Here is a 576,716-nt window from a genome sequence, read left to right as displayed (position 1 = left end):
AAGCTCGCCGTAGCCGGAAATCAAATGGACAGCGGTGTGGATTATAACGCAGAGTGATAACTATTGCCCCACAGGTCATGCTCTCAAAATATACATCACCGAGCATGGAGACAGAGTCATTCAGACTCTGTCTCCTCGACAGACCTGTTCTCCACCTGAGGACGGCTACTTGCGTTGTGGCCGAAACGTCGTGAGAATTATTTTATTATGATTAATTTTATTATTTTATTATTTCAATTCTACGTGACTTTACCGAAAGAACCAAGAACATGTAAACACTGCCGTATAAATCACCGTGTTGTACGTTACATTAGCAAGCCGTCTGTTAAATTGCTTTCAGGTGTCATGTTAGCTTCTGATCGATTTGTGTTCCAAAATAATCTAAAACAAACAAGTGGCCAACTTGGCCCTTTGTATCTTATTCTTCTACGCGTTTGTCCCACTCATGTGGGAGTGTCCGCTATCCTTGCCAACCTTCTCCACGCTGCCCTGTCCTGTGCTATCTCTCTTTCTGCTCCTCGGGCCACCGTGGTCCGATCGCACCACATCGCCTCCCCCCACCTCTTCTTCTGCCTTCATCTTGATCTCTTTCCTTCCACTTGCATCACTTGCACCTTCTGACCCACATCATTTTCCTGCTGTCTCTCCACATGACCGAACCACACCCACAGCCTTTTTCTGTTTCTCATTTTCTCCGTGATTTCTACCACCTTGAGTCTTCATCTCACTTCTTCGTTTCTCATCCCCCTGTCCTTCCTTGTTAAACCCCAAACATCAAACAGCAACATCCTCACCTCTGTGACTGCCATAGCTCGGTCCTTCCTCTTTCTTGTGCCCTGGTAATCGGCCCCATACAACAGCACCGGCCTCACCACCATCTTGCACTATACACTACACTATACACTACACTATACACTACACTATACACTACACTACTATACACTACACTATACACTACTATACACTACTATACACTACACTATACACGACACTATACACTACATTATACACTACACTATACACTACACTATACACTACACTATACACTACACTATACACTACTATACACTACACTACTATACACTACACTAAACACTACACTATACACTACACTATACACTACACTATACACTACACTATACACTACACACTTTTCCCTTCAACCAAACTGGAACCCTCTTATCGCACACCACACCGGTCATCTCTCGCCATTTCAGCTATCCAGCCCTTGTTCTTGATCTCATCTCTCCTTCTAGTGACCCATCAGCACCACATTGTTCCACCCAGGTACTTAAACTCGTTCGTCTTCATTAACAGGTCACTTCAAATTCGCAACTTGGCCTTTATAAATATAATGTTTGAACTGAAAGTGTGGATACCCCCACCTCTTCCAAGATGTCAGTCCAGCATGGAAGAGGAGGCCAAATACCCTCTGGAGGTGCTCTCTTGAGCTCTGTCTAGTGGAGACCCTTCTGTCAACAGTGGCACGAGTAAGTAATTGCAGGGCTGTACCTTTAACACGATTGGCTACACACGGCGCGAAAAAAGTTCAAAGTACATACATACATACTTTCATCCATACAGTACTGTAATACTCGTCTGGATAGAGTCAATTTCCTATTCTGTTCCATTTTCAGTTTGGATATTGTAACTGGTAACGCATTAGCCACAGGGTTTGCAACAGATCTGTGACAGGTTAATCTAAGAAATGTTTGCGTCAAACTAACTCAGGAAAATGAGATTTTGACGCTGCAGTATGAACACTGATGGGTCCCAGCTCCCCAAGGCTTCACGTGTTCAACTCGATCACATTTTCTAAGAGAACAGGGACGATATGTGATGTAATAATATTTGATAACACTTAATGTAAAAATATAAATATCAGGTGCCAATCATCTCCATTAAATTACGTTTTTTTTTGGTATTTGCTTACATCAACTTAAGTGAAAGTGTCAGACGATTAAATGTTTAGCTCCAGATCAACTTGCTTTAACATACTTTACATCATGAAACAGCGTCATTGATGCCCACGGCGGAGTTACTAAATGAATTAGCAACAATAAAACGTTCTAAAAGTTTTGACATCATGTTTTCTGAGATACATATAAGACCTGCTGTTTATTTCTTTTATCTCGTAACTTGAAAACAAAAATAAGACGCGTATGGAAATTATTTCCCGAAATGGCATCTCATTCCACCTTCCAAGGAGTACATGCCACGGGCCAACAAATGTAAACGATTATTTTTTAATTTTATTTGTCAGCATCTACCCTGCAACCGAACTTGATGTGTGGCGCATTGCCAGCGGTGAAGCCAGCCAGAAAGCGTGTCTAATCTCAAGGTCTGGTCACCAGGAAACATATTCCCTCCTCGCCGACTGGCTGAAGCACGTAACAGTGCAGCCCGGGATAGTGCTGTTCATGCCCAACTCATTAGACGGGCTGGGTGCACTAACTTATGAACCCTTTATCAGATGCAGCCAGTATTACCAGAGGCTAGTGGAGGTATTGTGCAACAACTGCATTTGACGTAAAAAAACACATTTTCTTTAAGCCACATGGCTCAGGAGGTTGAAAGTTCAAATCCTGTTTGGGGGTTGACCTTAGTCATTATTGGACTACCGCTGTTAACTTCCCCACAGAGACTCGCCCCCATCATAGGACTGTGGAATTTCCAACACTGCTTGAGGCTGTAAGCGGGAGCTGAGCACTGTCTCAGTGCTCATTTGAGCAGAAAATCAGTGACTCGGAGACAGCCAGCATCACAGCACCCAGTGGTGATTTTTTTTTTATCAGCACCAGCAAAAATAAAATTTTATATTTTTGGGTTGATGCCGTTTGTCTTTCAGCATGATGTCCGACGTTTCGCTCCAAGCGCCGGCAGCTCCTTAAAGGAACTGGGCTCCCAGCACATGGAGCCAAACGTCAGACATTGAGCCAAGCCACATGGTGGTATTAGCCCAAAAACAGATCACAGCGCTGCACAGCACAACTGTGAAATTCTGCGTAGTAGTGCAGTAACACACATTTTTGCCCGTTAGAACTGCCTTGGCCCGCATTGGATACCACATGTGGTTGCATCTGTTGTCAATTGCTCGGTCTGCAGGATTGTGTTTTGGTTCCAGGATTTCAATAAAAGTATAAATCACAATCAATTTCTTTTTTGATGTCATTTACAACAACAAAAAATTGTGCAAAAATGTGCATTACTAAGTACATTTCTGAATAGGATTGTGAACGGTGGCACTGCGGTTGGTGCAATGTGCTCATGAATCCGGCAACATTAGCGACAATTGCAGCCACTACTAACATCGATCCGTGTTCACCGAGCCACACTGACCAACGTGGCGAAGTGCATCGTCAAACATCTCCCGTGACTCACGTGCTAATGGGTGACCCTTCATCCAGTAGTTGTGACCAATTATACTGGTAGGAACCTCCTGGTTACACCAGCCCACAGGGGATTATTGTGTCCGTCGTGCAGGGAGGGGCTGGGTGGGGAGGGAGGGGCTGGGTGGGGAGGGGAGGGTGGGGAGGGGCTGGGTGGGGAGGGTGGGGGCTAGGTGGGGAGGGGAGGGTGGGGAGGGGCTGGGTGGGGAGGGTGGGGAGGGGCTGGGTGGGGAGGGTGGGGAGGGTGGGGCTGGGTGGGGGGTGGGAGGGGTGGAGTTGGGTGGGGAGGGGCTGGTCACCCCGTGGTGCCCTTATAAAACTCAACGTTTAACCTACTCACGCCGGCTTGTGCCCGCCCTCACAGCCGGCCATATTTGCGGAATACACCACGCTGCCGTTGACCCTGGCCATTGACCGAGCAACCCAACGTTCCTACCAGCTCCCTCCGCGGGAATGTGTTTCGTATAGAGTACATATGTGTGGTTCCTAAAATAAAATGTATTGCATTCCGGTAGAGTACATCAAATTAAATGGAAAGTGAACTGAAAATGTGTATTTCCTATCAAGGGATGTTTACAGAAGAATACAAAATCTACAAAAATGTTTACCCTTGTTCCTTCCAGATAAAATATACTACGTAATGTTTGTAACAGTAAATGTACATCCGTCCTCTAGACATATCACAAATATATAATTGTAATTGGCTTATATGTTAATGCCAAAAAGGTAAAAAAGCAGTATTTTAAAAGAAACAAACAATTGTACGGTGTTGTATTCCAACACATCTACGTAAAAAGTGTCACACTGCCATCATCAACAGCCATGATCTATCCACTGCTGGATCAAGGCTTCAACCGCGTAACCACCATTCCTCGTACTCTTGCAATGCCACTATCCATCGTGCCCCTGCGTGCGAGCGTTTCTCGTTGCTCCATCCGTGCGATGGTCATCATCTCGGACAAATCCCTTCCTTCGCCTGCCATGCTGTCACCAGTCTCGTCCACTGGTTTCATCTGAACCGTCTGCTGTCCAAGCTTTTAGCACTTTCACATTTGATTTAATACGAGCATTGTCCACGCAGTCGCGCGGGGTATACGGTCCTGAGTGGAGGGGGGTGGATGGTGGGGGCAGAGGGGGGTGAGGCTCAACGCTGTGGGATGCGGGTGACGTCATCCCGCAGTGTGATATTTTCCCGAATTGTAGCCTGATTGTGCTATAAGTATTACGTCATAAGAAAACTAATCTATTTGTTTTTACTTTCCCAGAGCAAGGCATTCTGTTGTATTATATAGCCCTCACTTGCAGTTGTTAAGGAACTGTGTTGAACTTCCCTTTAGGCGATATGTTGACCATTCTATGTGCCAGCACTTTTCCAGCCAAACTGCTGCAGAGACATTTTCAACACGTGGCAATCTCACGAATATTTTTTTATTCTCGGCAATTGACAATTAGCCAAGTTAGATACTTTTTTTAAACTTGCGGTCATTGATGACCGGGCTTGAAAGCATTAACTCACTTCATCTAAAACTCCAGTTTAATTCTAGCATGACTACCCAGATATGAACCCAGGATCTCAGCGGGCGTCAGCTCAGTTCTCCGAACACTGAACCAAATGGCCACCTCCAAAGTGACTTTTATTCACATTGAATGACGCCTCTAATTCACGTTTCATCTCTGATTCATGTGTTACTCTGTCTGTGTCTCACTTTAATTCCCACCATGAAAATCACTCCACGGGTCTGTTTACTTTCTCAGCTTTTGTTCCATTCTCGCTGTCAGTGCCCGCGTTTCTTATCCATATGTCACAGCAGGAAATACTCTGGGAATACATACAGATTTAAAAGTTCCTATGTAGGCACATTGCTACGTTGCTTTTCATGATAGTTTTTTCCCCAAAAGCACCTCCTTGGGGCTCTGTCTTGCTTGCCTCCATTTCATCATTTTGATCTCCATTCACATTCACCGACTTATCCAGGGGCAGGATACACACTCTGTTGTTTTCCAGTTGTAACCCTCCAGCAATGAATTTGCTTTGTTCGGCGACCTTGACCGTGGATGTTGTTTGCTCACATTTACCCCTTGGCCCAACTTCGCACTCTTCATCGCCAATGTATTTAACAATTTCCTGTAGGTCATTTCCCTTGTTTGTTAGAATGTCTCTGTCTTTATAAAAATAAGATGCGGTTACTTGTTGACTTTGTTTGTACTAATGTCATTATTTCTCCAATCCAATGTTCAGCAATTGTCGTCTGTCTCTGTGAAAAACCTAAGTGAGAGAATATCTCCTTAACAGACTCCTTTTCTGCTTAGTATTTTTTGTACATTGCATCTCAGTGTAGCTTTTCACTATGTTAAGTAAACAAATGCAGCCTCTGTAAAGGCATGCAAACAGGAATAGTTCAGCATAATATAATTGTAGCACATCAGTTGGTCATATTACGACAAACCATTTGCCCCTCTCATTTTTATCTCTCCCAGAATTTAACTCCCAGTTGTGCCTCCAGCACCACGCCACGGGACTCAGCCTCGATGTAAAACTCTCACAAAGCAGTCCATTCGCCCGTACGTCAAGGAAGAACTCGTGAATGGAGATCTTATTGTCCTTCCCCCGCACCTCCGAGGAGCACGGTTGGCTACGTACGTTGCGCAAGAACTTCGACATATCTTCTTGGTTCTTTCGGTAAAGTCACGTAGAAGGGAAATAATAAAATAATAAAAATAAAACATTATAAAATATCATTCTCACGACGTTTCGGCCACAACGCAAGCAGCCGTCCTCAGGTGAAGAACAGGTCTGTCGGAAAGACAGACAGACAGACCTGTTCTTCACCTGATGACGGCTGTCGGAAAGACAGACAGACCTGTTCTTCACCTGAGGACGGCCGCTTGCGTTGTGGCCGAAACGTCGTGAGAATTGTATTTTATTATGTTTTATTTTTATTATTTTATTATTTCCCTTCTACGTGACTTTACCGAAAGAACCAAGAAGATGAATCCCTGCAGTCACGAAAGCTTTAAATCGAAATTGAACTTCGACATACATAGTGGACATTCTCCCCACCAACATGTGGAGACAGGTCAGGGTTCCTGTCCGTGTATTCCACCTCCGTCACACACAGCTCCCTCCTTCATACGCCGCTCTCTCCTCCCGTCACTCTTCCAACGCCCCTCACAGTCCCCTCTCCCATTCCCTCCACCTCTGCTCATCCAATCCAATATCGTTACACCTCGGACCGTATCTCCTCATCTGCAGCCTCCAATCCCCTTTCTTCACACCGTGTGGGTTACTCCCAGTAAAGTATGTGCAAAGGATTTGACTTCAGAGTGCAGGGGGTAGGGGATGCTGATGTTGTGGAGGACCGTTGCAGAAGAAAGAAAATTAGCACTGATAACAGACTTCAAATAACCAAGTACTGTATTCCACAGTGGTCACATTAGGAACCACCCCCTCCATATTTCAACATGCCTTGCCAGAATGCGTTTATGCTGATGTTTTGACTGATTAAGAAAACAACAGCCGCTTAAACATTTGCCCAATAGAGTGTTTCTCAGGACCATTAAGTAAAATGTGGTCAACTGTTTACAGTAACTAGATTTATGCTTTCAATTAAAATGTTCTTAGAATATAAAAAAACACGTAAAAAATAGACTCCACATTGTCCGCGACAACGTCGTTGACGGCGCTTTGGCCTTTGGTGGGCAAAAACAAGACGGGAAGGACTCGATTAGGGTCCACTTTAATATTCCACGTGGGAGCTCCACACTCCAATTACTCAAAAAAATAAATTGTGTAGGAAAAAGAAGAAGCTGCCCACGCATACACAGTTGCACATCTGCAGGAGCGGGCAGCCTTGATAGGTCCAATTACTACTTTTCTCGCCTGCCATCATGCTGTTCAACTTGATCAATAGGTAGGTGCTCCAACCACTTAACTGCAAATTCAATTGCTTAACGGTAACGGTGTACCGCGAAAGGAGAGCGACAGGGCCTCACGTTAAGGAGTGCGGATGGAGGGATAACGTGTGAGGAGGAGGAGGGTCACATATTACTCTTGTTGACCCTCAACAATCCCTGCAGTTCTGACAGCCACTGGCCACTCTGGGTGGCCCACAAATGATGCGCAGAGCTGGCTTTAAACAACCGAAAAATGGCTCTACGGTTAGCTCTCAATTAGTTCAACCACGAATTATGACAATTCATCGAATCATTTGACCGGGGGGGGGGGGGTGAATAGTTCGTGTTTCCTGTGAATTGACAACAACTGCAATGCTATAATTTGCAGGAGTGCGAGGCTTGCGAGTTTGCAATTTGAAACATGGGGCTCACCCCTTAATTACATGGTGCATTAATCTAGAAAAAAACACAATGTTTGTTGGTTTAAGTGGAGAAAAAGGCCATCCGAGATCCCCAATGGAAGCCGCTATTGGTATATACCCCTTCACTTTTCTATAAACACTTCCGATTTCTACAATGTATAGCAATAATAATGCAAAATTAATTGACAACCCTTTGCTAATATATTGCTGGGAGATGGCTTCCCGAGCAATATATTTGCAAAGGGCTGTAAATGCATTGCTACCCAAAGCCGTTGCCATGTCTCATGGACGAACAATGCAATAGTGAATCTAGCTTCCGCACACGACCTGATTGTGTTTTGTCGCTCCACGTCTATGGTGAAGGTCCTCTCAGGCGTGTTCTCTCCTTTGGCTGACACTCATTCATTGGCCTCGACCACCGGTAGCCACTCGTTTCATCAACACGTCCTGCCAAACCCCACTTACTCTTCTTAGCAGTCGGTTTTTACACGATTTGTCTAACTTGCTAATGCTTCCCGATCGCCGGTGTTTTTCCTCCGGTCTCTCAGTGTAAATCCAAAGCAAGCATCCTTGTTCAGTTCATCTTCAGGTACATTGTTGTTTTGCGATACATTTTGAAAAAAACTGAACAAAAAAATAGAAAATCAATGTTTAGTACTTGAAAAAAAAACTTCTAAATCTTGTTCAGTTCATCTTCAGGCACATTGCTATTTTGCGATACATTTTGAAAAATACTGAACAAAAAAAAATCAATGTTTAGTCAATATCTTCAAAATGTTGAAGCCAGTATGTTCATGCCCAAGCTTTTGCATGCATAAATACACCCACAGTTACTGTGCACATGCAGGTAGTATGTTGATGTTGCAAGCAAACCAACAGATACGTCACATCAGCCATCATTTAAAGGTCCGGCTATGAAAACAAGCACCATGCTGCACAGCTGTATGGTTCGGTGCCTTGGCATGAGGATAAAGTGAATAGTGAAAAACAAAAATCACACAGAACTCTAGCCTGCAGATGTTGTCAAGTCCATTAGAATATACCCACGCTTCTGTTCAAGGCCCCGTTACTTTTGTGCACTCAGTTACTGAGTGCGGGCTTCAGCAGGGCTGGATTAACGCAGGAGCTTTTCGGGCCAGTCAGTATGCTTTGTTTAACCAAGAGATGAAATAAACCTGTTGAGAGAAAAAAAAAAGATGCGCCTCTTTTTGCAAAGACGACCTGGTCTCTATCAAGCCATGGTTAATCCTGGAGGTAAATTGGTATTAAAGTCATAGATTCACTGTTTATTGCGACCACTTGTGGGCTGAAATTCTAAGAATGTGCTCGTTGTAACATGAATTTATTCTTATTTCATTATTATTAGCACGCTTGCTTACCTGGAAGAGCCTCACTGAGTCTCAAGCCACTTTCAGTCGGGGGGCTGCCAAGTTTTTTTCTTCCCGGAAGGGGGCAACGTTGCTGCTGTTGTAATCCCAATTGAGTGATTTGCAGCGAATGTTTACAGCCTTGGGATGTTTTGGTCAACATCAGTGACGCCGTGCTTGTATGTTTAGCAATGTTAGGAAATCGGAGAACCCAAGGAGGAAACCAATGCACGACAGGGGGCGAACACACAAACTCCGCAACAGAACGGGGGCCGTGTCGGGAATCGAACCCAGGGCCTGCTTCCTGTGAGGCACGAGTGTCCCCACTGACATCCTGCCACGCATTTAGCTTTAAAATGCGTATGTGTGAAATTTGCAAAACTAGAATTGAAATAGCAGAGTTGAAGAGGACTGGAGTGTTCTGGGTGGTGGTAAAACAGTCCAGGGATGGAACTGAAACGTGCAAAGTGAGACCCCAAACTCCAATGGCCACAGGGCGCCCCTCAAACTTAATCCAGCCCTGGTTTGAATCCGTTTGATGCTGCCCTGCACTGAGAGCACAGAAGGGACAGCCATCGTCATTGTTGTCAGCCTCTTAACTTCCCGCTCCTGGTAAAAAAAATAAAAATAACCGCCTCCCCTTATTTCCTTCCACGATTCCTTTCCTTAATTGTTCCCTGTGGGGTCGCGGCCTCCGAACTATACCGATTTCATCACAGACAGAAGAGAATTTCGCGGTGAAGCAGACAATACGACGCAACGTGGGGCAGACTCGAGAGCGACTTTTTTTTTGAACCGTGGTCGTAAACAGCGCTCCGCGGCACAGAAGGCGCAGTCGTTCGCTGTGAGCTTGCCAATTCTCCGCAGCAAGTTCAGTCGATAAGGTAATTGTCCAGCCCGCACGCTGACGGCCCAGCTCCTCTGACTCTCCCCCCCCCCACTCCACCCTTCCCTAAGCCGTCACGATGCCAATGTCTCCGGCTTGTCGAGCCGAGACACCTGAAAGTTCATTTCAGCACTTGTTGACCCTGCGTTGCCTTCGTCGGTGCGCGCACACACATGTCCACAGGCACGTGTGCGCAAGCCGCTCGTATAAGCACACGTTCGCATGCATCGATGCACACGTAAGGTACTGTGCGATATCACCTAACACAAACACTCCGGGAATGTTTTTGTTTTATTTTTTTTAAGCAAATAAACATGCAAAGTAATTGCAGATTTTGCACACACGCGCTCACACACATACACATAAATGCAAAGGTTCCCCATGTAGCCTTTCAAGAGTCTGCTGGGGCAAGTGCTGTTCGCGAATACCTTTGAAGGCCGCCATGGCGCACGACGGGGGGTTGCGTTGCCAAACACCACGCCCGGCCGCCTTCGTCTCCCCAGTGCTGAGGTTAAGGCCGAGTAGACCTAGGGGGAGGCCAAGGACCGATTCGATTTAATTCGCCACCGGTGTTGGCCGAGAGCGGGAATTGAACTGGCGTCGCCCAGGTTGTAGCGCAGCGCGCTGACTGCCACACACAAAAAAGACAAAGACCCCCTCCGTATAGCCTAAACAGACTGTCGGGGCAAGTGCTGTTAGCGAGGTAGCACCTACGAAAGCCGGCACGGCACACCACGAGGGGGTGGGTGGCCAGCACCACGCCCGATCGCCTTTGTCTCCCCAGTGGCGATGTTTAACTTCTCACCGTAGCACCAGGCGCTCGTTTGCTTTTTATGGACCTGGACTCAAACATTCTTGACATAAGGCATCAAGCTGCTGCCTCGGCGAACCGCAATATAAACTAACAAATTAATAAAAACAACAAGAGCTTTTTTTTTTATTACTGTCATCGACATTTCAGGTGACTGGCTTTCATCAGGATATATTGAGGTTTCCATCGAGGAGGGTGGGGGTCTTAGACAGCCTTAGAAAGTAGTGGCATGGGGGTGCCAGGTGACATTCGACAATAGACTCACTGGCAGGGGGAGACTCACAGGGTGCAAGGATTCATCTCTATCTGAAGAATGGAGCAACTCTGAACCAGATCCCTGGCGTACAAGCAGTGCCGGATTAATTATCCTAGTAGCAAAAGTAGCTACATATGCTACGGGCCCGCACTTTCAAGGGCCCCGCGCTAAATGCTTTCAAGCTAACAATTCCGGTTCAGTGATTCTACACTTGCTCAATTGCTATAGTACTATACCGCCTTCAACTTTTATGAACGACTGGGTGTTTATCCGGCTGTATAGCAAATGAAAAAATACAATTACTTTACTGTGAAAATAAAAAATTTGAGTTTTAATATTTATATGTCTTTTTATTTTTATTTAAGACCCCTTTATAACATATGCTACAGGCCCCGCACGAGCTTAATCCGGCACTGGGTGCAAGGATTCATCTCTATCTGAAGAATTGAGCAACTCTGAACCCGATCCCTGGCGTACCGGGCACACGTGGAGAAAAGCAGGGCAAAGGTGAGCTAGCTCACGACACAATACAATCCAGAGAAGTGGCCACCACTGAACGGAGAGTGAAAATGCATCTACATGCACTGGCTCCATTACTCAGGGCCTGCACGGAAGAGGTTCCTGCGTGCAAAAAAGGGACCGACTGGGACTCAACCTAATGCCGGAGAAGCATTCCTGGCTGCCTCAAGAGGGCCACTGGAGACTTTACCCCGTGACTGGCATTGAACCCCTGGGTATCAGAAGAAATGTGGCCAGTCACGCAGAACGGTCGCAACAGGCCACGGACCCAAGGCGTATGGCACCACAATCATATACCTGCTACCAGTAGGCTCAAATCACATAGCTGCTACCAGTAGGCTCACATAACATAGCTGCTGCCAATAGATTAAAATCACATTGCAGCTAAGCAACGGTTTTGGCAATGTCCATTTATGTGTGATGAAGATGGGCAAATTCCTGCAACATCTCGTATGCTATAGATATTCTTATTTTTACGCAGTCCAATATTATAATCTGAAATCAAAGTACAAACACTGTTTGCCACATGTTTTGAATAATTGTTATAGGCATTGTAAAATATAAGAGAAAAGAGTCAAGCTGATATTATTCAACTGTACAGTATCGACTTAATGAGGTTTTTTCAATATTATATTTCGTGGCTATAGACTTCACCTTTCATCCCTTCGAGACGTTTTCTTTGCATACAAATGGTTTCTCCAGCATTATTAGGCATGATAAATGTATGTCATTTGCTTGAAACGAATGCCATACATTTGAACGCAACATATCAGGGTTTTTGAAAGATGACTCACAAAGTGCCCTTCGAATATTCCCTTTGTGGGAGTCACGCTATCGTGAGGCTTCATTGCCTTCCACAAATACACGAAGGATCATTTTACATCTCTTCCATAGTTGGGTCGCAATGTGCTCTTCAATGAATAATCAAATACATCCTTTCAGCATCTGAAGCATTAACTCACATTTAATTTCCAAAACGTCTGTGCTTCATTCCGAATTTCAAATTACGGCACCCATAAGCGATGTATAGAACATACCAATCACCGCTTACATTGTTACATTTTGATTATGTTTTTGTTCAATCAAATTATAGAATCCACAAAAACAGGTAACGAGTGGTAATTCGATTAGAGTTATTATTTTCGATGACAATAAAAAAAACACCCAGAATGCTCCTGGTCACGTAAGATCTCGAATGCCGAACAGGAGTTGAGCCTCGATATTGCTGGGACGATTGACCACGACCCCCCTCCCCGCCCCCTCACCTTCGCCAACCCACACTGACCAGCGTGGCGAAGTATGGCCAATTATCCCTCGAGTCTTGCAAAGGTGTGGGGAGACCCTCATTCAGCAGTGGATTGACAACCAGTTCTTATGTTCGGCCATTTTTCAAGCCAATGCTGGTTGATGGATATTTCCCACACCTACTCGGTCTGGAACGGTTTTTTTTTTTCTTCGAACATACTTCACCACGCTGGTCAATGCGGGTTGGAGAAGCGGGAAGGGAAGGGTCGAGTCAGGAATGTTCCAGATATAACCTGCCACTAATGTTAGCCGGGGCCAGGGATTTAACTCAGGCCACCAGATTAGTGGCGTTGTATGCTAGCCACTTCACCACTTGGGTAACAATTATTATATATTCACAATATAAGGGTTAAAGCAACATATCATTTCAATGTTTCGTACTTCATATATATGCCTGGCGTGTAGTTGGGTAAATCTTGAATATATATTCTCACATCTGTGGGCTTGGGCAAAGACACATCACAAGTCGGAATGATTACCGATGGTCAAAGTTCGCGATGGAGTGTGCAGCCAAAGACTGGAACGTGTCCACCTTGATGGAGCAGCAATAACATCGGCTGGTGTGGAGGGTGCAGAGTGGATTATTAAATCGCAGGATAATGAGAGATCAGTTTGGTGAGGCCTTAATCGAGCAGTGGATTGATCATGGCTGATGATGATATGCGCAGGTGATAACATTTACTTATCATTTTCAAATGGTTTTAGTATACATTTGCGGTCCTAAGAGACCACAACAGCGCAAGCCGTTTCTTAACACAGTACAGGCAGACAAACGTTGGCAGTTATAAAACTTTGGATTAATCATGTGCCAAATATGGCACATCACAGCTCAAGTGCATATTAGGGCGATGTTATACATGGGCGTTAACGTGCAAAACATCAAAACAACTACGATACGTCAAGTCAGAGTAACACAACATGCACTTTCTCGCTGAAATATATATTTTACATTTCCAACCTTTAAAAATACCCCGATAATATCCACTTAACCCATTTTATGTAACTAGGTGAATGCGCTTATTCTAAAGAGATGTAATCATTTTAAATGGATAAGAACATTGTGTTCTGGAGTGTTAACGTTTGACATTAAACAGTCAATTTAATAATATACACATCCGCCCCCAGGCCCCCTCCCCCTCCCATAAAATTAATTATCCTTGTTAGCTCGTTTCGGAAGCATTCTTTGGTCTCCTGGGAGCCGTGACTCGGTCATGTAACATTCCCATCAAGTTCTCGTTTAACCTTTCCAAGAATGTACAAGTAAATAAAGGCATACGAAACAAAAACACATAAACAAATACATGCGCTGGCTCATTACACACACACACACTCTACATTAAATTTCCTCTGCGAAACATTTGTTTATCATCCTCACAAGCATTTTCTCATCCTGCACGTATGTGTGTTGTGTTGTGTGTGTGTGTGCAAGGTAGTCGGTCAAACCTTGGCACCTGAGTCTGTCCCGTGACCTCCTCCTGCCAGCGAGCCTTCGACAACTTCACGTGACCTCAAAGTGGTGCCCGGCACGGCACAGGCCCCTTGGATGATGTCACCGCCACTTAGCGGTGAAGAGCGCTTCTTGTTAGTCGGTTGTCGCAAGGTACATCTCGGCATTCATCACTCTCGCTGTTATTGGTTCGACCCGTGTGAAGGTACAGCCCCTGTAATTATGAAAAAAAAAATTTTTCAATTACTCTTACCACCAATGGTGAAGAGCGTACCGTAAAGTGCACTCTCCGGAGTATTTGGCCTACTAGTCCATGCTAGCCAGATATCTTGGAATGTATGTACAGTCTGTATGTGTGTTCAAATGTTGAACTTCTTTCGCACAATACGTAGCCAACCGCTGGGGAACAGGAGGTAGTACCCACGCTTTACCCCACCACACACGCGAACTGCTGATGGATTAGAGCTGGCGAGATTGTAATACACTTGCCCATTCTTTTCGACTGCCGCGCCACGAGGTGAAATCAAACAGGGAACAACCCCTCTGGATTTCAAGTCTAGTGAGCTCACCGTTACATACACAGTGGAAAACAAAATAGAATTTCATTGTCCATCACGTGTTGTTCTTGCGGTTCGACTCGTGTACAAGAATAATGGCTTGTGCGATTCATTTGACTTTCAAATCCATTTTCGACATCAATATTCTTGGCTATGTTGCGGAGTGGCGGTGGTGGCGGTGGTGGCGGTGGTGGTGGTGTCGCCACGCCACTCTGAACGTTGGCACCAGAACTGCGGCTAAGTGTGTGACTAATTCTGGGTGATGAGGGACACGTGTGGAGACCGTTATGTGGGGGGCAGCATCGAGAGGAAAAAAAATGGGGTCACGCAGCCTATTCATCTTGCCCCAAACGCTACCCACATGTTGCGCTGCCTGCCTTTAGTGAAGTGTTGACAACATCCACCGAGATATTCGCATATATTCCACCGCTAACTCTCTCTCTCTCTCTAACTGGCCATGGGAGCTATTTCGCAATAGAAAACCAAACATTTAATTTTGTGCAGATTCGAATGGCGCAACGCGTGGTTAAAAGTTTGACATTAAAATGCTTTAAGTAATGCATTACCGGTCTCACTGGAATTCTTTAGACATATTTAGATTCCACAAAGGCCGTTGCCAAGAAGGAACTTGTTCTTGAAGACAATCATGCTGCACAAATATCAGTACCACAATGTCTGCTGGTATTCGCATGGAATGTCATACTAATTATTGAGTTGCTAACATTTTATGTTCCGTTAAATGTTTCTAATACATTTTTACATGTGCATTGAGTCAAATAGCATTGATGCAACGCCTGTGCTACGTACGGTGCTAAAGAGGTACATGAACCGTTCTCTCATGTGTCATTGCAGTCTTATATTCTAACTTCTACGTCACAGTGTTTCCGACCCAAGGTGGACGCTACAGCACAAAACAGCCATCAGACAAACAAAGCAGCCAAATGCGTTCGAAAAAAGAAATCTATCAGTGCCATTTCTATCTCACCAGCTCATATCACAAAACGGATATTTCAATTAAAAAGTACAAAAGATCCCTTAATCGACCTCTCCTCTCTCACACCCTCCACTCATTACCATTCCGCGGTCAAAACGTGGAATGTCGGGATCTGTTTTTGTGTCCCATGGTGCCGTCTCTGGAGCCCATAGCCTAAACGCTTGCATACAGCATCGGGAGATGTGTTTACATTATTGAAAGGGGTTCCTTTTAACGGAATAGTCTCCACATTTCTGCCTTGACCCGCCCTTCATCCTGCACCACAGAGAGATCGTGGATAAGTTTTAATTGACAACATAATCATCGTGCCGTGTGTGTGTGTGCGTATGCGAGTGTATTTACCTGGATCCCTGACACCAGCTCGCTTTGTCCTCCGTTAAACAAGCGCTGTCTGTTAATTTCCCTCACCCCCACGCATGCCTTGCTGTTTCATTTGATTTAGAAGTTTAATAAGAATTAACTTCAACGGTTATTAAAATCACCATCATTTTGTTTGTTTTCTTCTCCCAAACAAATCATGCGCGCGTGAGCACATCCCCGAGGTAAACTTGGAAGAAGAAAAAACTTTGTTTGGAAAATATGGCCAGACACCGAAACTCAGGAAATCCCTGCTGTGAAAGCGCAGACTAAAGAGCAGAAGCTGTGCCGGACTTGAAAGGCCAGGGAGATGAACACAAGAGAGACGGTGCCGCGTAGCGAGTGGCTGTTCTAAAACTACAAAGGGTATGAATCTCGATGAAGGTTTTTCTGGGCTACAACTAACGAAACGCGTTGTCCGCTAAATATTTACAAATCTCAATAGGTCAGAGCAATTCGTCTTCGGAGCAAAGTTAAAAAATAATAATAACCGGTGATGTAATTCACACGGTGAATAACGTTCAGTTGTGAAATAACCACAGAAAACGTTGACAAACGATCTATCAAGGTGATGGAATCATGTAGTACGTGGCAAGGTATCGTACGTCGTGAATGAATTCGACAGTTTAAAAAAAAAATGTCTCTGACCATCTGGTCCTGACACGAATGGTACAGAGTCCTGTGATTACCATCAGGTGGGTTGCGTGTGCAGCGGTTAGATTGGTATGTGAATGAAAGAAATCGGCAATCGTTCCAAGCTGCACTCTTTTGTCCATGAGCCCAGACCAGAAGTCACTTGCCGTTACCACCTGGGGTGGCATAACTTTATCTGTTCCAATGTCGACGTTTAGCAAATACCCGCGAATTATGTAATAACAATTTCAAAGGAGTGCGGTCAAGTAATTTGCTCTGATTAGCCGTATAAATAAGTTTGTGTTACAAATTTCTGGTCTGGCCCATGGACGGACTACATGGGGGTGGGGGTTGCAAGAGTTGGAGTTCAATCAACAGTTGTATTGCTTCCTGAGCCATGTTATCTCTAGATATCAAAACTGTATGATAGCAAGATCAATGCAATAGCCTTTTATAATAAAGGGTACCGTGGCATGTTTGACAGAGACAATCGTTTGCGGAAGAAAAAAAAGGAAACAAATGTATTATGAAACGTCTCTGGAATAGGGGAATAGAAAGAGTGTATGTGGAACAGACAGTATATACGCAAAGCTTTCTTCCCATGGTGGATAATTCCAATGTTCGTTGCATTAGCCATCCCCAAGAAGGAGGTACTGACCAACCCGCTTGGCTCATAGGCTTTACGTGCGATGTGGGTCGCAGAAAATCCGATCCACACTTTTGATGAAAATGAAATTAGAAAATTGGTTTAAAAAAAAATCATGGAACACTCATGGCGAGTTAAACATGCAAAGGTGCAATTGCTTGCTCATGGCACAGCTGGTGGAAGGGCCTCCATTAGAAGGACCTCTAGAGAGTATTTGGCCTAAACTTCCATGCTGCCAAGATCAACCGTGCTCTACCCAGTTACAGACAATCGTGTGCTTATGAACACAATTCATTCCTGAGACCCGTTCGTAAGTTGAACGGTTCGTACGTCGGAAAACAATAATGCACTGTAATCAAATTCCCATACCGTCAGTGTTATGAAATGCGTTGGGGTTCAACAAAAATGGAAGCTTTGTTATACTCATAATTACATTTGCATGCAACACGTTTTAAGTCAATGATATTTTTAAATATTTTATGGAAGCTGGTTCGTAAGTTGGGTGTTCATAAGTTGAGGACTGCCTGTATCCTGCTGGGTGGACAGAGTAGGGACAGGGTGGTGGTGGGGGGGATGAACCGGCGACCGTCTAGATTGCAAGTCCAGCATGCTAACCATTACACCCCAGCAGCATGCTCGAGGGAAGTTAACCATCGCTTTGCAAAGCCACAGTGCGTGGAGATGCAAGCCTCTGGCAGGCAGCACAAACAATGCCTTAGTAAGCATTTCTTTCGAGACCAGCTGTCTGCGCTCACTGTCATTGTTCACCGACCGCAAACTATAAATCTGCTGCAAAGCTTATGCGCACAAATTCCTCTTGGCAGACACAGAAGGAAAACTATTTGTAACCTTTTCATGCAACACAGTTTGAAACCATTTACAAATAACATTTAAGTGCAAATCAGTTTAATGAACCGTCACTAATAAGAAATGTACATACAGTGTTCGACAAGGAGAATTAAATTATATATATATATTTAATGGCCAAGTGGCTCAGCGGTGCAGTGAGCGGTTCGCAATAATGAAGGTTGCGAGTTCAAATTCTGGTTGGGGTTATACTGAGCCCATCATCCCTCTGTGGTAGATAAAATGGGTAGACTTTCCCCTGTTAAAGGAATTTGGAATTTCAACCATGGCCTCATGGCTGTAAACAGGAGATAAACACTCCCTCGTCGTTCATTTGGCTCTATTTCGTTTCTCCCCAATATTCTTTTTCCACGCGTTTGTCCCACTCACGTGGGATCCGCTGTCCTTGCCAACCTTCTCCACGCTGCCCTGTCCGGCGCCATCTATCTTTCTGCTCCTCGGGCCACCATGTCCGATAGCCCCACATTACCCCCCCCGCCCACACCTCTTCTTTTGCCTTCCTCTTGATCTCTTTCCTTCCACTTGCATCACTTGCACCTTCTGACCCACGTAATTTTCCTGCTGTCTCTCCACATGACCGAACCACACCCACAGCCTTTTTCTCTCTCTCATCTTCTCCGTGATTTATGCCACCTTGAGTCTTCATCTCACTTCTTCATTTCTCACCCCCCTGTCCTTCCTTGTTAAACCCCACATACACCACAAAATCCTCATCTCTGTGACTGCAATAGCTTCGTCCTCCCTCTTTCTTGTGCTGTTCTCCCCAATATTATCACCAATTCAAATAACATTGCAAAAATGTTGTTATAAAAAGTGTCAGTCTTGCCCATAACTACGACCATAACTACGATAATTTGGATATTTTGGGGGCATCACGAACTAAACATGAGTGAAGGCGCTGAATTAAAATGTTTAACGGTTTCCCAGAGGCTGATATTGTTTTAAGTAATAACAAGCTATTTGCAAGGGATGATGTGACAAGGCAATATGCTGCATATATATTTTTTCAGGTTCAAATAGTGTAAATATGTATGACAATGACCAGTTTCCATTTCTGAAGCCCTATGACTAAACCAGGAACGACCTCCAAGCCCTTTTTGATTTTGTTCCACCGCAGCTACTTAGGAAAATTTACATTTTCCTAGAATTTCAAACAAACGGCCTTGAAACGTTCTCAATGTATTCACGTAACTGCCCTCACTCAGCTGGTCCCATTTATAAACAATTAAGTCAGCAGAAAAATTATTTCAAATGTCAAATATTTAAAACCCTTAATCCATCTCGTTGTTTTTGTATATTTCAGATTAACTATTTACGTCAACAATATAAGATTTCTTTACGATAACAATCGAGCATTCATTAGTTTACACCACGCAACACGCCCATGCGTTAACTGAGGAATTAAAGAAATTATGAAAATGGCTCGGATAACAATTTCGAGAATGGAGTACAAATCTGCAAACGAATGCTGTAATATACTTACCACGTAAAAGCACCATTGTACACAAGAATAGGAAGAAAAAAAGGAACCACACTTCGTAACATTCGTCTCGTCACATGCAATGGAGTCGGGAAGGTCCAGATTAATTTTAGTTTCAGACGAAAAAGAAGCGCCTCTTACCTGCTCATTCATTTACCTTGACAAGAGGTTAAAGCGGTGCCTCACCAGTTGCTACCCTATTGATGTTCTGTATGATCTATGTTCCCTTGGAGGGAATTACAGTGATTTGCGGCCAATGGCAGACGCATCAGAGCAATGTCACCGGTCCGTGGACGCGAAGAGGTCAAATCGATCCAAAAAGCAGCTCAGCAGCCTTCGCCCATCAGTAACGGGGGATTAGCATCAGGAAATTAACCCGTTCCTCGCCTCACGCCGCGCTCCACTGCGAACATCGATTCCCTATCGATGGAACAGGTGAAATGAGAGGCGGGTGAGAGTTGCCTGTTATCGATACGCAAGATCTCTTCCTCGACCGTTTACTTTCATTTCAAATTCCCGTCGTCACCCTCCTTGACGTCAACTTTGCTCTTCGACACCTTGTGCATTGCCGTGAACAAAAAAAAAACAAGTCAGGAATTTTACTTTGCACTCACTCGACTTTTAATGGATGAATTATTTACTTCATTAGCGAACCACCACGTTGGAACTCTATCATTCCTCAAAAGGCATTGGCATCGTTTGTGACAATGAGCTCATTTTTACGAATACGTTCTTGAGTAATTTGGAAACTCGATGACAAAAAAGCGGTGGTAACATTTTTACCGAGACAAAACACTACAAATGGCCTAGTGTTGCAAACAGCACTGTGGGAGATCTTTAACAACCAAGCTTGCAGACAGCACAATCCCAGTGAAAGATTGCGTCTAATTGATAATCCATTTACTGTCAAGAAGAACAGGGCTGAGGGCTCAATGTGAGCATCATTGCAAATCACTCACTAAACCTTCACGCTGCCAACGTGTTTGTTTTACATATGTGACTAAGCCGATAACACTGGTACATATACTGCTACATCGCCCGGATAGCATGTACTAACAGTAGAAGGCCTTAAAGGGCCTTGCACCATTTTACATTCAACAACTGACACAACTGCACGCACCATCACGACCTCTCCGATCAGCCGATTTACATCCGCTCCACATGCTGAGAACAAGACTGTGCACCTGGGGTGACCGAGTATTTTGCATGCGCTGCGCCAAGGCTATGGAAGGCCCTGTCACCAGTGGACAGACAGGCGAGTTCACTCGCCCTGTTCAGGTCTTCTCTAAAGACTCAACCTGTTTCGCCTACATGCCTACACTTCCTATGTGTGACCAGTGGACTCCGGACTTTGTAGTATAGTTTTTATATTTCCTAACTTCGTGCATGGCGCACTGAGATCCCTGGATGAGTTGCACCTTATAAGTGTAAATTATGATGATGATTAATTCAAGATCATCACTTTAGCTTCCTGCTGCTACTGATGCAATCATGCACCACTGCCCAGGTGCACATTTAGCGCTTTGTGTGTTTGTTCTAACAGTTATGATGCACGTACGATTTAAGACTGCACACGATGGTATGAATACATAGTAGGAATAATATTTATTTTCTGGTTTCCCCTGCCAACAAACACAAATGGTAAATATTTGTCATAGTAATATTCACAATTAGTGGAGGAATGCTGTAATTGCCCTTTGTATGGCGAGTATATATTGGTGTTGCCAAGCATACATTCCTTAAATCCCAAAATTTTCCTTCATTAACTGCATTGTATGGTAGGGTATATATACATACAGACACACCACACTTTTCTCTCTTCCTGTGTTGAATTGAGAAGAGAGCCATCTCTGACAATTTGGGCTTTGTCCGTTAGAAAGTGTTCCAAAATTCACCATTTTGGCATCTCCCCAAGATGGTGGTGCCTTGACAAGGCATTCATCGAGCAGTGGATTTACCGTGGCGCGATGGTGACATTGCTCTCGTATCGGTCTCCAGAGGGCAGTGAATACGGTCGAAGCTTGAGGCCACTTGGGTCCATTGTGTGCAACTCATGCCACGTTCTCCCCCACCCCTGGGAAAGCGAGCTGACTAATTTTTCGCAAACGAGGTCAACTGGCTTTGCTTTGCGCGCGTCTCTCTCTCTCTCCTCTCTGGCAGCCTTTTCTGGGTTGATCTGACACCAACGTCTACCGTGAACGAGCTGCAACACTTTCACCTGCGCCTCCCTCGGAACGAATTCTGACGGCACGGATTCGAAGCCAAGAAGGGACGAGTGGTCGGTGCCATCCCACGCGTTGAACAAACCTCAGGGGCGGTTTTCTGCTATGCTGCAGTTAACCAACGCACCGACAAATATTGCAAGAAGGTAAAAGGTGCAGCCCTGCAAATCGTATGCTAACACCACCTTCTGGCTGAAGGGCCTCCGGTCTCGAACCCCTCCATCGAGAATATTGTGGAACACGAAAAAGATATTAGCATAGGTTAACCTAATCTAATGTTTCGATTAAATTTCGATATAAAGCTTTCGTGACTGCAGGGATTCATCTTATTGGTTCTTTCGGTAAAGTCACGTAGAATGGAAATAATAAAATAATAAAAATAAAACATTATAAAATAATATAATACAGTAATATTTTTTTATTTTTTTCATTATTTTATTATTTCCATTCTACGTGACTTTACCGAAAGAACCAAGAAGATAATGTTTCGATTGTTTATGATTGATGTTAATAAAGCAGGACGATGGGGGGTAGGGGGGGCTGAGCTCATTACGCCGGGTGGCTCACACGTGTGTGGGACGCGTGCAATGCTGGGATCGGAGGCCTGCTGGAAAGGCCCGGGGCCATTCCTTGGAACGTTGAGCCCTGCGTGGCCCGTGGCTGTCGGAGACACAAGCAGCCCAAGCCCCATTTGGCTTTCGCAACACAAAGCAAGGGCATACATTCCAACAGCAACCAAAACACATGAGCAGAAGCCATGGCAGCGATGTTTGCTGTGTATTGGCTACGCGAACCCCTCGGATGACGAGCTCGTTGCTCAAGCTGCGAAACGTCATGCTCTGAAAGCGAGTGACCGGAGCTGCGGAGTTTTTTGTTTTTAAACAGAGAGCTGCCAGCATGTTCGGAGAAAAGGCGATCCCTGTGGCCAAACGGTCGGCTTGCCTCTCTGTGTTTGTCGAGTGCCACTGTGCGGGTGAGGGGTATTCACAGGGGTTAGAGTCCCATAGGCAGCCAATTGGGTAGCAGAAGTGGATTTGCATTGTTGGTGAACCTTTCCATTTATCGTGTTACGTTTGAACGTTTTAGAGAATGACTCAAAGGTTATCGTCAGTGCTTCTGTGAACCAGGCTAACCGTGCGCAAAACAGAGTCTTTTATTTTTAATTTCTTATCTCGCCATAAATGCTCTGTACACACTTTCAAAGTTTGAAACACTTTATAAAGAATGGCACAAGAGTATTGTTAGAAAGAAGGCCGCTGGCATTCTTGTCCACGTCTCAAATTTAAATGAACACATTAATTGCATTACCCAGCACAATATTATACGGTCGCTAAGTGTCAGAACATTGACGCGTTTGTATTGGGTTGCAGCTGTTGTTGTTGTTGCTGCCATTTGTGATACCAACGGAGAACACCAGTTCACTAATGATAACGTGTGCAGGAAGGGATTTCATTTCTGTGTAAATGACCTGTATTATATTGGCCTACCGGGGTCAGAACTGAACTTCGAATATAGCCATGGATAAGTTAAGGTGTTTTCCCCAGCGAGAGCAATGGAATTGGGGGAAAACAAAACCTTAGTGAGTGCAGCGGGAATTGTAAGAATTTGTTGTTGTTGACAAGGCGTGGGTTGATAATGGCGTATTCTCCTTCGTGAGATCACGTGCAACTTTTTATCGCGAACATATGGGCCCTGCAATGCGACGTCTATCTGCGTCCCTAATGACATGCTACTGCGTGGTGCCGAATCACCTCACCAACCGCCTGTCGATATTAAAAATAGAATCCGCCATTGTTTTCACGCATCATTTACCACCTTCTCCCGACCAAGGACACGAACGTGAAATGAAATATTTCCGTGAAGGATTAGAAGCGAAAAAAAATCGAGAAGAGTCCAGCACCTCCCCGCCATATAAATTGCAGAAACTCCCTGAAGTAAACGTTCTTAACAACAACAACAAAAAACCCGAGGCTGTGTAATCAAGTGGCGTGCGTTCTGCAGCAGGTCAATACTGCCGTTCGTTTTTTAAACTCCTTTTCATTTATTTGATGGATGTTCTCCGTGAAAAGTCACCTACACAAGATGAAGCATTCGTCTTTCCAAACGAAAAAATTGGGGGGGTGGGCGGGGGGGCGATGGGGGGGGTGGATGGAAAAGATTGCAAAGGTCATTAATAGCACAAGGGCTCCAAAGTCTGCAAATAGTCGCTCTAGAAATACCGAACCTCCTCCCTTCCGCCTCCAATTTATATTTAAAGTAAAGTGAGCCAAGTGTCTTTATTTCTCACAGTAACACCAGCGCGCAACACACCAAGCTTTCCATTGCCAGTCTCGGTGAGCACTCTACAATAAACACTCATTTTCTGTGTTTACTCTGACCAGTGCAACTGCCAGAATCTCGTACAAATATCATCATTGCGTTTGTTTTTTTTCGCCTCTTGCCTTATTACACACAAATTCAAGCCACCAGCGTGGGTCCACATGCACTATCTGAAGATGTTTCGAATCATCGACGTTGCAGGCTTGAGCGATTTGGCTTATATTTTAGATATAATACGTTTCTTTTAAACCATGTGCATTTAATTATAACATTCCACTTCAGCATGTTCTGGACAATACAAGCAAAACACATTTTTCTGGGGTTGTTCACAACTTTCATCTGAAATATGTCTCCAGGCTGTATCTGTGATAGGTTGTACACAAACACACGAGTTTAAGCCAATTAAAATTTGCTCTGCGGTGCATTTTCTGGTCGTACCGCGTGACTTACCGGCACAATATCCGACGTTCCGCTCCACGCGCTGGCATCTTTTTTCGGGAACTTAATTCAATCAAGTCAGTTCATGAATTCAGCTGCCTTCCGGAAGTATTTTCCAGCGCGTGGAGCGAAACGTCGAGCGGAGTGGCGTACAAACACGCGGCACGACCCAAGAACGCATCAGACAGCTAAATGGGATCACTGCTATGACTTTAGCAAGAGTTATCAAGTGCATTTGCATTCGTTGAACACTTCAATATCTTGGCATCTGGACGCACTGCACAAGACGATCTGCTGGAGAGAAACAATCTCATCAGGGTAGACAGAGAAGGCACAAAAGGTGCAATGAAACTCAGACACGACAGGGGGAGGAAATAATAATGAGCTGTATGTATATTGAATTTATTTCGCACCGCACATAGCCAACCGTGCTAATCGAAGTTCCTGCCCACACACACACACACAGAGGGGCACGACAGCCAACCAAAGTCCACGTAACTGACGAGTTCCAAGGAGAAGCCAAAGTCCAGAAGACGGGATGAAGAGAGCTTCCCACTCCGCCATCGCAGCACAATGCAGCTTCCCACTGGAGCCAGTGCAGCAGCGCTCACGTAGTTTCTACTTTACACTCGTCATAGACTCAGCGCAGTCAATGGCAACATGTGGAATTTTCGTCAAGTCGGTCTGTTGATTTTGTTTAGGGTTTGATGTTATTACATTAACTTAGTCTAGTCGTCGAAAGCGCTCACGTAGTTTCTACTTTACATTCGTCATACTCAGTGCAGTCAATGGCAACATGTGGAATTTGAGTCAAGTCGGTCTGTTGATTTTGTTTAGGGTTTGATGTTATTACATTAACTTAGTCTAGTCGTCGAAAGCACTCAATGTTGGCGTGGAGAGAGTGCAATCTACACCCCCGACCGCGCCTCCCAATATTTTGAGGTCAGCCAAGGCATGAACTGTGTAAATCTTGTTTTATTATACACACACGAAGCCCACTACCAATTTCGGTCTTCCTCAGCGCACTGCGGTCTATAATAACGTCACTAGATTACCTTAGTCTGCCATTCCGTCTATGTATTCCTTAGATCTTTGGTGATTCGTCGATGGCTCTATCATCTCACTCATCTGCATGCTTGAAGATTGCCACACGCTCATTGCCACCGTTGACGCAACTAAAATAACGACTGAGCAGGAAATATTTCAAACTCATTTCATTAACAACCTTAACACTTGCTCCAGCGACACCACCACGATGGGCAGCTCCTGGCAGGCCCCGAGGGAGTATTCTGCACCGTCACGACGCGAATCTGATTTGCCCCGCGTTTACTAAGCGGCTGGCGAAAGTCGGGGTGGTCTTAATTCGTGACCCCTCCGAGACTTTTAACATCAAAAGAACCAGGTTGGAATTTATGCTTTGTTTTCCTACTCGGGGGGGGGGGGAGATGGAAAAATGTGAGGCTCAGGATTGCAGACAACAGGATTCTTTTTTTTTCAAGAACAAAGCATTTAGCTTTGTTAGAAAACTTTTTTTTGTATTGAGAACAAAGTCAAATGTGTATATAAATGCATTCAAAGTAAGCGTTATGTGTTTGAGGTGTGTTTAAAAATATATACACTTGACGAGTCCAGCAAACGTTAGCACTGAATCGTCTGTAAATTGACAGCAGTCTTCATTATATTTGATCGATGCAAAAAAATGCCAAACCTTCAAAACACGTACAGAATATAATTTTAAAAAATCTTCAAAAACAGCATTTCAAGGAATGTAGATATCCCATATGCTGGACAAAGCATGACAGTGATTTCATAGCAAAAAAAAGTGTCCTTGTTACACACGCTTTTCAATCAAGCGCCCTTATCAGGATGATCATCAGCCTAAAATTTTTACTGAAAACTTTCGTGACTGCGGGAATTCATATTCTTTGGTTCTTTCGATAAAGTCACGTAGATAGGAGAAAAAAGATAAATAAAGTGAATACAAATAATGAAAATAGAATAAAAAATAAAACAAAAACCACGACGTTTCGATCACAACACAATCACTCGTCTTCAGGAGGAGTGATGGGGGGGGGCTATCGAAACGTCGTGGTTTTTATTATTATTAATCACTTTATTTTTATTATTCTTTTGCTATCTACATGACTTTACCGAAAGAACCAAAGAACACGATCATCGGCCTGTCCCTGGGTGGCCGGTCCCTCCAGATTCTCCCCGTAAGTGACTGCAGCGGGTTGAGGCGTTCCAACCAAATCGATGAGCTCTGCTGTCTTCTCTCCTCCCCCTCGTGTCCCATTATGTCCTCTGGTTGAAACTACTCCGTGGAATGTTTATTGCTCACGTTTTTCCCCGGGCGTGCCGCTGTTACAGCTCTGTAATGGGTTTTTTGGTTCGTACCGCGTGTCGTTCGGCACGGTGTCTGACGTTTCGTGCTGGGGGCTTCTTCGGGAACTGAATACGTAGGCGTGTATGTATGTTGAGCTTCTTTCGCACCGTACGTAGCCAACCGTGCTAATCGGAGGCGCGATATGTCACGTGACAACCAGTTTAACACTAAGCTCTTTGATGCACTCCCTCTATGCATTATCAAAAAAAAATGTGTAATTAAAAATATAAATAAACAACCTATGACCACCATCATTAAGACATACAGTATTATACTGTAATTTGATAAACGAGCAGAACTTTCCTCTTCTATCACATTGTCCTCCACCGTATATGTTCGTCGTAGCCAGCGTTTATTTGTTATTAAAATATGAAACATTGCATGCTACGAAAAAAAATCTCTGTACTCAATGTGGCATATTCTGTCCCAAGGACGTCCGCTACAGCAACATTTCACGTGGAAATATTAATTTTCCGAAGACGCAGAACACCGGCGGAAAAAAACAAGGGGAAATAGCTGTCAAACTGTTGAGCCGAACAGAAAATAATCACCCGATATGTTGCCAATACCACGACATTTTTTTTTATTAATTTGTTTACTTCCTCTTCTTCAAATGTCCTAATAATGTTCGCATTGTTATTAGTTTTTTTCGTCTAACTCTCGTATTATAAAACATTGCTTTTGTTTTAGTTTGTTTCATTCATCCATTATTACATTTTCGAACGGGCACACACACTGAACTTAAAAGAGGGCAGAGGCGTGGGAGAATACATTAAATTTAACAAAAATCTTCAGATTCCGACAGACGGACGACGCCAATGTGCAGCAGCAACAGTGAGAGAGGAGAGGGAGGGAAATTCCAGACGACCGCAGCAGCGACAGAGAAACGACGATCATCTCGTCTCGCTCGAGAGACGGGGCCTTGGCAAGGAGAACTCGGCCACTTGGGGTGGACCGGAGGTTGCGAGGCAGGAACGCACGACGGGATGGTGGAAGCCAGCTGCGTGTGATTTTGCTTGGAGGATAGCGACTCTGTACAGGATGCGTTGATGAACCGAACGCCGGTGAAGTTGATTGAGAAAGCCTAAGGAATGGATAAGCCGAGCATCGTGGGCGGTTTTTTTACTTGCTCGAGATGATTTGTCGACACTTATGCACGTACGTGTGTGTATGTGCGTTGAACTTCTTTCGCACAGTACGTAGCCAACCGCGTTAATCGGAGACGCTAAACGGACAAAAAGAAGAGCGCATTCCAGTAGTCCAGTCTAGATCCGACGATAGAGCAGGCAATGGTGTCTGCCAACTCAGAATGACAACGCCCGGCGAGATGGTAATTGGACACGTGGAAAACGAATGAGATGTGACATTCGAAACTCAGGGTCAGGTCTAATAGGACACCAAGAATCTTGAGATGAGTGGTCGGCATGATGAGGCACCCAGCTATCGCCAGATCAGGAATAGAGGGCATTCGGGAAAGCCTCTGTCGACCATCTATGATGATGGCCCGAGATTTTCGTGGCTTCATACAAATAGACAATGTTCGCAGAACCACCGCTGGACACAGAGATAGCAGTAAAGATAGCAGTGAGTAAGACCAAGAGCAACGGATGGCGAGCTTGAGGGGTTGCTTGTATTAAGATGAACATCATCAGTGGAGATGTAATAGCTGACACCATGACTCTTTCACTGCAATCATGTTTTTAAACATGGTTTCTGGGTATGGACTACATTAGGACATAAATATACTCCACTTGTAGTTGCAACCTTTTAAACATGAATAAATAAATAAACATTGATTGCCACACAGACTTGTGGATAGTACCAGCAAGCACCTATTAAGGCCGGAACGGTGCACAAAGAAGTGGTGTGGCCAGCACCGTGCCTCACTACCTTTGTCTGCCCAGTGCTGATGTATTACACACTGCACCAGGTTAAGGCTGAGTCGATGTAAGAGAGGCCCAGGACCAGGATTGATGCAGACACACGGTGCCATTGATTTTGGCCATGGCCCGGAATCAAATTCAATTTGCCTTGTTTGTGAACGCACACTCACATATACTGGCAGTCAGCCTGCGGAGTTTTTGGCAGTAGTGATTTTATTTATTTGTCTTTACGTATTGATTTATGCATTGGCTAAAATTTCAAATCGCATAAATATGTCATTCATGTTTTGCTCTTGCGAGATACTGGCTTTGGCAAAGTCTTTTCCAACAACATGAACAAGTTGTGACTGGAAATACAATTTCCATCTTTATATCTCATCATTATCACGTGCCGTGGTTATCATCAGCTGGATGAAGGCATCCCCATGCCACCTGTACCTCACATGGCCCAACGATGCCACAAGCATCATCGGGTGCCGCAGTGGCCAGATGAAAACTGCCTCACCTGGTATACAGGAGGTCGTGGGTTTGAACCTGACCCTGATGATGCCTGTATATTTGGAGTCTGCATCTTCTCCCCATGGTCGCGTGGATTTATCTCTGGGTCCTCCGGTTTCTCCCTCCACATTTAGAAACATGCGTTGAGAATATTTGACTGCTGTAAATTACCACATCATAAGCCACTTAATTTAGCTTTAATTTGTGGCCAGGTCGCTTCTGAACAAGAGCTATATAGCTCAGTGGGCCTTACCAAGTAAATTTAGATTTTTATATATAGTTTAATAGTTTGCAAGCCATCTCATTCCACCAGCCAAAGAATAGAACAGGCCTGTGGTCACAAAATCAGGCCTGGTCTCTCCTTTGGCTGCTGTTATTTCACTCGTCTTCATTGTTTCCACTGATCGTCCCTGCCCATATGTTGCTCTCTCTTACTCTCAATGTAATTCCAAAAATGCATCTATCCGCACTTCGTTGCCTACTTCAAGGCGATTTGTTTCATTTTCTTTTGTCAGTATCCATGTTTCCGATCCACGTCAGAGCAGGTGAGAAATAATACGCACCGATTAAAAACCGTATTCTTCAGGCGCATTGATGTGTTCCTTTTCACATGCGGTACAACATATTCCATTTCACTATCATATTCAGATGTCCAAATTCACTTTATCCTGCTCTCGTTTTCCCTTTTTATTTAATATTTTGAACCATAGTCTGCGAAATGTTTTCGATTTTAGTAAATATGTTGGAACGTGACTTTCACTTTGCTCATATTTACCTTGGGCCCCAACCGCAGCACTTCTATGTTTGCGTTTTTCAATCACTCGCGATAATTCCTTTCCACGGGCAGTATTTGAAATCCGTGTAAAATTCCAACTATTTCCGCCCTTTTGGTAACTTTTTACGAACTCATTATTTTTGTATTTTAAGGGGGCGAGTGGTACTCGTGAGCAATGATTTCATTTATAAAAATGTTTTATTTCGACTCATCTATGAGTCGTTGTATAACTTTGCTGTTAAACCGCAAAGCTCTGCACGAAATACAATGCACGTTACAACTGAAAGCGCGTGTGTTATTGTTTCATGCATTATGTATGCGCGATGTGATTTTGTAAAGTTGCTTGTTTCTAATCAGCTAATTTAGATTCTGAACTTTAATAATACACAAGACAGCATCTACACTTCATACAATGTACGCTTGTGACAATTACAGAATTATTTAAAATGTTTCCACAGCAGGGTATTAAAATTGCATACGCAATTACACTTGTTTTATATAAACATTCAGCCTTATACAATTATTTAGCACTATTATACAACTCCCATAGCACATTCAAATATCTCGGTCTTTAATGTGGCCTCAAAAGTATCACCACCTCTAAGGTACCTAAATAGACTGTCCTGTTAGGATAAAAATATAAAGCAATGTTATCTTACAGTCCTTTATCAATCCAAGTAGTGTCAGACATGGTGGTTGTTTGACCATACTTCGCCACACTACTCATCGCTGGTTCGTGAAAAGGGAGCCCAGGAATGGTTCAGCTATCGCTCGCCACTGATATGAGGTGTGGCCAGGAGGTTAAAATCAGATTGTCGGGTTCATAGTAAATCTACGACCTCCACCTCTCAACCCCCAACTTCTTGTTTAGAGGAACAAGACACATTTATTTATTGCAGTTTAATTACTCAGGAAACCTTCAACGAGTCTAAAGAAGAAAAAAATTTCAGGAGGAATGTTTGGCCAAAACCATTAATTATTCTTTGGCACGTAGGAGGAAACCAGAGCACCCAGAGATGACCCACCGTGCATGCGAAGGGACGATACTTAGCAATGCTATCGCTTGGCCACAACTTGCAGCCCCCAGACCTACTACAGCTGTCGAATTCTAACAGAAGCCGTCGTCGGCACTACCGAGTCGGCGTTCGCACTCGTGCCGCACGCCTCGCTGCTGTGGATGCGGGTCGGGAAGAAGCTCCCAGCACGTGCAGGGAAACTTCAGACGTCGTGACGAACTTCGACCCGCGGTGCAACCTAAAGATGGGGTTGGAGAGCTCGTAAAGATTGTTGATGACTGGAGTTGAGACATCGCAGCTATCCAGTGTGCGCTCTGTCGGGACCTTAATTATAAATGCGGTCGTTAACGCTGGTGAAATGTACTGTTTTTTAACTCGCTGGCTGCTTTGCATTGTCGGCTTTTGGACCCGTATTTAGCAACTGTGTTGTAAAAAATTGAACTACACATGAATTAATTCGGTAATGCTCTCCCAATGTGCGTTTGTCCTTAGAAGTCTTTGATTGGTGGTAATGATGATGTCACGCAATAATGTCATCATGGCCGGGTGCATCATGTGTACCATCATTGCATTGGCCAAGAAGGTTTTGCCCATTTCTCCTGGTTATCTTATCGCCAGATTATTTGGTAACCCTATCATCACTTTGCCCAGTTTTCTGCATGGTGAATCCAAAATAGCAACATAGCTTGATACGAACATTTTCGTTGAATTATCTTTACAAGGGTTATCATGACCCCACGTTGCAGACGGACAGAGCAAAAGCCTTACCGCTGTCAACATTAGTTGGAAAAGCGATATTAACAGCAGCTTCATGTCGACAAAAAATGTCAGACTTTCTTATATCCAGTAGGCATATTTTTGTTTTAGCATCATACCTCCCAAAATGTAAAAACATGCTGAACTAGAGAACATGCAAACATCTATCTGCCAACTCTGACAACAGCATATCTGAGGATGCAATGCAACAAAATACGCCCTTCCTTGCAGTGGGCAGGGGAGCCGAAAAATCCAGCCAAGTGTTGATGGAAAGGAGTAAAAATTCTCTTCCTGCATGATTATAAATATTTTTCCCTGGCCAAATCAAGACGTGCAGGCATCTTAATCATCGAGTTATTTCTAAATATATAGTTGGATCAGTAGCTTCTCGAACACTTAAATTACTGCATTAAACTAAATCTATTTTTACATTGTACAGCTATTAAAAGGCAGACCAAAATTTTAATGATGAAATAAAAGAAGCGAATGAGAAAAAGTTGGAGTGCTTTTCAAAAGCTGAACCTGATTATGATTGTGAAAATTTGCATACCACTGTGGCGAAAGAAGAAAGTGTTTAATCAGTACTTCTTACTTGCTATGATATATTGTTTGCAAAGCAGAATCGAGAGAGATGTATGGTTGTAATTACACAGAAAGAACGAGGAGCATTAAAATGTTGAAAAAAAGTAAGTGGGCATGGCCAGGGCACATCACCAGAAGTGATGATGGCTGATGGTTCAGAATAATAACAGGGTGGAAGCCAAGGAATAGAACGCATCACAGAGGACCTTCCCCCATGAGATTGAGTGATGAAGTCAATAAGGCTGATTCTTACACCGCAGGATCGCGAGAGGCCGTGGCGGCTCGGGGAGGCTTTCATCCAGCAGTGGATCGATGATAGCTTATGCATTTCTTTTCCCCAGAAAAAAAAACAACACATGGCGACTTTCCAATCGCACTCAAAGAAGGAAAGTGGCAAAAAAGCCATCACACGCTGCATCCCACAAACGCGACTGTGTCATTGGGCACGGGTCCATGTAATAAAACACTATATATACTGAACACCTCTCCGCCAATAGGCAGGGGTCCAGACAGATACATTACTGGACAAACCATCCATGGCAGGAGGGAAAGAGTTTTCAAAACAAAACTGCACACAAACCAACCTCGCAAACGCAGTGCGATCACCCAGTGAATTCACATACGGCTACTTTTGCTACGAACCTCTTCCAGACATGTGCATGCTGGGAATGTTTTTTTCTCATTGAACGGGGTCCCAAGTCTTTTTTTCTACGGAGTGCTCTTAACCAATGACATATTGTTTTCTGACACTGCTTTGGCGGTGGTGCACAAAATAAAAAATAACAACAAAAAACTCATGTTCGTCAATAACACCGCATTAAGAGAAAGCATGAGAGGTGACGTTTTGGGCAATGGTCATTCTTCATAGCGCACGGAAGATAATGTCTGGCAATTCATCGGCATGTTTGACAAGCATAACTCTGGTAACGAGACCCAGAATGTCGAACGATACGAGCCAAGAGTTTGCTTGATTTAAAAAAAATAAAATGTAGCTGGAAGCAAACAGGCTTGATGCCATGAACGTATTGTTACGCATACGTGGCAATACAAACGGGAGTTCACGTACATTCGCTTTGAATACGCGGCCGAGTGATGACGATAACCAATGTGGACGGAACACGGTTGGGTTGTGGGTAGAAAGCTGGCGTTCGTTCACATTGTTTGCTGCCCTTCCCACGCACATCCGATTCGCACGCACGGTGCAAAAGAAGTTCAACGTACACGCATAGGGGCTATCCATTTAGTACGTACGCATGGAGGGTGGGGGGGGTTAACCCAAATGAGTACGCTTGCGTAAGGGGGCTCTACTGACAATGTACGTACGCATAGGAAACGGTGGGGGGGGAGGGGTTGAAGCCTCGATAACAATTTGTCTACATTGCCCTTCAAATGAGCCGCAGCTCAGACAAGTGCTACCGCGAGAAGTATGACTGTGGGAGAGGCGTCACTTGTGTGTCACCGTGCCCCTGACTGCGAGCTATCACGCTGCTGTGCTGCAGCCTGATGCTGCGCCTGTTGACGAAACCCCTATAACACGACACCTATAAAACGTCACCTGTTCGACAGAGTTTGGTCGGCGTTTGAACTCGACACACTGTTTAAACGTACGCAACTTCATTATTTAATGCAGCCGGCGGTGGACTATCTGTTTGCTTAAACACGTTAATATATTGATTAATCCTTGATCGTTTCTACGTGGATTAAATATCGGCCGGTCTATAGGATTCGGGGGGGGGGCGTGCGTCAATCGTACGTACGCAGGTGGGAGGGGGTGTAAAAAGTCCGCGTGCGTACAGGGAGTGGGGGGGAGGGGTCGTGTTTTGACAGATTTTTGCGTACCTACTACATGGATGGCCCCTTAGCCTGGGTATGTTGTCCCCCGTCTATGGAGCGTTTGGCACGGCCAAGGTGGTGAAGATGATTCAACGCATTAGCCAACCAGCGTGTGGTTGAGAAGTAATTGATATTCATACTCGAGATACTCTGCGAGGCTTGCTGCCATGGTGTGATAGCTCGCATACCGGACTTGCAATCACCCAAAGGTCGCCGGTTCGATCATTCATCTCGGCAGTTGAGATAATGCGTGAATTTCTTCGATGTATTTATGTCCTGTATTTCGATTTAAAGCTTTCGTGACTGCAGGGATTCATCTTCTTGGTTCTTTCGGTAAAGTCACGTAGAAGGGAAATAATAAAATTATAAAAATAAAACATAATAAAATAATTCTCACGACGTCCTTAGGTTCTTCACCTGAGGACGGCTGCTTGCGTTGTGGCCGAAACGTCGTGAGAATTATTTTATTATGTCCTGTATGTTGAACGTCTTTCGCACCGTACGTAGCCAACCGTGCTAATCGGAGGGTGCACTGAGCACATTCCCTCCGTCTCTTTCCACAGCTAATGGAGCGGTAGGTCTCGTGTGCCGGTGGCGAAGCGTGACGAATTCCCACCTTCAACGGCGTGTTCGGCCAGCGCGTCGTCTCGTGGAGGCCCCTTTCGCCAGCAGTGGAGTGAGCAAAGAAATAATAGGGCTCATACTCTGTTTTTTTCGGTAAAGTCACGTAGGTAAAACATTTAAATAGATTAAATCACGACGTTTCGGGCGCAACACAAGCGTCCTTCTTCAGGTGGGGGACCACTTAGCGAAAGCACACCGCTTAAGCCACCACTTAAGCGGTGTACTTGAATTTATTTAAACTTTTTTACCTACGTGACTTTACCGAAAAAACCAAAGAGTATGAATCCTTACAGTCACGAAAACTTCAAATCTAGAAATAATAGGGATTCAGCTTTACCTCCCTCGTACTTTTCAACCGCATTCTAAGACGCCGTGAGTAAGTACGTGGACACCTACGGGCTGTCTGCCCATGGATCGCAATGACGATGATGAAGTGAATACAGTTCATAGCCCGCTGTCTGTTGGAGTAACCAAACTCCGATACTCGCGAACCACCACGGTACGCCTTTTTTTCCTCCTGTTTACCAATCTTCTCCGTTCAAATTCCTTACACACTCACGCGAGCGATCTTTTTTTGAATCAGCGTAGTGCAATAGCTTAGCAATAAGCGTGTAACGACTTAATTGTATTTAAACTAGGAGGGGGGACAATTGGTAAATGTGGAGTAGACCTAGCATGGTTGGATCGCACAGGCTGTAGATTTGGACATCCTAATATGGGGACTGTTGCAATGGTTTAGCATTTGCAAGGAAAGTGAATAACTGTACTCTCGATGGAAATCCATCCAGAAACTCACTTCTCGCGCATTATGTCCCGTCCGTTACAAATAAAATGCGATTTTTTTTTTATAAAGCAATAATAAATCATGTTTTCTTCTGCTTCAACTCTCCTCTGAAGTGACCATAATTTTCAAACAAACAAAGGGCTTGTTTATACTGCATGGAGGAGCATGGCTGCATTGCGTCAAAGGGTGCAAAGCGCACAGCTTGCATTTAATAACAATCGCCAACGGGGACCCATCCGTTGTTATATAACTGTTTAGCAATTTCCGCTATCCACAGAGAGAGATAAAAAAAAGGCATCGGCATCTAGCATTAGATAACGACTTCAGTTTGATTTCAAGAGCTGCAATGATCGCATGGTATGTTACTGCTTGATCATTTAGGCAAAACATTTTGCCCACCACGACCGAATGCGATTCGAATATTACACGAATCCACATCACGATTTAACAACACGCACATATAAATGGTAGATGTTTGTCGTACCAATAATACGCCGATTGTGCTATCGGAGTCGTGTCATCAAATAAAGGGTCAATTCGGAACCCTCTCAAAGCAGTTGCATCACACCGTATGCGAGAACAGCCCGCGAAATGGGATACCACAGAACTACCTCCGACGTCTCATCACAAGTAAACATGACCATATTCTTGGGTCTTTCGGTAAAGTCACGTAGATAAGTTCAAAGAAAATAACAAAAAAATAACAATTCCATACCCGGACTCACTGAGAGGTGTGGTTATAATCGGCTTCTACTGGTGTTTTGTAAATTTCAAAGCAAATCAAGTGGAAAGTCGAATGCAACCAATCAGGGAAAACGACACATTTGATAACGTGTCTGTTGTGTAGACATTGGTGACCGGGCTGAGGCCATCAACTCTACAAACTTGAAAACCCGGTTTCCTCACGTGTGTGCCTCAACCCGAGATTCCGAGTTCAGGTTTTGTCGGCACAGTCGCCTGCTCAGTGCTCCGACTGTTGAGTCGTGAGGCCACCCTCACGCCCCCGTATTTCCAGGGTGACTTTTGAAATGCAAACCTCGTCCCCCCCTATCGTGGTCACGTTACACACGCAGCAAGCTGCTTGGCTGAGCCAGGGGTTGAAACGCGTTCGCGTGCGGGTGGCAATGGGCTCCGTGTAAGAATATGTGTTTACTCTTTTTAGCAATAAAATAGGCGTGTTAAGATGGTAAAACACCAAAACAGAAACCTTTTGCCAGGAATCATGTCTGCATTGGCCACACGTACTTGTAGTGAACGTGCAAAAAAAAAACATGCTCTGATCGTATAAGCATTGTCTTTGAAACTGACTGGTTCTTACCAGAGAGAGCTTTCTTTGGAGCTGAGTCTCAATCAGTGTTAGTTCAGAGAACGCCAAAAGACAGGATTCCTTGCAAAAGGTTTTTGTTCGGTGATTTAACATCTTAACACAACTTTTTATTGCCAGAAAGGGTAAAACCTTTTCTTATATTTTGATACTGGTCCCATATGGTATAGCTCCAACCATACCTCTCAACATGAACGCAATGCAGTAAAACAAAACAAAAATGCAGTCACATGTGTAATGCCCTAGAAAAAAAAAATACGTATACAGTACACTATGGGAACCTCATTTGCCAGTAAAAATATGATAATTGGTTCTTTACCCTTCTATCTGGCAACAAAACTGACACCTTTTTACAAGGAGTCATGTTTGCATAGACCGCAATACCTGCAGTCATAATACAAACAAAAGAACATAACTCTGATAATGTGCACTGTCCTTAAAGTTGATTGATCCACACCCGAGACAGCTTTCCTTAGAGCCTAGTCTCATATGGGTTGGACTCATATGGGTTGGACCATCTGGTCCAACCCATATGAGACTAGGCTCTAAAGAAAGCTGTCTCGGGTGTGGATCAATCAACTTTAAGGACAGTGCACATTATCAGAGTTATGTTCTTTTGTTTGTATTATGACTGCAGGTATTGCGGTCTATGCAAACATGACTCCTTGTAAAAAGGTGTCAGTTTTGTTGCCAGATAGAAGGGTAAAGAACCAATTATCACGTATACAGTAGTTGCTCGTCACGTCCAGCGAATACTGAAACGACGGGAAAGATGCCACCACCATTACAACGTCAATTGTTGATAACACGGAATGCATCCAGGCTCATTCGGGGTCACATCCTTCTGGGGCTCATCAGCAAATACATGCTGAGTGACCAGACATTATTGTCAAGTGCACTCCCATATACTCCATCTACAAGACAGAGCTCTCCTCCAACGCAACGTCACATCTCCACATATATAAAAGGCAAAGTTGTGATTATGTGTGTCTGTTCAAAATGTTGGGCGTACTTCTCGACGTGCAACAAACTTGAAATTTGCCATGTGGATACTTTCCAGACTGTACACCATGCAAAAATTATAAAAATACACTTTTTTGGGGAGGGGGGAGCTCAATAATGCTAATATTTTTTGCACGGCAAGTGAGCTGTGACGTCACATCTGTCACGTGACCAACGCATGTGGAAGCGTAACGCATTGTAGTGTAGCGGTAAGCGCGCTGCGGTCTGAACCCGGCGACCCGAATTCGATTCCCGCTCACGGCCACCACCGGTGATGATTATTTTAACGGGTCCTGGGCCTCCCCTAGGTCGACTCAGCCTCAAAGGAGTAACTGATCTGCTGTGTGAACATCGCCACTGTGGGGACAAAGGCGCTGTCACCCACCCCCTCGTAGCATATAAAACACAAATCGCAAGAGATACATTATTATTTATTTTTATTTCCCATCTACGTGACTTTACCGAAAGAACCAAAGAGTATGCAGGAGATACATTTTCAGAAACCAACGGTTGTACGGCCAATGCCTTCGACGCACAATTATACTTTTTTTTGTCTATCGAAACCTACATCATCATTATCATCATTAGCCATGGACAAACCACTTCTGGATGAAGGTCTCCCCAAGTCGTCTCCACCACCCCTCTCAAGATCCTCATATAGTACACTACCATCATAACGGACTGAACGCTGCACGAAATCGCAATCTCAAGTGTTTCCCAAAAAAGATGTTCTCTTCCCTTTGATGCGCGTGACGTGCCTGCCCAGATACTGCATTGCCTCTAATTGGCACTATTTTCAACAACTAAAAATCAATCTTGAGCCTCTGAACATTGGTGCTCTTACGCAATCGTTATAAAGTAGTTACTGCTTTCTGCACGTATAGCTTTGATTAGTAATCGAAATAGGAGCATGGTTTCGATATAATTGCCTCGCCGTACGACGATTATCGCAATATCAATTGATTTGAATTTGGAAATTGCTTTAAATTTATTTTTGCCGTTTTTGTGCTGTTCTGCACTTATAATGCAAAAAGATATTTTACTAAAAAAAAGTTTTTCCAAAGTAGTTCACTCAAAATAAGCTTGTAACGTGTCTTCTAATTTAAATTACATCATGCTGTGAGAAGACTACGGCGTCACATAATCACCACGCTGACAATTTATCCGGAAAACGTGTTTACAAAGCACAAACGCAATGCGTAATTGCATTTTCTTCACTTCAATTAGTGCGCCTGTCAAATGTAATCACTGTCGTGTTATTTCATTCATATTTTGACGGGAAATAAATTAAATTCTGGAGAGAGAAAAAAAAGCAACGATAATTGCGATACCTGTATGACGATATCGTGTAAAACGGGCAATACGATTATCGTGGCTCATATACTGTACGATATATCGTCATATCGCCATATCGCGGTAATTCTGTTAATTTATCCGCCCTCATGTAGCCTATATACACCGCAAGACTCACTGCCCGTCGGCGGCAAGTCATTGCTTGTATGCGAAAAAAATTGTGTTCCAACCGAGAACGTGTGCTTGTGGAATGTGGTTGGCAAATATCAAGTTAGGAGTTAGGCGTTTCCCCCCCCACCTCTTCTTTTGAACTATGTCGCCTACTGCTTATAATTAAAAACGTCTCAGGTTTTCAATCAATAGCCTAGAATACTCGGGAGCAATAATGAACGATAGTGCCACATTTTCTACGCGTATGATTGATGAACATCTTTCGTTGTGGCGCGCAGCCCAATACTATGTGGGCTACTACTGTGTATGCGTATACACATGGTATAAAACCTCAACACAGCCGTCAATAACACTGCCCTAAAAGAGGAAGCAATGCTTTACGTAATGAGCGACGTCTTGTACAATGGCCCGTCTTGATAGCTTATGCACCACTGCCAGGCAGTTACCATATACACACACACTTTAAAGCGTTATGGTGGCATAGATGTAAACGTTTCTATCCCAAGCCAAATCCCCAAAGCAAAACCCTCTTGAAACTCGGGGTAGACTTTCCTGGGTAATTAAATGGAATTGCTGATATTGATTTGCTGGCTACCAGCCTTATTCTTAATTGCTTTCAGGATTTTAAATATTAGTAGAACTTAATAGGATGTTGGTTCAACATAAGTTATACTTACAAGGCAATGTCGCCCATGCAATTTTCGGACACAGTATGTAATAAGTTATAAGCCTGAATACACAATGTCTCGCTTTTCTAAATTTAAATAAACCCTGCGAAACGCTCTCTTTTTGTCCGATATTTCCCGAAAGTCGACAAAACAAAATGATGAATCCCCATGCCGTACAAGGCCCGGACCCACGTCTTTCGTGGTCAAACATCTAAATTTGCTCGGGACGTCAGAGGATTTTTGAACCACAGCACGAGGTCCCCCTGTACATGCAGACAGTACCGTGGAGTCCAGCGGCGGGAGACGAGTAGGGGGGAGAGAAGGGGGGGGGGCAGGAGAATGGCTCGTATTGAGCAAATGTTATACGAGCATAATACTGGTAGGAACCTCCTGGTTCCACTAGCCCACAGGGGATTATTGTGTCCGTCCGTCCGTCGTGCATCCAAAAATGGGAGGGGTGGGGCTGGGTGGAGAGGGGAGGGTGGGGAGCGGCTGGGTGGAGAGGGAGGGGCTGGGTGGGGAGGGGAGGGGAGGGTGGGGAGGGGCTGGGTGGGGAAGGTGGAGCTGGGTGGGGAAGGTGGGGAGGGGCTGGGTGAGGAGGGGCTGGGTGGGGGGTGGGAGGGGTGGAGTTGGGTAGGGAGGGGCTGGTCACCCCGTGGTGCCCTTATAAAACTCAACGTTTAACCTATTCACGCCGGCTTGTGCCCGCCCTCCCAGTCGGGCATATTTGCGGAATACACCACGCCGCCGTTGACCCTGGCCATTGACCGAACAACCCAACGTTCCTACCAGCTCCCTCCGCAGGAATGTGTTTGGTACAAAAATAAAAAATCTAACTCTCGCACTGCCCGCGTATTTGCACGGGATACACGGACTGGCATGGGTGAGTGGGGTGGGGGGGGTAGGCGTGACGTAAACACGCACGAACCCGGCTCAACGCTGGGGATGTCATCATGCACCGCCGTGCACTTGCCCGACCGCGTGCCAGCCAGCAAAACTTTCAAAATGTATAATGCTGTAGCGCACGAGCGACGCGCACGTGTTTTTGGACGTGCTGGTCCGTTCTTCCCGCCCTCCAGCCAGCCAGTAAAACTGTGTTTTATAACATGATGCGATACGTCAGTTGCTGAGCACAGGCCCCAGGGCCTAAACAAAACAAAAACTCATCTTCTTGGTTCTTTCGGTAAAATCACGTAGAAGGGAAATAATAAAATAATACAAATAAAACATAATAAAATAATTCTCACGACGTTTCGGGCACAACGCAAGCAGCCGTTCTCAGGTGAAGAACAGGTCTGTCGGAAAGACAGCGTCTGAATGACGCGTCTGAATGACGCTGTCTTTCCGACAGACCTGTTCTTCACCTGAGGACGACTGCTTGCGTTGTGGCCGAAACGTCGTGAGAATTATTTTATTATGTTTTATTTGTATTATTGTATTATTTGCCTTCTACGTGACTTTACCGAAAGAACCAAGAAGATGAATCCCTGCAGTCACGAAAGCTTTAAATCGACATTTAAAACAAAAACTGTTAAGAGGCCAGTAACAAACAGCGCTTCTCATTCTGAGCAAGAGCCAACAGGAAATTTCCAACGTCGAGCATTGCGGGGAAAGAAACAGGATGAGACGTGTTTTGACCTGCAGTGTGGTAAACAGCTTCGACCTCCCCCCTATGCTAAAGCCAGCCCCTCCCCCCAGCCCACACTACTAATTATTACATCCATTTAAACAAATATTGGTGGCAAAACATCGTACAATTAAGCAGTGGGCGTCGCAGCCTTTCCTCACACGTTGTGTACATTGCGGGCGAGAGCTAGAACGGCACACACGATAGGCAACAGGCAGATCGTATCGATACCCAGTCCGTGTTTAGCATTTGTTTAACAACTACAAATTTGTCGCGTTGTATTTTGCCCTCTCTGAACGAAGTCACGCTGCGTGCACGGTCCCGTGAAGATCTTGCGGCACAGCGATGCCCTTCACAAGAAGCCGCGGTGACAATGTTGTTGTATACTACGTGTGGGATCTACGTTAAACTTAGATTCTTTGGGTCTACGTTAAACTGATTTCGCGACATTTCACCACGAAGCAGTGCAGTACTGATTTGCAGCAAATGTGAATTTACGTTTGCGCGGTGCACAAAGCTAACAGATCACGTTTTGCAAAAAGGGAAGGAAAAAAAAACTAAAACGCCCCCCGAAAAAAATGAATTCGCAAGCGTGACGTCATTTGGCAAGCAACGTCAAGCATTAACATGTGCTTATATATGTGTGTGTGTGCAGTAACGAGATTCTTGCAGCTCCAGCAGCAGCAACAGCAGCAGCAGAATCGTTCAGCTATAAGCTTACAAACCCTCAAAGTATCCGTGGAAAGCAAAAAAAAAGCATCAGTAGAATCAGACATAAGCAGGTACCTTGGGGAGAGGGGAGTGGGGCGGTGGTTTTGCTGTTAGTTCAGTCATGATACGGAATCTCTGAACTGCCAGCGCTTTTTCACAGCGCTATTTATAGAGTCGATGCTCTACGCGCACACATCGGCGTCACGAGAGATGACCGACCAGTGGCTGGACACGTGGGTGTATATATGTCTGGGTCTCTGTGTGTGTGTATTCGCGTGCCGCCTTTTGCCGCTGTCACTTTCTTGCGCGCAGTTCGGCGTTGGAGTGAAACCGCGGTGGTGGTGGTGGTGGTGGCAGCAACGTTGAAAGAAGATTCGACGGGCCCCCCCACCCATTCATCATCGACTACCACCGCCACCGTCGTCATATTAGTGTGCCTATGTATAGCCCGTTACATGTATGCGATTCGAGGAGAGATTAGTTCAGTAACACTGCAAGGAGGACGCTTGACGCTCTTAAGATGCTGCGGTATTTTTGTTTTATTAAATACGTGTTTTTAAAAGTTTAGTTGACTTTATACGCGGAAATATATCGGCATAGAAATCTCAGTTTTCTCGCAGTGCGATTTTAAATAATATCACAGTGTATTAATATATTTAGGGTTGTGTTATTTATTATTACAAAGTTGCGCATAACAGACACACGCTAAGTTACTTGAATGGATAACATCCCTTGGGCTAGGACCGAAGCCTCCAGTCGGTTTCGAAGACGGGCCAAATAAGAGCGACAACATGTTTGTGACTCACGAAAACTCAACCTCACATCTGAATGGGACTTCGGAAGGCATCAGCATCAGCAACGAGACGAGTCCGACCGTGGAGCCGAGAAGAGCTGTCACTTTGGCGCTGGTCCTCGGCGCATTCATCATCTTTGCCATCGCAGGCAACATCCTGGTGGTCCTCTCCGTGGTCTGCAACAAACACCTGCGCACCGTCACCAACTACTTTATCATCAACCTGGCGAGCGCCGACCTCCTGCTCAGCACCACCGTGTTGCCATTCTCGGCCACCTTCGAGATACTGGGCTACTGGGTCTTCGGACGGATTTTCTGTGACATCTGGGCGGCGCTAGACGTCCTGTGCTGCACCGCCTCCATCATGAGCCTGTGCGCCATCTCCATCGACCGCTACATAGGGGTCAGCTACCCGCTGCGCTACCCGACCATCATGACCGAACGCCGAGTGCTGCTCATCCTCATAGCCGTGTGGGTGCTGGCCATCGTCATCTCGGTGGGGCCCCTGCTCGGCTGGAAGGAGCCGGCGCCACCAGATGAGACCGTCTGCGAGATCACGGAGGTGCCAGGCTACGCGCTCTTCTCGGCCATGGGCTCCTTCTACATTCCGCTCGTCATCCTGCTGGCCATGTACTGCCGGGTGTACGTCGCGGCGCGTCGGCAGACCAAGAGCCTCGAGGAGGGCATCAAGCGGGAGCGCTCCAGCTCCTCCGAAGAGGTCACCCTGCGCATACACAGGAGGACCATCGCTCCGGGGGAATACTCGCTCAGGGACACCAGCAAGGGACCTCACTTCAGGAGCTCCTTGTCCGTGCGGTTCATGAAGTTCTCTCGGGAGAAGAAGGCGGCGAAGACACTCGGGATCGTCGTGGGAGTCTTCATTCTCTGCTGGCTCCCATTCTTCATCGCTCTGCCCATCGGTAAGCTGAGCCCCCCCCCCCCCCCCCCCAGAAGCACTACACATTTGTACAATACCTTGGGTGAGAGATAGACCGGGTGGCCTTTATTTGTAGATGAAGGTGCAGCCCTGCAATTTACTTGCTCACGCCACTGCTGGCGGAAGGCTCTCGACTTTCGGGAGCCCCTCTCGTTCGGGTACATTGGCCTACTCTTTCCCACACCTTACCCCACCACACGCCCCTGGCGGTCAATTAACTTGTGTCGTACCCATTTATACTGCGAGTTCGAACAGAGGCGGGGTGATTTCATAAACTTTCACATTTGCTTAAGCTGCCGCTCCGGGAAATCGAAACGGTGACCTCTGGATTGCAATTCGGGTGCACTAACCCGTATCCTCTTTCATTTTAATCAACAGGTAATACGTAATAATCGGATGGAGCAGTAGTGCAGTGGTTGGTGCACTGCGCTCTTAGTTTTTGTTGAGTGAGTGATATCCGAACCGATCCCGGTTCCCTTGCTCCATCAACTCGCACTTGCCAGTGTTGTGAAGTATGGTCAAATAACCTCCCATGGTCGACAGCGTGGGGAGACCGCACATCCAGCGGTGGATTAACAAAGCGCGATTACGTGATGTTTAAAATTCATTATTAATTGTTGCAATTTAATATTCTATCACCCCCCCCAGAAATGCCTCAGTGGTACACAATACTTTTTTTGAGAGGGTCTTGCTACCCTGGGATGGTTGGCTCATTTTGTTCATGGGAGTTTGACTCTGTGTGGTCCGACACAGAAACCCGGAGAACACCCACCACGCATGAAACAAGGCGTGTGGCAGAGGTCGCAACCGGGTACCCGATACCCGTACCCTACCCGATACCCGGCTACCCGTACCCGGCCGGGTACGGGTACCCGTTTGCGACCCTGGTGCGGCCGGGTACGGGTAGGCCGTGAGTCACTGGTGAGTAGCCGTTTGTCACTCATTTCGGGTAGGGTACGGGTAGAGAACGGCTACCCGTACCCGGCCGGGTATGGGTACCCATTTGCGACCCTGGTGCGGCCGGGTACGGGTAGGCCGTGAGTCACTGGTGAGTAGCCGTTTGTCACTCATTTCGGGTCGGGTACGGGTAGCGTACGGGTACCCATACCCGGCCGGGTACGGGTACCCGTTTGCGACCCTGGTGCGGCCGGGTACGGGTAAGGAATCAAAACCCGTTTGCGACCTCTGGCGTGTGGCACGCAACGATGCCACCTCCTGGCTACACCTCGAAGAGCCACGCATATACCCACCTGAGTTCCTAATTGCCAGGCTTCAAAAAAAAATATCCCGCTTAGCTCCCAAGATCCAACAACGAGGCGTTCGGAGCGAGTTTGGTCGGAGCCATTAATGGCACAGACCACGGCCGCGTCAGATGTTTATGATGCTCACGCAAATTAAACGACGCTTAACTCACTCCAGATGTTATAACAGCTTCTGGGCTATTAATCCCGTTATGGTATCAATAATATCGACCACCCGTTTTAAATGCGAACAACTTGTAACAATTATACAATTCAGAAAGCGCTTTCATTTCGTAAAAAACACACTCTTTTTTTAAAACCACGCTGCGTGCATTTGTGGGTTGATCGATGTGTTGCAGCCTTTCCAGAGGATAACAAAAACCGGTTGCAGAGATTGGATAAGTTCCATTAAATTTCGGGCACAAGTGAGTCAATTCACCTCCTCCCCATCATTTGAGATGCGTGGGAGTTCATCTCTTGCGGCGAGGGATACACAACGTAATGAGAACGACGTGTTTAGTTTAAAGTATGCCTCTCCGGACACATAACCTAGCGGTGTTGAAAATATATCCTCGTGTAAATCATTGCTTTGTGAGAGTTTCGCGGAACTTTATAGTTCACAATTTAGATTAATGCACAAAGGAACTCGATTCATCACATTGCGGAGTTTTGAACCAACGTAAATTTTGGACCTGCACTTCATATAAATCGCCTTTTTGCATGCGAGCAGTCCTCGACTGCATGTCTCCTGCCGTCGCCAATGCCAAAGCAGCACATTTCAAACCCAACCAAAAACGTAAACAACAACGATTAGTGGCCCTATAATTCACATCGCTGAGCTCTTCTCGTTATTTTTTTAAAGGGGCAGCCACATTCCATATCTGTACTGCACTTATATGCTTTCTCATATATACTGCTCCACGCCTTTGTCAACCTGCACTGACCAGCGAGGTGAAGTATGTTCAATGATCAACAACGATCCGCACGGAGTGGAGAGGCCTTCATCTAGCAGTGACTTGACAAATGGATGTACACGTGTAGGTGATATGAAAACAAATCCGCATGCACACAATGAGTGTATAACTATGGTGCAGGGTTTAAGACCACGCTATATCACAGTGCTATGATTCAATTGCGGTTTTTATTTAATTCACAAGCATAAGCCAACCCATTGCTGCATGACGGCCTCGGAACGTCGTGTCGGTTGTGGGGGTTATTTGTAACCATACTTCACCATGCTGGTTAGTGCAGGTTGGTAAAGGGGAGCGCTGTGGCCGTTTCAGATTTGTTTGCAGTGGCTAAGAATCAAGTTGTCTCGGCTCATGACGCAGTGCTATGCAACTGCACCACCGCTCCAACATTCTTCCCTTCATTACTAACCCTAATTGTTATCTGCAGTTGCAATGTTTTGCACTTCCACTTGTACACACACAATGCCCTGCACTGACCAGCGTGGTGAAGTATAGTCAAACATAGAGCGTGGAAATGCCTGCGTCCGGCAATGTACTGACATAGGGCTGTACATTGTGACCAATAATATACATGTAACACGATCTCTTCTTTGCATGAAAAAAAAAGCGTCAACACATTTTAATAAAGTAACACAAACAGATTGGGTCACATTCCCGTATTTGCGAATGTTCTTTTTCTTGTGGGCGTTTGAATAAAAGTGCTGATGTCTATGTTCAACACCAGCATTGGGGCACGACGCCAATACGATATTTTAATTGTCAGTTTTGCGAACATCTACGTACGGTACAACCTGTAACACACATCGGAGTGCCATGCTGGAGAACCGTATGTGAATCTGGCCAATCGCGTGTCGGAACATCGCAAGAATGTAAACACGGTGTGCGTGCATTACACGCGTACACACGTATTCGGATGGCGTGGTGGCAGACGCCAATCCTAACACTCGGGGCCGGGGTTGGTGGGTCACACAGAGATGGGAACCCATCAGTAGGCAACGAAGCAATTCATGTTCATGAGGGGAAGCGTGAACAGAAGGGTTTAATTGCTATACCGACGTGCGTGGGGCACTTCTATCGACCACCAAATCCCACTTCTCCAGTAAAGTCACGTAGAAGGGAAACAATAAAATAATATAAAACAATACAAATTATCACGACGTTTCGACTGTAACACAAGCAATCATCATCAGGTGATTGATGATCATCATCAATCACCTGATCAATCATCATCAGGTGATTGATGATTATCATCACACCTGATAATGATTGCTTGTGTTGCAGTCGAAACGTCGTGCGAATTTGTATTGTTTAATATTTGTATTATTTTATTATTTCCCTTCTACATATTACTAATATTCAATAATCAAGATATGTTATCGTTAATTTCACCTGGGCTCAAGAAACAAAAGTGGCACAATGCATGAGATTCCGTGTTGTCCACTTTGCCTTTATGTGTCCGTTGAACTCCGTAATTACGTGCTATGAATAAGGGCCGTTGCCCAAAACGTCACCTATTATAGATTAACGTTTCGGGCAGTGTCATTGACGAATGTTTCGAGTTGTTTATGTTAATTGTGCACGTGCTCCACTGCCATGCCGCCATCATCACGGAATAATCTAACTCGGTAAATGGTTGTATATGAACTTTTAAAATTGGTCGCTAAAGATGGATGGGTGAATTCCTAAATATATATATATTTTTAAAGCTTGGATACACTGCATTCAAAGCACGTGTTCGTCATCGTGCTACTTCTGCTGAAAGACATATGCAACAGCTGGCTTTTAAGTAGGTGATGGATACTCCTCTGCGCACGCAGTCGTGGTGGCGAGAGAGAAAAAAACACTTCCCTAACGCATTTGTTTGCGTTTTTTTTTTTGCACCCCACAGGTTCATTCTTCCCCTCGGTGAGGCCATCGCAGACCGTGTTCAAGGTGGTCTTCTGGCTCGGCTACTTCAACAGCTGCATCAACCCGCTCATCTACCCGTGCTCGAGCCAGGAGTTCAAGAGGGCCTTCCTGCGTGCCCTGCGTTGCCACTGCCGGGAAGGGCAGCGGCGGCGGAGGCAGCCGTGGGGTCTCCACCACGCGTCGTCGACGGGCAGCAGCTACAGCGGCGGTCGCAAGGGCAGTTCCCACCTCTCCCAGCTGCACGAGGTCCACGGGGGATGCAGCCCGGACGGCCTCTGCGAGAGGAGCCGGAGCCCCGACGAACCGTCGCCGGTCTCGCAGGACAGCCTCAGAGGCTGGAGATTGCTCAGCACCTCGAAAGCCCTGAGTGGCACCGCGCTGATATTGGAGCGGGCCAATTCTCCGCAGCCCGAGACGTAATGCTGAACGAAATTTCCGTTAAGCGATTGTACGCGCAAGTATAATCCGAAACGTCGTATGTGCTGTATGTCGATAATATATATTAATTGTGAATGTATATATTGTTATTAATATTATTATGGTAATGTGTTTTATAGGTCACGAAGCGTGATTAAATTATTGAAAAAATACAACCCGATGTGGGGGAAAAATACATTCCAAACTGAAGGCATATGTCAACGATTCGTCTTTGGACCACGTTTAAGTGGCAGCTGTCGCATTTTCTCCTGGTCTGTAACGTTTACAACCAAAAGTCGCCTACATATGAAGATGATGTCGATTATGTGTGTTGGACTGAGAACTATAGGCCATCAATTCTCGTGCGAATTAACACAAAACCGGACGCTAAAAACACGTCCTTGGGATTGTCTTGTCGATGTTATTTTAAGGCCCCGACTGCATTTTCATTGGACGTTCATTCGTGTAGCGTATGCGAAATAAGCTATGAAAGACATTTCATTAGTTTTCTTGCAATCGATTTGACTAATTCATCAAAACCAATACGCAATGCAGATATATAACCAAAGCGGTGGTGTTGAAGCCTCCTGTTTAACGAAAAAAAAACTCGTCCAGAATAAAAAAAACACGATGGTGCCCTCTTGTGGTCACATATTGCTATTGAATTCATTTTGTACCGTGTTTTTGATTGTGCACCACGGTTGCAGGGTTTCGTGTTTGAGGGTTGACATTTTTGTTGTTGTGGCAAAGTGCAAATTACCCCTTTAATGTCGTTGTTTGAACTCACGACGACTTTTAAAGAAAACTGAAAATGGCAATGTCAGTGAGCGCTTTGCGTGATGTTGATGTTTACCGCGTAACACTCCGTGGCATTATATGTACCTCCAAAATGTACAAATATAGGTGTGCCTCGATTTGATAAACCGATGTCAGACGTTGTGAAGTTGTTGATAAGCCTGTAAGATGTCACCATTGTGAATATTGGATGAAGTAAAACAATAAATATGTACGTGTTGAAAATATAAAATACTTATAATGATCTTGAGTTACTCAGGAACCTTGAACAACGGGTTATTTTGTGCTTGATTTCAACGTTTGCAAATATATATGTATTAACTTTGTCGATCCACTGCAGAATGAAGCTCTCCACACAAAATGTTGGTCATGGAGGGGGCGAGGGGGGGTTGTTTGACCATACCTCACCATGCTGGTCAGTGCAGGCTGCTAACGGGAAAGACAGAGTTTAGATATTACTCACCAACTGATGTCAGCCGTGGCCAGGAATCCAATTCAGGTGATGGGTTCCGAGCCCACTGTGCAACCCACTACCCCAACGCTCTGACCTTTTAAAATGATATAGCCTATCAATTAGTTTTCTTCATATATATGACACATGCGTTAATAAACATGTGGATCAAAAGTTACAACAACACGAAAAAAAAAGAGCTCATGTGCAAATGTTCTGTATAATGAACCTCAATGTAAATAAGATGTCCACGAGTTAGAATCAAACTCTTGATGTGGGTAATTATAGAGCCCATTTTAGAAGGCATTTTTCTAAAAGCATCTCTCCTGGCATTATTACTTTCAAAGCATATTTAATATACTCTCACTACTGAATCTAATAAGGTATGTTTACTTTTTGCTAAGACATTACTGAAATGACATGATAGTTCAAATGGTAATGTTTTTTGAGACTCTGTATCAATGTTCAAGAACTGCTGTTAAAGTAATTTTTTGTTTGTATCTCATTGTTGGCCTCCCTTATTCACGAATGCAGTTTGCGTTTCTAGTCAATTGAAATACATAGCGACGCAAATCATAACCACGTACAGAATAAATTAACGCCCTTTTGCAAAGCCAATTCGCAATGTTATTTAGCCCCACATTATTTTTACACGACCCTACAATAGAAAACCACAGGCTATAAATGGGTGCGTGGTGCAATCTCCAGTTAATTTCAGATTTAATATGAGTCCGTGCACAGCCTCCCTGTAGCTCTCTGAGTGGGAGTCTCATTTTTATGCTCCCTTGACCCAGAAGGTGATGAAAACAACACGCTTGGTCCAAATTATACACCACTGGACCTTGTAATGCAATCGTTATGGAGATACGCAGCACAGAATGACATTTTCTAAGCACGCAAAGAGTAGGAGGGTAGTCACTTGGGCTTCCACATGTGAATGACCTACACAGATGATCACGTGCTTGAGCTACTCGAGCTGTCGTCGAGGTTACGTTCCTGCAAAATGTTTTCCATTCGGCCATGCCCCAACCGAGACAACCAGATCCATACCGCGCTTCCTCTGGCTGTAACACCGGAAACCATCTGGCTGCTCTGAAGCTTAAAGAAAACCACAGCACAACCAACCACACGGTTATGCTTTTAACAGGCAGCCTGTCCGCTAGCATTCCTTCTTAATACTTTGTTTTGGTAGATTGGTGTTGCAAATCAAAATGCAGACATGCTTGTTTTCCTGAAAATAAACTGCAATGAACGGTATGTGTTCAGTTGATTGTTGTGCTTGGGGAGTGGGGGGGTTTCCTCGGTCTTCCATAATCCTATCCAACTTAACATCATCGTTGGCCCAGTTGTTTCCACAACAGCATACTCATCACAAACTGCTACCAGTTTTTTTTCTTACATTCTACAGGGTGTACCAGATGTCCTGTGACCCCCCCCCCCCCATTTTATTATTTTAAACTTAATATTGGTTCTAGATTTGAAGCTTTCGTGACTGCAAGGATTCATACTCTTAGGTTTTTTCGGTAAAGTCACGTAGGTAAAATTTAAAATTACTAAAAGTAAAATAAAAATCACGACGTTTCGGAAGCAACACAAGCTTCCGTCTTCAGGTGGAACCGTCACAGCACGATTGCTGTATCAAGTTTTCTTTTTTACCTACGTGACTTTACCGATAAAACCTAAGAGTATTAATATTGGTTGCGTGCCAATGTGTGTGAAAACAGAAATGAATAAGCAAAGGAACAAAAAATGTTGGGGGTCAATGAATTTGGGGTCACAAGACATATGGACCACCGTGTATTGTATAAAATGTTTTTGTTCGCCTGTCAACTTGTGAACTCATTAACTACTGTGTGTTATAAAACCACAACAGTCCACGAATTTCACTGAGATTTTATTTTGTATTTATCCCAGGAGGCGTTTTCACGACAGAATATCAAATTTCTCTTGCGGTTCAGGCTTGCTGGACATACAGGTTATTCAACCCAAGTGCAGTGACTCAGAAACCCACTGCATAAAGGGTGTGCAGGGATTATCTTCCTAGCCCTGTCTCTCTCTCTCTACAATGTTCTGTTTTCCAGCCCAACATGAAACACGGATTCAGTGTTTCAATCTTGACTTGAAGCTTTCGTGACTGTAGGAATCCATACTCTTTGGTTCTTTCGGTAAAGTCACGAAGTTAGAAATAAAATAAAAAATAAAATAAAACAAATCACTATTCAGTGCTTCTTTGCTTAAGATACGCTTGAGCAGTAATCTCATTTTACATCTGTTGTAAATGTACCCCACGGCATATCCACTTGTACAGGAATTTACTACTATAATGAGCCAAGAATATCTGTGTCCCGCGCATGACGTCACTCCACGTGGGCCAGCCTCCCTCATTAAAACTCATGAACAGGTGACGTCCTCCACATGGACCCCCCCCCCCTCATTAACAATCCTGAGCAGGTGACGTCACTCTACATGTAGCACTCCCCCCCTATTAATTATGAGCAGGTGACGTCACTCTACATGTAGCACCTCCCCCCACCCTTAATAATCATGAGTAGGTGACGTCACTCCACATCGAACAGCCCCCCTCATTAATAATCATAAGGTGACGTCCTCCAAATGGACACCCCCCCCCCATTCATAATAATTAGCAGGTGACGTCACTCCACATGGGGGGGGGGCGAGGCGCCTCCTCCCCCCTCCTCAGAGTCAACTTACAACCCTCACTACAAAGGCAGAACCCTCACGTCACGTGATCTCCGTAAAGCTGTTGTTGAGACATTGAAGTAAAATGGACGTCGTGATGAACAAGGGATTATAACCTTTAAATGAAATAAGTCTGTGTCACCGCGCCCTTACAAATTGCACACGAATTGATGCAATCATTATCACGTCGCGGTCTGCTATACGGCTGGAAGCTTCAGATTTACTGCAATACACCCGTCGTCCTTGTACGGGCAAAAGGATCGTGGTGAAGATTAAGTGACGATAATCTAGCCACAGCGCTTGCGCAATGCTCGGTGTACTTTGAGGCCACGTGGAAATGTAAAAGTCTCGCCGGGTGACCCACAGGACAGGAAGACCCAGATGCTGTAGGTGCATTGACTGAGACGAAAGGTCGCTGCACCACCGCCACCTTGTGGACGCACATACACAAAGCAGGTTGTAGCTGACGTTCACACGGAAATAGACTGCTCTCCCACGCAATCTGTGAAATTATGAATTTTCTCAATACAGGGGTCACGATTCGATTCCATTTGGTAATAAACGACGTTTGGCTCGTTATTACCTGCTCGTTTGCATTGTGTATGACTTATTTCCGTCTCTGTGCGCTTCGGTGTGTACCATTATCCCGAACGCTGCAGCGTTGGCACATCATTGGCGTAAATGGAAGAACGTGGATTGCTTTATCTAGACGATTTGATGTATGTATCGTGAGCCAGAAGAGCCGACACGAAATCTGTGAAACGTCTTCTGGGGGGTCCTTAGCAGTCTGCCTTTCATCCCACGAGATGCTCACCCGCTCACTTGGATCGTGAACGCATCCCAAGAGCAGTAGCAGCCTTCTATGTGCACAGATTGCGTCAGGACCGACCAGACCAGATGCGGTAAAGCAAAAAAACCCAACGAGCTCGCTTCCCATTGACACTAGAGGTAGGCGATACTGCCTAAAGTATCGATATCAAAACGTATAGTACTTGCCAATCCTACAGATTTTATAGATTGGCTGCCGATTTATAAAGGCCATTTTACGTCTTCAATATTGTCCAAATAAAACAAATAAGGCAACAAATGTGTTTTAAATGTTTTGTTTAGTCAAGGATATTAGCTTTGAAGTCAGATGACGTGGTGTTAATATCAGCAACCTATCATTTAAATCGGAAGGACTGGAACGGATGTTAGAGCATTGACACGTATCGCTGATTCCAATATCGAATATATATTATTCAAAGTACAAAAACACGACGGTAAACCTTACAGATTAAAATGACCAAAATTCCAAAGGTTGACTTTAGACTAAACTAAGTAGTAACAGCGGTGTGTGCCGAGGACACATGCAAGGTGGGTCCTGGGTGATAATTATCTGCACTGGAGATATAAAGGCGGCCAGGAATGGTGGGGGCCAAACCACCCCTTGAGGAGGTGCTCCAACAACCACAAGGTATTGAATGTCCGATACAGGGAATCCTCTACTTGCGAACATTCGACTTACGAACTTTCAGAGACACGAACAAACCTGTCCGTATGTGCAGTTGCCTGTTTAAACCGAGAGTCGTAAGTTCAACCGCCGCACAATAAATGGTGGTGGTGGCATCTACATCTGCAGATTATGAAGAACCAGTGGCATTTACATCTACATGAGATTGCACAACTTTTAAAGCCATTCCAAGTGTTTACTGTACATGCCATACAACAAATTTGGAATCGACAGGAGTAAAGTTGGACTTATGAACAAATCGACTTCCGAACAGACCTCTGGAACCTAACTTGTTCGTAAATAGAGGAGTCCCTATATGTCATAGTTCTCATTCGCTATGGCAGTGTAGATACTACAGTACTAGTTTTATAAGCATGAACATATCGGTGATATCTTCTTGGTTCTTTCGGTAAAGTCACGTAGAAGGGAAGTAATACAATTATTTTATTATGTTTTATATTTATTATTTTATTACTTCCCTTCTACGTGACTTTACCGAAAGAACCAAGAAGATGAATCCCTGCAGTCACGAAAGCTTTAAATCGAGAAATATCGGTGATACATTATAATAATATTGATATGGGTAAAATCGATACCGATCAGCATTGTCGCTAGTTTACACTGTCGATTATCGAAATGAAGCTGTGTACAAGAATTCGTGAGGTCACTATAATTAACTTAACCAAATATATTGTTTCATATTTCATTTTTATTTAGTCCCGTGATCTAATGTATTGCGTTTACGTGTAGGATTACTAGCGTGATCGGGACCAACTTATTTAACAGCAGCCCACCGAGCGTTTCTCTCCAGTGGGCATTCTCTTCTCCGTTGTCAGCCCTGAGATTTCCACAGACCTCATCAGCCTGGAAATAGAATATCGTCCAGGAGGCTATCGGAGGTGTCTGGTGGGCAGAGCCAGATAAAGTTTGATGGTAGCCCCACTTTGTACTTTAAATTCCTTCTTTTGACCGTTTTGCCACCACCCATGCCCGATGCAAACTTCTCTGCTGTTATTAATCTCACCTCTTACCTCTATTGCCCATTCTCTTTCTCTTCCCTCCCCTCGCCCCTCCACTCCTTCCGTCCCTCCCCTTTCGTTAGCCATCAGTACCCATCTATCACGGTGGCTCATTCCTCAATAATTTTCACGCCCCTGCCACCTAAATCATTCTATTCTGTCACCGTTTTTATCTAAACTATGTCAAGCGCATTGAGTGAAAGCGCTCTATAAATATAAAATTCGATTGGAAATTTCTGTTACATCTTTTTTTAAGAGATATACAACTTGTCAAGATAAACAAAAGTTTTAAATAACATGTTTTGTAATTTTCGGCGTAGTGATTGATGCCATGGATTTAATGATATTACACTACAGTGTAAGATTTTTCATAGTGCCACATCATTGTATTTCACCCAGCGTAAAGCAGTACCTGTGTGTATTGTTGGGTAGGCCCGCAAAGTCAGAGGCCCTTAGTTGTAGCTCCTTCAAGCCCCGGTGTTAATTGGGCCCTGCTGGTGGGATTGCCAACCAGGTGTGGACGCTTTGGCACAACGAGCCTGCTTTTGGGTTACCGCAATGTTTTTTTTACGATGATAAGGATCATCACGATATTAGTTTCCTCTCAATGTGTATTGTATTTCACATTTCTTTGTACCGTGTGCTTTGCTGTACGTACAGTACAATGGAAGAATACCGAAGAGTCTTCTTGGTTATTTCGGTAAAGTCACGTAGAATGGAAATAATAAAATAATAAAAATAAAACAATAAAATACCGAATAGTTTTTGAACTGCATGCGTCTGCGTTTATGATGATAGATTTACTATCAGTTACGCAATACATAAGCACATTAACTGTGAAAACGATTCCGTCAAATATTTAGCAAAGCACTAATTAAATGAAAAGACATTTCTTTACAACTCTACTTATCGAATTGATAATTGAATTCATATTAGGAAGTAAAATATCTGAGAATAACGTGAGAAACGATAATTATAACATTTTGTAAAAACGGATATGAATGTGGTGCATGAGGTTTCTCAGCCTTTCTGGTATAGCATCCAACACCAATAATCCACTCCCCTAAAGTTGCTTAGGCAATAATAGATAGGGAAATCACAAATCCATACCTCGGGTCAACATGATGCTCAGTGAGACATATTTCATGGTGCCTTTTATGAGAAAAGTACTCTGTGTATGTATTCGTGTTTTGTTTCCACCACGTAACGCCCGTTCCCCTTGCATTAAAAATATTCCTGCACGGTGTCAATTCCGCAGCCTGCACGCCTCCCACCCTTGGACGCGTTGGCAGAACGAGACGTCTGGTGGGATTTACTAATCCTCTATATCATTCGACTCTTTAAGATTTGCATTGGGTGTCCCTTATGGAAGTCATCACTGTGAGCTTTGCTCTAATGCTAATCTAACTTTGCTGGAGCTACGTAGACATACACTGGACAATTTTCAGACAAATCCTTAAATCTATATCGACTCAGAATGTAACTCACTTTCTGCATCTATCAACCGAAGACGGGTCTCCAGTATCATGTAGACCATTCCTTCATCGAGAACTCAGACTGGTTTCTGAGCCTTCTCTTGCACAGCACCCACACTTTGGAATGTCATTATAACCAGTCTTACTATTCGAAATGTACCTTTCGTGTTTGAAGTCCATGCTGCAGGAGCACCTCTGCCACAATTGCCATACACTCCTTTACGCATGTTTTATATGGGTTATTTACATAAGCCTGTGAAAAGATTGTTTTTTTTTATTTGATCACAATTTATTATCATGTTTTTGTCGCAAGTTCTGGCATGGTTCGTGTAAATATTTCATGTTTTTGCACTTGTACGCACATTCCCTTCCTGCAATGTCCTGTAACTTGCCGGCACTGCTGACAGTGTTTGGCTGTTTGTCCTTGTGACCGAGATGCTTTGCCGAATGTTTCACCAGCTGAAAGTGCGGGTTAGATCGCGTAAATATAAATGCGTGGTTAATCCCGCCACGAGCCGACACAGACAAGGTTTGTCACCAGTGTGCTGAAGTAGCAACTAATTGCCACGTTTTGTTTACATGGCACACCTAATTGGCTTTGTCGGGTGGTGGCGGGTTTTAACGACACATTTATATTTACCCAAAAAAATATTTAATATGGATAATATTAGTCGCGAAAGCCTACGTGTTAAACTGAATAAAGTCCGAGTCTGTGTTGGCAATTCATGGTTGTGGATGCGATCTCAGTGAGGCTCCGTGAGCATTGCGAACGCTAGGGGGTAGTGTAAACACAGCTTGTATGTCAACCATAAGCAAACACACGTAATGCTGTAACTTTATTAATGCGTTAGCAAGATCAAATGACCAGTTAAATCAATTGTTCACGCAGTTCAGCAAAAGCACAAACAAGGCACTTGCTACTCTCTTTTACTTTTAAACAGTATTCTAAAGGTGATATAAATCCATCACGGTGAAAATAACACGTATTAAAATCACCTGTTTTCGAAACGTTTTAGTGGCACGTGTACACATACAATTACAAAGATTAAAAACAATTAAATTCGGCTGTGTAAAATCGACAATAACAGCGAGTACTGCACGGCTTGTCGCTACTGTCATTGCTACACATGCAGCGGTTTGCATAATTACTGTCCAATAAAGCTAAATGAGAATCAATGTGACCGATGCAGCGACAAATTATTTCTTTAGGACATTCTATGACACTGTAACCGACATTTTGGTTTATAACCACTCTTCTTTGATATCGGATAATATAAAACGAACTACCACAACGTTCATGGAATTGTTTTGTCTGCTCGTCTCTTCAACAACAACAACAAAAACACCGCACGTGGGGAGTTATTCTCAACATTCACCAGGACTGAAAGTGTTTGAACATTTGCAGTTGTTGTGCATCTTCCTGTATTCGACTCATAATTCTTTCCTGCAATTGACTATGAGAGCAAACGAATGAACTTGTTTTTCATGAATGTATTGATCCGTGTAATATTTCATAAATCCACTGCAGTGTTAGGAGGATGCATTTTCTATAACGAATAGTGTGGTACTGTTGTTGGTGGTATATGACCACATAAATACAGAGATGTATTAAAACCAGAATAACACATTGTAATATTGTTTAAAAAACACCAAATCATGAACACTGATGTTTGTGAAAGTTTAATATGACTACTGTAATGGAACTGCGTTTTGTGTTTAGTTTGTCGTCCTTTCCTCGAACATACAATTAGCACGGTTGGCTACGTATGGTGCGAAAGAAATTCAACATACATACAAGATACATACATATGCGTGGAAAAGCATGGTGGTTTTGACATGTAACGGTGCCATAAATACTTCCATTCTGATCGGCCTGATTCACAATACCAATCCACAGCACCAAAGGTTTAAGAAAATGATTTGAAGCACATGCAACGTGTGTATCTCATCTACTTGTTCCATTAATCACGCCACCAAGTCAAAACACAATACCGGTCTGTAGTCAAAGAGCAGATGCCACCTCAACAGGATGCGAACACATCTATGCTAACGCTCGCTAATAGCGTATGAGCTCCTCCAGTTTCTTCTCCTTCCCCTCTGAACCGTCGTCGTAAGCATACATCTCAACGATGCGGCCTGCTTCGCGCTGGCCAGTCAGCAAGGCACCATGTGTCGTGGAGTAGAACTTCCTGTGAGTTGCCTCTCCCGCAAACAGCAACTGCAGAGGCTGAAAGAGAATGACATTCAGAGGACATCTTTAAAAAAAAAAGTGCAACTATTTCCCATGTAGCCTTTTGACAGACTGTTGGGGCAAGTGCTGTTAGCGAGTCGCACCTATGAAGGCCGCCACAGCACACGAGGGGGTGGGTGGCGAGCACCATGCCTGGCTGCCTTTGTCTCCCTGAGTCGCAATGTTTACACATCGCACCGGGTACTCAATTGAGGCCGAGTCGACCTAGGGGAGTCCAAGGACTGGTTCAAGTAATTGTCACTGGTGTTGGCCATGAGCAAGGATCAAACTCGGGTCCCTGAGTAGGTAGCACAGTGTGCTAATCGCTACTCTACCGCTCCCCACAAATGCATGCACAGTACTTGTGTAAAAATGTGTGTACATATACACGCAATAAAATATGAAACAGATAATAAGCTGCCACTGGCAATAAAAGGAGTGGCACAACCTACTGCACACGATGAATCAGCCTGAGCAATCTTACACCAGTTTTAAGTACTCAACGTGAAAACTGCACGCAGAGTGATAAAAGCGTTAACAGCAATTACTGGAATAGCTCCGCAACGTGTTTGTTCCAAATGATTCCTGGCATGTCGTTCCACATGCTGGGAGCTTCTCAGTTCAGTTGCCAGCAGGTAGAGCGAAGCATCGGACACCGTGCCCGAATAACACGCAGTACGAACGGAAAACGACGGGAGAAATCATACGCAGTAGTGTAAAGCAGCGTGCATTGTGCACAGTGCATTGCTGGTACCTGGATTTTGGTGCTGTCTGTATAAGGCAGGGGCTCAGCCAATGTGTCAATATCCGCTCCGTTTGACCCCACGCGGGTGTAAGAGTACGAGCCACGTGTGTACGGGTCACTGCCCCAGAACGTCCTGAGGATCTTGCGTGGTTTCACGATGTTTGGGTTCCCTGTGTGACAGCAAGGGAAATGTTATTTAATAAAAGGCAGTATTTAAACGGTGATATTATACACCCACAGTGAGTCACAATTTGCTGTGTACCCTTAAGAAATGAAAAGGGCAATGCCATTTAAGAAAAAGGTTATAGAACTTATCATCACCGGCCATTGTCCATCCACTGCTGGATGAAGGTCTCCCTGCACCGTTGCAATCTCTCACCATCCTGAAAACCCACGATCCATCGTAATCCTGCGCATGAACTGACTTCACTTCCGGGAGCGTTCTGTCCTTCGGTTGCAATTCCATCACTAGTCTTGTTCACTCATGATATGTCCTACCCAAGCCCACTTTTGTTTTGTCAATAAATCTCTGTAATGTGCGCATGCTCTGTAAGCCATGCGTTATTTGTTTCTGTCTCAATATAATTCCAAGCGTGTAACTCTCCATGCTTCAGGTTTTATTACATATTAAGCACGACTTTTATTCTAGTAAATCTATTATTTTCTTTAGAAATACAATCATTATATATAGTCTATTGCATTGCTAAAGTATTCTAATGAAAAATAAAATTGGATTAAACCTACATTTTATCATAACTATGATAGATACATTTCTACCCTACAATGTACAGTGTGCTAATGTTTCAATTCTACTATTATTAACTCACACACTTACACATAGTGTCCAGGACACATTTTCATTTTTTTTTCATCTACCCAAACCATATTTGCACGTACTCACATGAAACTTTCATGCTGCATACTTACCTACGGCAATGCAAAGCAGCACACACGGCCACAAATTCAATAGCACGCTCACACACAAATCAGATACAAACCCTGCAATTAGCACTCAGGGAAATGTGCGTATACCCAAAAGAAGAAAAAAAAGAACTAAACCAATTTTAGAATTTGTGGAAGCCATGAATACATGCCGAAACAATTCATAAAGAGCGACGGCACTGTGAAAAAACCCCTTGCGAATTAAATCACACATTTGGCCTGGGGCATAATAGAGAGGCAAGGCATTTGAAAAATAACATGTTCGAACATAAAAAGGGCAGCGTTGCAATTGCTTACTCTTGGGTTTATGATAGCATATATTACAAAGGGCATACCCTTGCTGGAAAAGAAAAGTCACACCAGATTAAATGTGAGGCTCATTTTAAAGTCCTCTAAAGCCCGACCTATACACACCGATCATACAAAACACTGTATCATTAGGACTTAACCCCCCGCCGCCCCGAATTCTCTGTACATGCGCTATATTTCATCGTCACATTCTGCGTTGTGTTACACTTGCCCATGAACTTGCGGAGCAGTTCGGTGCACGTCTCGGCCACCGTCTCGTCGTCCAGCTTTTCCATCTCGAGAGCCTCGTCTCCGCACACCCAGCCGCCGAGCACATGTCCGTAGCGCGACGCCGGGTAGAGAACGTCGAAGCTGCAAACCTTGCGATACCAGGGACGCAGCTGTTCCTGCTCCGACTCCTCCCCCACATCATCCTCCCACACCAGCTGAATGCTGTTGCACTCGGGGCCCCAGAAGGGCTCCTCAAACTCGAGGAAGATCTTGTCAGTGGTGCCAATGCCGAGCTTCTCTATGGCCGCCACCTTGTCGCCGGGCAGCGGAGGATCGAACATGGTGCCATGCCGCTCCTTGAGGACCCCCAGCGAGGCCGTGAGGATGACGTGGTCGGCCAGGAAGCACTCCCCGTCCTCGCACTCGACGCGCACGGGGAAGGTACGCGCCGCTCGACAACACGGCTCCATGTTGTGCGTTGGATTCTTCTCCGAGTCTCCGTTTGTGCCGTTTCTGCCACCGCTGCCGCCGCCGCCGCCGCCGATTCCGTTTTCTAGGCAACCGCCGTCGCTGCTGCCGTTTTTGTTGGCAGAGCCGGAAAAGCCACTGCAGTGCTCGGTAGAGTCCCAGAGAACTCGGCGTACTGGCTTGCTGATGCGTATGGACGAGTTTGGTATACCTCGCTGAAGGATGTCCACGATGGATGTGAAGCCGGTGGGGATGATGTGGTGGGCACCGGGGATTTCGGTCCACTCCCCAAACGCGGCAAGAGACACGTCATCCATGCTTGACGCACTGCTCTCACAACTTTCCACCTGGCAGGAGATGAGAGAGCCCAGTTAGGTTCATAACAATGGCTCCTGTATATCTGGTTAACATGTGGAAAACAGGTAGGCTAATAGGCTGACATCCTTGATTTATTCTTGTGGAGATGCACAGCTATACTGTTGTTTAATTGGCCATTGCAAAGTACAGCTATAAATGATATGAAACCTAATTTGATCATCTGTGAATCCATCAAAATACTTGAGTAATTTTCATTGTACGGAATCAACAAAGGGCTTATTCTGGGAACATTGGTATTTGATGATGAGATGTGGCTTTTGACCTAGGTTAAAAGGGTGACTAAAAATCATTCACGTGCTAATATTGTGGAGTTTTGTGGAGAGTGTCTTTATGAAATGAAGATACAATCTGAGAAACACACCCATAGGTTCAAATCATCGTGAAACTTAAGATCACATATGCAATACAGTTGGATGAACGATTTTGGAATGAAAAAAGGGGTGGAGCTGAGGCATGGTGATTATTGCACTACGCTATGAATCCAGTCACTTGAGTTCGATTCCCAGTCAGGGTTAACACCAGTAGCGAGTGATACCTGAATCCATCCTGAATCCTCTCTTTACCAACCTGCACCAACCAGTGTGAAGTATTATACAACATTTTAAGGCCTTTATCAAGAAGTGGATTGACGAGCTGCAAATTACAGTAGAACCTTGGGATTGCGAGTAACTTGGTCTGCGAGTGTTTTGCAAGACGAGCAAATTTTTTAAATAAATATTAATTTGGTAAACGAGCGAGGTCTTGCAATACGAGTAGTACGTGTTTACACTTTATCTGCCGAGCATCACGTGATCACAACTGATATACGAGTGCTTTGATATAGGAGTGCTTTGGATTACAAACATGTTTCCGGAACGAATTATTCTCGCAATCCCAGGTTTTACTGTTTTACTGTAGTTCCGAAAATTTCACCCCATCTGGTTGATGAACTGGAATTGGCTTGTTCTGTTACCATGCAAATAAAAACAAATCCAAAACAAAACTTCGGTCCCATATTTTCTACTTGTTTTTTTACGAGTAGTAATTATTAATGCAATAAATAAAATAAGAATATTGTACATCAGCTTTGTCATGCCACTACTGGATGAAGACCTCCCCATCACCATGTCAGAGTAGTGTGACCATAGTCATTGCAAGTTAGTCAAGAGGGTGTGCTCGGACCAGTTCAGATATCACTCGCCACTAGCTTTAGCCATGGCCAAGAATCAAACTCAGGTTGTTGTGACAGATTCAAAAGAACAGCGCAACATAGCAAGCATTAAATCTGCGACTAGCTCAAACTTGGCAAAGAAAATTCCTGGCATCCTAATACTGTGCAAGTACTGTAAGCACTTTTCAATGGACCTCTAACCCACAATGACGCAAACCACACATTTAAATATATTTCCGGACTCATTCGAGCAGTGCTGTAAACACTGGTCGGCCTCTCCCCAATAAAAAAGACTCACATTCACCAATAACACTGCCTTCAAATATATATATATAAACAGGTGACATTTTAAGCAACAGCCTTACTTCATAGCCATACTTTTTGAAGTCTAGATTGAAAACTCATTTCTTTAGAACTGATTTTTGTGTTTAGTTTGTTGTCCTTCCCCGGCATCTCCGAATAGCACGGTTGGCTATGTACGGTGGGAAAGAAGTTCAACACACATACCTACATAGCTCATGGACAATACAATAGGCTAATTGTATCTAATAATATATTATGTTTTGGTCTGGCCAATGATTAACCTTGAGAGCCTGCTGTAGCATGGCCAGCTTGACCCGCTTGGTCTGGCTTGAGTCATCCGGCTCCTCCTCGATGCACTTGCGCATGACTTCACGGATGAACTCGCCCACGCTGCTGCTGTGCTCTGCGTCGAGAGGCTTGTTCCTTTGGAAAAACTCCTGTGTCAAGTTAAACACCTGCGGTTCATTTTTTGGTGTCAGAAGAAAGGGTCGAAGGGGATCAAACAACGGTAAGAAAGACAAATTGAGTAGGCGGTAACATGAGAGATAAAAAAAAACGTTGACGACAACACAAGAGTAAAAAAAAAAGCCCTGAGCTTGGGTTACATCAAAACGTAAGTGGAAGCATGGGGCAATGAGAAGGCAAGACCGACGATAACAACCAACCTTGTCATAGAGGTCGCGGAACTCCTCAACAAAGTGCCGCGGCAGGCGGCGGCCGGACGACGTGAAGTAGCACGTCTCGCCCACCGTCGAGTAGAGGCTGATGCGGCCGAGGCTGCGCTCCTCCTCCGTTGTCTCCACCAGAAGGTTGTGCTCCTCGGCCAGGTGATACACAGGGTTCCCACGCGCCCCATGGATCCAGGCTGCTCCGAGCTCCACCGTCGTCTGGCCTGTGGCCGGCAGTGAGAGACGACAGCAGAGATGCTGTGGCTGCTACCTGAGAAATCGATACTGGCGGGAAGATACGGTGTTTCGATTAAAGGAAAAATCTGTTGGAGCGTTGCATTTTTACTCCACATGCGGTAAGTAGACATGTTTGGTTGCGAGGACAACATAGTAATTTCACGTATTGCCAACAGGGGCGGTGCAGTGGTGGATGGTTTAATTCCCAGCCATGGCTAAAATCAGTGGCGATGGATAGCTTAACCAGTTCTTGGGCCTACCCCTTCAACAATGCGCAATGACCACAATGGTGAAGTGTGGTCAAACATCCAAAACTAATGGCCATTGTGGTCAGTCTAAATTAATTTGGAGGCTGAAAGGTAAACTATGATATTCAATCCAATTGGGCAAAATCATTATTTTATGTCATTTGTATGCCATTTACCGTGTAGTCTTAATTAAGCGTAACACATACAACAGGACTCAATAAGTGAGTATCTTTATCACAGTGCGATGAAATTTCACTTTCACAATTAATAAACACAATTCAAATTAGTGTCATTTTACAATAATTTATTAATTAGGGAACAGTTTTTTTTTTATATTTTCATTGACTCAGTGCTCCAAAGATTAATTGCATGTTATCTACTATTATGCAAAGTATAAAAAGCTTGAAACATGTGCTGCAACATGAACTCCTCAAAGGCATGGTAGGAAGGATGCCATATAACACAGCAACACATGGAGGACAGTATCATTACACAAAAGGATATAGGGTGTTTTTCAAAACCTTCATTACATCGCTAAACACTAGAACACATGGACGGTTGGAAGAGCACTTTTAAATATGTTCAAGCTTTGTTGAAGCAACAGTGAACATTTTAGGAATAAGACGCAATGTATACTCAAATGCAACTTGAGGGTATAAACCAGGACTCCAAATTCTGGAAAAAAAGGCATTTGTAAGAAATAGCAAAAAGCTCCACTAAAGCCCAGCAGTATTTGCAATATCTAAAAAAACTAACATATCTACCTTGCAAACGGTTTCAGTGAAAATAAATGAATCATTCATTAATAATTTATATTGAGAGTTTAGACTGAAGCGTTATTTTCCAAAGCAATTGTTTTGGCGTTTCAGTACACATTAAATGCAAATTTACAGCCATTATTGATTCACCAATGAATGAAGGACTCCTCACACAATATGGGCTATTGGGGCTTTTTAATCATACTTGCTGGTCAGTGCAAGTTTGTAGGAGAGGGCAGGAGAGGTTATGCCATCACTCGCCACCTTGGCCTGGAATAAATCTAGAGTTTCCGGGTTCATAGTGTAGCACGCCAGCCACTGCACCAATGTCACACTCTTTAGAGCACTTACAAATAAAAAACACAGAAAAAATGTAAGTGTAGCTTATGTTTGGGGAGATGTTTTCAAACACTAGCAGACCCACCCACTGCATGTAATAACTGTATTTAATAAACTGTAAACCCATGTGACGGGCTACACCCAACTTGTTATGAAATTTGTGCATGTCAAAACACGAGTGAACTATCACCTTCATTTTAGATAGTATCATTCCAGCCAAGGCCACGAACTTAATGTTTTTTTATTCACGTGTAATAATTGCTTGAATAAGAGAAATACAATGTATTCTTGGTGCTGATAGGCTTACGTTAGTGCTGAAAGCATATTCATTTAGATGGGCACTATTTTGTATGTAATTCTGTAAAGAAAATGCATTTATGAAGATGCAAATTTTAAGGCAAACAATAGAAATTTCACTGCGTTGATTTTCTCAGATGTGCTTTGTATCTCTGTGTCTTCAGGATGGAGAGCAGTGTATTTGGCACGATTTCCAATGTTTCGCTCCATTGCCCCATGTGCTGGGAGCTTCTTCAGGAACTGAATTCAAGTCAGTTCATGAATTCAGTTCAGTTCTAAAAGACGCTACCAGCTCATGAAGCGAAACATCGGGCATCAGGCCAAAAAACACATGGTTCAACCCGAAACACAACGGAATGCCATACAGCAATTTTAACTGTGGCAAAAACAGATTGATCCGATAAGGACGGTGCCCTGGACTCACAAAATTCCTTGCTGCGGACGCGCCCTCCAAGGTGGCCGGTGGCCTCGAGAATGACCACATGGCGAAAGCCACGTTCAAGTAGTCTGCTGGCGGCGGCGAGTCCAGCAAGGCCGCCGCCAATCACAATGACGTGCGGTTCCTCGCTCCCCCGGGGGCCTTTACTGTGAGGCTCATCAACGCTCTCTGAGGACTCTTCGCAACTTTGCATGCCTTGTCACCGGCTCCTGCAGAACACATTACAAAATGTTTACTTATTCGCAACTTAACTTACCCTGACAATTGGTGAAAAACGGTATCGCAACAACGTCCTCCCTACTGAAAGACGAACGCCTCACTTGCTGGCTAGTACTGTGTACAGCTTGTGCCGCACAGGTACAGCTTCCGCCCCATAAAGTAGGGCGGCACAACACGTACTGCATGGGAGGCACGGTGTAAATATTAAGTGGTGGTGATGATGATGACGATCCCCAAAGTAGCCCATTAGGTTTTGTTTAGAAAAGTGTTGTTTAGCGAGCATCTATTGAAGCAGGCACGGAGCGCGAGCAGTTGGTATGGCCAGCGAACACATCCGGCTGCCTTAGTCACCACACTAGGTATGCATTCAAGAACAAGTTCAGAAAACACTTGCCACTGGTGTTGCCATGGCCAAATATTAAAATCAAATCACCAGGTTCATAGCACAGTGCGTGAACCACATACACACATGACTCCCATGTTTTTCATACTTTTAAGACACATCTGTGAGTGGGTACTTGTTTGGTATGGAACAGCTTCTACAACTCTCCTCCATATACATCATCTATAACATAAGTTTTTGGGTTTGAGCGCGCAAATATCAATGTATCGTTAAACCCGCCACCACCCGACACAGCCAATTAGTAAGGTTTGTCACGTAAACAATACCTGCCAATTCGATATGAGTTCAACACACCGGGTGTGTTGGACAGTAAAGCCATGACATTTATAATCCGAGTACGATGTTTCGCCAGTAATTACAACTAGCATCATCAGGCGGACAGCCAGAGTTGTGGTGAAATCCTCCTGCTTCGGTCTTAAATGCATCATAATGTGTCTGTACCAAAATGCTGAAATACTTTTTTTGGTTATGATAGCTCATTAAAAGTGGGCAAAGGTGACAGTGTAATGCCAAGACATCTTATCTCTTACACACCATTATGTGACATATCGATGCACTTTGTTCTAATTTTAAACCAAACTGAACTATACAACGTCTATACCATGCACAATCACTACTCGTCTTGGCTATAAGTCAATCAAATTCACCATCGTAAATTTCCTCAAATCTGCCAATGCAGCAGCACACACAAACATGTGTCATCAAGGCTCCATTGCACATAGTGGTGTCACCCTGGCTGGGAAACGTTTACATGTAAAAAAAAATCAGCAGTCACTTTCAAGTGGTCCCAAAAAAAAAAGTGACGGTCTGTCAATGTGTGAAATTTTGCAATCAAATATGAAAGCACCTGTGCATGCCAGTGTGCCAGGACACACTCACTGATCTAAGAAGGCTGGAATGGCAGGCTTTATAGGCAAGTGGGGGCATTTCAACAAGTACAGTATAAAAACGAATATTTTGATGAGCCAGTTGGTGTCCAGCACTCATGGAAACCGTGCATACTTGTGCATCACTATTTCTCACATAATTCACATACCTAGTGTGAAGGAATCAATGCTGGCAGGATGGAGGCGAAATCATTACGTAACTTCTAAACCACTGGATATAATGTGTATTTCTTTATGGTGCAATTAAAAGAAACTTGTTATGCCCACAACTTCCGTCGGCCGGTATTTCCCAAGCATCTGTGTAGGTGGGCGTGTGTCGGTGTGTGTGGTCTGTCTGAAAAGTCAAAATATCGTGCTTGCGGCTATCTAAACATAACAGCTGTTAAGTGGGGATGCTGTCTGTTTCACATTCCCTATGACTCACACAAGTTGTTTTTTTGTGCAAGATCCCCATAAAAACTAGAAGACACATCATCAGCAGTAGCAGCCATGATCCATCCACTGCTAGATAAAGCCCTCCCAAAGCCAATAGCCATCTCTTATGATCCTGATATATCACCATGACAAAATAATTTAATTTAAAGCAAATAAAAAATTACCTTCGTAAACTATATTGTCGTTTCCCCCCCCCCCCTCAACACACACGGAAACCAATCAGACTTTCGAGATACACAATTAAGGGTGAGGTTAATTATGGTGGTGGGTAAACTACTTAAAATCTAGTAAATCCCCATTTTAACTTTGTATCTCATCCCGCTAATCCTGAAAGTGTAATCCAGCGGTGATGTCACGGACAATGTCTCGCATTTGTTATTTCCCTTTAACATATAAACATCCAAGCGATTTTTAAACCAAACGCGCATGACTCATCCATTTTCGTCAGCAGCTTAATGGAAGGTCACTCGATTTATACAATTGCGGTGGGGTCGTTTTCAATGCAGGTCGGTTTTTGACGGTTCCACAGATGCTTTGACATTTCACATTGGGCCACAGACATTGCAAACAAGTAATTTACTGTATTTAATGCAGAATAAATAAAGTTAAAATCCAGAATAATGATCTTCATTAAAACTACAAATGTATGCGCATAAAGCTAAACATCCCTTCGGATCAAATGAAGCTTTACGAGACGCGTTCACGACTACACAGTCCATCCGTTCAGGTAAACAACTAACAGAGAGGCCTATTTGATAGATATTGACATCAACCCCAAAACGGCTGTTCCCCATCTGCGACAGAGAGAAACGGCGTTGTCAGTCAAAGCAGCAGCAGCAGTGCGAATCACAGAATGGGTGGTGAACTGTGTGTATAATAGACATGTGCTAGACATGTGCTAGGCATGTGCTAGACATGTACAGTCACTGTTATAACTAAAGAGTATGCGGGGGAAAAAATGTGTAGCGCTTGGAACGGGGTTGTAACATTCCGTTCGCAGAATCAGATACACTGACTTGTCTGCGGATGGAATTTGTTCTTTCTTATATCCGAGTGAAATAACACTGTCACAAACCGCAACTAATACATTCGTGTGTCTGTGTGTGTCTGTCTGTGTGTCTGTCTGTGTGTGGGTCTGTGTGTCTGTCTGTGTCTGTCTGTGTGTCTGTGTGTGTGTCTGTCTGTGTGTCTGTGTCTGTGGTCTGTCTGTGTCTGTCTGTCTGTCTGTGTCTGTCTGTCTGTCTGTCTGTGTCTGTCTGTGTGTGTCTGTCTGTGTCTGCCTGTGTATGTCTGTGTGTGTGTCTGTCTGTGTGTGTGTCTGTGTGTGTGTCTGTGTGTGTGTGTCTCTGTGTGTCTGTGTGTGTGTGTCTGTGTGTGTGTGTCTGTGTGTGTGTCTGTGTGTGTGTCTCTGTGTGTCTGTGTGTGTGTGTCTGTGTGTGTGTGTCTGTGTATGTGTGTCTGTGTGTGTCTGTCTGTGTGTGTCTGTGTGTGTGTGTCTGTGTGTGTGTGTCTGTGTGTGTCTGTGTGTGTATGTGTGTCTGTCTGTCTGTGTGTCTGTCTGTGTGTCTGTCTGTGCGTCTGTCTGTCTGTGTCTGTGGTTCGCGTACTGCCCCACGAACCGGCCCACCCGAGTTCGATTCCCCGCTCACGGCCAACAGCAGTTGACGGCGAATATCCGAACCGGTCCTAGGCACCCCTCCCTCCTAGGTCGACTCAGCCTTAAAACGAGTACCTAGTGGCGGTGTGTAAAGATGAGTCAGTGGGGAGACAAAGACAGCCCTTGCCCCAGCAGTCTGTTGAAGGCTATACGGGTGGTGGGTGAGTCTATGTCTTTATCTTTGTGTGTAACGTTCGAGACATCGGAACAAAGGGACTCTCTTATCCGACGCAATTACCCAGTGGCGTTGAGCACTGTGGATGGGGTTGTACACTGTAGCATATTTCGCATACGTATTGAATACAGTGGTTATATTTTAATACACATATATAGATTAATACCGACACAATGATGTGGATATACGGTATTTGATACATCGACACACTTATTATTATTACTGCAGCGATTGCCAAACACAGCACCGTGTTGTGGGTATATTGCATTCTAACTTACATCACGGGCAGTGCCATACACGGTACTATATGGGTTATACGGAATATACACTGCGTATCAAATATATACCGTGTACAACTGCACGAATCACCATACAATAGTAGGTTTTGTTTACCGTATAGATAGACACATCAGTTACATTCGTATTATAAATGTGAACATATACTGCATGTGCCTACGAGCACACAGTACATGGAAAATCAGATACAGTGCCGTGGTTGTTTATTTATATATAAATTGCCATATAACGTTACATTCTGTACCAATGGAGTACACAACTTGCCGGTGTATAGTGTTACAAACACAAAGATCTATCTCATTGCTGTGATGCGCCGTGTGGCTTGTGTATCGATTAACCACAATAAGCACACACAGTATAATAATCATAATCACTTTGATTGTACAACACACAAGTTGTGATTTTACCCAGGGTATATAGACTCAAGTAACACTGCTACTGGCTAACAAAACACAGCATAGGCTTGAACATAATACTACACACGTAGACACGACGATGTTTCAAATAGAGGCACATTGTCAAATAACACAATTTGTTAAATGTCACACACTCCACACACATGGAGCCACACCGCCGTACGTCTCAATACGACATCATAATTACCCCTCCACACGTCCAAACCTATGGACACACCACACGATAGACGTCCAGGTGGTGGTGGTGGTACAAACAAACAACAGCAACACACCCCACTAATACACACGGAGACCTTTCACGCGTAAACAACGAGACACAATCGCACAGAAATGTCGTGTGAACGCTTGTGTGTGGCGTGCGTAATCACACAGCGGCTTCGTCTTACACACACACACAGCGTCTTCGTCTTACACACACACACAGCGTCTTCGTCTTACACACACACAACGTCTTCGTCTTACGCACACACACACAGCGGATTCGTCTTACGCACACACACACAGCGTCTTCGTCTTACGTACACACACACACAGCGTATTCGTCTTACGCACACACACGCACAGCGGATTCGTCTTACGCACACACACACACAGCGGCATCGTCTTACGCACACACACACACACAGCGGCATCGTCTTACGCACACACACACACAGCGGATTCGTCTTACGCAGTCACACACACACAGCGGCTTCGTCTTACGCAGTCACACACACAGCGGCTTCGTCTTACGCAGTCACACACACACATACAGCAGCTTAATCTTACGCAGTCACACTCACAGTCTCACACACAACGTCAAATCGATGTCACTAGCCCACGGCCGAACACACGACAAACGCCGCTTTGCCCTCCGTACCTGTTGTGCTGTGTATCCTCCCGCGTTGCTGTGTTGGTGGCCGTGTGGGAGACGAACCGGCTCCTACCACCCCCTTTGGCTGCTGCTCTTTGCTGTAGGGGGTGCTGCTCAGTCGGAACCGAGGAGGAGGAGGAGTCTCGTGGCTTGGTGATGTTACGAGCGAGGGGGGCCGTGGCTTACGTAGCCACCCACCTCCTTTATTTAACCGGCCCGAACCGGCTGCGGCTACCGGGAGAGAGGCGGGGTGGTTTGGAGCGCGGCGGCACCACCCCCCCTCTCTCCCCCCCCCGGCTCTCTCCCCCCCCCCCGGCTCTCTCCCCCCCCGGCTCTCTCCCCCCCCCGGCTCTCTCCCCCCCCCCGGCTCTCTCCCCCCCCCCCGGCTCTCTGCCCACCACCACCACCACCGCTCTCTGCCCACTGCCAATGCCTCTCACGCCCCGGAAGGGAAGGGACGCAAAGTCCCTCCCCGCTCGCCCCGAGGAGGGCTTAGCGCCCGTAGCTCGCCTCGCTGCCTTGCACTCTCCCACTTCCCTTCTCCGCTATCCATTCCCTCTTAATTCATTTTATCCCCCACCGTGTGCTGATCGGCTCTTGCTTCCCCCGTGTTTTGAGTCTGCTCCCCCGCTCCCTTCTCTGTGTGTTTGACTCTGTTATCAATTTCCCTGTCTCTCCGTGTGTTCCATACGTGTCTCCGTGTGTTCCATACGTGTCTCTTCCCTATATCCCTGTGTGCTGCATGTCTCCCTTGCCCGTGTGTTCCTCCTCTGTATTTGACTCTGCTATCCATTCCCGATCTCCCTGTGTGATCCATGTCTCCCTTGCCCGTGTATTCCTTCTCCACTCCCCCCGTCTCTATTTGCTATCAATTCCCCGCGCCGTTTCCCCACGTGTTCCACATGTTCTCCCTTCCCCGTCTTTTGACTCTGCTCTCTCCCCTGTGTATTTGGCTCTGCTATCCCTACCTCGTGTGCTTCGTCTGTATTCCCTTCCCCTTGTGTTCCATCTGTCTTCCTTGCGTGATTTAACTCAATTCCCCCTTCCCCTGTGTGTTTCTCCTTTGCATTGAGTTGAGCTAAGGGGGCCCGCTTCTGATACCATGTTGCACTAACATTGCCCATCAGGGTTGGGGATTAAACTTGTCCGACTGTTTTAATCTGTTGCTTGGTTTAATCCTTCGCTTGACGTTAGAGGAGTTGAATCATGTCGACATACTCGCCAATTTTATTCACTGCCACATTACAGGATACATTTTCAAACGTATTTGAAGCACAGGTATAAATATACATACATACAGAAACGATTTAGAATCTCAGATTTACTTCGATCTAAATGATTAAACTACTGGACATCTGCGAAAAGGGGCTTTACAGCTAATCGGATTCCGATTCTGAAATAAGAGGTGGGCCTGAGCAGGATAGAGTACTTTTGGAAAATTAAAATTTACTCGCACTGGCTTTGTGTTTGCAATGGATACAACTTAAGTGAAGTTACTCGAAATATGTAACATTGCAATGAAAACATACTGCCATGTACTTTAAGGCATTATTTTGAAGGTGATCCGGCTAAACGCGTCGAAGAATTCTAGTTGTGTTTAAACTCTCCTGCAAACTTCTGTTCAAATGGGCCCTTAAGCGTCGTCAGCAAATGTATATCATAGGATCTCATTCGGGAAAAGGAAATGCATATACCTTTTGCACATTCTCAATTATTACAACCAAATTTTCTCGGAATATATTTTATTTTAGAAATATTTACCCAGTTGTATCAATGAATTTTGACTTGAACATAGATGTGTGAATTTCATAATTGATTTAAATGAGCATTTAATAGATTTTATATATTCATCATAACAGTTCCATGTTCATTCCATCACTACATAAGCACAAAGAACAGTTGATTGTTAGCTAACTCACCAGGTAAATTATGGTGAACAGGGTTCTGAAGAACATTTTCTGGTTAACTAAAGTATTTCAATTGCTATATATGTTTTAATTTGATATACTTTGTGATTTCTATGGTCTTAAGGTAAAATATTTGTGCCTTTCTTTTATAAGTAGTTTCATTGCATATTTTGAAGAGTTAGATACATCGTGGCTATTTTGAGTTCTGAATTACATTAAGCTTGATTTTGTATTAACCTCATTTACACTATGCTGTGGTGTGGATTTGCTTAAGGTTTTTTTAGGCTTTAGATAATATACACATTAAAAATGATTGCTTTACATGAGCAATCTGCTGTGACCTTAATGACATAATTTGCTCTAAATTTGTTGGACGCATTTAAAGCTCAAACGCAGAGATTCAGTATATTACGATGTATGGGAAGAATAACAACCAAAGCAAGAAAGAGTCACGCACATTGCTAAACACTCATGAGGAAATAAGATGACTGGCATTTGTGGTAGGGTGAAAATTCTCGTGAGAACCATGTTTAGTCATCAGGAAACTAAGAACGCTATAGTTCTATTGTCCTTTAAATTTCTCACGTCACTAAACAAATTTTGCTCAGCGTCAGTACGTGTTAGAGCTTGCCACTTCCACAGCAAAGACGCTAAATATTTCACTTCTCTCCAAGTGTAGCTATGTGATATAGACCAACAGTCGCAGTAAAATGCATTTTCATGGTATTGTTTAACACACATTAACGAACATCAAATAATACAAAGTAAACATTTTAATCCGGCCATTGTATGGTCTTGCTGGCAGACTAAGAATGGTATTCTATCGTTGAGAAAAGTATTCCAAAAACATTGCAACTCAAAACTAAAGCACACCATTGAATAAAAAAAAATCAGTTAATGAATAAACGTCCTTTAACCTTGACGATTCACGGTACATGCAAGTGGGCCCTCACAAAATATATTATGCAATAAAACCCCACATTTATTATAAAGGTATAGCCAACAAATTTTTATTTCACCCGAATGAAGGCAAATACAGTCAAGATAAAGATTGAATCGTAGCTGAAGTCATGGATGCTACGCCTAGCCAACTCCTGCCAGATCCGACAACTGCCTCGCTGGAGACTTGCGACATCCAAAGTATGCCCTAAGATTAACCCTCCATCTGGTCTCGGGGCTTCCTTCCCCTCGGTCACTCGACCCGTGAAGACCACTCCAATGCCGGTCTCACTAACCAGCGCTTCCCCATTCTGAATATGTCCTACCCAACACAGCCGTTTTTGCGTAATCATATATCTACAACACTTACCTACCACGTCCATACAGTACGTATGTATAATATGCAAAATATAAATATCTAACAACATAATTACTTCAGAACAAAGCCAACTCCCCCCCCCCCCAAATAAATCACATCTGAAATAAAAAGTTTTGACGGCTGGATTTCTTACCTGCTTAAACAAAAGCTGCGGCAATGCCTCGAGGCTTTTCGTCAAGACGAATACAACAGCGGTATGATGCCGAAGAACCTCCCCGTGTTTAATATAGTGGAGGTGACGTGTCATATGTTGCGTGAGCTTTGGCCAGAGACATGCCATCAAATCGCCCTGGGAAAGTTTTTTCGGTAGGGTGGTTGTTAAGTCCTTACACAAAGACATTCAGTACTGTAATTTAATATAACTTAGGTGGAGCGGTAACGCATTGGTTAGCTCTTGAACCGAGTGACTCCAGTTCTATTTCTGGTCAAGGCTAACATCAGTGATCAACCAGCCTTGGGCGTTACCCTCCCCCTTTCCTTCATCAAGCCACACTGGCCAGCTTGGTGAAGTATGGTCAAATAAGCCCCACAGCCCCTTCAAACAGTGGGATGTAAATATGTCAATGCACTACCGGATGATTCATGATACAGTACTTCACCACTCTGGTCAGTGCGGGTTGATAAATGTGGGAAGCATAGATGTGAGAGCATAGGAAATACAGTAAAACGATGCCTGCCAAGTAGCTCCACTTCAGACTACAACAACCTATTTAATACAGTGTGGTCCCCAATCCAAGCACTATCCAGGCTCTGATGAGATCTGTACATGGTTGGTGATTTGGACATATATGGGCTGTAAGGTATAATTTTATACTTTTTTTAAAAGTTACCGACTAAAAAAAATAAAAGGTGTTAAAAAAACAACGCACATTCATACAACAATACGGAGCATTATAAGCGTGGCAACAAATACTACAATTTATATTGTTTTAAATACATGTGGACATCATACAGTAATTTCTTAACGTATTTAAATAGTGATGTGATATTTCCCAGCTGATTTGTTTTATCTAAACATGCTGGTCTGTAATTGTCCTCTGAGGGTTCCTTCATTGATTTTGGCGTGTGGGATTCCCAGCTGTATTAGCACAAGGTATATCCAGCATCGGCATGAGTGAAATGTCATGTACAGCCTTTGTTTATTCTCTCTATCAGTAACCCTAACCTATATTGGGCAATAATCTATAAATGTTTCTTAACAATTACTCGATTATAGATCGTTCATGTTTGGAATGTAACGCTTAAGCAGTGCTTATCTACAAAATCTTGATAAAGTATTTCTCCGTAAATAAAACAAATGCCAATATTGTTTAATCAGTCAATTTGTATGTACATTTTTAAATAAGTGTTGTAAGCAATACATTTACAGTTTAGTTTGATGAAAGAGCATCTAAAAACGAAAATAACCTGTGCCTTACATGCAATGTGTAGAGCAATCGTTCTCAGCATTTTTTTTTAATATGATCGCCTTCCAATCAATACCACTGGCCCACTGGTCCTGGTTCCTCACCCTGCAGCCCCCGTACACCCGACCACCAGGTTTCTAAGACCACGACACAACAAAATCACATGCCCATGCTTTTAGTCACCGTGGTTTTAGCAAGGCATTTGTCTCACGTCGTGTATTAGTGTGATTTGTTACAGCAACGTGGCATTGATAATTCCCGTACACATTCAACATTTCTCCTGCACGGTATCCAACCTGCAGACTGCAGCCTGCTGCACCTCCCTTCCCACCCACAAAAACAGCCTGGAGCGGCATGCCCAATAGGTTGAGAACTGCTGCATTAGTGGTGCCTCCCTAAAAAAAAAAAATACCAGTAATTTAATGTATTCATTATAAGTAGGCCGTTTACTGCCAAGTGCATTGGAACACAATGTAAATAATGCATATGTAGGTGGTGCCGGTTGGTGTTGTGCCATTTTATATGTTGTGATGTATCAATACATATAAAAATAAATTCCAGCTATTTTCAATCCCAACAATGGATGAAGGCTTCTCCACGACCTTGTCAAGTTTATTTTGTTTAATCGGTTGAGAACTCAAGAGACCACGACAGTCTCATATACCAGTGACCTGGGTAACCATGACAAAAGCAAAAATAATTAAATTAAGTACAGCGATGTCATGGTTTTTTGTTTACCACTCTTCACCCGGTGGCAATTTCGCATTCATGAAGTGAAGGATGGCAGGACCGCCATGGCCAACAAACAATCTTGAATTTCCGAGTTCATAGCGCAGCATGCAACCCACTCTACCACCGCTCAAACCTGTTACACATTTAACCATGGGCTTACTGTTGCTCAGGGGGGATGCTTTGTCATCCTGTTCAGGAGTGTTTTTCATTATTAGACACTAAAAAAGAACTCATATGCACGCATAGCACCGTATCAAATAACTCCCGTTTACAGTCAAAATACATGTGAAATACACCATTGGAACCTCCTTTGCCAGTAGCAAAATATGATAATTGGTTTTTTACCCTTTAATCTGGCAACAAAACTTACCCCGAGCTCTCATACTCTGATGGTGCATTGTCTTTGAGTTGTGTGCCTTTTGGCGTCATCTGGTCCAACACCATGTGAGACTAGGCTCTAAGGAAAGCTGTCTCGGGTGTGGACCAAAAAATGTCAAGGACAGTGCATATATTATCATAGTTGTGTTTTTTTATTGCATTCCGACTGCAGGTATTGTGGTCAATGCAAACATGACTCTTGTAGAAAAAAGTGTCAGTTTTGTTGCCAGATTACATGTGAAATGTTAGCTCGAATAATAGTTCGTGCAAACCATTCAGGGTACACATGGGTAGATAATGGCTGGTAATTGTAGGTGACTATTGGAAAATTGGGAAACCATATTACTTGCATGTTGAAGCCAATTCTTTGGAAAATAATGGGTGGAAAAAACTAAGATCAGGCGGTTATGGGGATACATATTTATGCACCTTGGTGTGGGTAAATATGCAATCTGGAGCCACTATTTCTTCGCTACATTGAACATCATGCACAGTACTGATGAATGCAAGCAGGGGTGACGAAACTTTAAAGCCATAAAAATTATTAATTATTTTACCACGTAAGGCCCACTGAACTGTATAACTTTTTTTCAGAAGTGACCTGGCCAAAAATGACAGCTCAACAAAGTGGCTTATCATATGGAAATGTATAGCTGCCAAACAAATCTAAAAACATGTTTCTAAATATGGAGAGAAAAACTAAAAGACCCGGATAAAAATCCACGTGACGACGGGGAGAAACATGCAAACTCCAAATATGCAGGTGTCAGGGACGGGATCAAATTCACGACCTCCTGTATACCAGGCAAGGGAGTTAACATCTCGCCACCGTGGCAAGGAAAAAGAGCAGCTGCGATTGAGGAGAAAATTGGCTTCGGATATGGATATGGCTGTGAGGGAAGATGCATGCATGCTAAACAATGCATTCGTAAAAGGTAAAGCTCTGGACCCAGTGAGATAATGATACGTCAGAAATTTTACAAGCCATATGCATTTGCAGGTTAAGACAACAAAACCTTGACATAGTATCCACATGAAAGGACAATCTCCATGAAATATCACGGTTTGAAAAAAAGACGATCTTCTATTGTATGGTGTTTTGCACAGATAATCACCTGATTTTGTTGGAATACCAACAAATGAAATAAATTGATGTTTAGGTTATTTAACCATTGAGTGGCGTGGTCTGTAAACTGTTGAATGGTCTTGATGGGGAGTGTTTGTGGCTAGTAAATCAGACTGATAGCCACAACACTACCCATCAAGACCATTCAAAAGTTTACAGACCACGCCACTCAATGGTTAAAGAACCTAGACTTCAATTTATTTCATTTGTCATTTGGCTCAGCAGTAGAGTGAGCCGCTCCAATTTGGAAGGTTGCGACAATCCTGATTGGAGACTCAGCCATCATGGGGGGCAATAAAATGAGGACCACGTTGTGTGGAAGTTAACAGTGATTGGCCTGTGGATAGACTCACCCCTACCATAGGAACGAGGAAAATCTACCACTCGCTCAGAGCTGTAAACAGAAGGTGAGCACTGCCTCATTGTTCATTCGAGCAGGAAATCAATTTGACTTGACACGTCTCTTGACCCAGAAGTCACTATATACAGTGTCTGTCAATCGTGGCCTTGGCTCACTAGAACATATGTCACATCAGCACCTCGGGCTCATTAATTAATTTTTATCTGTACAAACAAGTATTTCCCATGGTCATATTTACATATAAAAAATGCTCTTTGTCATAAATTATTGCGAATTTGCTTCAGGAATGCACTCATGAGTACGCGTGCCTCTGAATAATCCTCATACATATTGTCACAACATAACACAGCTGGTTCCCAATTATCCTAAAAGTCTTAACTATTAAATGTCTCAACTGGTATCATAATTGGGTGGCGGGGTGGTGCAGTGGTAATAGTAGTGCCACACAGCAAAAATTACCCTGGGTTCGATTCCCAACTTGGCCACATTTTTTGCATGGAGTTTGTAATTGATCCCCCTGTTCTGCATGGGTTTCCTCCTGTTTCCTCCCATAGCTAAAAAAACATACAATGGAACTGTATTGGCCAAACATTCCAATGCTGAAAAATTACACATAGCTGCATGAACCCTACAATGAAAACTTGGCAGGACCCTTCTGAAAAAGAGCTGTGAGACTCAGTGAGACTTTCTGGGGTAAACAAGCATATTCCTAATAATAATAATCACCATCTTTCCACTGCTGGATGAAGTCCTCGAAGTTCAATCCCAAAATGCTAAAATCCAGTGTGTGTAAGCTGACTTAATCGTTCCATCTTTGCAATGGTCGTCCCCTCAAGTTTGTAATGGTCATATGGCTGCCATTCCATCACCAGCCAAGTCTGTCAGAAATCATTCCTGCTCATGATACGCCCTGGCCATGGCTACTTTATTTTCCTACAGTCAATATGATGTAACTTGCATTTGTTCCCCGATTCACGTCTCACTGTCTCTCGGTGTAATTCTAAGCAAGCACCTCTCCAAGCTTCTATGTGCACTTTTCAGCTTCGGTTACATTTTCTGTTGGCGTCCATGTTTTCAATTAATGTCATAGCGGGAAGCACGCATTGGAAACTTTCATACGCAGGCACATTGCCTCGTTGCTTTCAAATGTCAATATCATCTTTTCTAAAAAAAACTCCAACCTGCTCTTGCTCATTCCTCTATTTCATAATTTTTATCTTGATGCAACTTCACTCATTGGTCTACGTATATATACTCTTAACATGTTTGCTAGACCACGTCGCTACATGACCAAAACTGAAGATCAATTACGATTTTTTTCGCGTGTTTTTGTTGTGCATTCTGAATGTTCAGCAAAAAAAGGTCGCGTTTAGTAAAAATGGAGTACGTGTGGTTTTTTTTCTCATACAGGTATTTTTATTATGCCAAACGTTGCAGCCTGCCTTGTTATGTTCTTCAGTCATTTCCTGTTTTTGCCCGTGTTTATGAAACACCGAACACACATACGTCAAGAGAGGGGAATTAGTAGTGTCGTAGTTATTGCACTGCCCTAGAAACCCAGTAACCTGAGTTTATTTCCCTGCCATGACGAACATCAGTTGTGAGTTTTGACTTAAAACTTTCGTGACTGCAGAAATTCATATTCTTTAGTTATTTCGGTAAGAACCAAAGAATTAAATAATATCAGTTGTGAGTTAATTCTGAACCAGATTCTCTGCACCTCCGTTGCACCGTTTAACAGCACAGCTAAGTATGGTCAAACAACCCTCATGACAGACAAGTTTAAGAGTGGATTTTATCCAGCAATGTATTAACAAATTACTTTAATATTCTTATTATGATATAGGTAAGACTATGGCACTAAAATAAATATAAAATTTCACCAGGCCTGAATAGAGGCTGGGGAAGGGGGTATAACTGCACTGGGTCCCGAGTTCAGAGTTCCCCCCAAAATTACGAGATTAGTTTTATTCTACGTGATAATTTGGTGACGAAATATAGCATCAGTGTAAATAATGCGCTAGTATCTCATGCAATTGATTAAAAAAAATGTATTCACGCAACTAATACAGGATAAACATTCATGCAACTAATATTGAATAGTGACTACGAGACTGGTAAATAGTGCAGTAAAACCCTCGCTATTCACGAGTTCTGGATTCGCAAGTTTTGTTTATTCGCGAGTTACGCAATGTATATTAATTCCCTATGCGTGGCCTGCCGGACTTCAGTATTCGCGAGTGTACGTGTCAGTGTGTCACACCACCGTCATCGGGAGGTTGCACACATCATGTGGTCACATTTGAAACTGCGTAGATGAGGCACGTGCCCTCGGCTGCCCGCTTAGCCCTCAGTCTCGAAGTAATCCAGCTATGAACTCGCTATTATGCATTTTTACTTCATACGTACTCGTTTATACAATTTGATATAAACATGTAGGCTTTCAAGACCAATGTTACGACTAATAATAGATTTTTGAGTCAGACCGTTTGAGTACAATGCCAATGTGTATCGTAACACACTCCTCTGCCCAATAGAGCGAAATAAATATCGTTTTCAAGTGAACAATCCTCACACATTTAACAATTTGATACAACTTTTCGCTGGTAGTTATAACCAGCATTATCAGGCGATTTCCAGAATTGAACTCCTTAAAGTTTCCTCCGATCCTGGGTTTTACATAGATGGCATGACATCATTAGCACAACCTGATTTGAGGGTGAATCTTTACATGGCAAATCAAGCTGTACAGTATATAGTGTCTCTTAGCACTAGCATGTTTTACAACAATGTGATTCTAGATTTGAAGTTTTCGTGAATGCAAGGATCCATACTCTTTGGTTCTTTCTGTAAAGTCACGTAGATGAAAAATAATAATAAAAATAAAACAATTTAAATAACTAAATTGAATCACGACGTTTCGGAGGCAACACAATGTGATTGCTGCATATGTGAAGTCTTACAAAGCATGTTTCCATCTTTCATCAACCCTGGGGAAAGTAAAGCTGATTGCTGTTCAGATGTGCATGCAGACAATATTTTATTTTATACAAGCAGTTGCAAATATTTTAACATTCCGGTTACGATAAACATGTTTGCTTCTGTCTGGCGACTGAATTGTACAAATGACACACTGGTTCAATTGGTCAACAAACCAGTGGACAATATTCTAATATAGTGCCTCCTAGAAATGTGCTTCATCAAATAACATTTTCAAAGCTTTTTAAATGTCTCTTTTTTCCATCGCTGGTTAAATCGTGATATGTTGTGCTACTACTGTGTAGGTTTTCATGACTATGTTTGTCATGAATATGTTCTCGGTTGGACTGCGGAACTGTAGTTCCTGATTAAAAAAAAAAGCCCCCAGCACGTGGAGTGAAATCTTAGACAATGGTGGCGAGTAACAACAATCCTCTGCACAACCTGAAAAACACGTGAAGTGCTTTTACGCTGCATTCAAGTTTACTTGGCCATGATAATCTATAACCTTCGCAATATGATATTGGTAAACATCGTGTAAATTGTGTATACGTAACCTACCTAAATGCAGAGAACATACATGCAGCTCTCCATGCTTTTTTTGTGCATAGCTTTGGTAAAAAGATTTGTAGCAGCGTCCATTGAAACACTCATTGAAAACTTGCATCTGCAGGCACCTTGCTTTGTGGCTTTTCGATATCATTGTGAAAAAATGTTTCAGTTCGACTTCCTCCTATTAAACCCTGGAATGCGTGGAAAGCAATACTTCCTTTTCTTTACAATGCATTTCATTTTGAAATCGACATCATTCATTGTTCACATATGCACACACACAAATCAAGGAGCTGATTACCAAGGGGAAAGTGTGGCAATGCAAGTACGTACAACGTAGATTTATATAAAGTTTCATCGTCACCATCAGCCACGTCTAATCCACTGCTGGATAAAGGCCTCCCTAACCAGTCGCCACCCCTAACAATTGTGCGGTCCTACAATCCATATATTACAGTACACTACTTTCATGTAAGCCAATTGTATTGCTCTTATCCACCGGGTGGATATCATTCTGGATGTGTTCTCTGTTTTGGCTGACACTGCCATTGGTTTCAACCATATAAGATAATATACATGATAGCAAAATACATGTTTTCTTTGTTTATAATTCTGAAGCTCAGTTTTACAAAATAAATCCAACGTTCTCATATCCGTTTCTTTATTTTCATCATTTTGATACAAATCCACCTCCAAGAACTGCTCTTTGCAGATTAAAATATATATATTTTTGTGAACTTGTTGTTCCATGATTTCTGTTTTGCTAATACTCTGAGATCCACTTTGCAGCCTTTTTTTATTAAGTTATATTATTACCTATAATTTGTTATGTATGTTGAACCTATTTCACACTGTACGTAGCCAATCGTACTAATCGGGGGTGGGGATGAAGGACAACAAACAAAACACCAAAAGCAGTTCTCCACAGCACAGTAATTACACGTGACATACCTGTACGGTTAGTCATCAACTGGTTGGCGCATTGTACTCAATATATCAATTGCAGTGCCTCATAAGTGGGCCTCCACTGGATACAATCGTAGAGTTAGTCTGATAATTGTTCTCATTAGATATTATATAGCTATAATAATATTTGCGAGTAATAGTCTATATTTTTCACAGCAGCTTTTTTGTAAACAGCCCAATTGAGTAACTGTGTTGGAAACATGGCAGAAGTAATGAATACATAACCTTGCTTAACTTCCTCACATTATAATCAGTAACGTATGGAAACCAATTCTCCTTTACAATGCATTTCAGGTTGAGATTTGTATAGTTCATTGTTGACACACGCACACACGCACACAATTCGAAGAGTTGAATGTCAAGGGCAGTTGAATGTGGCAAAGCAAGCGCAGTTATAATTATTAAAGGTTTGATCATCAGTAGCCATGATCAATCCACTGCTAGATTTAGATTTCTTTAAAACACATCTCACAGCTCTGTGATCCTGTGATGAAGTAATCCACCAAACACATTATCTGATGTCATCGCTGTCCTTCTCAGTGACGTCCTCTCGGATGCATTATATTGTTTGGCTGCAACGCCATTACTATTCTTGACTGGATTTCTGCGAACATATATTTTAGTTTGTATGGTCATTGTGAGACACTATTTCAGCCTGACTTCCTCCTATTAAAAGGAGTAATGTGCAGAAACCTCTTCTTTACAATGCATTTCATTGTCATATGTACTTCATTGTTGAAATACACAGGCACACAAATCAAGAAGCTCGATGTCAAGTTGAAGATGTGACAATGCAAGCGTTCAGACATGTTTTTAATTCTGAATATATGGGGATTAATTGGCAAAGTGTGATCCTTTTTCTCTGAGGATGATATCAGATCTTGTCAAACATTAATGGATAGACATTTCAAAAGAGAAACTGCCAAAGATACAGTACTCAAATGTGGCTTTGCATACACACAGCAATAGCCCACTATTAATTAGATAACTGCATATTTAATTGTGGGGAAACGGTGTTAAAAACATATATTTTATCCAATTGTATCCATATTGTATTATCTGCGTCATGCCATGAGATTAAGTATCCATACGTATCTCTCGCAGAGTAGGAGTGCAACCCTACGTGTTAGAGAAGGGTCCATGGAAGTGGATATCACTGGACCACCTCTCAGATCGCTTCAAGTGACCTCTGTTACACACGGTAGAGGGAGGCATTTTTCCACCCGCTCTTCAGGAGAGGAATGTTTGTTAAATGGCCAGTAAACCGATATATGAATTCGCAGAGCTGAAATGTTTGGCCTCGATGGAGGAGGCATGTGAAGGACGCTATTGGGTGGTTGGATGCAGTCGACCTTCAAGATCAGCGCAGGGCAGATGAGTGACGTTCACATCAACGAGCAGAGCGCCAGGTGGCTAAAACGCAGCCAGTTGGCGTATTAGGAAGTACAGATGGTGTATCTACCAGTCATCTCAGTCAATCAACCCATGACACCTGGGTCTGTCCCGTGACCTCCCGTCAGCGAGCCTTCGACACTTCACGTAGCCTAAAAGTGCACCTAGCCTGGCACAGGATCAGAGAGTGGTCCGAGATAGTACCCATCAAGGCCGTAATTATAATATATTGGGGGAGACACACCCCCCCCAATATTCAAATACTGTATGCTCAAAATATCCCCCCCCCAATATATTGCTATCAAAAATATTTTAAAATAATCATTGCTATGCTATGTAAATAAAAATAACAATTTGCTAAACCTTGGCCACAATATCTGGACTTCTCTTCATATGACAATGCATAGATTTCTGTTTATATTATTGTGGTTATGGTTGTACTTTATTTATCCCTAATCTCTGCCATTACATACAATGAAACAACAAAATGTAAAAAAGAAAAACAGAGCAATGTAATACAATAAACTATTAGACATTATTGTAATTTTTTTTATAAAAAGTCTATCCCATGTGTTAGTGAATTTTTTAATATTTTAGGCAGGAAATTAGTTTCAAATTTAGATATTTTCTGGGGGGGCGGGGTCCCCAGACCCCCTGGAAGATTTGATCCCCCCTTCAATGTTGACTCCATGGCTACGGCCTTGGTACCCATTACATAAATGTCAGACAAGCCGGTTGGTTGCAGCACGTTCACGTATGACATTGCGCGCATATCCGGCCGAATGTGTGGGTTCCCGCCTTAAAGAGAGTGTAATGCAGTTGTCGAGTAGGAGGATGTCGATGCCCTTCTGGTGTGGTGTTTCTTGGCATGTTTAAGTTAATGACATACACGAGGTGGCCGGTATAACTGTTGAAGAGTGTCTGAGAGAGTTCGTCAAAAAAGCAGGCTGGCGGTAAATGCTTAAGGACCAGTTTTTTTTTTATCACGTGGATATCTTATCTTGTTTTTTGGAACGCTATGAGTTGACGTGCCCAGGTCGTTGCGATATACGATGACAAGAACACAAGATTTGCGACCTCGTGGGCTATTATGACCCGTGAGCATGAAGTACGCGGTAACTGCCCGGGGCAGTGTCTTTATTGATCCACGATTCGGTGTTACTGGACATCTGTGAAAAATAACTTCATAGCTCATCGGATTCCTCCAGTATAAATACATATTCTGATCAGTTAATTTAAATACTGTGCAATGGTACATATGTTAATGCTTTATTTCGAATGTAAAATTCTAAATATTGTACATCATATATTTTTAAAATATCAGATACATAATGTCATACTGTAGAGCATGCTATATTATGGTGTCAAGCTGTGTAGTAATAATAATAGCCCTGTCACAAGACTGCTGGACGCAGGCCTTGCCATGCCGTGTCAGTTGAGATTGTTTGACCATACTTCACCATGCTGGTCAGTACAGGTTAGTTGGTGGTGGGGGGAGAGCACTGGTTCAGATATCGATAGCCACTGATGTTAGGCGTGGCTGTAATTTAACTCGGGGAGTTGGGTCCATAGCACAGTGCACGAACCACTGCCCCACTGCTCCACAGCATTTTACAATTACCGTACTGTATTCCAAAATAGTTGACTGATTTTAACGTACTGTAATGTATAATTGAAATATATATGATTTTCGCAAATGGGTATGAAGATGTTTTGTTATATAACTATTCTGTAGTATTTCACAAGCAGGAGTTGCGTGGGAGGCAGTACAAAAATGCAAGAACGGAGCCCCGTGACTCAGAAAGCAAATGATGACACACGTGGGTCGCTTACATTGAACTTTGGTTATGAGTAACACGTACAAAACAGCCCCTGCTGATGAGGAAAGAAAGCCTTAAAACACGAACAGCAATTGCTACACAACTATGGACCCGAACGTGCCACGTAACCGAGTGAAACTATCTTGGAGGGGAGTTCTTCAACTACACACATATCGTTTTTTTTTACCCTTTGCATTTCATCCCGTGATGTTAATGCCAGTGAATCATTTTCCAGATGTTGTTTTAAAAGTCCACCGATCGGTCAACGGATTGCTTACGATGAAGGAAATATGCGTTAACCACGAAGGATCTTCATCCATTGTTCCAGAGTGTGTGGTGTCACGCTAGCAGATGCAATAACCATGACGAAAAAGTGACAAAGCCACTATTTGTCTCATGCCTATTGTCGGGTTTTTTTCTCCAGAGCATGGGATTATGTTTAGCACATAGTACTGTATTTTTTTTTCTTAAAAACTGACATTAATTTTTTTCTTTAAAACAAATAAAAAATTTCTTTAAAATAATTAATGTCATTTCCATGTAAAGCAGATCTTTAACAGCATGTAATTGTGCCGTAAAGGGCCATCGTCCGAAACGTCGCCTATAATATTATTCCTGTTAAGACAGCGGTGTTGGCGAATCTGTTGGGTTTGTTTTTGCTATTTGTACTTGTGCAACACTGCCAATGCAGTATCGGTAAATACTCGGTTTAACAAATGTGTCGTGTGATTCTATTCCATTCTTGTTAATGTCCATTTGTTCAGAAGCTATGTGTCAACGTCGTGGTCTGCTGTGACGGTTCCACCTGAAGACGTAAGGTTGTGTTGCCTCCGAAACGTCGTGATTTTTATTTTATTTATTATTTTACTTTTATTAATTTAATTTTTTTACCTACGTGACTTTACCGAAAAAACCTAAGAATATGAATCCTTGCAGTCACGAAAGCTTCAAATCTAGAATGAAGGTTTGAGGATTTCGTGTTGTTTCGCCACTCTGACGTTGACATCCACAATCGCCGTGGCTTTAAGTTTACATTTCTGCAGGACATGTGTACATCGGTCTGCTGATGTTCTGATACGCTCGATGATTCACCAGAATCTCCGAGGAGGAATGTCAAAGACAGAAGGTGCAATGCTTCGTTCTCGAATGAGGTGTTTATTCTGTACGCCAACGTTGTTTTGCGTTGCCAGGGTCAACGTGTTGTGTCATTGTTCCAAACATCCAGGGGACTGTTGAATATGCAGCAGTGTAGCTCCGATGCATTTTCTCAAAAGCAGCTAGAAGATTTGAATTATATATTTTTAAAAACACTGCACTTAATTTTGTTTTGTTCGGACTCATAAGTCTGCAGTAGGTGGTGGAGTCAGCTAGGAGGTTCAGTCGGTGTCTCCACGTGTGATGGTGAGTAGTGTAGTCATTACTGGGAGGCTGTAGGTGTCTCCACGTGTTGTGGTGAGTGGTGGAGTCATTACTGGGATGGTCTGTAGGGGGCTCCACGTGTGGTGGTGAGTGGTGGAGTCATTACTGGAATGGTCTGTAGGGGGCTCCACGTGTGATGGTGAGTAGTGGAGTCATTATTGGGATGGTCTGTAGGGGGCTCCACGTGTGATGGTGAGTGGTGGAGTGATTACTGGGAGGCTCTGTAGGGGGCTCCACGTGTGATGGTGAGTGGTGGAGTCATTACTGGGATGGTCTGTAGGGGGCTCTACGTGTGGTGGTGAGTGATGGAGTCATTACTGGGATGGTCTGTAGGGGGCTCTACGTGTGATGGTGGGTGGTGGATTCATTACTGGGAGGCTCTGTAGGTGTCTCCACGTGTGATGGTGGGTGATGGAGTCATTACTGGGATGGTCTGTAGGGGGCTCCACGTGTGATGGTGACTGGTGGAGTGATTACTGGGATGGTTTGTAGGGGGCTCCACGTGTGGTGGGTGGGTGGTGGAGTGATTACTGGGATGGTTTGTAGGGGGCTCCACGTGTGATGGTGACTGGTGGAGTGATTACTGGGATGGTCTGTAGGTGTCTCCACGTGTGATGGTGACTGGTGGAGTGATTACTGGGATGGTTTGTAGGGGGCTCCACGTGTGGTGGGTGGGTGGTGGAGTCATTACTGGAGGCTTAGTAGGTGTCTCCACGTGTGATGGTGAGTGGTGGAGTCATGCCTTAGAGGCTCTGTAGGTGTCTCCACGTGTGATGGTGGGTGGTGGAGTCATTACAGGGATGGTCTGTAGGTGTCTCCACGTGTGATGGTGGGTGGTGGAGTCATTACAGGGATGGTCTGTAGGTGTCTCCACGTGTGATGGGTAGGTGGTGGAGTCATTACTGGGATGGTCTGTAGGGGGCTCCACGTGTGATGGTGAGTGGTGGAGTCATTACTGGGATGGTCTGTAGGGGGCTCCACGTGTGATGGTGAGTGGTGGAGTCATTACTGGGAGGCTCTGTAGGGGGCTCTACGTGTGTGCCCAGAGCCAAATGTAACCCAGCATTGGGGCTTCGCGTCATAGCGGGTCAGAGGTAAGAATCCCAAACGCATCGCCACCTCTCACACAACGCAACACACACCAATGGTAACAATTGCAACCTCTCGCGTGTCAAGATGAATACGAGTCCAATTAATCCGGTGAAAGTTAAATTTCGATTTAAAGCTTTCGTGACTGCAGGGATTCATCTTCTTGGTTCTTTCGGTAAAGTCACGTAGAAGGGAAATAATACAATAATAAAAATAAAACATAATAAAATAATTCTCACGACGTTTCGGCCACAACGCAAGCAGCCGTACTCAGGTGAAGAACAGGTCTGTCTACCGGTGAAAGTTGTAACGCCAGTGGGCGGAGTCGGGCGGGGGTGGGCGGAGTCGGGCGGGGGTGGGCGGAGTCGGGTGGGGTGGGCGGAGTCTGACGGGGTGGGCGGAGTCGGGCGGGGGTGGGCGGAGTCGGGCGGAGGTGGGCGGAGTCGGGTGGGGTGGGCGGAGTCTGACGGGGTGGGCGGAGTCGGGGGGGGGCGGAGTCGGAGGGGGGTGGGCGGAGTCTGGTGGGGTGGGCGGAGTCTGGTGGGGTGGGCGGAGTCTGTGGGGGTGGGCGGGTCACTTTCTCGTGTCACTCCTCCCACTACCACCGCAACTTGGTGACGCAGTAGCGGCGACTTCGTCAAATTGTGCTGCGCGTCAAGTGTTCGCCAACTTGACAAGTCCGACGATTATGGCAGCGGCGAGAAGAAACGCAAAGGTCGTCATCGTCGGCTGCGGCATCGCCGGCATCGCCGCGGCCGAGAAGTTGCTGAGATTCGGCTTCACGGACCTCATCATCGTTGAGGCCACGGGTCGTGCTGGAGGTCGCATTCACAGCACCAACTTTGGTAACAGTTCGTTCACGTGCACACCCCACCCCCCACACACACTCACACGCATGATGTATATATTCTTTCGGTAAAGTCACATAGGTAGAAAAATAAAATAAACAATATATCACGACGTCTTCAGGTGGAAACAATAATCGAGCAGTTGAACTGCTGAACCAGGAAGAAGACAGCATAATGCCCTGTTGACCCGCGGATCATTGGTCATCTATTTTAAACTACAAATTCAACGAAACTTTTATTTAAAACATTTTTTACACCAGGTAAGACCCACAGAGTTTACAGTACTGTATAGGTTTTTTTTTGCAGAAGCGACCTGGTCATACAATGACAGCTTTAACGAAGTGGCTTATCGTGTGTGGATATGTATAACAAGCGGCTAAATACTCTGATGATGTGTCTCAATGTGGAGGCGGGAGGGGGGAGAAACAAACCGAGAGGACCTGGAGAAAAATCCACGCGACCACGGGGAGAGAGAGACACGCAAACTCCCAAATATACAGCAGCAGGCACCAGGGTCGGCATTAAACCCACGACCACCTGTATACCAGGCGAGGTAGTCAATACTCTTAGGTTTTTGTTCGGTAAAGTCACGTAGGTAAAAAATAATAAAATAGTAATGAATGAAAATAAATCATGTATTATTTTATAATTAAAAAGAATAATATAATAAATGAAAATGAATTATATTAGTTTATTATAAAAAATTATAATAAACGAAAGTAAATAATGTATTATTAGCTTATTATTAAAAATAATAAAAGAATAATAAATTAAAAGAAATAATGTATTCTTTTTTTATTATTTAAAATAATAAAATAATAATAAATGAAAATGCATCATTTTAATTTTATTTTCCTTCGTGACTTTACCGAAAAAAACCTAAGAGTAAGAATCCTTGCAGTCACGAAAGCTTTAAATCGAGAGGTAGTCAATATTTCGCCGCCGTTACTTATAGGACCAGTATTGTAATGGTTTAAAAAAATCGGTCAAATGTGCATTAAGGGGGAAAAACATGCTTAAGTGGAGGCGTTAATTGATGGGAGGTACTGCGGTGCAGTAATTCTAACTCGCAATTAGAACAAATTAAACCGGATTTCTTCCAATCTCAGATGATCGGGTTTAATATAAAAAGACAATTAATCCCGATTGTAAAAAACCCGACTGTGCCACCCTTGGGGAAATAAAGCTGTGGTCTCGTGCTAGCTTGCTAGCGTCTGACCCACCTGCCCACCCACCCCCCTCCAATTCTGTTGCCCCGAAGTTACAGAAGTTTTTGCAAATTTGTCCTCGCCACACACCGGATTATAAGACGCACCGCACCCGACTTTGGATTAAAAATACAGGGGGGGGGGGTGGATGCGCCTTATTGTCTGGAGAATACGTCTCAAAATTCGAAGAATGTTACGTTAAAGTGTTGTGTGTTATGCGTTCATGAGTTACATTTTTATTTAAAGCTTTCGTGACTGCAGGGATTAATATTCTTGGTTCTTTCGGTAAAGTCACGTAGAAGGGAAATAATAAAATAATAAAAATATAAAACAACATTCTCACGACGTTTCGACTGCAACACAAGCAATCGTCATCGGGTGTGAAAAATAATTATGGCTGTGTTTTTCACACATGATGATGATTTCTTGTGTTGCAGTTGAAACGTAAGAATTTTATTGTTTTATTTTTTTATTTTATTGTTTTTTATTCTTTTTATTTTATTGTTTACCTTCTACGTGACTTTACCGAAAGAACCAAGAATACGTTCATAAGTTGTTTTTGTTACCGTGTATGGACAATGCATTATATCATTTTATACAATGTTTTAAAATGAGTTGTTCTGAAAGCAGTTGGATTGACTTTTGTATATATCCCCAAGCTTGATAGAGCATACGTTACATTTGTCACGCTGTCAATCACAAACTTTCATCAAGACTGACCACAAAATTAACATTGCCATTAATTTATCTACACATACTGTGGGATAAACGTTTATATAGTACCTGTACACGTACATTTATTGTAAAAGTATTAGATACAAGTAATGATGTCCGATATTTTTATCAATTGTTTTGTGTGTATGGACGTTATATGATGACATTTTAGTGATTGATTGAACAATTTATCTTAAGATATTTTTAATCAGTGCAATTAATTCGTAAAGTGTTACTCATTAGATGGGGAAAATAACTATGACATTGCACTGAGCCTATGGAAAGAAATATACATTTATGTTTGTTTTTGATATCGGCATAATATAAAGATACTGCCAAATCTTTAAAGCTAAGCAGGTTTGAGCAAGTATAATTGCTTGGATGAATGTCCACCATGGGTGACAAGTTGTTTTAGGCTGCTGGACAACACAGCAGAGAATAATGCAGCAACACATTCCTGCGGAGGGAGCTGGTAGGAACGTTGGGTTGCTCGGTCAATGGCCAGGGTCAACGGCGGCGTGGTGTATTCCGCAAATATGCCCGACTGTGAGGGCGGGCACAAGCCGACGTGAGTAGGTTAAACGTTGAGCTTTATAAGGGCACCACGGGGTGACCAGCCCCTCCCCACCCAGCCCCACCCCTCCCACCCCCCACCCAGCCCCACCCTCCCCACCCAGCCCCTCCCCACCCTCCCCTCCCCACCCAGCCCCTCCCCACCCAGCCCCTCCCCACCCTCCCCTCCCCACCCAGCCCCTCCCTGTACGACGGACGGACACAATAATCCCATGTGGGCTGGTGTAACACGAAGGTTCCTACCAGTAAAATCCACTATAGTATATACAATGTACAGTACTACGACATTCATATATACTGCACGCATCTATGAACTTCGCCTTCACCAACACTAAGTGACCAGCGGATTGACAAAGTGGCCGTGCATTTACCAAACTGATTTAATGAATGTGAATAATCAGGAAGCGATCTGTACATGTTCAGTAATGTGCACTTGGAATTCTAAATCATGGGTCCAATACTGCACTCCTTGTGTGCACACACAAGTGTGAGGAAGCTTTCATACAAAAGTCTAAATTATAATGATTAAGGTCAAATATCAATTACGTACACGGTAATGTTCATCCATCTCTTCCCTCTGTTCCAGGCCCAGTATTGGCCTGGGGTTAACCTCTTTCCTGCCTTAGACCCCAGGTGTAGTATCTCTTTAGACGTTGGTATTTTGTGTGCCCTGTTTTTTTATTCTCATTTTCTCTGTTTGGACGTATTGGACTGTGTTAACAGAGTAGCTAATGTATGCTTATAAATTCAAATGCAATGTGCACCAATGCATTCAACTCCATCTTTTCAAGGTTGATCATAATGTACCGTACAAACAGTACCGATGGTGTTTGAATATAAATTGAGTTTACAGACATTGAAAGTTATTTCCTGAAATGATCTAAATCAGCATACACGAATGCAAATACTGTACTTTAAAATCAAATCCAAGTAGATTTTTAAATAAGGTAGAGTTTTCTGTCTTGATTTGAAGTTTTCGTGACTGCAGGAATCCATACTCTTTGGTTCTTTCGGTAAAGTCACGTAGTGTGAAATGTAGTTGGCTGTATGCCAGTTCAAATGCATTGAAATGTCCTCTTGCACTTGTGTACCAAGTTCACTGATTTAGTGCATCAATAATCTAATCTCTCACCAAAGGTTAGGAGCAGTTCCCCAGGTCTGACAACACATTGGTTGCAGATAACATTTTTTAATTGCATCTTGTGATGCAGTGGGTGAACTGTTGGTTGTTTGTAAGTTACAACATGCAGCCAAATATGTCTACAAGAATCCCAGTAAAGATAGATGAGGCTGAGTAAAACATTTACTAATTAAAATAATTGCTTGACATCTGAGCATCTGTTTCACAAACCTGCATGTGTTGCCATTTCCAAAGCGGAATATTAACACGCACAGGCACAACAGGGTTTTTGAGAATACAGTGCATCCATGAAGGTCTTGGTTTGTCTTTGGCACAGTTCAATTTGATATATTAAGGACATTCAACAAATACTATATGACCATGCCTCAGACCAAATCGCCTGGAATGCACCCAATTTCATCAGATCTCGTAAGTTAAGTAAGGTTGAACCTAGTACTTCGACAAGAGACGACCATGCCTTACAGATGCTATAGGCTGCTGAGCTACTTAGTGTGCAGAAGAGGACAGTACAGACCAATTTATTGTTGTACTATACCTCAGTGGAACTTCAATGATTCCCATCTGCATCAACACAAATACCAGTGTGGTGAAGTATGGTCAAATAACTCCCATGATCCACATGAAATGGAGATGCCATCATCCAGAAATGGATGGAAAAAAGGCCTGAACTTGCAAAACCATACCTTCAGCACATTTGCTAAACATACTTCTAGTGTTTGCCAGTTTAACAGAAAATGATCAAAGTCCAGGTTATGCCCATATTATCACTTGGATGTGATATGTACCAGTGGTGTACAAACAAGTAGTGTTGAATACTAACAGCTCGTTGTTATTTGCATGTGCAGGCAAAGGCATTTTTGAGATCGGTGCAAACTGGATTCATGGTCCCTGCATGGAAAATGCTGTATTCCGTGTGGCCAAGAACCATGGACTTCTGGACCAGAATGCCCTGCTGGAAGAGAATCAGCTCGTGGTGGTTGAGGGAAGGCTTCCACCTGGCGAGAGCGAGTTTCGCTTTCCAGGGGGTCAGCAACTTGATGAGAAGATGATTGAGAGCTGCGAATCCCTTTACGCTGAAATCCTGCAACGCAGCAAGGCTTTCTTCCAGAGCGGAGAGCCTCTCCCCAAAGGCATTAAAAGCATAGGGGGTTTTGTAAAAGCAGAGGTAGGGTATATACCACATATATATGTGAATGACACAAACGCATTTTGAGAGTTGTAATATCAAAAGTGGGCCTAGGCATGCACACACAGTAATGTATTTTTCAATAAAACATTTTTCTGCTCACTCACTTTAATGCATTCTATCATAAGCCATTTTTGTATCCACTACTGAATGAGGGCCTCCCTACACCATTATGATTATTCACAGTTAAGGCTACTATTTTGGCAAAGAGGTCAAGGAAATAGTGCATTTTATAAAGTCTGTGAAATATTGGAAATGGCTGTAGAAACACTTTAAATTAGCATGTCCTATATTGATGTTATGTCCTGACCAAGCTCACTTTCCATTAAACATTATTCTCTAGACAAGTGCTTCGAAATAAGTGTTTATCTCACTTTGTTTACTTAAAAAATGTCAGTACCTGTTGGATCACCTTGAACAACATTTGTATGTACTCTATGAGATCTCTTTTACCAGTGGCAAAATATAGTAGTAGGTTTTTAAAGGTGTCAGTTTTGTACCAGTTTAAAAGGGTAAAAACCTACTACAACATTTGTATGTGTTTGTTACGTTGCAGCTCGTTGAAGCATTGAAGAACGAACCGCCAGAGGAGCGAGCCATCAAGTTGGCAGTGATGAGCGAGAAGCTAAAGTTGGAGTGCGGCATCACGGGTTCGCACAGCATGGACGACGTGGACCTGCGGGCGTTCGGAGAGTACCATGTCCTCCCAGGCCTTGACTGCACATTGCCAAGGTTATTTCATTGCATGTGTAATTCAATATTGCTTGTATTAATTTTAAGTTGGCCTACCCAGTCTGTCGGTGCTGGGGGTTGTATGACCATGCTTTACGCTGGTTAGTAGGTCAGTGTGGTTTGGTGGAGGAGGGGACATAACAGAATTGCTGATTAATATATCTTGAAAATAATACGTAGACATTTTTTTAATCCATTACCGGATGAAGCCCTACCCACACCATGTCAGTTGTGAAGGGTCCAAGTTGGTTTCAGATCCACTCGCCACAGAGCTGTGGCCGGAAATAAAACTCGAGTCGCAGAGTTCATATAACGGTATATGCCACTGATACTCCTAAATCTCAAAGTAAGCAACATCAGAAATATAACTTATGAGGAAACGTGTAAGAAATTTCAAAATTTCAGTCAATTATTGCCACCAATTATTTGCACACATTTATTGCTAAACAAATGTATTATTTTCATGAGGTCTTGCTTTATTACGTGGGTAGTTATGGTGATGATCCTAATTTGCATTGTGGTCATTATTGGCAGGGGTTACCAGTCACTGACAGACAAAATGATGAACATGGTGCCTCTGGGATGCATCATGTTAAATACACCTGTGGTCTGCATTCACTGGCAACTGGAGCCCCAGAAGACGGACGGGAATACAAGACATCACTCGGTCTGCGTAGAGTGCGAGGGGGGAGACAAGCTATACGCCGATCACGTACTAGTCACCATACCTCTAGGTAATTGACACAAGAAAATGTCACCTGTACATTGTAGAGCTGCGACAATTAATCGATTAAGTCCACTGATCGACTTAATTTAATTTATTATGTCTTTAAAATTCGCGCCACGCCACATCCTGCCTCCCGAAGGCAGGAAACCCCCTCCAAGCCACGGCGAGCGTGAGTATTTTTTTCCCCCAACTATTTTCACGTGATCCTATTTGTCGATTTATCGAACCGATAAGAGTAGTCAATTATTTAGAAAATCAGATATGTCGGCTTGAATAAAATGCAATGCAACTTTTGAGTTAAAAAGACACTAGCTTAAACATACCCAATTACATGGATCCACATTTTTCACATACTTGCGTAGTGGGTTCTAACCAGGCACACACCAAGTCTTGGAGGCAACACTTTTATTTACTGACACAACTTGAACCATTAACACAACCAAGAACTACTCAACGTTCCAAGGTTAACTATGTACATTCCGGGCAACTATGTACTACGTAAGGTGGTAGCCACCGTTCCTAACCACCTAACCACTTGAACGGAATCACTATATGGTTGAACCAGAACAGCCGACACGCCGTCTGGTCGTCGTGTGCGGAGACCGAAGAGCGAGGATCGAAGAAGGCGGCTTCATTCCCGGGTCGAACAGCCCCGCTCCCTCTCGGGACTTTGCGGAGGCTCTGGGTCAAAATCACGTGGCCCGCTCACCCCCTTCTGGAGGTCCCCGTGCCCCCTCGTCCGGTCACGTGCTCTCGCGGGTCACGCAGACTGTCATGTCCTGACCCAACCTCCGTGACATCCGGAACCTGCTCTTTAGTGAGCCTCTAGGTGTAGTACACCCACTGGGGCCATAGAACGGCTCATTTATGTCGCTACACTTGTAATAAAACCACACACGCTATCTAAATGAACAATTTCCTCGTGTTGGTACGATTGATTAAATCGGGTAAATAAAAACATTTAAACGATTAATTGGCATTCATTTTAAAATGGTGGGTACCAGGAATTAGTTCTCTAGAATGTGGGAAATGGCTCACCACCCTAGCTTCATCAGCAGCAGCCAAGGTCAATCCACTGCTGTATAAAAAGCTACCTAAACCACCACCATTTCTTGTGCTACTGTGATGCAACAGTCCACCTATCACCTGCACACGAGCTAATTTCACCCCGACTCAAGGCACGTAAAACACACTTTGAACGTTGTGTGCAGTTAAATATTTAAAGCAAACGACATGCAGATTATATGATTCGCTTTCATTAAATTAGTCAAAGCAATAATCGATGTTTTAAGTCAACAGTTGCAATTCTTGTTTTTCTATTGCAGGCTACCTAAAGAAACACCACACCATGCTCTTCAAACCGCAACTTCCTGCTGAGAAAGTCAGAGCTGTTCAGAAACTTGGCTTTTGTACCAACAATAAGATCTTCATGGAATTCGAGAAGCCCTTCTGGAATCCCAGCTGCAAGTTGATTGAGCTGGTGTGGCCAGATGAGTCGCCTTTCAAGAAGAGGAAGGAAGCCTTTCGGGCCGAGTGGCAGCGCAAGATATTTGGCATTCAAGTTCTGCATCCGCCTGAGAGGTCGGTGCCCATTCAGAGGCGATTGAAATTGTTTCATGACAGCTGTTTATGCAGTCTTCTAAATGTGGCACGTTTCAATTTGTGAAGTTCACTTAATTAGACGTGTTTCCCTGGGCAGGTATTTTACTCCTTGCAACAGATGGCTATCTTCTTTAGCTCCAGCTCATAAACCTTTTCTTGTCTTCCTTTCGCAACCCAACTACCTCGTGACATTAAAAACTGGGTTTTTTTCAGCATGTGCTACTCTGATGGCACCGTGATGCCAAAATTGCTTCTCTTTTTATAGGTTTGGTCACGTTCTGTGTGGATGGATTGCTGGCAAGGAGTCAGAGTTCATGGAAACCCTAACGGAATCTGAAGTGAGGCAGAGGATGCTTGAATTGCTGAGGAACTTCACAGGTGACTGACGTTTACAATCGCACCATCTGAAATGTTTCCATGGACGAGCTCCGATGTGACGTATAAAGTTGACACGATATATGACCCCTTTGGTTATTCACCGACAGGCAATCCCAATATCCCAGCTCCCAAGAGGATGCTGATTTCAAGATGGAACAGTCACCCTTACACACTGGGCTCCTACACCTACACAGCACTTGGTTCCTCCGGTGACGACATTGACAACCTGTCGCAACCTCTGCCCTCCAGTCAGCAGCGTGGTGTACAGGTATAGCACGTGTTCTTTAATTCAGAAGCCTTACCGCACATTACAGTTCAGGGATTTGGCTTTGAAATAGCACCAAATCACTCTCAATGCATTCGATCTCAGCAGGGCTTGAAAGCTAAGCTGGGTTGGGAGGCCTGGCTAGTGCTTTGGTGGGAGACTGCCTATGTGTTCTGAGCTGTGAGAGGTGGCTCAGAAATGGCATAACAGCATGTTTCTTGAATAAATGTGGAGCTTTGAGTCTCACTCCCTCATGCATGGGTTTTCCTGCTGTCACAAACCAAACACTAATTGATGGGATTGTTGAAATATTCCAATGCATGACCCTCCTGAGAAAATAATCTTGAGACTTTGTGAGACTTTCCTAATGGATAAAATGAAGAGCATTATATTATCATACAAATATTGTTTTAAAATAGTCATGCTTATCTGGCAAAAAGGCAGCAAAATCAACATACAAAACATGTGAAAATTGAAACCTTCACTATGCTTGACACTGAATTTGGTCATTGTAAGACGATTAACCATCAAGTTTTTCACATGTTGATATGTGCATAGTTGGTGTTTTGAGATATTTAGCTTTTTTTCACCAGTCATACAGCATAAGATAATTGTGGAAAAAGATAAAACAAATAGTAACACTTGCATTTTTTACTCCTTTTTTATTTTTCCTTTTACCACCATAGATCGTTCATTTACCGTGCTTCTGTTTCACCGAGCTTTCGTAACGACAAAGCAACGCGTTTTGTGCACAATGAATGTAGGACACTTATCTGCTTTCTTCTACGTCTCTGCAGCCGCTGCAGGTGATGTTCGCTGGGGAAGCAACGCATCGGCAGTTTTACTCCACCACGCATGGTGCCCTGGAGAGCGGCTGGCGAGAAGCTGATCGACTAATCAAACACTACAGCACCAGCAACAGCAGGCACTTGTCGAATTCGAAACTGTGAGATTTCCTACGCGAAGGTTTTACGCTGAAATATTAATACCCCAGGCAGCGTAAACAAATGTTGTGCATTTTCGGGTTGTGCCGTGCGTTGTTTGGCATTATCCGAAAACGCATCGGAGTGCTGTACAGCATAGATGTGGAAACCTATGCAGTGAGGGTGAAAACTAAAATGCTTATCTCGAAGTGTTTTCGATTTTTGTAAAAAGGATATTCTACAAAATCTTTCCACAATTTTTTGAGAGATTGAAATAGTAATTGAAATAGTAGAAACTATAGTGTGATTAAAACTCTCCATTGCCTCCGTTGTCATTTGCAAGCAAGCAATGGAAATGTTGAAATAAACACGGATTGAATACGCAAATATTATTGCATGCATATACCCATATGGATTCAGTTTCCCATGGCAAATAAATGCATAATATAGGTAAACAAAAGACTGTAGTACACTATGGGCTTCATGTTACACATTGCCTATGTCATGTCAATCCACTGCTGGATGAACGCCTCCCATACCTGCCGCCATCTCCCGCGATCATTGTGTCGTGGCATAGAATAATGGCGTAGCAGCATAGCGCTGGCTGCTAGCAGAGAAGGGGATCTGCGGCTTACGGCAGGCCTGACGTCAGCAGGCCACGTGACACACCAGAGGGGGATCTAGGGGAAAGGTCACAGAAGGGGCGCACCAAGAACTCGCTGGTAGGTTCTAGAAAGGGGGCGTGGCCAGGGGCGGAGCCCGGCCTCGCTGAGAGTAAAAGAAGGGCCCCTGTAGGGGACCTCGGAGCTGTAGTGTGGAGTGGGATCCCCGTGGTGCTGCTGAAGTCTTCGTCACCGTTCTTCTCGTCATCGTCTCCATCTTCACCAACTCGGGGCGTCACCAGTCAGGCAGCCTACCAACTGTCTGAGTAACGTCGCCGACAATAGACGGACGAATTATAAAGTGTTAACTCCGATGGTGCTTGTTAATAAGGAAGTGCCTCCAACTCTTACAGTCTCCGAGTTAGCCGCTACAAATGTAACAGTCCTTCCAGCATCTGCACATTAGCTGATTTTATCGCTCTTATCTAATGTCCTTAATGCCACTAAGGGTGCCCTTTTAAATGTGTGAAATGAGATATGGCATAAAGCGCTTTCAGATGCCCAAGAATAAAGGCTGCTCAATCGTCATCATTCTAACAACGAATGGGTATGATTTACAGGAAATTATGGAAGAATCCAATGCAGAAGGCTGCTAAGTTGGGTTCAAGATATTTGAGTGGATCAAAACTTATTCACGAGAAGAAAATACTGTAACTATTGGGAGGGCACAACGTGAAAATAACCCAGTACAGTAGGTATAGCTAGGACGATTATTGACACTGATCAAAGTAAAACAGTAGAGGTGAGCAGCGAGTGCAGGAGTTGGCACTTTTAGAAAAAAAGGAATGTTATAACAAGCATCAGACATGTGCCAAATAAACAAAAAACATTAAAATTGGTGCATAGCCCGTTGAGAAATTCGTTGTAAAACATTGACACTTGACAAAGAAAATTAAGGAAATCATTAATCTGATGCATATCGTCAAATTACTGATTACAATTTTTGATTTCAACGAGTGTGTAAAGTTCTGATGATTGTGTTGTTTCTGGCATTTTATGATTAAAAAGTCTCCAACAAAATGTTTAATGAAACGTATTTTTTGTCACATCCTTAAAATAAGCACATGTTAGACCACATGCATGCTAAAATCCTTATGATGTTTTCAGCATTTCCTTATACCCTGAGAAAACTTTTATACCCTGAGAAAATTAAATCAAGCAGCAATTATTCTTCACGAAATTACCAACACGTATTTTGCTTCCAATTAATACTTTTAACCAGGTTGAAACACCGCTTTGCCTTAATTAAATTTGTTTGAAATGAGTATTATTTTCAAACATCACGCATTGTTATTTCTCTCTGCTGCTGTCAAGCAGAAGCAGAGTGGTCACAATTCAGTCGCGAAGCACGATAATGCGCAATAATTTTCACGTAAAATGTTTAATACACTGCATTTTTGTTCATTTTAAAGCAAAACAACAGCATAAAATATGCCTAATCTGAACAAATAAAATAGTTATTTAATGAAAAAGGCAGCATAAAAAATGTCACATTACACAACAGGTTATTAAAATAAAAAAGGTTAATATTAACCTGTCAAATGAAACAACACATTGTTAATTTGGATAATCTGGATTAAAAAACTATTAAAATGTCATCATAGAAAAAGATAACTTACACAACAGGTACATTTTACTCCAATATTTATGAGCCTTGGGATGCTGCCCTGGTGTAACGGCTTGCAATCTGGATTTGCAATCCAGAGCTTGCTGGTCAGATCTCCCGGCCTGGCAGTTGAGACAATGGGCGGGATTCTTCAATGCCCCGTGGTCTCTGTCCAGCCAACAGTATAAATAGATGCAGCACAGTCGATCGGCAGGGAGTGTGTGATGGGGTAAAGTGCGGATACGTCCACCTCTTCCAAGACATTTGGCCTGCGTGGACGAGAAGGCCAAATACCGTCTACAAAGGTTATCGAACTCTCTCCAGTAGAAGCTGTAATTTATTATATCTCGCTGAGATGCATATTTGTATTTTTCTGAGATGGCATCAAAAGGCTGGCAAGCGTCCGGCAAACGCATTTTGCTATGTCTGTGGCCAATTTATCAAGACGAGCGAAAAAGTACTCTTTGGAAGCATCTGCTAAGATGTGTGAAGCCGACAAGGCATATTTCGGCATGCCTGTCGGGGATCAGGACAAACCCTTGGGCACCTCATTTCACCTTCGAGCAATGCAAAACAACTCTGGAAGGTAAGGTGGACAATTGTTGCTCGGAATGTTGTTATAAAATGTATTACAATTTTTTTTATTGTAAAAGTTTTTAATTTAAAAATGTTTTACAATTTTAAATGTTATTGAAAAAAATTATCATGAAAAATGTTGCGAGAATCTCTTACACATTAGTCATGGGTGAAATAAATGTATTTTTGTAGGAAGGTACAGAGGGGAAAAGAGGGCCATGAAGTTTGCTATCCGAAAAATTTGTCGGGAACCCGCTGACCACTCAAGCAACTGCTACTTCTGAATGTTGGACCCTTCCAAACGTCGAACTGGCACGAATGCACCTGCTATCACACCTTCATCCATCGCCCCGGTGCCACACTTCCATGAGCTCCCCGTACCCACTCCTCCGGAGAGAGAGCAGTTGTATTTAGAAGAGAGCGGCAAGTCAGAGAGCGAGGAAGACGAAGATCCAGATGACAATTTCAGAGGTGGAGCTGAGGAGAGAAACCCAAACTACCCCAACCAAAAAGACATCAACGACTTGATCAGAGACCTTGGTCTCACCAAGTCTAATGCCGAGCTTTTGACTTCAACGTTCAAGCGGTGGAACTTGTTGGATAAAAGTGTGCAAGTCGAAGATCAGAGGAAGCGTCACCAACTTTTTTGCAGCTTCTTCACCAGTCAAGATGGGCTCTGCTTCTGCCACAAATGTGACCAGTCTGTTCGAGGCAATCAGAATCGCCTGTAACCAGAATGAGTGGTGCCTCTTCATTGATAGATCATTCAGAAGCCTTAAAGCCGTGCTGCTCCATAATGGTAATAAGTACCCTTCTCTTCCCCTGACTCACTCAGTGCACCTCAAAGAGGATTACAACAGCATCAAGACCTTTCTGGACGCCTTAACGTATGATGAGTATGGCTGGGAGGTCATCAAAATGGTGGCATTCCTGATGGGTCTCCAAGGCGGTTTTACCAAGTTTCCCTGCTATCTTTGGCTTTGGGACAGCAGGGACACTAAGGCGCACTACCACAGGCAGGACTGGCCACAGCGGACCGAGTTCTCTGTGGGGAGGAACAATGTCAAGTGGGAGCCACTGGTGGACCCCCGGAAGGTGCTGATGCCACCACTGCACATCAAATTGGGCCTTATGAAACAATTTGTCAGAGCTGTAGATAAGGAGTCGGCAGCCTTAAAGTACCTTCAAGACTTCTTCCCTAAGCTGTCTGAGGCAAAGGTCAAAGCCGGTGTCTTCGTCGGACCACAGATAAAGAAGATCCTGGAGCGCAATGAAATCCCCAACAAGCTCACTAGTAACGAGAAAGCAGCTTGGAACAGCTTTGTCGCAGTGGTTCGTGGCTTCCTGAGCAATCACAAGGTCGAAAACTATATGGAGCTGGTTGAGACTGGTGAAGAACTACGGCACAATTGGCTGTAGGATGACCATCAAAGTCCATATCCTTGATGCTCATCTTGATAAATTCAGGGAGAACCTGGGAGCTTACTCAGAGGAGCAAGGCGAGCACTTCCACCAGGATATACAGTACTGGACTTTGAATGCCGCTACCAAGGACAGTATAACGAGAACATGATGGGAGGCGACATTTGGGGGCTGATTCATGAAAGTGGTTTACAGTATAATCGTAAATCTCGACAAACTACTCACTTATTAATCTTTTGTAGTCATTTTTGTGTTACTTTAGTTGAAATACATGTTAATTTTGATTCATATGTTTTTTATTTCTGACTTTATGTGAACGAAAAGACACAAATTCGCAAAAGCTTGTGGGGAATTATAGCCATTTTCTATAAGCAATTACGAAATAACACTTACTACCCAGGAACAAAAATAGTGTTACATAGTGTTATAGGTGATTTATGAATAGTACAGTAAAAGTAAAAGCCATGACGCACACTTGACAATCACACTTAATTAGTCAAACTCTCAACACACGATTACAATGACGAAGTGTGATGTCCACGAAATAATAATTGATGTGATCTTACATTAAGATAAATATGTAGAATTATCCATGGTATAAGTGGCATACCATCTGAAAAAAGTACACAAAAAGAGCAGAGAGATGCACGTTTGCATCGACACTGAGAGACAAGAATGAGCAACGTAAATGAACATGGATTAGGAAACACATTATAGACATTTCCTGGAATGCAGGAATCCGTGGCTTCGATCCCAACCCTGACGCCTGTATATCACACCCCGCGATTAGCACGGTTGGTTCCGTACGGCGTGAAAGAAATTCAACATACGTGCAGGTAGGAACACATCACGACTGTAAGGGATGATGGGTGAACCGGTGATGGAATAGCAGCCTGAGGAGAAAATCTGCCTGAGAGTACAATCACTTATTCTTAGGTTTTTTCGGTAAAGTCACGTAGGTAAAACATTAAAATTCATAAAAGTAAAATAAAATAAAAAAAATCACGACGTTTCGGAGGCAACACAAGCTTCCGTCTTCAGGTGGAACCGTCACAGCCACGACAGCTGTATCCATATTTATTTTACTTTTATTAATTTTAATGTTTTACCTACGTGACTTTACCGAAAAAACCTAAGAATATGAATCCTTGCAGTCAGGAAAACTTCAAATCTAGAAGTACAATCACTGTTTTGGAATCAGAATCTATATTTAGACCGTCGGAATCCGATGAGCTTTGAAGTTCATTTTTCACAGATGTCCACTGCTGCAGAGATGCTCCGATGAGGTCAGCTCGTGCGCAGGATAAGAATTGTGCAATGCAAGAACTCTGCGGGATTGCTACAGCATTGGGAGGACTTCGTCTCCAAGCAGATTTACATTGGCCGATAGTGACGATGGGCTATTTTAACGTTACAACATGCTGTGCAGCACATGATCAACCACTAATGACGTCACAGAGGGGTGACGTAGGGTATTTCTACAGCACCATTATTGCTCAGTTGTGGTCGCTTAGTGGCGTCGGTGACCTCGAGGGCGTTTTTGAGAAACGCGTTCCCAGCACAAGGTGTGCTGGGAACGCGTCGTGGGTCAAGCGAGCTGCCACCGCAGCTTTTAACGTCCACAAACAGTCTTTGGTGTGAGGACATTTAGTGCCGATTCCGCTCAAATTGCATCGCCCTTAAAAACTTGTTTTTTTGCTTGTTTAATGGCAGTGTTAATTGCCAAATTTTGTTTTTGTTATTCCTTTTATATGTACCGCTGCCAACGCAATAGCACGCATAACATTGTGAGATACGGCTCAGGGAGGCCTTCATCCAGCAACTGATTAATCATGGCTTATGATGATGATGAATGACGTGCAGGCAAAATGTTGATATCTAAATGCTATTATATGTTTTGCTATTCCAGCGAATCGCTAAATGTTCAGGAGCTAAATGAAGCCACAATATGGCTTCAGGATAGAGTTGGTGGAGTTTTGCTCTTCCCTCCTCTGTTAGAGTGCAGACTGCAGTGGTTTACTATCCGGTCCATAGTTTGGGCTGCATGACCACACTACCACCGGGGCTTGTCTTCGCATATTCAATTTATGGGGGAGATTTGCGCATAGGCCTGTTGATATTCTGACGCGGTCGATGATTACACCAATATCTTATAGGATTGCCAAAGCCAGGAGGTGCGATATTTGGGTCGCCAATGACGTGTTTAGGGGCCGTCCATAAATGACGTCACGCACCTAGGGGGGGGGGGGTCAGATTTTTGTGACGATGTATGACGGGGGGGGGTTTGAGAAATGTGACGTCACATCAAAATGCTCAACTTTAAATAAAGATATAATTGTTATAACAACGCTAATTGTTATAACACCACTCCTACAACATCAGAGTGCAGCGCCACGTTAAATACGCACTACAATGGCAATAGTTTAAAGCGATTTGAAGAATGTTTTATTTTCAAAATAGAAATGCTTTCTGGGGGAGGGGCAGAGCTTTGTGACGTCATATTTGAGGGGGGTCTGACTTTTTGTGACGCCGTGTGACGAGGGGGGGGGTCAAAAATCGTCCCAAATCGCGTGACGTCATTTATGGACGGCCCCTTATTCTGTGTATCTGCATTGTTCCACTGTTCGCCAGCACCATTGTTGTTATTGTTCCATACTCAGTGAACTGATCAATATGCAGCAGTTTAACTTCAAGGCACATTCTTATAAGCAGTCAGAAGATTTGCATTGTATTAAAAGACACTATCTACTTTATTTTTGATGTTCAGATTCAACGATTCAAACAATCATATCAGGACACTTTGGTTTACATTTTTAATTTAAAATACAGCCTCCCAGTTCTCATAAAATATTTAGTGCAGGCTGTGAATAAATGACAAGACTGCAATGTTAATCAAATAATCAAATCAAATCAAAATTGTAAAACTGACAGTTGTGTGTATTAAAAAAAAAGAAACAACGTTGAGTAAACGATTAAGTCGGTTTAAAAATGTGCAGTGGTAATTATTACAGTTTCCTATCGCTGCAGCAGTATGGGGGCACCACTAAAAAGAGTATGTATAAATGCACATAATGTACAATTGTATTAAAATTATTGTAAATGTACAATTTCACCCTTACCAAATAAAAATATATATACCACTAAATTGGATCTTTTTTTTTACTTGGTGCACATGATATACAGTAATTGCAGGATGTAATTGAACCTACCCGTGACACCATAGAACAACAATTTAATGTGTACAACTGCTTACGGTGCCATTAGATTTTACCATTAAGGAAACACAAGGGTGCAAGCAATTTTACCAACACATTAATTAGGGCCATTATTATTTTTTCTTAAAAAATATGAAATAATATAAAAACAAAATTCACTGCAGCTTAAACAAAAGCAAATGCAAGACATTCTTGAAAAAAAAAATGAATGTCTATTAAAGATAGTATTATTGTGCAATCTTGTAAATAAAAAGTGTACTGTATATGCGATATATCATAGTACCTGAGTAAAAAAAAAACCCAACATAATACAAAATATCAGGAAATTAATCAAATAAAAAAACATCGTAGCACTCCGTTGACAATGCGTTGAAGTAGACATGTTGATGAGTGCCATAACTTGGCACTTCCGAAGTGCACGGTCACCATTACCGTATGACGTCATTCACAGGATCTCAATGATTAGAATGCGAGAAACCGTATATATATAAAAACAAATCAAAACAGAAAATGTTCATATTCACAAGTCCTTGTGGAACTTTTCAAAATAGTGCAAATCGTATTGGATCTGTTTTACTGCCGGACTGTGGATTCTTGCTATTTACGGAGCAAGTAAGGTGGCACATTGGGTTTCGGAGACTTGGCCTTGTCGGGTTTTCCTGGAGCCGGCCTGAAAAAACGAGAACACAGGAATCAAAACCCTCGCTAAATGGAAATACTATGCCCTAAAAATAGCCGTTAATATGTAGGTTTGCACGGTTTGTGCTGTGCTGGCTCTGTGATGTGTTATCAGGTTGTCGTCCTGCACGATATTTGGTGTAATGCCTGATGTTTTGCTCCAGGTGGCTCAGCCGCAGAGCGAGTGGCTTGCAATCCTAGATTTGAAGTTTTCGTGACTGCAAGGATTCATACTCTTTGTTTTTTTCGGTAAAGTCACGTAGGTAAAAAATTAAAATAAATTAAATCACGACGTTTCGGGTGCAACACAAGCATCCTTCTTCAGGTGGGGACAACTTAGCGAAAGCACACTTAATCGAAAGCACACTTAGGCTTTGCCAGCATTTGTGTTTTTGACAACAATAGTTTGGCAATGTTCACTTGTGCAGAGTTCAGACAATGGTCAAACGGTGAGACGGTTTAATTGATGAAATTATTTTAGGACCTTGACTATTGTGTTATGTGTATTTTAACATGATTAAATATTTAAACATAATGTTATTAGGTGTGTTGATATTACTGAAATTTTACACGAGGGGTATACTTAAAGAATAGGGATAATTATAGTAATTAAGGCGAGGAATATAGGAAAATTATAATGCAACACATTCTTAAAAGGCAATATCCAATGGGAGCGGTATATTTAAAATCAGCCATGGCATTGTATAAAGAGCACAATTTAGAAAACTACAGGCCAACTCTCATTACATTTCCTCATTCAATATATAACAAGTAATCAAGCATAAACAACTTAAAACACAGACCGTTGGCCAAAACCATTTAGTACTGCATCAGCTGCTATGCAAGATATTGGGCACCCAAGTATATTTTAAGCATTAATAATGCTATGAAACGGGTCCATTGCCCAAAACGTCGTTGATTATGTTTTTTCTTGACAAATGTGTTGAATTGTTTTGTGGATTACTGCCACCGAAGATAATTAATATAAACATTATATAATTGGTGGGACAAATATATATACTGGAAATATGTACCATTTTTTAAAAATCACATTGGAGTGCTGTGCAATCATCTCCTGGCAAAACCATGCTCAGGACTTAAAATGGCTCAGGACTTAAAAGGAAGTCATCCATGCTGCAGGATTAGCACTCTTAATAAAGACAATGCAAATTACTTTACCAGAAAAGCCTCACACTGGAGGTTATGCATTAGGATGTTTCACTAATACCATTAATATGTGTTTGCCTTGTGGAAACCGAAGCTCCCAGGCATACTAACGCATAACACTCAAAGCTCCGCACAGATTTATTTTATCCGCAGATGGAATACTAAATATAAGATCTTTGATTGGTGTAGACCTACAGGCGGTGTCGGGGCTTTCTCCTACATTAACGTTAGCTGCCCTGCCCATCTCTAAACCTTTATAAACAGCTTGCCCTCAGAGGCTAACCTCCCTGTTCCTGATGACGACCGCTTGTGTTGCGATCGAAACGTCGTGATATTTTTTTCCACTTTATTTTCATTTTTATTATTTTATTTTTCGATCTACGTGGCTTTACCGAAAGAACCATAGAACATAGAATAGACATCAATGATACAATTGATTTATAAATACATTATCCAATTGCTGTAGTGCCATCACCTGGTCACATCAAAAACTGCAGCCCCATCTCGACAAAACAAAAAAACCAAGCAATCAACCGTCCAAGTGCGAACCGGGCTCAGTGCTTCTCAGCTTTCGAGGTCAGACAAGTTTCAGCGGATTCAGGGTGATTTGGTCAGGCATAAGCAATACAACTACCCGGCTACCTGTCTGCTTCACATTTAACCAGTGTTAATTAGTCGAGATTGAGTCAAAGTATTCGTCGAGTGTATGGCAACCTTTGGAATTCTAGCCAAGACATAATCGGTGGATTAAATTAAATTCGGTCAAAAATGTCATCCACTTCCAGTTATTAAATGTTCTTTTGGGAACACACATTTTCTCCACCTCCCCCTGACCCCCCCATCCCCCCCAATATCAGGTCAGCCAATCAGTGAATTCAGTACATTTTGACAGATGGCTAATAACCAATGGTGGGCTTCCTGGGTGCGCTGCTGTCTCCAATGCTGTGACGAAATTATCTTAAATCTTGATTTGAAGCTTTCGTGACTGCAGGAATCCATACTCTTTGCTTCTTTCGGTAAAGTCACGTAGTTAGAAATAAAAGAAAACAAATCACGACGTTTCGATCGCAACACAAGTGCCTGATGGCGACCGCTTGTGTTGCGATCGAAACGTCGTGATTTGTTTAATTTTATTTTAGCTTCTAACTACGTGACTTTACCGAAAGATCCAAAGAGTATAAATTATCTTCGCCTGCATTTTTGTGCAGACTCGTTAATTCATCTGGTCACAGTCAGTCACACCTTTGGCCTCGGGCGAGCCGCAGTCGTAGTCATCGACACGCTTGTTAACTGTTTGTCCGCTCATACTCATCGAAAACATTTTGTCGGTGAATATTTATGACATCAACACAGCATTTCGATTTAAAGCTTTCGTGACTGCAAGGATTCATCTTCTTGGTTCTTTCGGTAAAGTCAAGTAGAATGGAAATAAAAAAAAACATAATAAAATAATATAATAAAATATAATAAAATATTATATTATTTTATTATGTTTTAATTTTTTTATTTTATTATTTCCATTCTACGTGACTTTACCGAAAGAACCAAGAAGATCAACACAGCATTTAACCGATGTCAGCTGCATCAGCTTCAAGCAAACCTGACGGGCCGAGCCTCCGCCGCTGGTGAAAAGCGAGCAGCCAGCGCAGCCATGTTGGGACTCAGGTTCTTGGCCTGGGCTGTGGGCACGGGGGACCGGCATGGGTGTACTGGCAGAGGTTTCCTTGGAGGCAGTGGCTTGGGTGAGCTTTGCGTGACCTGCAAGAGAGATAGGAAGGAGAAATCAAGGGTGAGATTTCATCCGCAAGACTAATGTCATGCTGCATAGATAAAGTTGCGAAACTGAATTCTCTTGCTGATGCCACTGCTGGTGGAAGGACCTCCGCTAGAGGGAGCTCTAGAGAGCCCCTATAAAGGATATTTTGGACTAACACTTCCACACTGGCCAAACATCTTAGAAGGTGTGGGGGAGTATCCACACTTCCCCACCACACGTGACCGATCAATCGACAGACTGGTGACCCGCTCTATACTGATGGGTGGACAGAGGCAAGGGAGATGAAAGAAACTTGCACCATTATATAATTTGCCACACCAGCAGTTATATCCAGAGACCTTGGTATTTCAAGTCCAGTGTTCAAAACCATGACACTACGGCAGCATTTAATCATGCTGCTAAGCGATACAATGAGGGATGTTATTTCTATTGGCTTGGGGAGAATTAGAAATGGAAAAGATAACCCTAAAAAGACCTTTTTATAATTTTTTTGTGAGCCTCCCTTGTCATATCGCACTCTCACAGCATGGCAACCAACGGTACACAAAAGAAAGTCATTATGCTATTATCTTCATTCCACTGTAATGTGCAGAGTGAAAATACAAGTTGAGGTTGCTCAAATAAAACACATTTGTTGCTATGGGAATTTTTGTTTTAGAAAGGCCAATCCTTATGACACAGTCTCTTTGCAAAGGGGATCCAATTCCAAGCGATACATGTTCATATTTTCTGGTGCCATTATCATCGGATGCATACTCTTGTTGTACCGTGAATAAAAACTACACTACCATGTGTGACAACCCGACCTGATGTGTGTTTTAATTTTACAGATGAAGTTTTGTAAACCAAAAAAAAATATCGCACAAGAATTAATCTCACCTCCACCAGTCTGGTCTGAGGCCCAGATGGCAGTGGCTTTGCTGGTGGCCTCGGCACTGCAGGAGACGCAACTGCCTGATGATGGTTACCCGTCTTGGCGAGAGGTACGCAGGGCCGAGGAGGCCCTCCCGGACCCTGTGGCCTTGGAGGAGCGTTCGACGCTTGCTTTCTGGCCTGCCCGCTCAAGGGCAAAGGCCCCCTTAAAGCCGGCGGACACGTTCTGGGATTGTTCTCAAGCTGTAGGTTTGTGAATATACACAGTAAACGGGTGACGCAGAGACCACAGTTAATGAAGGTATTGCGTTTGTCAAAGTAGTATCATAAATTGTTCTGTTTAATTTGGTAGGTTTGGGGGGGGGGTTGATTTATTTGACCAGACTGAATTTTTGTTTTCCGTTTCAAGGTAAAGGTGCATCTCTGCAATTGCTTGTGAATGCCACTGCTAGCACAAGGGCCTTGACTATAGGGAGCACGAGACAGCTCCACGAGAGGGCATCTTAACCTATTTTTTTCCATGCTGGCCAGTCACCTTGGAAGAGGTGGGATTACCCACACTTTATCCCACCACATGCCACCTACCGACTGACTGTGATTATTTACATTTTTACTGCTGGGGGGGTAGAGGGAGGAAAATGATCTGGCCACCTTTGTATTGCAAGTCGAGTGTGATAACCATAACATTACGGGCAGCATCCCGATGTTTTCCAATTCATTTTAATTTGCCAGTTTGCTATGCAACATTAAATATTTCATTAAAAGGATTTGGGGATTTCTTTAGACTGCGAATGCACTCCCATAATTTTGAACTGTAAATTTAGATTGCATGTACAATAACCTTCATACATATATTTATGATTTTCATACGATTTTTCTCATAGATATTAAAAGCACACAGACTTATGTACAGTATTATATTTCAGGAGTCGCTGCTATAAATCATGTACAGCCCTTCTGTCAATCCTCTGCTGGGGGGTATCCTCTTGCCGTATGGGTTGTGGGCATTATATGACCATACTTCATCACCCTGGTCAGCGGGGGTTGGTGAAGGACGTGGATCATAAATATGGAAGCATAGAAGTACTCTACAATGCAACAATGGATTATGCAGCCTCACAGTCCTGTCAACAACCTAGCCGTGCATAGTGGTCACCCATACAAGCACCATCCCAGGTTCAACCTTGTTTAGCTTCAGAGATCCGATGAGATCGGGCACATTCGAGCTATTTAGGTCCCATAATGTCATGAGACGTGTATGCAAAGGTGACTTTACCGAAATAACCAAGAAGATGAATCCCTGCAGTCATGAAAGCTTTAAATCGAAATTTAAAGATGTTTCAAATATTTGTTTCGTTATATTCATTTATATATCTGTGATGTTGTATCTTAATAATTGCATCAAACATAATTTAGTTTTGAAAACAACTGTGAAGCTGTAAAGTTCCACGTGTAAAAAGAAAACACGGACTAAAATGGCAAACTAAAATTTTAACGCATTCAATGAGTAAACAAAAATGTTTAGCAACGGCAACAATTGGATTCGGGGAAGCGGCGCATACCATCTGAATGTCCTCATGGTGAACGGTCACCATGTGTGTTCGTTTGCTTGCAGCCACCTGGTTGTCATAGCCGGGATTGGTTTGCCCTCCATCCTTGCCAGAACGACCTCTCCCCTCCCTGAAACAATCACAGCAGTTGATGTATTGTCCCCTTCATTAACTTTTCGACCAATTTAGCATCCATAAACGTAGCGCGGTCTGGCGCGCAGATTTTTTTGTACTTGGCACGAAATGTTATTTTTCTACGTATGTATGCATGCGTTAGAAAATGTTTCTTAGATTATTATTTTTCACTCCAGTTGCCTTGGGGCTGGGTTTTACCATTCAATGCATCAATTTGTGGCATACATCTTCAAAGGATGAATCAAGAACAGGGCACCGTGTTCATGTCTCAAAATATTAGAGAACACTTCACTTAAAAAAAAAATAAGCCAGTAAAACACAGGCTACAAAGGGGTTTAAGGAAATATGTATTGATGAGCAGTGTGCAAGTGGTGCGCTGACCTGCACATATGAAAGAAGTGCTCTTTGCGGGTTTGGTACTGCTGCCATAACGTGGTCCGTTTGCGGTAACAGATGTACATGGCGAGCCCCAGGGAGGGCAAGATGAGAAAGAAGGTGACCATGAGAGCCACCATCAGCTCACATTCGCCTGGACAAACATATTGAACAGTCAATTACTTCTGAACACAAGCCACTCAATGTACACCGTCACACTGAGCTCTCTCTCTCTGTCTGTCTCGCACACCCACAGCCCATGTGCACAATCACATAAACATGCATTCTGCACTGTTTTTTGAGACACATTCATTGTCAAAATGTTATTTTTTCTCTAAAATGAACATTGACAGTACTCACCTCCTGTTTACAGCCCTGAGTCAGTGGTGAAATTTCCACATTCATATTGCAGGGGCAAGTCTATCCACAGGACAACTACTATTGAATTCCCAACAATGTAGTACTGAACATTTTGACCCGGGAGAGATGATGGGTAAGTCAACCCCCATCCAGGATTTGAACTTGCATCCTCCCTGATTGGAAGCCGCTCGCTCTACCGCTGGAACCACCTGGCCGATTATACAACTTTTCAATGACGCAGGCTTAGAATATTATGCTCGTATATTTTACACACAGATCACACCCACAGAACAGATAAGGGTATAAATAACATTTTCCCCTTCATTTTCATTCTTACATCAATCGACTTGCCAGGTGGGCTGAATAGCCCTTCATGATGTGTTACCGGTGAGGGATATATTTGTACGTGGTTTGAATAAATGGAATAGAATTAAGAATGTGTTCTGGCAGTAAAAAAAAAAATCAACGTACGAGAGGGTCGGATGGGTCCACTGTCGATGCTTCCACCGTGACCAGGCTGCTCGCATGCAGGAGGTGCCCACTGCCCATCACAGTGACAGTTCCGGTTGCTATTACAAACCTACGAGTCCGGAAACACACGGAGAGAGTAAAAGGGCAAAGCCCCCAACACCCAACATGAATTCATTACTATTCACTGCACAGCTACACCTGCACAAGCATTATAGATTTCGCTTTTTTACCACCAGTAGAGAAATAGCTACTTTTAATGTCTCGTGGACGATTCCATGAGTTTTATTATACGAGATGAAGCAGATATACTACACATGGTACATGACAATTATGGGATCTGAATTTGCTTTTGGATTCTGGACACATTTATGATTTTTGGTGGCCTCAACACAAATACACAAAGGGCTTCTCTGAGGCTGACCTTATGACCACAAGCCAATGCACCCTTTGTGAGGCTTAAGTGGCATTTGTGCACAAAAGACTCCAAAGCTCAGGCCAAAAATAACAACATAGATTTACAGAGAGACCAAATCTCATCAATGTTTTTTTTTTTACCGTTGCAAGCTACCAAACATTTGCAGACCTTAACCTAACCAAGTAAACAACCACGTAGATTGTGTATTTGTGACAAGAGATAACCAGGTTTGAGTTACATGGTGGCATTAATTAGGGGGTCAAGTTTGTGATTCAGCACTCTCAAGGCAAACATAACTCAATACGCTGGTCAATAACAATGCCGTGTGCATTGTATAAGAGGAAACGTTTTGGGTAATGGCTCTTCTACACGGCACAAAATAATCAGGGCTACTGCCCAAAATGTCACCTGTTATATATTAAATGTTTTGAGTTTTTTGTTGTATTAATTGTGCTTGCACGCCACTGTCACGAAAGAATGTGTGTTCACTATGAAGGCAAGGGTTGGTGGATTACATAGATGTGTTGAACTCCCAATCCCGCTGAGCTGCAAGCTGGCCAGGAGATGTCAATGCAGCAAGGGGATTGATTGCTGACTGTGGGGCTTTGAATGTTCTTCCCTCGAATGTGTGGGATTTGTGCTGGTACTCCAGTTTGCTCCAAGATGTGCCACTCATTATTAAGAAACACTCACACCAACCAATGGAATTGGCCAACTATCCCATGCAGGACTTTTATAAAAAAACAAAACTCATTGATATTATTATCGTAAAAAAAAAGTCATGTGGAGGAGATCTGAACTCAAGGATTTATTCTGAGGCAACTATAAAATGGCGTACCCTTTTGAAACATTACTTCACCATGGGTTAAAAAAATACCACCTAATTTATTTTAATTATCTTTTGGTGTCAAATCATGAGAGGACGAATCCATTCGAAAATTTCCAGAGAAGTGAGCCCTGCGTGTCGAAGAATGTCACAAGATTTCTCCCCAAAAACATTCCCACACATAAGATGTTTTTTGTTCCATCACAAACACATATGTGTACGCATTTGTATTCTTCTAATACTTGAATATACCCAGATAAATGAAACACCAAATGTTTTTTTTGCTGAGACTCTCTCTCCTCATTGCACTTGTGAAACTTGTTTCAACCATGGGTGGGGCTGCCCAGATTTCAACACAGGATCTCAGTGGTGCCAATTTAGTAATTTTTACCTCTGAGAATGCATGTTTTAAAATATCCATTCTTCAGCAGGAGGTGTGCCTTGGTAATGGCTAGGCGTGAACCATAATGATTCAGCCCCACAGAGTTTCAAAGCGATGGCATGATTGAAGGTTGCAGCGTGATTTGATTGAAAAATATTTTTTTTGCCATGTTATTTGTACTTCTCATTTCCCACCCACCCTCTTATTTATTCAGCTTTGCTCACCCTGTTAGCCGGAATGTAACATTGGCATATCATGCATACAATGTGTACACAGTATACATAATATAACTTACACACACAATTCAATGCATATATCATGAGTAAGTGAATCATTAGATGAAACATAGATCAATCCATGCTTAGTTGTATGCTGAGCAATGCCCAACAGACATTAACAGTCAACTGTGGGAATCTAACCACCACGTTTGAGCACACTGGACTGTACTGGACTGGTTGGCGAGTTCATTAACCAGCTGCCCAAACTTGAAATGTTGTCACTTCAAAACAAATAAGCCACAGGATGCTCTCTCTGATTGCATTACATTATCTCCCCACACATTGTACCTGGAGAAACAAATAAGAATAATTGCAACCCCATTCGCATTGATTGTGGTGTGATTTTGTTTTTAAAGTCCAGGACGTCTCACCACCCTGATGGGTAAACCTTATAGGAGGGAGCCCCTTGAAATTACCTGTTCCTGCAGCTGCTGGCAAAAGGGCCTCCACTAGAGGGACATCTAGTGTGAATCTCAAGGATATTAGGCCCTTACTCTTCAATACCATCCAGGCGTCTTGGACGAGGTGGGAGCTACCCACTCTTTAACACCACCCACTTGCGACCTGCCAATCAACTCACTGTGGTGTACATATTCATGCTGCTAGGGGAAGATTCAAGAACCTTGCAGCGTTGTTTCAACTGGCACGGCAGGAGATCAAATGGCTAATCTCTGCATCGAGAGCCCAGTGCGATATTCATTACACTGTGGCAGCATCCCCTCTTACAGAAACAAAACCGAATGTTGTCTCCATAAACTATTACGGTAAACATTGCTTTCAATGTTCACACGAGTAATTTTGGGTTACTACACTTTATAAATGTGTTTTCTAACAGGGAACACGTGCGACATATATGCTCAGTCCTTAACAAAGTTCTGAGTAGAATAGTAATTGTTCAATATGTTCAACTGTAAGGACAGCACCATTATTTCTCAGAATAATGTGATTGAAAGCTAACGGCAAAGCTATGTAATTTAAGAAGACGCTTAAATGATACAGGAATGCAATGACACACATTGACATAAAATAATACACAACGCATTACCATAATTTCAGCCATGCCCTATCCACCGTTGAACGAATGCCTCCTCACTCTGCATTATTTACACTCGTACGATTCCGCGATCCATCTCGTTCCCATGACATGAGCTGATCTCAGAACTCCATCTCCGTGGCGGTCAACCTTTGAAGCCATTCCATAATTAGTCGCGACCATCTGCTGTCATACCTCCTCACGACAGGTTCCGTGCCAGCCCAATTACTTTTCTTGAGTGAGTCAGTAGAGTGTCTACAATTTGCATGTTCATCTCCGAACACTAATCGCATTAGTCTACCACGTGCTCTCTCACTGAGTCCGGCTGTAATAGGTTTCATTCTATCGAGGATGTTCAAATAATGCAAGCTGCGTCACTAGGTTTTGGAGGGCTAAGCCCTGCTAGCCATAGCCAACCGCCACGTATAGCCTGTGCAGAGCGAGATGGAACCATAGCGCATGATAGAGACAGAATCATAAAACTATGCAACAAAATAATAGACCCCAGCAGACCAATAATTTCTCGGGTGAGGAGTATAATTCCAGCTGTCTCTCACCTGGAGTGTTCACCCATGCCCTCCACTGTATTAACTACAGGAAACGTCGCCTAACTAGATGGAATATGTTGGATCAACATAATCAGACAATGAAAAAAATATAAAGTTTACACAGAAACGAAATACCTCAATTGTGGAATGATGCTTCAACCATTCTTCTATTCAAAAAGAAAGACAAAACTCATTGGAAGAATTACACAAAGCAGAGCAATATATTGCGATATTTCGATTCAATATTAGCAAATCGTATCCAGATTTGACACAGAAGCAGCTTTGTCAGCTATGAACTGCTAACGTTTCACCTTCACAGCACATGTCGTGTGTGTGTATACATACGAAGAGGCACGTGCATTAAGGTGAAGATATATTTGTTGAGGATTATGATATATTTTTAAGCACTTTACACAAGGGATGTGGATTGTATGGTTTATTCAAGGGCGCTGATGGCTGTCTTGGTACAGTTTTGTTAGGTCTCGCATATTGGTGTCAGCCAGTTGCTAGCTGTAGTCAAATTTAAGCTACTTTTCCACTGTGTTTTTTTTTACATTTACAAGACACACAGCTTGTACGTTCTCAGCGAACAGCAGCATTCAGGGGTTCCTACATGTTTCCCAGGGACATTTGAGGATCATGGGTGGTATTAATATTGTTAGATTTTGTAATATCTAAACATACAGAATTGTGCATCTTAGATAACAGAAATAGGTTGTGTTATTAATTTTCTACAAGAAGTGGCACACGAGTAAGAGCATGGGCTTGGGGGGTATATATATATGCATCGCCGACAATCTCATTCTCAGCAACAATCACCACGAGCCACTGCTGGATGAAGACCTCCCCAAACATCATGGCCTTGAAATGCAGAATCCACCCTGTTTCTGATGTTATCGGTCCATTTCCACGGTGATCATCATCTTGAGTTTGTTCACTCCTTTGGCTACAATTCCATCATGTCTCAGCCATCATCGATTTTAGCGGGTTGTACTGTCCAAGCCCACGTATATACGTTGTTCAAATTCCAAGGCAATACGATATCTTTACATTACGTTGGTTCATCTGTCAAGTGTTCCTCTTGCTGCTGTCTCTCGGTAATTCAAACATTGCACCTTTTCACGCTTCTTTTCGGATCTTTCATATTTTTGCTCAATCTGTGTTGATCGGTGGCCATCGAAGCTGGGTGGTTCACGTGATTCCAATCTTGGGATTGTGATCAAATTCCTAAAATCAAATGGGATTCCGAGCAAGAGTGGAGGTTCCGTGGTGAGGGCAAGGCTGTGCCGAGCCCAGGTGTGGCCCAGTCCCTTGAGCAAAATCACAATTGAAATGTACGGCCCGTGTCTGTGTCAGGGGTCAGCGACCCACAGCTCCAGAGCAACTTGCAGCTCCTTAAGGACGGGCTGTGCGATGTCATTTATTAAGGAGCCGCTGTCTCGTATTCACATGCAATGCGGCTCTTTAAATATTGAGTTTTGTACCGAATTCGAAAAAAAATGTGGCTCTTCTTGTTATTTTGGTTGGCCGACCCAAGGTCTATGTAGTACATTTCAACGGTAGTTTTGACAAATACCACTGGGAATACCAACTAGACTACCGGTGAAATGTGGTCAAAAAATGTAAGCTTGATTGTGACACAATGGGGATGTCTTCATCTCGCATTGGAATGACGAAGGGTTGTAAACTATGACAAATTAATTATATAAAAAGAGTATACTCTACAATATAAGCTTTGCCCAATGTACAGCATAGGCTATTTCATAAGAGTATAACATCACACCTTTAACTAAAATAATTAATCACTAGTTATTGTTGTACAACAAAATTCACACTTAATAAGTAACTTTTGCTGGCTCCTAAGAATAATCTAAAATCAGGAGAGGCAAAGCCAATCCGACCTGGTCTAGAATTCCACACCAGGTCGTATTGGGAATGTGGGCACAGTCGAATATTTTAAGTAATATTTAAAAACATTTGTCTGCATCAGCTTATCCTTTTGCTGAATCGTTTGGCCAATGTTTATTTTTATCTTTTATTATTGCATGAGATTTTATTGTCAAGTGCCCTGGGACATTCTGCATTTAAAGCGTTCAATAACATCTAAATGTGTTGACATTTATACAGAACAACATAGAATCTTAAAATTACTATTTGGCCAACTTTCAAATTGTAACACATTTGAGGCTGGAGTAATCTTAAGGTGCAGGCAAGAAGACATGCAATGACCATAAAATGGGATTCAAGCCAACACAGTGGATGAGCCATGATTCGGTAAGCTGTCAAAGCCATATTTCGTCAGAAGGAACTCCCTGAGACTGATGTGACTCACACTGGGATGGAATGGCGATTTCTCAGGCGCAAATGACTTCGGCAGACACAAAAGATGAATGGAAAGTTTTTTTCTCTCTCTCTCGAGTTTGCAATAGCAATCTTAGTCCTGCAGCTTAACGTTTTTAGCATCGTCACTTCAAAGCCGGATTTTACTTGCAGAACATTTTGTTCAAACGAATGTAACTCTAACTTAAGAGCGGAGACAACAAACAAATAATCAGCAATTGCATTTGTACTTGTGTCATTCTTATAGTACAAAGGCCACCAAAGATGCACTTTCGTTTTGCTTTGCAAACTTTACAGAACATTTCCATTTTGAGTCTACAGCAGAACTGGTACAGAGTCAGTGAAAAGAACAAATAGTAGGCGAGACACTGCCAAACAACAAACAGACACTGCTTTTGCAGGCAAGATTATATTGCAGACTGCCTTCTTTGAGAAGCACGTTAGTTATGTACAACGGAACTCTACATGCATCTGTGTGCGATTGTCTGTTCACCACATCAACTAAGTGTGCCCATGTGGCACGGACCTCGGAAGGTTACGAGTTCCAATCCTAGTCAGTGTTCGACACCGGCTCTTGATCTCTCTGGGGTCGATAAAACGAGTACTGCTTTGTAGGGAAGTCTAAAGTAGTTGTCCTATGGAAGACTCACCCCTGGCATAGGACTGTGGAATGAGCACCACTATTGCAGGGCTATAAATAGGAAATGAGTGCCACCCTGCGCTAGTTGAGCAGGAATCCACTTTGACTTTGGGTGGTGATGATGGGCATTAATGTGGCATGTCGAAGATTCGGCTTGCAGAGGCCTCCATCCAGCAGAGGAGCAGAGAGATGGAGTGAGAGATGGAGTGAGACATGGGGCGACGAATCCAGCTTGTGTGCAGACAGCTGGTGGATTATTACATTGCAGGGGAAGAGCATACACTAGGAAGAGGTGGATGTGAAAGCAATAGGTGAGAAATGATCAGTCCAAGTCCAAGGTTGGGGGCATGAAGACAAAGTGAGCCAATTCAGAATCAATTTTTGGGTCAGATCGCCGTGTGAGTAAAGTGTGTGTCGTGCACCCTCCTCCACCCGGCCAATCAATAAAGTTGTCACGCGAACAGACGTATGTGTGTTTTTATGTTGCACTTCTTGATTTGAAGCTTTCGTGACTGCAGGAATCCATACTCTTTGGTTCTTTCGGTAAAGTCACGTAGGTAGTATGTAGTCAACCGTGCTAATCGGAGATGCACATGGATTCCTGTTGGAGAGAAATCTCACGACATTTGAGAATCACTGTCCCAAAAAAATCAATTATGAATGATAGTATTGTTTAAAAAAAGACTATATGTTAATGGCAGCGGGCTACTTTTAGGTGGAGGCATTACAGGATGAAATTGGAGAGAGAAGCAATCACATGAAGAGTTTTCATGGCTTGAGTGAGTATTCCTTGCCCAGATATAAAGCTGCCAATGACAAATGCTAGCTGCCACAATAGGGACCTCAATCTCCATATACACAATAATACTGGCATGGGGGAATAGATTAATACCGCATTAAGTAGCAATTAATTTACATTCCATTCTTGTAGGGCATGGATTCGGAATGGAATTACATTTCTGTGCCTGACTGGGAAATGTAAGAGGTTTTTACTCATGCCAAACACACAGGAAGCCACTCAAAATAATGAGCTTGCATTTCCAATCAAAGATTATGATGAAACGAATGAGTATTGTGCATAATATGCAACACAAACAATATTCACATGAAATTGGTTCCACCTTATATAATTATATCATAAACGTTTCAAGCATGATAATATCAGAGCAGAAAGAAAAACTTGGTACACGTGGGCTCGAAGGTTGATGATTTTTTGTCAATCAAAATGAAAATTTTCTGCAGTTGCTTATGACTAAAGCTGGGTTCAGATGTGAAGAATTGTCATTAATATCCACATCCAGCGGTGGATTGAAAAAAATGGTTGTACACGTGCAGTTACAAAAAAAATAATTCACAAAAAGTGGCTGCCGTGTTACATGCAATCTGTGTCCGTATAGGTATCATCCATTATTTATTTCAAATATATTATTCGACAAAAGCTTGAGCTTGCGTGATAAAACTATACGTAGACAAGTGGTAATTATGAAGTTTTCATTACACGAGTTTCGTCTCCCTTCAACCTCCCCCCCAATGTCCACCGCGGTGTCCGAGACGCACGCCGTGCAGAGATTTGGGAGAGAATCTCTCGTGCGTTCCATTCAAACGCTTCTGGCACAACATGCTCCTGCAAATCACTCGGAGAGGTTTTTTTTTTCAAGCTGACGCTTCATCTTCCACAAACCCCCCCCCACCCCCCCCCCCCCCCCCAAATTCGATCGGGCAGTTCAAACTGCTGTCCCTAATTAAGCTTTTTAAAATAATGGACGACACCTTTATAGATACCCTGTATACATTAGAGTGACGAATCTTACACGCCGCTGCACGTCCCTTGCAAGCAATGCTCTGAAACCTATTCTATTTTTGGGCATTGCTGTGTGCTGACCCAGACACGAGTGCTAGCGACATGACAGTGTAGTGCTTAACATTTGACACTGAACGCTGAAGGATAATGCTCATGTATATGTGAGAAAAGCCATCAGTGACAGTATCTGATTGGCAGAGCTACAGATGAGACATCTCTTGATTCAAACGAATTGCTGTTCAGACCATGTAAACACGTGCAGATATGCAAACTCACCCCGTGGCCATTGCATTTGGTGTCACAGTTGCCCGTTTTTAAAATCGACACATTCTGGCAATGCCTGTTGTAGCAAATCTGCAAAAACAAGAAGAATAAAAATCACGTTAAGTTGACATTAACTTTGTAAAATGTAAAAAGAAATTGGATTATGCAACTAAAAAGGGTTCCTCTTCACACTTTTTAAAAACGTAATTTGCAGACAATTTCCATGGTATTTTTATGCATTGATAAAAAAAGAGTGCTCATAAATTTGGAGATATCAAATGCCAGGATCACATTCATGCGACTACATGAGAGAATGGCATATATTGCATTATGTTGTCTCATTAAAGATTACAAACGAAGAGATAACAAACCAATTTGTCATAGAAGACCAAATACTGAGAGGCAATGACATAGACATCTGCGCACTGAAGCAGAGTTAGAATATTTTAACATCCCGTGATCTATCCACCAGGGACAACAGCCCATTTATTTATTTAAATTACATTATAGACTGCCAGTACGCTCACTCAGTTTAATAACAATTGCTACAGTCTACATCACAGACAGCCAATACACTCATCAGCTTAAAAACCAGGCTACAGTCTACATTATAGACTGCCAGTACACTCACCGAGGTTAATAACCAGGCTACAGTCTAAATTATAGACTGCCAGTACACTCACCCAGCTTAATAACCATTGCTACAGTCTACATTACAGACTGCCAGTACTCACCAACCTTAATAACCAGGCTACAGTCTACATTATAGACAGCCAGTAAACTCACCCCGATTAAGAACCATGCTACAGTCTACATTAGTGTTTTTTTATTCACTTTATTTTTATGATTATTTTTCAATCTACGTGACTTTACCGAAATAACCAAAGAATATGAATTCCTGCAGTCACGAAAGTTTTCAGTAAAAATGCCAATTTAATTGATCTGCACAGACTCATGCAGCCCATGGCCAAGTAACCTGGAAACTTTCCCGATATCATCAAATCTTCGAAAGAAGCAAGCTTGAGAGCCTGGACAGTACTCTGGATGGACGACCACCGTGTCCCATCAATAGGCACAGTGGCTGTTGTGGGCAGCAGAGGGCGGCGTGGCAACATCAATTGCCGTCCTACACTCCCCCTCGCCTTCACCAACTCGCGCCGACCAGCAGGGGACCGACAACAGGTTTGCAAACACGCGTGTGTGTATATTGAGAAGACCTCACACGTAATTTAGTAACTTATTCGAGCGAAGCAATTAGCAAAACGTACATGTGTGAAAGTACTACGTGAATAAATGTACAACTAATTCAGAAACGTATTTTATTAAGAGCGTTCCAGCTTTTCCTCTCGGTGGTTGATTTTTTTTTTACGTCTTGTTTGCGTTGCAAGGTGCTTCGAGATCCTGTTAAATAATCCAAGGACAAAACTTATTCTTACGAGACATGTGAACGGATGAATGGATAAAAGCTGTTCTTATAACCCTGTGATGTGCCATGCGATAACACGACAAGGCCCCCAATTTCAAACAGGAACTTGTTGACCTGTCCTTGCAAACTTCGAAAGGTCATTCCATTTGTCACGGGCACAATGCATCACAAGTGAGGTTTTCAGCAAGTGTAATGCAGTACATGAGAGGGGAAAACTGTTTTGGGGCAAATTCGACCAGCCTAAATAATTAGCTGGTGTGGTTTTATGGGCTCGTGCTATAAAAGAGGCAGAGTGTGAAGCAGGGAGAAGAGGAAGCCACAACGACAACAACTTTGGAGCAGCAGTAACAGCAGCAGCATCGAAGGGGCTGGATGGATACACTAGCCGTAAGTACTCAACTGCTAGTGATTTCTTTGCCCCACCATACAGTATTATTGAGAAGTGTAGAGTGTTATTTTATGCATGGAAAAGGGCAGTGGGTTTTTTTCCCACCCTCTGCCATTTCTTGTGTAACAGTCCGGGGTGGGAGCAAGGACCCAGCCCTGGCATCTCGCCTTCTCATCAGGATGGCGAACAAGCTCTGGCCTGGGTTTCCCAGCTGAAGAGAAGTGGAGAGGATGTGCGTGGGCTGTGTTGGTGCATTGCAAGCTGCGGTCAACTCACACCGCACTTCAGAATCCGAGGACCAAGTGTGTGTGGGCAGTTGAGTTGTCTGTGTCTGAATGAACTGGTGAAGTAGTAGTAACCCGTTCTAGTTAGAGAGAACTGAGTTTACTGCAGTTCATGTGCAGAGTTGAGCTGCGCGAGGTGAACCAGTGTGTGGGAAATTAACCAAACCCGGACGTGGTTCAAGTGTGGATGGTTACGTTACTTGTGTGGTGGCAGGAGCGATTCCTGTTATGCGAGGGCAGACTGTGTGTGGTGTCTCGCAATGGTGTGATGCTCACGGTACAGACGCAATGGGTGAGAAGCGACTGCACAAACCCGCATGGTGTGAGGTTATCGCCAGGTGACCTTGGGTGTGCCACAGGTGAATTGTAATAGTACCAGCCTATTGATTGCAATTGCCTGAACAGTGTTGTGTTGGGGTTGCATAATAGCATCGGTGTGGTTGAGGGTGAACCCGTATGGTAAATGATTACCGATCGCATCGTGACTTATTGAAAGTGTGGATGTGTCGGGTGTGCATTGGACCAGAGGAAGAGGGGGGGTGACATGTAAATAGTGTTTATTCTAGATTTTAAGCTTTCGTGACTGCAAGGATTCATACTCTTAGTTCTTTCGGTAAAGTCACGTAGGTAAAAAATGAAACTAAAATTAATAAAAAAATAATTTTAAATTCATTTTTTACCTACGTGACTTTACCGAAAGAACTAAGAGTATGTAAATAGTGTGTTTTGGAGGTGTGTGTGGCATCAGAGGGGTGCTGTGGCACATCTCCCCTACTGTGTGTGCATATCACCTGGCAAACAAAGCGAGAGTTGCTTTGGCCCCTAGAAGACGGTGCGTGGCACTTGCTGTCTACACGTTTCTGTGTACTGCCGGGTGGCCTGCACTATGCCTCACCACAGTGGACATTATATAAATCGTATTGTGACGCCAGAAACGGACCCAACATTGCACCATACCACAATGGTCACCACCACTCTTCCTCATTCGGCACAATACAGTACACAATTCGAGAACACACAAGAAAAACCTACAGTCCCAAGTAAACTATTCTTAACTTAACACATCTGATGGAAAGAACTCAGCGATTTCCCACACAAACCTGACTTCTCTATTTGCCCACTGCACTCTGTAATAACCCCACAATTTTCAACTCTGCGTGGAGGAAAACACGATCGGGGGTGGTGGTGGTGGTGGGGTGGGTGGGGTGGGGGCATCATAATGCAGCTTCGACCCCACCTTGCCCTCGCCGCACTTGGTGCCGGTAAGAACCAAGCCCGGGTCGAGCATGTCGTCCCCCAGGTAAACGTGCGTGCCGCGGCATAGCACCGTGCCGCCGCCCGGCACGGCGATGTTGGTGTCGATGCTGACGGCGTTGGTGCCGATGACGGGTCTCGCCGAGCCGCCCTGGCACTGGATTTTCCCACACTTCACGTCGCTGCCAAGGAAGGGAATTCGGGTGTGAGCAGCGACACGAAAATATGGCAGGGAAATACGGCACGTGCCGAGTGCTGCCCTGCAGGGAATGGGCAATTACGTTGCACGTGTCGAAAGCAGGAGACTGTATTGTCCTCGCCCGGTGCTGAGTTGGAAGTTGAAATAGCTTTTTTTGGTGTTTGAATCTGATATAGAGTGCAGTGACATTATTGCTCCCCAATTATCAAATTTTGACTGTTCCCACGGTATAATAACATGCGGATGCGTTGGTTAGTGGAAAGATGTGTGAATTATGTTGTGTTAATGGCAGGGAATTTAAACCATGTGCCAATTAAATGATCTCAAAGTGTAAATTGAAGCCAGCGGTCATAACTGGCAGATGGTTCATGTAAAAACATAATTTGGGGTGTTTTAATTACCCAGCAAACAATCTTTTCTCAAAATTGTACTTTTGAAATTTAAGACGGTCATAAAGTAAATTGTCGACATAAGTGTGGCCAATTAAAATGCATGTTTAAAATAAAGCTCCGAATAGATAACTGGTATTGCAAATAAACTAATTGGACAACGGTTACAATTATGTTTATTTTTCGATTTAAAGCTTTCGTGACTGCATGGATTCATCTTCTTGGTTCTTTCGGTAAAGTCACGTAGAAGGGAAATAATAAAAGAATAAAAATAAAACATAATAAAATACAATTCTCACGACGTTTCGGCCACAACGCAAGCAGCCGTCCTCAGGTGAAGAACAGGGCTGTCGGAAAGACAGCGTCTGAATGGACTTATTATTTCCCTTCTACGTGACTTTACCGAAAGAACCAAGAAGAAGAATTATGTTTACTTTCTACTAACAAAGAAATGCTTCGTGAGCATACTTTTCAGCTCCCACCATGAAGCAAGCGGCAAGTCATACTCGCTTGTCCGGTCAACGCCTCACTGAATGCTCCACCAATTTCAATGACTGAGGTGGTCACTGGGAAGCTGGTGACATGCACACGATATGTTGGCTTATCAGCCCCCATAGCACTGCTTATATTTTCTAACATTTATTAAAGCATGGTGGATTAGGTGAGCCCTGTTAAGAATTATGTATGTATGTATGTTGAACTTCTTTCGCACCGTATGTAGCCAACCGTGCAAATCAGTTGGCTACGTATTGTGCGATTGTCCCTCATCCCTCTCTGTTGTATAACAGATGGGGGGGGGGGGGGGTGAAACATCACTGGGCCCTGAAAGTAATGTTTCAGTTTAATCTGAACGGGCTTCCCACTCGTAACATGTGCGTAGCAATTTTGTCTTTTGTCAAAGTTATACCTAGCAACAGCACACTTGTTGTGACGAGGGCAACAACTGTGACATGCCTAGCAGGCATCTTATCTGATTGTTATTTGACAAACAGGCAGCCAGTACAAATGTTGTTCTTCTCTTTGTGGAATTGTGTTATTGTTGGAATTGGTATCGCGGTGTATCCTGTAGTATATCACACTGTATGGCACCTGGCCTTGCATTTCATGTAGACGGCCTTGGAGTCCTTCCCACAGTTCCCGTACTGGTCTCCGGCTGAGTTCACGTTGGCAAAGCATATTTCTGGAGCAGGTTTTGAGCCTAAAAACAATAACAAAGGAATTACATTTGCTCGCCAAGATCGCTGGAGGTTCAAGTTGGCCAGTTTGGCCTACCTCGAACGGAAACAGAAATGCGGCTTCATATAAATACAGAATAGCCATGCAATGAATAAACTTGCATACGTATGTGTACGTAGATAACGGTATCCTGTCATTGTGCAACGGTTAGCACGCTGGTCTTGCAATCAGAGGTCGCAAACGGGTTTTGATTCCTTACCCGTACCCGTACCCGGCCGCACCAGGGTGCAAACGGGTACCCGTACCCGGCCGTACCCGTACCCTACCCGTACCCGGCCGGGTATCGGGTAGGGTACGGCTATCGGGTACCCGGTTGCGACCTCTGCTTGCAATACAGAGGTCACCGGTGCGTTGAAGCAATGGGGCAGGTTTCTTAAATCCCATCACCTCTGTCCACCCGGCAGTATAAATAGGTAGGCAGCAGTTAGTCATGCGGCAGGTCGAATGTGGTGGAGGTAAAGTGTTGGAACTCCCACCATCTAGAGGGGTTCTATAGAGCTCCCCCCTCCTCGTGGGGACCGTTCTTCAGGCAGCGGTCTAAGCAAGAAATTGCAGGGCTGCACCTTTACCTTCCACATAAATACTACGTCAAGATACACCAGCATGTGACTCTTCACATTGACAGAAGCCTCTAAAATAACAAAAAGCAAGTTAATAAGGAATGAAAAAATGTTACAAGCTGCAAAATAACATCTGCTTATTATCAGAATATAAGTGACACCTCGCCATATTTCCATGTTGTTGCAAAGTTGTTTAATTTTAGTTCCATGTATTGTCAGCCACGTTAAGACCCCAAGTGGGTGCCCTTCACAAACACCTATTTCACAACCGTGTTTTTCAGAGTTTAAAATGTACAAGCACAGGTCAAACAATTGGCAAGATGTATGTTTATTTTACGGCTGTTCTCTATCCTTATCCACTACCAGTCCAAACAAATCAGACATCCGTACACCACTTGGAATAAAGAATAACCCAATTTGTATGAAATAAACATATGGTCACCATTCTTGCCTCACACTGGAAAATAACAGACACCAACGATCACAGTTAAAATGCACTCCCATGGGTAATAGTCATCTCTGCCAGATGTCCTCTATAGCCTGCACTGACTGCTGGGGCAAGTGCTGTAGGCAAGTGCTGTTGGCAAGCACCGATGAAAGCCGGCAGAACACTCGAGGAGGTTTTGTTTGGCCAGTTTCACGTTTGGCCCCCTTTATCTGTCCAGTGCTAATCTTTACATGACACCATCAAGATACCTCTTCACGACTAAGTCGACATATGGCTGGCCCAGAATAAGTTAATGCAACGAGCCACGGTTACTAGGCTCATCGTATTTCGCCATTACACTAAGACTCCCCACATCCACACCACTCCCCTGTTGTAACAAGTGCTGTTAACAACCACCTATTAAGGCCGGCAGGGCACACGAGGGGGTGGGTGGCCAGTACCACACCTGGCTGCCTTTGTGTCCGCGATGCTGATGTTTACACACCAAGTCCTAATTTAGGGCCTAGTCGACCTAAACAAGGTCACCAGTTTTGGCTATGAGAGAGAATCGGTCTCGGGTCATTGGGTTCATAGCGCAGCGCGCTAACCGCTACACTATCACACACACACACATTCATCCCATACCTGAGCCCCACAGTGTGACACACTGCTGCTCGTGCGTGAGGCACATGCCGTTGTAGCAATATGCCTCCTTGCCATGGCACGGGTAACCGTCCAGCAGGTACACGTTGGGTGGACAGTGGGGCGACCCTCCATTGCAGTACTCGGGCAGGTCACAGGTGTTGGTGGGGTCACGACACCGGGTCCCGGATGGCTTCAGCTGCGAATGCCAAAAAGAAAACGAGGCAGTAAAAATCAGGCATGCGCGTGGATTCCGTAATGCTTTCCAACATGTGTTTTGTCCTCGGAAGCATGTCATTATTTAATTACTAGTATGGCAGAGGCGGATATATAAACTTCCTGGGGGGGGTGGATGCAGTTTTGAAATGTCAAGGTTTCTTAACAGGGCTCTACGTTAATAATAATAATAAAAGAAATATGATCAAATAAAATACAAACTCAATGTATTTTAGATGGTGAACATAAGTAAAATACCAATTTTGAGGGTGGCAAGGGGGCGATAGCCTCAATCACTGGGTCTTTAGATCTACAACTGCAGTGCGGAAGCTGATGAGTAGCAGTCAGGGCAAATCGCATACACATATTTGCACATAATCCCTTTTTGGTTTGGTTTTTGTTTCCTAGTTTTATGCAACTCATTTGATACATTTGGTCAATTTTTTTTAGGGTAAGTCTCTCTCATTCTTGATTTGAAGCTTTCATGACTGCAGGAAGCCATACTCTTTGGTTCTTTCGGTAAGTCACGTAGGTAGAAATCACGACGTTTCGATAGCAACACAAGCCATCGTCTTTAGGTGAAACTCGCGAAAGCCGTGATGTCTGCTGCGAGCAGCACGATGTCTGCTGCCATTGTTACAAGAGTTATCTTGACCCCATGTTACAGGCAGGCAAACAGACGAAAGGAGCTAATGCACTGATGCTTTCACCCTTAGTTTGAATAAACACAAGCAGGGATAACAATGTGTGTCGTTAATAAGCAGAGTAACATTTCCCGGTATTATTTTTCAAAGCCGGTCACTTGGAGCTAGGACCAGAACATTTGGATCCACACTCCACCAATAAACAAACAGTTTGTGTTGGTTTTGTGCAAACATGTAACGCTCAAGAAATGATCAAACTCTGGCTGGCGCGAGCATTAACCGCAAGGGCGTACGCTGATTATGTTATGTTCACAGCAGTGGCGGCTCCTGCAAAATCTCTCAGGGGGGGCAAATGTCTGGATGATTGATAAGGATAAGGTCCACCCATGCAATGGATAAATTAACAGCTTAAGCATGTAAAGGCAACTTCACTTCTTTAATATTAATGAAAAATAAAGTGACTCTTACAATACATCTTGTTTGTTTCTATACTCACTATTAAAACAAACCACTCAAGTTTCTTTTATTAAAGATTCCACTAGGTGGCGACAAATTATATTGTTGGATGAAACGTGCTTACGTATGATGACGTAAGCACGTATGATGACGTAAGCACGTTAGGGCGAGCCCTCCCGGAAGCCATAGAGAATGCATTGCAGCGCCCCCGTTCGAAAAAAAACATCTTTGAATGTAAGTCTATGGGACCACTCGGGGCGATTCTCAGCTGGAGGGAAATCACCCAAAAAGAGGCGGTACTCCACAGAACGTAGCATGATGCTGATTGGACTATATCCAGAGGCACAGTGACGGCTAGCGTGACTCTGTGGTTGAATGACATTGGTGGTGCGTCGCCCAATCGCCCTAATGAAGAAACCGCCCCTGGTTCACAGTCTATAAAGGCATAGGCTTACTGTTGGAACATAGCTTCAGACTGACCAGTTTTATGGTACATCGCTGGTCTTAGTTCTTTCAAATAAAGCAATCGCATGGGCCTTTTCATACTGGAGAATGCCATTTAGATTGATAGCATGTCCTGGACATGTCATTATGGAACACACACCAGTGAGATGCGATACCAATGCAGTGAATAATATATTTGAGGCTAGCTGTCAATGTCTCTGTAGCATTGAAATAACCCTTGCTTTTTTGTTAATATAAAACAATACCGTAAGGTATAACACAACATTAATCAAACACTCTATTAAATAATAACAGGTTCAAAGCGCAGTGTGCTAGTCATTGTGGTACTGGTCCGACCCACTTTGATTGAATGCTACAACACAATTTTTTTTTCATAAATCCAGGATTCTTAAAATATCTGTGCCTTTGTGAATTATGCAAAAAAACATTCGCATTTCCTCAAGAAGTGCATTGTGGTCCTCTCTTCTGAGGCCACCATCAAAATTAATGTCATAAAATATGACCAACTGGCAGCAGCAGAGGTGATGCAGTGAGGACAAATGTGGACCAGTTTCGTTATCCTTAGGACTCATCAGCACAGCATCGTCACCAATGCTCACCGCTGCGAACTTAACCTCTGGGAACCATATGTGTGGGGTTCCCACTTCCACACCATTAGTATGGCTAATGCCAACAACAATCACATTTGTTAGTGAGGATAAAGTCGGTTGCGTTTGCTCAAAATTAACAGACTTTGCAGCAGGATTTGTAATAAAAAATGTTTTAATGAATGCTAGAGACAGTTTCGTCTCCTTAATTGACTTTGATTCCACAGGGATCTCAAGACTCTCTGATCTCTGTGTTAAGGAATCATAGATTGTGCAATGGCATACAGTATTTTATCCTTCAATGTCAAGCTGCCCTGGAACACAGTTATTATTTCCCCTCTCAACTGAAAAATTGGAACTCTTACATGTATTCTTTTCTTACAGGCTAAATGAGAGTACTTTGAATGTCCCAGAAGCCAATTTTACAATTAATTACAAATGACTCATCACTCATAATTGACTGAAACAAGCCAATATCAAGCCCTTTTGGTCACATTTATATTAACAAATGCAATGACGATATGTAAAGAAATTAAACAAAGAACATTACTTTACAGTTCATTTCTTTTATGTTACAGAAATTTTTTTTCTAAAATGAAAAGACCAAAATTGTGTAATAAAAAAAACAAGATGTGGTCCGTGTGTTCTGATGCTGGGTTGAATGTCGTTGCGTTTTAAAATGGATCAATATAAAGGGAACTGGTATTTATAGTATTAAATATGCTTTTTTGGTTATGTATATTTGACAATTACATTTTGGTTCCACTTTGGCTCCCACTTCCGTTGGAAATGTGGTTCAAACGCATCTAATTTCTGGTTAACCGACATGCATCGAAAAGGTTCATTATCCACCGTGGAATGGCTATAACTTCACAAAGCGACGGTTTCAGAATATCTGTAGTTTTTCCGTTGGGATATCTCATTACCATCAATTTATATACAGACAATTTCCTTGCAGAGTGTTTTTCAAAGTTCATTACACCAACCAAAAAAATTGCTGCACATTTCTAGAGGATGTGAATTATGTGAAATCCTACGTATTAAAAGTACAATTTTCGAGCATGTAAATCTGTCGAATATCTCGGTACCATCGAGGTATTGTTTGTAAACAACAACAACAACAAAAATGCGGTAAACAACGTAAAAGCCTGATATTTATGGACGGGTGCCCAAATGAACGGCAGATAATGCATGCATGATTTTAACCTTAGTTAAAAAAAATTAATATAAAATGCCATGTCGTTTAATGAAAATGCTACTAAAATATCCAGAGCAAAGGAAATTGAACAATAAAGCTGTTAAAAGGGTACCAGTCTATCAGATGTTGACTTACCTCCAATAAACACGTTTCATTTTATTGAAGTGACAAAATGTATACCGAAATAATTATTTTGCATGTGTCCCACATCACCACGAATCGTAAACCCTAACTTTAAATGTCAAAGAACATCCACGATGTTCAGACTGCCCGAGTAATGGATGAGTTGAATAACAACAAAAAACACAGAATCAGAGGAAATCAGTTCATGGTCATGAAAAGCTCACCGATTGCACACGGGAGACAGGGAGAATTGTGGCTGGGACAGAGACATTTTGGTCATGTGTACAATGGGCAACGTGTATATGGGTAACAGTGCCAGAATTGTTTGTTGATGCTGCTGCTGCTGGGAAACGTTGATGGAATTTGTCTGAAATGAAACTGATCTTTACAATGGGAACCAAGAAGAGGTGGCACGATGCATGCCTCCCACCTCCCCCAAACACCCTGCCCAACTCCCACTGCGAATTGTCGCGATTGAGGACGGTGATTTCATTCAATACAAAGGAATATGAAAATGAGGATTCATGCAAGCGTCTAAAATGTAACCGTATCTCAAGATGTCGCACCGACACGGCGTGCGAATTTATTTGAAGATAGAAACAGTCACTGGTGGAAAATTGTAATGTTTTTAGTCTGTACTGGGGGGACAGGGACTTCCAGACTCTTGCGGGGAGGGGAGAATGAGCAACCTCCCACGAAGCAGAGGTTATAACTGAACTTCAACAGAAGCTCTTGAGTTGTAGAAGCGGGGAGTGCGATGGGAGATGAGAGATGGGCAGGGGCGAGTCCATGGAGGATATCTAAGATGGTGAGTGCGATCTTCGAATGGATCTCAGATTGAATTGGGAGCAAGTGAAGGGATTGAGTACAAGGGGTTGATGCAGTCTCATTTGCAGGTGAGGAGTCTGGCAGCTGCGTTCTGATTTGGTAATCTAAACCCATTATGTAGAACACATGAATCGAAAAACATCAATGTTTGCACGCACAATACAATGCACGTATTCTGAGCATTAGAATTGATATTCATTCAATTACATCAATGCATTCTTGCTCATTTACAGAGTAGTTTGTCTTAGATTATAAACATAAAACATGCATCATGTTTAAAAAAAAATCTATAAATCTGCAGTCACTATTGATACATTTCACGTGAGCACACCACTTTTTTTCAATAAAATTGCAAAGGTGCAGCCTTGCAATTGCTCACTCACACCACTGCTGGCAGAACAGCGTGCACTCGCGGGAGCTCTCGAGCGCCCGTTAGTGTAGCCGTGCTCTATTACGCGACCACTGCGCTGTGCGTAACGTTAACGGTCACATTTGGGTCCATAATTAACTTTATAAACAGCACATTTTACGAAGTGCATTCGCCACCATTCAGAAACAACATACCATAGCACATTCCGTAAACACGCTGGCTACTAACTAGTGTAATGTGAGGATATATCCGGCTCACTGACGTATCACAACTCGTCATGATGATTGGCTCTGCCGGTCCTGGTCTATAGCCAATGGGGGGAAGCCTAGGGGCGTGGCCCTAATGTAATGGAAAGGTGACAGCTGTAAGTAGAGGATTGGTTCTGCTGGCTTTGGCCACAGCCAATGGGGAGATGAGTCAGGGGCGTGGTCCCGGAAGCTTACGAGGGAGCCTGGAATATTCCATGGAGGCTAACCAGGATTGGTGGAAACGTACCACGTGACCCGGGTATTAAATAGGGGTGGAGACGAACGACACGTGGTCAGAACGGGAACGAACAGAGGAAGGGGGCCACGCGGGAGCAGGGCTCTGGGTTGCCACGTGGCGGCGCGTCTCTCTCTATCTATCCCTCGCACGCTGTCTGTCAGCAGCGTGAAGGAAAGCTGTAATACAAGTTGAATAAAAGACGGATTTCAGAAGTCGCCTCAACGACCTTTATTACACTAGTATAACAGTAATGCGGGTCAGTGACTGGGTATTTTAATCCGAGAAATGTTGTACTGAATTTGGAGAAGTTGAATTTAATTTGAACACGGCCATCGAACCTCCATTGCCATGATCAGCCTACGACAAAAGTTGCATGCTTAAGGTCAGCTGCCTTATTTGTTATCAAATGACAGGTTCGCCAAACTTGCGTAGGATATGCACACGCATGCAGAGTAAATTAGTAATGACAGGGTACAGTATATTGACACATTATGATAGCGCACATTGCCCTCAACCTTTGCTATGCAGAGAAATTCAAATGTTCTCTCACGCGTGGCAAAACAAGTAGAAGTTTGATGAAATATTTTCAATCGTGCGATTTTTTTTATTCGTCGAGGAGCTATTTTACGAAATTGCGGAATCGTGTATTAATGTTCGGCGACACCTCCGACCTCGAGTATAGCTCACTTCGGCACGAGGCACCAGGGGCCAAGGATGGTTCTTAATTAACATCTCTCTGTTCTTATTTGATCATTATTTTGTCACCGTTCATCTCAAACAATCCTCTCATTTTAATTTGAAAACCAAGTAACAATACAAATATAATTTATATCATCCGCTTACATTTCTTTGTCCCTTTTGTAACAGATCTACATTCAAAATAACAATACATTTTTTGTAATTTACAGATCGTTGTACACGTTACAAGTCAATCTCCTCCTGTACGACGGCCTATCCAAACCATATCAATCATCGGTGTTGTTGGGCCATACTTCACCACGCTTGGTCAGCGTAGCTTGGTCAAGGGGAGGTCGAGGACTAGTCTGTATTATCACGTCCCACGGACGTCAGCCACATCAGGGAAATTCAGATCGCCAGCTTTACGGTGAGAAGAGCTCTAACCAATGAGTCACCAAACCCCTGCCACTCTTACTTCACGGGACACGCTCATATTGAAGGAATATGTGATCATTACTACAGTGGTCACTGACGCTCTTATTATAGACATTAGAACACCATTCCAGTGCCCAGCAATCATAAATCTTATACCACCCCCCGCCAACCCCCTCAATCTCGTGCCATTATGGAGACTCAAGCACCTTGGTGTCATGCTCAACACAAGCCTGGGCCGAGTCTTTTTTTCATATTCTTTGGGTCTTTCGGTAAAGTCATGTAGATAGGTTTAAAGAAAGTAACAAAAACCTACGACGTTTCGATCGCAACACAAGCGGTCGTCATCAGGAAAAGGAGGTTAGCTTCTAAAGGCAAACTGTTTATAAAGGTTTTAAATGGGCGTATCCCAAATGTCAGCAGCATGGGCGGGGCAGCTAATGTTAATGTAAGTGGTGGGCGGCGACCACGACGATGTTGGGTTTTCCACCAATTAAAGGGCTGCCAGGTAAAACATTTGCATGTCAATGTAATATCGGTGAGCGGCCTCCACGGCGAGCGCGCTGAGGTGGCTAACATCTGAAGGTGGTAGAATGGAAACATCACAGCCAGTTATGACTTAAACTGGTTGATAACGTCTTTTCAGTGATTGCTGAGTTTGTACCCATCTTCTCTGTTGAAATTGTGTATGTGTCTGTATAATATGGATGGCTTCATGAACGAATATTTGTTGATAGCCAGTGGGTTTGCAAAGTACCTTCGTCTTAGAGAAATCAATTTTGTGTGAGCCCACCGCATTAAAACAATGATCAGTCATGGCCGAGGTATTGGTACTACCGTGTTTCAGTTATGCCTTATGTTCATGAACACGGTCCGAGACGTGTCGCTTAGTTTCCCCAATGCCGCAGACACAGCTTAGTTTGTAGACGCCGGGGTATTGCATGTCAGGGATCACATCCTTCACAGATGGGATCAGATCACGAATTTTATGTACTGTGTTAAATCTAACCTGGATCTTGTGTTTGCTCATGATTTTGGAAATCTTTTTGGTGACCCCTGCTATGTATTGAAAGTTGATGATTTTTTACTTGGGTCTTCAGATGGTTCTTTCCCAACGGTTGGGGTTATAGCATTACGGTTTGTGTGGTCTGAATATCCATTCACCTTGAGAGCTTGATGTACTTGTTCCAGTTCACTGGCCAGGTGATGATGGTCGGAAATACATCAAGCTCTATGGTGTAGCGTTTTGATGAGGGAATTCTTCTGGGATGGATGGTGGTAGGAGTCAGGTTTTAGATAGGCATCCGTATGGGTGGCTTTCCAGTAGACAGTGTCCCATTGAGCCATCTGGTCTCTTTTCGATTAAAAGATCCAAGAATGGTAGCTTGCCATCCTCTTCCACCTCCATGGTGAATGTGATGGCTGGGTTTATGGAATTGATGTGGTTGAGGAATTGGTTTAGAGCTGGTCGGCCATGTGGCCAGATGACGAACGTGTCATCTACGTGCCTCTTCCACAAGGACGGACGTAGAGTGGATGCCTGGAAGGCGTCTGTCTCTTCATGACAAGATGGGAAAATAGAGAGACTCAGAAGCGCGGTGGCATTGCAGGTCACATGGCAGGCAGCGACAGTCGGAATGATATAGTGGGCCAGGTTACCCATGCAGGCTCATTAGACAACTGGGACCCCTAAATGGGGAGGGAAATGTGGGAGGAAGGTGGGGGGAGGGGGGGATAACTAGCATTGACCCGTGTTGCTGTATGTTCTTAAAAAAAAAAGGATAATTAAAAAATGGGGTAATTTCAGAACCCATTTCTTGTTTCTCGCTGGTGTCAGTCATTCTAGATTTGAAGCTTTCGTGACTGAAATGATTCATACTCTTTGGTTTTTTCGGTAAAGTCACGTAGGTAAAAAATAAAATAATTTAGTTGTTTTCATTTATTTTATTTTATACCTACGTGACTTTACCGAAAAACCAAAAGAGTATGGTGTCAGTCATTTATTAGCAAGCCACTGGCAGTGATGCACTTTGAGATCTAAATTGAAAACTCACTTCTTTAGAACTAATTTTTGTGCGCGTTTGGTTTGTTTTCCTTCCCCCTGCACCTCCGATGAGTACTGCTGGCTACGTATGGCGCGTAAGAAGTTCAACATACGTACATGCGTCTCTGTTTCGTGACCCCTGCTGTGGTCTCGGTTGGTCAGTCACTGAGGAAATGGCCGTGGGGTGGTCACACGTGGGTGGTTCTCCATCCCCCGGACACCCTCCCCATGTGATGTCATTAAATAGAACTCACAAAGAGCAACAAACATAACCGTCGTATGACCCTTTTCTCACTTAAGGCGATCGAATGCAGTCTAGAATAATGATTCTTGAAGCAGGGGCAGATGCGGTAGAGGTAATGAGGTACATAAGAAAGCGCCACAGGCAGAGTTTATTGGAAAAAAGATTTTGCGTTTTGTAACGATGCAAAACTGAAGTGTGGGTGATGGTAAGCTTTAATGCTTGAATAGGAATTGGAAAGTGTTATATATTTATTTAAAAAAAACACACAAAATACCCTACGAATATGTTATTTATAACTTTTCCAGAAAACACTAAAATGAAACCACCTACAATACTAATGAATAATATATTCCAAGACAAAATGCACACATTCATCATTGCAAATTGAATGGAGGTATAAAATGTCACAATAAATAATTGCTGTTCTTTTGAATCTCGCAACCAAAAAAGGTTCATGGTGTAATTATCAAAGTTTCAGATATGCGCGTTAAAAGCAGAGTAATCATGATTGAAAAATTGTTATGCAATGCAAAGATCATACTTGATTAATTAATTAATTTTGTTCCATTTGTGTTTCGTACTTAAAACGTTGGTATTTCGTTTTATGACCAAAACTTAAAGCGGCAAAAAAATGATTAAAAGTTGGTTAAAAAGACATGAATACAACTAAGTTAATTTCAAACCAAAATACCCGGAGCCAATCTGCACGCACGAGGCAGCAATGCTCAAAAGCTTCGCACAGATAGATTCAATAATCCATTGCTGTGCACTGGCATTTTCCTGGCCAAGCGTTTCAACAAACACGTGCACTTTAGCCAGCAGAATTAAGTTGTTTAAAATGAACGTGTCAAACAAACACTACTTGTGACAATAAACACACATATACATGTACACCTTTAGCGCAGTTATCATGTGTCATTACGTTTTGTGTCCAAAATGTTTGAAACTGGAGTTAAGGTGGGGGAGGGGGGGGGGGCAGTAACATGCAACACCTTGCAGGATGTACAGGCATGGTATGCATGCTTAACGTGCATGCATAATGTGTGTTGATTAGCCTATGAATAAGCCAACAACTAATACATTTTTATATTCCATCAAGGTCCTTAAGATGTTCTGATTTCCAACTGCTCAGCACTCCCAGGGCTCTAGGTTGCACTCTTTTTGGCGATCGGGCTTTTGTTAGCGTGGCACCCAAACTATTGGGACGCCTTGTCACTTAAAATCAGGCATTCGGAGTCGGTAGATAGATTCAAGTCTGCTTTGAAAACCCCATCTCTTTATAAAGTGGCCTTCCCTCTTTAGTTTGGTCGGTTGCCCTGGCTCTGTTTTCATTTCCTGCTTTTCACGCATTGGGCATTGGGATCATAGGATGGAATGCGCAATTATAGATTTGAATTATTATTAATAACCCAACCGGTAAAGCAACACCCGCCACTCACAGGTGGTCCCCCTCCTGTCCAGGTACTAACCAGGATCCATCCTTCTTAGCCTTCTAAGATTTCATGAGAGGTTGGCCGTCTAGGTAAATTTGGTTATTCGGAGTGATTTAATGTCTATTTGATGTTGCTAGGCATTACACGCATGGACATTCTTTGTTATAAGATGGCGTGCGGACTACGATTACAATGGTGAGAGGATATCTGTGAACATGTTTGAGGAGGAGGAGGAAACGTGCCGCTGCACACCGCCCATTCGGATTGTTAAACATGAAAGGTATGGGCAGTCTTATGGCTGGATTACCAAGTAAGTGAGCAATGAGCAGACATGATACGAATGACTTGTGAAAACCAACAGGATAGGCGGTCTGATTCACAGTGCTGTAACCCATAGTTACCTACGACGTAGGGAATGCATTGCCACCAAATTGAATGCACAATTTGAACATTATTCAAATGTGTTTTCTCCGTTACGGATGCCTGACTTCCAGGAGCATCGTATGTCACTGTGTATGTAGCAAAAAGTGAGCTCTTGACCAGCAAGTGCACGAGACTAGGACATGCAACACAGCAGAAGGTGTATGTAAGCACCACTGCCATAAGCACAGTCCTGATATAACCAACACCTGCTTAGATTACATTGATTTAGGCTGGAGGAATCTGATGAGCCATGAAGCTTTTTTTCCATGGAGACCAGCAAGTAATAAAAGCAAACCTTGCCACAAAGGCATGTGCATATATATACAAGCCCCTACCGTAGTACATACAAAAAAATGCCTGCACAATTATGTGAAACAATCACAGCGAAAGTTTAAGTTATTATTTGTAACTTTTCATCCCAAATGTATAAAATACATTGTGAATGTGACATGCACAATATCGAACACTGGAATGGACCATGAATAAATAACCAAATAAATAAATACACGTAGTCCCTAAATAGGTCACATTCGTTTGGCGGTATTGGTTTGAAGAATTTTAAATTTCTTATACAGCAGGTGCTTAGTTATTTATTCATCATTCCTGTAGCTCTCAATGCTTTCTCCCACCTTATTAAGTGTGTGTCCGCATGACGGCTGCAACCCAAAGAAATAGATCTCCCATACAGCTTTAACAAACTGTCGGAGCAAATGCTTTTAGTGAGCACCTATGAAGGCCTGTATGGCACACAAGGGGGTGGGTGGCCAGCACCACACCCGGCCGCCTTTGTCTCCCGAGTGGTGAAATTTACACACCGCACCACGTACTCATTTGTGGCCGAGTCGACCTACGGGAGGCCCAGGACCGATAGGAACCCGTCTCGCCGGGTTCGTAGCGCAGCGCACTAACCACTACAGTACCGCTGCTACACACACACGCAGTCGCAGATCCACTCACCTGGCAATCTTGACAGCACATTCCGTGCGCACATTCAGCGCCGGCCCTCAGGGTGCAGTTATTAGCATTGCAACAGGGATTATCACACTCCTGCAGGAAGAAGATGCACCCAGGTCAAGGATCAAAGCCATGGCAATTTTGGTTTTTAACCTCAAGACTCCATGACAATTTATCACCCTCAATCAGTGCATTTACATAAAGTTTTTCACTCACAACATCCATTTTTTTTTGGTACGAAACCTAAAACCCGGATAGATAAGCTGTTTTGCAATATAAAACATCGTGGAATTGTATATACAAATATGCACAACATCTGCATGACATGTACGTATGTATCCATTAATTGAATTGTTCTAGAAGGTTAAGTGTCCACATGAACGGCTTTGCATTGAGAAGGGCACTCACCTCAATCTCGCCACAATCACACTGTTCACCATCTTCCACGTAGCCGTTCCCGCAGCGCTTTCCTCCGTAAAGGTCCCGGACGTCCGGCATGTTGTAAAGACACATGCCGCCTCCCTTAGACAGGCTGCTGTCCAGGTCTCGGGTACTGCAGCTGCTGAACTTGCTCGGGAATGGGTGCCTTCTCGACACAAATACGACGACGACAACAACACACAAAGAGAGAGCGCTACAGACACCGAAGGGGCGTACTCGAATGAAATACTGCGCACGAGCACGTTTGGTGCCTGCGCCATTCTTAAAGTGCAAAGCCACCGTGAATGTGCGCTGTCGTTTTAAAACGGACGTTGCCTGCTGAAATGTCACGGGGGGCAATTGGGCGGTGACATGGGCCAGCGCGGTAGTGCCGTCGGTCGCTCGTTGCAGAGGCTCATGGCTCGAATTCAGCGGCCGCCCTGATTATCACCGCGGGTGCAATGACCATGATAATGCTAAGGTGCCGCACGTCTGATTCACAGTGGCCATTGTATTGCTGGCATTAAGGATCCGAATGTGTTAAATTTGAAAACTACCCGCAAATTACTCATTACTTGACCACACTGATCACTGGTGGGTTGGTAATGGGAGGGGCCACAGAACCAGTCCAGATATCACTGGCGACTGGCGTTATCCATGGCTGGTCATCAAACGCCGGTTCCATAATGAATGACGATATCCACCGTACCACCCTAAGAAAGCTTCACGGATTCTTAAGACTGCTGCTCAAAGGCGACCTGCATCGGGATGTTTGGACAATTCAATTGCAAGGAGTGCGTTTGCATGTGGAAGGAAACATCGGTGCAGGGAGAAAACAACGTGAATATGGGAGGATACCACTCGAAGGTCCACACAGGCATGTTGTTTAGACCTCACGTTATGCTACCACGTTCTGGACATCTTGCAGCCCAGAGGGTTTAGGAGGAGCACAGATCTGGGTGATCCACCAGTTCATGCCTCTAAAATGATGGATTGAAGGTGAGCACCGCTCATGCCCAGATTAAAAACTATTGCAGGTATGATCCTGCAATTGCCGCTCATGCCACTGCTGGCTGAAGGGCATGCATGTGAATGAGTTTTAGAGAGTCCCTATTGGCCTACTCTTCCATGCTGGCAAGACGGAGTTCCCACACTTGACCACACCACACACACTTGATGATTGACACAATTGCACTGTACCCATTCATACTGTTCGGTGGTCAGCGGTGCATAGTGTTTTAAGAAACTCGCCCACTGTTTCAACGTCCTTGCCGGGAAAAATGAATCAGTGACCTCTGGATTGCAACCATTGTGCGAACCATTACAATACCACAGCGGCATCCCATCATGCTGCTACCACAAAGCATTGAGTGACGTCATTTATGTTAGGCTTACGCCATGGAAGCATGACTAATGTGTGATCAGCATTGATACAAAGTGGATCTAATTCCATTGCAGATTTAGTTTTGCATACACATGTTATGTCTGTTGAATGTATTTCACACCATGCATAGCCAACTGTGCTAACGCAACACGGACCTACATGGGCAAAGCGAGTTAAACTACCTTTATTAAAGTGATATTTTCTCTAGCCATTGCCCGAAACGTCATCTATCATATATCTTTCCTTTTAAGGTCACAGCATTATTGACACGGAACGTACTTAATTTGGAGCTTTCGTGACTGCATGAATTACTCTTTGGTTATTTCGGTAAAGTCACGTATAAAGAGAAAATAATCAATTAAATACTAGCATACGATGTTTTGATTGCAACACAAGCAATCATCATCAGGTATAAATGAAATAGAAACATAAATCTAGTATGATAATTGGTTCTTTACCCTTCTATCTGGCAACAAAACTGACACCTTTTTACAAGGAGTCATGTTTGCATAGACCGCAATACCTGCAGTCATAATACAAACAAAAGAACATAACTCTGATAATGTGCACTGTCCTTAAAGTTGATTGATCCACACCCGAGACAGCTTTCCTTAGAGCCTAGTCTCATATGGGTTGGACCAGATGACGCCAAAAGGCGCACAACTCAAAGACAATGCACCATCAGAGTATGAGAGCTCGGGGCAAGCATCTACACTATGGGAACCTCATTTGCCAGTAAAAATATGATAATTGGTTCTTTACCCTTCTATCTGGCAACAAAACTGACACCTTTTTACAAGGAGTCATGTTTGCATAGACCGCAATACCTGCAGTCATAATACAAACAAAAGAACATAACTCTGATAATGTGCACTGTCCTTAAAGTTGATTGATCCACACCCGAGACAGCTTTCCTTAGAGCCTAGTCTCATATGGGTTGGACCAGATGACGCCAAAAGGCGCACAACTCAAAGACAATGCACCATCAGAGTATGAGAGCTCGGGGCAAGCATCTACACTATGGGAACCTCATTTGCCAGTAAAAATATGATAATTGGTTCTTTACCCTTCTATCTGGCAACAAAACTGACACCTTTTTACAAGGAGTCATGTTTGCATAGACCGCAATACCTGCAGTCATAATACAAACAAAAGAACATAACTCTGATAATGTGCACTGTCCTTAAAGTTGATTGATCCACACCCGAGACAGCTTTCCTTAGAGCCTAGTCTCATATGGGTTGGACCAGATGACGCCAAAAGGCGCACAACTCAAAGACAATGCACCATCAGAGTATGAGAGCTCGGGGCAAGCATCTACACTATGGGAACCTCATTTGCCAGTAAAAATATGATAATTGGTTCTTTACCCTTCTATCTGGCAACAAAACTGACACCTTTTTACAAGGAGTCATGTTTGCATAGACCGCAATACCTGCAGTCATAATACAAACAAAAGAACATAACTCTGATAATGTGCACTGTCCTTAAAGTTGATTGATCCACACCCGAGACAGCTTTCCTTAGAGCCTAGTCTCATATGGGTTGGACCAGATGACGCCAAAAGGCGCACAACTCAAAGACAATGCACCATCAGAGTATGAGAGCTCGGGGCAAGCATCTACACTATGGGAACCTCATTTGCCAGTAAAAATATGATAATTGGTTCTTTACCCTTCTATCTGGCAACAAAACTGACACCTTTTTACAAGGAGTCATGTTTGCATAGACCGCAATACCTGCAGTCATAATACAAACAAAAGAACATAACTCTGATAATGTGCACTGTCCTTAAAGTTGATTGATCCACACCCGAGACAGCTTTCCTTAGAGCCTAGTCTCATATGGGTTGGACCAGATGACGCCAAAAGGCGCACAACTCAAAGACAATGCACCATCAGAGTATGAGAGCTCGGGGCAAGCATCTACACTATGGGAACCTCATTTGCCAGTAAAAATATGATAATTGGTTCTTTACCCTTCTATCTGGCAACAAAACTGACACCTTTTTACAAGGAGTCATGTTTGCATAGACCGCAATACCTGCAGTCATAATACAAACAAAAGAACATAACTCTGATAATGTGCACTGTCCTTAAAGTTGATTGATCCACACCCGAGACAGCTTTCCTTAGAGCCTAGTCTCATATGGGTTGGACCAGATGACGCCAAAAGGCGCACAACTCAAAGACAATGCACCATCAGAGTATGAGAGCTCGGGGCAAGCATCTACACTATGGGAACCTCATTTGCCAGTAAAAATATGATAATTGGTTCTTTACCCTTCTATCTGGCAACAAAACTGACACCTTTTTACAAGGAGTCATGTTTGCATAGACCGCAATACCTGCAGTCATAATACAAACAAAAGAACATAACTCTGATAATGTGCACTGTCCTTAAAGTTGATTGATCCACACCCGAGACAGCTTTCCTTAGAGCCTAAGGAAAGCTGTCTCGGGTGTGGATCAATCAACTTTAAGGACAGTGCACATTATCAGAGTTATGTTCTTTTGTTTGTATTATGACTGCAGGTATTGCGGTCTATGCAAACATGACTCCTTGTAAAAAGGTGTCAGTTTTGTTGCCAGATAGAAGGGTAAAGAACCAATTATCATATTTTTACTGGCAAATGAGGTTCCCATAGTGTAGATGCTTGCCCCGAGCTCTCATACTCTGATGGTGCATTGTCTTTGAGTTGTGCGCCTTTTGGCGTCATCTGGTCCAACCCATATGAGACTAGGCTCTAAGGAAAGCTGTCTCGGGTGTGGATCAATCAACTTTAAGGACAGTGCACATTATCAGAGTTATGTTCTTTTGTTTGTATTATGACTGCAGGTATTGCGGTCTATGCAAACATGACTCCTTGTAAAAAGGTGTCAGTTTTGTTGCCAGATAGAAGGGTAAAGAACCAATTATCATATTTTTACTGGCAAATGAGGTTCCCATAGTGTAGATGCTTGCCCCGAGCTCTCATACTCTGATGGTGCATTGTCTTTGAGTTGTGCGCCTTTTGGCGTCATCTGGTCCAACCCATATGAGACTAGGCTCTAAGGAAAGCTGTCTCGGGTGTGGATCAATCAACTTTAAGGACAGTGCACATTATCAGAGTTATGTTCTTTTGTTTGTATTATGACTGCAGGTATTGCGGTCTATGCAAACATGACTCCTTGTAAAAAGGTGTCAGTTTTGTTGCCAGATAGAAGGGTAAAGAACCAATTATCATATTTTTACTGGCAAATGAGGTTCCCATAGTGTAGATGCTTGCCCCGAGCTCTCATACTCTGATGGTGCATTGTCTTTGAGTTGTGCGCCTTTTGGCGTCATCTGGTCCAACCCATATGAGACTAGGCTCTAAGGAAAGCTGTCTCGGGTGTGGATCAATCAACTTTAAGGACAGTGCACATTATCAGAGTTATGTTCTTTTGTTTGTATTATGACTGCAGGTATTGCGGTCTATGCAAACATGACTCCTTGTAAAAAGGTGTCAGTTTTGTTGCCAGATAGAAGGGTAAAGAACCAATTATCATATTTTTACTGGCAAATGAGGTTCCCATAGTGTAGATGCTTGCCCCGAGCTCTCATACTCTGATGGTGCATTGTCTTTGAGTTGTGCGCCTTTTGGCGTCATCTGGTCCAACCCATATGAGACTAGGCTCTAAGGAAAGCTGTCTCGGGTGTGGATCAATCAACTTTAAGGACAGTGCACATTATCAGAGTTATGTTCTTTTGTTTGTATTATGACTGCAGGTATTGCGGTCTATGCAAACATGACTCCTTGTAAAAAGGTGTCAGTTTTGTTGCCAGATAGAAGGGTAAAGAACCAATTATCATATTTTTACTGGCAAATGAGGTTCCCATAGTGTAGATGCTTGCCCCGAGCTCTCATACTCTGATGGTGCATTGTCTTTGAGTTGTGCGCCTTTTGGCGTCATCTGGTCCAACCCATATGAGACTAGGCTCTAAGGAAAGCTGTCTCGGGTGTGGATCAATCAACTTTAAGGACAGTGCACATTATCAGAGTTATGTTCTTTTGTTTGTATTATGACTGCAGGTATTGCGGTCTATGCAAACATGACTCCTTGTAAAAAGGTGTCAGTTTTGTTGCCAGATAGAAGGGTAAAGAACCAATTATCATATTTTTACTGGCAAATGAGGTTCCCATAGTATAAATCTAGTATACTTAGAAATGAAATGTAATACAACAGAGAGTCGGATAACATAACAGTCAACACCCTACCTGGTTGATTACGTTCTTCCTGAGAATGCTAAATTTGAAAGAGAGATAAAACACAGAACCAGAGACATATAGACAGACATATAAGTAGAGACAGATATCACAGAGATACATAAATCTGGAACGGAACGTGTTGAATTTGTTGTTGTTGTTTGTGCTTGGTAACAACCTCCAAACCCAAGGGTGTGGAAAGGAAGTGGGCGGTGTTATTTTAAACTGGTGAGTTTCCGTGATGATAAATGTTGCCCAGAATATTTGTTCTCAGACGCGATACATGAGCCAGAGATTTTTCTGGGAAATGTAACGAAGGCATACATAGTTATGTGCAGATCAGTTCAGACTGGTACAGACCTGGAACAGATTCTAGATTTGAAGCTTTCGTGACTGCAAGGATTCATACTCTTAGGTTTTTTCGGTAAAGTCACGTAGGTAAAAACATTAAAATTAATAAAAGTAAAATAAAATAAAAATCACGAAGTGTCAAGTAACTTGACACAGCTGTCGTGGCTGTGACGGTTCCACCTGAAGACGGAAGCTTGTGTTGCCTCCGAAACGTCGTGATTTTTATTTATTTTACTTTTATTAATTTTAATGTTTTTACCTACGTGACTTTACCGAAAAAAACCTAAGAGTATGAATACCTGGAACAGAAGTATTATCTACTCTCACGTATCTATTTACTCCAGAATGCAATGTCACTCCACATGGCATCGCAATGGAAAACCCTCCTGAAAAAGAAAGGGTTAAGACTCCCATCTTTATCAGCCATGGTCAATCCACTGCTGGATGAGGGCCTGCCGAAGCTGCTCCCATCCCTTACAATCCAGCGATGTGACAATCTGCCCAGCACCTGCACGCAACTAATTTAATCGCTCCATCTCCTGGACATCTGTGAAAAAGAGCTTCATAGTTAATCGGATTCCTCTAGTCTAAATAACGATTTTCCCCCAACTATGCCTGACCTTCGGGCACCATCCCCCCCCCCCCCATCAATGACGTGTCATGCCCAAAGCCCACTTACTTTTCTTAACAGTATAAATTATATCATTAACCCACGGATGTTCTCTAACACACTTGTTCCTCTGTCCGCCCAAGGCCGTAATTATAATATATATTGGGGGGGACACATCCCCCCAAATAAATATTCAAATATGCACAAAATGTCCCCCCCCCCAATATATTGCTATAAAAATAGCTATGCTATGTAAATAAAAACAACAATTTGATGAACCTTGGCCACAATATCTGGACTTGTCTTCACATAAATCAATGCATAGATTTCTGTTCATATGATTGTGGTTATGATTGTTCTTTATTAATCCCTAATCTCTGCCATTACATACAATGAAACAAGAAATGGTAAAAAAAAGTTAAAACAGAGCAATGTAATACAATACACGATTAGACATTATTGTAAAAAAAAAAGTCCATCCCATGTGTTAGTGAAGTTTAGAATATTTTAGGCAGGAAATTAGTTTCCAAATTTAGATCTTTTTCTGGGTTGGAACCCCCAGACACCCTGGAAGATTTGCCCCCCCCCCACAATGTTGACTCCATGGCTACGGCCTTGTGTCTGCCTCTCAATGAAATTCCAAGTGGGGGTAGCTAAAGCTGCGAGGGCCATTGGCTCTATGAGCAGTTGCCTCTCGTGCCACGAGCCCCACAAACAACAGCAGGCACACGTGAGCTGTACCCAAGGGTGAATTGAATCTAGATCTAGAACAGTCCCAGGGGAGGCAGGTGATGGGTGGGTGGGTGGGGGAGCAGTCCTGAAATGTCAAGCTTTCTTTAAATAGGGCCCTACATTAATAATAATAAAACACGCAATGTATTTCCTCCAGTAAATATCAATAAAATACAAATTTTCAGAGTCTCGGGAGTAGGGGGGGGGCATTCCCCCATCGCTCCCACCTCCCCCCCCACCACCACCCCCACGCCCCTTTGTTCCACCACTGGCAGTACCATTGATTCAAACACAGAGAGCTTAAAACCACAGTATAATATTGTTATTTTTTAAAGATTTATGTTGCCTGGACCAGCTGGATGTGTGTGAATGGTATTTTTTATCTTTCTATCTATCTTCTGACTTTATCTCTCAGGAAGCATAGAAGAGACTATATACACCACTTTTTCTTTCTGGAGGTCATAGTGTCTGCTGGATAGGGTTACACACTGACAGAGACAGAATACACAATAAACATTCAGGACGGTGCTGAAGTGGCCAAACCCACACGATGGCGTGTAATTATAAAACAAGTACGTTTCAAATGAGTTGTTTATAAGCTAAGAGTGAAATGAGTGAAATTTATATTCCTAAAAAAAGAATAGAATTGTATAACTGCAAAATGTCAGAGCAACTGCATTTACAAATTAAGCAATTTCATAACCATTTAATATGTTTTAGTGTGCAGGCATCACTTGGGGAATTTGATTCACTTTGTGAAAAACTGAAAATGAGTGCAGCACTTTCCAACTATTCTCCAAAATTAAATACTAATTTAAAATCAAATACTTGTTACATATTCTTTCTATATTTTGTGGCACGCTTCATTTGGAGTTGTGAGATCAGCCCACGTGCCAATGCTCGGTGGATGATTCAATTGCTGAATGACAAGACATGGTGGCAGCAACTTAGGGAGGCCTTCATCCAGTAGTGGATTGACCATGGCTGTTGCTGATGATGATGATGATATGGGTTTCAGTTTACCAACCCGGTATTTTAGAGAGTTTTGTCACTGTGATGAAGTGATACAGTGATAAAAAATTCACAAGAGAGAACAAATCTCTGACCTGTCAAATGCTGCTATAATGTATTGGTGGTTCTGGGCATCATAAATGATTTTTTTTTATAATCCCACCCTCAAGAAAGTGCAACAAAATAAAACATATGAAGGGCTTTAGAGGAATGTTATAGTTTATAACTTGAACCAAAATGCAAGTAAGGAATGAAGTGATTGAATATGATACAAACCTTGTCATTAGCATTTTACTGCATTATTCCCAAATGAAAAACATATATTTTACAAAACGGCCATTCAAACTGCTCATCGAATTCTAGAGAATTCTGCTTTCAATTGTCTGTAGGTATTTTAATTTTACATTTCAATTTTACTTGGAGATTTTAGGATTCCATAGATTATAGATACAGGCAGTGTGGTTGTGTGTGGCTCGCGCATTATGCTATGAGCTTGACCTGTCAAGTTATATTCCTGGCCCTGGTTAATACCAGTGCCTAGTGATATCTAAACCTCAACGAACGCACGGTGAACGGTGTGGTTGCGGTGAAGTATAGTTAAACAACTCCCATGTGCAAGGCCTTGATCCTTTCAAATTAGTTCAAAATTAATTAGATTTTTTATGAATCGTATATACACGGAAAAATAAAAGTGTGAAAGCATGTCCCCTTAGCTCACTACATAAAATGACACGTCCGCAGACGACTATCAAACAACTCAAATAACGCAGCTATAGTTGAAAATAAACAAAAAAAGGAATGCGAATACTATCTCATCGGCTTTGCAATACTGTAGTGTGAACACAATTGGGCTGCCCATTTTTAATCAGTGCCTCGACTGCTCTCTGCACAGAACTCACAAGTCATACTTGCACAGCTCGCTCAATGTTATCAATTCCTCAGTGGCTCCTTCAGAACACGGACACATGGGCATGGATGCCCCATTAAAATTTACGGCTCTATCTAAAGGGAGAAGCGTAAAGGAGAAAATCAATTGTCTTCGAAGCAGGTAAGACCTAGAAGCCACTGAAAAGCAACCACGCTCGCTCAATCTAAGATACTCTTGGGCCATTTAGAATTACGGCTATATTCACGACATGCTTATTAAAACATTTTCAATGAGTCTAAAGCACCAAGTGTATTCATTTTGAACAAAAACTTGTAAAATTGTGCTCATATTTAGAAGTGTAAAGTCAAAGTGATGCATTGCTCAAATGAGCAATGAAGTGGTGCTCATCTCTCGTTTACAGGCCTGTGCCGCTGGTGGAAACCACATTCATAGAGCGGCTCGCGATTGCAATGGAGCGAGCCGCTCTTTCGACCGCCGAGCTACCTAACCAGATACCGAAGTAGTTGCTAAAATGGCATATTTCAATGTCATTATGAGATATGACAAAGTCAGGAAATGGCACTCGTGGAGATGATGGCAGATGCTCAGGAAAATAGGAACAAAACGCATACGACAAATCTACCACTGCGGAGATGGAGCGAGCCAGTGTTCAGCATATGATTACACTGCTGGATCAAGTGAGATGGTGGCAGCTTGGGAAGGCCTTCATCCAGCAGTGGATTGACCAGTGCTGACGATGATGACGATGATTTGTGAGATGTGCATGGCTTTCGCAATGAGGCTTGAGTGGCCAGAACTTTGCATTGCATTCCATTGTCACGTGAAAAACAAGTGAAGAGTTAATATCTAGAAACAACTGATTTTCCATTCCATTTGATACACACATGTTTAACTGCAAATGCAGTTGGAAAACACACAGACACCAAACAAAAAAGTACGGGAATTGGTAATATGATACAGCCATAACAATATTAAATTTCACGGTTCCGTTACTGCAGAGATCAAGAATTATCTCCTGGTTTTCAGAAAACCATATCCGATCCGGTAGTCTGGACTTAAGGTTAAGCTAGCCATGTATGGCAGATTGTGCTACTAATATCATTAACATTTACCAGCACACACTGAATCGCACATGAATATAAACTAATTACTTTGACAAAAGGGCAGTTAGAAAAAGCACAGCAGCTTACACCACCAGATGAAAATATGTTTTATCAACCGTATTCTAGAGGCTGAATACCATTTTTACTACAAATCGATTTTAAAAGTAATTTGTTCACGACAAATTTTGTTGCAGGGTATGCTCTTATTTTATAATTATTTATGCTTATGCACTGATTTCGATTTCTTTGGCAACGTGGTTGTTTTGACCACGATTTTAGTTTGGTTATTGTTGGCCCTGCTTTCGATTTGCTTTGATTTGTATTAACTGCATCGTTGTATTTTCTTTCTACGTCACTGCTCAATCTTTCTTTGATCCAGGCCACTATTGCAAACGAGATGACCCTCTAGTCATCTCCCCAGTTACACAAGATACACTTGAAACCCAAAATCCATTTTCAAGCACACGTTTATAGCCGTCAATGATAATGATCACGTTGTTTTGTAACAATCGACTGATAAGGAACACAATGTCCTGATGTATGGAACAGTAACATAATTATTATTTGCTGGGCATACATACATGCTCTATTTATACAATGACCGCTTTTAAAAATTATTCCCATTCACGAGTTCACATCACAGCCAGTGCCGACTCAGCACCCCATCCCTCTAGGGCCAATAAAATGAGTACCATCTTGAGGGCACCTTTGGTGGGGTGTCAAGATCGATTTCTCCATGGGAAACAGTTCCAAGCCACAAAACTACAGTGCATTATTGCCACCACTGGCTCAAGACGGTTATAAGTAATTGAGCAAAACCACAATTCATTGTTGGGTTTTTTCAAGCTTTGATCTTGTAAAGACTCCATGTGTGGTGCAATGGCGCAGTGGTTAGCGTGCCGCGCTACGAACCCGGAACATAATGCATTGCATTTCATGGATACACAAATCCAATTTTGAGGAAATAAGATAAGCATTTTTTTCCTTCTAGATATGATAAGACCACATTATTGGCATAGTGTATTTCATACTGCCCATTGAACAGTAAACCTTCATTTACATTTTTTTAATAACAGACATCTCATTCAGTTACACTTATTTTACAGCGGTTTGAGAATCAGACATAAGGGCATGAGAGTTCCATCATGCATCACAAAACCAGAAAAATCATGCATGCACAACGCTTGCCAACGTGCATTTGACTTTGCACAAAAAGCAGTTCTAAGGAAATTCGTTTTAAATCTAGATGATTTAAAAGTGCAAATCTCCAGTGGCTTCCTAACCGGAACAGCGTTCCAGAAGGCCGCACAAGCGCATCTGAAAGCGCGCGATGCAGTAGCCGCCTTTATCATACCCCACGTTAACCGCAGGCAGACACGTGGATACAAAGACGAACAGACGAACAGAGCCGATGCATTATCACTTTCAGTCGCGGTTTGGAAAGTGTTAAAAGCCATTGTCATGCCTAACAGCAGCAACCATATTAATAAGAATCGTAGATGCCACATCAGCAGCAGCAGCAGCAGAAAAAAAAGACACGTAGCATTAAAAACATTGCTATGATTTTCAGCCCAATAAAGTATCCATCAGAACTCAAAGCAAGAATAAAAGATTAAGGAGCATCGTGTTCTGGAGAGCAAAAAAAACATTCAATGTGATGCCATGCGGATACGAAACAGGAGAATTGTTTTACTGTATACCATACATCGTTTCCCTTGGTGTAAAAAAAACCCAAAACCAAAACAAAGGACGAGAACTCTTGACAACATTTACAACACCAGTTCAAAACAAATTGCCTAGCAACACCGAGGTCCGTGTTGCAGGGCATATGGATCCAATTAAATTTCCTGAGCAGTGGAGCGCCTCAGAGGACAGAGTTCACAATTCGAAGGGAATCGCTTTGACATGACACACAGTTTCAATTATTTGTTTTTCGCTTGTGCTGTTAATTTGCCTATGCAAACACGACTACATGTGTATCGTCAATCTAACCAGGCTCACTGTGAACTGGACCTAAGTAAAAAAAAAATAGTCGAGGCAGTACTTTGTAGGTATGCGTGGGCCAATAGAAAAGTAATGCGAAGCCAATAGTCATATGTTGAACGTTTCTGTCATTTAAGAACATGCAGTGATATGAAAATGTTTTTGAAAGTGCTACGCCAGTTGTTTTAATACACTTTGACCCTGCCTTAATATTCCGTGCAAGTGATAACAAAGAATGGCCGATGCCCCAGAGCTTCACATCATAAAATTGTAATATTAAAGCTCTAAATACAGTCATACATTTTACTTGCCACGTTGGGTTTAACTATAGAAAATGAGAAAAACATCCCATTGAGATATGTCTATGATTAACTGTGCCGCATCAGCAGAAATTTCAAAGAGAGGAAAAAACGTCTCAAGAATTAAAATATGTGCCGAACAAAAGGCAATATAATGTCCATGTTTCAGTTTTCCTTCACTGACATTTCAGTGTATATTGCATGTGTTTATTTGATCTGGTTGGATAATCACATAAATGTGTAAATAGTGAATGTGCACTTTAGTCTAAACAAATATAAAATATACTCTGATCTGTGCATGATTGTCTGAACATAATCATGCTTCCCCCTGTCTTAAATAAGCCAAAAAATATAAAAGTCTGTGTTGCGTTGAACAGGACTCCGTCATTTGTATTGAGTGAGCCTGCTGAGAACATCTGGAAATCCCACAGCATTTGTTCGAAAAGACTGACTCTGCTAATGAAATGCAGTGTTGAAGACCAGTCAAGGATGTGATTGCGTCAACAAATGTTGCGGGAAAATATTGGTCTGGGAAGCCAATAGGCCCGCAGGACTAAAACATATCTTTTACGTTCTGTTCATGTATCTCAGAGTGCATTCCTTCCAGTATGCGAGGAATCAACCACACCCAGCCACGCCACGCTCCAATTCTATAAATTCACAGTAATCATGCATCGTTGGGCCAGTCGGCATCGCGTATCCCTCGACTACTTCCTGTCCGCATCCTGAAAACCTTTACCATCCTCCCCCTTTACTAACTTCACCCCTCACTTTCCCTATCATCACCCTTCCATGCAATCCCTTCCCCTCCCCAACACTCGAACGCCATCCCTTTTCCCCATCAGCCGATACTCATGTACTATTTTAGAATTCTTGTAAAGCACTTTGACGAAAGCGCTCTATAAAATCCTAGATAAGTTAAGATGTGGTTGGAACCGTTGGACCAACATTGGCACAACATTGGTCCAATGTTCCACGCGTACTGGGGCAATGACAATTCAGTGCAGTAATTCAATTCAAGAGTCAGTGATTCGGTCTTGTTTTCACCTCATTTAAACTCGTTGTCTCGACATTAGCTATAATTGTCATGTAAGATGCCGAGCATGCAAATAGTCAAGTCATAGGGGCGGGTGCGCTAATTTCCTATTTACAGCCCTGAGCAACTGATGTAAATTCTGCATTCCCATAGTGACGACTCATCTATCCATAGGACAACCATTGTTGACTTCAACTTTATCCATAGGACAAAGTGGAAGCAATACCTCAATCAGGGATTGAACTCGCAACCTTCCGACTGCGAGCCACTTCTCTATACCGCCGAGCCACCTGGTCGGTTTGTAAATAACGGGACTCTTCCACGCACAATTCACTTGGCGAGCAGATGTGCAGTGCCGAGCACAGTGTGCTGGGAAAATATGAACAGCTGGGACATTTCTTTAAAATAAATCACAGTTACAATGGGCTGTGAACTTGTTGACCTGAGCTCAATTCGCAGGCATTAGCAAGTGACACCTGAACCATTTCTGGGTTCCCTGTCTTCAACAAGCAGCACTGAGCAATACGGTGACGTGAAGCAATTCCCATGAGCAGCAATCTGGGGGGAACCGTCGTACAAAAGTGTGTTGACAAACTATGGCAAATTATCGTCATTAATGATCATATCCTCAACATTAGATTTTAAATAGGTGAATTAAAGCATCGTTACTCATTTTGTCAGTGAAAGTCAACTGTTCAGCTACTGAAGTTTGATCATAGCGGGCATTCAGCAGGAAAGTAAACTCCAATGCTGCTTAACAATGCTTTTATCTATTAATACTGGGAAATGCATTCGTTAGACCACAAGTACCGACTCTACAACCACAATATAAAATGTAACCACAGGTCATTGCTAAGAAAGAATGTATTTATCTAGCCTTGGAACGACCGTCACATGATATTTACAACCTGGGAGTAAATAAGCCTCTGGCGTTCATTGTCCCTTCAAATGCACAACACTCAATGAAGCTGCGCTTGTCAGAAGATAGGCAACACAATCCCAGTTCCCCTATGCAGGAACACACTTCAAACCCAGTGCTCACACCACCCCTGAAGTCTGTCTCACTGCCAGATGTAGCATGGCTCAAACTGTGTGCTATGAAATGTTCTCAAATGCCTGCTACTGTATTCTTGCACACACAGACACATCTTCAAAGACACAATAACAACATTATAGCCAGCTGATGTTTGGAGAAATTTCAGTGTGGACCAGCTGCATAAGCATTACTGATGTGCTCTCCAATGGGATTTGTCGGGTCGTACTTCATATGTTGGCGTTTCACTCCACATGCTGGGAGCTTCTTGAATTATTGAATATTGAACATTCAATATTCAGCAAGTGAATATTCAGGGACTGAAAAAAGTTCCCAGCCACATGACGTGAAACATCAGACATCGCGTGGAGCGCTCAGTGCAATCTAAACACCCGTCTCAGAATCAGAATCTTTATTTATCCTGCATTAATCCGATGAGATATGACGCTCTTTTTCATATATGTCCAATAGGGACGGGTAAGCCAGTCGGATAGCCGTATATCCGGTTTGAAACCTATTCGTGCTGCAGCCCATGTCCACTGCCATTACCCCCACTGCAGAAATATCAAATTTATAGGAACCATTATGAACAGTTCCGAAATAAACATTCGGTATTTTGACAAATGCCTGTATGGCGTGTTGTCGCATATATCGGCCCACTTCAACTACTGTATATGACACAACCGCGAAAACCTACGCATGTATACGAGTCATTATTATTTAAGCATCCCATCAGTGAATGTATAGATGTACAGTAAAGAAAAGAAACCCTCGAAATAACTCCGAATAAACTACAAGGGTACAGTTAAGTCGCTTTTAACGTAGACGGAGGTTGCAATTCAGCTCCAGCATTTGTTATTTTTGGCAGATGTAAGCTCTCCGTGTTTATTGGTGGTGGGAGATGGGGAACGCTGGCCAAGAGAGTGATTAGCCAGCTTAAAAAAAAACATGGTAATGGTTGTGCTTGAAGCGTGTTTGACAGACAAGGTGATATGGCCTTTGCGACATTGCATGGGGGAGGGCATTCCGAGGCTGGCTAGGGAGTCAGACGGTGTCAAGGTTGTAGGCTCGAGTGATTAACAGAATGAAATGGATTGATTACTGCCTCAAATAATTGTGTTCAAAAAGGCCATTCTTAGGCAATCATTCGAACGGGTAACCACGTGGGTATGCCCGGTCAAATCGGATTAAAATAGCAAAAGCAATAGAGGCAGCTTGGGTTATTATATATAAACACTGTAGCATCTTCAAGCATACACATAATCCATCACAAGCCCCAAGCCTTAGTAGGATGTTTGCCAAATTATTGGTTTATGGCGATCCTGTGTGTGGTTTTTTTAATAACAGATTTTACAAAAAATGTAAATACATATGTGAAATTTAGGCTGTTATATATATAAAAAAAATTTGAAAAAAAAAATCTACAAATCAAAAAAACAAAACAGTAAACACAAGACTACAACATTTTTATTATAAAGAACTCATTGGGGACTCAAATCGCAACCCCAATTGGTGACAATTCATTGAACCAGAAGGAGAAAATCATTGTAGTCATGGTGGAAAGAGATGTACACGGTTGTAAATTTTTATGCAATAATTATGAACCACACTTTATCATGCATTTAACAATCCTATTCCAAACAACCTTACAATATGCACACCATTCATACATATGTATGTTGGACTCCTATTCGTACTGCACAAAGACTTCTGTGCTATTCAGAGGTCCGGGGGAAGGACAACAAATTGAATACAAAAATATGTCATAAAGAAATGAATTTTCAATTTAGATTTAACAGTGCATAGCTCCAGCGGCACTAATGAAGAGAGTGAATACACTATGTAACACGAGTTTTGTTCCTGGGTAGTAAGTGTTTTTTCTAATTGCTTATGCCTCAAAACAATAGAAAATGTCTATTATTCCCCACAAACTTTGCTGTTGTGACCAGGACTTTATATGAAAGAATGACACAAATGCACACGACTTCTCATTGAAAATATGTACATTTCAAAATATCACTGTTCTGGCCACAAATAGCCATTTACTGTACTTTTGAGGCATAAGCAAGTAGGAAATAACACTTCCTACGGAAGAAAATATATATATAGTTTATTGTTACACAGTGTTATCAGTAACCAGGTGTCATACATCATCCATGACAGTCGTGTGCTTTATTTAGCAAGCGTTTCAAAGAGACTCGTGGAACTCTTGCGCTCATGATGGGTTCTCAATCTACTTTTTAAAATTGCTCTACTCTGGCTGTGACGGGTGGAGCGGTGGCACTGTGTTTAGCATGCCTCGCTATGAACCCAAAGACTCAAGTTTGATTCCTGGCCACTACTAACATCATTGGCAAGTGATATCGGAACTAGTCCTTTCCCTTCCCACCACCATGTACCTCTCTACCAACCTCCGATTAGCACGGTTGCCTACGTACGGTGCGAAAGAAGTTCAACATACATACAGCCTGCATTAACCAGCATGGTTGGGTATGCTAAAACAAAATCTATTAACAACATAGCAAAGGGGAGGCATTTTTCCATTTCTGAATTGAGCATGGATAGATGGATACGGCTACCGTTGTTATTTACACAAGTTTCTGAGGATACTAGCGTAGTGTAACGGTTAGCACACTGGACGTGCCATCGATTCGTTCCCAGTGCGGCGGGTTCAAACGACGGTGCAAGTTGCTTGGATCCCCCGTGCCTCGATCCATCCACCCACTGTTAGTCGATGGGCAGGTTGCGCGTAGTGGGGGGCGAACCGTGGGGACTCCCGCGTCTTGAAAGTTGTCTGGCCAGTGTCGAAGAAGAGGCCAAAATACCTTCTCTTGGAGGAGGCTCTAGAGCTCCCCTCTAGTAGAAGCTCCCTGCTCACAGCGGCGGCACAATAAAGCAATTGCAAAGCCGCACCTTCACCTTGGCTGGTTTACGATACATGCGAGCGCGCGCTGCGTTCCACATCGAATGTCGAATCTCGCACGTGGGGCTTACCCGGTTGATGGTGCCATGATGCAGCCGCCCTGCTCCGAGTTGGCTTGGCAGTGGCACCTGCGCTCTGGCGTGTCGTGGTTCATGCCGAAGTTGTGGCCCATCTCGTGGGCCATGGTGGCCGCCAGTCCCACAGGGTTCACCGCGTGGTCCTGAGCGAGCGGACGGAGCAAAACAATACTGCTTGGCCAGTCCGCATTAAACAGAATGAGCGTTTGAGGACCGCGTACCATTGCTCATTGGCAGCGCTGAGGTCGAGGTGACATTGATCGATAATACCGATAACTGGAAATAAAGTTTAACACGTAGGCTTTCGCGACCAATATCATCCATAATAGAGGTTTTTTTGGGTTAGATCTCGTAAATATATAAATGTGTCATTAGAACCCGCCACCACCAACTAGTAAGGGTTGTCACGTAAACAGAACATGCCAATTCGTAACTAGTACAGCACACCGGTGTGTTGGAGAGCCAAGCCACAACATTTACAAACTGGCATCATCGCTTGATGAAGCTAGTTGTAATTACTGGCGAAACGTCGTACTCAGATTGTAAATGTTGTGGCTTGGCTCTCCAACACACCGGTGTGCTGTACTAGTGACGAATTGGCCACGTTCTGTTTACGTGACAACCCTTACTAGTTGGCTGTGTCGGGTGGTGGCGGGTTTTAACGACAGATTTATATATTTACGCGATCTAACCCAAAAAAAAACTCTATTATGGATAGAAATAAAGTGTTCAGAGTTTAGCATTTTTGTGTTCCACAATATATTTTTAAATAAATAAATTCTGCCCACATTCTGGAGATGGGTGTTAATAAAAAATACATGATGGTGTCAGAGGTTTTTTTTTAATCCACCAATTTATTTTACCGTCATTGCACATAATGTAAAATAAGTGGTGATTGACACGCTCCGATTACGCACATTAGAACACCGTTCCAGTGCCCGGCACTCGGGGAAATTAGCTTCTGCATTACAAACTTGCATTTATAATTATATAAATTTGTATCTGTGCTTATAGACGGAGGGGGACTGGGTGGAGGCGGTATGAAATAGAGAAGAGCGAACAACAGTGAGTGATGATACGGGGTCCTTAAACCACATACAAGCATATCGTGGGACCTCCTTTGCCAGTACCAAAATATACTAATAGGGGTTTTCCCCTTTTTTTGGCAACAAAAACTGACACCTTTTGCAAGGAATCATGCTTACATTAACCACAATACTTGCAGTCGAATGCAAAGGAGGTCCCATGATGTAGCTGCTCACCCCGAGCTCTCATTACTCTGATAGTGCGTTGTCTTTGAACTGTGCGCCTTTTGGCGTAATCTGGTCGAACACCATATGAGACTAGGCTCTAAAGAAAGCTGTCTCTGGTGTGGACCAATCAGTTTCAAAGACAATGCATAAATTATCAGAGTATTGTTTTTTTTTGCATTTGACTGCACGTATTGTGGTTAATGTAAGCATGATTCCTTGTTGCCAAAAAAGCGGAAAAACCCTATTAGCACAAACAAGCAGTCAACATTTTCTCACGAACATACAACAGCACGGGTCAATGCCACGTAGCTAACCAGCCCATGCATACCACCGTCCGATAGATACCACCCCACCCCGCCCCGCCCTCCCTTTTTTGTTGAGAAAAGTTATTTTTAAGGGTACGGTGGGCAGAGATGCGGAGAATTTGAGTGACCACTTATGGAAACCAGATGTAATGCAAGCACCAAAATCTAGTTTGTTCACACAGTAGTCACCGACATGCTCCATTGACATTAGAACCGTACCCAGAGCCTCGTTGGAGGTGGGAACGAAAAAAATTAGATTTTCCCTCCCCAACCCAATGCGTTATATTGGACAACCACAGCCGAAAGGACAGCTCTACCCAAAGCTGCCATCCTGGGACAACCAAAGTGTCCAGACGGGAGCGGTTGGTAAAAGTGCGAGATGAACGCCACACTGCCAGCAACCCCCCCACCCCATCCACCGCGCTGTCCAGCTGGGGTGAGTTCACGAGGTCTTCGTCCAGCTGGTCTGGACAAGGGAACCTATCGAAATATTTCCCCCGTGTGGGGGTCCCGATTGTTTAACAGGCACCAGTGAAGAGCCCGGATGTGCAAACCTGGCCCACCGCAGCTTCTCGACCGTCGCAGCCACGTGGCCTAGGATTATCAGGGATTTACTCGCTTGACCTCGCTTGTCCTCAGGGAATATGGGCAAGGACGAGACTGATGAGAGTGGAAGCCAAAGGAGAGACTATGCCCGACAGCAGGTCTATGACAGAGATGGAGCAATTAAATATAATCCTAAACGAAACTCTTTTTTTATTTTACCAGGTAAGGCCCACTGATCTATATAGCTTTTTTCAGAAGTGATCTGGCCACAAATGAAAGCTTAACGAAGTGGCTTATCATGTGTAAATGCATAGCAGCCAAATATTATAAATGTATGTTTCCAAGTGTGGAGAGAAAAACCGGAGGAGCTGTTGAAAAATCCACCTGACCACGGGGAGAACATGCAAACTCCAAATATACAGCAGGCGTCAGGGCTGGGATCGAACCCATGGCTCCTGTATACCAGGTGAGGTAGTCAACATCTCGCCACCGTGTGCATGAGCTACAGGGGTTGATGCATCGAAAGACTGAGAGATGGCAACTATTTGCAGACACCTTTTACCTGCAGTGGATAAATCAAGGCTGACATAAAATGAATATATCTATATTCATGAGTGCACGTCACTCTTTCAACAGCAGCATACATGGCAAGAATAAACACACCGTGTGAGCACATTATAAGAAATGTAAAAATTCCCGTTGTAAAATATTAGTAAGCAGCCAAGCGTGCAGGTAAATAAGAGTGGATAGCAAAAATAGGATAATTGCTGTATGAATAAGACCAAATGCAATCTAGCCTTCATTGTTGTAAAAATCTTTTAAACAAACCGCACGTTCCAATTTTGTTCACAAACATCCAGCCTGTTGGGCTAAATTGGACCACGCTCTGAGACACTACAGCACATTGCCAATTATGCCAATGCTGCAAACGTATGATAGATGCTACTTAAATATGTTCCGTTGTACTTCACACTATATTTAAAGCCACTAGCCCCACTATTGCAAACAAGCTACGCTTGAAATACACCGAAAAATAACACATGCAGAAAATCTACAGCATCGGTATAAAATAGGAAATCTGTTCAAACGATAGGCAAGGGTGCTTAAAATGTACTATGTGAGGGTACATGGAATATGTATTCTTTGTCCTGCTTCTGTGAAGTGATTGAAATAACTCAGATTATTTAGAGCCAAATTTTGGTAGAGTGATGTTTGTTTAAAACTATACGTACAGGATGACCCAGCCACGTTGGCTGTGCACAGCTTTCCCATCACTGAAGCAATGCCGTCCATCTGATTTATGGCTTCCAGCTTTGCACACTATTTATTTCAACATCCTCTGCTCTATCCATGCTAGGCGGCTGTAACCCGACCTAAATAAAACATTTACACTCAGGGATTCAAAAACATTTCAGCAGAAAAAGGCTTAAGATGAAATAAAATATTGCTTTGTCCTCAAGATATATGCACCGCTTCAAAATGTTGATCAAGAATCTCAGACATTTGTTAAAATTACAATTTCTTAAACTGTCACTTAGTCCATGGGCTATGGTGCTAATTGGTGTCACCTCAGGTAGCAAAACTTTAGCCCTACTCATTTATTTATATGGATAATAAGGGTGAATATTTGAAAACCCACTCTTTCAAATGGCGATGACATATTCGCTGCTATTGACCACATGAATCGAATTCATGACGAAAGCATGTACTATATATAAGCCATCTTGTGGGCACGTATATATCTGTATTGTAGTGCTGGCCTTAATAGGTGCTTGCAAACATTACTTGCCTCAACAATCCTAGGGGTGTTTTTGTGCTGTGATAGCGATGGTACAGTGCGACACTACAATTGTGGAGCGATATCGCAGTGGTTAGTGTTCTGCACTGAAAACCCAGTGACTTGGGTACAATTCACTCGTGGAAAGTTGTATATGAACATGGTTTGGGTCTCCCTTGGGTCTATTCAAGTAGACAGTGCAGCATGTAAGTATACGCATTGGGGACAAAAGTAGCTGGGGGTTGTCCAGGCCACACCATTGCCTCATACGCTCTGTGAACAGCGCTCGCCCCAGCAACCAATAAGGTTTTAACTGAGGATCTTTTTCTTCTCTGTATTATGGTGCCAAATGTTACCCACATGTATGTGTTTTTTTAAGGCACTCTGATTGCCGTGGTAAATTACCACTTATATAAACTCACCACGATTGCCATCAATGGTGCTTCACACGCCATAAAAACATATATCAGGACAATGTTCATAGCAATAGGCTTCACACTTTCTTTGGTGACCGAAAAGTGCAATTTGGCTCAAGTGCTGCCCGGTTAATGTCTTCCCTCTGTTGTGTGCCAGTGTTTGTGATAGGCATGATGAGCTTAGTTTTGCTTAATTTCAACTTTTTAAAGACACGACTCAGTGGATCAGTTCATATGCATGCTCATTGGATGCTTTTGAATGGCTGGAATGAAAGTCAAATAGCGGGTAAGGAAACAAAAAGAAAAGAAAAAATTCCCCTCTTTGTGGGAAGTTTGACATTTGGAACTGAGGTGACAACCTGTGCACAAAAATTACTATTCCAGTGGAGAATTGAGAATGGCTGGAATAATTTAGTTCAACCTTTTTATTTTATTTTAAAGAATTCACAAAAGCTTTAAAAAGTTAACCTAACATATAAAGGAAATGTTGTATTGCTTGCAATATTTTTCTTTGCCGATGTAAATGTGCCAACGGGAACCCTGTACGTACTCTTGTGACATTACTTAAAAAGAACCACGAGGAAATTGTGTTTGTTTCCTTGGGACAGCCTGGCCATCCCGGGTTGGAGGTGAGCAATGAGTTTATTTTTGCAGGCGTAAGAAAGAAGGGAAACAGACATTTGTTTTTTTTACTTTGGCAGGCAACACTGGGCAATTGTGATAACAACCACGTATTGTACCCAAGCTTGGTGTCAAGATAGGCTACAACGGGAAGCAGCTGGGTGAAGAATCACATTGGACGCCACCCGCCCCTCCCCTGGCACATCCTGGAAATTATGAAATTACTAAATGTCACCACATCCCATTCCCACCAACCACTCTGGCTGATCCACACTGCCCCCCCTGCCCCTCCCAGCTGCACATTCATTGAATGAACATCACGTGCCATTACCTCTTCCCTTGGGACATGGAGCCAGGGAGGAAATAAAGTAATAAATAATTGAACCGTTACTTTTTTTTTTACAATACCAAAAATGGTGTGGAAATCTACATGTTATTTTAGTTTCATTTCCAGAGTTAGATAAAATACTATGGAATGAATGCAAATTAATAATAAAAAAAAGACATTTATTGGAGGTTAAATGGTATTGGAATATTAATGACAATCTTTTATCAGCCTTGGTAAATCCACTGCTCGATAAAAAAAAAAACCTACCCACATGGCCACCATCTCTCTCACGATCGCACGACAATCCACCCAATGCTCGCACACAAGTTGATTGTACTGCTCTATCTCCCAGCGGGACGCAATTTGGGACGTGTTCCGTTCCCCGGCTGTCATTTTGCTTCACCATCTGCCATTATCCGTTCCGGCAACGTGTCCTGCCCAAACCCACTTCCTTTTCGAGAATAGTTTTAATGATGTAATTAACCTTACGTATGTTCTCCAAGCCATATGTTCCTCTCTCTGTCTCAAAGTGTAATTTAAAGCTTGCATCTCTCCACACTTCATCATTCACTCTTCGGTTTTTTGTTAGATTTTTTTTTGTTAGTGTCCATATTACTGGCCCATATACTCTTCTCGGTAGTTCACACCAATGGGAAAAAAAACTTTCTTTTTTCAGGGAAGAACATTTAGATTTGTATAGGTATGAATAAATTAAATTACTGATGTGAGACACATTAGCTGATATTTGCATGAACCTGAAATGAATAAACAACAGGTAACCAGCAAATATACTTCTGTGAGCTTCCTCATATATCAGGTTACATAAAGGAGGACTTCTACAGCAGATCAAGAAGCACTTTATTCAACCAGACTCAAAATAATGTGGGATCCAGCCAGATCGCAAACCATTTTTCTCATTCTTCAGATATTTTATTTTCAGCCCTTAGACCCGACTCTCGCAAAATTAATTGTAAAAATAGCGACCATCATACAAAGTTGTGCATACACGCAAGCGCTATCTTCTTCGGTGAAACGTGAAATTCCTTATGAGGAATTTTAAAAAAGATAACTCTCAGTACGACAGTGACGATGGACAAAACACCTGGAAGTGATAATAAGCAGAATATGACAGCAATTACATCATGCGTGCCAAGTAAACGAGTATGAACATGCCTATTTCTAAATATCTTTTGATTAAACTAAATGTTTCCCTTTTTTAGCGGTACTGTCACGCACATTGCGCATAACACAGCGCGCATCACATTGGAAATTTGCCATTTCCATGTGGAGGGCACACACGTAAAATGGTTATTTAAGCGTACAGTGTGACTTAGCTTTGGGAGATACAATTTTAGGAATCTCCAAGAGAAACCTCCATTACATTGACAGCACAGTCATCCGAATAGATTGAACGTTTCTGGTTTCGGCCGATGAATGCTGATGTTGCACGCTGATTTTGTGTGTGTGTGTGAGAGAGAGAGACCAACCAGGGGCACTCTGGCATTATTCTCACCATGTTTACTCCACCCGACTGCTCAGCACTGCACATGCTCATGAGAGGGGCCATCCCAATGGTGGTGCCTTGAAAGGAAATTCCTCTGTTAAAGGGGAGGGGGGGGGGAAGAAATGACAAAACAATCACATAAGCAATAGAGAGGCATGTTATTGCTTAATGTCTCGGAAAAAATGGTTGTGGGGTTTAATGTGTGTCTGTTACAGTTCTGTTATTAGCAGTTACGGAGTGTTATGTAAAAACTCGCTGATCGCCGTGGTGGAGCGCAGTGGGCAAAATGTGGCAAAGGTTAAGGTGCGGCCCTACAATGTATCTGCTCGTGCCACTGCTGGCAGAATAGCCTCCAACTACACGAGAATGAGCGATAAAGAGACGCTATATCAAGGTATTTAGCCTACTTGTCAGTGCTGGCGAGGTGTCTGAGAAGTAGGTTTGGAGTTCCTGCCCGTCACTCCACCATGTGCAACCTACCGAACGACTACACTGTATTCTTGGGTTTTTTCAGTAACGTCACGTAGGTAAAAAATGTAACCTAAAATTAATTAAAGTAAAATAAAAATCACGACGTTTCAGAGGCAACACAAGCTTCCGTCTTCAGGTGGAAGCTTAACATTTTTTTTTAAATTAATATTAATAAAAGTTAAATAAAAATCACGACGTTTCCGAGGCAACACAAGCTTCCGTCTTCAGGTGGAAGCTTGTGTTGCCTCCGAAACGTCGTGATTTTTATTTGACTTTTATTAATTTTAGTAAAAAAAAATTACCTACGTGACTTTACAGAAAACCCCAAGAATATGAATCCTTGCAGTCACGAAAGCTTCAAATCTAGAATACGCTGTACCCATTTGTACTGCTGGGGAGGGGGTTGAAAATACTTACACTTTTTTTCTGGGAGATTCAATCTACACTTGATAACCACTACACCACATTTTTCTGTGTGATAAGATATTTTTTTTATATCTTTATGTGAAGATACTGAGCAAAGGATAGTTTATTTCATTATTGTATTTTCAGAGTTTCAAGTGATATTGATACATTACATTCAGTATTTGAAGAAGCAGTGAAGTGAACTAAGTATGCAGAATTTAAGTTTACATCGATATTTGAGTTTCAAATATATGCAGGATAGATTCAGTTCAAATTAGTAAATTAAGGTGTTTCTAATTTGCAATAAAATTGGGGTGTTCTATATTAACACCTTTCTTTGCCAATATACATTTATTTAAATTGCCAAGCAGGAATAATGAGTCATGCAAATTAAACACCAAAGGCTTTAAGAGTTATATAATGAAAATTAATGAAAAGTATTTTGGGGGCCACATTAAGAGCGAAACCATTATGAAAATAAACAGACCGCGTTTTTGTTTATATAAAAAAATCAAGGCTATGGAAATTTCCAATTTTTGCTTTATATTGTTGTGCCTGAAGGGATTTATATTTTTAAAAACATGTAATTTTACTTGGACAATTTTGAGCTGGGCATCTGTTGAATCTACAGTCTAGCTGGAAGCTAGAAATTACAATGTCTCTCAGCTTAAAAAACAAACATCAACATTGGCAAACGGCCATGTTTTTGGTAGACCCAAATAAGATACTAACCTTGACTTAAACCTTTCGTGACTGCAGGAATTAATATTCTTTTGGTCTTTCGGTAAAGTCACATAGATAGGTTCAAAGGAAATAACAAAATAATCACAAAAATCTACGACGTTTCGATCACAACACAAGCGATCGTCATCAGAACGATACATCTACGTGACTTTACCGAAAGATCCCAAAGAATAAGTAACTAACCTGTGCTACTGTGGGATTTCTTTAAATTGTGATGGGAAAATGTCATGAGAAACAACTGCTATTAACAGCACAACGGGAGCATCTTTTGCATTTACTACCTCCCACTCCCTGCCGAGAGACACTGCACTGAGATAGTCTGCAGAATCTCAGCGGTGTCTGTTGTGTGTGCCCTGCTGGAGAGTGGTGGCACAGCGGTTAGTGCACTGCGCTAAAGCACCTGACAGCTCGAGTATGATTCCTGGCCACGTTGAACATTAGTAGCAATTATGTGAGCCAGCTCTAGGCCTCCCCTCTTAGTCGAATTAGCCTCAAATTACTACCTGATACGGTGTGTTACACATCAGTACTGATCAGACAAAGGCGGGTCGGGCATTGCACTGGCCACACCAACTCATCCTGTGTTGTGCCGGCCTTATCAGGTGCTCGCTAATTGCAATTGCCACCAGTCTGTGCGTCTGTAGGGCAATCTTTATCTTCGCCCTGCTACTTACGTCACGAGCTGCGCATTGTCGTGCTTCTTGCGAGTGAGCAGCTGCTTCTTGCGCCAGTCGAGAAATTCGTAGAGCGTGGAACTCGCATCGACAGTCACCGCACTCTTGTCACTATCTGTCCACACCTCCACTCCAACCAGCGCGATCCGAATGTTCAGCGAGCGGTAATACTGACAAAAAAACCCAACGAGAGAAGATTAAAATCCTGTATATTTTATGAGGCCAATATATGCTTATTTATGAGCACCTTGTGAATCCAAGCGTGTGAGAAATGCACTTTAAGGAAATGACCTCTGCTAATTTATTAGCACGGTTTAAACATATTCACATTATTAGGTAGACGTTACCTCCAACTGACTTATGGCTACCAATCTGTACAAAAATTAAGAGTCGGTCGAGATGAAAAATTACACTCACCGATATCTCTTACCAGTCTATATTGTACGTGGGTATTTTCTTAAAACAAAAAAAATCATCACCTTTCCCATTACCACAGGGGTTATGCTTGCTCCGATGAGAATCACTTACCTGCTGTATTCACTAAATGTTTTGTTTGTTTTGGCAGGTGGTATATTGTGCCATACACGAGCTCTAATGACAAATCTGAAGGACTACGTGGGGTGCCATTCACCACTTCCCATTGATTTGCCTTAAGGTGCACGTTTCACGACTAAAAACTTCCACATTGCCAATTTTCAAGATCATTTTAGCCCGACACAGCATGCCAACGCGGCTCACAAAAAACTTGGTATCACCATTCACGGAGGAACAGTCTCAACGCCACTGAACCATACGGAGGAAGGGAAATGAAAGGTGGGGGGGGGGGGGGCGCCCCCCGCGGCTGCTCCAACCAAGTGAAGACACTGCGTCGGGGAGAAGATGGAAATGTAAATGGGGAGAGGAATAACCGGGGAAGGGGAAATATCACAAACCTAATGAGGGAAAAGCTAGGGTAGGCAGGGGATGGGGGAGAGGTAAGAGGAGGAAATGGAGAGGGGAGGGACAAAGGAAAAAACCCTAAAATCAAATAAGGTGCGTGTGGCCTTTGGGTGTTTATGCTATCCCTCCCAGAATTATTGCCCATTTAAAGAGCACTCGGTTGACGGAATGGCAGCCGAGGAGTTAAATGCGTCCGAGAGGACATCCACCGAAGAGATGTAGTGACGAAATTGGCTCGTGTGCAGGCACTTGGATTAGTATATCGCAGAATGAGAGGTAGGGGGCTGATTCAGGAAGCCTTAATCCAGCAGTAGATAGACTGTGGATGATGATAATGATTATACTTCATGATGGCGCAAAAAAAAGGCATTGCACCACATGTGAAGGTACAATGAAAAGATGACAAGGCTCAGTGCTAAGCCCTCCAGTTTCGCTTAATTAAAGAAAAGTGCACAAGAGCTGCTGAGGATGAGACAACAGGGAGCATGAGATTATTGTGGAAAAATAGGGTTATGAAGGGCTAAACAGAGCCTTGTGTCCAGTGCAGGAATAAATATTACTAAAATATACCAACCCACCTTGTCCACATGATTGGCCACATCTATCATCCGCTGCTTGGTCCTCGTAAGATCTTTGTTTTCACGATTGTACTAAAGGAAAAATGCAAAACAACAACAACAGTGCTTGCGTTTGTTTAAACTAATTTCCTGTTAAAAATAAACCCTTAGCAAAAAAAACCTGTTGCCAATTAAAAAAACAACATTACTGACAGCACATTTGATAGCACATTGAAAAGTTTGACATTTTATCTAAAGTTTGCTTTTTGTGCAAAAATATATTTACGACGCGGAATGCAATTTTTGTACGAAATATAAAAGGTGCAACCCCGCAATTGCCTGCTCATACCACTGCTGGCTGAAGGGCCTCCACCCAAGGGAGCTCTAGAAAGCCCAATTCTTCCACACTGACCAGATGTCTTGGTAGAGGTGAGTGTACCCACACTTTACCTCACTATACGCTACGTGACAAGTGACTGACTGTAGCGTACCCATTTGTACCGGGCTGTTAACTCCCTCGCCTGGTATGCAGAAGGCCGTGGGTTCAACCCCAACACTGACGCCTGTTTCATTGGAATTTGCATGTCCATCTCCCCATTGTCACGTGGATTATTCTCCTGGTGCTCCGGATTTTCCCTCCACATTTAGAAATATGCGTTCAGAGTGTTTGGCTGCAATACATTTCCACGTAATAAGTCACTTTGTTGAGCTATCATTTGTGTGCCAAGTCGTTTATGAAAAATAGCGATACAGCTCAGTGGGCTTTACTTGGTGAAATAAAAATAGTTGAGTTTATACCATTGGAACCTCATTTGCCAGTAAAAAATATGATAATTGTTTTTTTACCCTTCTATCTGGCAACAAAACTGACACCTTTTTTATAGTTGTGTGCCTTTTGGCGTCATCTGGTCCAACCCCATGTGAGACTAGGCTCTAAGGAAAGCTGTCTCGGGTGTGGACCAATCAACTTCAAGGACAGTGCATATATTATCAGAGTTATGTTTTTTGTTTGCATTATGGCTGCAGGTATTGTGGTCGATGCAAAAATGACTCCTTGTAAAAAAAGGTGTCAGTTTTGTTGCCAGATAGAAGGGTAAAAAACCAATTATCATATTTTGTACTGGCAAATGAGGTTCCAATGGTGTAAATGCTTACCCCGAGCTCTAATACTCTGATGGTGCATTGTCTTTGAGTTGTGCACCTTTCGGCGTCATCTGGTCCAACCCATGTGAGACTAGGCTCTAAGGAAAGCTGTCTCGGGTGTGGACCAATCAACTTCAAGGACAGTGCATATATTATCAGAGTTATGTTTTTTGTTTGCATTATGGCTGCAGGTATTGTGATCTATGCAAACATGACTCCTTGTAAAAAAAGGTGTCAGTTTTGTTGCCAGATAGAAGGGTAAAAAAACAATTATCAGTTGAGTTTATAGTTTAGGTTATACAGGTGTGTAGACAGAGGCGCGGCGAGTGTAAGGAAAGTGCCGCATTGTTGCAACCGCCGCACCTAAAGGTCGAATAAAACCAACGACCGCTCGACTGCAAATCCAAAGTGCTAAACAAGACACCACAGCAGCATCCCCATATTAAATATAACATGCAGTAGACTCTCGATTATCTGCGTGCGGTTTATCCCACTTGCAAATTAATTGCGCACATTAGATTTTGACAAATTAATAACTCGTGGGTTTTCCATTGAGTCCAAAATAATAATCTAAAAACAGTTAGACGTTGTTATTCTTGGAAGTGTGTATTACAAGTCACGTGCTTGAACCGACATCCACGTGATCGCCAATACAGTACAGTAGTTGCATATCTTTACAGCAGTTGGATTGATTGGCGTGGCTCTGCGATCCACTTAATCGAAATCGTTAGTTGTGCTTCATTTTGAGCGATTTATCCGACTTTTTTTTCAGTTTTCATTTTTGGCACAGAGATCCGCGGAAAATTGATCTTTTCTGGTTTATCCGCGATTTTGGATTATCCACGGCCGTCCTCCCCAGTATTGGCGATAATAATTGAGTATACAGTAGTGAGAATAGTTATTGCAGAATGTAAACGTGTAAACGTATTTACATGTATACACACACGTATATAATCTGAATTTATTTTACTTTATGTAAAAAAGGCTAATTGTTTATCTAACTTTCAGATTAGAGAGCACAAGCGCACACGCTAAAACGTAAATAGTCCGTAACCTACATTTTAACATGCAACATTTAGAGAACAAATCCCGCCACAATAGCCATTATGAATTAATTTCAGTCACTAATGGATCTAAAGGACGCCCTTCATTTATTTACTTATTTACTTACAACAGCTCCAGTCGAGCGTACATGTGCTTATAGCTTCGCGATCTAAAAGGACATGGTAGAATGTGAGCATTGGCAGATCTGACTTCCCAAAAAAACAATTCACAAAGGGACTGTCGTACTGTTGAAAAAGTAATTTAGGAATGGCCATCGAAAAATCCCTCCCAGCTCAACGATATTAAAGAGTAAATACAACAATGGTCTCGGCTCACAAGCGCAAAGAGCGTGGGTACAATAAATCCATTGCGCCAATGTCTGCACAACGTTGACCTACGTATCTCCTCAGGAGGAGTAAGTATGAAGGAAAGAATGTCTGCAAGCTTATACGTCCTGCGCCATACTGTCTCCCTATCGAGCAGAGCAAAGCCAGGAGGAATAAATCAAACACTTGCAAGACTAACAGAGTCTTATGTTTTTATTCCATTCACCCTTTAAAAGAGAACAATATTTCTTGTTTAAGGAGCAATTTTTCTTCGACACAATTATCTTTGCATTACTGTTGCAATTCAGTGCGCTTACAGTTTGTTACCTCCATGTGTCAGCCAATACATCAGAAACCGGGGCACAATTTAGTGGTAGTTTTCTGTTTGAAGAAGGGCCTCCATTATTTAACAGCCATGCAATTGTAGCAGGCAAACACACTCGAGATCGTTAGTTCTATATCTTGAATGTTTTTTTTCCTTCTTCCCTGGGCTGGCCAAGTATAGAGCTGTGGAAGTAGCCTTTCCCACGACAGCACCAGCTACATAATTAGAGATGCCATTGTTTGCATTACAAGTGCCAGGAACACAAACATAAACTAATGAAAGCTACGTGTGTGGCAAGCCTGGGCAGGTTACGGGCTTAATGAAATTGCCTTTAATGTGACAACCCATTTGCAAGGGAAAAAAAAAGTCCCCACAACAAAATGCTGCATTGAAAAAAAACATTAATCATAGTAATTGCACAGTAACGTCTTTTGTTAATATAATCTTGAGCAATAATGTTTACACGCCTGTACTAATTATGGAGAACAAAACAAAACTCTGACGACAACAGCAGCAAAACTTTGCTCTTACAATAATTGTGATGCTACTTTGGCTACCATTTATACAAATATAAAATGTGCATTTGCATTGACAATAAAGCCGTCCAAAATGTGATATTTTTACACACACACACCCACGTGCACGCGTGCGTGATGTATGATTTACTGCAGACAAAGCTTCAAACGAAGCCACCACATTGAATTGAATACTAGGGGAACCTGTATCAACAAAATGTACCACCGTGCAGCTTGGCTGCATCGTGCGGAATGTAATTTCACTCCTAAATCCTCGTTTAGGAGAGCACTGATGTGAAATACGGCAATGCGGGGGCCTGTTTTAAGTGAGCTGCGTGCAACATCCAGCCTGCTGATTGTGCACTATTCAAATAACAAACGCATGAAAGCGCATTGCAAATAAAAAAAATGTAAAGTCCACTGCAACATAATTTTAGCAGCGTGCTCATTAGGCAGGCTGTCGGTAGGTGGCTGAGCTACATTCTGCATTATTAAGAGCCCGCCTGGGCTTTGTTGACCAGGCTTTCGCTGCTGTGCTACCTTTGCTTCTGGTATAGCTCATGAACTGCAGTAGCCTGCATTTGACCTTCTTGGATCCCTCTGCAATTGTACCTTATAGAAGGCCAAACTGTCTTATTTCCCAAGAGTAAAGAATTCAAGTTGAACAAAGGAACTCTTGTCAGTCGGATTTCTGGCACGGTCCAGGCATTTCTTTCATTTTATTTTGTTGCTGGAGGCATATTGATGACCCCAATCTGTGATCACATAATCAGAAAGATTTGCAGTCACTTTTTTTTCTTCATAAAAAACATTCAATTTTCTTCTTTCACCTTGACAGCCCACTTGCTAACTCCTTGGTTGAAAAAAAAACGCGGAGATCTGTTTATATTTTGAACGATGCTATGTTTACACCGAATTACCTACATAGCTGATTTTTGTAAAATCAAAATAATTGGAATAATGTTACAATGCGAAACAAACGTATCATATCCAGTTCAATTAAAATGTATCATAGTACTCCTGCCATTACCTTCAGTCTGGTTTTCAAACAATACAATTCTATGCGTTTATAATTGACTCAGCCCATCATCACTCCAGAGTCGATACAACGAGTACCACTTTGTGGGGACGTCGTTACCTGTTGCCCTGTGCTGTAGGAATATTGAATGTCTACCACTGACTGAAGGCTATAAATATTGAACAAGCAATGCTTCAATGTTCATTTAAAGTGGGAAATCACCTTGACCTGGAAACACACAAATACTGCGTGCACATATTGCGCCGAGCGAATTGTCTGCTTGCATATTTGTATCTGAAATGGTCTCGTGAAATACTTATTTTAATGAGCATCAAGTGAAGAATTCTTTCACGTTGTTTTGTTGGTCAAAGTGTGCATTGTGAACAATTGTCTAATATACCATGACCAAAGGCTTACCTTTGCATTATCTGCCACAATGATAAGTTCGACGTACTTCATGTTCTTCAAAGCACTTCTTTTGAGCTGAATTATATATAAAATGGGGAACAATATTGTTACGTGATGCACATTTAAAAGCTGACTTTGTCCAACCAGGCACTAGCATATAAAAGCCTTTGTAAATTTCAGAGTTCCATAACATACAAGCTCCTTTAAAAGGCCCAGGCAATTACCTCTGCTCGTATAATTTCATTTCAATGGAAATTAGTCCAATTGTAACCATTAATACAAATTTAACAGTTGAACCAAGTTGGCATGCATTCAATTCCACTGCACAGAATGCATGTTTTTGAGTGGCTTATTATACGAGTTTAATTGTAGATAAAAAACACATTTATAATAAGGCAGGAAAGCATTCTAAACCTCACAAGAGATGAGCTGAGAAGTGCATGAGCCATTAAAATACAAGCAGATATGTTTATAAAATGATATCATATCAGCAGACTACAGGGTATCTAGGTTACATCCTTGGCTGGCTATCAGAGGCTTTGTCCTAATGGAATGTCAAGTTATCAAGAAGATTTGTGCAAAGCCTGTGATATTGAAACATATGCATGTAAATTCATTTAATTTTAACACCAACAACACAAAAAAACCACAGTCTGATGGCCTGTCGCTCATATACCGCAAACTAAAATTCATGTGACATTTCAGTTAGCTCACAAAAAAACAAAAGAGAACAAATGTAAGTGACGCAAGAAGGACGTGCAGTCCTGCTTCGCGAATACGAGTCTCTCAAGACTGCCAGAGATTAACCAACTTCAACATCGTAAAATTAACCCGTAAAAACAAAGTTTTTCACTATAAATCCTTTATATGTGTGGCATCGGTTTGATTTTATTATTAATTTCTGTTTTTCTTGAGAAAGAGTTTCATTTTTATCACATTGGTATTTGGCTTGAGATGGCTGCCACCTATGGGTCAGATGATTGCCTGCCACCATTAAGCAATTGGTAATTGAATATAATTTTTTTTTCCCTAAAAAGTGTAAAATTTTGGAAAAATAATTTTCCACGAAAATAAATTGTCACGCACAACGAGTCTGTGTGCAAAATGTCAGCTCGATTGGATCACGGGAAGTCGGTTAAAAAACGACCGAAAGATTTGCATGGTCGTAAGCGCGCAAGCAAGCAAGCAAATTAACTTAATATAAAGGATTTAAAAAGGTAATCTATCCCACCACATCAAAATTAGAACATTGCGTTAAGGTGGTGCAGCCCTGCAATTTCTCGCTCGTACCGTTGCTGGCGGAAGGGCTGTCACGAGAGGGAGCTGTAGAGCGGCCCTCTAGTGGGTGCTTTGGCCTACTCTTCCACATTGGCAAGATGTCTTTGAAGAAGAGGTTGGGAGTAACCACAATTCACCCCGCCACATGTGACCTGCCGATCGACTTCCTGTGGTGTACCCATTTATCTTGCTGGGCTGTATTAAGTGATCAAGGCTCAATGACCTTTTGGCACAGTCGGATTAACCCAATAACACGTTGTGCCTTTCCAGGGGCTTTGGTGCTCCTATGGGCCCCCATGACAACTGCCAGTAGCCCTCCTAACGGAATGCCCCCCCCCCTCCCCTTACTGACTGAGCGATAAATGTAAAATTAGTCCACTGCTTTCTACATTGGCCATCAGCTGTTCAGAGCCTTTAGAGGTCAGCTGCCAGGGTCTTCAACACTCCTTAATCCGGCACTGACTCTTGGCATATCCTTTTTTTTTGTATTTTCCCAATTTAATCCGGTTGTGCTATCGGTTGCCTGTCTAGAGGTGAAAAATCCATTCAGAACACTCACAGCATGTCCCATTTGTCTGGGCATGGCCTGTAAAAGGCAATTCCTACACAGGAACTCTATTTTTTTTAAGAATGCTTAATGTGACATTTCATATCCATTGCACATTCAGGGGCACACTTTCCCACAAGCTCTGCTCTGAGATTCTCGCGCAAAACTCAAACTGATAACTTACATTTGTACAGGTGTAATGCAGTCAAAGAGAGCACAGGAACTAACTAATTGTATGCGATCGCTATTTTTGAATATTGTCGCAGTCATTGTTGAGCTGGTCGAGAAGATCAACTCAGTGCCGGAAGAACCCAGTTGCAATCGGGGGGCAGCAGTGGCTGCCCGGATGTGAACTTGGGAGGATGGCGGCGGTGCCGTCTCGGCGCTCGCTCTCCTACCGAGCCACCTCCCACCGCCCCCCGCCTCCCTTTCAACATCGGCCTCACCCTGGCGTGGCCGTGAGAGTCGACCGGCGGCAGGACGGGCAGCTTGTGGCGCGCGTGCGTCTCGTTCAGGAGGTCGTGCCCGCACGTCCTCCCGTGGGCGAGCAGGAGGTCGGCGCGGTAGATGCGGTGGCGCCCATCGCCAGCTCCTTCCAGCGGCTCGATTGCGTAGGTCACCTGCCCCAGCGTCACGAACCCCCTGGGGGAAATGCAAAGTGCTCAGGATCGCACTTTCGTCCGAATGGCTTTTTAATCGTGGTTGTCGGCGCCATCCAGACAATGATGTTGTAATTTAATTTTGGCAACATGCTCCGTAAAAAAAAAACGATTGCATTGCACTACGCCAAGAATGGGAATCTTAAACAGCTTACAGGCCGGTCTGTGACTTCATTTCATACAGCCTCTGGCCACATGAAGTCTACCACTTGAAAACGGCCCACAAACAATATGAATCCTTCACTGCAAGCATCTCAGTTGCACTAATCGACAAGCAGAAAGGAATATTTTTGACCGAGCACCGCCGTGTTTATAAGGAAGGTATACTCAATCACTGACAGTGCTAAGTGACTCAAGTGTGTGGTAACGTGTTGCCCACCCTCAGTATTTAAAGGATTCGCCACCCCTGCACTATGCTCTAACGCAGGGATGTCCAAACCTTTTGCATAATGTGCAGATATCTGCACGTCACAAACATATCACAAATAAATAAATACACGGATAGCAGAACAGGAATGGGGTGTATTGACAAAAACGACGAGAGAGATGAAAGGTACATTGAGAATAATGACACAAGGAATTGGGATGAAAATGTATTCAGAAGAGACGCATGAAAGTTGAAAGGATAGCTGCACGGGTACAGAATGCGGGGTAGCGAGAGCGCACTGAATTCTACAGCACACAAGTCCTCAATCGCATCCCTCACAGCTCACTGCCCCCCCCGCATCCCCACGTGGCTCCTGCCTGCCGTGCGAACAGGACGACTAATTAAAACTTACTGCGACAGTAATTAACATTTCATTTAAAGCTGCATTGACAGATTTGAGTGATGCCGTGAAACCGCATTTATTGAGTTGACGAGTCGGATTTGACTCTTCGGGCCGTTGTTTAGGAACACAGCCCCCCGCCCCGCCCCCACCACCCCCCCCCCCTACTTTAACGTTTGCAAAGAGAGCATGAAACTTGGAGTAAAAAATAATGCACGGGCATAATATGACTTTGAAACCCCCCGCCCACCTCCTACGCATTTCACAAGTAGTGACTAATCCCATATCTGCATTTCCCATAAATATGCTAAATTCCTCTTGATATGCAAATTCTTTTGTCAAGGCGCTCGTCCCCCTCCAACCCAGCTTAAATATACGCTCCAAGCCTGGGGTGTTTCATTCAGACGCTGTCTTCCCGACAGACCTGTTCTTCACCTGAGGACGGCTGCTTGCGTTGTGGCCGAAACGTCGTGAGAATTATTTTATTGTTTTATTTTTATTATTTTATTATTTCCCTTCTATGTGACTTTACCGAAAGAACCAAGAAGATAAAAAATGGAATGTCAACAGAACGAGCTACCGCTGCCCACAGCGTTAGCAGAAGAGCTACACTGGGATCAGGATACTCAGCAGGCAAATAGCCCACTAGAAATATGCTGGAGATTGACAAACGAGCAGAGTGTCTCGTGTGTTCGAAGTCCAGAGGTTCACAAATCACCAGAAAATCCGAGGCATCTTAGCGGCCAAATATTTTACATGGTAGTACGTTCCCTAAAACGATGCAAACATCATTTCTGGCATTTTCAAAATGCATCTAGGTGTTAATACGAATATTTAAATAACCAATAACAAGGACAATGCAGACATATTGCAATTAACATTTTTTTCATTAAATATGATCCATAAAACGCATTAATAAATAATTAAAACTATATTAATGTACAGCCACTTGTCAATCCGCAGCTCGACAAATCCATGCAGTGCAGTCATGGGGGTTATTTGACCATACTTCACCACGCTGGTCAGTGCGAGTTGGTGAAAGGGGTCCCTGGGACCAGTTCAGCTATCACTCGCCACTGATGGTAGCCGTGGCCAGGAATTGAACTCACGTTGGGAGGTCGCTACGGCAGTGCGCTCAGCAATGTGCCACCAACCCATGATTCGATAGAGATAGTGGTGCGGCAGTGGGACAGGGGCTATCGCACTGCACCATTAACCCAGCAACTTGAGTTTAACTCCTGGTCACAGCTAACACCAACAACAACAACAGCAACGGTGAGTGATACCAGAATCAGTCATGGGCCACCCCGACCTTCGAGCAACCACACCAACCAGCACCAACAAACATCGATCAGCAAGGTCAAAATATGGTAACCCCCCTCCCCCCATACCCCAACAACAAATTAACAGTGGATTGACAAAGGGTTGTAAATAATTATTTTATTATCTTTCGATTTAAAGCTTAGTATCTTTCACTCGACGGTCAATGGTATAGTGTATAGCAGATTGTATAATAATAAATAGTATAAAATTGCAATGTTTAACACAATGTATAAGGCAATATATAGTATCGTAATTGTATAGTGAATATACAGCAGTGTGATATACAGTAGGGTAGATAGAATAATACATAGTGTAATATTACACTATGTATCATTCTAAGGTATAGAGTGGTGTATAGTAATACAGTATATCATTTAATGTTGGGTTTGTCTACGTCTATGACAGACCTGTTCTTCACCTGAGGACGGCTGCTTGCGTTGTGGCCGAAACGTCGTGAGAATTATTTTATTATGTTTAATTTTTATTATTTTATTACTTCCCTTCTACGTGACTTTACCGAAAGAACCAAGAAGATATTTTATTATCGTTAAATCAAATTGGGCAGAACACGTGCATGTTCATTGGCACGTCAATCGCGGGGTGGAGAAGGCATCATGTAGAGCGCACGTCAGGAAGAATAAGCCACAATAAGGTCCGGCAGGAGATAGGATTGGATAAATGGGGGGCTCATCTGGCATTGCTGTTTCATTGCTGATTACACTCATGATGAAACCTTCCACATTGCTTATTCCCATTATAGTTTTCCCACTACAAAGCTACGTGCAGGTGTATTACTTTTCCATGGCAACCCTCTAGTGACAAGCTCATGGTACTAAATGTGTAAGTTTCAGGTTGTGCCCTGTGTCAAAGGTCGCAACCGGGTACCCGATACCCGTACACTACCCGATACCCGGCTACCCGTACCCAGCCGGGTACGGGTACCCGTTTGCGACCCTGGTGCGGCCGGGTACGGGTAGACCGTGAGTCACTGGTGAGTAACTGTTTGTCACTCATTTCCCAACGTCTTGTCTCTTCTCACAATTTAAGTTCCTAGAATCAACCCACCCGCGCCTGCAACATGGCTTCATCCCAGAGGTCGCAATCAGGTACCCGATACCCGTACCCTACCCGATACCCGGCTACCCGTACCCGGCCGGGTACGGGTACGGGTACCCGTTTGCGACCCTGGTGCGGCCAGGTACGGGTACGGGTAAGGAATCAAAACCCGTTTGCGACCTCTGCCTGTGTTGTCCGGCAAGCTGTCCGACGTTTCGCTCCCAACACGTGTAGTGAAACGTCAGGCATTATGCGGAACGACACGCGGCATGATACTTTTAATTCTAGATTTAAAAGCTTTCGTGACTGCAAGGATTCATATTCTTGGGTTTTTTCGGTAAAGTCACGTAGGTAAAAATTTTTAATTAATAAAAGTAAAATAAAAATAAAATAAAACCGTCACAGCACGCTTGTTGTATCATTTACTTGATACAGCTATAACAGCACGCTTGTTGTATCATTTACTTGATACAGCTATCGTGCTGTGACGGTTCCACCTGAAGACGGAGGCTTGTGTTGCCTCCGAAACGTCGTGTTTTTTATTTAATTTTTATTTTACTTTTGTAATGCGGGCGTAAGCGACCTTCCGGATGTGACGTCACGGGGGGTGGAGTCATGTGACGTGGGTGGAAGGTTCGGGTCCTTAAGCGGGTAAACCGGAAGGGGAAGTCAGTCGGGGTGTGAGCGGAAAAGAGTGAGGCCACGGGGGCGAGTGAGAAGAGGGGGGGCGCCGACGGCCATCGGGAGCCAACCCCGAAGACAAGAGGAAGCTGCGGAGTGGTGTGCAGCTGCAGAGGAGACAGCCAGAAGGGCTGCGTGTTAGAGGCAGCGGTGTGGCTGCCAGGAGGAGCTGCGGAGAGAGAGAGAGACAGCACGAGGCTGTCAGAGCTGCGGAGGGAGAGAGGGAGACAGCACGAGGCTGCCAGGAGGTGGAGAGAGAGGAGTAGCAGCGAGTACAGCCAAGGGGGGCTGTGTGAGAGAAACAGCAGCGGGGCTGCTGTTGTGGATCGGGCCGACATTGGAGTCAGCACCGTGGAGAAGCTACAGAGTAAAGACAGCCGTGTGGGTGTACAGCACGAACCGAATAAAGGACACTGAGCCAGACATCGTGGTCCAGTCGTTTATTACACTGGTGTCGGAAGTGCAACGGCATGTCGAAACAAGTGAGGAAGAAAGTTAATCCGGCGCCTGCATCGGCTTCTTCGTCCGACGACGACGAACTCCCTCCAACCACGGATCCTGTTGGGGTGGTGGAGGAGAGCCCGGCTGAGGCGACCACGGGAACGGGAGTGGAGGATGTTGGCGCGGTGGCGGGTCCGTCGACATCATCAGACGCGGATCAACGATGGCAAGCGATGGCGGTACAACTGGAGGCACTTAAGGACGTCCTGGCGCATCTATGCCATCTCGTCGCGCCAGGGACGATGGATGATGCAATTGGTGCTCCGCGGGCCGCCACGTTGCCTGTCCTGCCGCCGCCATTGCCCACGCGGCAAGAGGCCGCCATTTTGCGCGCTCCGTGGCGCCAAACCGCCATCTTGGCCACGCCGCGGGCCGACGCCATTTTGAATTTGCCATCACAACCACCACCATTGGAAGACGGCGGGAAGAGGAGTCGGAGTCGCCACCTTACAACGGTTAAAGAATTTTCCGTCGGTGGGGACTGGAGCGCGTTCGCCTGCCGCTTCTTGGCGGCGGTACGCACAGCAAGATGGACCGATGCGGAGGCTTTGGAGGTGTTGCCGACTCTCCTGGACGACGAATCTGTCCGATTCTTCCGTTCCATAACGACCGATAAGAAGGCAACTTTACGTGGTGTTTTTCAAGAAATGGCCGATGCTTATGAGCCACCAGATGATGCGCATCGGCGATTCGCTCAACGACAACGAGCACCAGAGGAGTCGCCCGTGGCGTTCAGGGGTGCGGTGCTGGAGCTGGCCATGGCAGCTTATCCTGAGACGCCACAGGACCTGCTCGAGCCTCTCATATTAGGGAAAATGTTGGAGCTGTCTCGGGATCTAGGGATCCCCATGCCTGTGTGTGGGCATGAGAAGCTAACTTCCCGGACGGCTGCTAAGTGTCTCGATGCGCAATTCAACCTCCGTCGCTGGAAACAAGTGACGGCGTGGACGGGGGGGCCCGTCAAAGAAGGGGATGCGCTGGGGTGGAACCCTGCGCAGGCTGTCTATGTTCCGGATGACCGGGGCCCTCAACAACTGACGGCCGCCTCCGCTCCATGGACGGGACGCGGCGGGCCGAGACCGCGCGCGGCGCTACCAGAACGGGGCCGTCAGGAGGCGAGGCCTGCGCTTCGGCGCAACGAGGCCGAATGTTTCCGCTGCGGGCGTAGGGGCCACTATGCCAGAGACTGCTGGGCCCGCTTCCCGGCTCCGCCGCAGCAGGAGGCCTCGGCACCGGTCAAGTCGGCTAAAGATCCTCCGAAACAGGCATGTCGGCACGCACCAGACACTCGGCAAGGCTTTACACCTCACCCATCACCGTCGTTGCGCCATCCTAACGTTGTGGTTAAAGCATGCCCTTCGACGGGGCCTTGTCGCTCGGTCACGCAGTGGCGCAAGTTGGCACGGAGAGTCGTCGCGGCCGCTACGGGCTCGTCCACTGTACCGGGGTCTATACAAGGGGTGGACGTACGCATTTTGGTCGACTCCGGCGCGTCTGCGACTATTATTTCGGATGTCATTTTCCATCTGTTGGGCATCCCGCCGGGGGCTGTGCGTCCGGTTTATGGGTCGTGCGTCGCTGCGAACGGGGGTAGCATGGGTATCGTGGGTCAGGTGGATGCTAAGATATCTATTGGGGATGTGTCGGCCTCGGGTGTTGTGTTGATATCGAGATCTTTGGCGGTTCCTTGTTTGTTAGGCACCGATTTTTTGGCTAAGATGCCCATTTTGATCAAAATCAATGAGAATTGTATTGAACTGCCGGGGGGCCGTCAAATCTCGTTTCTGCCGTCGCCCTGGGGGCGACCTGCTTCGGCCGTACAAGTGCAGGCGCTGTCCGTCGCATCTGTGGACATCCCACCTGGTACACAGATGCTTATACCCTTGCGGTATCGGAAGCCCCTGCCTGATCGGCTAGGAGCAGTAGGGGTCTTGTTGTCACCGTCCGCCACGATAACAACCGGGTTGGCGTTAGTGGGGGCACAGACCATCGTCCGGCCGGATCAATTACCGTTTTTACAGGTGCTTAATGCGGGGGGAGAGAACGTCCGTGTCCCGGCCGGTACGGTTGTGGCACATGCCACTACGGCGTTTGCGACCCATGATTGTCCACATAGCCGGGGAGTTGTTGCTGGGGTTTCCGAGCCAAGGAGTTCGGATGATCGTTGGGTTGCTCATTTATGTGACGGAAATTCTTCCCTGTCCATGGAGCAACGTGGTGCGCTGCGTAAATTGTTGTTGACATATTCCGATGTGTTCAGCTCCGATGATTTGGATTTGGGCCGCACTTCGTTGCTTTACCATCACATTGAGACGGGCGATGCTGCCCCTATTCGATTAAATTCGCATCGGATGAGTCCTGCGGAGCGAGAACACGTACGGGGGGCAGTGGAAGACATGTTGGCTGCGGACATTATATCGCCATCTAACAGCCCATGGGGCGCTCCAGTCGTCTTGGTTAAGAAGAAGGATGGCAAATTGCGATTTTGTGTTGATTTCCGCAAATTGAATAAGATATCGGTGGCAGATGCGTACCCCCTGCCGCGTATGGATGACTCCCTCGACGCATTGTCGGGGGCTAAGTTCTTTTCCACACTGGACCTCTCTTCGGGATTTTGGCAGCTTCCCCTTGACGAGTCCTCACGGGAGAAAACCGCATTCCGTACGCCGCAGGGGTTATTTCAATTCAACTGTCTCCCGATGGGATTGAATGCGGCCCCTGCTACATTTCAAAGATTGATGGAGCTCGTTTTGACGGGGTTGCAGTGGGAGACGTGTCTTATATATTTGGACGATATTATTGTCTTCAGCCGCACATTTGATGAACATTTGACGCGGCTGGAGACAGTGTTCACGAGGATGCGTTCTGCCAAATTGAAATTCAAACCAAAGAAATGTCACCTACTGCAACGGTCCGTCCGCTATTTGGGGCACATTGTGAGTGCTGAGGGAGTGTCCACGGATCCGGAAAAGACGGCGTGCGTCCGGGATTGGCCGACTCCGGCCACCGTGGGGGATGTTCGGCGGTTTTTGGGATTTGCCTCGTATTACCGAAGATTTGTGCCGGGTTTTGCGACAATTGCGAGGCCCTTGCATCTCCTTACGGGTAAAGGACGGAAGTTTGTTTGGGGACAGCCGGAGGAGGCGGCCTTTCGGAGTCTGCGTGATCTATTGGCCACGGCCCCAACATTGGATTATCCCGATTTCGATCACCCATTCATTCTTGATACGGACGCGAGTGACACAGGTATTGGGGCGGTGTTATCACAGTCTAAAGGGGGTGTAGAGCGTGTCGTGGCGTATGGTAGCCGAGTCTTGTCTCCTGCGGAAACCCGCTACTGTGTCACTCGCAGAGAACTATTGGCGGTTGTTTTTTTCCTACGGCAATTTCGACCATACCTCTACGGTCGTTCTTTTATTGTGCGTACGGATCATGCGGCCTTGCAATATGCCCTTAAAATTGACCAGCCATCCGGACAGTTGGCACGTTGGTTGGACACGCTACAGGAATTTTCCTTCCAAATTCAACATCGGAAGGGAGTGCGCCATGCGAACGCTGACGCACTTTCCAGATTACCGCGGCGTGCCCCTTGTAAATGTGAGTCGGGGACGCATAGGTGTTCGCCGATTCCAAACCCCCCTCAGCCGCTTACGTTGGCCGTCGAGAAGTCGGACACTCCGATGGAACCGGGACCGGCTGACGGGGTTTTGAATCTGCCGCGGTCTGTCTGGATCCGGGAACAGATGATGGATGAGTCATTGGTGTCCTTGCGGAAGCGGTCTGCTAGGGACAATGGGAGTCCGAGTACGGCTATGGGGCCGCAAACCGCTCTCCGAGATGGTCTGCTTATGTGGCGGGAGGGGTTCCAGGAACGTTGGCGCCTGGTGGTACCAACGTCCTTGCGATTCGAGTTGATTAGAACCCTCCATTGTGACACTCTCTTACATTTAGGGGTGCAGAAGACCTTGTTGACGTTGCAACGTCATTATTTTTGGCACGGCATGGCGACAGATGTCGTAGGGCACGTGCGCGCGTGCCCTGCATGTGCACGACGTAAGCCGCCGAAACATCCTTACGTGCCGCCTCTCCAGTCGATTCAGGTGTCTCGAGTCAATGAATTGGTGGCACTAGACATATTGGGACCTTTTCCACCATCGGCGAGGGGTAATAAATATTTGCTGGTAGGGGTTGAGTACCTCTCCCGTTGGCCGATGGCCTGGCCGTTGCCCGATCAGTCGGCCGCGGCCATTACCGACGCCTTTTTGTTTGGGTATATTATGGATAAGGGGGCGCCTGAGAGACTCCTCACGGACCAGGGCAGGAATTTCTCTTCTAAATTATTGGCGGAAGTGTGCGCGGGCCTTGGGACTAAGAAAGTACGGACATCCCCATACCATCCGCAGACGGATGGTATGGTTGAACGGCTGAACAGGACATTGTCTGCCATGCTTTGCCATACCGTGAGTGAACAACAATCAGATTGGGATCTGCACATCCCCGGGGTGCTTTCGGCGTACAGGATGACGCCTCATGCGGCTACAGGATATTCGCCGTTTTACCTTATGTATGGTCGGGAAAACGTGCCGCCGGTGGATGTGCAATTGGGAACTGGGGTGAAGGGACCTCGTAAACCACTTCCTGAATACATTCAGGACACGGTTCGCCGAGTCACGGAGGCGCGGGAGAATGCCCGCGTGGCTACGGCCAAAGCCCAGGCCCGGAACGAGCGATATGCGCGACGGTCTGAGGGGGAGTGCCCTTGGAAGGTTGGGGACCTAGCCTGGCTTCATTGTCCACAGGTACGTCCGGGGACCTCGCCGAAATTGCACAAACCCTGGCATGGTCCCGTACGCCTCATTGCGGTTCCCAACCCACAGTCAGCACGCGTCCAGATTGGGTCTCGTCGCTGGGTTGTGCATACGTCGCGTATGAAACCATATGTTGCTCCCTTACATGATGCGTCATCCCCCAATGTTGCCTTGCCGGGGTCTGTTGCTGCTGACTCTCCCCTGCCTGCGTCCATTGATCTTGCTAGAGCGCCTGTCGTACCTGTTCCAGACAGGCCGGCCGTGACATTGCGGGGGACGAGGGGCCCTGCTCGGAGGGCGCCTGCCAGGTCTGCGGGACCTTCGAGCCCTGCAGCCCTTCCGACCCAGCTGCGGGCACGGTCACAGGACAAGCCCAAGACTAACTCTTTAGGGACACGGGACGTCGGTGGACTTCCAGCTGCGACAGGGGGATTACCCCCTGTCATTCCTCGACTTTCATCGCGTTCCCGTTCTGCGAGTGGGCCGCCGCCCGTCCGGGACGGGCCGGCGACCCGCACACGTTCCAAATCGCTTACGTTTCGTTGATTGTTGCTGTCTTGTTATTTTTTTCTTACAGTTGTATTTATTGCATGCTTTTTGTACGTTCGTTGATGTTAATTGCGTTGTTGTTGTTGTTCTTGCTGTTACATTGTATGCTTAGTGTCCTTTAGGGGGGGAAGCTCGGTTCGCCGCATTACGATTTGCTATTGGTCAGCCGAGGTCGGCTGGGATTTTTCTACGGGGGAGGGTGGTGTAATGCGGGCGTAAGCGACCTTCCGGATGTGACGTCACGGGGGGTGGAGTCATGTGACGTGGGTGGAAGGTTCGGGTCCTTAAGCGGGTAAACCGGAAGGGGAAGTCAGTCGGGGTGTGAGCGGAAAAGAGTGAGGCCACGGGGGCGAGTGAGAAGAGGGGGGGCGCCGACGGCCATCGGGAGCCAACCCCGAAGACAAGAGGAAGCTGCGGAGTGGTGTGCAGCTGCAGAGGAGACAGCCAGAAGGGCTGCGTGTTAGAGGCAGCGGTGTGGCTGCCAGGAGGAGCTGCGGAGAGAGAGAGAGACAGCACGAGGCTGTCAGAGCTGCGGAGGGAGAGAGGGAGACAGCACGAGGCTGCCAGGAGGTGGAGAGAGAGGAGTAGCAGCGAGTACAGCCAAGGGGGGCTGTGTGAGAGAAACAGCAGCGGGGCTGCTGTTGTGGATCGGGCCGACATTGGAGTCAGCACCGTGGAGAAGCTACAGAGTAAAGACAGCCGTGTGGGTGTACAGCACGAACCGAATAAAGGACACTGAGCCAGACATCGTGGTCCAGTCGTTTATTACACTTTTATTAATTTTAATTTTTTACCTACGTGACTTTACCGATAAAACCCAATAATATGGTACTCTTACTCTGTCCTGACAATCATGCAATCAACAATGATAAAATCGCACTAAGACTGTGTCTTTATTTGAACAGCAGGTGCTGTAAAAGCATAACATACGACTGCCAACACGCATCAGTCTACCTCACACTATTTTCTTATTCATGGTGAACTTTACCACGGCACAATAATTCGGATGACAAACCATTTTTTGTTTGTTATCCTATTGGGTCTTTTCAAGAGGATAAACAACATTTCCAGACGTAATGTGGAGATTAAATCGGGTTTTCATAGGTGGTTACCGACAAGCTCCGAGTAAAGTCCAGATGAGCTCCTCCAGCAGAGGTTAAGTTCACCTATACTTTACCCGGAGCATGCCAACGACCCCCATGTGAACAGCCGTTTAAGTTGTTGTCATGACTATACAATTTTCACCTGACAACTAAAACATTTTTGCATTTTACATTTTCTTACCTTTTTGTGGTTTTCCCAAAAAATATTTGGGGGAAAAAAAATACTGACAAAATGTAACAACTAAAAATACATCGGCACTCTACAACAAACTTTGCAATATGCAAAGAAACATTTCTGTATATTTGTAAAGAGTTGAAGATTAAAAAAAAAGAACAGCAACATTCACACTAGTGCAGATGGTCGTCGAGTATGCATGAGAACACTCATAAATACGCATTTGCTTTTTTTGGGCATTTTATCTTTCTGAAGTATTTCCCATGCCTAAGGCTTTAAATTCTTGGAAGGCGCCCGTTGCATTTGGTTTAAAAACACAATTCATTTCCCCCTTCTCACTAAAATCCCAAGGGCTGTTAAGCAAAAAAAATCCGATGCAAATTAATGGAAGGCCTGTTGTAGTTGTTCTGCACACATGTGTTATGTTAGTGCAGCATACGTTTACATACAAATAAAATATGTATTTGTTTTAAAAAACATTGCTATTATCTAAAACATATGTATTTTATGGTTTACTTCAGGTGGCCTTAACTTTGGCATAAATTTGAAAAAGTTGACACACTTAGGTTACAACACATATGCTTTGAAACAAAAGAAAAAACCGATTGGGAAATAAAACGAAAAAAAAACCTGGCAAGTGTCCTCATCACTCCCATGCTCCGTGTCATTAAAGGAAATTAGCTTAATTGGAGATGTGTCAGAAAAAAGAGGCCTTCAACAAAAAATTCATGCAACAATAAAGTGAATATATTGTGCAGCGATGTCCAATTGTGACCACAGCAAAGGATAAAGCGGCCACGTAAGTTAATACAATGTTAATGCGCAGCCCTGAAATTACCTGCTCGCACACATGCTTGTGGAAAGTGCCTCTGCTAGAGGCCGCTCCAGAAAGCTCCCTCTAAGTGGGTATTTTGGCATAAACCTCCGTGCTGGATAGATGTCTTCGAAGAGGTGGGAATACCGACACTAAACTAAATGACTGCGGTGGGCACATTTATACCCACTGGGTGCACAGAGATGGGAAGATTCAAAGTAACAATTGACCATTTATTTCAACTTCCGTGCCACCGCGGCAGCATTCCCACTTGAGTTTGTACAGTGTTGCAAATGCACATTGCAAGTGGCGCGTCCGTAACAAGGTGAGACAATCAGACAAGCATGTCAAAAAGTCTCAGGAATAAAACAATGGTTCATAACAGCTTTATGTTGTCTTCTTGGTTCTTTCGGTTAAGTCACGTAGTAGGGAAGTAATAAAATAATAAAAATAAAACAATAAAATAATAAAAAAAAACATAATAAAGTAATTCTCACGACGTTTCGGCCACAACGCAAGCAGCTGTCCTCAGGTGAAGAACAGGTCTGTCGAGAAGACGTGTCATTCAGACGCTGTCTTCTCGACATACCTGTTTCTTCACCTGAGGACGGCTGCTTGCGTTGTGGCCGAAACGTCGTGAGAATTATTTTATTATGTTTTATTTTTATTATTTTATTACTTCCCTACTACGTGACTTTACCGAAAGAACCAATAAGATGATTTCCTGCAGTCACGAAAGCTTTAAATCGAAGCTTTCTGTTGCTTTGTGCACTCATGGACCATGATGTAGAGAGAGGGCTCTTACCAATAACATTTGGTGAAACCAACAGTGCTTATCGCACCTGCCTCCGCTGATGAGACCCAGAAGGTCGAAAGCGGAGCAGCGTTTGTGCGCTTAAACAAATGTTGCTGGTGAATGCCAGTCTAGAATACCAAACGGCTGAAATCTTTTGTTGAGATATGGAATGGAAGCAGATTTATTCATACATTTTTGTTTCACAGCTTTTGACCTCACCTCTATCGTTCTGGCTGTGTATTGTATGACATTCATAAAAATCCACCTGTTGGCTTGATTAGCCATGACATGGCTTATGCAACAATATTCGCAAGCGTGAGTCTGCATAATTGTATTATTTCATTTACAAGAAAATGTCGTAATTTGTTCAGAACACAAAAACAAAGATAAAAAAATAAACTAGCCTTATAGCTCAATAAACTAATAATACACAACTCTGTAAAAACACTTGCCAATAACCGCAACTAAGTGAGTAAGGAAACAAAATAGATAAAGGTGCAGCCCAAGCAGTTGCCTGTTCGTGGCACTGCTGCTGGAAGGGCCACCAACAGAGAGAGTTCCAGACAGCCTCTGTAGAGGGTTCTTGGCCTTCTGCTCGACGAAGGCCACACATGTAAGAGAGGTACCCACAATTTACCCCACCACACCAGACCTGCTGATTGACCAATCGTGGTGCACCTACAGTAGCCATAAATATCCAACGCTGTAAACAGCAGGATGACATTGTATCTATGAATAACCACGCAAGGGAAAATTATTACACATTTCATCTGCAGCTTAATGTTCCAATCTAAATACAAAGTTACTGCCAATTATACAACTGTTGTTCATACGTCCTCCTTTGTCGTTGCGCGTATATCGTTATCATTTCATGCTCACGAAGATACTCATTATTGTTTAAGAGAATCATTCATTATTTTAAGTATTTACTTAAAAAAATAAACGCGTGTTGCGCTGGTTCCCATGAAATTAATCATTTGCTCAGCAAATGGTCAGAAATGAATAATTAAAATCAGCAATGCACCGGCGTTAAGCGGCCCAAAACGAATAATTCATTGGTGACCTCCACACAGTCCTTCCTCACCACCCACATTTCCTGTCCAACTGTCCTATCCCACCCTCAAAAAAACAGTCTATGAGCTGCTAAACATCCCCACGACACAACACTTCAGACCATGTATTTATTTGCAATGGGAAGGGGGAGTGGTTGTACACGATGTCCAACATTTTGCTTCAGCGAGCCGCTACGAAACTTAAGGAATTGAATGCATTTGAATTTCATCTTAAACAATCCTGCACACTTTGCCTTCACCCACCGATACTGATCAATTCCACTGCCTTCGGTTGATCTGAATTAAATCTCGCAGCACGTGGAGTGAAACATCGGGCATTGTGCTTTGCAAATGCGTGGGTTCGACCTGTCAACACACTGGAGAGTGCTGTACAGCACGAGAGAGAAAAGATTCGCGGTAATTCCATTCGTGAGTGCTTGGCATGTGGGAGGAAGGCGGGCTCAACTCTGATTAGCTCCCAATGTCAGCCCTATTGTGGGTGTTTTGGTAATTTTCTATGAACTGCGAAGAGTGTCACACAACAAACCAAGCATTCTCAACCTGAATTAAATAGAAAACCAAATGTAATATGACCTCGTTGTGCAGTCATTGGTGACCAGGCTGAGTCCATCAACTCACTCAATTTGAAACCCCGTTTTAAATCATGACAAGGGTTGCCTGGAGTTGAACCCATGACCTCAGCGGTGCCAGCTCAGTGCCCTGACATTGCATTAGCCCCGTGAGCCACCTGGCAGCCTCCGATCCATGATTTGTTGTGCACTATCTAGACGTTGTGTTCTATAGCACATTTGTCCACAAACCAGCAAGAGTAGTGCTCTTAAAAGCAAGCTGGTGTGGTTAACGGTTACTTTTACAGGGTGTGCATTTAAGTGACGATTGACGATTCATTCGGCAGTGTTGTCCAAACCCAGGTAATGTTACTAAATGCAATGTACACAAAGCTAATGATCCTGGTTTCATTTCATAAGCTACTGTTGTCCAACGATGTGTCAGATGCAGCAGTTCCCTAACTTAAGAGACATAATACAAAACAGAACAGCACCATCGCCCCTAGACACATTGCCATCTGCCAACTCGCTCACACTATTTCTCTCGTACATACGTACGTACACACCACACACTTCGCCTTCTGGTTAGAGTAAATGCTCTTGGCAAGCGCACACACATTCACACAGACGTAGAGACCGTGGAAGTAAAGGATCACATCTGTGAACTGGCTCAATGCAGGCCTCACATCTCATTTGCACCTCTCAGCAATGTGATTTTGTCTGACAGATACCATCGCCAAGGATTGCAATGGCATTAAGATTACCATGGCTACCGGTAATGCGGCTTGCATCTTAACTTCTTCGACCCAGAGGCAGTGGGTCCGCCGTAGATTTACGCAAGCTGCTACAATTTCTAAGCCACCGACGTGAACAACAGCTCCTGACAGAAATGCCCTCCGATTAATACGGACTGCAGGTAGACTTTGCGGTGTACGACTACGGATAAAGTCATTCATTTTATATTCCAAATTAAAAACAGATCTGCACATTAACAGTTGTATTTGTTGTTGCACAATATTTAGAGTCAGTTCGCCGACTGGCAGCTCACATGTGGTGGGGTAAAGTGTGGGTAGTTCCCCCTTCTTTCAAGACGTCTCGCCAGTGTGGAAGAGCAGGCCAAAAGAAACATCCTCTAGAGGGGTCCTCTTGAGCTCCCTCTAGTGGAAGCCCTTCCACCTGCAGGTGTGAGGAAGCAGTTCCAGGGCTGCACCTTTACCATTTATATAGTGCGAGTTAACAATGGGTTATATTAATATTCATTGCAAAGGAACACTCCGGTTTACCTTTGATTCCATGAGACACTAAGGATTGTCCATCTCAACTGGGGGTCTCCGCAGCATCTCCAGGGCAACAAAAACAACAGAGGCTCCGGGTCTGAAGATACGCATGGGGGTATGGCATCCCACAAAGACAGAAAGAGGATGCGAGCGGATATCTACATGCAAGCACACTCTTATACTTTACTTCTCGTTCCGTTTTCCACAGCTACGTTACAATAGCGCTCTCGCCATCAGGAGCCACGTGACGATGGCATTTTCGATCAGAGCTACCACAGCTAGCAGTGCACCACATTGTCAGAGAACATCTCCCCGAAGCTGATGTGGTAATAATAATAATAAAATATCTTTTCGATTTAAAGCTTTCGTGACTGCAGGGATTCATCTTCTTGGTTCTTTCGGTAAAGTCACGTAGTAGGGAAGTAATAAAATAATAAAAATAAAAATAAAACTTCCCTACTACGTGACTTTACCGAAAGAACCAAGAAGAATAAAATATCTCTTCTGAAGTCCCTTTCGACAGACCTTCTTCTTTATCCACACCCAGGCACAAGTGGCTTCTGACATCGGATGTCATTCATATCCTGTTTACAGTCTCGAGTTACATTCCGATGCTCGGAGTGATTCTTTCCGTGAAATAACTCATGTTGACTTCACCCAAAAGAGGTGTTCACTCATTCCACGGTCCCCTCGTCGTCATCATCATCATCATCATCGGGCATTTGAACTGCCGGGCAAGATGTATCCACACTAGAGACACACATGTTTAAATACGCTCTGCAAAAAAAGTGTTCCGTGTAATATTAACGACAAAATATTGTACTTCTACTGCTGGAATGACTGCGTAGATTCGCACCCATAATCTCATTGTTGATATGAAAAAAAAAACTCAACGCATTTGACAACGACACAGCCCTACAAGAGAAAACAAATATATTTATTTGGAATGGGCAATGTGCGGGCAAATGGCACCTCTTCATAGCAGAGATCCTTTACTAAAACATGTAGTTGTGGATAATACAAGTGAAAAATAAATAAGCGGACAAGATACTGCACTCATATATCTGTAACAAGGTGGGCTGCAGAAATGTGTTCCCAGAAGGTCGTGTCGCTGATGGGATGTTTAAAATGCTTTCATATTTAACGTGGAGGGATGGATGTGAAGGAGGGATTGTGTCTGCTAGTTTCAGTTTTCAGTTTCATTTATTAGGAATAGATAACCCTGTGAGCCATGCGGCTCTTGACTCGGGTGCAACCGCAACAAACAAAAACATGAACAAGAAACATCTTAAATTGACTACACGCGACAGAAAAATCCAGGAAAAAACAGCAAAGTGTTCCAAAAAAAACACCGTATTTCAACGCTAGTTCTGAGTACGAGTAAAGCAGAATGAGTGAACTTTTAAAAGCCGACTAAAGTCGAACTCCTTCCCAAACTTCTTCAAATCATCGACCTATTGCACAATGAACATTTGCTTCAGCACAGAATATTTTTGTTAAATATATATTATTCTCGATTTTTCGCTAGAACATATTTCATTACGATTACAGTACCATAGATGAGGAGGTTACTTTGGGCATTGCTTGTAAACGACTGCCAGTGGGTGCGATTTCTTCTCAACGTACGTTGAGCAACTTATCTCCTTCACATTGTGGGTTTCCTTCCTCTCTTATCTTTTAACTGTAAAACCGGAATGTTGTGTAATTATGGGGTCAATTTGTTTTGAGTGCTTTTTTTGATTAAGTGTAAAAGATAAATGTAAGTGTATGAAAAAGTATTACAACAAAATAAGTTATCCTAAAGAGTCTAGACATTTCACGATATTTTATTTCGTTAAAAATGTAATGGCCGCAATTTTCATGCAATATTTTTTAAATCGTTAATTTCCAATAACAGACTCTGGTGAGTAATCCCAAGCCATTATTATTTAAGTTTCTGAACAGCCCAAACACCGCACATATTGAATCAATGAGCCAAATTGTCAATGCACCTGCAGATCTGTATAAATGAAGTTACTGCGAGTAAGATGTGTTTTTATTTAGTAGGATAGAACAAATAGTTTACTAGCCGACTATGAAGCAAAAATAGCAGAGGTCATTGATGTTGTAGGCACTTTAATCCACGTTGACTACATTCATAAAGCCCGGGCACGATCCTAGGAATTTTGTTGTTCACTATTTATGCTTCATATATATTGCAGGTAGATGCTGATGGATGCTCAAAAAAAAATCAGAATGAAGCATTGTGCTGTCACAAAAGTATTGACGCCGGTGGACAATGAACTGATTGGAATTTACGAATGCACGTTTTCAAGTGGACGTGGACAATGTGGCAACAGTTAAAAAGGTAGACCTTCAGAATTTGACCATGACAGGATCACTCTTGAAGAAATCCCCCCAGGGTCCATGGCACCCTGGCGTCTGCGGTGAATCGGGAATCAACAAAGCTGTGTAAGACGTGACTTTGCACAAGCGCCGTGTGTCACTTTTGCACAGATAGCCCCCCCCCCCTCACGCTTCGGGGACGGGTGTGACCGTTTTGGGATTGAACACGGCGTTTTGGACGTCGAGTCCCCCGAATGACTTACGTGCAACATCAAGATGAAACATCCGATAGCTTTCTCATGACAAACCTCGAACCTGGGCAAAGGCAGACTGGGGGACAGGTTTAAGAGGCAATTTATTACCGGGTGAAGAGACCTGAATCGGACATTACGACCCCGAGTTCAGAAATGGGGTTGTCCCCTTGCAATGGAAACACCCGGCTTCTCCAACACCCAAGCGATTCAAGGCCTAGTGCAATATTGACTTCGTGCCACACAAGGAGACAATCGCAGGTCAATATTATGCAGACTTGGCTCCATCGACTGCATGAGTGAATCACGCCAATGCCCCGGCAACACGCACGGCAGGAACTGCAAAGGCCACTGGTGCTTGTCAAGGAATGCCACTCTGAGGAACTCCGGCATGCTGCCTCTTCACCAGATCTGACACCCGGTGACTTTCAGCGGTTTTCCAAATTGAGGGAGCGCCTGCGTGGGGAGCGTTTAGACAGAATGGTGATGATGGTGATGTTGAGCTGAAGATGCTCCAGGGGAACCCAAATGAACAAGGAAGAACGGTTCTGTTCTGGAGAAAATCGACAATCTTCAGCAAATATATGAAAAATGCATTGTTTAAGAAGAGTGACTCCTTAAACAATGCATTAAAAACAAAGAATATGGTTTGTATCGGCGTAGGCACTTTGCACGTTCAGGTCAGAATGTTGTAAAAACCACCCTCATGCTTCCCTTGAACACACAAGCATTGCATTGGACTTGCACCACTATTATTACAAAAATAAACTATCATGAATATTATACATTCTCTTTCGATTTAAAGCTTTCGTGACTGCAGGGATTCATCTTCTTGGTTCTTTCGGTAAAGTCACGTAGAAGGGAAGTAATAAAATAATAAAAGTAAAACATAATAAAATAATACGTGACTTTACCGAAAGAACCAAGAAGATACATTCTCTTGTAACAGTTTTACCTGGGGGATCTCCTCCAACTCAACACAGGGCGGTGCGGGGTCCTTATTAATTAGTAACGCCGACACTTCTCTTTAATTAATGACAGTTGTGGTATGCTGTAAGCACTAGAAAGCAAAGTCACGGGATATCTTGCATGTGCACACTTAGCATGCTCGCTTGATGTCCTTGAGGCAGATGGAGGAGGCTGACGTGATGTCTGAAAGGAAATACCCTGGATTCAAACGCCGGCCATTCGTTGGTGCTATGGTGGTTTAATGACATGAATATGGAATATAAAGCATGTGGGTACATATACACGTGCAAACAGCACAATGAAACTGTACAGGAGTCAACAGAAAAATATAACACTTTTCTAAACTGAAAACATAAGCATAAGGGGGACAACACATTCAGCGTGTAATACCCATGTAATTTTGTTGACAGTGTCCACAATATACTTCAACAAAAATGGCAAACGTGTAAAGGACTTTAATTAAGCATTTATCTCATTAAATAAATCATTCCCAAACTTCCTGTTTTAATGTTGATGGTAAATATTTTAGGAAATTGCATAAACATGCTAAGTTGAACATTCGCATGCCATATCACCGGCCGTAGTGAGCACCATTTAAGGGGTTGGGGAGAGCTTCATGGCAGTGTGCTAAAGGTATGTGATCTTAAAGCCTTCCCCACAAAATAAAACCACCCCACTCGTAACAAGACAGTGCGCTGTATTCGGGAACGCATTCGATATGGCAAGTGACAAGAAGAAATCCAATTTAATTGCCCGCAGAATTTGGATGAAGTAAAACATTTGTCAGGCCTACTGGAGGAAAATTACTCCCCCACGAGCATTGCATCGCTTCAAGATATAACCACAAATTCTTGCTGAAGCTCTGCTAAGACCGACTCGAAGCGTTTTCCAACCGAGTCTGGAAAATGTGGCATTGGTCCAAAACGGATACGGTCTATATTGGCCCGGGAAAGACCAGATGTACCACTGTATTCAGAGAAAGCATTCCACTCGGAGGAAACCTGGTGTCCCTAAAGCTCAGCCTGGGAAGGTTGCTGGCCAGACAATTACAATTTTTGTCTGAAACCCAAAACGTGCCTCTAATTATATTCCGAGCTAGAATGTCATTTCGAATTGAAATAGCGACATGTGTATTCTCCGGATCATCGGTCGAACATACAAGAGGTAATTTTTGAAATGTTTAGGAGTAAAATATGTAGGAATATTATTTTCTGTGATATTTGTTACAGCAGCCTCTTGCATTATTAGACACTCTAGAAAGTAATGTGCACCCCAAACTTGTGCCCGTTGTCAATAAAGTTATAAAATCTAATGAAAAAAAAAACACCTACCAGACGTGCCCCCAACAGTTTCTTTACAATGCATGGAAAAAGTGTCATCATCAGGAGGCTATGGTACAGTATTACTAAATGATAGGGTTAAGAAAGTATAACATTATTATTATTTTAACGTATTAAATATCCTTCATATAAAATGCTTTGATGAATCCAGTGGATTTGAGCTGTCCGGGTATTTTTTTTAAATAACCACTTGTATTTGTTACTTTATGATTTTTAATCTGGATGTCTAAGTAGGATTTGCTGTTTTATGTAAAACATTGCCGCAAAGCGTCACTCTACCTGTCACAACAGTGCGAGTCCATGCATTCATTGTTTTATTTATATAATTTATTTCTAAGTGAGAGATCCTTGAAAAGAAACTGTTTTTTGTTTCCCCCAATGTGCAACTGGGAGCGTAGCATACTAAGCCATATTAATGCTAGACAGCTACCAAAAGCAATTCCATGTTGAAAATAGAAAAACTAGTCAAGAATTTCTGGTAAATTATGAAAAAAAAACAGTCATAATAATAATTCTGTTTTTTATACCACAATATCCTCAATATTGTGTTAAACGATATTCAATCAAAATCAATGTCGGTCCGCTTTTCTGAACCGAATCAGGTTGCGTGAGGCAGAAACTCCACCAAGGCCTTCCATCCTGCCCTGCCCTCCGCCTAGCGGCATCAACTGTGGCTCCCGGACCGCCGGTCTCTCCTCGGCCAGGCGGCACCGCCCCGGTCTTGCCAGCGCGATTGCGGGCAGACTCTTTGTCTTTTGCCTAGAGGACGTCCTTTGAACATCTCCCGCGGGAGGAGTCTTTCTTTCGGCATCCTTAGCAGATGACCCATCCACCGTAGCCGGCTTCACTCCACGCTCAATAGTGCCGACTGGACATTGAGTCTCTGGCAGATAGCGATATTAATATTTTTTTTACGTCAGTCATGAGTAGAAGCCTCGCTGAGTCTTGACTTTTTCAGGAGGGTTCTGCACTGGGATGCTTTGCCAGTTCCTTTTGAAGGAATGGGTTGTGCATGGACTACATGGAGAAACCCACTCAAATGAGGAGATAGTTCTTGAACGTCTACATAGTTGATACTCGTAGGCTTTTTTCGGTAAAGTAACGTAGGTAAAAAAAGAAAATTAGTAGAAGTAATAATAGAAATAAAATAACAAATTATTTTATTATTTTATTTATATTATTACTTCAACGATTTATTTATCTATTTTTACCCACGTGACTTTACCGAAAAAAGCCTAAGAGTATGAATCCTTGCAGTCACGAAAGCTTCAAATCTAGAATCTACATAGTTGGCTTCACAATCCCGCTTGCTGTACAACCATCTCTTGGCAGGGAAGTAGGTGTGTCTGCATGATTCACCAACGCTTCCCTCAAAAGTGATGAATCACTGGCATGTGATGGCACCATGCCCAGCTCTACATGGCAGTAAGCTAACAAGGTTAAGCTACAGCTATGCAATTGCTTTCTTATGCCACTGGTGTTTGAAGGACCTCCATGAGAGTGGCCTTTGAAAGAGCCCTCAAATATATTTGGCCAACTCTTCTACGATGGCCAGACATCTTGGAAGAGGTGGAAGTACCCACATGCTACTCCACCACACAAGACTTATCAATCAACTAATTGCTGTGTACCCGTAGGTACTTCTGGGTGGACAGAGGCTGGAGGATTTAAGAAATGTGCCCATTGTTTCAACTCCTGTGTCCACAGTATGCTAACCATTACAGCAGGGCAGCAATGAGGCAACGGTGAACAATGAAGCAACAGTGAACAATGAACCAACAGTGAACAATGAAGCAACAGTGAACAATGAAGCAACAGTGAACAATGAACCAACAGTGAACAATGAAGCAACCGTGAACAATGAACCAACGGTGAACAATGAACAAACAGTGAACAATGAACCAACAGTGAACAATGAAGCAACAGTGAACAATGAAGCAACAGTGAACAATGAACCAACAGTGAACAATGGACCAACAGTGAACATTGAAGCAACAGTGAACAATGAAGCAACAGTGAACAATGAACAAACAGTGAACAATGAACCAACAGTGAACATTGAAGCGACAGTGAACAATGAAGCAACAGTGAACAATGAACCAACGGTGAACAATGAACCAACGGTGAACAATGAACCAACGGTGAACAATGAACCAAGTGAACAATGAACCAACGGTGAACAATGAACCAACGGTGAACAATGAACCAACGGTGAACAATGAACCAACAGTGAACAATGAAGTGACAGTGAACAATGAACCAACAGTGAACAATGAACAAACAGTGAACAATGGACCAACAATGAACAATAAACCAACAGTGAACAATGAACCAACAGTGAACAATTAAGCGACAGTGAACAATGAACCAACAATGAACAATGAACAAACAGTGAATAATGAACCAACAATGAACAATGAACCAACAGTGAACAATGAACCAACAGTGAACAATGAACCAACAGTGAACAATGAACCAACAGTGAACAATGAACCAAAAGTGAACAATGAACCAACAGCGCTCCTCGCCTCCGACTTTTTTTGTCAGCGTTCCACATATGATGGCGAGTCTAGGAAAAAGTCCTCCGAAAATGAACGGTGTGTCAACAACACAAGTTAGCGGCACAGCTGCGAGAAGCAGAAGCCACATTTGGCCACGCACACACACACACGTACACACACGTGTTGCTCAGAATTCGTGATCAGGGCACCGAGACACGAATGTCAGGCAGTCGCTTTGGGAATGTAACTTAGGCCAGTCGCAGACAAGTCATGTCTGGAACCACTAAACACAGAGCAAACACCGCCCCATATATAGCGGGCCGTCTGCTCGCTGGCCATGGCAAGTGTCTACTGTGGATGAGATAACGCACATAAACCTGAACAACCTTAGGTGTGCAAATAGTTTAGGGCACAGTGCCATGCTCGTAGAGTGTTTTCTCCCAGGAGTGTTGTCGCCGTGTAGCTGTAAGAACAAAAATGTCGTTCTTTCGGTAAAGTCATGTAGGTGAAAATAATAAAATAAAATAAAAAAAGTGAAAAAAACAACAACATTATTTTATTGTATTATTATTTTCACCGACGGGATCTCTTCCGGATAAATAAAGACTTCTGTCAAACGGATAGGCATATATACACAAATATATGCTGTTGTATGTTTGGAAGTATAACACAGAATGACATGAGATCATTATGCAAATGATTATAGGTTTCTGTGCCAGAAACAAAAGTATATTTCAACTTGCAAGTATGTGCCCTACACACGCGGCCTATTTAGAAGAAATATCTCATCGTAATGCAGTCAGAAATATGAAACACATGTATCTTATCAGACTGAAAAAGCATTATACATTTCATATATTCATTTTGAAGGAGTACTGCACTTTATCTTGTAAACATATTTTCTCATGAATATGATGGGCAGGGGAGTGCTGGTGGAATGGTTTAAAAACTGTGTGCTGAACTTCGTGACCCGAGTTCTATTCCCAGCAAACAGCTAACATCAGCAGAGAGTGAAATATGAACCGGTGCTGGGTCCCCCCCCCCACCCCAACTTTACTAATCAATCATAATCAACGTTTTTGGGTTTAGATCGCGTTATTTATAAATGTGTCGTAACCCTCCACCACCCGACACGGCCAATCAGTAAAAAAAGTGTCACGTTGACAAAAGACAAATAGTTCACTGCTTTAGCCCACCGGTGTGTTGAAGCCACAACATTTTACTGATTGGCCGTGTCGGGTGGTGGAGGGTTACGACACATTTATAAATAACGCGATCTAAATCCAAAAACGTTGATTATGAATAACATTGGTCGCGAAAGCCTACGTGTTAAACTTTACTAATCAATAATGACCAGTGTGGTGAAGTATGGTCAAACAGCCCCCGTGACCAACACGACATAGGGAGGCATTCATCCAATGAGTGGATTGACATCACGCTATAAATAATGATCAACAATTTGTTACTGAAATTTATCTACTCAAATGTATGTATTTTAAATTAAGTTGAGGTTTGATAATAATACATAATATGTACAGTACTGATCCAGAGATTGCCAACCATTTTGATTCAGCCGTGTTCTTAATTGGACTTTAGATTTGTACCAAAATAAACTATCGAGGCCACAAATGCAACTTATAGGAAAATATAACCCTCTACAATGATATTCTAAATTACATTGAGGTGCATTTTTAAGCAGTTTCCTAATATAATCTTGCATCATTTCCGTCACCCAGCCCCCAAATAATTGACAGTTCCTCCAATTTCAAGGCTTAACTCTTTGATTATAATGAGCTCCTTTTATGATTCTTATAACCACTGATGAACAAAGATGGGGTGTACGATTCTGTAATCGGCTATCATGAAATGTAATCGGATAGATCGAATGTATGCTGATGGTCAAAATCATATACAGTATGTGTGTTTTTCTCACAACAAGTTAAGTAACACCAAACCCACTGCTTTATAACTACTGCATTATTGAATCTAACACGGCAAGTTGAACAGGTAAGGCGCACTAAGCTATATAGCTCTTGTTGAGAAGCAACCTGGCCACAAATAAGAGCTCAACAAAGTGTAAGTAAAACTCATTTATATATAGCGCCATTCACACAAAGTCTCACATTTTGACATTTATAGCGGCCTAAATCAGAGGTTAGCAACCAACATAACAAGAAGAGCCACTTTTTTTTGGAATTCTGTAAAAAAAACCTCAATATTTCAAGACCCGCAATGCATGTTAATACAAAACAGCGGTCCTTAATAAATAACGTCACGTAACAGTCCTTAAAGAGCTGCATGTGGCTCCGGAGCTGCTGCAGTTTGCCGACCCCTGCTCTAAACGCGTGATGTCGTTTCTAAATGCGGAGGGAAAAACCGGAGGACCTGGATAACAAAAAATCCACGCAACCACGGGGGAGAACATGCAAACTCCAAATATATAGGCGCCAGGGTTGGGATCAAACCCACACGCTCCTGTATACCAGGCGAGGTAGTCAACATCTCGCCACCGTGTGCATGAGCTACCATGGCACCCCAGGTGTTCAGACGTACACTGCCACACACACATGGGTATAATTTACAATACAATACTCAATGGAAGTGTTGGAGTAGCTTGTTCAAATCTGCCTTATCTCACAGTGGGAAAAAGCACAATAAGCCAATCAAGACTATTTCTTCCCCCTCTAACTATACGACTACGGCCAGCCTTTGTACCAAACACTGGCCCAGCGAGGTCTTTTGTCTAAGCAGCGTTAGACACATTATGGGCTGATCAATGCAACGCAGGAAATAATGAATGAAAAATCAATGAATGAAATAATTAAACTCTGGCAATCTATTTCAACCTATCAAGTGCAGTTTTACACATACGATGCGCCGTGTACATGTACGTGTGTGTGTTCTGTGTAGAGTATGGGGAGCGGTAGTGTAGTGGTTAGCGCACTGCGCTAGGAACCCGGCGACCCGAATTCGATTCCCACTCGTGGTCAACACCAGTGTCGATTATCTGAAAAGGTCATGGGCCTCCCCTAGGTCGACTAAGCCTTATATGAGTACCTGGTGCGGTGTGCAAACATCGTCACTGGGGAAGCAAAGGCGGCCGGGCGCGGTGTTGGCGACCCACCCCCTCGTGTGCCATGCCGGCCTTTATAGGTGCTTGCAACAGTCTGTTTCAGGCTATAAGGGGGATCTTTGTCCTTGTCTGTATAGAGTACTTATAAATGAATCTCTTCCTTTCGATAGTGTACTAATTACACAATCACTCCTTTTAAACTACGAAGAAGGGAAATGGTGCATGAATGATTTCAAATTTTCATCTTGAATTACACAGATGGAATGTATCTGAGAGGAATGTCATCCCAAGAGATGGAGCGATGAAATCTGGTCATGTGCAGTTGCTGGGTCTATCATTGCATCGCAGAATCACGGAAGGTGGCGTGGCAACTTGGGGAGGCCTTCATCGAGAAGTGGATTGACCCTAGCTGATGTTGAGTCAGGGCCTCCTGGAAACCTTACCACACCAATGCTCTTGTTATGCACGCACATGGCAATCAAAACATGTTGAGAATTATAATAAGAGACTGACAATCAAACAGGCCCATTGCTGAAACTCACTTATCTTTGTGTACATATTATATCCTGTAATCATATTCGATAAACCAGTGACAGGGGTTATGATACAATAATTAGTGTGGATAATAAAATAATAAGTGTTAAAATGAAGTATTGCAGTATGTTTAGAATCATACTCTAAACATTAAGACAACTTCTTGTTACTTCTGTATACAGTACGTTCCCGATTTTTTTAGAGAATTTTTTTTTATTTTTAAAGATTAATAAGAAAGTATGATATCACTGGAAACGATGTCACATTACGTCACTTACCTGATTGTTTTTGTCACGTAGCATGGGGGTGTGACGTCAGTTTTGTTGTCGCCAAGACCCGCAAACTTTTCACGTTGTAAAAATTATCCCAAAATCCAACATTTTTCAACCCAAAACTTATCCCACCAGTAATGATCTAATTCTCCGACACATAATGAAAATTACGTTGCTTATGATCATCTGTAAGGGCTGCTAATAGTTAAGCGTAATCCCAAGCGTTCGAGGGCCCTGCTTTCATGCGGTAAAACCAGATGTTTTGTCTCCAACAACAGAGCTGCAGGTGCAGAGCACTAACTGACATGCAGCACACAAGCCAAGGGAGATCAGTGCGGTCTCATAAGCAATGCGACAGCTTTAACATCTCAGATTCCGTGCAGCTGTGTACAGTGAATTGCATTTTCACATAACACGGCCATGTTATTGCAATTTTTCATTTTTTTTAACTCATAACAGAAAGAAAACCCGCAACACAAGGGAGGCAGTGAAACACACAACAAACTAAACGCTTGAGTATAAATGAGTGGATATGAATGAGTGCAGTGGTAGTGGTAGTTCATCAGTTTGACTTTTTTATTCCGCAAATGTAAAGATCTACTTGAAACTCCAAAGTGGCAGGCAATGTGATTGATGTAAGATCGACTGGACCCATCTGCTGTGGCCAATATGGATAATTGAACATATTATATTTCTACAATCGTTGTTTAATTTGCCATGAAATGGGCACACTCTGGAACATTCAAACTGACCGATTGTGCCCTCCATTGCTGTCTCAAAATGAACTCTCTCTCTCTGGTGCAACCTAAAAAAAAAACTCAAGTAATCATCTGCTTTTAAATGCAATGCTCCCTTTTTTATTTCTTTCAGCAAAGTCAGCCCCCTTCTGCGAGAAGAACATTTTAATCAAATCACTACAGGTAGCCAAATGACATTTGCATGAAAAGGATAACAAGCACCTTGATGACCGAGAGGAATCGTGAACAGAGGCTGTCGCAGGGAGTATTGGAGCATTTGAAGAGAGGCTCAGGACGAAGGGTGAAATCAGTTAGTTTGCTTAGGGCGTTAACAGCATTGTTAGGGCCTGAAACACATGTGCAGCCTTTGACACCCTTAACATTATGTTCGCGAGCCAGAAGGCAACCAAGCTTATTAACACCTCAACACTCCCCTGACTCCCAACACCCTCACCGCACCCCCCACCTGACCCCCTTTTCTACCCTTTCACTCATCCCCTCTCATTAAATTCCGAGGGAAACGGTTCGTGGCGCTGGGGTGGGGGCTCAATCTTGCAGCCAAACACCGACGCCTCGCGAAACCCTTTAGCACGCCGCATTCCTTTCGCGCTTTGGGGTGCACGACCAGTGCCCCCCTCCCACTCTTCAACCCTCCTCCTACCTGAGCCCAGAGCACGTGCTGAGGGAGACGGCGGAGTCCGCGTGCCCGTCGACCTGGCCGTGGTAGTAGCAGTGGTCCTAACGCGGGGCGACATTGGACACGTTAAAAAAACAACAACGAAAGAACAAGAAAAAAAGAACTCGCTTTTGTTTCCTTCCCATTTTGAGAACATCACGGTAATGTGAAAATCAGAGACTAAAGCGGCAAATTGATGAACAAGTGAATTATAGAATCGATAAACAATCCGAGCGATTGCATTTGTTTTTTTTAATACAGCGAGGAAACGGAGTAACTTTCATTGATAGAGAGAGAGATTAGTGACAATGTATACATATGCATTTGAGTGTACTGCACGATTTGTGAATATTGTTGTATCTTATCGCCGTTGGCTTACCCAGTAAATGCAACACTGAGTCTCAAGACTTTTACACAAGGTTCATGCCGAGTGTTTTTGCGTTAGGGGACAAAGTTGCAATTGACAATCCCATACAGAGTAATTTGTGGGCAACTTTTCAGCATTCAGATGCATGGCCAATACCATTTAAACATTGTACAATTCAATTTTAGCCGTGGGAGGTCACTGAAGGACCTGGGGAAAACCAATGCATCATAGAGAGAGAACATACTCTAAACCAGGGGTCCCCAACCCCCGGGCCGCTGACCGGTACCGGTCCGCACCCTGTTAGGAACCGGGCCGCACAGCAGGAGGTGAGCGGTGAGTAGGCCTCGGCAAGGTAAGGTAATTGTACTCTTTTTACCGGGTAAAAGGGTAAAGGTAAAGGGTACAGGTGTCGACATGCCAAGGGGTAAGGGTAAAGGGTAGGGTAAAAGGTAGGCTCGTTGCTTTTTACCTTTTACCTTACCTGCTAAAGGGTAAAAGGTAGGGTAGAGTGATTGTATTGTGGTAAGGTAAAAGGTAGGGGGTTAAGGTAGGCTCGTTGTTTTTACACTTTCACCTTACCTTGCCGAGGCCTAGCGGTAAGTCCGCGCATGGCCCGCCCATTATTTTATTTACCACTTCCGTCCGCGCCTCTTTCCCGCACTGCGCACTTGTCTCAGTCACAGTGTTGGTAAACCCACAAGCTGCTAACCCCTAGTAGCCAGAATGAGTAAAAAACAAACGTCGCTGGACAGCTTCTTTGAAAAGGGGAAAGACCCAATGATGACCGCCCCCCCCCCCCCCCCGTTCCGTGAAAAAATTGTCTTCCACGAAACCGGTCCCTGGACCGCTGCTCTAAACGACACATGCGCAAAGCGCCCGAGTTGTCAATGGAAACGGGACCTGCTGCGAGGCACAAAGTGTTACCACGGTACCACCCTGCCGCTCCAACACATCGTGTTGACGCAGAGAGTGCAGCTGGCCAATTAGGATTCTGGGGAGATGAGTTGTGCTTCCAATGGAACGAACCCCAGGTCTTTCTGCTGCCAAAAAAATATCAAATCTGTGACAAGTGGCTGCAGCTGTCAGACAATTTTAGTTTTTGTATGTGTATTTAAAAAAATATATATATATATAATACATAAAATGGGACAAGGATAATAATGAGTGTGTGAAGGGACAATGAGAGTGAATTAACCTGAACCCTATTGGAGATAATAACATAATAAATGGTAAAAGGTGAAGGTGCAGCAATGCAATTGCTCGCTCACACCCGCTGCTGGCAGGAAAGGGGCCTCCACTGGAAGCAGCTCTGGAAAGCCCCTCTCGAGGGTATTTGGGCCTACTCTTGCATGCCCACACTTTATCCCACCATGCATGATCGGTCGATCGGTGGTGTGCGCATTCGTGTGGGTGGGGGGTAGTGCCTTGGAGGGGTGCCACTGCGCTGAAAGGATTCGCTATGAAAAAGAACATAATATTTAAACTACACGACTAGAATTCTGCATGGGGTATGCTAGAATATTTGAAGGAATTCTCTCTGTAAATTTAGTGAAAATGGCAGCAATAAAAGGCTGAATATGCTACAGTTATGTCAGCAGAAAAATGCATACAGTATACTTCATTGGATCCTTGAATACATCCCACAAAGAAAGACATTCAATAAAGATTTAGATTCATCTAAACACAAATATGTTCAATGCCAATTATTTGATTACAATATCATTCATGAAAGTGGGGGTTTGGTAGCACACTGTGTTCTCAACCCAGCAATCCCCGGTTGATTCCCAGTCACGGACCATGGATGGCGAATAATATCCCGATTCCAACTTTCTTCACCAACCCGCGTAGACCAGTGCGGTGAAGTATGGTCAAACAACCCCCATGACCAACACTGCAGGAGATGGGGAGACTTTGATCCAGCAGTGAATTGATCAAGGACTGTATATTAGTATTATTATCGTTATTTAATGAGTGTGTACTAAAAGTCTATATTTTATTTAAAACATATACAACCGTAATGAACCCTCTAACCCCCCCCCCCCCCAAAAAAAATATAATAGACACTATTTATTTATGAATATTAACACAGATATTTGTGAAAATGAACAAATATTACCATGATCCTGCCTCCCCCACCGGCCCCCACACCTTGAGTGATTTACTCCAAACCATGCCAAGTGCACTCACTCCCCACTCATCCTCGGCTCTCCCCTTGCTCGCCCTCCTCACTTTCCCTCCTTCAAATCATCTTAATGCGTAGCTTACGTTGACCGTGCTTTAAACCCTCTCTGGCCACCCCTTTCCCCCAGCCCTGTGTCCAAGTCACACTCTCGTGACTGTGCGGCGCTTCGATACTTTTTGATTTGCTCGATTTTAGCGCCGAATAAATGACAGTTGTTTGCTATTGATATCGCCTTGCACTTACCGCGTAATTTGGCGATTCTTCTATGAGGGTTCCATTGTCAGAGTAATGAGTCTCTGTATAATGTCTTGTAAACAGTTCACTGCAACAACAAAAAAGAAAACAACAACACAAGTTAGGCTTTCGCAATAAACACTTTATACAGATCTGGGATGCTACAGTGATTGTAATAATCAGCATTCTGAACTTGCAACCTCGGGGTCGCAGAGGTTTGATCTCCCGGGTGGGTGTGAGGCAGTTGAAACAATGATGCAGATTTCTAAAATCCTCTGCCGCCTCAGTCATCCCAGCAGCATAACTAGGTTCAGCAAGATTAAGTCAATTTAAAGATTGCATGTGATGGGGCAGAGTGTGAGTACTCCCACCTCCGACAAGACGAACTCACTTTTTATTTATTTTAACAGGTAAGGCCAACTGCACCTCCGATATGCACGGTTGGCTACGTACGGTGCAAAATAAATTCAACATACATACGGTGATTCTAGATTTGAAGCTTTCGTGACTGCAAGTATTCATATTCTTAGGTTTTCGGTAAAGTCACGTAGGTAAAAAATTAAAATTAATAAAAGTAAAATAAAATAAAAACCACGACGTTTCGGAGGCAACACAAGCTTCCGTCTTCAGGTGGAACCGTCACAGCACGATAGCTGTATCACTTGATACAACCGTCACAGCACGATAGCTGTATCACTTGATACAGCTATCGTGCTGTGACGGTTCCACCTGAAGACGGAAGCTTGTGTTGCCTCCGAAACGTCGTGATTTTTATTTTATTTTTATTAATTTTAATTTTTTACCTACGTGACTTTACCGAAAACCTAAGAATATGAATACATACGGTGAACTATAAAGCTCTTTTTCAGAAGCGAGCTGGCCACAGATGATAGCTCAATGAAGTGACTTATCACGTGGAAAATTATTTTCTTGGTTCTTTCGGTAAAGTCACGTAGATAGAAGTCATCGAAACTAACGAGCAAATCACCTGGTTTCGTCAATTAAAGACGTCTCACTGTCCCCAGGTGATTTGCTCGTTAGTTTCGATGATTTCTACGTGACTTTACCGAAAGAACCAAGAATGTGAATTCCTGCAGTCACGAAAGTTTTAAGTTAAAATGTGGAAAATTACAACTGGAATCGGCTACAGTGGATATGTTTTATTGCTTAATTACGAATAAGACTGTCCACACGTACATGACCTGAGTACTAAACAAGGAAAACGCATTGTAATTTGATCTAAATTCAAGAAGGTATGTCTTTTAAATGTGTACCATCATTAAAACAAAGCAAAAAAAAACTGAGCAATGCACTTACTCACAACAAATACGAGTTGACATATTTGAATAAATGCAGGATAATCAGCTCATGGAATGTTTTGCAAAGATAAATGTTAGCGTAAATATAACACGTGGATGCAGCAATTCACCACCAGCCCTTGAATTAATGAATTAGTTGCATTACCTTTTGAGAATCGATTCCTAAAAAGAAGACCGTTTCAGTGAATGTAACAGCCACATTAACCCATTCCATACACGTATCGAAAAAAACCTGTTTCATAAATACGAGCTTATAAATCAATAAAAATCAATGCATCGTAACAAACCCCCACCCTGTGTATGTACGTGTGCAGTTGAGAAAATACGCATATCCCGAAGCAGCCAGTTTGTAAAAAAAGTGACCTGCAGAATTATATTCGCCCAATTCGCGATTAGATTGTTACCAGTCAAGGTCACAATTCGTTTCAAGAACGTATCATTTAGTTTGTTACATTGTGGTGAACGCTAATGGATGATTCAATAGAAAGCGGTCACGTTGATTGATGATTCAGCACTCGTGAGATTCACTCCAGACACTCGCTCACCGGCAGTCAGTCGCCTACTTATCACCCGTCCATCGCTGTTGGTTACTGTTCACGTGAACTTTACCGTTGGTTCTGCCCCCTCAACCCACGTCAAGCCGCGCTGCGTTCAACCACCAACCGCACGCACTGCAGGTCACATATAACACTTAATTTGGGGCTTTCGTGACTGCAGGAATTACTCTTTGATTCTTTCGGTAAAGTCACGTATAAAGAGAAAATAATAAATTAAATACTAGCATACGACGTTTCGATTGCAACACAAGCAATCGTCATCAGGTATAAATGAAATAGAAACACAAATCTAGTATACTTAGAAATGTAATGTAATACAACAGAGAGTCAGATAACATAACAGTCAACACCCTACCTGGTTGATTACGTTCTTCCTGAGAATGCTAAATTTGAGCGAGAGATAAAACACAGAACCAGAGACATATAGACAGACATATAAGCAGACAGATATCACAGAGTTAATTGTGTGTCCTCTGTGTGCCTATGTTTGTTCTCTCTCTATGTATCTCTGTGATATCTGTCTGCTTATATGTCTGTCTATATGTCTCTGGTTCTGTGTTTTATCTCTCTCTCAAATTTAGCATTCTCAGGAAGAACGTAATCAACCAGGTAGGGTGTTGACTGTTATGTTATCCGACTCTCTGTTGTATTACATTACATTTCTAAGTATACTAGATTTGTGTTTCTATTTCATTTATACCTGATGATGATTGCTTGTGTTGCAATAGAAACGTCGTATGCTAGTATTTAATTTATTATTTTATTTTTATACGTGACTTTACCAAAAGAACCAAAGAGTAGATCACATATACTTCTCTCTCTGCCTCGTCAACTCGCACTGCTTGGCTTTGGAATTCCCTCTCATAATTATTTTTTTTACCGAGCATTTATGAGTTTGCAAATGAAGAAAAGTGGTGACTGTTGTTTATTACGACTTAGTGATGCTTCGAGCTGGCCGATTGCCTATGTTAGGCCCTTGGCCCTGTGTTTAGCAATTGTGATCAAAATAAAAATGTTTGTATACAAAATAGCACCTCTTGTGGTTGCAGAGGTCAAACGAACCCATTATTCTCAGTGTTCATGAATCATGACCACTATAATCTATTTTAAATGCCGAATCAATGCATCGTTACGTGCCTAATCACAAGATTTTTTTTCTTTCTGTTAAGCACTTCCTTTCGTGAAAGGGGCTATACACAAATAAATACTGGATGATCAATTGATGTATGGAAATCGAAATATAACCAGTACATTGATTCATGTAAACAGACTTCTCTTATAATATTCAAAATATTGATTGAATGCATTTACCATGCTCATCAAGGTCAGCAGTAAGACTCGTGACCTCGTAATAAATACATAATTAACATGTTTCTGAATTTTGATTTAAAGCTTTCGTGACTGCAGGGATTCATATTCTTGGTTCTTTCGGTAAAGTCACGTAGAAGGGAAACAATACAATAATAAAAATATAAAACATTATTATTTTATTGTTTATGTTTCTGAATGTTTTCAAACTCGCAAATCCAGAATTTGACTTAACATGTATCATAATAAGTGGCTTGTCTTCCTTGTTTTTCAAAGCTCTCTATGGTATAATGGTGCTTAGCCATTTTCCGCAGTGTTAATTCTAATTGAAAATAGTTGCGTTCATTCATATTTCTTTATACATCTGCCAATGTAAGATATAACATTGTCACTTGTTTGAAAGAAAAAAAAATCATGACCTCAGCCCGAAAGAAATCACCCTTACCAGGCAGTTCACCAGCTTTGGTTCAAATAACCATGACGCTGCTGAAGACATGTTTGACTATGCTGATGAGCAGAGGTGGGACAAAGTCATTGTTATGCAAGTCCAAGTCGAGTCGCAAGTCATCAAATTCATGACTCGAGTCTGACTCGAGTCCAAGTCACATGACTCGAGTCCACATCTCATAGGTGGGACAAAGTCATTGTTATGCAAGTCCAAGTCGAGTCGCAAGTCATCAAATTCATGACTCGAGTCTGACTCGAGTCCAAGTCACATGACTCGAGTCCACACCTCTGCTGATGAGCCAATGAAAGTTGATTCCAAGCCCAGCATTTGCTTGTATTGAACCAATGCGTGAGAAGATGAACCAATGTTGTTGATAAATTAACACTCTCAGCAGGCCATGTGGCCGATGGCTTACGTAAAAGAAGACGTGATGTAGGGAGACAAATATGAGAAGCACTGATTGCTTTTTCTTGGTTCTTTCGGTAAAGTCCCGTAGAATGGAAATAATAAAATAATAAAAATACAACATAATAAAATAACTCTCACGACGTTTTGGCCACAATAAAATAATTCTCACGACGTTTCGGTCACAACGCATGCAACCGTCCTCAGGTGGATAACAGGTCTGTCGAGAAGACAGAGTCCATCGGACTCTGTCCATTCGGACTCTGTCTTCTCGACAGACCTGTTCTCCACCTGAGGACGGCTGCTTGCGTTGTGGCCGAAACGTCGTGAGAATTATTTTATGATGTTTTATTTTTATTATTTTATTATTTCCATTCTACGTGACTTTACCGAAAGAACCAAGAAGATGAATCCCTGCAGTCACGAAAGCTTTAAATCGAAATTTAACCACTGATTACGTATTTATTTTATTAACACACTGACAACTGCGTTTGATTCTTCGCTATTACTAACACCAGTCGTTAGCGCAATGTGAACTTTTCCTGAACACCTACCTTAAAAAATCCCCATGACCACAAATAGTGTGTCGCAGTCATCATCCAGCATTGGAAGAAAATCAAACCTCATCTCAAAGCACAATTGATACATACTATTGTGATACAGAAAGGAAGGCAGGCAACCTGCATTTTACGGAGTGTCCAAGTTGTGCTCTGTGATTGTTCAGCGTTGCAGCACTACATTAAAGGAGTTTCAAGAAGCTTTCAGACCTACGAGAAAAAGTGGCAACATTCACATTTGCATCACTTAAAAAAAAATCTGAATTGCTAGATAGATGTGTTGATTGCTGCTGCTAGCATGTCCCTTCCCTGCGAGTCTACATCAAGTTCTCAGAACAAACTATTTTTTTTTTATCAGAGTAGAAGCACTTTCGAAAATGCAGTTAAGTTATTAAATGTGGATATGGAACAAGCTGCAGAAATGTTATTCCTACTCTACGCTTTCTGCATGGAAAGACCCAATTCATTTGGTCAAATTGACATCCCCCTATTATCCGTACATTCCCACACGATTCCATACTTGGTTTTGACCCGTTTCGTTTGTTGTTGTAAGATAGCGCAGAGCCCACGTAACAATTTGCACTGCTGGCAAGAATAACAATATAACGCACTTTAATTAGTGTAATAATCAGTTAAATGACACGGTTCAAGTGTTTGCAGTATTTGGTTCTGACGACCGAGACATTTTAATTTGTGGTACAAAGAAACCTCCAATATTGTTCAGCAAGTGAAACACAGCCATTAATAAGCCCCCTTTGCTCGTCAGTAACGCATGCCTGAACATGAAAAACAAAACAATTCAGTGCGTGTACTTTGCAAGAACGAGTTTTGTATTGTTATTATATGCAACCACTGAGCCAGAACTATTTGTTGTGTCAAATAGTTATCGTGTTTATTTCTCGGTCACATTTTTACTGCTTGTCATCCGAATACTAAACAATCTCCTGCAGTGCAAGACGCCCACCCTCATTTAAATGAGACATCATCGTCACTATCGGCCATTATCTACTCAATGCTGGATGAATGCTCCGCCACACCAACACAAATATGAGTAGGCAGTCTGTATTTAGTTAATTGTAGCCGATATTAACATGTCAATATGCGGCGTGTAATTTGTTCAGCTGTATTAACAAATTTATGTCTGAAGTCTACATAGCCAGTAAGAATCAGAATCTTTATTTATACTGGAGGAATCCGATGAGCTATAAAGCTCTATTTCACAGATGAACACATCTCTTGCACCAATATGCACCATCGCGTGCTTTTGATTCCATCACACTGCAACTGCAATGTTGCGGGTGAAGTAGAACCGTCGAAAGGAGAGCGGTGCTATTTGCACGCTGACTTTGCTTACGTAATAGTGGTCGGTTCAACGGCTCAATAACCGACCGCGGAAAAAAAACAAAAAAAACCCATTGAATGATCGACTCAATTCCACCCTTCCCCGAAACAAACCACGAGGCCACGAGCCCAACGGCCGACACCACGTGCAATGGCGGAGCCAGGATTTTAAGGTAGGGGGGGGGCAACCCCTCCAGCATAGAAGTTGTTAGTTAGTAAAGACTTGTCCCTTGCTTTTTATTCGACGCGTGTGCGGCGATGGCGCAGCCATCGATCGAGGGTCGAATTCGAACCGCGTTGTGTGATCGGCATCGCGCACAATTCTGAGTCACTTATAAACCGCTTTGCCGTTACTTATTGCCAATTATGGACTCGGACTATTGTCCTATCATCTCATAGAGTCTCTGGCTCGTAATAATATGCTACACAGTGGCAGTGGGGGTCATAAAATGCCGATTTATTACTAATAAACTCCAATGATCCGTTCGAAATTATGGATTTCGATCGGATCATTGGAGGGCACGTGCCCCCCCCCTCCCACTGTCTCCGCCAGTGACCACGTGACCGGTCCACCGTCTCTCAGCGCACCCTGTACCATCATTGCGTGTTGGCGTGGGGGAGGGGGGCATCACACTGAATTGGGTGACACGGTAACAATTTTTGTTGTTGTTAACAAATGAATACAAATGTGAGCCGGAGCGGCCGTTTATATAACAAGGGAGACGTTTCTTCTACCGCACGCAACGAGAGTGGAGTTCACGATCGGTCTGAAATCGTGCACACTCATCATAATGGGCTTATATAAGCACCCTGCGATGCAGTGGGTGAGGCAGCGGTGGGGGGAGGGAGTGGTTGGGAAAGAGGTGGGCCATGCACCTCGTTTTTACACAAATGCTGGTCCACGTGTTTATCTGCAGACATGTGCAGAATGCAATGTGTGCATCGGATTGGGCTATATATATGTATATGACTGCTGACTTTTGTAAAATGCTACTCCATATGTTAATCTGCAGACAGGTGTACATAATGGATTGTGTCTGATCGTAGATTTGACTATGTATGACTGCTGAGTTTTGTAAAATGAAAATCCATACGGTTACCCATAGGCAGGTGCATGAAATGCATTGTGCGTGTCGGATTATAGATGCAGCATCTGTAAACATGACCGTCCACCCCATTTTCTCTCTGCAAGCAGATGGCGAAGGTGGGAATTTCAGTCTAACGATGAAAAATCTCTCCTTACTGCAGTTAAAATGTCTCACTTGTTAAATAAAGTGTCCCTGCTCCCAATTGTATTTCCACGACAATTCGCATTCCCAACCGCCTGGCACGTATTCATACCTCCGATGAGCACGGTTGGGGCTACGTGCAGTGTGAAATAAGTTCAACATTTCAACATACCATTGTTGTAAATCAAAGGAAAATATGTCTAAAGTATTTATACAATCAACATCCACCTTTCAACATATCCCATATGTTGACTCTTGTCAGCCCTCATCACTTACATACACAAGCAAATGTACTCACACACAAAAATGCAAAGATCCCCCATTTAGCCCACATACACAGCTGGGACAAGTGATGTTAGCGTGCACCAATTAAAGGCCGGCACGGTGGACAAGGGCGTGCTGTGGACAGCACCCAAACCTGGCAGCTTTCTCCCCCGGTTGCTGATGGGTACACAGTTTACCAGGTACCCATTTTAGGCTGAGCTGACCTAGCGGAGGCTCAAAACTATTATATATTGCTCACCACTGATGTTAGTTATAGCTCACGCGAGGAAATCAAAGGCAGGACACCGCGTGGGTGTATCTTTGTTTTCCCCTTTCTGGGATCTACTGGCAGGTAAGGGTATGTTGGCTGTGTCATGTAGCCCACACGCCCAACCATTTTGCCTAGACCCCTCCATCCGCCTTCTGTTTGGCCGGATAGAGAGGTCTAGATCAGTGTGACAAAAGCTAGGGAGGGCATGACGATGTGGTACAGCAGGACCTGGAGCTGAGTGGACTTTCCGACGACGTGTTACCAGCGGTGTCAACATCGGCCTCTGTGGAGCAGGCTCGTGAACGACACAACTCGGCGGATTGAGACGGTCAACCCTTCCAGCAGCAACAAAGGGCGGAGAGATGGCTAAAACAGTGCAAGTGGCAGAGTTGGGAATGCTGGCGGTGCATCTGCCAGTCACCTCAGTCAGTCAACCCGTAACAACTGGGTCTGTCATGTAACCTCCTGCCAGCGAACATTAAACCCTTCACACAGCCTCGAAGTGTGACCTAGCCTGGCATAACACTGCGGTGACATCAACACTACTTAGTAAAGAATGGTGGCTATTTTCTGTACGCATACACAAGCCACATACAGTACTGGCGATAACCATATACATATACATTCTGTAGTACCCCGTGCCCTGTACAAAAACTATTGAGATCTTGTCCAAGTAATAATAAATGACTGACCATTGAGTCTATCGCGAAGCGTGGCTTCTGGATTTATGTGAATAGGCTCTATTTTATGACCCTATTTCTACGGATAAAATGGTAAGCCACGCTGGAAGAGAAGATTTATCTTGCACTGGCGAACTCACTATGAAAAACAAATTGTATCACTATCGAAATATCCTGTCATTGTCCTGCTGCATTAATTGTTGCACGCTGCGACCGTTTCCAAAGAGTCGCATTCGTTTCTCAGTCAGCTTATTTTCGTCTTCGCACACATCTCTGACATTGACCAACATTTAGTTAAACCACAAACCTGAACGTGTAACTGATCGCTCGGGTTTTCCCTGATGATAGTTTAACAAAGACTGCAACGCAGCGCATCGACTGCGATTCGGAAGGCTTTGGTTCCCCGCATCACTCTCCTGCCTTTCCTAACCCCCTCGCCCCCCCCCCCCCGACAGCCACCAAGGCTCCGTGTGGTTGACATGTGTGTGCTCCTTGAAGCCACAGAACGTTGGTTGATATGACACATGTTTGTCTCTAGAGATGCAAGGCATTTCAAATAGACTAAATGTAGTGGGGAATCCTATATATATATCTAAAAACAGATGTGGACCAAATGTTAGCTGCTAATTGGTTCACATCATATATGTATTATAAATTGAAAATAATAATAAAAATATGGGTTTGAAGGTAATAGCCTAACTACAATGTGAAATCAATGTATGCTACATTAATGTTTTTGTCTGCTAGTGAGCCAGGGAATGGCATTACAAGAACACTAGATTGTTTTGATATCTATCTGTGCAGCTTCTTGAGTGTGACACAATGCCAGGAGACATGAGCCGTTCATCCTGCAGTGAATGAGCAAACGGCTTTACATTACAAAAAAAAATGGTATGTTTAATGCCATTATGAGTACAGCATTTACTTACGCAAAAATAACACTTTAAAAATACACAGGAAAAGCCTGTTTGACATCATCCTATTTTCTTGGTTCTTTCGGTAAAGTCACGTCGAAGGGAAATAATAAAATAATAAAAATAAAACATAATAAAATAATTCTCACGACGTTTCGGCCACAACGCAAGCAGCCGTCCTCAGGTGAAGACCAGGTCTGTTCTGAATGTCCAGACGCTGTCTCCCCGACAGACCTGGTCTTCACCTGAGGATGGCTGCTTGCGTTGTGGCCGAAACGTCGTGAGAATTATTTCATTAGTTTTATTTTTATTATTTTACTATTTCCCTTCTACGTGACTTTACCGAAAGAACCAAGACGATGAATCCCTGCAGTCACGAAAGCTTTAAATCGAAATTTAAACCATCCTATTTGTTTTAATTCTAATTATCTATACAATCACTCGCACATGACAGTTGCAATGCTGTCCTTGAAATAGAACTCGGCGGCGCTGAGCCGATAAAGGGCCAGCGACGAACGCCGCGTTTGTCCGTTAGACCGCCGCGTTTGTCCGTTAGACCGCCGCGTTTGTCCGTTAGACCGCCGCGTTTGTCCGTTAGACCGCCGCGTTTGTCCGTTAGACCGCCGCGTTTGTCCGTTAGACCGCCGCGTTTGTCCGTTAGACCGCCGCGTTTGTCCGTTAGACCGCCGCGTTTGTCCGTTAGATCGCCGCGTTAGTCCGTTAGACCGCCGCGTTTGTCCGTTAGACCGCCCATGGCCGTTACCGACAATGGACGTGATCTTAAAACCCAAAGGGGCTCCACGTATAATTGTCGTTAAGCGACAGACGGACCAAGAACAAAGGAATAACCTCGTTTTATTTCGTAACTGTCAGTGTAAGAAAGCATAAGCGTGAGTTGAAATGTAACTCTGTGATATCTGTCTGCTTATATGTCTGTCTATATGTCTCTGGTTCTGTGTTTTATCTCTCTCTCAAATTTAGCATTCTCAGGAAGAACGTAATCAACCAGGTAGGGTGTTGACTGTTATGTTATCCGACTCTATGTTGTATTACATTACATTTCTAAGTATACTAGATTTGTGTTTCTATTTCATTTATACCTGATGATGATTGCTTGTGTTGCAATCGAAACGTCGTATGCTAGTATTTAATTTAATTTATTATTTTCTCTTTATACGTGACTTTACCGAAAGAAGCAAAGAGTAATTCCTGCAGTCATGAAAGCTCCAAATTAAGTACGTATTCTTGATGTTGAATGGCATTAACCCATGATATGTGTAGTGACAGAGAAAGGTCACTACTGTGTCGGCCCGTACGAAGGCTGGGGGCCCCAAGGGGGTGCCTGGGGGGTCGCGTGGTGGAGGGATCCGGACCCTCCCAGAGGTGGGGGAAGTGAGGCGTGTCCTGGGAAGGGAGGCGTGGCCTGAAGAGAGCCAGCCACGCCGGGGCGGAGCCAGCCACGCCAAACCAAATATAAGCGTGGTGTGAACGCAGAGCGAGGCTGCGGTTGTACTGTACTCCAAGGTGAAGACATCTTCGGTCGTCAAGTCCCGAGTCGTCGTCCTGGGCCAGGCAGGCCGTTGCCTGCCTGGTCCAGTCTGTGTCGTGTTCCAGAGTGTTAGTGAGTTGAGGAAGGTGGTCACCACCTAATGTAGAGTGTTATATTATTTATCGTTTAATAAATAGTGTTGCCTCCAAGTTGCGTGTGTGTGCACCTAATTTGAACCTACTACATATGTATGCATACATTGTACTTGCAAAACATTGTGCGGTTGGCAATCTTTAGAGACCTTTGGCAATTCACTGATGCTTGAAAGCCTCCCCTTGCCACGTTGGTTATGGGAGTTATACTGGTAGGAACGAAGTGAACCAGCCTACAATAGATTATATCGTCCGTCCGATGTCCGATTAGGTGTAGCAACATCGCCCCCTACTGCAAACACTTGGCAGGACTCTACAAAAACTTTTAGACTCAGTGAGGCTTTCCTGGCTAAACAAGTGTAACATTCCCTTATAATTCCCTGAGATAGTTTTTTAATTAAAACATTTAAATTAAAAATTAACTCACAGCGGCCTAAAGCCTACAGCTAGGCCTAAAGCCTAGAACTAAGCCTCAAACTCTCCCGTCGTATCGTACCCCCGCCATTTCATTTTATTATAGCCATTCATTTGTTCGTTCCTACCAGCCCACCCCGCAGGGACCTGTTTTGATTACACCTCACCACACTGGTCAGTGGGGGATGGTCACGTGGGTTCGGGTAAATATATCACTCGCCAAATGATGTTAGCCATGGTTGGGAATATAACTCGGGTTGCCAGGTGCACGGTGCAGTATGCTAACCCACTGCATTGCCAACCACTCTATGCCCAAATGGCATAAGCCATCCACAAACAGTTGGATTTAGAAATAAATGCACGCAAACCCCAGCACCAGATTCCACTTAAATAAAAAAACGCAAATTTCAGTATCCTATTTTCACAAAAGAACCTATTACTGCATTTAATTATTTGCAGTTGACTGACCACAAGCGATGCTGAAAATGCTTCTGCACATTAATCATGGTTATGCAAAGGTAAACGAATGCACAGCCCATCTTTCATACACAAACAACCCAGAGTCGAGTGGGTATAGAAAATGTTATGCAAACAGTAGCACAATTAAAGTAAGCTATTTAAAAAATATATTTATACGAGAGCGATATGTCAGAGAAATGCTTCCCCTTAATCCTGGTTCAGTGGAGCATGGGGCACAATTGATTACCACTCCTGCCCAATCCATACATGGGATCTACGAATGCTGGTGCGCGACACTTAACATTTACGCGAAACAACAAAATAAATAAATAAACAAGCATCCTTCGTCTTCCTGGTAATTAACTAAAGACTCTACGTGCAGCATTGTAGTCTGATTTTTTTTGTAATTACAGTTTTATCGCAATGCACAATTGCTTTACAATCAACAGTTATCTGAAGCATTTTGCAAACCATTGCGATAAGCAATGGTAGCGCATGTCTATGTGGACATGAGCGTTTATGTATGCTCATATTTGTGGTCAACGTTCATTGTTTCATGGCTGCAATGCATTCATACATTTTATTTTTTTAGTTTCCCCATCCATACACTGTATTGTTCAGCCACAGATTATCTACTAATACAAGTGACAAAACGCAAATGATTACGTTGTGTGACGAATTAAAGGTTTCGCGCTCCACAATGAAACCAACCAACCAACCCGAGTTAGAGTCCCAGCGGTGGCTAAACAACAGTGGCGAACGATGTCTACACCGCCCTTGTCCTCAATGCCCTTCCCCAACCCACAGTTGCAATGGGTGAAGTATGATCACAATAAAAAAAATATGACCGATATGGCGTGGGGAGGTGTCTTCATCCATTTGCGGATGAAGACACCTCCCCACAAAACAAATTACCTCATCTCTAGTTGTAAACACCATCATCAGCCATGATCTATCCACTGCTGGATGAAGGGCTCCCAAGACCATTATCATTCTCGCGGTCCTGCGATGCAGCAATCCATCTAGCTCCTGCACGTGAGTTCGTTTCATTATGCCGTCTCTGAGAAGGATATCCTTTGGACATATTTCATCCTTTGGGCTGCCACTCCGTTGTTATTATCAAGGAGTTGTAAACATTTAAGAATGTATGCTAGAATAAAAAAAAACTGATTGAAGATGCAAAGAGCAGCAGGGTAAATAGCCCAAGCCATCTTAATTTGGAGCTTTCGTGACTGCAGGAATTATTCTTTGGTTCTTTCGGTTAAGTCACGTCTAAAAATAAAATAATAAATTAAAATAATAGCGACGTTTCGATTGCAACACAAGCAATCATCATCAGGCATAAAAGAAATAGCAATAAAAATCTAACTAGAAAACTATAGACAGACATAAGCAGACAGACATCACAAGGACACACAGAGAGAGGACACATATCGGCACAGAGAGAGGGGTCGTTTCTGTGACGGTCCCTTAAATATAGAGAGGGGGGGCGGGGACGGAGAGAGGGAGGGGGCAGAGAAAATTAGCATATCAAAGATGACGTCATCTTACTTGCGCAGCAGCAACACGTTGCCGTACACTCATTGATATGCTAATTTTCTCTGCCCCCTCCCTCTCTCCGTCCCCGCCCCCCCTCTCTATATTTAAGGGACCGTCACAGAAACGACCCCTCTCTCTGTGCCGATATGTGTCCTCTCTCTGTGTGTCCTTGTGATGTCTGTCTGCTTATGTCTGTCTATAGTTTCCTAGTTAGATTTGTATTGCTATTTATTTTATGCCTGATGATTGCTTGTGTCGCAATCGAAACGTCGCTATTATTTTAATTTATTATTTTATTTTTAGACGTGACTTAACCGAAAGAACCAAAGAATAGCCCAAGCCATCTTTGCCTTGTTTCACTCAAGGGTTGCCGCTTCACAGGGATAGCGCCGGTGAAATGTTTCAGCATTAATCATGCGGGGAAGAACAAAAAAAATTAACAAGGGAAATCTTGAGAAAGTTAATTATTGCAGCTTCAATGTAGTATCTCAGTCATTAAAAAAATACCATTTCTATTCTTCATTTTGAATGTAACATCCCACTTTTATCATTTAAAGCAATCCATTTATACATATAATCTAAAGTATACAACATAGAATATGTTTTGGCTAACAAAACAATCAATGGAATAATGTGTAAAAAACTATTATGGAACATGTACCCAAGGCAGAATAGCAGTGCTGTCTCTAAAATAACACTTTGTCCATTGATCTAAGTTGCTGCTGGATGTGCAAATTATACCATAAATTTAGCCGCTGTATTTCGATGACACTCAATGAACCCTAGCCGCTTTGCTTGCCTAGCTCTTATATATATGCAGCCACAAACTTTGCTACTTGCTCAGAATGTGAATTAGTGCTGGGAGATTCCTGCAAGGATTGCACATGTACTTTGCAATTCCACTGTACAGAATTTCTGTCAGGAATCACAATTCTCCTAGGAATCAATCTATATCTATGTATATTTCTCTTGCTAATATCTCTACTCGCGCACATGGGATTCTTATAGGGATTCCACCAAGGAAAGTGTCATCAGATAGGACTCACCATTGGTCTGCATGAGATTCTTTGAGAGCCTAGGACTCACCCCACCAGTAGAATATCCAGTTGTTTGAACAGTAATGAATGTGTCTCCAGTCAAAGGAAATGGGGAGTCATTGAGAACAGAGGATTCAAACCTGTAGAACCATCAATGCCGATGCCACGGATCACGATTGAAACAAATGGTCGATGAATAGTGTGCTGAACTGGCCCAACTCCAGCCTTATTATGGTATGGCTTTCAGGCAAGAAGGGACGGTCACGTAGAAGGGAATTAATAAAATAATAAAAATAAAACAATAAAATAATTGATTATGAAATAATAAAATAATAAACCAATACTTTTAAATGCTTTACTTTTATTATAAAAATAAAACATAATAAAATAAATTATAATGTTTTCTTTTTATTATTTTATTGTTTCCCTTCTACGTGACTTTACCGAAAGAACCAATAAGATGAATCCCTGCAGTCACGAAAGCTTTAAATCGAAAAAATTTACCCGTAAAATCTAAATGTTTTTCACTATAAATCCTTTATATGCGTGTTCAATGGGCCACAACCCAGCCCACATTGGTCTTTGAAACGGGCGGCTAGAGTCCTCTCGTCCTCTGGCTTGAGATGGCTGCCACCTATGGGTCAGATGGTTGTCTGCCACCATTAAGCAATTGGTAATTAAATATAAAAAAATTTTCCTAAAAGGTGTAAAATTTTGGAAAAAATTTTTCACGAAAATACATTGTCACGCACAACGAGTCTGTGTGCAAAATGTCAGCTCGATTGGATCACGGGAAGTGGGTTAAAAAACGACCAAACGATTTGCACGGTCGTAAGCAAGCAAGCGAACTTAATGTAATGCGGGCGTAAACGACCTTCCGGAAGTGACGTCATGGGGGGAGGAGTTACGTCACGTGGGGGAGAGGGTAGAGGTCTATAAGGGGGGTAACCGGAAGCAGTGGGGAGTGATCGGAGACTGGGAAAGTGTGAGGCCACGCAGGGCGAAGGGTGAGAGAGAGGGGGTGGCGAGATCGCCACACACCCGGGCCACGAGGATCGGCACCGTCGGCCAACGGTGACCGACCCCCGGGCAGCAGGAGCAGCGAGGAGGCTGCAGAGAGCAGCGGGTCTGCAAGGGAGGAGTTGGGCAGCAGGGGTCTGCGCGACGAGACAGCAGCGGGTCTGCTAGGAGGGAGTTGGGCTACGTGAGCGACAGCAGCCTGGGGCTGCAGAGCAGAGAGTATATAGGGGAGTGCCGTGAGGGAAAAGAGATCAAACCCAAATAAAGGACACAGGACAGAGAGAAGCGTCCGAGTCTTTTATTACATTAATATAAAGGATTTAAAAAGAAGGGACGGCCCAAGGAGACTGGCTGGCCAAGTGGAATCACCATTGAAAATTTTTGTTATGCCGTTACTGTTTTAAATTGTGTCCATGGCAATGTTATCTAATTGCTCATGTTAACATATGCAGAAGGTAGACAAATGTTAATATCAGTACCAACAACGTGAATAAAACTGGCAAGGCTAGGTAGTAAGTCATCTTTGGTAAGAACCCTATCTGTGTCAGCGATGCGTAATGTCTCTCATCTATTAATCACTACCTCAAGTGAGCAACGATAATGTGAAAAGACCCAGTATATGAAAACAAATTTATTCACATATTTGACATTAACATTTCTTTTGAAACGACAACTCTTTGTTCCACTTCTAAACATGACATTACACGTCATTAAAGCCGTGATTACATTAATGTGACTTTTTTCACGAGAAGCTAAATTTCACGTGACACGTTGATTGGCAAACCCTTAGCTAATTAACTCTCATAGATAGTGCTGCCAAGATAATGGATTACCTTTACTCTACACGCAGGGCAGTCACACGACATACGGCAGTTCACAAATCGGTACGCTGTGCAGGAGAGCCGGGATTCTCTCTCGTTAAAGACATTGTGCCACGGTCATTCACATCCCCTACTACCCCCACGGACTTAAAGAGTTGACCATATCTTATGCTTCAGCGCCTGCCTGTCTGCTCAGTAGCGGCGACGGGGCCTGAGTGAAATCCCTCTCCGTCTGTCTGCTGTCTACCGATCTCACAGATTAATTCATCGCTAATTCCCTCTGAACCTGTAGTAGTTTCTCTCTTCATTGGCCATACGAAATCGCCCATCCCCTCTGCTCTGTCTTTCTTCACTTCACCAATCCGAAGCATGATTGACTCAAATCACTTGAAAGCAAGTAGAAGCACAAATCCACTCTGTCGCTCCACATATACATAACATGCTTAGTCTATCTCCCAATTGGCTTCAAGACTAATGTTTTGAACCAACATTTGTTGCAGAGAGCAAGCAGACTCTGGACTGGTATCAACCTTCTGGGTCTCATCAGCAGTTAGGCTTGTGAAACAAATGCTGCTGGATTACCAAATATTGTTGGCAAGAACATTCAATGCAAATGATGAGACCCCCGTTCGATGTAAAAAAAGCCATACCAAACACACTCGTGATGCCATGGAGCACGATGGGTAGAAGCAAATATAAGCACAGCTCCATTTTTGTCTCCACATGTCAATTTAAATTTATTTTGGTCAATCATCCTGTTGGCTTTCCAGACCAAAATTATCTCCAGGGGTAAATCAAGTGAAAAGCCGACAGTTTGTTCGTCTTAACTCCAGTTGGTGGAGGTCACATAAAAGATAAAAAAATATTTGTACCCAAGCGGTGTTATATTTTTAGCCTTTTTGGCCAAGTGCATGGAATTAAGAATGATTGTGAGCATGACGGGAATGTGCAAAGCAATGAGAGTCAAGAATTGCATTTATCTGAAATAAATTTGTATGTGCATGCAGTGTAGACATTCCTAAGTGCATAGCGCTTAAACTGTGCTCACTGTGACAGTGATTTATCACGTTTATAAATAGTTAATTCCTTATGCATGCCTTTGGGTTAATTTATATACTGTGTGCTTGTATTTTCAAAGCTATTAACAGCATAGAGGTTATCTGTGCACTGGAGTTTCAAATACCTACACGCTAAATTAGAAATAATTATTTAATTGCCAATGTTAAAAGTCACGAGACTATGAATATTAAATTATTACAGGGCTATCTGATTCGCGTTGTGTCATTTGCACCACAACTCTCTCTCCACTCGATGTCCTTCCACAACTCCCTCGCCCTCCAAACTCGAGATCATCTCAAATCCCACACACTGTCCGACTTTCCACCTACACCCATAAACGAGACCGATCACGCAAAAAATTCCCATCCCAGCACTGGCACCCTATCCAGCACCAGATTAACTACACCACCGTCCTTATGATTTTCAAGACCCCCCCACCCCTCCCCATGGATCTTGAAACTTGTCACTGCCTAAAACTATAAACTAGAACTAAATTATATATCGTTTTTATTTGACCAGGCAAGGACCACTGAGCAATGTAGCTCTTTTTTAGAAGCGACCTGGTCACACATAATAGCTCAGCGAAGTTGCTTATCGTGTGAGAAATTTATAGCAACCAAATACTCTAAAAGCATGTTTTGTAAATGCTGAAGGAAAAAGCGGAGGACCTGGACAAAAATCCACGTGACCATGGGGAGAACATGCAAACTTTAAATATACAGGTGTCAGGGTCGGGATCGAACCTACGATCTCCTCTATAGCAGATGAGTTAGTTAACATCCTGGCACGGTGGTGCTTAACCTCTCTTCTCAATCCATTCCGCTTAATGTGCTCTCAACTACAGCAACCAAGACGTTCTGTTGAAGCCTAAACTTAACCTTTGCTCTGGGAGGTTGCTCCTTCTGCTCTGCTACCTATACTGCCTGGAACTCCTGACCTCCCGCAGCCATCTGCAACTGTTGACTCACTGTCCCTGATTGAGTCCAAACTCATGAGCTTCCCCTTCTACTCCACTTATCAGTCGTTTATCTTCTTTGTACGAAAACTCACAGGGATAAGATGCGTCCCATTTCCCCCCTAAAAGCACACTCACCACTGTTTTGTACACCATCTTGAGATGCATTTGCCCATGAGATGCTAAATACATCTACAGTGTATCGTCGCATGATGGAAATGCATTCACCCACTTATCAAGGCATGCGCTTGATAGTGCTCATTATCATCATGGTGGCTTAATAACAAAAACCTTTTAATAATAACACAACCTTTTGGATAGACTCGCCTGGCATTCGTGGGATGTGACCGGCCCAGTAAGGTATTTCACTGTGAATTATTACACTTGGGAGGTATCTGCTCTGATCTATTTTCTACTTCATTGTCTGATGCATGGTCCTGCCATTTTATATTAAGAATTTTATAAATACAAAGCTATTGATGGATGTCTATTTGGGTGCTTCATTCTTCCTTGAGAAAGGATCAGACATTTCTCAAAATGTATATATTTACAAAGCGATGTAATATCCTTTTCTCATAGTGCGTATTTATTTTATGAATATAACACAAATATAGAGTCGATTGATCACCACTGATGCTGTTTCTATAATTACCTTATTCCTGTCACTGATTTGTTCTACCTCATTGAATATACAGTAATCATGCGCATTAATGTGTGAATTTGTCAATATAAAGCCAAAAAAACAATAATATGATAAAGCCCCTTGTCATTCCAATGCTGGATGAAGGCTAACCCAAGCTAACATCATCTCTTAACGATCCTGGGCAGTTGCAATCTACCGAGAATCTGCACACGAGCTGATCCCTTCGCTCCATCTCCTCAGAGGGAGGCCCTCTCAAGACGAATTCCATTTCTGGGCTGCCACTATCATTATTCCTGACCATCGGCCATCGCCTGTTACAGTGACGCATTCTGCAGAAGCCCACTTACTTTTTTCACAGTTTTATTGATGTCACTAACCTGCACACGTTATCGAGCACTTGTTTATCGTTCTGCCTCTCAATACAACTCGAAGTGAAAAACCCCCCAAGACAATTACATATTTCCCCTTGTCAATCCACTGCTGGATTCAGTCAGACGGGTTCTTCAAATCTAGAATCAGACGGGTTGTTTGACATACTTCACCGCACCGGTTAGGACTGGTTGGTGTAAATGTGAGGAGGGCAAAACCGGTTCAGAAATCACTCTTAACTGACGTTAGCCATGGATTGGAATCGAACTCGGATCACGAGATTCATAGTGCACTACTCGAACCACTCTGCCGCCAATCCGACAAAACCAAATGTTGCAACTAAAATAAACATTAGCACGGAACACCAGTTCCAACCTCTAACCCTTTACCTTTGTTTTATGGAATGAGCAATATCCATTTGCACCAACGATATGAACAAAGCCCACAGTGTGATCTGCATCTCAAGCAGGTACGAATTATATGCGAGTGCTCTCAGATAAGTCCGTTAAACAATTAGCGCTGAATATGTTGATATTTTAAAACATATACCACTCCAGTCTACAATAAATAAAGCAAAATAATGTACAGCATACCCGCACTGATCTTTAACCAAAATAGCCCAGTGACCTTCAGCAAGGCAATGAGTTCAATTTCAACGGTGTGAAGAGTTAAGAGTCTACCCTATGAGTTAAAAACTATCACCTTCATCATCATTACCATCAAGAGCCATGATCACTCCACAGGTGGATGAGGCCTTCCCACATCATGGCTATCACTCATGGTCTGACGACGTTATAATCCATCTCACTCGAGTGCATGATGGAATCTAATCGGTCCGTCTCTAAAATTGTCATCCGTCATCCACTCCAGTGAATCCTCAACAAGCCCACTTTTCTTCAAAGTCAATAGGATGTCTCTAATTTGTGTTCGTTCTACTATCCACGTGTTCATATTTATTTATCTCAGTGTTTATCTCTTACATTGTCTTTGCCAGTGTCTATATTTCCAATTAATATTTCGATACCGCTTAATAGGCGACATGCACTCACGTAATATGATGCAACGTATTGTGAAAGGCTACAAAGTTAAGCTAATGATATGTGAGCAAAACAAAAGTCACGTGCCACAACTGCAGAGCAAAACAGTATGTATATAATAACAGGATTTTATGTTGATGACAGGTCAATATTATGTCCCCAGAAGATGACGGCCAATGGTCAAGAATGATGATGGAGCGGCAGCCAAGGAACGGGACGCATGAGTGACGAGTAATGAATTCAGCTCATCTGCAGGTGCAATATGGATTGATGCCATCACAGGATGGTTGGAAATGACCATGGCTGATGAGCAGACGGAAACGCTTTGGCAAAAGTAAACAAGTAATTGCCTGCAGTAAATTATAACTCGAAGAATTTTTATTTTATTTTACCACGTAAGGCCCACTGAGAAATATAGCTCTCTTTTCAGAAGCGACCTGGCCGCAAAAAAAGTGGCTTATCATGTGGAAATGTATAGCAGCCAAACACTCCAAACGCATGTTTCTAAATGTGGACCCGGATAAAAATCCACGTGACCACGGGGAGAACACGCAAACTCCAAATATACAATCCTGATTTGGCGTCAGGGTCGGGATCGAACCCACGACCACCTGTATTCCTGGCGAGGTAGTTAACATCTCCTAGCCACCGCAAGATTGGGACGCCATCAAGAGTTTGTGAAAATCTGGCTTCACGGTGGGCACGATGAACAAATAAGGTGACCTCCAGCCATCCTTGTGATATAAATACAGTGCAACCACGGAACAAGATGAAAAGCTCTACCAATGGCGAGAATTAAGATGTCGATACCGCTGATCTTCTGTACCCCGTCACTGAAATCTTCCGACGTGCTGCATCGGGGCTCGCGTTTTGTTGCAATTTTCAAAGAAAGAGGATGTTGAACGCTTCTTGGAAATTATCGAACGATCCATCTGATGTCCTTCCGTTGCCAATGTCGTTTTGGCGTAGCATCGGTGTAGAAATATTCAACTTGAAAAGTGAAACAAAAAAAAGATTGCGAGTTGTATCTGTTCGATGCTTTTTTTCTTCTTCAAATCCTATTTTTTTTTAAACAGTCAAAGCAAACTCATAACGCTGCATGTATGCAAGAGCGGTAAATATTTCTACGGTTGTTAAAGTTTCCAGACAGCCTACTTTTGTTTCGTCAGATGTCTCGTACTTTCCATGGCGTGTCAATGGATTAACCTCACACTTTGATTTCAGATATCAGCTGCAGTCACTGTTCAAACGATGCCCCACAGCCTAACGAGACACTGTTAAAGCAGCCTCTGCTATTTTTTTAAAACCTGAAACACAATTCCTTACTTACTCTTAGTTAACAACGAAGCCTGAACACATTAGCAGACGTTAAGAAAACGTACAGAAAACTTTGTAGAGGTAAGCAATTCAGATTTCCCGTGTGTGTGTGTGTGCAGCAGACTGATTAATCAGAAGCAGACTTACAGCTGTGTGCTAGCTGTGTGTCTGTACAGTACAGCTGTACTTGTTATGCCGGCTCTTGTTGGACACACTGGCGTGAGCACATCTTGCAGCATGGGAACCCCAGGATATTTATTTTGCCAAGAATTCCCAAGAATCTATTTTCCACTGGCCAGATTAGTACATTCTCAGAAGGGAAAATGGTGAATGGCTTGGGTGGTCTTAAGAGGCCTTGAAGGAATATGGCCGCTCTGTGTTTTCACCTTAATTTGGCTCGCTTGATGTCACAGCTTTTTCGTGAGAGTACAGATGGCAATTATGGCCATCGGAAGGTTTGATGACACAATTTGCACACGTTATAGGGAACAGGCTGTTGGTGTGATGTGTGTCAAGGCCACATTGAGTGTTTTTATTGTTGTTATTTTTTTTATGCTAGCGTTTGTTTGCATTGGTAGTAATTTGGTCCAAAGCTGTAATGCTGCCCCGTAGGGTGTCCTAGATTTTAGTGTTCATCTGTTATTTTGTTCGTCTATACTCTACTCAGAAGATTATTTTCTTCATGCTTAACAATATAAACACTCAGAGCATTTCGGTATTGTGAGATACGAAACATTGTATTCCAATATAATTTCGATTTAAAGCTTTCGTGACTGCAGGGATTCATCTTCTTGGTTCTTTCGGTAAAGTCACGTAGAAGGGAAATAAAAAAAATAAAACATAATAAAATAATTCTCACGACGTTTCGGCCACAATGCAAGCAGCCGTCCTCAGGTGAAGAACATGTCTGTCGGAAAGACAGCGTCATAATTTTATTATGTTTTATTTGTATTATTTCCCTTCTACGTTACTTTACCGAAAGAACCAAGAATACCAATATAATATCGCGACATATTGAACAAATAATTATAAATAAGCCACACTTAAATATTAGGTGTGACAATTAATCTATTTCACTGATGAATATTGTTTTTTAAGCTCACAGTACATGTGTAGTGGTGTTATCTACTCGCTGTTCGCAAACTGTGAGAGCAGATCGTAAACAAGGTTGTCCCGCTCAATCAAACGGTCAGGGTCAAATGGGGTGAGGTAGGATCCAAACCCAGATTGGGAAGGACCAATCAGAGGGTCCCACAAGGTGGCCGGGGATTGGATAACCCGGCCACGAACAGGTATAAAAGCCAGAGTGCTGAGAGCTCTGGAGGAGTTCTGCTACGCGAAGACCCAAGTCGGCCGAAGACGTCTAGGACCCTGGACCAAGCCCTCCAGCCCTTATCAGGGCTCTGGCTCAGAGTAACCAGTGGTCGGGGAGAGATCCCCTAGGTCCAGCCAGAGGATGCTGGGAGAGCAGGGAGATTAGATAGCCTGCAAGGTCCGGAGGCTTGTACCTTCGGAGGGTAACGGGTGAGGGGACCATACACCCCTTAGTGTGATAGGGACTGTGTATTAAGATAATAAACAGTGTGTGCCATAAAGAAGTGTAGAAGTCCGTCTTTACAACACTACACATGCATCGAGTTACACGTGTAAGAATCAACGTTTTTATCTATTTATATGTCGAACGTCAATGGGTTTCACATGACTGCTGCTCCCACTAGTAGCCACTGTGCTCACCGCAATATAAAAAGCAATTCTTGAATTGGATCATGACCTTCAATGTTATAATTCATTAAATCAGGGGGGGGGGGGGGGGAGTGGGATAATTGTTAGACCTCTCAAATGTGTCTATGTTGTTCGCTCGCAAAAATCTTACCTCCTACGCTCAGTGTTTTTTACGCAACCTAACATTTTACAAGGCTTTCACAAGTATAACAGCGCACGTGGAACAAAAATAAGAATTGCATGTTCATTATAGAAGTATGTGTAAAACTACTAAAGTATAGTACAATAATTATTTATAAGACTAAAACCTTGTTCCTTTGATTATCTCCATTTGCGTTTTTCAATGTTTCCCTACATTACTGCTAAATTCTTGTTTCAAACGGTGAAGCCTCCCACTGGTAGTGAACCACATTAAATTAATTCTGCAGCATGTGATGCATCTTAATGGGCTAGAAAACACCAGGTGACAAACATTATCACACAGAGCCAAAAAGGCACATATCATAGAGTGTGAAATGGGTAGTTTAATGATTTATGATAAGTGTTAATTCAAATGTAAATAAAAAGATACGAGTCACACAAGAGGATAATTATTTCTAAGGAACACATATCCTCAACAGTGCCAGCATGGTGCCAATCAGCACGGCAAGAGCATTTTTACTTCAAATTTTCCCCGGATTGTTCTTTATTTTTTTGTGCACGGCATAGTTCAACGTACTAAAGCAGGAAAATAAAGTTACTCAGTCTCGTAAATGAAAGAGTAGATAAATTTCGATTTAAAGCTTCCGTCACTGCAGGGATTCATCTTCTTGGTTCTTTTGGTAAAGTCACGTAGAAGGGAAATAATAAAAATAAAACATAATATATTATTTTATTATGTTTTTTTTATTTCTTTATTTCCCTTTTACGTGACTTTACCGAAAGAATCAAGAAAAACAAGAGTAGATAGTTTTCACTTATTTTTTGTTTTAATGTCCACCTGCAATGCACCATACACAATCTAACATGTAAAATAAGTACACAAAGCTTTTCATGCTAACAATTTTTATGATGTATCGTGAGCTTGTCATTATTCATGTCAAGTGTTCCGGTACAAATACAAATATTAATCATCAGTAATTCCACGGAATATGTAAGTAAATTAAATACACCGATAAGAACATTATCATTCACTATCACACCACTGCCACACAAAACAGACAAAGGTCAGTGGGTAGCTTGCAGATGCTATTGGTGCAAGTGCATTTAGCGGGCACCTATGAAGGCCGGCTAGCACCAAGCCTAGCCACCTTCGTTTCCCCAGTGCTGATGTTTACACACCGCACCAGGTACTGTACTCCGTTACAGCCGAGTCGACCTAGGGGTAGCCCAGGGTCGGTTGAGATGATAACTACTGTTGTTAGTCATGGCCAGGAATCAATCTCGGCACCATGACTGCTCCCCATTACACTACAACACATAGACACATGCCCAGAAGACGGCTTTGTGAGTTTAGCACACGCTATGGTCAAGAGAAGCAGTTTAAGATGTACGTGCACATTCGCCATTGTCAATAAACCATTCATGTAAAACAGGTTGAAATGGTTTCTCAAAAACATTTCGACATTTCAACCCATCAAGAGGTACATTACATTTGCATATGATTATGGTTAAAACTGGTCATGTGAGCAGGGTTACAGTTGATCATGTTAAAAGAGCTGCTGTGGTCTCTCTTTCAAAAGAATAACATTTCTCAAGTGGCCAACACACCACGATGGCAATTCTGTCATATAGTTGGCTTGGAGTGAAGTGGAAACTCATTGAGAATGGATTGCCTCTTGCAAGCAGAAATAGATACATTTATTAATGTTTCATTGTTGTTGTTCTCTTGCACATTGTTTGCTTTAGACACAGTTGTGCTGAGCAATAGATTAAATGCCCCAAAGTCACGCGGACAGCAAGAATCAGCACGATAAAAGTTGTAAAGGGCGCCACGGTGGCGAGATGTTAACTACCTCGCCTGGTATACAGGAGGTCGTGGGTTCGATCCCAACCCTGACACCTGTATATTTAGAGTGTGCATGTCTCTCTCTCCGTGATCGCATGGATTTTTCTCCGGGTCCTCCGGTTTTTCCCTCCACATGCGTTTAGAGTATTTGGCTGCTATAAATCTCCACGTGATGATAATTATTATATATTTCGTTGGGATATCACGTGTGGCCAGAACACCTCTGAAAAAGAACTGTATAGATAGCCAAGTGGGCTTTACCTCGTAAAATAAAAACTAAACGTCTGTAATGGTTTTAGATTGTCATAGATAGGAGTTAACGCGTTTGTTGTATTGAGCCAGGTGAAAACGAGCTCGGACAACAGAGATGATGGGAGGACGTCTTGTGGTTGAGCAGTGCATAGGGAAGAAGGCCTTTGACCTGTCCTGTGGTGGCTGAGCACAGCGTGGATGAGCTGAAACAGTCAGCCATGTGGACCGAGTCCTCAACATGGGTGGGAAGAATCCATGAGAAGTCCATGGGAACGGTAACCATGGTTATTAGCGACAGCAGAACATAAATATGATAGCTATATATAGATGTAATATTGGCTATCGGTGTGAGCACATTTGCAATACATGTTGACCTTTGTGGTTTGCACCTGCCAAAGCTAATCTTGTATTACTTCTCAGCATGCGTGCAGAGGATTTGTTTCCCTGCCACTCCAAACAACACCAGCAGCGGATATTGTGATTAGCAGGTAAAATGCTGCAACGCATTCACTGCACGGAAGACCAATTTCCCCAATTTTAAAGATGTAATTTTTACGAAGTACTTGAAAAAAAGATTCGTAACTTAAATGGGCTGTTGTTGGGATTACAATTTGTTTCGTGGTTTACATGCATACGTGACATCCGAACAAATAACATGTGCTCATTAACTTTAAGTGCATCGTACGTGAGAGTTCACGCTGCATAATGATAGCCCATTTTATGCACAAATGCGTCATCGCCTTTCTTTCAGATAAATATTTAGAAGTGTAAGGCTCAAACATTTATGATAATACGCTCATCCTCGTTGTATTTTTCTAACATGCATTGTCTATTTAATTTTGCACTCCGTAAATGTCAATGTTCCGAGTCTGTAATTGAGAATAATTGCCAATGGATATAAAACAGAAGTGTTGCCTTTAAAGAATAGCTACAGAAAGAAAATGAACTCTCAAGAGATATTTGTGAAATGACCCTTCTGTGATCTACCATAATGCCGAACTGTCAGTTTTTATCTCTTGGTTGTCTGCATGTCCAGAAGATGGGCCAGAACCCCAGTCAGATCAAGATGAACATCTGTACTGCTGAAAACCAAGATTTATTGCCCATCACAATCCACACAACAGTAGATTTTAGTCTTTACATAATTTACAATAGGCCCCCAAAAAATACGAGCAACAACGTGTTATCATCATCTCTCTAGCACAATGCAGTAACTGATTGGGCATCAGTATAATTGTAAACAGATGACATCATAATGCGGCAAACGGCTATGAAATTCAGTGCACTTTGTCTGGCACAGTTGGTCTTCTGATATGAAAAATGTAACAGTGGCATATGCATGTGATATCCGTATGTCAATTTGTTTGGAAAATGCAAAGCATGCTGCATTCCAAACACAGAACATAGGGACATTAAAAGCACACTCAAATGGCATCTCTGCCATTGAGAGTTTAGTTCGCCAATATAATCCAAATGCCTTCCCATTTACTATATGTCAGACTGTAAGTCTTATTGGTAAACTTTTAAAGGGGCCTAGTTCTGTAAAAAAAATGTTATATATACACATATATACATATTTTCTGTCTATTTGTAGAACGGTGTGTCCCTCCAACAGATGTCTCCAATTGTTCCGTAAAATTGTTATCTGTAATCTTTCCTTTGCCCGTATTTACGTGGAGCCAAACTTTGGCAGCCATATTTATTAGGTTATTCTCATATCATGCATATCTGTCAGAGAGACACATCTGGAAAACACAGCAGAATATGTACACCTCGGACTTGGGTCACAATATTGAAATATATGGGGATGGACAAGAGCAGCTTGGAGTGCTTTAACAAAGTTGAACTTGATCATTAAAAGCAACCTAGCAATGTTCTGAGAGAACATTTTTAATCAACGGAATTTATATTGCCTGCTATGACATATGAATCAGAAACATAGACATTAACGAAGAAAACGGAACTCAAACAGAAAAGTGTGCAAAGAAGCGCACAATAATGCGTTCTTGGTATTACACCGAGAGACAAAAGAGGAACAAATGGATTAGAGAATATATGTTGGTTAAATATATATTTTTAAAAATAAGTTAAGTGGGCTTGGCCAGAATATGGCACGAGAAGGGGGCAATGGCCGTTGATGAGGAATAATGAAGTGGCAGCCAAGGGAGGGAATGCTTCCGAGAGGATAACCACTGCGGAGGTGGAGCAATGAAATGAACTCCTGTGTGGATTTGTGCAATGGAGGATCACGTGAGATGGCCCCAACTTGGAGAGGCCTTCATTCAGCAGTGGATTAGTTATGACTGATGATGACAATTATGATGTATAACAGTGGTACCATGGTTAGTGCACTGTGTTATAAACCTGGCGAGCTGAGTTTGATTCTCAGCTACAGCTAACATCGGTGGAGAGTGACATCTGTATGTCTGTATGTTGATCTTCTTTCGTGCACTGCATGTAGCCAACCTTGCTAATCGGAGGTGTGGGAGAAGGATATCAAACTAAGCATGAAAAGCAGTCCTGAAGAATCAGTTTTCAATCTAAATTTAAAAGGTTCATCACTTCAGTGGCTTCCATCTATCTAGGCTACCAGAGCTCCCCCGGCCATCACCAATCAACATGGGCCAGCATAGTGAAGTATTACCAAACATAACGCAGGCCTGAGGCAGGCTTCATCCAGCAGTAGAGTGGCAAAAGGCTGTAATTTATTAACTTATTATTTCAATAATCCTTTGTAGAATTCTGACCAGATTAACTACCCCACGTAATACATCTACCAATGCAAGGTAATTTGCTTGGAAATATATACACCTCACTATTATATTCATTCAAACATTTATATGCAACTGATATAAGATATTTAACATTTGAAGAGATTACACTCAAACGGACTCGCATGATCCCGAGGAATTAAAACAACAGCAAGTCACCGTGAGATATTTAAAAAATATATACATGTTGCGGTGTTGAAAATGCATAGATTTATGGAGGGCTACTAAAACTGACTTTATTTCATTTCAGAAGCAGAATAGGATGAGGTGGGCCATGTCACCAACAATGGCTCCTAATCTGGAAACCTTTACCGGTCATAGAGTTTTATGACAGCAATCACCAGCAAAGCAATCACTCGCTTTGCAGGGCAAATGTCAGAAAAAAAGTGGATGAATATGTAAAATAAGCAGCAAAGTTCAGCATTTCTGCAATGTGGGTCGTCCAATGTTAACCAATAAAAGTAATATTTCTAGTCAAGATAGGCGAATAATAATTACTGTGTCAAATATTTTACTCGATATGGAATTGAGGTTATAAAATTATTTTTGGTTCACTGTTACAAAATATGAAAATTACACAAGATATTATCAATGGGAAAATATTGTTTCATAACCAACAACATTATAAATACTTACTGAAGATGACTGGATGACATGATCTTTTTGGTATATTTTTCCCAATTTATATTCTTGGATTTGTCTTTTGAACTCGATTGCCATTAATTATCGATGCAAATAACTTTGGCTCAAGTGACTCATACAGTCTCCCATCCTATTAGCTTGTTCAACTCCTATCCGCGTGCGTATTTTCCTACTTTATTGGTGCAATCTAGGCGTGGCTGTTGTGAGGAAGGCTCTGCACGGCTGTTTCCCATAGTTAAATGAATATAGAGGGTGAACAATATACAAAATGTACTCTTTGGGTCTTTCGGTAAAAGTCACGTCGATAGGTAAAGTAAATAAGTAAATCTACGACGTTTCGATCGCAACACAAGCGGGCGTCATCAGGTGGAGAAAAAGAGAGGGGTTAGCCTCTAAAGGCAAACTGTTTATAAAGGTTCAAAATGGGCGTTGCCCTCGTGTTAGAACGGAGTGGGCGGGGCACAAGACTCCTGGGGGAGCATGAGGGGAGGAGCTTATGTTAATGTGAGGGATTAAAACTCTGCTAAAATGGAAACATTACAGCCAGTTATGACTTAAACTGGTTGATAACGTCCTTCCAGTGATAGCTGAGTTTGTACCCATCGTCTCGGTGGAAATTGTTTCTATGTCTGTACATATGGATGGCTTCATGAACGAATCTTTGTTGATAGCCAGTGGGCTTGCAAAGTACCTTCGTCTTAGAGAAATCAATTTCGTGTGAGCCAACCGGACTAGGTGGGGTTGATGGGCGTAGGGTGTTCCTGAGGAGTATAAAAATTAACCCTTAAAAACAAAGTTTTTCACTATAAATCCTTTATATGCGTGGCATCGGTTTTATTTTATTATTCATTTCTGTTTTTCTTGAGTAAGAGTTTCATTTTTATCACATTGGTATTTTAAAGTAAATATGAAAAAAAATCCTAAAAAGTGGAAAATTTTGGAAAAAAAATTTCACGAAAATAAATTGTAACGCACAACGAGTCTGTGTGCAAAATATCAGCTCGATTGGATCACAGGAAGTGGGTTAAAAAACGACCGAAAGATTTGCACGGTCGTAAGCGCGCAAGCAAGCAAGCAAGTGAACTTAATATAAAGGATTTATAAAGGCAGTACTCAGAGTGAAGCAGGCAGGAGCCATGTCTCTTATCAGCACCTCAGCAACCCATACAGCACTGGAGGAACGAGGGCTTCAAGCCAGGAGCAGTGGACTGGACACTGGGCGAGGAAGACTTCCTGAGCTTTATGTATAATTAGACATTGTCATTAGTGTAGAGTGTGGGTTGTTAGGAAAGTACTGTAGAAGGTTAGATGGGCTGTATTTGTGTTTCAGCACCTAGGGTGGGCCTGGGCAGGAGTGAGACTGGAACGTGGCAAGCTGGAGAAGCAATACGAGAGAAGCACGGCCAGTGCTGGCTGTACCCCTGTGACACTCGGCGAGGAAGAGTTGGCCTCTGTTGCTGCTGCCAGGGTGTCCTCATGTGCGTGTGGTTTGGGATCTACTGTTGCGTCCAGTATGCACATTGGTGGCTAATGCAAGACTCACATTGATAGGTGCATAGTGATAAATGGGGTGGCCATGGAGAGTCGCACAATTTCAGCATGGTGTGTGAGTGTGAAGGGTTTACACCAGCCATAAGGTGTGCGTGGTTTTGCGGCAAAGGAATATGTCCTTGAACTCGTAAGGAAACATTGTAAAGATAGCACCATGTTTATTTCAAAGCCTCTACGTGTGTCCGGCTGATATTAATACACATCCCTCTTCAGCACTTGTATCTGAGACTTCCATTAGTCGTGTGGCAACCCACCCACTCCACACAATCACCCCGTTTACAGGTGAAGAACGCCCTGGCTCACGAAGAAATAATTACAATACGGGGCGGGGAGTGAAATTTGGGGGAGAGCAGAATACCCCTCCCATTCTCCCAGTCACCCCGTTACACAGTTCCATTTTTATAAATGGATTTCATTATTTCTAAATAGGTGTAAATTATTTAGGGCTTGCTTTGGTAACCGTAGAGTCTGCAAAGGAATGTTACTTGAAATGTATTGGTCTGTTCCAGGATGTAATTAATTGGATGTACGTGGTCAATGGTAGAGAAACCTTTATTAAGCTCTGCTCGCTCCTGTGGATGGTTAGCCTCCCAATTGTTCATTATTCTGTTCCCAAAGACCTCCGTGCACATTTGTATACGCATGATAAGAGGCAGCAAATGGGTCTGTGGTTCTGCAAGCCAGCCCCTTTTGTCACCATTTTTAATAGAGCTGGGCAAGGCCAAGTTCAATTGGTAGAGGCATAATTCCATGATTGTGATGGCTCGATTTTGTGTAAATATCTAGTCAACAAGTCCAATAATTTTGTTCCAACGATTGGTCCCACTTCCTTGATGATGTCCACAGTCGTCCCGTCTGGTTTAGAGTCGGAAACGTCCTCATATGAGTTTGATTCTTGGCACTACAGTACAGTATATATTTTTGTTGCGATAGAGATACGTATAAAATTACTACACTCATTTTAATATCCATCTCCATCACGACTTAAGGTTCCATCTTTCGCCTTAACGGTGACCATTTCATGAACTTACAATCATCAACCTGTTTTGCTACTTTCACCCTTCCATAATTACTTTTTGTGCTGTGTAGTTCTGAAATCGTTTCTCATTCTTGTCATAATGTAATGATTTTTCGGAATTCTGTGCTATTCAATCTTTAGTTACGCCACTCCTCTCTTCCACTGTCTTTTGCGGTTTAAAAAAAAATGTGCTCTATGTTTGCTCTCTAACCTTCACCTGCCCTCCTACGCCTCTCAATGCACCATCCATTGCTATGCTCGTGAATACATTACAGTATTTAAAGTGGTGACGTCCATTTAATAATGTTGTCGCTTTTTGCATTACATATCTTGGCTAGAGGTGTTACAATATTAACTACTTGTTGACGTACATTGACCAACTTTTGGTTTGCCTGTACAGCAATTAGCTTTGCTCTCTGGCTATTGTGGCTATGTTGTTGTAATTTTAATTGGCAACTAACTGCAGGAAATGTTAGAAACACTTCAGGAAGGGTGCAAAGTGGAGCAAAACAAAAGATCGTGCCCAACAAGTTTGCTAAAAAACACTCAGACGTCTGTCGGAGAGGCACAACTGGAAAACGCTGCCGAAATGTGTGAACCTCGGGCGTTTTACGCAGGCAGACTCAAATCAAAATGATGAAATGTTCTTCTTTCGTAGGGCTGATGTAGATGCTGAACAATAACTCCAAATTTCAACTGCAGTGATGACATAAGGAGGCGAATGAGAGCAGGTTGGATCACTTTTGGGGAGATGCATATTAAGTAATGTGTGTATTTAAAAAAAGAACAATTTTAACCAACGCTTATGGACCTGGCAGTGACGTAAATTAGTAACCATAGGAACTGAAGATGTAAAAAGGGCTAGAAAAGGTGCACACAAAGCGTGGAGAGGTGCACACAAAGCGTGGAGAGATGCACGTGTGGGACTGCACTGAGAGGCAGAAAGGGAAGAAAACACGCAGATTACAGGACTTGCACATGTTGGAGACGTAATTTGGATTGTTAAGAAAAGGGAGTAGGATTTGGGCAGGACATGCTTGTAGATGTGGTGACGGTCGGTGGGAAAGAATAACGATGGTGTGGCAGCTAAAAGAGACAACGCTTCCAAGGGTACGTCTACCGCGGCGATGCAGCGATGATATCATCCCGTTTTTAGGTGCTAGGTATTATCGCAGGACTGTGAGAGATGGCAATAGCTTGGGGAACCCTTCGTCCAGCAGTAAATTGATTATAACCGATTTTGGTGATGAACAAGATTACTATAATTTACTTCTATTTAACAGGATTATATAGATTTATAACGCCCGTGTGATTTGACATCTTACCCAGTTAGTGCAGCATATGTTTACAAATTCCATTGAGTCATCGCGTAATTACAATATTAACTAACCTAACAATTTATATTTACGAGAGCAAATCTTCAGAGGTGTCAACAGGTCGTTGGAGGCTAGCAACACAAAAAAACCAGTCATTTTCCATTGTCCTCTGTCAGGATATAAATCTATGACCAGAACACTGCCAACTCAGCAATGTGACAAAGGTATTAATCCCTGAGCTGCAGAGCGACCATCAGCACACACTTACTCGGTGATCAACTGCGCCACTTGAAGATTACCAAATTCTTACACTCGTACCGCACGGGCAATGTCATTATCAATAATGCATCACAGGTCTTCGAAAGAGGAGACATTGAATGGTTACATCAGGTTTGTTTCAACCCCAACTTGTTGGCAAAACATGTATACAAATGATATACAAAATCATTTACAGCTCTTTCTTAATGCGCTGTTGGATAAACGATTCCCCATCCTGTATCTGTCATGAGGATTGTTTGACCATACTTCACCATGCTGGTCAGTGCGACTTGGTGAAGAGCGGTGCCCAGGGCCCATTTCAGATATGACTAACGTTCAGATGTAACGTTAGTGGCGAGTGACATCTAAATGGGCAGGGTTCGTTCAGATAAGACTCGCTACCGATGTTAGCCGTGGCTGCGACCTGAACCTCGGGTCTTTTGCACAGCGCAGTGGGCAAAACCACGACATTACTGCAGGCCGTGGGAACAAATATTGCCGTCAACATATACATTAGAATACAGATTGAACATGGGCATTAACTAAAATGTGTCCGACATGAAAATGAAGTCCAAAAGGTATGTATTTTTTTTTTTACAAATGCTGTTTTGCAGTTGCAGTCAGCATTTAGGAGGATTCAACTTTAAAATGTCTTGTCGTTGTATAACTTTAAAAGAAGCTTACGCCGAACAAAATCTTAAACAAGAGCAAGCTGTAGAGGTGACAGAGTGGTTCATGGATCAAAGCACTGAGCCCGCACTGCCAAAATCCTGGGTTCAAATCTGAGCAGTCACCTATCATGAAACCTGGTTGCGATTTACCGAACACGGTACCAACAATCTCATCATATTGATTTCGTTTTTTTTTTATCAATTAGGATCAATTCCAGATTGATTTTTTTTGTAATATTGGTTCAACTGTCGTACAATAAACCGTTATCTGCCGGAGGACAGGAGAAAGAGTTCAGTGCCCCTAGTGTTTTAGGTTTTATTTTGGCACAGGGAAAATCCATTGGGGAACAAATACTCTGCTTTCGATGAGAACCCAGTTACACCATTGAAACCTGGTTACTAAAAGCAAAATAACATGATCTAAACAATACAAAACAACTGCACATTGTAAAATAAATTCCAACATGGTAGAACTAGGACAAAAAAACAAGGCTATAGGAACACATCACATGCAAACCTTTTTTTTTATATATAACTTAAAGTCTGCAACGTTTGTTTTTTTCTCAGTCCAATGATTCTGGTGAGGGTCATGGCGGCAATATGTTGAGTAGGGCAATCCAGACCTCCCTTTCTCTGGTGACGGACTCGTTCTACCTGGAGAATTCCCAAGCGTTCCCAGGCCCCCCAATGAGACATACCTGTTAGAGTTCCAGGGGGAATTTCTACCGGGGGGCATCCTTACCAGGTGCCTGAACCACCTCAACTGGCTCCTCTCGATCTGGAAGGAGAAGCAGCGGCTCGATTCTGAGGCTCTCCCAGATTACCGAGCTTCTCATCCGATCACGGAGAGTGAGCCCGGTAACCCTGCGGAGAAACCACATTTCGGCCCCTTGTCCCCATGATCCCATGATCTCATCCTTTCGGTCATTACCCAACGCTCATGACCATAGGTGAGGATGGGAATGTAGATCGACCTGTAATCCACGAGCTTCGTTCGAAAACTCAGCTCCCACTTCACTACCACCAAACGGTACAGTGCCTGCAATATTGCGGACGCCACACCAATCTGCCGGCCGATGTCCCGCTCCCACTTGCCATCACTCACGAAAGAGACCCCGAGGTACTGAAACTCCTCCACGAAGGGCAGCTGTTCCGCCCTCACTTGGAGAGAACAATCCACCATCTCCCAGAAGTGAACCATGACCTCAGATTTGGATGTGCTGATCCTCATCCCAACTGCTTCATACTCCGCATGAAACCATTAAAGTGCACGCTGGAGATCACAGACTGACGAGGCAAAGAGGACAACGTCATTGGCAAAAAGCAGCGACGCCACTTCCATGCCCCCCTACTGGATACTCTCCATACCTCGGCTGTGCCTTTATATCCTGTTCATGAAAATCACAAACAGGACTGGAGACAAAACGCACTCTTGGCGGAGTCCAACACCGACAGTGAATGACTGATATAACACCAAGAATATGGACACAGCTCTCACTCCAGCAATAGAGGGACCGAATAGGACATAAAAGTGGCACCGGTACATCATACTCCAACAGCACCTGCCACAAGATATTGCGGAGAACATGGTCATATGCTTTCTCCAAGCCTACAAAGCAGAGGTAGACTGGAGAAGCACACTCCCAAGACCCCTCACATATCTGCGAGAGGGAAAATGAGCCGGTCCATTGCTAAACGACCATGATGGAATCCATATTGTTCTTCCTGAATCTTAGGCTCGACCATCGGGTGGAGCATCCTCTCCAGCACTCAGGCATAAGCTTTACCCGGGACGCTGAGGAGTGCAATTCCTTTGTAGTTGAAGCACACCCTCTGGTTTTTAAAAATAGGAACCACGACCCCAGTTTGATAATCCAGAGGTACTGTACCCGCCTGCCATGCAACATTGAAGAGGCGTGTCAACCACAACACTCCTACACTATCCAACACTTTCAACAACCCTGGGCAAATCTCGTCCACCCCAGCAGCTTTGCCGCTACGAAGGCCCTCGAACACCATAGCAACTTCAGCGGTCTTGATGGATCCAACACCCCCCCCCCTCTCCAGCTGTTCTCCTGAGAGGAGGGCATGTCCACCAGGTTGAGGAGCTCCTCAAAATATTCCTTCCGCCTCCCAAGTATCTCCGAAAGTTGAATTCAATGTTACGCCACCCTTACTGAAAACAATCTTGGCTACGTTCCAACAACCCCTCCTAAGGCGTCGGATGGTCTGCCAGAACATTTTTTGAGGCTTACCGTTAGTCCCTCTGCAAACTCTTCACATGCCCGGGCTTTCGCTTCAGCGACTGCTGCAGTTGCCGCTCTCTTGGCAAGCCAGTACACCTCTCAATCGAGTCGAGACCTTTTTTCCGAGAATAGCTCGGAAAGCCTCCTTCAACTTTACAGTTAACCTCATCACTCGTGTCCACCAGCGGATCCTAGGGTTGCGACCATGACAAGCACCAAATGCCTTCAGGCAACACCTTTTCGCATCTGTATCCACAATCGAGGTCCTGAATATCATCCACTCGGACTCAATGTCCACGATCTCCCCGGGAGTGAAGGAGAACTTAAGTTTTCCCATAAAACCCATACTATTCGTTTAGGCATTCCACATCTATCTGGTCGGTGGCCCAAGTGTCGGATCATACTTACCACCAAATCGTGATCAGTTGACAGCTCTGTCCGTCTCTTCACCCGAGTGTCCAGAACATATGGCCTTCGGTCCGATTGATTCAACTATAAAGTCAATCATTTACCTTCGGTCCAAGGTGCTCTGGTACCAAGTACACTTATGAGCATCCTTGTCTTCGAACATGGTGTTTGTTCTTGACACTCTGTGACTAGTTAAGTATTCCAATAACATCTCACCATTCGGGTTCAGATCAGGGAGGTCATTCTTCCCAATCACGCCTCTCCAGGTATCTCCATAATTTCCCACGTGAGCATTGAAGTCGCCCAGAAAGACTATGGAGTCGGTAGACGGCACTCTCTCAAGCACTGCACTCACCGTCTTAAAGGAGGTTGAATACTCTGAACTGCTGTTTGTGCAAAAGCACAGCCAATGGTCAGAGTTTTCCTTTCGAAGTCTCATTGAGGCAAACCTCTTATCCACTGGGACAAACTCAAATCGAACAGCACCCAGCTGGGGGCTTGTGAGTATCCTTACACCCGCCCGGAGCCTCGCACCAGGGGTTACTCCAGAATAGGAGAGAGACCACCCCCGATCGAGAAATTTGGTTCCTGTGCCAATGCTGTGTGTGGAGGTGAGATAGACGATATCTATTCAGTAACTTTCCACCTCCTCCACCAACTCTGGCTCCCCCCCCCCCCTGCACCCCCCCCCCACCCCAGTGATGTGACATTCCATGTCCCAATAGCTAGTATCCATCGCCAAAGTCCAGTCTATCTGAGACCATCCCACTCCCTTCCATAGCGCTCACCCTTCACCCTTCGTCCTGTGGCTGGTGGGTCCACAAGACGGCACCACATAGACATTTCGGGCTGGGCACGGCCGGGTGGCTGGGTGACTCCCAGGTCTGGCTCCAGGGGTGTGTCCCGGTATTCCTTGTCTGGGCAAAGTTCTCTGATTTTTTTTACCCTTCAAGAGAGTTTTTCTTTTGGACCATTAATTGTTTAGAACCTCCACCCAGACCTGTTTGCCAAGGGAGACCCTACCAGGAGTACAAGACTCCAAGCGACATAGTTACGAGGAACACACAAACCCCCACCACCACGATAAGGTTACGATCCTTCGGTGCAATTTAAAGTGAGGAGGATGGCAAAGTTTTGATTTTCAAACATTTTTGCTCAGTTATACCGGAGATTAGTGGCCACTACAGAGAAGGATTTTAAAACAAGTTTGGGGGTTACGCGTGGGGGGGGGGCGGATTTTGAGCAGGAATAGGGAAGAGCTTCTAAGAATATGGGCATTTTCCAGGGGGATTAAATGATCCAGGATATATTTCACAGACTTATTTTGCAACTCATTTCCTGCATAAGTCAGGAAACGTATTTACAAAATATGGGGATTTGCCTGGTGGGGGAGTGGGGGCTGATTCGAGTTTTTTAAATAAAGTTCAATGATGGGTTCTCTCAGGGGGCATTGAGGGCAAAGTGGAGTGTGGAGCAGGACAATGGAAGCAGTTTGTTAAGCGCTGAGCCTGCACCAAGCATATCAATAACATTACAATATGGATGTGTGTATGCATGTTGAACTTATTTCGCAAGCTAAATTTGTTGAGTCGAACGCCATCATTTTAGTGGGGGGTGGGTATCATTTGATCACTTTCCAGAACCTCCATGAGTTTTGTCCTACATCTGTAGTGAGTTCAACTGAGTCACAGTCGCACTTTTTGGAGGCAACACATTTATTAAAACCAACACACGGGGTACTACCCCTTAACACATTAACAACCTATGGTGGTGTACCACCAGGCTAGCTACTCTAATTACACTGGAGTTAGCTACGACGGACAGGACCCTGGCCATAGATCGTAGATTCTTCAGGATGAACCACAGCAGCCGGTCCCTCTCGGAGACCCGGCTTTTATCCTCTGTGGCGGGGCTGGCTCCGCCCTTAGCCATGACCACCTTCTAGAATCGTCTAGCAAGTTCTCGACCCTGACACGTGACCACCCCTAGCCTCCACCTGGGTCCCCTGTGTGGACTTTACTGGTCACGTGTCCTTCGGGGTCAACCAGAGTGCCATGACCCTTAGCAACCCCATTCCCATGACAGGCACTCTCACACCCTATCCTGTAGGGGTCGGCACTGCACGCAGAGCGTGGTGCCACTCAGCACTGTCAGACAGCGCTCACCGAGCCCCTCTCGGGTCGGTACTGCACCCACATACACGTGGTGCCCGCGATGTCAATACATCGCACGCCGTGCCTCTCTGGGGCCGGCATTACGCAGTGACATCCGCGATATCACTACACATCTTTAAAAACAAGATTGAGATCAATTATTTGCATTTGGAGTTCGTCAAATTTTTGTTGCAGCTTTGCATACCGATCATCCTTAGATTTGCTAGACGCCATCACGGTATTGTCATCTGTGAAGAGGTTTAGGTCGGAGTGGATCGGTCGGTCTCCTAAATTATTGACATGAAGAGAGACGCGCACAGGACCAAGTATGCAGCCTTGGGGGACACCTTTAGTGATAGGGATATAGTTCGAGGTAAGGTTGTTTGCAAAGATTAGTTGAGCGGTCTGAAAGTTAGCTCTAAAACCAGTTTAATGAAGAATCGGAAAAGGTCAGACATTTAAGTTGGCTCAATAAGTTGTGGTGATCTAGTGTACCACATGCTTTCGATCGGTCAAGAAAGAGGAGAGCACAGCGGTGTTTTTTATCCAGGCTGTTGAAGATACAATCAAGAGTGTCTAGACCCGCCGAGGTTGTGCTGAACTTTCCCCTGAAGCCTGATTGCATTTGGGTAGAGCAGGTTATTCTTTTGGATGAAGTCAGTAATTTGCATTTCTAGTAACTGTTCGAAGATTTTGATCAGCGCGGGGGGGGGGGGGAGGGGGGGGTTAGATCTAAAGTGACCGGTAGTTTTTATTTGGAACATCAGCGACACCTCCCTTTATGAAGAGGGCACACAAAATATTCAGTTTTTCCATTCCTCAAGCAATAAACATTCCGGGATGGAGAGATAAAAAAAATTGTGAAGGCTTCACCAATTAGGGTTTTCCACACATTGAAGGGCAAAGCGAGGGAGAGATCATGGGGAACTATCCGAGGATGACGCTTTTTTTCATGTAGTGAGCACATTGGCGACGCCCGAGGCAGAGATTGGTTTAACATCAAATGTGGTTGTATTGGTGGGGTTCTTTGTGAGATGAGTCATAGAGACGTCGTTGGGGGTGTTTGGTCCAAAAATTACTGGAGATAATGACCTGCAGCTGTGAAGTGGAAGTTTAAGATAGTCATGTTGGTTGCATCAGAATAGCAGGTACCAATGACTAAAAGCTTTGCCAATAGGCCATGGTCCTCAATTTCACCTTCAAGAGACGTTATCACTGTGCAGAAAAGTTTAGGGTGGGTAAAAAAGAGGTAACTCAAGGGACCTTAAAACGAATTTTGTATGTACGTGGAACTTCTTTCTCACCGTACGCAGCCAACCATGCTAATTGTAGATGCGGGGAAAGGACAACAAGATCTCCGTTCACAAGCCTTGACGTACGGGCGAATAGACTCCTCCGCGGAGAGTTTTGAATCGAGGCTTAGTCTCGTGGCGTGGTGCTGGAGGCACAACTGGGAGTTAAATTCTTTGAGAAATAAAAATGCAAGGTGCAAATGGTTTGTCATTATATGACCCTTTTCAACTGATGTGTTTTGTGTGCAAAAAAACACTGGGCAGTGCGTGACATGGAAAAGATGTAAATACATGAAAATAAAGTATTTTCTTTTACATAAAAATAGCCACACATATCACTTATACATACTACACATAGCGGTCTCAACGCATAGTATTTTGATTGCTATTACAATTTAAAGATATCGATTCACACAAGAATTATATTTTGCCCAGTACTGTCCACTATTTATGATACACCCGCGCAGACTGTGAAATGTTGGTTTAGTTTTAATTCACCCTCCGTATACTACCACCGATTTTTAGCAACCAAACAGCAAGATAGTACCGCAATAAAATATTCTACTTGCCAAAAAGCTGTCGTGTACAATTTCCAATTTGCCGTGCAAAAGTTGATTTTTTTTGGATAAGACAACTTCATGCCTTGAAAAGGAGATTCGAGTACTACTTTCGTTCTCCAAAACAATTGCTTTATTAGGCATTTCAGCTCAGGATGCATCTCCGCTCTTCACACAACAAGAAACATACACATTAACATATCTACGTTATCACCTAAAACAAGCCAACAAATTCTACTAGGAATCGGGGCTTCCTCATTAGATCAAGCCGACGCATATACAAGATGCAAATAGCGGCAATGAACAAAATGAGGTATGTGATGATAAATAAATCATAACTTCACATTACCCTGCTCTCTGCGATGCTTAATGCAGCAAAGCAAAGCGGGTGCCTTGGGATTTTAAACCCTTGTGCCACCCAGAGCACCCGCTGTCACTCAAAGCCCCTAAACTATGCAGCTGAGAAAATAATTGCATTCATCACTTCCCAATTCAACTTGCCTTGAGGTATAAGTTAGCCTAAACCTTCCACGTTGCCCGTTTACAATAGCATCATTGCACTGTAGAAAGTTACTATCAATTTAAAGAGCACCCTGCTGAGGCATGCAAATGTGCACGCTTGGAATTACATCGAAAGAAAGAGCAGCACATGGATTTGGACAACCATAGCGTACAGGTTAACAGACATTGTATTAATTGCTAAGAAAGGTAAGCAGACTTGGGCGGCACACACGAATGGAAGGGATGATGATGGCCAGTGGGCGAGGCTGACGAACAGAGTGGCAGCCAAAGGAGGAAACATGTCCGAGCGGTAGAGCACCGTGGAAATGGAGTGACCAGGTCAGCTCATGTGCTGTTGGTAGATGGACTGTGCCTTGGTAAGACCGCGAGAGATGGCGATTGGCTTGGGAAGACCTTCATTCACCAGTGGACTGATCACGGCTGCTGATGATGGAGAATTATGCGTGACAACTGACTGCAGTCCACCACTTTATAATGCAGCATTCGCAATCGTCGCCCCCAACTGGCAGACCGATGCCCATTTGCAGGCCAGGTACTGATTCACCTTGTGCCAATAGGGACTGCTGCCACTGGGGGTGCCCTTTAAAAAGTTTGAGATAAGATGTGCTATGAAGTGCTCAAATGCCCAGGCATATAGGGCACTATATGAAAAATGTATAATTACATTGAGCCTTATAAATATATATATATAAAAACGAATACATGAAAATATGAAGGAAATGTTAAAAAATGGCCACGTAATAAAATACTATGATTTCAAGGTTATTAATATAAATTAAAAACTGTGAATGTTTATGAAAAAATAAGAATAGGTTTTACCCTTTCTGGCAATAAAACAGGTGTTAAGATGTTCAAACACCAAATAGACACATTTTGCAAGGAATCAAGTTCGCATTAACCACACGTACTTGTGGTGAACATGCAAACAAACATGCTCTGACGGTACTGGCAAAACAGGTCCCATTTTGTGAACGTTTAATTGAAACGTTACATAACGGCAGGGTACAGCAGCTTCAGAGGGAAGTTTAAATTAGAGTGTTGTTTTTGGGCTTTAAAAACAATCGAAGCTTGCATCCAATGTGAAGAGAGTATTATTGAGCTCGTCTGTCTCCTTTCTCCTCTCTGCTAGGCACAATGAGTCGACATCATTCAGTGCTGGAAGCGATTGCCCAAAGAAAGAAACGGAATAAAATACCGTTCCTTTCACGGTAGGGATGCAGGAGAGGGAATGCTGGGTCACGAACAACTGGCACATTTCAGTTGCGCCTCATAAGGGCAAGACCATTCTAAACTGTACATAACCTAGCCAATGCTCGCACGAGTGTTCTATGTGATAACACTGGACACGGAGAAAAAAACGAGTAAACAAATCTTAGAAATGCGACGCAGTCATTTGAGTCATACAAAACAAAACCCATCTCTGTTGTGAACGTAAATATCACTCGGCATTGACAGCTGTTCTTTTTACCCCTGTGGCATTTCTGGCATTGTGCCTTCCTAACGACCAAGCAGTCTCTTGTTACAACTCGGTTGTTCGAGAGTTCTTTCAAGTGTCAGGATGGGCATGATAGCACACTTACGAATTCCGTTCCACATTTAGAAGAAGGCTTTTCCCTTCCACTCTGAGTCGGAACGAGGCCTCCCGAGGGTATGTCTGCAAGCGGTAAACAATGGGCAGAATTAGTCACTGCAGGGCATCTGTGGACCATTCATATCACACTCAGACAATGAATAACAAACACAATATGCCATAAAGCAAATTGGAAACGCTAATAAAATTATGCATAATTAACTACTTGGACTTTAAGTGCTACCATGAAGAATATTGGCTTTCATTAAATAATTAGGTGGATGTTGGTCCAGGTACGCTTGGCAAGTTACCTCTGCCGTGTGTCAACCAGCAATCACACTTTTAATTAAAGCCAATGCCCCGATTGACCACAATTAATTTTACAACATTTATAAATGTCAAAGTATTTAAATGCAGTCCATTACCTGGTACGTGTTTTAATGAAACCACATTCTAAAGGAGCAGAGTATACAATGCTTAATGTCGCTATTATTTAAAGCATTTTGGTTAGTTTAACCAGTGACACGACGTGAATACGTGGCCAAGTTGGGTATGTGTCATTTAGAATAAATCCTGGTGCTAATCCACATTAAAATCCCCAAGATTTTGATCTTAAAAAGGTCACACTCGTTGCTGAATACATAACAACAGCGAGGAATTATCTCACCAAAGTCAATATAAACGACAAGGAAAGTGTTTCAATTTCTCATTGGAGGCTTACACTTGATAATGCACGCCGGCATTTTGTAACCTTGTCTTTCTGAGTCCTGCCGTTATATATATATGTATGTGTAGATGTGACAGGTATCCCATGAGACTTAAGTGAAAATAACCATTAAATTGGTGGATTTCAAAACCGCCAGACGGAAATCGTGATGGATAGATGATCAAGGATTTAACCGGCCGTAAATAAGAGAAAATGTGAAAGGGGGCATCTGCTGTTCGCTAGGAAGTTCTATTCTGAGCTATTGTATATTAAATAATATGCAAAATCCGTCCTTATGTGCCATCGTTCAAAGCTTAATACAGATGTGCATAAAAAAAGCATTTTCAGTTTTATTTGGTATATTAAACTATTTTCCATTTAGAAAGTCCTCATGGTGAAGCATATTTTTGATTGCTCAATCAAATATTTTTTTTCATCTGCTGCATGGTAGTATTGCAAAGAAGAGAGTTTAAACCTGATAATAAATAAATAAATATGGGATTGAATTGTATTCCACCGAGGTGGAACATACCGCTTTATTTTCGCAACGGTAAAATCTTAACGTCCCACTGTCACCCGTGAACCACAGCGGAACCTTTGCAGGCTTGCAAAATCGTAAATGAATCATCTTTGAAACTGAAGCATACAGCCCAGATAATTTCAAGGTCATTTTATCACAAAGTACATAAGATAATGAGCTAATGTTAAGGCTGATGTTTTTTTTCCTTCCATAAATGCCGGGTTACATTAGCATTTTTAATAGCTGCAAAGATACACGTGCCTTTTCATAATCCTGCTATCTATAAATTCTGCAAATTCAGCACCGAGGATATCTTGGTTATCACATTTTCATACAATGAACTTTACCTGGTGGAATGATCCTGTCAAGCACAAAAAATATTGCATTCGAGTCAAGCTGTTTGCAGAATGAGCTATATATCTAGAGGCATTGCAATAGAGATATATGTTCAATCTCATATATGGTAGTCTAACAAGTACAAAAACCTATCACTTTTTGAAAGCACATACATATAATATCATAAAATGAAGTAATCATAATACAGTGCTGGTAATAATAATTTACAGACATTTGTTTCTCTAACACCTTATTTAAATAAAAAATAAACACTGCTAAATGTGTAAATATGTATTGAAAAATGTTATGCTTGTCATTGCAAAGCTATATTTTAAAATTATTTCAGAGAACGGGCACAGTTGAACAGGAAAATCACCATTAAAAAAAGAGTACATTCATTAAAAACACACAAAGCTCTTTTTGAAAGCCACAGCTTGCGGAAGGCCTCCTGAAGCTACATTGGTGATGGGGTTGTTTGACCATACTTCACCTTGCTGATCAGTGGGGGTTGGTCAAGAGGTGGGGGGTTGGGCAGCGGCAATTCAAATACCACTTAAGCTAAGGTTTGGAATTGAACTCAGGTCGCCGGGTCCATGACAGTGCGCTAACCACTGTGCGCCACTGTTCCTACAAATTCCGCCGACTCAACCTCTGCCTCCCCACTTATCCAACACACCATACTCTTTGGTTTTTTCGGTAAAGTCACGTAGGTAAAAAAAATTACATTAATTAAATCACGACGTTTCGGGCGCAACACAAGCGTCCTTCTTCAGGTGGGGACAACTTAGGCAAAGCACACCGCTTACGTGTGTGCGCTTAAGTGTGTGTGTAAGTGTGTGCGACACACTTATTTTAGGGTATATTTTAATACAATTCAGAGCCCTTTTGTCAATCCAGTGCTGGATAAAGTTATCTCTCATGCAATTTAAAACGACATTTTTTTTCTATTAACAGGTAAGGCCCACTGAGCTACATAACTCATTTTCAGAAGCGACCTGGCCACAAATTATTGTTCAACGAAGTGGCTTATCACGTGTACATTCAAAGCAGCCAAATACTCTGAATGTACGTTTCTAAATCTGTAGAAAAAAAAGAAAGACGCAGAGAAAAATCCACGCGACCACGGGGAGAACAGGCATGATCCAAATATACAGCAGGCATCAGGGTCGGGGATCGAACCCACGCCCTCGTGTAGACCAGGCAAGGTAGTTAGCATCTCGCCACCGTGGTGGTGGAGGTCATCTGACTACGCTTCACCATGTGAGTCAGCATGGTTGGTAGAGGCGATGAAGGAGTAGGGGTGGGGGCTGAATCGTTTGAGATAAACACTCGCTGCTGAAGTTCGCTGTTACCAGGAATTGAACTCAGGTCAGCCTTGTTTATACCGCAGTCTACTCTCCAAGAGCAATTTTTATCTCTATAAATATCGAGGGCCAAAGTTGCGTACGAATTGAGGGTGGCAAAACTATATCTGGTTTCCAAAGAAGCTCCACACGATGAGGTCAAGTCCCCGAGCTTGATGCTGAAACATGTGCAGCTCCATATAAAATCTCATTAAGGCTCGCAACAAAATTCTGGTCACTCCTGGACGCTACTTTCATCATGCTACGTCAAGTATGTTTACAAATTGCCACTTTAAAAACAACACTAATGTGGCCAAAGTTGGAATACCTTGTCATATGAGGAGTGGAGGCACCCAGCTCCGACTCCCACTGCACTTGATATAATTTATTAAGAAAACGGGTTGATTGATGATACAGCATTCACAATTTCACAATAGCCACTATGTACCATGGTTGTTATCTACGTGAACTTCACTCAACGACTCCTTCAGCTCGTGTTGAGAACTCTACAACACTGAGTTTTGTCTCAGCCACACTCTACTCAACCACCACACTTGCAAGTCAAGGCATGTCTCTTTCTGCTTCTTTCCACGCACGACTCGACTTTGGAATTCCCTCCCGCAACGGTGATACAAACTACGGATGTGTCCTTTCCGTTAAAAGATAGGTTGACAAAGCTCGTACGTAGATTGACATGTAAATATAGATTTGTTCCTAACAGCTAAATTTTGACAGTAAAATTGTAAAAGTCGCATTGTGCGGTTAAGACTGAAATGTCCTAAAAAAATGTCGTGATAGGTCGTGATGCTGAGTTGCTGGCCGTTTAAAATTAAAATTATCAGTATGCAAACGCGCTCAGCATGACTTCATCTGAGTAAACATCAACAAAATATCTGCAAAATCACAACACAGCTTGTAAAAATAAAAAAACACACGTACATATAATGAGCTTGGAAGTTTACCATAATTTCAATGGGGGTGTAAAAGAGGGGTCAAGCATGGTGTTGTGTATGACAAGAGGGAATGATCACAATCTTTATTCCACGGGGAGTGCCTGGGTAATAGCTCGTGTGTCAAGACAAGCTCCAAATCAGTGATGATGGAGTGCTTTATTCCAGCCACTGCCACATCGAGGTCTTTGCCGTAATTGTGCATGTTATTTGTCAATTTAAAAATATGCATCGTATGGTTGATTTGAAATGATAGCATCCCTTGTTTTTTTAATACTCATCATGAAGAGATGCACTAAAATATGCCCCCAAATCTCAACGTAAATCCACGCTTAAAATAGACTCGCACAACATTTGCAAATGTTACAGCTAGAAATATTCCCAATAAACTGGCAGTGTGCGGTATATATTTAAGTACTTCGTTGTTGTGTGATGTCCATGTGCCCTGCTGCCCTGACTGTCTTGTTAATCTTCTTGATACTGCATGAACATGTATATGACATTTGTATAAACATACCCTGTTATGTTGTATTTAAATAATATATCACATGACACCTTGGATGCGCTTGTAAACGGAATGTTCCATCTCAAGGGATTCATATTCATCATCCATGGCCAATCCACTACTTTCCAAAGCTGCCACCACCATGTCTCGCAGCCCTGCGATGTAATAATCCACCTAGCACCTGAACACATACAGGTTTCATCACTCCATCTCCTAGATGGATTATCCAGGTAAAAAATGTTTTGAAATTGTATTTTTTTCCCATATTATAATGGTAACACTGTACCAGTAGCAGCACATTGGGACCCAAGGATAAAACCGCTTTACAAATGTGAATTATTATTAATTCCACATTCCAATGGCAGGAATAGGTCCATCGAAAAGTCCACAAAAATGACTGTCGTTGGCTTCCCACCTCGTGCTGCAGATTTGTCGAGTGAGCTAAAGGGCTAAGTTGACCATGGCTGGGCTGTGAACTCACAATCTCATAATTTCAAGGGTGTTGGTGCTATCAATTCAGTCGGCCAACAACCCTGTCCTGTAGTGTGACGTTGCGTAACGGTTGGGCATACACAACCTCAGCAGGGAGCACAACACAGTCAATGTTAAATAAACTTTAAACAAAACCATAAATATGCAACCTATATGAGCTGGGATATAAATCAGATTTTTTATCTAACACGCAATCAGCTCCAGTACTCTAGCTCTCACTCCTGCGTGAGTGAGGAATAGCTGCAACGTTCGTCGCTTACTTGCACAAATATTTGCAATTTGTCCAGCAGCCTCCAGCTTTTGCTGGCAGTTTATTGGCATGACGATGAGAGCTTAGCTTGGGAGCAAAGCACCCTGCAACATTCCTCCCCCCCCGTGCCACGGGGCGAAATTGAGCAGCATCTGGTAAGACGAACACGGTTAAGTTAATTTAATGCCAAGGCCCAGGCATATACAAAACAAAGAAACTATAGAGTACCATTGGAACCTCATTTGCCAGTAAAAAATATGATAATTGTTTTTTTACCCTTCTACCTGGCAACAAAACTGACACCTTTTTTACAAGGAGTCATGTTTGCATAGACCACAATACCTGCGGTCATAATGCAAACAAAAAACATAACTCTGATAATGTGCACTGTCCTTGAAGTTGATTGGTCCACACCCGAGACAGCTTTCCTTAGAGCCTAGTCTCACATGGTGTTGGACCAGATGACGCCAAAAGGCGCACAACTCAAAGACAATGCACCATCAGAGTATGAGAGCTCGGGGTAGGCATTTACACCATTGGAACCTCATTTGCAAGTAAAAAATATGAGGAAACAAAAGAAAAAACATGACTCCTTGTAAAAAAGGTGTCAGTTTTGTTGCCAGATAGAAGGGTAAAAAACCAATTATCAAACTATAGAGTACACTCCGAATGTGCCATTCACTGCAGTAATTACGGCGGCAGTCTTTGAATAACTCGTGACATTTGTAACAAGTAAATAAGTGCATGCGATGACAATTGATTAGGAGGTGAAGCGAATAATTCAGCTCGTGTGCAGGGTGCTGGATGGATGATTACAAAGCAGGATCGCGAGAGATGGTGACGTTTGAGGAGGTCTTCATCCAGCGGTGGATTGATGATGGCTTATGTTGATGATGATGAATATGACATATTGCCATTACTCCCTATCAACAATGGCCGTCTCTAATTCAAACTCTTTCTTTTCAGACATCAGTACAAGACAGCAGCTTGGTACAACAGCGCAGGGTTATAGCTGGCCAATTCGTAGAAATCCCTCAAACAAGAAGCCACACACATTGTGTGCAGTCACCAGGAATATCTGCAGACAAGAAGTCAAGGAACTCAATCTTGGGAAACAGCACCCCCCCCACTCCCGTTTATTAATTGCCCGTGAATCTTACACGCTTTAATCATGCTCACGGCCAAGGAAGTGTAATCTAATTATAGCTCTTACTTAAGGATTTTTGGTAGGTTAGACACCAATTGCCAGAGGTGTGGACTCGAGTCATGTGACTTGGACTCGAGTCAGACTCGAGTCATGAATTTGATGACTTGCGACTCGACTTGGACTTGCATAACAATGACTTTGTCCCACCTCTGCCAATTGCAATGCATCTTCCCACCAACGACTTGATGCTCGTCTCAATAAGTGTAGTATTTGAGGAAACAAAAGAGAAAAAAACGCTATACACGCGCGATAATCTCGGTACACACACACATAATGACGTAATTATACAAATAAAGGATATTATATTTCCGATTAATTACATTCAAATATAATTCTTCATGTAAAGCAAACTCGCTGTGGACTGAGGTATCGGCGGACATGCAAAAAGGTTGGATAAGTGAACATCTACAGGAAGTACTGGGTCTAGTTACACCACAAATACTACTCTGGATGTGTGCGAGTTACATAAACTTGTACTGTTGTGAGGTGACCAAGAGATGACAGCACAGCAACGGAAGCTTGCATCCATCTGTGTGGAACTTTCAGTGTCTTTCTCTCGTTCGATACGAGTACTTTAGTTTTCCTCCCATGAGTCACAGGATGCTCAATGGAATTGGACAAACATCGCAATGCATGATCCTCCTAAAGATATCGTCTTAAGACTCTGCGAGGACTTCTTCGGATAAAGGGCATTACCGTCGTCTTAATTTATTATAACAAAATCAGAATGCAATCGCCGTGTAATATCTTGCGCGTACATTGTATATGTCGTTTAGGACTCTGCACGTGTGTTTTACTTTATCTCAGTTTGTACTATTTAGGAACGGCTTTTAAGAGATCATAGTGTTACTCAGAAATGATTTATCGTGGTTTAACGACGTGTATTGCGATGTTCGTGCTCTCACTCATAGGACGCATAAATGAACTCAAGCCTGGCAATTTCTGAAGCGTGAAGGTTAATAAAACAGACGTGGATTTTGATACGTGCATTTTACTGCTCTGCGTCGCTCATCCAGTTAAAGTGACAGAGGGAGGTTAAAAATATAGCAAGGCTATTTTCATTGTCATAAGTGACCACTCACCGTAGTGGTGGTTAACCGGGCCTGAGTTCATAGCATGATGGATGAGTTTTTGTATGAATGTTGATCCAAACACAACATGTGATCCATAATACACAATATTTTCCATAAATCAGTATTAGCTGCAGAATGTTCAAACTTACCATTTTATAATCAATCTATATTACGATGGTCTGATGTTAATAAACACAATAATTGGCCATGTTTAATACACACAATTAAAACGATTCTAAGTTTGACAAGAAAAAAATGTTACACAAATTGTGGGTCGCAGTCGTCTGCAATGGAACAAATCTCGCCCATCCCAGAGAACGTGAAGTCGTTAAGAATGAAGGCGTTCAGGCCTAACCTGTTTTGGCCATCTGAGCTTTCAGAAGCCCAAAGAGTAGATCCTGAACAGCGTTTCACGTTGTGTCAGTTGGAATATATTACAGTTTTTTTTTAAACGTGTCAAGAAGTCATCAAAACCATTGACAAATGTGTTACAACGTTGCATTATTCAAACGCAGCCAGTCACACAATGACAGACGACATGAAGCATGTGTTAAGTCCTTGGCGTGTGCATGCCGAGATACGCAATAGAAATGCAAAGGGGTCTTTGATACGATGCAAGGTTGCATCGATGGACCTCGTAAAAGTTGCATTGGAGTGGCACTTTCGTGTTCGTTCACTGCTGGGATTTGAAGGCACCAAAGTCAAGTCACATCATTTCTAAGTTTTCTAGAACATTAAATATATTTCAGGAAAACAAAAAGGGTCCCTGCTGAAAAACAATGGTGGCATTTTGCCAGCCATTTGTTTGAGGAAGCCTCACTCTACTGATGAGAGTAAATTTCGAACGCCGGTCCAGAGTTTGCTTGCTTTGAACCAATGCTGCTCGAAGATTTATTCCTAGAAGGCCGTGTTACCGACAGCTTTTGTAAAAAAATACTCTTGTTTTTTTCATGCGGAGAGACAAACACGGGAAGAAGGCATTATTTATTTTGTCATTCGCATTCTCCCCAACCGCAGCTCAACGAAGATGTGTGTACTAAAATATAGGTCAAATAATCACAAGCTAATATTGTTACTGTAGTTAGTTTTTGTTTAAGTCAATTTGTGAGACAACTAAAATATTGTTTTATTTTAAAACATTTAACAGAATGGCATAGTTTGGATGGAACACGTTAAAATACATTCCCATGTAAAATCGAGAGAATACCATGACAACTTCCCATCACTGATTATGTTCTATCGGTTTGATTAAACAATCCCGAGTTCAAAATAATAATACGGCATAGCAACTCACAGAACAATCTATCTTTTTTATCGCTCTTCAAAGACATTATCTTGAAAATACTCGCAGCACAATAAGAGGTCACGACATTGTTATTTTATAAATAAAGTAATTATTATGCCATACCAGCCTGGGAGCATACAGAACCCGGAGAGCAGCTAACGTTTGTGCTGAGATTTTTTCCCCTCTCCTCCAATAAAAATCAACCCCCAGTGATCGGACATGCCATGCACAGTCCCACGCGGGGGACATGTTAAGTATTTCAAGCTTAGTTTCTACCATGTCCCACAGCAATCCATTACTCCCCAGAGAGACTCCCTCAGTCCTGACCTCTGGCCATTCTGAATTTACCCTCTTGTGGCTTTGCTTCGAGTGACCTCCTCCAGGAAATTGTTACAACATAACATTAGTCTGCAAGGCAGGTCTGTTTTGCTTTTGACACCCGTATCTTAAAATGCACTGTTAATTCATCAAGTCAACAGCGCACGCTGACCGTTCACAATTGCACAGAAATAAAATGCAACGCTATGGTGAACTTGCCAATTGTATTCTCCAAACCATTTGGTTGGCTCCAGACTATTAATAACAACGGTACACCACCACCATCACCAGCAGCAGAGTTAGCTATGATTAATTCATGTTCTGAGGCTAGCCGGCCAATAGAAAAAAATATATATATAGTTACAGTAGTCACAATAGTGAAACACTTTCACACGATTTACAATTAAGCCATTGCCCTCAGTGTGAAATATGCTATGAATCTTTTTGTCTGTTACGTCCTCCTGTGCGCATGACTGCTCTAATGATGCGGCAATGGGGATGGACATTGCAGTGAACATCACCACCCAAGGCTTGAGAAGCAGCCAGACCCTGCACTCATTATAGCCATGCACACATTTTTTTTTGCTTGGCTTGGCTGTCCCATTGTAAAGGATGAAACAAACAGAGAAAATTAAACTGGCAGTGTAAAACACCGCAACTTAATGCTCCTGAAATGTGATGATAATAAAATTCAACCAACAAAGTTCAATATGGTTGACGAGCAAATCCAAATTACAGCTCTCCTTTCCGTTGTCTTAATGCCGGCACGTTAATAACATTACATGCAATGATAAAAATTTTGGATGACCAACCAAAGTGTTTCCACGAAAGCGTCATTGTAATTTTCAAAATAAATATTCTTCAATATTGATTCTAATTTGACGTTCATTTTTTATACTGATGAGCCAACAAAAAGGGTGACGCGTGCAATTTATGATGCAACACACATGCCTCAAGATGTCTCTCAGAGTGAATCTCGAGTTTCTGAGGTCCAAACTGGTAGCTAAATTAGAAACAGGGAAGGCTGAGCCATCTGAATCAAGGCAGGACTTAATGACTCCATGGCTTTCCTTTATTCTTAACCAATGATCTGCAAAAATAGCTATTTGCCGATGCTACAGACTTCCTCATTATTTGCACAAATCAAAGGCAAACCTGAGCACGTACAAAGCAGTGCCGCCTGTGCATTTGATTTTGAAGGCGCAACGATACATCACAAAATAGGCCATGCCGCTAATTCATCGTAACTTAGAAGGTTGGTTAAGTTTGTCAAGTAAGAAAACATTTCTTCATTGCACAATTTGTATGCATGTATTTAATTATATGAATTATTTTAATGAGCATACAAACCAACATTCATCAATGCAGATCTTCACATAAAAACTAAGATATGTACTCTTAGTTCTTTCGGTAAATTCACGCAGGTAAAAAATGAAATTAAAATTAATAAAAATAAAACAATAAAATCACGACGTTTCAGAGGCAACACAAGTCTCCGTCATCAGGTGGGACCGTCACAGCCAGATTTGTTGCATCACTTGAGACTTGTGTTGCCTCCGAAACGTCGTGATTTTATTGTTTTATTTTTTATTAATTTTAATTTCATTTTTTACCTACGTGACTTTACCGAAAGAACTAAGAGTATGAATCCTTGCAGTCACGAAAGCTTCAAATCTAGAAACAAAGATATGCTTTTTGTCAACCAGCCTACTTGGCTTTCCAAAGCAATATTATCAACGGCATGTGTTTAAGCCAGCAAATTCTGGACCCGTCTCAACCTTCTGGGCCTCAACAGCAGTCAGGCTTGTTAAATAAATGTTGCTGGATCAACAAATGTCATTGGTAAGTGCATTACATATCAACTACAAGACCCCGTTCGATGCATGTGTTCGGCGATGCTCATAGATATGTGCACCTTTTTTTTGCATCTTTCTCCTGCAGTGCTTGAATGTCGGCCGAATCAAGTTGATAAATTGCCCTTGCTGCACGGGCGAAAAGGTACGGTCACTTTATCAGCACAAAACACTGAGGCTAGCTACCCATCTGGCACCAGGACACGACCACAAGGAGGATGGATGGCACGTTCGATGTTAACAAAAATAATGTAAAAATTTAATTAGTATTGTTTAAACAAGATGTGACCTCATAAATAGGCAAATAACTGTTTCACTCAGACAGATATTCCTGTGAGAAACGAAACAGTGGTTTTATAACAGGTATGCGTATTCCTTCATTCAGTAGGATATGTGTTTGTTTTTAAGAATTTTATTTTTGGCACCTGCCTTTAACTATTCTTAGACATGGAGCAAGGTCACCATGCAGCATGGCGGAGTTCTAATACACGGCCACAAACCATCATGTTATATCTATTATCTCCAAAGCTATCATTTTCACTCTGCACACAGAAACTTTGGGTTACTCAGACTCTATGAATATCCTTTACACACGTAGACACAAAAACTGCCGAAGAATCATATCCTTGGTGCAGTATTTTGTACAATACCTGAACTGGTCCTAGGCCACCCCTTTTACCAATCCACACTGACCATCACGGTGAAATATGGTCAAACAACGCCAGTAATAATATAATTAACACGGCATGGTGAGGCCTTTATTCGGCAGTGGAATTACATAGGGCTGTACATTAAAAAATATCTAATTTTAATGGCCTGTCATCCTTCATATCATGATATTTATACAATATGCATCAGATTAAGTAACAAAGATGTGTAATATAATGGCAGAATTGTGTTCAAGCAATTATATAATTGTACGGACCATGACATACACCCATAATTAACATCTGGCTGTGTGTAGAAGAAGCTGTTATGTGCCGCTAAATATTGCTTCAAACATTATTTGGCCAACTGTTCTGAATGTAACGTGGGTCACGAAGGGCTTGTCTTGACCACGTTGTCAATGTGGGGCTATAACTGTAATCTTCTTAGATATGCTGCAACTAAATTAAAATAACCTTACATTAAATATTCCATATTTCATTGGCAAATTTACAATTTATTTCATTGATTTACAATTCACCATAGGCGAGTGTAAATTAAAAGATATGCTGTGATGACAAGGATGCATTTATATCTTCCAACAATGTACAGGTACATGTACGTGACTTTACCGAAAGAACCAAGAATATGAATCCCTGCAGTCACGAAAGCTTTAAATCAAAAATGTACAGATACTTCATGAGCACAGAACAATGTGCATGCATAATTTTCGTTGATTAACATATAAAGAACTCAACCGGCAATCAATACCCATTGTCATTTATATGCATTCATTAACCCCCCCCCCACACTTCGCACGTGAAGGGCTCACAAGTGACGTCATCACATCTACCCCTCTATTTAAGGAATGAAATAGGAGGATTTCTCTACAAATCTGGCTGTCGCCTGATGAAGTTAGTTGTAATTACTGGCGAAACGTCATACTCAAATTGTAAATATTGTGGATTTGCTCTCCAACACACTGGTGTGCTGTACTAGTGACGAATTGGCATGTTCTGTTTAAGTGACAACCTTTACTAATTGGCTGTGTCGGGTGGTGGCAGGTTTAATGGCACATTTATATATTTACGCGATCTAACCCCAAAAAAACCCTCTATATAAAGGTGTAAAGGGGTTGGAAGGTTTGACAAATAGTGGCAATTTCTGCACGTCTCAGTAAGAGTGATGATGGCCATGACAATGATGCACTCAGTTACAAAATACTTTAGCAAGTTGAGACTTTACTAGGTGATTACAGCACAGAAATTGTGTTCACGCTAACGCTTAAAATATATACACATTATACAGTGTATGCTTTGTGAAAATGGCTGGTAATACTTGTTTTTTTGTCAGGAATGTTTCCACCCTAGAGGTTCAAGATAAAAACAAGTTGGACGCAAAGGGTGTTTAAACACAGCAGCATCTCAAAAAATGTGTACAGCTGAAGAATGATAATCAAGTAAATCGGTCACGGAGTGAAGGTGAGGGCATCTTTTGCTTGGTGAAATAATAAAATGTACATGTACAGCTGCAGAATATGAAATCACCAAAATATAAATGTATGTATATATATATTTGCCTTTGTATGTAGCGGTTGGCACGCTTGCGCTATGAACCCAGGAACCCGAGTTCGATACTCGCTCACTGCTAACTGACGATTATCTGAACCGGTCCTGGACCTCCGCCTCAAATGAATACCTGGTGTGGTGTTTATACATCACCACATGGGAGACAAAGGTGGTCGGGTGTGGTGCTGGTCACCCACCCCCTCGTGTACAGTGCTAGCTTTCATTAGGTGCTGGCTAACAGCACTTGCCCCAAACTGTTAATACAGCGCCTTTGTCTTGTGTGTGGAAATAGGGAGCGCTAGAATGGTGGATAAGCATGCTACGTGACTAACACGGTGATCTGAATTCCAATCCTAGGCCTCCCCTTGGTCGACTCAACCTTAAATGAGTACCTGGTGTAGTGTGTAACAGGGCTTGTCACAACAGTCGCTATGGCTGCAGAGAGATATTTTCTTCATGTAAATGGGGACATAGTCGGTGCATCTGCCAGTCAGTCATCGCAGTCAGTTAACCCACAACACCTTGGTCGGTCCCATAAGCTGCTGCCAGCGTTAGTCATCGCAGCTGAGTGGTGGCGAATGGTTGCCTGCCGTTGTTGTCTTGTGTGAACAACATCGTTTGAAAAATGCTATTGACGCAAGATAAAGGACGTGCATCTTTGAATGAAGACAATCGCAGCAAAAATTCAGGTTTTGAGATTTTAGAAAAACAACGTTAATGGAAAGAGGTGAGCATCTTCACTTTGCCTTTGAAGCGGCGGGAAGTGAACAGTGAGAAGAGCAACATAGGGGGGAAATAAAAAGTCATGTTTTATTCCATTATCAAATGAAAGACAGTTAATAATGTTGGGAGCCTCGAGCCCACGACTTGCTTATCTTTGAATACAAAACATATCACTTTCTCGACCTGGTACACGGCATTTCGAGTATGTAACATGAAACAGGATGAATGGATGTGTGCAGTGTTTACCTCGGCACGTTGCACTAAGCTCTTGGACCCATCTGCATGCATCCTGACAGGAGTTGTTATTTCATATTTGTGAATTTGGCTCAGGTGACTTCCAATTCCCCCACGTAAGGTGTGCAGCACACCGCGGGTCCCTGCGGGGAAAGCAACGAGAGATTAAAAAAACTCAACATGTCAGACGGCGGTGTAAAAATAGAAGACTTTTTTTTTCGTCAGCAGTCCACGAAACTCTTTGTCGTGACGAATTCTGCAGTTTGTGTATTTTGAACGTCTTTTGCGCCGCACGTGGAAAACCGCACTAATTAGCGGTGCAGGGGAAGGGCAACAAACTAAAAAACAAAAAGCAGTTCGAAATAAATTAGTTTAAAATCATTGTTTAAAAGTGCATCGCTCCAGTGGCTTCCTAATGTCGGAAGGAAGAGCGTTCCAGACGGGTGCAGAAGCGCATCTGAAAGCACGCGATGCAGTGACCGCCTTTGTTGGATGGTTAGCCAAAAGCCACTGCGCGGATGACCGGAGTTCGCAAGATGGTTTATGCTCTTTGTGTGTAATGAGTGCAACCTTAAAATGCATTTGTTCGGCAACCAGAAGCCAATGCATCTTGGCGAGCACTGGACGGAACATGATCGCATCTGTGGATACCACACTTGATGTGCGTGCAATATTTTCAATCGTCTTGATTGTAAATTATTGATATGCATTCCCCCACCCCCCCCCCCCAAGATCGATATAAGGTAAAGGTGCAGCCCAACAAACTGCTCTCTGGAAGGAGCTCCAGAGAGCCCCCATCTATAGGGTCTTTTGCCTACTCTTCCATGCTGGCCAAACACATTGAAAAGTTGGGAGTCGCCCACAATTTGGTCCATTGCATGTGTTGAGCCACTACTTGTGGTGCACCCATTTGTACTAAACTAACTAGAAAACTAAAAAAAGAATGTTTTACCAAGTAAGGCCCACTGAGCTATACAGCTATTTTTAAATCCTTTATATTAAGTTCACTTGCTTGCTTGCTTGCTTACGTCCGTGCAAATCTTTCGGTCGTTTTTTAACCCACTTCCCGTGATCCAATCGAGCTGACATTTTGCACACAGACTCGTTGTGCGTGACAATTTATTTTTGTGAAAAAATTTCCAAAATGTTACACTTTTTAGGAAGAAATACATTATATTTAATTACCAATTGCTTAATGGTGGCAGGCATTCATCTGACCCATAGGTGGCAGCCATCTCAAGCCAGAGGACGAGAGGACTCTAGCCGCCACGCATATAAAGGATTTATAGTGAAAAACTTTGTTTTTACGGGTTAATTTTTGTCAGAAGCGACCTGACCACAAATGATAGCTCATCAAAGGGGCTTATGGCGTGAGAAACGTATAGCAGCCAAATACTCGAAACGCATGTTGTTCCTGAATGTCAAGGGAAAACCCGGAGGACCCGGAGAAAAATACACGTGTTCACGGGGAGAGAGACACGCACACTCCAAATATACCGGCATCGTTAGGGTCGCGATCAATCCCACAACCTCCTGCATACCAGGCGAGGTAGTTAACATCTCGCCACCACGCCCCCCGCCCCCCCACTGCTGGGGGGACAGAAGTTGTGGGGGGGGGGGAGAGGCGAAAGAAACTCGCACCACTTCCAGAAGATCGATTTGGACTGGCGAACTCTGGATTGCAAGTCTAGGCGACTGATCATTACACCTCGGCAAAGTGCCTGATAACTTTAACAATTGTATGTTGCTTTGTATCGTGTAAATCCACACACTTAAAATGAAACAGTTGAGAAGAAAATATGCATTTCATGTTGTGCTCTGTTAATAGCATACAGTTAAAGTTGAAAATGCTTACTGATGTGTAAAATATTTAAATCCCTGTCAAGATAAACAGCCACAGATACTATAAATATTGACAATATGACAGTGCCGTCCTTGAATAAGGATCTACTGATGATAATAGATTAAAGCAGTCTTTTTTAAATTTTTCCCAAAATGCTTGCAAGTGAATTCTTTTGATAAGTGCTTTCTAATGCATCACAGCTAAGATGCTGCAAAACAGTCACTCTGAATGGATTTACATGCAGTGGATGCCGAGGATGTGGGTTCATTAATCTGCATGGCTTCCCATTGTTTTGATGAATGCAGCGACATATGAAAAACGTATGCCTTTTCACTCCATCACCACTCGTCTTTCCACCTGTATCAGCAAACTCCCTTTCAAAAAAAATTCTACCAATCACGCCGGCCTTCAAGTGTTCGGAACATTGATCTGCGTGGAAGATCTCAACGCGGCCATGAAATAAGATGGTATTGATTATAATAAAAAAAAGCAAGAGCATATCTGAAGGGTACTCGGAAAGGAAGAAAAAAAACATCATAGGCGGAGTAGTGAGATGATGTTTTCCCTTAAAATATTTTGTTATAAAGGATTGCTGCTTTGAAGGCCCCGAAAAAACGGTTGTATTTAATCAAAAGGGTTACGTTTTTTTACATGCAAATTAGTAAAAGGGCAAAGGTGCAGCCCTGCAATGTCTGCTCATGTCGCTGCTGTGTCGTTAAACCCGCCACCACCCGACACAGCCAACTAGTAAGGGTTGTCACGTAAACAGCACGTGCAAATTCGTAACTAGTACAGCACACCGGTGTGTTGGAGAGCAAAGCCTGTATTATGGATGATATTGGTGTTAAACTAAGTCACACATGTGACTTATCTAGTTTCTCTCCAAGTATGGATGAATTGATACTCAATACAAACCATACATAAGTGCATACTGTAAACGGAATGCAACTATCAATGAAAATATACCCTTTCATTAAAATTTCACTTCCAATGTGCGGTACCATATTAGCAGTGGCTCGTTACAAGCAAACGTTGACAACAAAACTAAATTATGACGAGAATGCACGCATCATTTGATGTATACCATTTTCGTCGGCTTAAAAAAATTAACGTGAATTACATGAACCAAGTCAAAATATGTAGCTGTACATTGTGAAAAGAGTATTCAATTCATGTTAACATAAAAATGAACTGACATTGCTCGATATAGATGGAAATGGTTAATGCCCGTTTTAACACTGTTGAAATAAAAAAAGTGCAAAATCTGGATATTATGGTCTCTTTGTTATACATGATATATGAAGAATGTGAACGCTACTGTACTTTGAACTGTAATTATGTATATTTTGAAATTATTTCAACAAACGTATTCAAATTACCATTAAAACATAATTAGATTAAAGGTGATTGTCTATCGATGCACCCTTTATTTAATTTGAAACAGAAATTAATTGAAGTGCCCATCATATTTTCATTATGATTTTTAAATTACAAAAAACTAATCGTGCTGAAAAAAATCTACATCCAATGCGCCAGATACTCACTACTTCTTATTTTATCATTCTTGCACCATCGCTAGTCGTGCTTGGCAGTAACCACCTGTGTTTAATATTCTAACTAGTTAAGCAAGCGTCACTGATGCATTGCACCCTGAATACAAAACAGCTGAGAAACGAAGTTTTCCAGATTTTTTTTTTTCAATGACTTTTGTTAGTTGATATATATGATTTTCGTCAGAGCCCACTACTTTCACACAATGATAGATTACAAATATTTTCTCCTTGTCAAGAAATGAAGGCATCCCTTGGACAGGGGAAGATCACCACAAGTTTATCTATTTGTTTGCTTATTTACTTATTCTGCAGATCACTTTCCACTGGATTGTAAATCAAGAGTTGGGGTCCAACTTACGATCTGCTAGATATGTGTGTGCGCGATTAGATTTGCATAACTTTAGAGTACATATTTACTTTCAGGAGCATCTTATAATGCAGAAAATATAGTAAAAAAAATGTGTTTGCCTATTTCTTAATTCAGGTACCAAGCTGTGCAACGTACATGTGTCAGCTAAAACCATAACATATTGGGCATACAATATTAAGCTACAATCTATCTGCTGGTGGATGCAGACCTCCTCAAAGCTGCCACCACCTCTCAGCATCCTGCGATGCAACAATCTGACCAGTACCCGCACATGAACAGACTTAATCGCTGTAATAATCCGCGGAAATATCAGATATGCTTTAAACACATTCCTGCGGAGGGAGCTGGTAGGAACGTTGGGTTGCTCGGTCAATGGCCAGGGTCAACGGCGGCGTGGTGTATTCTGCAAATGACTGACTGTGAGGGCGGGCACAAGCCGGCGTGAGTAGGTTAAATGTTGAGTTTTATAAGGGCACCACGGGGTGACCAGCCCCTCCCACCCCCCACCCAGCCCCACACTCCCCACCCAGCCCCACCCTCCCCACCCAGCCCCACCCTCCCCACCCAGCCTGTCCCCACCCAGCCCCTCCTCACCCTCCCCTCCTCACCCTCCCCTCCCCACCTTCCCCTCCCCACCCAGCTCCTCCCTCCCCACCCAGCCCCTCCCTGCACGACGGACGGACACAATGATCCCCTGTGGGCTGGTGTAACCAGGAGGTTCCTACCAGTAAAATTAAGGACCTATGGTGTTTACAAATAGAAGAACATTTGCTGACATGTGCACTCAATTGAATGCCCATCTCACACAAGTCTGAAAATGAAAGAGGCTTTTATAGAAATACAAACCCTCCATATAACATAATCTGCCAATATATGAATACTATACCCTGATTCGCGGTGCATGTATCCAGAACTGAGTTTATTTAAAGCATTTGTGGCATAGGACAATGACTAAGTTTCCAGCTCAGTCGTAAAAAATGTTTGCGTGATTTTTCGATTTCCGTAAAAGCCCCTGCAACCGAAAATGCGCTCCATCATAGAAAAACATAGCACTTCCACAGGATAATATAAAATGTGATTGACTCAAATTGCATATCGACTTTCATAACGTTCAAAAGCCCAGTTATGTGATTTTGATTTTACAAAATATATAATACATGATAGTGCAACCACTCCAATTGTATAATTAGAGAAGAACGGCACTCTGTAATATCATATTAATGTCATTGTGTTTTTTATTTTCACTAAAACATAATTACTGTACATCACTCTGGTATACAGTATACAGAGATAACCCCGAATGTTATAAGCAAGATATTAAGTCAACATCAATAACAGCTCACACAGTTTCCTAGTGCTGCCTTTCATCAGCTACGGTCAATCCACTGCTGAATGAAAGCCTATCCAAGTCACTGCCTCTTCTCACGTTCGTGCCACGTAACAATGGCACAGCAACAGCCAATGTCATCGCTCCACATCTTCGATGGGCATTCTCGGATGAATTAAAATCCTTGGCTGCCATTCAATCGTCATTGTTATTATGCTTTACCTTCAGCCGTCACCTATTCCAGTGGCGAGCCCTGCCAAAGCCTGAACGCATTTCTATTTTACAACATTTGGCAACGCCAAAAATACAATGCACTGTGTGTGGTGCTGTATTGCATACCGAGGCCATAACAACAGCGCACTACTGCTATTGTTTTCGCCTCTACCTTTTTTAGCGAGAAAGAAATTAACAGCTATGCAAAATGTGTGTGAATGTAACCCACCGGGGACAAGTAATGACCTGCGTTTAGTTATAGATGCCAACCCCGTTCACTGCTAAACCCTGCGTCATCACAAAAATATCAGCACCTGAGCAGATCGACATCCAAAGGGAACGCCTACATTGGCACCAACACATCGACTGTTAATTGTATCCTGCTTCAACGATAATGATTGTACAGTTGAAGCTGGACAACAAATACTCCTTATATATGCACAGTTCTGATCTAAGCAACGCATGCTTACATTGTGCTGGTGGAGGTAAAGGCAAAGGGTAACCAACGATATAAGCACACTACAGATATAAGCACACTTCAGATATAAGCACGGCTGGACTTGCTGCCAAGGGGTGTGTTTCTATCCAGTTTATACTGGAGTTGAATTCAATTTATCAGAACAAAAACAGTAATGACGCTTTTTCTAGATAAACATATGACTGGTCCACTCTATAAAGATGTAGAAGGGATGAAAGGTCAAATAATATTTTGCCGCAGTAGTTTCATGGAAAAACAAAATGAGAAAATTTCGCACTGCGGTGATTAGCCGAGCATTAAGTTGAATGCAAAATCATCATCATATCAAGGCCCGCATGTTAGAATTCCCCACATTAACAACGGAGCAACAACACATGTACCGCAGCCCTGCCTACGAAGCTGGACCTCTTCAATCTCTACCTTGGAGGAACTAAAAATGCTCCATATTCACACGAATCAAGTTAACTCCTCGTTGTGAGTGTGAAATATGGATTGGGTTGGGGTTATACACTCCTTACTGCATCCATATTTCATATTGCTGCGTTTTGGCAGGTTAATGACATTCAAACTGTATAATAAACGTAATTGGGCTTGGGAAGGACAGCTAATTAGGAGGCATTATAGCCAATGGTTAAGAATACTGTAAATATTGGAGTGGCGGTCAAGGATTATAAAGAGTCCAATAGAATGATCACAGGAGATGTAGAAACATGAAATACATTTGTATGCAGGTGCAAGGTGGATTGTTACATCGCACCATCGTGAGAGTTGGCAGCAGTTTCGAGAAGTCTTCATCCAGCAGTGGACAACTATGGCTGATGATGATTATTATTTTGGTAAAGCAATAGTCATGGTTTATTCGGAAAATGATTGTTTCACTCTGGTACGACCTCCTGGATAGACAAATACTGTATAATTAAACATCTTCTAGCTCAACACGTAAAAAAATTGGCTTTGATCATTTTTCGATAATTTATTTATGACATCTTTGTTCATAAAATACTGTGGTTAGTATAGAAGCAAATGGCAATTTTGTATATTAAATATGTAATGATTCAACGTGCTTAATATGATCGAATTGACCAAGGGCACTATTCATATTAAATTAACTATTGGAGCGCTCTGTATAATCAGGAAAGACAGATGGCTTTGTATGAAGCCTTGTCGTCACTAAAATGATTCTTGGATTTCATTTAACCCATAAATATCCTGGGGTTTTAAGCTTCAAAAATAAGCATTGTTCATGTTTCATTAGGAAGATGGTCAAATATGTTAAAGCGAGCTCAGGGCTTGAGAGTGGGCGTGCTGAGAAAAAAAATAGTTTTACAGCACTATATAGAGTCCATCATAATTGCATGCATTATACATTTAGCATATTTCAGCAAAGGAATGGAACGCGTCTCAGAGGATGTCCAATGAGAATGATGGGAGTGATGAAATCAGCTCGTGTGGGGTGCGGGGAGAATTATTGCATTACAGGATCATTAAAGATGGCGACGGATTGTGGAGACCTTCATCCAGCAGTGGTTTGATCATGGGTGATGATGACATTTACATTTTGTGTGTATTTCAGAGCTGAGGTGGCAAATTTTCTATTGCATCCAAGCACTAAGCTGGCGATGCTTAGATCCTGGATTAGAATCCGGGCATTGACCCCTTATTAAACAAATGTTTTCATGTAGAGAGGCGATGGTCTCATCCCAGTCACCAATGACTGCACACACAAAAATTATATAAAATGTGGAATTTCACTAAATTTATATTGTTCCAACACTGATAATCAAACAATGGTTTTACTGAAGAGTGATTCATGCGCCTTGTAATGTATAAAAAGGTGCGCCTAGAGTGTGGATTAAAGGCAAGTTACTTTGAAATAATCTTTGCGATGTCATCTTCATTGGTCGTTCTTCAAAAGAGGGCGATACACTGCTTCCTGTGAGAATTTGAAGTAGATATGTATTCAATTTGTTCCGTGAAACCAATCGAATAATTGCAATGTAACTGAAAAAAGCAATACTTCCCCCTGATTTAAATTAAATGCAGTTAATGCAACAAGCATATGCGAGGAAAACTTCAAAGTGCTCTAGCCTTGGTCACATTCCTGTTTACGACCAGAGACAGATTTCAACTTCAACGTCACCAAGCAGCCATAATCTATCCACTGCTGGTTGAAGGCCTCCCCAAACAAATCTGTGATATGGAAATCCATCGAGCAGGAGCCAGATGGATTGCCACGTACAACTAGCTCCTGCTAGATAGATTGATGATTTAAACGCTCCATCTCCGTACTCATCTGGGAGCGTTTCCTCCTTTGGCTTCCACTCTGTCATTGTGTGTATGTTGACCTTCTTTCGCACCATACGTAGGCAACCGTGATAATCGGAGGTGCGGTGTCGTTAGTCTATACCATGGCTGTAACTCGATGTTTAAATATATACAGTGTACATGCAAACAATAGTATTAGTATCAGCATCCTAATCATTTTTACATTCAACTAAATGTTTTCACAGCCTACAAAATGAACGCACATCTTATTTTAGCATCAGAATCAGAATATGTATTTATACTGGAGGAATTCGATGAGCCAAAATAGCTCTTTTCCACAGATGCCCAGTAGGGGCGGGTCAGAACGCTCGAACAACAAGACAAAAACACATTGCAGGTGACGTTCAGTCTCAAAAGCAAGCCGTATCAACCGTGCTGGTAAAGTAGTGCAAGCGTCGTTTAGGAGGCAGAGGGCTCAGAATCGCCTCCCCTATCGATGCTTTTGCAGCCATCAATGGGGCTCGTTTGGCGGAGAAAATAAATTGCAGCTCGTATGCTATCTGACATCATGTAGTAACTCACGGGGGTACACTCTGGTACAAATGTGTGCATTAAACGCCACTAGGATATTTCGATAAGTCAGTTCAAGCCCCCAGGAAGAGGTCAGCAAGACAATTATTTAGCATCGTACTGTCGTAGGTTGTTTTGATTGCTGTTGAGTCATTGGTGGATTTTGATCAAATTGTTCTATTTCACTGGATGGCAGAATAGAAAAAACGACCCTGCATTCAAGCACATGGATAGAAAAGAGAGTCAAACTTGTTTTATTGGAAGTATTTAATTGTCTCCTAAACATTAGTACGGTGTCTGATGGTGTAAGTACCTCAAATGGAACAGTAAAGGGATTTATGGAATCCCCACAAGCATTTAAAATTCAAACTTGAGAAGCATTTACGGGACATTAATTTTTTTATGGCATGGTCATCTTGCACAAGACCCCCAGATAGGATGCCCTCCAGATACGATGTTCCTATTACATAGAGTCGTAATGTATTATGTAGACAATGAGGATGGATGCTTCAATTGGTTTGACTTGCAGTGCACCTAATACCTGTGAATTAAGATTCCAATGATCTAGCCTTGACAGAAAAACAATAAGGCCACCCCTACGCACACACAAGGTTCTGTCTCGTGAAAGCGGTAATTGCACACATACAGGCATATACGGTTTAACATATGGTTGTGATTGTCACTGGGGCAGCCAGATGCACTTTATCTGTCTTTTTTCATTCAAGGTCTCCCATGTAAAAGACTTGTATCAGTGGGCGAGTTCCGTTTTTAAAATAAAAATTGATTTCATTGATAGACATGTCATCTCCTGATTCTCCTCCCATCAATGCCATGCGACGTCACAGCAGAATTCCTCCTTTCTGTTGCCCTATTACCTGCTACTCTTTATTATCCAGGGAACCTTTAGGGTCTGTAAAAACTCGCTATTGGCACCCATATTCCTCATTACCTGTATTGCTTCCCCGTCTCCAATTGCGGAAAGGCTTATTATCGAAAAAAAATGTTCACAGATGAGTGGAGGTCAATAGCAAATCAATTCTAACACTCAATTATCTACCACTTTTTTGGGAGGGGGGGGGGGAATTGGCATAAGTTCACGGATTACATCGCAGAACTAGGATTTGCGATAGCTGCCCCTCCACATCATAGCGGACCAGCGGAGTTGTTCTATAATCATCTACTCGTATCCCACAGTATTTAGTAAGCAGGACAAGTTCAGACCCAGGATATCATTGGCAAGCGTAGGAGGCTTCTAGTAATGTGGCAGCCATGCCCCACGTTTGAATATATCTCTGTAGAGAATTATTGCAACGTGAAAGACCTATATTAGCAAAGGTCTTGCCTCGCGTGCTTGCCAGAGACCTCCCCCCCGTCCCCCATCCTATTGGCTGAGATAGCACAATTCCCACTTGGCCAAACTTGTCCAAGAATATAATTGGCCCATTTGACCGTCCGAAACAACAAGAACTTTGAAAACAAATAATTTTATGTGTAACAAAAATACACCCGACCATCTTCAAATAAAAACACACAAAACATAGCCAATCGCCTAGAGTCCTACACGGACGGAAACAGCTGGGGGTCTCATACAGTGCAACGTTTCACATCTGGACTTTGCTGTAATCAAAACACACTGCTCAGTTTGGCGGGACTGGCGTTTCCAAGTCCCCCCCCCCCCCTGGTCTCTTTCACAAACGCACAAAAGTGTCCCGTTTCTGCAAGTATTGCACCGCTGTGTATGTCACCACTTCGTTTGCAAACGACACAAAGTCTTGAAATTATGTTTTTGGATTGTGTTGTACAGACTGCTACAGTGTGTGTGTGTGGGGGGGGGTTACCAAAAGGCGAGTCGAGTGAAGAATGCAACACAAAGAGAGACGGGGGCCGGGAGAGAGGGAGGGAGTGAGTCGAGACTGTGAGTTAAAGCCAAACTTTTCCTCCCCTCCCAACTCCTTTGCACTAACGACAAACATATGAACAAAGATAAGTTACCTTCCACTCCGAGCGAAGCAGCTTTGCTGGTCTCTCCACAAACACAGACCAGGGAGAAGACAAGCATCATCATCACCACGACCACCATCTCCTCCATCAGCTGAAGGAATATGGAGAATTTTGCCACCACGGCTTGGCTGGGAAGCGCAGCGCGTCTGCTTCCCATGATCCCGAACTATCGTCTTCTCCTCCTCCTCCTCCCTCCCGTCGTTCCTCTTCTGTTGTGCGGCGCAGCTTGAACGGGTGACTCGGCATCACCCGGCTACGCCTGCTCCACAATAGCAGCAGCAGGAACAGGAGGAGGAGGAACAGGAGGAGGAGGCGCGCGCACAGCCACAAGCAGAATTCAAGAGGAGGAGCAGCGGCTGCAATCAGCCAGCCAGCCCCCCGCGCGTTGTAGCGATGTCGCCCTGCGGCAGGCGCAAGGCGAATGGATGAGGAATCCCGCGTGCGCTGCGCTGGCAGAGAGAGAGAGGAACAATGACGGTGGCGAGGATGAAGCCGCGACTCGAGTTCGCCGGAGCAGCGCTTCCACTGACCAATGCTGACGGGAGCAGCAGCCACGGCAAGCGAAGGACCTTCCCCCTTTGGAGGATGAATAAGAACTAAAATAACGCGTGTGATCTTTGGGAATTCGCCGGCTTCTTCCCGTTAGGAATTAACGAATTAAATTGCACGACCGGCCGAAGAGGTTGTTTTGTTGTTGTTGTGTATTTGATTTTAGTTTTAACTGAGCGGCTTAACAATCCATCAACAGTTGTCTGCGCCAGTCCATGTCGTTCCCTTGCTATGGGTTAGAGAGGTTGGTTGGGATCTGCTAGCCCACAAACCCCCCAAAAAACCTCGCCCAGAGTCACTCGCCCAAGCACACAACAAGCGTCGCTATTCGCCTTGGATCAATTCCTTCTTCCAGACAGGGGAACTCACTCATTCAGTCTCCACCAGCCACTTGCCTCACACTCTCTAGGATGATTACCCCCCCCCACCCCCAGAAAGACCACGGGGCAAAAAAACAAGAGAGAGAGGAACGCGGTGTGGAGTTTCTTGTTTTCAACAAATTGAGGACGTGCGGAGGGGAGGGGGTGTTAGCGGCGGTTTAGGCTCGCAGAGGCTGGAATGTGAGTGACTAAATGGGGGGTGGGATGGATGGATGGGTGCGATGGATTGATGGGTGGGATGGATTGATGGGTGGGATAGATGGATGGGTGGGATGGATGGATGGGTGAGTGGGTGGGATGGATGGATGGGTGGGATGGATGGGTGGGTGGGATGGATGGATGGATGGGTGGGTGGGATGGATGGGTGGGATGGATGGATGGGTGGGATGGATGGGATGGGTGGGATGGATGGATGGGTGGGATGAATGGATGGGTGGGATGGATGGATGGATGGATGGGATGGATGGATGGATGGATGGGTGGGATGGATGGATGGATGGGTGGGATGGATGGATGGATGGGTGGGATGGATGGGTGGGATAGATGGATGGTTGGGATGGATGGATGGGTGGGATGAATGGATGGGTGGGTGGGATGGATGGATGGATGGGTGGGATGGATGGGTGGGATGGATGGATGGGTGGGATGGATGGATGGGTGGGATGGATGGATGGGTGGGTGGGTGGGTGGGATGGATGGATGGATGGGTGGGATGGATGGATGGGTGGGATGGATGGGTGGGATGGATGGATGGGATGGATGGATGGGTGGGATGGATGGATGGATGGCTGGGATGGATGGATGGGTGGGATGTATGGATGGGTGGATGGATAGGTGGGTGGGATGGATGGATGGATGGGTGGATGGATGGGTGGGATGGATGGATGGGTGGGTGGGTGGGATGGATGGATGGATGGATGGGTGGGATGGATGGATGGGTGGGATGGATGGATGGGTGGGATGGATGGGTGGGATGGATGGATGGGATGGATGGATGGAAGGATGGGTGGGATGGATGGATGGATGGCTGGGATGGATGGGTGGGATGTATGGATGGGTGGGATGTATGGATGGGTGGATGGATAGGTGGGTGGGATGGATGGATGGGTGGATGGATAGGTGGGTGGGATGGATGGATGGGTGGGATGGATGGGTGGGATAGATGGATGGATGGATGGGTGGGATGGATGGATGGGTGGGATGGATGGATGGGTGGGTTGTCTCAAGCTGTTGGATGCAGGCAGGCAGCCTTCTGTGCTCTCAATTCGGAACGCGTCCGCTCGGCGTGCGCGTCTACCGCCTGGCCACCTTCCAGCGTGCATCATCAGACGCTCCGGAGAAGTAAAATATGCACCTCAAGAGAGAAAAAGGAAAAGCAAGTCGTGTGTTCTCGCGGTGTCAATTAAATGTGTGTGTGTGTGGTCGCACACAAAGACTAAGATCCTCCGTATTGCCTGAGCAGACTGTTGGGGCAAGTGCTGTTGTCGAGCACCATACAGACACACAGACACAGTTCAGGTGTTGCTTTAGAATATATGTAGGGGGGTGGTACGTCTTATAATCAGAGGATTACGCTCAAACACAATTAACACGTTCCCCTTAACTTCTTTCGCACCGTACGCAGCTACCCGGTCTTCTTGAACCCCTTTCGCATATTCAGGGAACGTGGAGGCAGCCTCCGTCCTCCTAAATGTCTTGAATCGAGGCAGGCGACGGTAAAGGTGCAGCGCCTGCAATGTCTCGCTCACGCCGCTGCTGGCCGCAGGGCCTCCACTTCGAGCCCTGCCCTTCAATGGGTGTTTTTTGGCCTCCGCCTTCTAGTCCACGCTAACCAGACGTCTCTAAAAGAAATGGGAGTCACCGACCATTCTACTCCGCCACTGTTCACCCAGCAGGGAATTCTTGTCGTCAACGGAGTGGTTGTTGGTGGTGCCGGTATTTAACAGAGGCGGTGGGTTCCTGTTTAAATTCAACCACTCCCGGTACGCATTCGGTGTGATCTGGATACAGAATGAACCATAGACGAATGTAGATAATGTTGCTACTCGTTCCATTCAGCGTTTAACTATGCCCCCCCCCCCATCACTGCCCACCCGGCGTTGACCCTCGACACAAGGTCACAAAGCACCTTATACATGATTAGCCCACTCGCCGTTTCTCAGGAGTAATCTTTTTTTTTCAGATGTCACATGATTAGGATGTTCGGCAATTTCCTTTCGACGATGTTTTATGTCGGGCGCGGCAGGGAAACGAGGAATGTGCTGGAGAAACACCCAGCGAGGTTGGATTGCTACCCCGAATCTCAAGAGACAAGACAATACCTACCTGAACGTTGTAAAGCTGTAAAGCACTGCCTCCTAAAGACAACCGCAATGCGATGCAGGGGGTCGTCGGTGCCACGGCCGATAGCTTGAGTTTTGTGTGATTCATTGATCTGACCTGGCATGTGCCAACCACGTGTGAGAAAACCGCAGTCGCGTCACTAACGGAATGTTAAAAAAGTATGATTCAGCAGGTCTGGCTTACTCATGAAGTCAAAGTTATTGGATAGATAAACCCAATAAGATAACGAAACTGTAGTTATCATGAAAGGTTATCAAATACTGTTTTCTATGTGAACAGTGGAGCCAAAGGGGTTTCTTCATATGTATGAAGCCCAAGGGTCTAGCACCTCGCTTGAATGTCTGCGATTGCTTTCAAAGCAAGATAATTAAACGTATACAATTGCGGTGCACGTACGCTTATTTTGTTTATTACATATGTATTATTAGCTACGGTTGCTGTTGTTAACCTGTAGCTTCCCACTGCTTGGAAAAAGCCTGACCCCATTTCCTTCCACGTCTTCATTTCCTATATTGCTCATGCCCAGTCGCGGCCAATGAACTCGTTGATTCGTCGTTTCTCCATCTCGATCTTCCGATGCCTTCCACAGCTTGTGTTTGCCTCCTCTTGGTATGCACTCCGGAGTTTGCGGTCGTGTGGATTAAACACATTCCTGCGGAGGGAGCTGGTAGGAACGTTGGGTTGCTCGGTCAATGGCCAGGGTCAACGGCGGCGTGGTGTATTCCGCAAATATGGCCGACTGTGAGGGCGGGCACAAGCCGGCGTGAGTAGGTTAAACGTTGAGTTTTATAAGGGCACCACGGGGCGACAAGCCCCTCCCGACCCAGCCCCACCCTCCCCATCCAGCCCCACCCTCCCCACCCTCCCCTCCCCACCCAGCCCCTCCCTGCACGACGGACACAATAATCCCTGTGGGCTGGTGTAACCAGGAGGTTCCTACCAATATGACTAAATTACGAGTTGTTTTTAGTGAGTCACAGTTGACTGTAATAAATTGTATATCTTCTTGCCGATTCTCAATTGAGCTGTATTTGTATGCGTGTATCAGTCCGTAAAGGCGTTAAGACAGTGGTAAAATATGCCAAGATGACATTTCTTGCTGGTACCATAAAAATATATCCCACTCCTATTGAATCGTAATTGAGGTGTTGTAATTCCCTGCTCTACGATGTGCATATCACTTGTTTACACTTTGGATATGAACTGAGTAACTAGAATAAAGGCGTCACATGCGTTCGTGGTTTTCCATTCTTTCGGTCTGAATCAGCGGTCTGAATCAGATTTCCCTTTGGATTTTTGATTATATGCTATAAAGTGGCCTTGTAATGCATCACAAGTATTAATACACAGTAATTCATACGCATGACCAATGTAACAATGTTGCACTATTATATGCCCATATTAAGTACTCTGAGTAGATTTTTACTAAGCCTGCAACTGGCAGGTATGAACAAGCAACGGCCCTGGATTTGTCAAAATGTGTAACAGCTCATTAACAAACAACACATTCGTTTGTCTGCAGGATTGTTGGTTTGGCGCTCGTGTGTGGATTGTGTCCGTGTGCATAGCAGTGTTGTGTTCTCCGAGGTATAAGCATGCTCAACGTGGAAATCACACATTTGAATTGAATGTCAACAAATGAAGAAAAAATAAATCTTAAACACAAATAATGGGTCTAATCCCTCGTGTTTTTTTCCCACAATTATAGTCATTATTTTTTTGTTAGATTCATTTGCTTCTTTTTCGTATCAGTGTGAACAATTGCTTTTAGGTGCAATAGAAAATAACGGGGGCATGTTTACAAGGTGTTGTATATTTGTCTTATTTTAATAAATCGAATAACATGTACTCCAAGTCCAGCAGAAGGCAATAAGGGACAAGTGTTTTTAGTTTAACTAAATGCTTTGTGAACGAGATTATGCAAGTGAGTCTCATACTCTCATTTCACTTATAATACCGTACAACCTGCTGCACGTTTGATGTTGGTTTTCAATGCATGCTCTTCAATTGTGCGTATGCAAATGAAAACTCAAAACGATTTTTTTTTCAAACAACCACTTTTAAAATTGCAAAGAAAAATGTACCATGTTTGTATACATTTCACTTGTAAGGTGTTGCAGCCTATCGTCGAAGTGTGATTTTGCCGGTTGCATTATTTAGTAAATTCAGCTTTATTTTAATCTGCACCTAAAATCTCCATAAGTATCGAGATTCCGTTGTTACTTCGCCACAACTCAATGATGTGTTTTTTCATATGTAAGTAATGGAAATCATTAATGACAAAGTAGTAGTTCTTTATAGTAATTTGCTGCTTCGCTGCCTTCACTATATACATTACGGCACTTTACGCTTGCACATAACTCAAAGTCTGATCGCACAGATCAAAGCTGTGTGACATCATTAGCCATTTAATCTCCACACTACACCACCCTGCAAATGGATAATTCCATTACGGTTATATATATGGGTTGGGAACTGTTACCCATGATAACTGTATTGTGTTTGTCGCTCGAGTTTCTTTTTAAGGTTGCTGCCCCCTACTGACATGTTTTTCTTTATCATGGGACCTTTTTTGCCACTATCAAAGTATGAAAAATAATGATAGGTTTTACCCCTTTTCTGGCAATAAAACAGGTGTTAAGATGTTCAAACACGAAATAGATACTTTTTGCAAGTAATCAAGTGTGCGTTTAACACGTAGGCTTTCGCGCAGTGAACTATTTGTCTTTTGTCAACGTGACACTTTTTTATTGATTGGCCGTGTCGGGTGGTGGAGGGTTACGACACATTTATAAATAACGCGATCTAAACCCAAAAATCGTTGATTATGAATCAAGTGTGCATTAACCACACGTACGTGTGGTGAACATGATGCTCTAATATGTGCATTGCCTTTGAAACTGATTGGCCTACACCAGAGACAGTCTTCTATGGCATTATCTATAGCGGCTCAATCCGAGCTATAAATGCTCTGATACGTGCATGGTCTTTGTTCTGTTCGCCGTTTAGCGTTCTCTGGCCTGACACTGGAGAGACGAGACAATAGAGAAGGCTCAGCAGAAAACAAACAAATAACACAAAAAACGGCAGGAAATGTCAACGCAATCACACTCAATAGTTGTTGACACGAATGTGTTTTGAAACATGACATGTAATTGTTAAATGCAATAATATGGGTTAACTAGAGTACACTTCTGTGAGTATTTTATTTGTAGGTTATTCACATATTGTGTGAAAGCTAATCAATTAGCTTAATGGTAGACATACAAAACCTGTCCAAATTATGCAAGTTAAGCAGACTTAAAGAAGGGGTTCTTTACAATGATACCTTATATATTTTAATTAATTCAATTTATGGGAATTGGTAATACACGCTATATTTCATTTAGGTCATTATAAAGACATTAGCTCCATAATTTTATTAAAGCGTTAATTACAACTAGATTAGACTTTGTGATAAAAAGCCATTCACCATGAATCCTAATTTCTGAGTTGCAGTAAGTTTAAATGTTGGCCCATTCTTATGTTGGCCAAAATTAAAATAGCTACATTTTGTTACTTTAGTAATGGCATTGTGTTGCCCATTTGACTCAACAGACTTTAATTACACCATTGGAACCTCATTTGCCAGTAAAAAATATGATAATTGGTTTTTTACCCTTCTATGTGGCATCAAAACTGACACTTTTTTTTTTACAAGGAGTCATGTTTGCATAGACCACATTACCTGCAGCCATAATGCAAACAAAAACATAACTCTGATAATACCCTGAGCTCTCATACTCTGATGGTGCATTGTCTTTGAGTTGTGCGCCTTTTGGCGTCATCTAGTCCAACCCATGTGAGACTGGGCTCTAAGGAAAGCTGTCTCGGGTGTGGACCAATCAACTTCACGGACAGTGCATATATTATCAGAGTTATGTTTTTTTTTGCATTATGGCTGTAGGTATTGTGGTATATGCAAACATGACTCCTTGTAAAAAAAAAGTGTCAGTTTTGTTGCCAGATAGAAGGGTAACAAAACAATTATCAGACTTTAATTACATATGGAAGTTGTTTATATACCATCAAATCTGAAACTGCAGAAGCTGGATGGCTTACAAAAGGAACACTTTCTGAGATGTAGGAACCATCGTCATCAGCTATGATTAATCCACTCCCAGAATAAGGCCTCTCCAAGCCATTGCCATCTCTCACAGTCCTGTGATGAATAAATCCATCTCACTCGTGCACGATAGGATTTAATCGGTCTGTGTCCATGGTAGATGTCCTCTCAGGCATGCTGCCATTTTGGCGGCCACTCCATCATGAGTCTCAAACGCGAGTCATCATTAAACTATTTAAACTTTGTTTTTATTTATACCAGGCAAGGCCCACTGAGCTATATAGCTCTTTTTTCAGAGGCGACCTGGCCACAAATGATAGCTTGTGTGAAAATTAATGCAGCCAACTTTATTATACAAGCCCGGCGTTCCATTTGTCCGTCAACTAATTATAATAAGAGCCTTTCAGAAGGCCTGAATAAAAAAAAGTTATAGAAAGTGGACCCCCTCAGATGTGGGGGTAAAAAGTTGATCCAACAGGTTTCCAAAAATTGTCGACCCCTCCCCACCAAAAACAATATTTTGTAGGTATATATGCCTACACACCCTACATACAATAGTAGTATCTGCACACATTGAATGGGGGTGACGGGCGAGGCAAAAAGCGCCGAGTTCTCTGAAGGAACGAGAATAAGGCCGCCATAGGCTGCCGACATTCTAGGACTCTAAACGCAGGCCTCTACCATCATCATCATCATCATCTATTTTCTAGATTTGAAGCTTTCGTGACTGCAAGGATTCATATTCTTAGTCTTTTTTTTCGGTAAAGTCACGTAGGTAAAAATTTTAAATTAATAAAAGTAAAATAAAAAAAAATCACGACGTTTAGGAGGCAACACAAGCTTCCGTCTTCATGTGGAACAGTCACAGCACGCTTGCTGTATCAAGTAAAGAAACCTAAGAATATAATCTATTTTGAATGAGTGACGTACCCTGCCCAAGTCCACTTGCTTTTCTTCACAATGTCTCAAACTACAATGTTATGATCTTGATTTGAAGCTTTCGTGACTGCAGGAATCCATACTCTTTGGTTCTTTCTGTTATGTCACGTCGGTAGACAAAAGAATAGATCACGTTTGCGATCGAAACGTCGTGATTTATTATTTTATCTACCTACGTGACATTACCGAAAAAAGCAATGAGTATACAATGTTACGTTTTATAAAGTGTCTCCTCGTGGCTCTCCCTTTCTCATGTGTATTTTGGTACATTATTCATGTAATCTCTGTGTAGTTATTCAGTGTTTTATTTATTTATTTAGGCCATGGGTTGCGAGAGATTGGAAGACTACACTATAAACTTCACCCCACCCCACCACAACTTCACAATGCAGATATTTTAAATGAGGCCCTCCAAAATGTAAAAGACGATTGTCACTTTTATGCACCATTATTTTGAGCGAATGCGTTCACCGAGTGGGAACATTCTTGTGCCTTTTCCGAAAGGCTGCTAATATATTCCTGAGAGCTGTGGTGAATAACGATAATGGCACACCAATATGTTGTGGATAATATACATAATACAGTATATCCACTGTAAATGAAGGCTACGGTCAAGCCTGCCATGCTGATGATGTTGTAGATCCCATGACACTCATTGTACGAGGCCATAGGATGCCAATTTGATGACCAAATTACCCATGCGCAGCTAATAGTCAACAGTACTCAAAACAAAACAGGGCCTCCTTTGTTAAAACTGTCTGTGACTTATTGTGCGCGCTCGCAAACGGTTTCACGAGTTCATTATTCGTTAATTTATTTAATAGTTTTGCAATTATTTCAAATACGAGTCTAAATACGTATCGTAGCTCTCCAAAAGATTCATATAAGGACGTTTGTCCGGCAGTTACATAAAAAAATTCAAGAATTATGTGAAGGTAATTAGTGTTAAACAATATGCGACTTTAACAAGCCTTTTGAAACACATTACAGATGATATTTATAACACCTAATATACATTTATATGTTCTTCATTATTCCACGTAGATCCCTGAGCCTGAAATCTCTAAGAAACTCAATTAAATGGATATTTGCAGAACAATTATTTCCTTTGAATCCAGGTTATGGTGTGACATTTTAATTTATCAATGTAATACAAATATCTTTGTTAGTGTGGTCTTTGTGATTACATTTTCAGAGGTAGTAATGTGTTATTGTTTAAACTGCATTTGATGAAAATATCAGAGAACAATGCAGCTATAATTTTTACCAACATTTAGTCATAATTTATCAGCACAAGCATACTCTATATACCGTATACAAAAACTCACATTCATGAATAACATTGCCTTAAAATATTTAAACATATATAATAGGTGACATTTCAGGCAATGGTTATTCGATGAAGAAGCATTGCCTAAAACTTTGATGAGGGACATTTTCCAAAGCGTCACCTGTATTTATATATTTTAAGGCCTGTGCGCTGCCAACGCAACATCACCAACTGTTTTCAAATACGGTACAATATAATCGGTTGTCTTGTGACATGCAGAGCGGGTCATCATTTCAAATCTCAGCTCAGAAAACAATGACTTGCACAGAGATAAAAACCCGATTGTGTTACGTAATGTTGCACTCAATTTCCTAAGCCCTACCACTGGGATTTTAAAAATATCGGGTTTGACTGTCATCCGACAATCTCTTTGCAGAGCAGTGCGCCCTCTGCTGCGAAAAAATATTTTTTCTAAAGCCACTTGATTTTTCTTCTTGGTTTTTTCGGTAAAATCACGTAGAAGGGAAGTAATAAAATAATAAAAATAAAACATAATAAAATAATATAATATAATTTTATTTTTATTATTTTATTACTTCCCTTCTACGTGACTTTACGGAAAGAACCAAGAAGATGAATCCCTGCAGTCACGAAAGCTTTAAATCGAAATTCACTTGATTTTTCTGGAGAACTGAAACATGCCCTCCTCAGCCCATCGTTCATTCTCGAACACACGCCGCACGCTGCCTCTGCGAGATTTCCCCAATGGATTCTTAATTTCGTGACGTTACATAAATGGTGCAATTTGCATGCGTTGGGAAAATCGACTAAAATATCGATAATGCTTGCAAAGCATGCATCAAATTATGCTTGTGAAAATCAATTCCTTACATTTCATAGATTTTTGCAGATATTCGAATGAAACATATGCAGCTGTAGAAATAATACGTTGAAACAGCAAATCGAGCCACAAATAATCCAATAATTCTAGACTGGAATTGTGACTCCAAATCATGACAATTCGTGCTCAGGGAGTGTGTGGGGGTGGAGGGCTGAATGATCCCATCCCATAATCAGATATGTTTATTATAGGGTGTTTGATTATAGGACAGTGATTGACATCAATATAACCTCGAAAAGCCAGAATACAGCAGTCGTTAACTCGTTTCCACACGCGTAATATTTGTGATACCGCGTTTGCAAGTGGCACACAATGACACTGCACTAAAAAGAAAACAGACAAGAGGTGGCGTTTTCGGCAATGAGGGCCTTTGTCCGAAACGTCGCGTATTATTATTGACGAATTTTACGGAATCTCTCCACACCAGTGCTCTTGACCGTCAAGTAGCGAGAAGAATGTTTGGCCATGGAGTCCATCTTAATGTACCACCTGGTGACTCCAAAACCATAAATCTTTCGCAAGATAAAAAAAAGCTGAAAGACCCACGCAGGTCACACAAGCTGACCGAACTGGTTTCAAAAGCTTGGTGGCATTAAAAAAAAGACTCAGACAGTTTAATACGATAATACTCATGTTGATGTCACCGTAGACGATAAATTAAAACACAGTAGTTCTATGACTAAGCTTGGAAACGCGCGTGAGTGTAACAACTGAGGTAGCGTGACTTTGTTTAAAGGGGGGGGGGGCGTGGGGCGACGGTCAGGGTTAAACACACTTTAAACAAATCTTAAACACGCTGAACAGAATGAGAAACGGTACCATCTGCTTCTGTCTATCGTGCACTCTTGCTCTCACCCCCATCCCCGTGTATATGAGGAAAGGGTGGAACCGTGGAACGCCCATCGCGTAATTGTACCAAGGAATTAAGAAGGGGGCCCCCCAGTCTTCAGCAGGTGTGGGGAAGTTTGAGCCCCCACCCTCCTTCCGACGTAGGGGACTGGTATACAATACTGCGTGGTGTTTAAGATGTGCATAAGACGTTGAGGCCACATTTGTTGAGGATAATTATTGAGGTATAACGTTTAATGGCATTCATTATCAGATCCATACACATTTTAATGAATGATTGGTGCTAGATTTGAAGCTTTCGTGACTGCAAGGATTCATATTCTTAGGTTTTTGGTAAAGTCACGTAGGTAAAACATTAAAATTAATAAAAGTAAAAAAAATAATGATTGGTGGTACAGTAATGCGCCACACTTTGTTATGAAGCCAGCGACTCGTGTTCGATTCCCAGCAACGGTTTAGTGATGTCCTAACTGGTTCCGAGCACTTTCTGGGTCACCAATCGTCGCTGATACGCATGGCGAAGTGTGGTCAAGCAATCCCCATGACCGACAGGGCGTAGGAACTCTTCCATCCAGCAATGGAATTACAAAGGGCAAAAAATGAGTATCATTATTACCGCGTAGAATCTTGCAGTTGTGGCATTTCCCACATGGTGCAAAGCGCCGGACATCATGTGTGAACACCACGGGCCAAAAGAAAAGGCCACTGAAAAATGATGTTGCCTTCCTCGTCCCATTGGAACACTTAGCCATGAGCTAAGCAAAACACATAGATTCATATTTTTGGTTCTTTCGGTAAAGTCACGTAGAAGGGAAATAATACAAAAATAAAAATATATAACAATTTGTTTTTTTTTTATATTTTTATTATTTTATTACTTCCCTACTACGTGACTTTACCGAAATAACCAAGAATATGATTCCCTGCAGTCACGAAAGCTTTAATTCAAAACATAGGTTAATGTTACTTGATGGTGCTGTGTCGATTTACCAGAGGGCTATATCAGAGTCTGTAGATTTCAAAACTTTCAACATAATGAGCGCTGGTGAAATTACCGGCTTTTTAGTAAATTTGAGCCCTTATTTAATGGAGTGACACATCCCTGCTTTAAATTACTGAGAACTGTGGTGGGAAGAGAATAATTAATGGAAAATTCAAACGGGGAGCAATTTATTTCAACGGTTGGTGAATTCATTAGAAATAAAATACCACAATGACTCAATAGTAGGGAGGCGTTTAATTGGTAAATTTGGAAGAAATAAAACTTGACTATATGGCAAGAGGTTAGGTAAGTGTAATGGTCATTCAGTAATAACATATATTTACAACTTCATTATTGTATGCATATATTGCATAAGTGTGAGGGGATTCCATCAACTATTTAGAACAGTATTAAAACATATACACATACACTATTTTCCATGAATTAAGCCAAAAGGTTAACGTGTTATACAAATTGTAGTTAAGGAGGCAAAAAAGCCTCGATAACAAGTGCAACATATGTAGTTCAGTATTATTTCCCTCATATCTAACTGAGCATCATATAATCTAAAGTCTGACTGCCTACCCTGTGATATTTATAAGTTCAATGGACAGAAATAAAATGACATTGAACATTTCCTGGTTATCTGCATCCAGTGGGAATTATACACTTCCTCTGCTGGAATTACTTTAATTCATCTTGGAAACAGATTATTGTTTTGTTCTGCATATATCACATATTTGCTCCAAATGTATGGAACTGCAAAAATGTAACGACTGAATACGACAAAATGTTTATAAGAATGTATTCCTTTTGTGACAAGTCATTCTGAAAGGATTTAGTTACATGCCTTTGATCTGTTAATTAATCTCCTGGGTATGGCCAATTTAGTTTTAATTTTCCACATTACAAATTTCCATATTCATGGTGTTTGCTCTTGCAATATAAACTCACTCATACGTACTGGAATGTATTTGATTTGGCAGCAATCACTAATATTGCAAAAGCGGGGTGTGTCTTTAATAACAAATACTGACACATAATGACCAGTTCCCTGATTAATTATTACTACTGTATTGTAGGAAAAGCAGAATTGATAAAATACCTTCATTAATATATGGCTGTATAAACGCAGAGGTTGCCAGTTTCCTCTCCGGGAGTGGCAGCTGATAAAATGGTAAAGTTTTTTTAAGAATCTCCAACTCTGTCCACCGGGCATTATAAATGGGTACAGTCCATCGGTGCAGGTCGGGTGTGGTGGGGTAGAGTGTGAGTATTCCCACCTCTTCCTAGACATATGGCCAGCGTGGAAGCGTAGGCCAACATATGCTGTATAAGGGGTCCTCTAGAGCTCCTTCTGGTGGAGGTGCCTTTCAGCAGCAGTGGTCTGAGCAGGAAATTGCAGAGATGTACCTGTATTTTTTTTTATCTGCATGTATATTTGCATGGGTTGTACATGAGCCCAACAGTTATCAAAGTCAGTGTTCAAATGAAACAGCTCTGAACTAAAAAATCTATCTCTGGTCCCCGGGTGCTGTCTACTGTGTTCCGATATACTCGATATGGTTTTATCAGCAACATGCTCATCTCAGTCAATTTTCGCTTGAGGGTGTATGTGATCAATATCCACTACTGCATCTCATATAAACAACAATCTGTCAAACACAGAGAAGTGAATAACTGCTGCAGCCATCCAAGCACACGATACAACGCATGAGACCTTGGTACATTTACCTTATTGAACATTTCAAGCAAAATAAAGTGTATAGAATACATTTTATGGTATTGGTATGAAATTATGTATTAAAAAAATAAAAGCTGCGTTTAGGAATGTGTAATTATTTAACATATATTATATGGGTGAATTGGTGGTACAGACGTTCTCACTTTTCTTTGAACTCAGCAACCTGATATTAATTCCTACCCATGGCAAAAACCAGCAGCAAGTGATAGCTTAACGAGTCCTTTAAACATAATTTTAAACCTTGAAATAGATTCACATACACATTGGAGTATTTGTTTTTACATGCAGTAATCACACCAATGCACCTACTGAATTAAGCCAATATTTAAAACGTGGTTTATAAATACACCAAATTATATTTGTATGTCTTAAACCTTTGGGTTACCCCTTATTTAAAAAGCGCATTATATATACACAATCCAAAATACATTGAAACTATTCCTATAGGTTTCGCATGATTGTACAGAGTATTGCCAAAGTGCACTTTACGATATGCAATATGTTTTCGCGTTTCATAAAACAGTAAACGTCTGTTCACATTTATTTATTTTTTGTTCTAAAATTGAGTTACAACAAAATATATCCATAATTTAGCATCACAAATAATACATCAATTTATAAAAAAAAATAAGTTCATAGAAGTTCTGGAGTGAACAGTCGTTTTCACCTTTTCTCCCGCGAGGTTTGGATACCAAGTTTCTACAAAGAAAACGAACAATGAGTTGAATTATACGACAACAACAACATTACCAGAGTGAATAAAAAAATGAACACACACATGCTTGTGCCTGCAGAATAAAATGTTGAATCAATGTGTATTGCCTGCTTCGATGGTTCGGCAACGTGGTCATGAACGGAAAACATTGAATAAATGTCAAAAAGTTCTCAAAGAGGAATGGTTGCAATTACATTGGAGGGGCAGGAGGAGAAACACCTGGACGATATAATATAGGCAGGTTAATGACATTATTCAAACTGTTAAGAAAAATAAGTGGACTTGTGCAGTCGGTGGCCAAAAATTAGCAACGAAGTGGCCATTAAGAAGACGGAGTGATAAAATCGGCTCCTGTGCAGGTGCTAGGTCGATCATTATATCACAGGGTCGTGAGTGATGGCGGCGGCAGCTTTGGGAGGACTTCATCCAGCAGTAGACTGACCATGGCTGATGATGATCGTGATAATGAACACAGAAGTCAAGGTTACGCAAAATAAAATATTACCTTCGGCACGAAATCTGCATGCTCACTATATGAAGTGCGATGAGACTTTGGCCTTTCCCCTGGTTGCCTTCGTCTTTTCACATCAGGGAAGTGTTCGTGGTTTCTGCGTGGACAATAAGCGCACACACACACACAGACACAGAAGTCGCTGTTGGGTTGGAACAAAACGCTAGAGTGGTCGCAACACACCCTCGGCACATGCCCGTGTACAATACTGAGCTGTTATACTAAGCTGTTATTCAGGTTATAATGCAGTAATTACTTTAAATGCCCATGACCAAAATCACCTGGAATGCACCTGATCCCATCACCTCATCCCATCACCCAATCGTATTACCTCATCTCATCTGTGCTCAGAATATAAGCAGCCTGGATAGTGCTTGGATGGGTGACACCGCCGTGCATATGCAGTAGATAAACCTTAATAAACGGGAGATGTACAGCAAATGCATTTGTTGTACTCTACTTTGCCACATATATGCTTCCCGCCGTCTCCACCAATCCATGCCGACCAGCGTGATGACGCCGGGTCAAATGACCCACTTTTTAAACCCCACACGCCGCGGGGAAGAGGCCTTGTTCAGCAGTGGCTTAACAAAAGGGCTGCACGTATAGTGTCCGCAAAAGATAAAAGAGGGGGCAACCACACTCTTTAACGTTGTACGTGGAACGTGTGCCGAGCAGCCTTATACATACAACCATCTATGTAAGCAAACTCAAACGTTAATGCCTTTTGAGCCGGATTTTGCTTTGTCCATTACGCGAGCTTTATATTTGTTGGCATATACAGAACAAATACAGTTTTGTACCTGTATTAATACGTTATACGACACTAAAACCAAAGCCATGGCGCCTGGTCTTCAAGAAAGTCAGCATACTTATTATGCTGCGCACAGCTCATTGGATCTCTGGTAAACATCATTGACTCTGCAGTGAATGTACAATGCGCTGTATAACAGTTGGCATAGAATTAATGTGATTTGCTCAAAAGAGCAAATTCAAATGAAACATCGTACCAAGATTTGTATTTCTCCTGGTGGCATTTTTTAAAAGGTCAGTATCCACCATCAAAGTTGTTGATAGTGGAATGCATTTATGAAATTCAGGGGTGCAAAACCGATATGCTGAGCAATGGAAGCGCAATATTTCCAGGGGAGCAAGTGTAACACATAAACATATGGCCTTTAGATCAGAAGTGCTTTTAGGCATTTCATGTTTCCACCACACAAAGAAAGCCACGTCAAGAGGTTTGAGTCCTTCAACATCATGCGATTCATATTAAAATGAGAAAATGTAGCAATAGTGGTCGGCCAAGACATTGTTTTTTTCTCGGTATAATTCATTAATTGCCCGGCTGAATATCTGAAACTCGGTGCGACATGGTGTCCATTTTTAATCAAAGCTGAACTTTTCAAAAATGCAGGGGACGCTGTCGTGGTGTAATGGTTATAACAATGAGCAAGTTATTTAAATGATCCCTACCTCTATGCACTCAACAGTACGAATGGGTAACACCGGAGTTGGTTGATCGACAAGTCTTTTGTGTGAAGGATAAATTGTGGGCATTCCTTTATCTTCCAAGTCTAGCCAGCATAGAAGTGTACTGTAAAGGGCAAATACTCTCCAGGGAGGGGTTGTCTAAGAGATCCCACAAGTGGAGGCTCTTCCACCAGCAGTGGCATGAGAAAAGAAATTGCAGGGCTGGACCTTTATTTCCTTTATCATTTCAAAAGCTCCAATGAAATTGTGAAGTTTCCATTTGTGGCAACTCCGCTATACTGTATATACGCGTATGAAAAATGACCCACACACATGTCAGTTGCTCAGCATTAATGATGGAATTAAGCACATATTTTTTTATAGGCAGTTCATTTTGTTTCGAGTTGAATATCTGCTTTGCATGTCTAACGTCTAAGCCTGCCTAATCTTCATTTGTGTCATATGTATCACCCTCTGTTTTAGGTACATTGATACATTCCTTTCATTACACTATGTAACACAATTTTTGTTCCTGGGTAGTAAGTGTTATTTCCCAATTGCTTATGTTTAAAAAGTATAAAATATGGCTATAGTTCCCCAGAAACGTTGCTGTTGTGACCTGGACATTGATATTTTGAAATGTACCTATTTTAAATGAGAAAACTGGCGAATTTGTTTGTTATCGTTCACAAAGTTAGAAATAAGCAACATATGAATCAAAATGAACATGAATGTATACTAAAGTAATACAAAAAATGACAAAAATATTTAGAAGTGAGTAGTTTTTCGAGATTTACGATTATATTGTAAATCACTTTCACGAATCACCCCCCCAAATGTCGTCTCCCATCATGCTCTCGTTATACTGTCCTTGGTAGCGGCATTCAAAGTCCAGTATATCCTGATGGAAACGCTCGCCTTGCTCCTCCGAGTACGCTTCCATGTTCTTCTTGAATGTATCAAGATGAGCATCAAGGATATGGACTTTGAAGAACATCCTACAGCCCATTGTGCCGTAGTTCTTCACCAGTCTCAACCAGCTCCACATAGTTATCGACCTTGTGATTGCCCAGGAAGCCACGAGCCACTGCGACAAAGCTGTCCCAAGCCACTTTCTCCTTACTAGTGAGCTTCTTTGGGAATTCATTGCACTCCAGGATCTTCTTTATCTGTGGTCTGACGAAGACACCGGCTTTGACCTTTGCCTCAGACAGCTTAGGGAAGAAGTCTTGAAGGTACTTGAAGGCTGCCGACTCCTTATCTACAGCTTTGACAAATTGTTTCATAAGGCCCAATTTGATGTGCAGTTAGTGGCATCAGCACCTTCCGGGGGTCCACAAGTGGCTCCCACTTGACATTGTTTCTCCCCACAGAGAACTCGGTACGCTGTAGCCAGTCCCACCTGTGGTAGTGCGCCTTGGTGAGACCAATATCTCTGATCAAGTCGTTGAGGTTTTTTGGGTTGGAGTAGTTTGGGTTTCTCTCCTCAGTTCCACCTCTAAAATTGTCATCTGGATCTACAATGTCTCCCTCGCTCTCTGACTTGCTGCTCTCTTCTAAAGACGGCTGCTCTCTCTCCAGAGGAGTGGGTACGGGGAGCTCATGGCAATGTGGCACCGGGGCGATGGATGAAGGAAGGTCCAGATACGTGATAGCAGGTGCATTATTGCCAGTCCGACGTTTGGAAGGGTCCACAATGCAGAAGCAGCAGTTGCTTGAGTGGTCAGTGGGTTCCCACCAAATTCTTGGGATAGCGAACTTCATGGCTCTCTTTTCCCCTCTGTACCATCCTCCAAAAATACATTTATTTCATCCATGACTAATGTGTAAGAGATTCTCGCAACATTTTTCATATATGCTATATTTTTTCAATAACATTGAAAATTGTAAAACATTTTAAAATTATAAACTTTTACAATTTACAATTTTTTGTATAAATTTTATAACGTAAAATTCCGGGCAACAATTGTCCATCTTACCTTCCAGAGTTTGTTTGCATTGCTCGCAGGTGAAATGAGGTGCCCAGGGTTTGTCTTGATCCCCGACAGGCATGCAGCAATATGCCTTGTAGGCCTCACACATCATAGCAGATGCTTCCACAGAGTACTTTTTTCGCTTATGTCTTGATAAATTGGCCGCAGACATAGCAAAATGCGTCTGCCGGATGCTTGCAGCCTCTTAATGCCATCTCAGAAAAATGCAGAAATGTATCCACTTAGGCAGCTGGAACTAAACTGAACTGGTGGGCTTAAGGCCCCTGTATTTATATTACTACTAGCTTTACTACCCGGCTTCGCCCGGGACTTGGATTCACCACGCCCGGCCGCCTTTGTCTCCCCAGTGGCGATGTTCACACACCACACCAGTTACTCGTTGAGGCTGAGTCAACCTAGGGGAGACCCAGGACCAGTTCAAATAATCGTCACCGGTGGTGGCTGTGAGCGGGAATCGAACTCGGGTCGACCAGGTTCGTAGCGCAGCGCACTAACCACTACACTACCGCTCCCCCCACAAGCACATGCGCGCGCGTCCACAGGTACACATACACGCGCTTGCTGCAGACACACACAACTTTCAGGGTGCGTACGGCAGTAGACGACTCAAATAATAAACCAATGCTGTGCGAAGAACGCCTTAAACCGCAAACACATTTGCAGGCACACTGCGTAACGCTTCCGCATGCGGGTGACATCACATATGTGACGTCACAGGTGTACAGTCTGGAAACTACCCACATGCCAAATTTCAAGTTTGTTGCATGTCGGGAAGTATTCTAAACATTTCGAACAGACTTACATATTCACAAATTTCCTTTATATATCTATATATTTATATTATTGGCAAGTTCTAGAATGCTCTATAAATCACTCCAAGTTTACTCAGCACTGCATCTATCTGGAATGTTCTGGAAAATAGGTACATTTAAAAATATCACTGTCCTGGTGACAAAAGCAAAGCTTGTGGGGAATAAATAATACATTAATTAATTTGTGGGGAATAGAATAATATCCATTTTCTGTACTTTTGAGGCATAAGCAATTAGGAAATAACACTTACTACCCAGGAAAAAAAATGAAATGTGTTCAACCGTGTTATTCCTCCAGTCCAAGTAAAGATTATGACCATTACGTTCAGTTTCACGAAAGCAATCCAACCTGCTGTCACAGCTCGCCTCTCCATCATGGTTTTAATCTCAACCTGCCTTCAATTATTGCTTAAGGTAAACACGTTCTGTTGTTTTTGGCATTTGCAGTTCAATTGAGTGCGTATTAGCTGCGATGGCATGTGGATCAAAATAACATGGATATTGACAAGGGAAATGGAACAACAGCTGAAAGGAATAGAATGAATAATGTATGTCTGCATGCTTGGAATAATACACAGTCAGAAAGAGGGATACATGGATCGGAGGGCAAATGCAAATTAGAGTCGTTCATAATAACGTTCTTTGGGTTATATCGCACAAATGTAAATGTGTCGTAAACCCACCTCCACCCGACACAGCCAATTAGTAAGGTTTGTCACGTGAACAAAACGTGTCAATTCGTTTCTACTTCAGCACACCTGCACATTGGAGAGTAAACCCACAACATTTACAATTTGAGTACGACGTTTCGCTAGTGATTACAACCAGCTCCACCAGGCTATTACCAGAATTGTGAAGAAGTCTTCCTGCTTCCAGTCTTAAAGAGAGTAAGGTGATGTCGTAATTTTGCACATGACAAACCTTACGAATTGGCAGTGTTGGGTGGAGGTGGGTTTATGAACACATTTACACAATCTCATGCCAAACAAAAACCGTATGCATAGTATTGGTCACGAAAGGCCACGCTGAGAAAAGTCAGACGGGGTTTGGTCGGACACATCCCTGGAGGGGATGATAGCCAATGAAAGAGGTTGGTGAATAAAGTGGCAGCCAAAGAGGAAACACCTCTGACAGGATGAACATCAAATACTTCGAGTGATGAGAGGTCAGTTCATATGCAGGAGCAAGACGGATTGTGGCATAGCAAGTGTGAGATGGTAATGGATGGTATCAATATAGGGAGGCCTTAATCCTGCAGTGGGTAGAACCTGGCTGCTTCTGCTGCTGATGATTTATCACCAGCAGCTTAGTGTCATGAATGATAGTGTCATCTGTGCCTGCATTTATACTGTGATGACTGCCATGAATGTCCATTGTGATTTAAAAACACATTTTTAAAACTACCCCTCAATTGCAATACTCACATTAACACGATTATTACATTCATAAGCTAATTCGTACTTTCTGGGATGTGCAGTTTCTTCAGCAGGATGATATTTCCTTTGCCGTGCAGTGATATGATCTAAAAATAAAATAGTACGGTATACACTTTAATCGGACATCTAATTACACACATATCAATTAATGTTGCTAGCGATTTAAAATGTTGTGTTCAGTCACACAAGATGAAACTCCCATGTTTAAAGTGGTACTGTATTCGTTATTTTGTGTGAAAGTGTATAGACCACTAGGTTACCTTTTAGGCTATTTAGGCCCTTTAGAATGTGGATACGAATTAAGCGTTTTAAGCTTCAACGGTGCAGTGTACAGCAACAAATAAACCAACATTGCATTACATGGCGCATGGTATACATTACCAGATGCAGATTTAGGCTCAAGGTGAGAACCAAAAAAGATTGACTCCTAGAAAATATGTAGCTATGCAATCAGTACCCACACCTGTGCATGCATCAGCCATTGAAGCGACGCAGGCAATACTCGTTTCTTTTTACGGACAGCTTTTTTCCCCGCACACAATTGCCAGAACACAAGACCAAGAGGCCAGTATTTTGTTTACCGAGTCAATTTGGGTGACGGAAATGGAGGTCACATACCATTTGGGATTAACATTTTCTCCTGCAGCATTAGACTATCACGGGAAAATAACACGGGCGGCCAAACGCGACTTAACGCGCAACATATTCGTGCCCATCGCACCAGTTTGACATTTTCAGGTTATCACGACTCCGTCGCTGTGCGCTGATTAAAGGAGTATTCGGCATCGCCCACGAGCAATTTTTGTCGGGCGCTCAACCAATCTCGGTCGCGTGCGTCTCCTGCCTGTGAGACGGCCGTGGCGCTGGATCTGCTTCTGCTGCTGCTGCTGCAGCCACCGTTGCTGCTGCTGCACGCGCAGGATGACCTTCTCCGTCTGCCTCTCCTCAGCCAGGTGCGACACCCAGCGCTGCCGCTCGTTGGAGCGGGAGATGAAGTCCGGCCGCCGCAACTCCAGCGCTTCCTGCGTGGCGGATAACACGCCGGGCAAAAGGCGCAGCCCTGAAATAACTCGCTCGTGCCACTGTTGGCGGAAGGGCCTCCCGCTTAAGGGACCTCTGTAGAGAGCCGCCACCCAGAGGGTGTTTTTGGGACCGCTATTCACGTCCGCTGAACGGACGTCTCGAAGGTGGGGGGGGGGGGTACTCACGGTTTACCTCACCGCGTGTGATGTGATAATCGACTCACTGTGGAATATGGGGCCATCCATTTAGTACGTACACATGGAGGGGGGAGTGGGGGGTAACCCAAAAGCATACGCTTGCGTATGGGGGGTCTACTGACAATGTACGTCAAATGAGTTAGATAGTCTGGCGGTGGACTATCTGTTTGCTTAAACACGTTAATATTAATTATCCTTGATCATTTCTGCGTGGATTAAATATCGGCCGTTCTATAGGATTCGGTAGGGGGGGGGGCGTCATACGTACGTACGCAGGTGGGCGGGAGGGGTGTAAAAAGTCCGCGTGCGTACAGGGAGGGGGGGATGGGTCAAGTTTTGCCAGATTTTTGCGTACCTACTCAATGGAGGGCTTAAGGGAGTTACGCCAATATTTTAACTCCCACAGCGAGAGATCAAATAAAACGGCCAACCTCTGGATTGCAAGTCGTATATGCCAACCATGACACCACGGCAGCATGCCAACGTATCACATCACCTATTAACAAATTCCAGTGCCGTTTTAGAGCAATTTATTTTAATCTTATCGTGATCAACCCATTTTGTTAATTTCTCCAAAGTACATTTGTGCAAGTCAACCATATGCCTCTCATGCACAGCTCAGGGGCCTTACATCTTCTGGAATCAACTTTTATTTCACAGCCATTGATTATTTCTACTCCCATAACAATAGCAATGCTGCATCAGACCAGGTGGCCGATACATTAATCAATGCACCGTTGGAAGGTTGCGAGTTAAAATTCTGGTCACGGGTCAACTTAGTCTATCATGTCCCCTCCCCCAAACTCTATAAAGTAAATACATTAAGTGGTGCCACTTTGCGACGAGTTAACAGTGGTCTGTCATCCTTTGGATCGGCTGGCCCTTGTCATCATCATTGTTATCCACCATTGCCAACCCACCACTAGATAAACGTATCCCCAAAACTGCCACCAATTCCACAGCTCCTGCAATGTAACAAGCCAACTAGCACCTGCTCATGAACTGATTTCATCACTCCATCTCCGCGTCTCCCTCAGACACATTGCATTCCCTGGATGCCACTATTATTACATCGTCCATCATCTCATCTAGGAACTTGTCCTGCCCAAACCCATATTAATTTCTTAATAGTGTGAATGGTGTCATTACCCCTGCCATAGGAATGTGGAATTTACCCCAATGGCTAAGAGCTGCCAGTAGAGATGAACACCACTGATTAATTGTCTGAGCAGGGAGACAACTGGCTTGACGTTGTACAGTGCAGAATTTATCCAAATACGAACAGTGCCTCCAATTTGCATACTGTAGTCTATATTTTTCAGGAGAGCAATGGTGGCTTATACATTATCACGTGTGATTTTTTTAAATACAAAGCACACATTTACAGCCACTCCTTACGCCTGGCACTGAGATGATTTAACTCTTTGGATACGTGTGCCTTCGTTGCGGCTGGAGTGGTGGACGAGTTTTTTAAAAAATATTTTCGTCTCCAGCTCTGGGGCATTAACAAAAAGATCTGTCCAGAGTGCTGCGGGCTTACGCAGCCTGGCGCGCGCACACGGTGCGTGGAAGTGCACAAAGCTGCCGAGGCCCCCCACCTCAGTGCGTGCGTCTCTCCACTACCGCCAGGCTGAGAAACGTTAGGGGGCTGGGAAGCAGCACAGCGTGGGAGAGTTGGGGAGGATAATGAGGCCGTCGCTTGCTTAAGCAGATTGATGTGATGCACTGCTGTTCCCGTTGTGTTAAGCCGCGCCAGCAATTCTTGTTTGCTCATCCATTTAAAGGCTTGTAATAGTTGGTACTTGAGCCATTGACACAAAAAGGTGCATACCTGTACCACCCAGGGTGGAAAATGCCCACAATTATTTTATTGATTTTTTTTTATCTCTAGATCGTATGCTAGCAGGGTCACTTTGGTAGCTTTTACATATATAAGAACAAATGTTGTGTGTATGTAATAGATGTGATAAAGAATATATTTTTGGAACACGGCAATGTGATGTAAAACGTAAAGATACGGATTTACATGTGTCGGGCACGTAAAATGCCTCAGCAACCCAAAACACGTTACATCACATCTCGACCATTTCATTGCCCTGCTGCAGCTGAGCCAAAGGGACCCACAGTGGCAGCTGTTCCTACACAGCACCATTACTTGCATAGATACCCATAGACTCAGATGCACAGATAGATAAATGCATCTATAGAACAGCTGCATAATCTGAAGTTTGGAATATGAAAATAAATATGAAGCGTGTCTCTAAAACAGACGGTACACAAGCTCAGCTTTCTGCCCATGGTGGATACTGGTAGCATTTGTCCATCCAGGTGATACCAACCAACCCTCTTGCCTCACGGGTTAAGTGTGAGGTTTGTCCTTTTTTACCTTGGGGGAGATGACCAGAAACGGGCCAATCGGCCGCCTTTTCCTTGCGGGAATGGGCCCATTTGGATGACTTAGCCGTTCTCCGTCAGCTGTAAAGTCCCCGTGGATATTGGACACTCTGTCAGCAGGAATGAACCAGCAAACACCTCCTGGAAGCAATAACAGTGAAATGCTGTTATGTATGAGTGACACTTGTCACTAGCAGGAAGCTATTGTCTCTGTAACTCGGAAAAAAAATACTATAATTGTAGACTTACTACCATTCTAATGAAGTAGGTTCACTATTATACACCCAGGACACCCTTTGGTGATGGCTTTTTGCACCAATTACAAATAGTGTTGGATTTGAACATGAGTGCAATCTTCAGGGATTTTATATATATTTGACAAGTTTTACAACGTCTAAACAGATGATCTAAATACATTTTAACCTTATCAGATTAAAAGTACCACTGAGGAGGTGCACAGTACAAAACCAACCAAGCGATCTAGCATTGTTTTTTTTACTTTACCAGCCTACAAAATATGTGCATCGCAAAATCGAAATTCAGCACACACTTACGGCCAAGATTACTGCTCCTGCTGCCAGATGCAGCAGTCTCCCCCGTGGCTCCAGGCAAATCCTCTCCATGGTGGGTCTGGCACTCTGCGTGGCTCAGCCAAATGGTCTGTGTTGACGCAGAGGAGGCAGCCGTCTTCATGGGGCCCAGCGTATCCCAGTGTTCAGACTCCGGGGGGGACACTTGGAAAAGGCCACCGTCATCGGTGCTGAGTGCACTTTGTGCACCGGGGCTCACGCTATCTGGGTTGCTTGCTGAGAGAGGAAGACAAGGAAGAAAAAGAAAAAGAATGCAAACGCATGGATTCTGTAGCAGATTTCCAAGACGAGTTTTTACCCAGAAGGGAAAGTCTGTGATTCATTTGGCCGGTTTTCTATAATGAAAGTGCCTAATAGGAACACAGCTTAATACTAAAGGTTTGTTCTTATTGAATAAAACTTACAAGAGTTGTTGTGGCATAGACAGTGCTAATGCATAAACTCTTACAACCATATAAAGCGTAATAAAACACGTTTAAAAAGTTAAATGGAAAAATCGGAATACATTACAATATCGTATAATTAGTGATAGCAATCAAGCTCTGGTCATCATACAATTCAAGTATTAGCCAATCATACCAATGAATGTATTACTTGTTCATACTATGCCAATGACAAGTATTGGGCCATGATAGCAATGTAATGGACAATGCATGGAATCTTTAGTGATTGGCATAGTGCGCAGAGAATCACACTGTTGTACAAATTGCAAAGCATCTATTTTCTGTTTGATTTTAAGATTTAGTTTGCTGTAAATTACTCTGCACAGGAACTTAGCAGAGCATTTACACACTGCATAAATAAAACTGATATATATGTTTAAGATACCACCACTTACATGTGTAAATGTGCAATGAATTATTGAACTCTCACACATTCAGACTTATATTTAATGTAAAATACAACTGTATACCAGAAAAATCAGTGTTCCATTAAACACTTAAAATTGTACAATGCATCGCATTTTGTGTTTAATACCTACATAAATTTCAAGCACATCTTAGGAAACAGAATCTACAAATTGCAAAACAGAAATCAAAACAGCACAACACACGCGCTGACAAAATATGTATTTTTTGTCCGTGCAATTTGTGTGTTTTTGTTTAGTTTTGTATCAGCGGCGCCACACCTGTTTGTGTGCCCCAATCCACCACGCGGAGCGCTTTGCTTTCATGAAGACAACCCTGCGAAAATAAACAAATACATTTATGTAGCGTTGCGAATAAACAAAGCGTCCACTGAGATTAACAAAAACGAAAACGCTTGCCTATTAAAAATAATGCCCACCTTGGCTACAGAGTTGAAGCCAAAAACATTTAATGTTTTTTTTAAACTTCGTTAGAACACATGTTGCATGCTATGAATCACTTTCACATACATGGTTTGAAGGCAGGGCTTTGTGATTTTGAGATAATCACAAAGCCCTGCTTGAAATCAACTGATATGTTTCAAAGAAGCATAAATAAATAAACTAATGTTTGAAAATAAAATTCTTCTATATTGGCCGTGCATAGACAATATACGTGTAAAATATTGCATCCATTTTCCCCCCAATTGTGGTTCCTGTCATGAGACAAACAATCCATTTGGAAATCTGACAGAGCAGCGTAAACCAAAACATCAGTCAATGGCTGTCGGTAAAGTCACGTCGAAGGAAAATAATAAAATAATGAAAATAAAACATAATAAAATAATTCTCACGACGTTTCGGCCACAATGCAAGCAGCCGTCTTCAGGTGGAGAACAGGTCTGTCGAGAAGGCAGAGTCTGAAGACCTGTTCTCCACCTGAAGACGGCTGCTTGCGTTGTGGTCGAAACGTCGTGAGAATGATTTTATTATGTTTTATTTTTATTATTTTATTATTTTCCTTCTACGTGACTTTACCGAAAGAACCAAGAAGATGAATCTCTGCAGTCACGAAAGCTTTAAATCGAAAGTCAATGGCTGCTCAAGGCATCTTCACGTAACGTCTCTCCAAGCGACCTTTTTATTTTCAAACAACATGCGGCGCGTTTTACCACAGAGTGTGCTTTGATATTGTTGTTTGTTGCATGGCAACAAAAGTCATACTAGAAATTCTTAGTGCTAGAATGTCGGGAAATTACGTGAAAACCCACATCCTATATGATTGTAGTCCGTTAATCTCCGGTGACAAGGCTTAGGTCATCAACTGATTATAGTGGAAAATAAGATTTTATTTAAGTTGGCTAAAACCCAGACTGGAAGCTATGTTCTTCGTGGTATCACTTCGCTGCTCTGACTTTCTGAACCACGTGGACACGTCATGGTGTGTGTGGGATGTATTTTAATCGCTCACAAATTTAGCGAAAGTAGTTGGGCAAACTACAAGAATGAATTTCAAATTTATATTTTTCTAGTTGTCACAGTTTTAAAATGAGTTTTAATCCTTTAACTGTATTTCTTATTGCTTTCCAAATATTTAGATTTGTTTGTCTTCGTTGTGCTAAATGCAATAAAATAGCAAGCTATCAAAGTGAAAACTTAAATTGCTTTAGGGAAAAAAAAGCAAAGTTTTCTTTCCTTCCCCTAAATTCAAATAAATCTTGATACAGTCCTACATGACAAACCTGTTTTGCTATCTTCTGAACACATCATAGGCTATGAAAGTAAATAATAAAAAATATATATTTTAAGATTCATGCTGCCAAAATAAGCAAGGGCCAAGATGTGTTTTCGTTTGTGTGGTTTTTTTCTCATACAGAAGGCTCGCAAAGCTATTTCTTTCAAACAGCAGCCACATGCCCCGTGATCTGTGTAGACACACAACATCCTGCGAGCTCCATTTGCTTCCCCCATTAATAACCAACACCAAGTTCAAAGTTCATTTATTAGGTATAGCCCTGTGAGCCATTCGGCTCTTGAATCGGGTGCAACCGCAACAAACAAAAAACAAAAACATGAACAAGAAAACATCTTAAAGTGACTATGTGCACACACAACATTTGTAAATGCCAACCTGGGCAACAGCTGCCGAGCTTTGCTCGCCGTGATCTGAAAACAGGCTCTCTTCGCTCTCAGACTCCTCTGAGGTGCGGGAGCTGTGGGCTGCCTCTCCTGTTAACCGGCAGAGTGGCTCTGTCTTGGCGTACAGACCGGGCCGGCTGCCTGACGGAGGCCCAAACCTTTCCTCTCCCTGCTGAACAGCCGAGACCCCTGCCTCCCACCGTCTTTCTTCAGACGTGACGGTGCTGGAAGCCACCGACTCTGTTTCCGACAGTGCGCCCTCGCTGTTTTCAGAGCCGTTTGGACTCCTGCACCCGTCCAGTTTGTTCTCACCGGCATGTGCCGGACCAGCCACCGGTGGCACAAAGGCATCGCTTTCATGTCCCCTTGTTTCAACGATCACGTTGAATGTCGATTCATGGCGGGACTGCACCCCTGACAGAGTCGTGTCAACAGGGCGTCCTCGATGATCATACGTTCGATGTCTTTCACCGGTTGCTAGATCATCCTGATTGTGCTCTTGCTGGATGTCATCCACATGAGAGGCTGTTGGTTGCTCACCATGTCCATAATTATCCACGCTTGCTATTTCTTCTGTCGAGGTATGCTCAATGTTTATACTATTTCGTATTACTTTAAAACCGCTATCGGTATAAGATTGCTTGTCCAAATATGAAAAAACATTTTTAGTCTTGCAATGCACGTGTCCTTCAGCATCTGATCTATGATTGTTTTCTTCAATCGCAATGCCTGTCTTTAATTCTTTTTCCATATTTTGAGCTGTAAAATCCACCACATCGCTTTGGGAATCCCTAGAGCTTGAAATTAGTAAGTCATTTTCGGATGGACAAAATTCAGAAGATTGGGAATATTTGGTGATGGTAGATGCCTCTGAATTAAGTAGATGTTGAACATTAGATGGATCGTGTGCGTGTGTTTTGTTTTCAAGATTTTCGGTGGACGAAAAATGCCTTTCACGTTCAACGCTGTGGCTGTTGTTGTGCATCTCGGCCCGAATGTTGGTCGTATGACAGACAATTTTGCTGCCGTTTGGAGACTCGCCATCACTTAAAGAAAGTTGATGTTCACCGCTCGAATCAATAACTGATCCTTCCTGCACCGAAACATATCCATCTCCAACAGATAAGCTCTCGCTGTCAACATCCACATCGTTGTCAGAATGGCCATTCCCATTGTTTATAAAATGTGTCCGAGAACTCGTATTCGTCCCACTGTACTCTTCGACAGTTTCAAGAACACTGCTGCTGCCATGTTGTTCGTCAGATAAGTTCCCACCATCATTTGCTTTGTTTTGACAGGCCATTACTGGCTCGTCTGTGCTTTCTTGAGTAAACTCTGTACGTTTGCCTCCAGTCTTATTGTATTTTCCGCTGCTTGGCAGCGTTTCGTTTACTTCGGTGAATATGTCCCCATCAGCTCCTGCAGAAAATAAAATGCAGTACATTGTTTTCAGACTCCATTTAATACCCAAAATTATGTTATTCCTACCACATCAATACATTGTCACATCCTTTCACGTGAGATACTTCCCGGGTCCACCAACACTGTGGATCCCTGCTGACCGGCAGGGCGGGGGCGATATTTTTCAGAGCTCAGCCCTGGGCAGATTCCGATGAATTTAAGCCCGGCGTTACACTGCCGCATTTTCATTGTACACTACAACACCAGAGCTCCGTGGGCACGGTTTTGAAGTTAGCAAGGGAAAGTAGCCACAGAAGCCCATGCCAAGTAGCCAAGGTGTCCAGGAGAATAGTAATTGCAGGGGTTTAGCATTTACCTTGCCATTCTAATTAATAAGTCGCGGCAACAATCACTACCCTACCATACAATCCAAAAATGTTCTCATGTCAAGGCAAACAGTGATTTTTTGTTTATATAACAATCCTCATTTTCACGAAGGAAGCCATGGCCAAAACAAATAATAATAATAACAGGTGAACAATGCAGCCATTATTTGTCACATGTGCTCCTCAGGAAAAAGGTCTCTGGTCATGTCAAATAAAACAACGCTTATTATAATGTGTTACCTGTCTCTCCAATCGCGTGGGTTTCACGACTGTCTGCTTCAATGTGCCCTTTGGTGCAGTTATTATTATCACCACCCGTTACTTTATGGCTTTGATTCCTGTGGTGAGGACGGCGCCTGCTGAGAAAATCAAAAACCCTGGAGCCGGAGCCGCTGCTGCGGCTGGGATGGGAATCCGAAACTTCCCGGTGCATTCGGAGGAGCTCCACTCTTGGCGCAGGCATCGCAGGCAATTCTGCACAAAGTGATCAATTAAAACTCAATCTCCAATAATGAGCTGCACAGCATGCCATTAATTTGATTTCCATATCCGCAAAATATGTACTGCGATTGCGCTTTGCATGCAATATTGGTATTTTTTTGGCAGAGCGACGCTAAAGTTGTGCTTGTTTTATGTGGATAAAAATAAAGTTACGTAATGTTAGATCGGAAAAAAAGGTAAAGATGCAGGCCTGCAATTGCTGGGGAAAGGGATATCCACTAAAAGAAGCTCTAGAGAGACCATCTGGAGGGTATTTGGCCCACTCTTGCACACTGCATAAACATCTTGGAAGAGGTGTGAGTACTCACACTTTGCCCCACCAATCGTGACTGTGCGGGGTCCCATTTATACTGCTGGGTGGAAAGAGGCAGTGGGGAGATTTGATAAACTTGCATCATCATTTATCCTGCCGCACCGGAAGATTGAACAGCGTGGCCTCTAACTTGCAGGTCTGGTGCACTAACTATTACACGACGAGAGCATCCCTTACGCGATGCAACCTGTCCGTATATCAATGAGTGCAAACTTACCACTGTGGTTGTTTTGTTCGTTGGCACTTTCGTTTATTTTTTCACTGGAGATTCGATGTGCATCTACTTCCTGTCCATTAGCAGTGCAGTTGCTATGGCCAGCAATGCCAGTGCCATCCACAGGGTCACGCAAGGCACTGCTTTCCAGTGTTAGGAATTTAGATTGTCCTGAAGACTTGAGCTCCTCTTCCCTGTAATCTACTTACACAAAGACAGACATACACACAGAAACAATATTGGTTAACCATTTATAATGGTTGTGTTATTATTATTCTGCTATAAATATATGAATGTACACTTATACGAGGAAATATCATGGTAAAATGTTCTACAAATGACAAAAAAAAATTGCAATAAATGTATACCAGTACCTAATTCATCATGCGGAAATTCCTGTAAGCTGGAATACTTGGAGTTAATCATTTGCCCACGTGTGAGATGCTGTTTGCCTTTCATCTTTGTTAACTTCAAGCCAGCCACATCAGAGCAAGAGTGGCGTCTCAGATTCTGGTCCTCATTCCCCGTGGCGGAGAGCTTGCCCGTTCCACCTGAGAGACACGACGCATCCCCACTGGTCCCGCACTCATCTTCCGACCCGTCATCAGATTCTGAAGAATCTAAAACGTCTCCTTCGGACCTCAAAAACTCCCAGCACCATCTTTCCAAATCGTCATTGGCTTTCACGCCCAACGCGCTCTGGGAAAGTTCAGCGGCACGAGCATCGCCGATTGCTTCCGTGGAGTCGGACATGCCGCCGTTGGAGTTTGTTTCATGGGAGAGCTTCATGAGAAGGTAGGTGAGGGCTGCCCTCTGCATGGACCGTGGGTCCATCGCACGGCTCATGGTGGATTGCTGCGAGCCAGGAGTAGACACAGAGCCGCTGCTTGTTGCTGCATCCCTCTGCAAGGTCGCCACGCCAGGATTTGATTTCAGTGTATCGCCGGAGAAACGTCTGCTGCACAGCGAGCCTGTGCTGGTATATCTAAGGTCCTCCATGGACATCCCTTTCATGAGGTCTCTCAACAACTTTTCGAACAATTCCATTGCATGCCTCCTTTCTTCCCTGCTTTCCAAGTCCTCGCCCGTTGATGCACCACCGTCTGCAGTTTGTGTCGCAAAAGTGGACTGATCAGCTTTAGCGGCATTCTTCTTTTTCTTGCGTCTACGGAAGAGTTTCTTAAACGCAGAGAAGTCCAACTTGAGCTTGAACTTGCGTTTTTCAATGCGTTTCTGGATCCTCTCGGCCCAAGCTCGAATCTCCTTCGCGAACTCCGGAGGAGGGTGCTGTGACTTTGCTTGTCCTGCTGCACTTGCACCTCTTGCCTTTTTGCCATGACCCTGAGTGAACGTAAACAGATAGATAATCATGACTCATCTGCACCTGTACGAAAGGTAAAAAGTAAAGGTGAAGCCCTGCAATTGCATGCTCGGGCCACTGCTGGGAGAAGGGTTTTCCACTAGAGGGACCTCCAGAGAGCCTTTCTAGATCGTATTTGGGCCTCCTCTTCAATGCTGGCCAGGTATCCATGAAGAGGTTGAGTACCCACACTTTACCCCACCACACCCGACCTGGCGATTGACTAACTTGTGTACCCATTTATACTGCTGGGTGGACAAAGGTGGACAGATTTAGGAACCATGAACGCTGTTCCAACTGCTCCAGGTAAAACAAAATCAATGGGAAGGATATTTTTTTTTTATTTTATGCCGCAAATCGTCCCACCATTAATTATTTAAATAAAAATCAAGAGCTATTAAAATTGCACTACCAATCAGATATTGCAAATATAAATGCAAACAGCCTTTATAAAGTACAGTATGCATTATATACTACAGTACTTCCAGGTACATGTTATTGTCAGTGTAATCAGCCCTGTTCTATCCACTGCTGGATGGAGTCTCCCCATACTAATGTCATCTCTCATGAAACAACCCATCTCACTCCTGCACATGAGATGCTCTCAACCCTCCATCTCCACAGTGGGCGCCGTGGTGGCGAGATGTTAACTATCTCGCCTGATATACAGGAAGACGTGGGTTTAACGCCAACCCTGATGTCTGTATATTTGGAGTTTGCATGTTCTCCCTGTGATAGTGGACATGTTTCTCCGGGACTTCTGGCTTTCCCCTTCACATCTAGAAACATCCATTTAGAGTATTTGGCTGCAATACATTTCCACATGATAAGCCACTTCATTGAGCTATCATTTGTGGCCAGGTCGTTTATGAAAAAGAGCTATATAGCTCAGTTGGCCTTACCTGGTAAAATTTTAAATAGTTTTTGTTTATATATTTTATAATAACTGTGGACATCATTTTAGAAGCGACGACAAGCCTTTGTAAACAAATGAGCGAACCTATATTTATAAATCTGATTCTATAAAAGACAAAAATAAAAAAACAACATGCCCTTTTCGAAGGCGTATGGCCAGTGTGAAAGAGAAGGCCAAAAATACCTTGTAGACAAGCTTTCTAAGAGCCCTCTTTAGTGGATGCTCATCCGCAAGGAGTAGTGTGAGCAAGTAATCGCAGGGCTGCACTTTTATCTTTTTCCATTATGCTCGATAGAACATTTTAAAACGTGTTTTTTATTTACTTCTAGACTGCTAAACCATAGGCTGTCAAAGCACAAACAAGAAACGTAAGCAGTTTTTTTGCAAACATCGTCGTATAGCTCAACGTGGACAGAAACTACAGCAATGTTATTGTGAAGTACTGTGCATAACATGTGGTTCTGTTAATGGCTCACAACAATTGGTGAAGCAATTGAAAAAAAAAAGAAACCCATCCATACCAGATGCATTGTAACAGAAAATGGGGGTACAGACACAAATTGCAGTTTTTATTGAGTTTATTGTTTGATATAAGTTGTGTGATGATTGTTCTCTACGTGTGAAGACTTTGGCAGGGTTTTTTTCTACAACGACGGGCAGCAGCTTGCGAGATATCAAACAAATAAACTTTTTTCACGAACAACACCCCGAGGCATTGTCCTGCCCGTCAAAATATTAATCTCTCTGGCAAGAGAATGTATTCTGAAGAAAAGGTGTGTTAAAATGACACACCGCTGCAACATTCTTTGGTTTATACAAAAAAAAGACTTCCAAATACATGCTTGAGAAATAAAAAATAAAAAATGCAACCATTTTCTTGGTTCTTTCGGTAAAGTCACGTAGAATGGAAATAATAAAATAATAAAAAATTTACATAATAAAATAACCATTTTGTTTGCGGTCATTCTTGTGGTCACCCTAGTTTCTAAGTTTTTGGTTAAACGTTAACATATTCATTGCGTAATTGCAACAAATAGTGTATTCCAAAACTATTGAAATTCTTGGTGTAAAATACAATTGCCATACAGTCCTGCACTTCAGTAGACAAGGGTTAAAACATCTTGATAATAACATTAGTACAGTATACATTTTTTTAATAAGCAGGCAATGTGGCAAAGGAGTAGGATTTATTCGAATTGCAGATTATTATATTGCTAACAAGTGCAATCTCAAGCATGCTTACTCATTTGGTGCTTACGTATGTACGTTGAACTTCTTTCGCACCGCACGTGGCCAACCGTGCTAATCGGAGGTGAGGCGAAGGACAAAATAAACACAAAAAGCCGTCCTATCGTATTTATTTACGTTCTTACCTTATTTAAATTCCGACATGTCAACACGGTGCGTATTCTTAGCACAGACTAATGTGTGCATTCACCATGAATGTAAATTGCTAAAATATTCACCCCCATCTCCTTGATGTGTACGTGCCAACGTAACACTCATGCCCGTGTGCGCACTCACCCTGGCGATAATAAGTTCGCACATGTCCATATGCTTCATGTTTATTCACCCTACATTTTATCTCAGGGCCGAATGCATAAAATATCAGTTTTAGTCAAATCTTCTATATTATTTTGTGTGTGTATATATTCCAGTGTGCTGTGGTAGAAAGAAACACATTGCCTGAGCTGTATTTCACTGTGATGGTTTTCTCTTAAGTGGTCTCCATATTGATTTCTTAAGGTTTATGTCATTTCACAAGCACTACAACAAAATCTCAGACCACCATAACTCCGTGGAGGATAATCAATTATTAAAATATTTACGACAAAAACTACTCATATTTTACTGATGGAGGACACAATATCCCTTCATGAACATCACAAAGTGGTATGGATAATTTAGTTTTTACAGCTATACTCCATTACGCTTCACTACACTACCAAATCTTATCTTAATGCAGCACATGAGCTGAACAGTAACATGGCTGGCTCAAAAGCGAACCACACCGTCAGGTAGCCAAGGTATAATTATGCGAGTATATATATACAAATAATGTTGCGTCGAAATGCCCTCATGGTAGAAATATGTAACTCGCTGACACGTTAGGAAATATTTCCATATATACTATAATTACTGTGTTTTTCACCCATGCCTTGTTAATAACACACACGATGTAATACAAACACGAATAGAGACATTGACAGAACACCACCCAAGACAAATAACCATGTCTTTATTCTTACAATAAACTGATCTGCTCTCACCTCAACAAATAAATACATTCTCAGGAACAAAAATAAACAAGACGCAGAACAACGTTACCAGCACCCTAGTGTCATCTTTAGTTTACGATTGCTCACATTTCTTTGTGATCCCGAACATAAAATAGAGGGTATACAATTCATACAGTTAAGCTAGTCAGCCTAAAGACCAAACTTTTACCGAACATGTTTGACATTCTGTAGTAGGCCTGTCCCCAATTGGCACCCTTGCTAGTTGATGAATTCTCATGATTCTGGATCACGAATCGAATTAGTTTTAAATTGGTGGTGCTCTGTAATCATATGCCAATCAAAGATAATGGATTGTCATCTGCGATTTTATGTATGTATTGTGAGCTTAATTATTCATCTATTAAATTGATGCATCACTACAGCCCAGGCCACTGGTGGCCCCTGACAATACACATGTGAAAACACCCCCATCATCATCGTGCTGCTGTCAAACCCCAAAGGTTTCAAATGTGTGGCGGCCCTCACACTGATGATGTTTTCATCAGCGAAAGTGACCCCCCTCTGCAAATTAGCCCTCCTCAGGAAAGGTATAAGATGAGAGTGCAGCCCTGTAACTTCCCACTCTACAGCCTTCTCCACAAGTTTTAGCTCGTAGGGAGCCCATCTAAAAGGGTATTTGACCTACCCTCCAATGCTGGTTAGCCATCATGGAGAAGGCTGGAGTACCCACACTGGGCCTCACCACACATGACCTGTCGATCGACGAACTGTGGTGTGCTCAATTATACCGCCGAGTGCACAGATGTCGGGGGGGCGGTATTTAATACACTTAACCATTACAATAACTGCCGCGCCAGGATATCGAACCAGTGGTCTCTGAATTGCAAGCCCAGTGGGAGATAAACATTACACCACGATGGCATCGCCTGAATACGAGTCCCAAACTAAATCTACTATATGCCAATCATATCCATGGGATAATTTTTTCCAGTGCTGTTTCAAAGTTATTCTCCAATTATTACTTGTGTAGTGACTGTGAATGTCACTGTGTGGTGCCGGGCTTACGAAGCCACAGCGGATAATAATGTGTTGGCATTATAACACGTAGGCTTTCGCGACCAATATTGTTCATAATCAACGATTTTTGGGTTTAGATCGCGTTATTTATAAATGTGTCGTAACCCTCCACCACCCGACACGGCCAATCAGTAAAAAAAGTGTCACGTTGACAAAAGACAAATAGTTCACTGCTTTAGCCCACCGGTGTGTTGAAGCGTGAAACCACAACATTTACAATTTGAGTAGTACGACGTTTCGCTGGTAATTGCATCCAGCATCATCGGGCAATTCGCCAGAATGGTGAGGCTCTGCTGTGTCTCCCGTTCTTATATAGAGCAGCAGCAGGGTGACGTCATCATTAACTCATTAACTCATCAGGTGCAAAGATTTGAGGGGGGGTTATTGTAATTATATACTTGATTAGTAATAAGGCTATTGTTACGATGCGAGTTGTAGATTAGTAATCATTTGGAATGTGTTCTATTGTGATTATGCTACATTAATAATCAGTTAGTGCTTGTTTCCCTTATAAGGAATTGTAATGCATCTTATTTAATAATACGCTTCCAGGCCGCACTAAGCCTGTAGCTGTCTGAGCGATTAAAGTTATTTCTGTTTCTCTCAATCTCAATGGATTCTCTAATTAGTCTTTGCCAGTAGTAACTAGTTTTACACAACACTTCAACGTTGTCAAAATCAATTGAGTGTCCCTGTTGACAAGCATGTTCTGCCACTGCCGACAGTTGTGTTTGCGATAGTTTAATATTTCTCTGGTGTTCTTTTAGTCTTACACTAACGTTACGCCCTGTCTGTCCAATATAGCATCTGCCACATACACAATTAATCCGATATACACCTTCTGTTGATAATTTAGGTAATTCGTCTTTAGTGCACGTTACTAGTTGTTGAATTTTGTGTACTGTACCAAATCTTACTGTAATGTTTTGCTTTTGCAAAACACGGGCTAATTTGTCAGTTACTCCTGAGATAAATGGTATTTTTATTGTTTTAATAATCTGATCGCTTTCAGCAGTGTTGCTTTGCGATCGTGATTTGGCATTTAGTGCTCTGTTAATTTGAGCATTATTGTAGCCATTCTGTCTTAGTGCTTCTTTAACATGTTTAATCTCTCTCACTAGACTTTCATCATCTGACACTGTTTTAGCCCGATGTATGAGCGTCTTGATTAGAGAGGATTTCTGAGCTGGGTGATGATGCGATTTCGCATTCAGATAGGCATCAGTGTGCGTTTGCTTTCTGTAAACGCTGTGTGTTATTTTACCATTTAGGCCATGCCCAAGTAAAATATCCAGGAACGGGAGTGTGTTATTCACCTCCATTTCCGTAAGACTACTGCAATCATTGCAAATTCATTAATCCCAAAAAATGAGCAATTCCTAATTAAGCCAAGGGCTTCAAAACCACCTAGACTGTATGGGCTACCAAAGATCCATAAAATTGGCATCCCTTTACGACCCATAGTCAGTACAATTGGCTCTGCCACATATAAATTAGCAAAATATGTAACTAAACAAATACAGCCCTACATCGGTAGGACATCATCATTCATAAGAAATTCAGAACATCTTGTGAATATGATCAAAGATATTAAACTTAACCCTAATGATATTTTGGTGAGTTTTGATGTGATTTCGCTATTCACTAAGGTTCCAGTGAGCGAGTCGCTTAAATTACTTGATACACTGGTAAAGAATACAGATTTACCAAAAGATATTCCGAAACTCGCTGACCATTGTTTAAATAACACTTACTTCTTATGGAGAGGTGAATTCTTTAAACAAAGGGAGGGAGCAGCAATGGGCTCTCCTTTATCTCCTGCTATAGCAAATTTGTACATGGAAAACTTTGAAACCAGAGCACTTGCCTCGAGCACATTAAAACCATCCTTTTGGTTTAGATATGTGGATGACACTTTGGTTGTCTGGCCACATGGTAAAGATACACTTAACGATTTTCTAAATCATCTCAATGCACAAAACCCGGCCATTCAGTTCACCATGGAAATGGAGGTGAATAACACACTCCCGTTCCTGGATATTTTACTTGGGCATGGCCTAAATGGTAAAATAACACACAGCGTTTACAGAAAGCAAACGCACACTGATGCCTATCTGAATGCGAAATCGCATCATCACCCAGCTCAGAAATCCTCTCTAATCAAGACGCTCATACATCGGGCTAAAACAGTGTCAGATGATGAAAGTCTAGTGAGAGAGATTAAACATGTTAAAGAAGCACTAAGACAGAATGGCTACAATAATGCTCAAATTAACAGAGCACTAAATGCCAAATCACGATCGCAAAGCAACACTGCTGAAAGCGATCAGATTATTAAAACAATAAAAATACCATTTATCTCAGGAGTAACTGACAAATTAGCCCGTGTTTTGCAAAAGCAAAACATTACAGTAAGATTTGGTACAGTACACAAAATTCAACAACTAGTAACGTGCACTAAAGACGAATTACCTAAATTATCAACAGAAGGTGTATATCGGATTAATTGTGTATGTGGCAGATGCTATATTGGACAGACAGGGCGTAACGTTAGTGTAAGACTAAAAGAACACCAGAGAAATATTAAACTATCGCAAACACAACTGTCGGCAGTGGCAGAACATGCTTGTCAACAGGGACACTCAATTGATTTTGACAACGTTGAAGTGTTGTGTAAAACTAGTTACTACTGGCAAAGACTAATTAGAGAATCCATTGAGATTGAGAGAAACAGAAATAACTTTAATCGCTCAGACAGCTACAGGCTTAGTGCGGCCTGGAAGCGTATTATTAAATAAGATGCATTACAATTCCTTATAAGGGAAACAAGCACTAACTGATTATTAATGTAGCATAATCACAATAGAACACATTCCAAATGATTACTAATCTACAACTCGCATCGTAACAATAGCCTTATTACTAATCAAGTATATAATTACAATAACCCCCCCTCAAATCTTTGCACCTGATGAGTTAATGAGTTAATGATGACGTCACCCTGCTGCTGCTCTATATAAGAACGGGAGACACAGCAGAGCCTCACCATTCTGGCGAATTGCCCGATGATGCTGGATGCAATTACCAGCGAAACGTCGTACTCAAATTGTAAATGTTGTGGTTTCACGCTTCAACACACCGGTGGGCTAAAGCAGTGAACTATTTGTCTTTTGTCAACGTGACACTTTTTTTACTAATTGGCCGTGTCGGGTGGTGGAGGGTTACGACACATTTATAAATAACGTGATCTAAACCCAAAAATCGTTGATTATGTTGGCATTATGTGTAGCCCGTGTACTGGGCGTAGTACCAGCCCTAGCGGGGCCTGGTCAGCACGGAGGCACCACGTACAGTGTGCGGTGCGGGCTCCCGATGAGAGAGCAAGAGAGTGTCAGTCAGCCAGAGTTACGTTGGGGCATGATACGCTGGTTGACTTGCCGACACGTGACTGGATGATATTGGAGGGGGGTCAACGGTGGACGGGGGCCGCTGGGCGGTCACGTGGTATAAAAGAGCTCTCAGGAGCCTTCGGGAAAGAACTCGAGAGATCTAGAAGGTGGGCGGGGCGAGGGGCGGAGCCAGCCCCAGCCTAGGCCGATATAACGGGGGAAAAGTGAGGGGCTCGGGGTTCTTCGTGTTGCTGGTGAAGAAGATCCACGTCGGGTAAAAGAAGCCTCTAGCCACGCGGTCCGGGACCTAGCTTGTGGTCCGGGCCGGGATAGCGAACCGTGTCTAGTTCTTCTGTAGCATGACTAGATGGGCATTCAACACCCAAGTGTAGGTTGTGTTATGTTGTGTTATGTTGATTAGGTGAAATAAATAGTGTCGCTCCCAAGATAACGTCTGCGACTCAGTTGGACTCACGACACTTGGAATTTTCACTCCAAACCTGCGATGAGCGTGGTTAGCTACGTATGATGCGATAGAAGTTCAACATTGCATACGTACGACACAAAAAGAAATGCGTACAATGTTGTTGGACACACTGTGAAGTATAAAATGCAAGCAGTGTTTATCTTTAATGAATAACTATTAAAGAGGAGTTTCTGACAATTATATATCCTTGCCCTGTCATTTAGTAAGTGCAGGTGTAGACTTGTGCAGCTCAACAAATGAACCAACAGATTCAGATGCCCCACATTAAAAAGTTTGTTTAACACGTAGGCTTTCGCGACCAATATCATCCATAATAGAGGTTTATGGGCTACATCTCGCAAATATATACATGTGTCGTTAAAGCCCGCCACCACCCGACACAGCCAACTAGTAAGGGTTGTCACGTAAACAGAACGTGCCAATTCGTCACTAGTACAGCACACCGGTGTGTTGGAGAGCCAAGCCACACATACATACTTATTATCACGTGTGGGGCAAAAATTTAGAATGGCCAAAAATTCCGAGACCCTACATCATGTTACAGATACGGAATACTGGGGAGGTAGCGGTGGATGCAATATTTAGCGCACTGCATTGTAAAAACCGGCCACCTGAGTTTGATTCGCTGATATGACTAATACCAGCGACAGTGATATATGGACTGGTCCTGGACCCCCTCCTTCACCAATCTACACTGACTGGCATGGGGAAGTATGGCCAAACAACCCCCATTCAACTGGCATGGCATGGCACCACTTTCATCCAGTAACAGATTGCCAAAGGGCTGCAAATTTTTATAAAAATTTTCATGACACTGGAATGTACAGTACTACATGATAATACTGTATGGTGTTTCGTACAATTTGTATGCGTGAATACATTAAAGCAAACATCCTCTTGTTAAGCCGCTTATATTGCCAGGGCAAGGGTCATTGGCAGGCAACATTATTGTTAAGACAGCTTCTACATTGCAGTCATTATGGTCAGCAATAAGCTTGGTCATCATTAATTGCCAAGTTGCTTATAATAGGTACAGTATTTGCGTTATGCTCCGGCGACTAAGCTGAAGCTCAGTCTCGGTTCAGATACCAAATTGCCACTGACGGGTAGGATTGCGACTTCTGAGATATTAAAAACAATACTTGGGACAAAACATGGGAAGAAGGATATCGGACAATTCCCGAACGAAAGAGAACTACACGTTCATGAGTTGACTCTTACAGATTTTCCAGGACAGCTACATCAAACAATCGGGGCAACCCCTACTGACATGCTTGACCAAGAAACGAGCCAGGTCATCGTGACTGCGCACAGACAAATGAATGATGATGAGTTTCCATGTTTTTGTTGTGCTTGATATGCCACTGCCGCATAATAAGAGAGATATCATAAAAACACAACTGGTGTTGCCATGTGGTGATGATTTGAGCAGGTAATTGCATGTCTGGAGAATTTACATACACGTGAAATGTCGCACTAATGAAGTCGCAACTCATGGCAACATTCTTACTATAATTGGAAATCCAATGGATGATGGGCAGACGATATTTAATTACGGTGACAGATTGCATCACAAAATGCTCATCACAGACATTAATGCATCTACTTTGAACCTCCTCATTTCTCACATATAAATCTGGACATTATGGAATAATGAAGGCTTATTAGTGAAACATGATGATGAATGATATTGTAGATGTACACCCGTGCCAAGCCTGCTTAAGCCATTCAGTCTTACATAAATTATCTTTTATGGTCAAGACATTATTTCATCTTTTGACTTAATTTGTAAGTCGTTTTTTAAAATATAAATGTTATAACGTTATAAACTTATACCTATATACATATGAAGTGTATTCATCGCTTCTAATGATCGCATAGCATACTACTGTTTGAGTAATTAAAAACAAAGTAAGTAGGCTTGGGCAGGACACAAGTCTGATAAACAAGACTGGCGAAGGAATGGCAGCCGGAGAAGAGAACGTGCCAGAGTGGGTGACAGTGACGGAGATGGATCAATGCGATCAGCTCATGTGCCCGCAGTGAGATCGACTATGTTATCACGGGTCGTTCGTTTGCTATGTCGCTTTCCAATGAAGCAATTTGCGAGTCATTTATCAAATTTAATAAATGTGGACGACGCCAACCACACACACACACGGCTATTCAATTTTCAAATAACGTCATGGGATGTTTAATGTCCACTGTGAAGCAGATGGCGTTTGTTTTATGATTAATACACCATTATTAATCATGGTGGGCAGGAAAACAACGTTTGCGAGTGAGATACTGAATAGTTGCACCGACAATGCTAAGGTAGTTTCGGAATTATACAAATGACATCCTACCCCAACCAACCTCTTTAAGCTCTCCCACTTGTTATCATAACTGTCACCATACACTACACCACCATTTTTTATAACCCCACTCGTTATGTCAAGCATTGTATGTGCAACGGCAGAATTGCTGTAAAGCGCCTTAGAATGCGACGATTTATAGAAATTTAAGTTAAGGCAAGTTCTCAAAAAAGTCTGCCCATCGCTGGTCACTTGTATAAAAAATTTCCACTCCCGTGTACACAAACGGCCACGAACCTCGCTTCAGTGTTAAAGGACGACAAGGACCTTCCAGCAAATGACTCACCTTGGCGCCCTTCTTCATGTGCCCGCGAGCCTCGGTGGCGATTGTTTCGGTTTCGGTCGATTGGCCCTCACCACCAACACCACCACCACCACCACCACCCTCATCTCGGGCTGCGCTGTTCATCCCCGGGGGCCCGCATGGGTCACTGCCCCACCCGGTCTCCTCTGTGACCCCGTGGGCAATGCCTTGGAATGCGCGCAGGGTGAGAGAGCGAACACATTTTGTTGTTCTAAATCAGCCGAGTTTTGCTGGAACATGAAAAACGCATTTGTCGAATGCCGCCAGCGACGTGACGGGCCTGTTGCTCGTAGTCGAAGGAAAATCTTGCGAGAAATGCGACGTTTTTGGCATTGGCTACTTTCGTCACGAGGGAGATGGAGAAGCGGCCAGAGAGGTTACGTGAATAATTGTTGAAGACTGCACTCAATAAAAAAAATGTTTGAAGACATTTTTTTTTGCATACGAGTAATAACTCATGAGAGCGTATTTATAAAGAGACAAGCCCTTCAAAAGTAAAAAAAAAAGTATCCCAAAACGAATTGGTGTTAATAGGAAAATTGTCTGCTCACACAGAAAATGGTATGACTCATTATATGCCTCAAATAACAACCATTTTTTTTAAAGTTAGCTTTCTAAAGCTAACGATGCAATATAATATTTTGCCTGAATCATCCGTTTGGAGAAGAAAAAAAACGTTAAAGTGACAAATAACCTCTTCAAAGCTACTGAAAATATGCGATGGTCCGATGTTAAAGCTGGGATTTCAAAGCAGATGCAAGTTACTTAAAATAACTGCATAAATACGGCTTCATAAAGCAACACTTTTAGCAAATTAGTTTGAATCTGTTAAATACAAATTACCCTTCTGAAAATAAATCCCTAAAGGGTGTTCATAAAAGTTCTGCAATAACCACAAACTCTCTTATCAAGGACGTGTACATTATGAGACTTAACATGATGCATAATTCAACAACACGTATGCCAATGGAAATGTAAAGCGATAATTTCAGGTATTCTTGCTGCGTTAACAATTTGAATAGTTTACAACAAGTACATTATACACACATACTTGACATTAAACCTAAAGCGGGTAAATCCGATTTTGAAGAAAGGTACTATACAGTATACTTAACTGAGCTCTTGGTCCATTTGGAAAACTTGCAATTAAATCCGAACGTTATAATTCCGTACAAGTCCGTAAGGTCAGACGGAGACTCGGTCCCTCAGAATCACATGGCAAAACTTGAAGCGTTATGAAGCTCCACGAGCCATCGGTTGACTGTTCTGGGTGGGATGAACCACGCTCCACACATCACGCACACAGCGGCGTGTACAGCAATCATCAAGGGCGAGTTTACCTGTCCTTGCGCCACTCCCTGTGACACGTGCGCCCACCAATCGACAAGCCAGGCCGCCACGTGCGTCTTCGCCAGCTGGTTTAACTGGCTTTCTCGTGGCTCTTCGAGGCAAATTCGGCTTTACCAGGTGAAACCCAACATTGACGGAGCGTACTGTAAGGCAGTTAACATGTTTTGTTTTGTGGTGGAAAGCCTGCTGATGTACTTTGTTGTGACAGTTCGTGGAGTACTTTGCAAATGTCCTGTGTCACTGCCATCTATCCCCATTAAAACGTAAATTATATTAAGTTTTAGTTTGTGCAGACTTGGGGAGGCCTTCATCCAGCAGTAGACTGACCATGGCTGATGGAGATGGATCTAATGAATGGTTAACGTCTGAGTTTGAGGACTTGCATCAGTTTAGAGTCATAAAAAAAACACGAAACAGGGTAACCTTGAGAGATTCGGTATCAGGTCAAGGGTAAACCTCATTCAAAATGTAACTCGTACGACCTGGGGGTCATTGCGCCGGCGTACTCAACCACAGGGAAATTTGCCCCACTAAGGGCAAAAGCTGCCAGTGTTGATTTAAAGACACCCAACTGAACAGCGCTTTGCGGGCCATCACAGGACTAACACATTCCTGCGGAGGGAGCTGGTAGGAACGTTGGGTTGCTCGGTCAATGGCCAGGGTCAACGGCGGCGTGGTGTATTCCGCAAATATGGCCGACTGTGAGGGCGGGCACAAGCCGGCGTGAGTAGGTTAAACGTATAATTTTATAAGGGCACCACGGGGTGACCAGCCCCTCCCCACCCAGCCCCACCCCTCCCACCCCCACCCAGCCCTACCCTCAACACCCAGCCCTCCCCACCCTCCCCTCCCCACCCAGCCCCTCCCCACCCTCCCCTCCCCACCCCGCCCCTCCCCACCCTTCCCACCCAGCCCCTCCCCACCCTCCCCACCCAGCCCCTCCCCACCCTCCTCTCTCCACCCAGCCCGACCCCTCCCATTTTTGGATGCACGACGGACGGACGGACAGAATAATCCTCTGTGGGCTGGTGGAACCAGGTGGTTCCTACCAGTAAAATCTGTCAGTGCCATAGCTTGTGGTAGTCGAGTGCCGCACAACCAGATATTCACCGCAACACTCCACCGCACCGATTAGAGGTCGGCCGAAACCTGCCAAATAAAGACTTGTCTGAACAACAACCCCGGTATCCATGGCTGAGATCCAGAACTCGACATTTTGCACAAAAATCTTGCACGAATGCAAATGTCAGCATGAAAACGGACTTCAAGTAACGTGCTCAACAAAAGACGTGATCGGCGAGCATACAGCCACCACACTGCACGGCTTCTATCATTCGTGGACAAAAAAATGTGTTGCAACGCTTAACGGAATTCGCACAAACCGTGGAAGATGCGGAAACTCAATGCACACGTTTAAAATATAAATCGTCGACTGTATAGGTTTAGACGGCCCTGGATATTAATATGAAGAGGCATTTTTTGTACGTGTTTAGTTTTTATTTAGAACTAGCTTATATACCTGGCGTTGCCCGGGCCAAAAAAATATTTCAAAACTACTCTTAAAAATCTAACAGCAGTGCGTACTGACTGTGGTGGTACCTGCTATGATTCTTACGGCGTGGTATCTGGCTATTTTTATTTAACCTGAACCCCACCGTTGGAGAGCCAAATCCTTCGCAAGCGTGCGAACACACAAACAAACCCCACCACAAACCCACGCACAAAAATGTTTGACTTTTATATATACAGATTCACCAACTCTCAGACAAAAAAGCTGATATTTCAACGTCTCATAATTTGCTCGTCACTGGACAAATGAAGCCATCATCACAGGGGTTTTTTTTATAATATAATGTCTTCACATAACATTTATATAATTTTTTTTAATGGAATTGATGACTTGTCTTCATGTTCACAACCTAACATTTTTTCAAGTCAAAGTGATTTATTGCCTAAACGAGCATTGAGGCGGGGCCATCTCCTGTGTTTCGCCCTGAGCCAGTCATGGAAAATCCACATTCCTATGGCGGAGCCGAGCCTCTCCATAAACAACCACTATGGACTTCCCGCAAAGTGGTACTCATTTTTGTTTATCGACCCCAGAGGTGTGATGGGCTGAGAACATTCTTTTAGCATTATAAACTTTTGCTAATTAAAACAAACTCTCTGTTGTATACAATGGATGGCCATAATTGAGCAAGCTCTTACGTGAATAGTGATATTTACTGTATAGCTCAATGAGTAATTATGCACGTTTTAGACTTCATTACGTTTTCTTTGTCAGTGTCTATGTTCTGATCCACATGTCATAACGATGCGTAAAAATGTACATGCAAAGCTGCATTTAAGATTCACACCTCAAAATGACAAGACACCATGAAAATGGTATTTAAAACATTTGTACTGTGTGCACAACTCAAAGCAAACTTTAATGAATGTACTTCAGCAATCACACGTTTAAAACATATTCTAAACTATATTTAAGTGCTATGGATGTATTCCCAAGTGCCAGCATAGATGTGTCATTGTAAGTAAGAAGTTTTAACCAGCAGTAGGTTTCAATAATTTTATGCATCCCTGGTTTTATTACCTGGAAAGTACAATTTAATTCTAATTAAAAGTCATGTTAATGCTACAATGTAGACGATTGCACAGCGAGCCTTAATCGTATTTCTACTTTAAATATTGCACACCTTGGACACATTGGCATGATGGCCAAAGTTAATTATTGTTCGCAGGTACATTTGATACACGTTACTATGCAAAAATGATGGCACTCTTCAGAGATAGTTGATTTTAATACCGTAGTGTTTACTGTTTCATGAGATTACACGTTGGCTCTGCAAATTCAACTAACAAACACTATTTGATGGACATCTTCAGTAGCAGAGCAGTCACATAAATGAGTGAATGATTGTTATGAGTTCTTGAGGCCATGCCCTCTCTAGTTTGCTTTTCAGTCGAAATTAATGTCATTCCCGTGTTGAATTTAACCTTTTCTGGGATTGAGATTTTCTTTCTTAATCTTTATACCATTACAGCAGTTGTTGAAGATGACAGATCGAAGCACATATTTGGCATGAATCTGTCTTCAGATATTATTTGTAAATTAAAAACTCGCAGTTGCTATGCACAGCCCCAAAAGGCCTTGCCAGCAACAAACAGCATGATTGAATATGTTAGCATATGTTAGCTCTTATCGGCATATACCGCGTAACAATGTATTCACCTTGACTCACCTTCATTGGTAAGGCCTTGATACAAAAAAAATCATTTTGCTGGTTTATATAAGTAATCTAAAATTAAGAGAGGCAGGGCCTTTAGTTTTTATGTCCCTTTCATCTGGAGTTCCATCCCAAGTCGTATTGAAAATGCAGGCACAGTGGAATATTTTAAGTAAAATTGAAAAACATTTTATTGCATTAGCTTATCCTTGAGCTGGATCAATATTCCAATTGTTTATATTATTGCCTGAGCTTTTATTGTGAAGTACCTTGAGATGCTCTGCATGAACAGCACTACATAAAAGCAAAACGAATTGCACTGCATGCATCGTTAAGGTAAAAATGCCTGTGAAATGTATTACGTGTGTGAAAGCGTGATTAGTTAAGCACGTGTATGTCGGTATGCAGTGTACTGGTATGGTTTAATGATTATCTTACTTGTAACTATTTCATCACGAGACAAACACACCACTCTGCACATAACTTTCGAGCCGTATTTCACATGCTTGTCAAAATGTCACAGAGAACACACGATTCACCCCAAACCTTTTACCGAGAACATGTTGCTCAATCTTCATGGGCTTGCAATGTAAAAATATCCTGCCTGCTTTTTGGAAACAATAATTTTTATGTTTTTTTTTAAACCAAACATCGTAGTCCTGTAATACAGGTCCAACATGTCTTTGCCTCAATATAGTCACGACACATTCACATTTTAAGAACAGTGAATTGTCACGTGAGGATAAAGTGCTCAGGGTGGTGGTAGCATGCGCACAGTGTTTAGCGCACTACACTAAGAATCCAGTGTGAAGTTCCTGGTAATGGCTTACACGGAACAGCTATTTGTGTTTAGTTTATTGTCCCACCCCCCTACCTCCGATTAGCACGGCTGGCTACGAACGGTGCGAAAGAAGTTCAACATACAATCATCAGTGGCGAGAGATAATTCAACCCGAATTGGTTCATCCCTCCTTCATCGACTCGCACTGACCAGCATGCTGAATTAAGGTAAAGTAACCCCACGACCGATATGGCAGTGGATTGACGAAGTACTGTGAGTTTATTTTTCTTTATTATTATTGGTTATTTATATGATTGTCGAGGAAAGGAGATCGCCGGTTGAAATTGCCATCACATAACTAAAGACTGTGGCCACACATTGATTAATACCATTCGAAACGCACACCTTAAGTTATACGCCGAGGTAGACAGCGTCATAATTGTAATTCCTGCAATTGAGATTAAAAACAGAATGCCAAAAAAACATATGCTGTCTCCAACTAAAGCCACCACCAAGCACCCATTGAGCAGACGGACTGAGCAGGGAGTAATGCTTTAGAACTGTAAAACGAAGGTGTCTGCCTGGTTGCCGTGCCTGTTCCGACACGTCTGCAAGACAAAGCCCATGGAGCTGCAATTGCATTCCAATAGGAGGCTGCATCTCCCGCTGACACATGTTGGCAATTTGCAGGATGTGCTCACATCTATGCATTATTTACATCCGAGACCTTGGCATGGTGCGGTGCCTAGAGCATGCGGGGGGTCTGCCACGTACCGCAAGTTCGCATGAAGTGGCTTGGTAACAGAGGTCGCAACCGGGTACCCGATACCCGTACCCTACCCGATACCCGGCTACCCGTACCCGGCCGGGTACGGGTACGGGTACCCGTTTGCGACCCTGGTGCGGCCGGGTACGGGTAGGCCGTGAGTCACTGGTGAGTAACTGTTTGTCACTCATTTCCCAACATCTTGTCTCTTCTCACAATTCAAGTTCCTAGAATCAACCCACCCGCGCCTGCAACATGGCTTCATCCCAGAGGTCGCAATCGGGTACCCGATACTCGTACCCTACCCGATACCCGGCCAGGTACGGGTAGGGTACGGGTACACGTTTGCGACCCTGGTGCGGCCGGGTACGGGTACGGGTAAGGAATCAAAACCCGTTTGCGACCTCTGCTTGGTAACCCTTACTCAATATGCCAATACCTGCCGGCCACGCGTGCTATACAGCTGTCCGTGGAGCAGTTGTATCAAACGTAGTGCACGTGGGCCCGACCCGGCCCCTCAAGCCCCTTCCTCCGGCCCGCCACGTGTTTAATTTGTGTTACTTGAATTTGAAATTGAAGAAGGGAGATTTGGTGCGCGCCCTGCCACAACTCACGTAAAAATTAACTCTCTTTTCCCGCGCTTTCAGATTTTGAATCGGTAAATCCGTACCGTATTGTCATGCTTCTCATTTTCGAAGGCCCCAACAATATATATGCCCACTCGGAAGTGCATTTGAATCCAAAGCGGCCCCGCTGTCCGACTGAGTTTGACACCCCCTGGCCTGGAGAGAGCGTCTATCTCTCCATCAACAAACACAACGAGAAAATGTTCCAGCTCACGGTGTACGGCAGCACTTGCAGCCCTGTGCCGAGCCTGCGATAATACAAACAAAACCCATATTATTAACCCATATGTACGTGTACATGTAAAGCCATTCTCTTTTGTCATTCCCCTGCTAGATGAGGGCATCCTCACAACGGGTCGCGGGGGTTATTTGAACATACTTCGCCACGCTGGTCAGTGGGGATTGGTGTAGGCGGGGAACATAGACGGTGGAAGTGGAGTACAGTACAGCGGGGTGGTTTTTGGCTCACCGCCCTCTGCTGCCCGCAACGAAGTCATGCCGCAGCTGATAGCACCTGCTTTTCGCCATCAGTGGATGAACCATCCAAGCACTATCCGGGCTCAACTTCTAAGATTTGATGAGATTGAGCGCTTATTCCGGGTGAATTTGGTCACGAGCGTAACACAAAATGAAAACATAAGCCAAACAATTGTTGGACAATTCCAAAATGTGATCATGTTGTAAACAATTGTGTTATTTAGCGTGCCTGTTAACGACCTGGCTAACAACCGAATGGCCACATTTCTGGGAGCGCATGAGTAGCCGTGACAAATGCTCATGAGCACTAAGCAATTATGTTAGTTGGCTAGAGAACGGTTGGGGAATTTGTTGTTAAGGATTGTTACACTCTAAAGCCATCCTATATTCACATGTATAAGTCACCAATCCATGCAGAACGTATAAGCACTGCATTCGGGTCATTGGATGCATGATGTATGCCAAGATTGTTTTTTTACGTAAAATTATAAATGTAGCATGTTGTGCACTGTCAAAGTTAACTACTTGCTGGATTAAACAATACTTAATTTGCATTATGAAAAGTTGGTCATGAACTTTTATACATGTACATGTGCGGCCAATGCGCTTAAAAATATATAGTTTTAATCAATGTATACTACCCGCTCTGACGTATGGTACATAAATGTGGTCGATAATAAATGGAACAAAAACTAAAAAGACTCCAAAAAAGCATGGAGAAATGCTTCCTTGAGAGACAGAAAGAGGAACTCATGGACGAGAGAACATATGCAGGTGAAAGACATAATTCAAACTGTTAAGGGGAGTAAGTGGGCTTGGGCTTGACATTGAGGCAGCCAAGGCATGGAACACATCCAAGTGGAGAAGGAGCGATAGAATCAGCGCGCGTGCATGTGCTGGGTAGATTGTGGATCACAGGAGATGGCTGATGATAATGGTGACACGTTGAGCCGCAACACGCTTTGCGTGGCGAGCCCTTTTGTTTATCCACTGCTGGATGAGGGGCACTCCATACCTAAACCCCATGAGATTTTGCATGGAAAAAAAACGCTTAAGGGGTCTAACAAGTGTTTTTCTTTAAGTATGTGCTGCAAATCGGAAAAAAAACACCTTGCTTTGAGCCAGTCACTCCAGAAATGCGAGTGTCAGCTCCACAAACTTATTTTTGCCCCTAAGCCTTCATAAAAAAACATGCACACGTTAAACAAAGAATCGCATGCTTTGTTATATTACATAACGATGTTGGATAGAAATCAACACACGTAATGTTACAGCTATCAATTGAAAGTGAATTATCAAAAAAGGTTCGGTTGAAATACTATGTATGCAACGATGCAATCTTTGCATTTACCATTGTCACATCAGCACACGCAAGTAAAAGTTTCACTTTTTCTCAGTGTGTTGTCAGCACACTGTGGAAACATGTTGCTCATGAGGGTTGCTTGACCGGACTTCATCGCGCTCATTGGTGCAGATCGGTGAAGGTGTGGAGGGGGTGACCCAGGACCAGTTCGGATTTCTTGAGAGGATCATTGTAGTAATAATCTTCATCATTCAATAATCTACAGCCCGTTGCCACTCTACTGCCGGATGAAACCCTCTCCATTGTATGTCTATCAAGGGGGTCGTTTGACCATACTTCACCATCCTGGTCCATGTTGATTACTGGAGGCGAGGCGGGGGGGCAGGATATGTTCAGATATCGATCACCACTGGTGTCAGCCTTGGCCACCAATCAAACTCCAGTCAATGGGTTCACTGCTTCCCACCTTAAATAATTTAGTGTAAAATTGTAACATTTTACCGTAAAAAAGTAAGTAAGAAATACTTATGTTGTACTTTACATGTGCAGACGCGATACTGGGAACCACCAAATGTAATTTTTTATTTCTATTAAAATATATTATCGAAATTAAAACATTTGCTTCACATCTTTTCATATATATATTGGACATTTTAGACTTCATGAAAACCCGGTAATATAAACAGTTATCAGGGATTGCAATGGAATTGTAATTACAATGGAATGAAGAGGGTAATTGAAATCTGAATCAAGCCCTGCCTCGTAAGAGCCTTCTCCATACTTCTGTTACTACACATCCATTTCTCCCCCACTTCTCGCACTTTGTAAAAACAAGTCGCGCTCTTGACCGCAAGCCTGATCAATAACATCCACTCTTGCCACGTGTTTATTCACCAAACCCTGCAAACTGCCTTGTTTACCATACGCCGAACAAATGAACACGATAACGAAACGGCCGGACACATTGCCACGCAAACGTTCACGCAACTTAGCAGAGACTGCCGCCAAGTGGTGGCACTCAAAATACCATCAACCAAATCCACAATGTGCGGAACATTGAAACCGTGCTCCAACACTCTTGGGGGGTAATTTCAGACGGAGCTGTCCGGGGCTGAGTTACGGAAAATACCACAGCCCCCCCCCAACCACGTCGCTTTTCTGCAGCTCGTGATTATTGGGGGGCTGGTAGGCCCCGTGGCAAATTAAGCCCTGTCCACACTTACCAACATAATATTGATACTGCAGTCCATAGGCTGTATTGTGACAATCGGATTAATTATGACTTTGAAATTATAATCCGGCGGAATACGACAATTAGGGATTACGGTACACAAAAACAGCCTATGACCAAACTATGAGGAATGATATTCTTGGTTCTCTCGGTAAAGTCACGTAGAAGGGAAATAATAAAATAATAATAAATTAAACAATAAAATGTTCACGACGTTTCAATTGCAACACAATCAATCATCATCAGGTGTGAAAACCACAGCAATAATTTTATTTTTTTTAAGTGCCGGGTTTTTTTCTCAAAAAAATTCTTGCTGTGGTTTTCACACCTGATGACGATTGCTTGTGTTGCAATCGAAACGTCGTGAGAATTGTATTGTCATTTTATTATTATTATTTTATTATTTCCCTTCTACGTGACTTTACCGAAAGAACCAATAATATGAATCCCTGCAGTCACGAAAGCTTTAAATCGAAATATGAGGAATGAGCCCGATATTTTCGTATCTCTTAAGCTAAGCAGGTCTGAGCCTGGATAGCGCTTGATTTGGATGAGCACCAAACACAAACGGAAGGTGCAGTAGAGGGCAGTGCAGAGGGGCAGTGAAGTTGATCTGCCCCCCCCCCCCACCGAGCGGCAATGACAAGAGTGGTGAAGTATGGTCAAACAATCCAAACGACCGACACGTCGCGGGTGGACGCATTCATCCAGCAGTGGAGTGACACCAAAAAAAACACCTTCCCTGCACATACACTCGTACGTGAACACAGCCACTGGCTTTAAAGAGTTGGCGAATGACTAAAAGCTGAGTGGTGTTGTTGTTGGTATGAAGTCGCCCCCTGTTGGGTGTAATGTGAAAGACTACGAAGCCAAGGCCGCCGAATGTCATCTTCGGCACAACGGCGTTTGTTAGCCCCCGTCACTTTGTCAATCTGCGAAGCACATCCGTGAAGGATAATGCTTGACTTGAGCTCAGACGAACAGCCAACAGACAAGCGGCAAAGGTGGGAATGTTTCTTGTTCTGGTCCAACCCTAAAACAGAATAGCAACAACGTTGTAAGGTTACTGCTGATATGTTTGTAACCACGTATGGACTTTGTACGCACGTAAAGTTTCCGTCTTCTCTCTAGTTACAAACAACAATATAAAAAAAACTATCACAGTACACGATACGAACATGGAAATAATTCAATGGAGCTAATGGAATAACAATGAACCTATGTCCGATACTCTTGTGTGCGTGTTATGTCCGTATAGACAAGAAGAGTGAGCAAACGAAACAACTTCTGCCGAATTTAACCGACGAGGCACTGGGCTACCCGAGATATATAAGTGGTGGCATTGTGCGCAGTTTCCGTCACTTTAACGTGGGCGGTCACACAGCGTTGGCAATGGCGAAATAGACCAACGGGGCAAGCCAGAGAAGTCACCAATCCACACCAGAACATTGCCAAAATAAACTCAGAAGGCTTAAGAAGTAGAGCCACGCGTAATGGACCAATGGACACCTACGGTCAAAGAAAAATACGGCGTCGGTGAGTGAAGTTGAACTTTGGTTAAAGTGGACATTTGTGTGTCTTATTTGCATGGTGGCTCTTATGTATTTTTTTTCTGTGTGTTGCGTGTCTATGTTAATTCATCACGAAGCGGTATTTAACGTGAATATTTCACTTTCACGCAGCTGTTTCTCTGCTTGTTTTGTTGCAGATACTTGTACGAAACTTCTAAAATAACACTGCCAGCGCATTATTGATTTAAGCAGATGTTAGACGCGAGTTTGTGATGTCATGAAATTTGTTAATGCTACGGCGTAAAAAATCAATATACGTTGCTGTCGTCTTAACATTGCCTGTACGTATGTCGATTTATACATATCTACTGCAACTCTGTGTCATTTATTTAACCAGATAGAAGCTCGATTCATGTATAATCATTATGTTCTTGCTCGAGTTTCCTGGAAAATAGTGTAATTGGGCAGGCGTAATTAATTGACTGCCTGTCAGTTTTTATTTTATTTGCTGCAGTATTTGAACATTGGCTTGAACACACCCGCATGCGTGTCAGCCGTGACGGTGACAAGGTCTCTCACGTTAACTTTGGCGCACATTATGAGAGATGCTGCGTTGGTTACAGCGGACTGGACTCGCAATTCAGAGAGAGGTCACCAATTTTATTTCCCGTCGCGGCAGTTAAATTCCCGTTATGACCGCCTCTGCCCACCCAGCGGTTTCCTGTATAAAAATGGGTTCACAACAGTTAGACGATCACCAAGTCACGCGTGGTGGGGTGAAGTGTGGATATTCCCACCTCTTCAAGACGTCTGCCCAACGTGAAACACGAGGGGTCAAACTATCCCAAAGCTCCCTGCGAGTGGAGACTCCTTCCGCCAGCAGTGTCGCGTGAAAAGGCATTGCAGGGCCGCGCCTTTATATTTTTATACCGATGGGATAATGTGGTGCAATTTGTCACTTTCGATGCACGTAGATGAATCTACGGGCTAGAAATAGGAATTGGACGCACGACAACCCAGCCACCTCCAGCGGTTGAATTTAAGATTCTGTCTGTACACCCTTTTGCCGTGCTAATTGATGCGCCAAGAGCCAAAACTTGCCCAAGCTTGCCGACGACGGTGGTGATGAATGCAATGGAGGACAGGGCTTATAACATTAATCAATAACGGTTTGCCTTGTTAACAGATGTCGCCGCATTCCTCAAAAATCGCCTGAGTAATGTTTAGTGGGTTTAGGGGAGGAAAAAAGGGACGGAAGAGCAAATGTTAATGTATTTCCAAAACTACTTAAAATGTCGTTGAAAATAAATTGCAACTATAACACCGGAATTCTTCCTCACAAATGATAAATAGCAAACACGGGTTTACACCCGGAAAAAAAAAACATTCTCTACGTGCACACACAGTGTGGAATGCGATTACAAAATCCATATCTTCTATGGGCCATTGGAAACGGCAATGTTGTTGTCACATGCGCTTCCCCTGCAGCTTAAATTACAATACAAATATAAATGTTCAAAAAACATGTGACAATGCCGTGGAAAATAATTTGTCAATTGTTTGGACAGCAAAGCTGTCAAACACAAACCAATCATCTAGATGTCAGGCCAGAACTGCTCGTGTTTTTAGACAGTGTTAGAGGTTTTATATATATACTGTATATATAAAATGGCTTAGCACAGTAATCTCTTATCCGACAGAGCCAGGCATATAAAAGGGGAAGTGTGCTCACCATATGGTGGAAACGTGAATTCACCACACACTGCGCTGTGTGTTTCCTTATTTCTGTGTGCTGGTGGCTGCGAGGGTTTACACAACCAGCCGAAGCTTGCTTTTCGGTAACTTCCTTTTCCAAGCGTGCAATGAGTAAACGTATCGTGTAGACAAGTCGCAACATGTAGTTTTACGTTCCGGTCAGGTGACCTTTGAGACACAGTCTCACACTTAGCACACTATATTGTGTTTTCTCTTCCAAGACGTCTGGCCAGCAATGAATAAAAAGCCAAATTCTCTCTCTCGAGGGGCACTTTTAGAGCTCCTTCAGGTACAGGCTCCTGCCGCCAAACGTGGCATGTGAAGGAGAACTTGCAGGGTTGCGCCTTTACCACCTTTTGGGTATAAATTTACAACTGTAAACTGTAAAATTTTACAGCTTTTAAAATTCTAGTTTTTGCTCTAACTCAACATCAGCCATTTGACGAAGAAGAAGACCACCTTTTAGCTTTACCTTATGTTACAAATAGATTTAAGATGCTACGTTTAAACGAGACAGATTTTAGTTTTGTTTAAAACAAGATGCTGCACCGTTCTTATAAATATTTGCACTGAGCCATCGGCAGGTGTTTTTGGAAGCCATGTGTTTGTGTAGTTGTACAGTTTAGAGGAATTTACACATTCATGCTCGCCGTTGTCTCCGACTTCATAAATAAGGAATGTTGAAAACATTGAGCATGGAGGTGAGGTGAACATTCTTTTTTCTCACTGGGAAGACAATATTGCCCGGCATATTTATGAGCATGTGGCGTGTGCCGCAAGAGCCTTTGGCTGCCCCCATGGTCGTGAGATCGTCCAGTGAGTTTAGAAGGGGGGATGTGAATCAATGGAAGGTGACCTCGGGTCCAAGCAGCCACGAAGGCAATCAATTCTGAAACAATTGTTGTGGATCGTTGTAATGGTTAATATGGCACATCAGGCCATTTAGGTGGCAGATTCTCAGAAGGAAATTGGAATTTCCCGTGGCAGTCTTGATGATTTTGAAAACGCATTTAGGCGTGTCCAGCCGGTCCGGACTATCGCATCTGACCCGCGTAATTTATCACTCAGCTAATGTCCCCGTTATTAATGAGTCAGGATGGAGTGAAACTGATTTATAGCCACGAAGACCTGGAAACTTATATTAAACCCATAGATCCTCCAAATTACACAATTTCAAACAACATTAGAAACAATTTTAATTCTGATTTAAAAACAAAAGTTAACTAATTTCAGCCAAAATTAACTGTTGTTTTAAAAGTTCTGACGTAAACAATATATATACACCTCACATATATATGTGGTAGTGATAATGCTAATTCCTCAATAATGTCCTTCGCGAATACAAATTGAAAGTAGTAAAATAATAAAACAATATTTTTTTGGTTACAATTGCTAAACCTTTGTAAATAAAAAATATAAAATTTCTTTAAAAATGATATAATTACAGAAAATTACTTTTTGGGGTTTCAATAGTTCTCAAATAAGCAGTGAGCAAGGGTATGAAACATAGTCCTGTGTCCAGCATACCCACGGGGACATGTTTTTGTGTCCAATCGAATCTCATATTCCCAATTTCAGACTAATAGATAAATCACTCTGGGGATACAATATGCCCACATTCGAGCTGGGCTGGATAAATTTGTGGGACAAATGCTGGAAGCCAAGAATAGCCAAAGACCTCACTCTGAACAGGTCATCGGAGACATGTTCAATTCATCTATCTCACTCCAAGTGGGAATCTTAAGTTATGATTTCTACAGCATAGATTTCCAATATTCAGTCCTGTTTTTGCAGTACTTTATATACGTACAATAGTTTATATGGTTACACTATTTTATGATGTAGGTAAGTAAGTAAAGTTGCGTTTTAGACTTAAACATTCATTAAATATATATGGATATATATATATTTAATGAATGGCTTTTTCTGGATCCACTGCTGGATAAATGTCTGCCCATGCCTTTCAATCGTGAGAGTTATTTTTGCCCATATGTAAACAAAGTTGGTCAGTGCATATGCTTAGGTTTTTTCGGTAAAGTCACGTAGGTAAAACATTAAAATTAAAATTAACAAAAGTAAAATAAAAAATAAAAATTTAAATAAAAATCACGACGTTTCGGAGGCAACACAAGCCTCCGTCTTCAGGTGGAACCGTTACAGCTGTCGTGCTGTGACGGCTCCACCTGAAGACGGAAGCTTGTGTTGCCTCCGAAACGTCGTGATTTGAATTTTTTATTATTATTTTTATAACAAAATTTTATTTTTATTTTTTATTTTACTTTTATTAATTTTAATTTAAATGTTTTACCTACGTGACTTTACCGAAAAAAAACCTAAGAATATGAATCCTTGCAGTCACGAAAGCTTCAAATCTAGAATTGGTCAGTGCAGGTTGGTAAAGGGAAGGGCCAGAATTATTTTATATATCACTTGTCACGAGTGTTAATTGTGGCCCTGTATCAAACTCAGGTCCCCAGTTTGATAGCGCAGTGCCCTTGACCACTGTGCAACTTGCTCCATTTCTTTTCAATAAAAACAAGTGCCACCCTGAAATGTCGTGCTCACACCGCTGCTACTGAGAAGGGCATCCACTAGAGGGAGCTCGAGCGAAACCCCTCGAAAGTTTAGTTTGACCTACTTTAGCACAGTGATGAGGAACATCTTGTAAGAGGTGGGAGAAACTGCATTTTATCCCATGGCGTGCTGCCTGCCAATCGACGAACTATGATGAACCCAGTTTTTACTGCCGAGTGGACAGAGGCAGAGGAATGGAAAGGCAGGGGAATGGAAAAACTAAATTGGCAAATCAGCTTCTGTGCCGATTTGCCTGATCATTATATCATGATAGGACTGTATCGCCATCTTTTAATCATCGGCCAACATAGAAAGTTATTTTTTTTATCTTGGTACAATTTTTGCGGGGTTCTGTCCATCAGTCCACCACGCGTGTGTTAATAAGCAGGCCATGCATTGTGATTTACCCAGAAAATGTGTTTTTTTTTGCAGCAATTTTCAATTTCACCTCTAAAGGACAGCATCAGCTTCCATTGTTTGTTGGAGATGCTGTGCACATCTATGAATGCTTTGAAGGTATGCAACGCCTTTTTAAAATAAATATTGTATGTCTTCATATTTTCAATGCTGAATATTCTCGAATGTACATTGCAATGACTCTTGGGAAATTGACGGCTTTGGACAAATATCCTCGTACATTCGACCTCCTGCAATTCTGCAACACTTATCCGTGACTCCGACTATACGTGATACCTGTCGGGCACATATAAACTCCTATTTATCCACACGCCTATTCTTATGATTGATAAATGTTGGTGAATGCTTTTTAGAACATTGTAATATTGTGTTTGTTTATTGCCCTCTTGTTTTATCGTTTTCTATTTAAGCCTTCAATGACTTTCATGTTTGTTTTTGTATCACAGGCTGGTATAGAGGATACTGCTTGAAAAGTCGTATTTGCAAGGTATGTCTGCAGTTTACGAACGTATAGAATAACATTTCCATAACTCGTGTATTTTAAAAGCGGTAACCCATTAAGTAAACCATTGTACTTAAAGAATTGTCATACAGAAACGAGACAACATAAACAGTAATGACTCCAGCATTTTAACAACATGTTTTTATTATATAAGAGTGCTTATTGACTATTAATGCAGAACCGTTTCCACTGAAACTCATGCTGCGGTACTGGCATGCAAAATGAAGGAATTTTAATTGCCTATTCTACTGAATTTCTTCTGCGTTCCAGGGAATATTCCCAGCGTCATACATATTGCTGAAGGAGGCTGTGGTGAAAAATCCGGGGTACGTGTAAGAGTGTATGGTCCATAAAGCTCCAACTGTAACATGCAACCTCATTGTTACTTTTTTTTTTATCTCTTATGAGATGTGCATTCATGCCATGGCAGGGCTCATTCATTTTTAAATAGTGAAGTTATTTTGACATCTTAAATGGAAATGGCAGCACATTCCAAACAGGTTTGTGGATATACGGTAATTTATCTAAAGGCTTGTGTCGCATATCCAGTATCCATTTTATTTAAGTATGACAGTTGTGAATTATGCAATGGTGAAATGGTTATCACGCAATAGACTCGCAATGGATATCCCACTGAATTTCGATTTAAAGCTTTCGTGACTGCAGGGATTCATCTTCTTGGTTCTTTCCCTTCTACGTGACTTTACCGAAAGAACCAAGAAGATGATATCCCACTGCTTCAAAAATTCTCCCACGGCAGTTGAAACAATGGGAAAGTCTCATGAATCCGTGTGTGGCGGGGTAAAATGTGGGTACTCGCTCCTCTTCAATGACATCTGGCCAGCATCAAAATGTGGGTCTAAGTACACTCTAAAGGGGCCCTCTAGGCCTCTCGCTCACTGAGGGCCCTTCTGCCAGCAGTGGCATGAGCAAGCCATTGCAGGGCTGTTGCCTTTAACTTTAATTATAAATTGTAAGGAAGTGAAAGCCACCTGCGCATAGGTATCATTGTCTTCCTTCCCAGTGTGGGGCTGACGGGTGTCCCTTCCCGTTATGTAGATTCATTACTCTAAATTCATCGCACGTGGCCTTGACAATTAACACTTAGCAGGTGCCCCGCATACACTGTATGCGATTCCAAAGAGAGATCTGTCGGTAACATATTGGTGGGAACTGAGCCTCATCGAACGAGTTTTTAATTATAAATATCAATATCAAATTGGCTTGCATTCTCCTCTGGAGTAATCTCCAGCAGTAAAAAAAAAACGCGGGCATGTAATTGTTTTTTAAAATTGCGTAAATATGCAAAAACCACATGTATGCGCGTAATCCCTGCTGTGCCGCTGTTACTTTTTAATGAAGACCAGTGCCCTAGATTATCATTAGAATGCTGTAGTTATATTGTTGCATATCTCTAAAGTTAAACCGTAGCACATGAGCTAATGCAATAATACTCCTGTAAGAGGATCATGTGTGAACTACAATCATCTGTCTCTTAAATTATTTTGCAATAATATTTGACGGCCCATTATATACGTGCCGATGCAATGCAGGAGGTCATGTGCTTATTTGATTCCCCTGAGTGCTCTCTTAGTTTTATAATGTTATTAAGATAATGCACAGCCTTCTGTCAATCCACTGCTGGACAAAGGCTTCCTCATGTCACTCACGGGGAGTCTTTTTGACCATGCCTCATCACGCTGGTCAGAGCATGTTGGTGAAGGTGGACGGGCTAAGATCAGTCCGGGCATCACTCGCCACCAATGTTAGCCATGGCCAAGAATAAAACTCGGCTCACTGGGTTTGTAGTGCACTGACATTCCATCCCTGTGTACTTCAGTAGACATTGGAAAATATTTACTCCGGATCACCAGGTTGAATTCAGATCACCGGGTTATTGGCGTAGCGCGCTAACCAATTTGCCACCGTTCCATCCCATGTTGCAATATTAGGCCACTGGAAATTGTAACACCGAAAGAAAACCCGCTGGTGCAGGAGATCACAAGTACTGTGCGAGAATGGGCCGGCATCTGTCGTCAGCTCTACCTGGTGAGATTGCCGGCGTAAATTGCCTTTAATAACAGTGCCATAGCATTTAGTGTCACTCATCGTGGCTTGATATTGCATAGTGTTTGCGATAATTGGCACACTTTGTTGTAAGTCGAATTGACACCGCTGCCTTGTCCCACTTAAGAACAACGATCAGAAGATGCTGAAGACCATGCGAGCTATGATGCGCGAGCTCCTGGAATGGCGTCTGCAGATTCTATCAGGGACACTACCCAAAGACGAACTTGCGGACCTCAAGCAGAAAGCCACTGCCTGCATGGACTACGGCAATAAGTATGGGGCAACCGTTGGGATGCACCACATACTCACTTCCCCTTTGAGTTAGACCGAAAGCAGCTTTTTCACATTCGGTTCAAATTGAGGCAAGAAATAATGAAAGTGAAGCTGAATATTTTGAGCACCGTTGGTTACGATGGACTGCGGTGGGGGCAAGGTGGGGCAAAGAGACAGATGGAGAGCAACAGGGAGAAATGCACAGATGGACAGAGGAATAGACAGAGACATGGAGAGACGAAATTATACAGAGGGAGAGACACGGTGAGACAGGGAGTGGCACATTGATACCGGGGGGATAGACACAAAGAGACAGAATGACAGAGGAATACAGAAAGAGACACACAGAGACAGTGGGGACAGAGGACTAAGATTGAGAGTGACAGAGGAAATTAGAGATAGACTCCGTAGTTTTGTGAAAAAAATGCAATCAAATTTAAGATTGAGCTTTGCATTCAAATTTGTCAGCAATTTAAGGGTAAAAACGTGATATTCAATGAATTCCTAGTTAATAGTAGGTATGTTATATTATTGGGTCTTTCGGTAAAGTCACGTAGAAGGGAAACAATAAAATAATAAAAACATAAAACAATAAAATTATCACGACGTTTCAACTGCAACACAAGCAATCATCAGACTGATGATGATTGTTTTATATTTTTATTATGTGATTGTTTCCCTTCTACGTGACTTTACCGAAAGAACCAAGAATATGAATCCCTGCAGTCACGAAAGATTTTAATCAAAAAGTAGGTATGTTTTTTCATAATACCATAATGAGCTAGCTTATCGATAGTAATGGAATGAATAAGCTACAAATGGTGTAACTATTGAATGTGCTGGTCAGTCACACGGCTCGTGTTGCACAAAATTGGTTTCCAGAAGAATAAATATGGAAAATAACACATGGAACTACATTTTATAATATACTCAAACTATATTAGTGCAATAACTTTGGGGACAAAAGTGAAACTTTATATTATCATAGAAAGCCAGTCTGCAAAATGGTTTATTTTGATTAGCATAGGGACCGGAATATGTATAATCTTATTCTCTGGATTATAAGATGCAGAACATCTTGTCAATTGGAGAATATGGTACACGAATATGCTGTACCTTCAATTATAGTGTGGTGGCTGATATTGTGGTGGATGTTGTTGTGGTGTCATCTATTGTTGTGGATGCTATTGTGGTGGTTGCTATTGTGGTGGATGTTGTTGTGATGGCTGCTATTGTGGTGGCTGCTATTGTGGTGGATGTTGTTGTGATGGCTGCTATTGTGGTGGCTGTTATTGTTGTGGTTGCTATTGTTGTGGCTGCTGTTGTGGTGGTTGTTATTGTGGTGGCTGCTGTTGTGGTGGTTGTTATTGTGGTGGCTGCTATTGTTGTGGCTGCTGTTGTGGTGGTTGTTATTGTGGTGGCTGCTATTGTGGTGGCTGCTATTGTGGTGGTTGCTATTGTTGTGGGTGCTATTGTGGTGGTTGCTATTGTGGTGGTTGCTATTGTGGTGGATGTTATTGTTGTGGATGCTATTGTGGTGGTTGCTATTGTGGTGGTTGCTATTGTGGTGGCTGCTGTTGTGGTGGTTGTTATTGCGGTGGTTGCTATTGTGATGGTTGCTATTGTGGTGGTTGCTATTTTGATGGTTGCTATTGTGGTGGATGTTATTGTTGTGGATGCTATTGTGGTGGTTGTTATTGTGGTGGCTGCTATTGTGGTGGCTGCTATTGTGGTGGTTGCTATTGTGGTGGAGGCTATTGTGGTGGAGGCTATTGTGGTGAATGCTGTTGTGGTGGTTGTTATTGTGGTGGATGCTATTGTTGTGGCTGCTGTTGTGGTGGATGTTATTGTTGTGGAGGCTATTGTGGTGGTTGCTATTGTGATGGCTGCTAGGACACTGGGGCTGGATCTTGTTGTTCGTGACGTGAACGGAAATATGCTGGACCCTGATCAGAACAGCACAATCAGCCTGTTCCGTGCGCACAAAGCAGCGACTGCCCTGGTGGAGGAGCAGATACAGGAGAAGGTGAGATGTGGTGCTGGCCCAGATGAGGGTGCTCGAACAACCAGCCAGCATGTATGATGTTGAGCGTTTAAGCGGCACCATTATGTCGTTTGTCTAAATCCGTGTCTCTTCTCGTTGGTGGTGGTTGACATGGCCAAGCAGTAGCGCGTTTGGCACCTTGTTGCAGAATTTCGCGGTCCAAGCCACAGGCCACACTGGTTAATACTGTGGGTATTGCAAACATGAAATAATCATTGTCTGCTTCATGGTGGTCGTTATATATACGTATAAAAAAATTCAGTAGGCAATTTGTGCCGGTGTCATGCTCCAAATTTGTCGATATTGGAATATTATTTTGCAAATGACTTAATATGAATAAACAATAGTCCATATCGCCCCACTACTGACAGACTGATGGCCAATTGCAGGGTGGTGCTTCGTCACTTTCCGTCATAGAAGGGCAGCTCTCAATAGCCAGTCCGTAAGGCTAACAAGTATAACCTGTAAAAACAAAATTTTTCACTATAAATGCTTTATATGCGTGGCGGCTAGAGTCCTCTCGTCCTCTGGCTTGAGATGGCTGCCACCTATGGGTCAGATGATTGCCTGGCAGCATTAAGCAGTTGGTAATTAAATATAATATTTTTGTCCTAAAAAGTGTAAAATTTTGGAAAAAAAAATTTTGACGAACATTAATTGTCACGCACAACGAGTCTGTGTGGAAAATGTCAGCTCGATTGGATCACGGGAAGTGGGTTAAAAAACGACCGAAAGATTTGCACGGTCCTAAGCAAGCAAGCAAGTGAACTTAATATAAAGGATTTAAAATGAGAGAAAGCAAACGACATCTGAGTATAGGAATGGTTGCAATTCAATGAGATGTGAGGGTATTTGAGATGCTGGAGCATTTAAAAGTAAGCGCCTAACAAACGCAAATCCTGATTTTTTTAATTCTCTGTTGCAGTCTAAGAAACACAACAGCGAGATGACAAAGTGGACGCATTTCTCCGCCACTCACTCGTACAGCCTGTTTGTCGTGCTGAAGAACTTCGTCTACCGGATTAGGGAAGAGGCCGAGGTGTTAATGGCTCTGTACGATCCCAAAGAAAATCGATTTCTGAGGTATTCCCCTTTCCTTTGATAACAGGCGCTATGCAGTGGAGTGCACTGTCTGTCCTGTACCTCTCTGAACTGAGGTTGGTGGAAATTGGTGCCGAAAAGAAAGTGACATTTGATGAGACTGAAATGATTTTTGTGACTGAAATGTAGTTGAATCTTAAAACATAGTGCCCACTTAAAAGTCGTACAAGTACGAAATTTGAGTGTGAGTCATTGTCATACTGGGGTCCATGGTTTAGGTGTGTTGGTCACGGAGATGGGTTGACTGTACTTCACCACGCTGGTTAGTGGGGGTTGTTAATTTTGATTCATGTTGTTTTTTCTGACATTATGTGAACGAAAAGACACAAATTCACCCGTTTTCTCATTGAAAATAGGTAAATTTCAAAATATCACTGTCCTGGTCACAAAAGCAAAGTTTGTGGGGAATAATAGCCATTTTCTGTACTTTTAAGGCATAAGCAATTCGAAAATACACTTACTACACAGGAAAAAAAAATGTTACACTGTGTTATTAGTGATGTGGATATGGGCACAGTTGTAGTTATAATTGATATTATTTTAAGCATAAGTATTCACGAAAAAAATCGTAAGCTTTAATTATATATTACAGGGCATGCACTTAGAGATTTTGGGGTGCAACTTATTGCTTATAAAGCATGCTCCTTTTTTGTCACTATTGTTACAAACACAAATTATCCAGTGTAGATATAGTTTATGTTGTAAAGCTCCGGGAGTAAACGTTTTTTTAAGAGTGAAAATAATAAATAAATCAGGAAATCGTTCATGCTTCGTGACAAAGGAAAATGCAAACATCAGGCATTTCTTTTAAAAAGTAAGAAAACGGCTGAGGTTTTTTTTGCATGAGCAGATCTACTTTTACCATGCCTTTTTTTTTATAAAATAAAAATAAATTCTGATGACTATGTTAATATTCTTCTTCTTAATCCTGCCTCAGTGAGAATTACATGGTCCGGTGGGGCAAACAAGGCCTGCCAAAAGAAGTGGAGTTGCTGCACAACACGCGGGTTGTGTTCACGGTAGGTCGGATCCATGACGCACGTGTCGGATAAAACGACACCGGCTGCATTTCATTCATCGTGACCGCCTCTGTATGTATGGATGCTGAACTTTTTTTTCACCGTACGTAGCCAACCGTGCTAATAAACAAACTGAACACAAAAATCTGTTTTACGTAAGTCATTACCAGGAACCTAACACTGGATTCTTAGTGGAGTGCGCTGACCACTCTGTGAGTGCTACCACCACCCTGGGCACTTTATCATCACGTGACAATTCATTGTCCTTAAAATGTGAAGGTGTCCTGCCTATTCTGAGGCAAACACATTGGACCTGTCAGTTGCTTGGCACGTAAAGACTCACCGATTGAAAATGCCTTTGTACGTGCATATAAGCATTTGCTTCATTTTAAATCGATGAAAACGGAAGCCGCTGAAACTGCACACTTTTAAATCGAGATTGAAAACGAATTTCTTTGGAACTGATTTTTGTATTTAGTTTGTTGTCCTTCCCCCGGTTGGCTACGTACAGTGCGAAAGAAGTTCAACATACTTCCATATGTGAGATGTTTTCTTCTTCACGAGGCTAAATTGTTGGAATAAATGGGACAGACAGAATAGTTAAGAAAGATCGTACAAGCGACAAAGATGGTACAAATGAGATGCGACAGATAATACAAATGTATGGTGGAAATTACACAGAACGCTCAAATGTGAGAGGCAGAAGAAATGAGACATCACAAATGAGACAGACATTACCAATAAACTCTAATCATGACTGACAAATCATAACATTTTAAAGAAGTTGTGAATCATATTCTTGGTTCTTTCAGTAAAGTCGCGTAGAAGGGAAACAATAAAATAATAAAATGTAAAACAATAAAATTCTCACGACGTTTCGATTGCAACACAAGCAATCATCATCACGATTGCAACACAAGCATGATGATGAAACGTCGTGAGAATTTTATTGTTTTACATTTTATTGTTTCCCTTCTACGTGACTTTACCGAAAGAACCAAGAATATGAATCCCTGCAGTCACGAAAGCTTTAAACCAAAAGTTGTGAATCATTGCATGCTCTCGCAATTGTCATCATAGCTGTCAGTAGCCATGCCTGTTAGCCTGTGTTATACGGTCACATGACTCGTAGGTCACGTAGAAATCCCTAACATACACTTTTCGTATTTAACATCTTGCCTGTGAAACGTATACCTCACCTAGGACCTTGGAGGCAAGGACCTGGCAATCGAGAAGATGTACCTGGTTTGTCAGATCGTGAGGAACGGCTGCATGGATCTCAAGGACAATAACAAAAAGTGTACCATCGGACTGCGCCGGCCGTTTGGAGTGGCTGGCAAGAAAAATAACACGCACGCTTTTTTGTTATTCATATATTTTTTAAATAACATAATTCATATGTTTATTTTTATCCAAATTCCCACATTATGGTTCGCGCGATATGAAGATGCTACAATACATTGTACGATTACAATTTCACGATAATGGAATACTGTATATCCATTTTGAAAAATGTTGCTATTTTGTGATTATCACTGTTTACCGTTTATACATGTTTTTATCTGCCTGACAAAATATTTGTGGAACAAAAATAAAGTATACAATAATACATTTCAAGAAAATAGCTGAGACCCATTAAATGAGTGCTTTCTAAATATATTTCAGATACATTAATGCATGCTGCTTACCAGAGCATGTACATTATAAGCGTGCAGGTTGTAATGTTACAATTATTAGCAGACTTACTGGTGGGTTATATTGAGTTGAATACTGTGTGTTTTAAGCAAGGAATTCATACAAAATTAGTTATCAGAAACTGATCTTGTAATTATTATATTTTATCATATTTGTTAAAGTCACGTAGTGAGAAAAATGTAATAAAAATACAAATTTTATTTTCTTTTCCTACCTATGTGACTTTACTGAAAGAACCAAAGAATATGGATTCCTGCAGTCACGAAAGCTTCAAATCAAGATTTTATCATATCGTTACATTTAATATTGTATTACATCGTACCATGAAAAAACGATACCTTGGCAACCCTAGTTAATATGCTCGTTTACTCATTCATAGTTGTTCTTTTCTCGTTTGTGTTACGCAGTGATGGACATTACAGACATAGTAAAGGGGAACGTTGAGACTGATGAAGATAAGCAGCACTTCTTTCCATTCCACCAGTACGTTTGATGAAAAGGTTGCTCGCGATTTGCCTGGCATGAAACTTAATTGGAGGACGCATGCCTGCTTTGGTCTCCCGCTGGGCAAATTGCAGGAGGGAACCGTTACTCGCAGGCAATGCGACTCCACTCTCTTCAGACAACCGCACGAGACAGATGAGCTTTACTTTAGATCTATATATAGGTGACCTTCATTCTCACGGACTAATCTGTGCTTCTCGTGATGTCAGTTGCACGGTGGCGCGGTAGTTGGCAGACTGCGCTATGAACCCCGCCGACCTGAGTTGGATTCTCGGCCACGGCTAACGTTAGTAGCGAGTGATATATCTGAAGCGGTCCCAGGGCTCTCCGTTCGTCAACCCGCGTTGACCAGCACGGTGCATCATGGTCAAACAAACCCCAAGAGGAACACAGTGTAGACTTGTGGACTGACAAAGACTTGTGCATTGTTGTATTATTAATCACATCATGACATGGGGTAGGCTTTTACCCCACAGTGTCAATTATTATTACATAATCGGAGACATGTGTATTAAAGTTGTATTACGTGATTTTTATGTATTTCTTCATTTATTTAAACCAGGGTGACTGCGGAAAATGACTTTCTTCAAAACATCATCAACAAGGCCATTTCTGGCAAAGAAGTGAATGCCAAAGGCCTAGGTAAGGCTTTCTGTACAGCGTGGCACTTGATTGTTAAAGTTTGTATTATGATGACTGTGCTATACAGTAAAGCTATTTCATTTTGCAGCCATTGTATATTTAACATGTGTAAGGGAATGCTGATGTGGTGTCAATAGTTATCACTCTCGTGGGCAAAGTTTGCAGGATGGGGGGGGGGCACGGGAGGGCAATGTCCCTCACAAACTGGACATCTTTATTCATTTATTTTCAGTAGTTTACAATTAAGATACAAATTAAATTATTTATATGCACCCCACGATACCTAATGTGAGGGACAAAGCGAACCCCCGCCCCCCAACCCCCAAATATATAAGTCAAACTCCACCTATGAGCTTGCTGGACTTGCAATCCAGAGGTCGGCTGTTAGATTCAATTTCCCGGCGTGGCAGTTGAAACAATGGGGCAGGTTTCTTAAATCCCAATCCCCCCCACCTCTGTCCCCGTCGCAGTATGAACATTGGAACAGCACGAGTTGATTTATTGGAAGGTCACATGTGTGGTGGGGGTAAGTGTGGGTACTCCCACGTCTTCTAATATGGCTGGCCAGCATGGAAGAGTAGGCCAAATACCCGCTGGAATGGCTCTCTAGAGCTCTTCCTAATGCTGTGAGCCCGCAGCATGTTGGGAGCAAGCAATTGCAGGGCTGCTCCTTCAGCGCTTGCACCCGCAACATATTTCAAAATGCATTTTATTTTTAACAGTTATCGAGTTATGAGAGAGGTGAGTCACATGAGAGCAACGTGAATTATTAATGTGTCCAATGAAGCGTAAATAATGTAGCATTGTGTAAAACTTCCAACAAGGACTCTGGGTGTCCATGAAGATGCTGAATGGGGACATCAAACAGGTGAAGAAAGATTTTCCTCACCTGATCGATCGTTCCACGGCCATCGCTCGCAAGATGGGATTTCCTGAGATCATCATGCCCGGTTTGTCTTCAGCTCGGCTTTTGTGCAGTACTTGTAGAAAGAAGTAAAAACAAACTCCCACGTTCTTAACACACAATAATAATAATAAAGAAAGGTATTCAGGAGAGCCACACTGAGTTGTAGGACTCTTTTTTCAGGAGGGTCCTGCATTGGGGATTTTATTTTAAGATGTTTTCAGCCAATTAGTGACGAGTGTTTGTCATACAAGTGGCAGGAAACCGGAGCACCCGGAGGAAAACCCACACCGGCGAGGCCGCAACACTTTATCCTCATACAGATCGAAACAGACGGTGATTAGACCTTCTGCAGTACTGCCATCTGCTGGCGAGCCAGGATATGGTTCTTCGATGGGCACGGGAAGGGAGTTTCGCGACACTTGTGTGATCCACCAACCTTTGCCGCTTTCCACAGTGCTGGATTGCAGGCACGCACGACCACCTGATTAATTATAGTCTATTAATTGTCCCTCATGTTTCCCTAATGTTAAAACAATACCGTATGCTATGTATTATAAGATGCACCTGACACCCTCCCGCCCTCCATGAATTTTAATTAAAGATTGGGGGGGTGTTTTATGGTGGAAATGTGTGACACCGAGCACGTGTTATAGGTGCTTCTTCCTTCCTGGTGCTTCTTATAATCATTCATGTATAGAGTATATTGGGCAAATATACCTTCAGTGTTATGGTGATATGGTAAGAACTCTTTTGCAACCAGAAATTAATGTCGGCACCAAGGTCTTATCACTTTCTGGCTGTTCTCCCATTGTATAATTATTTACAATACATCTAGCTAAGACGATGTAGACAAGAACTTTTAAGCACACAGCATTAATAATCCAGTGTTGTACGTAATGCAAATATGAATACACACTACATCACCGTGGAGTGGATGTTGATAATATGTTCTTATCTACACTGGGTGCTTATCCTGCTTCATTTGTTCTGTTTGCTCCTGGTTTCCATAACCATTAATGTATCATCCATGCCATTTTTTTTCTCGAGCCGTTTTGCATACATTTTGAACACCGGTACCATTTGCAGAGCTACTGCTTTTAAAAGGACAAAACAAACGAGTGTTCCTGTGCCCATCTTTGCTATTCTTTACCTCCAGGCGACGTGAGGAATGATGTGTACATCACGCTCGTTCAGGGAGAGTTCGATAAGGGTTCCAGCAAAACCACACAGAAGAATGTGGAGGTTACGATGGTCGTGTGCGATGACACTGGAAAAGTCCTGGAAGTGAGTGTTAACATGCCCGCAATTTTTTTTCTTACATTTTAATAAGATGCAGATTCTTTTTTTTGATAAGTGCACCTCGTTTTTAAAAAATATATATGCGCACACACACCGTGCTTCAAAGAAATGTTGACACTTACGTGGGACTTTCGTTTCTAATGGAAAAATAACGGATAATACACTGTAGAATGATAACACATGTATGTTAATAGCTTCAAAAAGTCAAAGAGTCTCCACTTGTTCACCATAATTGTCAACACGTACCTGAAATCTTCTGCAGGTGGTCTCCAGAGCCCGGAGGCACATTTCTTGTGGTGTTGTTGCAAATTCTCAGAAGTGTTAACATTTGTTTTTGAAGCACCCTGCATATATACACAGCAGAACTTGGGCATATAAGCACATCCCTTGGGAGCAGGGACAGATTAAGGCACGGGGGCTTTCGGGGCTTGCAGCCCAGGAGCCTCTGCCCGCTGGAGGGGACCTCCAGAGATGAAGTGAAAAATTATTTCACTTGTGAATGCTGAATTTTATTTGTTGTCAGCCTTGTAAAAATACATTTTATGTTTCTTTAACTTTGATTTCCTTTTGAAAATATTACCGGGGGCTTTACAGTACCTGTAAACCAGGGGCCTACAAAATATAAATTCGGCCATGCTTAGGAGCAAGAACATCTGTGCATATACACAAAGTAGTGTGCTTGTATGAGAAGTTGCCCTTTGCCTCCCCCACACGTATAATCTAATAATGTGTTGCTTGCATCAAAACAGTGTGCTCGTGTTTATTGGTCTTGTTTTGGCCAATTTATTCCAATTTGTCTCATACTATGAGAAAAATAATCCTTTTGTAAATCTCCCCATGCGTCGGAGACCGGCTGTGGAAGATGTTTGTTCGTGGTTCGTGAAAGCGAATATGAAGATAAACAAATCTAATTTATACGTCAGATTAACACGTAGGCTTTCGCGATCAATATTATTCATAATAAAGTTTTTGGGTTTATACGTATCAACTTGAAAAAAATAAATCAAACCATACACAAAAAGCGCCCAGCCTTTGTGCATTACGGAATAACCATCAGCATTTCCTGAATAAGTGCATTGTGGTCTCAGGCCACCATATTTGTGTTACCTACAGTGTACAGTAGTACATGATTATGCTGTAATTCATTCGTCTCATCAATAAGCAGAAAGCTACGTTTTGAATATTTCCACATTTGCTATCAAAGGTAATTAATGTAAATATTTGCATTTTTTCCATGTATTATTCTCATATTTAGAACGTTATTTGGATTGGTGCTGGTGATCAGCCCATTACAGAATACAAGTCAATTGTATATTACCAAGTGAAGCAACCCAAGTGGTTTGAGACTGTCAAGGTAGGAAGAATGAGTGTTTTCTGTATATATCTAAATCAGCTCAAGCCTTCCATAAGTCACGTGACTTCTGTGTGGTCACCCCCACTCTGAATTCCTCCCCTATCCCTGCCTCCTGTGAAAACAGACGCTTCTCCATGCAGCGTCGAGGCCCTAGTGTAGCCTCTAACCCCCTTTCCTTATGCTGACCATGTGCTTCCCGCGTTGTTCCATTCATTTTCCATCAATTTCCTCATTTCCCATCCTCTCTTCCCTTTTCGCATTCCCTTTTCTCTTTCCTTCCTTTTCCATGCGTCGCATCCCGTGGTGTGCCGTGGGTAAAAACAGTTGCAAGTGCATAATATTTGCACGTTCAATGTTTCTAGCGTTATTATAACCCACTTCTAAAATCACTACGGTCGGTGATGTGGCCGAGCGGCAGTGCGCTTTCCGCTTGTTGCCGAGTTTTCCGGTTTGAGCCCAGCGGCCGCCGCGGTGCTACGTACGGTGTGAAAGAAGTTCAACGTACACGCGTACGTGCATGGTTAACGCTGCATTTGTATGAACCAAACAATTACGCACCGCATGGACGTTCAACATCATGTGTCACGGTCCAACTGAAAACTATCCATTCCCTTCCTCTTTCTTTCCCTCATCCCTCCACTCCTTTCTGCCCCTCCCCTGTAGCCCTTTTGTGACCCCCACGTGACCTCTGGTATGGTCACTCAATCCACAGCCGTTGCCATATCCATCACTCGATTTTGGTTTCCGCTTTTAAAATGTGTAAAGCGCCTGGCGCTAAAGCACTCTATATGAATATAAAATAAGAATTATCCATATTGGGTAAAACCACATTGAAACATCGCTGCCTGTTGTGAAAATACTGCAGACTATGTTTATTAAACAAAGTGCATTCGGGAGAGCCTGGCACTATGAGAATAGCACAAACACCGAATTGCGAATGATCCGATTTGACATGATCTGTTCCAAATATAAATAATCACGACGCAGATTGAGAGAAAAATGAAAATTAATTGTTGCCGATTGTTCGCCAGGTCGCCGTTCCAATCGAAGACGTTTACAGAAGCCACTTGAGATTCACATTCCGTCACCGCTCGTCCCAGGACTGTAAGTGCTGTCTTACACACGACTCGGATGAATTGGAGTTTAACGTAGGTAAATTAAACGTTTCACATCTGCTGGACATTGCATCTCTGTCTGTCCTCGTACACCAACAGCAAAAGACAGGAGTGAAAAAAACTTTGCCATGTGTTTTGTCAAACTGATGCGGCCTGATGGGACTACACTTCAAGATGGAAATCACGATCTCTTCATCTACAAGGTAAACTGTGGGTTACATCTTCTTGGTTTTTTCGGTAAAGTCACATAGAAGGGAAATAATAAAATAATAAGAATAAAATAATTCTCACGACGTTTCGGCCACAACGCAAGCAGCCGTCCTCAGTTGAAGAACAGGTCTTCCCATCGTGAGAATTATTTTATTATGTTTCGATTTAAAGCTTTCGTGACTGCAGGGATTCATCTTTTTGGTTCTTTCGGTAAAGTCACGGTAGAAGGGAAGTAATAAAATAATAAAACATTTTTTATTTTATTATGTTTTATTTTTATTATTTTATTACTTCCCTTCTACGTGACTTTACCGAAAGAACCAAGAAGATATTTTATTATGTTAAATTTTTATTATTTTATTATTTCCCTTCTACGTGACTTTACCGAAAGAACCAAGAAGATGAATCCCTGCAGTCACGAAAGCTTTAAATCGAAATGTGGGTTACATGTGCACAATGCCCCTACATGAGTGGACACACTCTGTGAGTATCGTGTAGCATTATGTATGTTCATATACCCAAGCCGGTGAGCTGGAATGTTAACAGGAGCAGTTTAATGTCACATCAAGCTTGGTACACTTATACATCCATGCAATTGTTTATGCATTCAGAATACGTGAACATAGCGTGCTGAATAAAACAGCGGCAGTGCGGACAATGGCGATTGCATTGGAGCAGGGTCTGAAAACATAATCACGAACATAAATAATAATTGAGTCATACATATATATAGTTAAATCGTTGCTATTCTAATAATACGTATTATTATCAGTCCTTTGTCAATTGACACCTCATATTAGCATGGTCGGCTATGTACGGTGTGAACGAAGTTCCACATACATCCCCACGCAATGTTGGTTGTTCGGAATATTTGATCATACTTCCCCACGCTCGTCAAGGCGGGTTGGTGCAGGAGAGGTGCCAAGGACCAGTTCAGATATCGCTCGCTACTGATGTTAGCCGAGCGTGCGAATCAAAAATGCAGGTCACCAGGGTTTGTAGTGCAGCAAGTAAACCATTCTGCGGCAACGACACCCCTTTTACTTTCGTGAACAATTGCGCTTATTAACTCGAAACGATCAGGGGCAGTGTCCCAGCCACCATGCACAGATAACAAAACATCTCAGCACTTTTGTCAATTACACTGCCTTAAAAGGAAACAAATATAATAGGTGCTGATTCAGCAATGTTATTGATGAATGTCGTGAGTTTTTACTATTTGTGCACCACTTTAGCTTTCAAGCAGATCTATTTCATCTCCCACATACACTTGGATGTATGCACTTGAAACTTGGACAGTCAGGAAGGCTTAACGAGACTGGAAAGTCTTGAGAAGTAGGAATGGCGTCGAGTGGAGAAAACAATTTGGACGGAGAGAAAGACTAAGGGCAAAAAGGAGAAGACTGATTGAACAATCCAGAGAAGGTGTCGATTGGGCACACATTGCTGATTGGGCACATGGTCAGAGGTGAAAGCTTGATTAAGGAAGTTCTGGAAGGAATTTATTGATGCTGCTTGATCACATGAAGGTAATTGAGGGGGGGGGGGGGGTTAGAGAAGGTCACTCAGTGAAATGAAGAATTCAAGCTTAGGATCAGGATGGAAATGGATGGACGGAGTTGCCCAGAGACCGGGAAAACGTCACATCTGCAATTTGCCGCCGTATTTGTGCCCCCTGGGGGGCTGTGGATGCAGGGTGACAGCCGGAAGATGGAGGAGGTGAGCGCGTACCAGGAGCTGCATTCCACGCGCATGCAGGTGGAGGACAACGTTGCCAGCAAGGCCTGCTCCGGCACCGGCCTGTCGCTCAGCAGCAAGGACCGCTTTCTCATCTCCACGCTTGTTTGCTCCACCAAGCTCACCCAGAACTGTGAGGGCCAAACTCCGCGTGCGAAAACCAATGGCCCTACGATTGAATGTTTTTGTTTGTTTAATGCAGAGCGACTTATGCGCTACAGCCGCCGTGAAGCGCCGCGCAGAAACGTAACGTGCAAAAATATAGCAGCAATGGCGGGCAAAGGAGCTTGAAATTAAATATGGAACATACGTTGATTCATTCTCGTTAAAAATGGCAAGTTATTTTTTAAAGCATTGATAGTTTGTCTATAAATATGCCGACTTTAAAAACAGAAAAAAGCAACAGCTGATCATGACGCGTACATTCGTACGTATCAGATTATACGCGGTAGTGTGTAAAACAACTGGGAAGAAATAATAAAAGAAATGCAGCATATTCACTTCAAGTGAAAAGTCTAAGTTATATAAATGCACTATGGATTTAATCTTGCTTAATAAACAAACAGGGGAGGGTGCTTCCCTCACAGATGGTGGGCACAGCTTTGCAGCTCTAAAACTGATTGCTCTGCCACCTGCAATCTTTTGTCTGTGCCAGTGTACTACTGAGCAAACCTGAGCAAACCTGAGACCAAAGTGAGCCACGGGGTACATGTTGCGTCTGTAACAATGTGAACTATACTCTTTGGTTCTTTCGGTGAAGTCACGTAGGTATAAAATAAAATAAATAAAATCATGACGTTTCGGGCGCAACACAAGTGCCTGTCATCATATGGGTCAACCACAGTAAGAAACAATTGCTGTGGTTGTCCAACCTGATGACGGGCACTTGTGTTGCGCCCGAAACGTCGTGATTTATTTTATTTTATACCTACGTGACTTTACCGAAAGAATCAAAGAGTATGGATCCCTGCAGTCACGAAAACTTCAAATCAACAATATGAACTCTGATGTGTTTGTTTTTGCTTCGTGCCGTGCGTTTTGTCGGCACGACGTCTGACGTTTCTCTGCACGTGCTGGGAGCTTCTTGAGGACCGAATGCAGCACAGCCGCGAACAAAGCAACGTGGAAAAAATAGGTTTTTGAAATCTTGGCTGAGTTATTTAACAAATTGCATGGGGATGTGATTTCAAAAGTGATTTCTTGCTCAAATGAGCATTGAGGCGGTACTCATATGCGATTTACATCCTTGAACGTGGTCTAAATTCCACATTCCTGTGGTGGGAGAAAGTCTTTCGATATGACAACCACTAGTGACTTACTCACAAAGTAGTAGATATTGTATTAATGTGCTGAGTCTAATCGCCATCGAGGAATTGAACTCGCAACCTTCTGATTGCGAGCCGCTCACTCTATCGCTGAACCACCTGGCTGGTTCGCTTACAGGAACAATAAAAAATAAAATGGACTGTTCTGAGTGTCTCCTCCACTTTGTGTTGACCGACGACGCTGTAGTTGATCTCTTGGGCCTATTGAAATGGCGCTCCAACCCTGCCGAGCTGGAGAAGAATCTGAAGAAGCTCATGAATGTGGATGGAGAAGAAGTTGTAAAGGTAACGTAATTGACGTTTCTTGTATCAGGTGATAAAGATTTGGTATGTAACTGCATCGAATGATTTCCCGCACAATGGTTGAATACATATGTAATGTCGAATGTTAACTTTCATTTAGTGCTCTGTGCTAATGGACTGCTGGATGAAGGCCTCCACATGCTACAGTATGTAAATCATGACTGTTGTTGTGTCCATTATTCACCACACTGCTCAATGCTGGTTGGTGAATTGGGGTACACAGGACTGGTTAAGATATTGCTTGCCACTGATGTATTTTACATCCAGTATGCCAACGGTCACATCACAGAAGCATGTAATGTAAATGCAAATGCATTGTTTTTCAACATATATGTGTTTTTTACAGTTTCTGCAAGACACTCTTGATGCCCTGTTCAACATCACCATGGAGAATTCTGAAAGTGACAAGTACGATGAGCTTGTGTTCGATGCACTGGTAAGAAATTCTAGTCATTGAAATTACCACCCTTGTAACACTCAGGATCGATATTTCCCTTCTTATAAGACACTAGCGGGAAGCACCCCACGGTGCCCCGGGTCTTGAAAATATTTCAAAACTACTCTTAAAAATCCAACAGCAGTGCGTACTGACTGTGGTGGTACCTGCTATGATCACAGCAGTGCATACCGACTGTGGTGGTACCTACTATCACTACAGTAGTACATTATGACTCTATAGCAGTATGTATCGACTCTATAGCACAAAGTACTCACCTGAAAGTGGCGTGGTGAGGCCTAGTCCCGTGCAGAACCTCCGGCCTCGCCTAGATTGGCACCTTGGCAGGCTGGGGCTGGGCTGCTACTCCTGACCCCCCCAGCCACGATCTCCCCGGCCGCTTTGCAGTAATATCTACGGCCTATAGTGGTAGCATCTAGCGACTGTATATAGTAGTAACTGCACGCATCGGGGTGGGGGGGTCATCACACAGTGAAGATTTAAGCTCAGTGTTTAGTGTATTTTTATAGCATTTTTAATGCGAAAGAAAATGTCCCCCTACTCCCACTGAAGGCGTGCGACTTGGCATGGGCCGTCCCCCCCACCAAAGGCGCGTGAGTTGGTATGGTCGTGCACGCGTCATAAATAAATAAAGAGATAGCACACAAAAATCGCACAAAATCGCTAATTAAACTAATTAAAAGTTGACGGATGTGAAAAAGGAATAGCGCTTGCTCACGGCGGGGCTTACGGCGTGGTACCTGGCTATTTTTATTTTACGTAAACCCCACCGTTGGAGAGCCAAGCACGCGAACACACACAAACCCACACACAAACCCCGCCACAAACCCACACACAATATTTGACTTTTATATATTTCGAGGATCTCACTGTACTGCATATAAGCCACACCATCGTAACATTTATAATTGTTGGTCTTCTAACAGCCTTTTTCCTTCTCTAATTTATAGAAGCAACTAGCTTTACTACCCGGCCTCGCCCGAGACTTGGATTCTTGTCTTGGATTAATACGCGGAGGGTGGTGGGGGGGGATGCGTGACGTCAGCAGGCACACTGCGTGACGCTGCCGCATGCGGGTGACATCACAGATGTGACGTCACCGCTCACTTGCCGTGCATTATATCCATTATTTCGCCCGCCCCCCTCAAAATATAAAAGTACATTTTTATACTTTTAGCATTGTGTACAGTCTGGAAGCTACCCACATGCCAAATTTCAAGTTGGTTGCATGTTGGGAAGTATGCTAAACATTTCGAACAGACACACATTCACAAATTTCCCTTTTTTATATATATATAGATTACTACTGGCAATATAAAAAAACGGAAACATTGGATGTAGTGCCCGCTGCTCAGAGTGGTGAGAATTTAAATAATAACAGATCGCATTCACGGGGGAACTGATAACACATCAATGCACTAGCTGCAAGTAGACTATTACCATATATATCATATCTTGGTTCTATTGGAACAGTTTTTCAAGCCTGCCACGTGCTGTTTGGAGAAAAAACATATGAGGGGATAATAGTGATACTTTACGATCGTATAGTTTTAAAAAATATTAACTTGTGCAATAACAATAATCCCATTTTAATCATATTGTTGTAGCTTCTTCTTAAATATAAATACTTGTCAGTCTCGCAGTCCTGTGCTCAAATGCTATACATTTATTTAGCACTGGGTTTTAACCCAGGTTTCACTTGCAAAAGATGCAATGTTGTTTCATATGCGTCTCAATCGTTTGATTTCTTATCTTGGTTAAAACACATTCCTGCGGAGGGAGCTAGTAGGAACGTTGGGTTGCTCGGTCAATGGCCAGGGTCAACGGTGGCGTGGTGTATTCCGCAAATATGGCCGACTGTGAGGGTGGGCACAAGCCGGCGTGAGTAGGTTAAACGTTGAGTTTTATAAGGGCACCACGGGGTGACCAGCCCCTCCCCACCCAGCCCCACCCCTCCCACCACCCACCCTGCCCCAGCCTCCCCACCCAGCCCCACCCCACCCTCCCCAACCAGCCCCTCCCCACCCTCCACACCCCGCCCCTCCTCACCCTCCCCTCCCCACCCAGCCCCACCCTCCCCACCCAGCCCCTCCCCACCCAGCCCCTCCCCACCCTCCCCTCCCCACCCAGCCCCTCCCCACCCAGCCCCTCCCTGCACGACGGACGGACACAATAATCCCCTGTAGGCTGGTGTAACCAGGACATTCCTACCAGTATAAAGGCTTCAATAGCATTATAGTGCGTAACTAAACATTCTACAGTGCTTCACAATTTAAATTAGCAAATGCAAATACGTTTTTAGCTGCCACTTGCTTCTGTGCTCCCCAGTACCCAGAGGTGATTCATTAGTCTCTTCCCAATGTGGTAACATATCGAATTTTTTTTCACCTGGCGCAAGGATTCTTCTCCTGCAACCTTGTTTCACCTCTGCAGTGGCTCTTGTTAGGAACGGTCCATCTGCTCCATTTTTTGCCTCAACGCTTCTTGATAAATCGCTCTGTTTACCACAAATCCTTCACTGTGGTCATGCTAGCAGCGAAGATCAAAACCAAACTGCATTCACTAACAACTGTCGCCTGCGTTTATGTATACATGGCTGCCCTGCAGCTGCGCGATACGACTGTTACTCGTGCTTTCCTACAGGGAACACATTATTAACGTCAGTTTAGCATTTTAACGGATGGAGCCTCATTACCCTTTCCTAAGATTAACAAGTGAAACATTTTATAATCCACCTCAAGTGCTTTAATATTTCACAGATGGCGTTAATTGGTAATTGTCTGGCATTGGACGTATAGGTGTGTGCTTTCTATTTACGTTTGTGCAGTATTCATGGTCATGATTATAATTTGACCCAGGGTTGAATATCCCGTGCTGGATATGTAATCTTTTAAGGTAAGAATTCGATGTTTACAAAGTACGAGTAGCTCATGTCAGTTACGTTTATGTCAGTGCCCGATAACATTTAGAATACTTGGCGTTACAGCCTTGTCCTTAACGCAGTCACTTCTGGTAAACAATGAGGGAAATTATTGTTTGTGACATATATACGTTTTTTTGCCCTCTTATTTAAAATCGTGATAGCTCTTTGTTCCTCACCGCACAATTAATCTGCCATCTGGGCAAGCAACCGTGTGTTCTAAATAGAAAATATTCCTTAAAAACACACGTGACAGAAGAAAAATTTGATTGCTGGAAGACCTCTTGTGTTTGTAAAATATTTGGCTTTAATATTGTTAGAAAGTGATGATTTTCAATAAACGCAAACATCAATATGCCAACGGCCTGCAATTAAACAATACGCGAGATTAAGCATTGAAACGAGTGTACAAGTGATAGCCTAGGCCATTGAACCTGTAGGCTATTTATTAAATTAGCGTTTCCCCCTTAACAAATAGCCTTTTGCAATCTAGTGCAAAGTCATTTAATGTATGTATTTGCCAATAAAATACAGAAACATAACAGTGATATTGCTCATGTATTATGCAAACCATTTAGATGCGAGATAATTTGGAAATAAATCAGCACCCACCAGCCCAGCTTCACAGTGACAGCCTTATAATCGGTGTGTACCAGCGCTTCCCTTTAACTGTTGTAATTTCTCCTTGCAGATTTTCATTATTGGGCTCATCGCAGACAGGAAGTTCCAACACTTTAACCCAGTGCTGGAGGCGTACATCAGACAACACTTCAGTGCTACCCTGGCGTACGAGTAAGTGTGTACTCCCCCGACTACTCAAAACATTGAACAGATGGACCCGAATTTGCTTCCAACAATTGCCAAGAAACGCAACACAGTTCATCAATATAATGCTGCCCTCAAAGGGGGGTAAAAATATATGTGTTGATATATATACGCATAAAAGCAAAAGTTTTGGGAATTGTTCAAAACTTCACCTTTTATACAATCTTTTTTCTCTTAGGGCAGTGGGCAAATAGCAGTGAGATCTCTCACTGCGGTTTATGAAGCAGGACTATCTCCAGAAACATCACCCATTATACATATTAAAGGCAATGTTAATGTAATTGATGGATGTGTTGAGTTTTTGTTATTTTGTGATTGTGCACTGACTTTTATCACCGCCAGTTTTGTTTCTGGACAAGAATTGCAGAAGTGTTGACACAAACATGTTATTTAGTCTTCTTGGTTCTTTCGGTAAAGTCACGTAGAAGGGAAATAATAAAATAATAAAAATAAACATAATAAAATAATTCTCACGACGTTTCGGCCACAACGCATGCAGCCGTCCTCAGGTGAAGAACAGGTCTGTCGGAAAGGCAGCGTCTGAATGAACACCACCAGGCTTGGCAGCGTATATATTTAAGCTGGGTTGGAGGGGGAAGAGCGCCTTGACAAAATAATTTGCGTTGTGGCCGAAACGTCGTGAGAATTATTATGTTTTATTTTTATTATTTTATTATTTCCCTTCTACGTGACTTTACCGAAAGAACCAAGAAGATGAATCCCTGCAGTCACGAAAGCTTTAAATCGAAATGTTCTTTAGTGTGTCTGTGAGTAGTCCATGTGGTCACGCATCAACGACGGGACCCGTACGTGTTGCTCATAAAGCAATGAAAGCAACAGCACACCTCAGTCCTTTGCCTGATGCACATCGAGGGCTTAATTTCTCGTGGAATATTTTGGATCCTGCGACAACCCCCCCCCCCCCCTCTGCCTGCACATTGGTGGGAGTATTTCTGGAGCTCAGCCCTGGACAGCTCCCAGCTAATGTTAAGAATTGAAGCCAAGTGCAAGTCCGTGGTGACACTTTGAAGCCATTTATCTTTCCATTAAAGTGTTCCTGAAATGTGGGAAGCACTCAGAGTTAATTTTCAAAGTCGACTTTTATATTTAGGCATGCAATTTTTTTATGAATTTGTCAATTACAATCGAGTCTGACATTCACAATAGATGCTTCCAACTGTGCGGCTTAGAACTGATTGTGTATTATTTATGCAAATTATATGCAAATTATATGCAACTCTGTGTGCATTCAAATGGTACCTTTAGGCTAATCCATCTAATCACTGGGTTGGGGTGTGGGTGGATCATTACATGGCTAGTGTGTTTGTCATGATTTAAAATGCCATGGGCTAAGAAGTCTCAGTTGACGGTACCCTAATACTTTTTAAACATTTAGGCAAATATAATTCCCAATATGTGAAGTGTTAAACACTGAATTAATGTGCAAAAGCATTTTTTCTGCTGTGATTATCTTTTAAATGTAAACTTACATACTCTTGAACTTTATGGATATTCTGCTCGAACACAGTGATAGCCGGGACACGTAACATATGGGTGTTTGGGCTCTGATGCCCGCAAATACACTGAACAGTGCACTTAATGTCCTGCAAAACGCAGTGATATGCTTCCTGCCAAAGTGCATTGATGTTCGATGCATGATTTGGCCAAACATCGTGGGGAGACAGTTTTACCGACACTCTACACCCATCACACGCGACGTGCCAATGAACGAACTGTGGTATACCGATCTCCCTGCTGGATGCAGCGATGTTTTAACTTCCGTGCTGTGCGATTGAAACAGCGCTGTCCGAATTCCCCATTGATAGTATGAATATTATAATGGGTTATTATTATAATAATAATAACAACACCGTTTTGCCTTTTGTCAATCCACTTCTGGATGAAGGTCTCTCTCTGCCAGGTAGTTTTAGCCGAGAATCAAACGCGGGTCGTTGGGTTCAAAGCGCAGTACGATAACCACTGCGCCATCTCTCCAACCCCACGATGAATCGTTGTACAGTGGTCAATGTTTGTTTCAGCTGAGAAAGAAACATAATCAAGTTCGTTTTTGCGTTTGATGTATAATGTGCCAAGAGACTGGTTTATGCATTGAGACTGAAAAAAAGGTTATGTTTTCATATGCAAGTTTATTTAAATTGCCCGTTTGATCAGTTTTGCATTACTTTAGACATGCACAAATTAATCTTTTAAAAGCATCAATGCTATATTTTGAGCTTTGTAATGTAAAAAAAAAGTATATGTGGATGTTGTGTTTTCAATTTTTGTATTAATCCTGTGGAGACCATGGCATTATGTTACAGTGGATCAGAATCTTCGCGTTTACATTGCTCTTCCGTGAAGGCAATGTAATGATATGGGTAGGCACTTTCATCTGCAGAGAAGGAAATGCCCCTTCACTATGCGACATCATCATCATCTCCTAAGCGAAGACGTGTTCGTGCTGCTTCATTTCAGCTTACATTCCGAGAAACATTATCCTCAACACACTCAATTATAATTGATTCACTGTGTCAGGTTAGTTATGAAACTGTCAAGTGCCAAAATACAATGAACTTGACCGGGGGTTGACTAAAAGCTACAAAAGGTGTTTTGCATAGAATGTAGAGGCATCTTAATCCCCAAAGGAAAAAAAAAATCCCTTCATATTCCTCGCTGACAAACCAAGCGAGTGTGACATCCAAATACTGTACGTGGCAACATGGAAGGACGTTTCTGAAAGTTTAATGCCAAAGCTGTCTGATCTCTTTCAAATACGAGCCTGATACTCTCAGTTCCAGCCACACAGCATAAAGTCCATAGCATCAATTCTAGATTTGAAGCTTTCGTGACTGCAATGATTCATATTCTCAGGTTTTTTCGGTAAAGTCACGTAGGTAAAAACATTAAAATTAATGAAAGTAAAATAAAACAAAACAAAAATAAAATTCACGACGGAGACTTGTGTTGCCTCCGAAACGTCGTGAATTTTATTTTTGTTTTGTTTTATTTTACTTTCATTAATTTTAATGTTTTTACCTACGTGACTTTACCGAAAAAACCTGAGAATATGATCCATAGCATCAACCTTGTTTTAAACTTCTCAAGGAGTTCCATCTGCCCGTGAAATCCTCAAACCTCCCAGAGTTGTCGAGATACATGATTAATGTTGCACAAGAGCAGCTGAGTTTAATACTTTAAGAGACCGTTGCAGATACCTTAAACTGTGATCACCTGAAGATTATATTTTAAATCCTCAAACTACTCGTTTGCCAATTATTGATGTTGTCCTGATGGAATTGACATCTTCCAACATGCCCGAAAGCAAAAACTGTTACCCGTAATGAATAATGCTATGGTCTTCTGTTAGATACATCAGGGAATTGACTGCGAAGGCTCCGAATTAAAGCTTTCGTGACTGCAGGGATTCATCTTCTTGGTTCTTTCGGTAAAGTCACGTAGAAGGGAAGTAATAAAATAATAAAAATAAAACATAATAAAATAATTCTCGATTTAAAGCTTTCGTGACTTGCAGGGATTCATCTTCTTGGTTCTTTCGGTAAAGTCACGTAGAAGGGAAGTAATAAAATAATAAAAATAAAACATAATTAAATTTCGATTTAAAGCTTTCGTGACTGCAGGGATTCATCTTCTTGGTTCTTTCGGTAAAGTCACGTAGAAGGGAAATAATAAAATAATAAAAATAAAACATAATAAATTTTCGATTTAAAGCTTTCGTGACTGCAGGGATTCATCTTCTTGGTTCTTTCGGTAAAGTCACGTAGAAGGGAAGTAATAAAATAATAAAAATAAAACATAATAAAATAATTCTCACGACGTTTCGGCCACAACGCAAGCAGCCGTCCTCAGGTGAAAACCAGGTCTGTCGAGGCGACACCTGAGGACGGCTGCTTGCGTTGTGGCCGAAACGTCGTGAGAATTATTTTATTATGTTTTATTTTTATTATTTTATTACTTCCCTTCTACGTGACTTTACCGAAAGAACCAAGAAGATGTGAAGGCTCCGTTATATTTATTGTTGAATGTTGCTGTCATTGTGTCCTAAACTTTCCAACACGGTGCTTTTTGACGTCTACACGTGTGCAATGTCTGTTCCTCTCAGCCTGCCTATAATATACCCATTTACACATGTATGGTGGTCAGAGTCAAGGGAGATTAAGAAACCTGCCCATTGTTTCAACTGCCGTGCCTGAAGAACGAACCAGTGACCTCTGTATTGCCAACTCCACTGTACTTACCGTTACACAAGCAACATCATGCCACTGGCAATCTGCCACGATGTTCTTGTACACTGGTTACGTCCCATCACAATATATGCCTTCATCTCAGTTCATCGATCGGCAGGCCGTGTGCAGTGGGTTAAAGGGTGGGTACTCTCCCACCCCTGCCAAGACGTCTGGCCAGTGTGGAAGAGTAGGCCAACTACCCCGTTGAGGATGCTCTCTACAGCTGCATCTAATGGAGGCCCTTTTTGATCAAGCAATTGCAGGGCTGTAGCTTTGCTTTCACACATTTCTACCATTTAGTTTATATTATTTTACTTGTGTGAGTATAATGGTGAAAAATAGCATTACCTACTAGGTGTATAATATTTGATAGATGAATTTGTTCAAATGCCTACGCCACATGAATTGTGCATGTACATATTCATTACTTAGAATACATACAAACTCTATCCGAAGTTTTACTTTAGGTTAATGGTCTAAATGGCAAAGAGGGATTCACATGACTGGGTTAATATATGACTGAGCTGCTGATATGCACTCTGGGGGAGAATCAAATACGGTGAGCCTGTTTCAAAGTGGATTTCGCCCTCTTAACACCACCAAAATTAACATTCACACGTGTTCATTTGACTCTTGCAGGAAGCTCACAAAAGTCTTGAAGAGAAAGATCACTGACGGTACCACCATGGAAAACGGAGACCACCTTTTGAAAATCATGAAGGCCTTGGAGTATATTTTCAAGTTCATTGTTGCGTCCAGGATTCTCTTTGGGCAGTAAGTTGGTAGGGCAGCTGTGCAACCCTAACAAATCAAATAGAAACTGCTCCCACTTTTCACTACTTTTCATACGTGTTATTTTTCAATAATATAGAATGATCATAACAAAAATACATTTTCTTTGTTAGAAAGGCAACAGTCTCAATACTTTTTTTCAGCAGGGTCCTGCTTTCGGATGTTTGGCCAATTCCAAAAATTATCATTTGGCTTTACGTGGGAGGAAGCTGGAGTACTCAGGGAAAACCCCACACAATATGAGGACATAACACTCAAAGCTCTGCACAGTTACACGTTCAGGAATCCATATTTGTGCTGCGATCTCCTGGTTGCTTCACAGCCAAAGGCTACAACACCTCATGTTCCCACCGAGTCTTGAGATTTGTATTCAAGAGGATCTTCCATTGGGATGTTTGGCCAGGATCGTTTTAAGCATATTTTTTATTTTGCTTTATGTGGGAGTAACCTGGGGTACCTGGATAAATCCCGCATTGGATATGAGGGGAAAATGTACAAAGGTTTGCACAGATGGGTTTGACAAAGCTTCTTCCACCTCCAACCCAGCTTATATATACGCTCCAAGCTTGGCAGTGTTTCATTCTTCACCTGAAGACGGCTGCTTGCGTTGTGGCCGAAACGTCGTGAGAATTATTTTATTATGTTTTATTTTTATTATTTTATTACTTCCCTTCTACGTGACTCTACCGAAAGAACCAAGAAGATGAATCCCTGCAGTCACGAAAGCTTTAATTCGAAATTTAAATCATTGGTATATATGAATGTTTCCTGACCACCTCATAACGCAGTAGGTTTATGAGTTTCACCAAGCTCTATGTGATCTGCCAACCCTCACCGCCAAAGTGCTGGTTTAAAAACCGTGCACCACAGCTCCACAATGCAGGATAAGAATCTATTCTCGAATCTCTTACTCTGGCACAATTGTTTGATTGTGATACGATACAGTACAACAATAAAACATGAAATCCTTAATTGTACCTTGACGCTGTTGATACTAATAGTAAGCAAACAGTTAATAAGAATTAATTCGTGAACATAATTGCAATTCATGCATACTTTTGCAAATTCTCATGATGAAAAAAAAATCCAACTTTCTATTGATCGAGTCACGTTCCAAACTTCAATTGCACCCATTCACGGAACCAATACCGATTTTTCTTTCTGCTAAAATCAGCAGGCCAATCCCATTCTGAAACAAGCCAAAGATATACCCCGAGTTTCCATGCATTGCACAATATAGCTAGTGTGGTAAGTGTATTAGAATTGAATTAATTGCTCCTATTTTTGTCTCCCCAATTTATTTGTTCAATGCAGGCTTTACGAAGGCAAAGGAAAGGAGGCATTTGAGAAGTCAATCATGCAGGTTTTCATTTCCCTAAATGACATGTTGAGAAATGCATCGACGGACAAATTGCTACTTGCTCAGGTATCACTGCAGACACATTTACATTTAAAACTGCTGTCTTATGTTAATGCACTGCAATTCCTTAACACGTCTGAGCAGTGAGGTTCCAAAAGCAGTCCACATTTTCACTTGTGGACACATTGAATATTTATTGTTGTCTCCCAATTTCACAATTACTTTTTTTAACCGAAGTATCTCACGGTTATCTATTGCTTAAATATGTAACATGTGTTGAGGAATTATGCATTTGACTGCACTCTCAAGATGTCGATGCTCATTTTGGTAACATGTGACTTGATTAATCGAACATCACAATTTTTTCTATTTAAAAAAAAACGGCGTGCCAGAATGATGAAGGATGAGTTGCCGTAATATGCCATTTCTTCTGACATTCCTTGAGAGTGCTTGCGTAACTGTATAAAAACACACGTGTACTTATAGCTATGGAATACACGTTCCGTTTATCCATTATACAAGTTTTAGAGTTTATTTCGTGTCACCAGATGAGCACTCGAGAGACCAGGGTTAGTCCTCATTTCGCAAGAGTGACCTGGGTCACCAAAGGGACAAAAGCAAAAACAAATCAAATTAAACAAAGCATGGCAACGAACCAAATCTTTTGTGGCTTGGCTCTCCAACACAGCCGGTGTGCTGTACTAGTGACGAATTGGCATGTTCTGTTTACGCGACAACCCTTACTAGTTGGCTGTGTCGGGTGGTGGCTGGTTTAACGACACATTTATATATTTACGCGATTTAACCCAAAACCTCTATTATGGACAAATAACAACTAATGATGAATGATGGTTACTTTTCCAGTGTATTTTGTTTGTTGTTCGTTCTCTTTTTTCCAATTTGCAATTTTAAGAGCTTTGCACATTCATGCTCGTGTCTTTCAGGGTGGAGCTTTGAAATACCTCCCAAGGATCATTCCAGACCTTCTGCAGGTGTTCAGAGAAGTGGAGCTTAGGTGAGTCACATTTCTAAAAAGGAGAACGTTGCATTTCGACACACATGTGCTGCTTGCATTTGGATTTGGTTCACAAACACCAAGCCTACGAACACTGAACACATTTGTCAATACCACTCCCCTAACATAATGATACAAATCTATTTAAATGAATAGGTGAAATTTCCTGCAATGCCCCTTGCTTTTAAGGCAGTGTCATTGTCCAATGCATTAAACGACTCAAGTTGTGAACACCATGATTTTACGAAGATCAATATTGATTCAAGTGGTTAAATAACAAAACGTATACTTCTAAAGTATTGTACGTGTCCTTGCACATCATTTTTGTGAATCCTTTGATGGATGAGGGCGTCCACATGCCGTCCCATTCGTGGGGGTTGTTTGATTTTACTTCACCGTGCTGGTCAATGCCGGTTGCTGAAGGCGGGCAACATAGATAGCGGAGCACAGAGTAGTACAACAGTGGATTATGCTGCACTGCTCTGCTGCCCACAATATCGCCTTGCAAGCCCGACGACAACCTGCTTACTCGTTGAGTTCAACCGTCCACGCAGTATCGGAATCGGAATCTTTTCAGAGTCTTTATTTGGACTGGAGGAATCCTAGAAGCTATGAAGCTCTTTTTCACAGATGTCCACAGATATCCAGGCCCAAACCTGCTTGGCTCCCGATATCTGTTGATATTGAGATTGTTCGAGCCGATTTGCTCATCGGCTTTAACATATTACTGGGTACAAATTTGTTTAAGTTTGTGCTGTACTGTGTATGCTATCACGGTCCACTAAGATGGCTTACACATGCAAACGTATGAAATTTGTCCCTCCTGAATACGCAAAGAATTATTGATGCATACATAACACCATGTTTGGGTATTGTTATTAAATCATAACTTATAATCACCAATGTTGTTTTTCTCTTCTTGGTTCTTTCGGTAAAGTCACGTAGAATGGAAATAATGAAATAATAAAAAATAAAACATAATAAAATAATTATCACGACGTTTCGGCCACAACGCAAGCAGCCGTCCTCAGGTGGAGAACAGGTCTGTCGAGAAGACAGACGGCTGCTTGCGTTGTGGCCGACACGTCGTGAGAATTATTTTATTATGTTTTATTATTTATTATTTTATTATTTCCATTCTACGTGACTTTACCGAAAGAACCAAGAAGATGAATCCCTGCAGTCACTAAAGCTTTAAATCGAAATTGTTTTTCTCTCTTTCTCTGTCTTGATCACAATAGCAAGCTGCTTGTGAGGTTCATGTCCAGCGTATCTCCCGAGCGACTCATCCGCCAGAAGCAGCTTTGCATGTCGGATATCGTGCACAGTACTCTCTTCAAGGACCATGGTGAGTCTCTTTCAATGCCACATTTCTTTAAAGGCCCACAATGTCAAGGGGCGTGCAACAAACAGCACTATCATTTGGGTGGCATGGATGCGCAGTGGTCATCATGGTGCCTCAGCAAAGGGGTTTGTGTTCAATTCCCAAATCGAGTGCCATTTTAACACGTAGGCTTTCGCGACCAATATTATTCATAATCAACGTTTTTGGGTTTAGATCGCGTTATTTATAAATGTGTCATAACTTATTTATGACACATTTATAAATAACGCGATCTAAACCCACAAACGTTGATTATGAATTGAGTGTCTTTGCAGAGTTTGTATTTTCCCTCCCTCTTCTGTATGGGTTTCCTCCGGGCTCTGCAGCTTTCTGCCATAGCTCACAAAACCATACAATCTAACTGGTATTGGCTAAATATGCCAATGCAGAAAATATTACCTCCAAAATACTTAATTGAGATTATACATAGGACAATCGCCCCTTACTTGTAAAAAAAACTTCGCATGGCCCTCCTGAAAAAAATAAATTGAGACTCAGTGGGGCTTTCCTGGGTAAAACAAGCATAATAATAATAAATAAAAATAATCTTCTTGGTTCTTTCGGTAAAGTCATGTAGAAGGAAAACAAACAAATAATAAAAATAAAACAATAATTATTATTTTATTGTTTTCCTTCTACGTGACTTTACCGAAAGAACCAAGAAGATGAATGCCTGCAGTCACGAAAGCTTTAAATCGAAATAATAATAATAATAAAGAAAGGTTTGCTGGCTGGCCGGCTGGCGCATGGGCGGACAAGTGCACGGAGTCGATGTCACCGCGCACATCTGCCTAATGACGTCACCCGCATCCCGCAACGTCCGTGTGTCGCTCTGACGTCACGCCTCTCTCCCCCGCCCACATACGCAGTGCGTTGGTCGTGGGGCTTGCTTGACCACCACACTGGTCAGTGCACGTTGAAGGGAGCGCCCAATAAACTTTTTCAGATATTGCTCGCCCCTGATTTTAGCTGTGGCTGGGAATTGAACTCAGATGGCCAGAATTCTAGATTTGAAGCTTTCGTGACTGCAAGGATTCATATTCTTAGGTTTTTTCGGTAAAGTCACGTAGGTAAAAAATTTAAATAAAAATTAATAAAGGTAAAATAAAATAAAAATAAAATAAAAATCACGACGTTTCGGAGGCAACACAAGCTTCCGTCTTCACCTTCACCTGAAGACGGAAGCTTGTGTTGCCTCCGAAACGTCGTGATTTTTATTTTATTTTTATTTTATTTTACTTTTATTAATTTTTATTTAAATGTTTTACCTACGTGACTTTACCGAAAAAACCTAAGAATAAGATGGCCAGGTTAATGGCACAGTTTTACATTCTTGCACATGGCAATATATTGAGGAGATAAATGCCAATGTTGAAAGTTCATGTAGTTTTGCTGTTCCTCAGTTGAAGAGGAAAGACCAGAGTAATTTACTCTGTGGTCCATAGTTTGAGTTGCATGGCCACAATTGCACTGTGTGGCTCGTCTTAAACGTTACATTCGTGAAGGATATGTACACATTGGCCTGTCGATGTTGTGATGTTGTTGATAGTTACACGGGTGTTTTCCGAGGAATGTAAAAGCTCGGAAGTGGAAGGTTGGGGCCTCGAAGGAGGGGTTTATTCTGGATGTCCGTGTTGTTCCACTCGGTTTTGCCAGTGTTCTTCTGGATTTGGGTGAGATTCTAGGATTCTGACATTGCGATCCCAGAAGGGGGATCGGGACTTGAGTCAGTGGCAAGGTAAATTGTTGAGGTCATGGTTGATGGTAAGGTTGTCGTTGGCCAGAAAGCGTGTAAACTCCCTTGCACTATGCATGCCTGCAGATATTTGGGTGGCAGAATGTTCGCCAGGGGAATGGTGTTGATTTCGGTGAAGAGGTTTGCAAGCCATGGTTGTCCGTCGCAAGCTCTTTAGGAATTGAGGAGACAGGCCTTCATATCCCGGTGTCTTGTTGGACTTTTTAGCGACAGCGCATATGGTATGGATCGATATGTTGCTTGTATTAGTTGACTCAAGACGATTGGGATTTGTTTCCCAGACAGCTTGTTTGGGTGAGCTTGTGGAAAGCTGCTGTGGGTGATCAGTGCTCTGTTGATTTTGAGGCACCTCGATTCCAGAGGAGCTGCCAGGCTTTGTGGCTGGAGTGAGTGAAGTCCAAGCCTACAGCAACATCTTCCCAACATTTTCTTGGGCTCTAGCAGTACAGTGCCCTTATCTTGATCACCACTTCAAATGAACCGTTTAAAGATCTGTTTTGTTTCTGGTTGCCAACATGGCATATGGCTATTCCGATATCCCTTCAGGATGTTGCTTTTTTGCAGCAGATGTCAGATTTTGTACTGATTTATCAAAGGTTTTAGGCTTTGGCTCAAGGTTCTTCGATTGGGCTTTGGTTTCTTTTTCAGAGCCAGATTAGTTGGCCTTCAGAATGTACCAACGTGGCCATAGTTTTTGTTGGCTCTGAGTAAAATGTACTTTCACCGTTTGCGAATCAATTAGTGGCTGTCCTGTCTTGTCCTTTGAGATGAAACAGAAGTCTGGGTTGTAGTCCACTTTCTATTGAGCTGAGTGGAATGTGTGTGTCTGTTTAGGGTCGTATATAAGGAAAGTGTTTTGTGCCGATAACCATTCCTTGGGTTTTTTCCCGGCTTTGTAATTTTTTGAGTAGCCCCATCGTGCGTGGTGGCTGTTGAAGTGGCTGCTGGCGGAGGTGGTGATGGCCATTCCTTTTTCGAGGACTTGTATACATTGATGACCGTCATATGACCGACTGTCGATGTGCCGTCACTTGTTGGTGGTGGAATTCAAAGCGTAATCCATGGCATGGTGAACTATCCGCTGCCCCACCGCTAATTCAATCTCGGCGGTTTCATTAATAGAACAAAGTGTGCATGGTACATGGAGTACCATGCTGATATAACATTTGAGTAAATGACATAATGATGAATTAATTTGCAGTGTCTTGTTTAAATGTCTGTTTGCACGCATGGGTGTTATGGGGTTGCAAAGATGTGAGACTGTGTGACTAAACTAATTAAGAGGTAACATTTTTCCAATTGCCCTGTTGTTGAAAATTGTACCGTACACTTATATAGTCTCGCGTTGTTTTATTTTCCATCAATGAAGATAACAGGGTCACTCTTCCAGTGCTTGAAATTCCAACCATATTCAGGACCATTTCTGTAAACAATTGATAAGCCATGAATCACAAGTAATAAATCACAGTCCCTAAATCGTATGTGTCCATTGTCGTACTGTACATAAACGTATCTGAAATAAAATAGCAAGGAACCATATTGAACATTACCGATGATAGAAGGGGATCGCTTAAAAAAATAGTCATCATCCATTACCATTATTTTTTGGCATTGTTAGACAGGCCAGGCCGCTCAGAGTTAGGGGCGAACGGCTCGTAATCGGGAGTTGATATCCTGCTTGGTGGTTGACTCAACCCATCATCCCTTTGGGGTAGATAAAATAGGCAACACTTTTGCGGGGATGTCAACAGTGGTTGTCCTATGGATAGCCTCACCCCCATCATAGGAATGAGGAATTTTCACCACTGGCTTACATATTTCAACAGGAAATGAGCACCGGCCTCAGTTGCCTAATTTTATCAGGATCTCACTTTTAATTTTGGTTGATTTATATTCCATGGTACTTTCGGTGAAGTCACGTAGATAGAAAAATTAATAACAATATAATAATAAAAATAATAAATGAAAATAAAGTGAATAAAAAATAATAAAAATAGCAAGACGTTTCGATCTCAACACAAGCAATCGTCATCAGGAGAAAAAAAGAGGGGGAAAACTGCGGAGGCAGGCTGTTTATAAAGGTTTAGAGATGGGCAGGGCAGCTAATGTTAATGTAGGAGAGGTAGAAAAGGATGATATGCTACCCTTCTTGGATGTCTTAATCAAAAAGAGACCAGATGGCTCAATGAGCCACTCTGTCTACAGGAGGGTAACCCATACTGACGCCTACCTGAAGCCTGATTCCCACCACCATCCATACCAAAAGAATTCCCTCATCAAAACGCTACACTAATGTATCTCCGACCATGAACACCTGACCAGTGAACTCAAACACGTACACCAGGCTCTCAAGGCGAATGGATATTCTGACTACACAATCTGCAAAGCCATCGCCCCAACCGCGGGAAAGGAGCCGTCTGAAGATCCAATCAAAACCATCACCTTACCTTACATAGCAGGGATAACCAAAACGATTTCCAAAATCTTGAACAAACACAAGATCCAGGTCCGAATTAACACAGTGCATAAAATTCGTGACCTGATCCCATCTGTGAAGGACAAGGTTCCTGACATGCAATATCTCAGCGTCTACAAACTAAGCTGTATCTGCGGCAGCAGTTACATTGGGGAAACCAAGCGACATGTCTCGGACCGTGTTCGTGAACATAAGGCATATTTGAAACACGGTAGGACCAATACTTCTGCCGTGGCTGATCATTACTTTAATGCAGCTGGCTCACATGAAATTGATTTCTCTAAGACGATGGTACTTTGAAAGCCGACTGGCTATCAACAAAGATTCATTCACGAAGCCATCCATATATACAGACAGACACAATTTCAACCGAGAAGACGGTTTTAAACTCAGCAATCATTGGAAAGATGTCATCAACCACTTTGAGTCATGACTTGATTTGTGCTTTCTTGTCCACCTGTGGGTGTGTGGAGCGAGGTGCAATGCTTCGATTGGTGTAGACCTACTGCTGGTGTCCTCTCCTACATTAACATTAGCTGCCCCGCCCATCTCTAAACCTTTATAAACAGCCTGCCTCAGCAGTTTCCCCCCTCATTTTTCTCCTGATGACGATTACTTGTGTTGCGATCAAAACGTCGTGCTATTTTTATTATTTTGTATTAACATTATTTCATTTTTACTTGAATTATTTTATTGTTATTATTTTTCTATCTACGTGACTTTACCGAAAGAACCATTGAATATTAATTCCTGCAGTCACGAAAGTTTTAAGTCAAAATGTTGTTGTTTTAGCAAACTCTAAAACAAAAAGAACGCAAATAGGAGCAGCGTGGCTTAACAATGTCAGACAGGAGGCTGATTTTCCTTGTTTGCTTGTCTCGCGATCCCCTGTTATGATCTTAGACTACTAATGCTCAAAACTCTGCAGCGTTTCTCCAGAGTGCGAGCCATCTTGTTTCTTTCTCGAGGCAATCAGTCAAGAAGTCTGTATCTCTCTCTAAAGTGAATCCACAGACCCAGCACCGTTTAAAGTGATCATTTATATTCCCTTGCTCTCACAGCGCTCTGAATTCCTTCTTCTTTGTTATTAACTCCTTTGTTTACCATCTATTTTGTACACCCTTGCGCTTGGAAGAGGACTTTCTTTTTGCGCAGCGGCATACAGAGCATCTGCTTGCACTAAAACGGTGACAGTAAAGGTGCAGCCCTGCAATTGCTTGCTCACGCTACTGTTGGCAGAGTGGCCTCCACTGGAAGGGAGCTCTAGGGAGCCCCTCTAGGGGAGTGGTGTGGGGTGGAATTTGGCCTACTCTTCCACTACGGCCAGACGTCTTGGAAGAGGTGGGAGTATCCACACGCTATCCCATCTTGTCGATCGACCGACTACGGAGAACCGATTTATTCTACTGTCGTGCCGGGAGATGGGATAGAACCGGCGACTTCTGGATTTGCGGCATGTGCTAACCATGACCGCGCGCTAGCCATGACACCACGGCAGCATCCCACTTGCCACGCTATTCATTAACAGCGGGTACATGCGTTGAATTGAAATTGTAGCTCGTATCCTATAATTTTGTTTTCAGCATTGGAATTGCATTTATTATTTCTATTTTTAGCATCACCATGTTGCACGCTTGTAAAATCGGTTGATTCATCTCTTGCTGTTTGGTGATGTTGCACGTGGGGAGAGGTCATTGCCTGAAAATTTCCACGGTAATCACAACGTGGTATTTGTCATGGTATTCATAACGTCGTGGTGTTTCACACACACACAAAAACACCTGGCAATCAAAATTCCAGAATAGCCTGCCCTAAATGGGGGCATGCAATGACAAAGGTTGTTTTGCTTTTTTTTGACACCCGGTATAATTTTCAACACACAGTGAGGACTTGGCCCACAATAAGTCGGCCTCTGCCACCCACTTCCCCTCGTCGTTTTTATAAATTGTCACGATTCACGGTGGGTGATTCGATGCAGGAATGTTTTCTATTGTGGTAAATATAGCGGCCTCTAGTGGTAGTAGGGATCATGCAAGTATTACTGTACAAAATAATAGACTTACTTCCACGTTTAAATTTGTATATTATGAGCATGTGAATCGATTTTAACGTATGAATCTACAAGCCACGTCTATCCTTCCACTATGATTTCAAACTGTCATCCATCACACTGCCCTCACGGCTCACAATCTGCTTAACAACGCTAATGGGCGCGGTGACAAATCCTAAAATAGATAGAGTTATTAAATTACGATGAAATCAGTTCGTGCGCAGGTTCTGGGTGGATTGTTGCATCGCAGGATCGAGAGAGATGGCGGCAGTTTGGGGAGGCCTTCATCCAGCAGTAGATTCAGAATGGTTGATGATGATGATGATAACAGTGAGCGTAATAATACATTTTTAACGAATCGATTAATCGTTCGATGCTGCTGCTGCTGTTGTTGGCAATGCTTTCTAGAGTGCCGCCAAGTTCTCCTGCCTGTCATGACGGACCACATCAAGCTATGGCTGAGCCACATGGATGAGGCAGAACACACGGTGGCTCTTCTGAGCGACATCGTGGAGGTTCTGCACAGTGACAGTGTGGTGAGTTGTGGTCTCTAAGTGTCATCTTTGGTGTCGATTTAGAATGCATGCCTTCTAACCGAAACGAATAAAAAACGATCTTGATTTGAAGCTTTCGTGACTGCAGGAATCCACACTCTTTGGTTCTTTCGGTGACGTCACGTAGATAGTAGATTATTAATAGATCACGACGTTCGCTTGCTTTCTTCTTGGTTCTTTCGGTAAAGTCAAGTAGAAGGGAAATAATAACATAATAAAAATAAAACATTAAATAAAGCATAATATTATGTTTTATTTTTTTTATTTTATTATTTCCCTTCTACGTGACTTTACCGAAAGAACCAAGAAGATGAATCCCTGCAGTCACGAAAGCTTTAAATCGAAACTATTATAAGTATTAATAAATCGCGACGTTCGCTTGTGTTGCGATCGAAACGTTGTGATCTATTAACAAATTTCTATCTATGTGACTTTACCGAAGGGATCAAAAACGAACAACCAAAAAAATAGTCCCAGCTTTGGGATTCAGTCCCTTGAGGGATTGTGGATAAATATAAGCCACACACGTTTAGCAGAAGAAAACAATCAATATATATTTCGATTTAAAGCTTTCGTGACTGCAGGGATTCATCTTCTTGGTTCTTTCGGTAAAGTCACGTAGAAGGGAAGTAATAAAATAATAAAAATAAAACATAATAAAATAATTCTCACGACGTTTCGGCCACAACGCAAAACCAGACCTGGTTTTCACCTGAAGACGGCTGCTTGCGTTGTGGCCGAAACGTCGTGAGAATTATTTTATTATGTTTTATTTTTATTATTTTATTACTTCCCTTCTACGTGACTTTACCGAAAGAACCAAGAAGATGAATCAATATATAGTTACATTTTTTTTAAAGAACTTGATAAATGTTGTTGATCCAGTCAGGATCAGTCCTTGCAAAGGGCATTAAAGTTTGTCATTGACATTGCTTACTCCTGGTTAAATAACAATCTTGGCTTGGGTCCACTCTGGTGACGTTTTTATGAAAATTGTATTTCTCCTTCACCCCAAGTTTTAAATCGTTGCACATCACTGCAGCGTTTACACATTCGACCATGCAACTGACATTTTTAAACAAACGACCTTCAGAAATTTAAATTAAACTTAAACATTGCTTTAAATCTTATTTCTCAACAAATTTGCGATGGGAAGGATGCTTTATTTGGATTTTAGTCATGTAATTGAGCACAATCTACTTATTAGTGTATATTCCCTGTAAATATACAATGCTGGGCGAACGTTGGTATGGCTTGAACCGTTGAACCAACATTGGCCCAATGTCCCATGTTTTCTGGATTGCCGTATTCTCGGAAAGTAAGATGCAGCCCAAACTTTCGTTTTCACACAGGGAGAATATAGGTTTCTCATAACCCAGAGGATATGGTGATTTGTACAGTAGAATTCTATTTTTATAAATACTGTTTACATCATCACCATTCTTTGCCGCATTGACCGCTGATGCCCATTTACGACATAGCCATGTTTAAAGGCTGTACCAATTGTCCATTGTGATTTATCGACATTGAAAAACAATACTTCCAGCAGGAGGAGCTCATGTCACGCTTGTAAATTATTTATTTATCATCAACATTGCTTTCAACCAAGTTCATGAACAATACTTCATCATTATGATGATGTATTACATTGTATGAAGGATATCCTAGGCACCATTGAGTGACCGTCGATTATAGAACATACGTGGGTTAATGAAATAATTCGAACTGCTGAGAAGAATAATTTGGCTTGGGCAGCACCCATCGCTAGAAGGGGAGGTGACCAAAAATAATAATGGGGTGGCAGCCAAAGAATGGAATTTGACCGTGAGGCCGTTCACTGAAGAGATGAAGTGATAACATCAGTTCTTAGGTGTAGGTGCTAGGTGGATCATGACATCGCATGATCTTGGTAGGTGGTGGCGGTGGCTTTTGGGGAGGCCCTCATCATAGATGGTGATGAAAAAAACAATGTTACTAATTACAGAATTGAGACTTTTGTTTTTTTCGTGTACATTTTGCGGTACAACATAATAGCATATATTCTTATTCTTACCTCTTACTTTTATGTAAATGATTTTACCTTGGGTCGTCTGCACACATATATGCTTATTTTTACCTCTATTTTTATTTCAATTAAATTATTTACAATTTTATGTAAATCAAACAATTTGTCAATAGAAGCAAATAATTAGTGTATGTATATAATGGATGTGTTTATCTGGGTGTAATGGTAATATTTATGCAATGCCAAGCTTTGCATCCGAAAACTGGACAAGCAACTTAACAGCACACACATTATAAACAGATCTTATTCTCATTATTCAGTTGTCAATCATGCCACAATGTTGGCAACAACAAAAAACGGTAGCGGAAAGTGCCACCAACCTTCAGATTTTTCTCATTACCTGTTCCCAAATTAATTTTGCTGTCTTTTTTTGGATTTTCGGTTGGCACTCAGTCACATATTCACTTTAAGATGTTTTTTGTTCATGTTTTTTGTTTGTTGCGGTTGCACCCGATTCAAGAGCCGAATGGCTCACAGGGCGATACCTAATAAATGAACTTGAACTTGAAATGAACTTGAAATTTATAGGATTAAAAAGCCACAGTTTAGACCACGCTTAAAAAAAGCAGACGGAAGCATGTGACCGGAGTTGCAATGGTAATTTGTTTTCAGTTATGTCGTTTATTTACCAATAAATTCACATACAATTTGTCCCTCGACAGTTTAACGTGCCGGGCACCAACTTTCCAACGGAGCAAGTCGCTATTTGATGTATCCCAGGTGTGCAACCTGAGACCAGGGCTCATACTTAAATGTGATTATTCTTTTGTTTTTGCGCCAGCAAGCATCCTGCAGAATGGTGGCTGACTGGGCTTAGTAAATTGGTGGGTAAGATAATGATGGATCGTCTGGAATGTATTTCTGGGAAGAAATAGTGTCCCGGCAGGCTATGTGGGTGGAGAAGTTATCAGAGTGAGCGACTTGCAGAGATCAGACGTGACAGTATAGGTCATTTCCTCTGAAAGCCTACAAACAATATTGCCGTCAAGAAAATAACTACATTCCACCTTTTGGCTGATGCAATATATTATGGTTGTGATGCTTCCAAAGTATTTTTAAAAATATATTTATATATGCAGAAATCATTAAAAGGTCCTTGTGTGTGGAACATTGAGAATAAGCCCTTCTGAAGGTGGCTTAGAGAGGTAATGAATACTATCCTTGCATAGTAGAGATATGACAGTAAGACGAGCGAATATTCGCATTTGTTTAAGTTCACGTGGCACAAAAGGTCAATAGGGCACAGATGGAGTGACGTCATTGGCGAGTGAATAATTTATGCATTAAAATTTATCCTAGGCTTTTGCTCACATTTAATAAAGTGAGAGGACTAGGCACTTGTCAATCCATTTCTTTGGAATATTTTGAAGAAGTTGGGTCTATTTTTAACGTACATCCATCCCACCTGCTGCTTTAGCATATGTTTTTCTCTGAGATCCACAGGGTGGAATGGAGGTAGCTCAGAGGTTCTCTTGCCACGTTATGAACCTTGTAACCTGAGTTAAATTCTCGGCCACGGTTAACTTCACTGGCGAGGGACATCTGAACCAGTCATGCACCACCCCCTTCATTTCACCAACAAAGACAAACCAACGTGGTGAAAAATGGTTAAACAATGGCATGAGCAGGCCTTCATCCATAGCCATTTTGACGAACGTGCATTTGATATAGAATACATCGATTGTTGTTGATGCTGTGTGTGTGTGGTTTCTAGCTAAACAGAAATATTGTTCTTTATAAGTTTCGATTATAAAATCAGCTTATGTGTTACTGAATACAAATATTAATTCCATAAATATCACCAAGTGCCACCCCTTGTGCCGAGACCAACCAAAGTAAATTCCACTTCTGAAAGAATAAGCGGGCAAGTTATTGAATTTGCTTGCAAATATATCGGAGCCTAAAACTACCGTGACATTTCATCATGGGGCCTCCTTTGCCAGTACCAAAATATACTAATAGGGTTTTCCCCCTTTTTTCTGGCAACAAAAACTGACACCTTTTGCAAGGAATCATGCTTACATTAACCACAATAGTTGCAGTCAAATGCAAACAAAAAACAATACTCTGATAATTTATGCATTGTCTTTGAAACTGATTGGTCCACACCAGAGACAGCTTTCTTTAGAGCCTAGTCTCCTATGGTGTTCGACCAGATGACGCCTTTTCAGAGTATTGTTTTTTGTTTGCATTTGACTGCAAGTATTGTGGTTAATGTAAGCATGATTCCTTGCAAAAGGTGTCAGTTTTTGTTGCCAGAAAAAAGGGGGAAAACCCTATTAGTATACCGTGACATTGTGTCTGCAATTGTGGTCACAAGATACCTGTAATCGTAAACGAATGGTAATTCCCTACCAAAGTGATTTACTTTTCCAGTTCATATTTACATGCCCTCCAACGCGTGATGTATTGCCAATCAACCCCCATGAGCTGCAAGGCATAGGGCAGGGACCTCATCCAGCAGTGGATTGACAAAGGAATGTACATGCACACATGTGCAGTAGGTGGCTTTGGGCATAATGCAAAATAGAGAGACTTAAGGTTGTCTGAAAAGAACATTTCAAATACAACATTGCATGCTGCTTTCACGGTGAACATTACATCATCTCTTTGATGAAATGTCCACAAAGTATGCCAAATTATCCACAACTAAAAAAGCTTTTCACAGATAAGCTGCTGTACCGTGTAAAAAAAAATATTTGGATGTTTCGCTTTGCAAACAGAATATCGCGAACAATTTCTTCAAAAATACGTGGGGAAAAACCTGAGAGTGCTTTTTATTCTGTCATAGTAATTTAAAACGTCGCACCACAGCTGCCTCACAGCCCACGCATAAGAAGGTGCAGACTCACGCACGCGTGTGTGTATGCGTGTGTGTTATCAAGTAGTGGGGAGAGGTGGTGTAGCGGGTAGCACGCTGCGCTATGAACCCGGAGACCCGAGTTCGATTCCCGCTCACGGCCAACACCAGTGACAATTATCTGAACCGATCCTGGGCCTCCCCTAGGTCGACTAAGCCTCAAATGAGTACCTAGTGCAGTGTATAAATATCACCACTAGGGAGACAAAGGCGGTCGGGCGTGGTGCTGGCCACCCACCCCCTCGTGTACCGTTGCGGCCTTCATAGGTGCTCGCTAACAGCACTTGCCCCTACAGTCTGTTAAGGCTATATGGGGGATCTTTGTTATCAAGTAGTGGGGAGAGGTGGTGTAGCGGGTAGCACGCTGCGCTAGGTATCCGGCAGAGGTGGGACAAAGTCATTGTTATGCAAGTCCAAGTCGAGTCGCAAGTCATCAAATTCATGACTCGAGTCTGACTCGAGTCCAAGTCACATGACTCGAGTCCACATCTCATAGGTGGGACAAAGTCATTGTTATGCAAGTCCAAGTCGAGTCGCAAGTCATGAAATTCATGACTCGAGTCTGACTCGAGTCCAAGTCACATGACTCGAGTCCACACCTCTGGTATCCGGTGTACTGAGTTCGATTCCCGCTCACGGCCAACACCAGTGACGAATATTTGAACTCGTCCTGGGCCCTCCCCTACGTCGACTCAGTCTCAAATGAGTACTTGGTGCGGTAGACAAACATCGCCACTCGGGAGACGAAGGCGGTCGGGCGTGGTGCTCGCCATCCACCCCCCTCGTGTACAGTCTGTTAAGGCTATACGGGGGATCTTTGTTAGCAAGTAGCTGTGTGTGCATTCCAGCATAACAACAACAAAAATGCCCTACACAGGCTGCATTGTAATTTACACATCCCGAGAGACAAAGAACGTGGAGCGGTTTATTTCTCCAGCCCTTGTTAGGTTCCTTCCACCGTGCCCGCTTGGTCTTCAGCAAACAGGAAAGCTCACCTCTTCGCTTTTGTGCAGATATTGCCCACCCTGAGTCGTTGTTTAATAGATTTCTGTGTTAAAAAAACAAAGGCCCAACATGTCAGAAGCTGACCTTTTGCTGTAATCTATTAGATGCAGCTACCTGGAGCAGCGTTGGTCAATAATGGATTGGTTCTCTGTTTAAGTCATGTACTCCACCGGCATTCGAGCATTTTTTGTACAGTTCGCGTAAACTTCCAAAATTGTATTTTGGCCACTAATGTAGCTATTTTTGGTCAGAGCCGTAGCGCTATCATTGTAAAATGATGTTTCGTCCTCAATGGTATTTATTCCTTTACACTGTTAACCGACTCACTTTACAATTATAACACTGTTTTCCCTCTCCCTACATACAAATCAATGCAATTGTTGTTGTATGGTCAAGTTGCATACACAATTAGATTACAATGACCTGCTTGTTGTAGAAAGTCCCAGTAAATCCATTTGTCTCATTTTGGATGCTTTGCCGAGAAAGATGGGCCACTTTAACTGCTGCCTTTTTACATGCAGGACAATTATATTTGATGTCAAAATTATGCTTGAGCAAAATAGCTTTTACAGATCAGAATCTGCCTACACGCCAATGTAGAGTTGCATTCGATTGCAATTATGTCAAAGCCAATTAAGATAATGAAAACAAGTTCAGGGAAATACTATAATTCAGTTGTAAATTGTTCATATAATAGCTTCATAACTAACTTGTATTTTTACCTAAGTAATAAACAATTTTCAGCTCTCTGTTAATCCACTGCCGATTGAGGACCTCACCGCGCCATTTCGGTCACAAGAGTTATCTGACCACATGTCAACATGCTGTTTGGCGCAGGTTCGTGAAATGCGAGGCTCAGAACCAGTTCAGATATAGGTGTGACCAGACATCAAACTCGTGTTACTGGTAAAGTCACGTAGAAGGGAAATAATAAAATAATAAAAATAACACATAATAAATAAAATAATTTTATGTTTTATTTTTATTATTTTTTATTATTAAGGGAAATAATAAAATAATAAAAATTTTACTTAATACATTTATTTTATTTTATTATGTTATTATTATGTTTTATTTGTATTATTACAAAATTATTTTATTTTATTCTGTTTTATTTTTATTATTTTATTATTTCCCTTCTACGTGACTTTACCGAAAGAACCAAGAAGATGAATCCCTGCAGTCGCGAAAGCTTTAAATCGAAATCATGGTGCTGGGTTCCTAGCGTGTGGTGTATTAACCGTTGTGATACCGCGACCCCCTTTATTCTGAATGTGTTGCTCCGTCGTGGAATGATGCCTCAACGATTCTTCGATTCAAAAAGACTCGACAAAACTGGCTGAAAGAAACACAGGCTCATTCTTCCCCTATCTCATGTATATAAATAGTTCATGAAGGTCATTGGGAACAAAACAATGGATAATTCAGAAGCCAACCAATCTAGTAAGCAAGATGGTGTGGAAAGGTTCCTCTATCATCGAGCACATACCTACTTCCCATCAGATTCTGAAAAAGACTAATGAATATAAAATACCATTATGCCAAGCGTTTGTAGGCTATGAAAAGACATTTGACTCAGGGGAAATTGATGCAGTCGAGATGGATTGTTTCATCTGGAGACCATGATGGATGATGATAATAATATCATGTCAACTTGTAACGGGCACAGTATTCGCTCACTCTCCAAGAGAGAGAGAGAGAGACTCAGAGGTGCGAGGAACTAGACAAGTGGGGAGACCTTCATCCAGGAGTGCATAGACCAGGGGCCTGCAGCCAAAATAACAGGAAGACATACTTTTTTTTCGAATTTTACGTAATAAAAAAAAACCTCAGCAATTCAAGAACCGCAATGCAAGTGAATACGAGATGGTGGTCCTTCATTACTGATGGACGTCACGAAGCAGCCCTTAAATAGCCGCATGCAGCCCCAGAGCCGCAGGTTGTCGACCCCTGCCATAGACCAGATGAGTCAGTGGGCCACATCAGCGGCCCTCCTTCACCGCAGTGGGCTGCCAGATTGAATTCATCGGGCTTGTGCAACTTATCATGACCCCACGCATCACCCTAGACCAGGGGTCGGCAACCTACAGCTCCGGCGCCGCATGCGGTTCTTTTAGGACTCCTTCGTCATGTTATTCACTTGCGTTGCGGCTTTTGAAACTTTTTTTTTCCGGATTCGAACAAAAAATGTCTCTGCTTTGCTATTTTGGTTGCCGTCCGCTTGCCCAAGGCACACTTAGACCAGGTCACCGCGAGGGGCTCCACGGGCCGCATGCAGCCCACGGAGCCGCCGGGTTAACCACCACCGGTATAGACCATTGGCTGATGATGATAGGGAAGTTTGTTACGTCGTTAAGCGTTGTATTAGTTAACCACTAAGATTAGACATCTGGAAACAAAAGTTTGTTGTGCTTCCCCCGCACCTCCGATTAGCGTGGTTGGCTACGTACGGTGCAAAAGAAGTTCAACACACATACATACAAAATGGAAGGTTATCAGTTACACAACAACACGATGACAAAACCAGCAGATTCACAAAACCAGCAGATTCACAGGGATCAACAACTGCATTGCAAGCCAATGGCACCGATCAATAGATGGCTCCCTCTCATGCATCATATCCACCGCGGTGGGCTACTGTTATTCATATGGCTGCTATGAAATTACATTTAAATATTTCAACACGTTTGGGGAGGATCCCTCGGAAACCTAACGTGACATTAAACCAGAAACAAGATTGGTTTTGCTTTAAGCAGTGCATGCGTGAAAGTGTTTAGGGAATGTGTGCTGGTATAACATATGTCGTGGTCATTGATGGTTATAACAGATTTCCTGTCAGTGTCTAATAGGTGTGTGATCTGCTTATAATGTTTATGTTTTGTGTATGATTAATGCTGTGAGAGGAGAGGAAAATAGCCGCAATGATGTCGTACATCTAAGAAGCCTGAGAGTTTGAATTAGTCTGAGTAATGCAAGCACATTATTATGATTCCTAATATAATTCTTGAAAGCAATTGAAGACATTGACTTCACGTAAATTCGTCAAAATAGGCATGGAATTAGATATTGTCCCGTCGTAATAACTGCCTTGAAGCCTGCTTGAGCAATCGTGGTCCTATACGGCCCACTCACATTCACTACCCACTGACGAGTTCACTCAATCTACTTGAGGAGATGGAGAACAGGACAACTACTGATTAGTGTATGTGTTTTTTTAAAAATCAATTGCACTGATCATGTACATCGTAAATGGTAAAGTTAGCGATTGTAAAGATAGCAGCAGCGATGTTGATTCACGAGATCCCATTCCGATCGATTTTCCGTGCATTCATGTCCAGTTGTTAAAATTAGGGAGGTGGGTGTCTAACAGCTGTGATCGAATTATTAAAATGGTGCTGTTTCTAAGGTAGATAATAAGGCCAAGATAATCAAGACTATAAAGCAACTTAAATTATAAAGTTGGTTAGGTCTTTAAAATTAAAATTGAGGCCTAAATGTAATTTCATATATAGACAGCACATTACCATAAACCACTTAAAAGATTAAAGATGTAGCTTGGAATATTGCAATGGGAACATACAATGAACAAAATCATGATTTAATTTGAAAAACTAGCTTGGTAAAGAGATACTGTAGTGTGATAGTGATTACATGACATTTTTCATTTACATAAAACGAATGTATTGTATTCCTAGTGATGGTACGTCTATTGTGCTCAGCGTTATCTTACAACAATGGATAGCTATGTGAACATTGACAACACAAATACATGTTCCAATAATCGCATTTCAAAAGAACACACAAGACTATCACCATCAAAAGCAATAGTTACTCTAATAAATTCCAAGAGTCGAGAAACATAAAAAATCAAGCTATTTCTTAAGCACACAATAGACCTATTGTTCCGTTTTGAACTGCTGAAATATTTGAAAATGTTAATATTTGAAGACCATACAATTATAGATTTCAGCTCTAACCTTCATTAAGTTGGATGGTACGGGCAAAGCACTTTCATCTAAAGTGTAGAAAACGGAAACATTTACCACGGTCGGATTTTTTGCACGAGTAAATGTTGAAATATGGACGAAATGATTCCCTAGCAAGGAATACGAGAGATACATTCATTGTACAGTTATTCCCATGAGAATTGCCTTTGCATAAGAGGCAGTCGATACACTGCATGATGTCTGCACACACTGCCAGACAGCCACCAAAAAGAAAATAACTATATCTATAAAGCGAATATTGTTTTTTTTATTGGCTTTGCTTACAATGTGAGCAAAGTTTTACAAACTGTCTGGACAGGTGGTGCAGAGGTAGGGCTCGTGGCTTGCGATCAGAAAGGAAATTAGTTGTTTCGACGATTCATTTCACTGGGGTAATTAAAATGAATACCACCTTTTGGGAAGTCAAGAGAAAATCGCAAAAGTGATTGGAATACTTGAATCGTATGGGGTGACTGGCCTCTGGCATAGGGATGTGGAATTTCCACCACTGGATCAAGGAGCTGTTAAGCAGAAAACCACGTAGACTTTTCAATTGTACTATTTATTACAAACACAACAAATTAATACTCTTTTAATTTGCAATTGATGACATCTCATTATTGACGGGTAGTAGAATTAAACCTGGGTTTCTCGTTGTTTGCTTAATTAATTATACTTTTGTTATTTATTATGGAATTACAAAGGATTGGATTTATAGCCGTGCATGTAAATGGTATTTAATGTCCTACTAACTATGCAGAAAATGTTTTGCACCAAATATTGTTATATATCAATATTAGTTAATGGAGAACGCTATTTGAAACTACAGTGTATAAAAATGAATTGGAGAAAAAAAATACCGTACAAGCAAGCACTTTAAAGTGAAGCGATAATCACATTCATATTTGTAGGTGTCACTTTTTTTCTGTCAGTTAATTAGTCACTAACATGTCTACAGAACATAGAACAGGTGACGATGCCTGCGTTTTCTGATGAGAAACTTCAGTGCCCCCAAATTTTCTGGAGTATTCGATTTCTTACAAGGATGTCTGGCGCTGATCTGCTGTGCTCTACCATTCCTTAATGAGCAAAGTAATGTGTAAAATCCAATTTACCATCTCAAGGGCCCATTCCTCATCTGCATACAAAAGCGTTTCCCTTCGCAATGATTACCATTTACTTATCGCCAAGCGGACCATTATGGGCAAACGAAAAAGGATAACCACCGTCTAGGTGGAGAGGTGAGGTGAGCCCATGTGCAGGGGATGGATTGTGGCATCTCTGGACCATGTATGGTGCAATATAATAAAGCAATGGATTGCCTATGGCCAATGATAATGATGATATTTGTATTTAAATCAAATAAGAGCATTATGAAAGAGGGAATCTTGTAGGTATGTATGTTGAACTTCTTTCGCATCGTACGTAGCAAAGCGTGCTAATTGGAGCAAGGACAACAAACGGATATTTTTTATACTTTCGGTAAATACCTACGTGACTTTACCGAAAAAACTAAGAGTATGAATCCTTGCAGTCACGAAAGCTTCAAATCTAAAACGGATATTTGCATGAGACATCTGGATTAGAATAAGGAGAGGAAAATAGCAAACTCCCAATGAGTGCAGCATTACAATTAAAATATCCAAAGACAATTGAATATTTAAAAAAAAAATCTCATGGTTATTATTTCTAAACATTTGCATTTATAAATCGCATAAGGTCAAGGTTATAGATGATGTGTATTTAATATGGCACTTTGCTGCAATGCATCACGAAGTGCCTTACAAAATGCAAGATAAATATAACGCAGCAACAACTAAAACAGAATATGGAAATGCAGGAAGGTGAAAATAGAGCACTCTGTGACCGCACACAATCTTTAAGTTGTCTAGAAAAGGCCGCTCGCTACACAACGATGTGCACCTGGTCGGAGATCCTGAGCCAGGCCAAGAAAGCGACTCTGGGAGCAAACAGATGGTGATGCAAATCAACAGCATGGCCAGAGGGAAGCGGAGGGAGGTGCCACACCGCCACCAGGCCTCTGAAAATAGGATGGCACGAGACACTGACTTCGAAGGAGGAGCCTTCAACAATCGGGTACCAGCGCCACCAAGACTGATGCCAATGAGTCCCAGGGTGATCACGGGTCCAGTGTTGGTGTCACGGGGATAACAAACACTCCATTGATGTTTTTTTGTACTTGGTCCTTTTTAGATCCAGTTTTATGTATTCTATAAGAATTCTAATGCTTCATAAAAGGTAAAACAGACTATTTAAAATGTGGCCCTTAACTGGTAGTAATGCACATTATAGTGGTATAACTTGTTCATGTATGCGCTGTTGAGGTTTATAAACAAATAGTAACAATGGCTGGTTATACAGGATGAATTATTATTTAGACTCAACATGTATACCGATGGTCCTCCCGCTATATTATGTGTGACCTTAAATTGACAGCAAACTTTTATTACTGGCGTGATCTTTCACCAAAAGGTTATGTCATTTTCTTGAGAATGTTTGAAAGGTCATTCAATCATGCATTTACAGAGTTAAATACGGAAAGCCTTATAATGGGAACAATAGCTAGTTTTTTTCGATTTAAAGCTTTCGTGACTGCAGGGATTCATCTTCTTGGTTCTTTCGGTAAAGTCCTCAGGTGAAGAATGAATCACCTGAGGACGGCTGCTTGCGTTGTGGCCGAAACGTCGTGAGAATTATTTTATTATGTTTTATTTTTATTATTTTATTACTTCCCTTCTACGTGGTGACTTTACCGAAAGAACCAAGAAGATGAATAGCTAGTTTGTTATTTAAAAAAAAATCATGATCATGTACATTAGATTTAACAATGTAAATAATGACTAAAGTTATTTGATACATTCCCAAATATATTTAAACTGTTTTACTGTAAAGAAAATGCATTAAAACTTAAGTACATATATTAGATAATTGATAACATTAAATTAAATGTTAAGTTGTGTCGTGAGTAAGTTATTCATCCAATGACCTCTAGGAAACATTTTGAGAATAAAAAAATAAGCACTTTGTCATAAATTATTGCAGAAACATTTGAGCAATCACGTTACACGTATTAATTCTAGATTTGAAGCTTTCGTGACTGCAAGGATTAATATTCTTAGTTTTTTTCGGTAAAGTCACGTACGTAAAAAAATGTAAATTAATAAAAGTAAAATAAAACAAAATAAAAAATCACGACGTTTCGGAAGCAACACAAGCCTCCGAATAGTTACACGTATTGTAGATGTGTATTTATCATAATGCGAAGGGTGGGTCACGCACTGCTCTACAAACCCAGCCGTTTGATTGATTGATTCTCTGCCATGGCTAGCATCAGTGGCGAGTGACATATCAACCGATCCTGCGCACCTCCTCACCAGTGCAGGGAAGTATAGCCAAACCACACTCATCACCAAAGTGGCACGTGGAAGCCTTCATCCAGCAGTGGATTAACCAAGGGCGGCACATTATATGTCAGTTTTATGGTGCAATTTCCGGGCCCTAGCCAAGCTCGGCCGTTGCCAAGCTTACATTTACAAGCAAATTTCTCTTTCATACTCGCACTCTCCTGCTCGCTCCTACATTAACATTGGCTGCTGCGCCCATCTCTAAACCTTTATAAACAGCCTGCCGCGGCAGATTCTCCCTCTTTTTCACCTGAAGACGGTTGCTTGTGTTGCGATCTAAACGTCGTGATCTATTATTTTTTCTACCTATGTGACTTTACCGAAAGAACCAAAGAGTAATATGCTAAGCCTTTAAATAATTTCTCCTACATTAACATTAGCTGCCCCGCCCATCTCTAAACCTTGATGAACAGCTTGCCCTCAGAGGCTAACCTCCCAGTTCCTGATGACGACCGCTTGTGTTGCGATCGAAACGTCGTGATATTTTTATTATTTTTATTCACTTAATTTTTATTATTTTGTTATTATTATTTTTGTCTATCTACGTGACTTTACCGAAAGAACCATAGCATACCTTTAAATCATATTTTGGACTCAAGATAGGTATGCTTGACCTTGGTATTCTGTATGGAGATCCCTCCTTATAGGGACCACCAAATGAGGAGATAGCCAACCAACCTGCATACTCCTAAGGCCACTCAGTTGGATGTCCCATATACAGAGCTGGCCCACATTTGGGGGTTGTCATTGCACGTAGTTTGTCAATCTGTGAATACAATTTCAGCATTGCTTTTAATAATAAATGCGTTATTACCCATTGAGGTATTACCATCATTGCATTTTTACATTGGTTGTTTTTTTTTCTCGATTTAAAGCTTTCGTGACTGCATGGATTCATATTCTTTAAAATAAAAAAACATGTATTATTATTTTATTATTTCCCTTCTACGTGACTTTACCGAAAGAACCAAGAATGTGTTTTTTTTTTCATCTAAAAATTTGTTCCGAATTTTAAAAGTTATTAAAAAAATAATTGTATTTCATTAGCCGTCCAGTACATTAAACGGGATTCTTCATCAAAATCGTTTATTTTGGGTGAATTTTGTCGAGCAGAGCAAATTTAAAAGGTACATTCTCCGCAGTTGCCGAGTCACAGTCGTCGTTATTTACAGGTGAACCGTCCGATACAAATGGCCAATTGAGCCACCCCCGTGCCTCCTCTCAAAACAAGCCTCGTGCATTTTTGCCCGTTTCCTCAATTTCATCTTCACGTAATTAACATGCTCGTTTTATAGCCCAAAGGATTAATTGGGTTCTAAACAAATGGCATTTTTTTAATTGTCTTTATTTCAAAACCACGAAGCTTTCCATCTAATTATTTGGCTTATTCACCAAGGAACCTGAAGCAAAATAATGTTCTCGCTCAAAGGCTACCTTTGCAGAGGATAGAGAACAGTCTGTGGCTCTGTGGCATTTGGAAACAACTAGAAATAGTTTATAGCTGCAATATTTTGCACAGCAGGGGAAAGGAAGTGGTGAAGAGAAAAATAAAGGTAATAAAAATGTCATTTTCCATTGAATAGAGAGAAGGAAGGTAACTAAATTAGCTTTTTTAATTTAAAAAGAGATTTCTTTGTTCCCTGTAATATGTATACAGTGCAGCATGGAACTAATTGATGCAACCCCAAGAGAAAATAGCAAACTTTTAATTCCACAGTTTAGAATGAGAATATTAATCTAACAGATATGTTATTGTTTAAAAAAAATTATGCGTTATGCTCAAAAATATCCACAAAATTTTAAATATGAAGGGATGTACGGTATACTTTCGGGCGCAAGACAATATGTAAATGGGTAAAAATGTAATTTCAGTTTTCTTTGATCACCCCATCCTCTCAATTCGTTACTTTTTGGATTCTCATTCTAATCTGTTCATGTTTACTGCACATTGAATCATGGTCCTCTTCCTCCTCTTCTCTGTGTCTGTGCCACGACACTACGACTCGTCGTGGATTGCATGTTATGCATGTTATGCAATACACGAAAAGGTATTGTCTTTAAACTCACAGTGCTTCGGTTTAACCAGTTCAACCAGGTCAATACAACCAGGAGGCTTGATCTTGAATTTTACAAACTTGACTTTTGACTGGCACCCGGGAAGACAACAATTCCATCCCCCTATATATTCAATTTCTATGCACGCTAATACATGATGAGCGTTTTGTACGTGTCATTACGTATCCTCCACATGCTGTTATCGTTTTAATATCTGCATTCATTTGGTTAATATGGAATAGTTGCAAAATAAAAGCAGTTCATTGCTAAGTACGCGGAAAATTTGCAGAATTCTTGTTTTACATATTGCTCCTTAGAATAGTATAGCTTGCCAAATATATACAGTTATGGGTAATGCAGCATTGGGTATGATATACATATGAAGTACCGGTGATGACGCTGGACACCCAGGTTGAGGCACACGTATATTTATTTCAGCTTATCGGTACAGGACAACACTAGAGGGGGTAGCGGCCCCCTCACCCGGATAACTGGGGATACCCCCTAGCTAATCTCACCTATCCCCAAGTCCTCCTCTAACGAGCTAGGGGAGGCTAACTGGCCCGACACTGGTGAGTCGGGCTACGGTCTCCGGAGTCCCAGGGTCTAACCCTGGTTCACGGAACCACGCCTCTGGCTCGCTCCTCTGCAGCCCTGACAAGGGCGGCGTCGAGGGGAGTCCAGGGCTCTAGCTAGAGGATCTTCACTCTTCCTCCTTCGTTCCCAGACTGAGCCCCGAGCTCTCTTTGTCCTCCCCCTTTATACCCCCCCATCAGGATCACAACCCCCCCAGGCTGCCCGATGCGGACGTCGCTGCGGGCACCCCCCCCGTGTACTCCCGTAACTCCGCCCACTGTGTTTGTTACCCATTGGATCGTATGCACTTACAGCCCTCCCGTAACAGCCCTACATCACCCCCCCCATTACAGCTCGCAGCCGTCCCGGCTGCAACAATTCCAAATAAAGGAACAATTACCCCTCGACCCCGTGTGTGCCTCATTTTTTCAACAAAATGCAAATAGAAGAACAACAACAAGAACAACAACCATACCCCCGAAAGGAATGTCCGACGCACCCCCCCCCCGCATAAATACGAAATCCGTAAGCACGTATGTACAACTAGCCAGGAACTCCCCCATCACACACAGCACACCCACGACACACAACGCACCCACAACACACACAACACACTCAGTGTGCAAGGAGCACACCACCGACGCAGCATACAGTAACCATGACACGTGAAGGAAAATAAATAAAAAAAGTTTTTTTTTTTTTTTTTTTCTTCCTGCTGTATATTATAAGAGTCTGCGCATTTTAGCGCGCGTCCTTGCCGCAGGCCCGTCACACGGGGCAACCCCGGACGGCGGACCATCCGGTGGCGGCTGTCCCATTCGAGGTGAGGTCGCGATTGAAGTCGCGCGACTGTCGGCATCACCTGTGGGGGTTCCAGGGCGTGAGCCCGTCATTCCCGGTGCACCTGTGGGTGGGACAGCCGGCAACACATCAGGCGAGAGCAGCGACGGACCCTCCGAGTCGGTCGACCCCCCACATGCTTGGCCTCGCGTGCGTGGCGTGGGCCCCCGCACCGCAACAAACGGCTTCAGCCTAGAGGGGTGTACAAACCACCGGCGCCTCCCCCATTGGATTCGAACGCACTGAGGCCTCAAAACCTCAACAACCTCGACGGGGCCCCGCCACGGGCGTACGAGTTTAGAGGAGGTCGCGAGTGGTACCTGGGGACAGTGCAGCCATGCCCTGTCCCCCGGCTTCCACTGCAGCACGTGCGCGCGAGCCAGTCTGAGGCGCTCGTTCGCCTTCTGACGCCTGTCAGAATTTAGCCTCGCCGCATCCCGCGCCTCAGTCAGTTTGTCAAGGTTAAATTTAACGTGATCGTCCAATTTAGATTTGCCCAGCGGCACGGGGATCTGCAACTGTGCCCGAACAGGTGGGTCGGGTTCGCGGCCATACATAAGAAAGAAAGGTGAAAACCCCGTCGCAGCATGGGGAGCCAATCTGTATGCCGCTAGAACCCCTTGAATTTGTAAGTCCCAATCAGCCTGTGAGTCCGAAACTTGCTGCGACAACATAGACGTGATGGTGCGATGCAGACGCTCGACCATCCCGTCCGTTTGCGGGTGATAGGGGGAGGTTCGAATTTTTTTCGTTCCCAGGAGATCACAGACTTGTTTTAGGAGTTTCCCCGAAAAATTTCTACCCTGGTCGGTCAACAACCGCTCCGGGGCACCTTTGTCCATGACATAACCTTGGACAAAGGCGTCGACGATGGCTGCTGCCGACTGATTCGCCAAGGGCCAGGCCATAGGCCAGCGCGTAAAATATTCGACCCCAGTAAGCAAATATTTATTTCCCCTGGAGGTGGCGGGGAATGGCCCCAGAATATCCAGTGCGACCAGTTCATTTATTCTGGAGACCTGGATGGATTGCAAGGGCGGGTTCGACTCCCGTGCCGGTGGTTTGCGCTGCGCACACTGAGGGCATGCCGCCAACAGATCAGCGACATCCCTTGTCATACCCGGCCAAAAAAAATTCAGCTGGAGCAAGGCGAGTGTTTTCTGGGTACCTAGGTGGAGGAGGCGCTCATGAGCAGCCCACACCACCTTACCTCGTAGGCCAGAAGGGACCACCAGCCGGTGACGCTGGGATTTCCCGTCCCAATGCATAAGCAAGCCCGCATGGGTTTCCCATGCGTCGGCATGACCCGTCACACGCCCCCTCTCCCCGGCGCGACGACGCAACGCGAGGAGGGAGGCATCCTCCAACTGGAGGCGCCCCCATTCATCAACGGGCAATCCAAGCAGGGAATCTCTCCCCTGTTCGGCGATATCAATGGGGACTACCGTTTCATCGTCGGCGGCCGCCGCCAGGACCGGAACCATCATGTCCCCTACTGGCTTGCAACGCCCCGACCCCAGGAGACATGCGCATTCGGAGGCGGTTGGCATCCGTGACAGAGCGTCAGCGTTGGTGTGGCGAACGCCCTTACGATAAGTGGTTTCAAAACTGAAATCCTGGAGGACCTCCAGCCATCGGGACAATTGTCCCGATGGCTGTTGAACCTTCAGGGCGTACTGCAGTGCCGCATGATCTGTGCGGACGGTGAAATGCCGACCGTACAGATATGGGCGATACTGTTGGATGAAATAGACAATTGCCAACAGTTCCCTACGGGTGACACAATATCTTTGCTCCGTTGGAGACAACACCCGACTGCCGTACGCGACCACCCGTTCCACGCCGTCAACCACCTGGGAAAGCACGCCTCCAATACCCGTGTTGCTCGCGTCGGTGTCGAGCAAAAACGGCCTCGAAAAATCTGGGTAAATCAAGGGAGGAGCCTTCACCAGCGCGTCCCGAAGGGAGCAGAAAGCAGCTTCCTCATCCTGACCCCAGTGGAACCGAACCCCTTTAGATGTTAACGCGTGTAGGGGTTTGGCAATCGTTGCAAAATTAGCGACGAAGCGTCGGTAATATGATGCGAAGCCAATAAAACTCCTGACCTCTCCCACCGAGGTGGGAGTCGGCCAGGAGCTGACACACTGCGTTTTGGCGGGATCGGTAGCAATACCCGAGCGCCCTACGATGTGCCCCAAATAACGCACCGACTCGCGTAACAAATGGCATTTTTGGGGCTTAAATTTCAAATTAGCAGCCCGCATCTTTAGGAAAACCGCCCGCAACCTCTGGAGATGTTCATCAAAAGTTTTACCAAAGACAATAACGTCATCCAAATAAATCAGGCACGATTCCCATTGCAATCCAGCCAAAACCAATTCCATCAATCGCTGGAAAGTTGCCGGCGCTGAGTGTAAGCCCATCGGCAACCGGTTGAATTGGAACAGGCCGTGCGGTGTACGGAAAGCAGTTTTAGGCTTAGAATCATCGTCCAGAGGAAGCTGCCAGAATCCCGAAAGTAAATCTAGTGTGGAGAAGAATCGCGCTCCCGCCAAAGCGTCCAGCGATTCGTCCATCCGTGGGAGCGGGTATGCGTCGGCAACCGAAATTTTATTAAGGCGCCGAAAATCCACGCAAAACCGCAACGAGCCGTCCTGCTTTTTAACCAGGACGATCGGCGCTCCCCACGGGCTGGTGGAGGGAGAAATGATGTCGGCGGCTAACATGTCATCAACAGCCGATTTGACATGGTCCTTTTCGGCGGGACTTAACCGAAACGGATTTTGGCGAATTGGCGCGCTGTCACCCGTGTCAATATGGTGACGCAGCAGGTGAGTGCAACCCAAATCATATTTATCACGACTGAAAACGTCGGAAAATTCCCTCAGTAGCGTTCTAAGCTGTTGGCGCTCTGAATTTGTCAGGTCCGTCGATCCCGCACAAAGCGCGTCGATCCACCCTTCATCGCTGTCCGAATGTGGGAGCATCCGGGAAGCAGTGCCAACGTGGTTCGCGACAGGTTCCTCGCAGGGCACTGGCGTCGCGTGAGCGAGCACCGTCCCTTGAGGAACCACCACCGTCTGCGATCCCACATTGAGGACCGCGATGAAAGGGTCCCCGTCCCCTCTTACGACGGTCTGGGCCGGAATCAAATGAGGCCCATTAACCCCGGCCCTAGACGGTCCCAGCAAAACACCCTGATCCCCTATGCCCTTAGCGAAGGGCTTACGAAGTTTCAGAGGCACTAGCATTTGAGCTCCCGGCGGCACACGAACAGTTTTAACGACGAACGCCGGTACCGTCGCGAACGCCGACCGAGCCGCCGCAGGGGATGGCAGGAACGCCATGCGCCGCCCCGATGGAAGCTCAATGCATCCTTGGTCGATCAAAATACGAATGGGCATTTTACCTAAGAAATCCGTCCCCAGCAGGCACGGAACCGCCAGCGAGGAGGAAACGAAAATCGGCCCCGACAATTTGATGTCCCCAATAGAAATTTGCGCTCGAATCTGTCCCATGATGCCGAGAGAGCCCCCGTTAGCGGCATAGAATGGGACGTTAACCGGCAGTAAAGGCCGGCTTTGTACGGGCAGAATATTGTAAATTAATTCCGAAATGATTGTCGCCGATGCCCCCGTATCGACCAAGATGCGTACTTCTACCCCGTCAATGTGTCCGACCACGGCCGACGACCCTGACGACGCGGCTACCACGCGATGGGCCAACACGGACCACTGTTTGGGCTCGATTTGAGTCCCCGCAGTGATCCGCGTTGGCCCCTCGCAACGCGACATCGGCCCCCCGTTTGTTGTGGTGCGAGAGCGTGCAACGGGTAGGTGCTTTGGCCAAACATGTGTGGTGCCGCGACTCGCCGGGTCATGTTGCTGGAGCTTGGGAGGAGGAGGCCCGGCGTCCCGTCGAGCCGTCGTCCCGCGCTGTCGAGGAGAGCGGCACCCCGAGGCGACGTGGCCCCGGACGCCGCAGTTGAAACACCGCGGGAGCCCCGGTGGAGACGACGGGCGGTTGAAACGGCTTGACCCGTCCCGGGCCGACCGTACTTCTTGCGCCTGTTGCCGTCGATGGTCGACGGCGAAGAGCTCCTCCGTCGGAAGGGTGGCTGCAGCCACCGCACGCCCTGCCGATGCCCTGCTGGCTTTCCGCCGCAGGGACAGAAGGTTGGCGTGAAGGAGGCGCGCCGCCTGAAGAGAGGTCATCTCGGCGTCCTCCTGTGCGACGACAGCGATGTCCAGGTCGTCTGCCAGGAGGAGTATTTTCTCCGTGACCATCGCGTCCACGCCATCGTCGTCCATACGGGGAAAAGCCGTCTTAGCCAGCGCTAGGAGGCTCGTCCTGTATGCCAGGGGCGACTCCTTCTCACCCCGCTTGCGCTCGTAGAACTGCTCTCTGCATTCCGCTGAAGGTCCATAGACCCCGGCCAGCAGCTGTAGTGCCTTCGGCAGAGTAGACCGCTTCTCTTTCGGCGCCGATGTGAGGGCGGCGAGCGCGTCTGCGTCGAGGAGCGCCGGCAGCGCGCAGAGGGCTTCATCGTCGGACCACCTTGCCATTTCTTGGTGGGCGATGAAGCGTCGCTGGAAGCCGCCCCAGTCGCCCTCTGCACCAACAAATTCTTTCAGCGGAGGCAGCCGTTGTTGTAGCGCAGCGTTCGCCTTGGAAGTCTGTAGGCTGCTATCCCCGGGACTCGGCTGTGCGTCGGCGCGAATGGCAGATGGAATCGCCTGTCGCGGATGTGATGACGCTCCCTCCGCTGGAGATGACGCAGCTGTCCCAGCGAGAGCGGTGTCGGACCCAAGGTTGAGCCCGGCCACGCCCTCCGCAGCTGCCGTGACGATGGCGGGAAATTCAAAGTTTGAGTTTTCAGAAATGGCGGGAAGGCGCTCAGGTTGACGACTCCCCTCGCCCCGTGGTGGACCACCAGCCCCCAGCCGCGTGATGTTTTCCAGCGTGGCGGCAGCGGCGTACAGTAGCTCCGCCAGTCTCTCGTGAGCCAGCCGTAGCGCGTCTGGCTGCGGCCCCTCTTCATGCCGATGCCCCGGTAGGAACGCGTCGGCCCCCGGCTGCGCCATGTCTTGGTGAGCCGCCTCGGGCTCAACGACTTCAGCAGTGTCCTCCTCCGGTACTCTGGCTCGAGCTGTCTGACGTGTTTCCATGTCCGTAGTACTTCTGACACCAGATGAAGTACCGGTGATGACGCTGGACACCCAGGTTGAGGCACACGTATATTTATTTCAGCTTATCGGTACAGGACAACACTAGAGGGGGTAGCGGCCCCCTCACCCGGATAACTGGGGATACCCCCTAGCTAATCTCACCTATCCCCAAGTCCTCCTCTAACGAGCTAGGGGAGGCTAACTGGCCCGACACTGGTGAGTCGGGCTACGGTCTCCGGAGTCCCAGGGTCTAACCCTGGTTCACGGAACCACGCCTCTGGCTCGCTCCTCTGCAGCCCTGACAAGGGCGGCGTCGAGGGGAGTCCAGGGCTCTAGCTAGAGGATCTTCACTCTTCCTCCTTCGTTCCCAGACTGAGCCCCGAGCTCTCTTTGTCCTCCCCCTTTATACCCCCCCATCAGGATCACAACCCCCCCAGGCTGCCCGATGCGGACGTCGCTGCGGGCACCCCCCCCGTGTACTCCCGTAACTCCGCCCACTGTGTTTGTTACCCATTGGATCGTATGCACTTACAGCCCTCCCGTAACAGCCCTACACATATATTCAAATAGGGTTTCCATACCTGATATTAGATTTCAATTTTATGAAATTATCCTCATTATAGAATCATCTATTACCTTTGAAGAAATATATTTCATAGAGGGTATATGTATGTAACCGCATTAAATTACAGAACCAATGCCTCTTTTATAATTATCGGACCATTTCATCCTTTAAGCACGGTGCTTTGAGCTTTGAGCTACACATTTAGAAAATATAATGCAGCAATCCTTCCGTAATTTTCTATTTGGATAGGTTGCTCCGGCTGAGATGCTCCCCCAGTTCAATTGAAATTGACTGGGTCTGAACTGTTATTCCTCTCGTGGAAAAGGATCCCAACCCTGCTAACCTCATTTTTCGTGCTGACAGACCAGACACCAATTTTTGCAAAGTTCTTACAAAACCCAACTTTATCCCTGGAGGATTGTTCCTTGACAAGGTTACGCTTTCCCTCACTAAGAAATGCCACACAAGTGAAATCCAAAGTGAAAAGAAAAAAAAGTCACGCCGCTGCCAGACTTGTTAATGTTGCATTTGTGAAGTCCAACGAAATGGTTATGTGTTGAATTGTCTAACAAAAACTATGCAAATTAGTTGTGAAATACGTACATTGGAGCTATAGCTGATCACCATGTTACTCGCAGAAACTTTACATTATATTTGTAAGGTGGATAAAAAATAATTTGAAGTGGAATTGGTACGGAAGAACATTACGGGTTTTTACAAAAACTCCACAAATTGGATGCTAAACATATGAAATAACAGTTCATTGTATGGCACAAAGCCAATATATAATGTTTGTTAACATGTCGCAATTTCCCTTGCATCAAAATCTCATTGGTTCGCGTGGAAAGCAAGAATATCTTCCACGCCAAATCGGTGTCGCGCTTAATGGGGCAAACGTTTCTGAGCAGGGATTTCGCTGCGCTCACGCCCGCGTTCATTTCTTCCCAGGGTCCCGTGCTGCAGCAAATTCAATACATAATGGAACAGCTGCTGCGCACCGTGATCCGTGCAGTGATCGCTATGGATCGCGAGGCGGACCCCATCGTAAGTTACACTGCGGTCACACCGCCCCGACCTCACGCACCAATGTCGAAGGTGCAGCCCTGCAATTGCCACCAGAGGGGAGCACGAGAGAGCCCCATCCAGAGGGTGCTTGACCTACTCATTCACGCCGGGCAGATGTGTTCGAATACGCGGGAGTTACCCACATTCCCCCCCCCAACCCACGCACGACCTGCCGATCGACTCACATCGTGCACCTAATTTAGACTGCCCGGTGGACAGATGTGAGGGAGGGGGGCATAGGGAAGGGGGGGGGGGTGTAGGGGGGGGTTAATACACTTGCCCGTTGTTTGAATTGCAATAAAATCTGTAAATGATGGGAAAACTGCATCACGGCAGAAATAGTTGGTCACATTTGTGCACATTTGTTGTGATGATGGCCTAAGACAAGGTGACAGCATTGCTCTTCTTCAGGAAATGCTCGTGGTTTTCTTTTGCATTTGTACTCGGGATGTGTGCTTGTCCAATAGTTCCGTTTCAATTGCCGCGCCGGGAGATCGAATCTAACCGGTGACCCCAAATAATAAAAATAATAATGTACCATTGTAAGGCGCATTTCACCCATAGATCCCAATGCTCCGTTGGCAACCTATGGATTGCAATCTGCCCGTGTGCTAGACCATCACACCAGTACAGCATTATGAATAAATTTATTCTAAGGGAACTTTTGCATGCAGAGTTTTTGCCTTATAAGCAAGGAGCAACTGCTCCATTTTGCATGACAAATTTAATTCCCTTCCACCACGCAGTCTTGAAAGACGTTACCTCCATACACACTCAATGGATTAATGTTTTGTCCCGACATAGCGTGATACAATGTGTGTGCTGCGCCAATATATATAACAAATGCCTTGGCTGGCAAGTGACGATACGTACCGGACCTATAATGATTTTCCCTCTTGCAAATTCATCAATTGTCATGATTAGGAGGTTGCAATTTCATTAAGGAATATTCTTTTTTTTTTGCAATGTGGTGCACTGTATTGCCTCTCGTGGCCGAAGTGGTCATACAAACGAATCATATGCAATGTATCCTCATCATCGTCAGCCATGGTCAATCCACTGCAGGATAAACACCTCGCCAAGATGCTGCCATCACTCACAATCTTCAAGTGCAATGATCCACCCAACACCAAGTGACGCTACCTGCTATTAATAAAAATGTGTCCACACACACACACTATTCGATGCATATATTGTGAGCCTAAGAATTGATTTTGATGGATGCAATGATGCAACATTACACCCCTAATAGAAACAGTATATGAGAACGAAAAACATATTTTGGTGAAATATTCGTGGCAGTAATAGTGTGAAACTGAAAAGGCAATTGTTCAATCTACTTCAAAGGCATTCATCACATCAGCCCTGATCTAACGATGAAGGCCTCCCCAAACCATCACCTTCTCTCACAGTTCCAAGATGTAACAATCCAACTAGCTGCTGCATACGAGCTGATTGAATTGATCTATCTCTGCAGAGGATGTCCTCTCGGGCATACTTTTTTCCTTCGTGTGTTTCATCGCTCCCATTGTAAAGGTTTTGTAGTTATAAAGTTATATTCAACAGAGAGAACAAACTCTTAAATCACCCAGCAGTGGGTTGTGAGCTCTTATGCATTTCCATCTCGATCCTACACATTTCACTATACATTTCCAAACATTAGTTTAACATATACTAAGTATAAATTAACCTCGGAATAAAATGACATTTTACATGCGACAGCAATGTCCAGGTTAAGAGGTCATCATACAATCCCATTAATGTCACCAAACCATTGCTCTCCACTTTCTACTAGATACTGTAGCCGTTGTAAAGTGGACATCAGACAGACCTCCAAGGTCCACTCTTAGGGGTTCATCGCCAGAATGTGGCTCCAGGTCTTCTCCTTGGCTGCTGATATGCTAGGTGCCCACTCCAAAACCCGTGTCAGTAGCCTGCTGTCCTCCATCCTGCACACATGTTCCACTCATTGCGTCCTCCATTTCCTGATTGAAATTGTTCTGCCCCGTAAGTGTTCAGTTCATAAGATGGGGTTGATAAATTCGTATACCACTTTGTGGGGAACGGTGGTTGTCCTATGGATGGACTCGCCCCCCACCATAGGAATGTGGAGTTCCCACCACTGCCTCGGGGCTGTAAACAGGACGTGAGCACTGCCTCAATGTTCATATGAGTAGGAAATCACTTTGACTTTCTTGATCACATCTGGCAATACCTTTTTTCGTCGAATTTGAACTCCCAAGTTGCTTCCGCTATACTTTCATGAAATTATGAAGGTTATATACGCATGCACCTGCATACAAGAGCCAGAAGGGACAATACATAAAATAAGTAAGTTGCAGAAATCAGATAATTAAGTTGTTGAGTAATGTGTAGAATTTCTTGAAAGTTCATTATTTATAATTTAATGTAAAGCTATACTTATCGTAGTATGCTTAATGAATGTACTATGATAGCATCGGAACGTTAATCTGACATGGGATGCATGTTGTGTTATTTTACTGCCTGAACGAAATTATCACCTACGCACTTCAAGTCTGACTCAATAGAATATTTTGAGATCGTAACTGTGTGCTTATTACCAAACGTGCCACATTTTTTTTTATTATTTTAAAGAATAAAATCCGTTTCACTTCCCAAGCAACAACAAAAACAAACGCAAAGAAAACAAGCATCTGACCGAAAAGCGTCAGGATGTCCCCATAGTGAAAACCCACATGGGGTGTTTTCTGTGACCAAGAACGACGGAATAAAACACAAGTGAGAGCGAAGCATTATCTTTGGAAATGATCTACGCCCGACGTAGATCTTCGTGAAAACACAACCAAAGCAATATTTTATCGTTTCAACATTGCCATTTATTTTCACCCTGAAGTAAAGCAGTAGAGGTTAAATTCCAGCAAATTGTGTTATTTTCCAATCTAGGTGTTGTTTCCCCGCATAGACAAAGACAGAGGTAAGAGAATACTTATTATGCTGTTCACTCTTCCCATCCACCTCTCACCCTGACCACTGCAATATGCCCTCTGACACCCACCAGATGGCTTGTCTCAATGTGTACCCTAAGCCTGAAGGAGCAAGAGATCATTGGGACGAGTGTCACCCACTTTCTTGTCAGCCTAAGCAGAAGTTATCTACTTTATATTCAAATGCACGTTGTCTTTTATTTAGCCAGCCAAGAACCCGATGAGATTAATGTACTTGGTCAAGTGGCAAGTATGCTGACATAAATGCATGCACTGGTGGATCAAATTTCACCTCAGCAATTCATTATTAGACACAGGCCCCTTCAGACGCATAACATTTTAGTGCGCAGACATAACTGTAAAACATTACTTAGCTTGGATTTTTGTTTTACTAGAACACGATTTATTATTCACCTGGTCGAATTATGATTATATCCCTTACCTTACGACATGCAGTAGCATTGCCTTTTTTAATATATTTTCTAATATTTAAAACGTGTCAGCCCACCGGTGCAATGCCCTTGCCTCCCATCCTTGTACCCTATTTATACTTCAGGAGCCACCACTGTCATGTCTTGGTCACATTTACATATTTTGTTGCCCTGTGACTTTTGCAGTCTCAGCATCTGCCTATTTTCCTTTTTGAACAATGGCAACTTACGAGCCGTTGCAATAAATTTCGAAGTAATATTGCAATTCCGGCCAGCTGTGATTGCCCATGTCAATATATACCTATGTGAACATTTCCCTCTAACTGTATAAAACATAACGCCAGAAGCTTGCACTGAGTGCAACTACAGCATGGTCAGCTGTTAAAATCACTCGAATGGGACTATTCGTGTGTGTGGCTAAAGCTTTTTGGCTTTGCAAGGTACCATTTTTGCTGCACAATGCCAAATTGGCCAGGTATTACATCATCCCTCCAACATGCAATTAATCCATCATAGAGTTTTTTTTTTTGGGTTAGATTGTGTAAATATAAATGTGTCGTTAAACCCGCCACCATCCGACACAGCAATTAACACACTTCAATATGAGCAGCGATGCAACACAGATCGTAAGATTAATGTTTTTTTGGACAAAACTAAATCTACATATGTTCCGTAAGCTATGCCAAACACACGGTAAAACCATTTGCTTGACCCTCGAAGTATCCAACAAAATTTTAAAGCATCTAAATCATGGCTTCAAAGCATTTATCTAGGATTGCCAAAATGAGCAAATTAACTCAAGACACCGACTTAGAAGAACATTTTTTTCAAGGTAAAGAGGTTAAGCGTGCTTTTGGACATCTTGCTGAACACACCATCTTACTCAGCATGAAGTACAAGATTCATCACTCATTCCCTAGGGCCACTTTAACACAGCGCTCACTCTCTGGACCCACAAGGTTACGGTATCTTTGAGAGCAAAATATGTTTCGCTGCGAGCTGTGTTCTTTTACGAATGTATCCGCCAAGCAATACTTTCTTGGTAGTGGGACCCTGCATGGTAGCCACGAGCAGATGGCTCAAGATTGGTTTGTGGCTGAGAGGAAGATCGTAAAATAGAATAATGAAAAAAGTTACGATTTTATCTGCAACTGGTGAGGAAGAAAAGTGTGTGCGTGTGTGTGTAGTAGTATGTGTGGGGAGCGGTAGTGTAGCGGTTAGCGCTCACAGCCAGCACCAGCGACGACTATCTGAACTGGTCCTGGGCCTCCCCTAGTTCGATTCAGCCTCAAATTAGTACTTGGTGCGGTGTATAAACATCTCCACTCGGGAGACAAAGGCGGTCGGGCGTGGTGCTGGCCACCCACCCCCTCGTGCACCATTCCGGCCTTCATAGCCTGTTACAGGCTATACGGAGGGATCTTTCGAATTGTTATATGTGTAGCGGTGACCCAACAAATAAATACCCAATGACATGGTAATCAAACTTGGCGATTTCTGGCCATGTACAAAACTAGTGCTATCAGAAGATATGGATGGCTATGTTGGTTAAGGTGAAAGTTAAAGGTGCAGCCCTGCAATTACTTTCTCACGCCACTGCTGGTGCAAGTGCCTCCACTAGAGGGAGCTCTAGTGACCTACCTATTCGTCTTACACTTCCAACCTGGCAAGATGTCTTGTCAAGAGGTTGGGAGTACCCATACGTTACCCGACCACACGCAAACTTGCCAAATGAGTAACTGTGGGTCCCGAGGTTGGCTACGTACGGCGCGAAGGAAGTTAAACATACAACATACACACGTGTGACCATTTATACTCCAGGGTGGACAAAGCCGGGGGGGGGGGGGGATTTGAGAAACTGGTACCATTATTTCAACTGCCCTATCGAACCTCGTGTGTTAACCATTACACCATGGCAGCATACCTTTCCTATGTTGATTCCGTCTAAAATAAGTACTCTCAGCACGACTGGCTCTTTCAGTGTGCAAAGCTAAATATGGAATTATTAATAAATAATGACCAGGCATGAAGTCTGTCTAATATATATGTTCACTGACCTATTGGTATATTGGACCAGTGTTTTCCAATCGAGTTGTGTTTAAACAGGCAAACTCTTGACTGGTTTTGACCTTCATGATTTCATCAGCAGATTCAAGCCCGATAAACAAATGTTGCTGGGTTGCCAGATGTTGTAGACATTCACCCTTCACAATGGGGTTTTGGTCAATGCAAAAACAGCCACAATGTTTAAAACCCACCGTGCACTGCGATGGGAAATCATAGGTAATGCTGGTATTTTTTATTTTCTCACATCTATATAAATCCATACTTTGCACTTCTATTTAATTTGGAGAAAATTGGTTCTGACCTGGAAGGGTGAAGTCTGGAAAAGCACTGTATTGCCTTCAGCAGGATCAAATGTAAATATGCACATGCAGGAGTAAGCACAGAGAATATTATGAAAAACAAACTATGCGAGAAGGCTTGATCAAATACATCACTGACACCGTATTTATGAACATGTGTGTTGGAGTTTAGTGTTTGAATGTGACTTTTCATTTGTTTATCTGTCTTGAGACCATACAAGAATTATTATTCTGCACTTGAATCCTCAACTACAAAGATGACTCGGGTGAACAAGAGAAATACATCCAGAATTTTGTAGGGGAATGTTTTTGTCGCATTCTGGCATAGGAACTCAAAACCTGCAGCCAAGAAACAGTTTACTATCTCTCTCTATGTGGTATTTGCAAAATAGAGGACATTGGCATACATATATTGGACAGCAAGCAAATTTGACAAAATTACTGTTTTCCAAATTGCGATTATTTAATTAAAAAAAATTCCCCCGTTAAATGTGGTAAAGGAAAAGATAATGTCTATAAACCGTGTCCCAGAATTATATTGTAAAAAAGTAAATTTACAAATAATTAACTAAGCGCAGTAGTATTTTGCTGAATGAAGAGTATGATAAGATGAGAATATGAACAACACATTGAGCGACGTTGAAAAAGTAGAGATTTCCATACATATCCTGCCTTCGCTGTATAATGTAGTTTTTATTTATATTTCTGTCTTTGCGAAGCTCCTTTCAGTACGTCATATTTTTTCAGTCCAACACGGCATATCTTGATTTATCTGGATTTTTCCTACAGTTACGTAAACGAAACCAACTCTTACACAATTCTCTCAAAATATAAATAAATATAATTTCTCATTTTTTTCTTATATCAAAGGGTGGCACACTGTTCTGTGAACCTCGTAACTCGAGTTTGACTCCTGGTCACGGCTGACATCAGTGATAAGTGGTAACTGAAATCGGTCTTGGGCCCTTCCTCTTCCGCAACCTGCATTGACCAGTGTGGTGAAGTATAGTCAAACACATGGTCATGACCAATATGGCATGGGGAAGCCTCCATTCAGCAGTGGGTTAATGAAAGGCTGTAAACTGTATTATTATTTGTTCATATTCATGTCACGCATTCACTGTGCGGCCTGACTAGATATACTGCATATCCAGTGTCTGTAGTCCATATACAGTCTATGCACTGGAAAAGTCTGCAGATAACGACACATCGTCATGAGGTTCTTCATAAACAGTATCCCATTAAATGAAGTACCTCACACTGCTCGCTGTAATGCAAGACAACGTTGTGCTTTATCACGGTTACATTAATTCACCACTTTCAACAAACAGACAACATACACAATAGTTTCCCCCAAATAAGTGATTTCCTGCAAACATGAGAGCTTTGGCAGGACTGTTCTTCTGTTTACAAACCTACGTCAGTGGTGGAAATTCCACGTTCGTATGGCGGGGGCAAGTCTATCCATAGGGTTGATTTCTGCACAAAGTGGTACTAAATTGATAGACCCCAGAGGGATGGGCTGAGTCAACCTCCAACCAAGATTTTAACTCACAACTTTACAGTTGCAAGCCACTTGCTCTACTGCCGGCTTGATACCGTCTTGTTCATATATATTGAAAGTCTAATTGTTACATATATGTGGCAAAATTCTCTCTTTGTCAACATACAAAATATATGATGTAAAGAGCTCCAAGAAGCACTGTCTATCAAGCGTCTCCTGATTTTTCTGCAGAAATTTATATTTGTGTTCCATCGTCATTTCTCACACTGATGTATGTCAGAAAAAAAACATTTTTGAGCAGCAATTACGATATGTGTGGATTTGTCTTCACGCATTGGCCCTTTAGGCAAATGGAAAATAGATTTAGCTATTTTTCTGTGCCAAAACATTGATTTCTCGTGGAGTAAATGCTCGAGTTTGGTACATGTGGTAGCCATAACTCACCGAGTATTTGCAGGATTTTTCTGCAGTGTTAGCAGCGGTGCCGCGGATGCCTTTGGACAAATTGCAGGGTGCAGAAATAGCCTCTGAAATACGCGACACATTCCCATAAGTAGCCTCGCATCTAATCATGTTATTAGACTATTAAAATAATATCTGTAACGTTAAAATAAAACCGAATGATAAAACGCCTAAATTTCACTTTACAATGGTTGTGCTGTCTGTGTCGGGTTGCACCTAGGCGTGTTGTATTAGCTTGGGAAATATAACGGGATCATACATTTCGAGTACGGTGCATTGACGAATTATGTACGGACACACGCTGCGATGATATTGTACACGTGTGTATATGTGCACTGCTGGATAAGCCCCCCCCCCTACTGTGTGGTTCCTGGGGGGTTATTGTTTGGCCATACTTCAACAAACGTATCAGAATAGAGAATAAAAATACAGTTTGAAATGTATTTTCCTGCACTGCCCTTCACTGCGTGCAATGTAGCCGCACAGCCACCTATGCTAACCTGGTGGTTCCTCCATCCAAGAACTATCCAGGCTGAAGACTGCTTAGCTTCTGAGATGGGATGGGCTGAGTCAATCCCCAACCATTCTGGCGAATTGCCCGATGATGCTGGATGCAATTACCAGCGAAACGTCGTACTACTCAAACATTTTAATGTTGTGGTTTCACGCTTCAACACACCGGTGGGCTAAAGTAGTTAACTATTTGTCTTTTGTCAACGTGACACTTTTTTGCTGATTGGCCGTGTCGGGTGGTGGAGGGTTACGACACATTTATAAATAACTCGATCTAACCCAAAAACGTTGCTTCTGAGATATGTCTAGATGGGGATGCATTGTATGCAATTTGATCATAGGCATAATGATCTTAAACACGATTAGAGTCAATGTAAAGTGTCAATGCAAAGGACAGAGCTAAGTATTATCTACCTTTCTCTACGCTTTGGGTTTTATTATCTAGTTTATTATTTTAATTTCTGAACGTGCATATACAATGACCACACCTCCAATAGGTATTATTCAGTAGGATATATATATGCAACATTAATATATTCCGCATTTTATAATACATATACATGCGGAAAATGAAATTTCACATGTTTGTTGTGAAATGGGCAATGAGTGCTTTTTCATTACGCGTGAAGTGATGTTGATGGTTAGCGCTGTAAGATTTGTAGATTAGGCATTCATAGCTACGCTCATGAAAAAGAAAAATCACTCACGACTCTCTCACCTGCTCAATCTGCCCCCTCCTACAAACATTAAGTGAGCAACTCTCTCATCCAATACCCCGCCGTTTGCATCAAGCGGCGACGCGAACACCTCCTGCCCCCTTCTCTTCACTATCCCTTGCTCTTTCAGTCTAGCTGTCATTCTTGTCTTCATATCCTCTCCACCATTCATCAGAGCTTCTCATCCCAATCTCTTCTGCTTCTCCACTCACCGCCCCCCCTCCACCAGCCCCGACACCAGATCACTGCCTCCCACAAAACTGTCTCTTCATACGACCTCCTACGCACCGTCCTTTCCCTGCCACTTCTGCTTAATATTGTGAATGAGATACATTTATTCGTCCTCGTAAATGTAGCTTCACCCATGGGGAGGGAGTCCATTTGACCCCGTGACATTGTCTGCTCATTATGTGGGGAGCACATTTATTATGGATTCTTGCGTAGCAATACAGCATTTTATTTAGATCAGTGACGTATATCTTAACCTATTGTCTTATATACAGACTTGCCTCTGTTGCAGAAGTAGGGTTTAATCAGAATAATGGGAACAAACAACCCTGAGTCTTGATACAAAGATTGTTTTTGTGCTACGCTCGTTCTCGCATGATGGGTGCACGTTGCGCCTGTTACTTTACCACATTTGATTTTGTTCAGCGAGTAATTTGCTTTTGTAATACTCTGGCTAATGTATGATATTTCACTTGTGTAAACATTGCAAGAATGTATTCAACAAATATGAATACCGAAGTGGTACGGTCATTGCTACAGTAAAATATGCATATAATGCACTTGCAAATAATTGCACGCAGAATATTAATGACTTGATTTACACTTGCAGAATTAATTAAAATTCATATTAATTTCACATGTTGGGGCAATTGTGCCATTTTCCTAAAAACAGTCATTTGTTACTCTCAGAGCTTAATTTCACGTGGACATTTTTCCGAGCCCCCCCCCACCTCAACCCCCTTCCCCTCCAGACAGCTTCAGCTGAAATTAAGCCCTGGTTACATGCAATGGAACACTGAAGAAAATGTGGCTGCAGGACACACTTAAAAAAAACATACAAGCCTGAGGCTCATGCTTTTGTTTTACGTCCCATTCAGCATTTCTAGAAATAGCAAGAGATACTGCACCATTACTACCACACATACAACTGAGTAATCGCTTTTCACGCTTCTGTGCTTGCAATTCATTAGTTTCTCGCACACACACACTACCACTGCCATGCTTTGCTTACTGCATAACAATGCATTACAGAGGAAGTGTCAGAACACGCAATAACTTTTGGCTACGAAGCATGACACGAAGAATAAGTTGACAATTTACCTGAATTATTTTCTGCAAGTTGTTAAAAAAAACGTGCATGTTTGTCTATAATTTTTTTTAGACCTTTCCAGGACTTATTTTCAGTAAGACAGCAATATTTGAGTTGGTAATATAAATTGATGTTTCATTATGAAATACTGTTGTTATTATTATCGCAGTTCTAAACCTTGTATTTTGGGTTAATTTTATTCTTGGTAAATTCTAGAATTAAAATTTGGACAGATCTTTACCAGTTAACAATTAGCATATGACAGTTAAATAAACATGCCTTTTAAAAATGTGCGACATTGCTACAACCATCTTCAAGAATAACAAAAGGTTGTATATGTCAATGTATGTGTTAGTATAAGCAAACATTAGTCACCAACGGAAAGGATAATGAGACATTAATCACAGAAAATAGTTGTATAGTTTCAATACGAACTAGTATTTCACGTACACAAATGGTGAAATCTGAAACTTTGAGCATACTTTCCACAAAATATAGTATTTTCTTATTCATTAATTAGTTTTTTTATGCGTAATTCTTACCACAATCGTTGCTTTGGGGTATGCTAAAACTGGGCATGCATGGTCTTAATACTCTTGTTTAGTGTGAACTCATTAAAATTAAAATTGGAAACAATAGCTGTGTTTCTGCGGCGTAACCTTGGGAGTTTGTTGAGAGTTTGTCAGTCAAAAAATATTGCGCTGAATTTCATTTCATGCCTTCAACGTGTCGACTGATGTTCAATCTGGCTGTGCCGAGTTGTGCAATGGTCTCAGCCATCAATAAGGCAACACGGAGGGGTCAGGTTGACCGTTTTTTTTTTCATGAAAACGAAATGATTTGGTTGGGTGGAAATAATTCACCATGTTTAATGAAATGCGCTGCTCCCTTTTTTTTCTGAAACAAACATGAAATTCAATCTAAAGAGAAATGCCGAAATGTATACAGCAGGGTACAGTGAGCTATTGCTCTCTATGTTTTCTCATTGTTTATTGATGAAGACCTGTCGCTTACAAAAATCAGCAATGACTCCAGAATCCGGCATGCTTTATGGGACTCCCCATATTGTCCCTCGCCTATTGATCACCACTCTTTGTCTTTTAAAGAATTTCCTTCAATCCATAACACAAGCAGACCGTCATATTTTAATCTCGTGTTTTATTTCACCTCTCTCAATTTTTAGCAGGTGGGAGGAAGAAAAAAAAAACACGAATTAATCTCAATAGTTGCCAATTTTAGACGTAACCAAATTTTAGGCCAATCCGTATAAATGTGCGGTCGCGGCGTTGACATGTATAATTTGGCAGCGCGTAATTCATGTCAGCGTGTAAAAACCAGGTCTCTGTTATTCCACTAACGCAATTTGTGACCGTTCTACGCGCAGGTAATGTCACACGAGTGCACCTGAGCATGTTTCAAACCCAGATTAGCTTGCTAATTTGCAGCATTACATTCCTGGCGGGGTGTGTAGAAACCTAACAGCTTATGGTAATCATGGAACGTCTGGAATAGAAATGTTTCACTTTGCACTGTTCACACTTCATTAACAGTTTTAGTCGGTATGATTCGTAAAGATATTATAAATATTTCCCCATCCAAAAATAATTGATCTTTTTAACCAGTTCCGTTTTCTTCATGTTATTAAGTACAAACTGCTCGATTGAAAAGATTTTAGCTTTTTCATGAGTAATATATTTTCTTAATCAGTATAAATTGGTTCATAGTTAATAACATTTCACATTAAGTCTCCAAATATCACTTCATAATCCAAATTATAAACTAGTGTTTCAAATTGGAACATTCACGGTTAACAAATATACAAGAGAATCTGGGATCAGTTTGAAATTAAAACATTTTGGAATTCATTTTTCGTTTTTTTCTCGTGATTTTCACGTCATTTGTTGTGTTAGGAATTAATGTATTATCACGTTCACACACGTCACATCACTCGCCACCACGTGACACCAGTTTGGTGGAAAGACAGCAGAAGTGATGTCCTGTTAGTAACATTACTTCCCTTTGCGGAGAGATTTGCAACACATTTTTTCTTGGGATTATCTGATATTTTATATATAGGCTTGATTTTGAGATTTCTTTTTTATAGATGAACCCTCATACAGACATATTTGAAGTGTTATACCCCAAAGGCCCTGAAGATAAAGTGGGCAATCCCACCTCTCCCAAGACATCTGGCCAGCGTAGGAGAGTAGGCCAACTTCCCTCTACAGCTTTCCCTAGTGGAGACCATTCTGCCAGCACAGCGGCACAAGCAAGCGATCACAGAGCTGCACCTTAACCTACCTTTAGGACCTACCTTCTCTCAGACGACAAACCCAAGCGGCGGGCTCCCGATAACTAATGTAGCAAGTTAGTGTACCACTAATCATTTTAAATTAAGCTCCAACTTGAAGTTTGTCTATGACCCATCAGCATGAGAAATCACTGAAGTGACAAAACACATTTGGGAAGAAGAAAAAACAAATTACTCAAAACATTGTATGGAAAATTTACTATAATTTATAATTCACTGCATGTTACAATGAATAATGTATCATTTAATGGCAATATATAAACGAGGTGATATTTTATGTTCTTGATTACAGTATATATATTTTTTTCACGCAACAACAGTACAAGTTTTAAAAAGCAAGTCAATAATAAATAAATACTTTCACAATTTTAAATATAGTTTTGTTAAACTATGGGTGATTTGTATTTTTTTAAACAAGAAATAATTATATACCGTTTCATTTTAGCGTGATTGTCATACGACAATAAATAAGTATAATTAAATATGCCGACAAAACATTGTGGACACAATAAAGTCTATTTGTTAAGTTGCAATGATTTGTTATGGTACGGTATTGTACTATCATATTCATAATGAGATGATATTTCATTGACAAAATATTTCCGTGGCAAAAATATTCACACCATCCTGTTGCAGTCCAAACACTTCACGCAATAAACACAAATTCACAAGAGGTTTTGCATTTACATCAGTTGCATGTCCAGGGTTTGTGAAGCAAGGTGGTGGGTGGGAGGAGCAATGGGGAGGGTAAGTGGCACGTATGGCAGGGACGTGACGTTTCAGTGGCATTACTTGGCAAACGTGGGGAACATCTGAGCATGCTGCCAAATAATGGCACCTCTGTGTAAATCCATCAGGAGGGTTCAAAGTTTGCTTCCTTCCTTCCTTGTTTTCTGAGCTGTCTCTCCAGTTCGGTCTCAGCAGGTAACCCATGGCAGCACACTTGTAAACAGGCAAAAAATTAGGTGTCATGTCTCACTCCGTATGCGACATGTTCGTGACAATGTTATACGCATATAAAATTAACCATTATCTATGTTAAAGTCTAGCAGTCATGCTTGATAGGCACTACTTCATCTTCAAGGTGCTGTGCGATGAAAATATTCATACGGTATGCATGCCATTAGTTGGCCAACTTTGTTACCGTTGTTTTTGCTTACTTTTTTTGGCAAGAAAATAAATCCTGTTTAAACCATTCTGTAATGCACCTATTATTACAAGCAGGTATCAATGGCCTATTCCGAATGTTGAAAGAGAAGTCTAACAGATTGCAATAAGTATTTTGTTTGTCCATCAACAACTCACTGTACGTTTCTTCCCACGCTCATGATCAACTGCCATTGTACCGTTATAAAATGTTCCATACAGCACTACCGTATGCGCACATTTGGGCAGTGTTCAGTGGAAGCGGTTTTCATTCCTCTGTCCGTCCCAAAACACAGTAGGTCAAAAAAAAATGCTGGTTCATTGGAGCCCTCCCTGTGCTTTTACGAGTGTCCATGGCAGTGCGAGAAAAAGAGCACTGTCAGAGAAACCAGAAGCAGCCCTTTTTCTCCCTCTTGCCCAGTGGCCTGAGGGCCTTCTGCTGAACAGGGCTCGGTGGGGACTCTGGTGCCTTGACCTCAGGACTGGGCGGTGGCGGTGGCTGAGTGTCGATCACCTCTTCCTGGGGAGTGGTACCAGGGCACGGTGTCTCCTTCGGCTTCAGTTGCCTGTGGATCTTGTCCTCCTGCTGCTTAAAGTCGTGTTCGACGCTGTTGAGACAAAAGCGTTGGTGAGATAGCCATTTGGCGCGTGGAACCGAACGATGAGTTTCGAGACAATAACGCTTTTTTTAGAGCATTTAACGGGACCCAACTTACGTTCGTAAGCAACCGTAACGTAACGAATGTCTCAAGAGTGCAGAATGAACACATTACACACAATGGAGTGCTGTTGCCACAATAGCATTTGGTAACATGGCAGTGGTGTCCATCTTCTTGGTTCTTTCGGTAAAGTCACGTAGAATGGAAATAATAAAAATAATAAAATAAAACATAATAACATAATTCTCACGACGTTTCGGCCACAACGCAAGCAGCCGTCATCAGGTGAAGACCAGCGTCTCCCCGACAGACCTGGTCTTCACCTGATGACGGCTGCTTGCGTTGTGGCCGAAACGTCGTGAGAATTATTTTATTATGTTTTATTTTATTACTTTTATTGTTTCCATTCTACGTGACTTTATCGAAAGAACCAAGAAGATGAATTCCTGCAGTCACGAAAGCTTTAAATCGAAATGGCAGTGGTGGTTTAACAGGCCTGGCATTGCTGATGAGACACAGAATCTTGAAACCGGTATAGGTTTTAACACGTCGGCTTTTGCAATCAATGTTACGCTTCATAAATGTTGCGAGAATACTCTCCAACACACCGGTGCTGGTGATGCATTCATAAATTGGCATGTTTATTCAGGTGGCTACTTTTTTGATCAGCTGTGTTGGGTGGAGGTGGGTTTATGACACACCTTTTCTTTACACGGTCTGACCCACATTCTACAGACAAACAAATGCTGCTAAATAATATCGATGGACAAACAGTTTTAAAAATGCAGCAAAGTAGTAAGCATAGCATACTATAGGCAGATGACCATAACCGCTTTAAGTAACTTTTTGCAATTATTATTTAGAGGCAATTTGAGGTCAAATGGGTTAATTGCTGTCTGTTTACACACAGGCATAGAGCACAGGGGTAATTTAAGAGTGGAGCTGTGAGTGTGCCTGCCACCCTCAACTCTGCCACCTCCCTCTTTCACACTATATCCTTTGTCGCCAATTATCACCGCATACACAGCACAGAAGAGCATGTCACACATTTGCACCATTTCAAATCAAATGGGATTCACGAGACATTCTGTTGCAAGGTGTTATATATAGTTTTGTTAATTTTGATTGTTATTACTCGTAGACAGAGTAAGGTTTGTGACAAGATATTAACATACCTGGAAATGTGACAGGGCATGATTATACCACCCACCCATGATATGTTTTCAATCAATGTTATAGGGCAGGTCTTATGTGGCAAATTCTCATGTAGTATGTTTGTTTTTCATAATTGATATCATCCATCACCCATGATTATATGAAATTATCGTTGAACATAGTATCGACAAAAGCAACACATCCTTAGAAAATGCTGCTGAGCATGTAAACCAATGCCAACTTCTGATACAAGCACACTACTTTGGATATAAGCACACTGTCCTCCCTCACAAGGGGTGTGCTTGTATCCAGCTTCTACTTCATGGGAAGTGGTGGGGCAGTGGTTAGTGCACTGCGCTGTGAAGCTGGCGACCTAACTTAATTCCTTGCCACGTCTCATATCTGAACTGGTCCTGGGTCCCTTTTCTCACCAACCCACATTGGCCAGTGTGGTGAAGTATGGTCAAACAACCCCCATGACCAACATGACTATGAGAAGGTCTTCATCCAGCAGTGGCTTGACAAAGGGTTGTACATGTATATTTATTTTCTTTTGGAAATGTATTCAACAATAATTAGCAACGGCTGCATCTTTTTCACATTTAAAGTGTGTTTTTTGTTTATGGAAAATGTTCTCGATTTCAAATGTATATGTAAAAAATATTAATGGACCTCAAAAGGAACATGTTTCTCATGAGGCATTTTTTATAGACATTAACAAAATACATATCATTCTTTTGAGACTGTGCAAGTTTAATGTAATATCCTAGCATCGTTTAATTGAATCAGAATAATGTAAAATAAAAATATAAATCCATACCAGAAGTTTTTTTTGGGTTAGATTGCGTAAATATATAAATGTGTCGTTAAAACCCGCCACCACCCGACACAGCCAACTAGTAAGTGTTGTCACGTAAACAGAACATGCCAATTCGTCATTAGTAGAGCACACCTGTGTGTTGGAGAGCCAAGCCACAGCATTTACAATCTGAGTACTACATTTCGCCAGTAATTACAATTAGCTTCATCAGGCGACAGCCAGATTTGTGAAGTCTAACTGTTTCGTTCCTTATATAGAGGCATAGATGTGGTAACCACGCTTTCTTTTCGTTCACATAAAGTTAGAAAAAAACGACATGAATCAAAATTTACATGTATTTGTACTAAAGTAATACAAAAATTACTACTAAATATTTAGACAGCAAGGCGCGCTACCACAGGCAGGACTGGCCACAGCGGACCGAGTTCTCTGTGGGGAGGAACAACGTCAAGTGGGAGCCACTGGTGGACCCCCGGAAGGTGCTGATGCCACCACTGCACATCAAATTGGGCCTTATGAAACAATTTGTCAAAGCTGTAGATAAGGAGTCGGCAGCCTTCAAGTACCTTCAAGACTTCTTCCCTAATCTGTCTGAGGCAAAGGTCAAAGTCGGTGTCTTCGTCGGACCACAGATAAAGGAGATCCTGGAGTGCAATGAATTCCCCAAGAAGCTCGCTAGTAAGGAGAAAGCGGCTTGGGACAGCTTTCTCGAAGTGGTTCGTGGCTTTCCTGGGCAATCACAAGGTCGATAACTATGTGGAGCTGGTTGAGACTCTGGTGAAGAACTATGGCACAATGGGCTGTAGGATGTCCCTCAAAGTCCATATCCTTGATGCTCATCTTGATAAATTCAAGGAGAACATGGGAGCGTACTCGGAGGAGCAAGGCGAGTGCTTCCACCAGGATATACTGGACTTTGAATGCCGCTACCAAAGACAGTATAACGAGAACATGATGGGAGACTACATTTGGGGACTGATTCGTGAAAGTGATTTACAGTATAATCGTAAATCTCGAAAAAGACGCACTTCTAAACCTTTTGTAGTCATTTTTGTATTATTTTAGTATAAATACTTGTTAATTTTTATTCATGTTGTTTTTTCTGACTTTATGTGAATGAAAAGACACTGATTCGCGCTTTTCTCATTGAAAATAGGTCAATTTCAAAATATCACTGTCCTGGTCACAAAAGCAAAGTTTGTGGGGAATAATAGCCATTTTCTATACTTTTAGGCATATAAGCAATTACAAAATAACATAGTAATAGGTTTTTACCCTTTCAACTGGTACAAAAACTGACACCTTTATACAAGGCATCATGTTTGCAATAACCACAACACAAGCAGTCAAAATTATCATCATCAGAGTTGTTTCTTTTTGTTTGCATTTTGACTGCTTGTGTTGTGGTTATTGCAAACATGATGCCTTGTATAAAGGTGTCAGTTTTGAACCAGTTGAAAGGGTAAAAACCTATTACTATATTTTGCCACCGGTAAAGGAGGTCTCATAGTACAAAATAACACTTACTACCCAGGAACAAAAATTGTGTTACATAGTGTTATGTGTTGCATCAATCTTTTTTCGTGATGCCTCTAAATGAACGTGCGTAAAATTGTACACTTGAAAAAGTTTCAAAAAAATATTGCCTAAACATACCTATGCACAAATACCATCACCACCGAAGCAATCGCCACCATAAACAAAAGCTTCCATCATTTTGTTCTTAAAGGGGTAAGTGAATTACTTTCAGATCGGCCAGTCGGTGAGCACATATCTTGTATCGTCGTCTGCTGTACCACCATCTGTTTGGATGGGTTTATCCATTTCCAATAAATTTCCACCTAGAACATGTTTACGGACCCATTGGTGTTGCAAGGTATTTAGTTTCCCATGCTAGCTTTTAGTTTAATGCATTTATATTGTTACTAGCTTTACTACCCGGCTTCGCCCGGGTACTTGGATTCACCACGCCCGGCCGCCTTTGTCTCCCCAGTGACGATGTTCACACACGACACCAGTTACTCGTGTGAGGCTGAGTCGACCTAGGGGAGGCCCAGGTCGGGTTGAAATTATCGTCACCGGTGGTGGCCGTGAGTGGGAATTGCCGTACGTGTTACAAATTGACTAACTTTACTTCATAACCAGGCTACAGTGTACATGATAAACTGGCAGTACACCCTGCCAGCTGAATAAGCAGGCTACAGTCTACATAATAGACGGGCAGTACGCTCAACCAGCTTAATGACTATTTGTACAAAGAACATTTAAAGAATCGATTATAATAACGAGGCTAGTCTACATTATAGACTGCCAGTACACCCACTCAGCTTCATAAGCAGGCTAGAGTCTACATGATAGAGTGGCAGTACGCTCACCGAGCTTAATAAGCAGGCTACAGTCTACATAATAGACTGTCAGTACACTCAGGCAATTTAATAAGCAGGCTACAGTCTACATTATAGACTGTCAGTACGCTCACCCAGCTTAATGACTATTTGTACAGTCACCATTTAAAGAATAGATTCTTGGCGCGTTGGGTTTAAAAGTAATATGAATTGCACACATTGTGGTGGGGGGGGAGTGAAGAGTACGTGAAACTTTGATGAATTTACCTCAGTCGCGTGGTGGGTGTCGAGGCCTAGTAACGTGCAGAGCCTCCGGCCTCGCCTAAATTGCCCACTTGGCAGAGGCAGGGTACGGGTGGAGTTCCCACCCCCCCCCCCCCCTACAATAATAGTGTCTAATCGCTATTATTTTATTATCTACGGAGCCTATAATAGTAATTGAACACATTGGGGTGGGAGGGGAGTGAAGAGGACGTGAAACTGTGATGAATTTACGTCAGAGTCGCGTGTTAATGCGTGCGCCTATTTTTAACGGGAATAAAAAATGGCGTCCACCCCTTGGCGAAGGCGTCGCTACCCGTTGGCAGGGGCAACCGCCGTCCAATGAAAGCGGCGAAGGCGTCGCTACCCGTTGCCGGGGGCAACCGCCGTCCAATGAAAGTGCGTATGGTCCGGCGACACACAGACAGACAGATTCACGATTTTATATATATAGATGAATTTCTTTTTTTAACTATACTTTTTTTCAACGAGTTTTAGTGTAACTAAATTATTTTCATGTTAAATTAAGGCACACAACATGCTGATGGGCATCACTTTCTTAAATAAGAACCAGTCGTTATGAATGCTGCATTAATCACTGTCTGTTGACCAATTAATAAGCAGCATGGAGATTCAAATGAATAATTACAAAGTTGTTTATATATATAGAATATTGATGTAGATGCATTTATTAACTTCTTTATTATTTCATGTTATTTTTGTTAAAATAGAATTCCAAAGTATGTATGCATAAAGGCATCAAAATGAACATTTGTGTAAAAATATTCAGCACGAAATGTTTACTCGAGTCTGCTCATAAATACAGATTTTAATAATTTCACTTAACATTTCTTGTCCGTGCATTTGTTAATTTTAAATTTTAAATTCCCATTTCTGCTCTATTTTTTATTAACCTGTGTTTGTGTTGGATGGTTTTATATTTTAAAAACTAGAACATGTATTTATTTATTTTACCAGATAAGGCCCACTGAGCTATCTAGCTCTTTTTCAGAGATGACCAGGCCACAAATGTTAGCTCAGAGAAGTGGCTCATCATGTGGAAATTTAAGGCAGCCAAATACTCTAAGCGCGTGTTTCTAAATGTGGAGAGAAAAACCGGAGGACCTGGAGACAATCCACGCAACCACAGGAAGAACGTGCTCACTCCAAATATGCAGGCGTCAGGGTCGTGATTGAACCCACGACCTCCTGGATTCCGGGCCAGGTAGTTAACATAGTGCCACCGTCACACCTTTATATTATATGGTTCAATGTAACGAATGTGCATTGAGAAGCTTCTCGGCCCAAAGCAAAACTTCAAATGTTAACGACTGTATTCTCAGTGTTAGTGGAACAAACCTCAGAATAACAAGACAACTGCATAGCTTTTCATTGGTTCAAGACAATAATGTCAAGGTTGTTATTTAGATAAACCAGTTTGGTATCTGTATATACAGACTTGAAAGGGTACTATAATAGTGCCACATGAGCGATGATTATTATTTCCAATAATATCTATACTTCATTTTATCTTTAAGTGGTTCAAATAACATGATTATTATGAATCAAGGAGAAAGCCTGCCACTAGATTACCTCATAACCAAAGTGTATTGTAAATTATTACGGTGTACAATTTTTGCGCACCCTATTTTTTTGCATTAATCATTACGAATTAAATGTTGAGTAACCTTTGGTGTGTATACCCGACCAGACTGTAAAACTCTCATCATACTGGCCACAAGTTGGAGATGCGCCGCAATTTTCGAAACACCACAATCGGGCAGAAAATACGGCAAGTTCAAAAAGTGGTAAAAAAATAACTTTCGTGGCATCCAGTTCGGGTCAAAGGCAATGGTGTGACGACGGTCCTGCAATGGTTTTCTGAAGCCACCTGCTGGCAGAAAGGCCTCGGCATGAGGGAGCTAAAGAGAACCCCATTCAGATTGAATTCGACCTGCTTTTACATGCTGGCCGGGCATCTTTCGATGAGTATTCTTTTGATCGTTCGGTAAAGTCACGTAGATAGAAAAAATAAAAGTAAATGAAATAAAATATGACGACGTTCCTCCTGATGACGATCGCTTTGTGTTGTGATCCATGTCACTTTACCGAAAGATCCAAAGAATATGAATTCCTGCAGCCACGAAAGTTTTAAGTCAAAATGTACCTTTTGATGAGGTTCATGGCGTATATTTTACCCAATTTAACATGCCGTTTTGTAGAAAGGCACACCTTATGGCAAAATAAAAAAATAATAAAATAAGCGACGCATTGCTTAACACATCGGTGCTGGCGTGCGTGATGATCATTTCACAAAGTGATGTGGATTGTAATGGTCTCGTGAGCTTTCTGTGGTCCTGTGACTTCCTAATGAATCCTGAACAGCACCACATATAAGGCTGTTCTCAAACGCATTAATGAGGCTTAGCTCTATTGCATAACAAGAAGGCAGAGCCCAAAGGAATGGCATGCCTCGTGTAATTTGCCTTTTAACATTGGTATTGATTCATTGCATTTTGCATATGTTTGCTAGTTAACCTGACCTGAAACATTTTCACTCTTGCTCTGAGTAAAAGCATGTTTACATACACAGCTGTAGTAAGGACTACTACTAAGCTTCTGGAACAAAGGTATATTAAATATATCACTTGTTAATAGCTCAAAAAGCTTAGCACAATGTTTTTTTACATTTTCATAAATATTGAAGAAAGATGGGAATATCTTTTATAACATCACTTGTTAATAGCTCAAAAAGCTTAGCACACGAATATCTTTTACAATTTTCATAAGTATTCAAGAAAGATGTGAATATCTTTTTGAACTATCCATGGCGATGTTATTTTACGGTGCACCCAAGTTAGAATGTTTGAACAGAATAACATGATTTAAACTGTTCAGGAAAAACAAGTGGACTTGGGCAGGACACGTCCCTGCAGTGGGCAATGGACAACAGTGAAAATAATCACGGACAGGCAGCTGAGGAACGGAATGCATCCGATGGTTCCGTCCACCAAGGAGACAGAATGATGAATACTTTTATGTGCAGGTCATCACGAGATGTGGCAGCGGCTTGCGGAGCAAGTCACCCAGCAGTGGATAGACCTTGGCTGCTACTGACGATGATGAACAAAAAACAGATTTCATGCTGTTAACAATGAAAAAAACGTTCATGTTTTGGCTGTGTGCAAGCCTAATTAGATTCTAGAGTGATAGGTCGATATTTAATTAAAGCCATGGACTAAAGGGCTCTGTAGTATGGTTCCCCCTTGAAGAGTGAAGAACTGTATTATTCACTCATCCAGTGCTTACACTTATCTGTCATATCATCTGTCTGTCAACTGAAAGGTTTACGGATAGTATGATAATTTATACTGGCACAAACATGACGAGAGCAGTTACCATCTATTAATTTATCATTACCCTCATTAAAATTATATAGGTTGTCCCCTTTTTTCTGGTAACAAAATAGCTGTTAAGATGTTAGAACACCAAACTGAAACCTTTTACAAGGAATTATGATGTTTTCATGGCATCGAGATGGTGAGTTGCAGACAATAATTTCAGAAGCAGTGGCTCCAAAATATTGACATTTTAAAAATGTATTTCTGTGCTTCTACGTGCTGAATAGAGCACAGTTAAAAAAAAAACATTCCTCATGATTTATTTCTAGCATGTACAATGAAACATAAGATGTAAGTCAACAGGCCTAATGGTGATTGCTAACTCAGTCTTATCATGATTATGGCCTGCTATTGAATATCTTTTAAACTGTTCTGGCAGCTGTATCAGTGGGCAGAATAATTCTAAATACACCACATGTGTTAAGCAATTTTTTTTTGCACCGAGTATTTTTTTGTGGACTACGATTTGTTTGTAATGGACATTTCTTCCGCAAAAAAACACGTCTCACTAATTAACTAAAATGCAATGAAATATCTTAAGTGAATCCAGTTCATCATTGAGACATGTTGTGGTGGCACAGTGGTGAATGCACTTTACTATAGGTCCAGTGACCTGAGTTTGATTGCGGCCCACGGCTAACAACAATGGTGAACAATGTCTGCACCGGTCCTACCCTGCCCCTTCAACAACCTGCTCTGACCAGCGTGGTGAAGTATGGTCAAACAATCCCCATGACCGAAAAGGTGTGGGGAGGCCTTCATCCAGCAGCGGATCAACAAAGGGCTGTGAAAATTAAATACGTTCAATATTTAATTACTCCACCTGAATTGTGTCATCTTATATCTCACAAAAATTTGGTGGCACACACCTGTAATCCGGCACTGTGGAGGCAAAGGTTGATGGATCACACAAATGTTGCAAACATCGTTTCCCATGGGCCTCGGTGTGCTGTACCCTGACTCGCTAGGAGGAGGTGGTACAGCGAAACGTTAACTAATCTCCATCTGTTCCATTTTTATGGGGTTGGTGTTGCTCCATCGCACATCTTGGCTTTTCTCCGGTTGTTCCTGTTTCCTCCCAAATGAAACACTCATTAATTGGCTGACAACATATTCATACATGCTGTATAATTATATGCACCTCCGTGTGTCATACTTATGTATGTTGAACTTCTTTCGCACCATACGTAGCCAACCGTGCTAATCTGGGGGATTGTGCAATGATGCAGTTTGAATGACACGATATAAAAACACTGATTATTCATTTTTATTTGGCATGTAAATTTTGTTTTAAGACCGTCCTATTTAATTGAAATTGCGTAGTCAACTGCTTTATAGATGGTATAATGTTGTATCATTAGCCCAGAGAGATGTCAATTTAAAAAGTCAGCTTGACTTTCAAACGATACGTATGCGTATTGTGAGACCAAATCATGAGACTGAGAGCACGTTTTGTGAAACTCCCCTCGCATTGCTCATGCTGGGTTCAATATTGAAAAGTGTACACTGATTTATAGTAGAATAACGTTTAAAGTATGGCATCGTGTGACTTAATTCAAAGTTTAAATATGTGGGACTGAATTGCACAATTAATGGAGTACACGATGTTCTGCTTGCATTGCATTGAAGGATTTTAATCATCTCCAAACACAAATACAATAGCAGTCATTACATAATTTCATGAGGAATACCCTACAATGCTCTAAACTGACAGTACAATCTGATAAAAAAAATTACATTAAAGAATTAAAGTGAGGGTTCATTGCAGCGTCAACTTCCAATTTACAAAATAAGCCTCGCTGTGTCTCAGGTTTTGTTAAGGAGGATTCTTATTTCAGATCTTTGACCAATAGCATTCGTGAGTATTAGGCTTCGCATGCAAGGAAACAGTCACACTGAGGGAAAACCCCCACTTTTACAAAGCGATTTAACACTCAACACTGCCAAATCCTGGCCAGCTCATGGGCACAGCCTAAAATACCTGATATTCCCCAGATATTCGTGAATATAATAACCAGGCTCAATCTCACTTGGCGTACAAGGTGTCATGATATTGGGCCCATTCAGGGTGATTTAGTTATAGGCAATTAAACATCTCAGCGATTTGTCAATATGTCTCAAGGAAGGTCGAATACATATATGTTTTTACTGGTAGGAACCACCTGGTTCCACCAGCCCACAGGGGATTATTGTGTCCGTCCGTCCGTCCGTCCGTCCGTCGTGCATCCAAAAATGGAAGGGAGGGTGGGGAGGGGCTGGGTGGGGAGGGGAGGGTGGGGCTGGGTGAGGAGGGGCTGGGTGGGGAGGGTGGGGCTGGGTGGGGGGTGGGAGGGGTGGGGCTGGGTGGGGAGGGGCTGGTCACCCCGTTGTGCCCTTATAAAACTCAACGTTTAACCTACTCACGCCGGCTTGTGCCCGCCCTCACAGTCGGGCATATTTGCGGAATACACCACGCCGCCGTTGACCCTGGCCATTGACCGAGCAACCCAACGTTCCTACCAGCTCCCTCCGCAGGAATGTGTGTTTCTGTTAAAGTATTTTGTAATTTTCAGAATGGCAGTCAGATGTAATTTGGCAATATCTTTGACTGCTGCCTATTATAAGAGATATCATGGCAAATACATGTGTAGTGACATTGAATGAGTCACTGTAGCACGTGGCGCTGGGAAATTGGTAGACAATGGAATTAGGGGTAGTAGCCCGTTCTACCAGTTGGACCCGTGGGCCAAGCCCGGAGCATTCTGGGAGATCCAGAAGGGGGCGTGGCCGAGGGCGGAGCCTGGTCACGCTGGGGAGAATAAAAGGCGAGCTCCGACTCACAGTCGGGGCTGCTGCCATCGGGAATGGAACTCGTCATGTTGCTGTTGTCGTGGTCTTCGCCTCTTCAAGCTGTGGGTCTGGAAGCATGTTGGCTGTCCCGACCCTATGGCTGTGAGAGCCGGAATAAACAAGAGGGATAATTCCTCCTACTAGTGTCTCTGAATTAGTACACTACACGTGTATTCATGTCCCTGTTGGCTGACAACTCCAATAGTCATCTTATTTGATGCTGAATTGGCAGTAGTGCACAAACACACGTACATACAACTCAACACATTTGTCAATAACACTCTGGCCTTTAAAGAAAAGCATATATATAATAGGTGACATTTCGTTCAATGGCCTTTCTTCATAGCACATAAATAGGTAGGCCAGAGAGACAGAGTGGATAATAAGAGTTGGAGACTGCACCTAACACCATGGAGCTTGCTGATAAAAAAAATTCTGCTATGTTTTTTAATTGGCATATGAATAGTTACCAAATAGTCATTATTGTATAACAGACAAAACCTTCAATTAATGAAAGTATTGCTATTACCCTTTGAGTTTGAAGTGATCATCCAGAACAAGAAAATTAAGAGCAAAGACACAAAGCCACCTCTGCAATATTGCTTACATTTTCAATTTAAATAGCATAAGGTTGAAATAGAATAGTGTGAGTCTGAGTTTGTACATACTGTAGCTCCTTCGTTTCCCAATTGCTACCATTTACCATATACCTTACCTGACCATTTATCGCACACTACCTGATATATTTACATCAAGGTAAAGGCTCAGGCCTGCAATTAATTACTAATACCACTGCTGGCAGAAGGGCCTGTATTACTGGAAGCTTTCGAGAACTCATCTGGAAAGGGGATATCTGAAACCTCACCATTGTTACAACTGCCACGCCAAGAGATGGAATCAGTGACCTCTGGATTGCAAGTCCAGTGTGTGATCTGTTGCACCACAGCATACCTATATATACACACACATATACAATATCTAATTAGCACATATTAAATGGTGTTGACTGTCCGGAAAGATAATTATTTACAGCCAACCTTTTCTGCAGAGAAGTTTAAAAATGCAATTATCTCAACGATTACAACAGAGAACAATGCTGTAGAGGGAAGCATGGTGAAAGTTGTGCATGGCTTAGTAAACAAGTCATAATATCCAGCGTTAGAGCAATAATGCAGTCTCTTTGGAGATTGCTGGCAAGAGTTACAGAGCTCACAAATTAACGAATAATTTGTTGGCTTTTTATTTCATGTTTCTTTTTTACAATCATTACCGAATAATTATGACCATATGCTATATTTGTAAACAATTAATATTATACCGTATTATTAAACGTCTATACATATGATTAACTGCTGAATTGAAATGTGTATACCTTTCAGACATATATTATTTTCATACGAGCCAATTGATGAATTTGATAAAAAAAATTATAATATTCAATAGAACCCAGAGACAATAGAGTCCGAGTATGTGAATTGTTAATTGAGATGCTTGTGGATTATACCAGCTGTGGTCAAAGGTCTTGACCCTATAAGCCACATACCAATAGCCTCATATGGCCACAAAACACACATGACATGGACGCATGCACTCTCTAGTGGCAGCAAAGCCCATTAGCTAAAACAGGCTTTTTTTAAAGAATGGAATTCTTTGACAAATTAAGGACTTTTGCCGAATGTTTCGAATCAAGTGCTCTTGCAGAGAGAGCTGAAGCACATCTCTACACCGCGGCTAGCGATTGTAACACAACTCAGGGTGCAAGCGCTGAACGGTTCACGTGGTGTGGTCACATGGTTGGTTTCTTTGCACCAGTTGGCTGTGCACGTTTGAAGTTAGAAATACGCGAGAGAGCCCTGGGAGTTCTCTTGTGTGGCTCCACCGCCACAGGGGTGAGTGCCCGGAGCCACTCTCACTTCCACAGATATGATCTCTTTCAAATGAAGTTCGATTGAAAAGGAGAGAAATTAGCTTTAACAACCCGGCAGTTCCATGTGGCTCGTGAGCCGAAATTTGGCCACCCCCGGCTTGTGCTGAACATGCCAGGGATTACGTAATGACAAGCGTTGGAAGTTACCTCCCTGCAAGTTGAGTGTAAACGCCAAACTTTTAAAAGTGGTTGACTACATATTCGTTGGGTCTTTCGGTAAAATATACGCTGCCAAGCTTGGTGGTGTTCATTCAGACGCTGACTTTCCGACAGACCTGTTCTTCACCTGAGGACGGCTGATTGCGTTGTGGCCGAAACGTCGTGAGAATTGTATTTTATTATGTTTTATTTTTTATTATATTGTTATTTCCCTTCTACGTGACTTTACCGAAAGAACCAAGACGAGGTTCAAAGAAAATAACAAAAATAATAAAAAAAAACTACGACGTTTCAATCGCAACACAAGCGTTCGTTATCAGGAAGAAAAAATAACCTATCTACGTGACTTTACCGAAAGACCCAAAGAATATGAATTCCTGCAATCACGAAAGCTTTAAGTCAAGATTTGTTCTACTACATTTCGTGAGCGCCTACAAAGATGACCCTCAGCTTAGAACTCATCAGCCAGCTGGCCCATGAGCCAATTTGTTTATCGCATGGCTAATTCACTTTGACCGGATGAGTATGTTTTAAATCTACAAAAACACGAGCTGATTAAACCTCGGAGTAAAGTAAAAAAACACTTTTAATCAAAACATTGTGAAAGATCTGAAAAACTTCCAGTGACTTAATAATTGCTATCCAATTTTACTGCTTATGTAAAATCAATAAGTATATATATATACACAGGCAGCGTGCCTTCTGGTGCTTTGCTAGATAATTTCTGGAGGTTCATAGATGAAACTATATTTTAGTCATCATCCTGAAGAGACTAGATGGCTTTGATTGCCATGATTTGTTTTGTAATCTAAATTAAGATTAAAACCATTAAGTTTATGTTATCATTCACTGATCATTGCACATGTACATTTATACTGTATTTTGTTATTATTAGTATAATACAATTTTTTTTAAAATAGAAAACAATAACCTAATGGTTACTCATTAACAATTAGAAATGTGACTGTCAATGCAATTTTAGAGTGAGCTAAAAGCGAGCATTTAAAAGACTTATGCTGCTCTTTGTGATCTTATTTTTTTTTATGGGAGCGGTCAAAGGTGATGAGGTAAAATAATGAAACAAAATAGTGGCACATTGTGTTATGCTATGCGGCACTGTTTACCGTACATCATTACCTATGACAGTACCGAGACTTATCTGGATGATGGCAAGTCACGAGTGGCCACATAACGCAAGCCTTAAAATGTTATCCACCTGTGATCCTCGCATGAGCTATGGTGATTCCCAGAGTACGGATAACCTTGAAGGGTTTGTTACGGTGCCAAGCATTTTGCAAGATAAAATAAAAATATGTAATGTTTACGGATTACGGTTTTTGATCAAAAATATTTTTTTGTATTTTTTGAGGGGGGTATAGGGCAGAGGTCGCAAATGGGTACCCGATACCCGTACCCTACCCGATACCCGGCTACCCGTACCCGGCCGGGTACGGGTAGACCGTGAGTCACTGGTGAGTAACCGTTTGTCACTCATTTCCCAACGTCTTGTCTCTTCTCACAATTCAAGTTCCTAGAATCAACCCACCCGCGCCTGCAACATGGCTTCATCCCAGAGGTCGCAATCGGGTACCCGTACCCGTACCCTACCTGATACCCGGCCGGGTACGGGTAGACGTGTATTGGGTAGGGTATGCGTACGGGTACCCGTTTGCGACCCTGGTGCGGCCGGGTACGGGTACGGGTAAGGAATCAAAACCCGTTTGCGACCTCTGGTATAGGGGTGGGGACTGGGCAACAGTGCTTACTGCACCACATTATTAAACCTGCTGACCCCGAGTTTGATTGTCGGCCGTGTCAAAAGTGCAGCGCTTTCACCAACCAGTACTGACCGGTGTGGTGAAGTATGGTCAAGCAGCTCTCATGAACAGCACGGCACAAAGAGGCCTTGATACACCAGTGGATTGATAAAGAGTTGTACGTTATTAATTGCATTATTATTTAAATGTCATTATGCATGGTTATACAGTGTGTTAATTTAAGGCAGTAGGTGATAAAACAATATATTTAACCAATTGCTTTTTTTCAACACCACTGTTTTGAAGATATGTCCATAGCATTTATACTTTGTAGGAAAAATTGTAGGTTTATTTCCTCAGAAAATGTAAAGCGAATGCAAATATGTTGCGTGTACTAAACACCAAAATTAAAATTTCACAGTCTATGACATTTGATGTATTCCTTTTGAGTCAATTGCTGACATTTTCATGCACATTACTGCGTGTGAGACTTTAGCATGCTTCTCCTGAGCCTCTAGCATCACAGCGTAATGGTCACAGCACAGCAGACAAGGGTTGGTGGATGACACAAACGTTGTGAAACTCCATTCTCGTGGGCGTCGAGATGTCATAGCCTGTCTTGCCAGGAGAACGCGGTACAAAAAAATGTGGGCTTCACCTGTTCTATCGGTATGGGATAGAGTGTTGCTACCTTGCATGAGTGGATTGCTTGGCCAATGACACCTTAATATCTAGATGACTGCAGAGTTTGGGGGAAGGGGAGGGGAGTGTTGTATGATAAATGTTTTTGCTTTGACGATGCTACAAAAAATGCAATTTTCACATATGTTACATATGATTTTCACAAAATTAAAGCTACCTGCTGCTATTATAAAATTGACGGCGGGGGATCAGTGGCACCAATAGTATTTTGAAAATTGTATCCCTGGTCCAGCCCTCACCTGACTCACGCTGATCACCATCACCATGGTGAAATATGATCACGCAAGACCGATGTGGGCTGGGCAGTCCTTCATCCAGCAGTGTATTGACAAAGGGCTGAAATTGAAGACATCCGTTTTTATTTAATTTAAGAGAGGTGCATACATGTGCATTTCTCATGACCACACAATTGATATGTGTGCATATGCTGATTAACTAATATGACAACTGATGCAAACACAGAGATGCATGGGATGCAACTTTTTCAATGAATTGCTATTTTACATAAAGTGAGCCAGAATACTGTGACTGCATTAATTCTACGTGGATTGCATTTCTAAATTATCTGAACTACAGCAAGGATTCAGTAGACTGTGCTTCCATATGCAATGGACAAAATACGCTCGCAATAATTATTTCTTTAAGTTTAAAAGTGGTGGCAGTAAGTAATAATTCGGTAATATTTCAGTGGATACCGTTGATTTGCTTCATTATCTAGCAACACATTTTCATTATGGTTAGGACACTGGAGTTGCAATTCGACATTCTGGCGTGAAAGTTGAAAAAACGGGAAAGCTTTTTCAATTACTCCCACCCTGTGGCCACGCAGCAGTGATTCGTGGGAACACCAGAGTTAGTCAATCGGTAGGTCACGTGTGGTACATTCACGTGTGAGTACTCAGACCTCTTTCAAGGCGTCTGGCCAGCATGGAAGAGTAGGCCAAGTGCCCTATAAAGGCGCTCTCTCGAGCTCCCGATAGTGGAGGCCTTTCCGCCAGTAGCGTCACGAGCAAGACATTTCTGGACTGTACCTTCACGATAACCCCAAATCTTGGTGTGTGTGCTGTGACACTTGCAATGTTATGCGATCTATGCAGCCCTGCATACGTGTGGAATGAGCGGCTCTTTGGTGGCTCATAAACAAACACGAACCCTCCCCATCTTCCTACTTCACCGAAACCTTTCAACCTACCCCAGGGTATTGATCGGCACTTGAGCAATGTGCTATGTGGAAAGTGCTCTGCGGACGTGATTTACACTCGTGCCCCCCTCGATTATAATTGGAGATAGATGATTCATGGTATTTTTGAAGGGTTTGAGATTTTTACGTGTAAAGTGGATTGGAAAGTACAGAGCTCTACACGCACCCCCTACATGTGCACGCTCCCTGTGCTGCGTTTGTATTGCTCGGTGATCATTCTTACCTAGCCAGGGAGTATTGAATCACAAGCAAATGACATGATTCCAAATGCCATTACGTTAACACACGCTAGCAATGCATTAGGAAAAAAACCAAATTGTTTTGCACGGTGCCCAGCTATCCTGCAGTTAGCAGAGATCCGGTATTATACAATTTTGATATTATTTGCCTGCGTGTCAGCAAAAACCTTCAACTTACAAAGCATTGCGTTTCTGTGATCACAGTGGGGATGCTGCGAGAGTGTAATAGACAGCACATTGCACGTGCAATAATCTAGAGGTTGCTGGCGCATTATTATGGTGCGGCAGCAGTTTAATCAATGGCAAGTTTCTTAAATCTTCACTTCTGTCCTCCAAACAGCATAAACGGTACGCCACAGTTCGTTGATCGGCAGGTCACGTGTGGTGGCATAAAGTGGACACTTCTGCATCCTCTTGGTTCTTTCGGTAAAGTCACGTAGAAGGGAAGTAATAAAATAATAAAAATAAAACATAATAAAATAATTCTCACGACGTTTCGGCCACAACGCAAGGAGCCGTCCTGAGGTGAAGACCAGGTCTGTCTGATTTTCAGACGCTGTCTCCACGACAGACCTGGTCTTCACCTGAGGACGGCTGCTTGCGTTGTGGCCGAAACGTCGTGAGAATTATTTTATTATGTTTTATTTTCCACGTGACTTTACCGAAAGAACCAAGAAGATGAATCCCTGCAGTCACGAAAGCTTTAAACTTCCGCATCTTCCAAAATGTCTGGACCCTGTGGAACAGTTGGTAAAATAGCCCCTTGATCGAGGCTCTCTATAGAGCAATTGCAGGGCTGCACCTTCATCCAAATCCTTACCTATGACCACAGCATTTGATTTTAACACAAAGGATCGGCTTAGCATTCGGGCTTAATCCCTTTAATATTAAAGTGCCAGAAATGTTGCCATCCGAGATATTAAAAACCCCCTGTCTTGTGTTTCCTCACCACAAGATGCATTACAGTGTTTCATTGTATAATGTGAAATAATTATTTTTATATTATCCCTGTAACATTTCATTGGCTGTTGTAATTGTCATTTTACAAGAATAATTGTTGGAACTGAATTTTCCATTACAACGTCAACCTTCAAGTTCTGAGATCAGCTCATTATCAGTCTTCTCACTTCTCTTTTTAGTAATTTCGTTTTTTTTCAAGGCAATATATTTTTTGCGCGTACAATGTCAGCTGGAAACGACACTACCGCTGCAGGCTCAACCTTCCTTCTACGTTCTCATAGTCACGTCAAAAGCTATTAGTTGGAGGGGGCTAAACTAAAATGTGAAAATTTATCAAATTAAGCGATGAGTGTCGCAGCCTTTCCTCATTTACACATGGGGGGTGAGAGCTGGGACAGAATGCCGTTTCACGTTTAAGGTTTGCTAAAAAAAAATCAAGATAGGCTGTATCGTGCCACCTCTGAGTTATTGTTTGCCTCTCAAATAAACAAGGTCATGCTCGTTGATTGCCGCTCGCGTAAGTAGCATTTCTTGCGCCCTCGCATTTTAAACCTCTCCTATTTCTTCTGATTCCGTTCCGACCATGTACGTGAACCGGAAGAAAATATAAAATTACTTTATTAGTGCCGAGGCTCCCACAAGGCCATGCGGGAGGGCGTGTGGCGCGGTTTGTCGCCAGGTGTCGTAGAGTGCGGTCGTGTCGCTACAGTTCTCTGTGGTGAGTACAATGTCTTAAAAAACGGCGGCGTCATGCCTCTCTGAATAAAAGTAACGCTAAGATTCAGCGGTGAATGGGACCCACCCTGCAACTTGCAGATGTCTTGGAATGGGAAACGGGTTAAATGCAAGATAGTGTGTACCTATTTGGTAAACATCAAGATGCCTAGAGCCCAGTTGTACGAGAGTGGCCAATGGCTCTTAGCAAGGACTCTTTTCATGACATGGGCAAAGAGAACGGTTATGAAATCCATTGCTCAACTCTGCCACATTTTTTTGTATTCAATAGGGTTTCATAATTCAGCAGCAGTTTCACGTATTGCGCCGAAATAACAATTGGGCACACGTCTTTAAGTGGGGAATGAGGTAAATTATTTTCAAGTTCTGTACCCGGATGGCACAACTGCACCACGGTAATTTGGAGGCAGGTGCAGGTGTGCACTTGTCAACGGACATGTTTAAAGGTTTTTTTAAATATCATAAATGACCAAGCAGGAAACACAGCCAGCAGAAAATGTAACGGTCGTTACCCTCGACACAAAATGTAAACAAATATGCCTGTAAAACCTAGTCAATGTATGTATTCACAAAAAAACACTGCTTTTAAATGAAAGCATTTATACTTTCATTTTCGATGCTGTGCCAAATCAATTGGTCGTTTTATTCTTGTTTCGTTTACTTTAAAATCTTCTTAACAGCTAATATTGTTCTGGTATCTGAAGAGTATGTGAAGTTGTTATCATAATATTGCAGTAGTGTCAGAAAGAAGTGGTGGTGGAGTTATAAGCACACAGCACAATGAACCTGATGATCCGAGTTTGATTCCTGGCCATGACTAACATCAGTGACGAGCGATTATTGAACAGGTACAGGCCTTTAATCCACCCCCACCCAAAACCCTTCATCAATACACATTGACCACATGGTTGAAGTACGGTCAAACAAACCCCATAATGGACACAATGTGGGGATGCCTTCATTCAGCAGTGGATAGACAAAAGGCTGTAAATACATTTTTATTAAACTTCTTCAATTCTGAGCGAGTCATGGACAAATATGTGTTTCTCAAGTGTGATGCCAATGAGAGTGCATTTATTAACAAATACGGTGCCCCTACAAATGACCCCTTTTCAGGATTGCAAAGGAATTATGATGCCAACAGTCACAGACAGCCATTCTAAACAATTATAATGCGATCGTCTGTAACATACAGCCCCCATTAGCAAATTCCATACTTAGTGCTCTTTCAGGAATATAAAACCTAACAAGTTGTTGGAGTGTGAATGGTAGGTATTGAGCTTATAATCTGTGGTGAAAGATTACTTGGGGGCAGTACAAGTGGTAACGCTTGTGGTCTCACAGATTGGTATTGCTGGGTTCGATTCCCAACTCAGGTGCCTCTGTGTGGAGTTTCTATGCTCTCCCCCTGTTCTGTATGGGTTTTTGCTCTGGGTTCTCCGGTTTCTTCCCATTGCCAACAAAACAAGTATTATACAATATAACTGGAATTACTCAAACGTCCCAAAGCTGATGACATAACCTGCAAATTGTTCAATCGGGATTGCAAATAGCAACATCGCCCAAATACTGTGAATACCGGGCAGGACCCTCCTGGAAAAAAAAGTTTTGTGACTGCAGAGTGAGCCTTTCCTGGGTAAACAAGTGCAAACAATACCTGCAGTCATAATGCAAACAAAAAACATAACTCTGATAATGTGCACTGTCCTTGAAGTTGATTGGTCCACACCCGAGACAGCTTTCCTTAGAGCCTAGTCTCACATGGATTGGACCAGATGACGTCAGAAGGCGCACAACTCAAAGACAATGCACCATCAGAGTATGAGAGCTCGGGGCAAACATTTAGATTTGCCAGTAAAAAATATGATAATTGTTTTTTTACCCTTCTATCTGGCAACAAAACTGACACTTTTTTTACAAGGAGTCATGTTTGCATCAACTTCAAGGACAGTGCACATTATCAGAGTTATGTTTTTTGTTTGCATTTTGACTGCAGGTATTGTGGTCTATGCAAAACATGACTCCTTGTAAAAAAGGTGTCAGTTTTGTTGCCAGATAGAAGGGTAAAAAAACAATTATCATATTTTTTACTGGCAAATGAGGTTCCAATGGTGTAAGTGCAAACAAATTTAAATATAATATAAACAAAATTGCTATATGCCACAATACAAAAAAAACTGTCTGTGCTGTTTAATGATAAATAAAATGTCGTTTTTTTCTAAAATCATATTTCTATACACATAATATCACAGCCACTTTTGTTTTAAGTTTCTACCATGAATATACACTGGATAAGTTCTACTTTTGTTTTCTGCTCAATGAAATGTATTGAAGCTGGCTGGTGGCAGAATATTATTATTATATTATTTGATTTATGATGATTGTGGGATTTATATTGGTGTGGGATTTTCTAATTTATTTATTTTTGCACACACTTGTCCTGATCATGACAAATGTTGGCTTGGTAAATTATACCGATATACAAATACTCGACAGTTTGATCAAGTGTTGTTACCAGGCACCAGTTTACTGCCTATACTGCATATGCACAACACCCATACAGAGAAACTCATAATAATTGTATTATACAGCACACACGTTGCATTTTCAAAATCATCTTTAACATTGCCAGCACTGCTTGCTCCTGTGTTTCATCAGAACATTGCATTATTGATGTTCAAAAATGGTAAATTTCCCATGTGTAACCTCCTAGCAGGGGATGATGGATAACACACTGCACTTCAACGGTTCGATCTCTTGGTGTGCCAGATAAAACAATGGGCAGGTTTCTAAAATCCACCCCCATCTGTCCACCCCACAGTAAAAATGTATCTGCAGGTTGGGTGTGGTTTGATAAAGAATGGCCACTCTCACTTCTTCCAAGACACCTTCCTACGACGGAAGAGTACGGCAAACACATTAAAAACAGCTCTCTAGGTCTCTCGCCAGAGGAAGCCCTTCTGCTAGTATTGGCATAAATGTATGTGGGACTTGAACTTTTTTCCTGAAGCATCCATTTTCATGCCAGCACCATTTAGAAAGTGCAAACATTTCAAAAGTTCCGAACTAACATGTGGAAGTAATTTCTGTTGCTGTTAAATTATTTAAACCATGGGGCGGCACAATATTCGACTCTTAAGACCACATGTGGCCCATGGAGCAATTCAAGTTGTGTACCGCAATTTAAAGTATGACATACAGCAGCAGCAATTAGATGGGGTTTCCACACGAGGTATATGGTCGAGTGTATATGAGTGTGCATAACAAACATGGAGCGGAAGCGGTGATCCATTGTTTAGCGGATTGTGTTATGAACACTCTGATCTGAATTTGATTCCCAGTCACGGCTAACATCAACGGCAAGGGATACATCAACCAATCCATGGCCCCCAAACCTTCACCAACCTGCACTGACCAGTGTGCTGAATTACAAACGACCCCATGACTGGCATTAGCGTGGGAAGGCCTTCATCCAGCAGTGGATTGACAGAGGGCTTTAAGTTGTTATTATTAGTATATACAAGATATAAGAGAATGTATGCCCGGAATGCAATGCTTGTGAATGGAATGGTGTCCTTGCTTCTCATTAGCATCTGTCGTGCTCGGCTGCTTGTGCCAAGTTAAGTGAGGGTTATAAATAACACTGGCAATGATAACACAAGCATGGCTATAGAGAAAGCACATGGAACCGTTAGGACTTTGGCAAACAGTCGGTGACATAAATCCCACAGAGTAGAATGCGTGACCACGAAAGTGACATATTAATGATCTGTTGTTTAATGGGTCAGGTACACCGCAGCAAAGGATGAGCTTATCTGAATAAAACACAGGCTTTTGGCGTTATTAATAATATTATAATTATAATTTACAGTACTGTCAATCCACTGCTGGATGAAGGCCTCCGCCATGCTGCGTTGGTTGCAGAGTTTGTTTAACCCGACCTCACCACCGTGGTTCGTCACGTGAGAGGGCCGACCTACGGGATTGGAATCGAACTGGGTGGAGTATTAAGGAGAGCGATGGGGGTGAGGACGCCAAAAAAGCGTGGCAGCAATACAGCAAATATTGCGGTGTTTCTTCCGCGGCGTTACCTGTATATGATGCAGGCACTTTTGCGGCAAGCATCACAGTTGGTCATATCCTGTCCAGAACGATATGATCTGCTGCAACAAAGCAAAACGCACATCTTTAGCAATTGGGCACAACTCTGCTCTTTTTAAAAGCGGTGATTCTGGAAGGAACTGGTCCGAGGGCATGAGCTATTTAACGGTGATACAAAATGCTTTCGATCATTTGTTTACTTTGTACATCAAGCAGACCTTGCAACCAAATGCAGTCAAAGGCACAGAGAGAGACAGAGGAGAGTAGAGAGTAAAATCAATAATGTAATAATCCCACAAATTGTATCAGGTGTTTAATCGCTGCCGAACACCAACTCATTTTGGCCATTAAAATCCTATATTTATATATTGTTATTATCATTTTATAATTGGCAGATGCGAAAAATACAATGTTGCGTTTGCAGAAAAGGATATATTAATATCCGTATTGATGGATATATATATAGTGTCTAATTGCAACCGCATATGAAGACGCTGTACAAAACATTCAAACGTGGGCATCCTATGCAAAGGAGGCATATTTTACTTATTAATGTCTACAGAGAGACGGAGACAGTCACTCATTGGTTAAAGAATAGAGGAAGGTCTTGAGGCTGAACCTGAACAGGGGCAGTGGGTCAACAGCAAAGGATCGCCAGGGGTGCCAGACGATGCAGGCAGCAGATGAAAAACAGTGGCCTTACACTAAAACATCACGAGCAGAACTTTGTTCTGTCTCTCCGCATACAAATCGACATATGTCTTGGTTCATCAGCCTTTCCCTGGGCCAGTGTTAACCTTCTATGCCTCACCAGCCATGAGGCTTGTAAAACAAATGCTGCCCATTTGCCAGACATTATTGGCAAGAGTACTCCTAATACACCATGGGACCGCATTCAACGCAGGGAGCAATACCTATACGTACGTTGTGTCGATTAGGAAAGGCAGCACTCACCCTTCCTTGTGGGCCTGTACGCGCTCGAGCTCCTGAATGACGCTGAGCAGCAACTTGATGGTGTCCTGGCTGGCTCTGAGGACCTCCTCCAGGGTCCGCAGTTTCTTGCGTAGCTCCTCCACCTCCTCCCACGAGCCTTGTAGGTCTTTATTGCTGCCTTGTCTCTCCTCGGCGGACTGGTGGCTCTGCTGCTGCTGCTGCGTTAAATCATCCCCCCCGGCTGTCGATGACTGGTCTTGCGAACTTCCTCTCGCTTGTCGACTTGGATTGTGCTTTGGGTCCTCGTCGCTGTCGATTGTAATCAGCTCGTTCAGATTGTGATCCTTGCGCAGATCCGGCGGACAGTCATTCTTACAGGGTGATCGATTTCCCGTGCCAAAAGCCACTCTATTTGGAGACGAGAGATTATTGGCCTCTCCTTTAATCGCTAATGATTCAGGAGTTTCCACCTTGAAGTCGTGTTGAATGATTAACTTTTCTGCAGACAGTTTTTGAAAATTCAGCAGTTCTTCTGATAATATCAGCGGGTGCTCTATGGGTTGTCTTGCTATTCTTGTTTGTGAGGGAGCCATGTGGGATGTGAGTGTTGTGATTTGTTCAAGCACAGCGACTGCCAGTTCTGTTGCTGTTGTTTGCCTTTTATCATTCTCGGCATCGACAGATAGGGCTTTATCTGATTCTGAATGTAATTCTTTGCTTGGTTTGATGTGTTCTTCAGTTCCACCTGACCCTACCCCATGTGTGCCTTTTTCATTTTGAGCGGAGGAGGCCTGCTTGTTTTTAGAACGCGGTGAGTTGACGGCGTTTTGATCAGCTTGACCGCATCCTGCAGAAATGTCAGTCTTCTCTGACAAGTTATTAAGTCGTCGCGACGTCTGCTTTGGCTCCTGACAGCCGGGGGGCTTGAAGTCATCGCTTTCCGTACGGACGGACACATTCTCCTCGATTCCAACCTGCCGTTCGGCTGAGTGGTGCACGATTGCAACCTGGATAGAGTTGGAGCACACTTTGGTCGACTTCAGCCCGTGTCTCGACGGCACCGTCAGAGCCTGGCGCTTGATCCAGGGGGACGTCTGAATTGCCGTCGATTTGAGAGCCTTCGAGGGCTCAGCGAGCTGCAGTGGGCAAGAAGACACAGGCATAGGTGGAGCGGCAACATGCGTACGGATGCCCGGTAGCTTCGGGGCGGCCTGCTGTGCCGCGCCCCCCCCCAAATCGACCTCCACGTGGCACTCCACCTTCACGTCCGACACGTCCTTGAAGCGCACCTGCTGCACTTTGCTGCGCATCTTGGTGGCCGTGGCCGTGGCTGCTGCTGCTGCTGCTGCGGCGGCGGCGGAGGCGACAGCTCCCCGTCTCTGCTCTTGCTCGAGCAGCAGCTGGCTGGCGGACTTGAGCACGGCAGGACGAGTCGTCACAAACACGGGTCCCAGGCGGGACGGCGATGGGACTCGGACGCCTTCTCTGCTGGCCATGCTTGTTGGGGGGGGTCGGGGGGGGCGCGCGCTACAACGGCGTTCACCGTCGGGGACTTGCCACTGCAGCCCATCGCATCTTGGCTTTGTCACATCAAAGCCACTGAAAGTGTCTTGGCAAAATCGTTCAACGGGCGACGCTTTCCAAACCCTTTGCTAGAGCGGACAACGTTACGTACGGATATATACGCATCGTTTTTAGACTTTTCCACGTGCGGTGCTGTGGACATGATAATGTTTTGTTACGTAAAAATGTACGGGTATAAATATTTTGTCATCGTTATCGTTACTTTCACTTCATGTTTTCACGTGTGCCTAGAAAATTGGATTCTAAGCCATCCACCAGCCCCAGTAGGTTTAATAGTTATGATTTCTTCCAGTAGAGGGTGCACATGAATCATGGGGTCAGCACGTTGAGAGACCAGCCGCTACTTCTGACTTTGTTTCATCACAATTTGACGCTTTACACACCACGTGCAAGACAAGAGGCGTCATCATATTATACGGGGGGAGGGGGGGTTATTACAAAACATTGCCGTGGCAATCCTAAGGCCAATTGCCCTTTTGGCTGTAAATCCATTCGTGGCATAATTACGTTCACCGATCAATTCCTGGGACTGCAGCGTAGACTATACACAACGCATTTATAATGTAGTGAACTTAAACTTATTCACCAAAAATACATACACACGTACACACGTGCACGCATGCTCAAACACGCTGGGTGGGTGGTATAATAGCAAATTAAATGAGTGCATACATTGAAAGTCTTGTGAAATATTACATAACATCACAAGAATAATAATACGAATTAACGTATATTCAAAATCCGACTTTGCCCGCAACAACCAGAAATTACTGCTCACGTGAATCAAAACACACCAGTAAGCGTACTCACTTTTTCAAGTGACTGCAGTCCACATATGCCATATTGCGTGGCACAAAACCAAATGCTGAGAGCACCTCCACACCCACCCACACCCCCAATAAAAAAAAACCACCCCCCCCAACCAAGTTTTTTTTTATCTCACGTTTCCCTTTTTCAAGTAAACAAGCCCTCTCTTCTTTGGCAGCCCGATGATCTTGACCTTAACGCAGACCGACCCTCTCGTTCCGCCGTGACAGCATCCATCCATACCTCAGTGCACCGTGTACAGTAATCCATGGCGATGCTGCGTCGGGGACATCGAGACCACCTTCAGAGGAGTCCACGGAGCAGCAGTAGCAGCAGCAGCAGTCGCTGGCGTAGCGCTGAAGTGTAAATGGCTGTGTGGTGGAGCAGCAGCAGCAGGAGGAGGAAGCCAGTGCTGGGTAACTTCCCGGAGACGTTCGCCAGCAGGCACTTGAGCCAACCGGGCGTGCGCGAGTGCGTGGTCCATGTGACCCGCCGCTGTGCAATCCCTTTCGCCTTTATTTCCCTCCCAGCGCTGCGCTCCCTAGACCGCATCGGCTGTGAGCCAGGTCGAATTTGAACGGGATCAGCTTCGCGTTAGGCAGATTACAAACACGCCCCCCCCCCATTGCAGATTGCGCCTAGGTGGGTAATTATAGTCCCGTGAAGAGCAGCGTGCGATCTGTGTGAGGTGAATGCGGATCTGCTAATCGTTACGGTGGGGGTGTGTTGAGTTGAGAAGGATGGGGTGGTGGTGGTGGGGGGAGGGCGTGCGGGATACGTGGTGTGGGTGCCGTGGTTCGGAGTGAGAATGTGGGGATGGAGGGGGCTTTGGCATCGTACCATGGCATCATGTTAGCCCCCTCCCCCACGCTCCCCACCCTTTCCTTCAGAATGATTAATGGCTGGTGTTGTCTCCGTTAAATCCTTGCAACATCGTTTTCGGCAGGTGTTTTTTTTTTAAAAGCTATCTTTTTTCCTAAAGCGCGCAAGAAATATTTTATAATCAATTCTATTTAAAAATGCATGCGTTTTATATCAATGCATGTATTCACTTGCTATTTTTATTTTTGTTCCCTTCCGTGAAGCTTAATCATCCTGATGATGACGATCGCTTGTGTTGTGATCGAAACGTCGTAGTTTATTTTTAGTTTTTTTCAACCTATCTACGTGACTTTACCGAAAGACCCAAAGAATATGAATTCCTGCAGTCACGAAAGCTTTAAGTCAAGATTTAAACTGTACTCCTCATGCAAATAGCGAGGGCTTGTTATGTGGCTTATATTAAAAATTTCCAGTCTATGTGAGAAAACCCCATCAATATCCTTGATCAAATCAAGACATCACACGTCAGGGCCGCGTGACAGCCCTTGGCAAACACACGGAGATGTAGGCTCAGTGCAGGCTGCCTTTGTGCCCTCAGGCTTGCTAACCTTATTGGCTTGACACTCCATCTGCATGAGAGTCTTATACAACAAAATAACCCGATATATATAAAAACAGAATAAGTAGTTCAGCACCGATAAAATGCACTTAAATATATCTCGTGCACATAGTTTTGAGGTCCCAAAAATGTGTATGCGTGCGTGGAAACAAAACAGTGCAGCAAAAGCGCAGCATAACACACTTTTACACTTTGACGGATCACATGCTGAGCTTAAATGTGAGCACTGCCGCAGGCGTCACAGGCATGTTGCTGCGCACTGCTATTACAGGTCAGGCAAATACACTTAAGCCATTCCTGTCCAAGCATCACGATATCCCCCATGCTACTCTCCGTAGAGATATGAGCAGCTTGGGCAGAGGATGGCTGACACTGTGATTCCTCCAGGAATTCTGTGCTCCTCTTACAACGTACAACAATTTTACTGGGGCGGGCGGGGGGGGTGACAGGAGACAGGGAGGGAGTGCAGGAGTTGGGGTCTGATATTATAAAGGCAACCACTTGCAACGATGTCTTTGGACATGAAGGGAAATACGTTATTTCTCCAGTCGTTCTGAATTGGCAGCACGTCAGCAGACCTGCCATTACTATTTCTCTAAGCCCAGCATAAAATTGAAAATGTAACTTGCTTTGTTCTTTTTGAGACCACGTCTGCATTTCAGCCATGATGTGGTTTTCACTATTTGGTTCTTTCGGTTAAGTCACGTCTAAAGATAAAATAATAAATTAAATTATTTAATTAAATTAATTAAATAATTTAATTTATTATTTTATCTTTAGACGTGACTTAACCGAAAGAACCAAATAATAATTCCTGCAGTCACGAAAGTTCTAAAATTAAGAATGTGGTTTTCACTTGGCTAAAACACGTAAAAGCACCGTCGTATCTGCATAGCTTCGCGCTGCAAGAAATGCGGCGCAGTGGGTATAACTCTAGGTGAAATTTTTCACTTTGTTGCACCCTGTTACAACCCGTGTCGCCATCCTAAATGACACGTGTCTATTGTGTGCACGTATGTCGGTTGAACTTCTTTCGCACCATACGTAGCGAATCGTGCTAATCGGAGGTGCGATTACAACTTTCCAGTGTTTAAACATTTATTCTCCCACAGACATCCTTCCAAGATTCCCATCTGTGTCAGCCGAAGGCTGTTCACTGTCTTTATTTATTCTAATCGACACTCCCAGGTATTTTGTCACTTTTCATAGAGTGGCTGTAGTTTCTGCTATGCATGCAGTGGGACACCAGATCAGTTTAGGTCGTTGTCGGGAATTTGTGTGTGTGTGTTTAACATTAGACAATTCGATCTGCATTGCATGTGAAATTGAAACAAATGTTGCATCGAAATGTAATATGATGTCGACACTTAAGCAATGCTGTTCACGTTGACATTATTGCATTAAGCCATGTTGTTGAAAAATATTATAGGCTCACATGTTAGACAGCTTTTCTCATGCACATCTGTTGCTGCTTTGGGACTGTTTGAAGATAGCAGATGTCGCACAGTCGCTGGTGATACATATGACTTTAGAACAGTTCAATTCAGTAGTTAAATTCTGCTCCTGTTCTGGTGATTTCAGTCAGTTGTATATTTAAGTTATTATTGTTAAAACATTAATGGTTGCATTGCACCTCGACTTTTTATTGCCACAGGGGATGGAATTTGTTTTGTTGACACACTCCATTATTTAGAATACATGTTTAACATATATATTTGAAACATACCTTTGTACTACACATGTGGATGCTGCTGCGCCGTAATGGTCAGCACATTGGACTTGCAATCCAGAGATCGCGAGCTCTCGATTTAATCTCCCAGACCGGCAGTTGCTACAATGTGCACGTTTTTTCTTTTTAAATCTCCCACCTCTGTCCGACCAGCAGTTAAAATTATGATTCCGCAGTCGATCAGCAGGTTGCGTGTGTGTTTGTGTAAAGTATAGTTGCTCTTCTCACTTCTCACGTCTTCCGAGATGTGCGTCCAGCATGGATCAGCAGGTTGCGTGTGTGTTTGTGTAAAGTATAGTTGCTCTTCTCACTTCTCACGTCTTCCGAGATGTGCGTCCAGCATGGATCAGCAGGTTGCGTGTGTGTTTGTGTAAAGTATAGTTGCTCTTCTCACTTCTCACTTCTTCCGAGATGTGCGTCCAGCATGGATCAGCAGGTTGCGTGTGTGTTTGTGTAAAGTATAGTTGCTCTTCTCACGTCTTCCGAGATGTGCGTCCAGCTTGGAAGAGTCGGGCCACATACCCCCCAGAGGGCTCTCGACAGTTGCCTCTGGTGGAGGCCCTTCTGCTGCCAGTGGGATGAGCAAGCAATTGCAGGGCCTGCACCTTAACATTTTACGTCTCACAAAAATTGCTCGTTATTAATTAGACAGTAACAGAGTTGCATTTTGAGATACGGAACATGTTGAACAAAACATAACCATTATTTTTTGTGTTATTTATTATTATTATATATGATCCTATAATGCATGATGGTTGCAATATTTATTTGAGAACATGTCATTGCCATTTGTAATTTGTCTGCATTGGTCGAGTAAGTCCATGATCATGGAACTGCCGATATGCATTGCATACCAAAAGCCAGACATCTGACCTTCTGTGTTCAATCCTTGGGCTTCAGCAAGTACCTTGCTTTTCATATGGCCAGTTTGATGGCTTCAATTATTGCACATAAGAAAAACCCCAAAATTCTTTCAAACTTGGTATTGGTACATTATTCAGCCAAGCTAAGCCTTGAGGGTATAATTATATACATGGGAGACTTTACCAGCCTATTTCCAGGGTGTTTCTCCTTTAAAGAAAAAGGTATTTCCTGTTATTTTGTAATGACCTAATGAACTTAATTTATGAATAAGAATGCATTTATTATCTACATGTTTTGTTAGAGTAAATTGTTTGTCAAGTGTATGCTAAAAATATAGTCACCCAGAATGGAAAATTACATGATCCTTAACACAGTCATTTCTTAGAAAATGTAGTTGACTTACCCATCTTGAATCGAAAGCCTACGTGTTAAATTGAATCGAGGTGTTTTATGACAATTATCATTATCATTTGATGGTGTTATGACTGTTTTGTGTTGCATTAAACGCCAAAGATTAAATACATTACATTTTACTTTGGAAAACAAACATGTAATTGATTGTATTGCTTATGAAAGCACCTATATGAAGTGTTTAGCACTTGTTCAATTGCGCGCAATTATGTTTTGGTGCACACTTTGAATTTCTTTATATATGCAGTTGTGCCTGGAGCGGTAGCGTGGTGGGTTAGCACAATGCACTGAATATGGCGAGTCGATTCACAATCGTTGTTTTGTTGTTAGATTGCGTTGTTTGAAGATAAATGTCGCCGTACTAAAGTATTAAAAAAACAATTACGAGGTAAGGCCCAATGAGCTAAATGGCTCTTTTTTTCAGAAGCGATCTGGCCACAAATGATAGCTCAACCAAGAGGCGTATCATCACGTGGACAGTTATAGCAGCCAAATACTCAAAAACGCATGTTTCTAAATGTGGAGGTGAAAAGCAGAGTACCCGGATAAAAATCCACACGGAGAACATGCAAACTCTGAATATACAGGCGTCAGGGTCGGGATCGAACCCACGATCTTCTGCATACCAGCCGAGGTAGTTCATATTTGGCCACCCTCCCCCACCCAATACAGCCAAACAAATCAAGTTGTCACGCGAACAAAACGTGCCAATTGATATTGTTTTTACTTTGAAGTCACAAAATCGTACGTGTTAAATGGCCACATGAGGTTGATTCCCAGAATGTTTAGTGCAGTCAGAGGCAACCAACGCTAACTAGTGGGCCACGTGAGTGGTCCTCCTTCACCTCATTGGGGCGCAAGCTTGAAATCATCGTGCTTGTGCACAAATCATGATGCCACGTGCCACCCTAGAGACACTGAGACCAGGCCACCACGAGGACTTCCACGGGCCGTGTGAGGCCTGCAGGTCCCGGGTTGCCCATCACTGGTTTAGCGCTGTTCATCGCTTGTTGCAGAGGTGCATGGTTCTAATGCAGCAACCGCCCTGGTTATTACTTTGGGTGTAATAACCGCAGTAATAATATGCTCCGTCTGCTTCACAGTGAATATCTAAAGATCCCCTTATGGTATTCGTAAGAGCAGGCCATTGTGTGCTGGTGTTAGCATCCAAATAAGAAAATTAACCACAAATTACTCAATTGCAATTATGCATAGCAATAATGTCCCCCTACTTGCAGACTATTGCCCCAGATCACTCTAGCAAATTGGACTCTATCCTGGTCTTCTGAAGTCTCACCGGGCTAAAAAAATAAACTTTAACTTGTTTTGGAAGCAACATTCAATCCATAAGACTTTAGCTCAGTTATTTATTTAAAGGGGAAAATTGCAGTTAATAACTTTTTTGTTATCTGTTCATATTACCTCCTCTGTTTATTACACAAGACCGTTACATTTCAGAATATATTGGACTGAGTACACGCACATGAATTAATTTTTCTGGGAATTAAAACTTGCGAATCCTTTATTTTTAAGATGTTTGGCCTAACTGGCGATTGCTTATTGCCAAGGTCATTGTAATCAATATAATAAATGCAATGTTTACTAGTTTGAATGTGACCAGCATTTATTAAATTGGCTTCACCTGATCTCATGTGCACATGTACATGTATATGAGGGCCTCCCCGATGCAGGTAATAGGTGCTCTATCACCATACTTCACCAGAATCGTCAGTGCGGGTTGGTGAAGACAGGGAGCGTAGATGTTGGGACATAGTGCAATACAACAGTGGATTTTTTGCGACACTACCACCTGCTGACAATGCAGCCTCACAGAAGCTTGCAACGACTGTTTTATGCATCCAAGCTCTATCCACGCTCAACCATGCTTAGCTACCGAGGTCTGATGAGATATGCCGCATTGAGGGTGGTGTTTGGTCAAAGGCTCAACACCTGGCCTCATTGTCACAAAAACACCGGGGTATTCACAACCACAAGGATAATGGATATTTTTCTAATTTCAAAGAGCAGCATGTACAGCTTTCATAAAACGTTCGTTTGAATTTATTTGCCCGACCACACGCAACGTGACGATCGACGGACTGGTGTACCCATTCGTCCTGCGACACCGTTTCAGCTGTCGTAGAGGGATATCGAAGTGGAGCTGACGGCCCTGAATTGGAAGGCCAGTGTGTTAACCAGCACACCAGGGCAGCATCTCTTTATTTTTAGAAAGAGTTTATAAATACATCGTAGGCATGTACCGTACTCAAAATACAACATCGGTTCAGCCAACATGTTGAGATTCACGTAGAAAAAAGAAAAAAAATATCCTGTCATGACAGTGAGGCTCGGCAGCACACTGCGATCATGATGCAGACTAATTTTTTTTTAAACATGTTTACCTGTATTCATATTCTTGGTTCTTTCGGTAAAGTCACGTCGAAGGGAAATAATAAAACACAAGCAATCGTCATCAGGTGTGAAAACCACAGCAATGTTTTTGTTGAAAAGTGGTTTACCTGGTTGATTTCCCTTTCTGTACATCCTTAATCAACACACCATATGTTACTCTAAAGTAAAAATGAAATAAACGTATGTATGTATGCGTACTCTTAGTTCTTTCGGTAAAGTCACGTAGGTAAAAAATGAAATTAATAAAAAATAAAAAAATAATAAAATCATGTTTTACCTACGTGACTTTACCGAAAGAACTAAGAGTATGAATCCTTGCAGTCACGAAAGCTTCACATCTAGAAGTATGTATGCGTGTAAATAAATGCGCTGAAAGTGTGACAAACTGTTTTAATCATTAGAATGTTCAACAGTACTCTTCTTACGGTAGACGGGAAACATCAAAGCATTTTGATAAATTACACCCTTTGATGCAATGAAAGGGCTTAGGAGATGATGTGATCGGCATTCGCAATTTACATGCTCACAGAGATAATACGTTACGCACTGAAAAGATATGCTGCACATAGGTTTAAGGAAAGTGACAATGTTCTTTCTTTAATTTCATTCACGACCAATTGTCTTGAAGCTTAAAGGTCAGTTTGTATTCCATGCATGCAGAGGTATTTGTGTTTACTGTATGCGAGTGAGAACTAGTATTCGTGTTCATGCGGATTTACATATCCACACAGAAACCGAGGCATTGCACATCAGATGCTCAAGGTGACATTAACCCAACAGATATTTCTGCTGCATTTCAAATGTTTATGAGGTACAATTCATGAATATTAATGCTATCAAAGCTGTGAGCAATCCTATGAGAGTATGTGTGGCAGCAGTACTGTCATAATCTGAACCCTTTCGTCGTATTTATTCACCATTAATGCATGCAAAATGGAAAGCAGAATGATAGGTTCAAGCGTAATAAAAACAAAAACATTGTTCTTATACTTTCACATCATCACTGAACCATGATGGAAATCCTCCCTGCTTTGAAAACAAAGTACAAAACACCCCAAATCCCATCAATGGGATTTCTTGTGAAATTTACGACCAAAGTGGAGAGTACACCCTTGACCGCATACATATTGCCTCTGCAGTGCTGTATCCCGTCTCCTGCTTTCATCAGTGAAGCTTACGCACATTGCGACAGATGCTCATTTAAGGCTCAACTTTTAAATTACACCAACGGCTCCTTTGATTCTACACGGAGCTCGGTACCAGCGCACGCTTACCGAACTTACATCCACCATGGATAATGCGAAAACAGTGCACATGTGTGCTACTCTTGAGATTTTGCTCATTTGACAACGCTGCATTGCAAAACGCGACATTGCTAGAGACAGTAATGCCTTCCCAATAAAGCCATAATCTCAACCGCACGTTCTGTGCATTCATTAGATAACGGAGTACCGATATTTCGTGGTCTCTGCGTACGTTCTCTCCACTCGATTCAGAAGAAGCCAATTGATGTCCACAGCATTGTAATCACACCCCTGCTGCTCATGTTTCTGATTTCATGACATGGCCCGTTTCCACTTGACAAAATAATTGAGCTGGAGAAATAAACACAATTCCGCTTGACTCCCCTTGAACTTTCAATGGCTTGGTTAAATTGTCCATTTAGTTCAACTATAAATGGCATACCAAGTTCAATCACAAATATTTTCAACAACAACAAACAATTCTGCCAATTTCCTACGACAAATATTATGCTAAATGTGCCTGATCTCATTGGATCGCAGACGCTAAGTTGGTTTTAGTAATCTCCACGGTTTTCCAAGCTTGATATTTGAGAGGCTGTTAGGAGGCACGGAGATGCCAGTGTGGAGTGCTGTCCCCCCTCACTTACGCGGGTTTTTCTTGCGTACTTCAGTGTCCTACTACATGCAAAATACACCTTCATGGCACTGGTCACATCTCAATGCAGGGTCTGGCTGACAAATACCTTGCTGATCCCGTCACAGAGCATAAACCATCACACAAATTCGGTCATCCTCTCAGCAGCTTTTGGGTGGCCGTCGAACAAAAACGGTCACTGCATCGCGCGCTTTCAGATGTGCTTCTGCGGCCATCCGCAACACTCTCCCTTCTGATGTTAGGAAGCTACTGGAGCAATGCACTTTTAAATCTAGAACGAAAACCAATTTCTTTACAATGTTTTTTTGTGTTTAGCTTATTGTCCTTTCCCCGCACCTTTGATCAGCAAAGTTGGCTACGCACGGCGTGAAAGAGGTTCAACAAATATACATGTGTAAGGAGGGTGTATTCATCAGCATGATCTGGGTAAATATTTGGAATGTTGGCATCTGTAATCTTCTGACAATGTAGGTTAGTGTTAGTCACATACTACAGCTCGTGTTCTCCCTTAAAAATATTATGGAAGAAATTATTTCATCTAGAAATATTTTAATATTTTTTTACTTTTTTTATGTTATCTTGCATCCTATTATAGACTACTATGCCCAACACTGTCAATTACCCAATCACCCACAACTCCCATACTTTGTGAATTTAGACTTTCATTCTTCATGAATTTAGAATCAAAGTATAGTACATCCACTTGCAGAATGCAGTTGATTTTTTCCTGTTTTCTGCACGGATTAAGCTTTCATGTAATGTTTTATATAATGTTCTTTCTCATCCTATGCATTGTATTCGGCAGCATTCAACAAGATCTTACAGAATTAAGTAGTTAAATAAGTATGTAAAGGGGTTGAATATGTCCTGCGGCTCTTTAGAAAAACATAGCATTCTCTCGGTTTCTTGTATTTTAATGAGTGGAAGATGGTAACATTGTATGTGCTACAGTAATAGCATTGGGCTGATGCTTGTTATGTTTCAGAGCCACTTCGTAGCCTGCATGACTGCCCTGCTGAGGCAAATGGAAGACGGTCACTACCAGCACTACATCAACACATTCCAATCACGGCAGGACCTCGTGGTGAGTCCGTCCGGCTGCACGCGTATGCACGCGTATGCCATGAAATGTGAACTGTTCAAACAGTGGCTTTCACCTGGTCCATAATACCAAGGCTGGTGATTGCACATGCTGTTCAATGAATGACCCCCTAGTTTATAAGTGACTGCCTGGTGCAATCCTTGTTTGCCAAGTATTTCAAGTACTGCTCAGTCACAATCCTCAATGGATTGAGCAGGTTTGTGTGTGTGTATATAACAAGAAGACAAAGATGCCCCCTCCCCAACTAGCTTTCACAGACTGTTGGGTCAAATGCTCTTAGCGAGCACCGATGAAGGCCGGAACGGCGCACGAAGGGGTTGGTGGCACGCCGCTGTCTCCTTACTGGCGATGCTTACACGCTGAACCAACCACTCATTTGAGGCCGAGTCGACCTAGGGGAGGCCCAGAATCAGTTAAAATAACCATAACTGGTGTTTACCATGAGCAGGAATCGAACTTGTGTCGCCGGGTTCGTAGCGCAGTGCGCTAACTGTTGCACAACCACTCCCCACAGTGTATATGTATACACACACACACGTGTGCATCTTTTGTCAATTAAAGTGTTTTTTTCTTATACAAGACTTTGGTAGAATCCTGCAATGTGCATCTTATAACTTTGAAGGTATCATTTAAATGTGTGAAATAGTATTTCATTATTAATCTAATACAAGTCGATATTTCATAACATTCGAAACACCAACTTAGTTGCAATAAGAAAAACGATATTGCATCGATGTTCATGAAGGTAACATGACTAATGATAATAAAACAACCTTCAAACCATTCAAATGTCATGCTGTGTATTCTGAATGGAGCTTGAGTCCTGTATACGGCCAACTCAATGAGGTGTGGACAATTCATTTCATTCCATTCATGGAGCTACATTTGTACACTATGATGAATCACAATGTCAGTTCAGAGCGAAATTTTACCATAAATTTCTAAGTTGGAATATAATTAATGTGCTGAGAATATGTCTTTGCTCATTGATGCAATTATCTTTCCTCTCCAACCCTTGTGACTGGCCACACGCAAGCCTAACAATGATGTCGCCAGCCACTTAACATGTTTGAGTTATATTTCATTATAAATTATGTAACATCCACGCTGACTATGGCCACATTTCTGCCCCCATGTAGAGCCACCACGCTCGATACTAAGTGTGGCTCTGTGCAGACAGCGGTCTTGAGGCTATGATGACAGACACAGGGAGAGGCACACAGAGACACGTACACAGGGTGCAGACATGGAGAGAGCGGCTCAGAGATAGATAAATGGAGAGACATCGCGACACGAACAACGAGAGATGCTGCGAGGCATAAAGACACAGTATTCTGCATTATGATGCACAGATAAAATAAACCCAGAGAAACAAGGGGAGAAACAGACGCTTCTAAGGAGCTAAATTAGGTAAGGTTTCTGTACACAAGCATGTTTGGCACATGTGGAAAGATGGCAATGCCCCGAAGGTTTGCTGGAGTGAGTTTTATTGGTATGTGGTTACTTATGCCATTTGTGGGTGTTCATGAATAGACTCACCCCCACCATAGGAATGTGGAATTCCCACCACTAACCCACAGCCATATCCGAGAGATGAGCATTGCCTCAATCCTCATGTGAACAAGAACTCACTTCGATATGCCAATTACAAAGACAACACTCACTAGTATTCAGGAAAGAACAAAAACATTGTGTTTCTTAGAAATGCATTTGCATTATTTTTCACCATAATACTCTAATACAGCTCCAGTTGGATATTGAGTTCAGTATGGCTGAGTGAAAATTTACATGAGCGTTGTAATGCTCTATATTATGTGATGAATGGAATGAAAATAAGTCCCGTTCTTTATAGCGCGGAATATTTTAAATGCAAAAATACAAGAGGAAGAAAATTAAATAACCAGCATAATGCATGGAAGTAAAAAAAAAAAATCTGTTTTAATTAAAAAGCCAGTCAAACTCCTTCCTCACTATGTTGAATTTAAATCTCTCATTAATGCAATTTAAGTTAATTCAATCCATATGACTGATCGTTTGAAAATGCTCCTGCAGTGCCCATTCTTTTTTATGGATGTACACATGATGAAGCCTTGTATAATGTACTTAGAGGATTTTAAAAGGTCCATTGTAACATAGCAGTGAAAGCCCGCTTCAATATTAAACATTGCCATTTTCCGAATACGGAAATAAATGCTGCACAGTCTTGTTAACAAGAATAATATGATCATAATTTAAATAAATAGCAGAGCCATGCTGTATCATGAGATCTAAATTAATACTACTGTATCCCAATACAGCGTCTCTAATACAGGAGTAATATTGATGCTATCTTTCCTCCAGACTCATACAGTCAGGTAGCTCAGTGATAGAGCCAGCGGCTTGCAATTTCAAGTCCTGGTTGGGGGTTGACTCGGCCCATCATCCCTCCATGGTCGATAAAATAAGTTCCTCTTTGTGGGGACGTCAACAGTGGTTGTCCTATGGAGAGACTTGACTCCTGTCAAAAGGAATGTGGAATTTCTACCACTAGATCAGGGCTGCAAATAGGCAAAGGATTCTGCCTCAAATCAATGCTTCTTTGAGCAGGAAACAACGTTAAACGGAGAGGCTTACACGTTTTCAGTACAAGTATTGAGTAATATTTTCATACCCAGTAGCTACTTGTTCTATAAAACGCTTCAACGTGTCCCACGACTGTCGGGCAATGGCGACGCATGCCTGTAATCCAGCAGTGCTGAGGTGAGGGTTGGCTGATCATGGTAATATTTTTCGATTTAAAGCTTTCGTGACTGCAGGGATTCATCTTCCTGGTTCTTTCGGTAAAGTCACGTAGAAGGGAAATAATAAAATAACTAAAATAAAACATCATTAAATAAATAGTTATGAAATAATAAAAATAAAACGTAATAAAATAAATAATACATAGCCTATGTTTTTCTTTTATTATTTCCCTTCTACGTGACTTTACCGAAAGAACCAAGAACATGGTAATATTGTGAAAGTCCCTTACCGTGATGTGCCATACCCTGGCTTGCCAGGACAATGCGGCCCAGAAAAGTGCAGACTGTCATCTGTCCCGTATATATGGGATAGTCTTTTGCCCCCATGCACGCATTGGTTTTCTCCACTCGCTCCGGTTTGCTCCCACGTGTTTAAACACTCATGGATTGGCTGAAAACATCTTAATATAAAGATGACTGCAGAGCTTTGGCAATTGTTGGCGCCTGCTCACTGCCTGGCTGCCTTCTGGCTTATCTGCGGTTCCTCGCGCCTCTGAGTCGCTCACTCACTCTCCACGAGGACGAACAATACTGTGCACGTTACAAGTTGAAATGATTATGTTTGCGGAATTAGCTGAACAACGATGGTATAGATTAACTGTTGTTTTAAATGCAGGCAATATCAAAGTATGCATATAAATGAGCGCGTATATATTGCTCCGTTTTATTTTCAGATGAAGTTGTACTCTAACATTCTTCACAGTTCAATAATCATAGCAAATATGTGCTTGATTGTTTGCAGGATTTTCTCATGGAGACTTTCATCATGTTTAAAGACCTGATTGGAAAGAATGTGTACCTTTCCGACTGGGTTATCATGCACATGATGCAGAACAGGTACTGTTCCAATATACATGTTTTAAGTAAACAACAATGTTTTAAGTAAACAAGATATATGCTAAATAGATTAGTCATGGCATTAGTGTCCAGCGTTTTGTACATTCAATTAACAACACCTTACATTGAGATATATCATCTGTGGGGGAAGCACTAGTGTAACGGTTCAAAGACTGCACTGTGAACCTGTTGCCGAAGTTTGATTCCCAGCCAGGGCTACTGGTCTTAGACATCCAACAGTGGATTTACATGTGGAATTACATGCCGTATTCTTATTAACATCTCATATTGCCATGTGAAGATTTCTGAAATGCCCCATCTTTCGCGGATTTTAATCAAATTCGAGCGAAGTGTTTATGCACATTGCCTTTTTCCATTACAACAGCAATTCATCAAGTACGGCTTATAATATGACAATATCATTGCCACTCATAATGTGCTGCCTGCTCAGTAACGTGTATCAAATCTATTCATTGACACATCCGCTATGCGCATAGGCTATTATAGCATTATAGGAAATGGTAACAGTTAAAGCACTCTAGGATAATGACAATTATTTCGTTCAAAAAAATATTTTTTTCGGAAATCCCCACCGTTATTAACTCGTCTGTTCGTGTAATTTTTTAAAAGAACAATTCCATAATCTTTGGATGATTACGTAAGGATACAATGGCACACGTTAAAATTATTTTTAAGCAATTGACACTCAACAAGGGATAGTGTTGAATGTCTGGGTGTTCATGAATGTGCCGATATGAGCAATACAAATGTGGCATTCGTGCACAGCTGTGTTAAGAAGCCACCGTGGTCGATGCCAGTTATAGAATAACAATAATGGGAGATGCACTTTAATAACATAACATTTTTTAAAGGGTGGAATTATTTTCATTGGTTTTCTCCACTCGCTCCGGTTTGCTCCCACGTGTTTAAACACTCATGGATTGGCTGAAAACATCTTAATATAAAGATGACTGCAGAGCTTTGGCAATTGTTGGCGCCTGCTCACTGCCTGGCTGCCTTCTAGCTTATCTGTTATAGAATAACAATAATGGGAGATGCACTTTAAAATAACATAACATTTTCTAAAGGGTGGAATTATTTTTAGGAAGCATTTAAGCATGTTCCTTTTGTTCTGTCTTTGTGACAATTTTGATGGATGTACATGGGGACCTATTCTTGGTTCTTTCGGTAAAGTCACGTAGAAACGTCGTGAGGACGGCTGCTTGCGTTGTGGCCGAAACGTCGTGAGAATTTAATCTTATTATGTTTGTTATTTTTATTATTTCATTATTTCCCTTCTACGTGACTTTACCGAAAGAACCAAGAATATGAATCCATGCAGTCACGAAAGCTTTAAAACGAAATGTATATGGTGACCATCGGATGTCTAGGATTCCCTGTGACTTGCGGTGACGCGTTATTCACACAGCTGGTGACGGTGGCTTGTAAGCTGTTAAAATGTTCCAATTCTCAAATGTTTTCTCTACTTCATTTCACGGCCATACCATGGTTTTAAGAATATATATTACAGCTCAGAAAATCTAAATAGAAACTCATTTATTTTTTTAGCACGCAACCGTCCTGGATAGATTAAGAAAAGTCACAGGGTAGCCTGTCTCTATCAGTATGCTGAAGCCTTTTCTTCCAGTGCAATATATTTTTGCCATTATATTACAGCGAACATTCATTTCTCAAGCCGAGAACATACGGATTAGCTTATATCTTCCGGTTTATGTAACGTGCAAGTGTGTGGTTTTGTCAGGTTTGTGTGTTGTACCCGCGAGCGTGTTATGAGCTGTATATTTACAGTGCAATAATGAAACAAAAAAATACACCCAAGCAACGGTCATTCATCACAAAGATGTTGCGTTGGTACAATTTGGGTCCAATACCCAAGCAGACAGAGACGATGCGGGTGATCCAACGGCTGAGTAAAAAGAAATAGCATCTTGGCTCATAACCGTGAAAGATTTAAACATTATTCTCCTCTTCCAAGTGCAGCCATGTGATGAATGTAAAAGACAAAAGGTTTTTGAGTGTCATATAGCGCAGAGATCTACTGAGCATCCCGGGACGCTGCTGCAACCCAAGTGCAGGTCCCAACGTCACGCTCACAATCTCCATCATCAATCCCTCATTGTCATGGCAGTATTTGATAGCGGTGCAATGTCAGATTGTTTTTCTGTTAATATTATCCTGAGTGCTTTTATGTGTGTCAGCATGGACCTCTGCTTTTATTTGTTTTCCCCAAGTGTTTTCAGATGCACCCCTCGTATTGTTAAGCTCACGGTTGGCTATTGGAAAAACACATCGAAATCGAGTCCCTTTTTTGGCTGTATTTTATTAATACTGCCAAAAAAGTCGTAAGTGAATTCCTGCTCAACGGACGTCGATGCGGTGCTCCTCCTCTTCCTCCCATTTACAGTCCCGAGCCAGTGGTGGAAATTCCACATTCCTACGGCGAGGGCAGTTCTATCAGACACCGAATCTATTATTGAGACTGGAGGAATCCGATGAGCTGTAAAGCTCTTTGTTCACAGATGACCAGTGGGGGCGGGTAAGCATGTTACAACAACAAACGATACAAAAGCACGATAGGAGCGTTTAAAGAGAGGGAAGGTAAATGGAAGTCACTACAAATTAAAAAAAAAATCCAACAAAAAATGATATATTTACAAATTGCATAAGTACATACATTCCTGTCGACTGTTCACTTCCCCATATATTGGTACTCATTCTAGTGACCCTGGAAGAATGATGGGCTGAGTCAAACCCCTAGCAGGATTGAACCTGCAACCTTCCAATTTCGAGACACTCTACTGCCAAGCCAGCAAATATAGTACATCATGACATTTTAAAAGGTCATAAGCATCCTATTAAAACTTCCGGTGAAAAATAAATCTGTTGGTAAATGTGTACTTTTGCGATGCGTAAAAAAAACCTCTGATTAAATTGCTAAATGCGTGCCTTGTCTCGAATTTTGACGAGGGTAGGGCTCGTTATGGTGTGCATATATTTGTGGCAATGCGATGACCTCAGGAGAGTAGAATGAGGGTGCAGCGAATGGCAGGAATACTATTAGAGGCATGCAAATGGCATTCAAGGAAGCAATTAATGCAATACACTTGTTAGGGCAATCGGGCCGTCTGGACCCTGGGAGGGCAAACTAAGGTGTATCACGAGCATCAGAGAAACCAATTAAAGCTGTGGTACAGATGTTTACATGGTCCGATCAAGCTGAACACGATGTCAAATCGCAAGTTTATCCATTGTGGTGAATGCAAATTGACAGGAAGGAGACGTGCTTTAATGACTGGACATCTGTTACAAAGAGCATCAAAGCTCATCGGATTTCTCCGGGATAAATACGGATTTAAATTTCGATTTAAAGCTGTCGTGACTGTAGGGATTCATCTTCTTGGTTCTTTCGGTGAAGTCACGTAGAATGGAAATAATAAAATAATAAAATTAAAACATAATATTTTATTTTTTATTAACCAAGAAGATAAATACGGATTCTTATTTTGATTACGTATTTCCGTAGCTGAATTGTCTGTTTGGATTAATGTCGTTACAAAGAACCGGCCTGTATTCATTCATTATCACTTTATTTTATTTTATAAACTCCCAGTTTGAAAATTGTATGCAGCACGACTGAACTATGACTCCGATCAGGAGATACATATTTTCATGTTTCTGCGTGTTGATAGAGTTCACCGAATGGCTATCATTGTACAGCATCGTTGCTGTTGGTTTGATTTTAATTAAACACAGCACCAGTGTGAGATCGAGAACAATTGAAAGAGAAACACCTGCCAATTATTCAAACAGCATGTTACTCAAAGCATTACAACATAATTAACAAACCCACATCCGTTGGAGGCAGTAGCATGTTCTTTTTTGGCTGGATTCATGGCAAGCTTGATAAAAAAAACGTGCAACGGTTGTGCACATTAATTTTGTGAGTGTCTTCTCTGATGCTAATGGTCGTCTCGCTCCGTCTGCTCAGTCTCTACCTCCTAGACCACTGGGGATCGTCTGTATTCATGACCTGTACCGGTAATTTCACCTTTGACCCCAAAGCACGTAGACCGCCTTTCACTGACATTCAAGGGATTAATGTATTATTATTATTTGTACATACTTGACGCAAATTTAAGCATGAATTAGACTAATTTTCATTAAGGTAGAAAATAAACGTTGAATTATTCAGACAGCTACTTTTAGACGTTATGGTTTCTTTTTGCGACGTAAACTGTTGCTCATTGCTTTCAAAACATATAAACCATCACATTTCCAGTATATGGGTGAATTTCAAAGATCAAAAACCTTGAGGTTATCTCCAACACCTTGACCTCCCACGTTACAGCTGAAAATATTCACACGAATTGTGTCTATGTTGAACTTACATCGCACCGTGCATAGCCAACCGTGCTCATCGAACGTGCGAAATAAAGCCACCGGGGATTGTGGATTTGAACCCACGGCCTCGTGGTTGTTGACAGCACAGCTGATGCTGATCCCACAGAGGCACAGGGCCGCGCTATCGTACCTAACGAACTTCAACCCGCAATATTCAGTGAACTTTTCACATCAATTCTAGATTTGAAGCTTTCGTGACTGCAAGGATTCATATTCTTATTAATTAATAAAAGTATTTTACTTTTATTTTACTTTTATTAATTTTAATTTTTTACCTACGTGACTTTAACGAAAAAACATTTTCACATCAATGTTTATTCGTGCCTCTGCTTTACATTCATGACATATGCTTGTATTACATGTTGTCGTGAGTAATTCATAGACACTATTTAGGAGGCAACAACGTTTATTCTACACTTTATGCAACACCGTTAAACACGGGGCTAAATACACCCAGTCTCACTCTTGTTGTGCATAGGACCACAATACACCTTTTTCTCTTGCATGTGGGATAATTACAATCGGGTCAGAGCAGCCAACGTGCTGCCTCACCCACGGTGTCGAAGACGTAGCACTTGGGTTCCATTTCACCTGCAGACAGCCCTGATTTACTGTCGGAGCTTCCCTTTTATCCTCGGCGTGGACTGGCTCCACCCTCGGCCGCGCCTACCTCTCGAATATTCCCGACAGTTCCAGGCTCCATCACACCTGTTCCCTCTCTGGCTCCGCCCTTAACCACGCCCCCTTCGGGAACGCTCCAGACGTTTCTCAGCTACTCTTCCTGTGTCCCCTCGTTCACCTTTCGCCCACATTCCTCACCCCGGCCCATGACGTGCTTAACCCATTACCGGGGTGACTCGTCCCCACATGCCCCCCCCCCTACCGCCAGCCGCCCCCACCACACTCCCCCAGTGACCGACTCTGTGGCGATTACCTGCGGCGCTGGCGGAGGCTGCTATCCCCTCCTCTGCCGGTGGGACTGATCTGGCTTCCTTCTGATAGCACCCACAACCATTCACCTAGCGACCCATTGTAGGGTACTGCACGATGTGTGTTAGCCTCTGTGCCCATTTCTATGGGACTTGGCGCTACACGCTGTAGTGATCCATTTAACATCACTACACCAGTGACGTGCGGTGAGGTCAATGGTTGGGGAGGCACTGGCTAGTGTCAGCCAGATTCACACACTGAGGGGGCGTGGCCTCACGGAGGGGGGGCGTGGTCTCACGGAGGGGGGGCGTGGCCTCACTAAGTGAGGCAGATGTGATAGCTGCCTCCCCTGGTGCTTTTTCATTGCAGTTTATATGACGAGACCAGCGAGCCTAAATATGTTTATACACATACTGTATGTGAAATAAGTTAGCTGGAGTATGGAAGGCGAGGACATGAAATGAAGGGGTCTACAAACATTACATTGGTGATATACTAAGATAGTAATAGGCACGCGCTGATTGCCAACGCTTCATCCAGTTACTGAGGGGTTGTGCAATCAGAGGGGAGGCTGAGCTCGTCGCTGCCTCACCTCTCGTCTCTTCCTGTATTTGCAGCAGAGCTCTGCAAATTTGGCGATTTTGACTATAGAAATGATTGGAATCATACAGAAATGACATTTATAACACAGATCAGTGGAAACATCTTATTATTTTTTATTTGATTATTCTTTTTTTGTACTTTTCGTAACAGCTATTATCATTGGAGTATGACAGGTGAGGCTCGCCTGCCTCCCCTGACCGCACGTCCCTGCACTACACATGCAATGGTCATCTAAACTGTATTACACTGAAATCTTGGGATTTGTATTATATGAATACGGATTTCTTTTAAAAAATAATTTTACATTCATGTCTCTTAACGTGATGGTCAACGTTCGCCGGAAGAAGAAATCCTTGTCGAGCTGGAGACAGAATTGAGAAAAATAACTGGGACACAGTTGGTATCAGTAAGGTTCGAATGAAAGGGGATGATTCCATACTTGTGAGAAGTGGCAGCTTTTTCTATCATAGAGGGGGAGGTGATGATGATTATAGAAGAGTGAGAGTTCTTAGTCTTTTCAGAAATCAGAGTTATCGGAATCAGTAGTACATTGGATAGATTTACCAAGCTAAACATGAAGTCTCTCAAACCTCTATAAGTTGAAGATGATTCAAACATATTCTCCACGAACACGTCTTCTGCATGCAGAAGCAGAAAATATCATGAATAAGTTGAACAAAAATGTAAGGAGTGCAACAGAGAAGCTTGGAGAGGTTCGTGCTTGGAATTACACTGAGAGACGGGAAGATGAACTCGTAGATTATAGACCATAAGATGAACCGCTAGGAAGAGTAAGTGGGATTATTCAGGGTAAATGGCTCCAACGGATTATGGCTGATGGTCGGAACTAACGGTGGAGTAGCATCTTCTTGGTTCTTTCGGTAAAGTCACGTAGAAGGGAAATAATACAATGATAAAAATAAAACATAATAAAATACAATTTCTCACGACGTTTCGGCCACAACACAAGCAGCCGTCCTCAGGTGAAGTAGCAGCCAAAGGAGTGGAAATACCCAAGAGAGATTACGACCGCCGTAAAGATGGAGCGATGAAATTGGCTCGTGTGGTCAAATCTCGATGGATTATTGCATTGCATGAGCATTTGAGGTGGTAATGGTTTTGTCTTCATCCAGAAGTGGATAGATTTTGGCTGCAGATCACAATGCCTCAATGTAATGTACTCTATAGTAAGTAAATTGTAATTGCTACTTAAGATTGTGATTTTTTTCAAATGTTTTGCAATTATTATTTCAACGAAAATTGTGAACTCCACGTAGTTTTTAGAGGCATCTATACATGTGCTCTGCATGATATGAATATTGTATTACAATTAAAAACAACAGATTGATTTGCCCTTACAATAAAAGTCAATGATGTGAAATATCAATATAAATGTAATTGGCATGCAAATTAGTATAGTCATAGCCGAAAAGCAATAAAATACAACTTTCACCCTCTGATTTTGGGGGTCCCACAATTATTATTTTAAAATTTTCGAGTTTTCTTTATCATTATATAAGCATGGAGTTGACTATATTTGCTCATAATTTCAGCGCTCTAGCCCGTCTCAAACATCTCGATAAATTAACTGCAGTCGCTCATTCACGAATGACTATTCGAGAGCGTATAGAGAACCTGAACATACTGTATGCGTACGTGTATATTGATTAAAGTAAACGTCTAATAATGCGCAGAGTACTACTGCATAGTACTCTCGCATTGCCGTACCACTATCTGGTTGTGTTTTCGGGTCGTGACAGCATGTCGTTCGGAATGATGGGCGATGCTTTAATTTCGCGTGCAGGGAGCTTCTCCCCGTACTGAATTCAACAAGGATGTGAATACATCTCGACTTAAAACTTCATGACTGCAGGAATTCATATTCTTTGGGTCTTTCGGTAAAGTCATGTAGATCGGTTCAAGGAAAAATATTTTTTGTTATTTTCTTTGAACCTATCTACGTGACTTTACCGAAAAGCCCCAAAGAAAATGTGAATACATTTCACCATTAAACTTTGGGGGACCACAGAGCAGCTGGCATGAGACATACTTTGTACTTGCGCACTCTCTTTTTTTGCAGGTGAATTCATAAAACAAAAACCTTGATGTTACAAGACTGAGAACACATATTTTTTTATGTCAATTAATTATCGTGGAAAAAACACACAGATATCTTTTGACATTCTTTGACAATGCATTTTCTACAATTTGTATAGTTCCAAATTAATCACCCACTCGTATATATCACCTTTATCCTTGTCCCTTAGCCTCTGCCACCACAAACCTTCCCATTTTCCACTTTTTAAGGGATGTTCTTTGAATCAGTGCTGACAGCAATTAGCTTTTCTTAGCCCTCTTGAGATTTATGATGCCTCAGTATATAATGTAGATAACATTTGCACGGACTTAATTTTTAAAATTAATTACATTTAAACATGTCACTAAGCAACCCGTGCTCAGGAAGAGTTTTTTTTTATGGGGTTTTACTTTTTTATTCAATTTGAGACCAACATTAATTAGGTCTTGGCAAATGTATAATCTTTCGATTTAAAGCTTTCGTGACTGCAGGGATTCATCTTCTTGGTTCTTTCGGTAAAGTCACGTAGAAGGGAAATAATAAAATAATAAGACCTCTTCTTCACCTGAGGACGGCTGCTTGCGTTGTGGACGAAACGTCGTGAGAATTAGTTTATTGTTTTATTATTTTATTATTTTATTATTTCCCTTCTACGTGACTTTACCGAAAAAACCAAGAAGATGAAATGTATAATCTGTTGATCGAAAATTATTTAAACATCTTTAAGCATACGCAAGAAATAAAATCAAGGGCACAAGATGTTGCATTTGACAGCTGCTGATATAAATCTTAGGCAATTGCATAAAATCACCACGTGCTGATTTGCTAGTACGTGGAGTTCTATATAAAATCTAAACCAATAACGCATGTCCATTTTAAAGTAAGCTTAGGCAGAATTATGGGTCTGATTGTCTTTTATGATACAGATCATACATAGGCAGATATGCAGTACAGCTAGGCGATTCCCACAAGAACATATTCAAATCCACCCTGGATGATTCCTGCAGGGACCGCAATTCTTGGGTGGTTTTCACGTGAGAATTATTTGAATGTGATTCTATCAGGGATAGCAGAGTTTCTGCCATGATGGCTGTGTGCAACAGCATGGAATTATACTCTTTGGTTCTTTCGGTAAAGTCATGTAGGTATAAAATAAAATAAATGACGACGTTTCGGGCGCAACGCAAGCGTACGTCATCAGGTGGGATTATTTTCCGATTTTATTGAACATCTAGCCTAGCTAAGCTTTGGCTAATCTTAGCTTAACATAAAGGTGCAGCCCTGAAATTGCTTACTCACACCATTTACGGTGGGTGGGTCTCCACCTGCGAGAGTTCAAGGAATCCTCTCTCCAAAGGGTGTTTTTGGCCTCCTCTTGTCCAGACGTCTTGGAAGAAGTGGGAAAACCCACACTTCACCCCATCACGCGTAACCTGTCGATCGACTAATTGCATTGTTTTTTGTTATAACTTTCTGACCCTCTCCTACTGGATAATTGTGAAAAAGAGCTTCATAGCTTATCGGATTGCTCCAGCATGAATGAGGATTCTGATTTATACTGTTGGATGGACGGAGGTGGAGGGATTTAAAAAACTTGCCTACTGTTTCAATCTTAATCACCAGTGAAATGCATCACCAATGCTTATGTAATACATTGTTCAATGGTGATTCTGGACACTGGAAGGTGCTGCAGAAAAAGAAAGACCACGATCTGACCGAATATCAGATTGTGGCCAGGATGGAAGCTGTCTTACTTTAAAAGATGGAGCGATGGACCGAGAGAAGCGGAAATACCTCTGCAAGGATATGTTGGCAAAGGAAATGTACATGCGATAATGGCCCAACAAAGCCAAAGGAGCTAGAAAGAGAAAGAATTTTGATTTAAGGCTAGGAATCATAAGATTGGCCCAGCTCTAAGAGGCATCACTGACGTGTCTTGTGTACACTCACAATGTTATAGTTCCAAATACATGCAGTACAAAGCAGAGAGGACAATTTAAATCAGGAGATTTATAGGTTGGGGAATTTGTGAGTGTGTATAACATAGTGAAAGTTACCATATGCACACACAATGCAAAGCAGCAGAAGCATACAAGAGTAACCTTTTTATGATCCTAACTTTTAATAATGTGACAAAATAGTTTACAGCTAATACATCACTCCTGGGGAATATTAATATGGGTGCTGTTGGATTATTAGGCCCAGACACATTTTGAATTAATAAAATATTGCTTTTTGTCAGTATCATATTATAACTGTAATGACTATCATAAAAATGGTTTCAAATCCACCCTGAGGGTGACTTTACAATGGCACATACACATAGTAAGTCTGCAAATTGTAATCATTTGTTGACATCTGAAATATGTCTGCAAATGATACGAAAAAAAAGAATACTCACATGTGCATATATATGTTTCAATTGTAAGGTCTTTGGTGTGCTGTTGCTTAGTAATTAGAAATTACAGAACTTAAATGTGTATTATATAACAGGTTAAATCTGTAGATGATTTATACAAAGAGCAACAGACTAGCATCAAAGTTTAGTCTACTTTATCTGAAAAGGCCAAATTGTTGTTTGGACTGCATTTTGCGAGTTTAGACATTTTCAAGAAGTGTGTTCATGTATAAGCCCAAGAGGTCCAGAAATGATTTTGGCAATGTTTTGTGAAATACAAAATTGCCCATTGAGCAATACATTGTTTTTCATTTACAATATTTTTGAGAAAAAAAAAACCCATCAATAATATTTGTTCTGTACAATCCAGATCCTCTGGGGAAATAACCTTGGTTCTGATGTAAGTACATTGCAAAGGAATCTATTTTGAATGCCCAACGACCTGAGGATATGAAATAAGTCAATTTCATAGTCAAGGACAACAACAACAAAAACAAGGAACGAGACGAGAGTTCACTTGCTTGGGATAGTCAGCCTGACGTAGGCCTCACCAAACAGACTTGAAATTGATCCCTGGCTGAAATACGGTCCAAATCAAACTGCCACAAGGCCACCATTTTTTTTGTATTCATAGAAATGTATATTTCTAAGCTTGTCTTTTTTCTTCATATATATAGTTTTTTTTTTATTCACAGTAGTTTATTATACTATAGGATTGCCATTAAAAAGGATCATTGTTCATGAATATTGAAAACGAAAGCAAGGCCCCGAGGTTAAAGCCTATATACAAGACTTCAATCAATACCCTTCAACAATGTTCACTTGTTAGCGTGCTTAAGGACCTAAATAAATGCAATACCGGCAGTCTTAATGCTTTATCATGCTTGAGGTTTTCCCAACTACATTTTTGAAAAAAGCACATCAGCAAACATTGCACTGTTAATGGTTCTCATGAGTGATGTTTCCTAAAAGCATAGAAAAATGAAAAACTTTTAGGGTTCCGGTTAATGATACATCATTGTGGCGTTGTTCCCAGTGGCGCGTGTGACATATGAGGTGGGCACAACATATTACTCATGATTATTTGAACACGCACACACATACTCTCAAGCCAGCTTGTTTTAAAACTGCAGATTTCCTGACGAGCAGTGTAGAACGAGAATTATTCCCATTTTAAATAAGTGTCCTCTTTTGATGCACAATCTATTCAATGACATTGACTTGGAGCTGCAATGAGCACTTTCTTATATTGTTGGCAACATTTAATTGGGTTACTACTACTATATAAAGATTATGTGTATAGCTGCATCATGAAAAACATTTATCCAAACCACTAATTTACATCAATCACAAAATGTCTATTTGATACATTACAGTACAAATGTGTAAGTGTTGTTTTGATTACTCATTCAATATGGATGTTATGGATGTATAGCATGCAGTCACGTTCAGTCAATACAATGATAAAACTGAAACCACTTATATCACATGATGTATATCGATGCAGCTGACAGATGTTTTCAATCAATTTAACATGATCATATTTAGGTGGCTTAATGGAGCTAATGGAGTCCCCACGTGAAATCGGGCTAGCACTGCTTGAGATCTGGAGTTCAAAAACGTGGTTGTCCAGCTGAGATAAATCCTAGGAAATGTAATGGTCTCATCGCAGTCAATATTCATAGCACACACACAACAAAACTGTAACCTTTGATCAAGAACACAATGAGGGCTTTTTTTTTTAATTAAAATTGCACAGGTCACACAAGCAACTTGCACACAAAACTGATTAAGGTGGAGGCTAGTGTCTGAAGAAACACCCTTAAAGGATATCAAATGCCAGTGGCATATGAAGTGTAGCGGTTTTGCTTTAGGGCAAGGATATTGCAACATGAAATTACTTCCCTTTAGCCTACATAATAACTTAATGTATAGCCTTTTGTCCACTGCTGGATGAATACCTCCCCATGCCGAGTTCGGTTCCAAGGAGTTATTTGACAATACTTCACCACGCTGATCATTATTGGTTGGTAAAATTGGATGCGGTGGGGGGGGTAGTCTCCAGGACCAGTTCATACATACATAGTTAGCCGTGGCTGGGAATGAACAGGCTCATAGAACAGTGCAGGAAACGCTGCACCCTTGCTTTGGTCGCTCGCCTAAATGCCAATGGAAAAATTTGGCGATATGTGATCTGCCTCGCCTAGTATGCAGGAGGTCATAGGTTCCATCCCAACCCTGGTGCCTGTATATTTTGAGTTGTTCTCCCCTTGGTCGTGGAGATTTTTCTCCGGTTCCTCTGGTTTTTGCCTCCACATTTAGAAACACACGCTTCGAGGATTTGGCTGCTGTTATAAATGTCCACATGATAAGCCAATTCGTTGAGGATTCATTTGTGTTCTTGGTTTTTTCGGTAAAGTCACGTAGAATGGAAATAATAAAATAATAAAAAGAAAACTAAAAAAGAATGTTTTATTTTTATTAAAGTCACGTAGAATGGAAATAATAAAATAATAAAAAGAAAACTAAAAAAGAATGTTTTATTTTTATTATTTTATTATTTCCATTCTACGTGACTTTACCGAAAGAACCAAGAAGATGAATCCCTGCAGTCACGAAAGCTTTACATCGAAAATAATATAAATAAATATTTAACTAAAATACTACATAATAAAATAATGTTTTATTTTTATTATTTTATTATTTCCATTCTACGTGACTTTACCGAAAGAACCAAGAAGATGAATCCCTGCAGTCACGAAAGCTTTAAATCGAAAAAGATTAATTTATGGTCAGGTTGCTTCTGATAAAGAGCTACAGTATATAGGTCAGTGGACCTTACCTGGTAAAATAAAAAAAATTGTTGAATATTTTAACATACACAAATACAGTACTACTCTTTTGCTATAGAGCTTCACCACGTTTACCTTTGTGTTGTTTCTCGTCCTTTCCAATGTCCTTGACCCTAGGGTGTTCTTGCGTGCCATTAACCAGTTTGCGGACATACTGAACAAATTGTTCTTGGACAGTGCCAACTTTGAGCTGCAGGTAAGTCTTTATTTCTTTTCTTTTTAAATGAGGTTGTTTCAACATCGAAAATACCAATTTCATAGCAGTTGAGTTGGATGTTTTCAGATTGTCACACCTCTACAGAAAAATACGAAACTAAATTTCTGTTAAATCTTGACTTAAAGTTTTCGTGACTGCAGGAATTCACACTCTTTGGGTCTTTCCGTAAAGTCACGTAGATCGAAATCACGACGTTTCGATCACAACACAAGCAATCATCCTCAGGTGAAAAAATATAACGATCGAAACGTCGTGATAATTTTATTATTTTTCTATCTACGTGGCTTTACCGAAATACCCAAAGAATATGAATTTCTACAGTCACGAAAGCTTTAAGTCTACTGGAAAGCCACCATCCATCCCAGATGAATTCCCTCATCAAAACTCTACACCATAGTGCTCGATGTATTTCCGACCATCATCACCCAGCCAGTGAACTGGAACACATACACCAAGCTCTCAAGATGAATGGATATTCAGACTACACAATCCGTAAAGCTATCACCACAACCGTTGGGAAAGGACCATGTGAGGACCCAATCAAAACCATCACCTTGACATACATAGAATCTGGAAATCGCGGGCTATACCACGAATACTATTGAACAATATTATCACGTATGATGCATTGTTATTTGTTTTCATCGCTACCTAGTTTTCTCTCCCAGCCTATATCAATTCCTAATCAACTGCCGTCCATTTGACCATTTATTTTTTCTATAGATGTAAAAATGTATATATTTGCGTTTGCTAAGTCTGATCAAACATTAATGAATTAATGTGGTTTTGTGTGTGCCGTCTGCCCAGGAATTAATTACATGTAACTTATCTTCACATATACCTACTTCACCCCTACTTTGTTAATGATCTATCTATAATTACATATTACCTGCAATTAAAATTCATACATTCAAGTCCCTGCCTAGATTTCAGAACGTATTACATATTCTCATGTATTTGATGCACATTCCATCTTTTTCCTTCACGTAAGTGCAGCACAAAGCAAACACACAGGCAGATATCTTGTTCCCAAAATCAAGACGAATATATACACATATATCCTCGGACTCAGTAAGCCCGAACCCACTAATTAAACACATTGTTTGGTGACATTGCATTGACAGTGGTGCACAAACACAAAATAACAACAAAAAAGACTTTCGTTTATGAGACTGCCATTAAAGTATCTAACAGGCTACGTTTTGGACAATGGACCTTCTTCATAACACACAGAGAGGCCAGAGAGCTAGTCAACCCACTGATTGATTGCTACTGTGATTATTGATCGTCACTATGATGAAAAAGTTTAGTTTGCCTCTCATCTATAAAAACAAAACCCTCAATCTTTCTCCTCACCCCGCTATGTTTGTCAGACTTCAGTTCAGCTTGAAATCATTTTGGCATCCCATACTTGGACCAGGGAGTAAAGAAAACCTTTCCTCCATCAACACAACCCGATTCTCATTTCTTTGAGAAAAAGAAAAATCAATGAGGGAAAAAAAGACGTAATGATTTCTGGATTTCCAAACATTTTCCCCTCAAAGTGTTGGTGATGAGTGTAGATTACATTCAATCAGTGTCCATTTAATCACTGCTTGGCATGCAGTGTTGCGGCGGAGATGATAAAATGTGTAGTCACATAAGGGAATATGCACCAGATTCAATCTACCATTTACATGTGGGGCATTCAAGTCCATTTTAATATGCATTGTTTGCCACAAATCTGGTCACGTCTGCTTCTTTTTTTAAACTGTTACTTGTTCCAATGAAATATTGTGTTTGCATAACTGAGGGAGACCAATCTGGTCCGCATTTTGTAAGCCGCCTAACTCAGGAGTAGGGCTGAAACAACAGAACCATATGTGGCTGGCAGTCTCTTCACTCACAGGTGACCAAATTGTACCAACTGTTGGTTTGGGATAAAACTGCAAATGAAATAAGGCAGCCAATCAGGATGACTTGGGTCATTTCCCCCACGAGGATGATCTTCTGTCGGTTTTTTGTTTAATTTGAATGGTTCAGAGCTTACTGTTAGTAGCTCAGCTTATTGGAGAGTATATTTAGTATACTGATGATACTATGTAGTTTATACTTTAGTTTTTTACGTGGTTGTTTAGTAACTGCAGCTACAAACTATTAACATTGCTTCCCTTTGTTAATGCTACCCCCATCCCCTCCCTTTGATGCTGCTAATCCTGCATAATGCACGGGCATAATATGACTTTGAAACCCCCCGCCCACCTCCTACGCATTTTCCATAAATATGCTAAATTCCTCTTGATATGCAAATTATTTTGTCAAGACGCTCTTCTTCCCCCCTCTAACCCAGCTTAAATTTACGTTCCAAGCTTGGTGGTGTTTCATTCTTCACCTGAGGACGGCTGCTTGTGTTGTGGCCGAAACGTCGTGAGAATGATTTTATTATGTTTTATTTTTATTATTTTATTACTTCCCTTCTACGTGACTTTACCGAAAGAACCAAGAAGAGGCCAAAGGCATTTACACTAAATCTTTAAACCATGGCTGACAGCAGAAGATGTTTGAACCCATAGTGGGATTTCCCTTCAACCCGCACTGACCTGCGTGGAGAAGTATGGTCAAACAACTTAAAAACGAATTAACGCTAAATTTCTGATTATACATATTTTGTAATATATGTGTAATCATTACACGTAAAATATATTCAAATACATGTCATCTATACCGATAATTTGTTATCTACGTTCCCTCACTTTCAATGCACTGTCAATTCCGATACCAGTTATTGCACTAAAGTGGTGAAATAGATTTTATCATAATACTCCTCTGGATATTTAATTCTGTTGCCTAAGCATGGAGTCTTAACAGAAGTCGATCTGATGTTGAAAATTGTGCAAACAATTGTAAATAAAAAGCATGGCGAGGTGCATGCTGGGAATTACACTTATAAACTGTGGCTTCCGGTTTCTGAATGAAAATATTATGAGGTCGTTCTCATTACACACAGAACGCTTGCCACAAATGAACCACAATGCTTTGCTGATCTCGTAAAGGAACATAAACCATCACGCAAACTCTGGTCATTCTCGCAGCGGCTTTTGGCTAGCCATCGAACAAACACGGTCACTGCATCGCGTGCTTTCACATGCACTTCTTCGGCCATTTGGAACGCTCTTTCTTCCCATCTTAGGAAGCCACTGGAGCTATGAACTTTGAAATCTAGATTGAAAACTCATTTCTTTAGAACTCCTCTTTGTGTTTAGTTTGTTATCCTTCCCCCACCCCTCAGATTAGCACGGTTGACTACATATGGTGTGATAGAAGTTCAACATACATACATACAAACAGAAAGAGAAATGTGGGCTAGAAAACACACACACACGTTTGATAAATACCATATTGAATAATCTTGATTTGAAGCTTTCGTGACTGCAGGAATCCATACTCTTTGGTTCTTTCGGAAAAGTCACGTAGGTAGATATAAAATAAAATAAATCACGACGTTTCGGGCGCAACACAAGCGTCCGTCATCAAGTGGGACAACCACAGCAGGAAACAACCACAGCAAGAAACAATTGTTTCGTGATTTATTTTATTTCAACCTACGTGACTTTACCGAAAGAACCAAAGAGTACCATATTGAATGTCAAGAAAAGTCAGCCCCCACTTGGGCAGGGCATGCCACTAAAATGCATGGCAGCAGGTTGTCGAGAATTACTATAGAGTGGCAGCCAGAGGAGAGGACAAACACGTGAGATGGATAAATGCATTTTATTCTTTCAGTATTATTTATAGAAAGTGTATTCGAATGTCACTGTTTTGTTCCTTTCTACATGCAATCGTAGTATGAACCAACATTTTAAAAGTAGTTTTCTAATATGTGGACAAGTTGTATAATGTTCGTACACTCTAGAAGGCATCAGCAATTTATGCGAAATAAATTATTTTGGCTCCAAACATCCCTGTAATAAGTCAAGTAGGCCTCGCAGTCATTCAACCCTTGAGGACAAAAGGGAAATTTAACAAAGAATGCAGATTGGTAATTTTATGCACAGAAATGTTTGATCACATCTTCCCTTGAATATTTCTAGATTTGAAGCTTTCGTGACTGCAATGATTCATATTCTTAGGTTTTTTCGGTAAAGTCACGTAGGTAAAAAACATTAAAAAGTAAAATAAAATAAAAATCACGACGTTTCGGAGGCAACACAAGCTTCCGTCTTCAGGTGGTACCGTCACAGCCACGACAGCTGTATCAAGTAAATGAGAGATTGCAGGAGTTACCACTGCGTTTATATAATGGTTGGAGAAGGTGGTGGGGCAAGGGCCGCATACTTATTATTAATATGGTAAGGTGAGGTTTGAGACTAAGAATAGACTGCATAACACTGCATAACAAAGGCTCAGCCTTTGTTATGCAGTCTATTCTTAGTCTCAAGCCTCACCTTACCATATTAATAATAAGTATGCGGCCCTTGCCCCACCACCTTCTCCAACCATTATATAAACGGAGTGGTAGCTCCTGCAATCTCTCATTTACTTGATACAGCTGTCGTGGCTGTGACGGTACCACCTGAAGACGGAAGCTTGTGTTGCCTTGAATATTGAATGTCTTTTAAATGGCAGGGTTCATATAGCATATTTTTATATTTTAAAAATATATTTTACTTCATTTGTTCAACTAGGTTTGAGCTCTTTGAGGTGACAATAACGTGCAGTAAAGGAATCCTAGGAGTGATGAATATTAAAACAAGGACATGGGTGATTGGTGGCGCAGTGCTCAGCGCATTGCGCTATGAACCTAGCATCTTGTATTTGATAACTGGCCACGGCTAATATCAATGACGAGGGATACTTGAACCAATCCTATGAATTCTCCCTGCACCAATCCGCTATCACCAGGACAGCGAAGTGTGATGAGAGGTTTTATTCGAGAAACGACTTTATAATTCTGTTATTGTTAATGACATGTGTTAGGAGCCAAAGGCACTTGTTTAAATTGAGTCCCTCAACAAAACTCTTCTAATATAGACACGGACACTGAACCTCTGCACCTGCAGAAGTACAGTATGACATTCAATAAAACGTGTTTCTCTGATGCAAGCAGCGCACGGTCATATATTGCCTAGGCAACAAGCAGATGGCTTCAGTGGAGCTTTAGCCTCATGACCATGCATGTTCCTAAGATGAAGTCAGATATATTCGCTTGGGTTACTTTCTAAGCCACACAAGAACCGACGTTCCATCGACCAACATCATCATCTGCGTGCAAGCGGACTAAGGAATAGAAACAAAATACTTTCACGAAAGTAATTTTCATGCCCATGTCAGTCATCGTCATCATCTGCCATAATCTCTCTGCTTCTGCACGAAGGCCTTCCCTGACCGTCGCCCTCTCTCACGGTCCCACGGTGCCACAACGCCATCGAGCTCCTGCGCACGAGCTGATTTTATCGCTCAATTTCAACGGTGTAATGGGCCTCTTTGGCGTGTCCTCCTCCTTTGGGTGTCACTCCGGAGCCAGTCACACACAGTGTTGTTGTTAATAATTGTGCTGCTCAACAGTCAAAAGCCTCAAGTCAGCTACACTCCGTGCAGCACTAAAGATTGATGACACTTTTCAGCAGTGTCAGACTGTGGGTATAAAGGGTCTCTGTCTGCCACGATAGAAATTGATGCAAGCACTTATAGCATCCATGCAGCACCAATGATTCGAGATCAGATGCATCTTGCTTACGCCCTTTCTAAAACTAATCTTCATTTACCATTAGCTTGCAGTTTTTTAAAAGTATTTTTTAAAAGAAATTTGCACAAATGTTCATGTTTCTTCCACATTACTTTCTATAATTAAAAAAAGTAGGACCGAATGCATTATGTGGGTCCGAAGTATGTATAGGTTTTATTAAAGACTCGCTCATGAGAAACAAAAATGCGGCACGCCGTTTGATGCAAACGTGTGCCTATACACACGTGGTGTATTTTAAATAACACTCGATAACACGGGCTGCTCTGCGTAGCATATTTTTAAAAAAATCATTCCAGGAAGAAGAAGAAATGTTTAAACGAATTTGTGGTCCCAGCTGTGTGCAATTTAGTCGAGACATGGCTCCGGTGTTCGACAATAAAGCGGGCGACAGAAAGTAGAATTGTAAGGGCAACTCATTTGTCATTAAACAGACCCCAGAGAGCCTTAAATAAGGAGCTATATTGATGGGATGGCTCTTGGCCCGTGGAATTTGGACAGCACCTCGGCTCTGAAGCGGTGTCTACCCTTTCCAGCAGACAGAACCGGAATAAGCGGGTGGTCCTCTTCTACTCCCAGTCGGGGCCAAGTGTGGATGAGCACACATCCCAAGCTGACATTTTTATTGAACACAAGCCGGAGCTCACTTGAAATGAGCTCTGCCTTGCTCGTGATGTGTTTGTTATTTGTATGTTTGTTTTGTTATGGGGGTATTTTTTTTATAGCGCTAAACTTTTTATTGTTAACAAAAAAAAATCTCACTCATCACCAAGTTATTTGAAGAGAGTTCAGATGATGCCTGCATACAGTTTGGATGGTTGCAATTACCCCCTCGTATTTGGTGTAAATAATGAGTCATAGACTTGAAATGTAAAATGCATCATTTTAATATAGCTCTTTTTTATTTTTGTGTATTTTATTTATGTGTGACACATGTGGACTTTTAACATTGTTCTGCAACATATTTTAGGCAAATTTTAAATTATATTCAAATAAATAAAAGTATACTATCATAATAATTGTATAGCCCTTTTCAATACACTATTGGATGAAGGCCTTCCCAAGCCTTCCATTAATGTTGGTCCTTTGCATTTCACCACACTGCTCAGTGAAGGTTGGTGAAGTGGTTGGGGGAGCTGCATGCAGGACCAGTTGTAATATCATTCCATCATTATCTATAAGCACGAATTGAACTCAGGTGGCCTGGTTAAAATGCAGTGCACTAACCACTATGCTACCGCTCCACAGATATGCGGATAACTCATTCCATTCACATTGCTTTACAAATACCCCTCATTTGAACTGCTATGGCTCAGCATACAAAGGGCATTATTCAATAACTTAAAGCTTTCACCTGTCAGTCAGAAATGCTCCCAAATGAGAAAGCAGATATCCATCTTGAAAATTGATGTATCTTATAAAAAAAAAACTCTGAAAACCATAGTGACAGAGCTTACCGGCTATGGATTTTATATTGAGTTATATGTGTAAAACAGAACCATAACCATTAACATAAAAAGGTCTGGTAAATATTACCTGCAAAAAGTCAATATAATGTAATTGAATTAATGAATTACTTGACCATCGTGCATCAACAAATGCATTACACCTGATAAATTCTCGTAATGGCTGCCTCCAGCAATATTTTTGCGCAAGCTCCACAGAGACGCAGCGGAGAGACATCCATTATGAAGATAAATGGGCCCGTGGATTCCGTCCGACATTCCAAATGAGACAATTCCAGAGGCCAAGGCGACAGCTAATCTACAGTCGATGCAACTTCCTGCAGGCCTTGGATCATTATTTACATGCAGACACTTCTACCTAGACACAGGGCCCCTTAGACACCGTAAAAAAACATATACAATAATAATAATATTACTTCCATTTTATACAGCATCATTTATGCTAATAGCATCCTATAATGCTCTACATGAATTGTATACCAGGACCAAATCCCATGTACAGCCACTATCAATCTAATGAAAACCCGACTACCAAGCAAAATCTAAAATGAATAAACAAATTAAGAAATGGGACAAAAACAAAGCTCACAAACAGCAAAAAAGTTATCGCAGCAAAGAAATTAGTCCATCATAAACGTTTATGTTCTATATGATGTACTATATGACTACAATACTGGTGTACTATGTATGCACACCCAGTATCTTGTAGCAGTTTCCTAATAAAATACCGTATTTTATTTCAGGGGTTAACAATTAAGTGATGGCACTCTGTCATTAAGCAATCAAATGTTATGCTGTGACCATGGATGCCACTGAGATAAAACATTAGCTGCCAATAAACCCACATGTAGTCTACTTACACAATTACATCACGTAAATGTGTTTTGCTCAGCATTGTAAAAATGGGGCACAAAGAAGGCACAGCTTTTTGAAAGGTGCTAGCCAAATATGCCTCTGATGCGCACAGTATTTTAAAATTAATAAACGTGGAAAATAAATAACGAGAGCTATAACCAGACTACGCATAACTTTTTCCATGTATACTCTTTGGTTCTTTCGGTAAAGTCATGTAGGTATGAAATAAAATAAATCACGACGTTTCGATCGCAACACAAGCGGTCGTCCTCAGGTGGAAAAAATATAATCCAGCAGTGGAACTGCAGTGGAACTGCTGGATTATATTTTTTCCAACCGCTTGTGTTGCGATTGAAACGTCGTGATTTATTTTAATTTTTACCTATGTGACTTTACCGAAAGAACCAAATAGTATGGATTCCTGCAGTCACGAAAGCTTCAAATCAAGATTTTTCCATATATATGTAGTGACATAGAATGGGTCACTAGGGTGCATAGCGCTGGTTACTGGTAGAGAGCAGAATTGTGGGTGTAGTAGCCTGGTCTACCAGCAGGGCAGGTGAAGTGTGCCACTGGGGCGCGGAGCGCTGGTTACTGGCAGAGAGGGGGGATCTGAGGACACAGCAGCCGTGACAGAGAGGACACGTGGGGCGAAGCCCAGAAGCTTCTGGTAAGTTCCAGAAGGGGGCGTGGCCGAGGGCGGAGCCAAGCCACGCTGGGGAGGATAAAAGCTAGGTCCAGACACTGTGTCGGGGCTCTCGTTTGGAATGGAACCCATCGTCTATGCAAGTCTTCGTCCCCGTCTTCACCTTCTCGGTGTTGCGGGTCAGGCAGTGTGCCGGCTGTCCTGACCCGTGTGTAGTTATCCCCTGTACTGTGGAAGTGTAGAATAAACGTGTGTGCCTCCGACTATTAGTGTATCTGAAGGGACCACTACATATAGAGTAAACTCTCGCGCCCTTCTTCAGTGGTTATTGCACGCAGCTCACCGAGCAGTTTTGGGGCAGGGCTGTGGATGGCCAGCGAAAAGGCATATTACGACGGTTAATGGATGACACCAAACCGATGAGCCGATTAGCACGGTTGGCTACGTACGGTGCGAAAGAACTTGCATATTTCCAGCTTGCACTTGCTGCTTTGTTTACCTCATCATAAATGTTTGAGAAAACAACTCCTAATGCTACCTTTATATATTGATGAGGATGTCCCATCCCCTCGGCTACAACACCATCACAATATAAAATAATGTTAAGTTTACACGTGTCCCATCTGCCTTTTTTGGCAACATGTGTCCCATGTGCACTGTATACGTGTAGTTAGTAAGCAATGGAATCCAATTCCAATTTGTTTCGAGGGCAGTTCAACGAAAAAAGATGCTGCATTCCAGCTGCACAGACTTCATAAATCATTCCATTCCAATTTTTCACCAACTGTATTTCAAATGTACACCTTTCACATTGACCTTGCTTTTATTACTTCTCCATCTTGAATCATCTGTGGCCTCCTATTTTTAATACGTTATATATATATATCTCATGCAGAATTGCAAGAGCACCTCATTTAATATTTAGCCATAAGCCAGTAGATTAATAGAAGCCAAGCATGGTAAATTATGAAATATAAGCAAGATATTTCTTATAGTAATGACACGGTGGAATTGTACGAGAAATGAGACATGTTAAAAGCTTGTCATGAATGTAGATTTTTTTTTGTATTTGCAGCTCTGGAACAACTACTTTCATCTCGCAGTGGCCTTTCTCACCCAGGAGTCTCTGCAACTTGAAAATTTCTCCCATGGAAAGCGCCACAAGATCGTCAGCAAGTGGGTAGCAGCGCCAGAAAACAGTTGTTAACAAGTAAACCCGTAAAAACAAAGTTTTTCACTATAAATCCTTTAAATGTGTGGTGGTTAGAGTCCTCTCGTCCTCTGGCTTGAGATGGCTGCCACCTATGGGTCAGATGATTGTCTGCCACCATTAAGCAATTGGTAATTAAATATTTAATTTGTTTTCCCTAAACAGTGTAAAATTTTGGAAAAAAATGTTCACGAAAATTAATTGTCTCGCACAACGAGTCTGTGTGGAAAATGTCAGCTCGATTGGATCACGGGAAGTGGGTTAAAAAACGACCGAAAGATTTGCACGGTCGTAAGCAAGCAAGCACGCAAGCAAGCACGCAAGCAAGCGAACTTAATATAAAGGATTTAAAAATTCACAGAAGCAAGATGCGTAATTACATCCTGCAGGGCAAATCACAACAACCATTCAGTCCTACATAATGGCAATCATTTGCATGAAGGGGACAGGCTTGTAAAATATAACTAATGGCATGCAAATGATTTTGTATGAATGATGTACGATGTCATATTTACATTTATAAAAAGTAGACATTAAAATGTAATTCGTCTAACATTTTGCTTTCTGCCCTACCGATTTACAATTATGAGAGTTTTTTTCCTAACCTATAAAATCTAATAAATGTAGCTTCATCATAAATCTGTTTTGCCATATAAAGATAACGAATACCATGCATGCGAGTCATATGTACTAAATAATTTTGCCTTCACTTTTCCAATGCAATTTTTTTCATAATTTTTTGATATTTTTTATTTTAGACTTCATAAACCACACACTGTTTTATGAACTTGATGGTGTGTGTTCTGCTGCATTGTGCAGACACCTATGATGTCTAGGTTGGCCCATGTTAGTCTTTTAACTTCCCGACCCTGTGGACCTTGGCTGTGCCTGCCTCGGATATCCAATCTAGTTAAAGTCGTGCAGCGTAGCTTAAGAACCACAACAAACGATTCCTAGACATACAAAAAATAGATTCATCTTATATAGCTTTGTTCATGCAAATTGCATCTCAATCGCTGAGGAACCACAGAGGAACCACAGACAAGCTAGAAGGCTGCCCGGCGGTAACAACATTTGCTCTGGAGTTCACGATATATATTCAGATGTTTCTCACACAATTAGTGTTGATTATACATGTGGGAAGGAAGAGGTGGCACTCGGTGAAACCCCACGTGAGCGAGGGAGCAACCATCTATCCCACACAAAAGGGACAGATGATGTCAGTCCACACTTTGCTGTTGTGCATTCTGCTGCCGGGCTGGAGGTTACTGCACCCCATTGCCCACGGGAAGGGAGTCTCACAACATTTGATAATTTGTTCCGACCCACCAACCCTCACCTCCACAGTTCTGTATCACAGGCGTGCACCACCACTGCCCAGCATGCAGCTTTGCTATTATTGACTGCATTCTAGATATTGGAACACTGCCAGTCTTGGTAAGGTTAGGTTACAACAACAAAAACTTCTATTATACAACAGGTCTGTTGAGACTATAAAACTGGTAATGCCCCCCCCCCATTTGCACACATTTTCATGAGTATATACATATACAGGTAGTCCCCGACTTACGATGGTCCGACTTACGATATTTCGATCTTACGATGGCGATATGACAAAATTGTAAAATATTTTACATTTCGCGCGGCAGGCAAACGCAGCAGCGTACGAGGTACGATACTGTTCGTTGGGACGCTGCCGGGATGTACTGTACGCATATAGTTTATACAGTACGGGACTGTAAATTGCTCTGTTTTGCTAAATTATCACCATTCTTTAAGACTCCTGGGTAGGTTAGGCCATTTTCGACTTACGATATTTTCGACTTACGATGGGGTCGTCGTAACGTATCTCCATCGTAAGTCGGGGACTACCTGTATACACCTGTGGCCAAATCACCTGGAATGCATCCGATCACAGAAGCTAAGCTGTTTTGAGCCTGGCTAGTGCTTGGATGAGTGACCGGTGGCCACAATGTGCAAGGGACGGGTGTAGTAGGTATTGAACATTTCTATGGTTCTTTTTTAATGAACTGCCCCTACATTCATCATCGACTCACACTGACCAGCGGAGTTAAATGTGGTCAAATATCTGACACGGCCTGCAAGCCATGGGGAGGACCTCATCCAGTAGAGGACTGAGAAACACAGGCTGTAGTGCTGTACATGTATACATACACACGCATAGTATTTGTAATATAGACCACGCAGATACAAAACCATATAAGTTGATTTTCTAAATGTCTCTGCCTGCTCGTATTTCCTGGTTTCTTTTGTGAAAACATCACAGTGACAAGCGCAGCATCATGATTAAACAATTTGTATGGGGCCTTTGAAACATTTATCCAATACCACATATAGACTTGATGACAGACCTTTCAACATCATTCATTACTGTCAAGAGTGTTTTGACTTTAACCACATTTGCAGGCCACTAATGAAAGGCTGGTGATTGATGCACAATTGTTCGAAAAGTAAAATAGAGTTTCTGATAAAACAACTGTCGATTCAAAAAAGGAATAACACGATAATTTGACTTATAAATGCAGCCTATCTGCATGGTACATTTTACAAGAATCTTAATTAAATTGAACAAAGTACTTGAATATGAGAAGTCAAAGTTAATTGTAAAAGAGCTGTATGTCGTCATGGGCTGACAAATGCTAACGATTAAATGCCATCTGTGATTGTGGAAGCTTTAAATGTGTGATGTGGCACATTTCCCCTCTTTGCAGGTATGGAGATATGAGACGGCAAATTGGATTTGAAATTCGTGACAAGTGGTACAACTTAGGTAAGCACATAATTGTTTGTTTTGGGTTAGGTCGCGTAAAGATGTGTCGGAAACCTTGAATCAAATGTGTTAAGTTTACTGCTGCAACACACTGCTGTGTTGGAAATGAATCTCATGAAATTGGTGTGACGTTTGGATGGAGATGACATCCAGCATCCTCAGGTTGTTAAGAGGATCTCAGATCTCGAGTGAGAGTGCCTTATGGATCGGAGTCCTTAAGCAGATGCCTTGACGTCATCGACACAGTCATGTACGTGGTATAATTTAATTAATTGAAGTAGTTTATTCGTAGTTGACTGGTTGTGACTGGCAGGCTAAGTTAATGTAATAAGGTGAATCTATTTAGCAGCGAGCCAAAATCGGCTTTCCTTAATTATGCTACAGTATTTGTGTATTCGTAATGAAGATGGATGTTTTGGTACGTGCCAGTGTACGGCTAAAATTCGGCAAAATACATTTGCCATTGTTGCTGCATTGCTCTCCATCTTACATCAGGCGGCAACGGCATTGGGCGATGCATGCAGAGGAGCAGGTTGCACAGATAGACAGATGGCCTTATGAGGCAATGAATGCTGATGAGTTGACCATTTTTTATGTTGAGATCGCTGTTACCTGGTTGCTTTTCATTGATGTATCCAGGGAACGGTATTGGTTGAAAAAATGTGTTTAGTTAACGTCCATGCTTTATGCAATGAGTTTATAATTTTACACATATATGTCGGTGGTAGAGTAATACATTGCATTATATTCACATTAGAATCTCCCCATGCTGGTTTTCCCAATGTTATGGGTGTTTAAATGTGCTTTTGCGGAATTAAATACAATTATTACTTTTCTCAGTTGATTGTGACACAAAGCAAAAACGCATCATAAAAAGAATATCGCTTAAAAATGTGTTTTCTTCGTAAATTCTGAAATACATTAATATATGTAAAAACGTCACTTATAACAGTAACAATATTTTAACATCATGCATTTTGGATTTTCAAAACAACATTGTTGGTAAAATGCATAAAATAATAATTCTAAGACTTAAGAGACCATAATGACAATGGTGTTTCAGCAAAGGCAATCTGATGAGAGCAAAAAAAAATATCTTTGACGATCCACTGCTTGATGTTGTTTGACCATACTTCACCATGCTGGTCAACAGAGGTGTGGACTCGAGTCATGTGACTTGGACTCGAGTCAGACTCGAGTCATGAATTTGATGACTTGCGACTCGACTTGGACTTGCATAACAATGACTTTGTCCCACCTATGAGATGTGGACTCGAGTCATGTGACTTGGACTCGAGTCAGACTCGAGTCATGAATTTGATGACTTGCGACTCGACTTGGACTTGCATAACAATGACTTTGTCCCACCTATGAGATGTGGACTCGAGTCATGTGACTTGGACTCGAGTCAGACTCGAGTCATGAATTTGATGACTTGCGACTCGACTTGGACTTGCATAACAATGACTTTGTCCCACCTCTGCTGGTCAATGTGGATTAGTGAGGGGGCGGGGGCGGGGAGGCAAGACCTGTTTGCAAATCACTTGTCATTGACATTAGCTCTGGCCACAAATAAAACCCAAGTCATCATTTACACCCCAAATGCTCAAACAAGCGTGTTAACATTGTAACAGCTTTCTTAAAACAAACTCAAGAAAAAAAACACCTCCACATCATTTAACATATCACGAACTGGATCGAAAACTGTTTTAATCTGAGAATGTTGCCAAAATACAAACCAGTAATAGCTGGTATCGCTCCATGTAGGAGATTGACAGTTGGTTATAACCCTGGCTCCTTTAACTTTCCCCGCTGCAGCTATCCTCCTTAACCCCCAGTCAGAAGGTAAACCACAACCGTATCTCCAGTTCTCAGATTCCAAAACCCCAATGTGAAACAGCAATTCTGCCGCAGGAATGAAGCGAGGAAACAGAGTGTACCGTACCGACATCTTCCCCACCTTTGGCACTCATGTGTGCTGGATTGGTCTATACTGCATATATATGCATATAAAAATCAAGAACATACCAGACCAGAGCAGTGTACCTGGATAAGGGTCTGACATAGCTCATGCAAAAAAAAAACACAGGTCCACATTCTGTCCTGTTAAATTACATATCTGCAGCATTGCTCATAAGCTGCAATGCTCTATAAATTAATTTGAATTCATTCCATCCAACCTTCTTTGCCTATCATCAGGACCCCAGACCTACAGTCCAATGATAGAGACAAGGCCTTGGCACGGCTGGATTTTGCCCAACCATTAACACTGACTAGCAATCGGGCTTTCTGCCAAACCTTCTGCCTCATTCGATCCTGTGCGCGTTCAATGGCCCATTGCACATCTTTTTTCCACATGAGTTGCAAACTCTGCCATATAACTTGCGTTCCCCCCCCCCCTACTATTATACACGGCTAGCTGATGTTGACTGCGGGGTGCCTCTGCACACTACACTCGTTTTAGTATCGTTTACCAGCATCCCCTTATACGGTTAACACCACTGTCAAAATAAATAAATATATATGCGGTCTCATCACAACAAAAAAAACATCCCAGGCAGCATGTGCACACATTGTCCTTACATCAGACCAACTGACAAGCTCAGATCTAGTTGTGCAAGATTGGAGTGTTTGCCTGCTGTCACCCTCGACTGCCCGTGATATATAACAGCTTCAAGTGCATGGGGTGGTCACGGATTATGCACGTGACTGGTGACGAGGTAGGTGATGCCGTTGCAGGCTTTGTCGACTTGAATTGCTGAAATTCACAGGCAAAACGACACAATGTATATATGGTCATCGTAATCCTGTTTATTTATAACAAGGGAGTAGTGCCGCCCATGCAAAACGCGTGGGTGACGTTAACCTCAAGAAGGCGTTCGAACACAGAACAACATTTTTTTGTGAGATTGCTTTCTGGTTAAAGTTTACACGGCGCCGCAACGCGCTTCTCCTATATATTAAGGGTGAAGAAATGCGACGGTTATTTGATTAAAATCTCGTCTTGCACTGATGATGCAATGCATCGACTCAGATACATTGTTGTATGCGATTAGTTCACGTGACCCCGGCAGCCAAACGAGACACTACAGTGAAAAATATATAGAATTTCGATCCCTAATGTTTGCCAACCACATATTTTCGATGAATATAGATTGGTGTTTCATCGTCTTGCCTCCATCATCATCGTCATCATCACCATCCTAGAATCTCGCCCAGATCCAGAAGAACGCTGGAGAACCGCATTGAACAACACAGATGCAAGAGAACGTTTCAAACTCAAACATCACACCTCCTGGTTTTAACATTCCTTGAAGAGACGGGTGCAATCATCAACCGCATCAGAACATTAACAGGCTAATGTGCACATCTCTTGCATAAATGTAAACTTAGAGGCAAGCCAGGGTAGTGTGATTGTGGCCATACAACGCAGATTATAGAGGAGACAGCACTATTGCAATGTAGGAATAGCAAAACTATTTGCCTCTCGTGGCTAGCAGATTGGCAGATCTCGACATTTGCCATACGCGATGAATAGAATAGAATAGAATCGCCATCATTAGCAGTCACCATTGTCTATCTACTGCTGGATGAAAGCCACCGCACGCCATCGCCATCCATCATGGTCCAGCGCTGCTACGATTCACCTCGCTCCTATACATGACTTGATCTCATCGCTCCAACTTCATGACGGGCATCTATCTTGAACAGTCTTACTTATGGCTACCATTCCGTCACCAATCTTTTCTATGGGAGGTATCTTACTAACATGCAAACTATTTCTTGCAAACAAGTCTATTAAATGTGTATGCATAGAAGGAGATTATTAAGATCTACGCTGTGAATGCCTCTTGTTAAAATTTCGGTTCCCACTTGAAACTCGTTATTTTGTGATGGAAATCAAATCAGCCATAAATAGTTGCAATCTTTTCAGTTGGCCAACTTTAAAGCACGCAGACAATGTTCTTCAATTAAAGGAATAAAGTGCAAGATGATAATTTTCAAGCTACACGGTGAGAGGATGGAATCACATCGCTCGCATTTTGCGCTTGCGGAGTTCGTGAGCATGCTTTGGCTCGGCATGCAAGTAACGGCTACAATCTCCAGATGGCTTTCCAAAACACATCATGGCTTCCCATTATCCCAGGAACAAAATTTACTTTGGAGCTGAAAACTACAGCCCAGAGGTTAATGGTCTGTGCAGTTTACTTTAAAGTGTTGCACAACTAATCACGTTTGTCCACAGAGTGCCTGGTCTTATTCACAATTACCGCAGTAATTGCAAACAAACATGAATGCAAAAAAGACGGCAGCCCAGGTACCATCATTTTAAGAAATATCTAGACAAGAATGTAGCTATTTTTATCACGGTTGCTGAGCCTAGGCCCAAAATACCACACTGTCAGACACAAACAGCACTGACGAAAAAAAACAAAAGGTTTTACCTTTTCTGGCAAGAATACAGGATGCGAGAATAGGTTTTCCCCTTTTTTCTGGCGACAAAGCAGGTGTTAAGATGTTAAAACACCAAACTGAAACCTTATTACAAGGAATCATGTCTGCATTAACCACAATACTTGTGGTCAGAATGCAAACAAAAAACGTACTCTGAAAATATATGCATCGTCCTTGAAACTGATTGGTCCACACCAGAGACAGCTTTCTTTTGAGCCTAGTCTCAAAACGGTACTGGCAAAGGAGGTCCCATGAAATACAGGATGTGTTAAGTTGTTCAAACAGCAAACCGATACCTATCACAAGGCATCAGGTCTGCCTTAACCACACATGCTGGTCGTAAAACATGCAAATAAACATGCTTTGATAATGTATGCATTGTCCTTGAAACTGATTGGCCAACACTAGAGACAGCCTCATTTATGGCCTTGCCTCACCAGTATTAGACCAAAGAACGCCAAAAGGACAACAGCACAAGGCACGAAAACGTGGGTCGAGCACTATCGATGGTATAAATAGCTATGACCTAATAGGTTTTTATATTATTGGACAGATTATCAGAACCTGAGAAAACAGACGATTTGGGGAGATTTCCAAAGTTGAGCGGCGTGAGGGACGAAGTTGGAAAGAGAAGTGTCTTCAACTGCAAGTGTGCTAGTTGAACAAAGTGTGGATCGTTGAAATGATTATCTGACATCAGCCCACAATTGAGTGATTAATGAGCAATGAGCAGTTCACTCCAATGTGGCAAAGCATTTGCATGCATTGTGCATGGAGAAACATATTGTCAATGCACGTGTTTATTTATTATAAGAAATAGACAAGATTAACCCCTTTTTATTGAAGACAAAAGTAATTCAGGTAAATTCATCATTTAGTGTCTTATACACCTTTGAATTTCTGTAGAAAATGTTGTACATTTTCATTTAGACTGCACTTAAAATACGCATTGTAAATAAACAACATGCGCTGAAGGGAGTTTTATTCAGGAGCTGTAATTTGTTTACATTTGATAATTAATCTATCATTTAAAGAAACAGCAAGGTCTATATATTTTTTTGCGTTTGATATTTAAAGCATAGAGACGTGAGCACGCAGCTGCACACAAGTAAGTACCTTGAGTTATTCATCTGATTGACCTACATTCAATCTCACTTTAGTGTAAGACTGCAACAAGTTCCATCTTGGCGATTACCCCGCACAGCAAAGGTCGAAACCGGGTACCCGATACCCGTACCCCACCCGATACCCGGCTACCCGTACCCGGCCGGGTACGGGTACCCGTTTGCGACCCTGGTGCGGCCGGGTACGGGTACGGGTAGGCCGTGAGTCACTGGTGTGTAACCGTTTGTCACTCATTTCCCAACGTCTTGTCTCTTCTCACAAATCAAGTTCCTAGAATCAACCCACCCGCGCCTGCAACATGGCTTCATCCCAGAGGTCGCAATCAGGTACCCGATACCCGTACCCTACCCGTACCCGGCCGGGTACGGGTAGGGTACGGGTACGGCCGGGTACGGGTACCCGTTTGCGAGCCTGGTGCGGCCGGGTGCGGGTAAGGAATCAAAGCCAGTTTGCGACCTCTGCCGCACAGATACCAAGCGCCTCCCACAAGCCATGTTATATGTTTTTGGCAATTCGTTTTAAAAATAGGTTTTCAGAACTGTTAATTTACGTTTTTTTTCCATGAGTCACGATTATTAATATGGGAAAAACATTGCCAGTACCAATTTATAATATAATTTGTTTCTTTGCATCTTCGCTTTATTACTATGTGTCTGTCCACTCAACGGTTTCCTACTCTTATTGTTTGTATTACATGTTAACGCCCTTTCGTCATCAAATCAGAACACGACGAGAAAGAAAAACAATATTTACTGAATAGTAGAGCAGACTGGAAAAAAGCACAAGTTTAAAATAGCTTGCAAACATTTACAAAAACACTCAGGCTTTGTGCATTATGCAATAAGACATCGCCGGTTCTGGAAGAAGTGCATTATGGTTTGTTTTCAAAATAAATATGGGTAAATGAAACCGACTGACAGCCATCCTTTGTCAGTTAACTGTTGCATGAAAGCTTTCACTGGTAGGAACCTCCTGGTTACACCAGCCCACAGCGGATTATTGTGTCCGTCCGTCGTGCATCCAAAAATGGGAGGGGTGGGGCGGGTGGGGAGGGGCTGGGTGGGGAGGGTGGGTCTGGGTGGGGGGTGGAGCTGGGTGGGGAGGGGCTGGTCACCCCGTGGTGCCCTTATAAAACTCAACGTTTAACCTACTCACGCCGGCTTGTGCCCGCCCTCACAGCCGGCCATATTTGCGGAATACACCACGCCGCCGTTGACCCTGGCCATTGACCGAGCAACCCAACGTTCCTACCAGCTCCCTCCGCAGGAATGTGTTTTTACACTGTGTAGGTCATGGAGGTTGTTTGACCATACTTCACCGCACTGGTCAGTACTGCTTTGGTAAAGTCCAGGACAAGTTTGGATATCACTCGCAACTGATGTTTTTTGTGGGAACAAAGCAAACCGATGTTGCCGGGTTCATAATGCAATGCGCGAACCACTGCCCCACCGTTCCCCCTTTTACTCATGGGTATAGCATTCAGCACAGCTATACACAGCGGTAGAGCAAATTTGGTCTGGTAAATCATTTAAACAGGGAAGAGAAAAGTGTTTTGTTTACTGTCAGACAGAATTGTAGCAATGTCACAACCAAAGGATTCGTATAGAAGAGTCTGTTCGAAATGAGCAACAACAAATACGGTTTCTTTTTAATCATTTATGGCTACACTTGTAATCCCAACAAAAAAACAGTATCATAATAAAAACAATTATAAACCAAACTATCCAATAATGCGTACTGTTATAAAAAATGCATTTGATTTTCTCATTTGACAGATGCATGCAACTACTCGCCTGAAAGGATGTTACAAATTAGCAAATTTAAAAAACACATTAATGAGCCTATGCGTTATTTGACTAGCACTCCACTCCTGGCAATTTTGGAAGTGTCTTCTCTTGGATAGGGTTTAAAAACGTGTTCCTTCAATGCTAATACTTTTTTTTTGCTTTTCGCATCGCTATGAGCAGAACAGCTGGCCTGCGAGCTAATGGGTTTGTAATAACCTTAGCTCAGGAGCAATGCCAAAAGCCACGAGGCAGTATTGCCTCCATCCAATCCAGCACAACACTGTCCACCTCTCGCATTGGGTGGAGCGGTGGCGCACTGGTTAGCGCACTGCGCTGTGAACTTGGAGGCCCGAGTTTCACTCCCGGTCAAGGCTAACATTAGGCTACCACTCCGCTGTTGTAGATTTGCAATTGTTTGTCTGCGTGCCATTACGTGTTCGCTCTGTATGTGTGTTGTTGTTTCACACCCTGGACACCCTTGAAAATGAGATCTTTCATCTCAAGGGATTATCCAGGTCATGCGTATTTTTCAATGACTTAAATTATTGGCACGTGATATCAGTCCTGCCCTCCGCCCCCTTCAGTAACTCGCACTGACCAGCGTGGTGAAGAATGCTCGAGCAACTCCCATCACTGCAATGATATTGGATGGATTTTATTGATGAAGTGATTGAGGATGCTGCAAATTTAGTTTTAACCTTGCGTGTGGTCTCTGAGTAGGTTCCTTAAAATATGCACGAGAATACATGTTAAACAGTTGCTTATGTAAGACGAAACCTTTGACATTTTAATGAAAAGCAACGTATCAATGTGTCTGAAGAGGAACTGTATTAATTTTGGTATATTGCCAGCTATGAAATGGACCACTGGAAAAGAGGATGGGTACAAACGTTCAAAAGTATGCAAATATGCATGGGGAGATGCTTGCTTGGGATTACACTGTGAGACAAAAAGATGAACACGTGGATTGTATAACATATGCACAGATTTTGGACTGTAAAGTACAGTTCAGTGGGCTTGAGATGTATACGTAAATCGAAGAGACGATGGCCAGTGGACGACAATAACCGCTGAGTGGCAGCGTGATGAGGGAAGCCAGCCAAGAGGGCGTCCACCCTGGAGATGGAGCGTAAGAGATTGGCTCGTCAGCTTGTGCTACGTGGATTGCGCCTTCGCGGGACGGTGAAGAATGGCCATGACTCGGGGGGGACTTTCATCCAGCAGCGGATTCAATATGACCGATGATAATGACGCTTTATGGGGGATGCAACAACAAGCAAACGATGCATATGCGGTGTAAGGTGACATTGTTGAAATATATCTCAAGGAACAGGTGTGTATGCATTTTAGTTTGGAAACAGGCTTTTCATGGGATTATGTAACACTGCACAAGTTCATCATCGTCAGCCATAATCAATCCACTGCTGGATGAAGGCCTAGCTAAGTCGTGGCCCGTGTCTCGTGATCCAGCAATGTCATGATCCACCCAGCACCTGCACACGTGCTGATTTCATCGCTTCATCTCCTCGGTGGATGTCCTTTCTGACGTGTTCCATTCCTCAGCTGCCACTCTGTCATTTATTCTGGACCAACGGCCAATCATCGCACTTCCTGCCAAAGTCCACTTACTTTCTTCAACAGTTTGACTAACTTAGTTAACTAGCGTACGCTCTCTAATCCGTGCGTTTCTCTTTCACCGTGTAATTCCGAGCGTGCAAATCTCCATGCTTCTTTGGGCACTTGTTTTGTATTTGATCCACATTGCATTTAAAGAAGTTGCATTTTACGTTTCAATGGCTACGTAACATTATGCTAACCATGCGTGCTGAAGTATACATGCACGTTGCACGAGCCATATGGTATAGTTTTCTTTTCTGTAAAAGTTTTTTTACACAGATGATTTCCTAACTCCGTAGAGTTTGTTCGTAGCATCTCGGGTAATTAGTCTCAGGCACTGCAGTATTTTATGTCAGGATGTATAATGAACTTTTTCACACATTTTTTTAAATATATAACCACTATATCTCATTATAAAACGAATATTTTGTTTACATAAACCGCTACAGTTTTCGTACTGACAAAGAATATTTTACAAATTTGAGTAACTTCAAAACAACCGACAATTGTGGGAATTGTCAAAGGTGAATTCAGTTCGTGTGCAGGTGCTGGGCGATTGTGACATCACAGCAATGTGATGAATGGAGGCGGTTTGGGGCAGCCTTCATCCAGCAGTGGATGATACAGTGGCTGATGAAGAGAATTACATTTCATCTCGAAAAAAAAACACCCGGACGAAGTTAGCCATGCAATTATCTCTCGTGCCACAATTAGAAATAAATTGTGAAATTCACTGATCAGAAAAAGACAAAGGAAAATCCAATGAACATGAATTATGCAAATACTTGCATCCATGTCTGCTCGCACTGTATGATAATGGGTGCTGAGCTCGATGATGATGATGAAGCTTTTGATGAAAATAAGAATTGACACGGCTACATTTCTCAGAACATTAACTGTAGGTCCTAGAGTTGGCAAGCTAAGGCACAGGAGTTATATCTGTGGCATTGACTTATTTACCCAGCCTCCGAGTTGTATTTGTGAAAACATCGTTAACCTTGCATCCCTTAATTATGCAAATGTCCCTCACCTTACATTAATATTTATAAAATCACTGCTGGCAAGCCTGGGCACAGACACCGTGTGAACCCAGCAATGAATACAAATAGATATGAAAACCTTTGTTGGGGAGCGGTAACGTAGTGGTTAGTACGATTTCCGCTCGCGGCCAACACCAGTGACGATTATCTGAACCGGTCCTGGGCCTCCCCTAGGTCGACTCGGCCTCAAATGAGCACCTGGTGCGGTGAGTAAACATTGTCACTGGGGAGACAAAGGCGGCTGGGCATGGTGCTGGCCACTCTCTCGTGTGCCGTGCCGGCCTTCATAGGTGCTCGCTAACGGCACTTGCCCCAACATTGTGTTGCAGGCTATACTGGGGGATCTTTGTCGCTGTTTGAAATGCCTCAAAGTGGAAGGAGGGTGGGGGATTCTTGGTGGGGTTTTGGGGGTGGAGTGGGTGAAGGGGGCCCGGGGGGGGCGGGCAGGGGCTATTGAGGGGGGTGGGTAGGACAGGGGGGTACACCGTAGCACACATTAATCCCTCAATGCATTTGCATACTTATTCCCATTGGATTTGCACACTTATTACTGCAGCAGTGCCAAGCATGCGACCTGCATTCAAAAATTATTTCCTTGTTAACTCCAAAGCCTTACCCTTAATACTAATAACACTGGAATCGCTAATTACCGTTGTAAGTTATGGATTAAATTGGCTGGCTTAATAGTGGAACATTGGATCCGCATGCTGGCACACTCACTTGGCAGCATTGCAATCGCAGTCCTCATCCCTTGACTTTGTTTTCCTTCCCACCCACATCTGGTTGAGTCAGATGGCAATTTAACACATCCATGCTCAGACAGGGCAGAGGCACCTAAATCAATCGTGTAAACACCAGCCCCAGCGCACGTGCAAAACCACCACACTCTTTATATTAGTTGACGGACAAATGGTAATGAATACGCCCTGCGCGTTTTTGCATTGCAAATGTATTCGCTGGGTTTGCCTAAAGTGTGCCGTTTTCGGCTGCGTTTTATTTTGCTTTCTAAGTAGTCAGCAATTTTCAAGCTTTGTGTTTCTTTAACACTACAAATGTGTCTTCCAAGAATTGCAGTGCAGTACAATGTCACATCTCCGACTATTACATATCCGCCCTGACCAATTAACCCCCTACACATGCACTGCAGTATTAGTGCATGGTTGTAATTGTCATTTTATAAATACATCATAATAATGCAATTTATAACGCGCACAACTCAAAGGCGCGGAGCCAATCTCAGAGTCGCTCGAAAGCACGTGGTTGTAGAGGTGAGTTTTTAAGTGTCTCTTGAAGGAGGCGATTGAGGTGATGCTGCGAATGTGCAGAGGGATGGGGTTCCAGACTGTTGGGGCTGCCACCGAGAAGCGGCGCATAGACGTGACCATCCTGGATCTCGGTATCAAGAGGAGGTCGTGAGTCGCGCTGCGCAGGTATCTGCCGTGTGCTGAGTTGCAAGTCGTCAATAGTGAAGAGAGGTACGGCGGGCAGGCAGATGTGAAGGCATCGTGGCAGAGGCAGGCGATCTTGTATATGACCCTGCTGGCGATGGGTAGCCAGTTGAGGGCACGGAGACAGGCAAGTGAGTCGAGACGGGGATGAGTGTGGCCAATGACGATGCGTACTAGGTTGTTTTGTAGTCTTTGAAGTTTTTTTAGGTTGCCGGTGGAGGTCTGGACTAGGACGTAGTTGCAATAGTCAAGGCAAGTCCGCAATCAGTTGGATAATCAACATATTGTAATGTATAACTATATTTGCGTTTAGTTTAGATACATTTGATATATATGATAAATACAGATTTTTTTTTCCACCTGTTTTTTTTTAAAGGACTGCTTATATAATTGTGGCGGTGACCAAACTACTCTAAATGCACCCAATCACCACCACGCACAAACAGGGTGTCATATGATGGCTGTGGCATTGTGCTATTATGTGGACAGCAGACAGCGGGGCAGACAAATCTATTGTTGAACTTTACTTCTATACTCCTGCATCTCGATGTCCCACCTTCACCAACCTAGCATGGTGAAGTATGGTCAAATAACTCGACGACCCGCATGGTGTGGGCCGCTCTCATCCAGCAGCGGATTGACAAAATGGCTATATGTACATAATAATAATCATAATAATAATAATAATAATCATAATAATAATAATCATAATAATAATCATAATAATAATCATAATAATAATAACACAAATGTCATGAATGCTCATCATTCGACCAATAAGTGATTGACGGCTTTAACAAGATAGGGAGGTCTGCTTACAATCCTAGTGGGAGCAAATGTATCCTGAGGGTGCAACTGTTGTCTGCCACAAAGTGGTACCCATTTGAATAACCGTGGGGGGGGGGGGGGGACAGAGGGTTGAGCTCAACCCAAGGAGGCGTTAAACTCTCAAGCTTCGAATTGCGAGCCACAAAATATGTGCACTGCACACAACCCCAGGCAATTCAATATGATTGCAGTGTTAATGATTTTAACGGCGCAAATAAAAACAGATCTCTAGATATGTTGCCGAATATGCATAAAGTGACCACATCTACTCACGTGTCAGGTAAATGAAATTCAAATGAGACACAGATGCATTCACCGTTTGTTTAACATTGGAACCCGCCTCGAGTAGAAAAGCACCTTTAGTCTATATTGTATGCAGTGGCATGCTGCCCCTAATCACTCAGCTGCAAATTCCTACCAGTAGCAGTGAGTGCACTTTTCTGCGCCACATGTCCTTGTTAGTAACTGTTAATTTAACGTCTGTGCAACTCACGTCGGCTGCACCCTCCCTTCCAATCCCCAAGCGATCGCGCCTGCTTGCCCATTGGCAGCATCTGCAAAAACAGCCATCATTCACGCGGCAGGGAAATTGTGAGCAACGTCAAATCGGTCAGAAAATGAAAACGCTCGCTCGCAACTCCCCCCCCCCCCCCACGTAGCATTCACGGCCCGCAATATTGGTGCCATCATCTGTGGGCTGGGTGGTTCTATAATCTCATGCAGGGAGAGCGGGGTAATGTCGGCAGTCCTTCATTTCAGCTCGGGTTTGCACCCTGGCAACATCAACAACTGAAAAAATGAATGCCGATTGCTCGGCGAGAGTTCTCATGCACGGCAAGATTGCCAATCTCAGCACATTAATTGACAGCGCCCAGCAAAAGGGGTCTTCAATCACACTCAAGTTGAGGGAGAAAATTGGTCAGCAGTGGGCTCAGAGGGTTATCCCCTTGTGCAGACCGAGGAACAGTTTGACAGGGTCGAAACAAAAGCAACTGCACTCTGGGTCACATCTGTCTGACAGCAACTCTCAGCGATAAAATGGCTGTGGCTTTAATGCACATTTGGCTCAACACTTAAGCCCACAACAATTTCCAGTCACGCAAAAAAAAAACGGGTTATAAACATTAGTTGTATAATGGCAAGAAGCGTGGACATATTTTCGTTGAGTGCGAGGCTTTCAGTTATCTATTGTAAGACAGCGCCAAAATGTTTTTATTTTCAAATAACGATAAGTGCAAACGTCGTGCAAAGATTGTAAATTGCTTTCACGTGGTTTTTAGCGACACTGGCACGGTGGCAGCAAACGTGCGATGTCTGGAGTTACCATGCGCACTCAAATACTATGCGTAGTTATGAACATAAACAGCCATCGTGAGAAAATTCCATGCTTTACGTGCGTGCTCTTGCAGGCCAATAATAACATTGGGCTTTTCAGGATTTTACAAACATCGTTGATCCTTTTATGCTTTGCAGGCCAGCACAAGATTCGCTTCATCCCTGGGATGATTGGGCCCATTTTGGAGATGACATTGGTTCCTGAAATGGAGCTACGCAAGGCCACCATCCCCATTTTCTTTGACATGATGCAGTGTGAATACCACTACACCCGTGAATTCAAGAAGGTAAGCCATTATTCCTCCACCGTGTGCTACTCCCACACAACCGGCCCTCACCCCGGCCCACTCCGCTTCACGGTCTCGCAGTCTGTACCTTTGTTGAGTTGCTCGTGGCATCTGATACCTTTGCTTGTTGAGCCAGAACAAGAGAGAACCTGGGTTAGAGTCCAGAGTCAGATGAGCTCTGGTCAGGTTTAGGTTAAAGGTAAATGTGCTCCCCTGCAACTGCTTGCTCATGCCACTGCTGCTGTAAGAGCCTCTGCTCGAGGGAGTTCTAGAGCACCGCTCTAGCGTACTATTACTTGTCCCAGTGACTTACCAGCTTCCTAATGGTGACAGCAGAGAGGTGATTTGGTTGTCCGTAAAGCCACCAACGGCACGACTGCTTTCACAGTCTTGTTAATGTGAAACCATCTTCCCCAGCACAACATCTTTCACAGGGTCTTCGAGGATGGAAGTTGAAAGGAGCTAGGTCTGGGCTGGGTAATAAAATAAACTGTTGCCGCATGCAGCCCCATTGACTGCTGAAATTGGCCGTAATTCCGACTTGCCTGTCATCTGTAACCTCTCGACACGAGTGATGTTGGCTGGAGTTGCAGTCATCAACTCACCTACCACTGCTATAGTCATCACACATACAAAGACAGATTGTTGATACAAGTGCTGTTAGTGAGCACCTATGAAGGCCAGAACGGCACACGAGGGGGTGGGTGGCCAGCACCACGCCCGGCCGCCTTTGTCTCCCTAATGGCGACGTTTTTACACACCGCACCAGGTACTTATTTGAGGCTGAGTCGACCTAGGGGAGACCCAGGACCGGTTCAGATAATCGTCAACTTATGTTGGCCATGAGCAGGAATCGAACTCGGGTGGCCAGGTTCATAGTGCAGCGCGCTAACCGCTACGCTGCCGCAACCCACACACATGCACGCACGTTCATGTCCTGATTTCTGCCATTCCACCCGTTCGCAAATGGTGCGACAATCCATGCAGTTGTCACCAAGATAACAAAGAAATACATTGTAGGCGCTTAAATTTCCGCGCTCGTGCTGCATAGGCATGGTCCCCGTGCCGAACGTGACATGGCACAACCCGCGAACAACATAACGAGTGGAATGAATGCGCAGTTGTTCAAGGGGGCCGCCATTGTTGATTGCACAATACGTCTGCCGTCTGGATAGTTAAATCTGGAACGAAAACAAGGGTCACATCGCATTCAACCATGGATTTTCTTCCTCAAACCACACTCGAATAGGTCACACAATTTCTCTCAACGAGTGTATCCGTGCTGCACCGCGTGTTGTTCGGCATGCTGTACGTTTTCGCTCCACGTGGTGCCAGCGTCTTCGCGAATGTGCGTATATACACATGAGCTCCCAGGATGTGCTGCGAAATGTCGGACATCGTGCCGTCGTCATTGTTGAGACAATACAGCACAATTACGACGGCCTACCCATGCGATGGTATGCAATCATGAGAACTGTTTAGATGTTTGTGAAATCCCTCAAGGCGTAAATCATGGAATATGTCCAGCTTTTGTGGGCATGATTGTTGGCTAGGGTTGTGGTTTGAAGCTATTGCCTTTGTGTGATTAGAAGTCATGTAATCTAATAGACTTCAGGTTACCTGGTTTCATAATATAGTGTGCTCAGCATTGCGCCTTCACTCCATCCCAGAGGTGAAATTTTGGATTAAAAACATCATAATTTGTGTGATGCATCTGCCTAATAATATTGTTGACAACATATAACAGATAAGTAAAATAAAACTATTGCCAAATGAGGATTAGCACTCCGATGTATTTTTGGGTTTTGCCGCACGTTGTTTAGAATGATGTCCACTCCATGTGCTGGAAGCTTCTTCAGGAAGTGAATTTGAATTTAGAATCTGAACTGAATTGAACAACATGCGTTACAACCCAAAAACACACAACAGCAAAATCCTCCACATCATATATGAGGACTGTCCACAAAGTTTTGGTAATAAAAAAATATTGAATAAGGTCACATTCACTGTAATCCCACCTTTATTCTCATGTTGTTATTTGTAACCCATTGTCGCTCTGGAGTGAGTCATATAATTTCAGACCAATTTCACATTCATTTACAAGCATAAAATAATAACAAAATAATATCCTCCCTACATTAATAACGTTGATTGAAGTTTCTATAATGTCCACAGATCCATCATATACTGCAAGGAATTCCCAGGTTCTAATATATATGCAGTAAATATTCAGTGAATTGTGCGTAAGTGACAAATATGCCATATTCCAAAGATTGCCCTAAAGCCCCAAAGCAAAACGCAGTGGGATATTTCAAGCCATGATATGTAAAAAAATAATAGAACTGCATATGTATTCAAACAAAAGAAATGAGTTAGTGTTGAAATTGTAAACAAAAGCCAAAATTGCCAATTTATTGGCATATAATGACAAATACAATTCCAAACTACAAATCAGAAGTATCAGTTTTTGCCATCTAAAGCCGAAGGCTTTTTTCCCTCAATCCCAAAGGGCTTTGATGTGAAGCGCCTTTAGATTTTATGAAAGGCGCTATATAAGCTGTATTTATTAATATTATTATTTTGGCTACATTTTGCAAAGATCCTGAACATTGACAGACCTCTTCTGCCCCAAATCACTCTTCTAAATTATGGCTAAGTTTCTGTTCTTGCAATATGTTAACTCCCTTTATATGTGCGTTCATTTTTATTTTAATGTGAGGATCAAAGAGGCTTCTTCACACTCCTTCACTTTGCTCTAGCACTTTGCTTATTGTTAATGATATCTCCTGAAAGCTTGCCCCGAAGCCAGCTGCATCACACGTCTGACCCTCTCATGTTACGCTGTGTATACATATATGTTTATGGACGAGTTTCGCACACACACAAAAAAACAACGCTCAAACATTCTCATAATGTGGCCAATTATATACAGGCAAGGAGGTATTTGTGTTCTATTCATGAAGAGGTGGAGTGATGGCTGATTGTTGTGGCGCATTGTGCTGTGAATCTGGCCATGGCTAAAATGAGTGACGGGTCCTGTCCCTTTACCAATCCGTGCTGGATTGACCAAATTAGTATCATCAAGACCCCTCCACCACCCTTCAATGGCAAAACGAATTAATTGTCCCATCTACAAGCGATTACCGTGCAAATTAGCATTATTTCAGCTCACCGGTAAGTTGGAGGGCAGTTCTCACAACCAAAAATTTGCAATCAGATACGACGCTTGATTTAAAATCATGTCAAACATAATGCAGAAAGATGATATTGAGAAAGTTAGAGTGGCCAATCCAGAAAATTTGAATTACACCATGACGTGGCCTAACTTGTAATAATGGTTCCAAAAAGCTGCATGTTTTATTTATGACATGGGTATGCTTTCATTCATTATTAATGCTGGCACTTTCATACAATTCGTATCTGTTAAATAAAGTGTAAAACACATATCTCCCAATTTTAACCGCTTGTTCTAACCAACTTGTTGCAGACTCACCACTACTCTGCGGGTGAGTTATTAGACCCAGTCACCTATCACATGTAATATTCCATGGTGCTTCCCAATAATAAAAGGCAATGTTGTGTTTCATCGTGGTTTGCCTTTAGTTTTGTTGTCCTTCCCCCACACCTCCGATTAGCAAAGTTGACTACGTACGGTGCGAAAGAATTTCAACATACATACACCAGTTTACCACTTGAAACACACGCACAGTGGCTTCACGAACAAGTCAGCAATATTCAACACTGACAAAGCCATCACCGTTTTATTGCTTCGTTTTTGGCTGTTGTTGCGGTGACATTACTGTGCATGTGCATCGCGAATTGTCTAACTTGGATGTTAATGGCAGTTTGCAGCTCATGCAGGGAGTTTTTTTCTCTCGACATATTGCCAATGGCTATTTTTTCTTACGGAAGTTAGAAAAATAATTCTCAAACACAATCCCATTATTGTAACTGCGCCATTTATTATTTCCATTGCTTTCAAGAAGGTCTAATTAATTTCCTGCTCGACTGGCATTGAGGCAGTGCTCATCTCCTGTTTACAGCCCTAAGCCAGTGGTGGAAATTCCACATTCCTATGGCAGAGGCGACTCCATCTTGGAGAAAAGCACTGTTGACTTTCCCACATAATGGTACGTTTTTTGACGACCCAGGAAGGATGATGGGATGAGTCAACCACCAACCAGGATTTGAACTCGCAACCTTGGGATTGCGAGCCGCTCGCTCCATCGCTGAACCACCGGCCACGGGTGGTTTTACCAATCCTCACCAAATAACATGAGAAAAGGCCACCTTGTAAGCAAACCTGTGAGATATTGAAGTAACACCATGCAGTGTACAGTCAATATAATTTCCGATTTAACATTAATCTTCAGACTTATGCCACAATGATTGGAAACACATGCTTCGTTTTTTTCATGCCATTTTTGAAACAAGCGGTAAGGCTGCAGCTTTCAAATTCCCAGTGTGATCAAACATATCTCAATGTGCTATTTGACTATTGCGAAAATCAGTGAAGCGTTGCTTTGAAATGTACGCATACCTTCAGCTTGTTCACGTGTTTTTAGAAGGTACTCGTGTCTGGGCTTGTTGCTCGAGCTCGTGCAATATATGTGTAGAGTCATCCACATCTGTCCCTGATCCATTACAGTTCTTCTGTAAAATGAAATATATCCCTTGGTGCCTGAGCAAACTTTTTTTTATTTCGTCAAATATTCCAATAACACCATCATACTTCCACATGGCACTACATCAAGAACGGCTTTTGTCTGAATACAAATCCTATTTGCGCACTGTCTGCAGGCACCTTACCGAATTCGCCTCCCTATCTTCAGCTCTTTGTACCTACTCCATTAACCAATCTACATTCATTAAAACTCCCGACTCTTACTATCGATCGTGCATTCTCATTCAAGGGACATTTTCACTGACAGCACGAGAAATCTCTTTATCTGCTCCATCACCGCGGCAACCAATTTCTGTCTCTAATCCCACGCCTCCATCGATGGCCGAGATGGTAACCGGAGCTTGCCGGTTATCATCAGGCGAGCAAACTGAAGGCACCGAGAGAATCGCCGGACTGCGGCGAAGTTCACCGCGTGAATGATGCAGCAATTCCAACTTTCAACAGAGAACCTTTCCAGATGGACGTTATGTTAAGTAAGCTGGTGTCTGTTGTGCGCTAGGAGTAGAGTAAAAAAAAGATACATCTATGCAGACCCAACCAGCAAAGCCATTAAGCTCAGCTAACACCAGAGTAGCCAGCGTTAGCTATAACAAGACCCTAACAAGCATCAAAACCAGAGCAAGCCAGCCAAACATCTTCTTTATAAAGAAACAATGCATACATTTGTGTGCCGTGCCATAATAGATGCACCACATAATTTTCATCCACCTTCAACATTGTCTAGGATCACTGAACCCTATGAAGCTTAGCATTCTGAAAACAAAACCAACCAAACCTCTATAGCGTTGAGTGATTTTGGTTTTGTAAAGGTGTGCCCATATGAATACAAATTCTCCAATTCACCTTCATCAGATATGTTCTATACACTGGTGGGTGAAGGCCTCTCAATATATTTGCCATCCCTCAGGGTCTTGCGATGCCATAGTGGAACTCGCTTCCCCCACGTGAGCCGATCTCGTCACTCCATCTCCGCAATGGGCATCCTCTTGGGTGCATTTTCTCCTTTTGCTGCCATTCTATCAGCAGTCTCCTCCATCGACCACCGTCCCTTCAAGAGACGCGTCCTGCCCAGGCCCACTTTCCCTCACAGTCAATATCATGTCTGTAATTTGCATGTATTCCCTTACGTATATTTCTGTATTTCAGTGTAATTCCAAGTTTACGTTTATTCAAGTGTGTTTTCTCCTTTGCCTGCCATAATCCCTTGTCCTGCAATGTGTCCTGCCTAAGTCGGCCAGTTTTACTGTTGCGGAGTCAATATAATGCCTCTACTTTGTATTTGTACTCTGATTCATGTGTCCAGGCTTCTGTTGCCCTGTGGAATTTCCAGCATTCATCTCGAAATGCTTATTTGCGTACCATTCACGTTTTGTTTCGTGATCCGTATCACGGTTCATGTTTCTGATTCCCGTGGCATTGTGGGTAACATGCAGTGACTGTAAACTCTCTTCTGTAGGCACACTGGCATGTTCATTTCTTTTGTGAATTTGGAATTTTCCAAAAGCAATCTATTCTGCTCTCACTCACATGTTTAGCTCATCGCGTTGATCCCGATACATTTAACTGATTAATTCGTGAATAATTGCCCGAGATAGCTGCTCTGCTTTCGAGTTGTGTCCCTCCATACATTATTTACTTTTGTTCATAAAATTTGTTGCCCGTCACTTTTGTGTTGCTCATTTAACTTTAGCCCTGATTTGTAGCCTTTGCCAATTTATTTAACAGTGGCATATAGGTCATTAACTTTGGTTTTTATAATTAATCTCATCAGCAAATCTGAGATGGCTATTACTGTATGCCTTTATTTATTAAATACAATATCTTCTAACGTTGGTGTCAATAACCACGTTTAGAGCCTGACTTTTGTGATATCTGTTGTTTATTTATGCAATCTCCCTGTAGCTTATTAAAAAAAGGGATAATAAAAAACGTGTTTAATGAAGTCCTTAATTTGTGAGAGCCTGAATGGCTGCATTAGTTGCCAGTTCATTAAATGTTTTCTCATAGTCTATGAAAGGAAGGCACAATCGTGTGTGATACATTATGTTAACTTGTCTCAGTGCCATTGGAAATGTTCACAGGATATATAATGGTAAAACATCAACATAAGCATGACAGATTTCTGCAGGAGTATCTAAAATATGTTCCTAACAAGACAAATACCGCAACACTGTTATGATACCACTGCGTGTTGTCATAGTTGTGCTGCGTAGCTCTGACGTGTTTTCAAATTCGTACCGCATGTTGTTCGGCACGTTGTCCGACGTTTCGCTCCACGTGCTGGGAGCTTCTTTATGCGTTGCACAGAGCAGCTCACTTTCTCCATAAAATAATCACAGGAGAAGGGTTCTCTGAGATGTTATCACGTAGATGTGGAACCGTGCCATTCTCATACATCTGATTACCAATCAACAATCCACGTATTGATCCACGTATTGCTTTAATGTTTAACTTGGCTTAGGTTGAACCCTCACCGACAGAAGGCCTTTAATTGCTCAATCACATGCTATCGTCTTTCCCAATTCTGTTAACTTCATCCCGTGATGTAGTGCAAGACATTGGGAGACCGTGGAAGCTTCTGTCTGGGAAATGTGTCCCTCGCCATTTGTGTGGAAGAGCGTTAATTACGGTCTGCAACGCTCATTACTTGTTATCGGGCAGGCACTGGGTTCCCTTGGGGTAGTCACACAGACTGATGACTTACACGGGCATGACAAGGTAGATAATGCAGCAACATGACTTTTTATGTTGAAATGTCAGTAGGATGCACTGAGATTTATTCACGAGAAAAAATACGTACTCCATATGGCTGTGTGACTAATGGAAAAAAACCTGTATTGGGCGTGGAGTGGTGGTGTGATGCATTGTGCACAACACTACAAACCATGTTACTGAGCAAACAAGTGGAGATAAGCAAACTATATTTGGCATGTGTGAATGAACAACGTCTTATACGGATTTGAAGCTTTCGTGACTGCAGGAATCTATACTCTTTGGCTCTTTCGGTGAAGTTACGTAGTTAGAAAATAAAACAAATCACGACGTTTCGATCGCCACATAAGCGACCGTCACCGGTCGCTTGCGTTGCGATCGAAACGCGGTGATTTGATTCCAGAAATTAATTAGAACGCGAGTATGCCTAAGACTGGACTCACAATTAATTTGAAACGCATTCAAAATGAATGGCATTTAAAATTTAATTTAGCCTTTTTTAATCAATTCTTTACCCATTAAGATTACGTAAAGTCTTCAAGTTATTGTTGACGAGCGCTTGTAGCCAGTTTGCATTCCCGCTGATTTAAAGGTTTGCCATTTAAAAGCAAAACCCTACCTGCGTAGCTACATCATCAAAAGTGGCTGCGTTTTATTGGGGACCTTTGAGTCTCCAATATCCACAGGTAATAGAGGGCCTGCCGCGGTTTTACAAGGTAATTCGAATCGCTTGTTGCGTTTTTTTGTAAGTTAAATGGAACGTTCGTTTTAATAAACAAAATGCCATTGCCTTTATAGACCGCAATCCAATATGTTTAAGCGGAAATGGTTTTATATGATGTTATATTTTACAAGCAGTCAGTCACAATTAAAAACTATTTCATCAAAAGGTGTTACAAAAAAATGCCTAAGACTGGTGGTTTACTTTTCTTATACATTTCCGTGCCTAGAATAGGTCCCGTGATGATTTATTTCTGCCAAATACAATCCAGTCATGTTCTACCAAAGTGCCTAACGAAGAATCTTTTCACTTTACCTGCCATGAAACATTAACGTGCTTGGGCAGGGCACGGATAATCTCGAGGTGACGATGGCTGGCGCTTGAAAACGATGACAATGGCAGCCAAACGGGGCGGGGGGGGGGGTCCCGAGTGGAACACCGCCACCACTACCAATGAGATGGAGCGATGAGACCTATTTCCCGACGGATTATTGCATCGTGAGACCAGCAGAAGTGGTGGTAAAGACAGCTATTATGATGATGGTGATGATGAAAAACAGTCCAAAGTACATTCAGCTTGTAGATATAAAATTGTAATATCACCTCTGAGTTCCAAATAACTAAAAAGATGGACTTTTAGTAATTTCTTGATGCACTGACAATGTCTGCGACGTTCCCTGACGAAGGGTTTCAAAATCGGATGCATATACGGTATCACAACAATCAGCTAGTTTAGCAATAAATGGATTATTATGCGTTGGTAGTGGTACACAAGCACAGGTTAAGTAAATACATTCGGCTCATGTTTCAATAACACTTTGGCCTTAAGAGGAAAAATATACAAAATATAGAATGTACGTATGTTGAACTTCTTTCGCACCGTACGTGGCCAACCGTGCTAATCGGATGTGCCAAATATAATAATAAAATAATAAACTATATTTTCCCTTTCAAGGCATTGTTGTTGAGAAATGTGTTGGAGGTGAATTTTTTTAGTATGCCAGCGTAAAGAAAAGGCGTGATGAGAAAATGTCCATTTAAAATGCTACTTAGGCACAATTTCAATTTATAGTGCAAAGTACTGTACTGCATAATGATGTCGTACAAAGATATTCATGGCCACACAGCCACGAGAGCCACTCATTTAATCTGAGCACTGGCGTGCATAGCGACTGGTTCATTAGGCGAAGCCATGCATGCTTTCATCATCATCACCACCATCACAAATGCAACTGCTCAACCTGGACCAGGTCGGTATAAAAGGTACGGGTGCAGCCGGTCAATTGCTCGCTCATCCCACTGCTGGTAGAAGGGATTCTCCACGAAAGGACTCTCTCGACAGCACCTTGGGGGTGTGTTGTCCTTCCTGTGCACACTGTCTAGATATCGTGTTAAAGAGATGGTGAATACCCACATTTTACCCCACCACTAATGTTTCTAGAGTAGCCATTTATACTGCTGGATGATTTCAGTAACTTGCCCACTGTTTTCAGAACACAACTGGCAACTTCTGGATTGCAAGTCCAGGGTGCTAACCATTAATCCATGACAGCGTATGTCAGGACTCTGTTGATAGCTAAATAGATTCATTACCGTTAATGTTTTACTTCCTAAGAACTCATTCAGACTATACGTATTTTTCAAGGACGACCTGAATTACGAAAGGGATTGCGGATAATTGCAAAACATACAATTAATTCAAATAAAATGTCATTAAAATATCGTCAAGTTTTTACGAATATCAAAAACAATTCATTAGATGCTAAACAGTAATAGATATAAACACAAAGTACTAAACTAATTGGATCGGATCAATGGACAAAATAAATTCCACTTATGTCCCAAGTAGTGAATCCAGTTTATTGTAGAGGCTGTGTTATTTTAAATATTACTGTGTTTTATAATTATCCTTTGGTCTTATTTATTTCATTTCTCCTTCCCATGTGTGTAAAAGGTGCAAAACACAATTAATTTAAAATAAATACAATTTTAGCACTTTCCTTGTTAGGATTTTTTGTGCGTGCCCTGACATGCAACTGTAATATTTTAATGCCTGTTTCTAGAAACATCTTCAAAATATTTGTACGTTGACCTGTTTTTTTTTCCTAACGCAAGTTGGGCCGCATGTCACCAAGGCAATTATCGCGCTGTGCTCATTTTGCACCGTTTGACGCTAACGATACTTTTGGAAAACCTCGCTCTAATTAAAACCTCATTAGACTAAACTCTGATGAAGGTAACTTTCCCGTGACTGATAAGGTCCCTATTCCCATCAAGATAATAATAACAATGCTTTAAATGCTGATATAAACGAGGCAGACTGATTTTTTTCTCCAATGCTAAATATAGCGAATTTGCAGACAATTTAGGCGTCACTTCAAAAAGAGATAAGTCGCATTAAAAAAATATTTTTCACTATTTCAATGTCGCCTAAGTCTCACGTGAATTCGTGCGGCTATCGAAGAAGATTCTCTTTCACAAAAGTATCTTTGTTTTTGTGCAGACACTGCAGGATTTTCTCATTCCTCCCTTTGTAGCACCCAATTGGAGCCAATTATCTCAGAATTGCCGTGACAAAAAATCATCCTCGTGCCCCTTGCCTCCCTGGTCTCTCTCATAACTTGCAAGCAAATTTGGCCTCCCCTCAACACCACCAACCAGCACCCATTTGTGGTGATTTTCCCCGAGAATCCGTTGTCAGTTAAATTGCACGTGTCGCCATGACAACCTAATGATTTGTTTTCCCCACGTGAACATAAAAATGCAGTCCTTCGTCAGTACCCTGCTGAATGAAGGCACCCTCCCACCTATGCCGTTTTGGGGGCGTCCGGTCACGGTGGTTATTTGAACGGTATGAATCGACGTGTAAAAAGGTTTTCCATGAGAAGACAATCGGGTCGTGAACAGGCACTTCATTTGGTTAACTTCCAGCTCCGAGAATTAAGGATAACAGTTGGACTGCCACGCGGTGATCATTGCGGTCTGGAGCAGGGTGGGTGGGAAAATGCTGAACCCTGCGGAGCGTGGGATCAGAAGTAGTTCTTTGATATCCGCCTCCACGAGCGTTCCCTTAGACAGTATTAGAATGCTTACATTTTTTTGTGAGATATCCAAATTATATATTTGCCTCATGACTTGACACCGATGTGGGCATTTTTACTTGACACCGACATGCGTCAAATAAAAGGCGAATGGCACTAAATATCGTGGCCCTAGATGTCCGATTGAAAAATTTGTGTAAGAAGGAATTTTGTTGTCATCTTTCTGAAGTTGTTGTCCAACACACGGTGGTGCACTGGTAACTAATTTCACAGGAAGAATACGATTACTGTGGGCAGTTGTGACACTTATATGCAAAGCCCATTAATATGATAAATGAGCCATTTGCTGCGTTGAGAAAGTATGAATAACATTTTGTTATCCCAAAGGTTGTAGAGGACACAGTCCTGGATAATCCGGCACTCCCAGCGGAGCAGTCAAAACAATTGCCAAGTTTGTTGAACGCTCCTAACTCTGTCCACTCGGCAGTTGGTTGACCAGAAGGTGACATTCCACCAGCAGTGGTGTGGGCAAGTAAATTGCAGGGCTGCACCTTTACCTTTTCATATCTCGCACTGTCCACATATTTATTTCGCAAAGCATCACATTTATGCAGGCACCTCCCACAATTACGAACCTACCGTCATCCTAATTTACAGCTCTTTATAAAAACACGTTGAAAATGTCCCTTGAGACGGACAGCAAGGCATCATGTCAACCGAGAGAGATGACTGGATCACTCCAGTACAAAATTAGATATTATTTAGGAAAGTAAAATGCTGCAGTAGCGAATGGCGCATGCGGCACAACTACCAGAATGTCTCTCATTGCTCTCGGGGCCTAAATTCGACAATAAATTATCTTCATTATCCTCAGCATCTCTACCACGTGTGGGCTTTTTATGCTGCCATTTTAACCCCTTCCATTCATTATCATTGCGGATTTCTTTCATGAAATAGCAAGTTTAAGTAATTCACGATCACAGTTATGTGTTCTGCCAATATGGGGTTGGCAAGCGTTTTAACTCAAGCAGTTGATGATGCTGAATGTTTCTTGATTACAACAGATTAATTAAATATTACTGAAGGTGCGACTTAAATGTTTAGCAAGGTGACATTTTTTTAAATCCTTTATATTAAGTTCACTTGATTGCTTGATTGCGCGCTTACGACCGTGCAAATCTTTCGGTCGTTTTTTAACCCACTTCCCGTGATCCAATCGAGCTGACATTTTGCACACAGACTCGTTGTGCGTGACAATTTATTTTCGTGAAATTTTTTTTCCAAAATTTCACACTTTTTAGGAAAAAATAAATTATATTTAATTACCAATTGCTTAATGGTGGCAGGCAATCATTTTACCCATAGGTGGCAGCCATCTCAAGCCAGAGGACGATTTATAGTGAAAAACTTTGTTTTTAGGGGTTAATTTTTTACATGATTCGATTAAGCATTCCTTTAAATTAATAACAAAGAATGTATCTCATTAAATTCCATATTAATAGAATTAAGCGTACATTCCTTATTGTAATATAAGCATCAGCTATGCGCGCACAATAGATGTTTGTGTTGTTGTATGCAGAGCTTTTATAATGTCAATGTTAAAATATGCAACGTGATGTTTTTCTTTCACTGGAATAATTTCCCATGGTGTATTTCTTCCATAGCCTGTTAAAAACATATATTGTGGTGATAATAAAGTTGCAGACTATCATGTGCTTCCATCAAGGAATGTCCTTGCGAACCACGAGAAAGTTTTATTGTACAGTAGCTTGTAACTGTAAAAAGCACAGGTAATCAAGCTATCGTTGCACCTGATGAGTTGATGAGTTAATGAGTTAATGATGACGTCACCCTGCTGCTGCTCTATATAAGAACGGGAGACAGAGCGGAGCCTCACCATTCTGGCAAATTGCCCGATGATGCTGGATTCAATTACCAGCGAAACGTCGTACTACTCAAAAAATTGTAAATGTTGTGGTTAAACGCTTCAACACACCGGTGGGCTAAAGCAGTGAACTATTTGTCTTTTGTCAACGTGACACTTTTTTACTGATTGGCCGTGTCGGGTGGTGAAGGGTTACGACACATTTATAAATAACGCGATCTAACCCAAAAACGTTGATCATTTAAGTGTCGTTAAACCCACCACCACCCGACACAGCCAATTAGTAAGGGTTGTCACGTAAACAGAACGTGCCAATTCGTTGCTAGTACAGCACACTGGTGTGTTTGAGAGCAAAGCCACAACATTTACACCGTTGTGCTGTACTAGTAACGAATTGGCGTGTTTGTTTTACGTGACAAACCTCACTAATTGGCTGTCGGGTGGTGGCGGGTTTAACGACACTTTTAAATATTTACGCGATCTAACCCCCCCAAAAAAACACCTGTATTATGGATGATATTGGTCGCGAAAGCCTACGTGTTAACCCAAGCTATTTAAACATCAATTTTCCTCTAGACCACGCATGGTGAGGCACGGTCAAAGAAACCCCCGATGCACATGAAGCCTCAACTAAAATCCCCAGCAGCTCTGGTTCCACCGGCGATGGTGTCTGCTGTGTTGGCGAAGGAGCATGGGGAGATAAGAATCTCGATTTAAAGCTTTCGTGACTGCAGGGATTCATCTTCTCGGTTCTTTCGGTAAAGTCACGTAGAATGGAAATAATAAAAATAATAAAATAAAACATAATAAAATAATTCTCACGACGTTTCGGCCACAACGCAAGCAGCCGTCCTCGGGTGAAGACCAGGTCTGTCGGGGAGACAGCGTCTGAATTTATTATGTTTTATTTTATTATTTTTATTATTTCAATTCTACGTGACTTTACCGAAAGAACCAAGAGGAGATAAGAATCGTTGGTACAAACTGGACGATTTTTATTTTATTTTATTACTGCTGCTTAAATCATGTGGACTTTTGGGGAATAAAGCATTTTCATACCGGAAATAGATTTTAGAGGAATAGTTTTGGTAAATTGTTAGACTCAGTAAGGTGATGAGATCTATATATATAACTCCATGCATCAGCCATGTTAAATGCACTGCTGGATGAAAGCCTCCCCATGCCATCGCAATCCCACACGATGCAACAATCCATTTCACTCCTGAACGCCAACTGATATCACGATTCCATCCGCGTGGGTATGTTCCTTCATTTAGCTGCCATTTCCTCGCCAGTCTTATCCATCGGGCATCATCCCTTGCAATGCGCGGTGCCTAAACCCACCTATGCTGTCCTCAACATTCAATTTGACATCTCTAATCCGTGCTCGATTCATGATTAATGTGGAAGATAGTGTATGCCTTCGAGAGACTGTGAGGGATGGCAAATTGGCATGCAGGGACCCTCATCCAGCAGTGTATACGTGATGGCTGTTGACAATCATCATTTGAATACGATAAATCAAAGACGCTTCCAAAATTGTGGGTAAATTACAATGTCACACGCTTGTGTCACAACAGTCAGCGGTCTTCATTGTCTGTAGCTTACAGCCGGAATGAACATGTTAATTGGCACTAGTGGAATACCAATGACAGCTCAGCGTATTTTAAGCAAGTCAAATGAAGGTCGAAAGTTAATGTATGTTTGTGGTGTTGAGGGCAGATGGAATGAGCTATCTGACATGCGGCTAAATTTCATAGGTTGAAGGTATGCAAGATCGAATGCGTGTTTTAAAGAAATGTCAGTCTTGCGCGTTTATCCATCAACCCTAAATCATTACCATGATAATTTCCATGATTTAAGGTTGCGATTCAATCCACCAAATTCGATACGTGTTTAACATTGTGGCATATGTAGCGGCTGCAAGTGGCTGCAGTGGTCACATATATCAATTGCATATAACATACACAAATATATTCATGGCAATTAAAAAAAAACATTGAATACACATGCAATTCAAGTCATGTATCATGTTCTTACTCTTAGTTCTTTCGGTAAAGTCACGTAGGTAAAAAATGAAATTAAAATTAATAAAAATAAAAATAAAACAATGAAAATCACGACGTTTCGGAGGCAACACAAGTCTCCGTCATCAGGTGGGACCGTCACAGCCAGATTTGCTGCATCATGTATCATGTCCATACGAACATTAAAAAAATAATTAGTGGGTTGTTAGACTTCTAGTCCCAATGTTGGTGTACAGTTATTTCACAATCCCCTGCAGAGTGAAAGCCTCCCCCACACGTATCTTCAGTTATGGGGGTTGTATGACCATATTTCACCAATTACTGGTCAGTACGGGTTGGTAAAGAGCGTGCCTAAGACCGGTTCAGATATCACTCGCTACTGGTGTTCGCCTTGGCCAGGATTGAACTCAGGTTCTTGGATTCCTGCTGTAATGCGCTAACCGCTGCACCACTGCTCCAGCCCTTTGCATATTGGCAAATCTACAATATCATGCGCACGTGAAGAGTACTGTAGGTTTAAAATATATAATTATATTGATCATCATTTTATTATGATTCTTTTCAGACATTTGTCATGTCGGGCATGGGGGTTGTTTTCCCATATTTCACCAGCCTGGTCAGTGTTGGTTGGTGTCGATGGGAGGCCAGGACCAGTTGAGATGTCACTTTTAACTTGTGATAGCCATGACTCGGTATTGAACTCAGGTGATCACGTTTCTAATATAGTGCACTAACCAGAGTGCCACTGTACCCACTTTACATGCTTAGAGTAGTTTAAAAGTAAAAGTACATTTTCATGTTTCCAATTTAAAGTATGTAAGCCAGATTTTGCATATTGATCTATTGTGATGTGGCCTTAAGACGTTAATCAATTACGGGGAAGTAAGTTTGACAACAGAGGCATTTGTCTATGACATGTAAAAAGACAAATTGTTGTTAAAAGGTCCCACGAGAGAAAATGGATTTACCAGCAATCCAAATTCACTCTACACAGTCCTAAGTAATACATGCATTATCAAGCTAACCACATTACCATATAGATTTTATTTGTTTTAGTTTTTTTCTAGTTTATGGATGCATTTTCTTGTATTTAAGGCCTTGCGAGGGGTATCTCCGCTTTGCATTCAGGAGCTAATTCAATCCCATACACAGGCGAGGTCTTTTAAGATCTGTCGATCGTGCCCCTTTTATGTGATGCCTCGATCGGGTTGTATTTTTGCAGTGATCGGGCATTTAACGTGGTACCCTCCCAACCATGCGTTGTGGAATTCCCTACCGGTGGTGACCAGCCTCGCGGATTGTGTTTAAATCTTTATGTCCTCACGAAGAAACATATCTGTTTCAAAATGATTTTCCTAATCAGTGTAGTTCCTCTTTGTTATTCTGACACCTTGTTCTTACGTGAATATCTTTATACTTTTCATGCACGGCGCCTCGAGACTTTTTGCGACAGGTGCCTCATAAGTTCACAATGTCATCGTTATTATTTCAGTAATGAAGCAGGTTGTATTGTAATCTAATGCAGCGTTTTGGGGCACTGCACTGCAATGGAATTTTAAGAAATAATATCGCGCAGAACAATGCTCGGTACAAACCCTAAATCACATTGCAGAGCCGTACAGCACAGCCGTGGAAATCTCAAGACTTTATTTCAGCTGGCGAGCCCCCATTGAGCCGAGCGGCACTTTTACAAGAACGACCACAGTCCAAGACCATCGGAGGTGGTGGCAGTTGCAGGAGATTACAGGAAGGGAATGTTCCAACCAGCAAGATTTTAAAAAACAAACATTGTCTACACGAAACCCACAGCAGAACTTACTGCATACGGGAAAAGCAATAAGTAGCGCTTGAAAGAGATCAAAACCAGTATAACCTAGACAGAAGTCCTCTGCAATATGATTATAAAACCAGTAATTTTGCTGGAAGGATATTTGATAGTTACAACTGTTATGAAAACTGTTATGCTAAATGAATTTGTGAAAATTAAGTATTGTCGGTGATTTTGAATGACAGATTTGATTTAACATTGTTGGCGTTTGCGCAGCATTTGCACAAGAAACATGGCTTATACACAAGGGTTAAAACGAGTCCCTGAACATGGATAGTTTATTGCAGAATATTCCCTTTAAAGTACATTGTCGTATGCATCACATAATTACATATACACATTTTTTCATGATAATAATAATAATCCGCAGCCCTTTGTAAATCCACCGATGGATGAAGGCCTGTCTTACACTGTGTCGGTCATGGCAGTTGATTTACCGTGCGTCACCGCACTAGTCAGTGTGGATCGGTGAAGTGGAAGTGTCCAGGATCAATCCAGATATCAATCGCTACTGATCTCAGCCATGGCTGGGTATCGACTTCAGGTCGCCGGGTTTGCGTAGTGCAGCACACGCGCCCATCTATACTCCCTCCCCGAACATATTTTGCAAAAACCTCAAACGGCAGCACTCTATAAATATATAAACAAGTCGTATTCTACTAATAGGGGTTTTCCCCCTTTTTTCTGGCAACAAAACTGACACCTTTTGCAAGGAATCGTGCATTTGACTGCAAGTATTGTGGTTAATGTAAGCATGATTCCTTGCAAAAGGTGTCAGTTTTGTTGCCAGAAAAAAAAGGGGGAAAAACCCTATTAGTATGTTTTGGTACTGGCAAAGGAGGTCCCATGAAGTCGTATTCTGTAAACGTGATTTTCCCGATGGGAAAGCTGTGCATCAAAATGTAACGTTTCGTCTGCCTCTGTGTGCTGCAGTTTGAAAACGAGCTGATCACCAAGCTCGACCACGAGGTTGAGGGAGGGCGCGGAGATGAGCAGTACAAAATCCTCTTCGAACGGATGTGAGTACTCCTCTGCCTGCGTCGTGGCGTCAATCCACGTCAGGGTGACGCAGCAGACACAAGAAGATGCAAGAAGCCCGACCCCCCCCCACCCCTGATTTGAAGTTCTGTGCATTTAGGTTTTGAGGGAATGCATTGGTGGTATTGACAGATCGTAAAAGCCTCAAACGATTTGCCCCCCTTGCATTTCAAAGGTGACGGCAAAAGGTGAAGGTGCAGCCCTGCGATTTCTTACCCGCACCCACTGCTGGCAGAAGGGGCCTCATCGAGAGGGAGATCTAGATATCCTTCCGGAGCATATTTTGGCCAACTCTTTTATGTCGGCATTCAATAAAGTGTGTCAATTCAGGGTTTCCATTCGATAACAAAAAACTGTCAATAATTATGTTTTCTATTGTGGCGACTTTAGTGGCCTCTCGTGGCAGTGAGGATTACAAAAACTGTTGCATATAATGTATACACATCATACTTTATTATTTCGTGTGCAATTCAATGAGCGTATTTAGGGTGTAAAAATCAATTTTCATAATGCATTTGTTACGCAGCTGGTTATGCTAAATCGTGCCTCACAGATCTGAATTCCTATTCGAGTCGGAGAATTCTCGCTCTGAAATGTGTATCTCCGTTTACCATATTGACGTGTGCCCTTTAATATGCACTTATATCTTTACATTTTAATACATGTTCATTGTTATTTAATGAACTTGAAGAAAAAATAACTCCACATGACATTACATTGATAATATTTTATTAACATTCAGAAAAGATATTATTATTATTTAACAAGAGCTTCTTTATTTATACATGTTGTATATTTGGGTGGAACACTGTGCCATCTGGGATTTTGACTTCCCAATTATTTGTTGCACGTTTCATTTATTTATTTGCCGTCAGTCAGCTGCGGATAATTTGTCTGAACCACCATACACTTGTTTTATTTGCGTACAACACAGCTACAAATAGCATCAGCATCACGCTTACAACGATACCGCATTCTCGCCGACATCGCTATTTTACACAAGCAGCTGGTCCATGCTTCCTTCCACCGCACTGAACTTGTAGCGCTCTTCATTATTTCACTCGCAAGTATTCTGATTTGTGAAATAATTGTATCGAGTCCAAACGTTGATTTGTGTGTGTGGATAATTTTCAAGCTTTGTTTTTATAGTCTCTGGATATAGTAATGAATCTCCCTGCAATTCCACCGTTGCCAATGTCTACCAAGAGTCATCCGTCTCGGCTCAATGCTCTGCGGCTTTAATACAATAACATTAAGCTCTCAAGTCAATAACAATTGAGGCACCCTGCAAACTCATACTTGATCCGTATTCTTTCCACACGGACCCGCCACTGCACGCGTCAATGCGTCGTGCATAAAACAAATATTTGTTTTGATTTTGCCACGCACACACCAGAGCTGAGCGCCCTTCGCCAATGCTGTTTCGGCGTGTTCATTGTACGGGTTACTTTGGCTCGCCCCACCCGCCCTGCGAACATGTTCGCAGGTCAAATAAACCCCCGGCGTGAAGAGTAAGAAAATTCATTGGAGGGTTGAGGGGAGAAAGGAACCTAATGATAAGGGGGGGCGGGGGGGGGGCACATGAATAGCATAAACCGTCGCTCACAGCTGTTTCTCATAGTGAACTGAATTTCAACGAGGTGCAGCTTAGTATGCCATTACAATTTAATGGCAGCGACTTTCAGTTAACATTCCAATGACTGCGGCGTATTCATTATTTATATACGTATTCATTTCAATTAAATATAGTAATAAATAAATAATTGCTATTCATTTCTCCGACGCTATCCCTTTCATTATTGACAAGAGGGAGACACTGCCTTCGATATGCTCGCTATTATATATATAGCCGTGACCTTGGCTGTCCTGCATTAGCCTCAAACCAGGCTCAGCATGATCAATGTGAGGCCAAGTCAATGCAGACCTATTCAATGCGGGGCGATAAGGCAGGTGAATTAATGTCGGTACCTCATTTCGTTTCTTCCTTGCTTTTGGAGAAAACCCTCCACCCTCACACCCCCCCCCCAACCCCACCCCCCCACACACACACACCAACCCCCCCCAACCCCCCCCCCCCACACACACCAACCCCCCCCAACCCCCCCCCCCCACACACACCAACCCCCCCCAACCCCCCCCCCCACACACACACACCAACCCCCCCCAACCCCCCCCCCCACACACACACCAACCCCTATCCAAACCCCCCCCCCACACACACACACCAACCCCCCCCAACCCCCCCCCCACACACACACCAACCCCTATCCAAACCCCCCCCCCACACACACACCAACCCCCCCCAACCCCCCCCCCCACACACACACACCAACCCCCCCCCCCCACACACACACACCAACCCCCCCCAACCCCCCCCCCCACACACACCAACCCCCCCCAACCCCCCCCCCCCCCCACGCACACACACTCCCCCCCCAACCCCCCCCCCCACACACACACACCAACCCCCCCCCCCCACACACACCCCCCCCCCCAACCCCCCCCCCCCCACACACACACACCAACCCCCACCAACCCCCCCCCCCCCACACACACACACCAACCCCTATCCAAACCCCCCCCCCACACACACACACCAACCCCCCCCAACCCCCCCCCCCCACACACACACCAACCCCTATCCAAACCCCCCCCCCCACACACACACCAACCCCCCCCAACCCCCCCCCCCCCACACACACACACCAACCCCCCCAACCCCCCCCCCCCCCACACACACACACCAACCCCCCAACCCCCCCCCCCCACACACACACACCCCCCCCCCCCACACACACACACCAACCCCTATCCAAACCCGTGTGTTGTCCCGCAGTCTGTCAGACTGCTGCCGCCGCCACAAGTTCCTGTCGCGGACGGGAGAGGCGTTCGTGTTGTTGGTGTCGCGCCTCTTGGAGAGGCTCCTGGACTACCGCAGCATCACCAGCGAGGAGAACAAGGAGAATCGGGAGAACAGGGAGAATCGAATGAGCTGTACGGTCAACCTCTTGGTATGCCCGGGCGTGCGGCACGGCTCGATGAACGGTGTCTCTTTGCCACGCAAGGGTTTTTTTTTTCATGGGCCCGGACAGCCTCAGACCAGCCACGTTCTAAAGCCCCCCCCCCTCTTCTCCGTTGCACAGTAATTAAATTCCACTTGGGCTCTTGGTTTGAATAAACGATTAAACCTTGGAAGTTTTTTATAAGTTAGATTAACCACCTAACCCCCCCCCCCCCCCGTTGTACATTTATAGTGATTTATCAGGACAATTACTCCACACGCCAATTTAATTTGTTTATTTATCAAGCCGCGTTAGCGTTGTGTGGATTATAAGTCGCGCTGGGTTGGGATGATCTATAACGTTAAGTGAGCGCGCGCGTTTGACGGAGGAAATTCGCGGATGTTTTGAGACGTGAGTTTACACAAATTGGACACTTTGCAATCTCTTAACAATTAGTTATCGTTCCCAATGTATTTCAGTGCAATAGCCGAGGAAAAAAAATATTGAACAAAGTGACAGAAAAGAGCAGGTCGGAGTGCTTTTGGGAAGCCGATCTTGACAATGAAAAATAGTAAAGCAATGTGCCTCAAGAAGAGAGTGCTTTATCAGTGTGTACAAACCTGCTATGGCACGTGGTTCAGAAACATGACAATTCAAAATATATAACTAAAACAAAAAAATGCACAAAGAAGTATGGCGAGATACATGCTTGCTATGACAGTCAAAGGCAGAAAGAGGAACACGTGAATTCGAGAACATGCAAAGGTTAAATACATAATTCATATTTGTTGTTGTTGAAAAGTTAGTTGGCTTGGGCAGGGCACAGAGCTGGAAGAGATGATGGCCGAGAGTCAAGAATAATGATCGAGTGGCAGCCGAGGAATGAAACGCGTCATTTATTTCTTATCCACAGAGGAGTTGGAGCAATGAATACAGCTCGTGTGCAGACGCGCGGTGGATAATTACATTGCAGCATTACGAGAGAAGGTGGTGGCTTTGGGAGGCCTTCATCTAGCGGCGGATTTACCATGGCCGGTGGTGATGAACGCTGGTTACAGACAATTGTTCTCAGAAAAATGCGTTCCTGCTGAAAATGTTAATCACGAAAAATAATAATCTTGCAAACTAAAAAAGCTTGCGCATGTCCGATAACTAAGTGTGCCCAATATCCATAAGCAAATACGCCTTCCAAAATACCTCGACCACACTATTCATGTTCCGTTTATGTAAACAATTATTGGCTATTACCATAATTAATGGTTACAAAGCTTTGGTTTTAGTATTCATTGCATGCAGATCAGGAAAGAAACACATCTTTTATTTAATTGTCTCTATGCTCTGGGTCATTGCAGTGATCGTTTTGTGTATACAAGAATAATTATGAAATTAAGCATTTTGACTTTTGTCATTTGCACAAAAATCCAATGAAGCAGATGGCCCCACTCTCAGACGCTTACATTAATTTGATACTCATTGCATCCTTCGGTGGCACATCGCGGCTCATTATTATCGACGGTAGTTTATAACGACCTTCACTTTTCACTTTACGACAGCGTGGCCTCAAAACGGGCTGCCATTACATTACCGTAGAATCTGGCGAGAGTAAGTGCATTGAATGATGTAACTTTACATTCCATTCTATGAAACTTACTGCTTGCAGAACGTTGGAGGTTCCAACTCTTTGTTGCTGATTTACACTTAAATGTGAAGGTACCCGCTCTGTAACATTGCCTTTCCCCCATCTTGCCAGTTCATTACCATGATTAAACATTGACCACCCCGGTTGGCTTGATTTACAGCTTTGAGGGTTTTTAACCAAATTGTGACATTCTAAAATAAGTAAGAGTGCTACACCGTGTTATACGATTCATCATGGCTCACCCGATCTGTCTGGACATTTACCGAGGCGAAATTCGGATGCTCAAGTTATTACATTTTAGTGTGTTGAATGAAACAATGTTTATTTAGGTATGCATGACTGTGTGTACATATTTGCTTCATTCTTTTAAAATTATATTAATTTTTTTAGATAACGATTTATATATATATTTTTTTTTTACTGGTCTACAACGTAGCTGCTTTTTTCCCCAACATATGGTTATGTTTTAATTATTGAGAATAAATTACTACAATGTGATAAAAAAATATATATATATACAATATTAATTATGCTTTGCAATCTGTTTGAGAAAGTTACAAACGTAAGGTTCAAAGAAGCATAATAAAGATAATGCATTTTTTAATCATCCAGGAACGAGGGTCCTGCATTTGGGATGTTTAGCCCCTTTTTTCACGTGCATTTGGCATGTGGGAGGAAAACGGAGAACCAGAGGACACCGCGCATAAGAGAGGAGGGGGTCACTCAAAACTCGGCAAAAATTGTATTTCAGATTCACTTTCTGTACGACCATATCCCGGTTACCTCGCAGCCCTGGCGTTCAGCGCCTGCTATTTCCAGGCTTCCAGCCGAGTACTAACCGAGCTCAACCTTGCTTAGCTTCCAAGCTCTGACAATATCGGACACACGCGGGGTGATTTGTTCGCATCACCGTGGAGGCAGCAGTGCCACTGAATATCTGTGCAAATAAATACAACTCAAATTGTTCATTTCGGAAATGCTTGAGATAAATACGTACACTTCACATTGAATCTCACGGGACGTATTCTATACCTTGAAGGTGTTCTCATATCCCATTACATTTACATGTAATTGTGCAACTGTTGCCCACCGTCACCTAAACCGTGACACTGATGAAATACGACGTCGCATTCAGGGCCACAAAAAATATATTATTCAACGATCCACCTTTTTTGACCACTGTGTGGCGCCGGAGATATTCCGCTAAATTAATTTAGTCCGCGGGGTCATCAAGGGGTTTGGTTGCCGCATGACAAATGATGCGTCTGTGCAATTCATTGCTCTGCTAAGAATGTGTTCTCTCTCACCTTGCAGAATTTCTACAAGGAGATCGAGCGAGAGGAGATGTACATCAGGTAAAAGGCCACTGGCTCTGGTAGCAGTAATCAGCTGTAGCTCTTTTAAAAGGGATCCCATGGGGAGCGAGGAAAGTGCCTGGCAGAATGTGGGAGGAGGAATTAGCATTGGATTTCTTTTTATGAGAGCAACATGTCTGGGATACGACGATTCATTAATTGTACTAAAAGGGGACGGAGTTAAATTGTTATATCGTTCCAAACGTATTATATTCTATGTTTTTGTAAAAAAAAACAGATTTCCTTTGGACAATTATTTTCTTTCACAATGTTTTTATACATTATAATGGCATGCTACGTTTTTTGCAGAAACCATACCCTTTAAAAAAAAAGCTGTTCATTTAAATTTGGTTCATAAACTTTCATGTAAAAATCGCACCATGCCTTCTGCCGGCTTAGATATCTGTACAAGCTGTGCGACTTGCATTTGGAGAGTGAAAACTTCACCGAGGCTGCGTATTCGCTGCTGCTCCACGCCAAGCTGCTCAAGGTAAGCGGTCCAATCTTCTTTGTTACCGAATACATTGGTGCCCAGGGGGAACATACATAGCAGCCGCTGATCTGGGAGTGTTTTCTGGGCCAACGCCTCGGCAGAGTAATATTCGGCATATGGATAACGATGCTAGCGATCACGATGATTAAGATAAAGCAGTAAAACTGGAAGGTGAAAAAAATCATGTTTATGTAATGGATGACAAACGTACATGTTTCAAACGCCGGTTTTTCTTCAATACGGCTGGGTGGTTGAGATTTGTTTTTAATTTAGTTTACGTTCATGTGTGTGTGTGTGTGATATGGAGATGCTCGCTAACAGCACTTGCCCCAACAGTCTGTTAAGGCTACACGATCTTTCTCTGTGTGTGTGATATGTAGGTGCTAGCTAAAATCACTTGCTACTATAGTCTATTAAGGCTACACGGGGGATCTTTGTCTTTGAAATGTATGTTATAGGAACAACAACACAAAGCTCACCATTTGTTTACGATTATTTTGACTACTGTAGGAATAATACATAGACGCTGCCATGGTGTAATGGTTAGCCCATTTGACTTGCAATCCCAAAGGCCACCCATTCGATTTCGATCTCCCAGCGTGGCATTTGTAACTATGGCGCAAGTTTCTTAAAATCTGCCGTCAGTATTCGATAGGTACGCCACGGTGAGTCGATCAGCAGGCTGCACGTGGTGGGGAAAATGGTGGCTACTCCCACCTCTTCGAAGACGTCCGTGCCAGTATGGAAGAGTAGGCCAAAACACCCTCGAGAGGACTTTCAAGAGCTCTTTCTAGTGGAATCCCTTCTGCCAGGCAGAAATATATATTTTACAAATCTGAGCAAGAAATGGTCATAAATGGCGTTTCTCTGAATAGCTGCTAAATACGTGGAGCAATGGCCAGGGTCATTTGCTTGGGAAGGCGGATATTCAGGATGCGTGTGTGTGTGTGGCGAGCGCACGTTCAGACTCTGTGGTCCACTGCATGCATTATGGCCCTGATGTACAAACAACCGAAGCAACCGACAGCACAAATGTGCCGTTTATTTAATGGCAGGTTTAATGCAACAGAGCAGCATCATTAAAGCAAGTCGATGCACTTAAGAGGTAAGCCTCGCTGTGAGTTGTAAATGGCATCAAATCAACGTGGAATAGGGCATTGTTAAAATGGAATCAGCAACCTCGGTTGCTATCCAAAAGGGCCTCATGGGTGTATTGGTGTGAGCCTCTGCAATCCATCCGCTGGATAGGCCGAGATAAGGTGGTGGGTGGGTGGTGGGTGAGTGGGTGGGTGGGTGGGTGGTTGGTGGTGGTGGTGGGTGGGTGGTGGTGGGTGGGTGGTGGTGGTGGTGGTGGGTGGTGGTGGGTGGGTGGTGGTGGTGGGTGGGTGGTGGGTGAGTGGGTGGGTGGTTGGTGGTGGTGGTGGGTGGGTGGTGGTGGTGGTGGGTGGTGGTGGTGGTGGTGGGTGGTGGTGGGTGGGTGGTGGTGGGTGGGTGGTGGGTGGGTGGTTGGTGGTGGTGGTGGTGGGTGGGTGGGTGGGTGAGTGAGTGAGTGAGTGGGTGGTGGTGGTGGTGGGTGGGTGGGTGGCTGGTGGTGGGTGGTTGGTGGTGGGTGGGTGGTGGTGGGTGGGTGGTGGTGGTGGTGAGTGGGTGGTGGTGAGTGGGTGGTGGTGGGTGCGTGGTGGTGGGTGGTGGTGGTGGGTGGGTTGGTGGTGGTGGTGGGTGGGTGGGTGGGTTGGTGGTGGTGGTGGGTGGGTGGTGGTGGGTGGTGGTGGTGGGTGGGTAGTGGTGGTGGGTGGGTGGTGGTGGTGAGTGGGTGGGGGTGGTGGTGGTGGGTAGGTGGTGGTGGGTGGGTGGTGGTGAGTGGGTGGTGGTGGGTGGTGGTGGTGGGTGGTGGTGGTGGTCGGTGGTGGGTGGGTGGGTGGTGGTGGTGGGTGGTGGTGGGTGGGTGGTGGTGGCACAACGGCACCGTGGTGGTGTCTCAGTCTGCCCACATTCGGGTCTGTAGAGCGGCCGTACAACAAGAATGTTGCTGACCCATGATTGTGCATTTCGAGTTAATCATTCCCATATTTCTCTTTTTACTGCTCGCAAAATTTCTCGTGAGAATGCCAGGGCCTCTTGTTAAATCAATCAACCTTCATTCATACGGTGCACGTCACGTCAATGAAGGCATCTCAGGGGACTTTACTATGAATATATAAAAATACATTTACATTAATGCCCAACACTGATGGGATATAGACCGTTTGCAACAGTCATGAAATGTTCGCATACCACCCTGCAGTAAAAATTAGGAAAACTCAGCAAGCTCATCGATAACACTGCCTTAATAGGACAATCGACAGTTGACGTTTCAGACAATAACCCTACATCGTACACGAAAGGAAGAAGGGCCATAGCCTCGAACGTTGCCGACATTTTTTTGTTCCATTATTTTCCTTTCAAGGCGGTGTTATTGACGAACGTATCGAGTTGTTGTTGTTTTTACTAGTGCACCACTGCCAACGCAGTGTCGCCAATAATTAGAAGAAAAAAACTAAATACGGTGTTCTGTGGAGATTTTCGTTTTTACCTGCAATATTTACACGCACAATCTCCCACAGCCTTGCGGACAACGTGATAGGGGCCACTAGCCACAGCAACATTTTAATTTAATTAAAGCTTATATCATAATTAAGCTATTATCACAATGAAGCTTTCTTGTGGTAGGAAACAAGGACATTACGATAACATTGCCACCCTTTGTCGCCTTGACAGCACACAATGGCTTTCCCCTGCAGATGATGGCATCTTGTGATTCTTACATACCACACATATATTCTATCCACAAAAACATGGATGGGAAATTGCTTTCATGCACCCTCTGAGAACAGCTTGCTCCTTGATAATATACTCAAACCGCGACATACAGACATGATTCCTGTTGCATACGGATGCGTACATTTATGTAACTTTTGCTAAGTGTGTGCCAGATCTGTGTTTTGCTACAGCAAACACTCCGACTGGGACTACCATAGACTCAATGATCTCACTTCCAACTTGTCACCACGCAAAACACTGGCTTCAGAACCCTCGCGTAACATTGTCCCCCAAAGGTCGCGACTACATTCAAAACTTTTTTTTCCCTTCCTACCTCTCCTTTTTCTCTTTGTTGAAATGCATAAGGGGCCGTCCATAAATGACGTCACGCACCTAGGGGGTGGGGAGGGGGTGATCAGACATTTGTGACGATGTGTGACGAGGGGGGGGGGGGTTTGAGAAATGTGACGTCACATCAAAATGCGCAACTTTAAATAAATATAGAATTGTTATAACAACACTAATTGTTATAACAACACTCCTACAACATCAGAGTGCAGCGCCATATTAAATACGCACTACAATGGCAATAGTTTAAAGCGATTGGAAGCATGTTTATGTTTTGGTGGGGGGGGGGCAGAGCTTTGTGACGTCATATTTGAGGGGAGGTCTGACTTTTTGTGACGCCGTGTGACGAGGGGGGGGGGTCAAAATCGTCCAAAATTGCGTGACGTCATTTATGGAAGGCCCCTAAACAATGAAGTAAGAGGACCACAGCAAAATGTAACAGTGCCCCTTCAGAGGGCATTTTCTGAGAAAACTATTTGTTTGGAGAGCATCCCGTGCAATGATCTGCAATAATGTTATTGAAGGTAGACATCCGATTGATAGCGAGAATTGGGGTGGGGGCGGATATGGAATAGGCAAGACATAGGATGAAAACGGATTTAGCAACACGCGCGTGAAAAAAAAATCCATCACAATGTGAATGAATTTAAGGAAGGGGATATTAGCATCACGGTTGTGATTTATGACTCGTGACTGAGTGGTTTCACCTTTTGTGGTTCCATCACAGTGGTCGGACGACTTGTGCGTCGGCCACGAGATGCAGAGGAACTCCCACCACGCCGACACTCATCGGCAGCTCAAGGAGTCTCTCTATCAGGACATCATTAAATACTTTGACGACGGAAAGGTGAGAGCAATTGGGGAGTCGCATTTGTGCGCGTTGATGAGCACGCCGTAAGGGCTTGATTTTCACTGTTGCGAGAGTGGCTGTTGCCTTTCGACATTCAGATTTCTTATTTTTTTTCTTCTATTTAGAATTGAATGTGTGTACGCATGTTAAAATTGTGTCATTTTGATGCCAACATCTAAAAACGCGAACAACAATTCAATACTTGCCGCTAAGTGGTCTTCATTTAGTGCGCTCCCTTCCTGGCGCTAATGATGATGAATTTTACATGTGTGTACTTGCTTAATGATTTGAAACTAAACTAAAAGTAATGCTATGCACAGACACCTCTGTAGGTAATGGGTTAATATGTGAATGTGCTGGCCATTCTAAAAGCATGGTTACCATTAATCATATATTATTTTCTTTAACATGTCCCTCATATGTATTAAAGCAAACTGACTCTTCCATTAACCTGAATGGATGTTCAGGTCCAGTGTAAGTCATACTTCTGCACAAGCCTTTACAATAACGCTGCGATTGCAGAACAGTTTTTTTTTATAATTACAATTCTAAGAATCTTAAATGCACAAAACTAAATGTGATTGTATGTCTCTCGATAAATCTCCGTGGCTCTGTGACATAGTTGATCGTGTTAATCTATGACTTTTAAAAGCAACGTCGTGAAAATAAGGTGAGTGAGGAAAATTGTGGGCGGCGTTATTTGCACTTTAGCATTCGGCCAACGTTTACGCGTATTCTCTCTTGCGCAGATGTGGGAGGAGGCTATTGTGCTGTGCAAAGAGCTGGCCGAACAGTACGAGATGGAGATTTTTGATTACGAGCAGCTCAGCCAGCTACTGGTAAAAAAGAATCTTTCGCCAACGGATATGTGTGTGTGTCAGTGTGCGTTTGTGAATGTTTGGGAGGAGCAGTAATGTAGTGGTTAGCGCACGGCACTACAAACCCAGTGACCCGGGTTCGATTCCCGTTCACGGCCAACACCAGTGACCATTATCTGAACAGGTCCTGGGCCTCCTCTAGGTCGACTCAGCCTTAAATGAGTACCTGGTGTGGTGTGTAAACATCGCCACTGGGGAGACAAAGGCGGTCGGGCATGGTGCTGGCCACCCACCCACTCGTGTGCCGTGCCTGCCTTTATAGGTGTTCGCTGACAGCACTTGCCCCAACAGCATGTTAAAGCTATATGGGGGATCTTTGTCTTTGTGTAAATGTTTGGTGGCGTGGTAATATCCTGGCTAGCACCTTGCACTACGAACCAGGCCCCCCAAGTTTGATTCCCAGCCATGGCTAACATCAGTGACAAGGGTTGTCTGAACGAGTTCTAGTCACCACTCTCACCAAGCACCATTGACAAGCATGGTGAAGTATGGTCAAATAACCCCTACTATTAACATCGCTTGGCGAGGCCTTCATTCAGCAGTGGATTGCCAGAGGGTTCAAAATTATGTACTTTTTTATCGGTTAATGACCGGATGTGCAATACTCTATACATGTATTTAATAAAATGGGTGGTTTCAGTGGTTAGAGCTTTGCGCTATAGTCAGTGACCTGAGCATGATTCCCAACGACAGCTAACATCACCGGCCCTGTCCCTCTCCCACCACCACGTAGGTCAATTCAGCCCTAACTTAGAGCTTGGTATAGTGTGCATACATCAGCACTGGGGAGCCAACGGCAGCCAAACATAGTGCTGGCCACAAAGCCCCCTTGTGCGCTGTGCCGGCTGTCTATGAGAGGTGCTCGCTAGCAACACTTGCCCCAAAGCCTGTGGAAATGTAAGGCTGGGGCGTGGCAGTTTACACACTGTGCTACAAACCCCAAAATCTGAGTTTAATTTCTGCCCAGTGACAACAACAGTGGCAAGTGGTGTTAGAACATTATCCTAGGCCTCTCCGAATCAACTTAGCCTTAAATGAGTACCTGGTGTCGTGTGTGTACATCAACACTGGGGAGACAAAGGTGGCCAGGTGTGGAGTAGGCCACACTAGCCTCTTCAACGCTTGCCCTGTAAGTCTGTATGGCTATTCAGTGGATCTTTGTCCTTGTGTTTGTCAAAGAACAACATACAGATCCATATAGATTGACCTACAGACAATTGTCAATAGAACAACATACAGATCCATATAGATTTACCTACAGACAATTGTCAATAAATCCATACCATCCTCAGCTATTTCAATTATTCGTGTATTCGTTCGTTTCTCAATCTGCTTGCCCTGGTGAGGGTTGCGGCGGCAGTATGTTGAGTAGGGCGGTCCAGACCTTCCCTTTCCCTGGCGACGGACTCCAGCACTACATGACTATACACCACTACACCATGCACTACTATACACTACACTACTATACACAGACTCTTAGCTTTATTTCGATTTAAAGCTTTCGTGACTGCAGGGATTCATCTTATTGGTTCTTTCGGTAAAGTCACGTAGAAGGGAAATAATAAAATAATAAGACGTATCGGCCACAACGCAAGCAGCCGTCCTCAGGTGAAGAACAGGTCTGTCTTTCCGATAACGCAAGCAGCCGTCCTCAGGTGAAGAACAGGTCTGTCTTTCCGACAGACCTGTTCTTCACCTGAGGACGGCTGCTTGCGTTGTGGCCGAAACGTCGTGAGAATTATTTTATTATGTTTTATTTTTATTATTTTATTATTTCCCTTCTACGTGACTTTACCAAAAGAACCAAGAAGAGGACCCTTAGCTCCTCCTGGGGAATTCCCAGGCATTCCCAGGCCAGCCGAGTGGCAGAGTCCCGCCAGCGTGTCTTGGGGTCTTCGCCCATTGGGACGTGCACGATAAAGTTCCAGGGGGGAGTCTACCAGGGGGCATCCTTACCAAGGTTACCCGAACCATATTCTTAGGTTTTTTCGGTAAAGTCACGTAGGTAAAAAAGTAAAATTAATAAAAGTAAAATAAAAAATAAAATAAAAATCACGACGTTTCGGAGGCAACACAAGCAACACAAGCTTCCGTCTTCAGGTGGAACCGTCACAGCACGATAGCTGTATCAAATCACGACGTTTCGGAGGCAACTCAAGCTTCCGTCTTCAAGTGGAACCGTCACAGCACGATAGCTGTATCAAGTGATACAGCTATCGTATCAAGTGATACAGCTATCGTGCTGTGACGGTTCCACCTGAAGACGGAAGCTTGTGTTGCCTCCGAAACGTCGTGATTTTTATTTTATTTTTATTTTATTTTTATTAATTTACATTTTTTTACCTACGTGACTTTACCGAAAAAGCCAAAGAATATGAATCCTTGCAGTCACGAAAGCTTCGAATCTAGAATTACCCGAACCACCTCAAATGGCTCCTCTCGATCTGGAAGGAGCAGCGGTGGATCGACTCTGAGGCTCTCCCAGATTACCGAGCTCCTCACCAGATCACGGAGAGTGAGCCTGGTAACCCTGCGGAGAAACCTTGGCAATGGACACTAGCTATTTCAATTATGCTAACGATAAACACAACATTAGATTGAAAACAAATACCCCTCTGGTGATCGCTGAAATGGGGGCCCTTCAGCCATGAGTGGCATTAAGCAGGTAATTTGGGGCTGTTCCTGTACCTATTTTACATGCAACTTTTTGTTTAATTTCTCCAGCAAAAGCAGGCACTGTTCTATCAGAAGATCAATAACATCAAGAACCCAAGACCCAAACGGGACTACTTTTCCGTGGGTTATTACGGCTACCGATTTCCAACGTTTTTGAGAGTGAGTACATAATGCATATTCAAACCTTGTTCGAAAAACGGTGATACGTGACGGATAATTGACAGGTCATTTCATTGCTCCTCTAAAAATGACACGAAACACCTAAATGTCCTCAGTCAGTTTATGAACGGCCGAATTTCGCTTCTCTCTCTCTCCACATAGTCTACAATATCTCTCGCATTCCTTAAACTTGCACCCTGTACTCGTTCTCATGGACTGTCCATTCTTAAACTAACGGAGCACATCGTGGCTGGGTGGAAACTAACAATTGTCTTGAGTCAAGTTGTCACGTGAACAGGAAATGCAATCCATGTAACAAAAGGAAAAAAGGCCTCACCATGACGTAGTTTAAAATTCCATAACTATGAAAGAGGATTCAGATTAACACAACTCACATTATAAACTGTTAACAATGTGCACGCAACTTTAAACATGTTATTACGACAATATGTATGCCTATTTTTGGAAGGTTTTTACCAACTTACAGATATGACATTTCCACATTGCTATTTTATCCCGGGACTGATAATTTATTTTTTTACATCATATACTTGCATTTATTTATTTTATTTCATGGCATGACATATAATAGGTTTTAGCTTAAATGTCATGACTTGCTTGAGCCTTGTCCACATAATTGGAGAACTGGGGTTAATTGCATAGCACAGAGAATTATCTATAATATACTGGAGTGTGATTTAGTGAAATAATTCAATTTTGCAAATTGTAGCAGTCTCTTCACAGGCCATGGAATTACAATTATCAGGTGATAGTAATTATGCTATGCAAATTAGTTGAGAAATTTATAAAAGGAAGCAGGATTGCTTAATGGTTTTTTTGACGAGTCGAGCATAAGTGTGAAAAATATATATTTCATTACACTGAATGTTCCATTATTTTTTTTAGTCAACCAACAATAACAATACAGCAATAATTAAAATGTTCCAGTTAAAAGAGACTGTGCACTTTTGACAAATTCACAGCACACCTATGCAAGTCAAGATTAATAATGGATGCAGCATCCTTCCAACGCTTTGTTTATGCGGTAACAGGGAAGGGTGACGTGAACACATGTTAAAGTTAACACCTATATATCCCTAACACGTGTGTTATCACGGCGAGGAAGGGAAGCGATTTTCAGGGAGTACTTTAGCAGCGTCCTGGTCACGAGGTGTCATATTTCAGGAACTGGATAGCCTGCCGGTCAACATGCTTGCCACCCAGGACAGTTTGCAAAAGGGGGGGGGGGGGGACGGCCACTAACGTAATTCCTGCACCACCACAATGACAGCTAGGCATTAAAACGCCCCATATGCTGTAAGAGGAAAGGATATTCAGGGCCCCTGTGACAGCGACAACAAAGAGGAGGACCATTGTTTGCCGGCGTAATAGCCCCAATTTTTTTCACAACTTGGAAGAAACCAAACGCCCACCCGCCCGCCTCGTCCCTTACCTGTGCAGGCTCTCAGGTCTCCCTTGCGAGAAAGATAATATGCTTTGATAACCTCAGCTGTGTTTACCTTAAAGACACCGATAGGTTAACCAAAAAAAAAGCCACACGAGATGCTTCGGCATCTCGGAGACTGCGTACGGTGTTCCTTTTGCTCGTAATTGTTCCCACCCGTCGGATGATAAACGCTAGAACAAAGTGTTCGTGCACCGCGGGGGAGAATACGAGCGGAGGGAGGATTTCGAAATGCGCATCATGACGATGTTCCCGAACGCCGAGAAGATGAAGACGACAAGTCCTCCAGGCGACGACATCCGCAATGCCTCCGGGCAGTGTATCCTTTAGCGCCTTTACATCGCTGCCCGTACACACAGGAAGGCAGTTAAACCCGTGGCTCTGGAGGGCTTCGCAACGAAAGTTTGTACGTAATGGTTCGCGGTGGTGGAAGGAGTCTTGTCGCGATGGACGTGGCTCTCTCTCTCTCCGATGGGTTTTTGGGGTTGTATCTTGATTTGAAGCTTTCGTGACTGCAGGAAGCCATATTCTTTGGTTATTTCGGTAAAGTCACGTAGGTATAAAATAAAATCATTAATTATTTTCTTTTGGGGTTGTGTCGCGAGAATGTTCGGGACGATTGTTGCGATGCTTCGCTGCACGTTGCCGAGGGAGCTGAAGAAGCCGCCGGCGGCACATGGAGTCAAACATCAGAGATCGTGTGAATTTTTAAAAGTTAGGAAATGAGCTTCGCGAGAGAGATTTTGTCAATTACAAACGGGTTTAATTTCTAGCTCTGCGAGGCGTTTCGGCTGCTGGCCAATGTTTTTGCTGCACGTGCTGGGAAGTTCATGATCCAATTATTGAGTATTCCATTCCGAACGCCACATGGTGCAATGTAAAAACGCGTCGGAGAGCTACATGGCCCAACTGCAAAAACTTGCAGAGTTCACAAGACCTCATGGACACATACCTAACCATTGCACACCATAATAGAGTATTTGGGTTAGTTTGCGTGAAGATAAATGCGTCGTTAAACCCGCCACCACCAGACACAGCCAAATAGTAAGGTTTGTCAAGTTAACGAAACAGCACACTGGTGTGTCGGAGAGTAAACCCACAACATTTACAATTCGAGTACAACTATATTTAAAACCGTACGAATCTATGTAGACCTTTTAACGAATGCGCTTAGTTTTAATTTACGAACCGAAATGATGCCGCGGGCTGTTAATTGAATAGTACACAAATACTAATAGGTTTTCCCCCTTTTTTCTGGCAACAAAACTGACACCTTTTGCAAGGAATCATATATATGTGCGCCTTTTGACGTCATCTGTTCGAACACCATATGAGACCAGGCTCTGAAGAAAGTTGTCTCTGGTGTGGACCAATCAGTTTCAAAGACAATGCTTATATTATCAGAGTATTGTTTTTTGTTTGCATTTGACTGCAAGTATTGTGGTTAATGTAAGCATGATTCCTTGCAAAAAGGTGTCAGTTTTGTTGCCAGAAAAAAGGGGAAAAACCCCTACTAGTATATTTTGGTACTGGCAAAGGAGGTTCCATGAAGTGCACAACTAGTTTTGCATTGAACATAACACATACAAGTGGACTGAAAGAGCACTGTTTTAAGTAAAATAGCCAGAGACCACCAGAGACTTGCGCTTCTGCAAAGTCCCCAAACTATTCGTGCTTTCTAGAACAATTTTTTTCAATAATCTTACACGCACTGAGATTTAAAATCTCCATATATATTAAAGGCAAAGTTGTGATAATGTGTGTCTGTTCAAAATGTTTAGCGTACTTCCCGACATGCAACAAACTTGAAATTTGCCATGTGGGTACTTTCCAGACTGTACACCATGCAAAAATTATAAAAATACACTTTTGTATGTTTTTTGGGGGGGGAGCTCAACAATGCTTATATTTTTTGCACGACAAGTGAGCTGTGACGTCAAATCTGTCATGTGACCCGCGCATGTGGAAGCGTAACGCATTGTAGTGTGCGCTACGAACCCGGCGACCCGAGTTCGAGTCCCGCTCACAGCCACCACCAGTGACAATTCTTTGAACCGGTCCTAGGCCTCCCCTAAGTCGACTCAGCCTCAAACGAGTAACTGGTGTGGTGTGTGAATATCGCCACTGGGGAGACAAAGGCGGCCGGGTGTGGTGAATCCAAGTCCCGGGCGAAGCCGGGTAGTACAGCTGGGGTTTTACAAAGTCTACTATTACAAAGTGTTTCAAATGTTCAGTGAGAGTTTTTTTTGTGAGAAAACAAATCTGCTGAAATAAGAATAATAACAAGTCTCTACAGCTCCATGAGGTATTAAAAACGGTGAAATGGACGCGGTATATTATTTTCCGTCTACTAATGCTGATTTACAAAACTAATAAGATTGCTATACCTGAATGAAATGAAGCCTCGGGGTGGTCATTGGTCTTCTGCTTTGGCAGTTTTATATTTATAAGTTTAATTTTATACAGAAACAACTAAAAATTTGACAAACTTCGTTCGACAAACATTTGTAATTTCTCAAATGTATTTTCCTAGATTTATGGTTAATGGAAAAACATTCACTATTACTACAGCCATGTTTTTGTTATATATCCATAACCCTATGTTCATAAATAATTGCAAGACGTGCTATTATAAAAAAAATACACCCTCAATATAACATTTACTTTGGATTAAGCATTTTTATCATATTAGTTTTTTTGTTATACTGGACTGGACAAAAGTTGCGGCATTCTTTCAACCACTTAATACTGAAAGGTAGATTATTTTTTAAAATTAAATTCTCCAGTGGGGTGGTGGGGAGGGGGCATTTCTCAAGAGCATGATTCATTACCTACCAAGAAGATCACAGCAAAGAAAGAGTAATGAATTATTTTTTATATATATATCTTAACATGTGATACGACCTTGAGTGACAGCTGCATGGAAGAATTGCTTAACGCTTGTTATGCTGCACCAAGCCCACCTATCCACGTGGGAGCTCGCTGGTGGCACGCTAATGCATCCTATCTGGGGAGAGAACCCTCCTGGCTCAACCCACCCACGCACTGTTCCCGCTCAATGCAGTCATCCATATGGAGAGGTTAGGCACCACCAGCGACAGCGATTGTCCATTCCGAGGTTAGAATTTAGGCAAACAGAAAAGCTGTTTTGCTGAGAGAGGGATGCAAACGAGTGTGGCGCAAGGTTAGAATTTAGGCAAACAGAAAAGCTGTTTTGCTGAGAGAGGGATGCAAACGAGTGTGGCGCAAGGTCATTCCTGTTTTGGGATGTGCCTTTATATAACATTTAGCTGGAATTGCCTACGTTTTACATATAACACCGCAGTTCTAATCTACCGCTTATTTCGATGCGAGTGTGGTAAAGCTACATCAATTAAACAAACTGTCACAGTTTGTGTGTAATAAGTACAAGGTTCAGCAGGGCAATTGCTTCCACACCACTGCTGGTGGGGGGCTGTCCACTAGAGGAAGCTCTCTGGAGAGACGCTGCAGAGGGTGTTTTGGCCTACTCTTCCGCACTAGCCAGATGTCTAGGACGAAGTGGGAATAACTACACTTTACCCCACCCCGTGAGGGATGAAAGAAACTTTCACCATTGTTTCAATTGTGTTCAGGCCAAGAATATTAGATCTGTAAAAGATCTAGTGTATTATAACTTTGAGAAGAGTCAACCCAACTTTATTTGTTTTTAAATGGGACTTGGTGCTGCTTATTATTATGAAAATCAGCTCGACTCACTGAGACAAACATACAATTCTTTTCCACTCTACACTCCGATGGACATCCTTTGGGTCAGAGTCACCTACATGTCCTTGAGTCTAATCGTGCATTAACAACCCACGCATGTACCCATACAAGTAGCCTTTGCAATCATTGTGTTGTCCACGAAACATATTATTCATTTTAATGGCACCATCAAATTTTGTTTTCATGTCAAAGCGATTTCCTGCTCCAACGAACATTGGGGCAGTGGTCATCTTCTGTTTGCAGCCCTGAGCCATTGATGAAGATTCCAGATTCCTATGGCAGGGGTGAGTCCATCCATACGACAACCACTGTTGATTTCTCCACAAAGTGGTACGTATTTTATCGACCCCAGTCAGCTTGATGGGCAGAGGCAACACCCAACCGGGATTTCAACTCGCAATTTTCTGATTGTGAGCCGCTCGGTCAACCGCTAAGTCACCTGCCCGGGTATACAGTTAAATAGTTATTTATGTGTTAATAAATGCACAGCATAGTGGTAGTAAACTGTTATCAAATGGCGGCTTTTCCTCGATTTGTAAACCACAGTACAATGGCTGCATTTTGAAGGCTTCATCTGTCGTCTTGTGCGCTGAATGTCAGCGTGTAAACAACTCGGTACCTTTTGACATTTTGTCCAGTACATTTTGAAAATGACTTAGGTGCTTTTACAGCAATGGAATTATAATTAGTGAAGCAACATACATAGGGGTGCGTTCATCACATTTGAAAATACAATTTTTTATATACAAGATTGCTTTGAAACAATGGCAATCTTTGGCTTTGACGCGACTGGATCCCAAGGTGTGTGTACAGCGCGTCAGTCCGTAAGCACGACGTACAACTTTTCCTCTCAACTTGCCAAACGAAGGTGACCGAACGCTGCTCAATAATATATTTGACAACGAAAATAGCATCAGTTATGGAGCTACTACTATGAGACCCCATGCTCTTGTAGTGACGTCACTTGTGACATCAGGCTGACCAGCAGCGCGTGGTTGTGATGCCGTTTCTGAAACGTTGGCTCATACAGACAAATTTCTCACGTCTATTCGAGAGTGAAGATGCATATCTCTGTGTGTCTGCGTTCTAATCGTTGCATCACATCCATTGTAGTGGCTCTTCTAATGGACCCTCGTAACCCTGCTAATTTGATTGTGCATGAACTACAGAATATGGATGGAGAGTGATCCGTTTCTGGATACCCAATGATGTATGACCCTTTTATTAACGGGGGATTAAAAAGATGGCCAAAGGAATGGCCCCACGCCTTGCAGTCCAGAGTGCTGCGAGGTTTAATAAGTACATTTACGTGGCACATGCTTCAATGCCTTGGCATCTCAGAGCACCTTATACATCACGCCTCGTCTCAACCATTCAAAGGGGACATGTAGAAGCTTTGAAAATAACGCTCCTGCAATGTGTGGCCCTCTTATTTTAGTGGTGTATCTATAAATGTGTTTACGGGTGTTAAGGAGACACATGCAGTGCAAAGATAAAAAAAACAATTGTTTATCTTAATAACCTTTCCAAAAACAAGACGTGCAATGCTTCACTGTCCAGCCAATCCTCGAGGAACAGCCGCAATTCAAGGGCAAGAATGTTCCAGAATCCCTGATGAGGTAAAGCACTCACACTTCCCCTTCATAAATATCAGGCAGGTTACGATAGTTTGATTAAAATGGATTTTTCTTACACTCGTGATACATGCATCGGCACGTGCATTTGAGAACGCACCTCAATTTGATTTCACGACTTACACCAATTATGCAAATAAGAGTTGGAGCAGCTCGTGACCTGGTGATCCCATGTTCGATTCCTGGCCACGGCCAACATCAGTGGCGCGAGATAACCGAAACGATCAGTGGGCCCCTCCACCATCCGGCACCGCGCACTACGCACGCCCCGCGACCTCGGGTCGATGCCCAGCCGTGGCTGACATCAGTGGCGAATGATATCTGAATTGATCCTGGACACTTCCACTTCACCGGTCCACGCTGACTGGTGCGGTGAAGTATGGCCAAACAACTCCCATGACTGAAAGGCGTGGGGGGGGGGGGTGTATGTTGACACCGGGGGTGTAACAATGCACTGATGAATTGATTCATATCGTTATGCTCGTGATACATGCTTCAAATCACGCGCGTAATAAATGGTCAAACATTGAAGTACGGTCAAGCAACTCCCATGACCAATACAACGTGCGGAGGCTTTCATAGAGCGGTGGATTGTAAATTGTACGTAGATTAGGCTAATGGGGGCAAACAACAAATGTAAGACCGAAACAGGATTTCTCAAAAATTCTGGCTGTCGCCTGATGAGGCTGGTTGTAATTACCTGCGAAACGTCGTACGCGAATTGTAATTGTTGTGGGTTTACTCTCCAACACACCGGTGTGTTGAACAAGTAACGAATTGCCACGTTTCGTTTACGTGACAAACCTTACTAATTGGCTGTTGGGTGGTGGCGGATTTAACGACACATTTATATTTACGCGATCTAACCCAAAAAAAACCTCATGGATAATATTGGTCGCAAATGCCGCCTGCATTTTTAACCGAGAAATGAAAAAGATAGGCAAAAAAATAGAAGTAACAATACTAATAAGACAGTAAAAAAAGATCCTAAAAAATACTTTAGTTGAATAATTATCCTGAATGGTGACAATTCAACTAATCACTTCCACCCCAGTGTTGTAATTGTATTCATTACATTTAATATGTTTTACCTATGTGAGCTGTGTTTAACTGTCGCCATCAATCTGAAGCTTCTACAAGAACAACCACGTCCACAAGTTCTCCTACTCACGGCCGTTCCGAAAGGGAGAAAAGGACCCAGACAATGAATTTGCCGTACGTTGTTATTTTTTTATTCATCTTAAAAACACAATGTCCTACATCCGATTATAATCAAATGTCCGCCCTGACCAATTATCCATCAGAAAGATGTTCACAAATCACAACGTTTTCAAGGGCAAATGCATTCTAAATCGTGTGTACATCATCAGCATCAGAATCTTGATTTAGACTGGAGGAATACAATTAGCCATGAAGCTATTTTGACAGATTTTCCAGGAGGGGCAGGTCAGAAAGTTACAATAACAATACAAAAACCCGATAGGAGTGCAACGTATTGAAAATGTAAGCAAGCCATTAAAATAAATACGAACAAATCACGTATCTAAGTACAAACATTAACTTATAAAGTACAATCAAGCATATGCCTATGTTAAAATAAGTTTGTGTTCATTTTTTTTGAGTAACATTGTAATACCATCTTCTTGGTTCTTTCGATAAAGTCACGTAGAAGGAAAATAATAAAATAATAAAAATAAAACATAATAAAATAATTATCACGATGTTTCGGCTACAACGCAAGCAGCCGTCCTCAGGTGAAGAATGAAACACCACCACGCTTGGAGCGTATATTTAAGCTGGGTTGGAGGGGGAAGAAGAGCGCCTTGACAAAATAATTTGCATATCAAGAGGAATTTAGCATATTTATGGAAAATGCGTAGGAGGTGGGCGGGGGGTTTCAAAGTCATATTGCTGCTGCTAATCCTGCATAATGCACGGGCATAATATACTTTGAAACCCCCCGCCCACCTCCTACGCATTTCCCATAAATATGCTAAATCCCTCTTGATATGCAAATTATTTTGTCAAGGCGCTCTTCTTCCCCCTCCAACCCAGCTCAAATATACGCTCCAAGCTTGGTGGTGTTTCATTCTTCACTTGAGGACGGCTGCTTGAGTTGTAGCCGAAACGTCGTGAGAATTATTTTATTATGTTATATTTTTATTATTTTTCTTCTACGTGACTTTACCGAAAGAACCAAGAAGATGAATCCCTGCAGTCACGAAAGCTTTAAATTGAAATTGTAATACCACTTATTTTCTGTAATCTCGACCTTGGCACATATCCACCTATAGCCCAGTCTCCCAACCAGTTGGATATGCAATGCTGTACCATATTGTATGTAATGCTGCACACGATAGTTTTTAATCTATAAATGTATACTATTTCACCTTTTTTTAATATTACACCACAACGATAGATAAATGTATACAAGCTTGATTCGAAACTTTCGTGACTACAGGAATTACTCTTGGGGACGTTCGGTAAAGTCACTTAGAAAGAAAATAAATTAAATAATAGAATACGACGTTTCGATTGCAACACAAGCAGCCGTCATCAGGTAGAACTACATTTGAGAGAGAGACAAAACACAGACACGGAGACACAGACAGACACACAAGCAGAGAGAGACACACAATATAGACATACACTCTGTCTCTCTCTGTGTGTCTCTGTGTTGTCTCTCTGCTTGTCTGTCTGTGTGTCTGTGTTGTGTGTCTCTCTCTGTGTGTCTCTGTGTGTGTCTCTCTGCTTGTATGTCTGTCTGTGTGTCTCCGTGTCTGCGTTTAGTCTCTCTCTGAAATGTAGTTCTACCTGATGATGGTTGCTTGTGTTGCAATCGTAATGTCGTATTCTATTATTTAATTTATTTTATTTCTACGTGACTTCACCGAAAGAACCAAAGAGTAATGTATACAAGGTCGTGGACAGCAATGGCCTTTAATCGCAAATCTCTGGGGCGTACTGCATCTACGGTTGCCCACGCATGATGTACAATGTGCCGTTTCCAGACGATGTGGATCGAAAGAACAATTTTTGTGACTGCCTACAAGCTTCCTGGAATACTGCGCTGGTTTGAAGTGATAACAACAAGCACGGTGAGCACGGGGATGCTTACTCCCTTTTCTTCCTACATGTGTTCTAATGCATTCTGTAATGGCCCTGTGTTTGTGAGCTGAATATGTTATCAGCAAACATGCTTCGGGTGCTTTATATGCGCGGGAAGGGATGCTGCCCCGGTGCAATGTTTAGCGCACCAGACTTGGCAATCCAAAGGTGGCCGGTTCAGCTCCCAACGCGAGAGTTTGAACAACTGGTGCCGGTACCTTAAATCCCACCCCTCCAACCGCCTCTGTCGACCCAGCAGTATAAATGGGCTCACCACGGTTAAGCCGATTGGCAGGTCGCGAGCGGTGGGGTAAAGTGCCCACTTCTTCCAAGGTGCCTGCCCTGCGTGGAAGAGTAGGCCAAATACCCACCAGAGGGGCTCTCTGGAGAGGAGGCAAGCAATTGCAGGGCTGCACCTTTATATGAATACGTGTAGGTATAATGAATATGACCACAATTTTGAAATGTGTTGGTACATACTCATTGGTTGGTACAATGCCACATTTCAAAAGTAAGCTTTTTTTCTACAATGCAGAAGGAAAGTTTTTTTTTTTATGAAAAAAACTAATCCACAAATTGAAAGTTTTTAAAAAGGTTGAATTGGTCCTGGGGATAAGGTGGTGGTGTGAATCACATCATCCTTCAACCCAGACAAATCGATACCTGCAGGTGGAGATCAGCCCGCTGGAGAATGCCATCGAGGCCATGGGCATTGCAAATGATGAGATCCTCACCATGGTGCTGCAACACCACAATAACCCCAACCTTCCCATCAACCCGCTGTCCATGCGGCTCAGCGGAATCGTGGATCCAGCCGTCATGGGTGGCCTGGCCAACTACGAGAAGGTCAGGGGTCGCGGTGGAATGTTTCGCCACTGAACGGCTTGCGGGCCTGCCGATTTGCACCGCCGCGTAAATAGCGCGGGGCCCTGCCATCACGCATCACCGTCATTTGTGCTTTGCGAGCCGAGTTGCACAAATCTCACACTGTTAATCCATGGCCCAGAGCAGAATGCAGTGCCACGAGAGGTGGAAGATGTTTAGCGAAACCAGTTTCTGGAAGTCGACTTAATAAAAGTTACATTTCGATTTAAAGCTTTCGTGACTGCAGGGATTCATCTTTTTGGTTCTTTTGGTAAAGTCACGTAGAAGGGGAATAATAAAATAATAAAAATAAAACATAATAAAATAATTCTCACGACGTTTCGGCCACAACGCAAGCAGCCGTCCTCAGGTGAAGACCAGGTCAGACGCTGTCTCATGTCTCCCCGACAGACCTGGTCTTCACCTGAGGACGGCTGCTTGCGTTGTGGCCGAAACGTCGTGATAATTATTTTATTATGTTTTATTTTCATTATTTTATTATTTCCCTTCTACGTGACTTTACCGAAAGAACCAAGAAGATTAATAAAAGTTGATTATGTGATAACCTACTTTCTACGCGTTTTATCCTAGGAAAGCCTCTCTGAGTCTCAAAGCTCTCCTTCAGGAGGGTGCTGCTAAAAAAAATATCAGTAGGGTGTGACAATTTCTGTCTATTTCTCAATAGATTACAGTGCTTATTAAAACAAGGATATTTCTGAAAACACTTTTAACTGGCGATTTGTAAATCATTGTAAAAATTAAGTCTTGCCATCTTAGGTGATAGTAACAAGTAAAATATTTGGCATGGGCCCAGCTTCGATGGGCGATACAGCCAAAAGTAAATTACATGCAGGATTATTAGTAAGGCGTGTAATGATTGGTCGATTCAAATTGATTGCTACACCCAAGAAACCATGATACAAGCATAAAATTGTGCATCTATGGATTAGTCATTTACCGGGTCGTCATTGAAAAAGAGCTTCTTTGTAGCTTAGTGGGCCTTATGCAAAATCTACTGACTGAAGCTACACAAATTATGCTTGAATACAGGGCAAGCTGCATACGAGCGCACCTTACATGCAGTTCTGATGTAAGAAACAGATCCTCCAGTTACACTCTGTATCAGATGTTGCTCTTCACTCAACCCAAGGAGTGTGGCTTATATCTCAGCGTCCACGGTATGCCTTTACACAATTGTAATAAATGAGACAATGCTAACAAAAAGAAACATTCTTAAATAATACTGTGACTGTGAATCGTAACAATCCCTCATATCATTAAGGGGGTGCATTATGACATGCCCTATGTTATATATGTGTGTGGGGAGCGGTAGTGTAGCGGTTAGCACTCTGCGCTTCAAACCCGGTGACCCAAGTTCGATTCCGGCTCATGGCCAACACCAGTGTGACGATTACCTGAACCGGTCCTGGGCCTCCTCCCCCTCGATCGACTTAGTTTCAAACGAGTACCTGGTGCGATGTGTAAAAAACGTTGCCACTAGGGAGACAAAGGCGGCCGGGCGTGGTGCTGGCCACCCGTTACCTCGTGTGCCGTACCGGCCTTCAGTAGGTGCCCGCTAACAGCACTTGCCCCAACAGTCTGTTAAAGGCTATATGGGGAATCGTTGTCTTTGTATGCTATATGTCTATACAAGCATGTGTGCACGAGTCTCAGTGTTGTTATATGCAGTTAAATGACGATAATTTTGACAGGCCTTCTTCAACGACAAGTACGAGAAGGAGAATCCAGAAGATTACGAGAAGCTGGAAAAGCTCAAGGATTTAATTGCTTGGCAGGTAGAGATATTTTTTTCATGTCACTCATGGATTATTTTCAAAGTTAAAAACTTCAACTTGGAAACTTCTGTTGCTGAGATGGAAAGAGCTATTATATGTCAGCCGCATAGCTCACTGTGTTCGCCCACTGGAACAGACATCTGCACCCAGCAAATCTTAGATCTAGAGTTTAATTTAAGGCCCAGATTGGAGCGATGCGAATGTATAGCACTCCAGTGTGTGCTTTTTATACTTTCCAACTAACGTTAAAACTGTTTATGCATTAGCTCTTTCCGTCAATAAAAGGGGTAACTATATTTGTGTAAATATTCTACATCAACCAAACTGAAGTATAATCTTGTTACGGCCATTAGTGATTTGCCCAATTGAAAACTCGTCGAATTGATCAAAAGGTTGCCCAAACCTTTGAGTTACAAACAAAAGGGGAAACAATGCTATTTACTAATATTGTGACAGCCATCTTTCGACTTCCATACATATAATTCACTACTTCTAAAGACCAGCGCATGGTCCTCGCGTGCGCATTATTTTTCGCGAACATCTTTAAAAGGCACACCGATGTCCCGAGGTTTACACGATGAAACTATCCGTCGATTCTCGCGACATGTGGCAGTGTGCGACGGTGAAGCGAAGCGATGATCTCGGTGGCAGCAGAGCCCATGAAATAAACACTTCAATCTTCATTTCAGACACCGATGCTGGCAGCTGCCGTGAAGATCCATGGCGAAAAGATCCCAGACGACCTAAGGCCATTACACGAGCGCGTCGAGAAGTGTTTCCATCAGCTAAAGGCCAAGGTGGAAAAACAGTACGGAGTGCGCGTTCTGGTAAGCTGTGTAATAGTGTTGCATTTACGGAATGTAAAATAGCCACGACCCTCACCAGGACAAGCGGATTGAAAAGCGAGCGAGCGAGCGAAAATAGCTCAACATCATTTCGCACATGGTGCCAGCTGCATTGCCACGTACAATGTTACTTTTGTTTCATCTGCCTCAGTAAATAAAACAAATCTATGAAGCGTAGCAGGAAATAAAAACTAACGAATGGGTCACCGAGCTGTTAAGAGTTTGCAGTACTTTTTTCCGCGTGAAATTAAATTATGATCATCAGCAATTATCTATCCACTATTTGATGAGGGCCTCCTCCACGCAGCTGTTATCCCAGATGGTGCCCCACTGCCACAATCCATCTCCTCCACGTGAGCTGATCCCGTCACTCCATCTCCGCAGTGGGCATCCTCTTGGGTGCATTTTCACCTTTGGCTGCCATTCTGTCGGCAGTCTCCTCCATCCACCATCATCGCTTCGAGAGACGCGACCTGCCCAGGCCCACTTACTGCTCCTTACAGTCAATGTCATGATAATAGTTTTTTTTACCCTTTTATCTGGCAACAAAACTGACACCTTTTTTTTTTACAAGGAGTCATGTTTGCATTGATCACAATACCTGCAGTCGGAATGCATACAAAAAAACATAACTCTGATAATGTATGCACTGTCCTTGAAGTTGATTGGTCCACACCCGAGACAGCTTTCCTTAGAGCCTAGTCTCACATGGTGTTGGACCAGATGATAATGAGGTTCCAATGTGGAGTCAATATCATGTCTGTAATTTGCATTTATTCCCTTACGTTTCTTTCTGTCTTTCAGTGTAATTTCAGCTTGCATTTATCCAAGCTTTCTTTGCAACTGTTCACGTGTTTTGATCTACGGCAAAGCAGGCAATGTATGCAATGAGCAAGTTATTATTCAGGCACACGGGTATGATACTTTTCATGACCAAATTCAGTTTCCAAATGCTAATCCTGAAGCGTCACTTCAATCACCAACTGTACAGGGATGCTGCCATGATGTGATGGTTAGTACACTATCCTTAGGTAACCATACTCTTTGGTTCTTTCGGTAAAGTCACGTAGATAGAAAAGTACTAATAGACCACGACGTTTCGATCGCAACACAAGCGACCGTCTTCAGGTGACCAGTTCGAACTCGCAAAACAGTCGAAAAAACTGTCAAGTTGATCAAAATTCCCCACCTCGGTATAAATGGTATACCACAGTTAATCGATCAACAGGTTGTGTGTGGTGGGGTAAAATGCGGTTACTCTCATTTTTTCCAAGGGCATTTGGCCAGCATGGCAGTGAGCCAAAATGCCTTCTAGGAGGGCCTTCTGACTAGGAGTGGCATGAGCAAACACACGAGAGGCTGCACCTGTGTCTGTTCTACTTGCATGAACAACTTCACTTGGCGTTGACATCGACAAGTGTCAGACATAACCTCCGACATGACGTGGCGAAGACCTACATTTCCCAATCCATAGGAATGCTGGCAGCCCAAGAGGCTGAAATACAACTCCTTATTGGATTGCCGCTTGTCTGCACAAATGCTGCGGCTTGTCAATTCTCGAGACCACTCGGAGTGATCACGTGAAATTCAATAGAACTTAACACTTGCTGCAACCATCATCATCCTTTTGCATTTCTTTACAAACTTGTGTTGCGCCCAGGTACATTCTTAGATTTCTGCTGCAGTTGACCACACAGTATCAGCAAATATATATTACCTGGCAGTCAAATGTGTGTTGATGTCTTTAAGGAATATAGTGATGTGCTGTTTATTTATCTGCCATTGTATTTTGTTATTTATAACTATGATTATGGCAACACTTATTTGCCCAAGCACACCTCATTGAGTCCCCAAGTTGCACTCTGGCGAGGGGGAGGGGGGTGGCGACATTGCTTCGTGTCATCCCAATTAAGTAATTTGGGGGTCATTTTTTTCAAATTTGAAAAAAAAATGGACCGTGACGCCAGCAGGCATGGCCTACTCTGAATAACGTCACAACAGCAGACATCCCACTGTGATGCCGACGACAAGCGTCTTGTTAGGCATTAATACATCCGCAGCGGCGCTCGCACCGCAAACTTTGGCAAGAGGCGACGGCAAACGCGGTACCGCTCGGTCCACGTCAATGTCCTGTAACCGCTGTCGTCGTCGTCGTCGTCGTCAAAGATGTTTGGGGTTGCAATATTTTGATCTTTCTCTTTGTGTGCGATTGTATTGCGGGACTAACGCTGTGTGGTGTTATCTTGGTGTGGTCTGGGACTGTTTTGTTGTTGTCTTGGCTGCCTTGTGCAACCTTTGATGAAATCGGATGTCTAAAATTTTTTATTTATATTTAGTCACTTGCTTACCTTTATTTTTGTATTGTTTGCTGTTGTAACTAGCTCATCGGCTTCCTCCAGTTGTAAATGACGATTCTGACTTCGGTTATAAGATTATTCTCCTTATTTTCTGCCTTCCTGCGTTAGTGCACAACGGTGCAGCGACACAGATCTAAAAAATAATAATAATAATAACCCCATAAATGCACGTAATGATGTCAAGGTCTTGTCGTGGTCATCAACCGACGCTCGCTGCTCCTGCTGCCGTTCCACAGCCCCTGCTGGAGGAGAAGAAGGGATCTCGGAGCCGCAGCTCTGTGGCCTTGTCAATGGGAATGGGGTCAAGCCCTTACCGCCCACTGTCTGTCATCTCCGTGTCATCGGCCTCGTCAGACACTCCCACGTCGTCACCCAAGCCTCGCGCAGAAACGTGAAGGCGCCCCCCCCTCCCTCCCCCTCAGCGCACAATGAAAATTCATCTCCTGCCGAGTCGTGTTAATGGCGTTTTTGTCGAGGAATTTAAATCAATCAGTTGCGGTGACAGGGAAAATGTGATGTGTCCGTGCGGTGTTCCGATCGTCGCTATGGTTTGCAGGCAGGGAGGGGGGGGGGGGGTTTGGTTACGTAAATTTACGTTTAATTACAAATTAAATTATAAGCACAGTGTGCACATTTTATTCGCCTGCAGGAATTTTAATCAAGCGCACGTAAAATTAATGCGGAATTTTGATGATACAGTAGCTTGAGTTATTGTGTTCATTTATTTTATTTATTTTATCCATCATAAAGGTAATGCCCATTTAAATTTGCACTGCTGGCAAGTTAGCACAGTGTCATGAAAATGCTAAAAGTACCCATGTAGACATTATGCTAAATTCTGAAAGTTGGTTAAAATATATATATATTTTTTGTATAAATAGCCCTTCATCATTGTCAGCTGGGCCATGTTTCTCTCGTGATCCATCCACCCACAGGACCGACCACACTCCGCAGAAGAAGTTTTCCTGGGCGTCGGCCGTCAAAGCCCTGGAAAGAGCTCAGGAGAGCAATCAGTCCCGGGACGAGGATGAGAGGAGAGAGAAGAGGAGGGAAAAACGCAACAGCAAAAACCTGGAGGGCCAGGAGAAGGAACGGGATGCACCGCAGCCAGAGCAAACGCCCCACTTCCTCACCGCCACAGTTTGCCACCAGACCGTCCACAGCCAGGAGTATGGTGCCACGTGTGAACAGGTGCATAACGTTTTGGAAACTAAAGAGCGTCACGTTAACGGCAATTGTTTTCAAGCAATTCGCTTGCACGCATACGTACAGGAATATTCACGAGGCGCCAAAAAGGTGCGTTTCGGCAGCCGGGTGATAGCGACGCGCCGGCCTTCCCCGTCTCGCCGGCGGATGCGGGCGCAAGCGACCGTCGTTAAAAGCATTGCCCGCGTCGTGTGACCGGTCTCCCGGCAGGCGACGCCTCAGAAACCAGCGCGGCCGAGACTTCCGCCGAACACGCAGCGTCGCCAGTCCACGTCCGCGGTGCCGACTATGCCCTCGTACCGCCCGGCGTCGTCGGCCCTCGCCTCCCAGACGCTGGCCACCATCGGCAGTGCGACTCGCACCTCGCACGGCTTGTTTTTGTTTTTGTTGTTGTTTTTTGTTGTATTTGTATTTCATTGACGTGCTGGGTAAAACGACAAAGCAGCGCATCGCCCCCTTACTGGCGGACAATGTACTGGTCTCTGAAACGTGGCGCCTTCAAATGGAAAGAACAGCTGATGTACAAATTACTATTTATATGATTCATAGTGTATTTTTATTATTACTAAAAGCAAGAAGGGTAAAGTTGCAACCCTATAATTGCTTGCCTCCAGTCGCTCCTGATAGACGGCACTAAGTGGCGAGATTTTAGCTCCCTCGCCTGGTATGCAGGAGGTCTTGGGTTCGATCTCAAACTTGACGCCTGCTGTATATTTGGAGTTTGCATGTTCTCCCCGTGGTCGCGTGAATTTTTCTCTGCGTCCTCCAGTTCTCCCCTCCACATTTAGAAACATGGTAAGCCACTTTGTTGAGCTATCATTTGTTGCCAGGCTACTTCTGAAAAAGAGCTACATGGCTCAGTGGGCCTTACCTGGTACAACTAGTTTAGTTTGGTTTTTCAAGGGGAAGTTTTAAAGAGCTCCTTTAGTTTGCAATTTGGCCTATCTTGCGTGCTGTCCCGCCGCTGTTCCCGTTCAACCTGCTGGTGGGAGATTTAAGAAACTCGCACCACGGTTTCATCTGCCATGCCAGGAGATCGATCGAGTGACCTCTGGATTGCTTGTCAGTGCGGTAACCATTCCACCTTTGAAACGTCCGATATTTTGTCTACACAGTTATTATTATTTTTTAAACCACGATGCAGAGCTATGGAATTGTCTCTAGGTTTTCTCACTATAATCAAGTGACCTATTATTTGATACTCTTCTCAATTCCTTTTTGCGTATTCTGCACGCATTGCTATGCAGCTCGTAGTCTTATGCAAAGGTTAAAAATCAGATGGAAGAGCACCACTTACATGGCTAATGTTAATTCAAAACACATGTCCCAGAGGTTTCATTTGTATGTCAGACTGAAGGGTGCACAAGAGATGTATCGCATGCACGTACGTGTGCACAGACACGTATACCCTGAATTAGCTTTTTTTTTGGGAACTGCCCTGGATATATTTTTGGTTGCAGCAGGTTTATTATGACCACCTATTTAATAGTAAAGAGTCAATATGACTTCTCGCTCAAATTAGCTTTGAGGGTTTATTCTTGTTTACAGCCCCTGAGCCTTTGGTGGAAATTCCACATTGCTATGGCAGGGGTAAGTATAACCACAAAACAACCACTGTTGATTTCACCACGAAGATGTACTTATTTTTTATGACCCTAAAGGTATTATTGGCTGAGTGAACCCCCAACTAGGATTTGAAAACTCGCAACCTTCAAATCGTGATGAGCCCGCAACTGCCAATGAACTACCCGGCGAGATGGAGAAAATTAACATTTGCATATTAATACATCTATGGAATGTGCCAAAATGAACAATAACACAGCTAAAACACTTGGCAAGTGATGTCTTGGCAATTCCTGAGCCAGTAGTGTAAATTCTACGTTCCCATGACGGATTTCTTCCCCACAAAGTGGTGCCAACTGTATTGACCCCAGAGGGATGGTGAGACGAGTCGCCCTCCAACCAGGATTTTAATTTGCAACCTTCCAATTGCGAGCCGCTTGCTTTACCGCTGAGCCATCTGCCCAATAAAACCTATTTACTGTAAGCACATAACGCCTATATGTGTCTCTATTCATAATGTTATATTTGCTACGGCACAGTCTTTTGAAAACCACACTCAAAACGGCATTTAGAGACGAGTGTGAATGTCCTTGGGTTTAAAGATTCGGTGACATGGCTCTGCAAGAAACACACAAGACAAACTACATCTGCGTGAAAATACATGGCCTGCTCTTATTTAATGAACGGTTGCCATGACCCGCCTGGCAGTGACTTTGTGGGTGTGAAAATATCATGGCTACAAGGTCGAGTTTCCAAAGATGCATGTTGTAATGTCTAGTTGTGAAAATTCCCTGGATAATAATACAAATGTAGCGTGTGATGCGTGCTTATTTTGCGAATCAGGCGCATCGTTCGATCGAGCACTTGCAGGCGTGGAGCGAGAGCTCAAAGTCGGCCTGAACAATTGAGCATTGGGCGGCTATTTGAGGGTGGATGGTTACATTACGTGGATATTCATCGGCACATTTTCGAGTACAAATCACGCTTTCTTTTTGAAGTTGCTCTAATATTTGCGGAACATTTTAAGCTCGCCTTAATGTAAAAACATAAAAAGCCTAATGTTTGGAAAATGTGACACGGCCCTCTCTTATGTTACGTAAGAAGGTCTTCCCATTGCAATGTTCTGTTCTTTGCTCACCTGACAAAAATAGGCGCTCCAGACCTCACGAACCTGATCCCTTCCAACGGAGCTGCAAATCAGCTGATGCCACCTCCATTGCCACGGAAGGGGTCTTGCATCAGCGACCCCAACCTTCTGGATGACAACAGTGGACGTACTCCTGCGTACAGAAGCTCTCAGAGTGGGGCTGCCGCAAAAGATGATGTAAGCGTGAAATACATTGTTTTTTTGTCAGCGGTGTTTGATAATTTCAAGGAATAACTTTGTCGTTTCGTTTATTTTTTTCGTCTGCAAGAGATGTTTATTGTTCGTGATTTAACAACGTCAATTATTTAATTGGCATGTAACCATCAGGAAAGGAAAATACAAATATTTTATTAAGTATTTGTCAATTGTGAAAATAATCTCTACCGAATGTTCTGGGCATATTAACTGCTGACCTGACTAGCGCTTTGTTTTTTTTTTCTTCTTCAGAAATTTGTCACGGATCTCAGTCAAAGCACCGTGAGGAAATCACCACCTCCGCCGCCTCCAAAAGCATCTTTGAAACATAAACCGCAGCAGTAGATACAAAGCCAAACTCTCTCCATGGGGAGTGGAGCCAGAGCCGTTGTTATTTACCAACCGGATGGCCTCGTGGTCGTAATGGCCTTTTAGTGCAAACCTGAGATCAATTATCAACTCACGCCTGCAAGGTGTTTTATTGCAATTCGAAAGAAAGAAAACTAAATCAAGATTACTTTTCACTTAGCTTTGCACCGGCGAGCCTAGCCTCATTTTATTTGAATTTTGCTTTAATAGGTTAAGGACCATTTGTTTTGCTTTAACTGCATTTGAAGGTGCTTATTTTCACCCAAATTTAAACATATAAATGGGTGCTGCCTTAGCGCAAGCAAGCCTTTTGTTGCTATCATTTGGCAATGTTACATATTTATGAGCTAGCTTTAATAGTGTCTTTAAAAGAAAAGCCTTTTACGTATAAGGTCGAACGTATTTTAAATAAGGCATGATGAAATTAAAACCAAACTATGGAAGTATTGCCTGCTGTAACGGTAGTAAGCTCATGCTGGATCTATGATAGACATTAATCTCGCCGTGTTCAATGTTTTTATATGGAACTTGTAAATTTGTGGTTTATGTTGGGATTCGTTTGTGCATTATAGTATCAGACCATAAATTTGCATTTTACGAGTTTCAAACAGCACAGCATTTACGCTCATGATTTTTTTTATTTCGTAGTGCTAAATTTATTATCGGAACAAAACTTTAGTCATTGATGGATATAAACTCCCTGGCATAAAAAAAACTAACTGGAATGTCAGAGGCTTGTACATATGCATTTTTTTTTTTACAAAAGGAGCATAGTTTTACATTCAGAGCTCATGTAAAATGTACTGTTTTTTCACTTACTGTGTGTGCTTTTACACTTACTATATACAGAAGGAAAAAAAACTGGAATTGCATTGCCAAAATTAATGATTTATTATTAAGAGTGCTATTTTAAATGTTTTTTTACAATTATATATTATCATGTTACGCAGCCAGCTTAAATATGAAAATAAAATTGCCCTTGAAATAAAATGTATAATTTGTATTTTTATAGTGATCACAAACATTTGTCAGTTTTCGCGGAAGACGTTTAATCATTAATATTTGTTTACGAAATGGTGGGTGGGCTATTGAATGATGTCAGCTTTTATCAAGGGAAGTATAAACAAAAATAAGTGAGAAAAAGAAACAAACGCGAAACATTTTATCTCTCGTGTAATTACAAGATTGATGCTTTTCATTTAAGATTATTGGGCAATGGCATTCGGGACACACATGATTTACATGCATTGAGCAACAATCATTATGGATCATCCAAAAGCTACGACTAATTATTCTCAATTTCAAGAAGGTTATAGCTTCACCATCATGCATCACTCTGAAGTGATTATCTCACGTCCCTTGGCAACGCACTTTGCTACGCTGCACAGTTGCAAATTGGCAAATTCTTATGTTGTAGTTCTTCTCACACTATTTATTCATATTGAAATGCTGAGCATATGTTAGTGTTTCATCAATATTCAACACAGACCCCCCCCCCCCCCATGCATTAACGTATGAAGGAAATGAACTAAACAGCCCCTAGGTGAGGCCCACACTCAGAAGAAAATTGGAATTCTTGGAATAAATTGGCTTGCGACATTTGAATGCTTTAACAGAGAAAGGAATTCTAAATCCTCACTGACTTGGCATGCAAGGAAACGTTGGACTTGGCCGATGTTAATTAATAATGAAAACTGGCAATCAATATATTTTTTCAACTTATCTCAAATCGTATGCAATTTATGCACTTGTGCCTTAAAATGTAATGCTGAATCTGACTCGATAATGATGGTTGTGTTTAGTTGTGTCAGCCTCCACAGGACCCGTGTGAAAACATGATAGTGTGATGCTGCACTGGAGACAATTTCAAATAAATAGCCACTTGGTAAGTGTTTTGTCACGTAAGCCTACCGTGAGGGTATGTGGATTAGGCACGGAGGCTACTGAAGAGGTATCATTTACAAGGAGATTTTTTTTGTGCTTTCCAACATGCCCCAGAGGATTATCCTCCTGCTTCCTCATCCTATTCCGGAATAAACTGCCCCCACACCCCGTTAAGTCTTGCCGTGTAATCAGTGGGGGGGGGGGAGGTTTGTTCATCCTAAGTTCTTATTGTCCTAATGTATTAATACATTTGTCTTTGCATCATGCAATTTGGAATTTCCACTCATCGTTAGCAAATGTTTTATCTGCTGCTGAACGAAGGTCTCCGTCAATGCCGTCACCATCTACGTCGGCCACGTGATGTCACGATCCATCTCGCTCTTATGCACGAACTGATCTAATCGCTCCATCTCCGTGTGGGTCGACCTCTCATGTACATCATTTCCTTTGGTTGTCATTGCATCACCAGTCTCGTCAATTGGCCGTAATCCCAACTTGCAATGTGTCCAGTCCAAGCCCACTCGCTGACTCACTCTCATTGAAAGTAAATTATATCTCTGATTTGCAATTTGTTCCATGATCCGTGTATTCTCCTTTAGATATCTCACGGAATAATCCTCTGCATGCAACTCTCCGTGCTTTTTGCTTTTGTTCAGTTGTGGTAGTCCCCTTGTTTCAGTCATCCTGGGCATCATCACCGAGTGAACGCCTGCTCTCTAATTCCCAGAAACACTTGCAAAAATTATATTCACATCTCCCGCAACTCTTTGCTGGACATCGAAACTTAACACCATAAGTAGGCCATATGCTGTCCTTCGTTCTTAAATTCACTTCCCCGAAAGCACTACATCCCTCCTCTTGTCCAACCCCTCGTGACATTTTCAATTTCGAGATACCAGTCGAACAAAAGTCACGCGCAATATGTTTGCCGAGCAAAACAAAACGACTGTTGGAGGGACACAACTTGAAAAAGGTAGTTTTCCTCATCGCAGTTCACGAGACAATGACATTTGAGGAAGCACATTTTAGTGATGTGTCATTTTTGAACGATGCGAATACTGTAGGTATGGTGATGCAACGACTTATCAGTGAATACCATTTCCTAAATTGATGATGCATGCACCAAAATGTTTATCTAAAAATACGTTTTTAAATTTGTATATGTTGCGCGTGACAGGTTTACGTAACGCCTGGAGCTATTGTGTGGCCGCTACATTCACAACATAAATATTTTTACGATGATATTTATATGTATTGCGACCCTGAATTGCAAAAATTACATTTCCCACGGGAGTGAATCGTTGCACCCTTAATCGATATACTACAGCACGTGATTCAATTAAATAATTGCCCAATCTTAGGTTTACCCGCAGGACATATTAAGCCAGGTTTGTTTTTTGTAATTCTGTACTTGCCAATGAAACAGCGGGTGCTGTGCGAATGGACTGGTAGGGGAACAGGTTCACTGAATGTGTTGGTAAAGATGAATCCTAAATGATTGGCAACGATTATAGATGATTGTTATACTTCAACTCCGCGTCCAGTGGCATTAAATGCCTGGAATTTTTCGCATTGTACTCAAAATTACAGTGATCTCAACGGGCCAGGCATGTGGCTCAGCGGCATATACAAAGCAAATTACAATCGGTAGGTTGCGAGTTCATATCCTGGTTGGGTTTTGATTCACCAAATCTATTCAACTCTTAAACTATATATTTTTTTCTTTTACCAGGTAAGGCCCCCTGAGCCATATAGCTGGGTTTTTTTAGAAGTGACCTGGCAATTAATGATAGCTAAACAAAGTGGCTTTATGTTTCTAAATGTGGAGGGGAAAATCAGATGACTTGGGAGAAAAATCCACGCGACCACAAGGAGAACATATAAACTCCAAATATGCAGCAGGTGTCAGGCGAGATAGTTAACATATCACCACCGTGGCGAGATGTTTATCTGGGGCCGCTAAAACAAGTACCACTTTGTGGGGAAGCCAAGAGCGGCTGTCCTATGGATGAACTCACGCCCGCCATTGGAATGTGGAATTTCCACCACTGGCTCAGGGCTGTAAACGGGAGATGAGCAACGCCACAAGCTACACTTAAATTTCGATTTAAAGCTTTCGTGACTGCAGGGATTCATCTTCTTGGTTCTTTCGGTAAAGTCATGTAGAAGGGAAATAATAAAATAATAATAATTACAATAATAAAATAATTCTCACGACGTTTCGGCCACAATGCAAGCAGCCGTACTCAGGTGAAGAACAGGTCTGTCGGAAAGACAGCGTCTTACATTTTCGTGAGCTGTGTATTGTTCACTTTGGTCTCCGGTTAATTTCCATCTCTGTAGTTTTCCGTCATGGCAGTGTGCCAGACTTGTCAGCCCACGCAAACTTATAATGCAGGAAATTCAACCTGCTCGGAGTAGGTTTTCATTAAGATAGCTTTGTGCTGTTTGGCCAAAAAGCTGTGCCAACCGTTGACTTTAATAATCCAATGTGCACACTGCTCCATTTCAGTTGTGCAACAAATAAGTTGACCCTCAAAGTCCTGTTTGTGCTGTTTGCAGACACGCGTGTTGCCATTATACACAAGATTCCATTGACTGAATATATTGCTCTTCGTTAGATGTTGTCATTTACCACAGTTTACCTGGAAAAAAAATATAAATATAAACTTGTTTAGGTACACTGCATTATAAAGTTGTTGGTCATAGCGATACCATATTCCACTCTTAAAATACTCGAGACGTATTTCTCCCATATGCTGCCGCGAGAGTCCTTTACCGAGAGGCGGATGGATGACCGAACAGTCGCCGTGAGTAATAATCACTTACGCCGGTTCGGGCAAAACGCGTTCATCAACAGTATTTGTTCACGAAAGGCGTAACTGGCAGTAAGATGTTGATGCAGAAATTGCTTGAGCAGAACATGTGCTGTAAATGGAAGTGATGAAAAAAAAGTGAGAATTAAGAGACAGAGGTGTTCATTGGAAGTTGGAGTAAAAGCCTCATCTATTTTTAGTGGTGATTTTTTTTGTACTTGCAAATTGATCTACGAGGTGTGATATAGTATTCACCGCAATAGTGGATGTAAAAGATATAACGAACAATCTCAACGTCCTTCTCTTGAGAGCCCGTTATGTCGGTGCCCAAATCGGCAACTGGTAAACTTTGTACAAAACTGCAGTTATCATCAAACTTTTAATTGCGCGTGACAAACAACTCGATTGTGAATAGGTGAACGATGCATGCCAGGGGCTATGGCAGAACTGCTCTTGTTAAATTGATGTAAACTCTGACATACCCATGTGCAGTGTTAGAACGATTTAGTAAAGGCACAGGGTCTTAAAGAATAATGACTCTTTGACGTTGCGCTGTTACTTTATTGCACACAGCGATCAATGTGGCGTTAGACGGATGGCAATAGACTGATGGCCAAACGGTTTAAAGTTGTTCGTGCTTCATCTTGTACGTCGATAGCTGTATGTAAATGAGCCAACGGGGTTTGGATTTTCTCTGCAGTAGACGTAATAAAAGCAATTCGGGAACAAAAAAATTGTTACCGAGGACTTTAATGTTAAACAAACGGACATTTCTAGTTAACAAGGCAATAGCGTTATCATGTGCGGTGATGTTTTTTTGATATATATATATTTATTACAGTAGATTCAGAACGTCGACTGCCTACGTTTATAGCGGTTGTACTGTATCGTTCTCCGATGTGTTTTCGGGTTTTGCTTGCGCGTTCGTCGGCATGATGTCCGACGTTTCACTCCCGGTGCCGGAAGCTTTTTCAGCAACCGAATAACAAATGGTTAGTTCGTGAAGGGGCTCGCGGAGCGAAATGTCAGACATCACGCTGAGCAAGCACGCGATGCAAGCTGTGTCACTGGACAGGATCTGCCACGTGTAGCCGATTCAACTTTCACATTTATTCACTTCAACAAAATATCAAGGACGTATACATTTGTATCCTGTTTGTGAATTAGATCATCCACATTGACGTGTACATTATTGTCAATCCTTTCGACTTTCCAAATAACTACGATTAGAAATCAGTGTGTAAATTGAAAATGTATTTTAATTTTGCTCATGCACTACTTCTAAGTAATTTCTGTATTATCATTTTCACAGTTATAATTATTTTGCATGCTGATATGCGACATGAACATCCCTTTGCCAATTCACTGACGGATGTAGAGGCCACCGACATAGTGTCAGTCATGTTTCGACTATACTTCAGTGCAGGTTGGTGAAAAGGAGGGAATGGGTTCGGTTCAGACATTGCTTGCCAACGATGTTAGCCATGGCCAGGAATCAAACTCTCGTCCTACCTACACTTACCCATGCTATTTTTGAGTTAACATTTTCACCGCAGTGCAATGTTTGAACGTCTGCACCACCACCAGCGCCCCCCTTCTTGCTCTCGATTCTTTAAAATAACTCAAATATAAGACACGGAGAAAATCAATATGTAACATACACGAGAATAAAATTAAGTTCGTAACTTAATGATAGGCACATTCACAAGTGCAGCATTGTGATGCTGTAAAAGAAGCATTGTGGTTCCTTGCCTACAAAAACCGAGCACGATACTCATTGTACATACCATGCATTTTGAAACAGAGCATTGATTATCAGGAGCTTATCTTCTTGGTTCTTTCGGTAAAGTCACGTAGAAGGGAAGTAATAAAATAATAAAAATAAAACATAATAAAATAATTCTCACGACGTTTCGGCCACAACGCAAGCAGCCGTCCTCAGGTGAAGAACAGGTCTGTCGGAAAGACAGCGTCTGACTTAATTATTATGTTTTATTTTTATTATTCTATTATTTCCCTTCTACGTGACTTTACCGAAAGAACCAAGAAGATGCATCGCTGCAGTCACGAAAGCTTGAAATCGAAATTTATCAGGAGCTTAGCCATGCTTTTTAATAATAATAGCAATAATAATAACGCAATTTATAATGCGCACAATAGTTCACGCTCATAAATGACTGAGAGACTCCGAGCCTCGCAGCCAAGCTCAAGCGTCGCTTAAAAGTCAGTGCAGATCAAAAGCTGCGAATATGCAGCGAGGGCGATGGCGTTCCAGATGTCGGTGGGGGTGGGGGGGTGGGGGGGGGGCCTGACAGGGACTGGCCCACGTGCTCATTGGCGAAGAGAGGTCGCGCTGCGGACAGCTCCATCGCGAGGAGCCGATGCGCGGGGTGACAGCAGAGCGAAGGAAGATGCGAGGGACGCACGAGAGTAGAGGCGGGGTGGCGACTTTGCAGCTGACAGCCCCCACCCCCGCCCCCTCCTGCTGGGCGATGAAGAAGCCAGTGGGGAGGAGCGGACGGAGGGAGGTGAAGGGATCTTGCTGAGAGTGGCATGCGCCGAAGATGACGTGAGCAGGATTGTGGGTTTTTTTTTGTTTGCAACCGTTGGGGAGTTTCTCAAGGCTGCTTGATGGAGATCGAACAAGGACGGAATTCATCTTCTTGGTTCTTTCGGTAAAGTCACGTAGAAGGGAAATAATAAAATAATAAAAATAAAACATGATAAAATAATTCTCACGACGTTTCGGCCACAACGCAAGCAGCCGTTCTCAGGTGAAGACCAAGTCTGTCGGGGAGACAGCGTCTGAATTAAACACCACCACGCTTGGAGCGTCTATTTAAACTGGGTTGGAAGGGGTGAAGGGAGCCTTGACAAAATAATTTGCATATCAAGAGGAATTTAGCATATTTATGGGAAATGCAGGTATGTGATTAGTACTACTTGTGAAATGCCTAGCGTCTATTTAAGCTGGGTTGGGGTGAGCAGGATTGTGGTTTTTTTTTTGTTTGCAACCGTTGGGGAGTTTCTCAAGGCTGCTTGATGGAGATCGAACAAGGACGGAATTGCAATAGGCGAGGCGAGACCCGGCTGCTGTCGCGGCGAGGGTATTGACGCTCTCGGTGATGATGAATGGACGTAAATGACTGAAGGCCCCTTCTTCTTGATTCTTTCGGTAAAGTCACTTAGAAGGGAAGTAATAAAATAATAAAAATAAAATAATTCTATTTATTTTCATTTTTATTATTTTATTACTTCCCTTCTACGTGACTTTACCGAAAGAACCAAGAAGATGAATCCCTGCAGTCACGAATGCTTTAAATCGAAATTTAGACTGAAGGCCCTTCGGTGGCAATTGCAAGATCTCATGATGTGGATGGGTACGGCTGTTGAGGGGATCAGGTTGAGTCGAGTGACCGGCGAAGGAACTTGATGTGGTTGGAAAATTGGACGGTGCAGCCAGCGATTAATATACAGGGGACTCCTCTGCTTACCAATACGTTAGGTTCCAGATGTCTGTTACCAATAAGTTAGGTTCCAGAGGTCTGGAAGTCGATTTGTCCGTAAGTCCTGTCGATTCCAAACGTGTTGTATGGCATGTACACTAAACATGGGGAATATATTTAAAAGTCGTATAATCTCCTGTAGATGTAGATGCCACTGGTTGTTCATATTCTGCAGATGTAGATGCCACTGGTTCTTCACGTTCTGCAGATGTAGATGCCACTGGTTCTTCACGTTCTGCAGATGTAGATGCCACTGGTTCTTCACGTTCTGCAGGTGTAGATGCCACCACCGCCATCTATAGCACGGCGGTTAAACTTACGACTCTCGGTCCAAATAGACAAACTGGATGTCCATAAATAGAGGAGTGCCTACACGAGGTGGGAACGTGGACGAGGCGAGGCACTGCCCGGTGCCTACCAGGATGGCCTCGTATTTTGAACACGCTTGCCTTCTGCCAGCCAACAGCCACAGCGAAAAACAGGTCGGCCATGCAAACTGCGTGGAAAGGCGTCAGAAATGCTTAGAGCAATCAAACTTGATTGCTTTAAGGATTTCCATACAGCTCTCTCTTTGACATGCTAATTTCTCTGTTCCAGCAGACCCACCTCTCTCTCTCTCTGCCCCCCCTCTCTCTCTATTTATGGTCACGACACAGAGGCATTGGGTCTCTGTGTGTCTATGTTGTGTGTCTCTCTCTGTGTCTCTGTGTGTGTCTCTCTCTGCTTGTGTGTCTGTGTGTCTCCGTGTCTGTGTTTTGCCTCTCTCTCAAATGTAGTTCTTCCTGATGACGACTGCTTGTGTCGCAATCGAAACGTCGTACTCTATTGTTTAATTTATTTTCTTTCTACCTGACTTTACCGGAAGAACAAAAGAGCTTAAAGCAATGTTGTGGTGGGGGGTTTATCTGGCTGGTATTCAATAATTATATATCGAAACGGAGTAGAACGGTTGTCAGTAGTATTATTACCAGTCTACGATATTTGGAGGAAATAAAAAATGTCCTCGCTGGATTCATCCAAAGCACATTGTTAAATTCTTCAATTCTGTGCAAACAATTGTTAATGCTGGCGTCCTGGTGGATTTTCTAATTGAAAAAGCAAGTCTGTGATTTTTTTTACTTGGAAATTGTACGTAGCTGCTCAAGTAAGAAACATACTGGCAAGGGTTGTGCACGCAAATGTGAAGCAAGCCGCTAGATTGGAGCAAGTAGCATTTAGTTTGTATGCTGAATTTAAAACAGCTCTGTCATATTTATGTATTTGTATTTGTGGGGGGGGGGGGGGGGAATAGCTCCTAAACCTCTGGATGGATGAGGCTAAAATTGTCCTATTTGCTAGTGGAGCGCCAAAAGAGCAATTTTGAAGAAAAAAAATCTCAATCATACTTTTCATCAGATGAAAAAAGAAAAAGAATGCAAATCGTGTACAAAATCGCCCAATTTTGGCAACTATGTATGATCAGTATTGTGCTCCATCTAGTGGAGAACAGGAATTTTCGCTGATGAAAAGAGACTTCTTTTTGTACTTGACAGCAATTTCAATGCGAATGCACAGCAATATAAACTTAGTTACATCGTCAAATTCAACCGAGTCAAATTCAAAAGCAATTTAGCTCCCGCATATTACTGATAATGGTAACATTACATTTGAATGAAGCTGGGATGCACACATGGGTATGACAAAAATATGAGACAAAATCATAATTGTTCGAATCAAATACAATTGTACGTCACCTATGCAATACACGAAAAACACACATGCATCGATTAGACTTCCTTAAAAGAAAAAAAAAGAAACTATTATCGATTGCCCAAAATGTTGCTGATCATATATTTGTTTCAGTTAAATCAGCATTATTGACAAATACATTGAGTTTCCCCCCCCCCTAATTATCAATTGTGCTTGCACACCCAATGCCTACGTAGCATCACCAAATAATATATGCAATCTAGTCTACGTAGCATGAATACAATATAGTCTACATAGCATGAATCCAAAATAGTCTATACAGCATACATGCAATATAGTCAATATACGGCATGAATGTGTGGAACATGTTCATATAGAAAGTCAAACTCCTCTACAAAGTGTGAATTAAAATCTCATCATTGTTGACCTTCCTGTTCGTTAACGCTGGCATTGAGATGTGTACCGTATTCGTAAGCAGGCGAGAGCCATTCGACACACGCAGATGCAGTTGTTCAAAACAATTTGTGCTCCGTGTTGCTCCGCGCAAACGACTTCACAAATCATCTCAAGACGTAAACCACGCAACACAGTTTTGTTTTAAATGATCACGCAAAAAGGTGTACATTTAAAATGTCAGTTTCCAACCTAGATTCATAACGTCGTCAAAATTGAAGATGCGACTGCAATGTTTATGAATCCCGTATTGCGCAAAATATACATTTGTTTATATTTTTCGTGCGAGCTTAAGATCACACAGTTTGTTATCCTGGACTTCTTCAGGGGTTTGTTTATGCAGCAATGTATGCACAGTTAGTCATCACTCACGATAAATTTACAGTCAACAATACCACGTGGAACGGAGACTGGTTTTGGTGCGTAGATGTTCAGCTCCAATAGATTTATTAGAACAACTTTGCCACTGGCTGAAATTTCAGTGAAATAACAATTATCTCCAACCCAACCAAAAAAGTAATTTGTGTCCCCAGACTTAAAACAAACATCGTGACTGTGCATTCAAATATATCAACACGAGTACGTGTAAATATACACATTTGTGAAAGGTATAACGATCCAGCGTTTCTGTGACCGTTCAACTAATTTCCCAAGAACAAACAAAAACTCCACAGTCGTCATTAAAAACAGTGAGTAACAACGTAAGATATAAACTGTGCTTGTCTTTGCTGTGTACGTCTTAGCTGTGTACGTCTTAGCTGTGTACGTCTTAGCTTGTGTATGTCTTTGCTACGAAGCTCTCCGATGTGTTTCCGGCTTTGTACTGTGTTGCACCCCGGCACGATGTCCGATACACTTCCACGCACGTGCTTGGGAAGCTTCCACCGGGCTCTGAGTTGGGACGATTCCGCTCCTGACAATGCTCAGAAAGCTCCCAGCACGCGGAGGGAAATTCGAGACATCGTGACGACCGACACGCGGTTCAACCTGAAAGCACATCGGACAGCTGTAATGTAACACGTTTATATAACAAAAAAGCGAACGCACCATGCAACGGCCGTTATCATTAAGCAGACAAGACATTTTGAGCAAGGATCCTCTTGTGAAGAAGCGTCATCGTCAAAAGCAGTTGCCTGTTCTTTGTTGAAATCTCTATTGTAGGGGGGGGGGGGCAGCATTAAGGATGCACGTGGCGGCTTGGTGGATAGGTGCTCCACCGACGCGGCTGTCCTCTGCAATTCTTTGACATTGGGGGTTCGCCAAAATCGGTGGCTATTGGTTAGCAGCACGCAAGGGCTGGTGTGGTTGACCATAACAAGGCAAAAAAAAAAGACAATTCTAATTGCGTCATTTAGAAGATGTTCCAGAGGTGACCTTGTATACCAGCAGCCTGGTACCTCGTGCCGGTTTACATCGTGACGAGTGTTGACGCGCTGTTTAGACCATAAGCAATCTCCTGACGACATGACATGCCGGGACGATGCTTGCCCTCTTCTCCACCTTCACGTGATGTGCGCAGTGTCCGCACGTCCCGCCCGTGTTTTGTGTACACACTCAACCCCGTGCCTGTTGCCGCTCCGAGGGCAAGTTGCCTCCTTCTCGGATGGTTCAACATGACACACGTTTGTGATAGCAAACACGCGATCCAGAATTTTCTTGTGCGGCGGGCCACCTTAACCCACGAGCCAAGGCAATATCGTCGGGATCCAACAGCTGGCTGTCCCCCCCCCCCCCCCCCCCCAAAAAAAAGTCCTCCCGTTTGCTTGGAGTGTCGGGCACATGTACAAATCAACAGACGTGTTACCTATGCGATTGTTTAAAGCAAGGTGATAAAAGAGGCCAGATCCTTCGGTCTGAATTTGAGTTGGGCAAGATCAGAAGTTGTGCTTTGTAAAAAAAGCAAGCAGTAACTCATGCTGCCAAAACTTTTTTTTTAAACAACCACAATTTAACAGGGATGTACTAAGTCTTTGAGCTCCTGATTCTATTTTCTACCGTGCACTCAGAAAATGCTCAACTTCTTCCAAAATTGTCGCCCCCCCCCACCCCGCTTACAAAACGCCACCCTTTCCTAAGCTCTGCTTGAACTCGATTTCAACTCGGCTTATGCCAATGATTTTTTAGGGGTGTGCCAGACTTTACATCAAAGTCAGGTCTTCACCAGGTAAGCTCATTAGAGTAATCCCAACTGACTGCACCTGCCAGGGATGAGTTAAGCTACAATTCTGCTCCTACCCCCCCCGCCTCCAAAAAAAGGGCCGTCCACTCCCTTAGTGGATGGTGGAGAAAGCCCTCAAGTGTCACTGATAGCACAAAGCCCTTTCTGAGCCATTGCTACTCGTTTGATGCGACTAGTTTTGGGAAGAAGAAGCAAAAGAGAGGTTGGAAGGGGGGGACAGGAGTAGTTCCTAAGCTAAAGCCATAATCTTTTTAACACTCCTTAAGCGCTACCCCCCCCAACCCGCCAGCATCAATCTTAACATCAAAGCTTCCTCAACAACTTTTTTAAAACTCCTTAATATGACAAGCCGCATTATTGCGCCGTATAATTGATTCAAGGGCTGAAGTGTATTTGCCGCCGTTGTATTTTTTGTGCCGTTCGTGGTGGGAGGGGGGGGGTGCTGAGGTTTGTCGAGCGTGCTATAGGAGCCAGAGGGAGATAGGATCTCGTCGCTGCGAATGCCGGGCACACAGTGCAAGAGCGCTGTGTGCTCGTGCCACCCTGCATGTTAAAGAACAGCGGCATGCTCAGCTCAGCAGGGGGGTGGGGGGCAGGTCACGGAGTTCAACCGCAATCCCCCTGAAGCCACGCGTTTGAAAGTTGCAATTATCTTTAAATAAGAGAGTAAAATAAATCAATTAACTAGACGTAGCTAAACAAACATGTGAGCGGTGCGTTCAAAATATAAGCATGAATTGTTAAATATTTCTAATCGTATTGTGTACATGTACAACAGCCCCTGTGGCAATCCACTGCCGGATGAGGGCCTTCCCACTCCTGTATGGGCCGAGAGAATTGGTTTACCATACTTCACCAAACTGAATCGTATTTTGTAGTATGTATGTTGAACTTCTTTTGCACCGTACGTAGCCAACCGTGCGAATCGGAGGTGCGGGGGAAGGACAACAAACTAAACACAAAAAGCAGTTCTAAGGAAATTAGTTTTCAATCTAGATTTAAAAGTGCATAGCTCCAGTGACTTCCTAATATCAGGTGGAGCGTTCCAGACAGCCGCAGAAGCGCATCAGAAAGCGCGCGATGCAGTGACCGTCTTTGTCCGATGGATAACCAAAATCCGCTGCGAGCGTGACCGGAGTTCGCACGAAGCTTGACGAGATCAGCAAGGTATCGTGGCTCATTTCTGGCAAGCACTTTGTGCGCAATGAGTGCGACCTTCAAATGTATCCACTTGGCAACCGGAAGCCAATGAAGCTCAGCGAGCACTGGACGGACATCAAGTTTCAAGTTTAATTTATTAGGTGTAGCCCTGTGAGCCATTCGGCTCTTGAATCGGGTGCAACCGCAACAAACAAAAAACAAAAACATGAACAAAGAAACATGGTCAACAAACTCAAAGTGATCTCCTGCTCAAGTGAGAATTGAGGTGGTGCTCATTCCCCATTCACAGCCCAGAGCTAGTGGTGGAAATTCCGCATTCCTGTGGCAGGGGACAAGTCTCTCCACAGGACAACCACGGTCAATTAAACCCACAAAGTGGTACTCATTGCACCAACCCTCGAGTGATGGTAGGATGAGTCAACGCCCTAGCGAGGATTTTTTATTCACAACCTTCAAATCGGGAGCTGCTCGTTCTACCACGAAGCCACTGTGGCTATAACATCCAACCCATTGTTCTGTCTTTGTTCCCCAAGTGATAAAAGTAATATCGGGACTAAACCAAACACTAATTCATAATTTACACCCCACCGTCCACCACACCATTGAATGAAATGTCGCAATACAGGAATGCGATTCGATTCAAAATTATTCATTCATCTCGTGGCTGGAGGGAATCACGTGCACAAATTAACAGCCCTTCGTCAATCCACTGCTGGATGAGTGGCCACCCCACCGTACTTCGCTATGCTGGTCAGTGTGGGTTGGAGGGAAGGGCCAAAGCAGAATCATTCAGACATCACTCACCGCTGATGTCAGCCACGGCCCGGAATCACACTCAGGTGGCAGAGTTCATCGCACTGTGCGCAAACCACATTAAACCCAAATTACAGCATACAGCACACGAACAGAACAAAACAGACTCTCACACCAGCGATTCAATAAATGTATTGTGGGCTTAATGATTAACATTGATTCATGAAATCCACGTGTCATCACACCCATAAAGAAAAGGCCCACCACCGACTTGCTCGAGACCTGATAGCCACTTCGGTCAAACTGGAGCCCACTGCATGGCATGCCTAATTGAAAACAGGGTGGTGTCTGCTTTGCATGACATTAGATGTACGAGGAGGGACAGCCCAGCTGAATGCAGCCTCCTGCATGGGCCAGCTGCTTGTCTAGAAAGCTGCGAAGAGAAAAAGAAAGCGATCAAAAAAAAACCTCCACAGCAATTACCACGTCGCATAGCCACTCCCTAGCCACAGTCGGCCATGCATCAGATACACTTCACGATCTTAATTATTACAATGAAACGTGCATACATTTAGATTTGCATCTTTCACGTATGCTCCCCCGCACCCCCCCCTATTTTGCAGCTAAAATAAGGAGGCAAGCTGCCAGAGGGCCTCACAAGATTAGAAGGATAAGGAGCACCTCTTGCAGAAGTGAATCTAGCGATGCTCAGGCTTTGTGATCCAGCCGTACGTATCTATGAATGTTCTTGGTTCTTTCGGTAAAGTCACGTAGAAAGGAAATAATGAAATAATAAAAATAATTAAAATAAAACCTAATCAAATACAATGTTTTATTATTATTTTATTACTTCCCTTCTACGTGACTTTACCCAAAGAACCAAGAAGATGAATCCCTGCAGTCACGAAAGCTTTAAATCGAAATTTATGTATGAATGTTGAACTTCTTTCGCAATGTACGGAGCCAGCCGTGCTAATTGGAAGTTGCGGGGGAAGGACAACAAACGAAACACAAAAAAGCAGTTCTAAATAGATGAGTTTTATAATCTATGCTGATGCGGCTGACTTGTCGAATCGCAGTCCATAAGACCGCGCATGTTCCTGTCGTCGTCCCGCGTCAGCATATGCTTGTTAAGCGCGCGCTTATTCATCTGCATGTTGTGCCGATGCTCCTCTGTATTCCGCGATTCTATAATCTACACAGCAGCAAACGCTGCCCTTTTACATGTTTCTGAAAATGGTCAAGTATCTTGGGCCAGGCTGTAGTTGTCATCTCGCCATGGTGGTGAGATGACAATGACCTCACCTGGTAAGCAGGAGGTCGTGAGTTTCACCCTGACCCTTACGCCTGTATATTTGAAGTTTGCATGTTCTCCCCGTGGCCATGTGGATTTTTCTCCGGGTCAGCCGGTTTTTCCCTCCACATTTAAAAACGCGCGTTCAGATTATTTGATTGCTGCTATAAATGTCCACGTGATAAGCCACTTCGTTGAGTTATCATCTGTGGCCAGGTCGCTTATGAAAAAGAGCGTTATAGCTCGGTGGGCTTTACCCGGTAAGATCAAAACAGTTTCGTGCTTAAGTGTAGAGGCAACACACCACAAATTATTTTCTCAAGACCGTCTACTTGAATGAATAGGAAAGTCGAAAAATACAAGATTCAAACTTGACTGAAAGCTTTCGTGACTGCAGGAATTACTCTTTGGTTCTTTCGATAAAGTCACGTTCTTTTCTTTCTACGTGACTTTACCGAAAGAACCAAAGAGTTATACAGGATTCCCCCCCAATTGAAATCCCTTCAGACATACGTTTAATTGTCCGTGTACCCACATCGTATCAAGGGGATAAAGTGGCTCTGCGTGGCTATGAACTCAAGGTAGCGACCGCTGCCTCTGTGCCCACATGTTTACACACCAACGCAAGGCAGCAAACGGGGGGGAGGTATGGATCCATCCCCGAAAGCCTTCGCAGACGTTAAGGCGACGGAAGCGGACGCGCACACACATCCAGTCCGACCTCAGACACCCACAGCCAATTTGCCACCTTTCCATTGACAAACACACGATTTGTTTACTTGACATCTTAAGTCTGAAATAAACCACATCGTGAGTCACTGCTAGGACCGTGGTGATAAGGCTCTTGTGCAGGAGCTGCCTTGTGACAATGTCAGCAATACACGACACGGACAGAACCATCATCATCATCATTATTTCTGTTTTTGTCTCTAAGACTGCTCTGCATCAGAATCATGACAAAATAAAAAAAAACATAGTTGATCGCTGATGCTTAAGTTAATTTTTATATTTTGCAAGTGGCAAATTTTGCTTACAGAAATTAGGGGAAAAATTTCACAGGGCCCTATGTGTTACATTAAAAATACTGTTATTATGAACGTGTCGTTTATTGTTCTTGTCATCGCTATATATGTTGACATTGCAATCCGCCCTGGTGGTTCGGTGGTCAGGGCAGATAGCAAGTGGGTTAACATTCCAGCTTAGGGGTTGACTCAGACCATTATCCCTCGGATGTCCACATAGAGCAGTGTTCTTTGCTCATTTTCAGAGAGGGGACACTTTTTGCCAACAAGACATCATCAGTGTGAGGGCCACCACGCCACCTGCAAGGGGTGTCTCACATTTGTGTATTGTCGGGGGTCACACGTAAGGGCCCCTGCAATGAAGAACACCGATACGGATATACTTGCCTCTGCCACAGGGAATGTGGAAATCCCCTGATCGGCTCATGGCTGTAAGCAGGAGCTAAGCACCACCTCAATGCTCATCAGAGCAGGAAATCAAATTTACTTCATGTATGATCTATTTAACAAGTTATTGTGGCAGTCATTCAAGTAACCGCAGACACAATAACAAGTATGAAGACCATGGCAGCATTCTCATTAACTTGAACTTCCAGAGCTTATTAAAATGAATGTTTCATTCAGTAATTATGCATTCATAAATGTGATGAAACTGGAAGTACTCGGAATGAATGTGGGAAATGGAAAATCCCCAACGCAGTCAATTTCAGTAATGAAATAACCATGCATTTATAGATAATGATCAGTATTACAATGTCATTACTTTGGCAGGGCATGGCGCTCTACTTTAAAATTTCTCATATTAGTCTGAAGGCAGAGGCAAGCATTACACAGGGCTTGCTTCGTGGTGTCGAGCACAAGCGAGGTATTAAATCCTGTATCTCTGTACATTCTGGATGACGACACAATTCCCCCCCCCCCCCGCTCCGTCTTTTAAACCATAAATTGGGGGTGCATCGTTTAATCCCGGTAAGGGTTTATGCCTGACCAGAGTATGTATAAAAGAATTGACACTCCGTGCACGACTTTGAAGTGCGTCTTTCTTTTTCGGAGCGTCTTAGAATCTGGAGAACACGGCGTCTCAAACCCTCATCACTGCTGTGATACAGAGGGAAGTTCGTCTCCTGTTTTTATGATCAGGTACTGTGTGTGAATCCAAAACGTCACGGGTGACATTAACTTTGGCCGGACAGTACTATTGGGGCCTCGCGGACTGAAATCAAACTTTGACGGGCAAATGTTCCAAACGCACTGAGGGTGGTAAACTTAAGGCTCCGCACATCACCAACAAGTTTTTTTAAATCTCCGAGCGCTCCCACGTGCCTTTCATTCACAGATGAGATTGACATACGCAGCGCAGCTGTTACCATCAACCAACCAACACGTGTAATGCTTTGAGCTTAAGATGACAAGGGGACGTGGCAAGCATGGTTGAACATAGCAGGGAATTTCTTGGCTATGAGCTGCAAGGTTGTCGATCCCAGATTTTCCCCATGGATGTACCAGGCCATACACACAGATTTGCAAAAATCAGGGAATGCCCTTGTGGCTAGGCTGCTAATGATGCATCAATTCCTCATTTAAAATTGACTCTTACGCTCATAATATATGAAACAATGATGCGTGCTGGAATAAATTATTTATGACTTGTGCAAATTAAATGACAATTATCATGGAATGTTACATTTAGACTGATCGCGTGTGCAAAATGGTACAAATAGAACGGAAAATACCATAAGAAATATAAATGAGATAGTTAACATGAGATAACCAAACCATGACCCCCAAAACATGACATTTTATCAATTTGTGGGGAGGGGTGTGGGGGAGTTAATGATCACATGCCTACTCATGATTGGTAGTAATACAATGCATTGATCCATCAATTAATACAGAATCCATTCTTAAACCTACAGCATATGCATTGAGTCACGTGTGTAAGAATCATCATCTTTCGATTCGCCAGAGTTGTAATTGGGATTATTGTGTTGGTGCAGTGGTTCATGCACCGTGCCCTGAGCCCTACCACCTAAGGTTGAATTCTGGCCACGGTTGGCATCAGTGGTCAGTGATATCTGAACTGATCCTGGTTCACGCACTTCCCCTCTTCCTACACTGACCAGTGTGGCGAAGTAACACCCATGCGCAACACGAGACGAGAGGAGGCCTTCATCCAACAGTGGATTGACAGACCACTGCATTCACCACAAAGCAAATACATAAATACATTCATTCTCAAATCGAACCGTGGGTCCACCTTGAATCCGAACAATTAATCGATTTTCTGGAATAGGCAGGCAAGGGGGGGGGGCTCATTACATGGCAAATCGTGGCCGGTAACTGCAAGCAGGTAAGATTGAAGTCTACGTATTGCACGCATCGCCTCTCCGCGAGCAGCTACAAACCAAACGCAAGCAGCACCAGCTTCTCCTCGGAGAGTGCTGGCCGAGCTTGGTCCACAGACCCGTGCCACTGTTTATACAACACTTCTCGACTATCAATGCTCACAGCGCCACTGCCTGCACCATAAACAAAAGGCATGAGGCTGGCGGCATGCTGGACTGTGGATAAAACAAACATAATTTCAGTTCAAATACCCGATACTATCTTCAACACCTCATCAGAGTTTGTGGAAAAAAAACTCCCCCATGATACAAGTGTTGTGCCCTTCATGGTCAAATATACACATAGGAGAGCACGTGGTCACAACGTTTTTGGAGCGTGAATATTAAGAATATACGCACTGGCCAGTTTCTAATGATTACCGTCTTTCAATATTGCTAACTGCTTGCGTGCGCCAGCTTGCATTCATACTCTTTTAAAAATGACTTTTCACGCACTGCGCTATTTACCTGGCAGCCTGAGTTTGATCGGTGGTCACGCTAACGTTAGTGGCGAGCGATATCTGAACAAGTCCTGGACGCCCACCCTTTCAGCAACCCTCGACTGAGCAGTGCGTTGAAATATGGTCAAACAGACACCACGACTGGCAGGGTGCAGGGAGCAGTGCATTGACAAAGGGCTCTTAAGTTGCAAGCATGGACCTTCGTATGTTGAACTTCTTTTGGACCGTACGTAGCCAACCGTGCCAATTGGAGGTGTGAGGGAGGGACAACACATCTAATATAAAATATTAACGTAAAATGATCGGTGTATACCTCAAGGCAATCTCGTCCTATAAACACGACCACAGTACAAATACGATTTTTTTTTTTAAGTTATAAATGCTGCGCATCCATACTTTGTTTTTTATTGGTATTCCTGTAGCTGCAATATTTGTAAGAATTGTAGGAGATGAGAGTCTGAAATAGTTCAGTTTAGCTGTTAAAAGATAAACCTTGAGAGATACTGCGATCAGATAGACAACGGAGGTCATTGCGGAGAATGTACAAACTTGTGGCAAAACGATCTGTAAATTGAAATACAGAAGTCAAAACACAGATTGCAACAGAGATATGATATTTGTATGACTTTCTGTGTTCCTTTGGTACGACATAGCACACATGTAGGAAGTAAAAGACGTCATTAGAGGATGATATTATACATGACAGAAGCGTAAAGGTACAATTCAGGGAAAAATAAACAATCTTGACTTAAATAAACAATGTTTAGGAGTCCATTCACCCCAACTCCGAGTACAAAAATTAATATCAATTCTACGGCACTAAAATGACAGGCACGTTCCACAATGCTGTTACTCTGATGGCATGAGATCTTGATTTATTGAATGTTTCATGTGACCTTAACCTTTTCTAACCTTAAAATATTACATCTGTCATGCCACTGTGCGGACAAAATGTAGAGTGCACGTCTAGTACGTTCCAGCTTGACTGAGCGGAGAGTAAATGTTTGACATTTCGATCAAAGAGATGTGTTTTTTTTATCAGTCATTTCTTTCATCGGAAATTCTACCATGCAGCAAAGATCGCCTGGCGAAAATGGCTTACAGTAAACAGTTTGGCGCGCGGCCCTAAACACCATCTTTGCAGACCACAGCGGCTTCGTTCCGCTGTGGTCTGCCTGGCATGAGGCAGAGGTGGTCACGAAAGCAGCAGAAACTGCTGCGTTCAGCCACAAGTGCCCCGAACCAAGGAGAAGACACTTAATAGCGTAATTTTATTTTGTAAAACAAAAAAAATGACCACTTTTGCGCACTAAAAAAAACACACAAGCGGAGGTTTGCCCGGCGAAAAAAACAAACGAGGCCGAAAACTGTAGCAGTGCCGCCTTTAAAAGCCAACACTTCAGGTGTGCGAGATGATTGTTATTATATACATACGTATGCCGAGTGCTACATAAATGCCGCATACACATACTTGTCAACCCATACGGTTTACCTGTATTCTTGTACAGGGAAATTGAGTTTTCAGGTCCATACGGCGTACAGCCGTTGTCTATTTGTTAGTGTTTCTACCTTCTGGTGGGACTTTGTAAAATGAACGTTGAGATTTCTAAGGGCACGGGGTGACCAATAAGGTCTGAATTGGTCTGTCATTAGGTAGGCACTGATAAGGTATGCATACATAAGTTTTTTTAAATTAATGTTTTGACGCGTTGCATTTGAGGGTTTACTTCAATAGCGAATTAATTTAATTCGTCTGGTTGAGAACGTATAGAACTGGGGTAATTTTTAATAAATACAGCCACGAGTGGATTACGTGAAACCATTATTAATTTATTTACAACAATAAACACGAAATGCATTGTTTGAAGTCATCTGTGTTTCTGTATAAACACCACAAGACTGTGAAGTGGGCTTGCCTGCATCGGTGTACTTTTCATCCCCTTAAGATTTTAAACGTCGTCTGCCACTGCTCATGCTGATACCAGCCCTGAAATAAAAAACTCATTCACCTAATGTTTACAATATATACAAAGGCGAAGCATCATTTGTAAGGTTAAGGGTACAGTCTAAACAAATGCGTGTGCCAGGCAGTGTTCCGGCCACAAGACATCAACAGTATTCAGACAGCGCCGGCTGGATGCTTGATAATCTGTCAGAGTGACTGACAGACCATGGGGGAGCTTACAAGAACTTTGAGCAGTGGACGGGGGAAAACGTGTGCGTACGAGAGACACACTCCTATTTAAACTTTACGAAAAGTTATTCAATATTCTCCAAACACATTTAATTCAGTTTTGTTCATTAACATAATTATGATAATTATAAAATAGGGTGGGGCATTGACGTCGGTTGATATTGTTTTGCATGATTAGTGGAGGTCAACAGTTATAATGTTCTTATTTTTATAATATATTTTACACATAGTACAACTTTACAGAACAATCAAACTGTTTTCCAGATAGAAAATGGGAGAGAATGTATTCACTTGAGAGACCAACAAAATTTAAGTTTAATTTTAAATATAGCCTAGAAATATAATTGTCACATCTTCAAGTTTTTAACCCTACTTAACATATTTAGGATATTTGTATATGCCTCTTACTATTGGAAATTGTTTATCCCATTTTAGGTATATATAAACACTTAAAACAAAGTCTACAACAAAGTGTGACAATTTACTTGGTGGGTTTTGCAGAAAGAGGAATTGATTCAACGACCAAAATAACACATTTGCATAACTTTGTGGGGCATGGCAGGGGAGTTAAATTAAAACAAACCTTGCATGTTGTTCAATTTTCTTTGTTAAGGATGCCTTGCACACACGCGGACACGTGTGTGTGTGTTGAGACACACACACACACAGGGACACACCGGCGCACACGCCCTCACTTGCGCACACGCCCACGTACATTAGCAGATGGTTAAAATTCGGAGCCAGCATTGAAATGCACCCCATTACCATCACCAAAGCAATGGAGTGTGCCAGGCTGCACGCCGATCGTTTGGGCAACAATCGTACAGATCCACGCACAGATACATTGAAGAGAAGCGATAGGCAGGGGTGATGAGTAAGGGCCATTAAGTGGCTGCACTTACATAAGCACCCTGTCAGTCGACAGTGAGGCTGATAGCCATCCGTGATAAGAGGGAAGCCATATCTTCTAAAACGTTACCCAGTTTTGTATGCCTTATCGCTATTCAAATACATGCATGTTTAAACCGCACGCGTGCTTAAAAACGTGCATGTGTTTAACGCATGCATATTGTTAGCACGACAACAATTATTTTATGATTCGCAATTCGCATTTGATGTGCTAAGTGAACACAGTAATGCATTGCTGGATAATCGATTGATGATGATAAGCAAGGCTGGCTACGTAAGCTGTGAAATAAGTTCAATATACATACTATACGCTTGCAAATATACGTATAAATAAATTTAAAAGTATCGTGAAAAAGAATGAGACTTTGTGAATGCGATAGTTGGTGGCTACAGGGCAGCTTCAAGGTTATTAACAACGATCCTCTTCTTAGTCTTAAAAAAAAATACAATTTGAAATTTAGCGATCAAGAGAGCTCTATGGTTTTCAGTATTTAACGCCGGAGGCTTTCTCCCCCAGCTTAATGCTCAGACGCATCACTCAGGAGGATGATATAGCTGCTTTCCGGTGGAGGCTGGTTGTAGCCACTCCACACCTGTGCCGCGTGCCTGCTGTAACAGGAGACTGATCAGCGCGCAGATAATTCCGCCAAAGAGTTGAGCAGTAAAATAGCCAAAAGGAGGTTCGCAATCGGTGCAAGTTCAATAACTGCTGTCCGACCCAATCCAAAGTTTTTCATTTGCCAGGTGAAACGTGAATTCGTTTTTTTTCTTTAATTCTGGACAGAGTGTAAAGCACTTCATTTGAAGGCTAATCGTATTTTTTTACGTGCCAAATCAGTTTTTAATGAAATAGGTCGTCAAGCAATTTGATACGTTAAGTACAGTACTGTTCTTTTGAAATGCATTCTGCCTTTGCAGAATAAAATAATAATCATGATAGAACGGTTGTTTCTGTATTTATACAATATAAATGAGATATGTATTGTTCGGTTCGGTGAGCTGCACGTAACTAATGCATTCTTGCTCAGCATGCATATGAAAGTGGAAGATTAGTTGATCTGTTATTCGGGAAAACACAACTATTCGAGCAACAATGCAAGGTAATTTGAGCCAATCCTTCAAGAGTTTTGTTGGCTGCCAATGTAAAACAAGAGTCAGAGCAATACCACTCTCACCATGGCCACGTCAGGGTGACAACACACGGGCACAGGTGTCCTGCCGAGACGTCAAATCAACACAAAACAAAACAATTATCAATGTTCCACCCTCTGGCAAAAAAAAAAACCCCTACACATATGAATACACAGCATGATGAAGAATGTTACCGCGTGTACACGCGTATTTACAAAGACAAAGATCCCCCGTATAGCCTAAACAAACTGTTGGGGCAAGTGCTGTTAGCGATTAGCACCTATGAAGGCCGGCACAGCACACGAGGGGGGTGGGTTGTCGGCACGACGCCCGACAGCCTTTGTCTCCCCAGTGGCGATGTTTACACATCACACCAGGTACTCATTTGAGACTGAGTCGACCTAGAGAAGGCCCAGGGCCGGTTCAGATGTTCATCGCCGGTGTTGAGCGTGAGCGGGAATCGAACTCGTGTCGCCGGATTCGTAGCGCATCGGCGCTAACCGCTACGCCACCACTCCCCACTGTGTTTAGAGACACACGCGCAGATGCACGACCCTACAAGTTCCAACGCAGAAGGAAAACCTCCGCTTTGCAGGTGGAGTGTTCGACCTGGGTGAGGCGCGAACAACTCAATTCCATTCGTGAGGTTGCTGAAGACAACCACGTTCACCGCCCAAAAAAAAAGCCTCCCACCGTGATGAGGCTTTTCTTGCACAAACTAAACCTCGCCAAAGACTCATGGGAAAGTCTAATTATATGTGGATTGTAATTATCATACTTCGATAAGCAAAAAATCTATGCCTTTTTTGAGTTTCCTGGCTGGCTGCTGGCTGGGCTCCTTTCCATACCAACAAGAACTTGATTGTTAGTGCTTTGTCATCAAAACTAACTGGGTGGCTGGCTAAACGGGATTTTTCCGTGTAATAAATAAACGTTGCATTCAATTGGAACGGCGGAAGAATAATTTTGGAAGACATTTAATAGATAGCGGCACCGAGGAGGTGGGAGTAACGGGCACAGAATATTGACCACGGTTCATTTAAAATGCATTTTTATTTAAAATTTGTGCTCCTATTAATCGATTTTTTTTCACCCGAACATTCTTAAAATCCTAGAATATATATACTTTGTACTCCAAGTGCAGGACTGTGAGAATAGTATAAAAATAGTAGCTGCCTCTTATTTTCGATCTACTGGTATACAAGAATGAGTCATAAATTCAAGCTACTCAGTCCACCGATGAGTGTGTGTCGGTCATGCATTTTGTATTTACCATACTTCACCACGTTGGTCAGCGTAGTTGGTGGGAGGGTGGTGTGCCGAGCGCAGGGCTGGTTTAGACATCGCTCACTGCTCGTGTTGTCCACGGCTGGGACGCGAACTTGGGGCATGTGGTTCACAGTGTAACATACAAGCTGCTATCCTACCCACATTTAAAATAAGAGGACATTTTTCCAATGACATAACAATCAATACAATGGATAACGATTGTTTTACCAAACTTGAGTTTTTGGTAGGTTATGTCTATCTATTTCCTTAAACCATAACATGTCGTTTTCATTTTTTAAAAGATGTATTAAGTCAATGAAAATCATGAAATCACATTTCTGAGTTCGCAACACCTCACCTAGGTGAGCCAATCCTTGAAGACTTTATAAACACACCTTATAAACACACAACGAGATAACGTTTGGAAAACGTGTTTTTAAAAAAACCATGACATTTTTTGTGTGAAATTTAATTTGAATGGGGTAATTTTACCACGCACAATAAAACAACACCAAATTTATTTAAATACCTTAAAATGCGTCTTGCGAGAACGTTTAACCTGAAAAATCTTCTTGAAAATGCACATCAGTCCGATAGTAAATAATATACATAAGTGTGAAATGGGTTCGACATGGTTAATATTTGCAGGTGTTGAAAACAAAAGAATTGCAGCTGTATTTGTTTACATTAATTGTGTTTATAGCCACATGATTTATACAATCTTGCCAAGTGCGTTTTTTGTTGTTTGCACACAATTTCATATTGCACACAAACGTTAGATGTGTTCAATAAACCTAAATAACAAAAGGGGCAATTACTGTCCATTAAATGTATCACCACCTGCTCAAGTTATTTGTCCACTTGGTTCTAAAAGTAAACCAATGCTTCATCTATGCGGTCGTTTAAAAAAAAAGTAGTAGCACAATACAAAACCACATATCTTTTAAGCAGTATGAAAATCAGTCCTATGACCCTGTAATTCATATTGCTAGAACCGCACCGACAGAAAATGATCGCATGAATAAGAGTGTTCGCTGACATTTGCATCCTTAGTGGTGTTTTATTGGTGTTGTCCAATAACATTTGCAACAGCAGCAATGTTTTGAACTCGTCCACTCGGAGCAAATAAAATACAATTCCAGAACGTGCCACCAACACTGCGACATCTGCACAAGCAAATGTGGCGATAAATATTGATAGCGTCGCAACGACAGGAGAGAGCACATGCAATCCAAATTTATAAACAATTATTAAAGATTTACCACTGAGATTCTGGGTTCAAATATTGATGAAATTTGGTTTTGGAGGAAAATGGTTTAATGATCTTGACCCGGTGATCAATAACTACACGCACAAAATATCAGATCAAATTTTATTTGGAAAATTGGCTACATTCTGCCATCTGATAAACATTTATGTTGTTAGCAAGGCAGCTGAGAAAGTGACGTCCCCAGTGTCACTTGGTGAGATTTCAGAAGCAACTCTAAGATATCCGCTGAATCATCTTGAGACAACACCAACAGCAACGTTAGTTTACATTCGATGAAAGGAAAAACGAAGGTGGAAATAATCCTTTATATATATATAAAGAAAATAAACAACATTGCAGCACATCCATATCCATTGTGTAACATTTTTTTTCTTGAAACCGTATCATCTATTCAACATAAACATCAAATATATAGGGTGGAGCAGTGGTATATCGAGCAGTTAGAGCACCAGCCACAGCTAGCATCAGTGGCAAATGATATCTGTACCCATCATTCTGAGCCTACCACCTTATCCCCTTTACCATCCCACACTGCTCAGTATGGTGAAGTATGGAAAAACAAACCCCATGACTGACATGACATACATTGTTGTATGAAGGCCTCCTTCATGAAAGCCTCCTTCATCCAACAACGTATTTAGAAAGGGCTGTGACGTTTATTGCATCACTATCAACAATTCAGACTGGCTCCTGTTCTCGAACAAATAACTTGTTACGCTGGTGAACCACAATGGATAACCAAAGGCACAATGCATCTTGTAATGTTTCAATATGCCACATTGAGAGGTATAATTAAACACGTATGCAGGCCTGTGCATACAAGTGGCTCCTGTGAAATATTGAATTACTGTTTGTTTTCTCAACACACGAGTGGATACAGTAACACATCTACAGAAATCAATCTTTCTTAGCGCACAATTACAAAATATTGATACCACATCACTATTATTGCCGCATTGAATTACTTCATCCAGCATAATAAAAACGTATTGAACCGCGTGACATTAGGAACATATTACGACACATTGACAACATTTGCCAGCAGAGGGCAGAATGTTATGCTTTGCACGAAAAGCATTGTCGAATGCTCAAGTGACAAGGGATAATTATTGACGACTGTATTGCAGGCACTCAATATACAGAGCTATTGTCTAACATATTTACCAAAAACATAAATATGTGCAGACACGGCGATGGAATAATTGCAGATACATTGACGAACAAAAACCAATATTATTCCATCAGCAGACCGTTCATCAACACAGATCATGGACGTTTTCAGAAACGTTACACTCGTAATTGGAATGACAAATTGTGTAAAAGTAAAAGTGCAGCCCCGCAAATGCTTTGCTCACGTCACTGCTGGCAGAAGGGCCCCCCACTCGAGGGAGCTCTGGAGAGCCCCTCTGAAGCGTATTTTCGATACTTTTGCACACTTGGGAAATGTATTTAGTTATGTATACGATGCTCACTAACACTAGTAAAAAAAATCATTAAAAATATAACACGATAACTGTATGTTTTTTTAAATATTTGTTATACGGCAAAGTTAACTGTTGAAATGTGTAAAGTATGCGTATTTGAAATGCCATTCATATGACTTTAGTTAATTTAAAACTGAAGGAAATCTAGGTGTACTATAATACGCATTTTTAACAAATACAAATCCTACATAGTTTGCTAGCCAATGTTACGAGTCACAGTTAATGTAAACTATTTTAAGATAAAGAAATAAGATTTGGGGTGGAGTGGTGGCACAGTGGTGAGCACAATGTGCTGGCAACCTGAGCTAAACTTTTGGTCCACAGCGAACATCAGTGGCAGATGATATTTGACCCAATCCAAGGCAAATAACCAGCAGGGTGAAGTATGGTCAAACAATCCTCGTGACTGAGGGATGGTAAATTATTTTTTTTTAATAAGCAATATCCACGTGTAATATAAGGCTGTAAGTTTCCATGACATCTTTTTTAAACTTTCAAAGGTTATACAAATTATGCAGCTGGATATCTTGGCATTTAATATTATTGTCACTATTATTGGTGACATCTTAAGCCATTCTAATGTTGCCAGTTTTTGATCGTACATAATATTCCCTAAATAATGCTTTGGAAAAGACATAACCCTTGGACACTTAATTTCCGAGAGAAAAGTGATGTTGCTATTATGGACCTACCTTATAAACAAAACAAAAACTGGCCAAATGAATAAAATGGTTGCCCAACAAACGTTTCAGAGAGACTACTGTAAAAATAAAATAACTCTATGCACATTTTCAAATAGTCCTTCCTTACTCAGAAAGTAATAGGCGTGAATGTGGGTGTCATTCACGATTAAAAAAAAAAGATAGTACCAATAAACATCTTGAGACTGTCCTTGTTCATACTTAAAGACCCACTTCACAACAAGTACTTGTACACATTGTGCAATTATTGTCAATAGAGCAATACTATAACGTAACAGTTAACCGTTCTACGACGAAACAATGGGCAGCATTTGTTTATGAAAACAAAATAACAACCCAGTCCGGAAGAGGCACTTTTTGGAAAAAATCGTCAAAAATAACTTTTAGTTCCCACTTAACATTGTGAAATAAGAAAAAAGCATTGCGGCAACTTACGCACAACATTATTACGAACTGTAAGTTCACAAAGAAATCAAAGGTTTTTTTTTGCTTGTCTTTTAGCTTTATTTTTCAGTCTTCTCTCTTCTCTTCTTTTTTTACTCTGCAGCACCCGGCTTGCACTGGCTAATGGACCAGGTCTAGTCCAGTTTCCCAGGTTTTTCACCCGAGGCTATGTGCCCTGATTATTTAAATCGCAGCCCCCGCCGCAGCCAACTCACTCGCTTCGCCCGGCGAGCTCAGCTCAGGTAACAGCGGCACCTTTAGAAAATCCCCAGGCACGGAGATAAGGAACCAAAGAGCAGGCAGAGCCACAACGATGAACGCCTTCGTACCGCACGGCTCGCAGCAGTCTCCGGGCCCCATGCTGCCCAATTCGGGCCACAGCGCCCACGACCTCCTGGACATGGTGGTCTACTGCGACAACCTGGGCGGCGGCGGCGGCGGCCACCACCACCAGCCCAACGCGCTGCGTCCTCCCAGTTACCAGTCGTCGAGCTACGGCGACTACTCGCCGCCAGCCAGCAACCCGTACCTGTGGCTCAACGGCCCCACGTACGTGGGCAGCAGCCCTCCGTCGTACGTGCAGCCGTGCAACTACGGTGCCAACCAGAGGCAGTTCCTGCCGTCGCAGAGCCCGGGCTACGGGGCGGGAGCCGAGATGAACCCGTGGCTGTCCTACCAGGGGCAGCAAGACTTCTTCAGGCTGGTGCGGCCACCGTACTCGTACTCGGCACTCATCGCCATGGCCATCCAGCACACGCCGGAGAAGAGGCTGACGCTCAGCCAGATTTACCAATACGTGGCCGAGAATTACCCCTTCTACAAGAAGAGCAAGGCCGGCTGGCAGAACTCCATTCGTCACAACCTCTCGCTCAACGACTGTTTCAAGAAAGTGCCCAGAGATGACGATGACCCAGGTAATGGTGCTGCTCCGTTTACAAAAACATTTTTTTCTGTGGGCTTTTGTTTATTTCTACATTACATATGCAATTCAATAGAGCCATGGGTTGTTGTTGTTATAATATTCACAGTGCAAATCTGCTATCACCATGTTGTTGTCGCTATAATTGTTGAATTGTATAAAATGAAATCCAAGTAATTTATACTACGTACAATAATTTGTCATTTATGCCAGTGTGTAATAAATTAGGATATATCAACATTTAGTAATTAAGATATTCGCTGGTAAAACAAGAATATATATTTTTGTCATGCGATTTTTTTTTCTGAACTGACCCCATTTACTTATAATTGTGAAATGTTATAGTTTTTGAGTATGTTTAATGACTCACAACTGACATGCAGGGTTGTAAAAAAAATGTGTAAAAAAGTTACAATTTTTCCTGACATGTTAAACTCGAGAATGTTCACTGTGTACGATGACTGCAGTAGATTTCCAACAACACAATCAATTACGAACTCGACATTTTCGTGACTCCACTTTGTACCTTCCATTCAATTCACCAGGCAAAGGCAATTACTGGATCCTGGATCCCAACTGCGAGAAGATGTTCGACAACGGCAACTTCCGAAGGAAGAGGAAGCGCAAGTCTGACATGTCTCCCAACGGCACCGCGCTGGACAAGGGAGATGACATCAAGGCGACGGACATCACCAAAGACGGCATGGAGGCCTCCCCCTCTGGCCTCACTAGCTCGCCGGGCTCGGACGGCGAGTCCAAAGCGTCTCCCCAACCTCCCCCGCCGTCGCTCATCACTTCGTCGCCCTGCTTCAACAACTTCATGAGCAGCATGAACTCGATGGTGCCGAGCTACGACGGGGGCATGGATCATCGCCCGCTCGGGGCCGGGGTCCCCATGGGAGACGAAGCGTCGCCCAGGAGGCTGCAGCAAGGCATCTCGTCTGCGCTCACCGCTCCGTACTCGCCGCTGGGACTCGGTCAGTTCTCCCCTCCGGGGGCCGGGGGCAACCAGAGCATGATGCCCATCCCCAGCATCATGGACATCCCTCCGCCGTCGGGCACGTCAGCGCAGCTCCGCATGGGCTACTTCCAGTCGAGCCCGGCGAGCCAAAGCGTCAGCAACAATCAAATATACAGCTTCAGCGTGAACAATATCATCTACCAGAGAGACGGAACCGAAGTCTAAAATGCTGCCGATTTGTTGTGCTGGGGAATGGAAGAAGAAAATAAAAACCCCAATCTTGTGCTTGCGTGCAAGCGTCGAAATGCCAATTAAACTTCTGTTTAATTGTAGATGTAAATAGTCTAATGAAACTTGATGGCATATTTGTCAACGCAGAATATTGGCACGGATGTGTATAAAAAAAAAATAAGTGCCGTTTTAGTTGAACAAATTAACGTGTGTATATTTCGATGCCTAATTTATTTTGAGAAGAGTAAGAATATTGTTTATTTTGTCCAGGAAATGACACTGTACCGATATGCTGCATGCACGTCATGGATGGAAACTCATTGAATTCGTTTTCTGCAGTCGGGAATACTGTTTTCACTTAAATGGTGTATTTACCCTCACATTCCAAAATATGTAAATATAGTTATTCTTCAAGCATGGACTGTAATAAAGAATTAGAGTTTAAAAAAAATCGTGTAAAACTTGACCGTGTCATCATTATAACCAATTCCCAACGGATCGCACAAAATACGCCCAAGATAATCCACTAAATGTGTGCAAAAATATAAGATTATTGTTGAAAAGGATGACAATATTGCTGTCCAAAATATCTGCAATTAAACTTTTGGAATATTTCCAGTGACCGACATTTCTATTTTAAAATCTACACGTACATAAAGGAATCAATCACTTTGACAATTACTGCAATATTAACTATATTATAAAAATGCAGTACTTTCAGAGGACCATGAAAAGTGATAATTGATAGCGTTATAAGTAGCAGGGAAATTAACCAACTATCGATTTCTCCACGTCTTCGTATTGTGAATAATCGCATCCAGTGGTAGCTAAATGACTTGCTCACGGTAATCACCGATTACACCTTTTATTTGGGATATATTGGTTCGGGTTTTTACTTGATTTCATGTTCAACGTAAGCCACATTTGTGATTACAATCTCAAGGTTGTGAAATATTCAAAATATTAAACCCGTTAAAGGTTGTGAACTTGCGTAAATGTTTTAATTGTACAACTGTGCTAAGTTACGATCTTAAAATTCCAGAAATATAGTAATAAGGTGAACAGGATACTTGCAATTGAAGATATGCACAATAGCCAGTGGAAACCATTACAGTGATTCACTTTTCAATAAAGTACAACGCTTCCTAATTTACATTGTATACAAGTGATGATGAATCATAATGCCTTTTCCCCATACACTAAAGTTTGTTTTAAAATGCAGTTCAAATGTACAGAGGAATTTTTGCTCAGGGCTCAAATAACACCGTCGTTTTACTCAGCACGCTCTTTGCGCATTCATTACGCAGAGGGACATTGCCCATGACAGCATTTTACAAATTAAAAATCAAACGCCGCTTAAAGGATAACATTACCTTCATATCATCTTTACTCACGCATCAAGCCCCCTTTTTTCTTGACACGCACATTTCATTTTGACAGTTGTATTACATTACATGGCAAAAAGCATGCCTACAAATAATACCGTTTAAAAATCAAATCAAAGTGTGGATGTTCTTGTTATATCATGACAAAAATAAAATGCTGTTCATGGTGTACAACGTGGCCCTATGATTTTTTTTATTTTACTTTAAAGTATGTTGACCTAAAACGTGTAATTTCCACGAGGCGCTTACGATTATTAAGTGGCACAATAACAATGCCATCATTGAAACATAATTAGATTTATATACTTGAAAGTCTCGATGGTAATTGATTACAAAAACAATGTGTCCACAGGAACACATTGCACACGCAGAGTAAAAAATACGACTTAGATGTTTTCACACTAATTGTTCCTTTTATACGTCAATGATACATTTCTATGTAACATTCAGAATGTATTCCTCCAAAAAATACACGCAGATATGAAAACGCACGTAACATTGCCAATCATTGTAGTCGCTTAAATATCATAGCCAACCAAACCAATGTTGAGATACTTATTTAAGTCTGGAGCACATGGGAGCGGTGGAGTCATGGTTAGAATGTTTCGATGAGCACGGTTGGCTACGTACGGTGCGAAAGAAGTTCAACATACACACACACACAATATGAACTCGGCAACCTGCGTTCGATTCTCTGCCACGGCTATCGTCAGTGACGAGTGATATATGAACCGGTCCATGGACTGTCCCCATCCACCCACTCACATTGACCAGCAAGGTGAAGTATGGGTAAACGACCTCCATGGACTGAAGATTACATTCGTGTTGCCCACAATAAAACATTTTTACAATTCGATATTAATATTCACGACAAGACGATTATCGTGATATTGGTTTTCATAACTTTGTCAATGTGTTTTGCATTATCATTGTAGTGTTTTTGTGTTTTTCTGATCTTCCCATATGAATAAAGATAACGAAAATGTTATTCAACTCAACAAAAGTCTGCCATAGGTCTTACAATCACTGAAACTGTATCATTTACCGTTCTGGAAATGCACGTGGGTTATATAATACTGAACTAAATAAACGACCTATGAAAATAATGATAACCTCTGAGTCAGCAGTAACTCTGCAATACACTTTCTAGTGCACTAATATAATTGGTAATGCAATGTATTAAAAAATAAAATTGCGTTCATTATTTTGTTGAAACATTTCCAGGAAATAAAATATGCTCCAAAAAATGTAATGAAAAACGATTGTCACAGCACAAAGGTATTTAACGAAAAGAGACAATATCATGTATCAGGAATCTGACATCATACTAATAGAGATGCAGTCGTCTCTCCACATAAGAAGCAATATTCGCATCCCCCTCGAAGGTGCCATATTAAGAGTCATTCCACAAACATTTAGTTTGGCCAGATTTTGTTTTTCCTGGGCCCGCCAAAACCTTAACGAGTTGTCCGGAAAATGTTATTACAAAAATAGTTGTAGCATTTGCATATCGCTACATTGGATTTCGGCTGCAGGGATTAACCCTTGACATACCCCTCGGCTCAGTGTCAGTGCTGATGAACATACTAAGTCTCTGGCCTGTTTCCTTAATTAAAATATCAGTGAAGATTAGGCCTCGTAGATGCTAATCCCTTGGAAGGGCTTCGGGCTGCACTTAGAGGCTGAT

General features: G+C 42.7%; 8 protein-coding genes and 1 long non-coding RNA gene across 12 annotated transcripts; 5 read left to right on the top strand and 4 right to left on the bottom strand.

Moving 5' to 3' along the window:
* Positions 1-42,813: 42,813 nt before the first annotated feature.
* Positions 42,814-50,755, top strand: LOC144717610 (alpha-1A adrenergic receptor-like). The gene is made up of 2 exons (XM_078593107.1): positions 42,814-44,455; positions 48,573-50,755. Exons 1-2 carry the CDS (start codon positions 43,534-43,536, stop codon positions 49,010-49,012), a joined length of 1,362 nt encoding a protein of 453 aa, XP_078449233.1. The 5' UTR covers positions 42,814-43,533; the 3' UTR covers positions 49,013-50,755.
* A 7,009-nt stretch (positions 50,756-57,764) lies between these two features.
* LOC144717609 (spermine oxidase-like) lies at positions 57,765-75,387 on the bottom strand. Of its 2 annotated transcripts, none has more exons than XM_078593106.1 (7): positions 75,363-75,387; positions 66,648-66,871; positions 64,342-64,568; positions 63,958-64,131; positions 61,379-62,192; positions 59,926-60,086; positions 57,765-59,168 (listed from the first exon to the last, which is right to left on the bottom strand). In XM_078593106.1, the coding sequence occupies exons 2-7, from the start codon at positions 66,853-66,855 to the stop codon at positions 58,998-59,000; spliced, it is 1,755 nt and encodes a 584-aa protein (XP_078449232.1). In that variant the 5' UTR covers positions 66,856-66,871; positions 75,363-75,387; the 3' UTR covers positions 57,765-58,997. The 2 variants fall into 2 exon arrangements, with proteins under 2 accessions (XP_078449232.1, XP_078449231.1); XM_078593105.1 differs by lacking the exon at positions 75,363-75,387 and adding an exon at positions 72,011-72,268.
* A 14,650-nt stretch (positions 75,388-90,037) lies between these two features.
* Positions 90,038-101,428, top strand: PAOX (polyamine oxidase). Its single transcript, XM_078593104.1, has 8 exons — positions 90,038-90,294; positions 94,779-95,098; positions 95,676-95,851; positions 96,386-96,585; positions 97,904-98,159; positions 98,446-98,558; positions 98,666-98,826; positions 99,621-101,428. Exons 1-8 carry the CDS (start codon positions 90,138-90,140, stop codon positions 99,771-99,773), a joined length of 1,536 nt encoding a protein of 511 aa, XP_078449230.1. The 5' UTR covers positions 90,038-90,137; the 3' UTR covers positions 99,774-101,428.
* A 5,310-nt stretch (positions 101,429-106,738) lies between these two features.
* Positions 106,739-276,398, bottom strand: LOC144717606 (disintegrin and metalloproteinase domain-containing protein 12-like). Its single transcript, XM_078593103.1, has 23 exons — positions 275,500-276,398; positions 264,901-265,031; positions 250,891-250,964; positions 208,350-208,428; positions 205,543-205,619; positions 177,196-177,391; positions 174,934-174,999; positions 170,167-170,238; positions 168,650-168,819; positions 166,365-166,449; positions 159,600-159,748; positions 141,935-142,112; positions 141,530-141,619; positions 129,949-130,144; positions 128,170-128,278; positions 126,476-126,674; positions 123,153-123,230; positions 114,614-114,722; positions 113,789-113,936; positions 113,285-113,402; positions 111,729-111,965; positions 110,673-110,830; positions 106,739-107,897 (listed from the first exon to the last, which is right to left on the bottom strand). The coding sequence occupies exons 1-23, from the start codon at positions 275,663-275,665 to the stop codon at positions 107,825-107,827; spliced, it is 2,958 nt and encodes a 985-aa protein (XP_078449229.1). The 5' UTR covers positions 275,666-276,398; the 3' UTR covers positions 106,739-107,824.
* LOC144717608 (uncharacterized) lies at positions 124,734-125,716 on the top strand. Its single transcript, XR_013585127.1, has 2 exons — positions 124,734-124,953; positions 125,133-125,716. It is a non-coding gene; the product is annotated as an uncharacterized LOC144717608 (long non-coding RNA).
* Positions 276,399-286,129: 9,731 nt separating the features above from the next.
* Positions 286,130-320,682, bottom strand: LOC144717605 (uncharacterized). Of its 2 annotated transcripts, XM_078593100.1 has the most exons (13): positions 319,762-320,680; positions 318,629-318,813; positions 306,891-307,857; positions 306,520-306,717; positions 305,729-305,962; positions 303,694-305,120; positions 301,845-301,899; positions 300,680-300,931; positions 300,118-300,266; positions 297,356-297,533; positions 296,537-296,597; positions 290,791-290,893; positions 286,130-290,269 (listed from the first exon to the last, which is right to left on the bottom strand). In XM_078593100.1, the coding sequence occupies exons 1-13, from the start codon at positions 319,775-319,777 to the stop codon at positions 290,234-290,236; spliced, it is 3,861 nt and encodes a 1,286-aa protein (XP_078449226.1). In that variant the 5' UTR covers positions 319,778-320,680; the 3' UTR covers positions 286,130-290,233. The 2 variants fall into 2 exon arrangements, with proteins under 2 accessions (XP_078449226.1, XP_078449227.1); XM_078593101.1 differs by lacking the exon at positions 305,729-305,962 and having other exon boundaries at positions 319,762-320,682.
* Positions 320,683-329,269: 8,587 nt separating this feature from the next.
* On the top strand, positions 329,270-543,532 carry LOC144717603 (dedicator of cytokinesis protein 1-like). Of its 2 annotated transcripts, XM_078593097.1 has the most exons (53): positions 329,270-329,408; positions 329,663-329,940; positions 334,677-334,760; positions 335,108-335,148; positions 335,434-335,489; positions 337,116-337,212; positions 337,358-337,506; positions 339,400-339,532; positions 340,476-340,633; positions 341,589-341,670; positions 342,874-343,006; positions 343,773-343,848; positions 344,432-344,511; positions 345,336-345,461; positions 346,575-346,702; positions 347,973-348,071; positions 349,103-349,175; positions 349,286-349,389; positions 351,092-351,266; positions 352,646-352,743; positions 353,108-353,197; positions 356,830-356,930; positions 361,847-361,981; positions 363,314-363,425; positions 364,304-364,374; positions 365,616-365,722; positions 372,449-372,576; positions 396,088-396,183; positions 446,254-446,352; positions 449,893-449,987; positions 463,387-463,465; positions 473,251-473,351; positions 476,118-476,176; positions 489,950-490,098; positions 507,930-508,015; positions 510,871-511,045; positions 513,990-514,030; positions 514,430-514,520; positions 518,398-518,517; positions 519,270-519,359; positions 522,123-522,233; positions 523,876-524,017; positions 528,983-529,064; positions 530,210-530,294; positions 532,091-532,177; positions 532,857-533,033; positions 534,764-534,847; positions 535,537-535,674; positions 538,286-538,440; positions 538,985-539,240; positions 539,466-539,604; positions 541,970-542,142; positions 542,413-543,532. In XM_078593097.1, exons 2-53 carry the CDS (start codon positions 329,898-329,900, stop codon positions 542,503-542,505), a joined length of 5,682 nt encoding a protein of 1,893 aa, XP_078449223.1. In that variant the 5' UTR covers positions 329,270-329,408; positions 329,663-329,897; the 3' UTR covers positions 542,506-543,532. The 2 variants fall into 2 exon arrangements, with proteins under 2 accessions (XP_078449223.1, XP_078449224.1); XM_078593098.1 differs by lacking the exon at positions 519,270-519,359.
* LOC144717604 (uncharacterized) lies at positions 408,975-437,210 on the bottom strand. Its single transcript, XM_078593099.1, has 4 exons — positions 435,411-437,210; positions 434,143-435,257; positions 433,179-433,250; positions 408,975-410,545 (listed from the first exon to the last, which is right to left on the bottom strand). The coding sequence occupies exons 1-4, from the start codon at positions 435,615-435,617 to the stop codon at positions 410,317-410,319; spliced, it is 1,623 nt and encodes a 540-aa protein (XP_078449225.1). The 5' UTR covers positions 435,618-437,210; the 3' UTR covers positions 408,975-410,316.
* Positions 543,533-547,136: 3,604 nt separating the features above from the next.
* Positions 547,137-574,797, top strand: LOC144717602 (forkhead box protein I1-ema-like). Its single transcript, XM_078593096.1, has 3 exons — positions 547,137-547,223; positions 571,637-572,447; positions 572,998-574,797. The coding sequence occupies exons 2-3, from the start codon at positions 571,847-571,849 to the stop codon at positions 573,636-573,638; spliced, it is 1,242 nt and encodes a 413-aa protein (XP_078449222.1). The 5' UTR covers positions 547,137-547,223; positions 571,637-571,846; the 3' UTR covers positions 573,639-574,797.
* The last annotated feature ends 1,919 nt before the right edge of the window (positions 574,798-576,716 follow it).

The sequence above is a fragment of the Lampetra planeri genome, chromosome 4 (genome assembly GCF_965212315.1).
Source record: "Lampetra planeri chromosome 4, kcLamPlan1.2.h2, whole genome shotgun sequence".
NCBI classification, from domain to species: domain Eukaryota; kingdom Metazoa; phylum Chordata; class Hyperoartia; order Petromyzontiformes; family Petromyzontidae; genus Lampetra; species Lampetra planeri.
Note: the sequence above shows the minus strand (reverse complement) of the source record. Positions and strands in the feature narration are given on the sequence as shown.

Coding starts and splice junctions, on each gene's coding strand:
- LOC144717609 (XM_078593106.1), bottom strand. CDS start 66,855: ATGCAAAGTTGCGAAGAGTCCTCAGAGAGCGTTGATGAGCCTCACAGT. Junction 64,569..66,647: donor CGTCCGCAGCAAGGAATTTT/GTGAGTCCAGGG, acceptor TGCCGGCCACAG/GCCAGACGACGGTGGAGCTC. Junction 64,132..64,341: donor TCCGCGACCTCTATGACAAG/GTTGGTTGTTAT, acceptor AATGAACCGCAG/GTGTTTAACTTGACACAGGA.
- LOC144717604 (XM_078593099.1), bottom strand. CDS start 435,617: ATGGCCAGCAGAGAAGGCGTCCGAGTCCCATCGCCGTCCCGCCTGGGA. Junction 433,251..434,142: donor GTACAGGCCCACAAGGAAGG/GTGAGTGCTGCC, acceptor GCTTTGTTGCAG/CAGATCATATCGTTCTGGAC. Junction 410,546..433,178: donor AGTGCCTGCATCATATACAG/GTAACGCCGCGG, acceptor TTGTCTCAACAG/CGTCGAACACGACTTTAAGC.
- LOC144717610 (XM_078593107.1), top strand. CDS start 43,534: ATGTTTGTGACTCACGAAAACTCAACCTCACATCTGAATGGGACTTCG. Junction 44,456..48,572: donor CTTCATCGCTCTGCCCATCG/GTAAGCTGAGCC, acceptor TGCACCCCACAG/GTTCATTCTTCCCCTCGGTG.
- LOC144717606 (XM_078593103.1), bottom strand. CDS start 275,665: ATGGGAAGCAGACGCGCTGCGCTTCCCAGCCAAGCCGTGGTGGCAAAA. Junction 159,749..166,364: donor AGTCGGGTGGAGTAAACATG/GTGAGAATAATG, acceptor CCGCTCGCTCAG/GACCACGCGGTGAACCCTGT. Junction 113,937..114,613: donor TGGACCCATCCGACCCTCTC/GTACGTTGATTT, acceptor ATGTTTGTCCAG/GCGAATGTGAGCTGATGGTG.
- LOC144717602 (XM_078593096.1), top strand. CDS start 571,847: ATGAACGCCTTCGTACCGCACGGCTCGCAGCAGTCTCCGGGCCCCATG. Junction 572,448..572,997: donor CAGAGATGACGATGACCCAG/GTAATGGTGCTG, acceptor TCAATTCACCAG/GCAAAGGCAATTACTGGATC.
- PAOX (XM_078593104.1), top strand. CDS start 90,138: ATGGCAGCGGCGAGAAGAAACGCAAAGGTCGTCATCGTCGGCTGCGGC. Junction 95,099..95,675: donor GGGGTTTTGTAAAAGCAGAG/GTAGGGTATATA, acceptor GTTACGTTGCAG/CTCGTTGAAGCATTGAAGAA. Junction 98,160..98,445: donor GTTCTGCATCCGCCTGAGAG/GTCGGTGCCCAT, acceptor CTCTTTTTATAG/GTTTGGTCACGTTCTGTGTG.
- LOC144717603 (XM_078593097.1), top strand. CDS start 329,898: ATGGACCAATGGACACCTACGGTCAAAGAAAAATACGGCGTCG. Junction 361,982..363,313: donor TCCAGGATTCTCTTTGGGCA/GTAAGTTGGTAG, acceptor TGTTCAATGCAG/GCTTTACGAAGGCAAAGGAA. Junction 539,605..541,969: donor GACGCTGGCCACCATCGGCA/GTGCGACTCGCA, acceptor TGACAAAAATAG/GCGCTCCAGACCTCACGAAC.
- LOC144717605 (XM_078593100.1), bottom strand. Junction 300,932..301,844: donor GGATTGGGGCACACAAACAG/GTGTGGCGCCGC, acceptor TTCCTCTCTCAG/CAAGCAACCCAGATAGCGTG. Junction 297,534..300,117: donor TTCTGGTCATCTCCCCCAAG/GTAAAAAAGGAC, acceptor TCCGCCACGCAG/GAAGCGCTGGAGTTGCGGCG.